Source organism: Lepidochelys kempii, chromosome 15 (assembly GCF_965140265.1).
Source record: "Lepidochelys kempii isolate rLepKem1 chromosome 15, rLepKem1.hap2, whole genome shotgun sequence".
NCBI classification, from domain to species: Eukaryota; Metazoa; Chordata; order Testudines; family Cheloniidae; genus Lepidochelys; species Lepidochelys kempii.
This window is the reverse complement of record NC_133270.1, coordinates 2349259-2865539: the sequence shown is the minus strand read 5'-3', so window position 1 is coordinate 2865539 and position 516281 is coordinate 2349259. Positions and strand designations below refer to the sequence as shown.

The 516281-nt window shown below is 52.9% G+C and overlaps 8 protein-coding genes across 27 annotated transcripts; 5 read left to right on the top strand and 3 right to left on the bottom strand.

The window, feature by feature from the left end:
* The first annotated feature begins 33426 nt into the window (after nt 1–33426).
* On the top strand, nt 33427–44824 carry LOC140898675 (fish-egg lectin-like). Its single transcript, XM_073312844.1, has 4 exons — nt 33427–33509; nt 37169–37396; nt 38783–39122; nt 43376–44824. The coding sequence occupies exons 1-4, from the start codon at nt 33458–33460 to the stop codon at nt 43518–43520; spliced, it is 765 nt and encodes a 254-aa protein (XP_073168945.1). The 5' UTR covers nt 33427–33457; the 3' UTR covers nt 43521–44824.
* A 28977-nt stretch (nt 44825–73801) lies between these two features.
* On the top strand, nt 73802–94405 carry DDX54 (DEAD-box helicase 54). The gene is made up of 20 exons (XM_073313146.1): nt 73802–73983; nt 75956–76082; nt 76535–76605; nt 76988–77176; nt 78318–78367; nt 79114–79155; nt 82781–82876; nt 83462–83583; nt 84109–84170; nt 85052–85183; nt 85988–86198; nt 86930–87064; nt 88019–88240; nt 88602–88675; nt 89273–89458; nt 89858–90000; nt 90086–90199; nt 90601–90705; nt 91296–91393; nt 91711–94405. Exons 1-20 carry the CDS (start codon nt 73828–73830, stop codon nt 91950–91952), a joined length of 2577 nt encoding a protein of 858 aa, XP_073169247.1. The 5' UTR covers nt 73802–73827; the 3' UTR covers nt 91953–94405.
* On the bottom strand, nt 92850–110310 carry CFAP73 (cilia and flagella associated protein 73). 4 transcript variants are annotated; one of them, XM_073313157.1, is made up of 8 exons: nt 110008–110310; nt 108891–109101; nt 104187–104292; nt 102354–102458; nt 101133–101333; nt 99156–99377; nt 97372–97530; nt 92850–94981 (listed from the first exon to the last, which is right to left on the bottom strand). In XM_073313157.1, exons 3-8 carry the CDS (start codon nt 104286–104288, stop codon nt 94838–94840), a joined length of 933 nt encoding a protein of 310 aa, XP_073169258.1. In that variant the 5' UTR covers nt 104289–104292; nt 108891–109101; nt 110008–110310; the 3' UTR covers nt 92850–94837. The 4 variants fall into 4 exon arrangements, with proteins under 4 accessions (XP_073169258.1, XP_073169254.1, XP_073169255.1 ...); XM_073313155.1 differs by lacking the exon at nt 108891–109101 and adding an exon at nt 96773–96998 and having other exon boundaries at nt 94899–94981; XM_073313153.1 differs by lacking the exon at nt 108891–109101.
* Nucleotides 110311–119624: 9314 nt separating this feature from the next.
* Nucleotides 119625–272701, top strand: RASAL1 (RAS protein activator like 1). Of its 5 annotated transcripts, XR_012155094.1 has the most exons (24): nt 119625–120151; nt 137721–137777; nt 143006–143119; nt 143822–143883; nt 148359–148488; nt 162784–162865; nt 163953–164102; nt 166991–167079; nt 168237–168354; nt 171723–171876; nt 175439–175503; nt 177642–177754; nt 185814–186006; nt 199133–199270; nt 206080–206224; nt 210846–211018; nt 212329–212466; nt 214456–214591; nt 215441–215561; nt 219769–219845; nt 220927–221467; nt 267154–267338; nt 269984–270111; nt 272061–272701. XR_012155094.1 is itself a non-coding variant. In XM_073313147.1 (21 exons), the coding sequence occupies exons 1-21, from the start codon at nt 120087–120089 to the stop codon at nt 221064–221066; spliced, it is 2460 nt and encodes an 819-aa protein (XP_073169248.1). In that variant the 5' UTR covers nt 119625–120086; the 3' UTR covers nt 221067–226606. The 5 variants fall into 5 exon arrangements, 3 of the variants coding, with proteins under 3 accessions (XP_073169248.1, XP_073169250.1, XP_073169249.1); XR_012155095.1 differs by lacking the exons at nt 267154–267338; nt 269984–270111; nt 272061–272701 and adding an exon at nt 225142–225156; XM_073313147.1 differs by lacking the exons at nt 267154–267338; nt 269984–270111; nt 272061–272701 and having other exon boundaries at nt 220927–226606.
* On the bottom strand, nt 239640–343482 carry DTX1 (deltex E3 ubiquitin ligase 1). Of its 3 annotated transcripts, none has more exons than XM_073313150.1 (10): nt 343216–343481; nt 340530–341889; nt 275643–276324; nt 247783–247844; nt 247232–247393; nt 245327–245388; nt 241753–241911; nt 241138–241299; nt 240540–240629; nt 239640–240311 (listed from the first exon to the last, which is right to left on the bottom strand). In XM_073313150.1, the coding sequence occupies exons 2-10, from the start codon at nt 340786–340788 to the stop codon at nt 240087–240089; spliced, it is 1863 nt and encodes a 620-aa protein (XP_073169251.1). In that variant the 5' UTR covers nt 340789–341889; nt 343216–343481; the 3' UTR covers nt 239640–240086. The 3 variants fall into 3 exon arrangements, with proteins under 3 accessions (XP_073169251.1, XP_073169252.1, XP_073169253.1); XM_073313151.1 differs by lacking the exon at nt 343216–343481 and adding an exon at nt 342504–342572; XM_073313152.1 differs by lacking the exon at nt 241753–241911 and having other exon boundaries at nt 343216–343482.
* A 64476-nt stretch (nt 343483–407958) lies between these two features.
* Nucleotides 407959–503704, top strand: EMID1 (EMI domain containing 1). 8 transcript variants are annotated; one of them, XM_073312552.1, is made up of 17 exons: nt 408423–408619; nt 408798–409224; nt 439748–439861; nt 441028–441131; nt 462753–462836; nt 469757–469818; nt 473242–473386; nt 477268–477312; nt 478564–478671; nt 484697–484834; nt 489510–489599; nt 491106–491158; nt 491485–491547; nt 493087–493131; nt 496101–496185; nt 497923–497983; nt 499760–499847. In XM_073312552.1, exons 2-16 carry the CDS (start codon nt 409106–409108, stop codon nt 497946–497948), a joined length of 1281 nt encoding a protein of 426 aa, XP_073168653.1. In that variant the 5' UTR covers nt 408423–408619; nt 408798–409105; the 3' UTR covers nt 497949–497983; nt 499760–499847. The 8 variants fall into 8 exon arrangements, with proteins under 8 accessions (XP_073168651.1, XP_073168653.1, XP_073168650.1 ...); XM_073312549.1 differs by lacking the exon at nt 497923–497983 and having other exon boundaries at nt 499760–499979; XM_073312544.1 differs by lacking the exons at nt 496101–496185; nt 497923–497983 and having other exon boundaries at nt 499760–503704.
* On the top strand, nt 432901–434737 carry LOC140898650 (uncharacterized). Its single transcript, XM_073312788.1, has 2 exons — nt 432901–433574; nt 434162–434737. Exons 1-2 carry the CDS (start codon nt 432992–432994, stop codon nt 434680–434682), a joined length of 1104 nt encoding a protein of 367 aa, XP_073168889.1. The 5' UTR covers nt 432901–432991; the 3' UTR covers nt 434683–434737.
* Nucleotides 501887–512233, bottom strand: RHBDD3 (rhomboid domain containing 3). Of its 4 annotated transcripts, none has more exons than XM_073312553.1 (6): nt 511605–512233; nt 510041–510197; nt 509224–509613; nt 507024–507189; nt 506142–506495; nt 501887–503401 (listed from the first exon to the last, which is right to left on the bottom strand). In XM_073312553.1, exons 1-6 carry the CDS (start codon nt 511737–511739, stop codon nt 503203–503205), a joined length of 1401 nt encoding a protein of 466 aa, XP_073168654.1. In that variant the 5' UTR covers nt 511740–512233; the 3' UTR covers nt 501887–503202. The 4 variants fall into 4 exon arrangements, with proteins under 4 accessions (XP_073168654.1, XP_073168655.1, XP_073168656.1 ...); XM_073312554.1 differs by having other exon boundaries at nt 510041–510316; nt 511605–511695; XM_073312555.1 differs by having other exon boundaries at nt 510041–510316; nt 511565–511653.
* Between the last annotated feature and the right edge of the window lie 4048 nt (nt 512234–516281).

Here is a 516281-nt window from a genome sequence, read left to right as displayed (position 1 = left end):
ACACTTAAGTCTCTCTGGTCACGCGATTACAGACATGAAAGTTGCGATATTACAACAGAAAAACTTCCAATCCAGACTCCAGCGAGAGACTGCTGAATTGGAATTCATTGCAAATTGGATACAATTAACTTAGGCTTGAATAGAGACTGGGAGTGGCTAAGTCGTTATGCAAGGTAACCTATTTCCCCTTGTTTTTTCGTACCCTCCCCCCCCAGACGTTCTTGTTAAACCCTGGATTTGTGCTGTAAATGGCCCACCTTGATTATCATACACATTGTAAGGAGAGTGGTCACTTTAGATAAGCTATTACCAACAGGAGAGTGGGTTTGTGTGTGGTGGGGATGGGGGGGGAGAAAACCTGGATTTGTGCTGGAAATGGCCCAACTTTATTATCATACACATTGTAAGGAGAGTGATCACTTCAGATAAGCTATTGCCAGTAGGAGAGTGGGGTGGGGGGAGGTATTTTTTCATGCTTTGTGTGTATATAAAAAGATCTTCTACACTTTCCACAGTATGCATCTGATGAAGTAAGCTGTAGCTCACAAAAGCTTATGCTCAAATAAATTGGTTAGTCTCTAAGGTGCCACAAGTCCTCCTGTTCTTTTTGCAACTTTAATTTGTGTGATGATTTTAAGACAGGAGTTAAATCTAATAAAATGGTCATGAAACATTTTTCAGTTTTTACTATGGTGCCATACAGCCCATCTTCACCCTCACGGTCTCACCCCTCATCGGCTCTGGCCCCTCCCCGTAAATTTGAACCCCACCCCACTCCCCAATTTTAATTCCTGGAGAAACCACTGTGCGTAATGGACACTTTGGAAAGTCTGAGCCCGATTTTGCACCTGGTGGAATGTGACGTGCTGCAGGCAGCTAGCGCTAGTTGGAGCCTGGGAGGCTCCACACAGTGCAGCAGCCGGTGCCCTAATGCCTGAGTGACAAGCCCTGCCCCGCCTGACACCTGGCTTCAGTGGAATTGCACGGGGTGCTGGGACAGGGGGGACTGCCCGCCAGCCAGGTGATGAGAGGGAGTTTATTGTTCAAGAACCCTGCCCACTATTTACAGTTGGAGCTGATTCAGCAGTGGATTGATGTGGTTGTTACCTTATCAACAAGGCTGTTTGTTCCTGGGCTGGGCTGAGCAGCAGAAGCAAAACTTAAAACATCCAACCTGCCTCTGAGCCAGGGAACAAAGTGGGGCTGTGACTCGAATGGCCACATACATCTGCCAAGGTTTACACAACCACCCACAGATTAATCCCTGCCACACACCTAGGAGAAAGAAAAGGAGTACTTGTGGCACCTCAGAGACTAACCAATTTATTTGAGCATGAGCTTTCGTGAGCTACAGCTCACTTCATCAGATGTATGCCGTGGAAACTGCAGCAGACTTTATATACACACAGAGAATATGAAAAAATACCTCCTCCCACCCCATTGTCCAGCTGGTAATAGCTTATCTAAAGTGATCATCAGGTGGGCCATTTCCAGCACAAATCCAGGTTTTCTCACCCTCCACCCCCCCACACAAATTCACTCTCCTGCTGGTGATAGCCCATCCAAAGTGACAACTCTTTACACAATGTGCATGATAATCAAGTTGGGCCATTTCCTGCACAAATCCAGGTTCTCTCACCCCCTCACCCCCCTCCCAAAAACCACACACACAAACTCAGTATCCTGCTGGTAATAGCTCATCCAAAGTGACCATTCTCCCTACAATGTGCATAATTAAGGTGGGCCATTTCCAGCACAAATCCAGGTTTTCTCACATCCCCCCCATCCCCATACACACACAAACTCACTCTCCTGCTGGTAATAGCTCATCCAAACTGACCACTCTCCAAGTTTAAATCCAAGTTAAACCAGAACATCTGGGGGTGGGGGGGGTAGGAAAAAACAAGAGGAAATAGGCTACCTTGCATAATGACTTAGCCACTCCCAGTCTCTATTTAAGCCTAAATTAATAGTATCCAATTTGCAAATGAATTCCAATTCAGCAGTTTCTCGCTGGAGTCTGGATTTGAAGTTTTTTTGTTTTAAGATAGCGACCTTCATGTCTGTGATTGCGTGACCAGAGAGATTGAAGTGTTCTCCGACTGGTTTATGAATGTTATAATTCTTGACATCTGATTTGTGTCCATTTATTCTTTTACGTAGAGTTTCCACGGCATACATCTGATGAAGTGAGCTGTAGCTCACGAAAGCTCATGCTCAAATAAATTGGTTAGTCTCTAAGGTGCCACAAGTCCTCCTTTTCTTTTTGCGAATACAGACTAACACGGCTGTTACTCTGAAACCTGTCATTATGCAAGGCACTGCATTTAGCCGTATGGAGTGGAAATCTATCAACTGCATGAAAAAGCTTGTACAGATACAGACAGACATCATCTTCCTTTCCAAATGCAAACAGATGGACATCGTACCAAAAGGACTGAAGGTAAAAAATCCATTACAATCTACATACCACACAGACTATGCTGACAGCTTGTGCCACACGCTCTCAAAGAAACTGCGGAATCACCTGATCAACATCCTCTACAGCAAACAGGGAAAGATTTAGGGTATGTCTACACTACGAAATTAGGTCGAATTTATAGAAGTCGGTTTTTTAGAAATCGGTTTTATATATTCGAGTGTGTGTGTCCCCACAGAAAATGCTCTAAGTGCATTAAGTGCATTAACTCGGCGGAGCGCTTCCACAGTACGGAGGCTAGAGTTGACTTCCGGAGCGTTGCACTGTGGGTAGCTATCCCACAGTTCCCGCAGTCTCCGCTGCCCATTGGAATTCTGGGTTGAGATCCCAATGCCTGATGGGGCTAAAACATTGTCGTGGGTGGTTCTGGGTACGTATCGTCAGGCCCCCGTTCCCTCCCTCCCTCCGTGAAAGCAAGGGCAGACAATCATTTCGCGCCTTTTTTCCTGAGTTACCTGTGCAGATGCCATACCACTGCAAGCATGGAGCCCGCTCAGGTAACCGTCACCCTATGTCTCCTGGGTGCTGGCAGACGCGGTACGGCATTGCTACACAGTAGCAGCAACCCCTTGCCTTGTGGCAGCAGACGGTACAGTACGACTGGTAGCCGTCATCGTCATGTCCGAGGTGCTCCTGGTCGCCTCTGTGAGGTCGATCAGGAGCGCCTGGGCAGACATGGGCACAGGGACTAAATTTGGAGTGACTTGACCAGGTCATTCTCTTTAGTCCTGCAGTCAGTCCTATTGAACCGTCTTATGGTGAGCGGGCAGGCGATACGGACTGCTAGCAGTCGTACTGTACCATCTTCTGCCGAGCAGCCATGAGATGTGGATGGCATGCAGTCCTTCTGCACCGTCTGCTGCCAGCCAAAGATGTAAAAGATAGATGGAGTGGATCAAAACAAGAAATAGACCAGATTTGTTTTGTACTCATTTGCTTCCCCCCCTCCCCTGTCTAGGGGACTCATTCTTCTAGATCACACTGCAGTCACTCACAGAGAAGGTGCAGCGAGGTAAATCTAGCCATGTATCAATCAGAGGCCATGCTAACCTTCTTGTTCCAATAAGGACAAAAACTTAGGTGCACCATTTCTTATTGGAACCCTCCGTGAAGTCCTGCCTGAAATACTCCTTTATGTAAAGCCACCCCCTTTGTTGATTTTAGCTCCCTGAAGGCAACCCTGTAAGCGCCCCTCCCGGTGTCAGAGCAACGGCAAACAATCGGGCATCTGAGAGTGCTGTCCAGAGCAGTCACAATGGAGCACTCTGATGGGGCTAAAACATTGTCGTGGGTGGTTCTGGGTACGTATCGTCAGGCCCCCGTTCCCTCCCTCCCTCCGTGAAAGCAAGGGCAGACAATCATTTTGCGCCTTTTTTCCTGAGTTACCTGTGCAGACGCCATACCACGGCAAGCATGGAGCCCGCTCAGGTAACCGTCACCCTATGTCTCCTAGGTGCTGGCAGACGCGGTACGGCTTTGCTGCACAGTAGCAGCAACCCATTGCCTTCTGGCAGCAGACGGTGCAATACGACTGGTAGTCATCCTCGTCGTGTCCGAGGTGCTCCTGGCCATGTCGGCTGGGAGCGCCTGGGCAGACATGGGCGCAGGGACTAAATTTGGAGTGACCTGACCAGGTCATTCTCTTTAGTCCTGCAGTCAGTCCTATTGAACCGTCTTATGGTGAGCGGGCAGGCGATACGGACTGCTAGCAGTCATACTGTACCATCTTCTGCCAGGCAGGCAAGAGATGAGGATTGCTAGCAGTCGTATTGTACCATCTTCTGCCAGGCAGGCAAGAGATGAAGATGGCTAGCAGTCGTACTGTACCATCTTCTGCCGAGCAGCCATGAGATGTGGATGGCATGCAGTCCTTCTGCACCATCTGCTGCCAGCCAAAGATGTAAAAGATAGATGGAGTGGGTCAGAACAAGAAATAGACCAGATTTGTTTTGGACTCATTCCTCTAGATCACACTGCAGTCACTCACAGAGAAGGTGCAGCGAGGTAAATCTAGCCATGTATCAATCAGAGGCCAGGCTAACCTCCTTGTTCCAATAACAACGATAACTTAGGTGCACCATTTCTTATTGGAACCCTCCGTGCAGTCCTGCCTGAAATACTCCTTGATGTACAGACACCCCCTTTGTTGATTTTAGCTCCCTGAAGCCAACCCTGTAAGCCGTGTCGTCAGTCGCCCCTCCCTCCGTCAGAGCAACGGCAGACAATCGTTCCGCACCTTTTTTCTGTGCGGACGCCATACCAAGGCAAGCATGGAGGCCGCTCAGCTCACTTTGGCAATTAGGAGCACATTAAACACCACACGCATTATCCAGCAGTATATGCAGCACCAGAACCTGGCAGAGCGATACCGGGCGAGGAGGCGACGTCAGCGTGGTCACGTGAGTGATCAGGACATGGACACAGATTTCTCTGAAAGCATGGGCCCTGCCAATGCATGCATCATGGTGCTAATGGGGCAGGTTCATGCTGTGGAACGCCGATTCTGGGCTCGGGAAACAAGCACAGACTGGTGGGACCGCATAGTGTTGCAGGTCTGGGACAATTCCCAGTGGCTGCGAAACTTTCGCATGCGTAAGGGCACTTTCATGGAACTTTGTGACTTGCTTTCCCCTGCCCTGAAGCGCATGAATACCAAGATGAGAGCAGCCCTCACAGTTGAGAAGCGAGTGGCGATAGCCCTGTGGAAGCTTGCAACGCCAGACAGCTACCGGTCAGTTGGGAATCAATTTGGAGTGGGCAAATCTACTGTGGGGGCTGTTGTGATGCAAGTAGCCCACGCAATCAAAGATCTGCTGATATCAAGGGTAGTGATCCTGGGAAATGTGCAGGTCATAGTGGATGGCTTTGCTGCAATGGGATTCCCTAACTGTGGTGGGGCTATAAATGGAACCCATATCCCTATCTTGGCACCGGAGCACCAAGCCGCCGAGTACATAAACCGCAAGGGGTACTTTTCGATAGTGCTGCAAGCTCTGGTGGATCACAAGGGACGTTTCACCAACATCAATGTGGGATGGCTGGGAAAGGTGCATGATGCTCGCATCTTCAGGAACTCTGGTCTGTTTCAAAAGCTGCAGGAAGGGACTTTATTCCCAGACCAGAAAATAACTGTTGGGGATGTTGAAATGCCTATATGTATCCTTGGGGACCCAGCCTACCCCTTAATGCCATGGCTCATGAAGCCGTACACAGGCAGCCTGGACAGTAGTCAGGAGCTGTTCAACTACAGGCTGAGCAAGTGCAGAATGGTGGTAGAATGTGCATTTGGATGTTTAAAGGTGCGCTGGCGCAGTTTACTGACTCGCTTAGACCTCAGCGAAACCAATATTCCCACTGTTATTACTGCTTGCTGTGTGCTCCACAATATCTGTGAGAGTAAGGGGGAGACGTTTATGGCGGGGTGGGAGGTTGAGGCAAATCGCCTGGCTCCTGGTTACGCGCAGCCAGACACCAGGGTGGTTAGAAGAGCACAGGAGGGCGCGGTACACATCAGAGAAGCTTTGAAAACCAGTTTCATGACTGGCCAGGCTACGGTGTGAAAGTTCTGTTTGTTTCTCCTTGATGAAACCTCCCGCCCCTTGGTTCACTCTACTTCCCTGTAAGCTAACCACCCGCCCCTCCTCCCTTCAATCACCGCTTGCAGAGGCAATAAAGTCATTGTTGCTTCACATTCATGCATTCTTTATTCATTCATCACACAAATAGGAGGATGACTATCAAGGTAGCCCAGGAGGGGTGGTGGAGGAGGGAAGGAAAATGCCACACAGCACTTTAAGCACAGCACTTTAAAAGGTCACAACTTTAAAATTTATTGAATGACAGCCTTCTTTTTTTTGGGCAATCCTCTGTGGTGGAGTGGCTGGTTGGCCGGAGGCCCCCCCACCGCGTTCTTGGGCGTCTGGGTGTGGAGGCTATGGAACTTGGGGAGGAGGGCGGTTGGTTACAGAGGGGCAGCAGTGGCAGTCTGTGCTCCAGCTGCCTTTGCTGCAGCTCAACCATACACTGGAGCATACTGGTTTGGTCCTGCAGCAGCCTCAGCATTGAATCCTGCCTCCTCTCATCACGCTGCCGCCACATTTGAGCTTCAGCCCTGTCTTCAGCCCGCCACTTACTCTCTTCAGCCCGCCACTTACTCTCTTCAGCCCGCCACCTATCCTCCCGGTCATTTTGTGCTTTCCTGCATGCTGACATTATTTGCCTCCACGCATTCGTCTGTGCTCTGTCAGTGTGGGAGGACAGCATGAGCTCGGAGAACATTTCATCGCGAGTGCGTTTTTTTTTCTTTCTAAGCTTCACTAGCCTCTGGGAAGGAGAAGATCCTGTGATCATTGAAACACATGCAGCTGGTGGAGAAAAAAAAAAGGGACAGCGGTATTTAAAAAGACCCATTTTATAAAACAATGGCTACACTCTTTCAGGGTAAACCTTGCTGTTAACATTACATACATAGCACATGTGCTTTCGTTACAAGGTCGCATTTTGCCTCCTCCCACCGCGTGACTACCCTCTCAACCTTGCCCCCTCCCTGTGGCTAACAGCGGGGAACATTTCTGTTTAGCCACAGGCAAACAGCCCAGCAGGAATGGGCTCCTCTGAGTGTCCCCTGAAGAAAAGCACTCTATTTCAACCAGGTGACCATGAATTATATCTCACTCTCCTGAGGATAACACAGAGAGATAAAGAACGGATGTTGTTTGAATGCCAGCAAACATACACTGCAATGCTTTGTTGTACAATGATTCCCGAGTACGTGCTACTGGCCTGGATTGGTAAAGTGTCCTACCATGAAGGACGCAATAAGGCTGCCCTCCCCAGAAACCTTTTGCAAAGGCTTTAGGACTACATCTAGGAGAACCGCAAATGCAAGGGCAAAGTAATCTTTTCACATGCTTGCTTTTAAACCATGTATAGTATTTTAAAAGGTACACTCACCAGAAGTCCCTTCTCCGCCTGCTGGGTCCAGGAGGCAGCCTTGGGTGGGTTCGGGGGGTACTGGCTCCAGGTCTAGGGTGAGAAACAGTTCCTGGCTGTCGGGAAAACCGGTTTCTCCGCTTGCTTGCTGTGAGCTATCTACAACCTCCTCATCATCATCATCTTCTTCGTCCCCAAAACCTGCTTCCGTATTGCCTCCATCTCCATTGAAGGAGTCAAACAACACGGCTGGGGTAGTGGTGGCTGAACCCCCTAAAATGGCATGCAGCTCATCATAGAAGCGGCATGTTTGGGGCTCTGACCCAGAGCGGCTGTTCGCCTCTCTGGTTTTCTGGTAGGCTTGCCTCAGCTCCTTCAGTTTCACGCGGCACTGCTTCGGGTCCCTGTTATGGCCTCTGTCCTTCATGCCCTGGGAGATTTTCACAAAGGTTTTGGCATTTCGAAAACTGGAACGGAGTTCTGATAGCACGGATTCCTCTCCCCAAACAGCGATCAGATCCCGTACCTCCCGTTCGGTCCATGCTGGAGCTCTTTTGCGATTCTGGGACTCCATCATGGTCACCTGTGCTGATGAGCTCTGCATGGTCACCTGCAGCTTGCCACGGTGGCCAAACAGGAAATGAGATTCAAAAGTTCGCGGTTCTTTTCCTGTCTACCTGGCCAGTGCATCTGAGTTGAGAGTGCTGTCCAGAGCGGTCATAATGGAGCAGTCTGGGATAGCTCCCGGAGGCCAATACCATCGAATTGTGTCCACAGTACCCCAAATTTGAGCCGCCAACGTCGATTTAAGCGCTAATCCACTTGTCAGGGGTGGAGTAAGGAAATCGATTTTAAGAGCCCTTTAAGTCGAAATAAAGGGCTTCATTGTGTGGACGGGTGCAGGTTTACATCGATTTAAGGCTGCTAAATTCGACCTAAAGTCCTAGTGTAGACCAGGGCTAAGAATGAGCTCTCAAAAATGGATACTCTCATAAAAAACCAACCTTCCACACAAACTTCCTCGTGGCTGGATTTTACTAAAACTAGACAAGACATTTACAACGCACACTTTGCTTCTCTACAAAAGAAAAAGGACACTAAACTTTCTAAACTACTACATGCTACAAGGGGCCACAGCAATGGTTCCCTCAACCCACCTAGCAATATTGTTAACCTTTCCAACTATACTCTCAGCCCAGCAGAAGCAGCTGTTCTATCTCGGGGCCTTTCCTTCTGCCCCTCCACCCCCACGAACATGATACAGTTCTGTGGTGACCTAGAATCCTATTTTCGACGTCTCCGACTCAAGGAATATTTCCAAAATACCTCTGAACAACATACTAATCCACAGAGACCTCCCTACCAACACTACAGAAAGAGGGATTCTAGGTGGACTCCTCCTGAAGGTCGAAACAGCAGACTGGACTTCTACATAGAGTGCTTCCGCCGACGTGCACGGGCTGAAATTGTGGAAAAGCAGCATCACTTGCCCCATAACCTCAGCCGTGCAGAACACAATGCCATCCACAGCCTCAGAAACAACTCTGACATCATAATCAAAAAGGCTGACAAAGGAGGTGCTGTTGTCATCATGGATAGGTCGGAATATGAACAAGAGGCTACTCGGCAGCTCTCCAACACGAGTTTCTACAAGCCATTACCCTATGATCCCACTGAGAGTTACCAAAAGCAACTACAGCATTTGCTCAAGAAACTTCCTGAAAAAGCACAAGATCAAATCCGCACAGACACACCCCTGGAACCCCGACCTGGGATATTCTATCTACTGCCCAAGATCCATAAACCTGGAAATCCTGGGCGCCCCATCATCTCAGGCATTGGCACCCTGACAGCAGGATTGTCTGGCTATGTAGACTCCCTCCTCAGGCCCTACGCTACCAGCACTCCCAGCTACCTTCGAGACACCACTGACTTCCTAAGGAAACTTCAATCCATCGGTGATCTTCCTGATAACACCATCCTGGCCACTATGGATGTAGAAGCCCTCTACACCAACATTCCACACAAAGATGGACTACAAGCCGTCAGGAACAGTATCCCCGATAATGTCTGGCTAACCTGGTGGCTGAACTTTGTGACTTTGTCCTTACCCATAACTATTTCACATTTGGGGACAATGTATACCTTCAGATCAGCGGCACTGCTATGGGTACCCGCATGGCCCCACAGTATGCCAACATTTTTATGGCTGATTTAGAACAACGCTTCCTCAGCTCTCGTCCCCTAAAGCCCCTACTCTACTTGCGCTATATTGATGACATCTTCATCATCTGGACCCATGGAAAAGAAGCCCTTGAGGAATTCCACCATGATTTCAACAATTTCCATCCCACCACCAACCTCAGCCTGGTCCAGTCCACACAAGAGATCCACTTCCTGGACACTACAGTGCTAATAAACAATGGTCACATAAACAGCACCCTATACCGGAAACCTACTGACCGCTATTCCTACCTGTATGCCTCCAGCTTTCACCCGGACTACACCACACGATCCATCGTCTACAGCCAAGCTCTGCGATACAACCGCATTTGCTCCAACCCCTCAGACAGAGACAAACACCTACAAGATCTCTGTCAAGCTTTCTTACAACTACAGTACCCACCTGCAGAAGTAAAGAAAGAGATTGATAGAGCCAGAAGAGTTCCCAGAAGTTACCTACTATAGGACAGGCCTAACAAAGAAAATAACAGAACGCCACTAGCCGTCACCTTCAGCCCCCAACTAAAACCCCTCCAATGCATTATTAAGGATCTACAACCTATCCTAAAGGATGACCCAACACTCTCACAAATCTTGGGAGACAGGCCAGTCCTTGCCTACAGACAGCCCCGCAACCTGAAGCAAATACTCACCAACAACCACATACCACACAACAGAACCACTAACCCAGGAACTTATCCTTGCAACAAAGCCCGTTGCCAATTGTGCCCACATATCTATTCAGGGGACACCATCACAGGGCCTAATAACATCAGCCACACTATCAGAGGCTCGTATACCTGCACATCCACCAATGTGATATATGCCATCATGTGCCAGCAATGCCCCTCTGCCATGTACATTGGTCAAACTGGACAGTCTCTACGTAAAAGAATAAATGGACACAAATCAGATGTCAAGAATTATAACAGTCATAAACCAGTCGGAGAACACTTCAATCTCTCTGGTCACGCAATCACAGACATGAAGGTCGCTATCTTAAAACAAAAAAACTTCAAATCCAGACTCTAGCGAGAAACTGCTGAATTGGAATTCATTTGCAAATTGGATACTATTAATTTAGGCTTAAATAGAGACTGGGAGTGGCTAAGTCATTATGCAAGGTAGCCTATTTCCTCTTGTTTTTTCCTACCCCCCCACCCCCAGATGTTCTGGTTTAACTTGGATTTAAGCTTGGAGAGTGGTCAGTTTGGATGAGCTATTACCAGCAGGAGAGTGAGTTTGTGTGTGTATGGGGGTGGGGGGGATGTGAGAAAACCTGGATTTGTGCTGGAAATGGCCCACCTTAATTATGCACATTGTAGGGAGAATGGTCACTTTGGATGAGCTATTACCAGCAGGATACTGAGTTTGTGTGTGTGGTTTTTGGGAGGGGGGTGAGGGGGTGAGAGAACCTGGATTTGTGCAGGAAATGGCCCAACTTGATTATCATGCACATTGTGTAAAGAGTTGTCACTTTGGATGGGCTATCACCAGCAGGAGAGTGAATTTGTGTGGGGGGGTGGAGGGTGAGAAAACCTGGATTTGTGCTGGAAATGGCCCACCTGATGATCACTTTAGATAAGCTATTACCAGCTGGACAATGGGGTGGGAGGAGGTATTTTTTCATATTCTCTGTGTATATATAAAGTCTGCTGCAGTTTCCACGGCATACATCTGATGAAGTGAGCTGTAGCTCACGAAAGCTCATGCTCAAATAAATTGGTTAGTCTCTGAGGTGCCACAAGTACTCCTTTTCTTTTTGCGAATACAGACTAACACGGCTGTTACTCTGACACCTAGGAGAGAGGAACAGAGAACAGTGCTTTCCATGCATAGATCTCACAGTGTTTTACAAGAGAGGCCAGTACCATTATTCCCATTTCACAGATGGGGAAACTGAGGCAGGGAGGGGGCATGATTTGTCCAGGTTCACAAAGCAGGTGGGTATAGATCCCAGGTCTCCCTTATCCATCCAGTGCTCAAGCCACTTATTATAATAATACAACCTCCATCTTTCCCTCAGTAGATCACAAAGCCTTTTACAAAGGTCACTATCAACCCTGTTCTACAGATGGGGAAACTGAGGCATGAAGTGACTTGCCCAAGGTCACCCCATGGCTCAGAGCTGGGAATAGAATCCTGTGGTTTACCCAGCCCAGGAGAACCCATATGATCAAACACCACATTCATCCTCAACTTGTTGCTCTGTCCAGAAGGGCTGCTCCTGCATACCTGAGCAATCAAAGGATGCCATAAAGAAAGAACTGCAGAGCATGCTCCAAATGGGACTAACTGAGGAATCTCACAGCAGATGGTGTAGTCCAACCATTCTGGTCCCAAAGCCAGCTGGTTTTGCATTGACTTCCACAGAGTAACTGCAGTGTCTAAATTTGACACATACCCTGTGCCTTGAATTGATGAGATACTGGCTGGGCTGGGGAAGGCCCAATACCTAGGAACTTTAGGTCTCACTAAGGGATACTGGCAGATCCTTTTGGACCGAGTCCAGGGAGCTGGAGTGCATTTGCCAGACCTTATGGTCTCTACCAATTCCAGGTCCATCTGTTCAGGTGCCGTGGGGCCCCACTGATGGTTCAAAGACTAATGGACAAGATACTTCTACCTCCCTGGATGATGCAGTGGTTTATGCAACCACCTCATCAGAGCATCTCCAGCAAGTCAGAGCTGTGCTCCAGTCCCTCAGGGCAGAGGGTCTCACAGCCAATCCAGTTAAACATTGGATTAGCTGCATGGAAATGAAATACCTGGGTTATGCTCTGGGAAATGGGAGAATCAAGCCTCTGACAGGTCAGGTAAAGGGCCCTGTGGAATCTCCAGTCCCCACCAAAATGCAACAAGTGAAATCTTCCCTGGGACTGCCAGGTGTTATCGGCAGCTCATACCCCAATTTTCAACAATCACAGCCCCTTTAACCAGCCTTCTGTGGAACAAGATGCCCCGCAAGATGCACTGGACTCACTGCAGAGATAAGGCAGATCCTCTGTAGCACCCCCAGTACCATATAGCCCAGATGTAAACAAAGGGTTTATCCTGTAGATGGATGCCTCTGAACAGGGAAAGGGGGCTGGGCCCTTGCAGGAGTTGGAGGTCAGGGAGCCCACCATTTTATACCTGAGCAGAAAGCAGCTGCCTTTGGCATGAACCAATGCAGTGACTGAGGAATGTCTGGTGGTGGGGCAGGCCATTTGTAGGCATATTTATAATATTTGTAATTCTATTTATAATAGTTTAAATTCCAGGGTATTACTAATTAAGAGGTCTCTTGGTTTTTGGTGCTGTTTCTCTCCCTCTATGTGTGAAACTTGCAAGCTGATAATTGCGTTAGTACATTCTAAGACAGAGTCTGTTCTCAAAGCAATTCAGAGAGAGAGAGACTCAAAGCAATACTCTGTAACAACAGAAACAGCACCCAGAGACTCCCTGCCCTTTTGTTATATTAATAATTGTGATTAAAATAGAGATAGACGATGTATGTGGATGGATGCTTGGTGTGGATAATAACTGAATGATCAGGGAGGTGCCAGCCTAAGAATCCAGTGTCCATTGGCTGAAGAAGGCGTCAAGTGGAAATAACCAGAGGGCCCCCGCAGGGCAGACTGGAATCCACCCAACAGCCTCAAGAATGGGAGAACCAAAGAACAAGATAACATCTGGCAGCACGGAGCCATCAGGAATGTGCCATCTGCTGATTGATTCAGCAACAGCATGATGAAGTAATTCCCATAGACTGGCCTAGGAAGAAACTCCTATAAAAATGGACTCTAGAAAGTAAGAACTTTGGGGTCTGATTCTGCAAACCAACTTCCAGGAGCATCAGATGAGCATCTGACAAGGCCCTGCTCCCTCCTCATGTCCAGGCCACCTGGCCAGTGGCTTGGCATGAGCAACTCTAAGGCTGGTAACTATGATAACAACATTGCAGAACCTGTGTGTGTGGGTGTGTATGTGTGTGTTTGTATGAATGAATGTGTGAATAAATATGAGATTGAATGGAATGTTATAGCTATAACTAACTGCTTACTATTATTCTTTCTGTATTCACAGTAAATGTGGTATTTTGCCTTTTTCCCTTTAATAAGATCCTGCTGGTTTTTATTTTATTGGTATAACATTTTGGTGGAGAATTGCAAAAGGGGGAATATTGGTAAAAAACCTCAGTTATTGTAAATATTGGTGTGCACACCACCAGCTCTATTGAGCTAGGCATTTCTGTTAGGTTAACCAGACCTGCTGGCCTCCGGGAAGGTAGCAGGGGACCTGCTGGCCTCTGGGAAGGTAGCAGGGAAGAACAGGTTAACAGGACCTGCTGGCCTCCGGGAAGGTAGCAGGGGACCTGCTGGCCTCCGGGAAGGTAGCAGGGGACCTGCTGGCCTCCGGGAAGGTAGCAGGGGAAAAACGCATAGATTAAGCTATGATTTCAGAATCTAGGCTGTGTCACTTACTAAGTAATACCAGGAGTGACAAAGAGATTGAAATATCCATGTTAAGATGTTTAAAAGAAAACAGTGTAAGCCAGTACCAGAGGGAGGAATGGAGTCAGAAGGAACTCCAACCTCAGCTTTTGTTAAAGAAATTACACCTTTTAAACAAATCCTTCAAAAATTTGGGCACAGTCCTTGGACTAAACAAGCCCAAGCTGATGTCTGTTCTATTTTGGACCTGGAGGATAGATTGGCTCCATATATCCTCATATGCAAACCTTCTCGTGCTGCCAACAGAGATGCAGCAGCAATTTGGTTGTTGTGGGAGGCAGGTAAGGACTTCCCTCCGTTTGTCTTCATGTAAAAAGGAAAAGGCACAAACGGAAAAGGGAGCAGACAATTGGAAGGTGCTGGCTACAAATACCCAAAGCCAGCTGAAAATAGTGAAAGAGGCACTCCAGGAATACAAAAAGAGTGAAAAAGTTCACTCTGCAGAGGCTGGAGGGACGCAGGTAAAGGGGGAGAAGGTCCTATGTACGGCACCCCCAGGCATAATTACAAAGAGAAAAGGTTTCAGAGTAACAGCCGTGTTAGTCTGTATTCTCAAAAAGAAGAGGAGTACTTGTGGCACCTTAGAGACTAACCAGTTTATTAGAGCATAAGCTTTCGTGAGCTACAGCTCACTTCCTCAGATGCATATCGTGGAAACTGCAGCAGACTTTATATATACACAGAGAATATGAAACAATACCTCATCCCACCCCACTGTCCTGCTGGTAATAGCTTATCTAAAGTGATCATCAGGTGGGCCATTTCCAGCACAAATCCAGGTTTGTGATGCAACAGGATGCAACCGCATCCGGTGAAGTGAGCTGTAGCTCACGAAAGCTCATGCTCAAATAAATTGGTTAGTCTCTAAGGTGCCACAAGTACTCCTTTTCTTTTTCCTTAAAAGATAGAAGCCATTGAAACCTGGCCTGCCTATAGAACAAAAACAGGAAAATGTGGGGGCAATTCCTCCGTTTTGCCTGCAATCAGCAAGGGTATTTGTAAAAGAAATATTTTAAGCAATAATCTGCCACCCCAAAAGGGGTAGAAACATGTTCTTTTTGCCTTTCAGAAAATCAGGAAAAGCTGATGCCAGCTGAAGAGCAACCCAATACCATGAATCTACTGTCACAATAGAAATTGTGTTTTGTGTTCTATGTTTTGTCTTGTGTTTTGTCTTGTTGCTAGCACTGTTGTGTGTTTAAAAAAAAATACTGAAGACCTGCAGGTACTTAAAAATAAATTAAGCTCTCTGTCCCAGCTACAGGACAGCCTGATACAAAAACAAGTACTTGCCAATGTAGACTTGGTCCAAATTGGTCTGGGTAACCTAAAAGGCTGATGGAATCTTAGGTAATGGCTTAATACTACCACATGGCTTATCCATAAGAAAAAAAAAATTAGAAATAGGAAACTACACAGCCATAGCTATGGGATGCACTGAAATGCAGATACTTGCACTAGCTACTTTGGAACACAAAATGTTCTGGGTCATATTGGGAAATATTAAGGGTTTGATGCATTTGTTAAAACAAAGAAAGAGATCATTGTTTGATACTTATTGTCAAAGTCAGATGCAGGACTCACATAATTTGTCAGACCACTCTGTTTATTAGCAAAGCGCTTTGCCAATGCACCCAGATGTGAGCCCCTCTCTGAGGCTAAAGATAACTTATTTATACAGGTTTCAGAGGAACAGCCGTGTTAGTCTGTATTCGCAAAAAGAAAAGGAGTACTTGTGGCACCTTAGAGACTAACCAATTTATTTGAGCATGAGCTTTCGTGAGCTACAGCTCACTTCCTCAGAATTAGTTTGAGGACCCATTGTCTCACACGCCTTAACGTTTCTCTTCCTGACAACTATATTTCAACAAACTCTTCAAATAGCATTTCTTTAATGAATTATAATTTCAATATAATTCATTCTACTTTCACATTATCAATATGAATGGATTCAATACATTTCAAGTATTGTAAAACCAGACTTGTTAATGGGAGAAATTGTTGTCAACATCGACTTACAGTTATATATTGAAACCCCCCACACACACACACACACCTTACCAAAGGCAGCATGACCCATTCTGTAGTCAGCTATCTGGTAGATGCATATGCCCTATAATGAATCTATGACGATGAAAATATCTGATATTTGCTTAAGCGCAGCAGTTGATGTCATCATCACATCTCCATCTTCTCTGACTAGCAGAGGGGACACTTTTCATTCTGCCACAGGAAGAAAGGTTGTTGTTGTGCACACCGTGAAACAAACCCGACAACTCTTTGAACAGTATCATGACAGTCCATGGGGTGGACATCAAGGAACTGTCAAAATGACAATGGCCCTGAGCACAAGATACTATTGGCCTGGGATGACAAAAGACATCGCTGATTGGGTCTGTACCAGCATAAAACTAAATCCTGAAATATTTAATTTATATTTTAAATACAAATTTTACATTTACATTGTGAAAGAACAGTAATTATACATTTGCTGCAAAATGTTACCCCTGGGGGAATTCTGCTCCACCGTCTGCAGAATTCATGTCCCCATCAGATTTCTTTGCTTCCCCGCAGAAAAATAACTTTCTGACAGGGAAGCAGAAGGGAAACTGCAAGAGCAGACACGTACCACTCCCTAGCAGAGAAGGTACATCATTTCAGGCACCTGGAGCATCTGGCAAAGAGCTAAATCACTGCAGGGCTGGGGACACCCCACCCAGTGGCTCCTACCCTGGGCCAGGATCAGCTGCTAGTCCCGGCTAGGGTGGAGGCAGAAGAGGACAGGACTTCCTCTTCCCCTGCAAGGATTGACTGGGGCTGTGTCAGACCCACCCCCCAAAACCTCCCCCAGCTGCAGGAAGCTCAGCATCCTCCCCTGCTTCCTGGCCCTATTGCTCCTCAGCTGTGGGGGGAAGGGGGTCACTGTACGGGGAACTGCTCCCCCATCCACCCCTGTGCATCCAGACCACCCATACGCAGAGACCCCTGTGAAGTCTCACTGGGTACATCTAGATACCCCCTAGCTCTCCATACCAAACCCCACAGTACTGAACCTCAACCCCTGCATCTGGATTCCCCTGCACCCAGACCTCCTGCCTCTGGGCCCCCTCCCCTGCACCTAGACCACCCCCCACTGAGTTTCCTGCACTCAAACCCCCACCCTCATGCCCCATCGCCCCATGCCACTGACCTCCAACTAGCTACACTGACGCCCCCCACCAAGCCCCACTCCCCCAACCCAGACCCTCCCCTCCCACCCCCCCGCTGAGACTCCCACACCCAGAGCCCTCCACCGAGCCCCAACCACCTTCACCTGGAAGCTCCTGCAGAGTCCCATTGCCCCTGCCCCTGGAACCCTCCCCCAACCAGTCTTTGTGCATCCAGACCCCCCACACCTATACCCCCCACTGAGCTGCCTGCACCCAGATTGTCCCACACAATCCTCTCACCCACGCCTGGACCCCTCCACACTTGGATCCAGCCTGGTTGAGCCTGCCCCACACCTGGTGCTCCTGGCACAGAGGGGCAGGGTGTTTCTGGGGCAGGCCCAGGCCTTGTGCTGTGCCCGGGTCAGGTGCAGCTTCACGGCTGAGTCCGTGTCCCAGGGCTGGGGGGGCTGCAGGGTGAGCTCCCACCTTCGTGCAGCCAGTGGCCTGTGCTCCCCACTGCCGTGCTGGAGCCTCTGCATTTATTTATTGACAAATAAAACTTGCAGAATTTTGCAGAATTTTTAATTTTTTGGCACAGAATGCCCTCAGGAGTAAAAATGTACAATCCCTTCCCTTGCAGTACTGTAACTCCTCACTTAAAAAAAACACGAGGCACCCTTGTGGCACCTTAGAGACTAACAAATTTATCTGGTGCCACAAGGACTCCTTGTTGTTTTTGCTGATACAGACTAACACAGCTACCCCTCTGACACACCTCACTTAAACTTGTCCCGCTTAACGTTGTTTCGTTGTTAGTGGCTGATCAACTAGGGAACATGCTCCTTTAAAGTTGGGCAATGCACCTTCATAATGTTGTTTGGCAGCCTCCTGCTTTGTCCGCTGCTTGCAGGAAGAGCAGCCCATTGCAACGAGATGGTGGGGGCTTGGAACCAGGGTGGCATGGCAACCTCCCATCAGCTCCCCTAAGTTCCCTGTGCAGCAGCCTCCCAGCAAGTGATCAATTGCCGGGTAGTTCAGGTGTCCCTCCCCCCATTGCCGTGTGCTGCTCCCGGGAGCCTCCTGCTTGCTGTGCAGGGGGTGTGGGGAAAGAGGGGTGCTCATGTCAGGGTGTCCCCCCCAATTCCTGCCCCTGCCCCTGTACCTTATTTCTGCGGGGGGTGGGGGAGACACAACAGGGCTCAGAATGGAGGGAGCTTGCCAGCAGCAGCTGCTGTCTCAACTTGCTGATCTACTTAAAAAGGCAATGTACTTAGAGTGGGGTCAGTGTACTTAAGGGGGCAATGCGCATCTTTCTCTCTCTCACACACGGTGTGCGTCTCTGTCTCTCTCTGCCATGCTGTCTCCCCTCCCTCCATTCGTGCTGCCTTGTAGAGTGTGAGGTTACATTAAGAACAATGTGTTAACCCTTGAGAGCTCAGCCGAGTGCTAGTTTATCATTTAGCAGTAAGGCATTCCCTGGGAAATATCCCACCCCCTTCCACCCTCTGACTTCACCACCTCAACCAAGTTTCACAATCATCATTGCTGTGTACAGTATTAAATTGTTTGTTTAAAACTTATACTGTGTTTATGTCCTAGTGAGGAGGGCTTTAAAGTAGGTTCACCGGGGGGAAGGAGACCAAAGCCCTGAGGTAAGTGGGGAATTAGGATCCCGGGAGGAAGCACGAGCAGGAGAGCGTGAGAGGGGAGGGCTCCTGTCTCATACTGAGAAAGTGGGACGATCAGCAAGTTATCTTAAGTGCCTATACACAAATGCAAGAAGCCTGGCAAACAAGCAGGGAGAACTGGAAGTCCTGGCACAGTCAAGGAATTATGACGTGATTGGAATAACAGAGACTTGGTGGGATAACTCACATGACTGGAGTACTGTCATGGATGGATATAAACTGTTCAGGAAGGACAGGCAGGGCAGAAAAGATGGGGGAGTTGCATTGTATGTAAAAGAGCAGTATGACTGCTCAGAGCTCAGGTATGAAACTGCAGAAAAACCTGAGAGTCTCTGGATTAAGTTTAGAAGCATGAGCAAGAAGGGTGATGTCGTGGTGGGAGCCTGCTATAGACCACCGGACCAGGGGGATGAGGTGCGTGAGGCTTTCTTCCGGCAACTAACAGAAGTTACTAGATCACAGGCCCTGGTTCTCATGGGGGACTTCAATCACCCCGATATCTGCTGGGAGAGCAATACACACACAATCCAGGAAGTGTTTGGAAAGTGTAGGGGACAATTTCCTGGTGCAATTGCTGGAGGAACCAAGTAGGGGCAGAGCTCTTCTTGACCTGCTGCTCACAAACCGGGAAGAATTAGTAGGGGAAGCTAAAGTCAATGGGAACCAGGGTGGCAATGACCATGAGATGGTTGAGTTCAGGATCCTGACACAAGGAAGAAAGGACAGCAGCAGAATACAGACCCTGGACTTCAGAAAAACAGACTTTGACTCCCTCAGGGAACTGAGGGCAGGATCCCTGGGAAGAATAACATGAGGGGGAAAGGAGTCCAGGAGATCTGGCTGTATTTTAAAGAATCCTTATCAAGGTTGCAGGAACAAACCATCCTGATGTGTAGAAAGAATAGTAAATATGCCGGGCGACCATTATGGCTTAACAGTGAAACCCTTGCTGATCTTAAAGACAAAAAAGAAGCTTACAAGAAGTGGAAGATTGGACAAATGACTAGGGAGGAGTATAAAAATATTGCTCAGGCATACAGGAGTGAAATCAGGAAGGCCAAATCACAGGTGGAGTTGAGGCTAGCAAGGGATGTTCAGAGTAACCAGAAGGGTTTCTTCAGGTATGTTAGCAACAAGAAGAAGTTCAGGGAAAGTGTGGGGCCCTTACTGAATGAGGGAGGCAACCTAGTGACAGAGGTTGTGGAAAAAGCTAATGTACTCAATGCTTTTTTTGCCTGTCTTCACGAACAAGGCCAGCTCTCAGACTACTGCACTGGGCAGCACAGTATGGTAAAGAGGTGACCAGCCCTCTGTGGGAAAAGAAGTGGTTCGGGGCTATTTAGAAAAGCTGGACGAGCACAAGTCCATGGGGCCGGATGCGTTGCATCCGAGGGTGCTAAAGGAGTTGGCTGATGTGATTGCCGAGCCATTGCCCATTATCTCTGAAAACTTATGGCGACCGGGGGAGGTCCTGGATGACTGGAAAAAGGCTAATGTAGTGCCCATCTTTAAAAAAGGGAAGGAGTAGGATCCTGAGAGCTACAGGCCAGTCAGCCTCACCTCAGTCCCTGGAAAAATCATGGAGCAGGTCCTCAAGGAATCCATTTTGAAGCACTTCGAGGAGAGGAAAGTGATCAGGAACAGTCAGCATGGATTCACCAAGGGCAAGTCATGCCTGACTAATCTAATCGCCTTCTATGACAAGATAACTGGCTCTGTGGATGAAGGGAAAGCAATGGACGTGTTGTTCCTTGACTTTAGCAAAGCTTTTGACACTGTCTCCCACAGTATTCTTGCCAGCAAGTTAAAGAAGTATGGGCTGGATGAATGGACTATAAGGTGGATAGAAAGCTGGCTAGATCATCGGACTCAATGGGTAGTGATCAATGGCTCCATGTCTAGTTGGCACTCGGTATCAAGCGCAGTGCCCCAAGGGTCGGTCCTGGGGCCAGTTTTGTTCAATAACTTCATTAATGATCTGGAGGATGGTGTGGATTGCACCCTCAGGAAAAACTTTTTCACTAGGAGGGTGGTGAAACACTGGAATGCGTTGCCTAGGGAGGTGGTGGAATCTCCTTCCTTAGAAGTTTTTAAGGTCAAGCTTGACAAAGCCCTGGCTGGGATGATTTAATTGGGGATGGGTCCTGCTTTTGAGCAGGGGGTTGGACTAGATGACCTACTGAGGTCCCTTCCAATCCTGATATTCTATGATTCTATGATTCTCAGCAAGTTTGCAGATGACACTAAACTGGGAGGAGTGGTAGATACGCAGAGTGCCCTAGACAAATTAGAGGACTGGGCCGAAATAAATCTGATGAGGTTCAACAAGGACAAGTGCAGAGTCCTGCACTGAGGATGGAAGAATCCCATGCACCGCTACAGACTAGGGACTGAGTGGCTAGGCAGCAGTTGTGCAGAAAAGGACCAAGGGGTTACAGTGGATGAGAAGCTGGATATGAGTCAACAGTGTGCCCTTGTTGCCAAGAAGGCCAATGGCATTTTGGGCTGTATAAGTAGGAGCATTGCCAGCAGATCGAGGGACGTGATCGTTCCCCTCTATTTGACATTGGTGAGGCCTCATCTGGAGTACTGTGTCCAGTTTTGGGCCCCATGCTACAAGAAGGATGTGGAAAAATTGGAAAGAGTCCAACGAGGGCAACAAAAATTATTAGGGGTCTAGAACACATGACTTATGAGGAGAGGCTGAGGGAACTGGGATTGTTTAGTCTGCAGAAGAGAAGAATGAGGGGGGATTTGATAGCTGCTTTCAACTACCTGAAAGGGGGTTCCAAAGAGGATGGAGCTAGACTGTTCTCAGTGGTAGCAGATGACAGAACAAGGAGCAAGGGTCTCAAGTTGCAGTGGGGGAGGTTGAGGTTGGATATTAGGAAAAACTTTTTCACTACGAGGTTGGTGAAGCACTGGAATGCGTTACCTAGGGAGGTGGTGGAATCTCCTTCCTTTGAGGTTTTTAAGGTCAGGCTTGACAAAGCCCTGGCTGGGATGATTTAGTTGGGGTTGGTCCTGCTTTGAGCAGGGGGTTGGACTAGATGATGTCCTGAGGTCCCTTCCAATCCTGATATTCTATGATTCTATATATATATATATAAAATATAGTCTTTTGTCTAGCGAAAAAAGATTCCCTGGAACCTAACCCCCCCTATTTATATTAATTCTTATGGGGAAATTGGAGTGACTTAGCATCGTTTCGCTTAAAGTAGCATTTTTCAGGAACATAACTACAACATTAAGCAAGGAGTTACTGTAATATTTTCATACAAGAATTTTAATTTCATAGAATCATAGAATATCAGGGTTGGAAGGGACCTCAGGAGGTCATCTAGTCCAACCCCCTGCTCAAAAGCAGGACCCATCCCCAATTAAATCATCCTATTATTCCGTCTAAATTAGGTTTCATGATATCTGCATTGCCAGAATTAAATCTGGATACCACCTTGAAAAGCTGACAGGTGAATTTGGGACCCTGAGAAATCTACTACATTTCTTCAGAAATTTCTTTTAGATTCCTTCCAGGGTCAAAGCATTAAGAATGTTCTTAGTGTGGACTGCATATACATGACATCAAGTCTCATTCTCTTCCTTTAAAAACCATTATGAAATCTTATAAATAGAGAGTCAAAGATAATTGCTGATCATTCTCCATGTTTACCCTTGCTACACAAAGAGGCTGAATGCAATGCACGTGAGTGGCACAACAGAGTGCAACAATAAGCTCTATTGCTCCTTGCACTGGCATATTTCTGCAGGTTTATTATTGTATCATTTTTCTTATATGTATTCCTGTATTACTTTTTTGTTGACTTCTTTCTGTTTATTTATTTCTTTTTGTTCTGTTTTTACAAATGAAACTAGATTCTGATAGTGTGGTTGTGGAACCCACATCATAGTGTTCAGTATACTTACTACTTATGGACTTATTGAGAATACGATATAAGAGAAATCCAAAGTATGACTCCAACCGGTTCCCTTGCATACAGGTCAGTTGGCCCTTTGAATTGGTGGGAATAGATTTAATAGGGCCATTTCCGACAAGAAAGAAGGGATACTGGTATATACTGGCAGCCACAGACTATCTTTCAAGATGGGTTGAAGCATTTCCATTTTGAAATAAGTTGGCATCTGTGGTGGCAAACAAAATGTACAAAATTATAATGTGATTGGGATGCCCACAGCGTATACTGACAGATTGTGGGTCAGAATTCAATAATGAGGTAAATACTTATTTCTGAGGGTTTTTTTGACTATGTCTTCAACCACACATTCAGTCACAGATAGCTGATGGTGAACGTTGGCTTCATTGCCCTTGTGAGTTTTTCTTTATGGGCATTTTTGCTGACAAGTTTCTATGAACTCCCACTCAAGTTTGGCAAGGATTACTGCTGGTCACCCCATCGGGGCTGCTATAACATTTTATTCTTTGGTCTCTTTTTACCCACCAAGCCTGTCCAAAGGAAAGTTTATGGCATAACTTATTTTCTCTCAGTGTAACCTGGAGCTTTGCAAAAAATTGGGAATATAGCATAGCTTCACCAGCCCATACCACCCACAAACGAATGGATTGGCTAAAAACACAAACAAATCCATCAAAAGATAATTTTAGGGCTGGGAAAATTACAGTTTTAATAGCAAGGAGAATGAACTATGACAGAAGCTACAAATTGCTTCAAAATTTTAGTACATTGCAAGTCCACTTTTCGTGCATTTCAAGAAAAAGTAATTATACCAATGCACTAGGATGGCCTCCTCCTTATGCCTTTTGGATTCTGTTGAATTTCCCTCAGTAAAGACAGTCCTTTCCCCTCCCCCCACAAATAATCTATCACCATTTGTTACAGAGCATTGCGGAAGTTGGTTGATGACACTGGGAGTAATTGGGATTAATATCTTGGTGACATTTTATTTTCGTTGCGATCAAAACCAAACACAATAACCAAAATGTCACCCTTTCAACTTCTGTATGGCTTTGAAGCAACATTCCCAGACCAAGTTTCAGACAATTACACTGTAAGTGTCTTTAAGAACCATCACCTTTCAGATGCACATGTTATTCTGTGACTGTTCATTTTACAAACATAACTCCTTCTCCATTTGTTTACCAAGCTAACAGATTTCGAGGAGCTCAATGAAGAATACTACAAAGAGTGCAGCATATATTTGAAATGTAGAAATGATGTTGACATTGAACTGGCTCTTAGTGATATTTCTAAAGCACAAGAAAACCCACAAATACAACATGCCAAAAGTAAGACTTGTAAACATGGGAAACTAACATTGGAGGTTGGGGACAGTGTCATGTTACTGAATGCGAGAAGGAAAACAAGAAAGGGAGGGCCGCTGCAACCTACCTATTGTGGACCACTCAAAGTGACCACTGTCGAGGGTAAAAGAGTTAAATTGGAAACCATCTCAGGAAATCTTTAAGGATCTATGTACAATATCTCCCTCTTAAAACTATTTAAAGAGCCTCCAACATCAGGCCCTGAAAACAGATCACAGGAAAACATGGAAATGGAAACTGCTGTGGGTGACCGTGAGAAAACACTTGTCTCAGAAGAGATCGGAGAGACGGGAGGCAATGTATCTCGCCAGCCTCATGACAGTCAAGTGATCAAGGGGGAGGTCACAGGCATGGAAGAAGAGGAGTGTGTAGTGGCAGAAGTTGCAAGCAGTGATCCAAGTGATGTTGATGACATGCTTATGGGGGATGGTGAAGACAAAGAATGGTTTCTCAAAGATAATGCTTGCCACACATTTATTTTTAAACAGTTTGTTAACAAACTTCCATTTATGAAGCATGTTAAAAGTTTCCGGGTAAGAATGGCAGCATTCATGATGGTCAAACAGAGGAAAAAGTAATTGTGTTACCATACATGTAATATCCGTTAATTTTTATTTTCTAGTAAGATTTGTACTTACCCACAGAGACTGGAGGCCAAAGTAAGAAAATGGGTTTGTATGACACTTCATTTCGTAACCTGATGCTAGGAAGATGGCTGGGTGATGAGATAAATTGAAATTGTTGTAAACATGGAAGGTGACTGGACTGATTCCTCAGATGTTTTTGAAATGTTAACTATTCTTTCAACACCTGTTGTAGGTTATTGATGCGTATTTGTGTTGTGTGGTCGAGAAAACAAGTGGAAAGGTCGGCCACTTATTGTGATGCTACATGGAAATATCAATTATATCAATAATCAAACCATCAGATGAATATGTGCTAAGACATGTTTAACTCCACATAGCCTGGAATTGTGAGTACAAACCTCTAATTGCTGCATCTCACTGTACTTACTGCTGCCAAACCTGTACTCAGAAGTAATTTGAGGCATATACCTGAGATACAATCCATGACATGTATAGGGCCACATTAGTTTTGATATACAGTTCAGTGGGGCCATGACATCAATACAAGTATATGCATTGCTTAGTTAGTTTTTAAAGTAAGTACGACAGAGCACATGGGGTCTTAAAAACATAAGGTTTGTAAACTGTCTTACATATGTTCTTTGTAACAGTAAGGATCCCTTCTGTAACTGTGCCTTTATGGGTCACAACTGAGAATACCAAATTCAGGACAAACTGCTGAGAAATATGGCAGACACACCCCAAAACTGGTGGTTTTCTTCCATAAGATATACCAAACCAGCAACAAAAGTAAACTTCTGTCTCACCACACTGGCTAGCAAGAAGTCAGGGAAGCAGTTTCCTTAGGTATCCCAGTCCTAGATTCAACACGCAGACACTAGACTTAAAGATGAGTCGTTCTTTAAAACAAAACAAAAGGTTCTTCTGATCCCAAAGGACCAGCCACACACTCAGGTCAATATATAACTCAGATCTTACCCAATAATCACGCTGTTGCCAATCCTTTAGTATCTAAAATCTAAACGTTTATTTATAGAAAGAAAGAAAGAAAGAAAGAAAGAAAGAAAGAAAGAAAGAAAGTTAAAATTGGTTAAAGGAATCAAATACACACAATAATTGCAAAGTTCTTGGTTCAGCAGTGATGGAATAAACTGCTGTCTTAAGTCAAATTGCTGGTTGCTTCCAAATCATTGGAAGGTCTTCAGCCCCTTGGTTAGATGCTCCCATTAGTATAAGTCCATAGTCCAGCGGTTTGAGCAGGAAAAAGGCAAAATGGAGATGTTTCCAGCTCCTTTTATAGCTTCTGCCATGTGGATGGAAATTCATGGTTTCAAACAAAGCCCTCAGCACAGCTAATGGAAAATTACAGGAGAGTTGGAATTTTGGAGTCACATGGGTAAGTCACATGTCCATGCATGATTTTGCTTAGTCACAGAAGAAGCCATTACCTATACCACAGACAGAACGTTCACAGGATGACCATTCAGTGTAGATGGGTGTCTTCCATTGTGAGTTAAGTGTCCTTCTTATGAGCCACTTAATTTGAATAAAGAAAAGGAGTACTTGTGACACCTTAGAGACTAACAAATTTATTTGAATAGTCCCTTCACAATGTGCCGGCTAAATACCTTTTTGGTGTTTCCTGGAAGCAAACATTAGAAATACAGGTATAGAGCTGGTTTCAGAGTAGCAGCCGTGTTAGTCTGTATTCGCAAAAAGAAAAGGAGGACTTGTGGCACCTTAGAGACTAACCAATTTATTTGAGCATAAGCTTTCGTAAGCTACAGCTCACTTCATCGGATGCATTCAGTGGAAAATACAGTGGGGAGATTTCTATACACAGAGAACATGAAACAATGGGTGTTACCATACACACTGTAACGAGAGTGATCAGGTAAGGTGAGCTATTACCAGCTTGAGAGCGGAGGGGCAAAAAGCCTTTTGTAGTGATAATCAAGGTGGGCCATTTCCAGCAGTTGACAAGAATGTCTGAGGAACAGTGGGGGGTGGAGGGGGGGAATAAACATGGGGAAATAGTTTTACTTTGTGTAATGACCCATCCACTCCCAGTCTCTATTCAAGCCTAAGTTAATTGTATCCAGTTTGCAAATTAATTCCAATTCACCAGTCTCTTGTTGGAGTCTGTTTTTGAAGTTTTTTTGTTGAAGAATTGCAATATTTAGGTCTGTAATCGAGTGACCAGAGAGATTGAAGTGCTCTCCAACTGGTTTTTGAATGTTATAATTCTTGACATCTGATTTGTGTCCATTTATTCTTTTACGTAGAGACTGTCCAGTTTGGCCAATGTACAGGCAGAGGGGCATTGCTGGCACATGATGGCATATATCACATTGTAGATGAGCAGGTGAACAAGCCTCTGATAGTGTGGCTGATGTGATTAGGCCCTATGATGGTGTCCCCTGAATAGATATGTGGACACAGTTGGCAATGGGCTTTGTTGCAAGGATAGGTTCCTGAGTTAGTGGTTCTGTTGTGTGGTGTGTGGTTGCTGATGAGTATTTGCTTCAGGTTGGGGGGCTGTCTGTAAGCAAAGACTGGCCTGTCTCCAAAGATCTGTGAGAGTGATGGGTCATCCTTCAGGATAGGTTGTAGATCCTTGATGATGAGTTGGAGAGGTTTTAGTTGGGGGCTGAAGGTGATGGCTAGTGGCGTTCTGTTATTTTCTTTGTTGAGCCTGTCCTGTAGTAGGTGACTTCTGGGTACTCTTCTGACTCTGTCAATCTGTTTCTTCACTTCAGCAGATGGGTATTGTAGTTGTAAGAATGCTTGATAGAGATCTTGTAGGTGTTTGTCTCTGTCTGAGGGGTTGGAGCAAATGCGGTTGTATCGTAGAGCTTGGCTGTAGACAATGGATCGTGTGGTGTGGTCTGGATGAAAGCTGGAGGCATGTAGGTAGGCATAGCGGTCAGTAGGTTTCTGGTATATGGTGGTGTTTATGTGACCATCGCTTATTAGCACCATAGTGTCCAGGAAGTGGATCTCTTGTGTGGACTGGTCCAGGCTGATGTTGATGGTGGGATGGAAATTGTTGAAATCATGGTGGAATTCCTCAAGGGCTTCTTTTCCATGGGTCCAGATGATGAAGATGTCATCAATATAGTGCAAGTAGAGTAGGGGCGTTAGGGGACGAGAGCTGAGGAAGCGTTGTTCTAAGTCAGCCATAAAAATGTTGGCATACTGTGGGGCCATGCGGGTACCCATAGCAGTGCCGCTGATCTGAAGGTATACATTGTCCCCAAATGTGAAATAGTTATGGGTGAGGACAAAGTCACAAAGTTCAGCCACCAGGTTTGCCGTGACATTATCGGGGATACTGTTCCTGACGGCTTGTAGTCCATCTTTGTGTGGAATGTTGGTGTAGAGGGCTTCTACATCCATCGTGGCCAGGACGGTGTTTTCTGGAAGATCACCGATGGATTGTAGTTTCCTCAGGAAGTCAGTGGTGTCTCAAAGATAGCTGGGAGTGCTGGTATAGAGCCAATACTCATAACTTCAGATACAAAAGTGATACATGCATACAAATAGCACAATCGTATTCAGTGAATCATAACCTTTCCATAGACATCTTACATGCCACATTTTGTACAAGATTTGTTGCAATTATAGAACAATTGGTAGCAACAATGATCTACATGGTCATATTTTAATCAGATAACATCACACACCGAATGCAAAAGTGATGCAGGAAAGGGTGTTCCAGACACTGCTGAATGCATCATAGGAACTTCCCATTCTTGTTTCTGTATTACTCCAGCTTCGAACCCAATATTAGAAGTATCAGTGTATAACAGAAACGGTTCATCAAAATCATGTTTGATTACAACAGGCTTTTTCTTTGTTAGGTTCATTATGGAAGTAAAAATTTATTATTGAATTCCTTTACAAACCCAAGGTAAAACTTGGTTAGACCAATAGTGGATTGGATCTGCTCTTGCAGCATATTTCCTGTATGTCTTATGTGATCTTTCCATGAGCTAATGAAAATAGTTAATTTATCCATACAAGCTCCAGCAAATGTCTGGAACCCAATTACCATCAAGTCAATGTAGCTATTACTGTTCTCCATAGTGTAGGAATCTTGGCATTTAGCCATGAAAGCAATATGGTAGTGTGCCTCAGGTTCCCTTTTCATACAGCACATCAGGTGTGTAATGTCTTTTCTGTTATGAAAAGTTCCAAGACTGGTTACAGGCACTAACTGTGAAACATCAGTGTCACGAGGCCTTTTAACATCATGTGTGTTCTTATGTGTCACTCCCAACATGGTCAAGGGTTTTCCAAAAGATGAGGCACATTGTACATTTTTACAGGTTTTGGTATCAGCAACGCATTCGTCACAAGAGTTAACATTCGCATTAACATCAAATCCATTACAAGTGTACATTTACAAGCATTTTTGTCATGCCACGTCTTCGGCTCAATACCCTCGGGGTTTTGGCATTTCAACCTGTGGCTTCCATTTGTAGGACAACATTTTTTCCTTTCTCCCTGTCCTGTAAGGTCAAAATCTGAGCTCTCTTGTGTAACAGAATCCATTGGCTGGTTAGGTATGTCTTCCCTGCTGGGCAAGTCTTTCTCTCCCCTAGTCAGTCAGGTACTTTGCATCAACACAGACACTAGCTTGTTTATAGTTCTCAGATTCTTAACTGTTACTGAAGGATTAAAATCCATTGCTGATGTAATAACCTGGTATATGGATTTGTGTATGGGCCCAAAGGCCAGAGTTTGGCCAAGAGGTCAGAGGCCTAGCAAATAGTGATTAGCTAAGAGAAAGAAGAATAACCAAAAGATAACCTTGCTTTTGCTAAAATATGCCCGATCAGTAAAACTCCAGATGTTTAGGGCAATAATTGTGTCTTATTCAAAGTTGCAAATAGAACAAAGAAGCCCTGTTTCTGTTGTGTTAGTTTCTTCTGTAGAGAGATGTTCTTCCCACACATCCAACCTTGAGTTTATGAAGGTTGGAACATGTCAATATAAAATATGGCCTCCTCCCACCTCCCTTTCCCAGGAGCCAATGCCTGCCTTAAAACACAAATAAGCAACTTAAAAAGCAATCTTTATTGCCATATACTTTTACTGTTTCTTTGCTTTAAACCCTAGGAATGTACCTGTTGAACAATCAAAGGAGCTTCTTCATTCCTATGGACCCCAAATCAGAATTCAACATGTATTTTATACTAATACATTTATTAAAGTACTAATTCAATGTTAGATGTTAATTTATTAACTTGAGACCATGGGCGGAGACATTATGTAACCTTTGACCATTGGCTACTGTGCTATCACGTCTTGCTGCTGGACCTATCCGGGGGTGTGGGACTGCCTACCCCGTCAGCCTGCCCATGGAAAATCCACATATTCCATTGTAATCGATTGACAGTGTCTCTGAGCCTAATAAGCAAGGTGACACTCCGTTAGCGCTGTAAGTAATAAACTCCTGTGCTTGACCTCTACACGGAGTGAATTTATATCCTTCAGTTACCAATTCCAAGGCTGGACTCTGTCTTAAAGAGATACCATCCATTTTCACTAGCAAGTTAGACTCAAGGTTCTTTTATCCTTCCATTACTAACGTCTGCTTCCACACAGAATCAGATGTCTAGTCCACTAAGAGACTACAAGACATATCCAAAGTGTCTAGAGATGAGAGTTGCCTGCCATCCCCTGCATCCTTGAGGGTTCAGTGATAAGACTGTTCTGCTCTTAAAAAACAGCAACCAAATCTTTCCTCAGTACCTGAGTCACAGACTGCTTACTTAAAGAATCAGCATGGAGACATTCATGTTCCAACAACATAGCGTCCCCAGAAGGCTGGCCTAGCACAGCCTCTTGGTTAGAAGGCTGTTCAACCTTTCTAACAATTTTTACTCCATCTGACACCTTCTCTAGACTATCCACGCTGAGTCTTTCTAAAGCAAAGTCAGTGGATCCTTTTTCAACAGAAAACTTCTGGCTGTTAGGAACTGAATCAAATCTCTCAGCAAATAAACTGTTGATTTCTATGAACAGAAATTCATTCATAGTGCTTCCGGAGTACTGCAAATGACTCCAAGATCTCTTTCTTGATGGGTAACAGCTATTTTAGGCACCATCATTTGGTATGTATAGTGGGGATTATATTTTGTCATGTGCATTACTTCGCATTTAACACTGAATTTCATCTGCCATTTTGTTGCCAAGTCACTCAATTTTGTGAGGTCCCTTTGTAACTCTTCGCAGTCTGTCTTGGACTTAACTATCTTGAGTAATTTCGTATCATCTGCAAACTTTGCCACCTCCTTATTACCACTTTTTGTAGATCATTTATCAATATGTTGAAGAGCGCTGGTCCCAGACCAATCCGAGCCCCTCCGGGGACACCTCTATTTACTTCTCTCCATTCTGAAAATGGGCCACTTATTCCTACCCTTTGTTTCCTGTCTTTTTGGACTCATTGGGGAGATAAGGCAGATCCTCTGTAGCACCCCAGCACCATTTAGCCCAGACATAAATAAAGGGTTTTTCCTGTAGATGGATGCCTCGGAACAGAGAAAGGGGGCTGGGCTCTTGCAAGAGTTAGAGGTCAGGGAGCCCCCATTTATACCTGAGCAGAAAGCAGCTGCCTTTGGCATGAACCGATGCAGTGACTGAGGAATGCCTGGTGGTGGGGCAGGCCATTGAGGCTCTGAGACATTGAGGCTCTATAACTGTAACCCTTCTGCCCGTCAGAGTTGGCAGCAACAAGGGCCGGGTTCAATATCTAGGGGTTCCATTCCAATAACACAATGCAAACCGGCTCGAGCCCCCACCCAGTGACCTGGGCGCTGGTCGCCTCCAAGAGGCAATACTTCCCCTCTCGCAAGCACATAGTCTGAGTGTAGCAAAAGTCTTTTAATAACAGAGAGAAACAATGTGGCATTATGTTGGGGAAACACCACCAACAGGATTCATAACACAACCCATGAGCAAAAACAACCCCACCCCAGGCAAATTGGGGCATGCCCTTTTCCCTTTGGTTCTTGAGTCCAGCAACCCCAAATCACCCAAAGTCCCAAGCCCCAAAAGTCTCTGTCCCTGGTCAGGGCAGCCCCAGAGTTCGAAAGTTTATCGGCGGAGCTTTACCTCCCAACCTGGGTGGAAATGGGACGGGGGTAAGAGGCACCTTACGTGATCTGAAGCTGACCGCCCCATAGCGGCGCTCCGCTCCGCCAGCCGCCCCACAAAACTCCTTCGCTCAGCTGCACTCCGCTCCACCAGCCACCCCACGAACTCCTTCGCTCAGCTGCGCTCCGCTCCGCCAGCCGCCCCACGAACTCCTTCACTCAGCTCCACGGCCCACAAGCAGCTCCTGCCATCCACACACTGCTCCGTGTCGAACTGCTTCACCAGCCGTCCCGCAAACTGCTCCACAGTATATCTTCAGGCTCCCCCACTACTTAACACAACACTCAGTGATTTCAGCTCGTAGGTGAATTCAGCTTATAGTAGGGGAGCCCCAGTGCTGGTGCACTGTCAGCCCAAAGTGAGCTCAGCAGCCTATAACTAGACTTCTAATGAAATCAAAATTAGCTCTGATATTCCACAGTGGAGAGAGGAGGAAGTGCAATCAGCATGTAAGGCCCTCACCAAGGGACCCATGCCACCAAGTATTAATACTTGTCCCCAGCCTCTCTCCATTCACACAGTTTTGGAACCCATGACCCTTGCCTAGCGAGTGCTACTTAGTTGATGGTGAATCCCTCCATCATAACAAAAGGCCACATACAGTTCCAAGCACAGTTCCCATAATCAGGGTAATAACAATTTATTCTTCCTGCCCCAATAACAGAGACACTGGGGATCCCACAGCAGCCAAAGTGACCATTTGGGCAGCTATGGTCTCATTCTAGGCGTGGTGGGTGTGCCTATGCAAATGAGATCAGCCCCTGAAGTTCTTTTCCACAACTTGCCACACCTCACCACCAGATGTCAGGGTGGAGCTCATCCTGACACTGCTTACATAACAGCTCCTTCCCTGTGATCCTTCCCTGGATCACAGCTCATACAGGGGTGAAAAAACCCTGGGGCCAGTTCATATGCCACTTACCTGAGGAGCTAAAAAACCCAGAGAGAAGTGGAGGCTGATTCCCTGACTGTACCTTGTGTGTGGAGATCTAGTCTCCTGGTGATTTCTGAGTCCACCCTGTGTATTTACCCCCTAAGACAAACATTTACAAGGTCACTGGGAGAAGGTTGCCTTCCATATGTTAACCACAGCAATCCGAATGGGTGTGGTAGGGGGAAACACTTAATCCTTAAACCCCTCCATTACCTGGAGGCCAGCCAAGTGCTCACCTAGAAAACACAATACCTGCCGGGCTGGCTGGCATGCAAGGGATCAAGTGTCAGAGCTGCTATGAGGAAACCCATAAAGTTGATCAACAGCCTTTGCTCCAGGGTGTAGTGTTGCCAAGTAAAAATTTCCCTATTTCCTTATTGAGGATGTCGGGGAGACCCCCGGGGAGGGAAGGTTGCTCAGTCTGCAGCTGCGCTTGAGCTATAAAAGCCCCTGGACTGCCCCACCGCAGCCACTGGGAGAGCTCATATAGGCGTGCTGAGAAGATGATGCTCTTGGGGTTCCTGCTGCTCCTGCCCCTGCTTGCAGGGAGCTCAGGTACGTAGGAACAGTGATTCGTGGAAAGTGTTTGCAGACAGCTGTGTGGGTCTGTCAGCCCCAGCGCAGGACTGAGTGTGGATTCACTGCCACATTTGCAGGAATTGTTTTCAGCCAATTCTGTGGTCCAGTGAGTTAACACACAATATTTATAGAGCAGTGATGATGAGGTTGTGAGTTCAGACCTCCTCTGGAGCATCAGATTTCTTTAACCAAGTGGCTTCTGCCAATCATTTTTCGGGGGGAGGGATAGCTCAGTGGTTTGAGCATTGGCCTGCTAAACCCAGCATTATGAGTTCAATTCTTGAAGGGGCTGATTGGGGAGTTTGGGGATTGGTCCTGCTTTGAGCAGGGGGTTGGACTAGATGACCTCCTGAGGTCCCTTCCAACCCTGATATTCTATGACTGTATGACAGATGCTCATGGGTTGGGGACCAGATTTTCCTCTGCGCATGGCCTGCCCTTCACACATTCTGGCCCCTGCAGTCTGCACCAATGACAGTAACATAAACCCTGATCATTTGGTTTTTTAAAGGGTCTCACTGAGTTGTCTGTTGCCCGTCCATTCTGCAGGAGCTCTCTGTGCCCTGACTGAGCCACGCTACCTGCTCCCACCTGCTTGGTCTCGGCTTCCCAGCCCTGCCCCCAGGCTCAGTCCATAGGTGTAGTTTGACTTCTATATGTTGATAAATGCAAAGTAATGCACATTTTTTGTGGACTTTAACCATGATTCCCGGGGCTACTTAGGCAACTGACAACTCTAATTTTTTTTTGCAGATAATAACTTAGAAATCTCTGACAGGAGCACTTGATCTAATTCCTATATCTAGAAAGAAAATTAAATAAATATTAGACCCACTCAGCTCTAATACTAACCTGTTCTGACATCTTGTGGCAAGTCACTTATGGGACACTGGTTGGGTTTAAAATTGTAATGTCTATTCTTACTCAGATACGCTTACTGAAGTCACAAGGGACCATCGTGATCATCTAGTCTGACCTCCTGCTCATTGCAGGACACAGAACCTCACCCACCCACCCCTGAGCTCTGGCTGAGTTCCTGAAGTCCTCAAATTATGGTTTAAAGACTTCAATTTACAGAGAATTCACCATTTACATTAGTTTAAACATGCACGTGAGGAATGCCCCATGCTGCAGAGGAAGTGAAAAACCACCAGGGTCTCAGCCAGTCTGAGCTGAGGGAAAATTCCTTCCTGACCACTAATATGGTGATCAGTTAGACCCAGAGCATGTGGGCAAGATCCACCAGGAAGATACCTGGGAGAGAATTCTCTGTAGTAACTCAGAGCCCTCCCCAACTAGTGTCCCGTCTGCAGCCATTGGGGATTTTTGCTACAGGCAGTCGCCGATGGGCCATACACCATCGTAGGCAGTCCTGTCATACCATCCCCTCCATAAACTTGTCAAGCTCAGTCTTGAAGCCAGTTTTGATTTTTGACCCCATTGTTGCTCTTGGGAGGCTGCTCCAGAACTTCACTCCTCTCATGGTCAGAAATGTTCACCTAATTTCAAGCCTAAACTTGTTGATGGCCAGTTTGTATCCAATTGTTCCAGGGCCCACATTGGCACTTAACTTAAATAACTCCTCTCCCTCCTGGTTTATCTCTCTGATGTATTTATAGAGAGCAATCATATAGCCTTCTTTTGGTTAGACTAAACAAACCAAGCTCTTTGAGTCTCCTCTCATAAGGTAGGTTCTCCATTCCTTCGATCAACCTAGTAGCCCTTCTCTGCACCTGTTCTCAGTTGAATTAATCTTTCTTAAACATGGGAGACCAGAACTGCAGACAGTGCCCCAGAGCATGAGCCCGTTGGGCTCCCCCTGCCCAAAGATCTCACGCACTGGGGCTGACAGAAGCCCTGACACACAGGGTGGGGCAGGAGGCCGGGCCCATGGGGACAGAGGATGGTGCTGCCCAGCCTGCAGGTGGAGAGGTCGGGGGTGAAGGGGGACAAAGCCACGGGCTCCTCTTTCCTGCTGCCCAGACACCACCAGCTGCCAGGGTCCTGTGGGCACTGCAGCACCCCCGCCACATGCAGGCAGGCCCAAGCCTGCTCCCTGGCCCCTCGCTGACCCCAGCCTTGCTGCCCCGGGGCTGTGAGAAGGAGCGGGACGGTGATGATCCTAGCGCTGGCCCTGATTGGCTGAAAGGCACCAGCTAGCTGCTCGGTAAGCCAATCAGAATCCAGCAGATCCAGAGCCGTCCTTAGACAAGGCACCATTGTCCCCCCCTGCCCCAGTGCCCCTCCAAGTGGCTGGTGCTAGCTCTCAGCCACCACCAGCCGGAGAAGCACCGGTGCGTGCTGATGACCCATGGCTCCTTCACCAGGGACCCCCCACAGAAATGGGCTCCTTCCCTGTGGGGCAAAAAGCGCACACTGAGTAGCCCAGCTCTGAGACTCCCTCCCACCCTGCCGAGGCAGCATCCCCCGCACCGGCTCGCAGGGCCTGGATCCCCCGCACCGGCTCGCAGGGCCTGGATCCCCCGCACCGGCTCGCAGGGCCTGGATCCCCTGCACCGGCTCACAGGCACTGGCAGTCTATTTAGCTCACCGAAAGAAGTTTAAGAGGTGACTTGATTAGTACCTACATGGGGAACAAATATTGGATAATGGACTCTCCAATCTAGGAGAATTAACAGGGATGGTAATTATTCATTGGAACTATTTCCCCTGGGGGCGTGGTGGATTTTCCGTCACTGACCATTTTAAAATCAAGATTGGATATTATTCTAAAAGCTCTGCTCTAGGGATTATTTTGGGGCAGTTCTCTGGCCTGTATGATACAGGAGATGAGACTAGATGATCACAATGGTTCCTTCTGGCCTTGGAATCGATGAATATGTGAAACTGGGTCTGCCTGCAGCTGCTGTGAATGTTTAAACTGCAGGCAGCTTCTTCTTGGGTACAGTTTGAGACCTTCCTGAGCAACACAGGAGGTTTCCATATGGAGCAGAATGGAAGAGCCCCCCTCACTTCCAAACAAGGTGTTATGGAAAATGCTCCCAGAACGGATATCTGCTCTTGTGACCCCATAACTGACCTACACAACTTCCTGGGTAGCTCTTTGGATTGTTCTCCCTCGGGGATGTATCCTATAGGAACTGAATAGAAATCCCAACAGAAGCAAGAGGGCCTTTTCCATCTGGAAGCCTGAGCATTTGTTTATGTGACATCAGCTCTGGTGAAAGATCCCCAGCTCTGGAGCCATAAGCCCTCTGTTAATCCCCAGTGCTGTCTGGGCAGGGGAAGCTTCCCCCATAATGCGGGTCAGCTCTGACCAGGAGAGACCACCTGAGACAGGTGAGACTGGAGCTCCGTCTCTGTGGTTGAGATAACCCTTGGCCTTTCTGTTGTGGGGGGCAACACAGAGCCAATTAGCTCCCGCTGCTATTCTAATACTTTGGGAACTAGAATGGGACCCCCAAAATCATTTCACACGGGCCTCCAAGCACATATTAGGTGGTAAGAACACTGGGCCACCACCCTCCTATTCTGGATTCAGACCAGTGAGGGACATGTAAGCAAAGGTCTCTATATCCACAGCCACCCAGACCCCAAGCTCTCTCTCTTTTGTGACTATTTCTCCTGCTTGCTAACAAGTCCACGTGCATGAACATTCTCCGTATGCTTTTCAGCTCTGGACTGCATGGAGATGCCGGGGTCATTAAAGCAGATTGATGCCAGTAATGGGCAGGTGTTTGGAGTGAACACCGCAGGCAATGTTTACACTCTGTATGGAGACAGCTGGGTCCAGCTGCCGGGCTCCTTGAAACACGTCACGGTTGGTCCGGCTGGAGTCTGGGGTGTGAACAACAACAACAACATCTACAAGCTGGTGGGAGGAAGCTGGCAAAAGGTCACAGGTAACGTATGAGCTTTGCTTTGTCGTGTGGACGACAAAAAGAGCCTCTGTTAGGATCCTGTGCCCAGTGCCAAACTCCTACCCCAGGCTGTTGACACAATTCCCGCCAGATAGGCCACTCTTCGGATCTGACTACAGCTTGCCTATATAGTTACATTGGTACTGGTTTTGTACCATCAACTCTATAGGGAAGCTGATCTAGTTGAATTGGTGCAACCCCCGAGTGTGGATGCCGTTGCACAGGTAGGAAGGTGCTTATGTCCGTATAGATTATTTGGGGAAATGTAGTGAAATAAGCTATGCTGATACGAGCACCTTGTTACTGGTCTCGTTGTGTCTTCACTGTGGGGTGGCATTGATTTCATTCTATGTGTTTCCAGACTGATAAAAAGCAGTACAAAAACACGCATAGTCCAGTCCTTAAACTGAAATCAGAATGTTCACACAGGCCTGTCTACACATGATTTGTACACAGTTTGACCATGTTGCCTAGGAGTGTGATTTTTCTACCAAAATAGCTACATCCATATAACTTTCTACACTTGGGGTTATATCAGTATAAAGGTGCCTTTTACCAGCATATCCTCTGGGTATAAGCACCTGCAGACCGGTGCTAGTAGATGAAGGCCCAGGCTATCACACAGGTGTGGCAGTTGGACCACGTACTCTGTGGAGTCTAGACGTTCTATGCTTCAGAGTGACACACTGATAGGTGACAATCCTGAAATCTTAGGGGCATTGTACTACAGGGGTTTACACTGGCTTCATAAATCAGTTTAAATTCACACCACTGGTTAAAGCAGTGCAACCTTCTTGTGTAGACAAGGCCTAATCAGATCCTCTTAAAGCAAACTAAATGTCCCCACAGCAGTTGAATTAAATTAGGGAAATTTGCATAGAGTGTGTACACACGCCCCGACACTCACAAGTCCCCTGTGAGACGGGAACATTTACTGGCCCCATATTCCGGACACTGAGAAAGTAACATCCATATTTCCAAACCGGAGTGCACAAATGTTAGCACCTGACTAAGACGTCCTGATTTCCAGCGGTGCTAAGCAGTGATGACTTCCACTGGTGTCAATGGGAGCTCTCGGTGCTCAGTACCTCTTAAAATCAGGCCCTTTTTGCCCTAAGTGACTTTCCAAGGGCCATTAAGCAAGTTGGGAGAGGACTGGCAACCAAACCCAGGAATTCTGATTCTCAGGCCACTGCTCCAAACACTAGACGGCAGTTCTCTGACTGATTTCTCTTTCTCCTCTCACCCCTGGTCTCTAGTTATATTTCTTGCTGAGTTCTCAATAGGTGGTTTACGTCCTTATTTTCTCCATGCTGCTCCAGCCCTGCTCATTCCTCTGAACATTGTTTTACCCTTGTTTGTTTTTAGGGCTGCTCAAGCAAATTGACGCGGGTGGAGACATGTTTGTCGCTGGTGTCAGCATGAATGGTGGCATCTACTGTCTGTCTCGTCCAGCAGCCGTCTCTGTGAACAATGCCTCCACCTTGCCCTGGGTCAATATTGCAGGAAGTCTGAAGTATTACAGCTGTGGCTTGTGGGGCTGCTGGGGTGTTAACTCAGCTGATGATATCTACTTCCGGTTTGCTGTCACCCCGGACTCTTGTGCAGGATCCAGGTGGCAGAACATTCCCGGCAAGCTGTCCATGATTGAGGTCGGGACCGAAGGCTCTGTCTACGGCGTGAACAGTGCAGGACAAATATATCGCAGGTACCGTAAAGGTGAAGACAGGAGGGAGGATTTCTCCCATGAGTGATCAGGGCCATTCATACCCGTCACTAAGAGCGTAGAGAGAACAGGATGTTGCCTGATGCTGCGGAGCAAGCCACTCTGGTGCCTGATGTTGGCCAATTTCCTAATGAGCTGATTCCAGGGCTCTCCAGCATCCCAATGACCTCACAATGAGGCACCCACTCTTGCCTAATTGAGAGGACTCCAATGCTAACCAGCAGGGAACCAAAAAGGGCTGTGAGGCACATTGCAGAGGTTCTGCTATCTTGGGGGCTCTTGGAAGCCTGAGCTCTGCATATTGTAGGTAGCACAGGGAGTCCTGCTCATGCCCCTCACAGTGCCTCTGCGCACCCAGACTGCGCGTGTGCCATCCCCACAGAGTGATGGAACATCCTCCAGCCCAGGGTTAAGAACATAAGAACGGTTATATTGGGTCAGACCAAAGGTCCATCCAGCCCAGTGTCCTGTCTTTGTACAGTGGCCAATGCCAGGTGCCCCAGAGGGAATGAACAGAACAGGGAATCATCAAATGATCCACCCCCCTGCTACCCTTTCCCAACTTCTGGCAAACAGAGGATAGGAACACCATTTCTGCTTATTCTGGCTAATAGCCATTGATGGACCTATCCTCCATGAATTTATCTAGTTCTTTTTTTAACCCAGTTATAGTCTTGGCCTTCACAGCATCCTCTGGCAAGGAGTTCCACAGGTTGACTGTGCGTTGTGTGAAGAAATACTTCCTTTTGTTTGTTTTAAACCTAGTGCCTATTCATTTCATTTGGTGACGCCTACTCTTTGTGTTATAAGGAGAAGTAAATAACACTGAGAATAATAGAATACGGTTGGAAGAGACCTCAGCAGATCATCTAGTCCAAGCCCCTGCTCAAAGCAGGACCAACACCAACTAAATCATCCCAGCCAAGGCTTTGTCAAGCCCGGCCTTAAAAACCTCTAAGGACGGAGATTCCACCACCTCCCTAGGTAACTCATTCCAGTGCTTCACCACCCTCCTAGTGAAATAGTGTTTCCTAATATCCAACCTAGATCTCCCCCACTGCAACTTGAGACCATTGCTCCTTGTTCTGTCATCTGCCACCACTGAGACCAGCCGAGCTCCCTCCTCTTTGGAACCCTGCTCCAGGTAGTTGAAGGCTGCTATCAAATCCCCCCTCACTCTTCTCTTCTCCAGATTAAACAAGCCCAGTTCCCTCAGCCTCTCCTCATAAGTCATGTGCCCCAGCCCCCTAATCATTTTCGTTGCCCTCCACTGGACTCTCTCCAATTTGTCCACATCCCTTCTGTAGTGGATGGACCAAAACCGAATGAAATACTCCAGGTGTGGCCTCACCAGTGCCAAATAGAGGGGAATAATCACTTCACTCCGTTGGTCTTCTTTACAACGAGGGCACACTGCTGACTTATATCCAGCTTCTCGTCCATTGTAATCCCCAGGTCCTTTTCTGCAGAACTGCTGCTTAGCCAGTCGGTCCCCAGACTGTAGTGATGCATGGGATTCTTCCTTCCTAAGTGTAGGACTCTGCGCTTGTCATTGTTGAACCTCATCAGATTTCTTGTGGCCCAATCCTCTAATTTGTCTAGGTCACTCTGGACCCTATCCCTACTGTCCGTCTTATCTACCTCTCCCCCGTCCTTAGTGTCATCTGCGAACTTGCTGAGTGTGCAATTAATCCCATCATCCAGATCATTAATAAAAATGTTGAACAAAACCGGGCCCAGGACTGACCCCTGGGGCACTCCGCTCGATACCAGCTGCCAACTAGACATCTAGCCATTGATCACTACCCACTGAGCCCGACAATCTAGTCAGCTTTCTATCCACTTTATAGTCCATCCATCCAATCCAATACTTTTTTAACTTGTTGGCAAGAATACTGTGTGAAACCATATCAAAAGCTTAGCTAAAGTCAAGATATATCACATCCACTGCTTTCCCCATATCCACAGAGCCAGTTATCTCATCATAGAAGGCAATCAGGATGGTCAGGCATGACTTGCCCTTGGTGAATCTATGTTGACTGTTCCTGATCACCTTCCTCTCCCCCAAGTGCTTCAAAATGGATTCCTTGAGGACCTGCTCCATGATTTTGCCAGGGGCTGAAATGAGACTGACCGGTCTGTAGTTCCCTGGGTTCTCTTTCTTTCCTTTTTTAAATATGGGCACTATATTTGCCTTTTTCCAGTCATCGGGGACTTCTCCCGATCGCCATGAATTTTCAAAGATAATGGCCAATTGGTCTGCAATCACATCAGGCAACTCCCTCAGTACCCTTGGATGCATTAGATCTGGACCCATGAACTTGTGCTTGTCCAGCTTTTCTAAATAGTCCTTAACCTGTTCCTTCACCACTGAGGGCTGCTCACCTCCTCCCCATACTGTGTTGCCCAGTTCAGCAGCCTGGGAGCTGACCTTTTCTGTGAAGACCGAGGCAAAAAAAGCATTGAGTACTTCAGCTTTTTCCACGTCATCTGTCATTATGTTGCCTCCCCCATTCAGTAAGGGTCCCTCACTTTCCCTGACTTTATTCTTGTTGCTAACATACCTGTAGAAACCCACCTGTTACTCTTCACATCCCTTGCTAGCTGCAACTCCAGTTGTGCCTTCGCCTTCCTGATTTCACTCCTGCATGCTCTAGCAATATTTTTACACTCCTCCCCAGTCATCTGTCCAAATTTCCACCTCTTGTAAGCTTCCTTTTTGAGTTTAAGCTCACCGAAGATTTCACAGTTAAGCCAAGTGAGTGGATGTTTTCAGAGAAATGACTATCCAATGACTCCAAGATCTCTTTCTTGAGTAGTAAAAGCTAATTTAGACCCCATCATTTTATATGTATAGTTGGGATTATGTTTTCCAATGTGCATTACTTTCCATTTATCAACATTGAATTTCATCTGCCGTTTTGTTGCCCAGTCACCCCGTTTTGTGAGATCCTTTTGTAGCTCTTCGCAGTCTGCCTGGGACTTAACTCTCTTGAGATGTTTTGTATCATCTGCAAATTTTGCCACCTCACTGTTTACCCCCTTTCCCAGATCATTTAGGAATATGTTGAATAGGACTGGTCCCAGTACAGACCCTCGGGGGACACCATTATTTACCTCTCTCCATTCTGAAAACTGACCATTTATTCCTACCCTTTGTTTCCTATCTTTTAACCAGTTACCAAACCATGAGAGGACCTTCCTTCTTATCCCATGACAGCTTACTTTGCTTAAGAGCCTTTGGTGACGGACCTTGTCAAAGGCTTTCTATATCCACTGGATCCCTGTTGTCCACATGCTTTTTGACCCCCTCAAAGAGTTCTAGTAGATTGGGGAGGCATGATTTCCCTTTACAAAAACCATGCTGACTCTTCCTCAACAAATTACGTTCATCTATGTGTCTGACAATTTTGTTCTTTACTCGGTTTTCAACCAGTTTGCTTGGTACTGAAGTCAGGCGTACCCACCTGTAATTGCCAGGATCACCTCTGGAGCCCTTTTTAAAAATTGGCCTCACATTAGCTATCCTCCCGTCATCGGGTACAGAAACTGATTTAAATGACAGGTTACAAACTACAGTTATTAGTTCTGCAATTTCACATTTGAGTTCCTTCAGAACTGTTGAGTGAATACCATCTGGTCCTGGTGACTTATTACTGATTAGTTTGCAATTGCTCTACCTGGCCAGCAGGGGTTCCTGTGGAGCCAAGCACAGGAACTCAATGTCCCCCTTGCTGGGCCCAGGCAAGTGGAGGAAGATACTCCCAGACTGGAATGGAGTGGGAGCAGGGGAGGGGAGAGAACTGCCATTCCTGGGGGGAGCTCTGGCATTTCCCTCTGCAGCGCTGTGGGATTCCCTTGGTGTTCTCTATACCGCTCTGTCCCTGGCTTTGATTCCATGTCACCTGCCAAGACAGAGGAAAGGCCCTGTGCAGTTTGGAAGCAGGAATGTTTCCCGGTAGAGGATGTTCCCTGCCCCTCTGCCCTCAGCCCACACCGCAGGGAGATGAAGCTTGCAATGCTCAGCTCTGATCCTGCCATCTTACTAGGGTCTAGCCAGACACTCATGTAGGGGGATGGGTGCTGCAATGCAGGGCTGTGAGTGGACAGCAAGGAGAAACATGGCTGGGGCTACCCTCTGGCTGCAGTGAGAAGCTGCTCTCCTCAGGCTGGGATAGAGGCAGAGTCCTTCTCTTTGCAGACCTGTATTAACACCACTGTAACCTTCCTTTCAGGGATGGAATCACTAAAAGCAACCCCATCGGCACCACCTGGACCCAGGTGGCCAGTTTCCTCTGCAAATGCAAACATGTGTCCTATGACCTGGGCCTGCTGTGGCTTACCAATGACCAGGAGAAGATTATGAAATGCCGGCTCTAAATGAGACTCCCTCTATCTCAGCCTCACAGTGATTAACAGTGTCCATTTAAACTTTCTCTCTCCCGCACAGTGCTTAATTTGTACCAGCCTGGGCTGAGCCCCGGCCCCTCTGGGTTTGTCGTGTCAGTGATGAAAATAACAAATTGCTTCAGCCCCAGCACCTCTTTCATTACAAACTAAGCACTGCTCCACTCCCTTGTCCAGGTTTTCTACATACCATCTCCATCCAGTGGTCTGAAGCTTTTGTTCCAAGGGTAAAATCGAGTCCCACAAAATAGAGCCAAGAAGGTTCGTCATTACCTGCTCCTTCTCTGCCTCTGCTGTCCCCACCCCCAGACGCACATACTTCTACTCCGATAAAATTCAGTGGCTGGAAACTGAACACAAGCAAGGTCCAACTGAAAACAAAGGGCAGTGTTTTCAGCTATGAGGGAAGTAAACCATACGAACAGATCCACAAAGGATGTGCAAAAAGAAAAGGAGTACTAGTGGCACCTTAGAATGCATCTGATGAAGTGAGCCGTAGCTCACAAAAGCTTATGCTCAAATAAATGTGTTAGTCTCTAAGGTGCCCCAAGTCCTCCTTTTCTTTTTGCGAATACAGACTAACACGGCTGCTACTCTGAAACAAAGGATGTGGTAAATTCTCCATCACTTGGGAGTCTTTCAATCAAGACTGGATGTCTTTGTAAATGCTCTGATATACTTTGTATCAACTGTATGCTATTAGGTGTGATGCAAAAGTCACTGCATGACATCTGTGGCCTGTGTTATGTAGGAAATCAGATTAGATGGTCATAATTGCCCCCTTCTGGACTTTATATTTATGACTCTAATGGAGCCCATTGTATTAGCAACACACAAAACTGAGCTGGGCTTAGGAAGAATTTCCAAGAGAACCAGAAAGAAAAAGAAAATTTAAGTAACCCCAACTAGGTAATTTTTCTCTGCCTTTCTGCAAAATTCACCATCACCAACTACCTGTGTTACAAGGTTCTCCCTCAGTTAGCCTGATTTCAGTCTCTCCACTTCAGAAGGTCCTGGCATGATCAGTTCATAATAAGGAACAAGGGCCAAGTTATTACACACACGCTGTCCTTATTTCTGTGCCAGAAGCTCTGCATATCCACCCCTCTCCTCCTACATTTCCATTGTGATAAATCCCAAATCTCTGCATCACCAGATTAAGAAAGAATAGAGGCCTCATGTATCCAACAGGATGGCTGCGGAGCCAGAGCTGCTCTCTCTAGGCTGAGCAGGAAAGGGCTGGTAAAGGTTTGAAGTTTCCGTCTTGCTCACTCTTGTGCCAATAAAGTCTTGCAGCATCTCGGGCGCTCTCCTTGTCATTTTGTGCTCACTGGACTCGACACAACTGAAGTTTGGGGGAGTGCTGTGGTGCTAGGGATTCAGCAGCCCAGAAACCAAGTGTGTTTTGTGGAAAGAGAAACAGTCTGAGCTCTACAACAAACTAGTCCAGTGTGTGCGACATCATTATCTTCACTGGGCTGCCGACCCTCCCACTCAGCTAGTCTTCCCCCTGCTCCCCCACAATGCTCACTCGAGCAGTCTATGTTGCCCTGCTAATCTGTTCCTCTCCCTTCCCTCACCTCTGAAACACGCTACCAGGGAGAAGAAACAGGGGTGATCAAGGGTGAGCTAGTCATTCTGCCTCACACTGGTCCCCCTCTCCCTTGCCATGTGTCCTATGTGCAGTCAGGAATCCTGATGAGTCGCCTGACTGAGCAGGTGGGCGTTCTGCAGGTGGGCAGGGCTCCCACCTAGCCATCACAATCAGAGAGAGACGGGCGGGTGAGAAACAAAATCCACCTCTCTACAGTCTGTGCAGTCCGACCCCAACACTGAGAACACAGCCTCTGGCTGGGCTTTGTAGCCAAACCTCGCCCCTTTAGCCTGAATCAGAACAATGAACCATGGCGAACTGATAGGTCTCAATAAGGAGTTGGTCCAATAAACGGTATTACCTCCAGCACCGTGTCTCCGATATCCTGGGACCGATCCAGCTACCGCAACAGATCATGTTTACCCCGGCCTGTCTACTGTGACAGGCTTTGAGCCAGTTCACATGTACTAGTTTGGGAACAGTATCACTGAGGGGCTTTTTAACTTGATACGTGTCCTCATTTGCCACTTCTACCACCTCGAAGGGCCCCTCCCAGGGGTTTTGCATTTTGAACCTTTTCACATGGTTGAGTACCATCACCAAGTCTCCCATGTCAAAAGTGCGTTTGCAAGTATTTTTTATCATACCACGCCTTTTGTTTGGCTTGGCTGTCTTGAAGGTTGTTTTGGACCACTTCCATCACGTCCTTTAACTCCCTCCTGAACCTTTCAACATACTCAGTTACTGGTTCTTCCCTCACCTCACTGCACCCTTCCCATGTGTTTTTAATGAGATCAAGGGGTCCCCTCACTTTTCTTCCATATAGACGATTAAATGGAGAAAAGCCCATGGACTCTTGGGGTACCTCCCTGTAAGCATACAGCAGGAATGGCAATAATTCGTCCCAACTTTGGCCTCTCTTCTTGGCATACAAGCCCAGCATGGATTTTAGGGTCCCATTGAACCTTTCCACCAACCCATTGGGCTGGGGGTAATAGGGGGCAGTCTTTACTTCTTTCATGACACACACCTTCCATAGCTCATTGAACAACTGCAACATAACTGCTGAATCTAGTGAGCAGGGCTCTTGCCACTGTCTCAGCTTCTATATTGGACAGAGCAGCCGCCTCTGGGTATCTAGTGGCAAAATCCACCACCACTAAGATATACTTGTTCCCCCACCCAGTGGGGCATGGCATTGGACCCACAACGCCTATTGCCACCCTCAGGAATGTATGACAGGTCTGGGGTCCTACAGGTGTTTTCCTCCCCTGATACACCGCCCAAGACCTGCAATAATCTCTGTATTCCTGGCCAGTAGAAATTCCTCCTTAGCCTGTCATAAGTTCTCTGTACCCCCAAGTGACCCACAAGTGACCTGCAAAGGGACCATCATGCGCGACCAGCATTAATTCCCCCTGGTGCTGGCTGATTATAGAGTTCCTGGGACCTCTGTTCCATTCCACAGGAGCCTCCCTATACAGTTTCTCATCCTCATCAAAAAACTTCTCCCTCCATCCCTTCCTGCAGTTCCCTCTAGGACACACTTCCTTATGCTTTCTAGGGAGGGTCAGTCTTTCGCTTATCTGCAAATTCCTGACAGCTAATACTTGGGATAACGTCCACAGACACTGACAACATTTCTCCTGCCCTGGGGACCTGTGGCTTTCAGTCCGGCAGAGGCCTGACTCCACCTGTCCCACACCTGGAAGCACGCTGCCACCCTGCACTCAGTGCCAATGGAACCCCCACCCACCTTCTCTGGAGTCTAAGGTTCCAGCCCCCTACCAGGCGCTCCTCTCTGAGATCCATGCTACCTAGAGCAGGACCTCTCACTGGTTCAGGTGCACCAGACCTGCAGCTACCAGCTGGAACAGCCCTCTCACTGGCAGGCAACACACTCTCCTCCCCCTCTGGGGACTCTGCACAACAGTCCTTCCTGCTGTGAGTTACCACACCAACAGTCCTGGCCTTGTGGAAAAAACTGTTCCCTACCAACATGTCCACTGGGATGTCCTCTAGCATCCCCACAAGTAAATCACCTTCCAGACCTTCCCACTCCACTCGCTAGAGGCCTTTCCACTCCACCCGCCTCCCCACTCCCACTCCACCTGCTAGAGGCATGGGAAACCTTTCCAGCCCCATCCCCTTAATGTTGGCTGTTTGCCCCAGTAAAATACTAGACTCTGGGACCACACTTGGTCGTACCAGAGAGAACTGGGCCCCAGTATCCCTCCAAGCCAGGCACTCTGTGCTGTTGGGATATGTTAGGGTTCAGAAAAGACCTGGAAGGCTCGATGTGCTGACATGGCATTAGGGGATAAAGGCATAAGCAGGCAGTATTTCTCTGTGGATAGATAAGTTGCCATATTTTTTCCCTTCCCTGTTGCTTGTAAGAATAGATAAGCCCTGTAGCTGCATGAGAAATGTAGTTGTCTAATGAATACCTTTTGTGTAAAAGGAGTGTTATCTCCCCCTCCCTTCCTTTTCCAGCTACACAAGTGAGCCGCGGGTTATGGCCCCTTCCTCCCTCCCCCGAGAACTGCTCATGGCCCCTTCCTCCCTCCCCCAAGAACCGCTGATTGGGGAAATTTGTAGCAACAAATTATTGTAGAGAAATGTATTTTCAAGGTAAAAATGCCTGTATAACATGCGTAATGCTGTGAATAATAGATAGGGGTGGGTATACTAATTGTATGGGTGTTTTTATTACTTAATAAGGGGTTTGGGGTCTTGTAATGGATGTAGGTCTTTACATACTAATGCAGATAAAAAGAGTGTGGTGTAACAAATCCAGTGCTTACTCAACAATTGGGCTGAGGAGAACAAGTACCGCAATAAAGAAGCCCCTACTCAAATCCTCCTCTGGGTCAACTTGCTCCTTCTTCTTCTAACATCTGGCATCACACACAGGATCCCAGGTGAGACTCGTGCCTGATCACCACGTCAGGCTGTAGCTCACGAAAGCTTATGCTCTAATAAATTGGTTAGTCTCTAAGGTGCCACAAGTACTCCTTTTCTTTTTGCGAATACAGACTAACACGGCTGTTACTCTGAAATACGTCAGGATTGGCCACCCAGCCTGGGGGGGTGGAAGCTGCCAGGGCGGCCAGGTGCTCCCGGGACAAGAAACAATCTGTTTTGTTGCAGGCTCTCTGTGAGGGTCTGTCAGGTTTATGGGAAGAGGTTAGAAGCCTTAAAAGTAAAGTGAAAATTCTGCAGCAAATTGCTGAGGAATGGCGCACAGTAAGTCATCACAGTGTGCTGGCAGTCAGAATGGCTGAAAACTGCATGGACGATTGTCAGAGAACCTGGCCTCCAGGTGTCAAGTAGATGCCTTAAAGCAGAGTTCTTGCTCCCCAGGCCCCATTTACCCATCCTTAGCCCCTTCTGCACGCTCTGCCCCTCCTGCTTATGAAAAGACCCCCCATTCCCCAATAAAACCCATCAACCCCGTCATGACATGAACTGTGGTCAGGCTGGAACAGGAGAATCAGGCTGCAACAAATGAGGCAGCAGAGCTCCTGCGCCGGTCCGGTATTAATGTGCCGCCCCCGGCTCCGAATGCAGAGGAGAGTGCTGATGGTCCCACTATCCGGCAAGAGGTTACATCACAGCCATGTGTGACGAAGTGGGACTGTTCTTAATGTTTTCTCTGAATAGTGTGGGGGTGCCTCAGTTTCCCCTATGCCGTTCTTAAGTATCTAGGGGGTGGGGTAAGGGTGTATGATCATTGCAGAGCCCTAGAGGGCAGGTGTGTGCAGGGGTCTGGACACAGACAATGGCCGACACCCTGTTTCCTGGCAACTGATGGCCTGGGCTCTTCCCCCCTGCAAGGTGAGAGCTAAAGGGTTGGAGAACAAAGGAATCCGGTGACCTCCTGGCCCTGGAAAGGGGAAAGCCCAGAGGAGAAGGGGCTGGAGGGAGAGTCAGTTTGGGGCTGGCTGGGACATGGAGTGAAGTGCAGACGGGGTTGTCTGGCTCACTGCCCCCCAGAATGGACCCAGCTGAGGGGTCCAGTTCTCTGCACCTACAAGCTCTGGTTTAGACCATGTTCCTGTCGTCTAATAAACCTCTGTTTTACTGGCTGGCTGAGAGTCACATCTGACTGCAGAGTTGGGGTGCAGGACCCTCTGGCTTCCCCAAGACCCCGCCTGGGCAGACTCGCTGTGGGAAGCGCACAGAGGGGCAGAGGATGCTGAATGCTCCGAGGTCAGACCCAGGAAGGTGGAAGCTGTGTGAGCTGTGTGTCCTGCAGACAGGCTGCTCACAGAAAGGAGATTTCCCCAGAGTCCTGACTGGCTTCATGGGGAGCAATTCCAGAGCATCGCCCAGGGACTCCGTGACACCTTGTCAGAATGGCCCACCTTAATTATGCACATTGTAGGGAGAATGAGAGTACTTGTGGCACCTTAGAGACTAACCAATTTATTTGAGCATAAGCTTTCGTGAGCTACAGCTCACTTCATCAGATGCATATCGTGGAAACTGCAGCAGACTTTATATATACACAGAGAATATGAACCAATACCTCCTCCCACCCCACTGTCCTGCTGGTAATAGCTTATCTAAAGTGATCATCAGGTGGGCCATTTCCAGCACAAATCCAGGTTTTCTCACCCTCCACCCCCCCACACAAATTCACTCTCCTGCTGGTGATAGCCCATCCAAAGTGACAACTCTTTACACAATGTGCATGACAATCAAGTTGGGCTATTTCCTGCACAAATCCAGGTTTTCTCACATCCCCCCCACCCCCATACACACACAAACTCACTCTCCTGCTAACCTGGATTTGTGCTGGAAATGGCCCACCTGATGATCACTTTAGATAAGCTATTACCAGCAGGACAGTGGGGTGGGAGGAGGTATTGGTTCATATTCTCTGTGTATATATAAAGTCTGCTGCAGTTTCCACGATATGCATCTGATGAAGTGAGCTGTAGCTCACGAAAGCTTATGCTCTAATAAATTGGTTAGTCTCTAAGGTGCCACAAGTACTCCTTTTCTTTTTGCGAATACAGACTAACACGGCTGTTACTCTGAAACCTGTAGGGAGAATGGTCACTTTGGATGAGCTATTACCAGCAGGAGAGTGAGTTTGTGTGTGTGGTTTTTGGGAGGGGGGTGAGGGAGTGAGAGAACCTGGATTTGTGCAGGAAATGGCCCAACTTTATTATCATGCACATTGTGTAAAGAGTTGTCACTTTGGATGGGCTATCACCAGCAGGAGAGTGCATTTGTGTGGGGGGGTGGAGGGTGAGAAAACCTGGATTTGTGCTGGAAATGGCCCACCTGATGATCACGTTAGATAAGCTATTACCAGCAGGACAGTGGGGTGGGAGGAGGTATTTTTTCATATTCTCTGTATAAATAAAGCCTGCTGCAGTTTCCACGGCATGCATCCGATGAAGTGAGCTGTAGCTCACGAAAGCTCATGCTCAAATAAATTGGTTAGTCTCTAAGGTGCCACAAGTACTCCTTTTCTTCTTGTCAGAAGGGGACAGAGAAAGCTTGTACAGGGAGTTGCCCCCCATTCCCCACCCTGAGACTGGAATTTGTTCTTGCAATGGTTGGAGCGGGTAGAAAGCCGGCTAAACCAGTATACCGGGAATGATTTGGCTTTAGCCTGGGAAACACTTTTGGGTCCCTTGGCAGCAGCTATAGGCCTCCAGGACAAGGATTTGCAAACAATTGTCCTGGACACAGCCCAGACTCTCTTCAGAGTATACTCCCAAACAGCGGGCTTGGTTAAATTAGCTGTTTCCCACATCCAGGTCTGGGTTCGTATATTTGGTGACCTAGGAAATTATTGGCTATTACCCACTGGGGACGGTCGGGGAACATCCCTTCTCGATGTTTGGCTTCAATGCCTGAGTCGCCTGCTCCACGATTAGCTGAAGTTACAGACAAACACTTCCAGGCTAACAACCTGCCTGTATTAATGGAAAAGGCCTCCATGTATTCGCAGCAGAATATGGCCCGGGACACCCCTGCATCTCACAATGGACCCACTGTTAGGGATACCTCTGCCCAGATCCGATGCTTGGAGGAGTGCCTTGATGCCCTCCTCAGGGAGCGTGGGCCAAAGCCCCAAAGGTCCCAGCCATGTCCTCTAACTTCCTCGGGCTCTAAGGCCAGCCCCACAGCAAATAAAGGGGACTAGTCCTGCCCTGAATGCCAAGCCAATAATTTTGCTCAAAGGAAAACTTGCTATAAATGTGGGCATATGCAGGCCCCTGCTGTGGCGCCCATTGACTAGGGGAGCCCTCAGGCTGGTCCACGGAGCTGGTCTTTCTCCGTGGATCAGTTCGGTCACTCAGTAATCAGGGGGCGAATGAATGGCGGGCCTGAAGGGACATATCTTTTGGATTCTGGATCAAGCTTAAATCTGGCACACGGCCCTTCCCGGAACTGTTGCCGGCAAATATCATTTGGGGGCGCTATGGGAGGCCAAAATTGGGGAATAGAACAGGACGGAATATTCTGGCCTTCTGAGGGAGAGACATTTGATTCTGCTCCCTGGGTTCTTGGCCCTAATATTCAGCTCAATATCATAGGGGTACCCTGTTTAAAGCATGTGGTTATTGACCTGTGTAACCGCCAATTGTGGTCCAGGCCTAATGGGCATGGCCAGGTGATCCCCATGGGGTTGGTAAGCAGTGTAGTAAAAGGCCCCAAACCAGGAGTCATTCCCTCAGGTTGGGAGGACCTGTCAGGATGGGCAATGGACAGCCTGGATGCTGGGCAGCTTCAAACTTTAGTAAGCATAAAGGGCGGAGCTCCTCCAGCAGTTAAGCAGTACCCCATCCCTCGAGCGGCTATTCAGAATCTCTCCATTACAATGGAGGTCCTAGAGCAGCGGGGGCTTATTGAATCCGCCGCGTACTGCACTAATGCCCCATATGGCCTGTCTGTAAACCAAATGGGTCTTGGAGACTAACCACTGATTACCGGAAACTAAACCGTGTGACCCCCCCGCCCCCTCGGTAGCACGCCTGCCCAAAATGATTGCCCAAATTCAATCAGAGGACCAGTGCTTCTCCATGCTGGATATTTCCAATGGATTCTGGTCCATTCCTCTGGCCCAGAAAAGCCGGTGGAAAACTGCCTTCACTTGGCAGGGGTCTCAATTCCAATGGTGGGTTCTGCCCCAAGGGTACAGCAGTGCCCCCACCCTGTTTCACAGGGAGCTCAAGTGGGTTCTCAATGCACTGGGACGTCAGCGATGTATTCGGTGTGTGGGTGACATTCTTATCCGGGGACAGGAAAAGGAGGAGGTGGCCGCAGCTGCCCGGGAAATAATCAAAGGTCTCGGGGAAGCGGGACAAAGCTGAATGGGGAAAAGGCTCAGCTGGTCCAACCCTCAGGACCCTTCCAAGGGGTGACCATTGAACTGGCTGGGCGCTTCGTTGATTCAAGCCGGGCAGCAGTAATCACCCAGCTGCCCCGTCCAACTAATGCTAGCTAGGGCTCTAGCTTCATTTATCAGACTAACGGGGTTCTGCCGGGAATGCATTCCCCAGTGCAGCACCTTGCTGCGGCCCCTGCAGGCTCTGCTCCGATCTTCAGATTGGAGTGGATACTGAACTGTGAAAAAACCTTCTTGGTGTTAAAACAGCATCTTGCCTCTGCCCCCCGTCTGGCCAGCCCCGACCCCGAGAAACCCTTCATTCTGTACCCAGAACTTTTTGGGGAGGAAATTGGAGTACTAGCTTGTCAGCAGGCAGGGTCAGATCTGTGACAGGCAGCATTTGCCTCCCGTCACCTGTCAGCTGTAGAAAGCAAGTACGGACCCTGTGAAAGAATGGTGCTAGCTTGTTACTGGGCAATGCAAAAGCTAAAGTACTTAATCAGTGTGGGAAAGGTCATTGCTCGAGCATGGAGGGGTGTAATCAGGAAGGCCAAGGCACAATTGGAGTTGCAGCTAGCAAAGGGTGTGAAGGGGAACGAGAAGGGTTCCTACAGGTATGTTAGCAAGGAAGATGGTCAGGAAAAGTGTGGGACCCTTACTGATAGGGGGAGGCAACATGATGTGGAAAAAGCTGAAGTACTCGATGCTTTTTTTGCGTCGGTCTTCACAGACATGGTCAGCTCCAAGACTGCTGCACTAGGCAACACAGTATGGGGAGGAGGTGACCAGCCCTCTGTGGTGAAAGAACAGGTTAAGGACTATTTAGAAAAGCTGGACATGCACAAGTTCATGGGTCCAGATCTAATGCATCCAAGGCTGCTGACAGAGTTGGCGGATGTAATTGCAGAGCCATTGGCCATTATCTTTGAAAATTTGTGGCAGTCGGGGGAGGTCCCGGATGATTGGAAAAAGACAAATATAGTGCCCATCTTTAAAAAAGGGAAGAAAGAGAACCCGGGGAACTACAGACCAGCCAGCCTCACTTCAGTCCCCGGCAAATTCATGGAGCAGGTCCTCAAGGAATCCATTTTGAAGCACTTGGAGGAGAGGAAACTGATCAGGAACAGTCAACATGGATTCACCAACAGCAAGTCATGCCTGACCAACCTGATTGCCTTCAATAGTGAACTGGCTCTGTGGATATGGGGAAAGCGGTGGATGTGATATATCTTGACTTTAGCAAAACTTTTGATATGGTCTCCAACCGTACTCTTGCCAGCAAGTTAAAGAAGTATCGGCTGGATGAATGGACTATAAGGTGGATAGAAAGTTGGCTAGATTGTTGGGCTCAACGGATAGTGATCAATGGCTTCATATCTAGTTGGCAGCCGGTATCAAGCGGAGTGCCCCAAGGGTCAGTCCTCGGGCTGGTTTTGTTCAATATCTTCATAAATGATCTGGAGGATAGTGTGGATTGCACCCTCAGCAAGTCTGCAGATGACACTAAACTGGGAGGAGAGGTAGATACGTGGGAGGGTAGGGATAGGATACAGAGGGCCCTAGACAAATTAGAGGATTGGGCCAAAAGAAATCTGATGAGGTTCAACAAAGACAAGTGCAGAGTCCTGCACTTAGGATGGAAGAATCCCATGAACCGCTACAAACTAGGGACCAAATGGCTCGGCAGCAGTTCTGCAGAAAAGGACCTAGGGGTTACAGTGGACGAGAAGCTGGATATGAGTCAACAGTGTGCCCTTGTTGCCAAAAAGGCCAATGGCATTTTGGGATGTATATGTAGGGGCATTGCCAGCAGATCGGGGGACGTGATCATTTCCCTTTATTCGACATTGGTGAGGCCTCATCTGGAGTACTGTGTCCAGTTTTGGGCCCCACACTACAAGAAGGATGTGGAAAAATTGGAAAGAGTCCAGCGGAGGGCAACAAAAATGATTAGGGGACTGGAACAAATAACTTATGAGGAGAGGCTGAGGGAACTGGGATTGTTTAGTCTGCAGAAGAGAAGAATGAGGGGGGATTTGATAGCTGCTTTCAACTACCTGAAAGGGGGTCCAAAGAGGATGGATCTAGACTGTTCTCAGTGGTAGCTGATGAAAGAAGAACAAGGAGTAATGGTCTCAATTTGCAGTGGGGGAGGTTTAGGTTGGATATTAGGAAAAACTTTTTCACTAGGAGGGTGGTGAAACACTGGAATGCGTTACCTAGCAAGGTGGTGGAATCTCCTTTGTCAGGCTTGACAAAGCCCTGGCTGGGATGATTTAGTTGGGCATTGGTCCTGCTTTGAGCAGGGGGTTGGACTAGATGACCTCCTGAGGTCCCTTCCAACCCTGATAGTCTATGATTCTATGAAATTCCTGCCCCTTCCCCCATGGTGGGGGCACTCCTTGGAGGCTCCATGGAAGGCCTGAGGGGTGGGAGGAAAGGGGATGGGGAGAGAGATACAAGGGCATCAGAGACAGGAGGAGAGGGGGAATATGCTTATCCTGGGGTTCCAAGCCTTATGACATCAATGAAGAGGTGATGGCTGACTGCAATGTCCTGGGAGATGGAGCCACGCCCCTCCCCGTTGGGGGGGGGGGGTAGATGATGTCTGTAGCTTTATGCATGGCCCCCATGACACTCCCTCCATCCTTTTCACAGAACATGTCCATGATTGCTGGCAGCTGGGACCACAATTGCGCCTGCAGGAATAAAGCATCCTTGACGACAGCCTGGGGTATATGCTGCACCACCCCACTCCCACCTACCAGAAACCATGCATGGCACAGAGTCCTGCCCCCCGCCCCCAACAAGGCAGAAAGTCACTTCTGTCACTCTTGCAGGTGTTTTGCACCAGAGGCTTCACTGACACCTGCTTGGAGCAGCTCCAGGCCCCAAGAACTGAGTGCTGACTCTTCTGCTCTTCCCAAGCTTGGGCTTGTCTCCCTGCCTCCACTGTCTCCCCGTTGCCCTGAGCAACAACTTCAGTCCCTTTCTCCTCCTTTCAGGCCCTGCACCCTTCTGCCCATCCTACATCTTGGACTTTGTCTCCTGACACTTTGGCCCTTCCAGCTCCATTCAACCATCCAGACTGGCCTTGACACCTTTGTTCCATTCCCACTCCCAGCTGTGACTTGTCCATGCTGGCCCCTCTGCGTGGTATGTCTTCCAGATCCTCATCTAACATTGTCTCCTCCCACAAACTCACTTCTGCAGGGCGCCTCCAAGCAGTGAGTTCATTCACCGCATTCCAAACAGTTCCCATTTATAGAGAATGGAGCCACCGAAATGGGCAGGTGCTGAAAGTGAGCACTTGTGCCAGCTACTCACTGTAACCTTTGTCTTTGCTCACCCCAATTTCCCCCCCTCCCATTCCATCACATGGAAAATCAGGTGTCAACTTGTGGGAGCAGGAGCAGGACCAGGTCAGGCCTGGATTTGCTCAGTAAAACACAACCAACACGCGAGCGCTGTGTGCTACACAACAAGGCTTGTGTAGGGATCGCGCTCTTTTGGGCGGCAGCTCTGCTGCTCTTCCGTCCGGGCATGGCGGCAATTCGGCGGCGGCTGCTTGGGGTGGCAAAAGTGGTAGAGCCGCCCCTGAGTGGACGGCTTTGCTGCAATGGGATTCCCTACCTGAGGTGGGGTCTTTGCCCTGCCAGCCTGGGACTCCAGAACCCTGCCTGGTTGAGCCAGACACACCCGTCTGCTCCAACACTGAGAGAGAGAGAGAGAGAGAGAGAGAGATGCACAGCTGTTTGCTCCCCCCCCCCAGTATTAATACATACTCTGGGTTAATTAATAAGTAAAAAGTGATTTTATTAAATACAGAAAGTAGGATTTAAGTGGTTCCAAGTAGTAACAGACAGAACAAAGTGAATTACCAAGCAAAATAAATTAAAACACACAAGTCTAAGCCTAGTACAGTAATAAAACTGAATACAGATAAAATCTCACCCTCAGAGATGTTTCAATAAGTTTCTTTCACAGACTGGATGCCTTCTTGGTCTGGGCCCAATCCTTTCCCCTGGCATACCCCTTGTTCCAGCTCAGGTGATAGCTAGGGGATTTCTCATGATGGCTGCCCCATTGTTCTGTTCCACCCACTTATATATCTTCTGCACAAGGCGGGAATCCTTTGTCCCTCTCTGGGTTCCCACCCCTCCTTCTCAATGGAAAAGCACCAGGTTAAGGATGGATTCCAGTTCAGGTGACATGTGATCATGTCACTGTAATACTTCATTACCCACTTGCCAGCTCACATGTACACAGGAAGACTTACAAGACTTACAACAGAGCCATCAACAACCAATTGTCCTGGTTAATGGAAGCCATCAAGATTCCAAACCACTCTTTGGCCCACACTTTGCATAAATTACAATAGGCCCTCAGATTATATTTTATATTTCTAGTTTCAGGTACAAGAGTGGTACATTTATACAAATAGGATGACCACACTCAGTAGATTATAAGCTTTGTAATGATACCTTACAAGAGACCTTTTGCATGAAGCATATTTCAGTTACATTATATTCATACTCATCAGCATACTTTCATAAAATCATATAGTGTGCAACGTCACAACCAGGTCAAAGACACGAAAGCCTTCCATTCGAAAAAAGCTCCAGTGAAATGAACGACTCTGCCGTCTATTACTATGCCGTCAGCGACACAGTGATTGCAACCAGCAAGGGAGCTGAACAAAAATCCACGGAAGCACAGAAAGACTTCTGTCTTTGGGGGGGAAAAAACATGTTATATTCTCATAGATACTAAGTTCAGAAGGGACCATTATGATCATCTAGTCTGACCTCCTGCACAATGCAGGCCACAGAATTTCACCCACCCACTCCTGCGAAAAACCTCTCACCTATGTCTGAGCTATTGAAGTCTTCAAATCGTGGTTTAAAGACTTCAAGAAGCAGAGAATCCTCCAGCAAGTGACTTGTGCCCCATGCTACAGAGGAAGGCAAAAAACCTCCAGGGCCTCTTCCAGTCTGCCCTGGAGGAAAATTCCTTCCCGACCCCAAATATGGCGATCAGCTAAACCCTGAGCATATGGGCAAGATTCAACAGCCAGATACTACAGAAAATTCTTTCCTGGGTAACTAAGATCCCACCCCATCTTGACTTCATTGTGGTATATACGTACCTTCAGGGAAAACAGAGGAAAGAGCTGTAATCTAGTGGAGAGAGGAATGAAAAGAACCAATGGCTGGAAGATGAGCCCAGACAAATTCAAAGGAGAAATAATGCATACTGTTAAAATCAATCATGGAGGCCCAGCACCAGCTGCTGCAGAAGCCATGGAGGTCACGGAATCCGTGACCAACTCACAGTCTTATTTAAAAGCTACGATTCTATTAATCTGTGTCAGTCAGACTAATGATCCATCTCGCCCCACGTCCTGTCTTCCTACAGTGGCCTGTGCCAGATGCTTCAGAGGGAATGAACAGAACAGGGCAATTTATTGAGTGCTCCATCCCCTGTCACCACCTTCCAGCAATCAGAGATTTAGGGAGCATAGGGTTGCATTCCTGACCATCCTGGTAAATAGCCATTGATGTTCCTATCATAGAAGATTAAGGTTGGAAGAGACCTCAGGAGGCCATCTAGTCCAACCTCCTGCTCAATCCTCCATGAACTTACCTAATGCTTTTTTCAACTTAGTTATATTTTTGGCTTTCACAACATGCCCTGTCAATGAGTTGCATAGACTGACTGTGCATTGTGTGAAGAAGTACTTCCTTATGTTTGTTTTAAACCTGCTGTGTATTAATGGCATTGGGTGACCCCTAGTTCTTGTGTTATGTGAAGGGCTTAATAACAATTCCTTACTTTCTTCACAGCATTCATGATTTCATAGACCTCCATCATATGCAACAGGACAAAACCTCAGCCAGTGTAAATCTGTGTGATCCATTGATCTCAATGAAGCTATAGGTCTTTAGACCATTTGGGGATATGGTACACTAAATACAAATCCTTGTATTGCATATTTTTGATTATTTCTCCCATGTCTGCTTTAATGCAGGCTTTTCCTCATTTTTTTAAAATGATGTTTAACGTCATAACCCCCCCACACACACACAAATTTTAAATAAGATTAGGGAATGGGACCAGCTGGCTTAAATGCACATGACTGCATGGTAGAGTCAACGGATCTGCAACAATCCACACTAGCTGAAGATTTAGCCCATAAACATGGCAGTTCTGGAGGGGACCCGTAGTCCACTTGTGACGTTAAACATCATTTTAAAAACCAGAGGAAAGCCAGCATTAAAACAGGCAGAGGGAAGAAATAATCAAAAATATGCAATACAAGTGGAAGAGGGTACGCTTAACAAAGGGAGGACAATGGATAAAGGAAACAATGAAAGGATATTGGGTAACACAAAAGAATTTGGTCTCAGCACAACAGCTTCCTAACCCAGCTCAGCATCACATCAGGCAGGTTTTACAGCTGGCTGCTATGGCTGGAGTGTTATAAAAGAAATCGTGTTAGCGGCGGAGGAAGTTCCCCTGCAGATGTACCACAAGAGGGCTCTGTTTTACCAGCCACTTCACCCAAATGCAGAGCGGTCATTTCACAGTCTGCTGCTTCATGTGGTCTTGGATCCCCCCCACAATTTCTCCTCCCCCTTCCCCTCAGACACTGCAGAAGCCAGGGAGCCTAGTTCAAGGGCAGTAGCAGGCTGCTGTGTGGTTGGCACCATAGGTACTCAGCCGGGGAGAGCTGTGCTACAAAGAAAGCGGGTGGATCTATATTTTTAAGACATCTTTCCCCACTCCTCCTCACGGCTGGGGAAGGCAAGGGATAAGCTTCCCTCTGCATGTTGGGGACAAGGTTCTAGCCCACCTGATCCCCTGAAGATGTTCCTCACCTGGGTTTCAGTTGTTGCAATATTTTCCACTCTCGCTGAGGATGATTTCAGATCAATGGGGCCAGATCCTCAGCTCTGTGAATGGTCACAACTCCATGGAAGCCGGTGGAGTTACAAGTCCCATGAGATGCAAAGTTAGCCCTAATTTCAGATTTACAAACCACCAGTTTATAAACCTTCATCCCCTACCCCCAGGTTTTAGAAGTTTGGAAGGTAGATAAACATCCCAGGTTCAAGCCAAGAGCCGTCCATATGCAAGTGATATTTTATTTTTTCCAGAAAGGGCTAATGGAGAGCCAGTGACCCAACCTGATGACAGAGTGACTGTATCCAAAGGGGAACCAGTGCTTCTGAAATGCATCTATAACCCTGCCCAGTCTCCAATGCTCTGGTGGTATGAGCACTACCCAGTGCAATCTGCAAGGATGGGCCTTATGTTGTACAAGGTAAATGAACACACAGTAAATGTAGCACTTCAATGACCAGATTCAGTCATATTCCTATATAAAAATGGTTAACCTTGTCAGTGGGGCTGAAAACAGGCCTTTGAATTAACAAGGTTGTCCAAAAATTGTGTAATTGTATAAACATTAGAGAGCTTTGGTTATTGCTTACAAACAAGTTCATTTCAAATTGAACTTTATAAACAATTTATTAATAATTTGGAGCTTCCCTGAAAGTTTTATTACTAGGGGCACGAATAATTATCAAACCCAGGGTCTTCACTTTAAAGTGTTAGTTTCCACATTATTCTGAATACTGAGGATTTTCGGCCACATATTTATATATTTACTATGAAACAAGCGATTTTTTTTTCCTTATGGAGCATTTGTGAGCTTTTGCCATAGGGATAAAGCTATTGAAAAAGAAAAGGAAACAGGGTGAGGCAGTGAGTAGCTGCCAACTCTGTAAAGCCTCCATCACATACACCACCTGCTGGTATATGGAGATTGGAAAAAAAATCTGTTTCCCAATTTGGAAGTTAAGATGCTCCGGTACACACTCTATTAGAATCCAACCGGGAACAGTGAGCAGAAGTTAAGTTACCTCCCATTCCACAGCTGATGGGGTGGGGTGGCGGCAGGGACTAGGGGCATTGAGAATGCGGGTGCCTGACAGGCGGCAGGTGTGGGGTTCCCTGCTGCAGCTCCGCAGGCTGGAGCCTGCACCTCCCGTGACAGGCAGAGGCTGGTGTAGCACGGCACAGCAGGGAGACGACACCTCCCGTAACGGCAGGGCCCTTTCAAAGCAAGAGCGGCACCTCCCCACAGTAGCACGGACCCCACCTGCTCCTCCTGACAACAGCACCACCCTTCCCGGCACTGCCTCATGGCAACCTCTGCTTCTGGACTTGCACCAGAAATGGGAAGTCTGGGGTGGGCCTGGCAACGGCTGACAGGGAATGGAAGCAGACACGACCATTCCCTTGGTGCCATGGGGCCTGCCATGGCTGAGGGGAGATGCTTCATCTCCCACCATGCATTGCTTCACTCTTCTCTCCCTGCCCATCCTGCTTCTCATTGCAGGGGCAGCCTCAGCCCTGTTATTAAGTATGTGGCCCCAGGTTTTCTGCTCCCCTCCCCAGAGCAGGCCACCCTGCAGGCTCCATAGGGTTTGCAGGTGGGGTGCCCCCCCAGGGTTGGGGGCGAGGTCCAGGGGAGGTTTAGCAGGTGAAGGGACCTGGTTGGGGTTTGCCGGGGGGGGGGGGGGGGATGGATAGCAACAGTGAAGGGAAAGTTGGACACTTGCCAGAATACCAGGGAGACAAGGCAGGTGAGGAAATACCGGTTATTGGACCAGCATTTGAGCCACACAGGGCTCTTCTTTATGTTGGGGAAAGGTGCTCAGTGCATCACAGTTCAATACAAGGTGGAACGCTTTGCCCTGAGTACCAGATGTTCCTGTACTTCCTGGAACAGTGGGGGCCTATCCCCATTGGCCTATAACCAGCCCCACTGTCTAACCCAGAGGTGGCTGCATCTTACCACCGAGACACCAGTGTTCACTGCTCCAGTGAAGATGGTACACACAGGCCACTGCCCTACGTGGCCACCAGAGGTCACAGACGCCCTTAACTGGCCACCAAAGGTTACTGCCCCAAGAAATGAGGTACCTACAGGCTACTACTCAAACTGGGCCCCAGGGGTCACTGCAGCTATGGTTGGAGGGATACATGCAGGGCACTGCCTCACCTGGCCACCAGGGGTCACTGCTGCAATGTTGGTGGTGGTGGGGGGGAATGATAAACAGGCCACTGCCTGAAGTGGCCACTGCCCCAATGGTGCGTGTGTGTGTGTGTGGGGGGAAATGATGCAAATAGGGCACCACCACACCAGGCCACCACGGGGATGTCACGGCTCCAATTAGCAGAGCTACACATTGGGTAGTGCCCCAGCTGGCCAGCAGGGGGCACTACCAGAGAGAGGGAGAGAGAATGGCAAGAGGAGGCAATCAAAGGCCACTGCCTTACTTAGCCAGCAGGGGTCACAAATAGGGGATGGACACATACAGGGTACTGCCCCACCTGGCCAGCAGGGGTCACTGCCCAGTTGGGGGATATACAAAGGGTATTGCCCCACGTGGATGCCAGGGATCAGTGCCTGCCATACCTGGCCACAGGGAGTGGGGGGGGGGGCGCTACACACAGGACACTGCCCCGCTTGGCCCCAGTGCACATTCCTAATGGGGGCGTGATGCACACCAGGAACAGGGTTCACTGCCACAAGGGGGTTGGAAGATACCCAGGGTACTGCCTGACACGAGCACCCTGCCACCTTGCAGGAGGGGAAGAATACACCTAGGGCACTGACTCATCTGGCTACCAGTGGTCACTGGCCCAATGCAGGGGTTGGGGTGAGTAAATACACACAGGGATTGCCCCACCTGGACAACACGAGTCACCGAGATGAGAGTGGGATACACAGAGGGCACTGCCCGAATGGCTGATATACATACAAGACCCTGCCCCACCCAGCCACCAACGGTCACAGTCGCAATGGTAGTGGTGGGGTCACATAGGCAGCTGCCCTCAGTGGCCACCAGGGATCGCTGCAGCAACGCTAGGGGGAATACATGCCAGGCAGTGCTGCATCTGGCCACCAGGAGCCACTGCTCCAACAAGAAGGCATCTACAGGGCACTCCCGTGCCTGGCCAGCAGGGGTCACTATCACGGTGTGTGTGTGTGTGGGGGGGGGGGAATACACATAGGGCTCTGCCACACCTGGCCTCAAGATACAGGGCACTATCCCACCTGGCCACCAGGTGTCAGTGTCCCAAAAGGAGTGATAGGTTTCAGAGTAACAGCCCTGTTAGTCTGTATTCGCAAAAAGAAAAGGAGGACTTGTGGCACCTTAGAGACTAACCAATTTATTAGAGCATGAGCTTTCGTGAGCTACAGCTTAGTCTCTAAGGTGCCAAAAGGAGTGATATTCACCATGCACTGCCCCACCTGGTCACCAGGGGGCACTGCACCCTGACAACTACCCACACATACCCCTGGTGAGCAGGAGTGTGCCTGTGTGTTATTCTGCACTTTAAGAAATGAGGCAAAGGCTAATTTTACTTAAATTTCTGATGAAGAAAGCTCTAAGTTACAACCCTCACCTTGCCAAGCACCTGCCCAAACCCAGAGCAGTATCCCGGATGACAGCCGAGACCCCAGAACACAGAGACCCAAAGGAGAAGCAGCTTTTAGGTGAAGCAATGACAGACTCCGGGGAGGGGCTCTGGGGAAGCAAAGAAAGAGCAACTAACTGCAGTGGGGAAAATCATAATCTACCAGGGAGAAAAAACTGACTCCACTAGGATATCACACCAACTCCTGCCAGGCTGGGGTACCCAGCAATTCGGGGCTGGAGCAGCTCCAGCTAGAGGCTGAGCAGAGGCAGGTGGTGGTTCGTGACCTCAGCCTCTGTGCTGAGTAGGCTGCTTTGGCTGCGAGGAGGGACAAGGAACCTGCTGGCCAGGATCTTGCTGCCTGAGGAGGGTGAGATCTGTGGCAGTCCTTGGAGTAGCTGGTTCAGCCGCCATGAGCCTGCCTGCTTGTCCATGCCGGAGCTCTCAGGGAGCACATTGTGCACAGGTGTACGCACGGGATGGAGGCACCAGTGTAACGCTACAGGGCCAGACTGCTGAGTGCTGCCTGCAAGAGGCGGGGCAGAGTCAGAAGGGCAGAAGATGACAGGGCCAGCGGCCGTGAGCTGAACCCAGCACACTTGCAGCCTTTGACATCACCAGCCGTCCCTGCAGCTCTCCACCTGTCCCGCTGTCCATCCAACCCTCAAGCCCCCCATCCGTCCCCACTGTATGCCATACACACCCCTTCATCCCTCTGCATGCCTCACGCACTCATCTATCTCCTCATGAATCCCGCTGTCCCTCCGATTGGCTGTGCAGTGCCTAACACACCCTGAGCGAGGCTTAGGGTGATGCAGTAATGGAGTTAGGGGGTCATAAGAGGGGTTCTAGGCATCTCTAATGCCAGCCCCACTTCTCCTGTGCCCAAAGCCATGACCGCGAGCCCACCCCTCTCAGTCTCAGACCCCACAGCCCCAAAGACATGACTGGCCATGCACGCTGTGACCCAGTTACAGGAATGAAGTCTCCCCAAACTCTCTAGGAAGATAGGGGGTGGGAAGAGCAACCCCCTTAACCTGGCAGGCCGTACACATCCTTCCCAGTAGGGCAGAGACCATGCCCATAGGCAGATAGACCCAGCCTAGCCCAGAGGAGACGGGGGGAGAGGGAGCAGAGGAAGAGGATGCAGGCAACTGAACATAACAGGTGTTCATGAAAGGAGAGAGAGAGACAGAGACAGAGACAGAGTGAGAGTTGCCAACACAGTAGAGAAGACAGAGAAAGAGAGAAACCTAGGAGGAAGGAAAGAAACTCAGAACAGGGAGTCACCCTCATGGAGCCAACCTTCTGCTAGGGAGCATACACAACTCCTGGCCAGAGAGATGAGCAGCTCCCACAAATGGCAACATCATCTCCCTTGAAGCCACAGCTAGTCAGGAAACTTTTTCTTCTTTTTTTTATAAACAAACCCACACACCCAGCTAACGGGAAGTCTCTGTCTGGAGCCAGGGGGGCCGTGACCAGAGCCCTCACCAAACCAGACACTTATCTCACTGACAGACAGCTGCTCTGTTCCCAGCTGGACAGGTCTTGCCTGGCATTGGCAGTATTCACGCTGTCACTGCTCTCACTCACTTTCCATCTCACCTCGGGGCTGGACTCCGTCCCCCCAACTTCTTTTCCCTTGGTATTAAACACAAGACAAGAGGAAAACAAAAAGCAATGGTGGCGAGGCTTTTCTCGCTCCTCCCACACCCCAGGGCTCTGGGTTCAACCCTCCTCCCATTATGCCATCACAGCTACAATTAGAAATCACCCCTTTGATTATTGTCTCTTCCCCTGCACTTAATACCACAGAGCTCCGCACCCAGCTTGCATGTTCACGTCCTCGGAAGAAAACTAACCTGGGAAGAGCTGAGGAAGCGAGTGCCGTCACCGCTGACTCACACCCTGTGCTGGGAGAGGCAGAAAGCTCAGGACTGTTCACCTCTGCTCCGCTGGATGTGCAGGCTGCTCAGCTCCACTTCTTCCCTCTTCTCCTCTGGCTGGGACTCCTGGGCGATTCATCTGCAAGCGCAGGAAATATCCGACCAGCGAGCCAGCCCTGCCCACAGCTCTGCTGGTGCGCGAGAGCTCGCCCTCCCTCCGTCTCCCACATGCTCTAGAGCAGCCCCACACGATGAAGAGACAGAGGCAACGGGTTGCTTGGCCAGTCACCCCACCTCTACCACTGTAGTACCTAGTACCCGGTTTGATTCTCTTCCTTCCCACTAGATGGTGCAGGCTCTCGAGACCAAGCCTGTGGGGATGAATGCACAGGTCACCTGCCCATGTCCTATGGTAGGAGACAGTACAAAGAGAGAAAGGTGGTGTGTTGGCTAACACAGTAGAGAAGTCAGAGAGAGAGAGAGAAGCATAGGAGAAATTAAAGTAACTCAGCGCCTAGAGTCACCCTCCTGGATCCAACCTTCTGCTGGGGTTGCACACACCATTCCCACCAAGAGAGATGAGCAGTCCCCAAACCAGACACTTACCTCAGGGACAGCTGCTCCGCTCCCAGCTGGACAGGTCTTGCCTGGCATCAACACTGCTTGTGCTCTCACTCGCTTTCCATCTCACCACCGAGATGGACTCTGTCCCCACCCCCCAACACACACACACTTTTCCCTTGGTGCCAAACACACCGCAAGGAGGAAAAACCAAAGTTACCATCACAATCTGCCATGATGGCTAGGGTCTCCTTCGCGCATCTCCCACACCCCAGGGCTCCACCCTGAACCCCCTTCCCATGATGTCAGAGCTACAATTAGAAGCACCCCACTGCACCTGCACCCAAAATAGTCACTCTGCACAGGAGACTCTTGTCCCTTCCACTGGTCTTAACCCCACAGAGCCCCGGGCCCAGCTTATTTTTCTTTAGTACTGGGGCTCTCGTCCTCTCCTTCCTATCCCTCTTGGACTCCATCTGTGAGAGTGGACAGGGAAGTGTTACAGACACCAACACCCTCCCCCAGCTCTCTCTGTGCGCTGGCCTCACACCGAGTTGTCTCCCCAATCCTTGGCGTTGTCCAGCATGTCTCCCTCCACAGAAGTCACCTGGCCTCATCTTAGACTCCATTTTCATATTGCTGTTCTCCTTCCCAGAGCTCCTGCTCTGCTCCTCAGACGTGCCTTTCCTCAGCTCTGCAGGCAGAGGGGAAGGGGCACTTTGGGAACACACACACCCCATTCCAGACACCACATAGTATCCACAGGGCTACCAAACCTTGTCACCTTCGGCCAAAAAACGTACCCCACCCCGAGGGGGCAAAAGGCCTTTGTGAGCCCCACACACACAAGACAGGAAAAGACTAACACCCACAGTGACCAAGCCCAGCCAAATTGGGAGCTTGCTCCCCCTTGTCAGGGCTCATGGATGGAGAAGTTTGGTGGGCAGTGGGGGGCCCTGAAAGACTGGCTCAGTGTGTGAATGAGTGACTGGGATATATGTGGGGGTGGTGGACTGTGGGGTTGGGGTGTCCAGGAGGACCCAAGGGAAGGGAATGGGGGATTAGGGCTAGAGGAGGGTAGGGTTACCAAGGTGCACTGTGGGAATGGGGGATTTAGAGACCCCAGAGAGGATGGGTGGGGGTGGGTTGGAGGGCCCCTGGTGAGGCCCGAACCTCTTCCCACCCCCGCTCCACCCCAGCCCTACCCCCACTCCACCACTTTTCCTGAGCAACGTCCCAGGGGACTGCAGCAGGGAACGGGCACGCCCTGCACTCCCCGGGGGCGGGAAGTGGAGCGACTTGGACCCAGCCTGCTCTGCGCTGCTGGTGAGTGCAAGGGGTTTCCTCCCTGCCCCCCAAGCCTGGGGAGGAGATGGAGCAGTGGGGAAGGGGCATGGGATGGGGAAGAGAAGGAGATGGGGAAGCAGGGGCCCCAGCATGTGGATCCCCTTGGCAGCAGCTGGGACTCCCCTGTTAAGCAGGCCCATCAAACCCTCACCCTGACAAGCCCCATCTCCCCTGCATCTGTACCACCCCGATGAGGCCCCCCAGACGCCCTCCCCACTGAGCCCCAACCACCTGCACCTGGACCCCCACCCAAATGAACCCCACATCCCCTGCACCCAGACACGCCCCCCCGCCACTGAGCTCCAACCACTTTCACTTGGTCCCCCCTGCAGACTCCCGTTGTCCCTGCACCTGGAACCTCCCTGTGCCTCCAGATCCCTCACTGAGCTGCCTGCACCCAGACCCCTCTTACCCCCATCTGGATCCCCCCACACGATGTCCCTCTGCATGTGGGTCCTGCTGCCAGGCTGAGCCTCCCTCCCCACATCCGGTATGCCTGGCGCAAAAGGGGCAGGGCCCCGGGTGTTTCCGGGGCAGGCATGGCCCTTATGCTGTGCTTCAGCCTCACTGCCAAGTCCCTGTCCCAGGGGGAGAGAGAGGCTGCAGGGTATTCTCCCAACTCCATGCAGCCAGTGGCCTGTGCTCCCCCCTCCATGGTGGAGCCTCCACATTTATTTATTGTAAAAAGAAACTGCAGAATTTTCAAATATTATGCTGTAGAGGGGTCATATTGGAAAACTTCTAAAGGCCCCTCCCCCAGCCTAACAGGAGGGACCACTGCACCCAGGGACCAACTGATTGCGGGGGACAACTAATGAAAAACAGGGGTCGGAGTGAAGGTCATAGGTTCAAAATGAGGAGACCGGACGGGACACCGAGCAGAGAACCCCGGACAGCGCCCACTGCTCCTCAAAGCTGTCGAGGGAGCCAGTGGACACTGCCCAGTGGAACTCTGCCTGGATACGTGAGACGAGGGAGGAACGGAAATAGGCCCTGCAGTCGCAGAGCGCCCCCTCGTCCAACATCCTCCTCCTGGTATTATAGATGGAGAGCTTGGGCTGGGCCAGGAGGAGGATGACAAGGAGGTCTCGTGACTTCGTGGGGCCACAGATAGGGTGTGCAAAGAGGAACAAGTGTGGGGAAAAGTGCAGCCAGAACCTCAACAAGAGGTTCTGGAGGAGCCGGAATAGGGGCTGCAACCTGGCGCATTCGAGATAGGAGTGCGCCAGGTTCTCCCTCATGCTGCAAAAGAGCCAGACCTCAGGTATGGGGTGAACCCGCCAGGTGCATGCCTGTGCTCACGGCTTCATGAAGGAGCTGCCAACCGATGTCCCCGAAGGGCCGTGGGACCAAGGTGGAATAAAGGCTGGCCCACCGGGCTCCTCACCCTCTTGAGGTGGAAGATAGTCCTGCCATTTGGTGTTGGGGTGGGACGCGAGGGTGAGGAAGTGCAGCGTGTGGAGCACGAGCGTGTAGAGATGGACTCTAGGCCCGGTTCGGAACCAGACCTGCTGCAGGGTGTGCAGCCGGCTCGGAGTGTGTGAGCGGGGAGGCCGGGGGGCTCGCGGAACAGGGGCTGAAGAAAAATGTCCAGAGGGCCGGGGTGAGCGGGGAATGCCCTCTCGCAGGGCTCGCCACAGGAAAACGAGAGAATCGGGTGACAAGGTGGCCTTCACCTCCTGGACTACGCGCCTGGGGGTCGGAAGGGTGGAAAGCCCCATGCGTCGACCAAGCATGCGGGGCGCCACCCAGTCCCCCCTGTCGTAGTCCAGGAGGTCTCAGGCTCTGGTGGTTTTTGCCAGGACCAACCTCTGACGCACTGAGGGAGACTCTGCCACTTGCACACGTAGATCGAGGTTGTGTAGCAGGGGCTCCCTGAGGAGGTCCGCCCCCTTAGTGGCCAGAAAGGACCTGGTCGCCGAAAAAAGCTTCCAGGTCCAGAGGAGGTCCTGGTAGAAGACCGGCAGCTTGGAGAGGTCTTGCGGAAGACCTCTTGGATGGAGAAAAAAGAGGTGCCGGTCATATTGGAGTCCTTGGAGGCAGCAGAGGAAGGCGTGCGCCAAGGTGCTCCACGCCGGACTACCTGCACCGTAAAGGAGTCTTTGCAGGGCCTGGAAGTGGAAGACATGGACCTGGCTGTGCAGGACCTGGCTGTCTGTAAGCAAGGACTGGCCTGTCTCCTAGCGGTCACCTTCACCCTCAACTAAAACCTCTCCGGCGCATCATCAAGGATCTACAACCTATCCTGAAGGACGACCCATCACTCTCACAGATCTTGGGAGACAGGCCAGTCCTTGCTTACAGACAGCCCCCCAACCTGAAGCAAATATTCACCAGCAACTACACAACAGAACCACTAACCCAGGAACCTATCCTTGCAACAAAGCCCGTTGCCAACTCTGTCCACATATCTACTGAAGGGACACCATCATAGGACCTAATCACATCAGCCACACCAGTGGGGCTCATTCACTTGCACATCTACCAGTGTGATCTATGCCATCATGTGCCAGCAATGCCCCTCTGCCATGTACATTGGCCAAACCGGACAGTCTCTATGCAAAAGAATAAATGGACACAAATCAGATATCAAGAATTATAACATTCAAAAACCAGTTGGAGAACACTTCAACCTCCCTGGACACTCAATTACAGACCTAAAAGTGGCAATTCTTCAACAAAAAACTCCAACGAGAAACTGCAGAACTGGAATTAATTTGCAAACTGGACACCATCAAATTAGGCCTGAATAAAGACTGGGAGTGGCTGGGTCATTACACAAACTAAAAACTATTTCCCCATGCTGATTTCCCCTCCCCCCAACTGTTACTCACACCTTCTTGTCAACTGTTTGAAATGGGTCATCCTGACTAAGACTACAAACGTTATCTTCCCTCCTGATGATAATAGCCCACTTTGAGTTGTCTTGTTACAGTTGGTATGGCAATCCACATCTTTTCATGTTGTGTGTGTGTGTATATATATATATACACACACAGAATCTTCCTACTGTATTTTCCACTCCGTGCATCTGATGAAGTTGGTTTTAGCCCATGAAAGCTTATGCCCAAATAAATTTGTCTCTAAAGTGCCACAAGGACTCCTCATTCTTTTATCTGGACATGGTGGCTCAGCCTCAGGCAAGCCACAAAACTTTGTGCCCCAGAACAAATATTTGTGGAGAGCCTCAGTTATCAACACAATTAGCGTTTACAATCAATTAGCTCAAATTATAACAGGACCACCAACTCTAGTCAGACAAAGCCGAAGCATGAGTCCCCCAGCCTAGACTGGACCTGGATTTTTAATATAAAAGGAGGTAACATAAATGTATCTTCTCTCCCCAAAACAAACAAAAAAATACTTAGGCCCCCAAATCTTCATGCCTTCTTTACACATTCGAAGAAAATCAAACAAAGGCACCGTATCAGTTATTGCCCCTTTACAGATCAACTTCAAAAATGAAATTATCCTTTACATTCCTAATTCCCCAAAATCAGGGTAACTGCTGACTTTGTGGGGCTGAAAGGCTGGATCTGGGTGTGAAAAGTTGTTCCTTTCCACCACTGCATGTACATATAGAACAGAGTTTGCTGGGAGCACAACAGAATAGGTTAGGGTAAGAAACAGCGGATTAGGGGAAAGAGACCCTCAAAAAAACTTGTCTTGAAAATAGCCACAGGATTGGTTTAGCTGTCAAGATTTTTGAGGTTGTTTAAGTGAGATACAGTCTCACTAAAATAATCATGTAACATCCAAATTGTATACTACTTATAACTTTTTTTTTTAATACACATACTGGAGGCTCAAACTCTGCTCTAATCCTGATATTACTCTCTCAGGATCAATCGTGTATCATTTCTATCACCGCTTCCCTTTTGGGGAAGCAATAATTAAAAAGCTATTCAGGGACTGGGGTAGAATTTATGGTGCAAATTTAGGTCATTTGATCAAGAGGTTCCCAATATATGTTCTCTCCCTGCATTATGAGCTGCTTTTAATTTTCAAAGTACTCTAAAATCCACATACATATGAATCCGATGAAGTGAGCTGTAGCTCACAAAAGCTTACGCTATAATAAATTGGTTAGTCTCTAAGGTGCTACAAGTCCTCCTTTTCTTTTTATGGATACAGACTAACACGGCTGCTACTCTGAAACATGCATAATGTGATTATTGAAGATATTGGTATGCCACAACAGGGGCAATGGTGCAAGTATGGAATAATTTGGTTCAGGCATTCCTGGCATACTGTCCTCCCCACATAAGAAAATGTTAATATTCCAGTTGCTCTAAAACTGACATGCAGAGTGAGATTACCTTGACCAGTGGTATTCCACAACTGAAACTGAGGTAGAGGGGAACTCCCATTGAGTTGAACAGATCATTTCACACCACCCAGAGCTATTGTGTTAGACTATTCATCTCTATGGAGCATCTTCATTCATTTGAGCCCACACCCTTGAATGGGCCATTCCACACATCAACAGTACTCCTGTACTGCAGAGGGCTGTGCAGAGCCCCTTCCTTTGCACTAGCTCCCTGAAGTAGATACAAAGTTTGGGGCTCCCTGCTACTCCTGTTGCTGCCTCCAGCTGGTGGATGTGCTCCTCATGATCCATCAGTTACCATCCCCCTTTCTTCCCATGGCCCTTCCAGGGGCTTGGTGGAGCCAGGAGGAGGGTAAAGCTGGTAGTTAAAGTGGCAGATCATTCCTCTCCCAGAGGTGCCCTCCAATCATACCCCCTCACTAACACCTCTTCCTCAGGAAACAAGGGAAACCAACTGCCCAAAAACATGGTTAATGAAGGTCTTGTTTACACTACAGCATCTATGCCAGCTAGACTCACCCCTGCTTAGTACCCTCTTCAACTCAAGAAGTGTGTTTCAGATTCCTGCTGGCACTGCCAGTCTGACATGCCTTCTCTGGTCTGTCAGATTGGGTTTATATCTGCTGGTGAACCACAGCACCACTCATTAGGCTGCTTCCCAGGCTGGTGAAGCAGCTGTGGTCCATTAGTTTTATGTCAGTGTAACTCCACTGATTTCCTTGGGGTTGCTCCTGATTTACACTGCTACAAATGAGGAGAGAATCAGGTACTCACTCCACAGCTGCTCCAGGGCTTCAGCACCCATGGAGAAAATAGTAGGGATGGTCAACACCTACAGCTGTTCGGCACTTGGCATGGGGCCTGGGGGGGGGGGAGAAGGCGGAGCAGGGACAGGAAGAGGCGGAGCGAGGATGGGGTCTTGCAGGAGGGGGTGGGGTGCAGTGGGGCAGAGCACCCACCAGGAAAAATAAAAGTCAGCACCTATGCTGGGGGGAGTCCTTTCTCCCCACCGCAGCCCTAGGGCAGCCTGCACCCCAAACCTCTGATCCCTGGCCCCATCCCAGAGTAAGCAACTCCAGCTGGAGACCCCACCCCAACTCTCTGCCCCAGCCCTGAGCCCCCTTCTGCACGCTGAACTCCTCCTCATCCCTGCCCCACCCCATAGCCTGCACCTCCAGCTGGAGCCCCCCTGCATCCTGAACCCCTCATCCCCAGCCCCACCCCAGAGCTTGCACCCCCAGCCGCAGCCCTCACCCCCTGCACCCAATCCTCTGCTCCATTACTGAGCCCCCTCCCCCACACTGAACCTCAGCCCCTCTCTCGACACACTTCACCTCCATATTGGTGCACATAACAAAAGTCATAGAATCATAGAATATCAGGGTTGGAAGGGACCTCAGGAGGTCATCTAGTCCAACCCCCTGCTCAAAGCAGAACCAATCCCCAAATTTTTGCTCCAATCCCTAAATGGCCCCCTCAAGGATTGAACTCACAACCCTGGGTTTAGCAGGCCAAGGCTCAAACCACTGAGCTATTCCCCCACCCCAAGTCATTCCACACATGGATGGGAAAAATTAGAGGAACAGTGCCCTTCACAGAGGAGGATGTAGGTTAACACTGAGGAGAAATGAGGTACTGGGGAGGGGAGATGAGGCACAAGTGAGGAGATTCTGAGACTGCTACCCAGGCCTCTGTGAGATTTGAACTCGTGACCCCTGTACTCTGAAACTACTGCTCTAAGCCTGGGAGCTCCAGAGCTAGGCAGAGGGAGGCAGTAGGCTAATGCTGAGGAGAGACGAGCCACCAGCGAGGAGATTCTGAGTCCAAGACGGCTACGCAGGCCCCTGCGACGTGTGAACTGGCGTTCCCTGCATTCTGAGACCTCTGCTCTCACCCCTGAGCTACGGAGCTGGCTGAGTCCCCACCGGGCTGCCACACAAGGTCTCAGCCACATAGGACGTGCTGGCCTTGACCTTGTAGCTACTACGGCCCTCGCGTAGCAGCCGAATAGCTTGGGTTCCAGAAAAGGCCAGCTCCCTAGAGGGCTCTGCTGCCAAGCTGACTCAACAAAGCCTCTCGGGCCAGGGTCCATGTCAAGCAATACAAGGGAGTCCTGTAAGGAACTGCAGAGAGCGGGCAGCAGGGCCAGCTTCCTCGGGGGGTACCCGCAGGTGCCAATGAAGGTCTCCAAGCTGCAAACTCAGGTGTGACGCGAATGATCAGGTGAGCAGAGAAGATTGGACAGGTCACGGAAAGGAGATCCCGTGGGGCTCAGACGGTAGCACAAGCGCAGGGTGTTTTTTAGGGCTGGGGATTTCCCATGGGGGGGATCTCGGAGGGATCCTTCTGCAGGGAGGGGGATTGTCAAAGGCAAAAAATCCCGGTGTCTCTTCGCTGCGAGCCAGGCCACCCGAGCACGGCTTGGTCAGCAGCATGGAGGCGGCTGGAGAAGGGGGTCAGAGCGCACCGCATCTCCCCCTGCAGCTGCGCAGCGCACCCCGCCGGGCCTGCACCCCAAAGCGTCCCCTGCCCCGCAACCCAGGCTGAGCCGCACGCGGCCAAAGCCCGGGACGCCGCCCAGCGCCGCTCGCGCCCCAGGCTGCCCGCGCGCGCTCCGGGCGATACCATCTCTCCAGCCGGGGGGGGGGAAGTGCTGGATTCCCCGCTAGGGGTCGCGGTGGTTCAGGCCGCCCCGGGGGCGGGGCCACATGGCAGTTGGGAGCCGGTCGCGTGCAGGCCCCGAGCCCGGGCCCGAGCCGCCGGCCATGGCGCCGCGTCGCCGCCGCCACCCTCGGGGCCGCGAGCCCGAGCCCGAGCCGGGCGAGCTCCGCCTGGGGCCGACGGAGGGGAGCCCGGAGCGGCCGGTGAGCGGGGCGGGCGAGGTGACCCGGTCGGGGACCCGCGACTCGCCCGGGCCAAGGGGCGCCGGGGCCGCGGAAACCCCCCTCGGGGCCGGGGCCTTCGAGCTCGCCGCTCCGGCCAGCGCCGCCGCCCCGAGTCCCGCCAGCGGGGGGGCCCAGCTGAGCCGGGCGAGGGCCTCGGCGCCGCCCTGACCGAGAGCCGCCCGCGGTCAGCCTGCGCCCGAGCCCCCCCCCGCGCCCCCGGCCCAGAGCCCCCCCTACCCCGCCCCCCCCGGCCTAGAGCCCCCCAAACCCCGCCCCCCAAACCCCGCCCCCCCGGCCTAGAGCCCCCCAAACCCCGCCCCCCAAACCCCTCATCCCCGCCCCCCAAACCGCGCCCCCCGAACCCCTCATCCCCGCCTCCCCGGCCCAGAGCCCCCCAACCCCGCCCCCCCCGGCCTAGAGCCCCCCCAACCCCGCACCCCAAACCCCGCACCCCCCGGCCTAGAGCCCCCTGCAGCCCCGAACCCCTCATCCCCACCCCCCCCGGCCTAGAGCCCCCCTCATCCCCGCCCCCCCTGGCCTAGAGCCCCCGCACCCCAAACCCCGCACCCCCCGGCCTAGAGCCCCCCGCAACCCCGCCCCCCGAACCCCTCATCCCTGCCCCCCCTGGCCTAGAGCCCCCCCCGGCCTAGAGCCCCCCGCAACCCCGCCCCCCAAACCCCTCATCCCTGCCCCCCCCAGCCTAGAGCCCCCCCACCCCCGCACCCCAAACCCCGCACCCCCGGCCTAGAGCCCCCCCCAACCCCGCCCCCCGGCCCGGAGCCACCCACCTCCCGAACCCCAGCCCCAGCCCAGAGCCCCCCGGCCTAGAGCCCCCCAAACCCTTCATCCCCGCCCCCCCCGGCCTAGAGCCCCCCCCAACCCCGCATCCCAAACCCCGCCCCCCAGCCTAGAGCCCCCCTGCAACCCCGCCCCCCAAACCGCTCATCTCTGCCCCTCCCGAGCCTGCCCCCCAACCCAGAGCCCCTCTGTGCCCCAAACTGCTCTTCCCCATCTCCCCACACCCCAAATCCCTCATCCCCCCAAGCCTGCCCCCCAACCCCTCATCCCCGCCCCCTCCCGCACCCCAAGCCCCTCATCCCTGCCCCCCCGAGCCTGCGCCCCAAATTCCTCATCCCCGAGCCTGCGCCCCAAATCCCTCATCCTTGCCCCCCGAGCCTGTGCCCCAAACCCCTCATCCCTTCCCCCCCGAGCCTGCGCCCCAGCCCAGAGCCCCTTCCCACACCCCAAACCCCTCATCCCTGCCCCCCGAGCCTGCGCCCCAGCCCAGAGCCCCCCGAGCCTGCGCCCCAAATCCTTCATCCCTGCCCCCCCGAGCCTGCGCCCCAGCCCAGAGCCCCCTCCCACACCCCAAACCCCTCATCCCTGCCCCCTGTGCCTGCGCCCGAGCCCCTTCCTGCACCCTCGAGCCTGCACCCCAAACCCCTCATCCCTGCCCCCCGAGCCTGTGCCCGAGCCCTTTCCTGCATCCCAAACCTCTCATCCCTGCCCCCCGAGCCTGCACCTGAGCCCCTTTCTGCACCCCAAACCCCTCATCCCCGTCCCCCCCGAGCCTGCACCCCCAGCCCCTCATCCCCATGCCCCCGAGCCTGCACCCCCAGCCCAGAGCCCCTTCCCGCACCCCAAACCCCTCATCCCCGCCCCCCCGATCCTGCACCCCCAGCCCTGAGCCCCCTCCCAGACCCCAAACCCCTCATCCCCAGCTCAGTTGTGTCGTGGGCATCAATAATTTTCTTCAACTGGGTCTCCAGAAAAAGTTTGAAAACCACTGCTCTCGGGAGTTCTAAAATAAGACTGGACAGATAAGGGAAAATAGGCTGTAAGAACCACTCCCATTCTGATTGGGCTGGATGATCTAAGAGCCCTCTTCCATCTATCGTGACCTGAAATAACATTGCCTTTTGCATGTGTGCCCTTTCCCCGTCATCAACAGGCATCCAGTAAGATCTTACCAGCCTTTCCAACGCCTGATTACTCCTCTGATGTGGAGCCAGACACGAGAGAGATGGTACGAGCACAGAACAAAAAGAAGAAGAAATCTGGGGGCTTCCAGTCTATGGGTGAGTGAAATGGATGGTCATAAATCTGAGGGCAGAAATTGCATTTTGATTAACATGGGGTGCTCAAACTTAGCTCGACTCAGGGCCACCTCAGCCACTGGTCAAAGCCTGCGTACCAGGCAGAGGAGCACATTGCAGGTGTATTCAGAAGAAATCACATGTACCAGCATGCATTGAGGCCCATGCTTAGATCAAAATTGGGCGTCTTTTTATTTGCCTTCTGGAATTTGAACCTCTAAGTCACATTTTTGAGCTTTTTATCTGCAACTATTAGGGCAAGAAACTTTTTTAATGAAAGCTGAGGTTATTCTCCAATCACATGACTCCGGAAGCTGGGATTTTAAGTAAAAAACAGTAATATTGTGAGACTTGCAATAAAATAGTTGGCAACACTCCACCCTTGTTATCCAAGGGCCATTTAGTATTGAGATCATATTTGTCTTCTCTTGTAGGCTTGAGTTATCCTGTATTCAAAGGGGTCATGAAGAAAGGCTACAAAGTGCCTACGCCAATCCAGCGAAGGGTAATGGACAGGCTCTCATTTCTCCAGTGTAATTTTTATGGGGTATATGTTTGTTAAAGGTCATGGGGAGGTTCCGTAGGTAAGTCTGCAGTGCTTTGTGCGGTTGAGGTGGGAGGTGAATCTCTCTGTGTTGGTGAGCCTTAGCCACGTCTGGTATATGGATTCCACTAGATCAAGTGTTAGCAAAGGTTGTCCAACACCCCTGTAACCTACCTGTGGAACTCATTGCCACAATATATAATTTAAGCTAAGAATTTAGCAGGGTTTCCAAAAGATGTGGATATTTATGTGAATTATGAGAACATCCATGGATACCCCAGTGATTGGCACAGGGTAAGAATTCTCCAGCTGGATTGGAGCAGCATCTGTTCTTGTCTTGCAGACTATCCCTGTGATCCTGGATGGGAAAGACATGGTGGCCATGGCAAGGACTGGCAGTGGGAAGACAGCTTGTTTCCTCATCCCCATGTTTGAGAAGCTGAAGGCGCACAGTGCCCAGACGGGAGCACGAGCCCTCATTCTCTCGCCAACCCGCGAGCTTGCCTTGCAGACTATGAAATTCACAAAGGAGGTAGGGAGTGGAGGAAGCAGCATCAACTGATCTAGGAGCCACTGGGACTGGAGTAGCTTGGAGCTCTCTCAAAAATGTGACTTGAGAGCATGGTGCATGGAGCTTGTGGTGATATGGAGAGGCAATATAGTGCAGTAATTGCTTAGGGACAATTTCTTGCATGACATAACTAACCTGTGGAAATCATTGCCACAAGGTATCATTGAAGCTAAGAGTGTAGCAGGGTTTCAAAAAGATGTGGATATTTGTGGATTATGAGAACATCCATGGATACCACAGTGATGGGCACAGAATAAGAATCAGAACAGAACTAGACATGATAAAAAATAAAGGTGAGATCATCAGGCTTCATGGCATCAGCCAACTGGCTGTGGTTAGGCAGATGATGTGCCTGTAGGCAGGTTATTCCATACTTGTCCACTAGGGGGTTCTTTGCACTTACCTTTGAAATATTTGGTCCTGGCAAGAGACTAGACTAGGGTGGGCAAACTTCTGGCCCAAGGGCCACATCTGGGGTGGGAAATTGTATGTAGGGCTGGGGCAGGGGGTTGGATGTGGGAGGGGAACTGGTGTGCAGGAAGGGGCTCAGGGCAAGGGGTTGGGGTGCTGGCCGCTTCTGGGAGCGCTTCCTCAGGCTGGATTGAAAGCCCTGATGGGCTGGATCTGGCCCACGGGCCATAGTTTGCCCTCCCCTGGACTAGACAAAAAGCAGATGGACCTTGGGTGTGATCCAGTCTGGCTACACTCCTGTGGTTTAGCTCACAAAGACAGCCTTCAGACAGAGCTGTGATTTGTGTATGGGTACTTTCCGTAATCCTGCAGGATAAATGAGTATTAACAGCCACTGCACTCTGTCTTTTGAGTGCTGATGGCTGGGGTTGCTATATGGGCCTCTGCTGCTCCCATGGAGAGCCCCCCCACATTGGTGGTATTGCGGGTTTAAAGACAGAGGCTGGTTGTACAAAGGGAGAAGCAGACTGATCCAAAGTCTTAGCAACTTCAGTGTGTTCATCCCAGGCCTCTTGGGGCTGGGTTAGCCCTGGCAGTTGAGGTGAAGAGTCCCATGATTGGGAATAAGGGGAGTGGGGAGCTGGAGGCAAGATTAAGATTGACAATAGGTGCGGTGTTTTTGGTTCTGCAGCTGGGCAAGTTCACAGGCCTGAAGACTGCGTTGATTCTGGGAGGAGAGAGGTAAGCCAGTTGCAGTCTACCCCTAAAGCGCCAGCGGCTGCAGCAGATTGAAAACCCTTGTGAACGTTTTGTGAAATGTATTTTTCCCTAGAATGAGTCAGTTACAGTAGAAACTTGTGAAATATTGGCTAGCTCAATGCCCAGATGAAATATTGACCTGGCTCAGTGACACTGCAATGGGTAGAAACATCACAGCTGGGTCTAAGCGGGATTGCTGGGACTGAGTCTGGGCCCTTCAAGGGGTTCCGTTAATTTTCAATGACTTTTTAAAAAAGCATATTGGCTCCTTTCAGCATTGGGACCTAGTCCCAGCTTTGGGCCTAGCTACTTGTATTTGTGCGTGCACGGCGGGCTGGTGCGTATCGGGCGGTTACCGAGACATGCGTGCACAGCGGGCGGTTACCGAGACGTGTGGCGGGCGGTTACTGAGACGTGCGTGTGCGGCAGGCTGAGGAAGGATTTCAGAAGCATGGCGCAGATCATTGGGCAGCTTGCTGCTCTCTGGCCAACCTGTTCCTTTAGAACAATCCCTGGGAAGCCGGGCTCAAGGATCAGCATGCTCCGTCTCAGACGCTTTTGCAGAAAGCGGGTTGAGGGCATGAGGTGCTTGGCAAAGTGCAGACGGCTCAGTGATCTACCTTGGAGCTTGCTGCTGGGCTGGGTGGAGTTCCTTGTCAGTAGGGCTGTGTTATGGCTCCCCCTGCTGGTCATTATTACCAGCACCTCCGATTCTCTTTCTCCCGTAGGATGGAAGACCAATTTGCAGCTCTGCATGAGAACCCTGATATGTGAGTCTTAATGCTGAGGGGCAGCGACTGTGTTCTCCAAATGTGGATGGGGGGGGAGGGAAGGGTCACAGCATGGGGATGGGGCTTGTGGGTGGGTTTTTTCCTCTTTCTTTGGAGCACTGAGACCCAAGGCGCATCCCACACAATCCATCCTCTAGGACTGCCCTGCTACCTTGTTCTTTTCTGTAACTGGAGTATCTGTGATTGGGAGAGTTGGGTTAGGCTGTCGTGACTTTCCTTTCCCACCCCTCAGGCAGCATAGTCTCACCTGTATTATTTCATAGAATCATAGACTTTAAGGTCAGAAGGGACCATTATGATAGTCTAGTCTGACCTCCTGCACAACACAGGCCACAGAATCTCACCCATCCACTCCTGTAATAAACACCTAGCCTATGTCTGAGCAATTGAAGTCCTCAAATCACGGTTTAAAGACTTGAAGGTGCAGAGACTCCTCCAGCAAGTGACCCGTGCCCCTTGTTGCAGAGGAAGGCGAAAAACCCCCAAGGCCTCTGCCAATCTTCCCTGGAGGAAAATTCCTTCCCGACCCCAAATATGGCGATCAGCTAAACCCTGAGCATGTGGGCAAGACTCACCAGCCAGACACCCAGGAAAAAATTCTCTGTAGTAACTCAGATCCCACCCTATCTAACATCCTATCACAGGCCATTGGGCATATTTACTGCTAATAGTCAAAGATCAATTAATTGCCAAAATTAGGCTATCCCGTCATACCATTCCCTCTATAAACTTATCAAGCTTAGCTTTGAAGCCAGATATGTCTTTTGCCCCCACTGCTCCCCTTGGAAGGCTGTTCCAGAACTTCACTCCTCTGATGGTTAGAAACCTTCGTCTAATTTCAAGACTAAACTTCCTGATGGCCAGTTTATATCCATTTGTTCTTGTGTCCACACTGGTACTGAATTTAAATAATTCCTCTCCCTCCCTGGTATTTATCCCTCTGATATATTTATAGAGAGCAATCATATCTCCCCTCAGGCTTCTTTTGGTTAGGCTAAACAAGCCAAGCTCTTTGAGTCTCCTTTCATAAGACAGGTTTTCCATGCCCCGGATCATCCTAGTAGCCCTTCTCTGTACCTGTTCCAGTTTGAATTCATCTTTCTTAAACATGGGAGACCAGAACTGCACACAGTATTCCAGGTGACGTCTCACCAGTGCCTTGTATAACAGTACTAACACCTCCTTATCTCTACTGGAAATACCTCACCTGATGCATCCCAAGACCACATTAACTTTTTTCATGGCCATATCACATTGGCAGCTCATAGTCATCCTGTGATCAACCAGTACTCCGAGGTCCTTCTCCTTCTCTGTTACTTCCATGTAACGCGTCCCCAGTTTATAGCAGAAATTCTTGTTGTTAATCCATAAATGCATGACCTTGCACTTTACACTATTAAATTTCATCCTATTACTATTATTCCGGTTTACAAGGTCATCTAGACATTCCTGTATGATATCCTGGTCCTTCTCTGTATTGGCAATACCTCCCAGCTTTGTGTCATCCGCAGACTTTATTAGCACATTCCCGGTTTTTGTGCCAAGGTCAGTAATAAAAAGATTAAATAAGATTGGTCCCAAAACCTATCCCTGAGGAACTCCACTTGTAACCTCCCTCCAGCCTGACAGTTCACCTTTCAGTGTGACCCGTTGTAGTCTCCCCTTCAACCAGTTCCTTATCCACCTTTCAGTTTTCATATTGACCCCCATCTTTTCCAATTTAGCTAATAATTCCCCATGTGGAACTGTATCAAACGCCGTACTGAAATCGAGGTAAACTAGATCCACTGTGTTTCCTTTGTCTAAAAAAATCTGTTATCTTCTCAAAGAAGGAGATCAGGTTGGTTTGGCACGATCTACCTTTTGTAAAGCCATGTTGTATTTTGTCCCAATTACCATTGACCACAATGTCCTTAACTACTTTTTCCTTCAAAATTTTTTCCAAGACCTTGCATACTACAGATGTCAAACGAACAGGCCTGTAGTTACCCAGATCACTTTTTTTTTTCCTTTCTTAAAAATAGGGACTATGTTAGCAATTCTCCAGTCATACGGTACAACCCCTGAGTTTACAGATTCATTAAAAATTCTTGCTAATGGGCTTGCAATTTCATGTGCCAGTTCCTTTAATATTCTTGGATGAAGATTATTTGGGCCCCTCGATTTAAGTCCCATTAAATTGTTCGAGTTTGGCTTCTACCTCGGATGTGGTAATGTCTACCTCCATATCCTCATTTCCATTTGTTGTCCTACCATTATCCCTAAGCTCATTAGCCTCATTAAAGACTGAGGCAAAGTATTTGTTTAGATATTGGGCTGTGCCTAGATTATCCTTAACCTCCAGTCTATCCTCAGTGTTTAGCGGTCCCACTTCTTCTTTCTTTGTTTTCTTCTTATTTATATGGCTATAGAACCTTTTACTATTGGTTTTAATTCCCTTTGCAAAGTCCAACTCTGCCTGGCTTTTGGCCTTTCTCACTTTATCCCTACATGTTCTGACCTCAGTAAGGGTAGCTTTTCTTGCTGATCCCTCCCATCTTCCACTCCTTGTAGGCTTTCTGCTTTTTCTTAATCGCCTCCTCTGAGATGCTTGGTCTACAACTCCTGCCTATGAATTTTTTCCCCTTTCTTGGGATGCAGGCTTCAGATAGCTTCTGCAGCTTTGACTTGAAGTAATTCCAGGCCTCCTCCACCTTTAGATCCACAAGTTCTTCAGTCCAATCCACTTCCCTAACTAAGTTCCTTAATTTTTTTAAAGTTAGCCCTTTTGAAATCAAAAACCCTAGTCACAGATCTATTTTTGTTTATCCTTCCATTTAGTTTGAACTGAATTAGCTCATGATCACTTGAACCAAGGTTGTCCCCTACAACCATTTCTTCTATGATGTCCTCACTACTCACCAAAACCAAATCTAAAATGGCATCCCCTTTAGTCAGTTCAGCAACTACTCGGTGAAGGAATCCATCAGCTATCACAGGAAAATCTGAGCTCTATTATTACTAACACTTGTTCTCCAGTCTATATTTGTATTCCGGTAGCACTTATGAGCTCTTGTCAAAGAGCAGAGCCCTATCCACTGGGCACTGCACATATGCAGAACAGGCTCGCAGGTGCTGCATGCAGTGGGTCTGATTCTGCACTCACGGTGTAAATGGGAAGTGAAGCCACTGAAGCTGATGGAGTCACAACCTGTAAACCCTGTGTGCTGAGCAGAGTCGGACCCAGAGCCTCTGTGCGTTTCAGTGAGCATCAAGATAGCATCCAGTGGGGGCTGCCTGCTACTCCGTGCCTCTTAAGAGCATCTTCTTATGTGTATTTCTGGGGGGAGAGCAGAGACTGGAGATGGGTCTTCCTGGAGTGGAGGCATCTGAATGTCCCTCTTGGCCTGGCAGATTTGGGCTGGAGAGGCAAGTGGGATGGGAGGGGGTTGGTTGGGGAGAGCTGCCTTGTCCTATTTTTTACCAGAGTGGAGAGCTGCAGCTTTCACAGTTCCATCTCTCTCCACCAGGACAGGTGGCTGCCCGGATGTGGGCAGCACCTTGGCCCTCGCATGGAGTTGTGGGCAGCTGGGTGCCTGCTGCCCATTGGTGTCTGTCATTCCAGAATTATTGGCACCCCCGGGCGTCTGATGCACGTGGCTGTGGAAATGAACCTGAAGCTGCACAGTGTGGAGTACGTGGTGTTTGACGAAGCTGACAGGTCAGTTCATGATGTTGCCGTAGCTGAGATTTCACCTTGGGGCATTTGTCAGCCCCTCTGTTCCTAGGGGCTCCCAGTAGGACCCTCCGTCAGCCAAGTGTGGCAACTGCACTACCAGGGAAGAGATGGGCTTTGGTGCTGTGGCTGCATCCTGTGGACACCTGTCAGAAAGGAGCAGAGGTGGGAGCATGGATTCCCAGTGCCACAGATGGGAGAGCACACAGTTATGGCAGGCTCCAAGTGCCTGATGAGTGAGATGTTAGGCCAGTGGGGGAAAACAGACCAGGTCAAGGATCTTGGGAAAGCAACCAACTGATGCAATGGTGCCCTTTCTTGTCGGCTGATGCTGGGCTAGATCTTCCACTTGCAGGGCCAGCGCTGGGGCTGGCATGTGAGATTCTAGGGTCCGGGGATAGGAGCTCCTGGGTGTGGATTTAAGGCCTCGTCCTGGGAGGAAGCAGCGTGTCCCTGTGCATGGGGATGTGCAGTCCCCATGCACACACTGCTTTCCTGGGTGCTGCGTGGGATGACAGGGCCCTGGGGGTGGGTGTGGCTTGCTGACCTTGGTGGTGTTGCCCCCCTCAGGCTCTTTGAGATGGGGTTTGCGGAGCAGCTGCAGGAGATCATCGCCCGGCTTCCAGAGAGCCGCCAGACCCTGCTTTTCTCTGCCACGCTCCCCAAACTGCTCGTGGAGTTTGCTCGGGCCGGTAAGGAACATCCCCCAACCAGCCCCACACAGGAGAGATTGGGGGGAGGTTAGATGGAGAGGGGGTAACAGGCTGAATGGTAGGTCAGCTAAGAGTAGTTTCAGCTGTGCTGACCGGTCCTTTTGTGGGAGAGGAAGGGTTCCTCACCTGCTTTTGCCCCAGGCCAGGGGCATCCACACTACCTCTGTCCCACCTATTTCTTTCCTCTTCAGTTCAGGGGACCTTTCCCCTGCCTCTCGCAAAATGAATTTTAGTGCTTGTGAAAGCAGGCAGTTAATTAAAGCTGGGGCATAGCACAGCGTGGGCAGGGCTCCAATTCTTCCCCCTTGGCTTCCCTGGCACATCCCCCTCCTGACCTGCAGCACCCCCTGCTGGGTGTGTCCAGTATGCCTTTCAGAAGCTGTGATTGCCTCGCTGTAAGTGTCCCTAACAATGAGTTTGCTACCTGGCCTGTTCTTTTCCATTGTGAATTCAGGCGCCCCATCCCCCTTGCCCTGGGCTCATGTTCTCCTGCCTCATTCACAGGTCTCACTGAGCCAGTGTTGATCCGGTTGGACGTGGAGACAAAGCTCAGTGAGCAGCTCAAGGTGAGATGCGCTTGGAGTCTTCAAGGCTGTTGAGTTCAGGAGGGCTGGGGTAAAGGAGACTGGGACTGTCTCTTGGTTCTGGGCCTGTACCGCACCTAGCACCATGGGTCCCTGGCCCATGTCTGGGGTCCCTAGGCTGTAGTGCAATACAAATAACTACCTGTTTGTCTGAGCTCACCCCAGCAGAGCCCTCAAGCTCCAAAGAGCACGGCTGTCAGCTGGCACTGGGGAAGGAGGTGGAGGACCAGCAGTATGCGTTGTATGGCCCCAGTGTGCATATGTGCCTGCCCTTCTCTGGACTGCTGCATTTCACAGCTGCAGGCAGTGTGCAGCGCCCCCTCCTGGGGCTAGTAACTGATGCTCGGGTGGACAACGTGCTACCATGAGCCCGATCCCATCAGGAGCCTCAGTTAAGTGTGGCCCTGACAGCATTAGCTGGTGTTGGCACCTGCTGTGATCTCGCCTGTAGGCAGACTCGGGTAGAACCTGAGGCCAGGTGAGGTAGACAGGTCCAAGCCTCCAGGGAACCAGTTTAGATTGGAGGGCAGAGGACACCTTCCATCCCGTCCCATTATCCCCAAGAGCATGCTGGGTGCTTTCCAGACAGGGCCAAAGAGCTGCCCAGCCAGAGGTGCCAGACAAACAGAGGGTGGTGGGCTGCAGCACCAGGCTGTGTTGTTTCACTGGTTAGCCTCTAGATGCCTCGGTAGTGGATCAAGACCCCGTGGTGCTAGGCGCTTCACAGCACCTGTCCCAGTCAGAGCGATGAGAAAGCGCAGCCTGTGTGGTTAGCCCCAGCATCTCTGGCTTGTGTAGCTTCCAGGGGGGCCATTGAGGGGGCAGGGAGGGGCTTCCCACCTCACCCCTCTCTTCGCTGGCAGCTGGCCTTCTTCCACGTGCGCGCGGATGACAAGCCGGCCGTGCTGCTGCACCTGCTCAGGAGCGTGGTGAGGCCTCAGGACCAGACAGTCGTCTTCGTGGCCACCAAGCACCATGCGGAGTACCTCAAGGAGGCAAGTCTGGGAGCCAACACGCCATGGGCCTGGCACGAGTTGTGCTGCGCAGGCCGCTGGGCCTGGGCCCAGGCCTCGTGGAGCCAGGGGAGATGTAGCAGAGGAGTGGGGATACATGCAGTCCTGAGACCAAGGCAGAAGCTCTCACTAAACCCTGGATGAGAAGGGGGAGCTGCTGGGGGTGCTGCTTCCCCAAGGCAGGGAGGAGGGGGAAGGAGCACTCTGCTTCTGTGGCTGCTGCAGGTCTCTGGCTGAACTGGTGCCTGAGCAGCATACAGCAAGGTTGGGGGGCTGGGGGGCACTTCTGCCATGCACCAGGTAGCAGGGGAGAGCTGGGGGCTAATCACCTGGGTCTGCTTCTCTGGGTGTGTGGTCGGAGTCAAGCCCAAGTTTCCTTCCAAAGAACCACCCCTGCCTGAGCTTCCACTGGCTGACTCCTGTGTCCAGGAAATGCCAGGGTGCTCCCTGTCACCAGAGCCATCCTGCTAATGCAAGGGAGTGTCAGAGGCTGGTGCTGGGCTGCCAGGAGGAGGAGGGGCATTGCCAATGGACATTGCAACTCTCTTGGAGGGTGGCAGGGGAGAGGTCTAGCATGCTGTTGCTTGGCCAGCCTAGTACATGTAGGAGCAGGGATGCCGAGGGGAGGGAGGTGCAGCCTATCCTGAAGCTGCCAGATGGAATCTCTCCTCCCTTTTGCTCTGAGGTGTGGCTGGACTTATGTTGAGGTCCCATGGTATTTGGGGTGGTTCTCCCCTGCTGGGGGCCCGGGCACTGACCTGTGCTCCACCCTCCTCCTCCCTCCAGTTGCTGACAGCGCAGGGAGTGAACTGCACCCATATCTACAGCTCCCTGGACCAGGCGGCCCGGAAAATCAACATCGCCAAGTTCATGCATGGCCAGTGTGCAGTGCTGATTGTTACCGATGTGGCTGCCCGTGGCATCGACATCCCCATGCTGGACAATGTCATCAACTACAGCTTCCCTGCGAAGCCCAAGCTGTTCCTGCACCGTGTCGGTGGGTCTCTGGGGCTGGCTGGGCCACGGGGCAGGGCTGGGTCTAGGGCACACTCACCTGTCCTGCTTCAGCTGATCTGTTCCCTCCCACCCTGGTCACACCTCCTCCAGGCTGGTAAATGCCATGGAGGAGGGAAGCCTCTCCACCCCCAAATATCCTCCCCACTGCCCCTGCTGGGCAGCCATTGCTGCAGGGTGCGTCATTAACACCTGTCCCGGCCTGGACTCCCTGCCACTGAATGCTATCTGGGCTGGACCCTGCCTGGGACACTGTGGGAATGCAGCATTTCAGGGAGGGTCACAGGAAGGTCTGAAATCTCAATCTGAGGGGTAAGGCCCAGGTAGCCAGCTAAGCCAGGCCCAGTGGGAGGGTGTGTGCAGTTTGGGGGCCATTCCCATTAGTGGCTTGGGCACTGGCTGCCAAATCCCTTGAGAGCAGCGGAGTACATGCTGAGATTCACCATCTGCAGCGGGGACGAGAGGGTGAGAACACCGTGCTCTTGTCCAGCCCTTCCCCGGATGAACAGGATGAGCTCCACTGAGCATGGGGGCCAAGCTTGGCCTCTTGGCCTCGGTCCCCTTAGCAGCTTTCCCTGCCCCCGACCAGAATCGGCACATCAGCCAAACCCAAGTCCGTGACTGTGGTTCCTAAGAGTGGTTCCACACTGGCTGAGCCAGGGCCAGCAGCCACAGAGTTAACCCGGAGCTATTCTGCCTTGCTTTGCCTCCCAGGCCGTGTGGCCCGCGCTGGCCGCAGTGGTATCGCCTACTCCCTGGTGGCATCGGATGAGACCCCATATGTCTTTGACTTGCACCTGTTCCTGGGGCGCTCGCTCACCCTCGCCAGCCCCCACGAGAAACCCTCAGGTAAGGTCCATCTGGGCACTGGCCCCTTGTCCCCAAGTGGGCGTGTGGAGTTGTGGGTGGGAGCTCTCACTTGGCATTCCTGCTGGGGCTGGCGTGGGGAGAGCCACGCCGTGGCTACGGTGATGATACGGCCAGCCTCGCAGGAGGGCTGGGTCTCACTCCCCAGGCTGGGATGGCATGCCCCTTGTCTCTTACAGGCCCAGATGTCTGTGCTGGCTAACAAAGGTGTGATGGGGAGCTCTGGCAGCACCACAGAGCTCCCCTGCATGGCAGGATGTGCTGATGGGAGGGTGACTCTTGCTGCCAGAGGCCCTGTCTGCAGATACTCTACCCTGGCACAGCACGGCCCTGTTTGCACTATTACCAGGCCTTAGCTCTCTGCATCCCTGAGCAGTGCTGACATATCATGGCCCAAGGTCTCGGCTTAGGGGCCCCCTTAAGGTCCCATCTGCATGATGCCGTGAATCCCTACAGCTTCATCCCACTGGACGTTCCCCTCCCCCTCTGTCCTCTCAGAGGTCACGTAGGGACCCCATTGTGTCTCCAGGACACCGTAGTGGCCATGTTCTACACTGTAGTCCAGCTGGGCTCACTCTTGTTTCTGTTCTGGAATAGCTGTTCAGAGGCATAGTGGGACTGGCACAGCATTGGAGTGGGACGTCTGGGACTTGGAGACCATAGGCAGGGGATGCTCTGGGTGGCGGCAGGGTGTGGGGAAGAGATCAGCTGTGTATGTCTTTAAAGTTACCAATTGCTCCACCCTTTCTAGCCTGTGCCTTGTCCCAGTGGGCCCCTCCTCGCCCTTGCAGAGTGCTGCTACAAAGGCTACTCTCCAGGTCCCTGCACTGGGTGCAATCTCTGTTCCCCTATCCCAAGTGGACACATGGGATGGGCTGAAGCCTGGGACCCCTGGGGAGAAGCTGCAGGACCCGAACCCCTTCTGTCCCGTTACAGACAGAGATGGGGTGTTTGGCAGAGTCCCCCAGAGCGTCATCGACGACGAGGAGTGCCTGCTGTTCACTGACCACGAGAGCTCGCTGGACCTGCAGAGCCTGCGCAGGGTGTCAGAGAACGCACACAAGCAGTACCTGAAGTCCCGGCCTGGCCCCTCGCCCGAATCTGTCAAGAGGGTGAAAGAGCTGGACTTCTCCCTGCTGGGCATCCACCCGCTCTTCAGTGAGTGCCTGTCTTTGTCTGCACTCTCCTGGCACGGCGGGAACTGCAGGCTGCACCCACGCTGGGCTCCTGCAGCGGGGCCCATTGGGTGAGGCTAAGGCAGGAGCTGCTCCTATAGCTAGTGCTCCTGCACTGCTCCCTACTGCACTTCCTGCTGGAGCAGCAGGGAGCTCTCCCCATAGCCAGTGCTTGTCCAGCATTGCCTCCAGCACCCCCTGCTGCAGGAGATTGGGCCTGGAACAGCTGAGAGAACGCTGCCTCCTCCCTGTTTGCTTTTCCTGCTGGGGCTGGGAGCTTGGATATGTATTAGGCACTCACTGCTCTGTGTCCCTTCCTCCCACTCTGGGCTCCTGGCTCAAAGGTTCTTGCTTTGGGGAGGATGAGCTGGAGAGACTGAAGTTCGTGGACAACATTAAAACCTACAGATCCAAAGCAGTGAGTACGAGCCGTGATCTGACACCAGGCCCCGTGCCTATCGGGTGGGGAAGGGAGCTCACTCCAAAGCTGCCAGCAGTATTGCCTTGTGTCAGAGCAAGGGGGCTGGCCTCTATGAGCCCTTGACTTGGGCGTGCTGCCAGGTGCAGCGACCCAGCCAGAGTGCCACTGAAATGAATCTTGTCCATCCACTGTGGCAGCCTGGCGAAGGAGGCTCCTTCCTGTGGGTGGAGGGGTAGCATTAACCCTCGCAGCACCTCTGTGGTGCAAGGGAGTGTGCTTGAGGGATCGCTGCCCCTCCACTGAGATGCAGTTGCACAGGAGTTTAAGGTGGGAACAAAGGAAGCTGGGACTCAGCTGCAACTACAGCTCCTCACGGTCTGGGAAGATGCTCCCTGCCTGCACCAGGGTTGCTGGGATGCTGCTGGGCTGGCTTCCTGGATGGGTTACTGGAGCTGGGTGAACAGCGCCACCAGACCCCTGGGACCAGAGGCGCCAGGTTGAGCTCCCAGCCCAGCAGACAACTCCTCCTGCCCCAGTGAGGGGGAGGGGTCCCCCAGGGTAAGCATCACTCACAGATTCCGTCTCTCGCACCAGACCATCTTTGAGATCAACGCCACCAACAAAACCTTGGCCAGTGATGTGATGCGAGCCAAGCGGAGCCGCGACCGCAGCCTCATCGCCAAGTATCAGAGGGGGCAGCAGGAGAGACGGGCTGGGGCTGCGCTGGGAGGTCAGGACCCAGCAGTCCCTGCCCCTGAGGAGGAGGAAGCAAACCTCCAGGTATGGACTTGGAGGGTACCAGTGCCATGAGGACATGGGCATTGCCAGCTTCTCAACCACATCCACTACAGGGCCTACCTGGGGACCCTGGGAAGCAGCCGCCTGGCTGGCCCAAAGCCCTGCACTGTGTAGTGTCAGCCCATGGCTGGGGGCATAAAGGGCTGGCTATTGTCATGGCCCCGGTAACGTTTGCAGGTCTGTGTGTTGAGATGGGGGCTGGTGTGATTGTGCCGGGGGCAGGGAGCAGTTTGCACAATTCGTAGCATTGCACAGCGCGGGGGTTGGGTGGGCATCTGTAGCCGAGGCACCAGCTGAGTCAGCTGGCTCAGCGGCTCCTGTCTGGAGAGTAGGGTGGGGGTTGGCTGTGCACCTAGTCCTCCTGTCTGATCTGTGTCCCAGGAAGTGTTCTCCGCCGTGGTGGGCAGGAAGCGGAAGCAGCACCAGGTGGGAGAGGGTGTCAGGAAGAAGCAGCGTTATGAGGCGCAGCGGGACGAGGAGTTCTACATTCCCTACCGGCCCAAGGACTTAGAGAGTGAGCGGGGGTGAGTCATATGGACCAATGGCGGGATCCTCTGCTTCTCCCAGCTCCCCGAACCCCTCTGACCTCTGCCTTTCTCCCATGTCCAGGCTGAGCATTTGTGGGGAGGGCAGCGCGTTTGAGCAGCAGGCTTCTGGTGCCGTGCTCGACCTTCTAGGGGACGAGACCCACAACATGAGCAAGACCAAGCAGCTGCTCAAGTGGTAAGTGCCTGACCTGTAGGGGGCAGTAGCAGTCCAGAGAGGAAAGGTTCCTGCTGTGGGGAGGGCCATTGGGACAGCTGCCCCTCACACAGGGCACTCCTCACCTGGCCCACCAGGGCCCTTTGATCCCCAGCAGGCAGCACCAAACAGTGGATTTTGCATTATCACCCTCTCTTCCTTACTCTGTTGAGTGCTGGGGGAAGTGCTACCGTGCCACCTGAGGATGGGATTCTCTCCACCACCCAGCTGGGCTGGGGCTTCGTTGCTTGTGCCCCTGGGGCTTGAGGGGAGCGCTCATTCTTCCAGGTGGGGCTGATCCAAGCCAGCTTGGTGTCGATGAGCCCCCATTTCTCTCTTCCCCTGCAATGCTATTCCACCCCCCTGCCCTGCCCCCACTCCAGGGACCGCAAGAAGAAGCGGTTCGTGGGGAAAACTGGCCAAGAGGACAAGAAGAAAATCTGCACAGAGAGTGGCAGGTACATCAACAGCTCCTACAAGAACAACCTGTATCCTTCCAGACTGGGGAGCCTGGGGATGGGCTGGGGGCACTCCCGATGGGCAGGGGCAGAGACAGGGCAGGGAGAGACGTGTATCTAACCATGCCTGAGGGGTTCTTGCTCTCTGCCCTCCCAGGACTTCCTGACTGCAGGGCACCATGGCAACTGCAGAGGAAGCGTGTCTGAGTGGCAGGGAGCAGCAAGGGGCTGGGCGCTTCTGTAGCTGCTGCGGAGGGGCAGAGGCAATTCCAGTTTGCAGTAGCGGGATGGTGTGGTGGCCCTGCTGGCCATTGCTGAGCTTTGCAGTTGGGGATTTTATGAACTGGGGAGCTAGGGACATGGGCTTCCTTCCAGGAAAGTCATCTGCCAAGAGAGAAACAGGGCGGTAGCAGGCACAGGGAAGAACACTGCAACTGCCAGCCCCAGGCTGCAGGGCCCTCTTCCTTTGCGATGCCTTGGGGCTGCAATCTTGAAGGAGGGAAGCATGGCCTGGGGGGGAGTTGGTGGGGGAGAGATTGGGATTAAGGTGAGGGGAGAAGTCGCGGAGGGCTCGGGGCACCCTCCCAGCCCCCAGCCTTTCCTTAACCCACTGCCCCCAGCTATGAGAAGTGGAAGAAGAAATACAAAGTTGAGGAGTGGGACTCCGAGGAGGAGGCGGGGAGCGAGCCAAGAGGCGGGAAGCACCGTAGGGGCAGAGGTGAGTGCCTGGGGATGAAGGCACTACCCTGTGCAGACATTGGTGCCTTGAGGGATCCAGGCAGGCTGAGACCCAACGGGTGGCTGATATGCAGGATAGCATCAGCCTCCCTGCTGGATAGAGAACTGCTACCTCCCCAGGGCCTAGCCGGCTGTGCGGGGGCTCTGCTCTGTGTGCCAGCCCGTTCCCTGCTAGAGTCCATTCCCCTTGGCATTGCTCTATAGCTCAGTCCCTGACCCAGCATCCTGGCACCAGGGCTAGGTGCGTGTGGGGAGCTGAGCAGGGGGAGAACTTTGAGTAACTCATTCCCTCTGCAGGAGGCAGGCGGCTGGCGCCCTCCCCAGGGAAGCACGGCTCCCAGCAGGGGAAGGTGCACTCGGAGCTGAAGAGCAAGCAGCAGATCCTGAAGCAGAGGAAGAGGGTGGCCAAGCAGAACTTTCTGCAGAAGGGCGGCCTGAAGCAGCTGAAAGGCAAGAACCGGCAGCGGGTGCAGGAGCTGCGCAGGACGGCATTCGGCCGTGGTGCTGCCAAGAAGGGTAAAATGAGGAAAAGGATGTAAAGAACAGAGCGTGGAAGAGCAGCAGGCCTGATCTGAGCAAAGGGCTGATTCCGAGCCATCTCCCCTTGCTGGGGTGCGAGCTGCCCTGTGCAGACTCTGGCCTGGGCAGGAGCCATTAAATGATGTTGTGGGTGGTATTTAGTTTCTGTTAGATGTTTTGTCTCGATTGCAGCAGGGGGGAAGCCGAGGGAGTTGTTCCTGTTTCCTTGACCAGCTAACTCTTCTGAGAGTGCAGGAAAACCTGTCGGGGGGGTGGGGGGAACCACAGCTGTGCTGGCCTGTACCACTGGTCCTTGTCTGGACTGGTTTTCACCACCTACTCACCCCTTCTCCCAAAGGATGTTCCTGACATTGCATGAGGCCGCTTTTAAAAGCGTTTCTGATCATAGCACCTCCCTCTTCTCCTCCGCCCCCCCTCCCCCCCGCAGCAGCAACACCTTGCTGGTCCCTGATTTCATTTGTTTCTGCAGAGCCCCCTCTCCAGAAAGTCTAAGCTAGCCCATGCATGAATTTGACCTCAGAGCCCCCTTGTGAAGAAAGGTAACAGCAGAGAGGGGTTTCAGAGAAGAGCACTCACTTTCCAGGCCTGGCTGCAAAATGGTGTTTATGTAATACGAGCTATAGGTCTCAGAGCGCATTGCAAAGGAGGTCAGTATTATTCCCATTTTACAGATGGGGAAACTGAGGCACAGGGGGTGACTTGCCCAAAGTCACCCAGCAGGCTAATGGCAGAGCCAGGACTAAAGCCCAGTCTGAGTCGCAATCCTTTGCACTGTCTGATCATTGCTGTCCAGCTGTATCCCCTGGTAATTCCATTTCTCTGCCTCAAGCCAGCCAGATCCTTAGTCTCAGGGCTTAGCTCCTTATGTTATACAGATAAAACCACACAGGTTTGTTTCAGGGGACAAGTTGTCACGTTTATTATAACAAATTGGATTTATGACCAATAACTAATATCTAGTACCTATCTGTACACACACAAATGTTCTGCAGCTGCTGTATAGTTACCAGTCCTGAATGTAGCTTGAGTTTGTGGCAGCTAACTGGCCAGGAAAGCTGGGCATAAAGAAGGGCTGGGTCTCTGTTGGGCATGTACCAATGCCCTTCTGTGTTGGCAGCAGAATGTTACCCTCTAAAGTCTTCCAGCTCATCCATCCTTTTTGTAGGCTTTAGTTTGAATCCAGTCTATAGGTCTTGCTGTGTCAAGCTGCCTCTGGGTTCGGTGTGATTGATCACCTGTCAATTGCAGACTTGACTTTCAGCCTAGGACCTGGCTTTGAAGTTTCCTCAATTGTACTTTTGTTCTTTTCTTTTGAGGGTGGACTCTTCGTACTTTGTCAGGGCTGTTGTCTGCATCTTCAGCCATTGGGTGTTTACACTTTATTTTATCAGGATGGGCTGGGAGGTTGATTCCATCATCCATACATACCTCATTCACACATCTAAACTCATAAGATTACAGCAGGGTTTTGCAAAAACAAGTGAACATTTTAACGTGGAGTTTGAGTTACAATATGGACAAGGGTAAGGAATGGTAAACAGTGACCCGAAGTTACAATGTTGCATTGATCAGTTCTACACTTACACAGCTGGGGCTACTCTCCTGCCTCTTCAGCTATGTGCCCGCTGGGGGGAGCAGTAAGTGTCCTCGGCTCCCTCTTGGCTGTCACACACCATCCCCTCCCAACTATGTCAGTTGTGTGGGAGGTGGTGCTCCCAGAATGAAGAGCCAGTGCTAGATAGAGATGATTAAAAGGTGGATTTTCTGATAAAGAGCCCCCAAAACTGTTGTTGAGAACCTGCACATGTGCTTTCCTCCTCTGACAATACCATCTGTGCAAGGTCTTCTGCTCTTGGTACATAAAAAGATGGAGGGATGTCCCCAAAGGAAAATGAATAAATGTGCAAGCATAGAATATCAGGGTTGGAAGGGACCTCAGGAGGTCATCTAGTCCAACCCTCTGCTCAAAACAGGCCCAATCCCCAATTTTTGCCCTAGATCCCTAGATATCCACCTCAAGGATTGAACTCACAACCCTTGGTTTAGCAGGCCAATGCTGAAACCACTGAGCTATCCACCCCCCCGAGGGCAATGGGCAGCCACGCCCTGGCCAGTATAAACTCGGACAGTTAAAGATACTTCTGCAATCCAGTGTCACCTGTAACAGTGCAGATGGCAAGAGGCAGCATGTGCAGGCCCTGAGCCAGCTGCCTGCAGTGAGGAAACTTTGCTTGCTTTAGACTTTAAATGCTTCCTGGGTCCCCTCAGATGGTCTCTCCTGCTCAGGGCTGCGTGGCAGTATGCAAAGGGGGGAAATTGAGCTGTCTGACTTGCTTTTAAAAAGAGGCCTTACTGTTTTTTCAGCCTAAATTGAACTAAGCTTTGTAACAAAAGTAAATGTAAATAATGGCCCACACTTTTTTTACTCCAATAAATGATTTCTTCTATTGTCTTTCAACCTCCCTGCTGTGTGTGCAATGCAGACAACAGCCTAAGGGGACATCTGCCTGGAGAAACTGAGCCAGGCTCGTTTGATGGGCCCAGCTGTTGTGAATGCACACAGTCAGTTTGGATTTTGGAACCTTGTTTAACTAAATCAAGGAGGTGATGAAGTGTTTTAAACTGGGTCAGGCAGTTGCTGCTTTAATCCGTGCATTGCTCAAGGATGGAGCAACGTATTTACCCCAAAGTGGCTGCGCATTCTACATAGGTCCTGATGTTACAGAAGAAGGTTGGAAGACTCCAGACCTCAGGGTTAATGGTGTATCAGTAGGTAGAGTTGATGGTTAGAAATACCTGAAGATCACCAAAACTTCTGTCCGAGGCACTTCAGGAGCCTTCCCCCAGGCAGCAAAGTCCTGACGTTTGGGGCTGTCCATTTGGCTTAGGGGTGTCGTGTCTGTAGAGTGGCCATAGCACATGCAAATGCTGCAGGTGCGGTGATTCCATGGGGCAGCAGGAGAGGAAGCTGCTCTGACAAAAGTCTGGTGGTGGTTAGCACAAAGCCCTGGTCCAGCTGCCATGGAGCCTGGAACAGAGAAGACAAATGGATGCTGTTGTGCAGGGGAAGCTGCAGCCAGCTTTGCCTTCCCGTTGCTGTGAGAGCCCACCTGGCGTAGGCCCTTTCTACCATACAAACAAGGCTTAAACAGGGCTGGGATAGGATCGTGTTCCAGCATGGTTTCTTTTTGCCAATGTGCAAAGAACTAGGATTAAAGACCCAGACTTTAGTACCAGATTTACAAACATGGTTATTGCTCCACAGGTAGGAACCACATGAGGGGTAGAACAGGGGTCAGGCTGCATCAGCTCTGTGGGCCTGAGCCAAAGCAGATATGAATCTTACAGCTCCAGCTTGGGCCCTTTGGCCCATTAGCTCAAGGTGGAGCAGCTCCTGTGTTCAGCTCGAGGGTTCCAGTTCAATCGCTGGGCTGATGGCCATCACACGGCTCACAAGCATGGTTGTTTTTCTAATGCAAGCTGTCCACAGTGGAACCTCCCCCCGTTTCACTAGCGCCAGGCTAGGAATGCTGGCCAGGGGGGCTCAGTCACAGCCTGGCTGGTGCCAACACAGCTGCAGCCCGGGCCCAGTGCTCGGTGCAGGGTAGGGACCGGAATGAGACAATGGTTTCTACCCCTCAGTTCTGCACCAGCCCCCCCCATAGGAGCGGGGTGGGTCAAACGACCAGACTGGTTTGGGGCTGGCACTCTGGAAGTTTGCGAATAGGCTAATGGGAAGGGGCTACTGCACTAGCAGGGCCTGGACTCCATGACCCAGGTCCCTTCCAGGCCAGTGGCAACAGGAGCTTGCATCTCCCAGCCATGGTTGAGCAGGTCTGACTTCAGCAGGTGCCTTCAAACACAGGGGGAATTCAGGAGCCATGGCCCAGTCAGCCCCTGTGACCCCAGCTGCTATGGTCAGTGGGGTGGGTTTGTTAATTTCAGACATGACCCCCCAGCATCTCCCTGCCCACTGTGTCAGGCTGGAAAGAGCAGCTGTGGGAGTGGCACCTCCCCCAGTAAAAAGCAGGGTCACAGATATTCAGTGGGTAATTTGTAGGACATGTACTGTGGGGGTAGGGGAGGGGTCTGGTCCACAGTGCCTGCCCCACAGTGCCTGCCCTCCCCCTTCTCACGCTGACTTTGTGGGTCTCTGGGCAGATTGACAAGTGTGTCTGTGATCTTTGCATAAAGTGAGAGGTGTAGGTGGGGAAATGCTGAATTCATTCCTGCCTAGATCAGGTTGCTAGGCTGGTGCTTTCTGAGCCAACGCAGGGTAAACTCCTTTGGGGCAGAAGCTGTAGGTGGTTTAGAAAGGGGGCAGGGGAAAGAGGTAAACTTTTTGGTCCGAGGGCCACATCGAGGTTGCGAAACAGTATGCTGCCCTGCTTCCTATCCACACACTCCCAGAACCCCTGACCTATCCAACCCCCCCATACTCCTTACCCCTGACTGCCCCCTCCTGGGACCCCTGTCCCTGACTGCCCCCGCCCTGAACCGCTGCCCCATCCAACTGCCCCTGGGACCTCCTGACCCTTATCCAAGCCCCCTGCTCCCTGTCCCCTTACCATGCTGCTCAGAGCAACAGGACTGGCTTATTGGAAAGCCTGGGAGGTGGTTGGGCCAGAGTGCTGGCAGCGTGGCTGCAGGGGAGGGGCCGGGGGCGAGCCTCCTCGGCCTGGAGCTCAGGGGCTGGGTAAGAGTCCCGCGGGCCAGATGCGGCTCGCGGGCCGTAGTTTGCCCACCTCCGATTTAGAGGATGGTGAGTCAGTGATATAATGAGGCTTAGCCCCCTGGAAAACAGCAATAAGGCGCATGCCTGATTTTGTAACACAAGGTGCAAGCTGCATTCAGGCAGGTGGGTGAAAGAGGGTGGAAATCAGGGCTGCCCAAAGCCAGCCTCAGCAAAAAGTCACGGTGGAGGTGGCGCAGCTGGGAGGAGGCGGAGTGGCTTAGCTGGCAGCAGCAGGCGAGGGCTGTACGGCAGGTGCCCCTTTGCGGATGTCAGCAAGGATGTCAGCCAGGTCGAGCATGCAGAGCTGCACCTGGTGGAGACAGAGCACGGTTGCTTTGGAAAGGAACTTTACCTGGATCTAGCCAGTGATGTCCTGAAAACACAAGCCTTCAAAAGGGAAATCCCAGCAGGGGCTGCTGTAGCAAATAGTAGGGCCCACTCCCTGTCGTAGCCTGGGGTACAGAGGAGCTCACAGCTACTCTAGGCCTGGCCTGTCCCAGGAGGGGCACTGGAGGGAGCAGGACACGAGTACTGGCTACTCCAGTCCCAGCCTCTCCCAGGGGGAGGTGCTGTACAGGAGGATCAGCAGCATTGGCTGTAGGCTTTTCTCTAGCCTCCAGAGCACAGGGCTGGGGAAAGCCAAATGCCGTGAAGAAGGGTGGGCAGGCGGCTGCATCTCTGACCGTGCCGAGCTGGGTTTCCGTGTCCTCCAGGGGGACGTCCACCTGCAGCTTCATTTGCTTAGTCGCCAGCTGGAAGAGGTTGAGGGCAGCCATCTTGATCTGCCCCAGTTGTAGGGTCTTCTTGGTGGCTGTGTTCTGGATCTCAGTCCACTTGGACTCCTGCATTGAGATTGGAGCAGAGGGTTATGGGATGCCTTGACACAGGCACTGCATCTCACCTCCCACTCTGCATTCCCCAAACCGCCTGCCCCAGCCACGCAGCGCATCTTCCCTACGCCACAGGAGGAGACCAGTCCTGGAGGGCTCTCAGCACCCTCGCTAGAGCAGCGATACCCAGCCAGCAATTTCCATGCACCACAACTGGGTTAAGCCCACAGAGCCCAGTGATAGTTGTCCCTGCCTCAGGGACAGATGACGCCCCCTCCCACAGCAGAGTCTTCGATCAGTTGCTCCATCCCAACCGATGCTGCCTCGTGTTCCTCTGACCATGAGGCTCCTGCCTTGATTCCCCTTGGCAATGTCCCTATCTGTGAACTAAGCCTCGGCCCGGCCCTGGGAGGTAGGGATGGATTATCCCCACTTTGTGCAGGGTGGGAGGGGACAGCGTGCTCAGGATCAGGCTGCACACCAGCAGCAGAGTTAAGAGGAGAACCCCAGCAACCTGGCTCCTACCTGGCTGAGCCCAGCTGTACACTTGCACTTCCAGTCCTGTGGGCATGGCACCCTGCAGCAGCACCCACCACATAGCCCCATGGCATCAGCTGTGAGACAGAGCAGCCTCCAGCTGGGGGCATGCACACGTTCCTACTCTGCACTCTGGCAGTCCTGAGTTCAAATCCTCACAGAGGGGCACAAGCGCTAATTCCTGCAGTGACCTCATTCTGGTGCAGCCCACAGAGCCATGCCTGGTGAGCAATGAAGACCCACCCCCATGCCTTGTCCAGTGAGCAACAAGGAGCCACCTCAGCTCACAGACTCCCTGTTTGTCCCTTGGGGGGGTCCACAGACAGAGCCTGCCCAGATGATGTTCTCGATGCTGGCATGACAGAGCCTGATGTGCACTGGGCCCCATCCCTCCACCAAGACTCCTGAGGGGGGAAAATGGGTTTGGTGGATGTTGCATCCTGCAGGCTAGTGCCTGGCCCAAGCGGAAGCACTGGTGTGTTATAGACACACCAAGTGGGTCTGATCCTAGCCCTAGCAGTGTTTGCTCCCCACCTGCTGCACCCGCTTCCCTCCCTCAGCACCCTGCTCGCAGGGGCTACGCCACCAGCCACCCCATTCTCTAGCCTGCTCACTGGAGCAGGAGGCACCAGCATGCTGTGTGGGCGAGGCTGGCACCATTCCAGCAGGAACCGGGCCCAGCTCACTCAGCCCCTCCAGGGTTCACACCTGCTCTCTTTAGGGAAAGCGAGGGGGAGGGCAGGAGCCATTCTGAATGGACTGCCAGCCCCGCCATGCTGGCAGAGAGCGAGGGCCCAGCTGGGGAGGGACAGCAGAGCAGGAATGCGGCCAATACCCCTTCCAGCTCAGGGTAGGTCACTGCGGGTGGGTGGGGGCTTTCAGGCAGCAGGGCCCATTACGGAAGTGGTGTGGGAGAGTCACTGGGGCCACTGCTAGGGGCTGAGAGAGCCCTGGGACTTGGCCACACATCCCTGCCCCACAAGGCTGAAGGAGCCTCTAGGGAACTGCCCCATGCCCCAGTTTCATAGGGCCAGTGGAGTATCCTAACAGTCTCCCACCCCTCTTCCCCGGCATGCTGGAGGGCTAGTCTCCCGCCTTACCCACTGGTGCACCTTGGCCTGGGCCTCCTCCCGCTGGGCCTGCAGCATGGCCAGCTGGTTGTTGAGCTGCATGATCTCGTTGTTGCTCTGCTCCAGGAACTGCTGGAGCTGGGCACGCTTCTCCGCCAGCGCCTCCCGGCTTCCCAGGTCCTGCTGCACCAGTGCCACGTTGGTGGCGGTCAGCGTCCTAAAGCGGTCGATCAGAGCCTGGGTTTCCTGAAACTGCCCGGGGAGGGGACGGCGGGGGAGGAAGGGACAACGGGGGAGGCAGAGGGTTAGGGGTGCTCATTCAGCACAGAGGAGCAGGCCTGCAGCCTGGGAACTAAGTCCCTTTCACAGGTGGCGTAAGAGAGGGGTTACGCTGGATTTGAATGAGCAGGGCTGTCCTGTTACCCCGAGTGCATCTCTACTTCGGGTCAGGGACATCCCGCACCCTGTGATCCTTTGTTTCCTGCCTGCCCCCTCCCCCACAACCCCTGCCTCAAGGTCTCTGGTGCACTAGCATCCCCTGTGCACCTGGCTCCAGCAGGTTTGGGTGGAGTGTCCAAGTCACCATGGGTCACTGGGGTCCGAGCCAGAACCAGCCGCCTCCCACCGTACTCCTTGCACAGGGCCCCTCCCCACAGACAAGGTTACTGGGTGGCTGGGACAAGCCCGAGGGGCCTAGCGGCTTTCCTAGAGCGGCCGGCGCTGCCGTGGAGCATGGCGTGTCCCAGCACCTCTCAGCCCAGGGGAGGCCACCTCCTCACCCACAAAGGGGCAGGACACGGGGGGCAGGGTTAGCTTGTTTCAGCACCACCAGTTTCAGGCTACAAACCTCCCCAAGCGCATCGGGGGGGTGGGGTCAGAGCGCTTGGCGGGGGCGGGGAGGCTGCTCTGGCTGGGAGGACCGGGGCAGTTGTGGTGACAGATGCTGCAGCTGTGTGGCTGGAGGGGCGGGGCAGTGCTGGGGGGGGGCCGTGGCCTGGAGGGTTCTGTGCTGGGGGAGGCATGGGGAAGTTGGGGGCGATGGGTGCTGTTGCCATGGGGGGGGCAGCATGTGATGCGGCCGTGGGGGGGGCAGGGCAGTTGGGGGGTAACAGGGGCTGCGGCCGTGAGGGGGAGTGCTGTGGCTATCAGGTGCCGTGGCCGTGAGGGGCAGTTATGGGTGACAGGTGCTGTGGCCATGAGGGGGTGCGGGGCAGCTGTGGGGGAAGGTACTTTGTCCTTGAGGAGGCATGGCACCCTTGTGTGGTGGGGGGCTGCTGCTGTGAGGGGGCACGGGGCAGTTGTGGGGCGGTACTGCAGTGTGTGATGGGTGTGGCCATGCGGGGACACAGGGGGCGTGGGAAGTGGGGGTGATGGGTGCCGTTGCTGTGAGAGGGCGCTGGGCAGTTGGGAAGGGGGCGTTTGACATGGCTGTGAGAGGGCGCCGGGCAGTTGGGGGTTACGGGGGCTGCGGCCTTGAGAAGATGCAGGACAGTTGGGGGGGGGGTGCTGCGGCTGTCAGGGGGTGCAAGGCAGTTGGGGGTGATGGGTGCCACGGCCATGAGGGGTAGTTATGGGCGACGGGTGCTGCAGCTGTGAGGGGGCAGGGGCAGTGGGGGGGTGCCGCGGCCATGAGGGAACACAGGGCAGTGGGGGAAGGTTGTGGGTGATGGGTGCTGTGGGCCGGAAGCAGGACTCGGGTCACTTGTTGCTGGCACCGGAGGTCAGGGTGGCTCGGTAACAGCAGTGGGACAGGGCATGGGGGGCGGCACAGGAACCCGGGGACTTCGGCAGTTGGAGGGACTGAGCACTTGCAGGGGGTCTCAGAGTGCTTTTCAGCACAGGGAAGGTCAGTAGCTGGGAAGGGGGTAGTGCAGAGCTGGGGAGGGGATCAGGTAAAAAATGGGGAGTGGGGAAGTTGGCATGGGGGCATCTGGAGACAGGGGTAGTGCCCCCTGCTCCTGACCCTGACCCTCCCCCCCAGCAGCTCCCTGCAGAGTCCCCCCTCACCTGCTCCGTCTTCTCCAACACTCCCTGGAGATAGCTCCGGAAGATGGCATGGGCTTCCAGGTGCCTCTGCAGCCTGTCCCTCTCCACGAGCAGCCGGGCGATCTCCTGGCGCAACTGCCTGGCCTCCACGACCTTCTGCACCACCTGCTCCCGCTGCTCACTCACCTTTTGCAGTGCCCGGCTCCGCTTGGAGTCATTGTCCTGCCACCCACAACACAGGGAACCAGGTAATGCCAAAAGGCAAGCGCCCCACCACACTGAGCCCGCATGCTTGATGTGTAGCACTGCTGCCACAGGGTTCTGTTCGAGCAGGGGCTACTGCTATGCGGGTAACAACCTTCTACTGACACCTTGCTGGAGAAGCTGCTCCTTTAGCTCAAGCTGTTGAAGCTTCGGCTTTAGGTCCCTGATTCAGTCCCCACTGATAAGTTACACTGTCTGTGTGCATGTTGGGGAATCAGAAATGGTCAGAACCAGAACCCTGGATCCAAATGCACCTAGAGTCTAAAACCAAAATGTGTGGCTGAGAGTGGAGCCCAGACTGGATCCTTGTAGCTGCAGGACTCTGTGGCTGAGGTCAATAGTGGTGCCTGGATGTGCTGAGGAACTTGGATGATGAGGGAAATGGGGAAATGGCAGACGTGTGCAACGACTCTGTTTGTTTGCTTTCAAACAGGTTTCTAGCAACTGGACGTCTGACATCATGAACGCCCGTGAAAACAAGGTAGGATCAGAGGCTAAAATAGGGAAAGAACAAGTTAAAAATTACGGAGACAAGTTAGATGGATTTCATCAGGCCCTAGCGACTTGAACACTCAAGGAGCTGACTGAGGAGATATCTGAGCCACTAGCAATTGTCTTTGAAAAGCCATGGCAAACGGGAGAGAGATTCCAGACGACTGGAAAGGGCAAGTCTAGGGCCTAGCTATAAAAAGGGGAATAAGGACAACTCGGGGAATTACTGACCAGGCACTTTAGTTCAGAGGTTTGAGCATTGGTCTGCTAAACCCAGGGTTGTGAGTTCAATCCTTGAGGGGGCCATTTAGGGATCTGGGGAGTTGGGGATGGTCCTGCTTGGAGCAGGGGGTTGGAATAGATGACCTCCTGAAGTCCCTTCCAACCCTGATATTCTAGGATTCAATACCTTCTGAGTACAGTCCATCCCCACCCCAGCAAGCAGGCTTTCCTCCCAGCCCCGGGATGTCCATGTGGGTCTTGTACCTTCAGGAACTTGTCAAATTTGAAGATGGCCTCCTTGAGCTGCCCCTCCTTGTGTTGCAGCTCCTTCCGGCGCTGCTGCAGGCTCTCCATCTTCATCTGGAACTCCTGCAGGAGGACAGGACAAGGCCAGTCAGGGGGTGGGGCCAGCCCAAGCAATCCTTCCTGGGTCTTCACCAGCAGGGGGGCAAGGACCCACAGAGCACCTGGGCTTGGGTGAGGGGGCTCAGTGACTGGGAAGAGAGGCCTTCAAGGCTGCATCCCCTGCAGTGCCAGAGCAGCAGCAGGTCTGCCTATTGCTGAGTGTTCTAGGGTAACATGCTGCCAGAATGTGGGTCTTACAGTCTCCTTCTGATGGCTTGTCCACATACAAGGATACAAGCCTACTAGTGCTACCAATTGAGGGAGTTAGCCCTTTAGCGCAAGCAGCAGAAAATCATGCTTTTAACACTGAAGGTCCCAGGTTCCTGCCTTGCTATCAGCCGAAGTGGCAGCAGTTATACAGAACAAGGAGTGGAGTGCTGACTAAATGCTCTGTGCAAAGCCCTCCCTGGCATTCTGGTGGATCTAGTCCCTGTTTCGTCTTAATCCCCCTGTGGCTCCATGTCCAAAGGACTGGCCAGTGTTATCAGTGCCGCATGGGTATACCGGTGCACCACCATCGTCACTGTCCCTTGGGCTCAGCCATAGTAGTCACAGTGGAGCTGAATATCAAGCTGCAATGCCTGCTAGACTGGGGGCTTCCATGGGAATTAGGCACCTAAATACTTTTGAGGATCTGGGCCATTATTAGTAACATTTTATTTGTATTGTGGTAATGCCTAGCAGACCAGGACCCCACTGCTAGGTGCTGTACAGTCACAGAACAAAATACACACCTTTTTTGTCTATGCAGGAATATCTGGCCTGCAGCACAGAGCATGTATGGGAGTACGGAGGGTGGGGAGCCTGGGGACAGAGTGAGGGGCCACTGTGAGTCAGGACAAACCCTTGTTAAAACATCCTAGGTTCCATCCAACACATTTACTGACACACTTGATCTAATACTGAGGATCCAGTGATGGCCACTGCTGGTGCAGGGGCCTTCTCCTCTGCAGCAGCTGCCGTCTCATTAACTGACTTGCCCACTCTTCAGATCTCATCTAAAAGCTTCTTCCCCTTGCCCATCGCTTAGTCCCTCTCCCCTGCCACTGCTCAGCCATCACACTAAATATCTCTCTCTAAATGTACCATTTTATTGTTCTCTGCTGTTTAATTCTGTAACTATTATTACATCGCCAAGGTGTTTTGTACTGTTCTCCCTCTCTCTCGCTAGGTACCTACTTGGCCACAGTGTGGCTTATCAGATTAATAGGCCAATTAATGCTGGGCAAAATCATGTTTATTATAATCAACACTAGTACACCAAAGTAACCCGTAGTGCTTTACAAACTGCAGCACCATTTGTTGCTGCTAAACTTTTCAGATTTGGGCAAAAGTCTTTTGGTTACTTGAATTTTCCCTGAACAATTTAAATTTTCCCGGGGTGGGGGGGAGCATTTTTCCAACCAGCTCCAGCCCAGTGATGTTGAGTGTCTTTAAAGCAGGAGTTTTCTCCATTGATTGCATTGTGCCTCTCCCCTCCTGCCCTTGAGCCCTCAGGAAGTGACCAGCCACTCCGCATCATGCAGCCCCAGTGACATGAAAACAGCAAGGATTTGCTTTCCATTCTCAACCTCCTTCGAGGCTCTGATGCCCCCACAACCCCTCGCCCATTCGGGGACTCCACCATTTAGGAATCATGAATCTCAAGTTAACAGGCACAGCCCCGGCAAGGCCCCGTGCAGCTGTATTTACCTCTTTCTGTGCCAACAGGGCTTGTTCCACCCCTGCCAGCTCCCTCCTCTTCTCCAGCAGGCGGGTGGCAGGGGTCAGGTAGTCGTCTTCTCTTTCAGGCATTTTCCTGCAGGGGAGGAACAAATGGGAGAGTGGCAGTTCTCACCTGGCCCTAGTGGAACTCTGCTAACTCCTCTTCAGCCTCCATTGCCATCAGTGGCATCCAGGATGCCAAAAAAGGTACGCCGGACAGGGTACGGAACCATTGAGATACAAGGGCACCACACTTGTTTTTACTGCAAATGCCACATGTTTACTTGGACCCCCTGACGTGAGCTGGGCCACTGCAGCTCCACAAGCCAGCACTTCTCCTCAGTGGCCACCACCCTGTGCTTCAAATGTAACGCTTTCATGTCGAGAGACGCACAGTCAGCAAGCAACCTAGCTAATTTCAGGGCTGGCCTTGGGGGAACATAGAGCCATGACTTGAGTACTATTTTTTTTCCCCAGTTCCACCCCAATCTATCCCAGAGGACGAGCTGAAAGTGGTTTCTAATCCAGAGCCTGCCAGGTGCCCAGAAAGAGATTGTGGTTTTACAATCACAGGTTTCCAATTTGTTTTAAACTAAATTTTTTCTCCCCCCATGTTCCTGTTCGAGAAATGACAGGGAAAAGTGACTCCTTAACGAATGTGCAGGGCAACAGCAAGCTCGACTGGGCCCAAAGCAACAAAATGAAACCAAAAAAGGGGAGAGCTCTTTTCTCAAATCTCTTCCAACTGTCACAGGGTGACTGGCCCTTTAAGAAGGAATAGGTCCAGTTCACCTCCAGCAAGGGCCCGAGTGCAGGGCTGCCAACTTTCTAATGGCAGAAAAAACCCAAACACCCTTGCCCCACCTTTTCGCCAAGGCCCCACCCCCACTCATTCCATCCCCCCTCCATCCGTTGCTCGCTCTCCCCACCCTCACTCACTTTCACCAAGCAGGGGCAGAGATGCGGGAGGGGGTGCAGGCTCCAGGATGGGGCCAGAAATGAGGGGTTCAGGGTACGGGAGGGGGCTCAGGGCTGTAGACAGGGGGTTGGGCTGAGGGAGGGGGTGCAGGCTCTGGGAGGGAGTTTGGGTGCGGGAGGGGGTTTTGACCTGGGGTAGAGGGTTGGGGTGCAGGAGGAGTTCGCAGTGCAGGCTCCGGCCAGGTGGCGCTTACCTCAGGTGGCTCCCAGAAGTGGCAGCATGTCTGGCTCTCAGGTGGAGGGACCAGGGGGCTCTGCGCACCGCCTGCGCTCACGGACGCTGCCCCCACAGCTCCCATTGGCTGTAGTTCCCAGCCAATGGGAGCTAAAGAGCCAGCACTCGGGGTGGGGGCAGCGTGCAGAGCCCCTGTGCCTAGGAGCCAGACATGCTGGTTGCTTCCAGGAGCTGTGCAGAGCCAGGGCAGGCAGGGAGCCTGCTTTAGCCCCACTGCGCTGCCAACCAGACTTTTAGCAGTGCTGACGGGAGCCGCCAGGGTCCCTTTTTGACCAGGTGTTCTGGTCAAAAACCAGATACCTGGCAACCCTGAGTGAGTGCACCTGGCCTCCCTAAAGAGCCAGGCAGCAGCTCAGCGAGGGGAGCAGGAAGGAGCAGTAGTTGAGTGCTAGCAAATGAGAGCTGTTGGAGAGAACTGGTGAGAGCAGGAAAAGCCTGCTGAGTATCTGGCTCCTGCAGAAGCACCTTGGTAAAGGGGAAGAACCAGCTCAAGCAGAGCAGGCCAAGCCTGGATTTTGGAGGGAGATTCCCATGGTCAGGGGTAGGACTTGCAGGCAAAGGGACTGGGGAGTGAAAGGATACAGGGAGCCCTCTTGCAAGGGCCTGAGGGCTGCAGGAGAGTTGTAAGCAGCACAGACAATTGCCAGAGGTGGGGGCCCTGGAATAGGAGTGGGGCGGGAGAACTGCTGCATTTTAACTTGCTATGCTCTAGGGGGAGAATGGTCTGACTTTGTGGGATCTGCTGGAGGCTGAAACTACTAAATTATGCCAGGCTGCAGGGTTTGTATTAGCCTCTGAAGGGGACAACATTCTTTTCCCAGGCAGAGAAGGTAACCATTGGTCTGATCTGTGGTGGAGAAGATGGCAACTCAGTTGGCACTGGGCACTGTTGGGAAAACCAAGTAGGGACTTGCTTGTTGCACTGTGGCCAGCCACAGAAGGGTGCTCTGGCAGGGCAAGCCCTGCTTACATAGTTATAGTCCTTGTAGGTATTATTTATAGCAAAGGAGGTCAGACAGAGGAGTCATTACTTAGTTCAGTGGTTCCCAAACTTGTTCCGCTACTTGTGTGGGGAAAGCTCCTGGCGGGCTGGGCCGGTTTGTTTACCTGCCGCGTCCGCAGGTTCGGCCAGGTAAACAAACCGGCCCGGCCTGCCAGGGGCTTTCCCTGCACAAGCGGCAGAACAAGTTTGGGAACCACTGACTTAGTTGATGGTGTTGCTTAAAAAAAAAAAAAAAATTTTCTAGCACTTATGATGGCAAAGAATGTGAACCAATGTGGTGCTGTCTGTCTGAGTCTGCAGGCAGCCTGAAACAATAGCTCTGAGGCATGTAAACTGATTCCAGTTCTTGTGATCTGGGTGTTAACTCTGATACCTAATGACAATTTAAATATCAAGATTACTAATGGCTTTACACCTGATGAAAGTGTGTGTTACAAGTCCCTCCCTATGTCCAATCCATAGGAGATTGGAGTCTGTTACTGCCCCAGATAAGAAGATGTAGCAGCTTATGCTTTTAGCACTGGAGGTCCCTGTTTCAATCTCTGATGTACTTGCCAAGATAGTGGCTGTCACGTAAGTGCTCCCGCACACATGCGCACACACAAAAGAGGAACGATCCTAGTACAATGCTCCCCACAAGATAATGTGGGTGGTTCCACAGGCAGGCAGAGTTTAGGAGAGTTCTGTCACTTTGATTCTTCTAATCTCACCCCACTGCCACCAATTTCAGAGGGAGCAGCTTCATGTGCTATAAAGTGGCATGAACCCAACCAGGGTTCCCAGCTGTGGTGGGCAAGAGTTTAAAAATCACAAGTCACTCCTGGTGTCCTTTTGTTTTAAAAGCCTGCGCTCAGTGCCTGAGATGGGAATCACAGCAAGTGACATTTACAAGTTGTGCCCTGATTGGGTAGCAGGTTAGAAGGCGAAGCTAGTTGTTTGTTTTTCCTTTCTCCCATGCACAGAAAACTGGTGGCTATGCACTCCCACCTGAGTCCCTATAGAATTGACTCAGCTCAGTGAGACTTGATTGGCTAGACAAATGTAGCCAAACTGGAGGGGAAAAAAAACAACCCAAACTTATCAGGACTCGGTATCACCCAAAGAATATGGTTACGGAAATGTTTGGGGGTTGAGCTTTGTCTATTTGTCTTTAGTAAACTCAGATGTGTTTGGGGGGGCTCTTGTTACAACACAGCTATCTGCCATACTGTAGTTTGGACTGGCAGTGTTGATTCACTTGCTAGAAGGGATCACTAGGTCATCTAGTCCGGCTTCCTGTGTAACACAGGCCAGAGAATTTTGCCCAGTTACCCCGACCCTGATCCAGTAACTTGTCTGCCTCAAGCAAATCTTCCTGAAAGGCTTCCAGTCTTGAGCTGGAGATTCCACCACTTCCCTTGGTAGCTTGTTCCAACGGGCAATCCCCCCCATTGCTAACAATGTGTCTGGCTTCAGCTTCCAGCCATTGATTCCTGCTCAGCCTGTCTCCTTGCAAAGGTCCTTAAACACAAATCAAGTCACCTCCAATCTTCTTTGTGACTGAGCTCTTGAAACCTCTCGCTTTAAGGCATTTTCTCCAGGCCACAAATCTCTTTTGTGGCTCTCTTGCACCCCTCCTATTTTCCAACATCCTTTTTAAAACGGGAACACTAGAACTGGATGCGGTATTCCAGTATTGGTCTCATGAAAGTGACCTGGGCTTTACTAAGCTGTGTTCCCAAAAGGTGCAATGAAACCGCAAGTCTCACTATCTTTAGTATATTTATTAAAGCCCCAGCTGCTGGAGTCATGAGATTGCCTGAGAATCCAGGCACCAGAAGTAGGAAGGGCCCAACATTAATTGGCTTAAAAATCACAAAACTTGTTTTAAATAATTGCATGAGTTTCACACCTGACTCCTAGTTTTTGAATGCTTGAGGTTGGCAATGTTGCACACAAGAGAGGCAGTGTGATTGGGTGGACAGGACACCAGACTGGGAACTAGGCTACAAAGGTTCTAGTGTAGATTCTGCCATTAACCTGCTGCATGACCTGGGGTAAGTTAGTCCCTTCGCTGCTTTGGGCCTTAGTTTACCAAGCTATAAAACGAGGGCCGTGATACTCACCCACCTTACTTTGACATGGATGTAAAATATGAAGTGTGGCCATGGCTTAGGAAATTGCTTAAAATACAGCACAGTACAGCCAAGGTAAGCATACGCAGGCAGCAGATGGGATCATCACACACTCCTAACCTGTGCTGTAATTGTTCTAGAACCAGGCCTTCTGAGTGCAGACAGCAGCTCTTTTGGTACAAGATAAAATGTTCACCACATCCCCAGGAGCAGGAAGCAACACTCCACAGAAAAGCAAACACAAAGCTTCATCAGGGCTTTCTAGAAATGCTTCCAGTGCCTCATTTTCACTTCCTCCGACCCTGGTTCCACCCCCTATATTGCCAACCCCAAAATGTTTAAAAAGCATGAGTCAGGCTCACCAAAAATCATGAGACCGGCTTTCAAATCATGCGGTCATGTAACAACACTAGATTTGGGTTCTTTTTATTGGCCTTCTGCTTTGTGAACCCTTAGGATGCGCTGGGGTCACATTTGAAGCGGTCTCCACAGCCACAAGGGCTAGAAATTTACTTTTTCTTTAAGAATGAAGGCTGAAATCATCACATATCCACTTGACTCCAGGAGCTGGGGCTTTAAGGAAAACAATAATTATCATGAGACTCATGACAAAATCTTGAGAGTTGGCTGGAAAAATTTAATATCTGGATGGAATTTGCTGATTTGGCTAAGTTGGAATGTTTTGCAGAACCAGTCTGATTACACCAAAGTACCGACAGCACCCAGGCAGGCTTCCAGCAGAAACCTGCCTGGTTTCCTGCCAACTAAGCCCAGGCTTCCAGGATTCACCATCCTGGAGCAGCCAGCCATGCAGACTACAGTGTCAGGTGAAATTTCAGGACTTTGCAGGATCTGCATCTCCGGGGCAGCCAGACAGCCCAGCCCCCTGCCACACGGCCAGGTCTCCAGGGCTTCCAGAGTTTGGGGCACTGGGGCAAGGCTCACTTCAATTTCATGGAGAATTTTAAAGCTGTTGGGGTTTTTGTTCTGAATTGGAATGAAACCAAATTCTGTAATATTAAAATCCTACACAAAACAGAATCTGCTTTCTCTGCACAGCTCTACTTGGGACGCTGTGGGGTGCTGGCAGAATTCCAGCCCTGATCAGCAAGCAGGGTTAGAACAGGCTACCGAGAATCCTTCCAGGAAGCATCTGTTAAGTGTTTTCTTGCTGGCACAAAACCCAAGAATTAGCCATCCCTCCAGCTACCCAAATAAAGACAACCACTGCTATTAGTATCAGCAGGAAGACTACTCCCCCAAGGGCCTGAGCCAAAAGCGGCCTACCCCTACCACGCTTCTTGCGCAGAGATCTGCCAGTGCCTTCATAGCTCTACAGAGGGCCTAGCTATGCAAATAATAATAATGGGCCTATGCAGGCTCCCACAAGCGGAGGGGTTCCCAGTGCAGCTGTGCAGACCTCTTCACAACAAGCAGCCACCTGCAAGTGGGGGGAGATAGGGAGAGGATCTTACTCACGGCAGCAGTAGCTTGTCCCGGAAAGCTGCCCGCAGATATTCTTCCAGTTCGAAAGCCATCGCGGCCCAGCCCCCAGCAGGGACCCTCGGCTCAGGGAATGGGGAGCCGTGGGCCCCCAGCTGTCGTCGTCCCAGCGCCTGCAAAGGGGCAAGGCAGGGAGCAGAGCCCGTCCGTTGCTAAGGAGACAGTCAGCACAACGTTCTGTTGCCGTGGTCACGCGTTCGGAATCCCGGAGCCCGTGAAAGTTTCTCTTCCACGCGTCGCTGCAGGAGTCCAGAGAACATCTCGTGCAGGGCGGGTGGAGTTACAAGACCGGCCCAACCATGCCGATTTATTTGCAGGAGGGAGGCAGCAAGGGAAAGCCGGCCAGCGCCTAGTCACCTGTGAACGAGTCTGTTCCCTCCCCTGTCCAGGGGTGTATTTCCCTCTCCTCTCTCCTGACTGCATCCCATGCAGTGAGCTGTAGCTCACGGAAGCTCATGCTCAAATAAATTGGTTAGTCTCTAAGGTGCCACAAGTCCTCCTTTTCTTTTTGCGGATACAGACTAACACGGCTGCTCCTCTGAAATCTCTCCTGACTGGTTTGCATGATTGTTACAGCACCTGGTTTAACCTAGGCTGCAGTGCAGGGCCTTGTGCGTGGCTCCCCTGTGCCACGGCCCCCTCCTCCCCAGCGTGCCATAACTCCAGGTGCCCCATTGGACCCTGATGGGCAGATTGCTGTGGATACATGTCTGAAAGAGTGGGAGGTGCCCAGACACTGCAGAAATGGGAGGCGTATGTGCTAAAGATAGATAGGGCCTGCAATCAGATTTGTATGTGCCTGTTTGTGCCAGTACTGAAGATAATGGGCCTCTGGTCTGTCCTTGAAATGTGATCCTAAGATCTCAGCCCATTTATCTACCCCTCACTACTGGATTATCTAGGCGACTCACAACCTTCCATGTATTTATCCCTGTACACCCCTGTGAGGTAGGGTGGTGGTGTTACCCCATTGTACATATCACACAAGGAGACTGTAGTGGAACAAAAAGAAAAGGAGGACGTGTGGCACCTTAGAGACTAACCCATTTATTTGAGCATCAGCTTTTGTGAGCTACAGCTCACTTCATCGGATGCAGGAAACTGAACCTTACTGTTGAAGCCCTGGAATGGGTTGTTAGGGGGCTTATTCCTTCACCCACTTACTTCCCTGGTCCTTCTCACATGAACAGAGAGCAACAATACCCGAAGTCCAAAGGTGCAAACAATTCGATGTTTATTGGGGTGAACTTCCAGCAAGCATGATTCCAGTTTCCTTCCTTAGTATCCTCCTTCCCAGCTCTGACACCACAGAGCCTTACACCTGTGTCCCTGTTCCCATTCCTACCCTTAGCCAAGCATGATTCCAACTTCCTTACTCCCATTCCCTGTTCCCATTTCCCCCTTTAGCAAAACATGATTCCAATTTTCTTACCCCCATTCCCTGTTCCCATCTCCCCCTTTAGCAAAACATGATTCCAATTTTCTTACCCCCATTCATTGTTCCCATCTCCCCCACCCACATGTCCACCCCCACCCACTCACTTCCTCATTGACTACAGATTATATAGTAAAACTTGAGTTCTGCTTAGCTATACCTTAACCAATCATTTTCCTGAAATTTAACTAACCAATCCTAACATATTGTAACATGATTATGTACCCAATTATATCCCACCACCTTAATTAGTTTACACCCAGCAAAATTAATTATACAGCAGACAGGAACAATCACAGAACCAGACAGAGATTATACAGACAAACAATAGCAAAGTGGAAACTATAATGACAAAACAATACAGAAGTGAGGATTTCACATCCCAGCTATTGATAAGTGAGTTCTTGCCAGACAGGATGCTATCAAACTAAGTTTTCTTTTACATTTTCTAGGCACTTCCCTTTCTCTGGAGGTGATAGGAATACAATCCTGTCCTGATAGTGCCTAACAGCCCAATAGCACCTTATTTCAATGTGACTAGTGTTGCTGGCACCCAGTGCCAAGAGGCTAAACAACAGCTGAAGTTGGTTCGTTACCTGGTGTGCTACACCCAATAATTACAACGGGGTGGAGAAGCAGAAAAGTTTATTTGAAATTTGCATTTGGGAGGGGCACATCCTTTAAATCCGGACGGCTGGAGTACTGGACATTTATGATTTCTGAACAGTCATGTTTCTGTTCCTCTGTTTCTGGCAAGAGGGTGGCTGGGTTAAGGGAGGGGCAAGGCTGTAAGGTGACTTCAGAGTTCTCTAACAGCTTAGCCTGGTACCGAGCAATCCGAGCCTGGGTGAGCCAAAGCCCTCCCTTTGCATCCAATAAGGCTCGGACCGTATGGGGAGTATAGATTTGCATAACCCCTCCCAATGTTAGCTTTTCCGCTTCCTTAAGCACTAGGGCAGTAGCTGCGACCCCCTGTAAACATGCTGGCCAACCCTTTGCAACCTGATCCAATTGCTTAGAAAAATAAGCCACGGGACGTCTCCATGCTCCTAACAGCTGTGTGAGCACTCCTAGGGCCACCCACCTTCGTTCATGTACATACAACTGAAACGGCTTAGAGAGATCCGGCAGGTCCAGAGCTGGGGCTTCCATCAATTTTTTTTTCAGGATTTTAAATGCCCTATCAGCCTCTGGGGTCCAATAGAAGGGGTCATGATCCCCTCCTTTTACACAAAAAGAAAAGGAGTATTTGTGGCACCTTAGAAACTAACCAATTTATTTGAGCATGAGCTTTTGTGAGCTACAGCTCACTTCATCGGATGCATACCATGGAAACTGCAGTAGACATTATATACACACAGAGACCATGAAACAATACCCCCTCCCACCCCACTGTCCTGCTGGTAATAGCTTATCTAAAGTGATTATTAAGTTGGGCCATTTCCAGCACAAATCCAGGTTTTTTCACCCTCCGCCCCCCCCCCCCCACACACACACACAAAAAACACGGCTGTTACTCTGAAAGCTGTCCTTTTACACAGTCGTACAGGGGTTTAGCCCACAGTCCAAACTCTGGGATCCATATTCTGCAAAAGCCTGCCATACCCAGAAATGCCCTGAGCCGCTTACAATTATTTGGAGAGGAACTTGACAGATAGATTCCTTTCTTTTTTTTTTTTTTTCTCGCTTGAACGCTGACGCTCCCCTTGCCTTAGCTGTAACCTGATCCCTCTCCACCTCAGACAACAGGGTTCTTAGGAGGATATTACAGTTATTTTAATTGGCTTGTGACTACTGAGGCACCCCTTAAAGACTGAAATAAACCTGCTTGCGTTTGTTGAGAATTTTTTAGCCTGTGTTTTAAAAGCTGCTAAGTTTATTGGATTGAATGGCACATGGGTGTAAACTTGCATACTGACACGTCTGTCTGCCCCTGGGCAAGCCACAACAGTTTCGGTAAGCAAAGGATAGAGTCCCACCGAGGGGGCAATTTTTGTAACCTGAGGCATTTTATCCTTATACGGTGGGGGTGTGGGGGCCGAAGGGGACACCGGCTCTGCCATTACAGTGGGGGTGGGGGTCTGGGGACTAACATTAGCTACTACCGAACTAGTTGGAGTTAAATTATAACTTTGCAGAATTATAGCTTTATTTTATTTTTTAAAGTTATAAACGCTTGTGCATACAAATATTTATTTTATTTACCCATTTATTGACAAAACAAAACTAATTGGAGGATTGTGTTGTAATTAATTGACCTTTTTGGTGGCTACTATTTTTGGTTTTTTAGTTGATATTGAGGCCAGTTAACTGTACAGAATTATTTTAATTGGCTTTTAGTTATTGGATTTGCACTAAATACCTTTTAGTTTGCTAGAATGCACTTTAGGGGCGTACAGCGTGCCCTAACCCCTGAGCTCTGTCCCTGTCCCATACCTACAGGGTAACTCTGGGCGTCCCCAGGTTCTAACAGAGCATACAATTCGGATTTTAAAAGGTTTCCTACTTTATTTAAGGGACCGGTTCTTCACCGTGGCTTGCAGCTGCTTTTTTCCCATGTTTAAGGGACCGGTTCTTTACCGCTGTTTATAACTGCTTTTTTATTATATGAGTGCGTTGCACCGTTGTGCCCTCCGGGGTCGATTAAATCGCGTTTCCTTCGAGGCCCCCAATGAACTCACTGGTGTGCGCTGGGCGTCGGTTCTCACCGCAATCCTCGACCTCCAGGAGGGGTCCGGGCAAGGCTAAATTGAAGCCTCGTTGCCCACCCAGGGACGCCAAAAGCTGTTGCTGGCACCCAGTGCCAAGAGGCTAAACAACAGCTGAAGTTGGTTCGTTACCCGGTGTGCTACACCCAATAATTACAACGGGGTGGAGAAGCAGAAAAGTTTATTTGAAGCTTCAAAAAGGTGCAGGGAGATTTGAATTTCAAATCCTGTACACAGAGCAGGAAGTTACACAGGCTTTTTATACATTTTTTTTTTAGTATACTTATTTAATAGCAAGCTGCCCCAAGTATTTATATAGCTAGCCAATTTAGTTCCCAGCTAGTTTTTTGTTTTTTTGTATTATTTGTTAAACTATATATAAAGCTGCTTTATTTAGCATTGTTTTTTTATATTTTTTTTGTTTGGCTTTGCTTAGTTTTAGGCAATTTGACTCTGCAACATATTGTTGAAGATTTTTAGTATAACTGCTGTGTGTGCCTCCAGGCGGGGGGGGGGGGGCAAGGACACTTGGGCCTAGTATGCAGAGCTGCTGCGGGTGCCTTCAGGCAGGAGGGGGGCCAAGGACACCTGGGCCTAGTGCAAGGGGGCTTTATTGACACTTGTGGTTTTTTATCCCCTCGAGTTACCTAGTGGCCATGCCCCAGTGTCCCCAACACTAGTTTGGAATGTGAGGATGTGACCGGTCGCTTCCTAGCTTATGGCTGCCTCTGCTGCTTAGCCAAAGGCCTTAGCCTAAGAACAGGGCCTCAAACTGTCACAGTAAGAGAAGGCCCTTACACCAGCAGACAGTGATTTTGATTCTTTCTTTTATACCTCTAGAACTAGCCAAGTGATAAGAATACACCTAAATTCTTAAAGTACAGGCCTTTGCAGACAGGCCTGAATATCTATATCCTAACATGGGTTACCTAGGGAGGTGGTGGAATCTCCTTCCTTAGAGGTTTTTAAGGACCAGCTTGACAAAGCCCTGGCTGGGATGATTTAGTTGGTGTTGGTCCTGCTTTGAGCAGGGGGTTGGACTAGATGACCTCCTGAGGTCCCTTCCAGCCCTGATATTCTACGGTTCTATGATTCTCAGCCTAGTGTCTTAAGCAGTGGGCTGGCCTTCCTCCCATAAATCACTGGGACAAACTAACAAGCCTGGCGCACTGTTGGCTTTGGTATTTATTATTAATCTCTAGTAGCAGTAATATTACCATAGGCATAGAAGCCCCAGTTATGGACCAGGGTGAGCCCTGTTCTCGACTCATCGCAGGTCTATGGCTGCATCCCTAGCCCATCTTAAAAATGCAGAGTGCTGTTCGCTGATTGCTTTTAAAGACTATTTCTGCACCTGGAGAATGTTTGTTTGATTTAGAACCCATCCTGCTTATACATTGTGCCATGTTAAGGAATCCTCATCCCCTGTTCTGTATTACATGGCATACTTGCATGCACAAATCTTTATCTGCGCTGATCATCCAGTGCCTTCTCATGACTGGATTGTCTCAGTTAAAGACACTTTCCACTGGAAACCTGCCTTTATTTCACTTTGGTCGCCTGGCGTGCTTACAAAAGGCCGCAGGTTTGGGGTGCTCAACCTGGTTCAATCGGAGCCTGATTTGTCAGACGTTCTGGGCATCCGGAGCGTCTGTGGATTCCTGCTGCAGTTGCTGGAGCTCAGGTCTAGATCCACAGAGGTATTTAGGCTCCTAACTGCCAAAGAAGGGGCCTGGGATTGGTAGCCACTTTTGAGAATCTGGGCCTTTGCATGGAATGCCCTGGACTGTTCTGCTGTTTGTGATTTCATCTCACGTCTGTGTCCTTCATCTAGAAAATGGGGAAATACAAAACTTGCTTAAAACAGAAAATGTGATTTACAAAGCCACAAAAATTGGCAGGGGGGAGATCCAGTGCAATGAAACAATTAACTTTCTTTTTTATTAACTAGAGTTCCAGTGGCTGGCATCCCTGTAACTGCAGTAGGGATGACTGTCAGCACAAGTAGATTGTGCTGGGTCCATTACAGCAACCTAGAGATGTGAGCTGTATGCTGGGGATTGGGGCTGACAGGAACAGTAAGGTCCAAATTTTGAAAGGTATTTAAGTGTCTAACTCCCATTGATTTCACCTAAATATCTTTGAGAATCAGAGCCTAAATGACTCCAGGTTAGATTCATCTCTGAATTTGGCTCTCTGACTTTAGGAAAGGAATATAAAGCAGGAGGAAAGGAACTAAGAAACAAACATCCTGTTTCATGCTTGGGTCCTTAGTCATAATTAATTACAGTGCGAATTGCAATGAGCATAAAATGCAATCTGGAAGAGTTGATTTTGAAAGAAAGATTTGTCAGTTTCTCACATGGCACCTGCTGCCCATTTGTAGACTTTGCTCTGTTTTGTTCTGCATCATTGCTGATGCAAGATATCTGTGTGTAAATAGAAAAGGAGTACTTTTGGCACCTTAGAGTCTAACAAATTTATTTGAGCTTAAGCTTTCGTGAGCTACAGCTCGCATCCGATGAAGTGAGCTGTAGCTCACGAAAGCTTATGCTCAAATAAATGTGTTTGTCTCTAAGGTGCCACAAGTCCTCCTTTTCTTTTTGCGAATACAGACTAACACGGCTGCTACTCTGAAACCTGTGTGTAAATAGTTATAATCTCTTCATATCCGGATAGCTGTAGTTATACAGTGGCATACCAATCTAAGGTGCTGTATTATCATGGTAGTGAGCTGAAATGTGCCAAATGTATTGGGAAATCACTGGGCTGGGCTACTGACCGACAATGAAAACTCATCCACGGCTGTCTTCCAGGAATTCAGTAGGGAGACAAATAAGTTAAGTGCGTTTAGTACAGGCATACACAAAGAACAGCTATGTGTTTTGAGTCTAAATACCTTCTCTAGGTAGAGAGAGCACAGTGTGTGCATCTCTCACAGGAACACGACTGCTGTCTCCAAAGACAGAGTTCTTAGCAATTTAAAAGTGCAGGACACAGAAACCCAGGGGGTTGCCAGTTCACAGATCTACACACTGTAGTACAAGGGGCCAAGCCTAATTCAATAGTTGGAGGAGTACTACGGAGGCAAAAATATATGTGAGCCTGATCCCTGCCATCAGACTGCAGCTGAGGTTGTAGGGGGGGACTCTCAGTGGAGCCATGCTGTCAGGGTGGGACAGGACCCTGACAGCAAAAGAAGGCAAGCCTTTCAGCAGGACCCATCCCCATGGATTCTGGTGATGTGTGGGGATGGGAGAGTTGCATCCCAAATGCCCCTTGGGATAGGGAAGACACGATGGACTCAGCTGTTACAAATACGAAGGGGAGGGAGGAAGCTTGTTAAGGCTGCTAGAGACACACAAACCCTCTGGTTCTCTCTGGCTCCCAGAATGACCAACACAGATGGTGATGCCTGGGGGCTCCAGGCATGGTCTCTTGAAGTCTGTTCTGGGTCACAGCAGCAGAGAAGAGACTTGGGGTTGCCCGCTACACCCCTTGCAGCCTTCACAGCCCCTCTATCCTTCTTCCTTGAGGAGAAACTCTACCAGCTTAGCTTCTCAAGGTTTCCTGCCCCCATGGGAGGGGACGATCTGTCCCTTTAGCAATCAGCAATGACAGTGAAATCTATGGGACAGAGGGGTAGGAGTTTGTTCAGCTCTTCTAGTATTTATTAAGGTCTCCCCAAGGCTTGGCAGGAGGTTCCTTAATCAGGGTTTGCATTGCAGACAAGATTGATATGAACTTCTGTTGGGCTGATCTGTCCCTGGCAGAGTTGGGTTTCTGACCACTGGTGTAATTTGCCACCGTGACCCTTGGCCCTGTATTAATTTGGGGCCCACTGGAGCCAGTGGGAGCCTTTCTATTGACTCCAATGGACTTTGGATCAGACTGTTGAGAGGATACTTGTAGAAGCTGCCTATTTACCGAGCTTCCATTCCCAGCACATACTCTTATAACATCCCCCCAGTTTTGCAGACCTGATGTAGGGGCAGGAAGAATTCAAGAGATAAAAATTACATTGAGACACAGGGCTGATTCTCTCCCCTGGCCCGCTGCACTCCAGCGTGACTCCATGGACGCCCGTAGTTACTTTTCACTTACAGTGGGGTAAGCTGGCACTGAATCAGACCGGCAGAGTCCACCTGTCATCACTCAGCTCCAACACGCGGCAGATGGCAGAGTGGGAATGTGGAGGTGGGCAGAGGAGCTATTCTTCTGGTGGATTTATGAGTATCAGGTGCAGAGGCAGAGCGTATGGCTGTGAGAGAGCTGCGGAAACACTGGGACGGTGCACACCAAGGGTAATAACCCTCCCACTCCCTCGTACATACATCCCTGAACTTCCTCCATCATCATCATGGCCAGTCTCAGCTGATCGAGAGCCATCCGGCTTGATCTCCAACTAGGTCCTTAAGGCTGCACATTCCATCTGTGTCATCACTGGCGAGCGAGCTTATCGCCCCCCCAAAGCTTTTGGTGCCCATGTGATCACTGGCTGCGTAGCCGTATTCTTTAGTAAACAGACGTGGGCTTCCTCCCTTCTGGACCAAATTCTGTCCTCAGCAACTCCTTGTTAACGCAGGAAGAGCTTTGCTGGGATGACTCCAGTGTAACCAAGGGCAGAAACTTTTTCTTGCAGAGAGGATAGTTTTTGAATAAGGTCTGAGCTGGGGACCTGGGTTCTGTTCCCAGCTCTGGCGGGTGACCTTGGGTAAGTCATGGCCTCGTCCTGTGCCTCAGTTTCCCCATCGGATAAATCCAGGATACTGATACTGCACAGAGGGGCTGTGGGGCTTTTTTAGAGTTTATAAAGCAGCTTGAGATCCCTGGGGGGAAAGTGAGATGAAGTGGCATGGAGTTAGGCAGTGCCCAGTGAAACCCAAGAGGGGATGGGAAGAGCTAGTGAGTGTTCTGCTGTTCCAGGCTGGGGTGGCATTTGGGATTTTGTTAATCCCTTCAAGGGTAATCAGTACAGTGCCAGCGTGTCTCAATCTCTCTGCTGGCTGCCAGCACCCAGGCAAAATGCTGGTGTGATGGCAAGCGCAGTCCGCATGCAAACTGCAGGCCAGGAGTGGGGCGAGTGAGTGGGCAGAGAGGTGGAAGTGTGCAGTCCTGCTACTAACCTGGCCCTGTCATTTTAAACCTGGGTGATTCCCCAGCCTTTGGAATACGAGCCCTGATTCTGTGTAGTGAGCCAAGCCCAGTCTGTGAGGAAGAGGCGCCAGGGAAGAGGCGCGTTTGCAGGCTGCTGCTGGCTGAGGCAGCTTGAAGCGCATGTGAATTCACTGAAGCTAACACAGGAGGGTGCAGAAGGGGACAGCGGCCCCCGCTCTGCTCCCCCTTTGGCTGGGGAGGGCGCATTTCCCCCTCGCTGCCGCTAGGAGGCAGGGGAGCTCCACTTGCTGGCTTCCGCCTGCTTCGGGGGCGCAGCTCTCCGCGAGCAACCGGTGGCTGCAGACACGATTCTGTCGCGGCCAGAGCTTTTCTTCGCCTCGAGCCGCCGCAGCCCCCGCTGCTTGCAGCTCCCAGCGCGGGGGAAGAGGAGGGAGGGCAGCAGAGCCAAGCCAAGCCAGGCAGCCTGCTTGCATGCCGGGCATGCACAGGGAAGCAGCGGGCGAGCTCTGAAGCGAGCCGGACACAGCGACCGGAGGCTTTGGCACTGGCTGGTCGGTTTCACGTTTCTACGCGAGACTTGGGTTTTGTCTAAACCGGCTGCTGCGCTGATCAGAGCCAGGCAGAAGCCAGAACAAAGGCAGGAGCGGGGCGCCCCACGGCACGGAGCCCAGAGAGCCCCGCGGCTCCGAGCCGGCCGCCGCCGCGGAGGCTGGGCGAGCCGATGGTTCGCGGGGACGCTCAGCCCCTCCGCTGAGAACAGAGCCCGGTGTGGGGTGACCCTCGCTGGGCTGGGGATGGCCCGGAACACGTCCCTGCATTTCAGAGTGGTGGAAGGAAGGAGCCTGCCTGCCAAGGATGTGTGAGTCGGATTCCCGGGCTCGTGGTGTGATGTCCCGTCCGCAGGGGCGCTCCGCTGGGTCCCAGCGCGCCCAGAGCTCGGGGCGGCGCTGGCGGAGGCAGGGGCCGGTGTTGGGGCGACGCCCAGGTGCCGCTCCCCGGCCGGCCCCGTGTTGCCGGGTGAGGAATTTGGCCCCAGGGAGGCGTGCCTGGGGTGCCGAGTAGCTCTCGCCGCCCCGGGAAGCGCCTGCCTGATGCCTGGACTGCATTGCCAGGCAGGTCAGTCCAGCTGCAGTCCCGTGGACTGAGGCACTCAGCGATTGCTGCCCCGTGCCGGGGCTCCTGGCTAGCAGGAGTAGATGTTCGCTTGTGGCGAGCCAGCCTATTGGCTCAAGACGCCCCCTCCATGCAGTGTGGCCTGGGGGACCCCCAGGCTGCCTCCCGGGGAGGAGAGGAGGAAATGAGCAGGAACAAGTCCAGGATGGAGGCGACCAGGTGCATGTCCAAATAAGAATTCTGGGCTTGCTCTTTCGCACTCTCCTGTCCCTTGGTTCATTTTGGCCTGGGTCAGAATCACTCTTCCAAATCTGAAGGTTGAAATGTGAACCCCTATTTGAATTTTGCAAATTGCCTGAGTTACTACGGGGGTGACCCTGACCCCGCGACCTGCGTACCAAACCCAGATCTGCAGCTGGCAGCGGGTCCCATCTGTAGGCGTGTGTCACTTCCACTGATGGGAGGCCACTGCCTCCTGCTGCTCGATTTTAGCTCTGGAGCTGGGCTGGGTGTGGGGAAGGGAAAATATGACTTGGTCCAGCAGTCTCCATCCTGAGCTCGAGTTACTGTTCTCACTTATCCATTCTGATTGATATCGATCAATAAATAATGGGATTGCAGCTGGCAGGCGTCAGCACGGTGATGCATCGCAGAGTGGCACTCCCGGGGTGCTCTCGGATCCCCTCCCAGAGGCAGAGCAGGAGATGGGTTGCTTCCCCAGGTGTCTGCCCAATGCTTGGCTCCCATGTTGCATCTTTGGTGTGCAGATGTTGCTAGGATGATGTTGACTCGAGGCAGTGATGTCTAGTAATTAGAATGGGGAGGCTGGGAGCTGGGTTCTATTCCCAGCACGGCTACTGGGTCATTCTGCTCATGTCACTGCCCCTCTCTATGCCTCAGTTTCCCCATATGTAAAAGAGCGGTAATGAGACTGCCCTACATCAAAGGGAGGCTGCAAGTATGGCTGAATGACTTGTCCAAAGCTTGGCATGTGCGTGCTCCTTGGCTGGATGGCAGCAGAGAGATGTACAACGCCACACGCACTAGTCACATTTCTCCGTATACCCGGAAGCAGAGCACCCTGACACTTGCCATTGTCGAGCTGGAGAAACTCCTTCTGACCTGGGTTTTGGCATGAAGTCTCAAGGCCACTGCGGCACCGAGGTGATGCAGCTCCGTTGGGGTACATTAGGTCTTTGGTGCATGAGCACTTTTCACCAGCAGTTTCTGCACTGATTAAAGCCCAGCTAGGTCTGTGTGCTAACTCCCCAAATGGTCTCCCCTGTTACTGAAGCTGCAGTTTAGGACTGGGAGAATGGGCAGGCTCCCTTGTCTCGATCTCACTATCAATTGTGCTGACTGTTCTTTGTATTCCAAAATCTGCAGGTCCCATTGTCCACTGCCTGTCCTTTGCACGGCCATTTATTCCCATGTAAATCGGGGTAAACACGCTCCCAGGTCATATCTCTCCATCTATACACTTGAAAGGCGACAGTTGCACAGCTACGCGGCTGCAAGTGCTTCGGGGTAGACAGTACCTACACCAACAGGAGGCGTTCTCCCATCCTGATAGTAAATCCACCTTCCCCAGAGGTGGTAGCTGGATCAGCGGAAGAATTCGTCCGTCAACCTAGTGCTCTCTACACAGGGACATAGGTCAGCTTAACTGTGTCACTCAAGGGTGTGGAATTTTCACACCCCGTAGCGACATAGCTGGGGCAATCTAATTGTCTAGTGTAGCCCAGCTCTTGGGCTGCTAACCAACAGTGGGCTTATTCCCCTCTTGCGTACACTCTTGTAAATTGGGCGCTACATCCTGCAGTCTGAGCGCTTGACTCCCCATTTCCTTGTGGGTGTTAACACCAGTGGGAAGTCAGCAGAGTGGGTACAAAGTCCATCGTTTGGATTTGGGAGCCATTTTGATTTTGTCGATTCTCACGATACTTGATGTTTTTGGATTTGGCGGGGGGGGTGCGGGGGTCTTCAAGCCCCAGCTTCTGGAGTCATGTAAGAAGACACTTTCATTTAAAAAGGAAAATCAGTTTCTATCCTTCATGGTAGGTGTCATAACTACACATGACAGGGTAAGCCCCTGTCTGTGTACAGGGCTATAAAATCCCTCCTGGCCAGAGGCAACCTCCTGTTACCTGGAAAGGGTTAAGAAGCTCAGCTAACCTGGCTGGCACCTGACCCAAAGGACCAATAAGGGGACAAGATACTTTCAAATCTTGGGGGGGAAAGGCTTTTGTTTGTGCTCTTTGTTTACGTGGTGGTTCTCTCTTGGGACTGAGAGAGGCCAGACAGAAATCCATCTTCTCCAACCCATCCCAATCCAAGTCTCCAATATTGCAACCAGTCTAGGTAAGCCAGGCAAGGCGGATTAGTTTACCTTTTGTTTTATATGAATTTTCCCTGTGTTAAGAGGGAGGTTTATTCTGTAACTTTAAGGTTTTGTTCAGAGAGGGATCCTCTGTGTTTTGAGTCTGAATACCCTGTAAAGTATTTTCCTTCCTGATTTTACAGAGGTGATTCTTTTACCTTTCCTTTTCTTCAATAAAATCCTTCTTTTAAGAACCTGACTGATTTTTCCATTGTTCCACGATCCAGGGGTTTGGGTCTTGATGATTTTGTAACCAATTGGTGAGGATACTATTCTCAAGCCTCCCCAGGAAGGGTGTGTAGGGCTTGGGAGGATATTTTGGGGGAAGACGTCTCCAAGTGAGCTCTTTCCCTGGTCTTTGTGTAAGACGCTTGGTGGTGGCAGCATAGGGTTCAAGGCCAAGGCAAAGTTTGTACCTTGGGGAAGTTTTTAACCTAAGCTGGTAAGAATAAGCTTAGGGGGTCTTTCATGCGGGTCCCCACATCTGTACCCTAGAGTTCAGAGTGGGGAAGGAACCCTGACAGTAGTGGAAAAAAGCTTGTCAACATAGTGACAGCGCAACCTAGCAGCTCAGAAGCACAAAGCAACTTAGAACCACCCCCAAAAATGTAAGGGGGGGTTGTTTGCTTATTCTCATAATTTTTGAAAGCTTGGAGCTGACCATACTATGCAGCACACCCACAGTTTGCATGGTTCCAGATACCTGGCTAAGGGGAGGGCAGTGGGGAACCAGGGGCTATGCAGTGAAACTGGTGTGAGAAGAGAATTAACACAATGACATTTACAAAACCTCCCTGTCTATCTGAGGCCTGGTCTATACTTAAGGTTGACATAGGGCTGGTTGGCACTGGAAAATTAGGTCCACTCAGCTATGTTGCTCAGAGGTGTGAAAAATCCATCTGAGCGCTGTAGGTAAGATGCCCTAAGTCCCCATGTTTACAGTGCTAGGACAGTGAAATAATTCCGTCAGTCTAGGTGCCACCTCTCGGGGAGGTGGATTCCTTGTGCCAAAGGGAGAAGCCCTTCTGTTGGCACAGGTAGTGTCTACCCTGAAGTGCTGCAGCTGTGTCACTGTAGCAATTCAAGTAGAGAAAAGCCCCTAGCTATGTTGCTCAGGGGTGTGAAATCCCAAGCAATGCAGCTATGCCAACCGAACCCTCAGTGTACCACAGCCCGGTCAACAGAAGAATGCTCCCCCCACTCGGGGAGGCAGTATTCCTACAGCCATGGAAAACGCCTTCTGTCACCGTAGGCTGCGTCTGCACTAGGGGCTTAGTATGGCCTAGCTGCACTGCTGCAATCCCCACAGTGCAGACAAACCTTTAGGGTTTTATCCTGCGGCCCATCACCACGGTATCTGAACGTTTGGGTGTGTTAGGTTGACTTGTTTCAAAGTTTTTGTTGGTTCCTTGGTAGGGGCTTGTTAGGAAGGAATATCAGTATTGGGGTTTGAGGGCAGAAAGGGGGGTCAGTGTTGGAGATTTATTGGGTAAAAGGGGGTGATAAATTGTGAATCTTCTGTAATATTTTTATGACCCTAGGTGTGCCTTGATTTCCCCTATATTTTCCATGGCTACCTGGCAGGGTGTGGAGGAGGACTATTTGTTCTCACAGCATGCTAAAGCCTGGTCTACACTAGAAACTATGTCGCTGTGGGGTGAGAAAAATCCACACCCCTGAGCAGCATAGTTAAGCCAACCTAAGTTCCTGTGTAGACAGTGACAAAGCCCTGGCTGGGATGATTTAATTGGGGATTGGTCCTGCTTCGAGCAGGGGGTTGGACTAGGTGACCTCCTGAGGTCTCTTCCAACCCTAATCTTCTAGGATTCTATGGTGGAAGAATTCTTCCGTTGACTCAGCTGCCAGCTCTCGGGGAGGTGGATTACCTACGCTGAGGGGAGAATCCCTCGTGTCGCCAGAGGGAGTGTCTTCAGGGAAGCGCTGCCGCAGAGCAGCTGTGCTGCGGTGGCATTCTGAGTGTAAACAAGCCCTGAAGCCGACTGAAGCCATCCCTGCACTGCAGAGTTAAGCCGACTTAAGTTACAGTGAGGATGGTAAACCACTGTGATTGCATGGTTTGTGCATGTTCACACAACGCTCCTTGTGTTGGTGCTCTAGCACCAACAGGGAGAGCAGTGTGCCATGGGTAGCTATCGCACTGTGCAAATCTCCACCTTCTCCCGCTGGGCACACTGGGAACGGATCACAGTGCCTCCTGGGACGGGGTCACCACCCCCACGATGCAGTTTTCTTCCATACCATAATTCCAAGGGCTTCCAACTGTGTTTTGTGCTGTTTTTCAACTGCCCCTGCAGGGCTGGCCTTACCCTGAGGTGAACTGAGGCAGCCGCCTCAGGTGCCAGACTTGGGCGGGGGGTGGGCGCCACTAGGACCCCGAGTGTAGAAAATGGTGTCTGCTGCTGGTGCATCTGGATTCTCTCTGCAGGAGATGCACAGAGAGGGGGGAGCGCTCGGCTGGAGGGAGGAGGGCACAAGAGACAGAACAGGCAGGCCGGAGAAAAGGGGAGAGGGAATCACAGAAAGAGCAGGAGCTGCAAGGGGAGAGAGGAGGAGGAAACTCTTATGTACCTTTCTAGCCCCCCCAGGGCCTGGACTGATTAACCCCAGCTTCTCAGGGAGCTTCCTGTTTCCCTGCTGCTTCCCTGAACCCACTTGAGGAGAACAGGCAGCCAACTGAAGTAGTAGGAGCCAGTTAGGCCCTTAAGATGCTGACATCTTCCCTCACCCTGCTACCAGCCTGCTTATTTGTCCCCTTCAACTGAGTGTTGAGAGCCACTATCGCTGGCCCAGAACAGCAGTCATGAGTGAAAGAAGAAAACTCCCCTCTGGGGCAGCATTCAGTAAAAGCAAGCAAGCAAAGGAAGCTTTTCTATCTAAGCAGGAAGGAGCTTTCCTGAGATACAGAGACACAAATGTTCACGGTGAGCCTTCCGGCCCCAGTGAGGATGTGAGTGGTGAGGAGATGCCTGATCTTCCAGTCAGTCAGAGTGCAGGTGACCTGGCAGTTACTGTAGCATCCGTATCTCCATCTCAAATGGATGTAGCCATGCACATTCCTGAAGAAAAGGATAGATCAGAGAAGAGTGTGGTGGAGACGCAAGAAACTGCTGCTGCTGAGTTTAGTTCCTTAAGTCTAGATGATCCAGGACTGTGGACCCACTTGAGCTGTAGCCTGAAGGACTTCCTTGTACTGCGTGGGCCACAGCAAGTGAAAAACTTCATGTTCCCCAAAGACAATGAAAATAGAAGTTTCCATCCAACACATTGCTGGCGTGAAATCCCCAGTGGTGACAAAGTGGAGAGGCCATAGCTTGTGTACTCAAAAACCCAGAATGCTGCATACTGGTTTTGTTGTCAACTCTTCCAGTCTAATGTTCCAGCCACATTGGGTTCTACAGGAACAAAGGACTGGAAGAATCTGGCTAGAAATCTGGCATGCCATGAGAAGGCAGCAAATCACCAGAGAGCATTCCATAGGTGGAAAGAGCTTGAGATGAGACTAAGGTTAAAAGCCACCACAGATGATCAGCATCAAGAGACGATTGCATCTGAGTCTCTTTACTGGCAAAATGTTCTGAAAAGGCTCATTGTATTGTGAGAATGCTTGCGACCCAAAACCTAGCACTGCATGACACTTCAGATCAGCTGTATGTGCCAAACAATGGAAACTTCCTTAAGATTGTGGAGCTGATGGCTGAGTTTGATGCTGTACTCCAGGAGCATCTAAGAAGAGCCACCACCCAAGAAATGTACACCCCCCACTACCTTGGAAAAACAATTCAAAATGAGATCATACAGTTACTGGCAACAAAAGTCAAACAGAAGATTGTGGCAAATCTGAAGTCAGCAAGAGATTACTCTGATATTCTGGACTGCACACCTGACATCAGCCATATGGAACAAATGACTTTAATGGTGCGTTTTGTAACAACAACAGAACCTAGTGAAAATGTCCCTGCAATGGTGACTGTCAGAGAGCATTTTCTAGAATTTATTGACATTGATCATACTACAGAAGCTGATATGACAAGTTTGCTTCTTAAAAAGCTGGAAGATACGGGAATAGCGATAGCTGACATGAGAGGTCAGGGCTACGATAATGGTGCCAACCTGAGAGGAAAGAACAGAGGAGCACAGACACGGATCTGAGAGTTAAACCCTGGAGCTTTTTTTGTCCCATGCAGGTTCTCATTCATTGAACTTGGTGGTCAGTGATGCAGCATCAGCTTCTCGTGAGGCTGCTGAATGTTTTAATGTAATTCAAAGCATCTATGTATTTTTCTCTGCATCAACTCATCGATGGCAAATTTTGAAGCAATATCTGGGAACATCCTCTCTGACACTGAAACCACTGAGTGCCACATGATGGGAAAGTCGAGTGGAGGCGATAAAGCCTGTCAAACACCAAATTGGGAAGCCAGATGATGCCATAGTTGCCATAGTAGAGGTAATGCTATGACAGGAACTGTTTGTGGGAGAACAGTGGCAGAGGGAAATGGAATCACCAGAAACATACCTAACTTCACATTTCTGTGTGGCTTAGTGTTGTGGCATGACATAGTGTTTGAAATAAATGTTGTAAGCAAGAGACTCTAAGGTGTTGACCTTGATATATCTGGAGCAATGGAAAAACTGGACAAAGCAAAGTCATACCTACAATCTTACCGGTCAGATGAGGGATTTCAAAATGTTCTGAAGAGTGCACAGAAGTTGACAGAGGAACTTCACACTGAAGCTATTTCCCACCCATTCAAGAATACAAGAGTCACCGAAAAAGAAGACATTTTGATTACAAGGCACGGGATAATCCCATAAAAGACCCCAAACAACAATTCAAATTTGAACTTTTTAACCAGGTGCTAGATTGTGCAATACAGTCAGTTGAAGAACGTTTCATGCAGCTCAAGGAACACAGCAGTATATTTGGGATGTTGTATGATATTCCCAAACTCCTCACGATACCTGAAGAAGACCTACACCAGCAATGCAGGACACTAGAGACAGTGTTGATGACACATGATGACATGCGCGATATTGATGCGAGTGATTTAGGTGATGAACCGAGAGCCCTTTCAAGATACATTTCAGCAGGATCAACTCCAAAGGCTGTTCTGGAATATATGTGCACAAATAAGATGACCACCCTCTTTCCAAATGCTTTTGTTGCTCTGCGCATACGTCTAACACTTCCTGTAACAATTGCCAGTGGAGAACGCAGCTTCTCCAAGCTGAAGTTAATAAAAACACATCTATGCTCCACAATGACACAGGAGAGGCTGGTCGGCCTTGCAACCATCTCAACAGAGCATGAGCTGGCCCAGACTGTGGACCTTCTGGAAGCAGTGCAAATCTTTGCGACCAAGAAGGCACGGAAAGCACCACTTTGATTATTCAAACAGATAAAAATGCCAGTGTTTACTAGGCAGACAAGAAAAGTTACATTTGCTGTTCAGGTGTTTGAAAGTTAAGTGTTACTTAAAATTTTTGAACAAGGCATTTTAAGTTGTTAGTTCTCCTTTATTGGGGTAGGAATAGAGCAGCACCATGAGAGGAGTAGAACAGGAAGAAGGCAGAATTGAGACCTTTCAAAGTTTTGGCCCAAGCAAGGGGGCATGGGGACGTCATTTGAGCTCCCCGCCTCAGGTTCCAAAATGTTGTGGGCGGGCCCTGTGCCCCTGTGAACTTTAGGAAGAGATGGAAGGCATAAAAGCATGGATCCTGCACTACGCTCCAGTCTTGTCATGAGTGTTATGAATGCAACATGGCTAATCCTGCAGTATTTCATGAGCTGTGACTCCGAACAGGAATCCATGGTGCTTTCCCTCCTGTGTGCCATGGAAAGAAACAATTCAAGATTGATGTTAGCATTCACAGATCAGCTACGCACAGCGAACCGTCACTACTGGGCTCGGGAAACAAGCACTGGGTGGTGGGATCAGATCGTGATGCACGTCTGGGACGACGAGCCGTGGCTGCAGAACTCTCCTCTGCGCAAAGCCACTTCCTTGAACTGTGTGCGGAGCTCGCTACCCCTTTCCCCACCCATGGCACAAGGAAACCAAAATGAGAGTTGCCCCAACAGTGGAAAAATAAGTGGTGATCACTGTGTGGAAGCTGGCAACTCCAGACTGCTACTCATCAGTTGCGAATCAGTTTGGAGTTGGGGAAGTCCACCGTGGGGCTTGCATTCCTGCAAGTGTGCAGGGCCATTAATCGCCTCCTGCTACGAAGGACTGTGACTCTTGGAAATATGTGTGAAAGAGGATGGCTTTGCAGCAATGGAATTCCCTAACTGAATCAGGGCAATAGATGGCATGCATATCCCAATTTTGACCCCAGGCCGTCTTGTGACAGAGTACATCAACAGAAAGGGGTACTTCTCTATGGTATTACAGGTACTTGCGGATCACCGGGGTCATTTCACTGACATCAATGCGGGGTAGTCAGGGAAGGTGCCTGACGCACACATCTTCGGGAACACTGGCCTGTACAAAAGGCTACATACAGGGACTTTCTTTCCAGAGCAAAAGATTCCAATGGGGGATGTTGAAATGCCCATAATGATCCTGGGAGACCCATAGCCTACCCCTTACTCCCATGGCTCATGACACCTTACACCAGAAACCTGGACAGCAGCAAGGAGCACTTCAACAATAGTTTAAGCAGGTGCAGAATGCCCATAGAATGTGTGTTCAGCAGATTAAAGGTTCACTGTCTTTTTCGCAGGTTAGACCTCTCATGTTCATAGCAGCCTGCTGTGCTCTGCATAACATTTGTGAAGCCAAGAGCGAAAAGTTTCCCCAGGGGTGGAGCATGGAGGTGGATTGCGTGGTGGCTGATTTTGAGCAGCCAAACACTAGGGCTATCAGAGGGGCTAAGTGAGGTTGAGGGTGGGAGGGGACTATTTAAGTCAGGGAGGCTTTGAAACAGCATTTTGACAATCATAGAATCATAGAATATCAGGGTTGGAAGGGACCTCAGGAGGTCATCTAGTCCAACCCCCTGCTCAAAGCAGGACCAATCCCCAATTAAATCATCCTAGCCAGGGCTTTGTCAAGCCTGACCTTAAAAACTTCTAAGGAAGGAGATTCTACCACCTCCCCAGGTAACGCATTCCAGTGTTTTACCACCCTTCTAGTGAAAAAGTTTTTCCTAATATCCAACCTAAACCTCCCCCACTGCAACTTGAGACCATTACTCCTTGTCCTGTCCTCTTCTACCACTGAGAATAGTCTAGAACCATCCTCTCTGGAACCACCTCTCAGGTAGTTGAAAGCAGCTATCAAATCCCCCCTCTTTCTTCTCTTCTGCAGACTAAACAATCCCAGTTCCCTCAGCCTCTCCTCATGAGTCATGTGCTCCAGACCCCTAATAATTTTTGTTGCCCTTCACTGGACTCTCTCCAATTTTTCCACATCCTTCTTGTAGTGTGGGGCCCAAAACTGGACACAGTACTCCAGATGACGCCTCACTAATGTCGAATAGAGGGGGACGATGACGTCCCTCGATCTGCTCGCTATGCCCCTACTTATACATCCCAAAATGCCATTGGCCTTCTTGGCAACAAGGGCACACTGCTGACTCATATCCAGCTTCTCGTCCACTGTCACCCCTAGGTCCTTTTCCGCAGAACCGCTGCCTAGCCATTCGGTCCCTAGTCTGTAGCTGTGCATTGGGTTCTTCCGTCCTCAGTGCAGGACCCTGCACTTATCCTTATTGAACCTCATCAGATTTCTTTTGGCCCAATCCTCCAATTTGTCTAGGTTCCTCTGTATCCTATCCCTGCCCTCCAGCGTATCTACCATTGCGGATGATACTAAACTAAACTGGGAGGTGGTAGAATCTCCTTCCTTAGAGGTTTTTAAGGTCAGGCTTGACAAAGCACTGGCTGGGATGATTTAACTGGGAATTGGTCCTGCTTCGAGCAGGGGGTTGGACTAGATGAGCTTCTGGGGTCCCTTCCAACCCTGATATTCTATGATTCTATGATACCACTTCTCCCAGTTTAGTATCATCCGCAATGAGCCCCAGTAATGTGTCTTTCTGTAATGAATTGAGCCAGGTCGTCTGCCACTGTGTTTGACTTTCTGTTGCCACTACCCTGTGTAGGTCACCAATAAAGAATCACAGTTTTTGTAAGACTCAATTTTTATTAAACAAATGTCCCTGGGGTGGAGTGCAAGAGGCTGGGGATGTGAGAGGAATGTGTATGGGGAGTTTGGGAGGGCAAGGAAAGCAGTTCTGTATGGGTTTCAAGCAGGGGGTTGGAGGGTGGGGTTGAACACGCATATGTTCCCCCTGCAGCGCAGTGAGGGACCTCAGTATCTCTGTTTGGTCCTCCATGAGCTTTATTATCTGCTCCTGACCCTGTCTCCTCTCCTGGCTATCCATTTGTAGTTTATTGTCTCTCTCCATGCTCTGTGCTCACTATCAGCCTAATCTGACGATTGCAGAAATTCCCAAAACATGTCCTCCTTACTGCTCCTCGTTCACCTCCTTATCTGAGGGAGGTACTCCATCAGTGCGTAGGAGCTGGCCCTTAAGGGAACATCTGCAGAAGTAAAAGAAACAACACAGAGAGTCAGTATTGTGTGTTCACTCAGTATTGAATCATAAAAGTTACACACACCTCTTTCTCACTTTCCTTTGGCCAGCACAGCCAGAGCACTAAACATGGTGAGTTCAGCCTGGGGCAAGGGGTGCAAGATGAGACAGGGTCTGGGTGGTTTCAGAAGGGGATCAGTACACACACCTGGGGACACTATTCTGAATACTGGCACAATTTTCCAGAGGCGGGGAAAGTTGAAATCACACTACTGAGGATAAGGAAAGCTGCTTGCCCATGTCCTGCTTTGGTTCCTGTACAAGTGATTCACAATTGGCATGGCAAAGTTTCCTACAATGGGGGAAGAAACAGCAGGAACCTTTGGCAGAGGATTGCAGAGCCCCCACTGCATAACTGCACCGGGGAATATGAAGGAGATGCAAATAGTACCTAGTGTTAATTTCAATCTCTTCTCCCAGGTGCACCATGTAACAAAAAAAAAAAAAAAAAAAGAACACCTCTACCTCATGTAAATCATGCACTATCAAAGAAAAATTAGTATTTACTGGAGCTCCCTCTCCAGCTTCAGGTACACCAGAGCTGGACTGCTGGGACTGGCTAGACCTCTCCGGAGTCAAAAAGAGGTCCTGGCTTGCTGTGCCACCGGACGAGCCAGCTGCCTGTTGCATTTCCTCCTCCAACTGGACCTCCTCGTCCACCACTTCATCCTCGGGGTTGACTCCACTGGCTGCTGTCTCCAGTCTCCCTGAAGTATCTGTGGGGCCCTTGGCGGTGCAGGTGGGGTCACCGCCAAGGGTGGTTACAGCTCCTTGTAGAAGCTGCATGTTTTCGGTGCCATACCAGAGAGACAGTTGTCCTCCCTTGCCTCCTGGTACACCTGCCTCAGCTCCTTTATCTTGGCACAGCCCAGCTGCGTCCTGGTCATGCCCCTTCTCATCCATGCCATGAGCAGTCTGCTTGTAGGCGTCAAAGATCCTAGGGCAGGATCAGCTGCTACTGCACAGCCTCCTCTCCCCACAGACACAGCAACTCTGGTGTACTCCAGGCAGGAGTGCGTTTGCTGTGGAAAGCCGGCATGGTCAGCTGGGAAGATGCAATGTCCAGGCCCAGCAACCATGAAGAGGAATTTCAAAAATTCCCCGAGCTTTTAAGGGGAAGGAGCACGTGCCTGTGTATCTGGCTGAAGGGCAGCAGAGTAGAAACTGCTGACCAGAGCGGTCATGATGGGCATTTTGGGACACTGCCTGGAGGTCACTTAGGGTGACATAACCAAGCACACTAACACTGCATCTCTCTAACGTTGTCACAAAAAGCTCTGTGCTTCTCGTCGAGGCGGTTTTATTACACTGGCGCAGCAGGGGAGTTACACGGGCAGGAGGGGCATTGCAGTGTATGCACCTTCACTGATTTGTCGATGAAAGCTGCCTTTTGTCAACAGAGCTGTGTAGCGTAGACAAGGCCATAGCTATGAATGGTGCCTGGCTGTCTGAGCCTGAAGGGCCATTGAAAGAAAAAATGACTGGCAGAGGCCTTGAGAAGACAATGGAAAAGCCAGTCACCAGGACACTGACACCTACTAATCCACAACCCAGAGGGGGATGCATTTCCCCACCTCTCCGCCGGGAAGCTGAGCAAAGACCCCAGCTCGAAAACAGGCCTGGGAAGGCATGAGGTAGGGGGATAAGAGATGGCTGCTGGAGGAAGGTGGGGACTCTCTTGCCTGGGAACTGACAGATCAGACCGAGAGAGACACAGAGCTTGACCAATGGGGTTCACTGCAGCTGTGCGCTAACCGGAATGGGCTGTGCTGTGCTAATCTAAGGCCTGCCTAGGCTGGGTTCCAGCTGACTAATAAACCCACCTGTTGGGACAGCACTGTCCTTGCAAACGTTTGGTGAGGTGCATTCATCCCTGCAGAGTGGACAAGTCTCTCTCTCAGCTGGACTTGCTGAACAGAGCTCCTGGTGTGCTGAGCCCTAGAGATTCAGTCAAAGGAGGCAGTGAGGTCGCGTGGCCTACCCAGGAGGATGAGCGAGCCCCTTTGGGGTCTGGCATGGCGAGAGGTTCCTCCTAGAGACCGTTCCAAAGCTGGGGCTGTGGCATGGATCCTGTGGATGCCTGGTGAGAGGGCCAGTGGTGGCGGGTTTTTGGATAGAAAGGGAGTCAGTGTTGTGAGTTTCATTCTTAAGGGGGAAAGGTCTCTTTAAAAAAGAAGGATTTGCAGCTTTTCCTAGAAATGGTGAGACTCCAGATTTGCCTGATCTCCAGAAGTTCATTCCATAGCTGGATCCCCTCAACCGCCAGTGCTGTGTCCCCAGCTCTCCTACCATAGAAGATCAGGGTTGGAAGGGACCTCAGGAGCTCATCTAGTCCAACCCCTGCTCCTCTGCTAGAAAAGTACCACTTTAAAAAAGAAAGCTGAGTGTCCCCATCACCTGGCTCCAGGAGCTGCGGATTTCCAGAAAAAAACCCCAATATCATGAGACACCTGGTGATAAAATAATGAGATCTGGCAACTCCATGAGTCAGTCCCACTAAAGTCAAGGGGTTCCCCAGAGTTGCAGGGATATTCCCACACATGGATTATTGCAGGATTATGCCCTATATTTCACAGACTCATAGATTCCAAAGCCAGAAGGCACCACTGTGCTCATCTAGTTTGACCTTGCATATGACACAGGCCATAGAACTTCTCCACAATAATTCCTCTTTGAACTAGAGCAGATCTTTTAGAAAAACCTCAGTCTTTATTTAACAATTGCCCGTAATGGAGACTCCACCACAACCCTTGTGTTAAAAATTCACACCTTAGTTGCGTTGTACATTAACATTAAACAGCTTTGAAATAACATTAGGATGAAAACAAGCCAACTTCCACACATACAAGAAAGACTCATGGGTCAGAGTTAAGGGGAATGAGTTATAATGAAATCAACTGTCAAAAATCTGTACAAATTCTGAGTTTGATTGTGCAACACGGAAAACATGGCAGCTTCGGTTTAGTAAGTGAGCTGGTCCATCGGCAGCCTTACACTGCCTTGTCAGGTGAGTTCCTCACTGACTACAATTCACCTCCTAACTGAGGCCAATTGTCCCAATGCTGCTTATTTTCTCCTTTTGTGGAATTTTGAAACTCACTGAAAAGACGAATCCTGAGAGAGATAAAGTCCCTTCTTATTTCTGATCAGTGCAGAGGGAAGTTGTGTGAAAGAAAGCAACTGTCAAGAATATATGAACAAATCTAACCCCTTGGGTTAGATCTCAGCCAGCGAGTCCCACGAGGTTAATGGAGCTATGCTGACTTTATAGGAGCTTTCTCTGGCTGCTGCTGTGTATTCCCTGACCAGGCTGGGGTTAGAGCTGTGGTTCTCAACCAGGGGTCCGGGGTCCCCTGGGAAGCCGTGAGCTTGTTTCAGGGGGTCCTCCAAGCATGGCCAGTGCTAGACTTGCTGTGGCTCAGGGCAGACAGCCAAAGCCCCGCTGCATGGGGCTTAAAGCCTGGGGCCCTGAGCCCTGCCACCCGGGGCTGAAGCCAAACCTGAGCAACTGAGGGCTGTCAGGGCAGAGCAGTGACTCCCCAGTGTGTCTCAGGGCCTTGCCCTACCTGATTTTCCAGGGATTGTCTTAATTAGGAATGGGGGACCACTGGCTAACCGCCAAAACGTTCTTCCTCCTTGCAACCCCTCACTCCCCCTATGAAGCCATGTCCATTTCTAGATCCAAACTTTTGTATCCAGTCCTGATCCCAGCCAGGTCCAGCTACCATGCAGAAAGCAGTTCCTCTGGGATTCCTGTTCGAGTCTGCAGGCCCGAGGGTTTGGGGAAGCACTTGCCCTGGAACCTGTTGAGCACTGGCCCAAGTGAATGAGATGCTCCTTTGGCACCCTTCCCCATGCAGGCCTTGGCCCCTTCTTCTATGCTGCCCCCGCCCACCCCAATATGCCCTGGACCCACGGCTTCTGCTCAGGTGCCTCTGGTCACTTCTCCTTAGAATGGAACCCTAGAGCCATAGGGCTAGAAGGGCCCGCAAGGGTCGTCGAGTCTAACCCCTGCCAAGATGCAGGAGTGTTTGGGTCTAAACCATCCCAGACAGACGGCTCCAGCCTCCTTTTGAAAATCTCCAGGGAAGGAGCTTCCACAACCTCCCTAGGTGTCTGTTCCATTGTCAGTTAGGGAGTTTTTCCTGAGATTTAATCTAAATCTGCTCTGCTGTAGTTTGAATCCATTGCCTCTTGTCCTGCCCTCTGTGGCAAGAGAGGACAACTTTTCTCCATCTTTTTTATGGCAGCCTTTTCAGTACCTGAAGTCCGCTGTCATGTCCCCCCTTAATCTCCTCTTTTCCAAACTGAACATACCCAGTTCCCTCTGCCTTTGCTCGTAAGGCTGCATTCCATCCCTTTGATCATCTTTGTCACTCACCTCTGGATCTTTTCCAGTTTCTCCACATCCTGTCCAGGGCCGGCAAGTCATATGGGCCCGTGGTGCCTATGTTCCAGGAATATTCAGGGCCTGGAAGCCCGGCTCCACCAATGTTTGGGGTCGGGTGTCTCCCCCGGCCCCACCTGCCGCCCCTGCGTGCCTCCCCCAGAGCATCTCCCAGCCCCACCTGCCACCCCCGGGCGATTTAAAAGGGCTCAAGGGGCCTCTGCCCCCCCCCCCCCCGCCACCACTGGCAGCCAGCGGGGCTAAGGCAGCTTCCTGCCCGCCCTCACTCCATGCCACTCCTGGAAGCGGGCGGCACATCCCTGCAGCCCTGGGGGTATGTGTCTCTGCACGCTGCCCCTGCCCTGAGCACTGACTTTGCAGCTCCCATGGGCCGGGAACTGCGGCGAATGGGAGCTGCGGGGGTGGTGCCTGCAGGCAGCGGTGTGCAGAGACTCCCGGCCCACCCGCCTAGAAACCGCTGCCAGAGGGGTTTGCGGGTCACTCTCAGGAGCCACCTGAGGTAAGCGCTGCACCCCTCACCCTCTCCTGCATGCCAACCCCCTGCCCCAAGCCAGAGCCTGCACCCCACACCCAAACTCCCTCCCAGATCCCGTACCCCTCACCCCCTCCTGCACCCCAACCCCAGCCCAGAGCCCACACCCAGCACCCAAACTCCCTCCCAGAGCCCACACCCCTCCCGCACCCAAACTCCACCCCAGAGCCTTAGGCAGGCAGGTGTGTGTTGGGGGGGGAGGTGGACGCGGGACTTGGGCCCATTCTGGGCACCACCAGAAATTAGACAAACCTGCCTCCCCTGATCCTGTCTATACAGCGGTGACCAAAATTGGACGCTGTGCTCCCGCTGAGGCCTACCCAGTGTCCATGCTATCACCTCCCATGACTTGCATGCTGCGCCTCTGGTAATGCAGCCTCACGTTGCATTTGCTTTTTTTGCAGCAGCATCACGTTGCTGACTCACGTTGCGGGTGGGATCCACCACAACTCCCAGATCCTTCCCAGCAGTGCTACTGCCAAACCAGTTATCCCCCATTCGGTATCTGTGCGTTTGGTTTCTCTTCCCTAAGCCTAGCACCTTCCATTTGTCCTTGGTGAATTTCATTGTGTTATCTGTAGCCCAGTTCTCCAATTTATCAAGATCACTTTGAATTTTAGTTCCATGTGATCCCGACGTCAATGAGCGAGACTCCAAAGAAACCTGCCAGTTAGCTCCAGCCTTTGGCTCGCCCAAGGTTCCCCACAGTCAGCCCTGCTGGATTGCCAGCTCCTGGGGGCATGGACTGTGCATTCCCAGGGCTCTGTTGGCAGTAGCCGGCGTAGTGATCCTTGGCAGCACGGCATGGAGGCCCAAGTGGGAAGGCAGCGTTGCTGTCTCTGGCGGGCCGGGCACCAGAGGATGTGAAGAACCACACAGAGCCATCGGGGGGAGGAGGGGGGAGAAGGAGGGGAAGGGGATTTGGGGGATGGGAAGTGGGGAAAGGGAGCCTTTGCTTGCCTGGCTGTGCTTTCCCTGGGGCCATGCCAGGGCAGTGGAAGTTGTCCTGATGCAATGCATTGCCTCTTATGGGGCCCAGCAGACCGTCCGTCCCTAAAGGGCCAGGGCACAGGTCAGCCTAATCCTGATGCTCCCTTGGGAGTGGAGTGCTACCTCACGCCCCGGTCAGGCCTCCCGATGAAGGGAAGCAGCGGGTTTGATGGAAGCCCTCTCCCCCACACCAAGGCAGAGCGTCTGGCTGCCTGTGCCATGCTCTGTTACACCTGCCTCCAACCAGAGCCGCCCACTGTACCTAGCTGCAAACAGCGCTCGCCCTGGTGACCCTGGAGGGCTGCAGAGGCCTGCGGGAGGTGCTCGGACACCGCTGGTACCAATGGTAATCTGCCTGCTTGTTTGGTTTCCCTCCCCAGGTCTGGCACCAGCGACCCCTACTGCATCGTCAAAGTCGACAACGAGGTGGTAGCCAGGTGAGTGTGCCATGCTGGGGGCCCTGGGGATGGGGCAGGACAGCACAGTCAAGGAGGGGCGTTTGCACTGCCAGGGTGACGTGGCTCAGTGTGATACAGGCTGATGTACAGAGCAAAGCGCTGGTCTCCGCTCACTCGGCTGTCTCTGTAGGCGTTGATCTCCTGGCGTGTCTGCAAGACGTGGCTCTAAGGCCTGCACCGTCTGGAGCTGTCAGTCGTATCAGCACATACGTGCTTGCACCCAGCAAACTTAGGTCATAGGCTGAGTCTAGTCCCATCCGCATGGCAAACAGCTGCCAAGTTAGGAGGCCTGGAACTCGCCCCCCACCCTGCTGAGAAGGGCCCAGCCCTTGCTCATGGCTTTAGTGTATTTGGGGACAGAGTTAAAGCCCATTGTATCCCATCTCCTCCGGGGGATGGAGCCATACTGGAGCCTGGCCACTTGCCCACAGCATGGTTACCTTGGCAGTGTGGATGGGGTCTCTGGCTGGCTGCACTGGGGCGGATGTGCTGTTCGTAGGGCTCACACCCCTGCCCCACCTGTTGCAGGAGGCAGCCTTTAAACTGTAGCCTTAACATGCTGGCGTCAGCCCCGCACTGGCGTCAGCCAGCCAATGCCTGGGCTCACGTGACCTAGCAGGAATAACATAGAACCATGGCCCTTAACCACTGGGCCCTTAATCCCAGGCATTGGCCCGAAGGGGCTGGGATCTCCAGACACCGAGACTTGAGAATCTCATTCCCGCCAAGGAGCTTATCAAGGGCTGAGCAAAGCTACCTGGCCCACCCTGCATTAGGGGAGGGAGCTGCGAGCTCAGCTGTTTGGCCCAGCACTGAGTGGGTCACGTCAGCTGGGTCTCCTGCGTTGTGCCCTGAGAAGGGGTGAGTGAGATACTGTCCTGCAGTTCTGGGGATCGGCTGTGATCCAGCCCTGGAGGGGGAAACAACAGAACCCCAGGGCCAGGGAAGGAAGGGTCACCTTCTGGATAAGGCCCAGGGCTGGGACTCAGCAGTTCTGGGTTCTAACCCCCTCTCTGTCGCTGACACACTGGGCAAGTCACTTAGGGCAGATTTTCAAAAGTGGCCACATATTTCAGTGCTTGATTTTTGGTGCCCAATTTGTAGCACCTGGATCCTGCTTTTCAGAGGTGCTGGGCCAAGCAGCTGCCTCTGGAAAGCTGGGGCCGGCAGTACCTCCAGCAGTCCGGCCTTGAGTGTGTTAGATCGGGCAGCCAAAAACTAGCTGCAACTTCTGAAAATGTGGGTCTGTGTTGCTCTGTGCCTCAGTTTCCCCATCGGTGGAATGGGGATGATGACACTGCCTGCCACCTGTGCAAGGGGCTTTGAGATTCTGGGATGGGAGGTGCTGGAGCATGAACCGTGGGGGAGCTCTATAAGCTCAGCAGGTGCTTTTCTCCCCAGCCATGTCTGGTCAGGCCAGAGAGGACCCCATGAGGGATGATGCGCCCAGCGTCACATTGCACAGAGGAATCAACTCCAGGCCCAAACTGTCTCTCCTTGTGCCCCCCCCCATGCCCAACTCTGCCTGTCCTAGGCTGGCTTCCGAGAGCACGCTCTCACGCTGCCCTGTTCACCTATCTCTGTGCTCCCCTACCCCATACTGCGCCTGCCGGGGGGAGAACCCTTTCTGCTCTCCCACTTCCTGGCTCCAGGAGCCCACAGGGTGGGAAGGGTGATGGGGCTGCAGCCACAGGGCCGCCAGCTGCCTGCCCTGCCATGGAACTCCTGTGCGGGCCCGGTGGGGGTGGCAATGCTGTGCCATTGCGTGAGGCCATCGGGTGGTCCCCGCGCCGGCACGGGCGTGGTCGCTCGAACCAGCCCTGGTTATAGCTGCATTTGGTGGCTTCCAGCTGCACACAGCCCCCTGCTTGTTCTCTGGACAGAGGAGACTCTCCCCTGTGATTCCCTGGGGGCGGGCAGCATCCTCCAGGCTGGGCTCGCTCCCTTCTGCCCCGCCGGTTCTCCACCTTGCCCCCGTGGTTGCCGGGGTGCTCCAAGTCCTCCGGCAGCGCAGAGAAGCTGCTCGGGAGCTGGCCAGTGATGAAGTGGTTACTATGGAGAAGTCCATAAATTATTCCCCCTTCTGGAGAGGTGGCAGCGTCTCCCCCTTTCCAGCCAGCTGGCCGAGTGCTCGCTGGAGGGGAGGGAGGGAGTATCTGGCCAGAGCTGGGGGAGTGGGCGCAGGAGAGCAACACAGGGTCAGGGGCCTGGGTCCTCCCAGCCTCATCCATGGTCCTCACATACGGCCCAGCACATCTCCTTCCCTCCCTCCCTCCCTCTCTTCTCTTCCACTCTCTCTGTCTCTCTCTCTCCTTCTTCTTAGTCATCCCCTGCCCCTGCCCCTGCCCGTCCCCCAGCTTTCATTTCCTGAGCAGCCCCAGATCTGGCCCAGGCTCATCGCCAGCCCTGCTGCCACTGCACCGTTCTCCCCACTGGGAAGCCACCCTTTGTCCTGCTCATAACTCCAGGGGAGAATGGAAACAACCTCCTGCTCCTTGGAACCGCCACATCCTGGCCAGGGAGGGGCCCCGCCACAGCACTGGGACTGGTGTCTGCGGGTAAAGCTTGGTCCAGGAATGTCTTTCGGTGGGTGGGGTGCATGCAAAGTCTGGATCCAACCTTTATGGGCTTTTGGAACTGGGAGTTTGTTCCCAGCCCAGCACCAAGGCTGCGTCCTCATTCCATCCAGGGACATCCATGCATTTCCAGGCAGCTAGCTCCTCTCTTTGACTGGAAAGGACAATTTTACAGCCTTCAGCTCAGCTCCGTGTGATGAGATTGGGGACTGGGATTTCCATGGGTGTGGGGCTCACCCACTGGAGGCCAGCACAACATCTCCCCTCTGCAAGGTCCAGCAGTTGGTTTCCCCTGAATCTTTGATCCCAAGGCTGCAGAATCTCCAGCAGGAGGTTACTGAGCAAGGGAAGCCAACTCCCCTAATCAGCAGGGAGCTAGATGTCTTCATCTCCTCCTGCGCCCAAGGCCTGAGAGCCCAGATCCTGCAGCAGGAAGAAGTGGGAGGAAAAGCAGATGTACTGGGGTAGCAGACGGGGTCTGTCCCCGAGATGGCCACTGCTGCACCTCAGCTCCAAACCCCCACTGCCATACCCAGTCCCAGTTAAAGAGGTTTATTCTTTTACGAAAAAGGTTAAACCAACAACTAGAATGCAGACTTAAGTCAGTTCCTGGCCCCAGAGGCAATGTATGGGGATGACACATGGAGTCAAGTGCCCCCCAGATTTCTGCCAGGGTGTGCCAGCCGGGCCCCCTCCCTGTGTGGCAGCTCCTGGAGCTGGTGAGCTGCAAGTTGTGGCCACAGGGAGAGGCAGGAGCAAACAACTGAGAGCTGAGGGTAAGGAGAGGTGCCCTGGGGAGGCAGAGGGTGTGTGACTCAAGGTGTTGGGGGAGGTGTGGACCTTTAAATTGTGCCCACCCCACTGTCAGCAAGTACCAGTTGTCTGCGTGGCTCCAGGCGCAGGTCCACCCCTCCCAGGGTCTCTGACATTCCAGCTCCTAGCAGCTTCCTCCCCTCCGCCCATGGCGCTCCACCCTTGGAGCAGCAGCCTGAGCCCCCTCGCTCCAGGGATTCACTGCAGGAGTTAGCTCCCCTCTTGCGTGTCCTTTGCTGCCCAGGGCCCAGCTTGTCTCAGTGCTCCCTCTCAGCTCCCTACTAGCTGCCCTTTGTAGACCCAGGGGCAGCCCAGCCCTCTTTAATTAGCTCAGTCTCTCCACAGAGACCCGCTCCTCTGCAACAGGGTCCCACAGCCTGGGGGGATCCCTCTTGAAGCTCCCACATGCAACGTAGCTGAAATGCTTGAGCACAATGTTTCCTTTGGCTCGCTGAGAGGCTTTGGAGCTGCTTGTTCTGAATCTGAATCCCCAAGCCCTGGGAAATGAGATGGGGAGCTGGGAAGTCATGAGCTCTAGCCCCAGCTCAGTCGCCCACTTGCTGTGTGTCCTTGGGCAGGTTGGTTAATCTCTCTGGGCTAAATTAATTCCTGGCTGTGTTTTCATTAACCGCAGCAGATGGGTTTGGCCCTCTGGGCCTCACTTTCCCCATCTGTAAAATGGGGATAATGATGCTTCCCTGCTACATGGGGGGCTCAGGAGGTCTGATGGCTCATGTCTGCATGGCACCTTCATGCTGTAAATTGCTCTAGAGGTGCTGAACTCTGTTCTCTTTCTCTTCCTTTCAGTGGGGTGTGAGCCAACGGCAGCACCCACCTCGCTGCCTCCCCTTCCCTCCACATGGGACCCACAGTAGTGGTGAGGGCACTGAAGCCAGCCAGTGCTGAGGTTTCCTTGGGTGTCAGGAAACAGCTTTCCCCAGCTCACGCTCCCCCCACCCCGTGCGCTGGAATGAAGCAGCAGTAAACGCTAGCCCCAGGTCTGGAAGTCCCAAGGGGGGGTGCCACATGCCATGTGTGCCTTGGGCCAGCAGCCTGCTGTAGAGAAGGAGGCCCTGAGATATACCCCGCAGGGAGCATGCAGTGGGACAGGCAGAACAGGGAGCTGGAGTTTGCTTGAGCCGTGCCTTACCAGCTCTGTGGGTTGGATCTCGGGCAAATGTGGCAGGGTTGTGATGCTGCATGGGCTGGGCAGCCTTTGGGTAGGTGTGTGTCTGGTGCCGTACATGTTGGCAGTATCTGTGCTCGCGCCCTGGCATTTGTGTGGCTGTGTGTGTTGGGGGGGTTGTTTGCTGCTGGCGATGTGTGTCGGCAGCAGCTGAGTGATGATTGCTGGTGACGTTTACGTCCCTTTGGCTGTGTGTGCGTTGGCTGTAGTTCTTTGTATCAGCGTGTCAGCGGACGCTGCATGCCTCTGGCAGGGGTCGTGTGTACCTCTGTGCGTCTGGTGGGGTCAGCGTGCATGGTACCTGCTCTTGATTCGTGGAGCTGTGAGGTCCAGATCTCTGACAGCCTGGGGTGATCTCTCAATCCCTGAGCAGGGCCTGATCCTCTGCCTCTCCTTCCAAAGCCCTTGGGATAAAGCAGCTAGAGTAAATCTGCCCCAGTGGCCACCCCCAGGGGTAGGGACTGAGCCTGTAGTTCTCACAGTGATGGCTGGGTCCACCAGCTGTGATCCCTCTCACAGCCCCTCGCCACTGCTCCGTGACCTACGATGCTGGCTCGGCCTAATGGCCTCTCGCAGGGGGATGGTCCTGGCCACTGGCACTGACTTCACCCGCCCCTGCGCTCTGCTTGCAGGACCGCTACCGTGTGGAAGGACCTGAATCCCTTCTGGGGGGAGGAGTACACCCTGCACCTGCCCAGGGGCTTCCACAGTCTTGCCTTCTACGTGCTGGATGAGGACACCATCGGGTGAGACGGTGCTGGGGGGGGGGGGGCGTAGGGGACTGCTTCTGGGCCTGGAGAGGACCCCGGGTCTGTCTGGGGCTCAGAACAGGAACGAAGTGCAGTGGGTCTTACTGAGCCAGGCTCTGCTTGGAACGATGGAGCTGCCCCTGGGCTCTGGTGCCACGCTCTGGCACACCCTTTCCCTGGGGCTGGCCCCTGACTCAGCAGCAAACAGGCAGCAGGATGATTAGAGTATTTACTTTCCCGTATTTCCTCGCAAACCCCCTCACCCCCCACCCGAGGGCTCCTCCACAGTCTGGGCCTCTGAGCTTGGGGCTGACTTGGCCATTGGCTTGCCTCAGGGATGGGTGGGGGAGAAGCCCATCAGTGAACAGCCATGGAGGAAGAATTCTCTGCTTCCCAGGGCTGTTTTTTCCAAGACCTTGTGGACAAGGCACAGGACGGACCTCAGGAGATGTAGGCTCTCCGATGCTCCAGTGAGGGGCTCCCTACTGTAACTACGCCAGAGACAGACGTTAGACAGTTGGTTTCCTTGGTGGAGCTGTGCAGAGCAAAGCACGAAGGGAATGAATCCCTCCCTGAACAGCTGGGTGGTGCGAGGAAGCCCGCTGAGGTGGATTGGCCCCTGGGTAATCTGCTCCTTGGCTGCGCAGGGCAGTTAATTCCAGGCATTCTTTGCCCAGACCTGGCTCTCTTTCCTTGCAGGCACGATGATGTCATTGGCAAAATATCGCTCAGTAGGGAATGGATTTCGTCTTCCCCACGAGGTAGGTGCTGGGGCTGTGGAGGGAGCCCTGGGGCTGCAGCAGTGTCTTCTGAAGACAGCGACTGGGTCACAGGTGACGGGCAGGGGAGCGGGCACCAAACTGGCAACTTATGGGCCATTCCGCAAGGCCTGGGTTTGCCAACTCTCTACTTTCGGAAAACCAAAGACCCTCACGCCGCTCCCTGTCCCGCCCCGTCCCGAGGCCCCACCCCTGCTCACCCCGTCCCCCCACCTCCATCGCTTGCTTAGCTCACCCTCGCTCACTTGCTGATTTGCACCAGGCTGGGGCAGGGATTGGGGTGCGGGAGGTGGTGAGGGCTCTGGCTGGGGGCCCACCTGGGGTGGGGCCAGGGATGAGGGGTTTGGGGTGCAGGAGGGGGCACCAGGCTGGGGCCAAGGGGTGTGGGAGGGGGTGCAGGCTCTGGGAGGGAGTTTGGGTGTGGGAGAGGGCTCCGAGCTGGGGCAGGGGGTTAGGGCATGGGAGAGGGTTCAGGGTGCGAGCTCTGGGCGGCTTTGGCTGGTGCAGTTTGCAGGGGCTCCGGGAGGCGCTGATGTTAGGCAGCCCCTTAAATAGCAGCTGCACCAGCGCCGCCCTGGCATTTCTGGGCCTCAGAGGCTGCTCGGTCTGCCATGAATCCTGGACACATGGCTCGGCCAGCGCACCAAGGACAAAAGATTTCCTGTTCTCTGGAATGCGGGGGGAGGAATTCCCCACAAGTGATACACACACCCCACTGCTGCCCCTGGCTCGCTGCTCCCCCAGTGGAGCCCAAAACACAGCAGCTCTAGGGAGGGCACTGCTGCAGGCCCCCTCCTCCTCTCCCCGCCATTTGTCGTGACCCCCCCCCAGCCCCTCTCCTTCGTCCACCCCAGTCTGGCCACTGGCTGGTGCCTCCACGCCCAACTGCTGCCCGACTCTGCTAGGACCTGTTCCCAGGGAGAGCAGCCCAACTTTAGCCCCATGCTTCTGCACAGCCCATTCATCCCGGGTGGAGGCTGCAGCCCACAGCCCCTTACCTACTGGCCGCATGGTCCTGAGACAAGTCCCGTGAAGTGGGCTACTGGGCCCGGGGCAGGTGGTGGCGGCTCACCCTGGCCCCCTCTCCTGCCGCCGGCTGCATCCAGCCCCTGGGAAGCTGGACTGGTTCCTCTTTCCACTTCCGCCGACTGGGGAGCAGCAGCCAGGTAGGGAGGGGGCTAAAGGCACTTCCTAAAGGCCACAATGCCTGCTCCACAGGGAGCCCAGGGTTAACCCTGCCAGCCTCAGCCTGCAGCTGGGTGCCTTTCCCAGCCCCTCCATGGAGATCTGCCCGCTGCCCGCCAGGGCTCACACCGGCCCCAAGCTCCACAAAGAGAGCTGCTGCAGGCCCCATCCTCACCCCCCCGCCACCAACTGGACTTTTAATGGCCTGGTCGGGGTGCAGACCGGAGTCACCAGGGTCCCTTTTCGACTGGGTGTTCCGGTTGAAAACCGGATGCCTAGCAACCCTAGCGAGGCCTGGCTCAGAATCCTAGCCTCCCCCAGCGAGCAGGGCCCTGCATGTTGCCAGCCTAGCTAGTTTGTTACTAGATTTAGTGACCTTTTGGTTTCCCTAGCGAGAAAATAAGTGTCAAAGTGACCAGTGACAAATCTAGTGACTTTCACTGCCAATTACAGTGACATTCAGAGGAAGAAGTCACCAATATGCATAGTCACAGAATCATTCACAAGCAGCTCGATAGTGTTAATAAAATCCATTCCATGCTCTTCTTCCTACATTCTGTTGCACACCTAGTCAATGTCGTTATATCTCAATGGAGCAGCTCCTTGGAAGGAATCACATGCCAGGGCTTCTTGGGCTGAGATCACTGTAATCTGCAGGTGAGGAAAAGAAGTTTGTGGAGGCTAGTTAAATACTTTGCTAAAGCGAGGCGCACTTTGGAGAGAGCACCAGGCCCAGGGCTTGTTTTTACCCAAATGTTCTTTCTCGCTGCTACGCAGTAGGTAGCACAGCCTGGGATGCAGGGAAAGATGGCTAATAAAGTGGGCGGGTTAGCCAGCGAGGGGAGCCACATGGATGGACGGTGGCTTGGGATGAGACAGGGCTCCAATGGGGCAGGGGAGCATTGTGCCTCCAGGGATGCAGCCCTTACTACAGGATCGAAGGCAGAGCTAGGTTGATTTCAGTTCCCCTTTACTCCTCCCCCTGGCTTGGCCTGGGGTTAGCTGCCCAGCTGTTCTCAGAAATCAAACCCTGGAAACAGGGGGAAGGGGTCCAACTGGCGGACTTTTGTTTTTTTAATCTACTTTCTTGACTCCCTGCAGTGTTGAGCTCAGGTCAGGAGAATCCCCTCTTCCCCCTGGCTCTGGGCTCTCCCTTTCACTAACCTGTCAGCTCAAATCCAGGCTGGCAAGAAAGGGAGGCTCAGCTGAAAGTAGCCAACCCCAGCCAACCTGGGCTGCCATGTACAGAGTGCCCTTCCCAAAGAGCAGAGGGCTGCAGTTTCCTGGTATACTGGTGTAGTTGCTTCTGGTGTGCAGCAGAATGTGGAAGAGCTTGGCATGGGTTTTATTAACACTAGTGAGCTGCTTGTGAATGGCTTTGGGACTATACTCGCCCGGGTGTGTGTGTATAGATAGATAGATAGATATCGATATATAAAATTCTCTGTTGAATTCTCTGGAAATTTTGTTTGGTGACATTTTTGACTCCTTTTGAGAGCTTAAACAGCTGCATCTAGCGACTTTTCAGGGTTTGTCTGGTAACTTCCTGTGTTGTGGAGTTAGCAACACCCTCGACCCCCACTCCCCCCAGCAGCACAGCGTGGCAAGGTATTGGCAGATGGAGAGGGCAGGTCATCTGGCAGCATTGTTCCTGTGTTGCTGACTCTCAGGATGATGTTGTGATTCTCCGGCTATTTGGCATCCAAGCCCCAGGTCTTGGAGTCATGTGGTTACGAAAGAATCTCAGCTTGCCTTTTCAAAAGAAAAATAGTTTTCTAGCCTTTAGATGGTGACAGCTTTCAGAGGGGTAGCTATGTTAGTCTGTATCAGCAAAAATAACGAGGAGTCCTCGTGGCACCTTAGAGACTAACACATTTATTTGGGCATAAGATTTTGTGGGTTAGAACTCACTTCATCAGATGCATGGAGTGAAAATACAGGAGCAGGTATAAATACATGAAAGGATGGGGGTTGCTTTTCCAAGTGTGAGGTCAGTCTAATGAGATAAATCAATTAACAGCAGGATACCAAGGGAGGAAAAATAACTTTTGAAGTGGTAAGAGAGTGGCCCATTACAGACAATTAACAAGAAGGTGTGAGTAACAGTAGGGGGAAATCAGTATTGGGGAAATTAAGTTTAGGTTTTGTAATGACCCGACCACTCCCAGTTTCTATTCAGGCCTAATCTGATGGTGTCCAGTTTGCAAATTAATTCCAGTTCTTCAGCTTCATATTGGAGTCTGTTTTTGAAGTTTTTTTGTTGAAGAATTGCCACTTTTAGGTCTGTTATTGAGTGACCAGAGAGATTGACGTGTTCTCCTACTGGTTTTTGAATGTTACAATTCCTGATGTCAGATTTGTGTCCATTTATTCTTTTACGTAGAGACTGTCTGGTTTGGCCGATGTACACGGCAGAGGGGCATTGCTGGCACATGATGGCATATATCACATTGGTAGATGTACTGGTAAATGAGCCCTTGGTGGTGTGGCTGATGTGGTTAGGTCCTATGATTGTGTCCCTTTAATAGATATGTGGACAGAGTTGGCACCGGGGTTTGTAGCATGGTTTGGTTCCTGGGCTGGTGTTTTTGTTGTGTGATGTGTGGTTCCTGGTGAGTATTTGCTTCAGGTTGGGGGCTGTCTGTAAGTGAGGACTGGCCTGTCTCCCAAGGTCTGTCAGTGAGGGATCGTCCTTCAGGATAGGTTGAAGATCCTTGATGATGTGCTGGAGAGGTTTTAGTTGGGGGCTGTAGGTGATGTTAGACTGACCTCACACTTGGTAAAGCAACCCCCATCCTTTCATGTATTTATACCTGCTCCTGTATTTTCACTCCATGCATCTGATGAAGTAGGTTCTAACCCACAAAAGCTTATGCCCAAATAAATTTGTTAGTCTCTAAGGTGCCACAAGGATTCCTCGTTATTTTTTCTAGCCTTTGATGCTTTGGGGAAAAGATGGCAAGTGCCACCCAAGGGTACCGAAAGGCGAGGAAAGAGAACCCCTGTCTATTGTGATAGTTTTGTAGCTCTCCTGATTTTAAGCCAGTCTCGTGATTTTGGGGAGCTGGGGGGCTGACTAGTGATTTTTGACTGTTTGGGGCTGGCCATTCTGTGGATAACGCCCCTAAGGCCTCTCCCATGGCACGGGGTGGGGGGCTGCGCAGGGAGCGCATGTGGCCAGTATGGCAGCTGGCATGCTGCGTCAGCCCCCCGAGGTGGGTGGGGCAGGGAGAGCCAGGGAGCTGGTTACATGGACTTCTCCGCCATTGCAGGGATTGACAGCTGGATCAACCTGACGCACGTGGACCCCAATGAAGAGGTTCAGGGAGAGATCTGCCTGGATCTGAAGGTGCTAGAGGAGCCCCAGAGGAGGGTCCTGCACTGCCATGTCATTGAAGCCAGGTAGGAGTAAGTGGCTCCTCTCTCTCCCACTCTCCTCTCTATCTTCCTCCATAGCGGTCTCCTCTTTCCTCCCTCCCCTTCCCAGCCAGAACGACGAGCCTGCGTGTGGTGGGCGGTGACTCATTCTGAAGTTATCCAGAACCATCCGGCAGTCAGGGTGGGGCTTGTTAGCCAGCTGGGGGTGGGCAGGCACATGTCTCACCTCCTGTTAGGGGTGAAGGGGGAGTGAGCCCGGAGCGAAGGGTGAAGGGAGGTGAGCCCAACACCCATCTGCCACTGAGCTGCCAGTGTGAGCTCTCCCTGATCAGTGGCCATGGGGACTCACCCTCTTCTTCCACACTCATGCCCTCCTTCCCACACACCTGCTCCCTGCCCACTTCTCAGATGTGGGACGGTGCCCGTGGAGGCCTCTGCACTGGGACTGATGGGAGAAGAAGGGCCGCGTGATCCAACACAAGCTGAACAGCACCAGCTCCTTCCCCATGGTGTGCCATGTGCACTGCGGCTGCTGCTCCGCTCTGTTCTATCCTCATTCAATACAGTGGAATAATTGGGGTTGAAATTCTTTTCCTTCCTCATCCATCTGGCACAATTCCTATAGCAAGCGTGAAGAAATCAAGGTCCTTTTTAGCCCCTGCTTCCCTTCTGCTAGCAAATATTGATATTCCCATAGCCCTTAGAGACTCCAGCTGAGATCAGGGCCCCACTGTGCAGGGGGCTGGCTGTACATATAGTGAAAGACAGTCCCTCCCAAAGAGCTCACCATCTAAAGACAAAGAAGAGATGATTATCCCTATTTTACAGATGGCAACACTGATTAAGTGACATGCCCAAGGTCACACAGAACCCGTGGTAAAGCAGGGAATTGAACCCAGGGCTCATGAATCCCAGGCCACAAGCCAGTCCTTTCTCTCTAAAGCCTTTGGGTCATGCATAGGCAAGAACCAGGTGCCCCACTAAGAATGGAGAGGAAAGGCTTTTGTCGATGTTGTTTAAATCTCTCTCTAAAATCCCATTCTCGCTGTGAAGCTGACGAGAGGTTCTTGCCTGAGCTGTGCTCTTCGGGAAGTGGTGCTGGGAAGTGTGAGGGCCCTGTCTGGGCTGGTGAAGAGATGAGATGGTGGGAGAGAAACAAATTAGTTTAATAAATGTTAAAGAGGAATAAGACCCGCCTCCCATCCTGCTCCCAGCACTAGCTAATTTAGAGCTCAGGAAAGGCGGGCAGTGCCGGTGCATAGTGTGGGCAGGACTTACGCACTTTCCCAGCACAGCCCCTGGTGTCGCTTCCTAGAGGTACCAGCATTGTGAGGCACCTCATGACCACCTGTCCTTAGCGTGAAGAAGTCTTGCCTATGCCTGCCAGGGGTCAGCTCCCCAACTCCACCAGCCTTGGGCAACGCAAGCCCACCCCTCTCAGCGTACACAGGCTCTGCTGTCCCTCCGCAGGTTAGCAATAGGCACACGCCAGCCTCCAAGCCTCTGAGTGCCCACCCGGAGTGTCCAGCTGCTGTTCCACTGGCCACTCTCCGTATTCACGGACTCTCTGCTCCCAAAGGAACCATGCACCACAACTTACCAGCTACACCTGAGATCACAGCACTGCTCAACTCTCAGCACTTAGATATGTTTATAGTGTAAACAAGCCAAAGTCTAGCAAACAAAGAGTAGAGAGTTCAAATTATTGCAAGTAGAAGTAACTGGAAACAAATGGTTACATATAAAATAAATTCAAAACATGCATTCTAGAAGCTTGACTTAACTAACTTGACTTGACTTTCTTGGGACCTAGACAAATTAGAGGATTGGGCCAAAAGAAATCTGATGGGGTTCAACAAGGACAAGTGCAGAGTCCTGCACTTAGGAAAGAAGAATCCCATGCACCGCTACCGACTAGGGACCGAATGGCTCGGCAGCAGTTGTGCAGAAAAGGACCTAGGGGTGACAGTGAACGAGACGCTGGATATGAGTCAACAGTGTGCCCTTGTTGCCAAGAAGGCCAATGGCATTTTGGGATGTATAAGTAGGGGCATTGCCAGCAGATCGAGGGATGTGATCGTTCCCCTCTATTCAACATTGGTGAGGCCTCATCTGGAGTACTGTGTCCAGTTTTGGGCCCCACACTACAAGAAGGATGTGGAAAAATTGGAGAGTCCAGCGAAGGGCAACAAAAATGATTAGGGGTCTGGAACACATGACTTATGAGGAGAGGCTGAGGGAACTGAGATTGTTTAGTCTACAGAAGAGAAGAATGAGGGGGGATTTGATAGCTGCTTTCAACTACCTGAAAGGGGGTTCCAAAGAGGATGGCTCTAGACTGTCCTCAGTGGTAGCAGATGACAGGACAAGGAGTAATGGTCTCAAGTTGCAGTGGGGGAGGTTTAGGTTGGATATTAGGAAAAACTTTTTCACTAAGAGGGTGGTGAAACACTGGAATGCGTTACCTAGGGAGGTGGTGGAATCTCCTTCCTTAGAAGTTTTTAAGGTCAGGCTTGACAAAGCCCTGGCTGGGATGATTTAGTTGGAGATTGGTCCTGCTTCGAGCAGGGGGTTGGACTAGATGACCTCCTGAGGTCCCTTCCAACCCTGATATTCTATAATTCTATGAATTAGATATTCTCCCCAAAGTCCTTCCAGTGTTTTTCAGAGTGGGTTCGCTGTGATTTTTCTATCATGAGACAAGTCACACTGTCAACTTGCTTCCTTGATGAAAGATTCATAGGGTTACCTTTGCCCTCCCCCTGGATGTACTCCAATGACTTATTGCTATTACTTGTAAACAGGACCCCCCTGCTGGTTGGTTTTTACTGTATGCTTTTTTCTTGTAGATTTTTGCAAGCTCTTGAGTAGAACCTGGCTCCATATGCAAATAGACCTCTAATGTGAAGCGAACAATGCACAATGCCCAGACAGGGAGTCTGCCCAGTCTATTAGCCCCTGCCTGAAAGGAACCTCTCCTGTTTATTTGCCTTAACTCCAAGGCTTTGAGAACATAACTGCCAATATAGTCACACAACTCCTTAAATATTATCCATACATACATTTTGCAATGAGTGTGATGATAAGGGGGATACTGGCTCATAGTAGAGACCTCACATGCTGCCCTTTGGTGAACTGTTATGCCTACACCTGACCCCAGGGGTCCCTGTGAAACCCCAGGCATTACTTGTGCCCTCTGTCTGTTGGCATCAAGAGGTCCCTGGGTCACCCCTACCCCCTTACATTGACGCAGTAGGGTCAGCCACTGGCTAATCCATATGTGTCATCTCAGAACCCTCTTTCCTCGGCAGTGCATCTGTCACTGCATTTTCTTTGCCCTTAATATGTACAATTTCCATATCATGTTTCCATGGATTTGTACTCCAGTGCAGCAGTTGGGAGTTGGTATGCCTACACAGAACAAAACGTACCAACAGAGAGTAGTGTGTTAGAGCCCTGACCTCCCTGTGAAACAAATTGATTTAACTGCTTGACTGCGCAAACAATTGCAGGACATTCTCTTTCTATGACAGAGTAGTTCCCTTGTAGGGGGGAGGGGGGTCCGTTTTTTACTTAAGAAAGCAATAGGATACTTTTTATTGCCTTTACCTGCTTGCATTAGTATTGCTCCCAGGCCTGCCTGAGAGGCGTCCACGCACAGTTCAAACCCCTTGTCAAAATCAGGACCAACCAGAAAAGATTTTCTCACAGAATTTCCTTTTCCTCACCAAAGATTTTCTGACAGGCTGCCACCCACACCACTTTGTTGGACTTCTGCAAAAAGTCAAAACCTGCGATAGCAGACACAGTGACACCGAACCCCACCAGGCCTGCAGGAATAATTAGCCAAGCCTATAAAAGTTGAACTTGCTTTTGGTTTGGTGCACAGGCCAGTTAACTGAGTCCACTTTCAAGGGATCCAAGCAAATCTGGCCCCCTCCTACCCAATGACTTTGAGTGCCCCCTTTTGACACTTTGACTGTGAGACCTGCACCCTCAGTGCAATTCTCAAATGTTTTTTGTGACCCTGCTAGGAATTGCTAAAGATTGCCATATTCTCAATATAGGCCACAGCAGTCTTGTAACCAAGCTAATACCTGGTTAACAAGCCTCTGAAAAGTGGTTGCTGCATTAATTAACCCAAATGGCAACGTTTTGAAGTCAAAAAGTTACAAATCAGTAATGGGAGCTGGATGTTTTTTCTGTGCATCAGTATCCAAGGGGATCTGCCAACATCCCTTTGTTAAATCTAGGTTGCTCAGGAACGTGGCCCTGCCTAAAGTGTCTAACACATAATCAGTTTGGGCATGGAGTATGCATAGAATCATAGAATCATAGAATATCAGGGTTGGAAGGGACCTCAGGAGGTCATCTAGTCCAACCCCCTGCTCAAAGCAGGACCAATCCCCAATTAAATCATCCCATCCCTTCGCTGGACTCTCTCCAATTTATCCACATCCTTCTTGTAGTGTGGGGCCCAAAACTGGACACAGTACTCCAGATGAGGCCTCACCAATGTCGAATAGAGGGGAACGATCACGTCCCTCGATCTGCTCGCTATGCCCCTACTTATACATCCCAAAATACCATTGGCCTTCTTTCAACAAGGGCACACTGCTGACTCATATCCAGCTTCTCGTCCACTGTCACCCCTAGGTCCTTTTCCGCAGAACTGCTGCCTAGCCATTCGGTCCCTAGTCTGTAGCTGTGCATTGGATTCTTCCGTCCTAAGTACAGGACCCTGTTCTTATCCTTATTGAACCTCATCAGATTTCTTTTGGCCCAATCCTCTAATTTGTCTAGGTCCCTCTGTATCCTATCCCTGCCCTCCAGTGTATCTACCACTCCTCCCAGTTTAGTATCATCCGCAAATTTGCTGAGAGTGCAATCCACACCATCCTCCAGATCATTTATGAAGATATTGAACAAAACCGGCCCCTGAACCGACCCCTGGGGCACTCCACTTGACACCGGCTGCCAACTAGACATGGAGCCATTGATCACTACCCATTGAGCCCGACAATCTAGCCAGCTTTCTACCCACCTTATAGTGCATTCATCCAGCCCATGCTTCTTTAACTTGCTGACAAGAATACTGTGGGAGACCATGTCAAAAGCTTTGCTAAAGTCAAGAAACAATACATCCACTGCTTTCCCTTCATCCACAGAACCAGTAATCTCATCATAGAAGGCGATTAGATTAGTCAGGCATGACCTTCCCTTGGTGAATCCATGCTGACTGTTCCTGATCACTTTCCTCTCATGCAAGTGCTTCAGGATTGATTCTTTGAGGACCTGCTCCATGATTTTTCCGGGGACTGAGGTGAGGCTGACTGGCCTGTAGTTCCCAGGATCCTCCTTCTTCCCTTTTTTAAAGATTGGCACTACATTAGCCTTTTTCCAGTCATCTGGGACTTCCCCCGTTCGCCACGAGTTTTCAAAGATAATGGCCAATGGCATCAGGAACTGTGACCACATTAAACTTGTGATCAACACAAAACCTTACGGTCCCATCCTTTTTGGGGCCCAAAACAATAGAAGAAGCCCAGAGACTGTTGGATCCTGTAATTATTCCCATGTCAGCGTGTTAGGTATCTCCTTATGAATGTCCTCCTGCATTTGACCAGTTGTAAGGTGTTGTGGTCCCACAGTATTAATCTTATGGACCATTCGGTGAGTCAAGTCTGGCCTCCTGGACAATGCCTGGTGATGCCTTTGCAGCACAGCCAGAATTTCTGCCTCTTAACACTTCGCACAGATCAGTGCTCTGCAGTGAGATGTCACGATGGCATTTGGTCATCAAATCAAACAGCAGGTCACGTTTCCAGTGGTGTCATGATTGTGATACATGTTTAACTTGTTTCTATGCTCAATCTGCAGTGCAACCAGATACCATTTATTACCCTAACACCTTAATAACAAAGTTAATAAGTTTGGCGGTTACCAAGTCCCCAGCTAACAAATGATAGCAGCAGGGATAAACGAGGAGAGAAAGAGAGGAAGGGGGCAGGGGAAAGGTTTCCCAATAACCAGACTTCCCAGATCCAGATGTCTTGTTATCCAGGTACAGCTAGGCTCTGGTTCTTCCAGTCGACCTTAGGGGGCTTGACTCGATCCCTTCACCAGGTAAGTCTCTCTCCTAGTCTTCCGTTCGTCTCCCAGAGATTGCACAAACTACCCCGTTGTGCAGAGTGAGTGCGGTATGCTGCTGCTATCACGGGCAGTGTGTGCGGGTAAGTGCAATTCAAGGGCTTAGTCTGCCTCTGAAGTGGTGGGATAGACGCAGCACCTTGTTTGCTCCGCCCGAGCTATCCCTGAGGCTGAGCAGCGATCTACGAACAGACAGTGACCTGACAGCCCACTGACATCGAACTGACAGTTCTGCCCACAAGTGCTCCCCCTGAACGCTACTTTTTGCACCCGGCCCACTTCTTGGGCTGCACATGGCACCAAAAGGGTGGGGTCTCTCTCTCGCTCTGTTACTCGACAGAATAGATATCATAGGACAAGCAAAGGTTACTCAGGGCAACTCATGGGAAGCAAGGAATGAACTTATTTAAAGGGGGGTGGAGGGGTATTATCCCTACAAGACTTTAAATCTTCCCTAAACCTTTGCACGTATTCAGCCACTGGTTCCCCCTCTGCTTTCCCCTCCCAAGAGTCTCTGACCTTTCTCCCATATAGAAGGTCAAATGGGGTGAACCCTGTGGGCTCTTGGGGCATCTCCTGTAAGCAAACAACAGCTAGGATAACATTACATCCCAGTCACTGGCCCTGCAGTTTACCTAGATTTTAGGGTCAGTTGAGCCTCTCAGCTAAACCATTTGTTTCTGGGTGATGGGGACAAATTTCAGCTGTTTTACTCCAAACACCCTCCATAAGTCACTAAATAGCTGGGACATGAAATTTGGGCCAGAATCTGATAGGATCTGTTTTGGAAAGCTTGCCCTGCTGAGTATAGAGAACAATGCCTTAGCAACTGTCTCAGCTTGCACATTAGACAGAGACTGCTTCTGGGTACCTGGAGGCAAAATCCACCACGACTAATATACATCTTTTTCCTCTCTGGGTTGGGCTGGCTTATGGCCCTACGATTTCCATGGCAACCCTGAAAAATGCTTCTTTGATAACTGGTAAAGGATGCCCAGGAGCCTTGCTGTATCCTGCAGACTTTTCCCGCTTCTGACATGAGTCACGCATTTTGTAATATCCCTTTACTTCATTTGGACACTGGGCCAATAGATGTTTTTCTTTAACCTTTCCTATGTCCCCAAGTGATCAGCAAAAGGGCAAGTCCTGGGCTAATAGCACTAATTCCCCCCATGCTTTATGGCATAGTGAATTGTCTGTAGGGCTCCCCAAGACTTCTGTTTTCCCCCACCCATGCTTCCCCCTACGTCTGTCCCTCCTCTCTAAAGGACCTCCCCCGTTCTCTCTCTCTGGGGCATTCCTGAGGACTCCCTTGTGCTCCCCAGGGAGGTGTCCGCACTCTGTTCTGTAGCAAGCGCCATTTGGCTTTTGCTGGCACTGGCCATGGCTGAGGTCAGAGGGGCGACTCCTCGTCCCCCTGCCCAGAGGACACGGTGCTGCTGCTAAGGGTGCATGCCAGTCAGCTCCCCAGCTGTTCCAGGGCCGGGAACTTACACCCAGCTCTGCTGGTGCCCCTCAACCCTGCGCTGCTGCGCCCCCGTGAGCCCAAACAGTCTTGTGATGCACTCGGACGTTCGCTGCTCCTCAAGCTGGGACGTGCCCCCCCCCGCAGTCACCGTGCTTTTTAAAACAGGGCAGGGTTGGAACGGAAGGGGAAACGGCCAGTGTCCTTTATCTTCCACCGGCAGCACAGGTCATTTCAAACACAGCAGCTTTATCCCGCAGCTCCAGGCCCCTCTCCTTTTTGGTGACAGCCTAGTGGTTCTAGCTCAGCCCCCAGTATGGCTAAGATTCTCATCCAGGGTATTAACAGCACAGTTGCTCGTATATGATGCTTATCGCAGGGCTCAAAATGCCTTGCAAAGGAGGTCAGTGTCATTATCCTCATTTTAGAGGTGGGGAAACTGGGGCACAGAGTGGAGCAGTGACGTGGCCAAAGTCCCACAGGAAGTCTGAATGAGCAGGGAATTCAACCCAGGACTCAGGAATCATGGTGTGCAGGGCCCCCTTCTTCTCTGCAACTTTTAGGACAGGTGGAGAAAAGAACCATGTGCCCCACCAGGAATGGGGAGGAAAGAGTTAATGGTTTGTTTGGGGCTTTTTATTTATTTGGTTTAACTCACTGGAATCCCATTATCGGGTTAAGAGAGTGAGAAGTTCTTGCTGGGAAGTGGCACTGGGAGGTGTGGGGGCCTGATTTGTGCGGGTGAAGAGATGAGGTGTTGGGGAGAGACACAAGACAGTTTCACAAAGCAAAGCACGAGCCAGTTTCGAGCTCAGGAAAGGGAGGGCGTGACAGTGCAGAGTGTGAGCAGGAGTTACACAAGCTTTGCTGGTGTCCCTTGGTACTCTGCTCAACCCCTGCCGCTGCTAGTCCAGCCCTGGGCTTTCCCTGCAGCCAGCTCTGCCAGGCCTCTCCGTCCCAACCCACAGCCATAGGCTTCCCACACAGCTCTCCCAGTGCCCCTCAGGCCTGCCAGGCGGTCCCCTGCTTTTCCAGTCCTGGGCTCCCCACATGCTGAGCTCTGCTGATGCCCCATAGCTTCAGCCTCTCCTCCTCTCCCCACTGCCTGCTATTCCACTCCAGCTCCCCTACTCTTCCAATGCTGGAAGCCTGGAACTCTGCATGGCTCTGCCCAGGCCCCTCCAGCCTGTCCTGCAGCACCCACTGCTATCCCATAACGAGGCTCAGAAGGACAAGATATTTATCGGTAAAGTTGGAAAAAACGTCCATTTCCCCATACACGCCCTCCACGCCCCCGACATAAAAATGGCTCCAGAGCCAATAATCAACATTTGCAGCTCGGCAAAGTAAGAAAACTGCTGCCTGCAGATGTAGGAGTTTTCTTTATGGCTGTTTCCTTGGTCTGTTTCGATAATTTGTGTTTTAATGGGTCTAAAACTTTCACCTTTCACATCTCAGTGTCTGCTCTCATTAATTCTGATTGTCTGCACCCTGATAGTCTGACTCTCCCCCATAATTTCTTGCAACTGTTCACATTTAAATTGATTAAAAATAAAAAAGGTTAAAAATAAACATCTGTCAAAATTATTAAAAAAAATATTGAATTCTGCCACGCCCACCCCTCACTGCGGAGCTGCCTCTTGAGCAAAAGCTTCTTTTAATGCAGCTGGATGTTCATTGCTCCCCAAGCTGAGACGCATCTCCCCTCCAAGTGACGGCAGCCTTTGAAATAAAATCGTAGGACTGGAAGGGACCTCGAGAGGTCACCTAGTCCAGCCCCCTGCCCTCACGGCAGGACTAAGTATTATCTAGACCATCCCTGACAGGTGTTTGTCCAACCTGCTCTTCAAAATCCCCAATGATGGAGATTCTACCACCTCCCTGGGTGATTTATTCCAGTGCTTAGCTACCCAGACAGTTGGGAAGTTTTTCCTAATGTCCAACCTAAACCATTCTTACTGCAATTTAAGCCCATTGCTTCTTGTCCTATCCTCAGAGGTTAACGAGAACGCGTTTTCACCCTCCTCCTTGTAACAATCTTTTATGTCCATGAAAACTGTTATCATGTCCCCCCCCTCGGTCTTTTCTTCTGCAGACTAAACAAACCCAATTTTTTCAATCTTCCCTCAGAGGTCATGTTTTCTAGACCTTTATCATTTTTGTTGCTCTTCTCTGGACTCTCTCCAATTTGTCCACATTCTTCCTGAAATGTGGCACCCAGAACTGGACACAATACTCCAGCTGAAGATTTATCAGCGCAAAGTGCAGTGGAAGAATTACTTCTGATGTCTTGCTTACAACACTCCTGCTGATACATCCCAGAATGATGTTTGCTTTTTTTGCAACAGTGTTAACACTGTTGACTCCTATTTAGCTTGTGATCCACTCTGACCCCCAGATCCCTTTCCGCAGTACTCCTTCCTAGGCAGTCATTGCCCATTTTGTATTTGTGCAACTGATTGTTCCTTCCTAACTGGAGTACTTTGCCTTTGTCCTTATTGCATTTCCTCCTGTTTACTTCAGACCATTTCTCCGATTTGTGCAGCTCATTTTGAATTTTAATCTTATCCTCCAAAGCACTTGCAACCCCTCCCAGTTTGGTATCATCCAAAACTTTTTAAGTGCACTGTCTATGTACTCTCTCTCTATTATCTAAATCATTGACGAAGATATTGAACAGAACCAGACCCAGCACTGATCTCTGCAGGACCCCACTCATTATGCCCTTCTAGCTTGACTGTGAACCACCGATAACTACTTTTTGGGAACGGTTTTCCAACCATTTGTGTGCACAGCTTATAGTAGTTCCATCTAGGTTGTATTTCCCTAGTTTGTTTATGAGAAGGTTGTGACGGGTTGCCCCCCCCTTCCGGGGTGCCACCTGATGTATTGCGGTCCCACTGAGCCTGCCCTTGCCACCAGCCTGGGCTCCCTCATCCTGTCCTGCTGGGCAAGCCTCCTCCAGCAAACACACAGGTAGGGACACGCCCAGCTGGAGAAAGACACAGAAACTGAGATCAGTTCTGTGTGGGAAGACTTAGCTCGGGGATTGCCCAGCACTCAGGTGCTCACCTCCTTTGGGCTGTAAACCCAAAATTATTTTGTCTTGCGCTGCATAGAGATTTTTACGGCTCATGAAATCCACCCCCTCCCTCAATGTAGTTTTTACCCCTCCCCCAGTTATGACTTTTACAGACTAGTTATAGAATAAACAAAAAACAAGTGTGTTAACCACAAAGGTAGATTTTAAGTGATTATAAGGGATAGCAAACAGATCAAAGCAGATTAATGAGCAAATACAATAAACACACAAAGTAGGCTTAATACAGTAAAGAAACTGGCTACAAGTAGGAATTTCTCACCCGAAATGTTGTTTTAGGCAGGCTGCAGAATTTCTTGACGACAAACTTCTCTTGCTTGCAGCTTAAAATTCCAGATCTTCCTTTCCCAGGCCAGACGCCTTCTAGCCTGGGTCCAGTCCTTCCTTCCCCAGTTCAGTTGTAGGTGTTTCCAGCAGTCATCTTGGGTGGGAATTCAGTGAAGAACCAACCTTGGTTGTCAAGTATCAGGGGGTCGCTGTGTCAGTCTGTATCCACAAAAACAACAGGGAGTCCGGTGGCACCTTAAAGACTAACAGATTTATTTGGGCAGAAGCTTTCGTGGGCTAGAACCCACTTCATCGGATGCATGGAGTGAAAAAAACCTTGATTAACTCACTCCCCAGCCTTAAATAGAATTAACATATGGCGGGAATCCTTTGTTTCCCAGTTTGATCCCTACCCCCTCCAAGTAGAAAAATAGCAGCAGTCCAAGATGGTGACCAGTACCAGAGCACATGACCCTGCAGTGTCAGAGCAGCATCCCAGGAAGTTTCTCAGGAAGGTGGGGCAATTAGTGTCTTCAAAGACCTGTTATCCTTCCTAATGGTTTATTGACTAACCAGCTAGACTGATTGCATTTTGTCTGGTGGGCCTTCCCCAGGTACAAACACTTTTGCAATTGATACAGAGTTAATATTCCTCACTTCAGATACAGAAATGATACATGCATACAAATAGGACAATCACATTTAGTACATCATAACCTTTCCAACGATATCTCACATGACCCATCTTGCATAAAATACATCTTAGTTATGCCATATTCATATCATAAGCATATCTCTAGGAAAAATACAGGGTGTACTGTCAAAAAGGTCATGCAAAACAGTGTCAAAAGCCTTACTAGAGTCAAGATAGACCACATCTACCACTTCCCCCCATCCACAAGGCTTGTTACGCTGCCAAAGAAAGCTACTAGGTTGATTTGACGCCATTTGTTCTTGACAAATCCCTGCTGACTGGTACTTATCACCTTATTACCTTCTAAGTGTTTGCAAATTGACAGCTTGATGATTTGCTCCACTATTTTCCCACAGGTTTCAGAGTAGCAGCCGTGTTAGTCTGTATTCGCGAAAAGAAAAGGAGGACTTGTGGCACCTTAGAGACTAACCAATTTATTTGAGCATGAGCTTTCGTGAGCTACAGCTCACTTCATCCGATGAAGTGAGCTGTAGCTCACAGCTTATGCTCAAATAAATTGGTTAGTCTCTAAGGTGTCACAAGTCCTCCTTTTCTTTTCCCACAGGATCTGAACCTAGGAGTCCCCACAGGAAAGGGCCAGTATCTTTAAACTGCAGCATCACAGACCCTTTCAAACATAGTTACTGCTAAAGTGACTTGTTAGCTTTAGTCTTCAGTTCCAGGTCCCTCTCTTTTTTGGTATCAGCCTAGTGATTCATTACAGCTCAGCTCCCAGCCCCACACCCCTTACATGTAGTGCTAAGATTCCCTTCCAGAGTGTTTATAATACCTAGCTCTCATCTAGTGCTTCTAATCTTAGATCTCAAAGCGCTTTACAAAGGAGGTCAGTATCTTTATCCCTATTTTACAGGTGGGGAAACTGAGGCACTGACCAGTGAAGTCACTTGTCTGAGGTCACCAGTGGCAGAGCCAGGAATAGACCCCAGGATTCCTGAGTTCTGGCTCTCAACACATGGAGTTAGGCACAGGGTGGGGATTCCCTCCATGGGGACATGAGAGTGCAGTCATGGGGCTTTGGCTACCATCCCCCTGCTTTGGGGGCACAGGCCAGAGTGATTGGTAAGGGAGTGTAGGGGCCCAGCCCATTGTACCAGAGCCAGCCAGCCAGGAGGCTTGGCAGAGAGCAGCACGATGCAGAGAAGGCATCCTGCTATCCTAGCAACCAGCGCAGGCTCCTAGGCAACAATGTGGCCATGGAGAGTGCTCGGGGAGGGGAGATGGGGTGAGCCAACGCATCTTCCAAGCATTCTTCTGCAGAGGGGCAGGCGGGAGGGGGTGGGTCAGTCCCTCCCCCTTTGTGTGGGGCAGGGGAGTTCCACAGCAGTTCTCCAGGGAGCCGGGGGAGCATTTGCTACCTCCATGAGGGCAGGCTGTCCCTTCCCTGGCTCCGGTGGCCTGGCGTGCCTGAGGCCCACGGAGAGCTAGCTGGGGGCCCTGCTGGCTCATGATGAAAGCACCGGGCAGGGTTCTCCGGGGGGCAGTGCACCTCGGCAGGGGGTGAGAGAACGTGGTCGGGACCGGAACTCGTGTCCCTTGGCTCGCCCCAGCCCTGGGGCAGTGCCCTCCCCCACGCGGGGGGGGACGTCACTACTAATACTGGAGCGTAGCCATGGGAACAGCAAGCGCTGGCTAAGGGGCCCTGGTGAGCCTGTGGGGGACAGGTGGAGTAGGGGAGAGTGGGAGGGGGGTGGAAAGACAGGGTGAGAGGGAAGAAGACATGGGGGATGCAGTAAGAGAGCTCTGAGGGGTGGGCTGTATTCCCCTTAAAGGTCCATGCTCACTTTCCCTTCCCCTGTCACTCTCACACGGCTCCCCAGGGCTTGGGCAGGGGCAGGGGCGGGCTCTGCCGGGGAGGCAGGGCAGCTCTGGCTCTCCTGGCCTTTTCTTTCCCCGGGGGAATGTTCTCTGCTCTCACCTCGATCGCCAGCTGGTGGATCACCCACTTGGGATGTCCCCAAATGCTGAGCCCCTGCCAGGCTGGTCTGGGGCTTCCCCAACTCCACAGGCGCTTTCCAAGAGCTCCTTTCATTTTCCCCGCTCCTCCCCATCCCACTGCATCGTTCCACGCTGCAGGAGCGTGCGTGAGACGCAGAGTGGGGCAGCCCTGCAGTTTTCGGGTACATCCCCGCGCTCACCCGCTGTCTGAGAGGTGATGGAGCAGCTTGATCTCCCAGTGCCAAGCCAGCCTGTGCGCCTGCTTGCTGGTGTCCTGCGTGGGGAGGAGAGGGCCCTTACTGTGCCACTTTCCATGCTGCAGGAGCAGGGCCGAGCGTGTGGCACTGAGGACTGGGAGGAAGGGGCAGGACTTTATCTGTAAAGCTCCCAAGCAGCACCTCAGGGTTTAACCTCCCGGTCTTTCAGAGGGTTTATTTTCTCCTGTGTCCTGGCTGTTGTTTGTGTTGCGTTAGTGCCTTGCAGCTGTCCCAGGCACTGGCCAGGCCCCCATTGTGTCGGGTGCTGTCCAAACACAAAACAGCAACAGTCCCTGCCCCAAAGGGCTTACAATGCCACCTGGCCACCCTGGGGAGGCCCAGTCAGCCCTTACCATCCCATGCCTCTGCCCTATTCCCTAGCCACCCAGAAACCCACCCCCATCCTCCTCCTCTTGTCCTCTCCCCCCAGAGATCTGGCCCCGCGGGACATCTCCGGCACCTCAGACCCCTTTGCGCGAGTGTCCTGTGACGGCCACGCTTTGGAGACAGCTGTGAGTAGAACAGTCACCTGCGGAGGCATGCTCTCCGGCCTGGCTGCCAGGCCTCCTTGTAGTCGCAATGCCAGTGGCACAAGGGGAGGGGCTCTGGGAGGGGCAAACAGACTTCCCCGCCCTCCCCCTTCTGTCACTGGGACTCCGGATGGTTTGCATTGTGTGCTAGTGATTGCTGAGAGAGGGGTGGGAAGCCTGCCTGTGTATCTCCCACCCACCACTCTAGGATCTGAGCCCTGAATCCACCAGCAGGACATGGGCTGGGCTGGGCCCTTGGAGCGGAGAGGACATGATGCATTGCAGCACCCTCCCAGCACACAGCAAACACAAGGAAAGGGCTTAGGGCCAGGCCCTGCCCCCCAGCTGACACCTGCCCGGGGAAGAGCTCTCTTCCCAGACATATCTGTAGGTGAGGAGAGATGCAAAGTTGCAGGGGGGTGTGGCCTACCCCAGCCCCGCTTTAGCTGCGTTAGGTGTTATAGGGATGGGAAGCCTAGGGCATCCTTGTGCTCTTGCTCCGTCCTTTGCCTCTCAATGCAGCGGAGGGAAAATGGCGCACCTACCCATGGCATGCCCAGAGCAGGGTCAGGAGCTTTGTGGTTTGGCCCATTACTGAAGAATGTTGCAGTTCTTGTTTATAAGAGACGCCTTTTCTGGCAAGAAAACACTGGCTCGCCTCACTCTTTTGCTGCTGCAGCAGGGTTGCCCTGCAGCTGAGTTGAAGTGCCCATTTCAAACAGCCTTTGTTTTTGTTCCCAACATTGTGTAACGCTGACAGATCCTGGTTGTTAGCGGGCAGGATCGAACCTGGGACCTCTGGAGCTAAATGCATGAACCTCTACCACATAAGCTAAAAGCCATATGACCGTTAGCTAAGGCTGTAGAGCAAACTCATTAATCTCTCTCTAAGTGGTCTCGGTGCCACTAGATGGGACAGAAACCACACCCAGGAGGTGTGTGGGTTACAATTGCTCTTGGCTTTTGCCAGGAGCTCTGTGTCACACCCATGTCATTATTCTGGAACAAACCTTCCCCACCTAACTCCCCATTCCCCTCTGACATGCCACCTTTCTCTCTCCCCTTGCAGATCATTAAGAAGACTCGCTTCCCACACTGGGATGAGGTGCTGGAGTTTGACCTGGAGGAGGGGGTGCCCAAGAAGGAACCCAAGGGGTCCCTTGTGAGCGTGGAGGTGTGGGACTGGGACATGGTGGGGAAGAACGACTTCCTGGGACGGGTGAGCAGCTCTGGCCATCTCCTCAGTACCTCCAGCAAGGGGGCTGGTGGCTCTGATCGGGGTGGGGGATGAAGAGGGGATTGGAGGGGGAGAAAGCCAATGGCACATAGGCCTGCTGCAACCTCAAATCTCCTGCTGGCCTGCAAGGAGAGCAGATCCCTTTCTCAGCTGGTCTGGTGCGGGGAAATAACCTACCAGGCTGGTTTCTTCGTTCCTGTGTTGCTGTGCTCGTGGCCGGGGACAGGACAGGGGTGTATGTGTGAGGCTGGTTCTAAGCCCCCCTTGCACTTGCTGGATTCTGCTGGCCTCTGGTGTAAATTAACATGGTCCCAGGGCTGCTGTAGCTCATGCTTTGCTTTCCATGCCCCCTCTCCTATGGGCTCTGTGAATAGCTGGAGAGCAGCGCTGGCTCCAGCCTGGATCTGCTCTTGTGCCTGTGGGCTGAGAGCAGGCTCATGTAGGTCACACGTACCAGTTCTACTTCAGCAAGGGGGCATCTCTGGGGCCCTCCCCATGCACTATGTAGTCTGCCAGAGTGGCACAAGGGACCTTAGTGTGACTGAGAATCAATTCCAAGGAGAAGAGGCCAGAGAGAGAGGAAAATGCTCATGAATCATGGAGGGCGAAGGGTACAGCTTGGAGATCTCTGCAGGGTACGTAATGCTCTGTCCTGACCCAAGCCAGAACAAGCCGGCAGCTGGGACCTGAACCTGCTGCTCAGTTCACTTGATCCCCATGTCATGGCAGTTCTGTCTGCCAGGGAAGCAGAACCTGTCTGATTGCTATTCCACCGGGGGGGGGGGGGGGCGGTGGCTCAGCAGGACTTGGGCCAGCCTCCTGTCAGAAGAGTCAGGCCAAGCAAGTGGGGAGAGAGGGCTTGTAATGATCCTGCTTTTGGTGGGACACTTCTGAGAGTGTCAATTCAGGACAAATTGCTCAGAGCAGGGCAGTCACAGCCCAAGGCTGGGGTTCCTTTGCACACCAAGGCAAACCCAACCAGCCAGACAGAGGACTTTGGTTTTATCCCACTGGCTAACCACAAGTCACACAAGCAATTCCCTTAGACACTCCAGTTTCCCAGTATCTCCACCAGTGCCACTTGTTAGGTGGATGAATGGTTATGAAAACCAATACCCCAGTAAAAGGAAAAATGTTCTCTCGATCCCAAAAGACCAAGCCCCAGACCCCGGTCAATATACAAATCAGATCTTACCCACAAATCATGCTGATGCCAATCCTTTAGAATCTAAAATCTAAAGGTTTATTCATAAAAGGAAAAAGATAGAGATGAGAGCTAGAAATGGTTAAATGGAATCAATGTCATACAGTGATGACAAAGTTCTTGGTTCAGGTTTGTAGCAGTGATGGAATAAACTGCAGGTTCAAGTCCAGTCTCTGGAGAACATCCACAGGTGGGATGGGTCATTCAGTCCTTTGTTTAGAGCTTCAGTTTGTAGCAAAGTCCCTCCAGAGGCAAGAATCAGGACTAAAGGCAAGATGGAGGAGCTAGGCTTTCTCTTGTGGGTGGAAATCCCTTGATTCTCCTGTGCAAGATCACAGCAAGATGGAGTTTGGAGTCACATGGGCAAGTCACATGTCCATGCATGACTCCGTTCTTTACAGGCCAATGCCATTGTTTACATGTTAGTTTGAACGTTCCCAGGGCAGCTCAGACGTGGTTTGGAGTCTGCCAAAGTCCATTGTCAGTTCAGTGTTTCTTGACTGGGCACTTACTGAGGCTAGTCCCTTCTCAAGAAGCTGACCAAATGCTTCACTGAGGCTACTTAGAATCAAAGCACATTGATATACAAGTACATAGCCAATATTCATAACTTCAACTACAAACATGACACACCAATACAGATAGCATAATCATAATCAGCAAATCATAACCTTTCCATAGACACCTTACATGACAACCTTTTTACCCTATTTGCTGCAAATATATACCAGTGGTTGCACCAATGATCTATACGGTTATAGTCTATGTCAATAACGTCACAGGGCTTAACATCTTTGTGAAAGGAAAAGGTTTTGCAACTGTTCTTGGTGCGTGTGTTTGCGCTTGTGGGTGCCCCTGCCCTCCTCCCTCATCTAGTGCCTGGGCCCCCAAAGAGGCTAAGGGATCTATCACAGCTGCCAGGGGCGGGGGTCTAACTGCAGTGTAGACTGACTCCAAGGGGCATGGAGTAGTTTGCTGATGGCAGCAATGGTTTCTAGGTATCTGAGCAGCTCAGCTAGGGAAGCAATTTAAAAATGACGACAGGTGTAAAGCCTGGTGCTCGGTGGGGAGCCCTCAACCCATGTCTGGGCCCTACTGTGCGTCTTGCTTGGGTTTAGGTCCCTTCAGCCCCAGGATCCACTGCAGGGAGATCTGCAGGCCTGACCAGGTAAACTTTCATTTTCCCCGCTCCTCCCCATCCCACTGCAAAACCCTGTTTTGGTGCTGTGGGGCAGAGGGAGTTGAAGTGAAGGGTGGAATCCATTCAGCCTCCTGCTTCCAGGCCTGGAGCACACCGGCTATGCAGGGGTCCTGGGGCTGGAGCACGCCGGCTCCGCAGGGGTCCTGGGGCTGGAGCACGCCGGCTCCCCAGGGGTCCTGGGGCTGGAGCACGCCGGCTCCCCAGGGGTCCTGGGGCTGGAGCACGCCGGCTCCCCAGGGGTCCCGGGGCAGAGCTACTGCAGTGTGAAGCTGGAAGTGCTCTAAGAGTCTGGCAGGGAAACAGCCTGGGGATGAACCACACTGGCAGCTAATGTGAGGGCTTGAGTTTTCCCCCTATATCGCCAAGGGCTGGGACAATGGGAAGAGGCTCCCCCGAACACTGCAGTACTGCCCCCTGCTGTCAGCTCCTGTCCCCTTACTGTCCCTCTCTTTGTATCCCACACAGGTTGAGTTCTCTCTGGACGCTCTTCAGAGGTCCCCTGCCAAAGGCTGGTTCAGGCTCCTGCCCTTCCCCACCGCTGAGGAGGATGCTGGGTAAACAGTCAGCCTTGAGCTAGGGGCCATCATTAACCCCTGGGGGGGCGAGAAGGAGTGAGCCTGGCTTTGAGTCCCAGCTCTGGGAGAGGAGCATGGAACTGTGGTTACACCAGGGCTTTGGGAGTCAGGACTCCTGGGTTCCATTTCCGACATGGGGGGTGGTGTATCTAGTGCTTATCCCAGCTCTGCCATTGATTTGCATGCTCACCTTGGGTGAGGCAGGCCCCTGCTCTGTGTCTCAGTTTCCCCAACTGAAAAATGAGGTCTAGTGATGCTGCCCTTCCTCAAAGGCAGTCGGGAGGGGTTTGTTCATCCACCAGGTCACCCCTTGCCACCTTCCCATATGTGCACTGAGCATCTGCGGGGTGCTGAAGGGGTTAAGAGGATGTCTTTAATTGGAGTTAATATGGGCATTTTATTTCCTGCCCTGGTCCCTTGGGCTCTATTAACACAAAAGCAAAGTGCCTGGAACTAGGGTGCTGTGGCTCTGAACCCCACTGAGCTCTCGCTTCCCCCCCAGCACACCAGCGGGGCCCCGCGTGTGCTCTAAGAGAAGCCTGTGGGGGCTTTGAGTCTGGGAGTGGATCAGGCACAAGAGCCACTGGGGCAGCAGAGGGGATCCTCTGTAATGTGCTGAAATAGTCCAGCTCTGGGTGACCTCTCTCCTTATTGCCATTCATCCTGCCTTGAAATGGGAGCTTGAAAGGCTTGGCCAGATGAATGGAAAGGTCGCTGGATGCACTGACGCCAGCATGATTCACCCACAGAGCCCGTGCCGAGGCAGAGCAGTGGTGGGACAGGACTATGTTCTTCCACTGGTGGAAACACACCAGTGCCACGGGGTGGTGCTGGGCAGGGCGCTGATAGCAATCGGCACAGCCCAAGCCCAGTGAAGGCTGAGGTTTTACCCCATGCCATTGGGCTGGAAGGAAAGGTGAGGAGCAGAGGGGGAGCAGTTAAGGACAGAGGGGATCAGGCTCATCTTGGGAGTTCTTGGCTCTGGGTTTTTGTTGGTACTGGGTGTAGATTCTGGTTGCAGTGCTGGCGGGCTGAGCTGGCTAGAACCAGGTTGCACATACCGGCTCCCATGTGCTGGTTTGCACTCATTCCACGCACGCTTGCCCATGTGGGTGGTGTCTCGGGTGTCATTGCAGAGGAAAGCTGGGGGCTCTGCGGCTGAGAGTCCGACTGGCTGAGGACAGGATCCTGCCCTCCATGTACTACCAGCCCCTGATTGAGCTCCTGGTGGAATCCATCCTGTGCCCTGCTGAGGTGGGTACCAGCCCGCCTAGCTCATTGTGCATGGCCACCTGACTGTGTCTGCGTCCAAGCCACATGCAGACAGCACACACGGGGGGCGGGGGCGGGGGGGGATGGGAAGGCTGGGATGGGGGAGATGCGGGAAGGAGGGGAATGGGGGGTGGGGGAGATGGAAGGGAGGAAGGGAAGCCGTGGGCATCCTCAGTTTGCTTTCTAGTTCCCAGGCCCCTCACTCATGCCACCAGGGGGATCTGAACAGTTCCTTGCTACTGCGGTGTTTGTGCCCCAGCAGTAGGGTTGCCAACTTTCTAATCGCACAAAACCAAACACCCTAGTCCCCACTTCCCCGAGGGCCCCCCCCGCTCACTACATTCCCCCTCCCTCGGTGGCTTGCTCTCCCCCACCCTCACTCACTTTCACTGGGCTGGGGCAGGGGGTTGGGGTGCAGGAGGGGGTAAGAGCTCTAAATGGGGGTGCAGGCTCTGGGGTGGGGCCAGAAATGAGGGGTTCAGGGTACAGGAGGGGGCTCCGGGCTGGGGCAGGGAGTTGGGTTGCGGGAGGGGGTGAGGGCTCCAGCTGGGGATGCGGGTTCTGGGGTGGGGCCGGGGATGAAGAGTTTGGGGTACAGGAGGGGCTCCAGGCTGGGGGATGGGGCTGAGGAATTCAGAGTGTGGGAGGGGGCTGTGGGTTGAGGCAGGGGGTTGGGGTGTGGGAGGGGGTGAGAGCTCTGGGGTGGGGCCGGGTATGAGGGGGTCAGGGTTGGGGGGGCTCTGGGCTGGGAGTGTGGGCTCTGGAGTGCAGGAGGGGGCTCCAGGTTTGGGGGAAATCAGGGCTGGGGGTTGGGGTGCAGGAGGGAGTATGGGATCTGGGCTGGGGGTATGGGCTCTGGGGTGGACCAAGGATGAGGGGTTTGGGGTGCTGGGAGGGCTCAGGGGCTTAGAATCATAGAATATCAGGGTTGGAAGGGACCTCAGGAGGTCATCTAGTCCAACCCCCTGCTCAAAGCAGGACCAATCCCCAATTTTTGCCCCATATCCCTAAATGGCCCCCTCAAGGATTGAACTCGCAACCCTGGGTTTAGCAGGCCAAGGCTCAAACCACTGAGCTATCCCTCCCCCACTTGGGCAGAATCCCAGTCAGCAGTGCAGAGGGGCTAAAGCAGGCTGCCTGCCTGTCCTGGCTCCGTGCTGCACCCCAGAAGCGGCCAGCAGGTCCAGCTCCTAGGCAGGAGGTGTGGGGGCAGGAAGCTCTGCGGCACGCACTGCTCTCACCCCCAGGCACCAGTGTGGAGCCAGGGCTTAGGCAGCATGCGGCTCCCCATGGCCCCCCGCCTAGGAGCCGGACCTGTTGGCCACTTCTTAGGCGCAGGACAGGTAGGGAGTAGCCTGCCTTCGCCGGGCAGCACCGCCATCTGGACTTTTAACAGCCCGGACGGCGGTGCTGACCGGAGCCGCCAGGGTCCCTTTTCAAGCAGGTGTTCCGGGCGAAAACCGGACACTTGGTCACCCTACCCAGCAGTTGCTGGCTGACCCCTCTATAGCAGCGCCTCTGTCCTGCAGGCCTGCAGCATTTCCTCCTTAGCCTGCACTTCATCTCCCAGCCGCCTGGGGCCTGCAACGATCTGTCCCTTGTCATCCCTGTGGAGCCCTGGTAGCACGGAGCCACTCACCAGCACTGCCTGATGGCTCTGCAGGAGTGGGGTAGCACCCGACGGGCGTGTTAATCTGAATGAAGATTAAAGCAGAGAGCAGCTGTCCCCAAGCCTGTACGTGTGTGCAAACGTGTGTGTGCAGACATGTGTGTGTGTGCAGATGTGCTTGCAGCTGTGTGTTTGCACGTGGATGTGGACGTGTGCTTGTATGTTTGTGCACGCAAAGTTTTGTAGTGTCACTGAAGCCGCAGTGGCAGGCAGCTCTGGTCACCGGCTGCATGTCACTGCCTCTGACCAGGGCCTGTTACGACTTGGGGGCCGTCAGGGTGAGCAAGGGGGGCCGGGATCTGGTTCATGGGTTGGCTATTGTTGTTAGGACAACCGTGATCATGCACAAGGTTCAATAGCCAGTGGCAGTGAGTCTTAGCTACCTTCCTTTTCCTGTCCTGCGCTTGCCCCCAGCCACGATTTCTCCACAGGGCTGTTCTGATTCCGCTGGCCCCCTCTGTGCCCTGCTGGCCCCGCTTCTGGAGAGTCACCACACCACTCTGGGGCTGGGGTCACATGGTGATGCAGCAGCCAGCCAGTGAGCGGGGCAGCCTGGGGGTGGCTGTGTGCTCTCCGATGTGGCAGTCCCCTCTAGCCTGCTGGTAGTGCAGGCTGCAGGCTTCGCAGCCAGAGCCCTAGGTGCTCCCGGGCCTGGGTTCACTCTGCAGGCTCCAGCCCTTGTGGCTGGGCTCCGGGGGCACGCCCAGGTTCCGAGTACAGCAGACAGCCCTCCTTGGGCCAGGTGCAGGCTCAGTGCTTTGGACGGTTGCAAACAAGCCCAGCCCAGCCCTAGGGGCCGTGTAGTGCAGGGGTAACAGTGGCACACCCCTGGGAGGGCTCCTCAAGCCACTACCCTGTGTCCTGCCAGCAACAGGCTTCAGCCCTGGCTCTGCAGCTGTCCACTGGGCAGCCAGCTTCCAGGCTGCTGGGTGCCTCGCACTGGCCTTGCTTGGCCTCTACACTGGGGTGATGGAGCCTGTTGCTGGCTTGAGGCTGGGCTTCCCGGAAGCCAGTAGGAAGCATCGGGACCATACACCTCTAGCACCCTGGCCTCACCCAGGGCTACCCGGCCAGGGTGAGATGTGCCCTCTGCCCTGCCCTGCAAGCTGAGGGAGGTAGGGAGAGCGCTGGGGGCAGGAGACAGTTTCAGGAGGGGCAGACGTTAGCTGGCAGCAGGCGGGCGCTCGTCCCAGGGGAAGGTGGAGGGGGTGCCGGGAGGAGGAGGAGCCCAGGCTGGAGCCATAGACAGGGTCCTGTCCAGGGCCTTGGGGGCAAGGGACTGGCTATGCTACAGAGGGTCACGGAGCTGGGGAGGGGGCTGGGTGCTCAGCTGAGCTTGTGGTTCTGCAGGGTCAGCCTGGCCGCGCGATCCAAATGGCCTGTCAGCTTCCATCCCCGCTGCACCCCACATCTGTCTGAAAGCTTCCTCCGGGGATGGGGGTCAGAGATGGACCCTCCTGGTGTGTGGGGGCACAGCAGGTCCTTGGGGAAGAGAGGATCTCCCTGTGTGGGGCAGAGGGGCCCCACTTGGTGTGGGGCAGAGAGAGCTCTGGGGATGGAGGGCATAGAGGCCCTTGTCGGTGTGGGGCAGAGGGGGCTCTGGTGCGGGGGCTCTGAGGGTCTCCCTGGATGGGGCAGATGCATGCTGGCCAGACAGCATCGCTGCTCTGCTGTGCGGCAGGAGGAGGACGTCAGCCCGCTGGCCTTGCTGGAGGAGATCAGCTCAGTGGAGAGCCGGCAGGACGTGGCCACGAAGCTGGTGAAGATCTTCCTGGGACAGGGCCTGGCGGTGCCCTTCCTGGACTACCTCAACCTGCGGGAGGTGGCCAAGACCAGTAAGTGCTGCCCCACAGGCCTGGTGGCGAGAGCCTGGCCCAGTACCTTCCCCACGGGCTGCTCATCACTGCCAAACCTCATGGCACTGGGCATCACTGTGGAGTGCCAGGCCTGGACTGAGGGAGTTCCCAAAGTGATCTGGGGTGCTCCATATGGAGGGAACTCGCTGCTGCTTGCCTGGTGTTCGGGGTGGGGGTGGGGATTCTCCTGTGCCACACCTAGACCAGGAAAATCCGGGGGAGGGAGGAGTTAATTGAATACCCATTAAGCCCATTTCCACACCTTACCTAGCACCCAGGTACCAGTTAGTATCGATACCTAGGTACCTGTGACACTAGTCCCAGTAAGCATTGGTACCTGTGGCCCTAGCTACCAGCAGGTATCAGTACCTGGCCCTTGTGACCTTAGCTACCAGCTGACATTGGTACCTGCCTCCATGCCACGCCCCTGTGCATTTCCCTGGGCACTCATCTCTTAGGTCTTTTGCTTGTGATTCCAAGGGAGGACCATCTGAAGTGAGCCCATCCTCTGACACCAAGGCAAGCTTTTGAATTCAGACTGGCCTTGGGACCCACAAAGGAAGGGGGGCAGGAACTCCCACTCCTCTATTTCCAAAGGGCGGGGCTTGCTTCCCATTCTCCCGCTCCTGATCTCAAGTCTGTAGTCACATGGCAGGCGGGGGAGTGAGGGGGCAGCTACCAAGACCTCCTGCCCCCTTCCAACTGTTCCAGGCCACGAATAGACCTTGCTTCAAACTCGGAGCCAGTCACCTGGTTTCCTGTCATAACTTCATGATTGGCTCCTCTCCTCACCGTAGCATCCTTCTTTTGGTACGAATATACCATTGTGTTTCCATGAAAACCCCAGGCTGCCTGGTTTGGAGGCAGGGGGTGGCAGAAAAATGGAATATGGGCCAGAAATGCTCTGATCAAACCTGGGTTCTGACACTTGGCAACATTTGGGAGCTGGAAATAGGCAGGTTTGGGCCGGAGCATAGGAGCTAGGTCTCCCCATTGAAACTTAATGGGGCAAGGAGAGCGAAGGGTCAATATGTGTGGAAACAAACTCCTCCCCACTCATTAGGAGCAGCTGCATGTGAGACAAGCATGGTAGATGGCACCATGGGACACAGTGTGGCCTAGTGGATAGATCACTGGATTGGGAGACAGGAGACCTGGATTCTGTTCCTGACTCTGCCATGGACCTACTGGCTGCCTTTGGGCAAGTCACTGCCCCTTGCCATGCCTCAGTTTCCCCTCCCACCCTTTGCATGTCTTGTCTATTTACAGTGGGACACAGGGACTCTCCCACATTCTGTGTCTGTACAGCACCTAGCACAGAATGGTTCCGAGCTCAGCCAGGGTCTTTAGGCCCCAGCATAAAACAAATAAGAATTATGATGACTTCACCCCCAGGTATTTGAAATCTGGTTCCGCATGTAATGATTGTCCTTTCTCTGTAATGGGCTGGACCAAACTCTACATCCCAGCACCACTGAGCTTTGCAGGGTTTGTGATCGAGATCAGAACTGCATATCTGGAGCCACATTGGGTGAAAGTTCCCCTGTCACTTTGTGAACACTCACAGGGGAAAATCTGCAACATCCCGTGACCCTAGTACCAGTGAGCATTGGTACCCATGGCAATAGGTACCAGGGAGTATGGGTACCACGGGGTATTAGTATCTAGATACCCGTGCCCCAGGATAGCGTTGGGGATCAGTGTCTAAAGTGCCCTGGCCCTGGATAGGATCAGTGTCTAAGGTACTCTGCCCCTGGATACCAGTGGGGATCAATGTCTAAGGTGTCCTGCCCCTGGATACCGGTGGGGATCAGTGTCTAAGGTACCCTAGCCCTGGATACCAGTGGGGATCAGTGTCTAAGGTGTCCGGGCCCTGGATACCAGTGGGGATCAGTGTCTAAGGTGTCCTGGCCCAGGATACCGGTGGGGATCAGTGTCTAAGGTTTGCGGGCCCTGGATACCGATGGGGATCAGTGTCTAAGGTGTCCAGGCCCTGGATACCGGTGGGGATCAGTGTCTAAGGTGTGCGGGCCCTGGATACCGGTGGGGACCAGTGTCGAAGGTGTGCGGGCCCTGGATACCGATGGGGATCAGTGTCTAAGGTGTCCAGGCCCTGGATACCGGTGGGGATCAGTGTCTAAGGTGTCCGGACCCTGGATACCAGTGGGGATCAGTGTCTAAGGTGTCCGGGCCCTGGATACCGGTGGGGATCAGTGTCTAAGGTGTGCGGGCCCTGGATACCGATGGGGATCAGTGTCTAAGGTGTCCGGGCCGTGGATACCGATGGGGATCAGTGTCTAAGGTGTGCGGGCCCTGGATACCGGTGGGGATCAGTGTCTAAGGTGTGCGGGCCCTGGATACCGGTGAGGATCAGTGTCTAAGGTGTCCGTGGCTCTGGTACCAGTGGTATTGGTTCCACCAGGTCTAACATGGGAGCTACTCCAAGGGCAGTGCTTCTTTTCAGAGCAGAGGTAGTGACTGGGCGTGCTCCTGGCTGCCTGCCTCTACCTACGGGAGGAAGCAATTCAGTTGGGCTTGGCCCAGTTCCAGCACCAATGCAGTGAATCGCTTGGCGTCTGCCCAGGACTGAGCTCACGGCCTGGCTACGTGGTGGGGAGAGAGGCCATTTAGAGAAACCCTTGTGGTGGGAATGGACTAGATTAAAGTCCAAATTCCCAATCACGCCTTTCCTGCTCTTGGGGCAGGGATAGAAGGGTGGGGTAAGGTGACTTTAAGCTATCTTTGGGATCCCTGTATTCTGGAGCCTACCCAGCTCCCAGTGCAACTCAGACCCATCTCAGGGCTGCTCTAACTTACCCTGCTTTGCGTGGCAGCCAGTGCATAGCCATAGCACTGGCCACTCTGCTCACACCCCTATGCCAGGAGTGGGGCTCTGCATAGCCCTTACGCCACCCTAGATGGCCAGGGAGGTCACTTAAGCAGGGGAGTTCTCGGGCTTTCCTCCCCACTTCACACTATCAGAGTCCAAGGGCCTTAGTGTGACCAGGGATAAGGCCCTGGTTCTCTTCCCTGGGACCAGCCTTCCAAAGTAAGAACCATGGCAGGGTTCTTGTCTCCATTTGCTGTCCCCTCACTTCTTGCTGGCTTTCCAGGGCACTGCCCCCCTTGCATGTGACATGGCTCCATCTCTGCTGGGATCCTCATGCATGTCTCCCCTGCTGTCGCCTGAGCTGCACTCCCCAGTCCTATGCTCCCCTCCCCTCCCAGCCTCTTCTCTCTCTCTGCTGGTGTGAGCGCCTTCTCCCCTGCAGCTCCTGCTGCCTGAAGCAGCCTGCCTGTCTCCACCCCTTCTTCTTGGAGACCCATCTGCTCCCTGCTGCTAGCACCTCTCAGTCTCTCAGTCCCTGTGCTGCTGGCCATAGGGCTGAAGGCTCTGAGTCACTGGATAACATCTTTGCACCTACCCCCCTGCTGTGCCTAGCTGATGCCATGTGGGATGGAGGCTGTGTGAAAGGCACTGTGAAAACGCAATGTGGCACAGGTCCCGGCTGGGTTATAAATCCATTTTCTTTGCTTCCAGCTGATCCGAACACACTCTTCCGCTCCAACTCCCTGGCCTCCAAATCCATGGAGCAGTTTATGAAGGTGAGTATGGTGGAGAGTGTCACAGTGAATTCCGGGAAAGCCGGTGTTAGTAACTCTGATCTGTGCCATACCTCAGCATGCTCAGGGCCCCTCTTCCATCCTCCTCCCTGTGCAGCCTGTGAAATAACACCATGAGAAAAGTGACATGCTGGTCCGAGCACAGAGCTGGGAGCCAGGAACTCCTGGCTAGTTCAGATTCCAATTGTGGTGGCCTCAGACAAATCTCTCTGTGTCCTTGTCTGTGGGATAGGCGGTGGATACAGGGAGCTGGTTGTCTGCTAATATTGATCTGCCAGGGGTGTGCACTGGCCATGAGAAGAGCCCCAGAAGGGCTAAATTTGGGAGTTTGTCTTCACTAGACTCTTGTGCCTCCTGGTAATTGATTGCCAATGAGTTTGGGGTAGTTAACAGCTTTGTGAAATCACCCCACATGTTTCATCCCAGTTTGTTCTTTACCCCAAGGATCACAGGGGTTAATGGGCAAAATGTCCAGTGGAGACATACCCTGAAGTGTTTATTCAGGGCTTATCTACACACGCAGCACGGCAGCAGTGCCGCTGCACCACGGCAGTGCATCTGGTGAAGACGTTCTCTGCTGAGGGGAGATCAGCATAATAAACCCACCTCTGCAAGGGGCGGGAGAAGCTGTTTTACCCTGAGGTGAGCTAGGCAGGCCACTCTTGGAGGGGTGTAAAGTGCTGATCGCCGGCGAGCACTACGGGGGCCAGGATTTCCTGGTGAGGTACCCATCATGCATCAGTAGCGTTCTCTCACTGTAAAGACCCCCTCTCTGGCAGCGAGGAGAAAGCTGTTCTCTCCTTCCCCACTGTCATCCTCAGCTGGGCCTACTGGTCAGCTCACAAAGAGAGCTGTGGCACCCCTTTCAGTGGCATTTACTGGCCTAGCTTCCCCTTTTTCCCGTGCCCCAGGGATCCCCTTGCAACCAGCTTTCTCCATCAGAGAATGGCAAGCATCACTCCTTACAGCTCCAAGAGGGGGTGCTAGGAAGTGACGTGAGGCTTCAACAATCCCCTGGAAGGCAGGTTAGGGTCAAACCTGGGGCTTGTCCCTTGGGTTGCAGAACCTGTAATGAGTGGCACTCTCCAATTTCTCCTCCTCATTTCTCCTCTCTGTATGTTCATCCTTTCTAAATTAGCTGTTAGCAGTCAAGCAAGAGATCTTGGAGTCATCGTGGATAGTTCTCTGAAAACATCCATTCAGTGTGCAGCAGCCGTCAAAAAAGCCAACAGAATGTTGGGAATCATTAAAGGGATAGATAATAAGACAGAAAATATCATCATGCCACTATATAAATCCTGGTACACCCACACCTTGAAAGATGTGTGCAATTCTGGTCGCTCCATTGCAACAAAGATATATTAGAATTGGAAAAGGTTCAGAGAAGAGCCACTACAATGATTAGCGGTGTGGAACGGCTTCCCCACAATGAAAGAGAAAAAAGTGTAACTGTTTAGCTTAGAAAGAGCCGACCAGGGGAGGATATGACAGAGGGCGATACAATCATGCCTGGTGCGGAGAAAATAAATAGGGCAGTGTTATTTACCCCTTCACATAACACCAGAACCAGGGGTCACCCACTGAAATAAATAGGCAGCAAGTTTAAAACAAACATAAGGAAGTATTTCTTCACACAACACACAGTCAGTCGTGGAACTTGCTGCCAAAAATGAAGGCCAGAAGTGCAACTGGATTAAAAAAAGAATGACATAAGTTCGTGGCCAGATCCATCAATAGCTATTAGCCAAGATGGGCAGGAACGCAACCCTATGCTCCAGGTATCCCTAAGCCTCTGGCTGCCAGATGCTGTTTTGTTCACTCCCTCTGAAGCATCTGGTATGCCATTGTCAGAGACAGGACACTGAGCTAGAAGGACCATTAGTCTGACCCAGTCTGGCCTTTCTTTCTTTCTTTCTTTCTTTCTTTCTTTCTTTCTTTCTTTCTTTCTTTCTTTCTTTCTTTCTTTCTTTCTTTCTTTCTTTCTTTCTTTCTTTCTTTCTTTCTTCCCTTTATCCTCCTTCTCCCCTTCCCGATCTCTTCCTTCCTTCTTGCTTCCCCCATTCTCTCTTGTCCCCTTCCACTCCCCTCCATCATTCATCCATTTTCTGCTGTCTCTGCAGGTGGTAGGGATGCCCTATCTCCATGAGGTCCTGAAGCCGATCATAAACCGGATCTTTGAGGAAAAGAAGTATGTCGAGTTGGATCCATGTAAGATTGAGCTGAACCGAACCAGGTGAGTGTGAGAGCAGCAGGGATCCATGCCAGGGCCTGCTGGGATAAATTTGGAGTGACTCCAGTGGCTGCAGCGGCGTGGGTCTGTATCCACGTTGCCAGAGCTGAGACCAGGATCTGCCCATAGCACCATCCATTCAGGGGGAAATAGCTAATGTCACAAACCAAGTTGTTTGCAGATACTTTTCCATAGCAAGAACTAGCTGCTCAGAGAAAAACCCCAATTCGCCCTTCCCCAAACAAAACTGATCTCCCAGGAGAGGCAAACTGCTAAAGGTAAATCTCACACATCTAATTGGGTCTGGTCTAGATGAGGACATTGTCCAGTGAGGTGCCAGCTGGCACTGGAAGCCTTGGGGTGCTGGCAGCACCCTGCCTGGTAAATGGCATTCTCTCTTGACTGAGCTGAGTGTCTAGATCAAGGCTGCATTCTGAGAACGCGAGGGGCTAGGGATGCACATGGTACCTCACTGCAGTGCTGACGATCATGAGTGTGAGTGCCACACTCTGAGCAGCCTGATGCCAGTGTCGGGCTGGATGGAGGGAGGAGCTTAATAGCTCCTTCTGGGCTGGGATTTGTGTTAGCAGCGAGTCCTCTGCTCCCTGTGCTGAGATGGGAGCACAGTGGGCTCGGGTTGCAGCGTATGCCCTCCTTTATCATCTCACTTCTAGCTGATGCACAGCGTCTCTTGTCCCACACACATGCCCACTGGAGTCCCCCAGCCTGGGGCATGCCAAGCAGCAAATCCAGCATAGGGATCTATTATTTCAGAAGGTGGAGAAAGCTACTAGGGGAGAGGCTGTTCTAGATTTGATTTTGACAAATAGGGAGGAACTAGTTGAGAATTTGAAAGTGGAAGGTAGCTTGAGTGAAAGTGATCATGAAATGGTTCTAAGGAATGGTGGGAGGGAGAACAGCAAAGTAAAGACACTGGATTTCAAGAAGGCAGACTTTAGCAAACTCAGGGAGTTGGTAGGTAAGATCCCATGGGAAGCAAGTCTAAGGGGAAAAACAATTGAAGACAGTTGGCCGTTTTTCAAAGAGACATTATTAAGGGCACAAGAGCAAACTATCCCACTGCATAGGAAAGATAGGAAGTCTGGCAAGAGAGCACCCTGGCTTAACAAGGAGATCTTCAATGATCCAAAAATCAAAACAGAGTCCTACAAAAAGTGGAAACTAGGTCAAATGACAAAGGATGAATATAAACAAATAACACAAGTATGTAGGGACAAAATTAGAAAGGCCAAGGCACAAAATGAGATCAAACTAGTTAGAGACATAAAGGGTAACAAGAAAATATTCTACAAATATATTAGAAGCAAGAGGAAGACCAAGGAAAGGGTAGGCCCATTACTCAATGTGGGGTGGGGTGGGGGAAACAATAACAAAAAATGTGGAAATGGCAGAGGTGCTTAATGACTTCTTTGTTTTGGTTTTCACCAAGAAGGTTGGTGGCGATTGGACGTCAAACATAGTGAATACCAGTGAAAATGAGGTAGTATCAGAGGCTAAAATAGGGAAAGAACAAGTTAAAAATTACTTAGACAAGTTAGATGTCTTCAAGTCACCAGGGCCTGATGAAATGCATCCTAGAATACTCAAGGAGCTGACTGAGGAGATATCTGAGCCATTAGCGATTATCTTTGAAAAGTCATGGAAGACGGGAGAGATTCCAGAGGACTGGAAAAGGGCAAATATAGTGCCATTCTATAAAAAGGGAAATAAGGACAACCTGGGGAATTACAGACCTGTCAGCTTAGCTTCTGTACCTGGAAAGATAATGGAGCAAATAATTGAGCAATCAATTTGCAATCATCTAGAAGATAATAAGGTGATAAGTAACAGTCAGCATGGATTTGTCAAGAACAAATTGTGTCAAACCAATCTGATAGCTTTCTTTGGCATGGTAACAAGCCTTCTGGATGGGGGAAAGTGGTAGACGTGGTATATCTTGACTTTAGTAAAGCTTTTGATACTGTCTCGCATGACCTTCACAAACAAACTAGGGAAATGCAACCTAGATGGAGCTACTATAAGGTGGGTGCAAAACTGGTTGGAAAACTGTTCCCAGGGAGTAGTTATCCGTGGTTCAGTCATGCTGGAAGGGCATAACAGGGATCCACAGGGATCAGTTCTGGGTCCAGTTCTGTTCAATATCTTCATCAATGATTTAGATAATGGCATAGAGCGTACACTTACAAAGTTTTCAGATGATACCAAGCTGGGAGGGGTTGCAAGTAATTTGGACGATAGGATTAAAATTCAAAATGATCTGGACAAACTTGAGAAACGGTCTGAAGTAAATAGGATGAAATTCAATAAGGATAAATGCAAAGTACTCCACTTAGGAAGGAGTTGTCAGTTGCACACATACAAAATGGGAAATGACTGCCTAGGAAAGAGTACTGCAGAAAGGGATCTGGGGGTCAAGTGAGTGGACCACAAGCTAAATATGAGTCAACAGTGTAACACTCAAAGTATGAAAAAATACCTCCTCCCACCCCACTCTCCTGCTGGTAATAGCTTATCTAAAGTGATCACTCTCCTTACAATGTGTATGATAATCAAGTTGGGCCATTTCCAGCACAAATCCAGGTTTTCTCACCCCCCCCACACACACACAAACCCACTCTCCTGCTGCTAATAGCTTATCTAAAGTGACCACTCTCCTTACAATGTGTATGATAATCAAGGTGGGCCATTTCCAGGTAACCTATTTCCCCTTGTTTTTTCCTACCCCCCCCCCCGACGTTCTTGTTAAACCCTGGATTTGTGCTGGAAATGGCCCACCTTGATTATCATACACATTGTAAGGAGAGTGATCACTTCAGATAAGCTATTACCAGCAGGAGAGTGGGGTGGGAGGAGGTATTTTTTCATGCTTTGTGTGTATATAAAAAGATCTTCTACACTTTCCACAGTATGCATCCCATGAAGTGAGCTGTAGCTCACGAAAGCTTATGCTCAGATAAATTGGTTAGTCTCTAAGGTGCCACAAGTCCTCCTTTTCTTTTTGTGAATACAGACTAACATGGCTGTTACTCTGAAACCAGTGTAACACTGTTGCAAAAAAGCAAACATCATTCTGGGATGTATTAGCAGGAGTATTGTAAGCAAGACACAAGAAGTAATTCTTCTGCTCTACTCTGCGCTGATTAGGCCTCAACTGGAGTATCATGTCCAGTTCTGGGTGCCACATTTCAGGAAAGATGTGGACAAATTGGAAAAGGTCCAGAGAAGAGCAACAAAAATGATTAAAGGTCTAGAAAACATGACCTATGAGGGAAGATTTAAAAAAATTGGGTTTGTTTAGTCTGGAGAAGAGAAGACTGAGAGGGGACATGATAACAGTTTTCAAGTACATAAAAGGTTGATACAAGGAGGAGGAAGAAGAATTGTTCTTCTTAACCTCTGAGGATAGGATAAGAAGCAATGGGCTTAAATTGCAGCAAGGGAGGTTTAGGCTGGACATTAGGGAAAACTTCCTAACTGTCAGGGTGGTTAAGGACTGGAATAAATTGCCTAGGGAGGCTGTGGAATCTCCATCATTGGAGATTTTTTAGAGCAAGTTGGACAAACTCCTGTCAGGAATGGTCTAGATCAATGGTTCTCAAACGTTTGTACTGGTGACCCCTTTCACACAGCAAGCCTCTGAGTGCGACCCACCTTATAAATTAAAACCACATTTTTAAAATATATTTAACACCATTATAAATGCTAGAGGCAAAGTGGGGTTTGGGGTGGAGGCTGACAGCTCACAACCCCCCCATGTAATAAGCTTGCGACCCCCAGTTTGAGAACCCCTGGTCTAGATGATACTTCGTCCTGCCATGAGTGTAGGGGACTGGACTAGAAGACCTCTCAAGGTCCCTTCCAATCCTGTGGTTCTATGATCTGTCAAGGGGAGCTGTGATTGGTGCTGCTATGGGGCCTGGTGTGTGGGACTGGGGGCCACACTGCATCAGGTTAGGGTAACCACTGGTTGTGTGGCTGGTGGAGGCCTGGTTGCTCTAGGCCAGGGGGTCCTGCCATAGTCTTAGGGCAAGTATGGACCTCAGAGCAGAGCGAAGGGGCTGGGATGGCGCCGGGCGGCTGTGCTGGAACATATGAGCAGTCAGGCCAAAGGGTCCGGCAGGGAGTGAGAGGACTGGGGGAACTAGTTGCCTTGGATGCTCGTGGTGCGTGCATGTGGGAGCCGGGCGTAGCTGAGAGGAGAGCACAGGTGCGAGCGGTGTCGCTGGCTCCGGTGTGGGGGGGGGTTGGGCGCATTCCAGTTAGAAAGGGCAAATCAGGAAAACAGTGACACATGGAAGCTGCTGTAATTCACGGTTCATTTTTCCCACTTAACAGTGCTAATTAAAGCAGAGAAAAGTGAGTCTGAAAATAACCCAGTAGCCTCCGGGGACCATACACACAGGCAGGGCAGCATCCCCCCATCCAGGGAATTGTGATGGACTCTTGGGTTGCAACTCTGAGGTCACCTCACTCCCCGGTCTTCTGCTGCTATGCTGAGATTGGAGGGGGAAGGAGAAGAAATTAACCCTTTGCCCTCCAGTGCCTGTGGCATGAACTCCCCTTCTCCCAGAGGGCCACCCAGGTAACTCGGGAGGGGCTCATCTCCTCAAAGATCACGTGGCCCAGATAGACCAGAGCAACTCCCGCCCCTGAGCGCTGGCCACGGGAGTTCAGCATTTCTCCGGAGGGGAAGGCTGCTCTGAGCAGGCTGGAGCATGTGTGGCATTGTCAGGGTGCTGCTCTGCCCTGAGAGGAGATGGGTGCTGGGTTCTGCCCAGCCTTCCCTTCATCCCTGGGCTGCTGGCTCAGCCCTTCCCAGCTCAGCTGCAGCGTAGTGGTCTGTACGAAAGGAGCAAGCAGGCTCAGCCCAGCCACTAGAGGGCAGGCCTCAGCCATTATCGGTAGCTCTAATTGGCCCCCGATCAGCCATCTCCTCAGAGGGGCCATGGACATGGGAGTCCCCCGTGCTGGGCCGGGGCAGTGAGGCAGTGTGTGTGGGAGTTTGCCCTGCACCTGCCTCTGCTGCACCTGGTCATGGGTAAACTGCAGTTTCTGCTTTCCAGCACCATCAGGCTAGCACTGAATTGACTCAGCGCCCGTGCGAGGAGCCTGCCAGGGACTAGCTGGTGGTGCAAGCTGCTGGGGCATGGAAGGAGCTGGGTCTCTGGCGAGCTGAGTGCATCACCGAATTAGCTTTTCTCGCCTGGCCCAGGGAAAACTGCTTCTGGGAAGAGGCGAAGGCTTGCCCCCTTCCTGGGGCAGAGCACAGGGCAGCAGCCAAACACATGCCCTAAGTGGGAGGCAAGGATCTCACCGGCTGAGCTCCTGGCTACTGACTGCAGGGTCATCGGGGATGATTCTCCTGATAAAAACAGCCCCCTAGCCCTATTCCCAGACATGTCTGTCATGACGGGAGGACTCACCCAGCCCCATGGCCATAGGGGGCCGGGGCTGGCACAGGAGGGGGGTTATTGTGGGTACTTAGGGTGTGCTAAGCACTGATCAGCTATAAGTGAAGTCATCCCCTGCCCAGGGGAGTGTCTAAGCCTCTCACCCTGCGGCATGCTGGGTGGCTTCCAGGAGCCCAGAGCCGGTGGAGGGAGCGGCTGAGCATTTTGAATAACAAACTGCATCTGTGCATGAGCAATTCTTCACCAGCGAGGGGCACCGGAGGGTCTGTAGATTCTGACTCCCACAATCTGCCCAGTGTGGTGAGCCCACCTTAGCAGGGGAACGGAGCCCCTGGGTCCAACAGTCTCACTGCACCTGAGCCAGTGGGATCCTACAGCTTCCCCACCCCTGCTGGTCTTCCCGGCTCCAAACCCGGAGTCATCGTGCTTGGCTTTCCCTGTGCGACCCCAGCTCTCCTGGAACCCCACAAGCCAGCCCAGTCCTCCCAGTATTTCCCCTGGAGTCCAGACAGGGCCGTTCCCAGGAGAGAAACAGCTCATGCTGGTTGCTAAGCAACACCATCTCAGGGATGCTGGAGCAGAGAGGAGGCTACTAGCCCTTGACGAATGGTGCACAAGGACTATGTCTTGAGGGAGTTGCTCCTCCATGGTGATTCTCCATCTCTGTGCTGTGCTGGCCACGCTCAGCAGGGTGTTTGTGTGGGGATGTGGGCTTGGGGGGCTCAGGAACAAGGCCCTTAGGGTATCCAGACTACATTCTTAGTGACATCAGTATGAACGGACTTAAAGCCACATGTGCAAGGCACATACCAATGACAGTCTTGTGCCAGTGACACCATAGGCGCCAACTTCTGCTGGCACCGGTGGGTGGTTGACCCTCCCCACCCCAACTCCATCCCACCCCACCCCCTCCCACCCTGCCTCCGCCCCCATTCCAACCCCTTCCCCAAAGTCCCCGCCCCAACCCCCCCCCTCCCTGCCCCTATTCCAACCCCTTCCCCAAATCCTCACCCTGGCCCTGCCTCTTTCCCGCCTCCTCCCCTGAGCGTGCCACGTTCCCGCTCCTCCCCTCTCCCTCCCAGAGCTTGTTACACCGCGAAACAGCTGTTTTGTGGCGGCGAGCGCTGGGAGGAGAAGCAGGGACATGGTGTGCTCAGGGGATTAAGTGGAGGCGAGGTGAGGTGGGGGGGCAGGGAGCTTGGCTGCCGGGGGGTGAAGAGCACCCACCATATTTTCCCTGATGGAGTCGGCGCCTATGAGTGACATGATGGAGTTTGCTGAGCTGGGTGTGGGCCGGGACAAGGAAGCCCAAAGCTGAATGCCATGCTAGGGCCCCATTGGTTTAGATGTCCAGACACACAGTGAGAGGCAACAGTCCCTGCCCCCCAGACAAGACAGAGGATTGCCCCAGCTTAGCCAAGAAGATGGACTGATTTGTCCAAAGTCACACAGGAGATCTGGAGTCAGTTGCTGGCTGACTCGTAGCCCGGTGTCTTGCTCCCTCTCAGGGTCAAAATAGCTTCTGATGATCCATGTGCCAGCCAGGTAGGAGGGGCCAGCTGCAAAGTCCTCTGGGGACAGGAATTGCTGGGGATCCCTGCTTTGAACTCTCAGAATGGACCGTGAAGATGAGGCAGGCCCAGGCAAGCCCTTTGAGTCTGAAGCCAGGATTTGCAGTGCCCAGCTTCGCTCTAAGCAAAGGGTCACTCTGACCAGGACTGCAGAGTGTACGCTGCAGGGCTGGGATTGGCTTTGGGAGCTCATTGTGCTGTAAATGTTAGGCACTAGCAAGACAAAGGGGTTTCCTGGCCTTGGAGCTGCTGCATGCTTGAACCTGGCTGCCAGGGAGCCCAATTCTTAGACCCAGGCTGGGTGTGTTTTGTGTCCACAGAATTCCCCCTTTCCAGAGCAGTGGGCTCCAGAAGACTACAATTTTTTTTTTTTTAAAGAAAAGCCTGAATTTCAGAGGTGCCGAGTGTGTGCATGCATGCTGTGAGTGCTCAGCACCACTGGAAACACTGTTGCAAGGAAAATCTTCCAACCAAGACTACTTAGTGCAGTGCTGCCCTCCTCAGTCTGGAGCCTGAGACCCACTTTCTCAGATAGCAGCTCAGGTGCTCCCTTCAGGCATTAACACTGAAACCTAATCAGGGTGACCCAAATACCAGCTTGTTAACTATTTCACAGCTGATCATCTTTTTAGCTGAAGCATCCAGCTGATGTGCTTATCCCACAATTGCAAATTGCCTCCCCCATGCTCAACTATCCCCTCCCCCACTTTCCCCTACCTGAGAGTTATGCATGTCAATCCAAAAATCTGCAAGGCGAAAAAAAGCAAGGAGACATTTGATGTGGAATAGCCCAGGAGCCCCTGCGCTGACTTCAGTAGCCACCTCAATATTCCAGTCTGCAAAATCCTCCATTTAAAAGCAATGGACCTAAATCTGACATTGCAGCCTCTCAGCCTGCCATTTGCGGCACGAGTTTTCCACCGGGCCAAGACACGGAACGGCCCATGTCTCAAGGGGTAGCTTTGATTATATGCCAACAAAAGCAACAGTGCGAGAGAGCTAGTGCAAAGGCTCACGTGGATTTGTCGCTAATGTGCGTTTCTCTGGGTTTCTCTCCAGGAGGATTTCCTTCAAGGGCTCCCTGTCCAAGGCCCAGGTGCGGGAGAGCAGCCAGGAGCTCCTGAAGGGCTACCTGAGCGACATCATGGAGTCCATCATTGGCTCGGTGGAGAAGTGCCCCCCTATCGCGAGGGTGGCCTTCAAGCATCTGCACAAGCGGGTAGAGGAGCAGTTTCCAGAGGCGGAGCATGAGGTCAGAAAGTGGCACAGGGGGGTGAAGGGGAAAGGGGTCGGCAGGGAGAATTCCTCTGTAGGCAAACAAGGGCTCAGCCACAAACCATCATGGCGTGAAGAAGTCCTAGGGAATGGACTCTTTGCCTTCTAGCACCCTTCACCCTCACAACATACTGGCCACATGTGTCGTCGTCCACAGGCGCTGGCTTTCCAATGTGCCAGGTGGTGCTCAACCCCTGGCTCTGCCCCAGGCCCCCACCCCTTCCCTGCCTTTTCCCGCCCCAGTCCTCCCCCTCCCGCTCCCCCTAGCATGCTGCATCCTCGCTCCTCCTCTCCCCCCAGAGCCTCCTGCACGCTGTGAAACAGTAGATCGCGGTGGGTGGGAGGCATGGGGAGGGAGGGGGAGGCACTGATCGGCGGAGCCCCCCAGCGGACAGGAGGCGCCAGGGAAGGGACGGGGGAGCTGATGGAGGGCTGCTGGTGGGTGCTCAGCACCGCAATCTTTTCCCCCTGGGTGCTGCAGCCCCGGAGCACCGACAGCGTCGGCACCTGTATCTTTGTCCCCTTCTAATAGCCGGAGCCCGTAAGAGGATACCAGCCTGCTCTTGCTAAACTCGATGGGCTAGAGGAGGCTGTAGCTCAAGTGTTTTTGAGTTTTGATGCTACAGGGCCAGGCTTCAGCCCCCATTAAGGACCCAGCTGTGTGGTTGTTGCACTAGACTCTCAAAGCACTTCGACAGTGATGTTAGCCTCGCAATCTTCCCTGTCAAGTAGGTGAAGTGATTTGCCCAAGCTCAAAGCACTCAGCGGCAGGGCTGGGAAGGAACCCCAGGAGCCCTGTTTGCCATAACCTTTCGTGACTCCTGTTCATTTCGTTCCGGTGCCTTCCCCAATGAGCGCCTCACAGACTGTGCTAGCAGCCGGGCCCAGCCCTCCTTTCCCGGGGCCATCCGATGGGATCACAGAACAGGAGGTGCAGTTGACCTATTGCTGTCCTGTCCCCATGCTCCAGCCAGACTGCTCAGCAGGCTCTTTTCAATCCACTTGGAGCTGAGGGATGGTCGCTGTGGCTGGAGTTGGATCTGGGGGGAGGTGGGAGGTAGGTTCCCCAGGGACCTGCAGGAATTTGGAGAATCCACCCATGCTCCCCTGAATGGAGATGAGCTTCCATGCAGCAGCTGTGGTTTGTGGGCCGGATGCACTATAAAGCCTATAGAAGCTTGTGGGGAGGGCCTTGTTACCTGCATGAAGCCATGCAATTACCTATGCCTTTGAGAGAGCCCCACGGTTTCCGCCTGAGGAGTCAGCGAGCTGCTGAGCCTTCAATGCTACAGTTAGCTGGCCCCGAATCCAGTGTGGGGCTGCAAAGAGGGTGGGCAAGGAGGCTATCGGGGACAAAGGAACCGGGCCAGGATGATGCCTTTGTGGCAGGGGCAGCTGGGCATACCATGGGCAATCCTCTTCCAAGGCTTTCCATGGGCAACAGCGCTGTATCTCAGCCATGCAGTCCCCCTCGACACACACACCAGAAGTCACAATCCTCTGCTCGTGACATCACAGGAGCCAACTGTGATGTCACAAGGGAGGGTCATGACCTCATCCAGGGAAATAAATAGGGTGAGCAAGTGACATCTTGAATGGCAAAGGTTCTGTTTCTGTGCAAAAGGCCCAGCTAATAAAACCCTAGAAGAGATGCCAAGATAACAGATCTGACTGGGAGAATGTCTCCAGGAAAGTTTATTTTTCAGGGCTGTTTCCCCTTTTACCTGGGAGTGTCTGTATGATTGTGGTGCATGTGACTGATGTCTGGTGTACTGTCCCTAAAAATGTATCCAAACGCTGCCTTGTGTGCAAAGAAAAGCAGGAATGCCCAGTGGTTAGGGCAGTAGTATGGGAGTTTGACCTGGGTTCAAATCCCTGCTCTGGCACAGACTTCCAGTGTGACCTTGGGCAAGGCACTTATTCTCTCTGGGCTTCAATTTCCATCTGCCCAATGGGGATAACCTCTTGCCTCCCAGGGGTCTTATGAGGATACATGCATTATAGAATCATAGGCTGACTGGAGGGGACCATGATAGGTCATCTAGTCCAGTCCCCTTCAGGACTAAGTGGTATTTAGACCATTCCTGATAGGAGTTGTCTAACCTGCTCTTTAAAATCTCTAATGACGGAGATTCAACAACCTCCCTTTTATTCCACTGCGTAACCACCCTGACAGTTAGGAAGTTTTTCCTAATGTCCAACCTAAACCATCCTTGCCCCAAATTAAGCCCATTGCTTCTTGTCCTATCCTTAGAGGTTAACGGGAACAATTTTTCACCTTCTTCCTTGTAACAACCTTTTATGTCCATGAAAACTGTTATGTCCCCTCTCAGTCTTCTCTTCTCCAGACTAAACCAACCCAGTTTTTTCAATTTTCCCTCAGAGGTCATGTTTTCTAGACCTTTAATAATTTTTGTTGCTCTTTTCTGGCCTTTTTCCAATTTGTCCACATCTTTCCTGAAATGTGGCACCCAGAACTGGACACAATACTCCAGCTGAGGCCTAATCAGTGCGGAGTAGAGAGGAAGAATTACTTCTTGTGTCTTGCTTACAACACTCCTGCTAATACAGCCCAGAATGATGTTTGCTTTTTTTGCAACACTGTTACACTTCTGACTCATATTTAGCTTGTGATCCACTATAACTAGGGCGCTATCAAATTCACAGTCCATTTTGGTCAATTTCAATTTTTAAAAATGGTAAATTTCATGATTTCAGACATTTAAATTTTAGGTGTTTTAACTGTAGGGGTCCTGACCCAACTCCGAAGGAAGCAGGGCAGAAGTAAGGGTGGCGTGATATGGAATTGCCACCCTTACTTCTGCGCTGCACTGCCTACAGAGCTGGGCACCTGGTCAGCAGCCGCCGCTCTCCAGCCACCCAGCTCTGAAGTCAGCGCAGAAGGAAGAGTGGCGATACTGCGATACCCCCAACAGTAACCTGGGAACCTCCGCCCCTCCTCGCGATGACCCTCTTTTGGATTGGAACCTTCAGCCTGAGAAACCCTGGTCTGTATAGTATAGGGTAAAAGTATATAAAAAACAAAGACCAGATTTCACAGTCCATGATGCGTTTTCATGGCCATGAATTTGGTGGGGCCCTAACTATAACCCACAGATCCCTTTCCTCAGTAGTCCTTCCTAGGCAGTCATTTCCCATTTTGTAGGTGTGCAACTGATCGTTCCGTTGGAAGCAGGGGGGCTGGAACAATGTGTACAGTGGGGGAGGGGAGGGGGAGGCGAGAGCCATTGAACCAAACTGCGAACCCTGGATATGGTGGAAACCACTTCATGCCAGGGGGTGCAGCAGCCCCCCCAGCACTTGTAGTTGCAGCACCTATGCTTCTAAGGGGAGCACTTTGCATTTGTCTTTATTGAATTTCATTCTGTTTACTTCAGACCATTTCTCCAGTTTGTCCAGATCATTTTGAATTTTAATCCTGTCCTGCAACCCTCCCAGCTTGGTATCGTCCGCAGACTTTAGCAGTGTACTCTCTATGCCATTATTTACATCTTTGATTCATAGATTCATAGATATTTAGGTCAGAAGGGACCATTATGATCATCTAGTCTGACCTCCTGCACAACGCATATCTTGATGAAGATATTGAACAGAAACGGACACAGAACTGATCCCTGAGGGACCCCACTTGCTATGCCCTTCCAGCTTGACTGTGAACCATTGATAACTGTTTTTGCCAACCAGTTATGCACTCACCTTATCTAGGTTGTATTTCCCTAGTTTGTTTATGAAAAGGTATTGAGAGACAATATCAAAGCATAAAAACAGCCAGACTGGGTCAGACCAAAGGTCCATCTAGCTCAGTATCCTGTCTTCTGACAGTGGCCAATGGCAGGTGCCTCAGAGGGAATGAACAGAACAGGTCCTTATCAAGTGATCCATCCCCTGTCGCCCATTCCCAGCGTTTGGCAAACACTGAAGTCAAGATATACCACATCTACTGCTTTCCACTTATCCACAAGGCTTATTACCTTTTTTGTTCTTAATAAATCCATGCTGTCTGTTACTTATCACCTTATTATCTTCTAGATGATTGCAAATTGATTGCTTAATTATTTGCTCCATTATCTTTCTGATACGGAAGTTAAGATGACTGGTCTGTAATTCCCCGGGTTGTTCTTATTTCCCTTTTTATAGATTGGCACTATAGTTGCCCTTTTCTAGTCTTCTAGAATCTCTCCCGTCTTCCATGACTTTTCAAAGATAAATGTTAATGGCTCAGATATCGCCTCAGTCAGCTCCTTGAGTATTCTAGGATGCATTTAATCAGTCCCTGGTGTCTTGAAGACATCTAACTTCTCTAAGTAATTTTTAATTTATTCTTTCCCTATTTTAGCCTCTGATTGTACCTCATTTTCACCAGCATTCACGACATCAGATGTCCAATGGCTACTAAACTTTTTGGTGAAAACTGAAACAAAAAAATCATTTAGCACGTTGCCATTTCTATATTTTCTGTTATAGTTCCCCTCCCCCACCCTCATTGAGTAATGGGTCTATCCTGTCCTTGGTCTTCCTCTTGCTTCTAATGTATTTGTAGAAAGTTTTCTTGTTACCCTTTATGTCTCTAGCTAGTTTAATCTCATTTTGTGCGTTGACCTTTCTAATTTTGTCCCCACATACTTGTATTATTTATTTATATTTATCCTTTGTAATTTGACCTAGTTTCCACTTTTTGTAGGGCTCTTTTTTGAGTTTCAGATCATTGACGATCTCCTGGTTAAGCCAGGGTGTTCTCTTGCCATACTTCCTATCTTTCCTACGTAGTGGGATAGTTTGCTCTTGTGCCCTTAATAATGCCTCTTTGAAAAACTGACAACTCTCCTGAAATGTTTTTGCCTTAGATTTGCTTCCCATGGGATCTTACCTACCAACTCCCTGAGTTTGCTAATGTCTGCCTTCTTGAAATCCAGTGTCTTTCTCATGCTGTTTTCCCTCCTGTCATTCCTTAGGGTATGTCTACACTGGCAGAATTCCAGCGCCGGCAGTTCCAGAGAGCGCTGAAGGGACACTGCTGTTGTGTGTTCACACTGTCAGCTGCCTGTGCAATAGCATGTTCACACTTGTATCACTTGCAGCGGTATTCGGAGTGGTGCACTCTGGGCAGCTGTCCCACAGAGCATCTCTTCCTCTTCTGCCGCTAAGAGTTGTGGGAAGACGGAGGGGTCGCGGGGCATCCTGGGTCCTGTCCCAATGCCCCGTGATGCATGGCTTCGCATCCCAGCAATCCCTGTGCTTCCATCTGCATTCGGTGCCATCTTTCAGTGGTTTGTGTACTGCGCGCTCTGCCTCTGCAGTCTGCAGGAATGGATCCCGCACTGTTGACCAATATGCTGCTCGCTCTGACTAACATGTCACGAGTGGCAGTGGAGTTATTCCTTAAACTACAAAGGCAAGAGGAGTTCGACATTGATCTCGCCACGTGTAGTAGCTACAACACGAGATTGCTTGTGGCATTCATGGAGGTGCTGACCACTGTGGAACGCTGCTTTTGGGCTCGGGAACGAAGCACTGAGTGGTGGGATCACATCGTCATGCACATCTGGGATGATGAGCAGTGGCTGGAGAGTGTTCGGATGAGGAAAGCCACATTCATGGAACTGTGTGATGAGCTCATCCCAGCCCTGAGGCACAAGGACACGAGAATGAGAGCTGCCCGGCCATTGGAGAAGCGCGTGGCAATTTCACTGTTGAAGGTGGCTACTTCAGACTGCTACTGATCGGTCACTAACCAGTTCGGAGTGGGAAAGTCGACCATTGGACTCGTGTTGACAGAAGTGTGTAGGGCCATTAATTGCATCCTGCTCCGAAAAATTGTGATTCTGGGCAACGTGTGTGACATTGTGGATGGTTTTGCATAGTGGATGGCTTCCCAAACTGCGGAGGGGCGATAGATGGCATGCATATTCCAATTCTGGCACCAGACCATGTAGCCACTGAGTACATTAATCAGAAGGGGAATTTCTGTATGGTTCTCCAGGCACTTGTGGATCACCATGGGTGTTTCACGGACATTAACGCAGGCTGGTCCATGCATCTTTCGGAACACTGGCTTGCTCAGGAAGCTGCAAGCTGGGACTTTCTTCCTGGACCAGAAGATCACTCTAGGGGAAGTCGAAATGTCCACTGTGATCCTGGGAGACCCTGCCTACCTCTTAATCCCGTGGTTTATGAAGCCATACACAGGGCACCTTGACAGCAGCAAGGAGCGGTTCAACAACAGGCTGAGCAAGTGCAGAATGACTGTTGAGTGTGCCGTTTAAAGGCCTGCTGGTGATGCCTGTATGGGAAGCTGGACCTAGCGGATGACAATATCCCTATGCTTATAGCCGCGTTCTGTACGCTCCATAATATTTGTGGAGGGAAGGGTGATGGCTTCACTTAGGGTTGGACTGCTGAGGCTCAGTGAAGGGAGGCTGAATGTGAACAGCCGGAGACCAGGGCTATTAGAGGGGTGCAGTGCGGGGCCATAAGGATCAGGGGTGCCTTGAGACAGCAATTTGAAGCTGAAATCCACTAATATTTGTTGCTGTTCTCGGGAGTGCAGTGCTTGTAATGCTAGGAGGTGATTGTGATTGGTGCAGATGATGCACTATGAAGGTTTAAGAAAATTGCCTGTTACTTTGCAGGGCTCTGTTTGCCTTCAATTAATGGAATAAAGATTGCTTTCAACCCAACACTAATATTTATTAAAAAATAACAACCGGAGGAGAAAGACAAACAAAAAAAACACATCAGCACGGTGGGGGATGGGGGAAGGGAGGGTCCCAGGAGGAGGTGGGGTTCCAGGATTGTTAAAGATGTGTGTATGCCCAGAGATCATATCCAACCTTCTCCTTTGGAGTACAGTGCAGCGAGTACTGTACTTCAGCAGGGAGAAACTGCAGCGGGACGGGTGTTGAGTGCAGTGGGTAGTGGGAGTCCGCAGGGCTGGACTTTGATGGGGCAGGAGTGGAATGCTGCGGGTACGGACTGGAGCCAGGAGGTTGATAAGTGTGTTGGTGGTGTCTGGGGGGTGCGTGGGAAAGAGTTTTGCGACAGCGGCTGCAGGGGAAGGCGGGCGGGCAGCTGATTGGTTTGCAGTGCTAGTAGCACCTGGAGTGTGTCTGCTTGGCGCGCAATAACATTCAATAGCTGCTCCGTGGCTTCCTTCTGGTGCGCCGTGTTCTCCTTTCGGTCCCTCTTCTCGCTGTCCCGCCACTACTTCAGTTCTTGTTTTTCGGCCGCAGAGTGCATCATGACATCACGCAGAAAGTTCTCTTTAGTTCTTCGTGGCCGCTTTCTAATTCTGTGCAGCTTTTCAGCCGGTGATAACAAAGAGGGAGGCTGGGCTCCCAAGGTCTTATCTGTTAAGCCAAAGTGCAACAATTTACAGAAGCCGCATTGTTTGCAACACACAGACCGCTGATTCAGTGATTTAAAACACCTTCTGAAATAAAAAATTGTCTCCAATACATTCCAAGAACTTGTTGGATAATCTGTGCCTTGCTGGGTTGTTTTCCCAAGAGATGTCTGGGGAGTTGAAGTCCCCCATCACCGCCAAGTCCTGGGCTTCAGATGATTTTGTTAGTTGTTTAAAAAAAACCTCCTCCACCTCTTCTTCCTGGCTAGGGGGTCTGTAGTAGACCCCGACCGTGACCTCACCCTTGGTTTTTACCCCTTTTATCCTGACCCAGAGATTTTCAACAAGTCTGTCTCCTATTTTATCTTAAAGTCGGTCCAAGTGTATACGTTTTTAACATAGAAGACAACACCTCCTGCCTTTTCCCACTGCCTGTCCTTCCTGAGCAAGCTGTACCCTTCTGTACCAATATTCCAGTCCAGTCTCTGTGATGGCAGCTATGTCATAGCTGTATTTATTAACTAGTATTTCAAGTTCTTCCTGCTTATTCCCCATACTTCTCACATTAGTATACAGACATAAGATACTGATTTGATTTTCTCCCTGTGTTCTTTCTGGTCTTTCCCTTATCCCTGCTATAATGGCCCATGTTCCCCACAGTCTCCGACCCATCTCCTAGGTCTCCATGTTTTGGACTTACCTGTGGGCTTCTGTCACCTGCCGTCATTGAACCTAGATTAAAACCCTTCTCACTAGGTTAGCCAGTCTGTATCCAAATACGCTCTTCCCCTTCCTCGATAGGTGGACCCCATCTCTGCTTATCAGTCCTTCCTGGAACAGCATCCCCTGGTCAAGGAAGCCAAAGCCCCCCTGGCAACACCATCTTCACAGCCAGGCATTCATCTCCAGGATGTATCTGTCTGTGCCTGGGCCCCCTACCCTTGACCGGAAGGATCATAGAATCATAGAATCATAGAATATCAGGGTTGGAAGGGACCCCAGAAGGTCATCTAGTCCAACCCCCTGCTCAAAGCAGGACCAATTCCCATTTAAATCATCCCAGCCAGGGCTTTGTCAAGCCTGACCTTAAAAACCTCTAAGGAAGGAGATTCTACCACCTCCCTAGGTAACGCATTCCAGTGTTTCACCACCTTCTTAGTGAAAAAGTTTTTCCTAATATCCAATCTAAACCTCCCCCACTGCAACTTGAGACCATTACTCCTCGTTCTGTCATCTGCTACCATTGAGAACAGTCTAGAGCCATCCTCTTTGGAACCCCCTTTCAGGTAGTTGAAAGCAGCTATCAAATCCCCCCTCATTCTTCTCTTCTGCAGGCTAAACAATCCCAGCTCCCTCAGCCTCTCCTCATAAGTCATGTGTTCCAGACCCCTAATCATTTTTGTTGCCCTTCGCTGGACTCTCTCCAATCTATCCACATCCTTCCTGTAGTGTGGGGCCCAAAACTGGACACAGTACTCCAGATGAGGCCTCACCAATGTCGAATACAGGGGAACGATCACGTCCCTCGATCTGCTCGCTATGCCCCTACTTATACACCCCAAAATGCCATTGGCCTTCTTGGCAACAAGGGCACACTGCTGACTCATATCCAGCTTCTCGTCCACTGTCACCCCTAGGTCCTTTTCCACAGAACTGCTGCCTAGCCATTTGGTCCCTAGTCTGTAGCTGTGCATTGGGTTCTTCCGTCCTAAGTGCAGGACCCTGCCCTTATCCTTATTGAACCTCATCAGATTTCTTTTGGCCCAATCCTCCAATTTGTCTAGGTCCTTCTGTATCCTATCCCTCCCCTCCAGTCTATCTACCACTCCTCCCAGTTTAGTATCATCCGCAAATTTGCTGAGAGTGCAATCCACACCATCCTCCAGATCATTTATGAAGATATTGAACAAAACCGGCCCCAGGACCGACCCTTGGGGCACTCCACTTGATACCGGCTGCCAACTAGACATGGAGCCATTGATCACTACCCGTTGAGCCCGACAATCTAGCCAGCTTTCTACCCACCTTATAGTGCATTCATCCAGCCCAGACTTCCTTAACTTGCTGACAAGAATACTGTGGGAGACCGTGTCAAAAGCTTTGCTAAAGTCAAGAAACAATACATCCACTGCTTTCCCTTCATCCACAGAACCAGTAATCTCATCATAAAAGGCAATTAGATTAGTCAGGCATGACCTTCCCTTGGTGAATCCATGCTGGCTGTTCCTGATCATTTTCCTCTCCTCGAAGTGCTTCAGGATTGATTCTTAGAGGACCTGCTCCATGATTTTTCCAGGGACTGAGGTGAGGCTGACTGGCCTGTAGTTCCCAGGATCCTCCTTCTTCCCTTTTTTAAAGATTGGCACTACATTAGCCTTTTTCCAGTCATCCGGGACTTCCCCGGTTCGCCACGAGTTTTCAAAGATAATGGCCAGTGGCTCTGCAATCACAGCCGCCAATTCCTTCAGCACTCTCGGATGCAACTCGTCCGGCCCCATGGACTTGTGCATGTCCAGCTTTTCTAAATAGTCCCTAACCACCTCTATCTCCACAGAGGGCTGGCCATCTCTTCCCCATTTTGTGATGCCCAGCGCAGCAGTCTGGGAGCTGACCTTGTTAGTGAAAACAGAGGCAAAAAAAGCATTGAGTACATTAGCTTTTTCCACATCCTCTGTCACTAGGTTGCCTCCCTCATTCAGTAAGGGGCCCACACTTTCCTTGGCTTTCTTCTTGTTGCCAACGTACCTGAAGAAACCCTTCTTGTTACTCTTAACATCTCTGGCTAGCTGCAGCTCCAGGTGCGATTTGGCCCTCCTGATATCATTCCTACATGCCCGAGCAATATTTTTATACTCTTCCCTGGTCATATGTCCAACCTTCCACTTCTTGTAAGCTTCTTTTTTATGTTTAAGATCCGCTAGGATTTCACCATTAAGCCAAGCTAGTCGCCTGCCATATTTACTATTCTTTCGACTCATCGGGATGGTTTGTTCCTGTAACTTCAACAGGGATTCCTTGAAATACAGCCAGCTCTCCTGGACTCCTTTCCCCTTCAAGTTAGTCCCCCAGGGGATCCTGGCCATCCGTTCCCTGAGGGAGTCGAAGTCTGCTTTTCTGAAGTCCAGGGTCCGTATCCTGCTGCTTACCTTTCTTCCCTGCGTCAGGATCCTGAACTCAACCAACTCATGGTCACTGCCTCCCAGATTCCCATCCACTTTTGCTTCCCCCACTAATTCTACCCGGTTTGTGAGCAGCAGGTCAAGAAAAGCGCCCCCCTAGTTGGCTCCTCTAGCACTTGCACCAGGAAATTGTCCCCTACGCTTTCCAAAAACTTCCTGGATTGTCTATGCACCGCTGTATTGCTCTCCCAGCAGATATTAGGAAAATTAAAGTCACCCATGAGAATCAGGGCATGCGATCTAGTAGCTTCCGTGAGCTGCCGGAAGAAAGCCTCATCTACCTCATCCCCCTGGTCCGGTGGTCTATAGCAGACTCCCACCACTACATCACTCTTGTTGCACACACTTCTAAACTTAATCCAGAGACACTCAGGTTTTTCTGCAGTTTTGTACCGGAGCTCTGAGCAGTCATACTGCTCCCTTACATACAGTGCTACTCCCCCACCTTTTCTGCCCTGCCTGTCCTTCCTGAACAGTTTATAACCATCCATGACAGTACTCCAGTCATGTGAGTTATCCCACCAAGTCTCTGTTATTCCGATCACGTCATAGTTCCTTGACATCACCAGGACCTCCAGTTCTCCCTGCTTGTTTCCAAGGCTTTGTGCATTTGTATATAAGCACTTGAGATAACCTGTTGATCGCCCCTCATTCCCAGTATGAGGCAGGAGCCCTCCCCTCACAGACATTCCTGCCTGTGCTTCCTCCCGGTATCCCGCTTTCCCACTTACCTCAGGGCTTTGGTCTCCTTCCCCCGGTGAACCTAGTTTAAAGCCCTCCTCACTAGGTTAGCCAGCCTGCTGGCAAAGATGCTCTTCCCTCTCTTCGTAAGATGGAGCCCGTCTCTGCCCAGCACTCCTCCTTCATGGAACACCATCCCATGGTCAAAGAATCCAAAGCCTTCTCTCTGACACCACCTGCGTAGCCATTCGTTGACTTCCACGATTCGACGGTCCCTACCTAGGCCTTTTCCTTCCACGGGGAGGATGGGCGAGAACACCACTTGCGCCTCCAACTCCTTTATCCTTCTTCCCAGAGCCACATAGAGAACATCACCTGCACCCCCAACTCCTTCACCCTCCCTCCCAGAACCCTGTAGTCACTGATGATCTGCTCAGGATTGTACCTCACAGTAACATTAGTGCTCACATAGAATCATAGAATATCAGGGTTGGAAGGGACCTCAGGAGGTCATCTAGTCCAACCCCCTGCTCAAAGCAGGACCAATCGCCAATTTTTTAATTTTTTATTGCCCCAGATCCCTAAATGGCCCCCTCAAGGATTGAACTCACAACCCTGGGTTTAGCGGGCCAATGCTCAAACCACTGAGCTATCCCCTCCCCCCACATGGATGAGAAGTATAAAGTAGTAGTCAGAGGGCCGGATGATCCTTGACAATCCCTCCATAATGTCTCAGATACGGGCCCCTGGCAGGCAGCATGCCTCCTGGGATGCCATGTCAGGGCGACAGATGGGTGCCTCTGTCCTCCTCAGAAGAGAGTCATCAATCACCACTACCCTACGTTTCCTCCTGGGAGTGGTGGCTGCAATCCTCCCAGCCTTGTGGGTACATGGCTTCTCCTTCTCCACCTTTGAGGGTGGCTCCTCATGGCTTGTTACCAGGGCAGCATAACAGTTCATCATTATGTTGAGTGGGTTGGGAGTAGGGGTGGAGCGCTGCCTTCTGCCAGAAGTAACCAGAGCCAGTGTCCTCCCTGTGACAGAGCCATATCCTCCTCCCCCAGTGGTGTGACAGCAGTCATCTGTAGCTGAATAGCTTCCTCAGCCTTGGGTGTCTCCACGTGAATACTCACAATGAACTCCTCAGCCAAGCCAGCTCCCCTGTAGCTCTCCCACCTGCTTCCTGAGAGATTCCATCAGTAGGCACCTTGCACACTAGACGGTCCCTTCAGCCTGGCTCTCAGAGTGGGAAACGAAAGCCACAGTCTCTGCAAATCCAGACCAGGATCTGGGTAGAGGCCTCCCTGGCTAGGTTCTCTGTCTGCGTACAGGTGCAGGTGGAGGAGATAGGAGTAGCTCTGGCGAGGCAGCACTTCCGAACCATTATATTACGTCTCCCTTTCCAACTCCCCTGTTCTCTAGCTCCCTGGGTCGCTTAGCCTCTGGCTTTTAAGCCTGCTCTCCTAGGTCAGCCCTACCCCCTCATTAATCACACAGGGGAGAGGGATCACAAAGCTGGTTGAGGCTGATCAAGGATGATCCAGGGAACCAAGGCTCAGAGAACAAAGGCCCCAGACCCACAATCCCAAATGACCAACTATCGCTGGTGAAGGCACTCAGATGCTATAGTAATGGAGCCATATTACACACACTGGATAGATTTTGTTCTCCATGTTGCTCCCACATATTTCTGAGGAGATGCACATGACGTCCTCTCTCTCTCTCTCTCAAGTATACTTGACTTGTGTTCTTTGTTGTTTACCTAAATCTAAACCAAAGTCCAACTTAAGCTGCAAGCCAGCAGTTACTCTTTGCTCATGGAATGATGTTTTGGAGGGTGGCTGCTGATGCTGGTGGTTGAAATTCTGATCCTTTCTTAGGATGTGAAGTACATTGCCATCAGTGGGTTCTTATTCCTCCGCTTCTTCGCTCCTGCCATCTTGACACCAAAGCTGTTCAACCTCCGTGACCAGCACGCCGACACCCGGACCAGCCGCACACTTTTGCTGTTGGCCAAGGTACCCAGCAGGGTGAAAGGGTGTGGGAGGAGGGGGGAACCTCCTGCTTTGTGCTGAGTTTTCATGCTGTTTGACTGCTTGTCTGATCCCTGTGAGGCATTGCTGTAACATGTCAGAGTGCCTCGGATAGCACCCTCTCTTAGTGGAGAAATCCACAGAGGGCAAAATAAGCCCAAATCTTGTGGGCAGGGTTCTCAGCTGGTGTGAATCAGCAATGGTTTCAGTGGAACTATGCCAATTTGGAAGATCTGGCCAAGACATCCCTTATGTCAAGTTGTGACTTGATTCCAGTCTCTAAGTACCGTCGCGGAGAGAAGATTCCTGGATCCTTCATGGATTCTAAAGGGTTATTTAAGGTAGCGGAGAAAGGAGAGCAAGAACCAATGGATGGAAGCTCAAGCCAGACTACTTCACATTAGAAATTAGGCACCAATGTTTAACAGTGAGGGCAATTAACCATTGGAACAAACTGCCAAGGGAAGTGGTGGATCCTCCATCTCTGGCTGTCTTCGAATGCAGCCTCGCTGCCTCTCTGGAAGTTGCTTTAGCCAAACCCAACTTACTGGACTCAAGACAGGGGTAACTGGGTGAAATGTAAAGGCTGTGATCTACAAGAGGGTAGACTCAATCTGATGGTCCCTTCTGGCCCTAAATTCCATGACTCTCTTAAAAGAGGAACTCCTTGTGTCATAGCGAGCCGTCAAACCTGACAGTGCCGTATATAATCAACCATCTAGCTGCAGATAAAGGCCTGGTCCAGCGCCCGTTCAAAACAAAGGAACGGCTATGGTGGCCATTGCATTAGGCCACCAGAGAAGTTATCCAAATGGGGGGCAAAATGAGCCCTGCCTGGGTGCAGGGGCAGAGAGAGTTAGCCACAGCTGGGGTATTTCTTAGCATTCTGCAGATGCTTGTTCTGCAGGACGCCCGTGGATGGCTGGGATCCCTGGCCTGCTGGGTCTGTACTGGGGCCTGGACCATCCCAGCAGCCTGACAGCTGGTCGCACTCACTGACCAGCACATCTGTGGGGAAGGTGCAGTGATTAGATGTGGTGGTGATTTCTTGGTGGAAAGTGTTTTACATCTTTTGGGGCAGACCCTCAGCCTGTGTAAACTAGTGTAGACACATTGAACTCACTGGGATGGTGCTGGGCTGGGCCAGCCAAGGAGCTGACCCATTGTTTTAATCACTGCATCGAGGTGGAAGAAAGAAGTGCTGTGTTTGGGAGGCCCATGCCCCACTGCAATCTGGAGCTGCCCCACCCTGTGGGCTGGAGAAACCCCAGTGTTTGCCCCGGTGTTTTAAGGCCCAGTTGGGTTGACCCTGTTGCTGAGCTGCCAACATGGGCTGAGTGAGCTCACATGAACCTCAATCACCCTGCCCTCCGTGAGGCCTCCCAGGAAGGACCCCCTGCCCCCAGGCCAGCTCCCTCTTACACACAGTCAAATCCGCTCTGGCTTGCCTGTGATTGGCAGCTCAGCTGTGCCAGTGACAGGGTGGGGGCTGGCACCCCCTCATGCTGGATTGGGGCAGGGAGAGAGGTGGGGCAGGGGATGCTATCCAAGGCCAGACAGGCCCTTTGTGACCACTGTCTCACCTAGGCCATATTACTTCCACGCCATAACCCCAGACAGATCTTTTTAAACAACATCCAACCCTGATCTAAAAATTGCAAGTGATGGAGAATCCGCCCAACCCTCGATAAATTGTTCCCATGATCAGTTACCCCAAGGAGAGGGAGTGAATGTTCCAGAGAATGAAGGAAGGTGGCAGCGGGGCGTGGGGGAGATGTAGGGAGGGATGAGAGGGGAGGGTGATGTGAGGGAAAGGAGAGAGGAGAAGGAAAGAAGTGGGGGAGTAGGAGAACATAAGAACGTAAGAATGGCCATACTGGATCAGACCAAAGGTCCATCTTGCCCAGTATCCTGTCTTCTGACAGTGGCCAATGCCAGGTGCCCCAGCTTCTGGCAATCAGAGGCTAGGGACACTATCCCTGCCCATCCTGGCTAATAGTCATTGATGGACTTATCCTCCATGAACTTATCTAGCTCTTTTTTGAACCCTGTTATAGTCTTGGCCTTCATAACATCCTCTGGCAAAGAGTTCCACAGGTTAACTGTGCGTTGTGTGGAGAAATATTTCCTTTTGTTTGTTTTAAACCTGCTGCTTATTCATTTCATTTGATGACCCCTGGTCCTTGTGTTATAAGAAGGAATAAAAAACACTTCCTTATTTACTGTCTCCACACCAGTCATGATTTTATAGACCTCTATCATATCCCTCCCTGATCGTCTCTTTTCCAAGCTGAAAAGTCCAGTCTTATTAATCTCTCCCCATACAGAAGTCATTCCATACTCCTAATAATTTTTGTTGCCCTTTTCTGAACCTTTTCCAATTCCAAAATATCTTTTCTGAGATGGGAGGCCACATCTGCACACAGTATTCAAGAAGTGGACATACCATGGATTTATATAGATGCCATATGATATTTTCTGTCTTATTATCTATCCCTTCCTTAATGATTCCCAACATTGTGTTCACTTTTTTGACTGCCGCTGCACACTGAGTGGATGTTTTCAGAGAATTATTCACAGTGACTCTTTCCTGAGTGATAACAGCTAATTTAGACCCCATCATTTTATATGTATAGTTGGGATTATGTTTTCCAATGTACATTACTTTGCATTTATCGACATTGAATTTCATCTGCCATTTTGTTGCCTAGTCACCCCGTTTTGTGAGATCCTTTTGTAGCTCTTCGCAGTCTGCCTGGGACTTAACTATCTTGAGAAGTTTTGTATCATCTGCAAATTTTGCCACATCACTCTTTACCCCTTTTCCCAGATCATTTATGAATATGTTAAATAGGACTGAGCCCAATACAGACCCCTGGGGGACACCACTATTTACCTCTCTCCATTCTGAAAACTGACCATTTATTCCTACCCCTTGTTTCCTGTCTTTTAACCAGTTACCGATCCATGAGAGAACCTTCCCTATTGTCCATGACAGTTTACTTTGCGTAAGAGCCTTTGGTGAGGGACCTTGTCAAAGGCTTTCTAGAAATCTAAGTACACTATAGCCACTGGATCTCCCTTGTCCACATGCTTGTTGACCCCCTCAAAGAATTCTAGTAGATTGGTGAGGCATGATTTCCCTTTACAAAAAACATGCTGACTCTTCCCCAACAAATTATGTTAATCCATGTGTCTGACAATTTTGTTCTTTACTATAGTTTCAACCAGTTTGCCTGTTACTGAAGTCAGGCTTGCCGGCCTCTAATTGCCAGGATCACCTCTGGAGCCCTCTTTAAAAATTGGCATCACATTAGCTATCCTCCCGTCATTTGGTACAGAAGCTGGTTTAAATGATAGGTTACAGACTACAGTTAGTAGTTCTACAATTTCACATTTGAGTTCCTTCAGAACTCTTGGGTGATACCATCTGGTCCTGGTGACTTATTACTGTTTAGTTTATCAATTTGTTCAAAAACCTCCTCTAATGACACCTCAATCTGGGACAGTTCCTCAGATTTGTCACCTAAAAAGAATGGCTCAGGTTTGGGAATCTCCCTCACATCCTCAGCTGTGAATACCAATGCAAAGAATTCATTTAGTTTCTCCGCAATGGCCTTATCACCCTTGAGTCCTTTAGCATCTCGGTTGTCCAGTGGCCCCACTGGTTGTTCAGCAACTTCCTGCTTCTGATGTACTTAAAAAAATTTTTGCTATTACTTTTTGAGTCTTCAGCTAGCTGTTCTTCAAATTCTTTTTTGGCCTTCCTCATTGTATTTTTACACTTCATTTGCCAATGTTTATGCTCCTTTCTATTTTCCTCACTAGGATTTAACTTCCACTTTTTAAAGGCTGCCTTTTTGCCTCTCACTGCTTCCTTTACTTTGCGGTTTAGCTACCGTGGCACATTTTGGTTCTCTTACTATGGTTTGTAATTTGGGGTATACATTTAAATTGAGCCTCTATTATGGTGTCTTTAAAAAGTTTCCATGCAGCTTGCAGGGACTTCACCAAGGGAAGGTCATGCCTGACTAATCTAATCGCCTTTTATGATGAGATTACTGGTTCTGTGGATGAAGGGAAAGCAGTGGATGTATTGTTTCTTGACTTTAGCAAAGCTTTTGACACGGTCTCCCACAGTATTCTTGTCAGCAAGTTAAGGAAGTCTGGGCTGGATGAATGCACTATAAGGTGGGTAGAAAGCTGGCTAGATTGTCGGGCTCAACGGGTAGTGATCAATGGCTCCATGTCTAGTTGGCAGCCGGTATCAAGTGGAGTGCCCCAAGGGTCGGTCCTGGGGCCGGTTTTGTTCAATATCTTCATAAATGATCTGGAGGATGGTGTGGATTGCACTCTCAGCAAATTTGCAGATGATACTAAACTGGGAGGAGTGGTAGATACACTGGAGGGGAGGGATAGGATACAGAAGGACCTAGACAAATTGGAGGATTGGGCCAAAAGAAATCTGATGAGGTTCAATAAGGATAAGTGCAGGGTCCTGCACTTAGGACGGAAGAACCCAATGCACAGCTACAGACTAGGGACCGAATGGCTAGGCAGCAGTTCTGCGGAAAAGGACCTAGGGGTGACAGTGGACAAGAAGCTGGATATGAGTCAGCAGTGTGCCCTTGTTGCCAAGAAGGCCAATGGCATTTTGGGGTGTATAAGTAGGGGCATAGTGAGCAGATCGAGGGACGTGATCGTTCCCCTCTATTCGACATTGGTGAGGCCTCATCTGGAGTACTGTGTCCAGTTTTGGGCCCCACACTACAGGAAGGATGTGGATAGATTGGAGAGAGTCCAGCGAAGGGCAACAAAAATGATTAGGGGTCTGGAACACATGACTTATGAGGAGAGGCTGAGGGAGCTGGGATTGTTTAGCCTGCAGAAGAGAAGAATGAGGGGGGATTTGATAGCTGCTTTCAACTACCTGAAAGGGGGTTCCAAAGAGGATGGCTCTAGACTGTTCTCAATGGTAGCAGATGACAGAACGAGGAGTAATGGTCTCAAGTTGCAGTGGGAGAGGTTTAGATTGGATATTAGGAAAAACTTTTTCACTAAGAGGGTGGTGAAACACTGGAATGCGTTACCTAGGGAGGTGGTAGAATCTCCTTCCTTAGAGGTTTTTAAGGTCAGGCTTGACAAAGCCCTGGCTGGGATGATTTAACTGGGAATTGGTCCTGCTTCAAGCAGGGGGTTGGACTAGATGACCTTCTGGGGTCCCTTCCAACCCTGATATTCTATGATTCTATGATTTCACTTTTTATGCTGTACCTTTTAATTGCATTCGATGAAGTGAGCTGTAGCTCACGAAAGCTTATGCTCAAATAAATTGGTTAGTCTCTAAGGTGCTACAAGTCCTCCTTTTCTTTCTGCGAATACAGACTAACACGGCTGCTACTCTGAAACCTTTTAATTACGGTTTAACTAACTTCCTCATTTATGTGTAGTTAGTTCCCCTTTCTGAAATTAAATGCTACCACGGTGGGTTGCTGTGGTGTTTTCCCCACCACAGGGATGTTAAACATAATTATATTATGGTCACTATTACCAAGCAGTCTAGTTATATACACCTCTTAGACCAGATCCTTGTGCTCCACTTAGGATAAATCAAGAATTGCCTCTCCTCTTGTGGGTTCCAGGACTAGCTGCTCCAAGAAGCCGGTGTCAAGAAACTTTATCTCTGCATCCCGCCCTGGAGTGACATGTTCCCAGTCAATATGGGGATAGTTGAAATCCCCCATTATTACTGAGTTTTTTATTTTAATAGCCTCTCTAATCCCCCTGAGCATTTCCCAGTCACTATCACCATCTTGGTCAGGTGGTTGGTCTATCCCTACTGCTATATTCTTATTATTAGAGCATGGAATTAATATCCAAGGAGATGCTATGGTACAGTTTGGTTCATTTAAGGTTTTTACTTCTTTTAATTATACACTTTCTTTCACATATAGAGCCACTCCCCCATCAGCATGACCTGTTCTGTCCTTCAGATATATTTTGTACCCTGGTATTACTGTGTCCCATTGATTATCCTCATTCCACCAAGTTTCTGTGATGCCTGTTATATCAATATCCTCATATAATACGAGGCACTCTAGTTCACCCGTCTTATTATTTAGACTTCTAGCATTGGTATATAAGCACTTTAAAAACTTGTCACTTTTTAGCCGTGTGCCATTACACAATGTAATTGAATGGGACGTTTTTCATTTGACTGGTTTCAAAGGAACAGCCGTGTTAGTCTGTATTCGCAAAAAGAAAAGGAGGACTTGTGGCACCTTAGAGACTAACCAATTTATTTGAGCATAAGCTTTCGTGAGCTACAGCTCACTTCATCGGATGCATCAGATCCTACCTCTCTCTCTCCCTCCTCCAAGCTGCCCAGACCCTCCCTGCATCCCACCCAAAACCTCCCTTACTCCCCTTTCCTTTTGCTCTGCTGGGGGCCAGAAGGGAGGTGGAGGAGGGGGGTGCACATCTCTCCAAATTTTCCACCTCTAAGACAACACATGCAAGTTCTTCCTGCTGGTCTGTACTACTCAGAGCCAGAGCCCGGCAGGCAGGTCCCCGTTGCAAGGGCAATGTGCAGGCAAAGGGGAGGCAGCACAGATGGCATCTGATCATTTCCATCCCTGTAGCCACTGGCCTGGTTTTCCCTGGGATGCTACTGACCCTGTCCCGCAGAGGGTCTGAAGCTCCTGGTGGGGCTTGAGCCAGGCTGGAGAGATGTCCTGCAGACCCCATGGCTGCGCTGTGACCCCCCCCCTCACTCTGGCTCCTCTCCCTGGCAGGCAGTGCAGAGCATCGGCAACCTTGGCCTGCAGTTGGGGCATGGCAAGGAGCAGTGGATGGCTCCACTGCATCCCTTCATCCTTCCCAGCATCGCCCGTGTCAAGGATTTCCTGGACAAGCTCATCGACGTGGACAGTGAGAGTGGTGAGTCCCTGATGCGCTGGGGGGCTCTCAGGGCCGCCCCCTCTCCTGCCCTCGGCTTGCTGCAAGTATTGACACTGCCAGGTGCAGAGCAAGTGGCACTCAGCACAAGGGGGCTCCGGCCCGGGTGGTGCCTCTGGGTGCCACGAGAGGGGTGTGGGGCCCACACCAACGCGGCCCAGGTAGCAGGGAAGTCACGCCACCGTGCGATGGCCTCAGCTCCTCCAAGCCGCATCGCGACCGCAGCTGGGCAATCGGGTGCACTTAGCCCTGCCTGCAGCACCTTTGGGAGCAGACAGGGCGTCCCTCCCATCCCCCCAGCCAGAGCCACCCCTTCTTCCATGGACCGCGTAGGGCCCGAGATCTCTGGGCGAGCTGGGCCCTGACGTCTGAATCCTCGGTCCAATCGGTTTGCAAGCTAAGCTGTGCATCTGTCGCTGTCGGTCAGGTCAGTCACATGGCGATTTCTGCTCTCTGATGGGACAACCATGGAAACGTTTCTTTGCCTCGGAGCGTTTGCTGGAAGCGGGGTGCGGTGGGGCTGGAGCACAGTCTCTGCACCAGCAGGGCAAAGAGGTGACATCTCTCGTGTGTGACTGGCCCAGCCCTCGGCAGGAGGCCACGGCATGATACGTCAAACTGACACCCAGCTGATCGTCCGGCCCCTCACATCCCTCACTCCTGCCCAGCTCTGGGCCAAACCTTGGAAGGGTTCAGGGCTAGGCGGTGCCTCCAGCCCACACTCCGTTCCAGCACCGCTGCCCCTTTGGTGCCCGGGGGGTGGGGGGCAAGAGACAGCCCCATCTCTAGCCAGAGGGAAGGGGAGGTGGTCTGGGCCCCCTGGGTGCGGTGTGTTTCTTACACTGTGTCCAGTGCAGCCATAGAATCATAGAATCATAGAATATCAGGGTTGGAAGGGACCCCAGAAGGTCATCTAGTCCAACCCCCTGCTCAAAGCAGGACCAATTCCCAGTTAAATCCCATGGCAGGGATCTGCTCCCCCAGCTCAGTGCGCTGACCCGATCCGACGTGACAGCTGCATAATGTAGCCGTCAAAGTGGGTGAGTCCACCGGGCTCGCTCAGGCGTAGGCCGGGGAAGAGCAGAGAGGCAGGAGCAGAGCTGTGGTGACTGTCAGGGTGTGCAGGGCTCCTGTTCCATGGGGCTGCCCCAGGGGAGGGAGGGCAGGGAGCCCTGCTAGCTGCTGTCCAGTCTCTGGATGGGGAGGAGCGCATGCAGGGCACTGGATTGGGAGGGTCCCTCTCTCAGATCCCTCAGCTGCACAGGAGCCCAGTCCTTTGCTGTCTTCTTGTGACCTGGAGGAGCTGCTGGCGTGTCCTGGAGTGAGAGTGCTGGCACCATGTCCCAGACCCTCTCCCACCCTCGGGAAGGGGTGCTCAATCTTAGGGTTCCATCTCTGTGCTGCCCCACGCAGGGCCCTCACCCCGATACTACCAGGTCACCCTCCCCTGGGGCAGCCATCGCTTCCTGCCCCTCAGAGCCCCTCCACCTTGCCCCTGAGGAAGGGGGGAACTGAGTTTCCACCCAGACCCTGCTACGCAAGCCGAGCAGCGCCCAGCACCTGGGGTGGACGTCAGTGGGAGTGGATGGAGTGGAATGGAGCCTGGAGTGTGCAGCCCTTGATGGTGTTTCTCACCAGTTCCCGGCTGCGTTTGGTATTTAAAGGGGATTCAAATCAGCAGCTGTTGCCAGGCAGTGAGGAAGGTGATGGCTAGAAATCACCTGCTCTCTCCATGTTCCCTGCCCCCACAGTGCAGGGTCTGGGGTCCCCAGAGGAATGGGGGGTTAGGGAGCATCTTCCAGGATTGGTGGGCTCAGCCTGTCTCTCAGACTGAGCATGGCGTGGGGGGCAGGACGGGGGCTAGAAGGAGAGCGATGTAAGGGGCAGATCCAGGATTAAATGAGCATGGAGGCTGGATTCTCTGCCCATCCCCGGAGTGGGGGACCATTGGGTACCAGGAGACCAGCTGCTTCCTCTTGAGATCAGCTGAGTTACCACGGCCTCACATGCCACCCCAGCTATGCAACTCCCAGTCCTGTCCGTGCTGCGAATAGCCCCTGTGTCGTGGGCCCTGGACACAACACGATAGCATCTGACATGGGGAGGGCATGGGCTGGTCTTGCTGCGGGCACCCCACCTTTACCTTGTTGTGGGCACAAGGCATAACTCACTTTCCCAGCTCCCAGGGCTCAGGGCGTAATCTTCTGTGGGTTTGAGGGGCCTTTTACCAGTGAAAGTGCCTTGCAGAATAATATCCTTAACTTCTATTTATTAACAGTGACCTAAGCAGAACACACACACTAAACATACAATGCTCACCACTCCCCATAATCAGACAAACTTTTCCTAGTGGCCAGCCAGGATCAGGTCGTCCAGGGACTCCAACTTCTGCACGATATAGTTGGCAGGGTGTTGAGGTCTGGCAGCTCTGATCTTGGGCTGCGCCCTGGAGTTGGTTCCCAAGAAAGTCCTGTTGGACCCCAGTTATTATAGTGAAACTTGAGTCCTGCTTAGCTCTACCGTCCCCAACCATTGTAAACTAAAGTCCTGCAAGCCGGCATTTTCCACCCATCCTAGCCCATTACGAAACCACTCTTTACCCAGTCAGAGCCCACTACCTGAGCTGATTTAAATCTTGCAAAATTTAGTTACATACCAGGCAGAATGATCAAAGAAGCAGAGACCAGACAAATAAACAATAGAGGAGTAGGGACCATGAAGGCAAAACAATAGAAGTATAGATTTCACAATCACATCTGTTAGGTGATTCCTTGCCAGGCAGAATGCTGTCAAACAAAGATTTCCCTAAACGTCTTACGATCTGTTTCTTTCTCTGGTGATGCTGGGTACTGTTATGACAGGAGCCTCCTTAACAGCCCAATATTACATTGTTTTGATGCAATTTAAAGGGAATGTGAGGCTGTGACTTCCTGCTGCTTAGCTCATGGATGCTGCTGCCCTAATGTGGCTGGCCTCAGATCTTACAGGACAGGACCCAGGTGTTTTAGCCAGGTTCCAAAGCACACCCCAGCGGCAGAGTCCCTGCCGCACAGATAAGCACAGCTCCGTCCCATCTCTGCACCAAGGCCAGGTGACATTCTGCCCAGGTCTCCACACCATGGCTGTCCATGGCCTGGATGGTGCAGAACAGGGAGTTGTGCTGCTCCAGGGTGAGCACAGCGGGCAGGTGTTGTGAGCAGGGAAGGACATTAAAGGACCAGAGCCAGCCTATTATCCATCCCAGTACAGCGCACCTGGGCCCTCATCCCAAACACACTAGTCAGTGGAAAGACTCCCCCTGACTTCACTGGACTTTGAGTCAGGCCATTAGAGGAGCAGCCCATGTTCCAGCCCCTCTCACAAGTGTCTGAATGCAGCTCGGAGTCCCGTGAGCTCTTGCCAGCTCGGCCGCTGCCCCTCAACCCCAGCCTCACCCCCTGCTGTCCTGGCAGACCCATCTCGCCCTGGTCTAAGTAGGTGCCCCATGGTCCCAGTCAGTGCCTTTGCTCCTTTCCATTCAGCAGCATCCCCTTCTGACTGAGCCAGGCTGGAACCTTTCCCTAGGGCTTCTGCAGAGGCTCCGTGTGCCCTTTTTAGCCCTGCGGGAGCAGGATAGGCTGAGACTGGAAGCGCCCACACTGATCTGACTCCCGGACCGCTGCCTGTGTTGGAAAAGCTTGGCCAGCTCAAGTGTTTGTGCACTCCAGACTTCCTGGGCCCGTTCGGAAGCAGAGCAGCTGAAATCCCCTGCGAGTGACTCCCAGGAAAGTCAGCCCAGTTCCAAAGGCCCAAGAGGTTGGAATGGACCAGAGAAGGGGTGAGATGGGCACTGCTCTCCCTGTCTCTGGAACGGCCCTGCCCATTGCTAGCTGCAAACCATGAGCAAAAATGATTACTAATTAAAATGCAGAGCTTGCTGGAGAGTCCTGTGTGGAGGGCTGGGATCAGGAGGATAATGGTGCCCCCTTCTGGGGAACACTGTGTGTGCTTCGCCCATTGGAGAATGGGCCATTCCTGCCATTCAGCCTGGCTCTGGGGGGCCGGAGACAAGGGGGATTCCCGGGACGATTGTGGATCTGAGCGACCAAACTGCCCTGAACGATTCCTGTGTGTGCCTCAGGTCTCAGCAGCTCATCCTACAAGGGCAGTCCGTATCCCCAGCTCCGTGGCTACCTGCACTCCAGGCCCGCTCTGATGGGTGGCAATGACTGACTGCAGAAATCTCAGCTCTCTTGGTTGGGGGGGGGGAGGGGCTGCTGCAGGGGCAGATCACTCTGCCCCCTGGGAGGGGGTGGGCTGGGGGACAGCCCATCTCCCTGTGCTTGGCCAGGGATTGTTCTCCTCTGCGATGGGCAAAGAATCCAACCTCCCCACTCATTTAGCCTGGCTCTGTCCCCAGATGGAGCCCGGCATTGACTGTGGGTCATCACCCTGGTGTGGGGTGGGAAGGTGATGCACACCCTGGCTTCACCAGCATGTAGGCACCAGAGCACGTCTCTCCCCGGTCCAGGAGGGTTGTTGTCAAGCAAAACCTGGCCTGGTGAAGGTACTGGCGTCTCACGGGGCGGATGGATGGGGTAACCCTGCTCTCCTCTCCACACAGTGCGCCAGCCCCAGCCCCGGACGCTCTTCCACCCCTCGGTCACCATCAAGGAGGGCTACCTGCACAAGCACAAGGCCGAGGGGCTCTGCCTGCTCCCACGCTTCACCTTCAAGAAACGCTACTTCTGGCTGAGCAGCGAGACCCTCTCCTACTCCAGGTCCCCAGAGTGGCAGGTGTGTCCCCCCCGTGCCCTCGAGAACGGAGACCTGGGCGTTGCCACTCGCCAGGGCCAAGCTTAGGGACGGGAGGCCACACTGCGGGGAGGCAGCCGGAGCCGGGACAGGGTCTCTGCTGTGGAGCTTTGCCGGCGCCCCTCAATCCCTGCCTGCCCCACCGCCCTCCCCCATGGCACCCAGCTCTTCCCCCAGCTCTGCCACTGCCCCTCGATCCCAGGCTACCACCCTCCATCCCCCTGCTGTACCAGCCCTGGGCTCCCCCTTCCCCACTTCTGCTGGTGCCCCTCAATCCCAGCCTGCCCCCCATGCTGCTATACCAGCCCTGGGCTACCCCCTTCCCTCAGATCTGCTGGCATCTCTCAATTCCAGCCTGCACCCCGATATTCCAGCCCTGCGCTTCCCCCTTCCCCAACTCTGCCGATGCCCCTCAATCCCCTCCCAGCCAGCCCTCCCCCCACTATTCTAGGCTGGGGCTCCCCCCTTCCCTAGCTCTTCCGGTGCCCCTCAGTCCCAGCCTGTCCCTCGCTATACCAGCCCTGGGCTTCCCTGTTCTGCAGCTCTGCCGGTGCCCCTCAATCCCAGCCTGCCCTCTTGATATGCCAGCCCTGGGCTCCCCCCTTCCAACAGCTCTGCCAACACCCTGCAATCCCAGCCTGCCCCCCCAGTATACTAGGCCTGAGCTCTCCCCTTCCCCCAGCTCTGCTGGTGCCCCTCAATCTCAGCCTGCCCCCTGGAATACTAGCCCTGGGTTCCCCCAGATCTGCAAGTGCACCTCAGTCCCTGCCTGTCCCCCACCCCCACTCTACCAGCCCTGGACTCCCCCCTCCTCCCAGCTCCGCCGGCACCCCTCAATCCCCTCCCAGCCTGCCCTCCCCCCACTATTTCAGGCTGGGGCACCCACCTTCCCCCGTTCTGCCAGTGCCCCTCAATCCCAGCCTGCCTTCCCCCGCTGTATCAGGCGTGGGCTTCCCCCTTCTCTCAGCTCTGCTGGTGCCCCTCAATCCCAGCCTGCCCCCTGCTACACCAGGCCTGGACTAACCCCCATTCTGCCAGTGCCCCTCAATCCTTCCACCCCTCCTCCGCTGATTCACCTAAACCCTGATGCTGTGACTCGGTGAACACCAAAGCATCACCAGGATTCATATCACCCCCACCCCAGTGTGCTCATGCCACATAGCTGGGGCTGATTGCGGAGGGAGTTGAAAGCAGGGGGTGGGAATGGGGGGGTGATTCTTGCCCACACCCCTCCCCCGGGGCTCATGCTCTGGCTCAGCTTGGCTGTGTGGCGGGGCTGTTTCTTCGCGCAGGTTCGCTCCTCCATCCCCATCCAGCAGATCTGTGCCGTGGAGAGGGTGGACGAAAGCGCCTTCCAGCAGCCACACATGATGCAGATCCTAACACAGGACAACGAGGGGCAGCTGCACACCATGTACATCCAGTGCAAGGCGAGTTCCTGCCAGGGAGGGGGCACGGTGCAGCAGGGGCCCTGGCAGCATGGTCACCAGTCTGCTGACCCAGTGCTGCCCACTGCCCAGAGCTCTGCAGAGGACAGGGCCTGCCAGAACCCCCACCTGGGGGCCTTCATGCTTTAGTTCAACCCACGGTGGCTCCTGGTGCCGCCGGCGGTGTCAGTGGGCCCTGTGCACGACCATCCAGCCGCCAGGCTGGGCTTGTGAGGCGGGGTGCAGCAGAGGGTCTGTTCCGTTGCTTTAACCAAGGCCATTGCCAAGCTGCGGGGGGGAGGGATTGTGGCTGGTCATGACATGAGAAAAGACGGGGAGGTGAGCACAAGGAGCCGTCCACTGCGGTCCCCCCAGCATCCCAGCCATCGCGCAGCCCCTGGGTGTCTTGGCTGCCGAGATCCTGGCCCCATCCAACAGAGCAAGCGCATGCTGTAGCCCCATGCCTGGGCACCCCTCACCCCACATGCTGGGGGCTCCAGCTCGTCCTCAAGGCCAGAACAGCTTTGCAAGATCCCAGTGTGGCCTCCAGTGCCGTCCAGCCCTCGGCCTCCCCTTGCTCGGCACTGCGGCTGAGTCCCTGGGCAGGTGCTGGCCTTGGATGTCTGGTACTTCCAGGCCCATGTGGCTGACACCCTGTTCTGAATACCCCTGTTCTGGAGCCCTTAGCCAGCAGCTGTGTGAGTGGAGAGTCCTGGCGTATTCCCGCAAACGCCCCTTGCAGTGTTTCAGGGGCTCCCGTGTGGGGCTGTCCCCTGAATTCCTATTGTAGCCAGGAGCTGGCTCCCATGGTGAGTCTCACAGCCATGTGCTAACTTGGACTTTACATCTGAGGCTGGGCGAGAGAAGGGCTCCTTCTCCACGAGGGCTCCTCCTCCACGAGGGCTTCTGCCATGCAGCTTGGCCTGGGGTGCTCCTTTGTAATATCCCCCTGCCCCCCAACTTTATTCCAGGCACAGCAAGTTTCCCCACCCACACTGAACTGACCAGGGCAGAGCTGAGAGGTCGGGGGTCTGCTCCAGAACGTTGCTTGAGGGCACAAGGAGGCCTCCCTCCCCCGCCCTTCTCTGGCAGTGCCAAGCCACGTTCGCTACCCCAAGGTCCGTGATCAGTCGCGCCCACACAGCCCAGCTGGGGATGTTGTGCTGCTAACGTCACTCCTCTGAAGCCACCCAAGGCATCGTGGGGGGGGGAAACGGGGGGACGTGCTCCACAGAGCTAGCAGTGGGCAGGAAAGCAGGCTTGTGTCCCGTTCAGATGCATTACCTGGCTGCCAGCCCTTCATCCAGCTGCCTGGCTGGGCGGCAGGAACATGTGATGGTCTCAGCTCTCGATCAAACCAGCTGGGGGGGCGGCCGTGGGGAAGGCAGAGCTGGCTCCGTGATCACCGCTGGCAGCTGGGTTTTCCCAGCTCCTTCCTCTCCAGGGTGTGGCTGTGGTGGGGATCCTGGAGAAGGGCCTGGGGCACTTAGCGGACTTGCTGAAGAGTGAGTGTTGCCCTGGGAGACCCTACCAGCATCAGAGAGGGAGGGAAGGGGCTGGAGTGCTGGTAACCCTAGATGCGAAATGAACCCCCATGAATGCAGCTGTGCTCATTGTTTAGGCTACTTGGGACCTCCAGGCTGAGCAAAATAGGGGCCCCCAAAGAGGCATGTATCCTGGGGCCTGGATCTATGGGATTCTGGAGAACTGGGGGGCAAATTCGGTCCTTGTGTTCACTCCAGCCCTGCCTCAATCTGCCACTGGCTTCCCAGTGAAAATCTGGATGAGCCTCATCCAATCCATGGATCACCCTGCAGCCTGGAACAGTCTGTGCTGAAGTGCAGATGGGGAAACTGAGGCACCAAAGGGGGAAGGACTTGCCCACAATCACCCAGCAGAACTAGAACCCTGGGTGTCTGGGTTGTATCCATGGGAGCTGGGGAGGGGAAGCGGCGCCATCCTCCCTGGCTGACTCTCCCCTATCTCCAACAGAACGTGAACGAGTTGAACCAGTGGCTGTCAGCCATCCGCAAGGCCAGCATCTGCAATGAGCTCATGCTGCCCTCTTGCCACCGGGGTGCCTTCCGGGGCAACCGCTGGACCTGCTGCCTGCAGCCTGACCGCACAGGTAATGGGCCCCGCCAGCTATAGGGCTGCTGCAAATTCAGCCCACGGGACTTTGGCAGGGGAAAGGGCTTTTTTGACCCAGAGTCCTTTCTATGCGGCTGCTTCTCCACTTGGGGATAGGTGGGGAGATCCAGGCCCCCCCCCCCACTATAACACCTAGTTCTCACCCATCAAGCTGCACTTGTACAGCTCAAAGTACTTCACACAGGACGTCGCTAGCATTACCCCCATTGCACAGATGAGAAACTGAGGTCCAGAGCAGGGAAATGACGAGCCCAAGGTTACACAGCAGGCCAGTGGCAGGGCTGGGAACAGAACCCAGCTTTCTCAAATGCTCGATCCACCAGACCACACTGGCGCAGCACCTGGGGCTGGGGGAGGGTAGCAAAGGCCACACATCAGCCCCAAGCAGCTGTTAACCCCAGCAGCCTGGTGGCAGAGCAGTAGTGGTGGGCCCTGGCGGGAGCCCTGGCCAGTCCCCACTGGCTGGAAGGATGGGTCATAGAATATCAGGGTTGGAAGGGACCTCAGGAGGTCATCTAGTCCAACCCCCTGCTCAAAGCAGGACCAATCCCCAATTTTTGCCCCAGATCCCTAGATGTCCCCCTCAAGGATTGAACTCACAACCCTCGGTTTAGCAGGCCAAAGCTCAAACCACTGAGCTCTCGCTCCCTCCTGCTCACCCATGGCCTTGGGGGAGAGGGCTTCCCTGGGGGCTGATTGGCTAGTCAGGAGTGACCTGCTCTGCTCCTAGACCCTTGCAAGCAGGGCCGCTGGCCTGCCCCATACCCTGTGTGGCAGCCCCTCCTGCCGGTGCCTCATTGGAACAGTCCTTTCTGTCCTGCCCCAGTGCGCGGCTGCAGCCGGACTCACTCTGCCATGACCCTGGGGGACTGGAGCGACCCCCTCGACCCAGATGCCGAGACCCAGATGGTGTACGGGCAGCTCTTGCTGGCGAGAGACAAGCTCAGGTCTGTGCAGCTGTGGGGCGAGGGCACGCGCAGGCAGGTGGGGGCAGGGCCATTGCTAGGAGTTGTGCATGGCGGGGGCAGTGGTCACCCTGTGGCTGGCATGTGGGGGCACGTGCCATGATGAGCAGGGAAGCCATAGAGCCTGGGGCAGGGAGGACCATGCTGTTGCCATAAAGGGCAGCTCGTTCTGTAGCGCTTGGAGCTTTTCCCCCCATTCCAAACACATTCCTTGGACACCAGAGGAGGAGCTACTCCATTCTGGACAGGATCGGGGCACCAGGGAGGGGCGCTGAGTTCTAGTCCTGGGGCTCAGGGAGTGGTGGGGGGAGTTGGGGTGGATCTGAGGGGATGGGCTGGTTTCAGATGCCCCCTCGTGCGGGTGCTGTTGGCATTAACTCCGGGCTATTAACTGCCATCCCATTCACCTCCCCCTGGTCTCTCTGCCAAGCTACTCTGCATTCCCACCCCGCTGAGCTGGTAGGGGGATCCCCTGCCCCATCTCCCTGGGAGGAGGGTTTTGGTTGCAGCTGGCATTGATCACTAGCCCAGTTATCTCAGCCTGCAGCGGTCGCCGCTTTCTTCTGGGATAGCCCCTGCTCAAACACTTGTCCCCCACATCCTGCTCCACCCCCGGTAGGGTGCAGCACCAACCTCCGATTAGGGCGTGAGCGGGACTGGAGGGCAGCCCCTGGCTTCAGCTGGCCCCTTGCGCGGGTGAATTCCACCTTGCCTGGCTTCCCAGTTCCCACCACCAGAGGTCTCCCCTCCCGAAAGCGTTACCCTGGAGAGAGCCCTGACATCGGGCGGGCAGACTTTTGGCCTGAGGGCCGCATCGGGTTTTGGAAGTTGTATGGAAAGTCGGTTAGGGGAGGCTGTGCCTCCCCAACCCGCCAGGCATGGTCCGGCTCCTGCCCCCTCTCGAACCCCTCCACCTCTCGCCCCTAATGCCCCCCCCCGGACTCCTGCCCCATCCAATCCCCTGGATGCCCCCAGACTCCCCGCCGCCCCATACAACCCCTCCTCATTCCTGACTGCCCCCCTGGGATCCCTGCCCCATCCAACCACCCCTTCTCCCTATCCCCTGACTGCTCCCTGCCACCCCATCCAACCCCCCCCCTTCCTGACCCCCCTTCAGGACCCCTGCCCCCATTCAACCCCCTGTTCCCTGCCCCGTGACCACCCCGACCCCTATCCACCCCCCAGACCACCTGCCCGAAACTCCCCTGTCCTCTATCCAACTCCCCTGCTCCTTGTCCCCTCGCTGCCTGGAGCACCAGGACCGGCGGCCGCACTGCCTAGCCGGAGCCAGCCAAGCACCGTGCAGCCCAGAGACCAGCTCCGGCAGGCGGGCCGCCCGGCCGGAGCCAGCCAAGCACCGTGCAGCCCAGAGACCGGCTCCGGCAGGCGGGCCGCCCGGCCGGAGCCAGCCAAGCACCGTGCAGCCCAGAGACCGGGTCCAGCAGGCGGGTCCAGCAGGCGGGTCCAGCCGGGCTCTGCAGCTGCGCTACCCCAGGAGCTTGCAGCCCCCCCGCCCAGAGCATTGCGCCGCGGTGCAGTGAGCTGAGGCTGCAGGGGAGGGGGACAGTACGGGAAGGGCCAGAGACAAGCTTCCCGGGCCAGGAGCTCAGGGGCCAGACAGGACGGTCCCGTGGGCTGGATGTGGCCCGCGGGCCTTAGTTTGCCCACCTCTGCCTTATATAGTCAACAGCTTGAGGACGGTTACGAGTCTTCCTCCCATGGCCCAAAAGGCTCTATGGACTGGAGGATCCCCTGTGCCCCACATGGCATCTTGGGGTTCCTCCCCAACTGCCCCCTCCCTCTGGGGCTGGGGAGGAAGGTTCCATCCAGTCCAGGCCTGCAGGGATGTTGTCCTCCACCAGAGCTCCAACCCATAGCATCAGGTGGGAGCATCCTATGCCGTTGCCGGGGGAGCCTTCTCTACACTAGGGAAATTAAGTTGGAAACTGTAGTGTAGCCAGAGCTCAGGAGCGCTCAGTGTCTGTTGTCTAACCCTGCTTGAAGTAAGTGGTAGGTGCACCTGAGTAGACCCGGACAGATGTGCTAGACCTTGCACCTGCTCTTCTGTACGGTTCTGTAGCACAGAGGCTTCCGTCCTTGCAGGTTTTTCAGGGCAGGGACCATCCTTCTGTTCGGAGTCTGCACCTAGCACAGTGGGGTCCCTGCAGATGCTGCCCCACTGCAGACAAGGAATGCTGTCACTAGGTCATGGGTGTTGATCATCATTTCTGGGGGCGCATCTGCCCTGCATGCAGGGTCTTGGGTGTTCTCCCGTCAGGGCAGCATGAGCAGCGACGGGAGTGCTAGTGGGAAATGCCCACTGCTGGTTCTATCACTGAGCCCATGCGATTCCCCAGCAAGGGGCGTGCAGGCCTCAAGCCTGTGTGGCTGAAGGGATTCCTGGGGGCCCAACAAACCGAGATGTGGTCTCCGCCCAGGAGGGCATGTTAGGGAGTGTGGCAGAGGCCACGCTCGATCAGGGCCCAGTTGTGCTAGGCGCTGTACAGACACACAGGGGCCATCAACACCTCCACGGAAGGTGCGATGGTAATGCAGGTAGGTCACAACAGCAGTGAAGATGTGATGCATGGGCTTTGGCAGGGCAGCTGCCCCAGTGCAGGCCTGCCAGGACCCTGGCTATGTACCCGGGTTGCTTGCCCACCCTGACATCCGTGCTGCCACATCTTCAGTATGGTTGTTCTCCCTCTAGCTGGATTACCGGCTGGACCCATCCGTGCTGCAAGCGCCCCTTCGTGTGCGGCACAGATGAATCCTGAGTGACAGCCCATCCCTGCCCCCAGTTCTGGCAGTTGAACTAGGGGAAGGAGTGGGGCAATCAGGACAACACCTGGGGGAACCCCTGGGGAGAGCCACTTCCATCTCATTCTAGCCCTGTAAATGGCCCTGTCGCAGGGCGACGACATACCGCTGCAGCGCCTCCTGCTGGTTGTCCAGGGAATTAGCTCTTTCCAGCCAGGAGCGCCCTCTGCCAGTCGGTGTCTCCCCTGCCGCTGGCCCCGTGGCCCTCCCGGACCCCAGTGCCCTTCTAACTTAGGGCTCTGCCCCCTGGCAGTACCCCCTCAGTCTGGGTCTCCCCTCCCTGGGGGAACCCCCAACCCCTCCCTTGCCTCAGTGGCTACTGTCAGTCATCGTCTAGCCCCCGCTCCCTGGGGCAGACTGCAGTCTCTACCACGCATCATCGGCCAGGGGGGTTGGACCAGCTGCCTCAGTCTAGGTCTGGGCTGTTCCTCTGCAGCCTTAGGACCCTTTCGTGGGCCTTTACCTCAGCCTGGGGCTCTGCTCGGCTGAAGCTCCCCAGCTCCCTCTGCCCTAGGTACCCCCTCAGCTTTCCTGGCAGCCAGGTTCTCCTCTCTCCACCTAGCCAGAGAGAATGTCTCTCCTTCTGGCCCACTGCCCTCTTACAAGGGCCAGCTGGGCCCTAATTACACAGGCTACAGCTGTGACTGTTTCCCTAAACAGCCAGGTTCCCCCCTCTCAGCCCTCTCCCAGGGCTGTTTTAAGCCCTTCAAGGCATGGCGAGGGGCCCCACAGGCCCCAAGCGAGACTAAAAGGCAGGAGAACCAGCCAGAGACCTGGACCCCAGAAGGATTATGTGGGTTCCTAGACCCCCTGCCCTAGTAATCTGAGCCTGTAACACCGCAGGGGAGATGAGAGAGGAAGGGGGTCCCAAGTTCTCTGCTCTGAACACCCCTTCTCACCTTTGGTTATTAGATCATTATTTCAAGAGAGCTCACAGAGCTGGGGGGCCCCATTTCCCTCATGGCTGGTCTGACTAGGTGGGACCATACAGACGGGGACCAGAGCAGGGGGGCATACGGGCCGGGGTGAGGGGGCCCTTGTGCATGGGGCCATCAGGACTGGGAGCCCCCTGCGCATGGGGCTGTACAGACCAGGGCTGGGGCCGGGGGGGGCATACAGTCCAGGATGGGGGGCTCCCTTGCATGTGGTTCTGTACAGACCAGGGCCAGGGGGGCAGGGGTTCGCTTGCATGTGGGGCTGTACAGACCAGGGCCAAGGCAGGGGGGGGCCGTACGGACCGGGGTGGGGGCCCCCTTGCGTAGGGGGTTGGCATACAGACCAGGGTGGGGGGCTCCCTTGCACGTGGGGCGGTAGAGACAGTAGCTGATGCCCCTGCCCCTAAGAACTCACATGTCTCCTCTCTCCGCAGGGAGAAGTACATTGAGTGTTCAGATGCGGGGCTGGTGCTGGAGCAGGAGAAGGGGCCTGGTCCCCGTGCCCAGGGAGGTACGGAGCCCCCTCCCCGCCAGAGCACTCAGGGGCAGCCTGCAGAGCTGCAGCGGGACTGGGCTGAGGGTTGCCATCTTTCTACTCGCACCCTGAACTTAACACCCTCACCCCGCCCCCTGTCCCACGCCTCCTCTTAGGCTCTGCCCCTGCCCAGCCCATTCTCTGAGCCCCCCCTTGCTCCCCCAGCTAACTCCATCTCCCCCTCTCTGTCGCTCGTTCTCCCCACCCTCACCCGCTTGCTCATTTTCACTGGGCTGGCTCAGGGGGTTGGGGTGCGGGAGAGGGTGCGGGCTCTGAGACCCCCAATGCAATGCAGAGCTACACTGGGGGCCGGGGGTGGCAGGTCTGCGCTGCCCCGGGGGCCAGGGGTGGCAGGTCTGCGCTGCCCCAGGGGCCGGGGGGTGGCAGGTCTGCGCTGCCTTGGGGGCCGGGGGTGGCAGGTCTGCGCTGGGCCGGGGGGTGGCAGGTCTGCGCTGCCCCGGGGGCCGGGGGGCGGCAGGTCTGTGCTGCCCTGGGGGCCGGGGGGCGGCAGGTCTGCACTGCCCCGGGGGTCGGGGGTGGCATGGGGCGAAGGCCTGAGTCCTGCTTGCTGGGGCTGGTGAGCCATCACTGCTGCTCCAAGCCATTCGCAGATGGGGAGCTCCTGCCCCACATGCTGTTTCCCAACCCACCCAGTGACCATGTCGCAGACCAAGGGGACCTGGCAGGGAGTCTGTGCAAAGCTGCCCGTGCCATCTATGGAGAGTGGCTGAGCATTGCCAGCTGCTCCCTGTCCTTGTGACCCTCTCCAACCCTGCCACCATCTGCCTGCTGGCTTCCAGCCCACCCTCAGCTGGCAAGGGGCCAGGTGAGGGCCCACGGGCAGGGGTCTGGTTGTGCTAGCTGGCCCAGGAGCCCTGTGCTCCAAAGCCTAGCCTGGCCTGGTGGAAGTGAACCCAGTGGGTAGCAGGACATGGGAGTGAGCATGTGGTTCTGACCGGCGCCCCGCTGGCCCTGATCTGTCGGGCCCGCTCACATGCCTGTGCCTGCAGAGGGCACTATGGGCTGATTGCCCCTCTCCTCTCCCTCTGTCCTGCAGATCAAGGCTGTTCCTGCCAGGACCGCCAGATGACGGCTGCTGCCCGCCTGCTGAACGTCATACAAGACCTGGAGCGTGCCCACAGCGCCTTCGAGCGCCGGGAGAAGGAGGAGGCAGAGAATGACTCTCACCGCCCATGAGAAGCCTCCTCCCCCTGCCCCACCCCATCCCTCCCTGGCACTTCTGTTGGACCGTGCCCACCTGACGATGGTGCGCGGGAGTGGGCCCTGGTGCTGGGAGACACCGGCTCACTTGTCACGGTGCTCTAGGCTGGGAATGGCAGTGGCCACATGGCCAACCCACAGCTCAGGCCAGAGGTGATGGACCACAGCAAGAGAAGGCACAAACCAGAGGTGGCTGAGCTCATCCGCTCTCCTGCCTCCTGGCGGCCTGCTGTAGTGCCCACATCAACCATCAGATGGCGCTCCAGAAACCCTCCATGAACCACGCCCTGAACAGCACCAGCCAACCTCCTTGCCGTCCTTGTCCCGGTGGGGCCGAGAGCCAGAATCCACAGCCTCTAATGCCAGTGCCTGGGGAGGTGAGCTGTGCCCATGCCCCAGTGCCATCCTCCTGCAGGCTGTACCTGACCTTGCCATGCACGGCCTTCCCACTGAACCTCAGTCCGCGTGCGCGGCCAGCCAGTGCCTGCTGTCCTGGTGTCCCAGAGGCACGTGGGGATGGCAAAGAGCCTACCCCTGGCTCCTGAAGACAGATCACCCCCGTGCCCCGTCTGTGCGTTTCCCACCCCACATTCCAGCCTTCGTGGCCACTGGGCGAGGGGAGGCACTTCTGTGTCTGTAACTGATGAAGGACCTCAAGGGAGCCCCTAGCGATGATCCTCTGAACAAGAGCCGGGCTCTTGGGTGGAATAGCATGTGGGCCGGACCGCGGTCCTGCAGCACTCCTGGCTGTGCGGCAGAAAGCTGTCCAGCCTGCACGCCAACCTCTGCCAGCCCATCTCTCTCCCCCAGTTCCACCTGTGCTGGCCCGGGGGCCAGCCACCATGAACTCGGCTCTCCCCAGCACCTCTTGGTGGCGGAAAATCTAAGCTCTGCCCCTGGAGTGGTTAAACTCCTCCATCTCCCCAGGGGATGATGGCTTGTGCCTAGAGCGCAGTGTGCTTGGAGGAGGAACCCAGGGCCCTGCATCTACTGGGTGCTGCTTTAAATCACTGCCCTGACACTCCATCCATGTGTGCACTGCATGGGTATCCGCACAGCCCCACTGGGCGCCCCACAGCCTGCCCTGTGTGCACAGGGCTGAGCGTAAAACCCAGCTGGGCTCCTCTTTGCTTGTGCCAAAGTCCTGCTCAGGAAGCAAGAGGGGGCTACCCCAGGGACGTCTCACCCAGATCACCTGCGCATGGTGGAGAAGCCTGCATCACTCTGTGTAACTCTGGTAATAGGCCAGAACAGGGCAAAGAAACCAAGTTGAAGCAGGCTGGACAAACATACAGATCCTGGAGCAAGGTGAAGTGTGATGTGGCCAGAGGGGGGTGAGTGTGGCTGAAATGTGAGCTCCCGAACCAGCCCAAATCCTCTGGCCGGATGAATGTGAGACTGATAGAGTGCCGGCAGAGGGGCTGGGAGCAGAGAGCTTCCCCCTCCCCTCTCCTGGGCAAAGCTCTGACCAAGGTGGCAACTGGTCCAGCCAGCTCGCTGCACCGTGTGGATAGCAAATGGGCTGCCTGCGGCTGTGTGCACCCCTGCCTGCATGTGCCATTGGGAACAGAACCAGCGTGCCCCCGCTCGTGCCAAATGGCCAGGCTGTGGTTGTCGAGGCAGGAGGCAGTCATCTTGCAGACTGTTTGGCTCAGTGGCTATCCCGGGCCAGGGGGGCTTTGGAGTTAACCGAGATCAGTGGGTCTCATTTATGGACCCCTTTGGAAATCTGTTGTCTGTATATATAGCTGAATGCTGTTCAGTCAGTTTTCAGTCACAGTCTTTCGCAGACCACTTAGACATCGTCCACCGACTCCCGGGGTCCACGGCCCACTGCCCTCGATATATTTGCACACACACCTCTCTGTCTATTGTGCATCTCTCAGTATATGTCACACACACAAACTATGTTAAAAGAACTGTAATAAAGTTGCCAAATGAAGCACCTGAACATTAAGAAGCGCCTGAAGTAAGGAGGCCCAGGCACCCTGAATTCAGCCTCCTGGTGTGTATGTATTATGGGCCAGTCTCCCATTCCATGAGCACATACAACTGGTTTCCCCAGGACCCTGCGCAGAGGAGGGGCCATGCTCACTGGATGAGCAGCTGGCCAATATTTTCTTTGCTCCTCATTGCTCAGTGTGTGGTTCCAGCCTTTATTTACTGCACACCATTCAAACCCTGCTCTGGAGACAGAATAGTTTCTTCATGGGCTTTTTTCTGGCACTCATGGCTATAGTATCAGTGCTTCATGAGCATTAATTACTTTATCTTCAGCTAAATGGGTGCTGTGCCCCCTGTTTTACAGAAGGCAAACTGAAGTGCAAAGATTAAAGTCAAAGGTGTCCGCTAATCTTAGGTGCCCAATATGCAAGGCCTAGGACCGCATTTTTCAGAGTACTCACTATTATATCACATCTGATATGTGCAAAGCCCAGCGCCCATTGACGGCAGTTGCCGCTGTGAATGCTCAGCACTGCTGCAAATCCAACCCAGGGTCCATCCTCTGCTCTGAGTAAGGCAGGCATCCTGTGGAAAACACAGTACATGATTGTGTTGTACATAATGCATACACATGGAGCCAGATTAGGGTTTCACAGGCATCCTTAATTCGGGCATTTCCTAACTTTTGAGCACTTGACGTTGCAACCTTAATGTTGTTGTAACATAGTTTTTTGTGTGTAATTTCCTAAATTTTTAATAAAGCAAACTTCAGAACCAGACATTCCCTCATGTGACATCCCCATGGCTCAGCAAGGCTGGAAGCTTTAGATCCAACCCAGAGACCTCTGCCACTGGAGTAAATGTTAGCAATAGTAGGTTGTTAGCCTCTCTGGACCAGCACTACAGGGGGATGGGATACTTTGCCTGTGGCTTTCACAGCTATTTGCTGAGAGAAGAAGGATGAGATGTGGGAATCAGGTCCCATTCCAGGCGCTGAGAAGAGGTGTTGTGGTGGGCACAGACTTTTCTGCCCCCTCCCCCAAGTTTGACCAGTTCTTGGTCCCGTCTCTTCCCTACCCCTGACTTGTCCCATTTTCCATGTGTCGCCAGCCCAAGGCTCCATTCCTCAGGCTTCTCGCACCATTCCCACTTTCCTTGCCCAGCAAGTACCAGTCTCCCCCTTCTGGACTCGCTGGCCCAGTCACCTCACACTCCATTTCCAGTCTCCGTGCCCAGCCAGTCCCAGTTCCCAACCTCCCAGCTTCTTGCCTCCCCGCCCCGCCCCCCCCTTCCCACATTTCCCATTGCCACTGTCAGTCCCAATCTCCCTCCCTGGGATACTCGTGTGTCCTCAGAGTCCCCTGGTCTCTGCCCAGCCACTCCCAGTCTCCCACCCCTGGCTCCTCATCCAATCTCAGTCTCTCCCCGCATCTACAGCCTCCAGTCCCAGTCTTCTTCCCCCTGCTCCAGCTCTCCCTCTCTGCCAGCCTCCAGTCTCAGTCTTCTTCCCTCTGCTCCGGCTCTCCCTCTCTGCCAGCCTCCAGTCCCAGTCTTCTTCCCTCTGCCCTGGCTCTCCCTCTCTGCCAGTCTTCTTCCTCCCGCCCTGGCTCTCCCTCTCTGCCAGCCTCCAGTCCCAGTTTTTGCCTCCTCCCCCAAGCTCCTGTCCCAAGTCTACTCCCTGCTACCCCCTCCCTGGCCTAGCCCTTGTCCCCTCTGCATTCAGTGCCATGTTCCCTAGGCACTGAGAGCCCAGAACAGAGGGTCTCCCTTCTACCAGTTCAGATGCTGGGCTCTGGACTGGGCATGGCCTGCAGCAGCCCGGAGCTGCAATTGCCAGGGAAGTCCTGCTTACCCTGGGCTGCAGTGCACCGGGAATGATGGAGCCTCAGGGGAGTTTAGCTGGTAAGATTCCTCTACTGAAGAGGTGCATAGTGCAGCTGCTTGAAGGCTTATAAATTGGCCAATTTGGGGTGGGTATTCCTGGGGCTGGCAAAAGGTGCATCCCTGACAGCAAGGGCAGCCCCCTGCCAAATGGCAAGTCTCTGCCCCAAAGCAAAGGGGTGCTAGAGCTTCCCAAAGAAACTGCTGACAGGATCTTTTAACATAGGCAAAACAATGGATTCTTCCCCAGCTTTCGGCTCGGAATGGCTCCGCGGTTTTGGTCGAGCTTTTCCAGAAATATTCAGCCCGAGGCAGACGTCCCGCGTGGAGAATGTCAGCGCACACGGGGAATGTTTGGCCAAATTGTAAGTAACCGAAAACTGGGTCTTGTGCTGGGCAGCCGTGGGTCCAGCCAGCACCACGAGGACTTGTGTATTGGGTGTGGGCTCGGCTCAGCCTGGGGATGGAGACACTCAGGTGCCTCCTGGGCTGTTTTTGCCTGGTGGGATTTGAGCACGTTTTGACCAGGAGATCTACTGGGGTCCCCGACGGGCACCACACTGGGTGCTGAGCCACATTCTCCTTGGCTGCTGGCAGTGTGAGGCATTGTCGGTGTAAGCCTGTGGCCAGAGGGAGGGCACTCGCTACCCCCAGCTGGTGCAAAGGGAGCTTCATTTGCATGGGCTGCCTCCCCTCAATTCCTCTAGTGACACATGGGACGTCACCATAACTACACAGGAACTGGAGCTGAGCGGGGAGTGGGCTCCCGGACAGGCTTGGGAAGGGGAAAAAGCTTGTTAGCTAGGGCTGTGTGTTCGGCTTCCCCTTCTAGAAGTGCCTCCCCAGGGGATTCCATGTTGATGCAATGAGGATTTTGCCATGGGGCAGAGCAGGGTGGGCTCCGGTCTATGCAGGACCTCTACAGGGCTGACTCACTAACTGGGTTGGGTGGTTGGTGGCACCTCCAGGCACACAGCTGCCATGGGATCAGAGCAACCCAGCCCTACAAAGAGGCACCTGGACTAATCCCCCTGCTGATCCAAGATGTGAGAGGGGCTTGGTGAGATGGTCCGGGCAAGGGACCTGTGAGTCGCTCTCACCAGCGGGTGGGAATGCAGTTAGACTCATGACTGCCAAAGTACAGGTATGGGGGGCCGTATTCATAGGCACAGGAATTAGCGGTGTGGGGGGTGCTGCAGCACCTGGGCCCCTGGCTGCCAGTACTGCGCCAGGGGTCTCGGTTGCTGGTCCGTTCCAGGATCCCGGCTGCTGCCCTCCCATTCCCGGGGTCTCGGCTGCTGTCCCATGCCCGGGGCTCTGCTGCCACCCCATGCATGGGGCTTTCAGCACCCCAACTATTAAAAACGTTTCAGTGTCACTGGTGATATTTTACTGGAGTTGCGTACACGGCAGTCTGTTGCTGTGTTTTCTAATTATATGAGCGTTCCCTTTCCCCTTTCTCAGAGCGCTGGCAAGTGAGGCTGGGCTGCATGTTAAGGGCAACCGGGTAGGGTGCATTTAATTTGCCCAGGTTTGGGGGGGGGGACTGAAGCCTGTCCAGTTATTTACCAAGAAGGGTCCTAGACATAGTGAGCCCCAACATTCATCTAAAATGACCCAGCTGTTTCTGAGAGGGAGGCTAGGGAAGAGGATGATTAAAAAAAATTCTGGAGTCCCTCTTTGAGATGTTGTAGCATTTCCATGAGCAGGGCCTTCAGTTTTGGGGTGGGATGGGGGTGGAGGTGGCAAGTAGCCCAAACTGGGACAGGGACAGGGACAGGTTGGAGAGAACTGGGCAGGAGAGTCTGTGCTCACTATAGCATAGACTGAAACCAAGAGTGTCACTAGTCCTCTGCTGCCTGTGAAATATCTGTGAAAGCCGCTGGAAGTGTCTCATTCCCCTCTAGTGCTGGGCCACCTAGAGGGTGACACGCTATTAAAGGTATCAGTTACTCCTTTAGCTCAAGTGGCCGAGATCTGTGGGGTGGATCTAAAGGTTCCAACCCTGCTGATGACCCATGTGGGTGTCAATATGATGGAAGTTTGGTATTTAGTTTGCTTTTTTTAAAAACCTAGGAAATCACACACAAAAATCTGTTCAAAGAAGGTAATAAAGGTTGCAAAGTCTAACACTCAAACATTAGGAAATACCAGTATGAAGGTTGTATTGAAACCTTACGTCAGCCTCCTTAGGCTGGGCATTGTGATACAGTCTTTAATGACATGAGAACATACTATTTTTCCAGTTAGGACCCCCTGCCTCACTGAGTGCCCAGGGTGGACCTGCAATGGGACGAATCAAAGTTGCTAGGGAAGGCGACTGATGTCTGTAGGTCCTGTGCCTCACTGTTGTTCGAAGGAGGCAGGGGCTTGCAGGAAGAGAAAAGATGATCTCATGGTCAAGGCTGTTGACTGCTGCCCTGGAGAGCTGGATTCTATCCCTGCCTCTGCCACAGAGTGCCTGTGTGATTCTGGGCAAGTCACTTAACCCAGACTTTCCACAGGTGAGCACTAAGTGTGTGCTCATTTGTCTGGGTGTCTGACTTGGAGCCTGTGCTCTGATTCGCAGAAGCTGCAGCTGAAGGCAATGGGATCTGGGCTTTGACCACAGAGCCGCGGAACACTAAGAACTCTGAATAATCAGGTTCTAGGTGTCTCCAAGTGGGCATCCAGAAGTAGTGGCTACGTTTGACTGGAATCTCTCAGTTTGCCCAGCTGTAAAATGGGGCTAACGGCAGCCCTCACTTCCTGGGGGATGTGAAGATACATGCACTAATCCTGGTAAAATGCTGAACTAATGCTGACCGCGGGGGAACAGTCCACGAGGAACCTAACACCTCTGTCTCCAAACAGGGGTTCACTCCAGGGCAATAAACAAGGCCTGGGCTGCCCCCAGAACAATGAGGAGCAACCAAATGATCGGTCAATGAGCACCGCCTAACCTGGGGCTGGGCAATCTTCCCCTGAGGTTAGCGCGAGCCCAGAGCCCACAGCAGCCCTGGCAGGCTGGGCCCAGACTGTGCAGACGAGCTGTCGTATTTGCTGTGTTTAGCACATTCCCCTCACCAGCTGCAAGCCTCTGCTCCCAGGGGAGGGGCCGAGCCCTGGGATGCACCAGAAGTAAATAGCTCATAAATCAACTGGGCTACCTGCGTGGCCCCTTTGATGTGCGCTGCTGGGTATGCCCTCTGCCTTCCTCTCCCCACCACAAATGGGGTTTCTCACTCTGGGGAGCATGTTGCACTTCATGTTGCATGTTCAATCCTGAAGCACTTGCATGAGAGGAAAGTGATCAGGAACAGCCAGCATGGATTCACCAAGGGAAGGTCATGCCTGACTAATCTAATCGCCTTTTATGATGAGATTACTGGTTCTGTGGATGAAGGGAAAGCAGTGGATGTATTGTTTCTTGACTTTAGCAAAGCTTCTGACACGGTCTCCCACAGTATTCTTGTCAGCAAGTTAAGGAAGTATGGGCTGGATGAATGCACTACAAGGTGGGTAGAAAGTTGGCTAGATTGTCGGGCTCAACGGGTAGTGATCAATGGCTCCATATCTAGTTGGCAGCCGGTATCAAGTGGAGTGCCTCAAGGGTCGGTCCTGGGGCCAGTTTTGTTCAATATCTTCATAAATGATCTGGAGGATGGTGTGGATTGCACTCTCAGCAAATTTGCGGATGATACTAAACTGGGAGGAGTGGTAGATACGCTGGAGGGGAGGGATAGGATACAGAAGGACCTAGACAAATTGGAGGATTGGGCCAAAATAAATCTGATGAGGTTCAATAAGGATAAGTGCAGGGTCCTGCACTTAGGACGGAAGAACCCAATGCACAGCTACAGACTAGGGACCGAATGGCTAGGCAGCAGTTCTGCGGAAAAGGACCTAGGGGTGACAGTGGACGAGAAGCTGGATATGAGTCAGCAGTGTGCCCTTGTTGCCAAGAAGGCCAATGGCATTTTGGGATGTATAAGTAGGGGCATAGCGAGCAGATCGAGGGACGTGATCGTTCCCCTCTATTCGACATTGGTGAGGCCTCATCTGGAGTACTGTGTCCAGTTTTGGGCCCCACACTTCAAGAAGGATGTGGATAAATTGGAGAGAGTCCAGCGAAGGGCAACAAAAATGATTAGGGGACTGGAACACATGAGTTATGAGGAGAGGCTGAGGGAGCTGGGATTGTTTAGCCTGCAGAAGAGAAGAATGAGGGGGGATTTGATAGCTGCTTTCAACTACCTGAAAGGGGGTTCCAAAGAGGATGGCTCTAGACTGTTCTCAATGGTAGCAGATGACAGAACGAGGAGTAATGGTCTCAAGTTGCAGTGGGGGAGGTTTAAATTGGATATTAGGAAAAACTTTTTCACTAAGAGGGTGGTGAAACACTGGAATGCGTTACCTAGGGAGGTGGTAGAATCTTCTTCCTTAGAGGTTTTTAAGGTCAGGCTTGACAAAGCCCTGGCTGGGATGATTTAACTGGGAATTGGTCCTGCTTTGAGCAGGGGGTTGGACTAGATGACCTTCTGGGGTCCCTTCCAACCCTGATATTCTATGATTCTATGTTCCTGTCCCCAGCCCTGCCTTGTTTGTTTCCCACAGAGCTCGCAGCCTCTAGCGGGGAGCACAGGAGAAATGCCTGGAGATAAGGCAAATTAATTTGCAGGCTGAATGGCCCAGCCTTGTGTCAGCGGGTGCTCCAGCCGGGACAGGGGTTGGGGGGGGAAGGAGCTGAGTGACTGTCTGTGACTTTGGGCTGAACTTAGGTACCAGAATAACTGGCCTTCTTGCTCCAGGAGTTACCAGCCCCACTCCATCACCCTGAAGAGGAATTGCCTGTCCCCCAGAGAGGTGTTATGGCCTGGTTGGGAGCCCCTTTTCTGGCCCCAACCCCACACTTGCTGCAGCCAATCTTAGCAGGGGTTCCTGACCAGACAGCACCTGCCTGCGTTCGCTACCAGAGACCCCTCTCTGTACCGCAGAGACCGAGCAGCACAGCATGGATGGGCGAGAGCCTGCCAAGCCTGCAGGCAGGTGTTCGCTCTGCTGCTGCACGGGGCATTGGGCTCTGCTCCCTGACGGGCACTGGGGCATTGCCGGGGCAACCAGGGGAAGGACATGGGCACTGCCTGGATCCTATGTGCAACACCCCTGCAGGAGACGCTGTGGTCTGTACGCATGTCCACTCGGTCCAGGGGCTGCTCGGTGTGAGTTGGGAGGGTAGTTGTTCCTGTACAATTCCCTGTCTGCACATGCGTGTGCATATTCCTCAGTGTGCACTCCGGGGGCCCAGTGCTGCATGCATGCTCCAGTAGCTGAGTGTGTTCTGAGTCTGGGAAACCAATCCAGTTCCGCTCTCCCCCAGAGACTCTCTGCAGCCCGGCTCAGTGTCGAGTGTGAGCAGGAAGCCCTATCTCCTCGGCCCGCAGGGGATGTGAGCTTGGCCAGCCTTGCTGGGTGATGAGTCCTTTGCTGCAGCCCTCACTCCAGGCCTGCGCAAAGCAAAGCATGATAGATTGATTCCTCAGAGCGTCACTCTGCATTGCACAGCCCAGTACAAGAGCAGGGGCTTCAGGACGCCAGAGGGGCTGGCATCCAGAAACTAGACCATGGAACACTGGTTTTCTCCCCCGGCCAGCAATGGTGCCTGAGAATTGTTTGCATCTGGGGAGCTCCCAGCTGCTGCAGGCCCAGCCTCTGCTAGCAGGAAGAGCTGCAGGGACAGGTGTGGAATCCCTGGCTGCAGGGAAGCCCCCAGCTGCTCTCAGCCCAGCTAGCAGGATGAGCTGCGGGGGATGGTGTCAGCCTAGGCCCTCCTCTGGGCTGCCCTGGAAGTCTTACTGTTCATTCTGGGAACACTGCGCCGGGCACTGCCAACACCTGTTCCCGCTGCGGGTTCTGTGCTTCCCTGGGAGCTGCAGATCAGATGCTCATTACATGCTTTAATGACCACCAGCTGGGTTAGTGCTGGGCCAGAGCCAGAGCTCAGTGCAGCCTGGAGACAGCCGGCTCTGCACCACCCCCCTTCCCCTTTAGTCAGGGCTGAGCCAGAAACCTCTGCCCCAGGTGATTTAAAACAAAAGCCGGCTGGCCAGCCAGGGGGCACGGTGCACCGGTGCAAGCCCCAATGGTAGGCAGGGCGAGTGATGCAGGGCGCGATGCCTCGTGAGCGGGGGGTTCCCATCCAGGAGCCAGTAACTGTCCTGGAGACCTCACACCTCCTACCGCAGGGCCATGCGTCCACACCATGGGCTACGATCGTTGTGCTGCTTCAGCGACACTGGTTTCAAGCCATGGTGGGGGCGCCGTGATACTGACATGAAGGAGCTCACACTTCGCCCATCCACTTAAAGGCCTATCTGCTGGCAAGCCACTCGTCTCACCCAAAATAACAGCATCCAGCTGTGGCCAGTTTGGTATGAAAATCATACTTATACCCAAAAGAGTTTATACTGGTCTGAAAGCTGTGTGTTCACCAGGCCTAAGAGCATGTCCCTACTCTAAGGGGGAAAGGGGAAACTGAGGCACCGAGCCAGTGATTTGCCCAAGGCCTCTAAGCAGGTTAGCTGTAGAGCTGGGATTAGCATGCATTTGTGCAGGCCAGCGCTCTATCCACTAGACCTACAGGAAGCCTGTATTTGCCACTCACTGACATCCAATTGAGCCCCTTGGCTCTAATGGAGTCATTCCAGATTTACACTGGTGTAAACCAGAAACAAATGTGACCCAGACTAGGGAATGAAGCACTCCTCTCACCCCATCACCACCCCCTCCTTTCATTCTTGAACTAGCGTGAGAGCAGGGTGCAGAACTGAAATCTACCCCCTCCCGCCCACACATGCCAGCCCAGACAGCAACAAAGAGGCTGCACGCGGCCGTGTATGGATTCCACATTTATTTAATAAGTTGTAAAGACATCAACACATGCTGAGCATGACAGAGGCGATTCAGACAAAGGAAATGACAAAGCCCTTAAAGATTCCCAGCAAGGCCTTTACAGAGAGCCAGGACACGGCTCCCAAAGCATGGCTTCGGGAGACTACAGATCCTAGGATGCCATGCTCCACCTTGAGCGCCTTGTGGCTTTAAGCAGCTTGGCTCAAGATGGAACCATGCATGCTGGGAGTTGTAGTCTTTGCAGGCCACGTCTCTGTATTCAAGACAGCCAGCTACAATGTGCTCCATTTTAAGCAAACCAGATACAGCCCTGACAGCTCATCGGGTTCCTGCAGCTAGCAGGATTTGGGCTCCCCTGGCTTCAGAGGCATCGCCACCCAGCCTGGCCACGTCTCAGGGTGGCTCTATCGCCCCATGGCAAAGCAGATGCATTGAGCGAGTCCTTCAATAGCGCGGTCTTCCTGCTCTTGCTGCAGAGCTGGGGAAAGCATCACCGGTCCCAGGGGAAGGGAGCAGCATTCTGGGATTGTGGCTGGGGGCAGGGGGCAGGGGACGCTGCCCTGTGTGGGGAGAGAATCCATATTGCACAACTGAGGGGCAGCAACACAGGGGGGTCTAGATCTGCGATCCAGGCCAGCTCCCTTTCCTCCCACTCCCACCCCACCGAGGGCACGCCAGCCCCATTAATAAACGGGTCATTCAAAAGCCCCTCTTCATGGCCCTGGGGCAGTGCAGTGGAACTGTATGTTCGTGACACCTGGTCTGGCTGAATGTGCTGGGTGGGAGAACGGGGGGGGTCTGACAGCCCCCATGTCAGTCTGTTCTACTTCACAGGACAAGGGACTTAGCGCTGCGGGAGCGATAAAAGTCAAGGGGTCTCTATAGCCCACGGCAGAGGCAGGGTTGCCAACGCTGCAGAAAACTGAATACCCTTGCCCCGCCCCTGTCCTGCTCCTTCTCTGAGGTCCCCCCCCACTCATTCCATCCCCCCCTCCCTCCGTCGCTTGCTCTCCCCAATCCTCACTCACGCGCTCATTTTCACGGGGCTGGGACAGGGGATTGAGGTGTGGGAGGGGGTGAGAGCTCCCACTTTGGGATGGGCCTGGGGATGAGGGGTGCAGGGTGTGGGAGTGGGTGCGGGATCCAGAAGGGAGTTTGGGTATGGGAGGGGGCTCCAAGCGGGGGCACGGGGTGTGGGCTCTGGGTGGCGCTTATCTCAGGCAGCTCTCGGAAGAAAGCAGCCGGCATGTCCGACTCCTAGGCAGAAGGAACAGAGGGCGGTGCTGACCCCGCAGTGCCCATTGGCCACCGTTCCCAGCCAATGGGAGCTGCGGAGCTGGCACTCGGGGCGGGGGCAGTGTGTGGAACCCCTGTGGCTGCCCCTGCGCCTAGGAGCCAGACAGCTGCACCACCAACCAGGCACCTGGCAACCCCGGGCAGAGGGAGTGAGGCTGGAGAAAAAGGCTTCCCCTTGCACCTCCCGCTGGCATCAGAGAGAAGAAACAAACCAGTCTGTGTGCGTGCACACACACAGACAGGCACGCACAGATAGATGCACACACAGACACACACACACACACCGCCCCCCCATGCGCCATGCTGGCCTGACACCCCTGCCCTAACACACACACTCTCAGCCTCTCCCTGTCCTCGTACCTGGCTCCTGCCCTTACCCACCCCTCCCCTGCCCTTCTCTACTCACCCCCTGTCAAATCCCCTGTGACGTTGCAGGCCAAAAGAAATCTGATGAGGTTCAACAAGGACAAGTGCAGGGTCCTGCACTTAGGATGGAAGAACCCAATGCACAGCTACAGACTAGGGACCGAATGGCTAGGCAGCAGTTCTGCGGAAAAGGACCTAGGGGTGACAGTGGACGAGAAGCTGGATATGAGTCAGCAGTGTGCCCTTGTTGCCAAGAAGGCCAATGGCATTTTGGGATGTATAAGTAGGGGCATAGCGAGCAGATCGAGGGACGTGATCGTTCCCCTCTATTCGACATTGGTGAGGCCTCATCTGGAGTACTGTGTCCAATTTTGGGCCCCACACTACAAGAAATGATTAGGGGGATGGAGCATATGATTTATGAGGAGAGGCTGAGGGAACTGGGATTGTTTGGTCTGCAGAAGAGAAGAATGAGGGGGGATTTGGTAGCTGCTTTTAACTACCTAAAAGGGAGTTCCAAAGAGGATGGATCTAGACTATTATCAGCGGTGGCAGATGAGTGAATGAGGAGTAATGGTCTCAAGTTGCTGCAGGGGAGGTTTAGGTTAGATATTAGGAAAAACTTTTTCACTGGGAGGGTGGTGAAACACTGGAATGCGTTACCTAGGGAGGTGGTGGAATCTCCTTCCTTACAGCTTTTCAAGGTATGACTTGACAAAGCCCTGGCTGGGATGATTTAGTTGGAGATTGGCCCTGCTTTGAGCAGGGGGTTGGACTAGATGACGTCCTGAGGTCCCTTCCAACCCTGATATTCTATGATTCTATGATCAGTATTTCAAATGTGCTACTTTGGGTGTCACTCACAACTAGCCCTTCAGGTACAACAATGGAAAAGCCAGACAGGGCTGATGGCCCATTAGCAAAGACAATGGACTGTGAAAGAGTTTAGTCCGCCTGTGGATGCTCCAGGCAGCCTGCGAACGCTCCAGGCAGCCTGCGAGTAATGGCTGCCAAAGCCCTGCAGAGACACGGGTCTGAGTCACCCACCCCTTGGAATGCCAGTGTTCTTCTGCTGGGAGACAAAGGGTTCCCCGCATACAGGAGAGCTATATAAGGCAGGGGAGTGACATCATCGTGGTTCTCCTCTGCCTCCCCACCCAAAGAGACACTGGTTAACACCTGAAAAGAAGAACTGAACTGAGGGGAGAAGAATTGAGCCCAGGCTCAAAGGTTGTCTAGCCTGTGAGTAATAATACCTGAAGTTTCAAGCAGCAGGCCACTACAGTGGCTTGCAAGAATCTCTGTAATCTACCTGTGACAATATTTAGGGTGACAAATTACTATTTGTAGCCAATTTCTTTAGTAAATCAAGCTTAGTTTGAGTGTTTTGTTTTATTTGGTTAGTAATCTGCTCTGTTCTGTTTGCTATCTCTTTAACCACTTAAAATCTGCCTTTTATAGTTAATATATTTGTTTCATTTATTATTAAACCCAGTTTGTGCAATTTCTAATGGGGTGGGGGGCAAGAAGTCATGCATATCTCTCTTCACATTGAGGAAGAGGGTGAATTTTTAAGAGCTTGCACTGTGCAGATCTTTCTATACAGCGCAAGTCAGTATTACTTTGGGTTTATTCCCTAAAGGGTATGTGCATGTGAGTGCTGGGGGTGTCCTCTCACAGAGCTGACTTCAGTCTTTGGCTGCAGCTGGGTGTGGCCCTACCTGTGTGTGCTGCAAGATGCCAGAGACTAATTCAGCAAAACAGGGAGAGGGAATCCAGGCTGGTGGAACAGGAGGGGCTCAGTGAAACCCCAGTACATCAAGTGGCATCCCAGAAGCGAGGTCTAACCTGTTATACCCCCTCCCCCTCACTTAATCACAGGAAGGGGGCCTCACCCCTCTGGCCCCCTTGGTCCTGCCCTGGCTGCTGGCCTGCTCCCTGGATGAGTGACCCAGTCCTCTCCTTATGCCAGGGCTGGTGACAGGCCTGCGGGCACCAGAGACGTGCCCCATGTACCACACCAGCCTCAGAGGAGCTGCAGCTGCTGCAGGGCTGATGCTGTTACAGGTTGGCCATATCTCAGACACCAGGCCTGACAATGGGGCAGGCTCTTTGGGGCCAGGCACATTGGGGCAGGGACATGGAAAATGCGCTCCTTGGTGGTGGGGGAAGGGAATTTCCTAATGGCCTGGGAGCTAGGTGTGTGTGTGTGTGCAAGGTGTGTACACTGAGGATGTGTGTGTGTCAGAGGCACGTTTGCATGTGCTGTGTGTGCGTGAGAGGGAGCGGGTGTGCGTGCAGTGCGTGTGTCTACAGTGGGTGTCCAATGTGCATGGTGTGTGGGGGAGCAGGATGTGTGGCAGAGGGGCGTGCAGGCTGCATGCATGCAGTGTGTGTCTATTTTGCTGCTCTCAGGTCCCTGGACAGACCCCTGCCCAGATTTCTCATGGTGGGGTGAGAGCTGCTCTCTGGCCTGGCTGACTCCTGAGTGTGGGCTGGCTGTGTGATTTTGTGCTGCAGGAGTAAAGGGGACACTATGGGGCAGGAGCTATTCAGTGCCCTGCCCCCGGGGCCCTGCCTGAGCAGAGGAGGGTGCCGGCTCAAACACCCCGCCAATGTCCCGCTGGGTGACGGATGCTTCACGGTTGAGCCCTGGTACATCTGAAAGGTGAACATGCCACTGCCAGGCACGGCTCCCGCTGTGCTCAGCAGAGGGCACGAGCTGATTGCTGCAGGGGGCCGGCGGGGCCCTTCCCTGCGGCCGGCACTGCCAGGTACCCGCTGGCTGCCTCGGGCTTTCTGCTGAGGGGGCAGGACGAGCCATCAGGGCACTTCGAACCATGCGCAGATGACAAGCAGCACCAGGGCAGCCTGTGGCTGTGGCAAGGGATGGTTGGCCTGGGTGTCGTACCCCAGGGTGACGGGCACAACGGCCACTGAGAGGGCGGGCGAGAGCAGGGACTCCTGCTGCAAGAGCACCAGAGACTGGGAGGCTGGGTGCTGAGAGATGGGAGCTGGCCGTGTCCCGTGGCTGTTAGTTATTTGTACAGGAGCCCAAGTCATGTGGGGTCTTGGGGAGAGGGTTTATGCGGGGTGGGTGCTGGGGCGCCTGCCTGTGTGTGTGGGCACTGGGCGGCGGGTGTCTGCAAGGGAGGGTGCTGGGGTTCCTGCCCACGTGTGGGCACTGGGGGGCATGTGTCTGCAAGGGGGGGTGCTGGGGTTCCTGCCTGTGTGTGGGCACTGGGGGGAATGTGTCTGCAAGGGGGGGGTGCTGGGGTTCCTGCCCACGTGTGGGCATTGGGGGGGCGGGTGTCTGCAAGGGGGGGTGCTGGGGTTCCTGCCTGCATGTGGGCATTGGGGGCAGGGTCTGCATGTCCGTAGGGACCCTAGCTGCTCACCCCGGCGTGCCCTCAGCTGGGCCTGTGGGAGAGGATGGTTTGTTGTCCCCTGCCCTGGGGAGGTGCCAGCCCCCACGGAAGAGTGTGCTCAGCATACGCGGGTGTGCCAAAGCATGACAGCAGAGAACACCGGAGCCTCCAGTGCCCTCTGGGCCCTGTCTAGACACTGGGGTCTGGAGCCCCTCTCCTCTCTGCAGATCTCTGGGCCTGGCAGTGGGAGGACAGACAGCGAGAGGCAGGACCAGCCACACTGGCCAACGGCTCCTCAACAGCAAGGAAGCAGAGGGGCTCTGCCTGCACCCAGTCCTTGGCCATGGGCACCAGCTTGCCAGACTCAGAGCCTTCTCCCTCTCCTCACTGCTCCCTTACACCCCACAACCTTCCTCCCCCACCCCTCCAGCCTTCCTCCCTCACACCAGCCTTCCTCCTCCCCTGCCACCAGCCTTCCTCCCCCCCCTGCCTCCAGCCTTCCTCCCCTGCCTCCAGCCTTCCCCCCTGCCTCCAGCCTTCCTCCTCCCCTGCCACCAGCCTTCCTCCCCCCCCAGCCTCCAGCCTTCCCCCCTGCCTCCAGCCTTCCTCCTCCCCTGCCTCCAGCCTTCCTCCCCCCCCCGCCTCCAGCCTTCCTCCCCCCCCGCCTCCAGCCTTCCTCCCCCCCCTGCCTCCAGCCTTCCCCCCCTGCCTCCAGCCTTCCTCCTCCCCTGCCTCCAGCCTTCCTCCCCCCCCCCGCCTCCAGCCTTCCTCCCCCCCCGCCTCCAGCCTTCCTCCTCCCCCCACCTCCAGCCTTCCCCCCCTGCCTCCAGCCTTCCTCCCCCCCCCGCCTCCAGCCTTCCTCCCCCCCCGCCTCCAGCCTTCCTCCCCCCCCTGCCTCCAGCCTTCCCCCCCTGCCTCCAGCCTTCCTCCTCCCCTGCCTCCAGCCTTCCCCCCCTGCCACCAGCCTTCCTCCTCCCCCCACCTCCAGCCTTCCCCCCCCACCAGCCTTCCTCCTCCCCTGCCTCCAGCCTTCCCCCCCTGCCACCAGCCTTCCTCCTCCCCCCACCTCCAGCCTTCCCCCCCCACCAGCCTTCCTCCTCCCCCCGCCTCCAGCCTTCCCCCCCTGCCTCCAGCCTTCCTCCTCCCCTGCCACCAGCCTTCCTCCTCCCCCCACCTCCAGCCTTCCCCCCCCACCAGCCTTCCTCCTCCCCTGCCTCCAGCCTTCCTCCCCGCCACCAGCCTTCCTCCCCCACCAGCCTTCCTCCTCCTCCCCAGCTTTCTGCCTCCTCCCACCAAGGCTACTCCCTCCTCCACTCAGCCTCTCGCCTCCTCTCCCTCATGTCTCACACCCAGCCAGCCAGTCCCCACCTGCCAAAGGAACAGGACACCCCCCCCAGCCCTCCGCTGCAATGCCATCGGCCCTTGGGCTGAGATCCTTGGGCTGCCTTGTGTGCTGAGGGGGGCACTCCAGCCCATTGGGACAGCCTCGCTGTGTGCGCCGTGCTGCTTCCATGGCACGTGTGGGGAGCCTGGAGGACCCCTGCCTCTTCTACCCGCATCTGTTTGCCACTCTGCAGGGAACAGGGAGTTTAAGGGGCCTGTCTAGGCAACACCGTTCCCATGCCCTACAGGGGCGCAGCCCAGCAAGGTGTGATCTCCCGCTGCTGCTAAGTCCCACATTACGCAGAGCTCAACCAGCTCCTGGGAGGCCCAAAGCCCGGGGCAAAGCGGAGGCCCCACCAGGCAGCACAGAAGGGGGCGTGACCCAGCCAAGGTTGCCCCACGAGGCTCCTGAGCAGCTAGCCCTGCTCACCGTTCGTGTGGATCATACGCCCCAAAGCAGCTCCCGCCAGCAAGGAGCTAGTGCCCTTGGGCAAGCCCACCCGACGGCTTCAGGCGGAGAGGCTGCAGGTGCACAGGGAAAGGGGCCGTGACCGGGACACCCTTTCCAGCACGAGCAGGCACTTGCCAAGCAGGGGGACACCAACCGGAAGAGCAGGTTTATTTTCCAGCTAAAGGGGTGCTACATACACGGGGAACAAACCCCCGAGCCAGAACCAGGCCCGGGGTTTTAAAGCCACGCATGCAACGGGCACGTGCATGCAGTTAGGCAGGTGTGCCAATCTCCACTGGCACACGGGTATCAGCCGTGCACTGTTTGCACATGTGGCTTTTAAAATCGTAAGTGGCCCTTTGAATCCTGGCTGGTGCCGCCTGAAGGGACCAATCAGGGCAGTGGCGGCTCACGGGCAAGAGGTCTGTTTGCTGCTGATTGGGTGTTGACTGCTTCACCCCTCTTCTTTAAGGGGAAATAAACCACTTCTGCGAGGCTGCCAAAAAGGGGCATCCGGCTCGGGTCTTAGCTAGCTGGTGTCTCTGCAGTGCAGCGTGCTAAGCGTTACCGTCACCCTGCTGGTTGATCCCTGCACCCTGCCAGGCTTGGAGCCCTCACTCTGGGACAGGGATAGTGCATGCAGGGCTGGGAGCGCAGGAGGGGCAAAACCCCTGCCAAGTCAGTGGAGTAAGAGCCACCTCATTTTCCATCCCTGCCCAGCTGTGGGAGCAGTTCTCTCCTGTGCACTGCCTGTTCCCTTTCCCCAGCCTGGGCCCTTTCCCCTCCCTTTCCAAGTGGTGGCAATGAGGAGCAACAAAATGTGCCCCGTGGCTGTGGGGGGAGGTGGCTCACCCGGACGATGCTGGCCCAGACCGGACAGGACACGTGGTGGCGGTGGAGCTGTGGGAGAGTTGGCCAGAAGTTGCCCCTTTGGCTATGTGCGTGTGTTCTAGTAGATATTGTACAGGATTTCCAGCGAGAGCGAGCTTTATGGAGGGGACGTGGGTGTGTACAGTCAGGCGTGGGCTGGGGTCTCTAACAGGGAAAATATCACAGCTCCCAAGAGTATAAAAAAGAATCAGCCCAGCTTTGCATTGCTTGGTCACTCACACAGCTCCTGCTGGCCTGCTGCTTGCCCGCTGGCTGGTCTGAGGGCCGCGCACAGTATTGGTTCCCGGGAGAGCCCCTCCGCCTGGTGGGTGACGTGCCCTGGGCGCCCAGCCAAGTCCAGCATTGCAGTCTGAAGGTTACTGAAGGTCAAGGCAGCGGAAGCAGAGTGAGAGCTCTGGGAAGGCGGGTGGTTCCCGGACATGGGGGTGGTGGAGGACGGACTCACGGAGACACACACAAACGCACACGGACGCAGGCGGGGTTTGGCTGCCGAGAAGCACGCTAGCAGAGAGTGGGAGCTCCTCCTCAGTCCTTCAGGTTGGCTTCCGAGACCCCCTGGGCCATCAGCTCAGCCAGGACATTGTCCAGGTAGTTGGGGTCGGGGTAGCCGTGGCCAGTGAGGTTGGAACCAAACTCTGTCTTGTGATGGATCTCGTTCCACACCACAGTGTCGCCCTCTCCTGTCGTGCTGGATGTGCCGATGGTGAAGATGAGCCGGCGGTCCCATGCCACAATCAGGAGCTTCAGAACCTAAGGGGCAAGAGGGAGGTCAAACACCCTGCCTGGCCATGGCATGCCCCAGCTGGCCTACAGCGCCCTGCTCTGGGGCTGAGATCCTCTCCGGAGTCTGCCAGCATGTACTGAGAGGGGAGAGGCCTGCCTGCCTGCTCCCTGATTGCTATCGAGGGCTTGGCTCTCCTCCGGACATCTCTCTAGCGCAGGAGAGGCTCCAGGGGGTGTGGGGAGCAGGTCACTCACCTTCCTGCCTTTCTCATTGTCCGGTAGGTAGCAGTGCCGGGGGAAGCCTCGGGCCGTGAACTTCTTCCCGGGGTTCGGGTGCTCTGGGCCCTGGCAGGGAACAAAGCAGGCGCTGGGGAAATCCTGCAGCCAGCAGCTGTGCCTGAAATGCGTCACCCCCCTGCTCGACCAAAGAGGGCAGCACGCCTGCCCACGCCCCCTGCATTGCTCAGGGGGCCCCGGCTGGAGGGGGCTGAGAGTGAGACATGTCGGCCGACAATGGGGCCCAACCTGCAGGCAGCAGGGGTCTGAGCGAGATCCCGCCTGGTAAGGCGTGGCACAGCTACTGGGAGGCCAGCGACCGCACCACCCAGGAATAGGAGATGGGCCTGGCATAGACCCACCACCAAATCCAAGGGGTGTCACACCCTGGGCTGCCTCTGCAGAGGAGGCCCCAGTCTCTCCATCAGTTGCCCCCAGGGCCAGGTGGAGTGGTAGGAGGATGTGGCATGCTCAGCCACGTGGGGGATCTCCTGAGGGGGAGGGAGCACACTCCAACTCTTCTGGCCACGGAGGCACTGGCTTCCCCCGGAGATTCCTCTGTCCCTGGGCGGCTCACCTGGATGCCCGTGGGGATGTCGTAGACGATGCGGATGGTTCTGGAGTCCGTGTAGCCTGGCAGCGAGTGTGGGATGATGTGGAACTCCATCTTCCCTGGGGGCTGGGTCCCGGTCTTCTCCCCATAGATGGCCTTGCAGGTGGGGCACTGCAGGCTGCCATCCTTGGGGGCAGAGGCACAGGGTGAGGAGGGTCAGCCAGCCAGGCAGAGCATCCTGCTCCAGGGCACAGGCTGCAAACAGGCTGCCGGCGGGGGAGCAGCTTCCAGGGCCCTTCTGCAGCCGGGTTTTGACAGGTAATGGGGGAGTCTCCCTTCGCAGGGCACTATCCTTCCCGCAGGCAGGGCTGTTCGGCTCCACGGTGCTGGCTGGGTGTCAGCCAAACCCAGCTCCGGGGTAAGCGTGCCGAAGGCCCTGGAGGGGCACCAAGGCTGGAACTGACCGAGCCTCTGCTGACGGCCCAGAGCTGGCTGTGAGGCCCCTGCGGGGCCGTGGGATGGGTCAAGTGATCAGGGTGGGGAGGGCACAGGGGGCTCTCAGCTGCCTGCCAGGGGGTTCTGCTGGAGGGACCTCTCCCTGGCTGAGGCAGCAGGTCCCCACCCTGCCCCAGCTCTCACCTTGTTGCCGTTGTTGTACATGGCCACCAGGCAGAGGAGGTGGTACATGTGCCCGCACTTGCCCAGCTTGCCCACCAGCTCCGGCTTGGCGCCCCTGTGGCTGAGGAGGCCCTCGTAGCCGGACGAGGCCACCAGCCTCTCCATGCAGATGGTGCAGTCCTGCCGGGGAGCGGGGTGTTAACAGAGCTGAGCTGCCCCCGCACCAACCCCCCGGCCCCCAGAGCCCAGCAGCTGGTTCCACCAGCACCCCCTGCCCAAGGGGCCAGGCGGCAGGGTTGGGTCTCTGGCGCCTTTGTAGCCTTTGGGTACACATCCTTCCCATGGCACCTGCTCTGCCACCCAGCCTGGCTGCCCCGACATCTGCCTGCCCCACCATCCCGCCCTGCTCCTCACCCACTCCATTCTTCTGCCCCCACTGCCCCGACCCCCCTTCCCCAAACTGCCTCCTCGGCCCCACCCCTGCCCCCACTGGCCCCTTGGACCCTTTGCCCTGTCCCTGCCCCCACTGCCCCGACCCCCCTTCCCCAAACTGCCTCCTCAGCCCCACCCCTGCCCCCACTGCCCCGACCCCCCTTCCCCAAACTGCCTCCTCGGCCCCACCCCTGCCCCCACTGCCCCGACCCCCCTTCCCCAAACTGCCTCCTCAGCCCCACCCCTGCCCCCACTGGCCCCTTGGACCCTTTGCCCTGTCCCTGCCCCCACTGCCCCGACCCCCCTTCCCCAAACTGCCTCCTCGGCCCCACCCCTGCCCCCACTGGCCCCTTGGACCCTTTGCCCTGTCCCTGCCCCCACTGCCCCGACCCCCCTTCCCCAAACTGCCTCCTCAGCCCCACCCCTGCCCCCACTGCCCCGACCCCCCTTCCCCAAACTGCCTCCTCGGCCCCACCCCTGCCCCCACTGCCCCGACCCCCCTTCCCCAAACTGCCTCCTCAGCCCCACCCCTGCCCCCACTGGCCCCTTGGACCCTTTGCCCTGTCCCTGCCCCCACTGCCCCGACCCCCCTTCCCCAAACTGCCTCCTCGGCCCCACCCCTGCCCCCACTGGCCCCTTGGACCCTTTGCCCTGTCCCTGCCCCCACTGCCCCGACCCCCCGTCCCCAAACTGCCTCCTCAGTCCCACCCCTGCCCCCACTGCCCCGACCCCCCTTCCCCAAACTGCCTCCTCGGCCCCACCCCTGCCCTCACTGGCCCCTTGGACCCTTTGCCCTGTCCCTGCCCCCACTGCCCCGACCCCCCGTCCCCAAACTGCCTCCTCAGTCCCACCCCTGCCCCCACTGCCCCGACCCCCCTTCCCCAAACTGCCTCCTCAGCCCCACCCCTGCCCCCACTGGCCCCTTGGACCCTTTGCCCTGTCCCTGCCCCCACTGCCCCAACCCCCCTTCCCCAAACTGCCTCCTCAGCCCCACCCCTGCCCCCACTGGCCCCTTGGACCCTTTGCCCTGTCCCTGCCCCCACTGCCCCAACCCCCCGTCCCCAAACTGCCTCCTCAGCCCCACCCCTGCCCCCACTGCCCCGACCCCCCTTCCCCAAACTGCCTCCTCAGCCCCACCCCTGCCCCCACTGGCCCCTTGGACCCTTTGCCCTGTCCCTGCCCCCACTGCCCCGACCCCCCTTCCCCAAACTGCCTCCTCAGCCCCACCCCTGCCCCCACTGCCCCGACCCCCCTTCCCCAAACTGCCTCCTCAGCCCCACCCCTGCCCCCACTGGCCCCTTGGACCCTTTGCCCTGTCCCTGCCCCCACTGCCCCGACCCCCCTTCCCCAAACTGCCTCCTCAGCCCCACCCCTGCCCCCACTGCCCCCTCAGCTCCTTTGCCCTGTCCCTGCCCCCACTACCCTGCCCCCCTTCATCCCTCTGCCCCGACCCCTCTGTCCCCACTGCCTCCTTGGCCCTACCCCTGCACCCCACTGTCTCCTCACCCCCTCTGCCCCCCCCCCACCTCCACTGCCCCCTTCGCCCTTCTGGCCCGCCCCCCCTACCCCCGCTGTCCTCTTGGCCCCTCCGCTCTCCCCACTCGCTCCCGTTGGCCTCTCTCCCTCCACCCCCAGCCTCTGCCCTTCACTCTTCCCACTGGCCTCTCTCCGCCCTGCTCCCTGGCCGGCAGCTCTCATGGAGGACTGGCCTGTCTCAGCCTTAGCGGGCGTGGACTGCACCAGGGCCGGGGCCAGCTGCATGGGGCAGTGAACCCCTTTGTCCCGTCCCCTTCAGTGGCTTCAGTGTCACTGCAGAACTGGTGCAGAAGCAGCAAGTGGTTGAAACCTGGGGCCAAAGGAGCTGGAAACTGGGGGAGTGTGGAGACGGGAGGGCCTGGGGGGTGTGGAGACGGGAGGGCCGGGGGGGGTGTGGAGACGGGAAGGCCTGGGGGAATCGGGGGGTTCTCTAGGGGGTCTTTTGGGAAAGGGGTGCTGCCTGGCTGGTGTCCTGAGGGGGGGCAGAGTTAAGGGGGTGGCAGAGGTGAGGTGTGTGTCTGTGGGCGGAGGAGCTGCTGGGGTCCCTGCTGCTGGAGTTTTATACCAGGTGTGTTAGAATCATAGAATCATAGAATATCAGGGTTGGAAGGGACCCCAGAAGGTCATCTAGTCCAACCCCCTGCTCAAAGCAGGACCAATTCCCAGTTAAATCATCCCAGCCAGGGCTTTGTCAAGCCTGACCTTAAAAACCTCTAAGGAAGGAGATTCTACCACCTCCCTAGGTAACGCATTCCAGTGTTTCACCACCCTCTTAGTGAAAAAGTTTTTCCTAATATCCAATCTAAACCTCCCCCACTGCAACTTGAGACCATTACTCCTCGTTCTGTCATCTGCTACCACTGAGAACAGTCTAGAGCCATCCTCTTTGGAACCCCCTTTCAGGTAGTTGAAAGCAGCTATCAGATCCCCCCTCATTCTTCTCTTCTGCAGGCTAAACAATCCCAGCTCCCTCAGCCTCTCCTCATAACTCATGTGTTCCAGTCCCCTAATCATTTTTGTTGCCCTTCGCTGGACTCTCTCCAATTTTTCCACATCCTTCTTGAAGTGTGGGGCCCAAAACTGGACACAGTACTCCAGATGAGGCCTCACCAATGTCGAATAGAGGGGAACGATCACGTCCCTCGATCTGCTCGCTATGCCCCTACTTATACATCCCAAAATGCCATTGGCCTTCTTGGCAACAAGGGCACACTGCTGACTCATATCCAGCTTCTCGTCCACTGTCACCCCTAGGTCCTTTTCCGCAGAACTGCTGCCTAGCCATTCGGTCCCTAGTCTGTAGCTGTGCATTGGGTTCTTCCATCCTAAGTGCAGGATCCTGCACTTATCCTTATTGAACCTCATCAGATTTCTTTTGGCCCAATCCTCCAATTTGTCTAGGTCCTTCTGTATCCTATCCCTCCCCTCCAGCGTATCTACCACTCCTCCCAGTTTAGTATGTTGTATGTCACTGTGTCCCCAAGAGTTCACAGTGTATTCACAGGCCACTGCGGGGCTGCCACTCACATGGGGCTAGTCATCCATGCCGCGCCCCAGCCCTGGGTACTGTCCGGTCCCATCCGCCCCCAGGGCAGGGCTACTGTGAGAACCATGCATAGGGGCTCACCTCGTCCGGCGGGCTCTTCACCTTCTGGATGTACCGGCGCACCACATCCTCGGGGTTCTTGCCTGCCCCAGCAGAGAAGCAGAGGGTCAGATTGCACCCTCATGGCCCACAGTGCCCCAGGGCCACCCACTCAGCTGGGGCACGCGGCCCCTTGCTCCACAGCTAAGAGCCACATCAGGGTCGGGGGGGGAGGAGGACCGGACGGACCCAGAAACTGGCTTGGCTGGAGCGGGTGGGAGAGCCTTTCATCAGCTGGGTGGGGGTGGGGGGGGTCCATTCCTGGAAGCCACAGGAGGAGGGAGCATGAAGAGGGAATCCCGCTGCCCCCTAGGACAGGAGTCCCCCCGCTCAGGGCTTAGGGGCCCAGCTCAGAGGCAGAATCAGGATGAAATTCTCCAGTCAGGATGGTGCAGAGCTCCACTCTCTGGCTCGGGTCCCCGGGGACGGAGGCTGCTGTGGTTTTCGGAACAGCGAGAGCTGGGTGAGGAGTGGGTCACACCGCGTCCCCTGAAGCACGTGGCTCCCTCCCGCTTCACCTCAGACACGGCATCCAAGGGGCTAAAGCAGGGCAAACTACGTTGCTGCGTGTCTCCCTGCGGGACCTGGCCTCCTCACCCCAAGCTTGCTCACCACTGGCGAGGGGCTGGCCTGTCACTGCGCCCCATGAGTTTGGGATTGTGTGTGGGGAGGGGGAGTGCAGCCTGCAGGCGTCTGAGCAATACCCTCAGCGTCTGGCCCTCGGGGCGTGTGAGTGGGCGCCCGGTCACATGGGATTGGTGGCCTGCCCTCTATAAGCTGCAGCTGGGCCGGAGCAGTCTCTCGGTGAGACGATGGGGAGCAGCAACCGAGGCCGTGCGTCTCAGGGAGGCGACGGGACGATGGGCTCGACCGCTCGCTGCTCCGCCCCGCCCTGCCCTTTCAGGAGGCACCTGGCGCATTCTGCGCTGATGTAAACCGACGGGCGAATCTCTCATGACTCCCACGCATTAGGGAGACTAGAACTGGTGGAGCCTAGGCCACTGCCCTGGCACGGAATTACAGAAGCAGTGAGTCTGGGCCTCAACAGCAAGGGCTGTGAAATCAGACCCCCCCTGTGAAATCTAGCTATTGGAAGGGGGAGAGGGCTGGGGGCACCAGGGGCTCCGACCAGGCTCCAGCAGCCATGGACCTTCTTGCTCTGGCTGTGAAATTGATCAAAATGGACTGTGAATTTGGTAGGGCCCTAAAAAGAATCCCTCCCTCCTCCCACCGCCTGTCTGTCTTGTCTATTTAGATTGGAAGCTCTCTGGGCCAGGACATTATATCTGTGCACCTAGCACGGGCGCCCTGAGCTCTGCTGGGCTAACCGAATCCACAGCCCCGTTGCAGCAGCTTGCAGGTAAGAACAGTCTTAGGTTCACAGAGCTCAAGACCAGACAGGATCATGAGATCATCTCGTCTGACCCCCGGCAGCTCACAGGCCATTACCCCTGGATTCAGCCCAATAGCCTTTCATTGGCTGAAGCACCTGCCCCAGTCTTGAGTTGTAGATCTCACAAGCTGGAGAATCCACCACTTCCCTTGGTAGTTGGTTCCAGTGGTTACTCACCCTCACTGTCACATATTCGTGTCTAATCTGAATTTGTTTGGCTTGACCTTCCAGCCATAGGTTCTAGTTCCGCCTTTCTCTGCTAGTTTAAAGAGCCCAGTTTGGCAAAGAAGCCCAGGACTGGGATATCAGCGGGGCTTGGCGTCAGGAGAGACTCAGGGGTGGAGGTGATCTGCTCCAGGCTGTACTGTGCCTTGGCATGGCTATCCGGCCTCTCCATGTCATTATGCTCCCAGCTAGATCCCATCACTGGGATTGCCAGGATGGAGGCCAGGGCTTGTGGCTCTGTGGGCTGGAGAGAGGGTGCTGTCTCTTACTCTTTTTGAGGTGCTTCTTCTTGGTTTTCCTGCAGATGCCATTGATCCCGGGCACCGGCTTGATGTCGCCCTTGTTCACGGGCGGAGGGTGCAGGATGGGCTTCGGGGCCCGGGTCAGGCATACAGGCAGCCCAGCAGCACACATCAAAATGCCTGTCATACCTGTGTCACAGAGTGATGATAAGGGTAACAGTAAGGCCAAGTGCAGACACTTAGGGGGCTGGGCGATTACCTCCCCACTGAGCGGCAACAATCCCAGCATGGAACAGGATCTCCTGCAGTCTGTGAGACTGACCTCAAATGCTGAAATTGTCCCTTCACTTTGAAGTGAGATGGATAGGTTGTACCATCCATCCATCCATCCATCCATCCATCCATCCAGCATACCCAACCAGCCAGCCATCCGGCATACCCATCCATCCATCCATCCAGCATACCCATCCATCCATCCATCCACACTCACCATGATAAGTAAGTACCATCTCACTGGGCAGTGTTATACCCAGGAGTGGACAGCTGCACAGAGCTGGGGGAATTCCAGCTGCTCTTACCTGCCAGGGCAGGATGGACTGGTCCAGTTCCATTCAGATTCTTAACCGGGAGGGCAGGAACCCTGAAGCAGAGACAAGAGAAGTGAAGCAGAAAGCACGTTTAGTTGTTGGAAGGTAGTGTCCAGAAAGCTAAGCCACACCTTCGGTAACCACTGCTCCAAGAGAGGGAGAGGGGAGCGGAGGTGAAATTAGTGATGTTGTTTCCCAGAGCATCGTACCTTTCCAGGGGTGATGCCAGAATCCCTTCCAAGAGAGTGCAGAAATCCAGCCCAGAATCTAAAGGTGACCACTCCTGCATTCAGAGTATTAGCTAATGGAGCATGCCCCATGGTCAGACCAGCAGAGAGCCCCTCTCTCTGTCAGACCCTCAGAAAGAGGATCCCTGACCCAGATCCTGTGTGCCCATTGATGCCCTTGTTACATCAAGGCTGGCAGCAGACTCAGGCTGCAGGGGATTCCATCTCATAGCACAGGATACAAATGATCCCCCCTGAACTCAGTGAGGGTCCCACCAGCTCCTGCAGTGGGTGCTGGGCATCCCAGGCCAGCAGAGAACATCGGTATGCCCCTCTGGCTGATGGAGACAAGCCAGGTGAGGAGGGGCTTTGGGGGAAGCTGCACTGGCTGGTGGGTTTGCCTGTACCTGAGGCTAGGGATCTAGTGGGAGTGAGCCTGAGAGAGACTGCAGTACGAATAGAGGGGGAAAGCAAGCAGCTCCCCAGGGAATGCTCGAGGGGCAGAGTTCCTAGAGGGGCATCCTTGTTCTAGGGCTCCCAGCATGGGGCTGGTGGTCAGGAGACCTGAGCCCCTAACCTGTTGTGTACAGCTCTTGCTAGGGAGCCTCTGGGCTCTGCGCACTGAGGATAATAAATCTTCCCCTCTCTCCTTGGGTGAGGCATTCTGAGTCCTGCAGGTGAGAAGGGACCAATCCATTATATGACAGCCAGAGCATGTCCATTCTGCCCTAGGAGCCAGGCTCCCTCCCATCCCCACTTCCCAAATATCCACTGATCTCCTTCCACCCACAGCAATCTGTTCTGCTTTTCAGGCTGAACACCCGAGAGACAGGGCATGTGTGTTGGCCTGTCTCCCTCCCTCTCCTGCTCCTTCCCCTGGGCCAAACGTTGGGGCTGTGGGCCAGGAGTCCTGGGGGAAGGGGAAGCCCATGCGGGGCCGGGTTGTGCTAGCTGTTCCCCTCTGGCTAGCGCCCAGCAGCAGGCGGGCACGGTGCCCAGGCCCAGTCAGTGCGGCCAGGCGTGGTTGATAATGAAGAGCCCAGCCCCCGGTGGGGTGAGAGAGCTTTCCCAGACATGTGTTCAATTAAGCCCTGTGCTCAGTCGTATTAATTAGAGCTCAGGATCTTGAGGCTGGGCCAAAATGTCCGCAAGGCTGATCCTGCTCCCTGTGGAGTAAAGCTGCTGGATTGCTTCTTGGGAGCCTTGCAGAGAGGCTAGGAGCCGCCTCCACCACGGGGCAGGGCTGCCAGCTCGGTGGGGGGGGGCAGGAAAGGGGACCAGGACCCCCTCACTGCCATGTGGTCTCATTGTATTGCAATTCCCCAGGGAGAGAGGGAAGGATGCAGAGCCCCTACCCCAGTGGCTCTCTGAGCTTTCCATCCCACACCTCCGGGGCTGGGAAGAGCCAGCCCCAGTGAGGGCTCCAGGACGGCTGGCATCTGGGAAAGCTGTGAGCCAAGCAGGGAGCCTACCGGCAGCTTCAGCTGTGAGCCCGGGGCTAGGGCGCATGAAACCGCCAAGAATGAGAGCAAGGCAGTGTCTACACAGACACTGTGTCTCCCTAGCTGCACCGACACAAGCCCTGCGCCTGCGGTGGATGTTGGGGAGAGGTGATGTCGGGGAGCAGGCCGCTTACTTCGGCAGAAGCAGCATTCTGATGCAGACACTGACGTGACTGGTCACAGGAATTAGAGATGGCAAAGTGCGGTCCCGTGGATTTCGTCTCTTGGGGGAGGGAGCAGGGCAGGTGTGAGCCCTCCGGGGTGTTCTCCAGTGCTCTGTCCTACTCAGTTTGAAGTTACCCAGATGAGGGAGCTTTCACCACCACCAGTGTGCCCCCGTCTGGGATCACACCCGACTGTGCACATGCCAGGCACTGAATTTATGGGTGTAGCAGTTCAGTGAGGGGACGTGTCTCTGTGTGAGACCCTTGTGTCCATTCTCTGTGTGTGTGCTCAGAGCGTGTGGGCGTGTGCACACATGGTTAGGAACACTCCTGATGGGCTTCCATCTGCTTCTTGCTCCTCCGACTGACTAACTCCATGCTGGCTGCTCAGGCCAGTGAGCCGAGAGCTGAGAGCACACAACGGCATGCTGCCAGGGCATCCCTGGCTCTGTTCCAAAGCTGCAGTGCTCAGCAGCAGCAGCAGGGATGGTCCCTGCCTTCCCAAACCTCTTGTGTGCCACTCTCCTTGCCTGCCCTTGCCCTGCATGGCCCTGGCATCTCTCACATGGGTTTCCCCTTCAGAGCACCATGAGCTGTGTACAGTACCAGTGGGTGCCAGGCTGCGGGGGCGAATTCAGGCCCTGGCTCTTTAGTGGGGATGGCTGTGGTTGGGGATTGGGAGGGTGGATTTAGTGCTGGAATCTTACTGGCCCTGAGAGCCAGTCAGCGGATGCGAGGCCTCTCCCACGTAACTCTGCCGGTGCTCCCCAGTCCTGTGCTACGGCCCAATCCCTCCTCCCCCTCCAATGCCTCTACCCTGCCCTGCAACACCTTCCGCACTTCCAGCCCCGCCACTGCTCCCCGAGCTGACCTGCAGCTCCACCAACGTCCCTCCAGACCCACCTGAGACCCTGCTGTCCTGGTCCCAGATCGGAGTTTGGAACTCTCCCTCACCTCTCCACAGTCTCCCCTTTGTCAGTCTCCAGCCTCCTGGTAAGGGGGAGAGAGGCAGGAGCGAGGGGCATGAGGCTCTGAGCTGCAGAGGCCGGGGTGGGAAGAAGGCAGTTCTGATGTCCTGGGGATGTCCCTTCCAGGGTTTGGAACAAGCTAAGAGCTCAGGGATCCAGCCCAGGTTACACTGGGCCAGGTGTTTTGGGGCCAAGTTCCTGGCTAGCCCAACTCTATTGACTGCGTTGGACTGATGCCAGCAGAAGGTTGGACCTGGGGAGTTCAGTTCAGGGAGGGTGATGCCTTTGCTCTACAGAGAGGATCAGTGCAGCTGATTGTTACGCACTTCAGCAGGAAGTCTCCAAGCTTGCATGTGTAACCCTGGTGCCCGTTGGAACTGGCAGCAACAAGGGCCGGGTTCAATATCTAGGGGTTTCTCTTCAACAATGCAACACAAAACCAGCTTGAGCCCCCACCCAGTGACCTGGGACAATTACACACCACCCCCTGGGCGCCTGTAAGAGGCAATACTTCCCCTCTTGCAAGCACAGAGTCTGAGTGCAGAAAAGAAACTTTTAATAAAAGGAGGGAAGTAACGTGGCATTAATTTGGGGAAACACTGCAAATGTGGTTCATAAACATAAACCATGAGTAAAAGACCCACCCCCAAGTAAGTTGGGCAGTGTCCTTTTCTGTCAGGTTCTTAACTCCAGCAACCAAAAGTCCCTTTAACATGCCAGTCCCTTCTCTGCACCCCACTCATAGTTGTTGCCCTTGGTCAGTTCAGACCCCGAGGTGGAGGTGGGGGTGGGGGGGTTAGAAAGCACATTACTCGCTCCACTGCCCAGGCACTTGCTTACAGCTCCTCTTTGACAGCCACCTGCTTGCCCCACCTCCATCCCAGCGGCCCTGCCGGCTGATCCACGCTCTGTTCTTCTTCACCAGCTGATCACTGTGCCTTTCCACCAGCTGCCCTACCAGTCAAACACTGCACCTCTCTGCTGGCTATCCTGCCAACCACTCACTAATCCACCAGGATGTCTTCAGGTCCCCATGGGAAGCAAATTTAAGGGGAAAAACAATTGAAGACAGTTGTCAGTTTTTCAAAGAGACATTATTAAGGGCACAAGAGCAAACTATCCCACTGCATAGGAAGGATAGGAAGTCTGGCAAGAGAGCACCCTGACTTAACCAGGAGATCGTCAATGATCCAAAAATCAAAACAGAGTCCTATAAAAATTTCCAGAAGACTGGAAAAGGGCAATTATAGTGCCAATCTGTAAAAAGGGAAATAAGGACAACCCGGAGAATTACAGACCAGCTTAACTTCTGTACCCGAAAAGATAATGGAGCAAATAATTAAGCAACCAATTTGCAAACACCTAGAAGATAATAAAGTGATACAGTCACAGTCAGCATGGATTTGTCAAGAACAAATTGTGTCAAAGCAATCTGATAGCTTTCTTTGACAGGGTAACAAGCCTTGTGGATTGTGGGGAAAAGGTAGACATGGTATATCTTGACTTTAGTAAAGCTTTTGATACTGTCTCATATGATATTCTCAAACTAGGGAAATGCAACCTAGATGGAGCTAATATAAGTTGGGTGCAAAACTGGTTAGAAAACTGTTCCCAGGGAGTAGTTATCAGTGGTTCACAGTCATGCTGGAAGGACATAAGGATTGGGGTCCCGCAGGGGTCAGTTCTGGGTCCGGTTCTGTTCAATATCTTCATCAATGATTTAGATAATGGCATAGAGCGCACACTTATAAAGTTTGTGGACGATACCAAGCTGGGAGGGGTTGCAAGTACTTTGGACGATAGGATTAAAATTCAAAATGATCTGGACAAACTCAAGAAATGGTCTGAAGTAAATAGGATGAAATTCAATAAGGACAAATGCAAAGTACTCCACTTAGGAAGGAACAATCAGTTCCACACATACAAAATGTGAAATGACTGCCTAGGAAGGAATACTGGAGAAAGGGATCTGGGGGTCAGAGTGGACCACAAGCTAAATATGTGTCAATAGTGTAATGCTGTTGCAAAAAAAGCAAACATCCTTCTGGGGATGTATTAGCAGGAGTGTTTTACGCAAGACATGAGAAGTAACTCTTCCGCTCTACTCTGCGGCTGGTTAGGCCACAACTGGAGTATTATGTCCAGTTCTGGGTGCCACATTTCAGGAAAGATGTGGACAAACTGGAAAAGGTCCAGAGAAGAGCAACAAAAATTATTAAAGGTCTAGAAAACCTGACCTAAGAGGAAAGATTAAAAAAATTGTTTGTTTAGTCTGGAGAAGAGAAGACCGAGAGAGGACATGAGAACAGTTTTCAAGTGTGTAAAAGGTTGTTACAAGGAGGAGGGAGAAAAGTTGTTCTCCTTAACCTCTGAGGATAGGACAAGAAGCAATGGGTTTAAATTGCAGCAAGGGCGGTTTAGGTTGGACATTAGGAAAAACTTCCCAACTCTCAGGGTGGTTAAGCACTGGAATAAATTGCTCAGGGAGGTTGTGGAATCTCCATCATAAAAGCAGGTTAGACAAACACCTGTCAGGGATGGTCTAGATAATGCTTAGTCCTGCCATGAGGCAGAGGACTGGACTAGATGACTTTTTAAGATCCCTTCCAGTGCTATGATTCTGAATTGGAAAGAGTCCAGCGGAGGGCAACAAAAATGATTAGGGGGCTGGGACACATGACTTATGAGGAGAGGCTGAGGGAACTGGGATTGTTTAGTCTGCAGAAGAGAAAAATGAGGAGGGATTTGATAGCTGCTTTCAACTACCTGAAAAGGGGTTCCAAAGAGGATGGATCTAGACTGTTCTCAGTGGTAGCAGACGACAGAACAAGGAGCAATGGTCTCAAGTTGCAGTGGGGGAGGTTTAGTTTGGATATTAGGAAACACTTTTTCACTAGGAGGATGGTGAAACACTGGAATGCGTTACCTAGGGAGGTGGTGGAATCTCCTTCCTTGGAGGTTTTTAAGGTGAGGCTTGACATAGCCCTGGCTGGGATGATTTAGTTGGGGATTGGTCCTGCTTTGAGCAGGGGGTTTGACTAGATGACCTCCTGAGGTCCCTTCCAACCCTGATACTCTATGATTCTATGAAACTCCTAGGGCTGCCTCCTGTCCAATCACATAACCCAACACTCTTGCCCTGCCCCTGCCCCGAAGCCCTGCCCCTATCCTTCCCCTTCTCTGCGGCCCTGCCCTGCACACTCCATCTCCTCTCCCTCCGTTGCTCACTCTCCCGCACCCTCACCCACTTTCACTGGGCCGGGCAGGGGCTGAGGGGGAGGGCTCCAACTGGGGGTGCAAGCTCTAGGCTGGGACTTAGGGGTTCAGAGTGTGGGAGGGGGTTCCAGGCTAAGCCTGGGGCAGGGGGTTGGGGTGCAGGGTGCAGGCTCTGGGAGGCAGTTTGGGTGCTGGAGGGGGCTCAGGGCTGGGGTGTGGGAGGGGTGCAGGTGGGGGTGAGGGGTGCGGGCTCCGGCCAGGTGGCTCTGACCTTGTGTGGCTCCTGGGCAGCAGCACAGCGGGGCTAAGCCAGGCTGCCTGCCTGCCCTGGCCCTGCACCGGTCCCAGAAGCAGCTGGAATGTCCCTGCGGCCCCTGGGGTGGGGGCAGGGGGTCTCCGGGCGCTGCCCATACCCCGAGCACTGACTCCGCAGCTCCCATTGGCTGGGAACTGCGGCCAATGGGAGCTGCGTGGTGGAGCCTGCCTTAGCCCCACTGCACTGTCGACCGGGAGCTGCCCGAGATAAGCGGGGCTGGGGGGGGCTCTGCACGCTGCCCCCTCCGCACACCACTCCTGGAAGCGGCCAGCAGGCCCCTGTGGCTTCTGGGGTGGGGGCAGGGGGCTCCGGGTGCTGCCCCGCCTTCAAGCACCGCCCCCGCAGCTCCCATTAACTGCTGTTCCCGGCCAATGGGAGCTGCGGGGTCGGCGCTCAGGGCGTAGGCAGTGTGCAGAGACCCCCTGTCCCCACCCCAGGGGCCGCAGGGACCTGCTGTCTGCTTCTGGGACCAGCATGGGGCCAGGGCAGGCAGGGAGACTGGCTAAGCCCTGCTGCACCGCCAGACTTTTAGCAGCCTAAAATCTCCTGGTTTGGCTTCAGTAGACTTCAGGAGATAGAGCATGATTCTGGGAGACTCCCGGTGAAACCGGGAGGGTTGGCAACCCTAGAAATGTCAGGGTGGGGCTTCTCCTGCCCTTCCCTTTTAGATCCTACATTCCATCAGGGCAAGGATACTGTAAATATGATCGTACCTGTCAATAGAAGGGAGGGGGTGCTGGTAAAATATTTACCCTTCATGGTCCCCATGTTGACCAATTATAACAAGCCACTCAGTGTACCTGTTTCATGGACAGCAGAAACTCCCGTGCACCATGGCAGCTATTAAATGACTTAGCAAATCCATACACACAGCACATCCTCCTACACCAAGGGGCCCTGTTGCTTGAGCTACCACAAGAGAATCTTGTTGAAAATAAACAGTGTACGGGCTATGACACGCAGTCAAGCAATCCTGATTCCATACAGTAAACAGATACACCATAACCAATTTATTTCAATTTTCTAATGTTAAAAATACCGGTCAAAATTTTCACAGTGACTAGTGATTTTTGGGGATGGGATGGTTGAAAACTACTTTTCAATAGAAAATTGGAGTTTTTGATTAAAAATTTTCCACAAAAAGGGTTTGATTTCCATGAAAATTCTGATTTTCATCAAAAAGCCAAATGCCCTAAAACCAAAATATTTCAGTTTGGAAATGCTGCTTCAGTGTGTCAAGGGAATTGTAGTTCATTTGCCTCACGTTCCCATTCTCCTTTATGGGCCAGGCTCCCCAGCTCGACTATATCTCCCATAATGCACCATGGCCAGGGAACCCCCCCCCCCCCCGCCCCATGATACAACTGCCTCTCCTGACCAAGAGGGGAGACTGGTGCATCATGGGAAATGTAGTTTGACCAGGGAGCTCATCCTATACAGAAGATTGGGAGCACGCCACAGCCAAACTACAGCTCCCATGAGGCACCATTTCTGATTTGAAATATTTCAGTAACTGAATTTTTTGTGAAAAATCAAAATTTTCCAAAGGTAGAAAAAAACATTTTCCAACCAGACCTAACTTTGGGTGCCTCAGTTTCTGGATGCCCAAATGGAGATGCCCTAAAGCAGTCTGGTTTTGACAAAGTGAAAATCTGTAATCAATAGGTGAGACTGACTTTGGATAGTTGACCAGTGGGAGCAAAATTAGGCCCATGCTGAGTGGTATTAACCATTTCACTCAGTACACCTATCTCTGCAGAAATCCACAAGTGCATACATGTGGTAGCTGCAATATGCAAGCTGAAATGTACAATGCTTGCAGTTGCAGCCCCTGGCACATGGGACTCGTGCCCGTGTTACTGTGTTAAGAGGTTTCAGAGTAACAGCCGTGTTAGTCTGTATTCGCAAAAAGAAAAGGAGGACTTGTGGCACCTTAGAGACTAACCAATTTATTGAGCATGAGCTTTCGTGAGCTACAGCTCACTTCATCGGATGTAGCTCACGAAAGCTCATGCTCAAATAAATTGGTTAGTCTCTAAGGTGCCACAAGTCCTCCTTTTCTTTTTGTGTTAAGACGAGCTCTGCAGGCATAGCAAAGGGGTGGCTAAGAGCCCCTAACTGGCACACATGCAAGTATATAAATAGCGCACTCCTGCCTAATGCTAAACCCCTAAAGTACCAAGCCAAGCGTTAACCCTTAGGTCCCTGGCATTTTCCACAGTGCTGGCTAAATGAATGCTTTGGTGGCAGCATCTAAGCATAGGTATCACAATGCCTAAGAGGTTAACATCAGCCCAGGGAGCTCTCAGCCTTATCCCAGCTTAACTCCCGGCAGGTCAGGATGCCGTGCTGGGATTAGAGTCCAGGAGAGACTTCCTATGACCCTCTTGACTGGCTCAGGGCCCAGGGCCCCTCACCCAGAGCTATGACCTGTTGGCTCCCCAGGCCTGGAAAGCTGGAGTACTCCCGGGCTGATGGGAAAGGGGCTGTGCACTCTGCCACAGACTCTCCTCTGGCGCTGTTTGTCTGTCTGCCAAACGGCCTTGTGCCCCTCACCACTGCTGGGCTATGGGTGCTATGAGACAAAGCCCAGCCAGGGTGGGACTAAAAATAACTGTCCCCGGCATTGTGGCATCACTGAAGCCCGCTCTGCTGGCTTGGCCTCTGAGCTGGGCTACAAGGAAAAGCAGCCAAAGGACAACATCAATACAGCCATTCCCATCCCCCCACGCCCCAGTGTCACGGGTGGCAGCCAGCCAAGGGACAGCAGCCAGGAAGCATGGAGCCCTGACCCAGCCCCACGCCCCCAGGCTTGCACTAAACAAGAGAAACATGGGCCCAGAGCGGAGAGGACCAGCTCCCATTGCTCTGCAGTCGTGGAAAGTCTCCTGTTCATTCCACTCAGACCCAGGCAGGGCAAATTCCAGTGGGAGGGAGGGTCTGAGCCTGCTCTGGCTGCTGGCCAAACTTTCACGGGAGCGGGAGCCAGCTTGTGAAGCACAGGTGTGGCTCTCCACCTTTCTCCCTGCCCCACCCTACTCCTCCAGCCCTCATGCTGTCAGCTCACTCACCCAGCTGCCAGCTTGATCTTCATGGCGGTGACCAAGGCCACGGTCCAGTGTGTGTCACTCCAGAGATGGCAAGCGCAGCACCGGGGGAGGAAAGCCTGCTTGATGTTCGCCCCAGCTCTGGCTTAAAAGGGCCTGGTGGACGGCAGATCGGGTGGCTTTATAACAGGGCCTTAATCCCCTTCTGTAAGGGGCAGAATGGCACCTCCCCTGTCAATGACCTCACAGTCTGCGAACGGGTGGGGGTGTCTGGAAAGAGCCACCAGCTGCCATTGCCATTGATAAATAAGAGCTTAGGGGAGATTACAGAGTCCTGGCTTGGTTTAAGGTGGAGTTGCTCCTTGCAGTGGATCTCTCTCAAATGAGAGAAGGTGGAATTAAATGGGGACTAGGCTCACAGTGTGGGTCTGTCTGTTAGTTTGCCCCTGCTTATATGAAGATTTAGAGACTGGTACAGAGCAGAACCAGTTCAAAGTCGAGGGGAAACCACTGAGACCAAGGCCAGATCCTCAGGCGATGTAAACTGGCATAGTCCCACTGCAATCCATGGAGTTAGGTTGATTTACACCAGCTGTGGATCTGCTCCTGAACCCAAACACCTTTTTAAAGAAACCTATATTAATAGAAAAGGAGTACTAGTGGCACCTTAGAGACTAACCAATTTATTTGAGCATAAGCCTTTGTGAGCTACAGCTCAGAATGCATCCGACAAAGTGAGCTGTAGCTCACGAAAGCTTATGCTCAAATAAATTGGTTAGTCTCTAAGGTGCCACAAGTACTCCTTTTCTTTTTGCGAATACAGACTAACACAGCTGCTACTCTGAAACCTATATTAATAGGACATTACAGCTGCACAGCTAAGCACTCACAAAATAGCCCTGCTAAGGCTGCCTGGGTAACCTTAATTCTGCCCCCTTGTGGATATACATCATCACAATACAGGCATGATCATAGCCTACTATTCAAACAATACAAGAGTGTACCTTTTTCCCTTATAGCCTTAGACACCCCTCTGTAACATTCATATCTCTGTATGGCACACAGAATCCTGCCTTATTCATTATTTGCTGTGTGAGAGAAAAGACTACCCGAGGTTATATTTTATTATGTGACCATGCAAAACGAGACTGAACAATCAGGACTACACATTTTGTTGTGTGTTGTAAACTCTCTGGGAGCAGGGCTTGTATTTTCCATTATGTCTGCACAGAGGGTAACTAATCATTAGCTGTCCAGAATCCTCACTGAGGCAGAGTTAAGGTTGCCCAGTGCTGAATGCAGAGAATGGCCAGCCGTAAACGTCTGACCCCAGGAAACCGGGGTAAGGCAATGGCACTCCACACAGCTTCCTTAGTTGCAAAGGAAGTGAAAGACACTAACCTGAATCCCCACCAGCACTCTAGCTATTACTGCCCGGGGGAAGAGATGTGGGTTTCCTCTATTTGCATGGAAGCCTGGATGAAGATATAGAACACTTTCTGCTCCTGCTCCAGGGGAAAGTGGGGCCTGCATCCCATGGGAAGGACATCCCAAAGTGAACCCCTGGAGTCTCAAATGTCCCCAAGAAGTGAACACTCAGGGCCAGGTCACTTAGTCACTAGTTACCATCACAATGGAAGTAAAAAAGCCCCAAGCCCTGGTTCATGGCAGCTGGGTGCAGGACTCAGAGACTTTTGCCTCTAGCTTGCCTAGGTCACCACTCTCTGAAAATGAGCTGACAACTGTGTGTGGGTTCTGTGCAACGGGAGAGCTGGGTGTCAGGCCAGCCCAGGGGCACACGGCTCCCTCCCACAAAAACATCAGCACCGCTGCCATTCACTGGCCCCCTGTTGGCAGTGCCAGCGGAGAAGCTGAAGCTTGAACGGCTCCCGGAGGGAGAGCTCCCCTCCCACCCCTAGAGGGGGGTCTCTCTGGGTCACTGTCAAGCCATCCTGCTGGGAAGCTTGCCCTGCTGCTACCCACTCTGGGGCTCCACAGGTTTTGGTCTTGCAGGGCTGTCACTCCAGCCCCTCTCACAGGCACGAAGGTGACAAGAGACATTAGTCATGTTTCTCCTGGCTGGATCAACCAGGTGCTGGGCGTTCCTACCTGTCCATCTGTAGCTGTGGGCTGCACCGTCTCTGCAGATCAGAACGCTACCACAAGCCAGCTCTGATCAGTTCCCAGCACTAGGGAAGCGAAAGCGCAGTGTCACCGAGAGGAAGGAAGCTCGTACCAGGTGGCAGCCGCGGCTGGGCACAGACAGCTTGGCATAGCAGCCCCAGCTCCTCTGCGTTCCACTGTGGTGACTTCAGCAGTGCCCTGAAAATCCCTCCCTCTTTCCCCAGCTCTCACTTGCTCTGATTGCTATTTAGCTGTATCCAAGTAGGACAGACAAGTGCTTTTGTGCCCAGCGCTGTACAAACACCCAGCAAGATGCATGGTCCCTGCCTCGGAAGGATGACTGTCTACAGCGTGTGTTTGTGTAGCGGGACAGGTGGGGTGAGGGGACAGGCAGGGCAGGGGCAGAACTGGGACTGGAGCCCAGGGTAATGCCTTACCCACTAGACCATGCTGCTTTTTTAAACTCCCTGTTCTTTCTCACTCTCCTGTTTGGTGACAATCTCGCATCCTGCAGCTTCACATGCCTCCCTCTTCAGCTGAGGGGGGAGAATTTCCAGGGCAATCACACTGGGCAAGCTGCTGTTTCCAACCCTGCTCTTTTCCCATACACCATACGCCTTTTGCATGAGATGAGCTAGGACCCTGATCCTGTTACACTCTTTTCTCACTATATGTTCCATTCTATGCGTCCGATGAAGTGGGCTGTAGCCCACGAAAGCTCATGCTCAAGTAAATTGGTTAGTCTCTAAGGTGCCACACGTCCTCCTGTTCTTTTTGACCTTATACTGCGAGCAGTCCCACAGACATCAACGGGGCGATGCGTGGCTTAGTGATCATCATGGTTTGCTCAGCTGGCTTTTGCTGCTCTAGGAGGGCTGCTGGTCATTGCTAGAGCTAGGGGGTGGAACAGAAAGATCGCTGCAGAGCTGGGAGGGGGCTGCAACACTGGGAGAGCCCAAGGCAGCGCAGGTCAGGACGGAGATGCTGTGTCAGTGGCCAGCACTAGACTACCAGGGAGATTGCAGAACTGGGTGGGAGTGCAAAAACAGCAATGAGCACAGCAGGAACTGGTGCCGAGCTGGGCATGGGCGAGCTCCCCTCTGGAATACTCCAAAAGAACAGGGGGACTCGTGGCACCTCAGAGACTAACCAATTTATCCGAGCATGAGCTCTCGTGGGCCACAGCTCACTTCATCGGACACCTAGAATGGAACACACAGTAAGAAGATATAGATATACATACAGCGAAGGTGGAAGTTGCCATACAAACTGTGAGAGGCTAATTAGTTAAGATGAGCTATTATCAGCAGGAGAAAAAAACTTTTGTCGGGATAATCACGATGGCCCATTTCGACAGTTGACAGGAAGGTGTGAGGATACCTAACATGGGGAAATAGAGTCAATATATAGAGTCAACGACCCAGCCACTCCCAGTCTCTATTCAAACCCGAGTTAATGGGATCTCGTTTGCATACTAATTCAAACTCAGCAGGTTCTCGTTGCAGTCTGTTTTTGAAGCTTTTCTGTTGCAAAATTGCCACCCTTAAATCTTTTACTGAGTGGCCAGAGAGGCCTCTCCTGCCGGTTTTTGAATGTTACGATTCCTGATGTCAGATTTGTGTCCTTTTATTCTTTTGCGTAGGGACTGTCCGGTTTGGCCAACGCGCATGGCAGAGGGGCATTGCTGGCACATGATGGCATAGATCACACTGGTAGATGTGAATACTGTGTACCAGGCTGGTCACCTGTGGTCAAGAAAGTTGGATTCAAACTGCAACAGGTGCAGAGATGGGCTGCTAGGCTGCCCAGGGGACGGAGGGCCCGTCTTAGGAGAGGCTGCAAAGGGCTCTGATTGCTCTCTATGAATGCACTGGGAGGTAAATACCAAGAAGGGGGAAGAACTATTGGAGCTAAAGGACAATGCTGGCAAAAGAACAAATGAGGATAAACTGGCCATGGGTAAACTGAGGCTGGAAATGAGAAAAATGTTTCTACCCATCAGAGGAGGGTGGTTCTGGATCAGCCTACCCCTAGGAGCAGGTGGGCAAACAACCAAATTAGTCTGGGATCGAGCTCGGGAAGTTTATGAATGGGATGATGTGATGGAGCTGCCTGTGATAGCAGAGGCTGGAAACAATGACCCAAGAGGTCCCTTCAAGCCCTAGGTCCTATGTTCCTAAGACTGGAACAGCAGGAATGCTGAAGGTAGGGAACAAAATGCATGGGGGGAGCTCTTGCTGTGCCCAGGATCAGGAGGGGCAGGGATTCTATGGCTCAGGCGAGAGCTGAACTGGAATACTGGTGAGCTGCAGGTCAGAAGTGCAGCGCATTGGGATAGCTGCAGGGACCCAGGCCGGGAACAACTGGGGTTAGGACTGGGGTGATGGCAGCGCTGGCGTGGGACACTTGCCTTGCTTCTGGCAGGCTATCTTGCTGAGGCTTTCGCTCACCAGCATCGTTCTGGTTTTCTCAGTACGAAACCAGTGAAAAGCTTTCATCAACGATCTCGTTACCAATAGTGGGAGTAGATCAGGCTGGTTTCCTGCGAGAACACCTGGGGGGAGTGATGGCTGAAAACCAGCCCCACACCCTTCCACTGGGAAGTTTCTCAGCGTTGTAAATGCATCCCCTAGCTCTGGATATTTTCTTTAGAAAACTGCTGTACCTGGTGCATGCTGGGGCGTGAGCGTGATCTTGAGTTGTGTGTATGTGTGTGTACGAGAGAGAGAGAGAGAGAGAGAAATCCCCAGGGGAGGGTTTGTGTGGGGCAGGCTGTGAATGTGGCTCACTGTGGAGGAGTGTACATGCCTGTGTATGAGATCCCAATGACTGAGCGTACATGTGCATACTCCTTCCCGCGGGGCTGCTGCTCCTCACCAGCTGCTCGGCTTGCCTCCAGCTGATGCCTCCTGCACAGCGTGGCATTAGTGTGTGTGAGATTCCTGTAGCAAAGTGGGTGTGCATGCGTGTAGCCGTGCAACGGGGTGGGCGTGAGGTCCCCAGCAGTGTGTGCATGCATGCACATGTGTACAGGGTGAGTGTGTGAGAGCTCCCCCATGGCTGTCGTTGTACGCGTATCTGTGTGTGTGAGATCCCCCTAGAAGTGTGTGTGTGTGATGTGTGTATCTCTGTGTGTGATGTGTGTGTCTCTGTGTGTGTGTGAGATCCCCCTAGAAGTGTGTGTGTGTGATGTGTGTATCTCTGTGTGTGTGTGAGATCCCCCTAGAAGTGTGTGTGTGTGCATAGGTATGTACACCTACCTGGAAACATTGTCTCTGACCCCCCCCGATGACTAACCTCTGCAGCACATGGGGGCTCTGAGCCGGCCAGAGATGCTACTGTGGAGACAGCCCTGTCCCAGGCCTCCATTTGAGAAGCCCAGCTGCGAAGGTGCTTCTGAGCCAGAGAGGAGTTCTCAGGGCCTGCGGGAGGCCTGCTCTGTTTTCATTGCAGGAGGTGGGCGAGCGAGAGGGGAAGTGCATTTTCTCACGTCGGCGCTCGAACTCGTGGGTGGACCAGGGGGCCACAGGCCGTGTGATGCTCGTTTACATCCCTCTCCGGCTAACCGCAGCTGAACGGCTTCTGTGAACCACTTCCTGCACTGCCGAGCAGCTGGAGCCCAGACTCTGGGGCAATGAGAGACAGAGATCAGAAGAGGAGGAGACATTCAAGGCAGATTTCAATAGCGGTTGCCTCAGAGCCAGCCTCACACCCTTCCCCCCGTTATCAGGTCTCCTGAGTGGCCAAGGCATGAGTGGGGGACAAATGTGCCCATCCTAAGCGAGGGTCACAAGCAAAGGGCTTGAAAGGGCTCATTCCTCTCTCCGATTCACTGTCAGCCCTTTGCTAAGGACCATACCGAGAATCTCTGGACTGCAAAAGCCCTCCAGGCTCGGGGGATGCAGGCAGCTGCAGCTAGAGACGAGCCTGGAGGCTGGTGAGGAGAAGCAGCCCAGATGGAAGGTGCGACCCAGCAGTAGCCTGTGGGAGAGACTGTTTGATGAAGGGGGAGCTGCAGCTGGGGATGGCATTTTCATGAGCTTTGTGGCTAGCTCCTGATTCCACCTCCAGTTAGGAGGCCGAGATTTTCCTCCAACAGCACCCAGTGTGTAAATCCCGTAGGTCAGGGATAGTGCGGAAGGGGATTGGTTATAAACTCTGCCACCTGGGTCTAAAAATCTCCAGCATCAAGACTAAATGCAGCTTCAGGGAAAGTAGCGGAAGTTACTAGATCGGAGGCCCTGGTTCTCATGGGAGACTTCAATCACCCTGATATGTGCTGGGAGAGCAATATAGCGGGGCACAGACAATCCAGGAAGTTTTTGGAAAGGGTAGGGGACAATTTCCTCGTGCAAATTCTGGAGGAACCAACTGGGGCGGAACATTTCTTGACCTGCTGCTCACAAACTGGGAAGAATTAGTAGGGGAAGCTAAAGTGGATGGGAACCTGGGAGGCAGTGACCATGAGATGGTCGAGTTCAGGATCCTGACACAGGGAAGAAAGGAGAGCAGCAGAATACGGACCCTGGACTTCAGAAAAGCAGACTTTGACTCCCTCAGGGAACTGATGGGCAGGATCCCCTGGGAGAATAACATGAGGGGGAAAGGAGTCCAGGAGAGCTGGCTGTATTTTAAAGAATCCTTATTGAGGTTACAGAGACAAACCATCCCGATGTGTAGAAAGAATAGTAAATATGGCAGGCGACCAGCTTGGCTTAACAGTGAAATCCTTGCCGATCTTAAACACAAAAAAGAAGCTTACAAGAAGTGGAAGAATGGACAAATGACCAAGGAGGAGGATAAAAATATTGCTCAGGCATGCAGGAGTGAAATCAGGAAGGCCAAATCACACCTGGAGTTGCAGCTAGCAAGAGATGTTCAGAGTAACCAGATGGGTTTCTTCAGGTATGTTAGCAACAAGAAGAAAGTCAAGGGAAGCGTGGGCCCCTTACTGAATGAGGGAGGCAACCTAGTGACAGAGGATGTGGAAAAAGCTAATGTACTCAATGCTTTTTTTACCTCTGTCTTCACGAACAAGGTCAGCTCCCAGACTACTGCACTGGGCAGCACAGCATGGGGAGGAGGTGACCAGCCCTCTGTGGAGGAAGAAGTGGTTCAGGACTATTTAGAAAAGCTGGATGAGCACAAGTCCATGGGGCCAGATGCACTGCATCCGAGAGTGCTAAAGGAGTTGGCGGATGTGATTGCAGAGCCCTTGGCCATTATCTTTGAAAACTCATGGCGATCGGGGGAGGTCCCGGATGACTGGAAAAAGGCTAATGTAGTGCCCATCTTTAGAAAAGGGAAGAAGGAGGAGCCGGGGAAGTAGGGGCATTGCCAGCAGATCGAGGGACGTGATGGTTCCCCTCTATTTGACATTGGTGAGGCCTCCTCTGGAGTACTGTGTCCAGTTTTGGGCCCCACATTACAAGGCTGTGGAAAAATTGGAAAACGTCCAGCAGAGGACAACAAAAACAATTAGGGGACTGGAACACATGACTTATGAGGAGAGGCTGAGGGAACTAGGGTTATTTAGTCTGTAGAAGAGCAGAGTGAGGTGGGATTTGATAGCTGCTTTCAACTACCTGAAGGGGGGTTCCAAAGAGGATGGATCTAGACTGTTCTCAGTGGTGGCTGATGACAGAACAAGGAGTAATGGTCTCAAGTTGCAGTGGGGGAGGTTTAGGTTGGATATTAGGAAAACCTTTGTCACTAGGAGGGTGGTGAAGCACTGGAATATGTTACCTAGGGAGGTGGTGGAATCTCCTTCCTTTGAAGTTTTTAAGGTCAGGCTTGACAAAGCCCTGGCTGGGATGATTTAGTTGGGGATGGGTCCTGCTTTGAGCAGGGGGTTGGACTAGATGACCTCCTGAGGTCCCTTCCAACCCTGATATTCTATGGTTCTATGATTCTATAGGTGCAAATCCACTGAAGTCAATGGAGTTGCACCCTGCAACAGCCACAGCACCCAGCTGCAAAAGCCCCCTGTCCATATGCACAGTGCCAGCAGCTGTATGGAATAGTCAAGAGTGCCCTTAACCAGACCCATGTCTTGCCATAAACTCAGAACAGCTGATCCCTACACCAGCCGTGTGTGATCTTTCCATACCAGGGCCAAGGGGCTAGAGATGGGGAAGGGCCCCAGCTGTGCTGCACATCAGTGAGACTTCCTGGAGTCTGTAAAACTGCCAGACAGTGGATGGAAGCGTTGGGGCCAACAGTGACTGCAGACAGAGCTGGCGGCCCAGAGAACAGGTCGTGTGCACTGAGATACCCGAGGCGGGCGATGCAAAGCATTAGACTGATGAGTGAAGATACTGGGAAGGGAGGGGAGGGGTGTTCACACTGCAGTCTCAGGGGGAGCTAGCTAAGGTACCAGAGCAGTGAAGCCGCAGCAGCAAGGGCTAGAGGGCTGAGTAATACGCAGGGGTCCAGGAGGGCTTCCCCAGCCTGTGCTGGCCTGGCTCCGGGACCCAAGCTAGCTCAGGTGCTGCCACACAAGCTGCAATCACAGCCTGGGACTGCAGCGGACACAGACCCTAGGTGCAAAGTTGAGCTTTTCCAGGCCTCGAGGGCAGCAAGACCTTAAGGGAGAACACAAGCCTCCCTCTATACTGATATAGCCATGGTTAACCTGGCTGTCCCCCGACCTAGTCATAACCTGGCTCAGATTTGCAGTGTAGACAGAAAATGCGTCATTAACCAGGTTGAGTAACTGAGCTAAAATCTGGGCCATCTGCGCGTTGCCCTGTGGGAACCTTGAGCTGCAGTAGGAAAGTATACGAGGCACTTTCATTTCCACTGGTTCTCTCTCCAGTGTCTGTGTTGAATAAACTTTGCTGTGTTCAAGAGGGTTTGCAGCAACTGCTGTGAGATGTTCTTGAGGGAGGGTTAAGTGGAGTCCAAAGCTACCCAGCTCAAACACCTAGCCCAGAGGAAAGGGTCACATGCCACAAGGGCCCTCTCAGACTGAGAACAAGGCAGAGGGGTGAGAGCCAAGGACATCAAGGACACATCTGCCTGCAGCAAGGTTGCCTCAGTACCTTTGAGGATCTGGGCCTTGTGCCATCCTGCCATGTGGTGCCCCAGGCTCTGATCTGCAAGACGCACTTTGGGCTTCACTTGTATTGCCCCCAGCAGGATGGGGTAGAGGGTGGTGCTAAGTCAAGGGTCACTGGCATCACAAAGCCATGCCGTAGCCACCTGGTTGGTGACAGATCAGGGTCTCCTGACAGTAGGAGAGAGGTGAGGTGATGGGTTGGGCGCGGGAACCAGAGAGTAACTGGGGCTCAAAGATTTTCTCACTGACAAACAGGTGTTCCCATGTGCAAAGCAAGAGCGAAGATGACAAATACCGAGCTTCCACCACAGCTGCATTGCTGACTCAGATCGAGCCTCTAGCTCAATTTCCCCTCCTGCCTCCACTCCAGACGTTCTCAAGCGCTTCTCCATCAGGTCCTTTTCAGAGGTGGTTTCTCAGACTCCAGGGAGGGACCAACCTGTATAATTCAAATCTAGACCTTCATTTTGAATGCCCCAACATTTTAGTCTGGGGTGGGGAGGATTTGGGGTTAGATTTGGCCCATTATAGGCGGCAGCTGCAAAATGTAGATCCCGGGTTTAGATTGTGACATCCCATTTCCCAACTTAGGGGTCAGGTTGGATCTGTCCTTTGCTTTGAGCCCAACTCTGAAATTCACAGTATAGTGTCTATTGCACAAACAATACCCTCATCTCAATTTACAGTGGGTAAGACCAAGGGCTACTCACCATGACACCAACGTTTCTGCTCCCCCAGGGCCCCTCCCAGCACTGCACTCACTGGAATTCATAGAGATCAGACCCAGAAGGGACATCCAGTCCAGCTGCTGCTCCTGGCTTCTCCTCCATGCTGTCCCCAGAGTACGTGGTCTTGTCTCACTGGGCACGTCTCAATGACCTTTCCTGACTGCTCCATTTTCTATTTGCTCTGGTGGCTTGAAGGTATGTGATCTAACCTGTACTTCTTTGATCCATTGTTGGGCAACCTTGACTAAGTCTTCACCATCCTTAATATTCTCGCTTAACTCTATGCACAGAGCTATCACAATACCCTCATCCTTCTTTCTTCTAGGAATTAAGTCCCTTTAGCCCTTCCTGTCATGTTGGACCTTTCACATTTATCATGATCACTTTTCTTTGCCTCCTCTCATTTATCTCCATCCGGTTAGCTGCCCAGCAATGCACAGAGTAGACCAGATCCTCAGTGGCTACAAATGAGCTAAGTGGACAGAGCTATATAGATTTGCACCGGCTGAGGATATGATCCAGCGGTCCTCTCAGTAATCCCCCACCAGGGTAGTGGGCTCCTCTGCATTCTTCCATGCAGCTCCTTTCTGCATAATCTCATGCTGATCTTTTCCTTTTTCATTACAGCAATACACTGCAAATCTGTATTTAATCTCTCCCCTACTATCCCCTTCCAAATCCCTTTCTGCACCGCTACTGCCCTCGCACCACTAACCCAGCTCCTTTTGGTCTTCCTCCATCACAGCAGTGACCAGAGGCTCAGCTGGGATCCAGGCCCCCACTGGGCTAGAAGCTATCTGAACACAGAGGAAAAAGCAATCCCTGCCCCGAGACGTTTACAGTCTAAATCAGGGGTAGGCAACCTATGGCCCACATGCCAAAGGCGGCACTCACCCTGCCTGGGTCCTGGCCGCCGGTCTGGGGGGCTCTGCATTTTAATTTAATTTTAAATGAAGCTTCTTAAACATTTTAAAAACCTTATTTACTTTACATACAACACTAGTTTAGTGATATATTATAGACTTATAGAAAGAGACCTTCTAAAAAAGTTAAAATGTATGACTGGCACGCAAAACCTTAAATTAAAATGAATAAATGAAGACTCGGCTAGCCACTTCTGAAAGGCTGCCGACCCCTGGTCTAAATAGACCCAGAGTAGGAGGAGAAAGAGAGGGGAAATCATTTGCTCAAGGACACAGAGCAGGTGTGGCAGGGCTGGAATTAGAGTCCAGACCCCTGACTCCCACATCTCTCAGTTAGAGAGCACTGCATTTTCCTATATTAAAGCCCCTTTGCTCAGCCCTTTAAATCTCCTCTCTTCCTGCCCTCTCACGCTTCCTGTCCTCTTGGCACTGGCAATGCCTTCTCTTCATCTGCAATGCACAATGCACTTCCTGCGTGGGACCATTTACAAAGATACTGAACACCAGCCACCCCAGCGCTGACCCTGAGGGAACCCACCTACCGCTGCCAGCCATTCTGATTTCTGCGGACACCAGGGAGCCGGCGGTTTGCTATTTGTGAGCCGATTCCTCCCTCACGCAGGGGTCTTTCCTTGCCAGGCTCTAGCACTCAAAACATTCAACTCAAATCAAAATCCATGACCTCTGGGCGTCTCCCATGTCTGCCATCTTGGTGCTTGATCATAGAAAGCCCGAGTGTGTTCATAGATCATAAAGCCAGAAAGCACCATTGTGATCAACTAGTTTGACCTCACGTCTAACCCAGGAGGTCTGTTCTCAGGGAAGCCAGGTTATTACTCACTAAAGTATGGCACCTGTAGGGGTTACTTAGTAATTCCCTTCTGATTAGATCCTTTTGTTACCACCTAACCGGTCAGCTACATTCTGGGTTTTATCCTCCTCCACCCTGGCAAAGGCACGTTAGTGCTGGTGAAAAGGGCAGTGCTGCGAGCCCCTTGGAGCCCACAGCTCTTTGTTTCTGAGCAGAAAAGATAGAGCACAATGAAAACTCCTCCCCTACCACACTGCCTCCATGCCTTGACTCTGACCTGGAAGGGTGACCATTCATCCTCCATGCTGCATTCAGTCCTTGCCTCCTATGCTGACATCCCCACCCAGGGCGGGCCAATTGCAGCCTGGGTGATGCTGGAACTGGATTGAGACCTGCCAGTTCATTTCACACAGGCCCCCAGAGACTTTCGCTCACCAGCTGACCTGGACTGGGCTCAAGCCAGAAATCTCTATGGGCCATTTCCAGTCTCTTGACCCATCCCCTCCCCATTTCCTTTCCCCATTTGAAGGCTGCTCTTAGTTCCTGCCGAGAAGGCCTGGGGAGTGTTTTGGATATGAGGTGGCAGAAACAGAGGGCTGAAGAAGGGGGAATAGTCTGAACTTGCCATTCAGGGAGTATTGCTGGATTGCATCCGTCTGCTTGGAATCTATGGGCCAGATCCTCAGCTGATGTAAATCAGCAGCTCCACTGAGTTAACTTCCACTATAAAACATACATGTTCTTTCCTTGTCATGTGGTACCACACCTGTTGACAATGAGCTATTGGGGTGAATTGACGAACGCTTTCTGCCCCCAGAAACCCCAGTGCCAGCACTGGACCAACTGCACCGGAGGGCTAATCTTCCCCAGGCTGACCATCCGAGTGCTGCGTCTCTCCAGCTCTGCAATTTTCCATCACATCCCTCCCCACCTCCATGCTGAGAGGCTCCCAGTGGGGTATGAATATATACACAGCCAGCCCATTTACAGCCCCTGGGTGTTAGTGAGGCGGGGCTGGGGACTGGGGCTGCCTCACTCATGGCCTTGGATTAACTGGGGTTTTACAATTAATCCAATCGGGTTTATCTCCTGACATCATTTGACAGGTCTTTCCTGGGGACTGAAAAAAGACACTGGTTTGCCTGAGAGTGCCAGGGCCGACAAGCAGAACTAAGGAGGGAAGAAGGAAGAGAGAGAGAGACACCTCTGGAATGGGAAGATCTCAGATACCAAGGTAATGAGAGGAAGTGGAAGGAAAAGAGAGTCCCCAGAGGGTGAGGAATGCAAGAGGCTGCTAAGTGAATGCTGCAGAATTAAAGGGAAGCCAAGGCAGCAAGGCCTGCTCAGAGGGACCACACAGGAGCAGAACACAGTGCCTGTAAGATTGGCCTAGGGGAATATTCACCTGGCAGGCCTGCTGAGGATCTAATTTAGACTCATCTTCAGCTCCCTCATCCCCTGTTTTTACAACTGTGACACACCCAGGGGGCTAGGTCCTCAGCTGTGTAAATCAGCATCGTTCCACTGACTTCAGTGAAGTTCTACCAATTGACATCAGCTGAGGAGCTGGCCCTCTCTGTTTAATTCATAGGGGGCAGGCCAGGAAAGAGCCTCTAGTTAGATATAACTATGTAGAAAGCTCCTTACATTGGGAAAAGTTGTCCCCAGGGCATCCGCATTGCCTTCAGTGAACTTTCCTGGGGTACCCAAGAGCAGAATGTGCCCCACAGTCTCGGAGTTGCATAATCCCAACTATACATATAAAATGATGGGGTCTAAATTAGCTATTACCACTCAAGAAAGATCTTGGAGTCATTGTGGATAGTTCTCTGAAAACATCCACTCAATGTGCAGCGGCCGTCAAAAAAGCCAACAGAATGTTGGGAATCATTAAGAAAGGGATAGATAATAGGACACAAAATATTATGTTGCCTCCATATAAATCCATGCTATGCCCACATCTTGAATACTGTGTTAAGATGTGGTCACCCCATCTCAAAGAAGATATATTGGAATTGGAAAAGGTTCAGAAAAGGGCAACAAAAATTATTAGGGGTATGGAACGGCTTCTGTATGAGGAGAGATTAATAAGACTGGGACTTTTCAGCTTGGAATAGAGATGGCTAAGTGGGGATATGATTGAGGTCTATAAAATCATGACTTGTGTAGAGAAAGTAAATAAGGAAGTGTTTACTCCTTCTCATAACACAAGAACTAGGGGTCACCAAATGAAATGAATAGGCAGCAGGTTTAAAACAAATAAAAGGAAGTATTTCTTCACACAACGCACAGTCAACCTGTGGAACTCCTTGTCAGAGGATGTTGTGAAGGCAGAGACCATAACAGGGTTCAAAAAAGAACTAGATAAATTCATGGAGGATAGGCCCATCAATGGCTATTAGCCAGGATGGACAGGGATGGTGTCCCTAGCCTCTGTTTGCCAGAAGCTGGGAATGGGTGACAGGGGATAGATCACTTGATGACGACCTGTTCTGTTGATTACCTCTGGGGCACCTGGCATTGGCCACTGTCGGAAGACAGGATACTGGGCTGGATGAACCCTTGGTCTGACCCAGTAGGACCATTCTTATGTTCTTATGGGGATAGGCTGGTAGTGACAGGGCTTCGAGGGGTCTCAGAGAATTGCCCGGTTCATCGCTGACAGAGGCTACAAGAGTCAAGCTAAGATGGCTTGTTTCAATACATTTCTCAGGCTGATCGGAGAAGGGCTAGGGGGTGGCTCAGTGTCCAAAGCAGAGGAGGTAGCAAGGGGGATAGCTGAAAAGCAGTGGAGGTGAAAGTCGTGTCTGAGTCAGTCTAACTCTGCTTTCGTTAGGCTTTACTGTGGGGCAGTTCTAGGGTCTGTGCGATCCAGCGGGTCACACTAGCTGATCGCAATGGTCCCGGGATGAATGTGCCAACCCGGCTGACTGCCTATTGTGTGGGTTATGGGGCAGCTCCTCAGCTGGTGGGACTCAGCATAGCTCCATTATTTCAACAGATCTGGGACAAGTTACATGAGTTGCGCATCTGACCCTAGCTAGCAAAGATATTTCTCAGGCATCTACCAGCCTGGCATCTAAGCACAGATATTGACTAGGGACAGACCCAGAATAGTGACGAAGCCCAGTCTAACATGAAGAATAATAATTCCTAGCTTTTTATAGCATCTTTCATTCATAGATCTCAAAGCACTCTACAAAGAAGGTCAGTGTTATTTACAGATGGGGAAACTGAGGCTCAGAGTGGTGAAATCACTTGTCCGGGTCACCCAGCAGGCCAATGGCAGAGCCAGGAACAGAACCCAGGTCTCCCAGTCTAGTTGTCTACCCAGCCAAGTGAAGCTGATGCCTGATTGGCAATAACAGCACTACCCAACCCAAGATCTCTACAGTCTGATAACAAACCCAGATAGACCCACAGGATTCACTTCCAACCGGAAATGCACACAGAGCCATGCCCCTGCATCTCCAGCATGTATCATGGTATGGTTGCAAGTAGCATCAGACCCTGAGAAGAACAGGGGTAGTCCCTTCTGGGCTCTGCAAGCCCATTGGAAGCACTTATTAGACTTGGCTGCATCGCTCCTCCCAGCACAGAGTCCCCTCGCACACCACATCAAAGCTCTGGACTATTTTGACTGGGTCTACAGCCTTGGGCAAGGCACCCCACTCTGAGCCTTGTGGATAGCGTTACTGGGGCTCCCTCTCCGCATCCCTCCTCTCCATCCATCCATCCCTCCCACATCCCTCCCTTCCACTCCTCCATCCCCAACCTTCTCCTCCATCCATCTCCCCCCTCCATCCATCCATCCATCCCTCCCTCCCTCCCTCCATCCCCATCCCTATGCCTCTTCTCCCTCCATCCCTCCCACATCCCTCCTCTCCATCCCTCCCTCCCTCCATCCCCATCCCTCCACATCCCTTCCTTCCATCCCCATACCTCCCCTTTATCCACCCCCTCCATCCTTCCTTCCCCACCCCTGCCTTCCATCCCCATACCTTCCCTCTATCCATCCATCCATCCCCATCCCCCCTCCATCTCTCCCTTCCCATCCCTCTCCTCCTTCCTCATCTCTCCCCTCCATCCATCACCTCTGTCATAAATATAAAGGGAAGGGTAACCACCTTTCTGGATACAGTGCTATAAAATCCTGCCTGGCCAGAGGCAAAACCCTTTCACCTCTAAAGGGTTAAGAAGCTAAGGTAATGCCGCTGGCACCTGGTCCAAAATGACCAATGAGGGGACGAGATACTTTCAAATCTGGAGTGGGGGGGACAAAGGGTTCTGTCTGTCTGTGCGATGCTTTTGCCGGGAACAGATCAGAAATGCAGCCTTCCAACTCCTGTTAAGTTAGTAAGTAATCTAGTTAGAAATGCATTCAATTTCCTTTTGTTTAAAGGCTGGTAAAATAAGCTGTGCTGGATGGAATGTATATTCCTGTTTTTGTTTCTTTTTGTAACTTAAGGTTTTGCCTAGAGTGATTCTTTATGTTTTGAATCTGATTACCCTGTAAGGTATTTACCATCCTGATTTTACAGAGGTGATTCTTTTACCTTTTCTTTAATTAAAATTCTTCTTTTAAGAACCTGATTGATTTTTCATTGCTCTTAAGATCTAAGGGTTTGGGTCTGTGTTCACCTGTACAAATTGGTGAGGATTCTTATCAAGCCTTCCCCAGGAAAGGGGGTGTAGGGCTTGGGGGGATATTTTGGGGAAAGACGTCTCCAAGTGAGCTCTTTCCCTGTTCTTTGTTTAACACGCTTGGAGGTGGCAGCATACTGTTCAAGGCCAAGGCAAAGTTTGTACCTTGGGGAAGTTTTTAACCTAAGCTGGTAAGAATAAGCTTAGGGGGTCTTTCATGCGGGTACCCACATCTGTACCCTAGAGTTCAGAGTGGGGAAGGAACCTTGACAATCTCTATCCCTCCGTCCCCACTCTCCATCCCTCCTTCTCATCCACCCACTCTATCCATCTGTCTATATAGTTATAGTCCATTGAGCCTCTGGGAGTTCGATGGACTCTAGCACTGGAAATTAGGGATGCACTAAATCAGATCAGGTGTGGGGGACAAGGGATGGAGGAGGAAGGAGGCTGGGAGAGTGAGAGCGAGCAAGCAGGAGTGGACACTTAGCAATTCCGGGAGAATCCCCTTGTGTTTACAACCCACTGTACCTGGGCCCGGGTGCTACAGCAACAAGACCACACAACTTTCAGTGCACAGAGCCGACCCCCCACCGACAGTCAGACACCCCCACCCCCTGGCTCTTCAGCTCTGCATGGTGGCTCTGGGGTGGGTGGTTGCAAGGCCCAGGCTTTGCAAGGCCGCACGGCATGGCACTGCATGGCACCTGACATCCTCCTGGGAACAACGGCTCTTTCTGTCTCCCCTTGGCCCAGACCTGCACCTGCCAGTTCAGGGCTGCTTAGAAATACCAACTGCTCTCTCCAGCATCCTGTCCCTGTTCTCACCGGCTACCGGCTCTGGCCGCGTCTGTGGTCAGCGCTCCCTGTGGCTGGCCATGTGGGGCTGCCCATCCTGCAGAGATGGGACAAGCTGCTGGGCTGGAGCTGATCTGCAGTGATCCCTTTGACTGAGCTAATGGGGCCCAGGAGGGACCCCAGGCAGTCCAGTTAGGCACAGGATGGTTACCAGGCCCACGGGCTGAGGAGTTAGAGAGTAGTTCCAAAGGAGGGAGGCTTCCTCCACCCAGACCGGGGCTGTGTATGTTACTGGGTGGGGAAGTAGGACATGGAGGAGAGGGGAACAGACAGATCTTGATGGTGCCAGGGTGACTTCCGCTAGGTTATACTTTTGTCAGGTTCCAGGACTGCCCACCACACCCAGCTCTTCCCTTCCCTTCCCACCCTGGCGCCAGCCACCCTGGCCCTCCTCTTGCTGTGGAGAGCCATCCCATGAATTCTTTCTGGCTTTCCCCACCGGAAGTAGGGGAGGCGTGCAGCACCACATGCTGCACGGAGCTGTGGAGCTAGTCAGGAATGTCGGGCTCTCTGACAATGAACACACCCAAAGAACAATGCAGAGCCCCCTCCAGGGAAATACCAAGTGACACAGGCCCCTCTTTGGACAGGATGGAAGCCTGGAGAAGGGTGACACGTGATCATATAGAACAGTGTCTGCACAAATCCTCAGCCATGGACATGGAACTGCTCTCTCAATCTATTTGCTCTGTAATGCTCCTAGCCCAGAAGTCCCGCGTCACCTTCGGGACTGGCTGGGTTACCCCCACAGCAGGGCTACATGCCATCAGCAGAGCAAAGGAGGGCTATCAAGATTGACAGAACATGGAAACTGAATCCCACTAAGGAGGGGCATTCCTCCCAGGCCAGGGTTAGACCCCGCCAGCCCAGGAGCATAGCGGACAGCAGGCATTCGGTTCTCCTCTCACTCACACTGGCTTAACCCCAGTGTTACGCACCTGACTTCAGTGAAGTCACTCCTGATTTACCCAGGTGTAAGAGAGAAGAGAATAAGGCCCCATGTTTGAAAGAACAGAAACTGAATTCCATCATCTACTCAGGAGGGTGCGTCTGCTCCAGATGAGAGCTGAGGGTCTCTGAGTGCAACGGGGAGGAGGATGCCAAACTACATAAACATGCAGGCCATATATCACCATAGGCATTATGGTTGAGGGGCACTGGACCATTTTAACAGCCCTATAATGTGACCTGGCTCCACATCTGCCCTCCAGCAGCTACCCCCACTTCCTCGCCACTGAACCCACAGGAGGTATAGATTCTTACCCTGGTGGGATGGAGGCCCTGGTACTCAGGATTGCAACCCGCTGCGTGCCAGGCCTGTTCAGGTTGTTCTGCCCAGGAAGCTGGGTGCCAGTGGGAGCGCTCTGACTCCGGGAGAAGGTGGCCACTTGCGTGCCGCTAGGGGACCGGGCCTGTTCCGTTTTAGCTGCCCCCCCGGTTGTCATGGTGCCCGCAGACCACAGTGCTGTGCCGTTGAAAGTGTTGCTCTGCCTAACAGCCAGAGTCCCATTGCTGTTACCCACATACACCTTCCTCCGCTGCGAGGCCAGGATGGCATTGGAGGCTGCCCTGGTGCTGTTGACCAGCAGGCACTGCTGGCAGGAACACGGCTGCCCGGAGTTGGTGCCCACAGGCCAGGACTGGGACTTGGGGATGGAGCCCATGGTGAGTGGGTACGCCAGATCCATGCGGCGCCGGAGTCGGCGCTTCCGCTGTGTCTGCCGGTTCATCTGCGACATGCTATTGAAGTAGATCAGGTAGCAGAAGCCCAGAGAGGAGAGGTCCAGCCACGGGTGCTGCTTCTCATAGGCATTCTGGATGGTGATGCAAATATCCATGTCATAGGGGGTCCAGGAGTTGTTGTCATTCTCCCACTCCCACACGATCCCCTTGCCAGGGGCCGAGGAGGGGTCATAGAAGTTCCTCCTCACTGGACGCATGGTCCCTGGGGGAAAGAAGAACACAGAAAAGGGATGCTGAGCTTCCTCTCCATGGGTCAGACACACTAGCTCGTGTGAGGAATGGAGCCCTCCGAGGTGAGCCTGGCCGATCCAGGTCAGGCTGGGAGACCTCTCCAGGTGAGATAGGATTTCACACACTGGGATGGTCCTTCAAGCCCTAGCTTTGCTAATACCTGAGCAGAGCTTGTTCCCAGCTATCACCCTGGGCTTTTTACACCCATCAGGGCCAGATCCTCAGCTGGTGTAAATCAGCACTGACTTCAATGCAGCAATGCCAATTTACTCCCACTGAGATTCTGGCCCTCTATAATTATTGGAAGCAAAACCTACTTATATTATTACAGACACATATACCCTGAGCCCGATTCGCCTCTCGCCCTGAGATAGGCAATGGGGTTACCCTGGCTTTACTCCAGTGTAAGGGAGTGGAGCATTAGAGCCACAGAACCTGCTTTGCTTAAAAAGATGGGGCTGAGTAGCCACTACCTTCCAAGCTGATGCCAGGGTAATTCCACTGGAACCCACAGAGTTGCACTTTAGTAACAGAGCAGCAATCAGCCCCCGTTATTTAGCACCTGGGCACCAAGGTCAGCACAGTGGGGCTTAGCCCTGAGTTGGAGGGGCCACCCATTCAATGCTTGGAGGGGCCATTCAATGCTTGGTTCAGCCTGCCAACCAGGAGCCAGTTAGTGTTAACTAGTGACAATGAGTTTTGTGGGTTCAACACCTGAGCCTTAGGAAATGGTCTGAACAAATTCATTCCACACAAGCTATGGAACACCAACATTTTGACTCAGATAGAGTCGGTGACCTACCTGTGAAAGGTTCCATTTCCCCGTTACCAACCGCACAAGCCACAGTAGGCCCCCACATATTGCATAAGCCATTGGCCATGGAGTCGGGAGTGGGAACAACACTGGGGCCACAGCTCCATCACTTTTTGGCTGGGCCAAACCTGAGCATTGCTGTGACCCCGAGAGCCAGGTTCCAACACGATCAAAAAATTTACATCTTGTTTCTAGTCTGAATTTGTCTAGCTTCAACTTCTAGCCATTGGATCATTTTCAACCATTCTCTACTAGATTGGTGGGCCCATTGTTAAATATTTGTTTCCCATGTAGGTACTTATAGACTGTAATCAAGTCAGCCCCTAACCTTCTCTTTGGGTATATCTACACTGCAATAAAAGACCCATGGCATGGCCACAACTGGCCCAGGTCAGCTCACTTGGGCTTGTGGGGCTCCAGCTGCAGGGCTAACAACTGCAGTGTAGATGTTGGGGTTTGGTCTGGAGCCTGGCCTCTGAAACCCCATGAGTGCGGAGGGTCTCAGAGGCCAGGCTTTTCCCTGACCCTTCGCCAATTTATCAACATCCGTCTTGAACTGTGGGCACCAGAACTGGACACAGGATTCCAGCAGTGGTCGCACCAGTGCCAAATACAAGGGTGCTCCTACTTGAGATGCCCTGTTTATACATTCCAGGACTGCGTTGGCTTTTGGTCAGTGTCGCACCCAGAGCTCACATTCAGCTGATTGTTCACCATGACCCCCAAATCTGTTTTAGAGTCACTGTGACCCAGGATAGAGTCCCCCATCTGGTAAGTACAGCTGACATTCTTTGTTCCTAGGTGTATACATTTACACAGAGCCGTATTAAAACACATACTGTTGGCTTGCACTGTTTACCAAGAAATCCAGATCGCTCTGAATCAATGACCTGTCCTCTTCATTATTTTCCACCCCCTCAATTTTTGTGTCATCTGCAAACTTTATCAGCTGATTTTGTGTTTTCTTCCAAGTAACTGATAAAAAGGTTAAATAGCAAAGGCCAAGAACTGAGCCCTGTGGGACTCCACTGGAAACAGACCTGCTTGATGACGACTGCCCGTTTACAATTACACTTACCATCAACTCAGGGGACAGTGAAAACACCTTTAGCTACAGAATCTTTGTCAGCCTGGCCTGGCCTAGCAGAACTTAATACCCTTCCCAGAGTGCAGTTTGTAGGCAGGAGCAAAGGATTCTACGAGTATGTCTACAGTACAAAATTATTTCAAAATTATTCTATTCAAATTTTCGGAAGCTATTTTATACATTCGGTCTTGTGTGTCCCCACTAAAGCGCGTGAATTCGGCGGAGTGTGTCCACAGTACCGAGGCTAGCATTGAATGTCAGAGCAGTGCACTGTGGGTAGCTATCCTACAGTCCCCGCCGCCCATTGGAATTCTGGGTTAAGCTCCCAGTGCATGACAGGGCAAAAAAATTCTTGCGGGTGTTTCTGGGTGTGTGTCGTCAGTCGCTCCTTCCTCCATGAAAGCTACGGCAGACAATCATTTTGTGCCTGTCAAGGTTCCTTCCCCACTCTGAACGCTAGGGTAAAGATGTGGGGACCTGCATGAAAGCCTCCTAAGCTTACTTTTACCAGCTTAGATTAAAACTTCCCCAAGGTACAAACTATTTTACCCTTTGCCCTTGGACTTTCGCTGCCACCACCAAACGTCTAACACCGGTATTATTATTATTAGGAAAGAGTTAGTTTGGAAACATCTTTTCCCCAAAAATCCTCCCAAATCTTACCCCCTTTTTTCTGGGGAAGGTTTGATAAAAATCCTCACCAATTTGCATAGGTGACCACAGACCCAAACCCTTGGATCTTAAGAACAATGAAAAAGCATTCAGTTTCTTAAAAGAAGAATTTTAATAGAAGAAAAAGTAAAAAGAATCACCTCTGTAAAATCAGGATGGTAAATACCTTACAGGGTAATTAGATTCAAAACATAGAGAATCCCTCTAGGCAAAACCTTAAGTTACAAAAAGACACAAAAACAGGAATATACATTCCATCCAGCACAGCTTATTTTCTCAGCCATTTAAAGAAATCAAAATCTAACGCATATCTAGCTAGATTACTTACTCAGTTTCCAAGACTCCATTCCTGTTCTGTCCCCAGCAAAAGCATCATACAGACAGACCCAGACCCTTTGTTTCTCCTGCCTCCAGCTTTGAAAGTATCTTGTCTCCTCATTGGTCATTGTGGTCAGGTGCCAGCGAGGTTATCCTAGCTTCTTAAGCCTTTTCAGGTGAAAGGGTTTTTCCTCTGGCCAGGAGGGATTTTAAAGGTGTTTACCCTTCCCTTTATATTTATGACAGTGCCTTTTTGGCATGCAGACGCCATACTGCTTTCAGCAGATGGTGCAGTATGGTGCACCGCTTCTCTCCTGGTACTATGAATTCACCTCGCATTTCCTCTCATCTTTCTACGTAATCCCTATAAGTATCTACTCTTTCTCTTCCTCACTGACCACTTCCGCTGCCAACTCTGCTCTCCCGCTCTTGGCATGCTACCAAGCTTCTCCATGTTGTCTGTCCTGGGCTCCCGCCTCCGTGAAAGCTACAGAAGACAACCATTTCCCGCCTTTTTTTGGCTATCGTGAACTGAACAGCACCTCTTCCATTGCCACTCTGCTCTCCTATGTTTCGCACCCTTTTTCCAGGATTACCCGTGCAGGCGCCATAGCGCAGCAAGCATGGAGCCCACTCAGATCTCTGCTGCAGTTTTGACCATTGTAAATACCTCACACATTATCCAGCAGTGTGTGCAGTACCTACAAAACCGGGTGAGGAAGCAATGACAGCGCGATTACTATACTGATGAGGACATGGACACAGACATTCCTAGAAGCACGGCATGTGGCGATTGGGAGATCATGGTGGCGTTGGGCCAGGTTCATGCCATGGAACGCCAATTCTGGGCCTGGGAAACAAGCACAGACTGGTGGGACAGCATAGTGTTGCAGGTATGGGATGATTCCCAGTGGCTGTGAAACTCTCATATACGTAGGGCCACTTTCATGGAACTTTGTGACTTGCTGTCCCTTCCCTGAAGCGCAAAGACACCAAAATGAGAGCAGCCCTCACAGCTGAGAAGTGAGTGGCCATAGCCCTGTGGAAGTTTGCAATGCCCGACAGCTACCAGTCAATCGGGAATCAGTTTGGGGTGGGCAAATCTACTGTAGGGGCTGCTGTGCTGCAAGAAGCCAACGCAATCATTGACCAGCTGCTATCAAGGGTAGTGACTTTGGGAAATGTGCAGACCATTGTGGATGGCTTTAATGCACTGGGATTCCCTAACTGTGGCAGGGCGATAGATGGAACGCATATCCCTATCTTGGCCCCGGAACACCAGGGCGGCCAGTATGTAAACCGCAAGGGGTACTTTTCCATGGTGCTGCAAGCACTGGTGGATCACAAGGGATGTTTCACCAACATCAACATGGGATGGCCGGGAAAGGTGCATGACGCTCGCATCTTCTGGAACTCTGGTCTGTTTGATCCCAGACCAGAAAATTACTGTTGGCGATGTTGAAATGCCTATAGTTATCCTCGGGGACCCAGCCTACCCCTTAACGCCATGGCTCATGAAGCCGTACACAAGCATCCTGGACAGTAGTAAGGAGCAGTTCAACTATAGGCTGAGCCAGTGCAGAATGTGCTTTTGGATATTTGAAAGCGCGCTGGCGCAGTTTACTGACTCGGTTACATCTCAGCATAACCAATATTCCAATTGTAATTGCTGCTTGTTGTGTGCTCCACAATATCTGTGAGAGTAAGGGGGAGACGTTTAGGGCAGGGTGGGAGGTTGAGACAACTCGCCTGGCAGCCAATTTCGCACAGCCAGACAACAGGGCGATTAGAAGAGCGCAGCAGGGTGTGCTGCACTTCAGAGAAGCTTTGAAAGCCAGTTTCATGACTGGCCAGGGTACGGTGTGACAGTTTGTTTGTTTCTCTTGAAGTTACCCGCCCCCTATATATATGAAAGGAAATAAAGTCACAATTGTTTAAAAAACGTTCTTTATTATTTGTTGCACATCACATTGAGAGAAATCAGAAGGTAGATCAGGGGAGGAGCGGGGGGTATTCGGTTAGGGGGGTGGAGGAGGAAGGAAGGACAAGTCCAGAAACCAAATCAAAATTTCAGATATGCCAGCTTTCCGCTCCTTGTGCAATCCTCTGGGGTTGAGTGTGTGGGTCCCTGTAGCCATCCCCCCCTGCACATGTTCTTGGGTGTCTGGGTGAGGAGGCTATGGAACTTGGGGAGGAGAGAGGGCGGTTATATAGGGGCTGCAGCGGCAGTCTGTGGTCTTGCTGCCTTTCCCGCATTAGATCCACCATACAGTGGAGCATGTCAGTTTGCTCCCCCATGAGCTTGACCATAGCATCCTGCCTGCTCTCATCGCACGCGTCCCTCCTCTCTTCGTGTTCATGTAACGCTTTATGGGACTCCACAATTGTTTGCCTCCATGCATTCAACTGGGCCCTATCAGTGTGGGAGGACTGCATGAGCTCAGTAAACATGTTGTCCCGAGTTTGTTTTTTCCACCTTCTAATCTGGACCAGCCTCTGGGACAGAGTAGATAGGGGCCATGTTGAAACATTTGCACCTGAGGGAGGAGAAAAAGGGAGTGTTGTATTTTAAAAGATACATTTTAGAGAGCAAAGGGGACACTCTTTCTCAGTGAAACAGGCAATTCATAGTACACAGCACATTTTCTTTCTGTACAAGGTCACATCTTGCCTCTTATACTGAAGTGCATGCCACTCTGGTGCGAGTAAGCCACCACATGCGGCCGGGCAACAGAATTCAGCTTGCAGGCAGCCGTGGTAAGCCCTAGGGGCATGCGGGGTTCTGCTTCTTCCGCATTCATTTCAATGATTTCAAACTGCCAAGCCCCATTTCCCATAGCAAGCAAAGCCTGGTGGATTTGCCATATAAAAGGAGGGCCTGCAGGCTCTCTGGGATGATCGCTTCATACAACACTCCCTGCCCCCGCACCCACCACATGGCTGCGATGAGGCTCTGAGCAGGGATGAGCTCTTTAAACTAAACACCAACAGCCCAGCGTGGCTGGGTTTCCCCCCACCCCCCCACCGCGTGGCTCCGATCAGGATCTCACTCACCAGAAGTGCCTTCTCCAGGTTCATGGTCCGGGAGCCCGCCTTGGGAGTGGGGGGAAGCTGTTGGCTCCAGCGTTAAGACTAGTTCCTGGCTAGGGGGGAAAACAGATTCCCCACTTGCCGCCTGTGCACTGTCGTCGTCGTCCTTCTCCTCTTCGTCCTCCAATAACTCATCCTCCTCGCTCCGTGCAACTGCCCCCTTGAAGGTGTCCACGGACAGTGGTGGGGTAGTGGTGGCGTCACCCCCCATAATTGCATGCAGCTCATGGTAGAAGTGGCATGTATGGGGCTGTAACCCAGAGCGCCCGTTCGCCTCCCTGGCTTTTTGGTACGCTTGCCTGAGCTCCTTGATTTTTGTACAACACTGTTCTGTGTCCTTGGAGTAGGCTCTTTCCGTCATGGCCCTGGAGACTTTAGCGTACGTATTTGCGTTTCTTTTTTTGGAATGTAGTTCTGCCATAACAGATTCATCTCCCCAGCATGCGATGAGATCCAGTAGCTCCCGTTCGGACCATGCTGGAGCTCATCTGCAAATCCGGGACTGTGTGGTCTCTTGTGATGGTGGACTAGGCTAGGCAGCAGTTCTGGAGAAAAGGACCTAGGGATTACAGTGGACAAGAAGCTGGATATGAGTCAACAGTGTGCCCTTGTTGCCAAGAAGGCCAATGGCATTTTGGGATGTATAAGTAGGGGCATTGCCAGCAGATCGAGGGACGTGATCATTCCTCTCTATTCGACATTGGTGAGGCCTCATCTGGAGTACTGTGTCCAGTTTTGGGCCCCACACTACAAGAAGGATGTGGAAAAATTGGAGAGAGTCCAGCGAAGGGCAACAAAAATGATTAGGGGACTGGAACACATGAGTTATGAGGAGAGGCTGAGGGAACTGGGATTGTTTAGTCTGCGGAAGAGAAGAATGAGGGGGGATTTGATAGCTGCTTTCAACTGGGTTCCAAAGAGGATGGATCTAGACTGTTCTCAGTGGTAGCAGATGACAGAACAAGGAGTAATGGTCTCAAGTTGCAGTGGGGGAGGTTTAGGTTGGATATTAGGAAACACTTTTTCACTAGGAGGGTGGTGAAGCACTAGAATGCGTTACCTAGGGAGGTGGTGGAATCTCCTTCCTTGGAAGTTTTTAAGGTCAGGCTTGACAAAGTCCTGGCTGGGATGATTTAGTTGGGGATTGGTCCTGCTTTGAGCAGGGCATTGGACTAGATGACCTCCTGAGGTCCCTTCCAATCCTGATATTCTATGATTCAAGGGCTTGGCAGGAAGAGGTCTGTTTGTTGACCATCACTACGGCTTCCATTCGCACAGTTGCTCTCCCATTCACACGCTGACTAAGCCCAGTTTGCTTAGCTTGCAAGCAGAGAGCCTGCTGCCCAAAATGGCAAGGCCGGTTCTTTTGGCACCCTGGAAGAACATTCTTTGAAGCCAGAAGCACCTATGGCAGCATGCTGAGTTTTGCTTCCTATCTTACCAGCTGCTGGGGTGGCTTGGTTTGGGAGTCAGCACCACGGGCCCAGGACTGCACTACAATCTTTTGCCCCCTCAGCAATGTCATTGAGGGGGGTGATTTTTGGCATCATTTCTATACCAGCAAAAGCCCTAGTGTAGACATGGCTACAACGGTAGAAAAGGCCTTGGTCCATTACAGCTTATTTTGCTCAGGGAAGCGGAACAACTCTTGCCAGTAAAAGCAGCATCCATGCTAGGAGGGTTTGCGGTACAGCTACACTGGGATAAGAGCACCAGAGCCTCAGCTCAAGCCTGAGCGTCCCTTCAGCTTTCAACCCATTACACTCTCTCTTCCAGGCCTTGCATCATGAGCCTATAGCGAGGAAGGGTGGTTCACAAGCCTCAGGTCCCTGTGTGTAAAAATGGAGCTAACACAAGGCTGTTGGGAAATGTAAATGTACTAACAAGATGACAGTGACGGGAGACTGCCAAATTGGTGCCAATGCCCCTTCCCCAGGGCCTGGGCTAAACCCACCCCAGTCCTTCCCCAGAGGAGCACTGAAATAGTCACATCTCTCGCTCGTAAGCAATGGGGGCCAGCTTTCAACCTAGAAGTGAGAGGTACAAGAGTATAGCCAGCTGCCAGCCTCCTGAACAAGGTGTTTCCCAGACACACAGTTTGTTAAATCTTCTTCTTGGCTCTGGTGTAGCTGTAACTTTGGCAATTTGTTTGCCTTTAAAAGAAAGTGCCAGCCTGCTTTGAAACAATAATAAAAATCTGCTCCATAAGCAAATGTTATTAAAAGTAAAGCAATCTCCCAGCTCCAGCCCCTCCACCCCAGCCTGCACAAATGGCATCAGGGCAGTGGAACAGGAGCACGCTGTAAAATATCCCTGTTTTCTTTCTTGTCAGTAGACCCCAAGCAGAATCACTGAGCTACTTTCTGATCTGTTACACTGAGGTAAATCGGGAGTAACATGGCCTTTACTGGATCAGGTCCTCACTACGCCACACCTCTGCTTGGTGCAGCTGAGGTGGGGAGAGAGGATAAAAGTGGCTTTAACACAGTTCTGCTCCCCATGATCCCTAGAGCTGCTCAGAGGAAGCACAGCCCCCAATGCAACCTAGAGCAGCCTCAGGGCTGTTCTAAGTTCTACCAACCAAGGGGTTGTTGGGATTGCTGGAGGACAAGCCATACACACCCTATCCTGTGGGCTGTGAAGGTGGGTGGTGTAGGCCCCCAGATAGCCCCGGTTACACCAGCTTCCCAGTTCCTTTGCATTCTGTAGCAGCACAGCACGCTAGAGCGGGGTTCAGGATTTCAGATCTCAGTTACAATGGTGTAAATCCACAGTAACTCCATTGGGCCAGACTCTGCTGACATGTAAACCCTAGTAAATCTGGAGTAACTCTTGCCAGATTCTGATCCCAATTCATCATCTTCATGGCAAAACCCAGAAGGATGTGGTCTCCTTGCAAGTTGAGCACACCCCAGACTGATCTCTGGCAAGCAGCCTACAGTGGTCTGGTTGTATATTCAGTTTATGTCCACCATTGGGAAATGTTCTCAACCCATTGAAGCTTTTGACACCCACATGATTGCCAGCCATATAGCAGCATTCCTTGGTATATACACTTGGAAATTCATTTGTCTTCCATTCTAACATGTCCATGCCAAGAAAGCCACTGAAAGCACCACTTTTTGAGAAAATGTCTGAATTTCATATGCCGTGAGTGGCCCCTTTTTTTTTAACAGGCTTCCCCCAGGCCTTTGATTCAGTGCTTTGAGTGAGTTTGTGGGATCTGATGAGGCGTTTTGGCCAGTGTCATTGATAGAAGTGCTCAATAGTGGAACAGAAAGCTGCGTTTGCCTCAGTGGCAGACACATGGCCTGGTTTCCTCTCTCCACAGGTGTTCAGCAAGGCTGTATTCTGTCACCATCGTTGTTCAGGATTTGCACTGATTAGCTAATGGATAAAGGCAGCTGGCTTTATGGCTGCTGGCATTGGGCTGAACGCCATTCTGCTTTGAGATCTCGAATCTCTGCAGCTGATGGCCAAGCTGGTGGGGCAAGAAGCAGCGTGCATTGGTCTGGTTATTAATCCGGACAAAATGGAGTCTCTGGCCACTACCATTAAGCAGCCTCAGGTTCCAGATTACAGCCAGCTCAGTGTTAACCAGTCCAGACAGGACAGCAAGCAGATGGCAACTGTCCAATATTTGGGAGATGCTTGAGAGGTGTGGTTGCCCCTACATCAGCAGACACTGCTACAGTTGGGCCCCTCCAAGGCCTCGGTGGGGATGTGGGAACATCAAGCTTGCTACAAAGCTGTGGATCTAGAGAACCACAGATACAGCTCTGATCCCAATTACTGAATAATGCCGATGGGCCAGACTGTGCTCTCAGCAACGCAGGAGTAAAATGTGTTGGCTTCACAGGGTCAGATTTCCATCAGATGGTGGGAAAGTCTCAGGAACCCCCTGGATGGCAGTGTGACGATGCTGGTGTAACTGAGTGCAGAATTCGGCCTGGAGTCTCTGCTCTGAACTGGAACTTTCCCCTTTTCCTGCTGTTGTGCAGGATCCAAAGGACACTGTGGCTAGCAAGCTGAGGGAGGGGGGTGCGCTCATGCAGGCAGCTGAGACCTCCAGTGCAATCTGCTAAGGGCTGGTTGGAGATGTGGAATGGGAAGTGAGCGAAGAGGCAGGATGACACCATTGGGGAAGAGCCCGACAGAGGGTGGAGGTCACCTCCTCCTCAGTGCCTGAACAAATCCACAGAGGAAGAGCCCCAAGCACACCGGGCTGTCACAAGACTTCCTGCCCTTCTGAGGGGAAAACAGCGACTGGATCGGACAGGCTGGATGGCCTCAAAACCGAGCAATGTGACTGGAGCCCGGTCTAAAGGGAATAGCTATTGGGGGAGCAGCATATGTGTGGGGAGAGGTTGATAGGAGAGGCTAGAACTGAACCAGTTGTAACCAGCTCCTGGCATGGGTGACTCTAAGTAAGTTAGTGTCAGCACACATGGTTGGTGCTCAGATCTGAGCCGCACACCCCCTGTGAGAGCCCTAGGCTAGCAGGTGGATGTTATCCTGAGCCAGCTTGGCAGGCACTGACAGGACCTCCTGACTGCTCCTTTGTGGCTGGTTCGGTTGGTCCTGCTGCCCATGATCAGCACGGTGACACCCCAGTGGGCAGACCTTCGCTCCTGTGCAGAGCAGGTAACCTGGCAGCATTTGCACATCCACTTTTTCCCAGATATAAATGACTCCACAAGGGGAGAGACAATGGAGAATCAGGCCCTTTAACTGCACAGGTTTTCCCACAAGGCAAGGTAGCATGCTGGGTGGGACTCACCAACTCTACTTAGAATCATAGACTATCAGAGTTGGAAGGGACCTCAGGAGGTCATCTAGTCCAACCCCCTGCTCAAAGCAGGACCAACCCCCAACTAAATCATCCCAGCCAGGGCTTTGTCAAGCCAGGCCTTAAAAATCTCAAAGGAAGGAGATTCCACCACCTCCCTAGGTAACGCATTCCAGTGCTTCACCACCCTCCTAGTGAAATAGTTTTTCCAAATATCCAACCTAGACCTCCCCCACTGCAACTTGAGACCATTGCTCCTTGTTCTGTCATCTGCCACCACTGAGAATAACCTAGCTCCATCCTCTTTGGAACCCCCCTTCAGGTAGCTGAAAGCAGCTATCAAATCCCCCCTCACTCTTCTCTTCTGCAGACTGAACAAGCCCAGTTCCCCCAGCCTCTCCTCATAACTTATTTGCCCCAGACCCCTAATCATTTTTGTTGCCCTCTGCTGGAGTCTGTCCAATTTGTCCACATCCCTTCTGTAGTGGGGGGCCCAAAACTGGATGCAATACTCCAGGTTTGGCCTCACCAGTGCGGAATAGAGGGGCATAATCACTTCCCTCGATCTGCTGGCAATGCTCCTACTAATGCAGCCCAATATGCCATTAGCCTTCTTGGCAACAAGGGCACACTGCTGACTCACATCCAGCTTCTCATCCACTGTAACCCCTAGGTCCTTTTCTGCAGAACTGCCGCTTAGCCAGTGGGTCCCCAGCCTGTAGCGGTGCATGGGATTCTTCTGTCCTAAGTGCAAGACTCTGCACTTGTCCTTGCTGAACCTCATCAGATTTCTTTTGGCCTAGTCCCCTGATTTGTCTAGGTCATTCCGGACCCTGTCCCTACCCTCCAGGGTGTCTACCTCTCCCCCCAGCTTAGTGTCATCCACGAACTTGCTGAGGATGCAATCCACACCACCTTCCAGATCATTAATGAAGATCTTGAACAAAACCGGACCCAGGACCAACCCCTGGGGCACTCCGCTTGATACTGGCTGCCAACTAGACATGGAGCCATTGATCACTACCTGTTGAGCCTGACGATCTAGCCAGCTTTCTACCCACCTTATCCCCCACGTTTGTGTGGTTAGAAATGCCAATGTGCAGATGTAGCGCGACCATGTGGGCTGTAGCCAGGCCTCAGGAGAATGTCACAACCAGAGCGTGGCTCTAACTACAAGGTCTAGGTGACCCGTGTTTTGGGGACTCTCAGCTCAGGATCCATTCCAGGGTGGCTGGCCGTTGCAGTTTTGTCGCCCCACATGAGGACTCCCTGTTGGTCAAGTCTGTTAGCCACATGCAAAGTGGCAGAGAAGGGGAGACTTGCTTCCTGGATAAGACTAGTTCTTGGCACTCCAGATCCAGGTTTACTTCAGTTTTGCTCCTCCACCAGAACAGCCTGCCCAGCCTTTGTGCATTCAGCACACAAAGAGGCTGGACTTGTGGCCTGGATGTTGCAAACTCAGTGCAGTGAGGAGGGTTTGTGCAGTGACAGCAGGAGCCCTAGGAGCCCTGTGCGAACTTGTATTTTGGTGCCCCCCCCCTCCACACCATCACCCCTAGCCCCCACAGGCTCCCTGGGCTTCTCATCTCCCCAACCCCCGCATCACCTCTGGGGCCCACTGCTTCCCTCTGTGTTTAATTTGTATTGAAAGAGGTACCAGAGCTCAGCCCTGGCAGGGCAGCCTGATACTGGCGGGTGCTGGCCGGGCACCCAGCTCTGAAGGCAATGCCACCGCCCACAGCACTGCAGACATACGGGCGGCCTGGTATGTGGTGTGTTGCCACCCTTACGTCTGCACTGCTGCTATGGCTTGTGGTGCCTGGTGCTCGGCATGTGGGTCAAGGCGGGTTTCGCGCCATCACACAGGAGCTGCACCTTGCCAGAGCCCCTGGCCCTCCTGCAGCCCTCTGGGCACTCCTGGCTCACTGGGGCGCCAGTTCAGATTTTGGGGCGTGGCAGGAAACTATAACTGTGATTTCAGGGTCTATGCGGGCACCCAAAAACTCTAGGGTTTTTTCCAGATAATAAATTAGGAATTAGCTGATGACAGGAGCACAGTATCTAATTGTTATATAAAGAAAGAAAATATATACAAACTCCAATTAAAGCCACACTTAAAGTTTATACGTACGTTTTGAACAATCAGGAGATAATACAGCGAGATATTCCCAATCCCTAACCTTGAGGTATCAGTTCTGGAGCTTTAAAACAGATCTCAGAAACACACATTTGATACTTTGTACACTGTCTTTAGTAGAGTTAAAAATAAATAAAATCTGCTTAAAATCTGCTTACTTTCTCTAACAGACACACTCTGTGTTACTGCCATTATCTCCTCTATTTTAATCAATGGTTTTTCACGCCACTAAAAACATACTTAATTTTATCATACGTGATTCAGGGTTTTTTTCTCTTTTATTAAGAAAGGGAAATTATTTTTCTAATGATTTTGGCATTTATGTCTCCCGATCACAATCATGTACGTGACTCACTAATATTTGACTCCGCCATTGCTGTTGATATCATAGTTGGAACGGCATTTGTTTTTATGCAAATCTTAAGTTATTTTATAGATATAAAAATACAATTTGAAAATAAGTGACCTTCCTCTGCCAGGGTCTAAAGTGATGTCTTTAGCTTAGGGTTTTTCAATGAGCACTGCTAAGATTAGTACAAGCTAAAGTCACATTCCAGGAGGATACGATTATTGGACTGTACCACGTTAAATAACAACTGACAAAGCACAATATGATAATAACAGTAACAATGATCATTACTCCAGCCAGGACAAGTTAGGCATTTTAGAACTCATTACTCAAAGAATTAAATTCACGCATAAGAGAGAGACAGAGTGTGTACGTGTGTGTGAGAGAGAGAGTGTGTGTGTGCACATGCTGGGGAAGTGTGAGACAGATACACTGTGTGTGTGAGAGTGAGAGAGACAGAGGATGTGAGCGAGTGTGTGTGCGGGAGAGACAGCGTGCTGCCCCTTTAAGCAGAGCGGCGCTCACCAGTCTGAAGGCTTGTTCAGACAGCAGCAGCCCCCAGCAGCTCTGTCCCACTCCTGACCCCTGTCCCCCCACCCCAACTCAGCAGAGAGGGGGTACATGGGGGGGGACACCCTGACATCAGTGCCCCCTGCTCTGCACAGCGAACGGGAAGCTCCTGGGAACAGCTGGCCGGGGCGGCTCCAAGGCAGGGGGCAGGGGCAGCTGCAGCAGAGTGGGGGAGGGGGGAGAGGGGCAGTCCTGCTCTGGAGGCGCCCTGGGCCTTCGCCCTGTTTGCCCGAACGAAAGGCCGGCCCTAGGGGCACCCGCAATGCCTACGATTGGGAAGCATGGAAATGGGGGTCCCCAGCTCCTGAAATGGGAAGCGTGGGCCTCCCCAGCCCTTGAGAAGGGGCATCACAAGTGGAGTCTCCCAAGACTTGGGAATGGGACCCATGAGAAGATCCCTGAGGCCTTGGAATGGGATTTCACAGGTCCCCCTACATCCCACACGCCAGGATCAGTGGAGCAATGAACACAAATCCCCTTTTTACTCCCCAGGCCTCACATGTGAATCAAGAGGCCACCACTGCAATAGCCTAGGGTGACCAGACAGCAAATGTGAAAAATCGGGACGGGGGCGGCGGGTAATCGGAGCCTATTTAAGAAAAAGAGCCCGAAATCGGGACTGTCCCTATGAAATCGGGACATCTGGTCACCCTGCAGCCGCCAGAGCACAGCACTGTGGTGCAGCTGACGCGATTAGCGTCCTTCATGCAATTAGCTGGCAACGCAGTCATGACGCAGCACGCGTCTCTGATTGGCGCAGCGCAGACCCACTGGAGAAAAGCACCCTTCCCGATCAAACATCAGCCCGGAGCCCTGTCTGCCTGGCAGCCGGGAGCTGAAATGGAGTGCTGCACACCCCCGCCAAAATGTCTGTGCAGGCCGCTTCACAACAGCCCCCACTGCATCAGGGTCCACATGCTCCCTTCCTTTGCCTTTACTCCTCCCTTGCGCCTGCCTCGGTCTCCGAAGCTGACACGGCAAATGTAAGAGCAACCCGTGTGTGCAATCAATAATTATGTCTGAAGCGTTGTGTTAGCTATGCATCCCTCCCCGGAGACTCATGAAGCTAAACAGCTGTACATTAGTGGTTGCTGTGGTGTTTATTTCCAGAGGGCTGGCTTGGCTATCATTCTGGCTCTCTGCCCTGCAAAAGGACTGCAGCAGCTTGAGCTGGGACTCCCAGCCAGGCACAAAAAACCTGGGTTCACTGTGTGTATAAGGGGAGTGGGTTTGATCCTGCAGTCATTACTCGGGCAAAGCTGCCACAGAAGCCAGTGGGGACTTAGCCACAGCAAGGAGTCCAGGGGGGAGGGATAGCTCAGTGGTTGGAGCATTGGCCTGCTAAACCCAGGGTTGTGAGTTCAATCCTTGAGGGGGCCATTTAGGGATCTGGGGCAAAAATTGGGGATTGGTCCTGCTCTGAGCAGGGGTTGGACAAGATGACCTCCTGAGGTCCCTTCCAACCTTGATATTCTATGATTATAGATCTGTCTCATCCTGACTGTAGGTGTCAACTAGTGATGGGCAAACCGTACCAGGTTTGGAGATTCCATTTGGATAATAAGCACCCAGAAGGTCAAAACCCCTTTGTTTTAGGCACCTGATTGGAAACCTTATAGAAGAAGGCTCCCACCAGGACATCAAATACCTCTGGAATAGCAGGACAGGGGTGCTAGAACAATTTTATAGTGGGGGTGCTAATGATGGAAACCATGTATTTGGATTGTTACTACCACTTCAAGCCAGAGGGTGCAGCAATGCCCCCAGTCCCCCTAGTTCTAGCAACGCTGCACGGCTGGGACGATGCTACGCACAATGGCTACTTACAACTCGACAGCAACACCATGGATAGAACCGCCTACTTCAGCACTGGAACTCAGGAATCTCTGTGAGACGGAGGGGGACTATGACCCACAGTCGTGCGCTGCAGAGCCCATCCAGCAGAGGGCAGTGGTGCATACACACGCGATCTCAGGTTTTTCCAATAGCCAAAGGAAGGGCCAGCCCAACGCTGAAATGCAGCCATCTCTGGAGTGGAGTGGGCCACCTGTTCTGCCCCAGCAGATTTTTAAGAGGGAAAGTGACCAATTACTTCCCAGCTGAGTCTACAGGGGAAATACGAGATTGGCATAAATATGCTGCCTGAGTTGAACTTTAGCCAGCTGGAATTTAACACACCGGCACTGGTGTGAATTGCCAGGAGATCTTTAATGAACACAAGAGGTCAAGGAGGATATTAGATTTGGCTCCTCCAGCAGCACACTGCCCCAGTCCCCCTGGATCGATACAGATGCAGAGCCATGATTGCCATCCCGAGTCATCACAATGGCACCGGGGCTTTTCATGCAGGGCCCTCACCCCAGTCCTGACCAGACCACAGCCATATCACACAGCTGCAGGCCTGCAGCTGGTAGGGCTCTTAGATGAAGGTTGGGCATGGTTCTAATCTAGCTGAACTGGTCCAACAATCCCTAGCACAGCGTGTCTTAAAACTTGACAGCCAAATTGCTCCCCAGCGCCAGCACCCCGGAGCCTGCCCATGTGTGGGATTTGTACAAGCTGGCCTAGAGTCTCGCTACACCTCATGACCGGTGGTCCCTCCTCACAGCTGGGGGAGGCTGCCCAGACAGTGGGAGTCAGGTAAAAACTGGATCCTTCCCAGAGCCTGGGCCAAGGCAGGACTTTGGGCGGGCTACTCAGGGCTGGCTTGATGCACATGCTCTGGGGCCCTGTTCCGCTCAGCTGAGTTACTCACTGTAGCTGGTGAAGTTACTGCGGCAGAAGCACTGTGGGGGGCTCTGTTTCCTGATGGGCCCTTTAATTCCCAGATACCAAGTGCCAGAGGCCTTTCTGCCAATGTCTTTCAAACCAAAGTGCTGTTAAACTCAGAGCCGGATAAGGAGAGTCCTTCCTGCTGCTCTCGCCCCCTCCCACCACCTGGGTCAGCCCTTTCCCTTCCTGCTGAACAGTCCCTCCCTTAGAAAGAGCAGAGAGACTCATGTATGCTCTTCTCCCCACGACTGTGTTTTGACTGATCAGCGGATCTATTGATTGGGAGGTGGAGAGCCTGCCCCCCTCACCCTTCCCTACAGGGCTCCTGGTCCCAGGCCCTTAAAGAGATGGTTTCTCCTGTCCTCGAGATCAGTCTTACCCCAGGACCACTGCCTTTCCCCCATGCCTGCCGCATGGTCTCTGTAAAGTTGGGGTTACTTGGACCGGGGTACCCTCCACCCTGTCCCCTTCCCCGCAATCCCTCTGTCCTTAAGGGGCCAGTATACCCATTACAAGTACCCAGTCACCAAGAACATTACAGCCTGCCCCAGGCACCCTCCCCCACTCTCCCCCATGTCTCTCCAGGAGCAGTATGCCTCGCCCAGCTCAACGGAGCATGCATCAAAAACTGGAGGACAAGCCTTGCACCAACAAATCAGTGCGAGGAAGAGAGGTGGCAAATATCAGCCTCTTCCACTTGGGAGGGCTCCCCATAAATTCTCTGCCCCTGGCTCATAAGGGGCTAAAAGGACTGCAGCAACTGGAATTGGACTCAACAAGAACTCAGCAAACTCCAGAGCCTGTGGACGCAGAACGGCTTGATGGAGTCTGAGCCAACAGCGCATAAGAGCAGGCACTACTAGGGCAGGGGTGGGCAAACTACGGCCCACGGGCCGTATCCGGCCCACCAGCCATTTTAATCCAGCGCTTGAGCTCCCGCTGGGGAGCCGAGTCTGGGGCTTGCCCCGCTCCGGTGCCACAGACGGGAAGCAGGGTCGGGGGGCGCTCCGCGCGGCCCTCGGAAGCATCGGCATGGCCCCCCTCTAGCTCCGCACTCTGGCCCTGCCCCAAGTGTCACCCCCACAGCTCCCATTGGCCGGAAACCGCGGGCAATGGGAGCTGCAGGGACGGCGCTTGCAGGTGGGGCAGCGCACAACAGAGCCGCCTGGCCGCGTCTCCGCATAGGAGCCGGAGGAGGGACATGCCGCTGTTTCCGGGAGCCACTTGAGGTAAGCACTGCCCGAAGCCTGCACCCCTGAGCCTCCCCCTATGCCCCAATACCCTGCCCCAGCCCTGATCCCCCTCCCATCCACCGAACCCCTAGGTCCCAGCCCGGAGCACCCTCCTACACCTCAAACTCCTCATCCCCAGCCACATCCCATAGCCCACACCCCCAGCCAGAGCCCTCACCCCCTCCTGCACCCCAACCCCCAATTTTGTGAGCATTCATGGCCCGCCATACAAGTTCTATCCAGATGTGGCCCTCGGGCCAAAAAGTTTGCCCACCCCTGCACCAGGGTCTTGTAACGCTGAGGGGGGAGGGATAGCTCAGTGGTTTGAGCGTTGGCCTGCTAAACCCAGGGTTGTGAGTTCAATCCTTGAGGGGGCCATTTAGGGATCAGGGCCAAAAATTGGGGATTGGTCCTGCTTTGAGCAGGGGGTTGGACTAGATGACCTCCTGAGGTCCCTTCCAACCCTGATATTCTATGATTCTATGAACGGCGCTGGACTGGCAATCAGGGGATCTAGTTTCATCTCCTCCTTCTGCCTCTGTGTGTGCCCTGGCCAAGTTGAGGGCAGGCAGGTGCTGATCTATTGACTTCAATGGGCGCTGGAACAAGGGCTGGATTTGCAAAGATACTTAGGCACCTAAATACCTTTGCAAATCTGGCTCTAAGACCTCAGTTCACCATCTGTGAAACAGAGGATCACACCTGTCTGTTTATACATTAAGCGCCTCAGGGCAGGGAGCAAACCAGCAGGGGGTGCTGCACCTCAGCAGTCAGTGCCATTGGAAGAGCTGGGGGAGGACACAGGATTGGGACAGCAGGTTCACGTTAAGGGGTGTTGGCAGAGCAGCATGGGGGGGAAACACCAGAACAGGGGCTTTAAGCAGAGATCATAGAATCATCATAGAGTCATAGGACTGGAAGGGACCTCGAGAGGTCATCTAGTCCTGTCCCCTGCCCTCACGGCAGGACTAAGTATTATCTAGGCCATCCCTGACAGGTGTTTGTCTAACTTGCTCTTCAGAATCCCCAATGATGGAGATTCTACCACCTCCCTAGGCAATTTATTCCAGTGTTTCGCCACCCTGACGGGAAGTTTTTCCTAATGTCCAACCTCAACCTCCCTTGCTGCAATTTAAGCCCATTGCTTCTTCTCAGAGGTTATCCTCAGAGGTTCAGGAGAACAATTCTTCCCCCTCCTCCTCGTAACAATGTTTATGTACTTGAAACATAAATGCCTGGAGCCTAGGACTGAATTAACATGGTCCTGTCAGCGCCTAGCACAACAGGGCCCTGATCCTGGCTGGGTCTCTAGGTGCTACTGGAATCTAAAAAATACCGAGTGCCTCGATCCTTTCCTGCCGTGGCGTGATTCTGAACTACTCCAGTGGTAAAATGGCTGCCATGGGGAGGAAAGGTAAATCACAGCCCCACGGCAAGAGACCGGCAGGATGTGGGTAACACAGATGCTGCTGGGGACTGGCAGCTCTCTGCGCTAAGGACAAGCCGCGAGAGCGGCACTGCGTATATCACGACCGCACCGCGAGCGTCATCACCTCCTTGAGCTTTACTGCTGGAGATGCTCCCTCCCCACTCGTGTTCTGGAATGGGGTGTCTGGGAAAAGGGGGCCAGCACTTTGCACAGGGTGCAGGAAGTTCTTTAACCTGCGGGCTGCAGTCAGGATGCTGTGAAAAATATCACCCAGGTTAGGAAGGGATGGCGAGTCCCTCCCCCACCAGGACCTCCCCAAGAGAGGAGGCTGGGATATGACCCAAGCTTGGGGGAGGAGGGTGGAGGTGACGAAGCACTGCTCCTTGCTACTGACGGTGCTGAACATTTGCTTGTAAAGCACTGTGGGCTTCTGCCTTTGAGCAGCTTTGTGCCTGCAAGGAAGTGGCTGACCATTAGACCTGCCTGGTCCAGCTGGGGAGAGTCTTTCCATCACCATGCATGCATCACGCGTGATACCACAGACAATGCTTCTCATGGTCCCTAGCCAACAGCTCTAGCCAGAGAGCCAGCCAGCCAGCCTTGCCTATGCCCTGACAGCACTCTGCACACTCTCCTTAGCAATGGCAACCAGCCAGCCCTGTCCGGGGGGAGCAAAAGAAGCCCAGAAACTTGCAGGGCCTGAAGCCTAAGGAGAAACAAAAAGCCCAAACATCCCGAATCTCCTCACATGGCTACCTTGGCCATAGCACAACCCAACCCTTGCAGTCTGAAAGCAAAATCATCCAGGGCACAGACGCAGCCTCCTTCTACCATCTCCCTTCTTCACCCACCTCCTCGTCCATGCCAGCACTCAGTTACAGCAGTGACACCAGTATTAGACAGACAGACAGATAGATAATATTTGGTCTGATTGTACTGACATCAATTTATCAGGGGATAAATTTCATCCATGGAAACCGGAGAGGAAATAGACCTATTCTGTCATCCAGTCCACCCCATCAGTGCGGGATGTTCCCTGCAGTAGATTTTCCATTGCTTAGTCCAGTCTAGTTTGTTATGTTCCCAGTGACAGGATTCCCTCTATTTTCCTTTGGGAGATCAATGCATCTCCCTCTCAGGACGTTTTTGCTGACATCCATCCCGGACACGCAATGCGCTCTCCCAGGTAAGGACTGGATCTGGAGTCACGAGGCTTGGATTCTGTTCTATTCCCCACTCTACCACTGACCTGCTAGTGACCTTGGGCGACTCACTCGGCTCTCTGTACCTCTGTTCCCACTCTGGTGAGCTCTTCAGGGCCAGGGCTGTCTCCCTCTGAGTCTGTGCAATGCCCAGCACAATGGGGCCCCCAGCTCAGTTGCAGCCTTTAGGAGCTACTGGAATACAAATAATCAAGTGGGCCCTTTTTAGCTTTCAGCCCCTGACTCCTAGTAACACCCCTTGCTCCACCATCAGTAATTCCTCTCCCTCCTGCGGTTCATGTCTCCCTTCTATGGCACTTAGCCCAGCAGTATACACTTCCCTTTGGAACGCTCCTCTCTAGCCCCTGGCCATTTCTGTCACTTTTCTCCCGTCTGTCAATTCCTTTCTGGAAAGCTGGGGCTGCACTAGCATTGGATAAAGAGGATCAGTTGCTGCCTGGTTTCATGGCATGGTATCAGTCTGCAAAAGTTTTACCAGTCACATCACATTGCAAACTCATACCTAACGTACTGCCTGCTACCACCCCTAGGTCTCTTCAGCATCACGGCTCCCCAGAAGGCCAACCTCTCCCATCCAATAGCGAGATTCCAGATTGCTCCTTCCCAGAGCTCTCAGCCACATCTTCTCAAGGTGAATGTCCTCTCGTTGCTTCCTGTCCGTATTTCTGACCTCTCCAGGTCCTTCAGTATCATTCATAGACTCACCAAACATTAGGGTTGGAAGGGACCTCAGGAGGTCATCTAGTCCAACCCCCTGCTCAAAGCAGGACCATCCCCAATTAAATCATCCCAGCCAGGGCTTTGTCAAGCCGGGCCTTAAAAACCTCTAAGGATGGAGATTCCACCACCTCCCTAGGTAACCCATTCCAGGGCTTCACCACCCTCCTAGTTATTCACCACCTCTCCCCTCTTCACAATAGCTCCTCATTCCATAACACCTGCCTGTGCTCTTTGTATCCTCTTCTGGATCACTAATGAACCAGATGAGACCCCCCCCTATCGATCCCTGGGGTGCCCACAATACCCCTCCTCTCTGCAATCCACTACTCTGCCAAGACATCAGACACAGGCTACTTGCCTCTTCCTGGCTGGTGACTCCCTTGTCAGTGCTTGCCTCTTGGCCTCTTGATTGCAGGTCATTGGGCCCCATTCATGTGATCCTCCACTAGAGTAGATTAGCCATCGCAGGTATCAAAGTGAAGGATTTTGTTGTCTGTCGGACCTCTGCCTCAACTCGGGTCCCGTCCGCTCTTCCTGCAGCTTCTAGCCCTCCTGGATGCCACATCCTTTATCTTCCTTTGTTTTCCACCTCTTCCATTTGGGGTCTCAGCCTGCTCAGTCTCTCTTGTCAGGCACTGTCTGACTTAGTTCCTTCAGTGACTTAATCCACCCTTCAGGCTCCTCCATCTTTTCCTCCAGCTCAGAGACCAGTTTGCACTCCATGCACATGTGGCCTTATCACCTTCCTTCAGAAGCAGGGACACTATGTGAGCCCCACATCAGATGCCCTTAATCACAGCAGCTTTTGCTTCTCACTCCAGGATGTCTCTTCCCTTGTTGCAAGCCTGGTCACACCCAGCTGCTTGGTGGGCCTAGGAGTCCTGGCTCTGCAGCCTCCTGCATGGTGCCAGGCTGCTTTTCCTGATGCTTGCTTCTAGTGATTTTGGCCAAAGCAAGGCACCTGCCTGACTCTCAAAGTGCCGAGCAAAAGCAGTCCCCACTCCTGAGAACCAGGTGGATTTAGGAGCCTAACTTTAGACCCTGTTTCTGGGAATTCAGGGCCTTACCTTTCGCACTGCCTCAGTTTGCCGTTCAGCAGCTAACTAACTCCCTTCATGTGGATCCATCCATCCATCCAACCCCATGTACACACTTCTGTCCCCATGCTTCACACCCATCATCTGTCAATCTACCTAGCTAACCATCTCAGTAGTGGATGGTCTCAAGCGTTCATAAAAAGGAACAGAACAATCTTTCCCCCCCTTCCCTCCACAGCCTGAAGGGGCAATCTGCTGGCCTGCTCTATGTCGAGAAATTGCACTGGTTTAACCATCCCCATATCTCTCTCCTCCTCTGCTCTCTCATTCCCTCTTTCTTCGTCCTTTCCACCATTTCTCTTCCTCTGCCTCTTCTTCTCTCATGCAATCAGCCTCTTTCCATTTCCTCCCTCCGCCCTAGCTTCCACCTCCTTCCCCCGCAACCAGAACCACGATCCCCTGGCTGTACGCGGCAGACACAGAAACCCTCCCTCTCCTAAATGACAAGGCAGCTGGAGCAGAAAGGTTAAAGAAAGGCCAGCGCTGGAATCCCACTGGACACAACCTGCTCTCGCGGCAGTAATGAAAACGATGCCAATTTAGTATTCCTTGCCTCTTGCTGGAATTGCTTTCATCTACATATAACCAGAGGAAATGAAATCCACGCGCAGTTCCCCTAACTGCCTTGGCACCCGCACGCTCACAGCCACCGATGCCTGCACTGGCTTAGCCGCCATTTCGCTCACTGGCCTTATTTGCTCTAAGCGAATTTGGTGCTGAGTTGACAGTCCTGGAGGGAGAAATCCTGTTTGCATCCTCCCAGCAGGGCCTTGGAGGGACCCCCAGACCCCTCCTACTGCCTTAGGGAGGCAGGAATTCACCCAGAAATCACTCCCAAGGCCTGTATCAGTGACAGGCACTCAGCTTGATCAGCAAACACACAGCCTGAGTGACCCACAGCATCAACTCCTCTGCCACTGATCAGGGCCCTCCTTCCCGCTAGGCTCTGGCTGATCTGCTGTCCCCCAGCCCAGAGCTCAGACCCTCTGGCTATGTGTCCCTGCAGCAGCTGTCCTGGTGCCACGTGGCTCCTTCTCCAGCCCCAGGAAGCAGGATTGCCCGTCCCATGTTGGCAGCAAACGGGAGTACACATTTACAAGTCTCTACCCAGAGACTGGACTAGACATGCTCAGATGGGCACGTTTCCGCTGTGTTCAGCATCTTCATGAGATTTCCCAGGAGGGGTTGCAAGTGGTCTCTGCCGTAGGCTAAGGACTCACTGTTGTCACAGTTACTGCTGGAAATAGGTATGGAATACATGTAGAATATTGTATTCTAAAGCCACTGGAGCTGAAATGCGGCGGGGTGCTTCTCAGAGGGAGAACAGCTCTCTTCTTTTGACCCAGCGCAGCCGAGAGCTGACAGTCTAGACAGAGTGTGCGAGGGTCTGGACAAAGCACAAAAGGATCCTGACTAGGTGGGACCATGGGGGTGAAGTTAATGAAACGCCCTGGTTATGAAAACAGACGCAACTGCAAGAAGAGGAGGATGTGTGTCTCGTGGAAACGGATCCCCGCTCTCTGGATGCCCTGACCTTTGAGTGAGAAATCCTTATTACACAGGCAAAGAGCTTGGGACTAAATATAGCCTCTAGATTTTTTTCTTTCATCTGTGACCACGTTTTCAATCCTCACATCAGCTTCTACCTGAATTTCTACTTGAAGCTTTGTCAAATTGTCCTGAGGTGTACATATCCCATGCTAGCCCAGCAACCAAAAGGTTAATACAGCCCTGCCTGCCACGGAGGACCGCCCGTCTAGCAGCTGGCAGGGTGAAAGGGCTGGGAAGCAGAAGGGCGAGGCAAGGTGGCTAAGAGGAGTGAGCAAGCAGGAGAAAGGATCTCCAGTCAGCTGATTGCTAGACAGCCGCCTGCCCAGGGACAACACCCGGCAGGGGGCAAAGAGGCCAACAGACTGAAGCGCCTCCAGAGGCCCCGGGGAAGGTAGGAAGGAGCTCAGGGCAAACTCTGTGACTCCCCTTGGCTAGCCTGAGGGCTGAGCTGGAACCCCGTGGAGTGGGCGGGCCTGGGTTCCCTCCCTCTCCCCGCAAGCAGACCCAAGAACAGAGGGGGTTTCCAGATTCATGGACACCAGGGGTGGCCTGAAAGCCCTGCTGAGCTGAGTGAGCCGGAGTCATGACCCCTAACCCCGTTTGGCCAGGGGGGCACCTTTGCATGGACGCACCGCCTCACACAAATAAACTTCTCTCTGGGTTTGCTATAGACATGACTGTGATGCTGGCAGAGCAGGTGCCAGCCCATGCCAAGGTCCCCAAGGAGCCTCTGACGGGTACAGAGCTGGAACCAGTGTGTTCGAGTTGTTACAGTCGGGGTTAGAATTCCAAGAACGTGTTTGGTGTGCACACGTGATAGAATGCCGTGAGCTGCTGCACGCGCATTAATCTCACTTATCACATCCGTACCCCACAGTGTAAGGCGATGTTGGAGCGCTCACGTCGTCCGCCCATATGGAAATCACCAGGCAGGAGAGAGTGTGCAGGGCTGGTCTCCAGCGGGTTTTCTGTCCTGCCCCACAAGGGAGGCCCCGCAACTATGCAGGGACTAGAGTGGAACATTAAAGAGGACAAATGTCGTCATTGTTGACTCACCCCCGCCCCCACCCCATTAAGAGGAGATGTGCAAGTGAATTCCTCCCATCAGCTGAGTTGGCAGCTCAGAGAAGAAGGGGGGAAGGCACTAAAAACCCCAAACAAGGAGGAACTGGATCTCTGCGCTGATTGGAGTCTTCAGGGCAAAGCTTCTAGGTATAAGCAAGGGATCCCCAGCTGCTTAGCCTGGGTTAGCCCTGAAGGACACATAAAGCTTCCTTGTTATAGAAGCTTCTGTTACCTTTTGAAACATCAGATTGTAATTAATTTGTGTGTGTGTTACCGGCTTTAACCTTGGAAATAACTTTTGTTTCCTTTTCCTATTAATAAATCTGTAGATAGTTTTTTACAGGATTGGCAACAAGCCTTGTGTGTGGTGTGAGATCTAAGGTGCAATCGACCTGGAGTAAGGGGCTGGTCCTTTGGGACTGGGAATCACCTGAATATTGCTGTGATCTATCACAAAGGGTGGCGAGACAGATCGGCGCCCTCCAGGGGGACTGTCTGTGACTCCATGTTTAGGCTGTTATGGTGCCTGAGGTGTTTACACTTGGTAACTGGTAGGTGAAATCTAAGTACAGAACTCCGGCCAATGTGGGGTCTGTGCCCTGGTTCTTAGCGGTCTGCCCTGGGGCTGGTTCTCACGCTCTGGGGCACTGCAGGGCAGCACGATGACGCCTAGGCGTGGCATGCTAAGGAGAGCTGAACTGAGCTGAAGCTCGTAAACCGAAGGGCGCTGATTCCATGGAGGCAACAAATCCCTGTGCTCTGTGGGGGTCCAGAGGCCTAGGGGCTGGGCACGCGAGTGTAATGCTGTGAGGTGCACAGACAGGTTGGAAGGAGCTGTGCCCTGGGGCAGAGCAGAATGCTAGGGCTAGTAATCTCCAGAGATTTAGCCCTAAATTCTCTTTGCTCTGCCCCAACTACTTGGTTTGGGGATCTGAGGGCTGGGGGGTGCAAATCACCAGCCTGCAGAGGGAAAGAGCAGGGCTTGTGGAGCCCGGAGCGGGGCGCTTGTATTGCCAGCAGCTGGTAGGTTGGGGCAAGTTTCCCCCGGTGGGCACAGACCAGGCTCCCTCGTGCTATAAGAAGGCAGGAGCGATAAACCCTGTGTCCCTTGGGTAAGCCTGGAAGTGTCACAGTGGATGTAAAGTGGCCCCCCCCCAACTCCCAGCCAGCCCTGCTCATTAAGCAGATGCAGCTGAGGAGGGGACAGGTGTCCCTAGGAAGAGCCAGGATGAGCTGGAGCAGCAGGGAGTCCCCTGCAACAGGGGCCGTGGGCAGCTGCGGTGGGAGATGGTGCTCAGTTAACACAGCAAGGCAGATCCTGCAGGAGTGACAGAGAGCACAGGGGGAAATCCCTGGGGCGCTGACAGCAGGGTGGGCTGAGGAATGGTTTGGGGTTACTTCCTAGGTTTGGAAAATCACCCTGTGTCTGGAAGGAGGGGCTGGGTGTGGCAGTGGGTCCCTCGTGGGCTGGGTTCCGGAAGGGAGGACGCTGCTCCTGTTTTCTCCTCTCCCTGCCAATCGGGGCCCTGAGAGCAGGGCCAGCTTTCACGGCACTGGGGCTGATGTGTGGGGCGGGGCTCCAAGCTGCTCATTATCCAGGCGCACAGAACAGTCCTTACCCAAGAGCTGAGGGCCCAAAGAGACAGGCCAGGTGACGGCGGAGAGGGCACATGACTTCCCCCAGATCACAAAGGAGCTCAGCAGCAGAGCAAAAAGCAGAATCCAGATCTCCTGGGTCCCAGCCTAGTGCCATTATTCAAAGAGCTATGGGCCAGATCCCCAAAGGAATTTAGATGCCCAACTCCCATTGAAATCACCTAACTTGGAGGATCTGGGTCCATGTCCTTTATCAGACAGCAGCTGCAGGCTGCCTGCTGTGGTCAAGCCAAAGATGGGTCTGCAGCAAACACTTTCCAAGCACGTTACAATCAGATCAGGGCAGAGTCCTGTGGGCCCCTCCCCTCCCCCGGGCCGGAAAGCTGGCTACACAGGCTGTGTGTAAGCCCCTTGCTCGGCTCTCAAAAGGAAAGATTCCCCCAGACATTCTGACACCGTTTGCCCAGCCCTATTAATGACTAGAATAACCGTTATTAATCCTCTGGCTTCAGAGCAGCAGCACCCCAGCCTGGCAGAGGGGAGGGAATGAAATTAGGCACCAGCTCATATGCTGCGGCAGCAATTTGGGTCTCCGGCAGGAGGAAGGCTCTGGCTGCATGGCTCACGTCAGCTCATGCACAGGGAAAGCAGCTCTGCAGGCAGGCTGTGACATCCTCAACCGCACAGCTGCAGCATTCCTGACCACGTCAGCCGCCACAGACATAAAGAGCTCGTGGATGAAATTCTGCCAGTGACAACGCAGGGAGCATTGAGCACGCGCCGTTCACTGAGGAACAGGGCATGAAAGTAACAGAGCGACGTTCCACTATTTTCGCTTGGTTATACCGAATAACAAGACCCAGGAGCCTCCAGCACTGAGACACGACTGCATCCCTTCTGCTATATCGTAATACCCAGGAACCCTGAGCACTGAGATATACCTACATCCCCTCTGCTTTATCACAGCACCTGGGAACCCGCAACACTGAGACACGACTGCGGACCCTCTGCTATGTCACAGCACCCGGGAACCCGCAACACTGAGACACGACTGTATCCCCTCTGCTTTATCACAGCACCCGGGAACCCGCAACACTGAGACACGACTGCATCCCCTCTGTTATGTCACAGCACCCGGGAACCCGCAACACTGAGACACGACTGCATCCCCTCTGCTTTATCACAGCACCTGGGAACCCGCAACACTGAGACACAACTGCATCCCCTCTGTTATGTCACAGCACCCGGGAACCCGCAACACTGAGACACGACTGTATCCCCTCTGTTATGTCACAGCACCCGGGAACCCGCAACACTGAGACACGACTGCATCCCCTCTGCTATATCACAGTAGCACAGTGTCTGAATCGCCAGCATCTGGTAGTGATCGTGTCATCTCTGCTACACTCATGCCCAGCACCCAGAAGCCTGTATCGCCTGTCCCATAGTGCCAAACATGGTGTATAATCACACCATTCCTACCTACAAGTCACTGATGGTGCTTGTCACCTGCCCTTCCATCCCCCACTCCTTGTGAAAACCAAGGATGGCCCAGTGGCTCAGGCACTAGCCAAGGCCTTGGCAGGCCCTGCTCCACGACACGCTGCCTGTGGGAGTTTGTCTCACAGCATGGTCCTGCCTCGAGGGGTTGATGTAATATACATTAAAGACTGGGCAGGGCTCAGACACTATGGTGATGAGGGCTATAGATACAGCCATGCTGAACACAACCTCTTAGTCTCTATCTGCAGCTAAAATATGCTCAGCTACACCTGCTGCTGACCCCTGTTATCTGCAGTGGGTCCTTTCCCTACAGTAGATAAACCCAGAAGCTCTTAACCCAAAGCATCTTTAGTAAAGGCCTCATTAACATGCTCCAGGGTTAACATACCAGGTCAAGACTCAAAAGAAAAGTCTCCCGCAATTGCATAGAAACGCCCAGTTTGGAGATTCATCGGTTTAAAATGCTGAACAAAATTCTCATCAAGCTTGAACTGCCTTTTTCCTTTCTCAAGACTGATCAAGTTTGACATTTCCAGCTGCTGCTATTTCTGAGATATGTAAATATCACCACTGGGACAGGTGGGGAGCAGATTCAGGATCACAGGGCTCAAAGCAAGGTCACCTAATTTTACTCAGATTTTTCCAAACAAACATGAAATAAAGCTGTATTTTCAAAGGTACTCAGCGTATTTTCAAAGGTACTCAGCGTATTTTCAAAGGTACTCAGCGGCTGTCAATGGGATCTGTGGGCATTCACCACCTTTGAAAACCAGGCCCACTATTGTTAATTGTTATCGGTATTTCAATCCTGTAAACATGGCCTACCTTCTTTGTTCCTACATGTAAACATTTACACTGAGCCATATTCAAATGCAAATTGTTGGCTTGCACCTAGTTTACCGAGCAATCCAGATCGCTCTAAATCAGTGACCTGTCCTCTTCATTACTTCCCACTCCCAATTTTTGTGTCGCCGCAAACTTTATCAGCCATAATTTTCTGTTTTCTTCCAGGTCACTGGTAAAAGTGTTAAAGAGCATAGGGCCAAGAAACGATCCCTGTGGGACCCTACTGGAAACAGACCCACTTAATGACAATTCTCCATTTACAAACACATTTTCAGACCTATCAGTTAGCCAGGTTTCAATTCATTTAATGTGTGCCATGTTCATTTTATAGCATTCTCATTTTTTAATCAAAACGTTGTGCAGTACCACCCCAAATGCCACATTACAGCAACACAATTACCTCTATCAACCGCTGAAAACCAGCTAGTGATTCTGGGGCGTCCAAAACCAATCATAGAATCATAGAATATCAGGGTTGGAAGGGACCTCAGGAGGTCATCTAGTCCAACCCCCTGCTCAAAGCAAGACCAATCCCCAACTAAATCATCCCAGCCAGGGCTTTGTCAAGCCTGACCTTAAAAACTTCCAAGGAAGGAGATTCCACCACCTCCCTAGGTAACCCATTCCAGTGTTTCACCACCCTCCTAGTGAAAAAGTTTTTCCTAATATCCAACCTAAACCTCCCCCACTGCAACTTGAGACCATTACTCCTTGTTCTGTCATCTGCTACCACTAAGAACAGTCTACATCCATCCTCTTTGGAACCCCCTTTTAGGTAGTTGAAAGCAGCTATCAAATCCCCCCTCATTCTTCTCTTCCGCAGACTGAACAATCCCAGTTCCCTCAGCCTCTCCTCATAAGTCATGTGTTTCAGCCCCCTAATCATTTTTGTTGCCCTCTGCTGGACTCTTTCCAATTTTTCCACATCCTTCTTGTAGTGTGGGGCCCAAAACTGGACACAGTACTCCAGATGAGACCTCACCAATGTTGAATAGAGGGGAACAATCACCTCCCTCAATCTGCTGGCAATACCCCTACATATACATCCCAAAATGCCATTGGCTTCTTTGCAACAAGGGCACACTGTTGACTCATATCCAGCGTCTTGTCCACTGTCACCCCTAGGTCCTTTTCTGCACAACTGCTGCCTAGCCATTTGGTCCCTAGTCTGTAGCGGTGCATGGGATTCTTCCGTCCTAAGTGCAGGACTCTGCACTTGTCCTTGTGGAACCTCATCAGATTTCTTTTGGCCCAATCCTCCAATTTGTCTAGACATCAATCACTAGTTGCACAGGTTTTAAAATCAGTCTCTTTCCACCCTGCCAGCTCATTCACACTGCTTTGGCCCGTGACAGTCCTGTGGGATCTTCCTTTCTCCTTCATGGTCCCATGTTCCCACAACCTATCCTAGGCTCTTTGACACTGAGTATCAGCCAGAGGAGGTCACTTTAGAGGCACGAGGTGCCTCCCACTGTTCCTCCCCCACCCAGAACTGAGGGTGCTGCCTTTGCCAGCCCTTGGGAGTTAGGGGTGAGACCAAGATCCAGACTCAGACCCATTTCATCCTGCGGATGGAGACATGAAAAGAGGTAGAAGTTTGAGATCAATGTGGCGTGACTGTCTCTTCCCAGACTTGGCTTTCCATCTCAAGCTCCAGCTTCCATGCCACTAGGGAGAGAAACACATTTGTCTGAAGAAATAATTGTCCCCAGCCTGATCTAGATGGATTGAGGGCAGGGCTTTCTGTGCTTCACCCACATCTCTTTTGCAGGTGGGTGGGTGAGCAATGCTCTAGCTTTGGGATGGCCAGCTCCAGGGCTCCCCATCAAATCAAACCATCTCTGTGCATGACTGGTGGGTTAGCAATGTCCTGTGTGGGGAATTCTTGGGTCCTTTATGTCCGTCTAGTTGGCTGCCCATGCAGGGCTCTGTCACTGGTGGGGAGTGATGCCCTGTTCATGATGTCTGGGTTCCCCTGTCACTGGAGAATCTCTTTCCATCTCATCAAGGGAGGGGCATTCTCACTCCAAAGATCTGATCCCATTGTATTTTGGAAGGACACTGTGCTTTCTCCAAGCCAGCAGTTGGTCTAGTGCCCAATCAACTTCCTTTAGAGAGATCTCCACCCAGTGGTCCCCTCCTGCATGGAGGTCAGTGGCTGATGGGAAGATCCACAGATAATTGGATAGAAATTGTGGCTCTCTGAACACAGACTCAGTGAAGTGGGGATCCTAACCCACAAATAGAAATGCATGAATAGGTTGAACCCAGCCTGGAAACTCGCCAGCTTTCATTTCTCATCAGCTTCAGGTCAGAATTGTAGCCCCAGCCATTCTGCAGCTCAGCATGGGCTTGCTTGGAACACATGTCAGGGTCAAGTTGATTCAAAGTCTGTGATTCCACCTGGAAATCTCTGTGCTGATCTTCAGCCAATCTTCTATCCAGCTTTGGCTAGACCCCACTCTTTAGTGCCCTGCACCTGAGCTGGACTGTGGGCTGTGTCTTGGGAGGAAATGTCCAATACCCATTCCTGCTGTGCAGGATAACAGGGCCTGGGCTATGTGCATTGAGACCATGGGCTAGCAAAGCCTGCACTGGGCCATGCAGGCAGAGCACTAGCCTGTGGGCTCATTGCCGTGGCATAATGAAGAGGGTCAGCTGACTATTGGTGCCCAACTTCATTGAAATGGAGGAAGTGTCTAATGAATCTGCTGGGAGCCAGGATTCCTGGGCCCATAGGAACGGAGTCTGGGTGCAGCCTAGGAGGAGATGAACCAGATCCAGATTCCTGTGCCCACCTGGAATGGACTCTGGTAGACATCTAATTTTAAATCCCATTTGTACCGTGTTCTGTATTGAGCTAACAAAAAGGCATAATCTGTCTCTGCAGACGGAGCTGGGAAGCTATTGATTTCTCGACACGGCTGCCACCACTAAGTAAACCGCTATTAATTACACGTGCATCCCACAGGCTGCTAGAGTCAGATGGCTTTTTTCTTTGCCTTTCCCAGACAACGGAGGTCTTCAGCCAGCAGAGTCAGGTCAGAAGAGCTGATTGGAACCAGCACATTAAGGAGACTCACAATCCCAAAGCGGCTGCTCCAGTAAATACTCCAAGGGTGGGGCTCACTTCCAGAGCCCATGACATTCTGCCCCTAGAACCTATGTCTGATTGGTCTCGCTGATCCCGACACCTGGTCACTTCACCGCTCAAGACAGTCTCGCCTGACATCTTCACGTGTTGCTGCCATGGGAACGGATGCCAGCATTGGCAGCAAAGTAGCAGAATAAAGGTTCATGAATTGAAAGTAGCTTTGTAGATCCTCCAAAGCAGGGGGAGAGGTTTGCAAGAGCCTCACACACGGTGGCTTCCCCCATCCTAAGTGGAGCACATGATCTGGTCCAAAAGCTGAATATAGCTGAACTGCTTAGTAATAGTGACCATAATATAATAAAATGTAACATCCCTGTACAGGGGAAAACACCACAGCAGCCTAACACTGTAGCATTTAATTTCAGAAAGGGGAACGAACTACACAAAAATGAGGAAGTTAGTTAAACAGTAATTAAAAGGTACAGCATAAAAAGTGAAATCCCTGCAAGCTGCATGGAAACTTTTTAAAGACACCAAATAGAGGCTCAACTTAAATGTATACCCCAAATTAAAAACCATAGTAAGAGAACCAAAAAAGTGCCACCGTGGCTAAACCACAAAGTAAAGGAAGCAGTGAGAGGCAAAAAGGCATCCTTTAAAAAGTGGAAGTTAAATCCTAGTGAGGAAAAAAGAAAGGAGCATAAAATTTGGCAAGTGAAGTGTAAAAATATAATTAGGAAGACCAAAAAAGAATTTGAAAAACAGCTAGCCAAAGACTCAAAAAGTAATAGCAAAAAGAAATTTAAGTACATCAGAAACAGAATCCTGCTAAACAATCAGTTGGACCACTGGACAATCAAGATGCTAAAGGAGCACTCAAGGACGACAAGGTCATTGCGGAGAAACTAAATGAATTCTTTGCATTGGTATTCACAGCTGAGGATGTGACAGAGATTCCCAAACCTGAGCCATTTTTTTAGGTGACAAATCTGAGGGACTGCCCCAGACTGGGGTGTCATTAGAGGAGGTTTTGGAACAAACTGATAAACTAAACAGTAATAAGTCACCAGGACCAGATGGTATCACCCAAGAGTTCTGAAGGAACTCAGATGTGAAATTGCAGAACTACTAACTGTAGTCTGTAACCTATCATTTAAATCAGCTTCTGTACCAAATGACTGGAGGATAGCTAATGTGACACCAATTTTTTTAAAAGGCTCCAGAGGTGACCCTGGCAACTGCAGCCCGGTAAGCCTCACTTCAGTACCAGGCAAATTGGTTGAAACTATAATACAGACAGAATGATCAGACACATAGATGAACACGATTTGTCAGGGAAGAGTTTTTGTCAAGGGAAATGATGCCTCACAAATCTACTAGAATTCTTTGAGGGGGGTCAACAAGCATGTGGACAAGGGGGAAACCAGTGGATATAGTGTATGTAGATTTTCAGAAAGCCTTTGACAAGGTCCCTCACCAAAGGCCCTTAAGCAACGTAAGCTGTCATGGGATAAGAGGGAAGGTCTTCCCATGGATTGGTAACTGGTTAAAAGATAGGAAACAAAGGGTAGGAATAAATGGTCAGTTTTCAGAATGGAGAGAGGTAAATAGTGGTGACCCCCAGGGATCTGTACTGGGCCTAGTCCTATTCAACATATTCATAAATGATCTGGAAAAAGGGATAAACAGTGAGGTGGCAAAATTTGTAGATGACACAAGACTTCTCATGATAGTTAAATCCAAAGCAGACTGCAAAGAGTTACAAAGGGATCTCACAAAATGAAGTGATTGAGCAACAAAATGGCAGATGAAATTCAATGTTGATAAATGCAAAGTAGTGCACACTGGAAAACGTAATCCCAACTATACATATAAAATGATGGGGTCTAAATTAGCTGTTATCACGCAAGCAAGAGATCTTGGAGTCAGTGTGGATAGTTCTCTGAAATCATCCACTCAGTGTGCAGCAACAGTCAAAAAAGCCAGCAGAATGTTGGGAATCATTAAGAAAGGGATAGATAATAAGACAGAAAATATCATATTGCCTCTATATAAATCCATGGTACGCCCACATCTTGAATACTGTGTAGATGTGGTTTCCCCATCTCAAAAAAGATACACTGGAATTGGAAAAGGTTTAGAAAAGGGCAACAAAAATGATTAGGGGTGTGGAACGGCTGCCATATAAGGAGAGATTAATAAAATGAGACTGTTCAGTTTGGAAAAGAGATGGCTAAGGGGGGGATATGATAGAGGTCTATAAAATCATGACTGGTGTAGAGACAATAGATAGGGAAGTGTTGTTTACTCCTTCTCAGAACACAAGAACCAGGGGTCACCAAATGAAATGAATAGGCAGCAGGTTTAAAACAAACAAAAGGAAGTATTTCTCCTCACAGTGCACAGTCAACCTGTGGAACTCCTTACCAGAGGATGTAGTGAGGGCCAAGACTATAGCAGGGTTCAAAAAAGAACTAGATAAATTCACGGAGGATAGGTCCATCAATGGCTAGTAGCCAGAATGGGCAGGGATGGTGTCCCTAGCCTCTGTTTGCCAGAAGCTGGGAATGGGCAATAGGGGATGGATCATTTGATGACCACTTGTTCTGTACATTCCCTCTGGGGCACCTGGCATTGGCCACTGTTGGAAGACAGGATACTGGGCTAGATGGACCTTTGTTCTGAGCCAGTTCGGCCGTTCTTATGTTCATCCCTAACTAACCCCTTATATTTCCATAGTGTCACTGATCCAAATCAGTTCAACATGCTTCCCAAGCTCCTTTCCCACACACTGTCATGCCTAGTTCATTAAGATGGAGCTGAGGTTCCCCCTTCAACCTTTTGTCAGTGACTCAGATTGTCTTCAAATAAAATCCCTTTAGGTCTGCAATTCTCTTCGCTTGGTGCCAGATCCTAAGCAGGCCCACATTGGGATAGCTCCACTGATGCAATGGGCCAGAACCCCTGTGGGTGTAAATCAGCATAGCTCCATTGATGCCACTAGGACAGAACCCCAGTAGGTGTAAATCAGCATAGCTCCACTGAATTCAATGGAACTTTACTGATTTACACCAGCTGAGGATTTGACCTTTGGCCACATCCCAGAGATGATGAGTTGATGGCTAGATGAAAGATCAGAGATGATCTCCTCTGCTGTAATGCCTGCATAGAACTTGACACTGGCCAGGCAGCTGATGCACTGAGCCCACTGCCCAATGTTGCTGGCCAGTATTGTCACCTTGTACTCCCCATCTGTCTGTCTGCATCCACTGGTTGTCTTTGTATTAGCCCTTTGTAGGCCCTTTGGGGCAGGGACTGTATTTGTACAGTGCCTAGCACAACAGCGTCCCAATGTTGCTCCAGATTGGAGCTCATAGGCACTACTGGATGAGGGACATATCCTGGGTAGCAGTGACTGAAGAAGAGAGAGGGGCATGGTGGATAATCAGCTGAACCGGAGCTCCCAGTGCGACGCTGTGGCCAAGAGAGCTCGTGCGATCCTGGGATCCATGAACAGGGGAATCGTGAGTGTGAGTAGAGAGGTTAATTTATGTCTATTCGGGGCACTTGTGCGACCGCTGCTGGAATCCTGTGTCCAGCTCTGGTGCCCACAGCTCAAGAAGGATGTTGCTAAATTGGAGAGAGTTCAGAGACGAGCCCTGAGAATGACTAAAGGATTGGAAAACACGACATAATGAGAGACTCACTCGGCTCAATCTATTTAGTTTAACAAAAAGAAAGTGACTTGTTCACAGTCTATTAGTACCTATATGGGGAATAAATGTTTGATAATGGGCTCTTCAATCCAGCAGAAAAGCTCGAACACGATCCAATGGCTGGAAGCTGAAGCTAGAAAAATTAATATTAGAAATAAAGTGTAAATGTTTAACACTGAGGGTAATTAACCCTTGGAACAACTTACCAAGGGTCGTGGTGGCTTCTCCCATCACTGACCATTTTAAATCAGGACTGGATGTTTTTCAAGACGTTTTGCTCCAGGAATTACTTTGGCTAAGTTCTGTGGCCTGTGTTATCCAGGGGGTCAGACTAGATGATCACAGTGGTCCCTTCCGGCCTTGGAACCTCATGGGGCGGGGAGTAGGGGTGCGGGGGCTGCTGCAGGGCTGCTGAATTGAAGTGGTTTCCATTATATCCAGGGTTTGCAGCTTGGTTCAATGGCTCTCGGCACTTCCACTATACACATCGTTCCAGCATCCCTGGCTAGTCCAGCTCCAAGTCCCCGTCCTCCCCCGCCCCCCCCCCACACACAAAGTCCTCAGTCCTGATCTGACCTGCTCTTCCTGGGTCCCATCACACAGCTCTGCCTGTGCTTTTCACTCTTACCTGACGCCCCCACCAGCTCTGCTACTTGAGTCCAGGTTTCCCTTCCAGCCGCCCTGATACACACCCGGGTGAGATCTGCTGATGCTCCTCAATGCAACCCCACCCCTTACACTACTCCAGGAGCTCTCTTGAGTAGAGGTGGTGGAGATAACTGGCTCTGTGGATGAGGGGAAAGCAATGAATGTGTTGTTCCTTGACTTTAGCAAAGCTTTTGACACGGTCTCCCACAGTATTCTTGCCAGCAAGTTAAAGAAGTATGGGCTGGATGAATGGACTATGAGGTGGATAGAAAGTTGGCTAGATTGTCGGGCTCAACGGGTAGTGATCAATGGCTCCATGTCTAGTTGGCAGCCGGTATCAAGTGAAGTGCCCCAAGGGTCGGTCCTGGGGCCGGTTTTGTTCAATATCTTCACAAATGATCTGGAGGATGGTGTGGATTGCACCCTCAGCAAGTTTGCAGATGACACTAAGCTGGGAGGAGAGGTAGATACGCTGGAGGGTAGGGATAGGATACAGAGGGCCCTAGACAAATTGGAGGATTGGGCCAAAAGAAATCTGATGAGGTTCAACACGGACAAATGCAGAGTCCTGCACTTAGGACAGAAGAATCCCATGCACCGCTACAGACTAGGGACCAAATGTCTCGGCCACAGTTCTGCAGAAAAGGACCTAGGGGTTACAGTGGACGAGAAGCTGGATGTGAGTCAACAGTGTGCCCTTGTTGCCAAGAAGGCCAATGGCATTTTGGGATGTATATGTAGGGGCATTGCCAGCAGATCGAGGGACGTGATCGTTCCCCTCTATTCGACATTGGTGAGGCCGCATCTGGAGTATTGTGTCCAGTTTTGGGCCCCACACTACAAGAAGAATGCTGAACAATTGGAAAGAGTCCAGTGGAGGGCAAGAAAAATGATTAGGGGGTCTGGAACACATGAGTTATGAGGAGAGGCTGAGGGAACTGGGATTGTTTAGTCTGCGGAAGAGAAGAATGAGGGGGGATTTGATAGCTGCTTTCAACTACCTAAAAGGTAGTTCCAAAGAGGATGGATCTAGACTGTTCTCAGTGGTAGCAGATGACAGAACAAGGAGTAATGGTCTCAATTTGCAGTGGGGGAGGTTTAGGTTGGATATTAGGAAAAACGTTTTCACTAGGAGGGTGGTGAAACACTGGAATGCGTTACCTAGGGAGGTGGTGGAATCTCCTTCCTTAGATATTTTTAAGGTCAGGCTTGACAAAGCCCTGGCTGGGATGATTTAGTTGGGGATTGGTCCTGCTTTGAGCAGGGGGTTGGACTAGATGACCTCCTGGGGTCCCTTCCAACCCTGATATTCTATGATTCTATGATTCAGCCCTCGGTGGTAGCTTTGTGCTTTGAACATACCAAGACCACCCAAGTCCTTTTCACTCGTGAACACAGGCTGCCTAAGGTGAACAACAGCCAAGCCCCCTTTCCTTCTGCCCTTCTGAGAGCCTGTGCTGGCTCTGCTTTCCCCCACCGTTGCCCCAGGACAAGAGGAGATGGAAATCCCATCAACCCAACTGCGCTCCATGGTGCAGCAAGCTGCCGATGTCCCCGCAGGTCCCTGATTCTCTTTCCCCATTACTGTCTCAGCTCCACTGCGGAGAACGAGCTCGTCTCTCTTTGCACCCAGAGGACAGATCGAGAGACACATTAGAGAGACGTGTACATGGGCTGGACAGTTCCTGTGAGGCTGGGATCTGCACCTCCAGTGCTGCCACCTCTTTGCTTCTTCCCAGCTGACTCTTCTTCCATTTGTCTCTTTGAGCATTGCTTCTCCTTGGCGGGGATTCCCAGATCCTCCTGCAGGTGGACTCCATCCCAACAGGGACCCCCGCTGCAATCAGTGGAAGTGAGGAGCCTCAATACCTTGGAGGATCTGGGCCTTAGACTGGGAGCTCCTTGGGAAGGGACCATCTTATTGTTCTGTTTGTACAGCACTGAGCAAGGTGGGGTCCTGCTCTAGGACTGGGCTCCCAGGCACTATACTAAATACTAATCACATGGGGCTTCTTGCGGCATGAGAGCAGGATGGACCTCTGTAGCCACTAGATCAGACCTGGGCAAACTATGGCCCGTGGGCCACATCTGGCCCGCGGGACCCTCCTGCCTGACCCCTGAGCTCCCGGCCCGGGAGGCTTGTCCCTGGCCCCTCCCGTGCTGTTCCCCCTCCCCCACAGCCTCAGCTCACTGCGCTGCCGGCACAATGCTCTGGGCAGGGGGGCAGCAAGCTCTTGGCGGGCAGCACAGCTGCAGAGCCTGGCCTGACCCGGTCTCTGTGCTGCGCGGCGGGTGGCTGGCTGCAGCCGGGCAGCGCGGCTGCCTGTCCTGGTGCTCTGGGGGGCACGGCTGCAGCTCCACCAGTCACCAGTGCTCCAGGCAGGGTGGTCAGCGGGCAGGGAGCAGGGGGTTTGGATAGAGGGCAGGGGAGTTTGGGGTGGTGGTGAGGGGGTGGAGGTGTGGATAGGGGTCAGGGCGGTCAGCGGACAGGGAGCAGGGGGGTTGGATAGAGGGCAGGGGAGTTTGGGGTGGTGGTGAGGGGGTGGAGGTGTGGATAGGGGTCAGGGCGGTCAGCGGGCAGGGAACAGGGGTGTTGAATGGGGGCAGGGGTTCCAGGGGGCAGTCAGGAAGGAGAGGGAGGGTTGGATGGGGGTGGGGGGCAGTCAGGGGCAGGAGTTCCGGGGGCGGTCCGGGGTCAGGGAGGGGTGGATGGGGCAGGAGTCCTGGGGGGCCTGGCTGTTTGGGGAGGCACAGCCTCCCCTAACCGGCCCTCCATACAATTTTGGAAACCTGATGTGACCCTCAGGCCAAAAAGTTTGCCCGCCCCTGAACTAGATACACCCACTTCCGGGAAGAATCTAGAAGGCCCCACCGACAAGAAACTAACTCACAGCAGCTGGAGGTGGTTCCTAATGGCACATGGCACTGGGCGGGTTTCCGGCTCTCATTGTTCCTCTGCTATGCTCCTTCTGGGGCCTGCACTGCACTGCTTGCAGTCGGTGAGTCTATCTCGGTAGGGGTCCACCACTGAGGTGCTCAGGGCACTGCCCCATTTAGAACAACGAGACCGAGCAATCGAAATAAAACCTCTGTGCAACCTGCTCACAATTCACCACTGCTCATGCAACAGTCACTCTCTCAGACCAAGGGTCCAGGCAGTGACCCCTGCTCTGCTGCCCGGCCTATAGCATGACCCTCCTTGCTGTGGGCAGTAAACAAGCAGGAGCAGGACTTCACCGAACAGCCTGGCAGCCACAGCAGAGCACTCAAGGGCATTTGCGAATGGCTCCTTAATTCAAGATCACAGGTAAGACAAGGTACAAGGAAATCTACTGGAGTTTCTAAGGAAGTCTCCCCTTTGCTAGTGGGCAGAGGCTCTTGCCCTGTAATTATTTCTGATTGCAGGTGGGAGGGGCACAGGCCTTTCACGGGAGCTGCTGAGTTGGTACCTCCTGGAAGGCAGATCTTCAGCGAGCACAGGGAGACCGCAAGACCCCTCCTGGCTTTGGGAAATGCAAGCAATTCTTGAAGGGATGTGGAAACCCAACTGATGCCAAAAGCCATTTGCTAGTCTGCTCTGGGGCTAGTGTCTACGTCCTGCTGCCTGAGGAATAGAGACTGGCATTTGGCTCCCCCAGGGATTTACTAGCCAGATCCAGTACCACGAGAGAGGGAGATTGGGGTTTGCTCTCGATAGATCCTGCGGTGCTTACAGGACTGCTGGCTTGGTCCCCTTTGCACTAGTCAGATCTGGGGCTGAATTCAGGCTCCGTGGTTCCAATGCAGGATCTGCCCCATTGCACTCTGATGCCTTCCCGCAGTCTGTCATGCCAGCACCTCATGTGGGCCCCGTGGTATGCCAGACGCTGATCCCAGGCAGATGTCTGTAGCCCACCCATGAGTAAGAGATGGCTCTGGAGATGGGTTGGCAGAGATGCTCTAGCAACTTAAGGTGCACAAGAGCAACCAAGGCATGAGGATGCCAGAAAGGTTGGGGAGCCTAGGGGCGTGATGGCAAGCCTCGCCATGGGAATGTGCTTGTGGGTTCCAGGGGCATACAGGGGCTGGGCGTTGTATGGGCATGACAAGAGCTGGCTATTCAGCGGGCATTGCTGGAGTCCTTGGGCACAGGACTGAGCATTCTGGGGATGTAGCAGGAGCCAAAACCAAGAAGGCAAGGCTGGGAGTCTGGCAGAAGCCATGTCCTGGGACGGCTAGCTGTGGATTGAAGGGGCACACGAGGACATGGCTACAGGTGCATGCTGGGCTTTGGCTTCATTCCAGCTAGGGACTAGGATAACACTGACAAACTCATTACATGTGTGACCTGACTCAGGATTTGAACAGGCAGAAGCAGCTCCCACTTCCCCTAAGAAAAGGGCTGTATCAGCACTGTAGAGCTGGTAGCCCCCAGCCCGCAGGCTCTGCCCAGCCCCTGCCTGCTGTTTGACTGCAACAGCCTTTGCTTTCCCACACATCCGCTCATGGCACTGACCCCAACCGGAGCTGCGTCAAAGGGAACCTCGGGTTAAAGGTGAGCACCGGTCCGCCGCTGAGCAAACAGACAGACAGCTGCTCCAGCAGACAGGCTGTCCTTCGCCATCCAAACTGCAGAGAAGTGGGAGAGGGCTTTCCCTCCTCCCACGCCTGCCCCCAGTCACTGGGAGCACTGGAAATGTACTGCTCCAGAACCTGCAGGGAGAGGAGATTGGGGCAGGTCGTAGCAAAGGCCTCGTCGGCCCAGCACGTGCTGAGCCAAGCCACACGTGCCATGGGGACTCTGTCGGGGAAGGGATGTGCCTGGGGGCACTGCAGCTCCGGAGACCCAGAACAGACGGAGAAGCACTCACAGATAAATGGGCTGGGCTACCTGGAGCCTTCTGGAGCCGGGAGAGGTGAAATGGTGCCCTTGCGGGACAGCTGTGTTGGTGCGGTGGAGACACCCTGTCGTAGCACACGCGCCCCACCAGGGAAGGGGAGCTGGATAATCCAGCCAGGGAGGCTTGCTGGGAGATGTGCCGACCCACCAATGCCCGGCACCAGACTGCCCACTTTGTCAGCAGCACCAGCTGATTCTGGGCCCAATGGGGCCAGCTCGTGCCTTGCAGGTTGGCAACCCTGTTTCCTCCCAGGCTCACTTCCTTCTGCTGGGAGCCCCGGTTTGGGTTCCACAGGTGCAAGATAAAGGGGGCTCTGAGTGTAATTTACCTGTCGAGTCTGTAAATACGATGTGTGTGCTTGGCTGACAGTCTGTGTGTGTGTGTGTGTGCGAGCGTGCGCCTGAGATCCCATGCATCCTGAGTGTGCAGGCCTGAAATCCCATGTTACCCTGAGAGAGAGTGTGTGTGTGAGGGAGAGAGAGAGAGAGATCCCCTTAGTATTTTGTATGTTTGTAAGGAAGATCCTTATGGTAATCTGTGTGTGTGTGAGAGAGAGAGAGATCCCCTTAGTATTTTGAATGTTTGTAAGGAAGATCCTTATGGTAATCTGTGTGTGTGAGAGAGAGAGAGAGAGAGTTCACGTGCACACGTGTGGGAATCCCATGGTACTCTGTCAGCACCAGAGATCCCCACAGAGTGTGTGTTGGGGGCAGGAAGCAGGCGAACTACCCTCCAGTCCACTCCCTACATCACCTCTCCGGGCCAGGCCAGGCCATCGGGGCTGGCGCTGGGTCCCCCACCTCGTGTCTGCTCGGAAACCAGGCCAGGCCGACACAGATTTATTTTTTTTCCCTTTCCTGCAAACAGGCGGGTGTGGGAAAGCTGGTGCAGTGTGTGCTGAGCAGAGAGGCAGCCACACGTAAACCACCCTGCACGGGGCGGGAGGCCTGAGTATGGCTCGCAGTTGATGGGGAGTGGGGAAGAGGGAGGCATTTTCAGACAATGCTTACATCTTCTGGGAACCCAAAGAAGCCTTCGATCTTTAAAGCCACAGCCCCCTTCCTGCCCATCTCTTCCTCTGTGCCTTCTGTTCTTGTCTCCCCCGTCCCGCTCCTGTTCCTCCCACCCCAGTGAATAGGAGTTGGGGAGCATCCCTTCAAGAGCCCTCGAGGGGAGCTCACTGTGCTCAGCTCACAATTATTTAAAGGGATCCTCCCCAATTTCTGAAGGTGACACCTTCCTTCCATCTCCTCTTCCCCATGCCCTGGCACCATGCAATGGTGCTGGGGTTTGGGCGTTAGCCACGCAGGGGCAGAGAGCCGCAATGCAGACCTGAACGCATTCCCAGCACCCTGGGGAAGGGGCCCTTCAGCACAAGAGGGACATCACCCCGTGGTTAATGTGGGGGCATGAGATGCCAGTAAGGGATGGCAGAGTTATGGGGCTTAGACAGAGCTGCCCCCACCTTGACAGCCCCTCTGCGGCCCCAAGCTCTGAGCCCCTTCTGAGCACAGCCCAGCTCCTCCGGTTCCCAGGAATGCGCGGCTTCCCCCACCACCTCTGTACATGCTTCCCCTGCTGGAAGCAGCGCTGAGGCAAAACGCTAGGCATGGAGCTGTGGGACTCACGGTGGAGCCAGTGGGAGAACGAAGCAGCCTTCAGAGCAGTTGCCATCTATGCTTTGCAAGACCTAGCACAGCAAAGGCATTGGCATAGCCGGGGCCTTCCCCCCTGGCACCTTCCTGAGTGAGACTTTGGAACAGCCAGGTTCTGCCAGGAGCCTGGTGCAGGTGGACTGTGGGAGTTTGCTGGGTGCTGGGTGCATGCCCCTGAAGTGCAGATGTGATCGGGAAAGCTGGCAGTTCCATGCCTCACTAGGGAGTCTCTAGGCCTCGATCCAAGCAACCCCAGCCCTATTTGCAGGTCTCTGTGACTTCCTAGAGCCTGACTGGGATACTCCACTAACAACCACAACACACCCAAGCTCAGCTCTCCAGAACCACAGCAGGTTCAGACCATCGGAGCTTGCCCTGGCCCTGCCTCCACCTCAAGGATACAATGATCCAGAAGGGAGCCGTATGTGCTCAGAACCTCTCGGTGCTGCAGAAAGAAGGAGCCTTCAGCAAAGTGCTGGGGCTTGAACGTGCAGCCCTTGGCCCTGAAAGCAGCAGCTGCGGCAGCATTACCACTGGCCATTAGTGCCATTGCAGCAGCCCTCCTACCATAGCCGCTGGCCTCTGCCTTGCACCGTTCGCCAAGGGAAAGACATGGACGGGGGCAGCCCCAGTAGTGGAGGGGACTTAGGACTTCCCATCACCAGCGCCCCTTTGTTCTCCAGGCCCAGGTTCCCGCCCTCCCCCCTTGAGCTGGGGCTCTACCCTAGCAATTGCTCTTCGGGTTGTTTCCTGTTTGCCATTGTTTTACACACCCAGCTCCTGGTGCTGCCGTTCAAACCACACCCCTGTGCTGAGGCCCCATGTGAGGCTACAGCAGGGTCCGCAGCCATTCAGCAGCGGCCAAGTCTTCATTTATTCACTTTCATGGATGGTTTCGCGTGCCAGGAATACATTTTAACGTTAAGTCTGTACACGATATAACTAAACTATTGTCACATGTAAAGTAAACAAGGGTTTCAAAATGTTTAAGAAGCTTCATTTAAAATTAAATTAAAATGCTGAGCTTACGCCGTCGGCCCGCTCAGCCTGCTGCCAGCCTGGGGTTCGGTTCACCTAGGCCAGCAGCAGGCTGAGCGGGGCCTGCGGCTGGGACCCCGGCTGGCAAGGGGCCGGCAGCCGGGACCCCAGACCGGCAGCGGGGCCGGCAGCCGGGACCCCAGACCGGCAGCGGGGCCGGCAGCCGGGACCCCAGACGGGCAGCGGGCCGAGCGGGGCCGGCAGCCGGGACCCCAGACGGGCAGCGGGCCGAGCAGGGCCGGCAGCCGGGACCCCAGCTGGCAAGGGGCCAGCAGCCAGAACCCCAGCTGGCAAGGGGCCAGCAGCCAGAACCCCAGACCAGGAGCAGGCTGAGTGGGGCCACCAGCCAGGACCCCAGACTGGCAGTGGGCTGAGCGGGGCTGGGACCCCAGACCTGCAGTAGGCCGGGCGGCTCAGCCTGCTGCCAATCAGCCCGCTGCCAGTCTGGGGCTCCGTCCGCCGGCTCCTGCCAGCCAGGGCCCCGATCAGCCCGCTGCTGGTCTGGGATCCCGGCCCTGCCCACGTAGAGTGGGCACCTACCTTCTCCCTGGTTCTAGCCCATTCTCTTCCTTTCTCTGCATTGAGCTGAGGGTGGGAGTGCACAGGGCTGGGGGTGAAGGAGCAGGTTGGGGTGCAGGGTCTGGCCAGGAGCTAGAATGAGGGAGGGGGTCAGGGTTGGGGCAGGAGGTTTGGGTGTGGAGTGCTTACCTGAGCAGCTCCCATTGGGTGCGAGGGGTGCAGGATCTCCCGTTTGGTGCTCAGGGTGGGGGTGGGAATGTGGGGGGTGCAAGAGTCAGGGCATGGGGTGTGGGGGGGCTGGGTATGTGTGGGGGGTGCAGGAGTCAGGGCAGAAGGCTGGGGGCATGTGAAGGGGAGCAGGAGTCAGGGCATGGGGTGTCGGGGGGCTGGGTATGTGTGGGTGGTGCTGGTGTCAGGGTTGGGGTCATGGGGGGTGCAGGGGTCAGGGCAGAGGGCTGGTAGTGTGGGGGGAGTGTAGGGGTCAGGGCAGAGGGCTGGGGGCTGTGGTCGTGGGGGTGCTCCTAGCCCCCTGCCCAGAGTGGCTCACGGCAGGAGGCTAGAGGGTATAAGCCCCGATTACACACACACACACCCCCACACCCCCCACCTCGTCCCCAGGGCCCCGACCCCGCCTCTTCTGTGGCTCAGCTTCTCCCCCTCCCTCACAAGGGCCATCAGCTGATCCGTGGCAGGGAGGGAGGGGAGGAGGGGCAGGGCCCAACAAGCTGGGGGAAGAGGCGGGGGAGGGGGGAGCTTACCTGCCCTGCAGCAGCAGCCGGCAGGACCAAGCTTCGTCACACTGCCCCCAAGGAGGGTGGGGGGGACAGAGAAGAGCGGGCCAGGGCGGGCAGGATTTTTAATGGCACGCTGCTGCTGGGTTTGGCAGCGGGCTGAGTGGGGCCGGCGGCTGGGACCCGGCAGGCAGCAGCATGCCATTAAAAATCGGGATGGCACGCGTGCCATAGGTTGCCGACCCCTGGGCTAAAGCCATGCTGAGCCCTGTGCATGGCCATCACATATTTATATACAGCTTTCCAGAGGGCCACAAAGTCCAGGCAGCTGGGGAAGGGAGGGAGGGAGGGGAATAACTGTGGGTCCTGTGATTTATTTATTATTGCTATAATAGTACGAAGCCTGAGGCCCCATTGTGCTAAGCACTGCTCAGAGACACCCTAAGAGACAGGCCTGTCCTGCGGCATTGCTAATCAAAGAAAGGATCGCTACTTTCATTTCCCAGATGGAGAGCTGATGGGCAGAGAGATTAAGTGACTTGCCCAAGGGATCTGCGGCAAAGCCAGAAACCAAATCCAGATCCAGAGCTAGCCCCAGGACCACACTTCTTCACTCTGGATCCTTCACACATTGAATTTCCATCCCCATGGTACTTTTCCAGTTGGTCTTGTTCCTAATTGGAAGAAAGTAAAAACTGCCCAATTTCTCTCAGAACGGGACATTTCTGAAAAATCCCAGGCTGCAAAGCTGGTCACCAGTGGCCCAGCCATCGCCATGGCTGGCTTGCTGGGAAGAGACCCAGCCTGCCAGGGAGCCAGCCACCCTCAGCCCGGGGAACTGAGAAGGCAGGCAGCCTGCCCACCTGCCAGGCATGCACGGAGCTGGCTAGCTCATGGAGCCTGTGATCCTTAGGAGCTGGGTGGTTTGGACAGCCTAGGGAGTTCCCACAGAAAATTTCAGTTCTGTCAAATGATCCGCCAGGAAATCTTCAATCAGCTCTGTGCCTTGCTGATGCCAGGCAGTTTTCGCCATCTGTTTGAATCTATGTCTACTGGCAGTACCGAGTATTGTTCTATCATTACCATAGTTGGGGTTGGTCCTGCCTTGAGCAGGGGGTTGGACTAGGTGACCTCCTGAGGTCCCTTCCAACCCTGATCTTCTATGATTGCTTGATGTGTTGTGAGAGAGCTCGAAGCATTGGGCGGGCACCTGCAAGTAATACTTTATAAAGCCAAACCATTCAGGCAGTACCTATGATCTATCTATCTTTGCTGTTGATACACGTGTATCTGTCTAAGGTGTAAGGCACCATGTCTGTAGATGTCAGATAGATCTTTTCATAAATGGGTCAGTCCAAAGCACATTGATGAGCGTCAAATTGGGCTAATACAGAGCTGTGCTGTCTGGGAGGAGCAGGGGTGATGGATTTGGGGGTGATTGGCTCTGGGGAGGTAATTCTCTGCAGTGGTCTTACAACATATGGGTATATAACACAAGAATTGCCATACTGGATCAGTCCAGGGGTCCACGTAGGCCAGCACCCTGTCTCAGCCTGACAAGCACCAGCTGCTTCAGAGGAAAGGTACAAGGAACCCCCTACTGGACAATTATGGAATAACCCTTCTCAGAGGGAAAGTTTCTTCCTGACCCCATCTGTTTGTGGTTGGCTCATGCCCTGAAGCATGAGAGTTTGTATCCTTTCTAACAACAAAAGTTTTACCCCCCTCTCATGTAACTGGAGATGTCCTCATTAGCCATAGAAATATCCAATCCTTTTCTGAATCCTACTAAGCTCTTGGCCTCAACAGCATCCTGCGGCAATGAATTCTCCAGGTCAGTTAAATGTTGTGTAACATGTAGTTCTAGGTATTAGCTGTAAACTGGAGTTCTTGTGTATCAGTTAGGTTATAATCCTATAGAGGCTCAGAGTAAATGAATGGAGGTTTTATTTCTGTTAAGGATATTCGTTCTTGTTGTGGTTTTGATCCTTGTGCAGAGGCCAGTATCTGGACAGGCTCTGCAATAGATGTATTGTGATACAGCAGGGCCAGAGGGCAGCAGGAGAGTAATAGACGGGAGGTATATGAACCCAGCATCACCAGAGCCTTAGTCCCTGTGGACTAAGGAGAGGTTACTACAGGTTAATTAGAGCACCTGGAGCCAATTAAGCCCCCACCCCAATAAAAACCCCTGCTTTGGTCACACAGGAGGAGGGAAGGAGTGCTGAGTGTAATTTGGAGGTGTACTGGTCTTGACCAGAGAATCAGAGTACCAAGGGAAGGGAGAGCCTGCCCAAGCAGGGCAGAGGGATTCCCCCAGTCCAGAGGACGGAGAGAAACCCTGTCCAAGGGGAAAGAGGGTAAGAAGCCTATGAAGCTGAAGGAACTAGGCCTGGAGTAGGGGGCGGACCTGGGCCCCTTCCCTGCTCCCTTTCTCTCCCCCTCCAGGGCACTAGTGGAGCCCAAGAATAGGGGCAGGGACGGCACCCTGACCCACTGCACCAAGGAAAAACGTGGGACCCACCACAATAGCATTGGCCATTTGCCACACATGGTGTGAGAAGTGGGATTTACCATGTTGTGGACTTAATCCAGGGTGCGCCAATCCCCCAACCTCATCCCCAAGATGGACGGCATAGTCAAGGCGCTGGTGCAAGCCACAGCAGCCCAACAGGAGGCTACCTGGGTTCAGGCAGCCGCCCAACAGGAGGCAGGACAGCTGCAGCAGGAAACCAATTGCCTGCTGATGAGCCAGGCTGCCCAGGACCGCGCCCTGTTGCAGGAAGTGGTGAACCAGGAGAAGGTCCTCCCAGAGCTGAGCCACGGCCACGACGGGACGTGGACCATATGGGCCAGCAACTCTCTGCAGAAAGTGACGAGGAAGGATGATGTGGAGGCATACCTCCTGGCCTTCAAGAGGGCAGCCCTGTGGGAGGCCTGGCCCCAAGATCAGTGGTCTGGCATCCTCGCCCCATTCCTGTGTGGGGAGGCCCAGAAGGCCTCCTACGATCTGGCTGCAGAGGCTGTGGCAGACTATCCCCAGCGGAAAGCAGAGATCCTGGACAGATCCCAGACAGATCCTAACCTAGTGAGGAGGCTTTAAACTAGGTTCACGGGGGGAAGGAGACCAAAGCCCTGAGGTAAGTGGGGACATGGGATATTGGGAGGAAGCACGAGCAGGAGAGCTCAAGATGGGAGGACTCCTGCCTCATACTGAGAAAGCAGGACAAACAGCGAGTTATCTCCAGTGCCTATACACAAATGCGCGAATCCTGGGAAACAAGCAGGGAGAACTGGAAGTCCTGGCACAGTCAAGGAATTACGACGTGATTGGAATAATAGAGACTTGGTGGGATAACTCACATGACTGGAGTATGGTTATGGATGGATATAAGCTGTTCAGGAAGGACAGGCAGGGCAGAAAGGGTGGGGGAGTTGCATTGTATGTAAGGGAGCAGTATGACTGCTCAGAGCTCAAATATGAAACTGCAGAAAAACCTGAGAGTCTCTGGATTAAGTTTAGAAGTGTGAGCAACAAGGGTGATGTCGTGGTGGGAGTCTGCTATAGACCACCGGACCAGGGGGATGTGGTGGACGAGGCTTTCTTCCGGCAACTAAAGGAAGTTACTAAATCACAGGCCCTGGTTCTCATGGGAGACTTCAATCACCCTGATATGTGCTGGGAGAGCAATACAGCGGTGCACAGACATCCAGGAAGTTTTTGGAAAGTATAGGGACAATTTCCTGGTGCAAGTGCTGGAGGAACCAACTAGGGGCAGAGCTCTTCTTGACCTGCTGCTCACAAACCGGGAAGAATTAGTAGGGGAAGCAAAAGTGGATGAGAACCAGGGAGGCAGTGACCATGAGATGATCGAGCTCAGGATCCTGATACAAGGAAGAAAGGAGAGCAGCAGAATACGGACCCTGGACTTCAGGAAAGCAGACTTTGACTCCCTCAGGGAACTGATGGGCAGGATCCCCTGGGAGAATAACATGAGGGGAAAAGGAGTCCAGGAGAGCTGGCTGTATTTTAAAGAATCCTTATTGAGGTTGCATGAACAAACCATCCGATGTGTAGAAAGAACAGTAAATATGGCAGGCGACCAGCTTGGCTTAACAGTGAAATCCTTGCCGATCTTAAACACAAAAAAGAAGCTTACAAGAAGTGGAAGACTGGACAAATGACCGGGGAAGAGCATAAAAATATTGCTCAGGCATGCAGGAGTGAAATCAGTAAGGCCACCTGGAGTTGCAGCTAGCAAGAGATGTTAAGAGTAACAAGAAGGGTTTCTTCAGGTATATTAGGAACAAGAAGAAAGTCAAGGAAAGCGTGGGCCCCTTACTGAACGAGGGAGACAACCTAATGACAGAGGATGTGGAAAAAGCTAATGTACTCAATGCTTTCTTTGCCTCTGTCTTCACGAACAAGGTCAGCTCCCAGACTACTGCACTGGGCAGCACAGCATAGAGAGGAGGTGACCAGCCCTCTGTGGAAAAAGAAGTGGTTCGGGACTATTTAGAAAAGCTGGACGAACACAAGTCCATGGGGCCGGATGCGCTGCATCCGAGAGTGCTAAAGGAGTTGGCGGATGTGATTGCAGAGTCATTGGCCATTATCTTTGAAAACTCATGGCAATCGAGGGAGGTCCCGGACGACTGGAAAAAGGCTAATGTAGTGCCCATCTTTAAAAAAGGGAAGAAGGAGGATCTGGGGAACTACAGGCCAGTCAGCCTCACCTCAGTCCCTGGAAAAATCATGAAGCAGGTCCTCAAGGAATCAATTTTGAAGCACTTCGAGGAGATTAAAGTGATCAGGAACAGTTAGCATGGATTCACCAAGGGCAAGTCATGCCTGACTAACCTAATTGCCTTCTATGACGAGATAACTGGCTCCATGGATGAAGGAAAAGCAGTGGACATGTTATTCCTTGACTTTAGCAATGCTTTTGATACAGTCTCCCACAGTATTCTTGCCAGCAAGTTAAAGAAGTATGGGCTGGATGAACAGACTATATGGTGGATAGAAAGCTGGCTAGATTGTCGGGGTCAATGGGTAGTGATCAATGGCTCCATGTCTATTTGGCAGCCGGTGTCAAGTGGAGTGCCCCAAGGGTCGGTCCTGGGGCTGGTTTTGTTCAATATCTTTATTAATGATCTGGAGGATGCCATGGATTGCACTCTCGGCAACTTTGCGGATGACACCAAACTGGGAGGAGAGGTAGATACGCCGGAGGGTAGGGATAGGATACAGAGGGCCCTAGACAAATTAGATCAGTGGTTCCCAAACTTGTTCCGCTGCTTGTGCAGGGAAAGCCCCTGGCGGGCCGGGCTGGTTTGTTTACCTGCCGTGTCCACAGGTTCGGCCGATCGCGGCTCCCAGTGGCTGCCGTTCGCTGTTCCAAGCCAATGGGAGCTGCTGGACGCAGCAGCCAGTATGTCCCTCAGCCTGTGCCCCATCCAGCAGCTCCCATTGGCTTAGAACAGCGAACGGCAGCCACTGGGAGCCGCGATCGGCCGAACCTGTGGACACGGCAGGTAAACAAACCAGCCCGGCCCGCCAGGGGCTTTCCCTGCACAAGCAGCGGAACAAGTTTGGGAACCACTGAATTAGAGGATTGGGCCAAAATGAATCTGATGAGGTTCAACAAGGACAAGTGCAGAGCCCTGCACTTAGGATGGAAGAATCCAATGCACCGCTACAGACTAGGGATCGAATGGCTCAGCAGCAGTTGTGCAGAAAAGGACCTAGGGGTTACAGTGGACGAGAAGCTGGATATGAGTCAACAGTGTGCCCTTGTTGCCAAGAAGGCCAATGGCATTTCATAGAATCATAGAATATCAGGGTTGGAAGGGACCTCAGGAGGTCATCTAGTCCAACCCCCTGCTCAAAGCAGGACCATCCCCAATTAAATCACCCCAGCCTGGGCTTTGTCAAGCCTGACCTTAAAAACTTATAAGGAAGGAGATTCTACTACCTCCCTAGGTAACGCATTCCAGTGTTTCACCACCCTCTAAGTGAAAAAGTTTTTCCTAATATCCAACCTAAACCTCCCCCACTGCAACTTGAGACTATTACTCCTTGTCCTGTCATCCGCTACCACTGAGAACAGTCTAGAACTATCGTCTTTGGAACCCCCTTTCAGGTAGTTGAAAGCAGCTATCAAATCCCCCCTCATTCTTCTCTTCTGCAGACTAAACAATCCCAGCTCCCTCAGCCTCTCCTCATAAGTCATGTGTTCTAGACCCCTAATCATTTTTGTTGCCCTTCGCTGGACTCTCTCCAATTTTTCCACATCCTTCTTGTAGTGTGGGGCCCAAAACTGGACACAGTACTCCAGATGAGGCCTCACCAATGTCGAATAGAGGAGAACGATCACGTCCCTCGATCTGCTGGCAGTGCCCCTACCCATCCCAAAATGCCATTGGCCTTCTTGGCAACAAGGGCACACTGCTGACTCATATCCAGCTTCTCATCCACTGTCACCCCTAGGTCCTTTTCCGCAGAACTGCTTCCTAGCCATTCAGTCCCTAGTCTGTAGCGGTGCATTGGATTCTTCCGTCCTAAGTGCAGGACCCTGCACTTATCCTTGTTGAACCTCATCAGATTTCTTTTGGCCCAATCCTCCAATTTGTCTAGGTCCCTCTGTATGCTATCCCTCCCCTCCAGCGTATCTACCACTCCTCCCAGTTTAGTATCATCCGCAAATTTGCTGAGAGTGCAATCCACACCATCCTCCAGATCATTTATGAAGATATTGAACAAAACCGGCCCCAGGACCGACCCTTGGGGCACTCCACTTGATACCGGCTGTCATCTAGACATAGAGCCATTGATCACTACCCGTTGAGCCTGACAATCTAGCCAACTTTCTACCCACCTCATAGTGCATTCATCCAGCCCATACTTCTTTAACTTGCTGACAAGAATACTGCGGGAGACAGTGTCAAAAGCTTTGCTAAAGTCAAGAAACAATAAATCCACTGCTTTCCCCTCATCCACAGAGCCAGTTATCTCATCATAGAAGGCGATTAGATTAGTCAGGCATGACCTTCCCTTGGAGAATCCATGCTGACTGTTCCTGATCACTTTCCTCTCATGTAAGTGCTTCAGGATTGATTCCTTGAGAACCTGCTCCATGATTTTTCCGGGGACTGAGGTGAGGCTGACTGGCCTGTAGTTCCCTGGATCCTCCTCCTTCCCTTTTTTAAAGATGGGCACTACATTAGCCTTTTTCCAGTCGTCCGGGACTTCCCCCGTTCGCCATGAGTTTTCAAAGATAATGACCAATGGCTCTGCAATCACAGCCGCCAACCCCTTTAGCACTCTCGGATGCAACGCATCCGGCCCCATGGACTTGTGCTCGTCCAGCTTTTCTAAATAGTCCCTAACCACTTCTTTTTCCACAGAGGGCTGGTCACCTCCTCCCCATGCTGTGCTGCCCAGTGCAGTAGTCTGGGAGCTGACCTTGTTCATGAAGACAGAGGCAAAGAAAGCATTGAGTACATTAGCTTTTTCCACATTCTCTGTCACTAGGTTGCCTCCCTCATTTAGTAAGGGGCACACACTTTCCTTGGCTTTCTTCTTGTTGCCAACATACCTGAAGAAACCCTTCTTGTTACTCTTAACATCTCTTGCTAGCTGCAGCTCCAGGTGCGATTTGGCCCTCCTGATTTCATTCCTACATGCCTGAGCAGCATTTTTATACTCTTCCCTGGTCATTTGTCCAATCTTCCACTTCTTGTAAGCTTCTTTTTTATGTTTAAGATCCGCTAGGATTTCACCGTTAAGCCAAGCTGGTCACCTGCCATATTTACTATTCTTTCGACACATCGGGATGGTTTGTCCCTGTAACCTCAATAGGGATTCTTTGAAATACAGCCAGCTCCCCTGGACTCCTTTCCCCCTCATGTTATTCCCCCAGGGGATCCTACCCATCAGTTCCCTGAGGGAGTCGAAGTCTGCTTTCCTGAAGTCCAGGGTCCGTATTCTGCTGCTTACCTTTCTTCCCTGTGTCAGGATCCTGAACTCAACCAACTCATGGTCACTGCCTCCCAGGTTCCCATCCACTTTTGCTTCCCCTACTAATTCTTCCCGGTTTGTGAGCAGCAGGTAAAGAAAAGCTCCCCCCCTAGTTGGCTCCTCTAGCACTTGCACCAGGAAATTGTCCCCTACGCTTTCCAAAAACTTCCTGGATTGTCTGTGCACCGCTGTAGTGCTCTCCCAGCAGATATCAGGATGATTAAAGTCGCCCATGAGAACCAGGGCGTGCGATCTAGTAGCTTCTGCGAGTTGCCGGAAGAAAGCCTCATCCCCCTGGTCCGGTGGTCTATAGCAGACTGCCACCACTACATCACTCCTGTTGCTCACACTTCTAAACTTAATCCAGAGACACTCAGGTTTTTCTGCAGTTTCGTACCGGAGCTCTGAGCAGTCATACTGCTCCCTTACATATAGTGCTACTCCCCCACCTTTTCTGCCCTGCCTGTCCTTCCTGAACAGTTTATAACCATCCATGACAGTACTCCAGTTATGTGAGTTATCCCACCAAGTCTCTGTTATTCCAATCACGTCATAATTCCTTGCCTGCACCAGGACCTCCAGTTCTCCCTGCTTGTTTCCAAGGCTTTGTGCATTTGTATATAGGCACTTGAGATATACTGAGAATGAGGGGTGATCAGCAGGTTGAGGTAGGAGCCCTCCCCTCACAGACATTCCTGCCTGTGCTTCCTCCCGGTATCCTGCTTGCCCACTTACCTCAGGGCTTTGGTCTCCTTCCCCCGGTGAACCTAGTTTAAAGCCCTCCTCACTAGGTTAGCCAGCCTGCTCGCAAATTTGGGCTGTATAAGTAGGGGCATTGCCCACAGATCAAGGGACGTGATCATTCCCCTCTATTCAATATTGGTGAGGCCTCATCTGGAGTATTGTGTCCAGTTTTGGGCCCCACACTACAAGAAGGATGTAGAAAAATTGGAAAGTGTCCAGCGGAGGGCAACAAAAATGATTAGGGGGCTGGAGCACATGACTGATGAGGTGAGGCTGAGGGAACTGGGATTGTTTAGTCTGCGGAAGAGAAGAATGAGGGGGGATTTGATAGCTGCTTTTAACTACCTGAAAGGGGGTTCCAAAGAGGATGGATCTAGACTGTTCTCAGTGGTAGTGGATGATAGAACAAGGAGTAATAGTCTCAAGTTGCAGTGGGGGAGGTTTAGGTTGGATATTAGGAAAAACTTTTTCACTAGGAGGGTGGTAAAACACTGGAATGCGTTACCTAGGGAGGTGGTGGAATCTCCTTCCTTGGAGGTTTTTAAGGTCAGGCTTGACAAAGCCCTGGCTGGGATGATTTAGTTGGGGATTGGTCCTGCTTTGAGCAGGAGGTTGGACTAGATGACCTCCTGAGGTCCCTTCCAACCCTGATATTCTATGATTCTAACAACGGCGTTGCAAGCCCAGACGTTCCATGAATGGCGGTATAGTTAGGACAAGGCACCACGGGTTGCAACAGTTTGACCTAATCCACCTGACCTAATCCACCTGGCTACGCCCTGAGGCCCTAGATTATTGAGAACTCCAGGAGAGCTGTAACAGGAAGGAAGGGCACCCAGGGACAGCCTGTGGCCCTGAAGGGACCTGGGGACTTTGGGGGAGTGGGGTGGGGTGGGCCGAATAGCCCAAGGCACACGGCAACAATTGGGGTATGGTATTGGTGTTACGAGTGTGGGGAATTGGGGCACATCGCAACCCAGTGCCCCAACAGGGAGGAGCCCATGCAGTGCAATCTGGGGGATCACAGGACGCGATGTGGCCTAATCAGCTTGGTGGGGGTTACAATGACCCCACATGGGTACACCGGGTCGGTAAAAATGAATGGCATTGAGACCACAGCTTTGGTGGATTCGGGGAATGATCTCACACTGGACTCAGGGAAGTTAGTAAGGCAAGGCCAACTGACCTATGCGTCCATGGCACCGTAAGTTTCTACCCCACGATCCTAGTGCGAATTGAGATCCAGGGGAATACTACCAGGGTGATCACAGGGGTGATCCCCAGACTCCCCTACCCAGTCCTAATCAGTAGGGACTTCACAGGGTTTGAGAAACTACTCCCATAAATTGAGCTAGGGGAGGGTAGCAACCCCCGGACTGAGATCAAGGCACCCACGAATAGCCCCGTCCCAATTTTTGCCAGACTTGTCCCAGAATTATTTTCATACCCCAGGAAGCCCTGGGAGTCTAGGTGGGAAAGGAGGGCAGATAAAAGGTTAGGAAACAGGATTTTGAAAGGGAACCAGAAAGCCACCTTGGTTGGTAGGTGTGATAAATGAAGGGGAGAGGAGTAGCTCCCTTTAATGGACAACCAGCCAGCCAGCTAGCTATAAAATCCCTTTTAGTAGCTGTTCTCTACTTGCTTTACCTGTAAAGGGTTAAAAAATCCATAGGTAAAAGGGAGGGAGTGGGCACCTGACCAAAAGAGCCAATGGGAAGGCTAGAACTTTTTAAACTTGGGGGAAAAAAACTTCCCCTTTATCTGTCTGTATTGTTATCCCAGATAGCAGGGACAGGTCTGGAGCTATGTTGTAAAAGCTTGGGCTAGGTATGAAATTAATCAGATCATACCTAGAAAATCCTCATTTGAAACCGCAGAGATATGAGTAGGTCAGGAATGTCTAGGGAGACTCGATGAAGTTTCTCTTTTATTTAGTTATGGCTTGTGGATTCCTCTGTGCTAACCCCAGGTGCTTTTGTTTTGCTTGTAATCTTTAAGCTGGACCTCAAGGAAGCTATTCTTGATGCTTAATCCTTGTAATTGTTGTTTTTTTTTAAACCAAGCAAAAAGCCTAAATTCCAGATGTATTTTTTTGTTTTTAATAAAATTTACCTTTTTTAAGAACAGAATTGCGTGTTTGTGTCCTAAGAGGTTTGTGCACATGCTGTTTAATTAGCTGGTGGCAACAGCGGATTTCCTTTGTTTTCTTTCTCAGCTCTTCCCCAGACAGGGAGTGAAAGGGCTTGAGGGTGCCCCACAGGAAGGAATCCCCAAATGCGCCTTCCTGGGTTCTCAAAGGGTTTTTGTACTTGGGTTGTGGCAGCATCTACCCATCCAAGGTCAGAGAGAAGCTGTAACCTTGGGAGTTTAATATCAGCCTGGAGTAGCCAGTATTAATTTTTAGAATACTTGCGGGCTTCCACCTTCTGCACTCGAAGTGCCAGAGTGGAGCATCAGCCTTGACAGTAGCTGTCCGGGAGGCCAGGAGACAGCTCAGACCAGTGAGGACCTGGAGGCAGTCCCCAGCACCAGTAGGAGCAACTCGGGGGTGGAGTTGAAACTGACCCCACAAAATTAGGCCAGATTGGCCCCGCATGCAAGAATTTTGGGCAGGACCAAGCCTATGACCCGTGAAATGCAAACATGAGGGAGGAGGTAGTGGAGGTAAATGGCGTGCCCATACAGGGGAATACCAAAGGTCCAGGGCCATACTATGTGGTCAAACGTGACCTATTGTACCGACTAGCGCAAATACAGGGGGAGGAAGTAGAGCAGCTCTTAGTACCATGGAAGCACAAAAGAGCTGTGTTAGAGCTAGCTCACAGCCATTTCTTCGAGGGACATCTAGGAGTAGATAAGACCCTGGATAGAATCCTCAGGAGGTTTCACTGGCTGGGAGTATGGGCGGAAGTCCAGCATTATTGCGCCTCCTGCCCAGAATGACAGTTACACAGCCCCTGACCTCATTTACGGGCCCCGTTGGAGCCCTTGCCCGTTACTGATGTCCCTTTTGAAAGGATAGTCATGGACCTAGTGGACCCGCTAGAAAGATCGGCCCGGGTCCACCAAAGCAAAACTTCTCATCCTTACATGCCACACAGTACCTGGAAGCCATTCCCCTCAGAAGCCCCAAGTCCAAGGCAATGGCAAAAGAACTGCTCCAAGTTTTTGCTAGAGTGGGCATCCCTAAAGAAATCTTGACCGACAAAGGAACTCCCTTTATGCTGAAATTAATGAGGGACTTATGTACCCTACTCCACATCCAAGCCTTGCAGACCTCAGTCTACCATCCTCAAACGGATGGCCTGGTTGAGCGATTTAATTGTACCCTCAAAAGCATGATCTGGAAGGTGGTGGTCCAAGGTGGAAAAGACTGGGATACCCTTCTACCGTACCCGATGTTGGCAATGCAGAAGGTCCCCCAGGCATCAACAGGATTCATGGCTCCATGTCTAGTTGGCAGCCGGTGTCAAGTGGAGTGCCCCAGGGGTCGGTCCTGGGGCCGGTTTTGTTCAATATCTTCATAAATGATCTGGAGGATGGTGTGGATTGCACTCTCAGCAAATTTGCGGATGATACTAAACTGGGAGGAGTGGTTGATACACTGGAGGGCAGGGATAGGATACAGAGGGACCTAGACAAATTGGAGGATTGGGCCAAAAGAAATCTGATGAGGTTCAATAAGGATAAGTGCAGGGTCCTGCACTTAGGACGGAAGAACCCAATGCACAGCTACAGACTAGGGACCGAATGGCTAGGCAGCAGTTCTGCGGAAAAGGACCCAAGGGTGACAGTGGACGAGAAGCTGGATATGAGTCAGCAGTGTGCCCTTGTTGCCAAGACGGCCAATGGCATTTTGGGATGTATAAGTAGGGGCATAGCGAGCAGATCGAGGGACGTGATCGTTCCCCTCTATTCGACATTGGTGAGGCCTCATCTGGAGTACTGTGTCCAGTTTTGGGCCCCACACTACAAGAAGGATGTGGATAAATTGGAGAGAGTCCAGCGAAGGGCAACAAAAATGATTAGGGGTCTGGAACACATGACTTATGAGGAGAGGCTGAGGGAACTGGGATTGTTTAGCCTGCAGAAGAGAAGAATGAGGGGGGATTTGATAGCTGCTTTCAACTACCTGAGAGGTGGTTCCAGAGAGGATGGTTCTAGACTATTCTCAGTGGTAGAAGAGGACAGGACAAGGAGTAATGGTCTCAAGTTGCAGTGGGGGAGGTTTAGGTTGGATATTAGGAAAAACTTCTTCACTAGGAGGGTGGTGAAACACTGGAATGCATTACCTAGGGAGGTGGTAGAATCTTCTTCCTTAGAAGTTTTTAAGGTCAGGCTTGACAAAGCCCTGGCTGGGATGATTTAATTGGGGATTGGTCCTGCTTTGAGCAGGAGGTTGGACTAGATGACCTCCTGAGGTCCCTTCCAACCCTGATATTCTAGGATTCTCTGATTCTCGCCCTTCGAGCTACTCTACGGACACCACCCGTGTGGCATATTAGATATCGTCAAGGAGGACTGGGAAGAACGTCATTGAGCACGTGGCTCAGATGAGAGAGCGAATAGCCCAGGTGGCCCCCATAGTACGAGGGCATTTGGAGAAAGCACAAGAGGTCCAGCAGACCTACTACAACCGCCAGGCAAAAACACGGAGATTTCAGCCAGGAGAACAGGTGCTGATGCTGGTACTGACAACAGAAAGCAAGCTCCTAGCCAGCTGGCATGGGCCATATGAGATAGTGGAAGCCATTGCGGAAGTGGACTACAAGGTAAAGCAACCGTACCACTGAAGGCCAGAGCAGATCTACCACATTCACTTACTGAAGCCCTGGCGCAACCACGAGATGTGCCTGGTCACCCAGGAAGCTCCACCCCAGGCAGATGGCCCACAAGGACAGGTGAGGATATCCCCTGAATTAACCTCAACACAATGAACAGAGGTCATTTATGATCCAGCGGAATCAAGATTTGTTCTCCGTGCAGCCAGGCTGTACAACAATGGTCCAGCACTATATCGTCACCTGTCCCGGAGCAAGGGTAACAATAAAACCATGCTGAATACCGGAGGCCAAAAGGGAAGAAATTAGGACGGAGGTGAGGAGGATGCTGGAACCCAGGGTTATTGAAGTATCCCACAGGCACTGGTTCAGCCCTATCGTCCTAGTCCCCAAGCCTGATGGCACCCTGAGGTTTCGTAATGACTTCCGAAAGTTGAACAAAATATGTCAATTCGATGCCTACCCAATACCACGCATTGATGAGCTAGCTGATCAGTTAGGCAAGGCCTGATACTTGACCACCTTGGATTTGAGCAAAGGCTATTGGCAAATCCCCCTGGCTGAGGATGCCAAGGAGAAGACTGCCTTCTCTTCACCCGATGGCCTGTGTCAATACACCGTTCTCCCTTTCGGACTCCATGGGGCCCCCGCAATGTTCCAACAACTTATGGACAAATTACTACAACCCCACGCCAAGGATGCCGCCACTTATTTAGACGATGTAGTCATCTATAGCCCTGACTGGGAGATGCACCTAGGAAAAGTAGAAGAGGTACCAGACACCCTTAGACAGGCTGGCCTCATGGCCAACCCTCCCAAGTAGGGCTAGCTGAGGCCAGATACCTTGGGTATGTAGTAGGAAGGGGCTTGGTGAAACCCCAGTGGAACAAAGTAGAGGCAATACAGGGTTGGCCCCGACCAGTCAGCAAAAAGCAAGTCAGAGCATTTTTAGGGATAGTGGGGTACTATTGTAGGTTCATCCCTCACTTCGCCATGAGGGCCTGGCCGCTGACGGACCTGATAAAAGCTTGGGGTCCAGAGATAGTAAAGTGGACCGATGCAGCATTCACAGACTTAAGGACGGCCCTCTGCAGTCATCCAGTGCTCATAGCCCCAGACTTTGAGAAGGAATTCATCCTGCAGACAGATGCCTCGGAGATAGGGCTAGGGTCCATCCTCTCGCAGATGGTTGGGGAGGAGCAGCTACCGATCCTGTACTTCAGCTGGAAACTCCTTCCCAGGGAGCAGGAATGTCTGGCAGTTAAATGGGCCATGGAGACTCTCTGATACTACCTACCAGGGTGGCGGGTCACCCTCATGACAGACCACACCCCACTCCAGCGGATGCACAGAAACAAGGAGAATGCGAGAGTGACTAGATGGTCCCTCCCACTTCAGGAACAGCACAGAGCTGGAAGCCAACACAGCAATGCTACCGGTCTGTCTGGACAGCACTGCTTCTCGTCCCAAATGGCCCAACCCCATGGTGTTGAGCGGGGCAGGTGAGGGGGTGGGGAATATTGTGATGTAGAAGGCCTGAGGGCAGCAGAAGAGTAATAGATGGGAGGTATATAAACCCAGGATCATCAGAGCCTTATTCCCTGTGGACTAAGGAGAGGTTACTGCAGGTTAATTAGAGCACCTGGAGCCAATTAACACCCCCTTCCCCGGTCAGACAGAGGAGGGGAGGGAGAGCTGACTGTAGTTTGGAGGTGTCCTGGTGTTGACCAGGGGAAGGTAGACTCTGCCCAAGCAGGGCAGTGGGACTCCCCCAGCCCAGAGGATTGAGAGAAACCCAGCCCAAGGGCAAAGAGGGTAAGAAGCCTGTGAAGCTGAAGGGGCTGGGACCAGAGTAGGGGGCAGACCTGGGTCCCTTCCCTACTCCCTTTCTCTCCCCAACCAGGGCACTAGCGGAGCCCAAGAAAAAAAAGGAAAAACGCGGGACCCACCACAATAGCATTGTCCATTTGCCACAATATGTAAATAACAACAACAGCTTTGTACGTTGACTTATTGCAGCAGTGCCTGGGAGCCCCAGCCATGGACCAGGACCCCATATGCTAGGTGCTGTACAAAAGCTGGTACGCACAAATCTATAGACTAATGGCACCCCACAAGTCTGCCCTGCACAAGCAGTGGGAGGCTAATTGTGGAAAGCGTTGTGTGGGCTCCCTACAATGTTTCCAATGTTAGAAGATATGCAGGAGAGGTTGTTGAAAGTCAGGGCACAGACACAGGACAATCTAACATGCCCCCTAAGAGCCATGTGATGTAAATCAGGTGAACGCCACCTGCCATGCCACCATGTTCTGGGTACATCCAGCTGAAATGCACCTGCTTTGCTGCTGAAAGTTACAGATGCCCCAAGCTTCGAACCCACCCACTCTACTCCCTAATGTTCCAGCTAAAGCCAGGTACAATGCATGCAGCCTGGCAGCACCCGCCAACAACAAGGTCACCAGCCATTCTGGATCCATCTGTGCCCAAGGTACCCACTGCGTGCCAGGGCCATCCTAGTGGAAAACATCTACAGTGATAGGTAGGTGCAGGTGGAAGGCATCCGCTGTGCTGGCCAGCAGACTGGGCACCTAGGCAGACTGCACCCTCCACACTGACCAGAACACGTAGGACTGTGTGACGCGGGGCTCTACTCACCGCAGGCAGTGCCTCCTCCTGGCCATTCTGGGAATTAGCTCTGTATGGTCAATGCCCCTTCCTGTAGTTGCACTCTATCTCCTCATCTCTCCTTTGTCTCCAGCCCCTCTCTCGCACCAGGAGCTCTTGGGGACTCAGCCTTCCAGGCTGGTCACTGCATGGGCTCCCCTTCAGGGGTGTCTTTCAAAGTCTCTTCTGTCCACACAGCATCAGGCAGCCCTCACGCCCGCTGCCCTGACCCTGTCACTCCAACAGTGACTCAGGCAGTCTTCCTGTTCACTGCCCCCAAGCAGTACCGCTCTGCAGTGACTGGTATGGGAACCCAGGCCTGCCCTCTATGCTGGGTGCCAGTCCAGGGCCGTCATGACCAGCTGAGGTGTGCATCTCCACCACTGTACTGCTCTCACACAGTAGGCTCCCTCCTACTGGGCTGCTTCTCCCTACCTCAGGGAGGGGGACTGCAGCCTTCCTCCCTGCTGCACTGTTCCTAGCCTCCAGGCTTTGGAGAAGCCATGCCTGTTCCCTCAAAGGGGAGCTGTCTTCTAATAAGCTTCCTCCAGCTTAATTCTGCCCTTTTTGCGGCCTAATTGGCTGATTGGGCCCACACGGCCTAATTCAGCCCTTTCAGGGCCAGCGTGGGGAGGATGCCCCATCATGGGCTGGCAATAGCATGCTGCCCATGCAGCAAGGGAGCAGCAGTGAGAGGAGGGTAGGCGGGCTGGAGGAGAGGGGGCTGTGAGGAGTGATCACATCAATACAGCCACCTGCTAGAGACATCTCTAACGCCCAGTCCCCTCCCAGTCAGAGCTCTGCACCGAGCTGCAATGGAACAGCAAACCACACGTCACACAGAAACCACAAAGAGCACAAGCCCAGTGCACAGAGCTCGTGTCTCAACCCTCTGTAACCTCAGCCATGGCACAGAGAGTACAGCGAGCAGGGGACCCTCCCTGCCCCCGCTGAAACAGGGTACCCTGGAGCCAGGGGCCTGCAGGTGTCATTGGCTAAGGAACCTTTTGTGGGAGTCTGGAGACAGGAATCCAGGTGATGCGCACATCTCTGTATTTCACCCCTCCTTCCTGTCCACGCCAGGTATTGCTCCCCATGCCAAACACCACCACAAGCTGTCCTGCAGACAGTCCTTTTCCCCCCAACCCCAGCCTACCCTAAAAGAGAGCCCAAGTGTCCTAGGAAGGGAGTCCACACAGGCTACCTGCAGGCAGCAGATACCCCAGCTGTGCAGTGGTCCCATCCCCACCCCACTCCGCCACCTCTCCATGGCTTCCCACTCTCAGGACAATTCCTCATTACAGACCCACATTTCCCTCCTGGTTATCCCCATGACGAGCCAGCAGCAGAAGCACAGTACATAGCATGTCCCATCTCCAATGCCCTTTCCAGTGGGTGGGTGTCATCATCCCCATTCTATAGGGCTGGGGAAAACTGAGGCACACAGCAAGGAAGGGACTTGCCCCAGGCCACACAGCAGGCTGGTGTCAGACCCAGAAACAGCGCCCCGGGTTTTTGCTCCCCTGTCCCAGCCATCTCACCAGTCTCTGGTTCGGGGCAATGTCATCCATGTGGAAGGAACTGATTCCATCTCATTTTAAGCTCCCTGAGCCGATCCTGGGGATCTCCCTCTTTTGGGGTTTTGGCCCACAGCAGGATCTGCATTTTGCTCTCTCCCTTCCAGATATCTGAGCCCCTCTGTACACCCTTCCTTCTAATGCCCTTTCTCACCCCCCTGCAGGCTGGCCTCCCCCCCCCACAGCACTCCCTCTCTCTGAAAACACTGCAAGCACCATGCCACAGTTAGGCCAGCAGGAAACACCAGAGCTCAGAGCAGCCACCTCCCACCACTCCCCATGGTCACTGGGGCCAACCTCCCCCATGCCCAAGTGATGGGAGTGCTGGAGTGACACCTCCCCCCAAACCTCAGTCCCCACATGACAGCCAGGGTGTCTCATGGGACGCAGTGTTTGCGTTCCCAGAATGTAGGGGAGGGGAGAGGAGGGGCGGATGATTGGGGATCGAGAAGGGGGGACACCTCCCAGCAGCCTCGTGGGGAGAAAAGAGGAAATGAGCTCACATGAGACTTTCCTAGGGTGGCAATGAGAATTGTTAAATGCTCAGTGATGATGGTGAGAAGCAGAACCCAGACAGACAGACAGGCAGGCAGGCATGGCAGACAGAGACAGGCAGACAGATACGTACACCAATTGGGTGGCTGGCTGGATGCAATGTACACCAGCCGGACGGACGGACACACAGATATTGTCGGCAATGTTGCTGTAGTTGTTTTGGTCCCAAGATACTAGAGAGACGCGGTGGGTAATATCTAACCAATCTCCCCCCCTCCCCGCCCCCCGCATTTGGCTGTGACGCTCCAAGTTCCTTTCCCAGCCCTGAGGAAGAGCTCCGTGGAGCTCGGAAGCTCGTTTCTCTCCCGACTGGCCTGGGTCCAGTAAAGGAGGTGCTCTCCACCACCTGGCCTCGATAAACACTGGTTGTGGTTAACCCACTTCTCTCTCGATTTGCACAAGTGTGTACATTCCTTTTGGGCCGCTCGGCTGTCTCCAGAGCCACAGCTGAGGCACTCCGCTCTCCGGGCTGGATGGCGGCAGTGCCATGAGGGATCAGATCAGCCCATGCCCATCTTTACCAGGCAAAGAGGCAGTGCACATCCTACACCCAACCCAAGCAGAGATTGAGGATCTCGATGAGCCCTGAAGCCCAACCCCACTGGCAGCTCCCTACGTCACCCCAAGATCTTAGCACACCCATGGCCACCCCTCACCCTAGCCACACCCCGCAGACCCGCAGCGCCCTCCCTACCTGTGTCCTGGCGGAACTGGTGCATGGACTGCAGGTCGATAATATACGGAGCCAGCTGGGGATCCACCTGCCCCAGCACCACGCTGCCCCGGGCATCCTCCTTCAACACGTTCTCAATGTGGTGGCAGACGGCCGCTGTGTAGGGCCGCCAGCGCCCATGCTCGTTCAGCCACTCCCACACCACCACGCGGGCCAGATTCTGCGGCGGGAAGCCCAGCCCATTCACCGAGATCAGCACCCCCGAGCTCGGCCGCAACATGGCGCCAGGTCAGCAGGCAGCAGCCTGAGCAGGGCAGACAGACGGGGAAGTCAGCAGGAGGGCATCCTCCCAGGGCCCTTGCCCTCTCGGGGTGGTTCTCCGGGCCTGACTGGCTTGACCTCTGGTTTCAGAGTCCTTCGGAAAGCAGCAGGGATGGGGAACGAGCAGTATCCCTGCAACGTGCTGGTCCCCGGAGGAATGATCCCAGCTGCACAAAGTCTGTCTATTCTCTTAACTGCACATGGAGCCAGGCTGGAGCGAGCATCTTGGCCACACCCGATCCCTGGTGCTCCAAAGACCTGGCGCAGCTGGTGGGAGCAGAAGGAAAATGATCCAGCCCTTGCTGCCCCTCTGTTCACATCCAAATAGGAGACCCCTGGGAAAATGCAGGGTCCCACTCTTGATTTTGTCCTGCGCTCCCCTCTTTCCTGCTCGACTCTGGTTACACTTGGCCCCTGATGCTCTCAGGCTTGTGCCTCCATAGCCCAGCCGCCCTGCTGAAGGCTCTTGACCTCAGCAGCATGAGTAATGAGGCCTCTGCAGAGCCCAGAACAGCCAGCCCAAGCCTCAGCGTCTGGTCTCGGGAGTCTCCTGTCTCCAGCCCCTCGGGGAGGCTGTGCAGGGCCACACAACTCATGCCAGGGTGATCAGTCTCCAGCTGCTTCCCCCACACCCTTCCCCACCCCCAATTCCAACAGACTTCCTCACTCAGTCCCAAAAGGCCTCAGACACCCTGCCCCGCTGGTCGGATGGGATCACAGCTCCCTCCCCATGGGTCACAGCTGGGGCTCACTGCAGGTGACTCCTCTGAAACCTGTCCCTGGGGAGGGCATCTCCCCCAGCCAGAATCACACATTCTGTGCCTGGGGGGGATGGCTCTGGTGTCTTTACTGGGGATGAAGGGAGGAGGGGGTAGGGTGGGGCTGCGTCCTGGGGCTCACAAGCTGCTGCTGCAGAAGGGGAAACCCCCTCCTCTCCTTCTTGCTTCCTGCTGCTCAGTCTCTGTCATGGATGGCTCCACAGCACCTGGCCAAGTCTCATCTCTGTAGCACGGGGAGAAACTGGCCCGTCTGCTGCCGGAGGACAGGTGGGGGATGCAGCCTGAAAGGGGAAAGCATCAATCAGTGAAGGGGCTTTCTGTCTGGGAGAGCAGACTCCCATCCCCCGCCCCCCTCTGTATTTCCACCTCCCAGCCCAGGGACTGACCCCAGGCTCATTCTCCCTGGGCTGTCTCCTTCCTCATCCATCCATCTAGCATATATGCCAGGCTGGCCCCCTATGAGAGCTCAGTGATCCCTCTCTGCTGGCTTGGTGACGACCAGAGCCCCATCTATGTCCATTTCACTCATCAGTGGAGAAATCCCATCGTCCAGAGACCCATCGGGGCCGTCCCTCCATGCAGGATCGCTCCTGATGCCTTATGTCCCTTTAAGGTGGAGGTGGGGGTGCAGGGATTGGTGTGATAAAGGAGAGGGATGCCCTTATAGGCGTAAAGAGCACTGCAGGCCCTCACCCCTTCCTCGCCTGCTGGCAGACACTGCAGTCCCTGGGGCTAGTGTGCCAAGCCACGGCACGGATTCTGCCGGAGTGTGGTTAATGGGGTCTCCCTCCCCCCGCCATTTAAACAAACACCACAGCCCCTCAGACAGCAAGCGCCTGGCACATCTCCTGGGGTCAAACCTGCCTCCGCCTGCCCCAGCCCAGCTCCAACTGACCGTCTTCACTGCAGCCGCGATTCAGCCACTCGCCCCTGCTCCGACATCTCCCCGGCTTTGTCTGGGCTGCCTTCCCTGCTCGCCTCCCCCCCACAAACGAGGTCACCGGCAAAGGCTGCAGCACGCGTACGCACGCACACCCTGGGCATGCCAGCAACAGTGATTTGGGGCACGCTGGGCACTTTCCACTCGCAGGGATGTGAGGGGACGCAGCAGCCAATTCGGGGCCCTGGGACGTTTTGACACCGAAGGGATCCCCAGACAAATACCCCACCCCCAAGGATCAAAGCGGCAGGTCCCCAAGACTCATTGCCCCCTCCCCCCCCCAGCAACAGAAGGGGCAGGGGGGCTACAGGGGCAGCGCATGGCAGCATCTCGCCGGCCCGGCAGCACACGGTCCCAGGGCTGAGATCTTTACCCGGGAGGGGGCAGGTGGTTCCATTTTCTCCTCCTTTTCGGCATGGCTCTGGGCACAGCTATTAGGGGAGTCAGGAAGGTCCCTTAAACCTGCCCCCCAAGCAGCCCCCACGAGGTCCCGATGGGACGTTTCCCTGCAGCCTGGGCCCATCTGCCAGCCCAGCTCCCGTCGCCCCCTCCCCAACTCCCTGCTGCAAACCCAGCTCGCTGCCATGGCTGCTCGCTCTCCTGGCACCCCGCGGCGGCTCGCTCCCTCTCCCTCCTCGCCCCCTCTCGGGGATCCCTGTTCACCCACCTGGCTCCGGCTCCGGCTCCGGCTCCGCTCTCCGCGGCCGCCGCCGCTCCGGGGCCGGACTGGGGGAGGAGGGGACTGGCGGCAGCAGCAAGAGGAGCGAGCGCAAACCCGGGGGCGCCCCGGCGCCCAGCCCTCGCCAAAACAACAAGCCGAGCCGCGGGAAGAGGCTGCGCACAGAGGATCCGGAGCATCCCTAACGCGAGCCCCGCCTGGCCGCCGCGCCGGGGCGAGGCTGGGGGGCGAGAGGCGGCCGACCGCCGTCCAGGACTACCTCCCTCGGGGGCCGGGGAGAAGGAGGGGCAGGGATGGAAAGCGATGGGCGACCTCCCCATAGGGAGCTGGCTGGGGGTCCCTCGGCCATGCGCCCGGGGGCAGAGCGCCCACAGCCTGCCCCGATTTGGGGAGGGAGGCGGGCTGACTTTAAAGCAGCGTTTCCCCTCTGCGGTTTTGGGCTGGCCCAGGGGAGCCCTCCTGAATGCATGCCCTTCATCTCAGCACGGCAGGTACCATTGTCCCCATTTTACAGCTGAGGAAACTGAGGCACGGAGTGGGGGGTGAGGACTCGCCCAAAAGACTCAGGGGCAGAGTTGGGAATAAAACTCAGATGTTCTGGCTCCCACTTTCTAATGCTAATTGTTAGTCCACCCCCGATACCACGGTGGCAATTTAGGTTGGGCAGGGAGCCCAACGCACAAGGTCATATGGATCCAAGGGTCCCCAGACCCCACCAGTATTCTGGAAAGCAGGCCTAGCCCCACTAATATATGAGCCATGGATGCAAACAGAACTTTGCTAATTAGGGGGCCCAGGTTACCTATCCAGCCACCCCAAATTTGAGTGGCATTACAACCTGGCACAGGGGGTTGCAACACCAATCAAATTGGGCCTGGCTGCCCTTCTATCATGCCATGCCCATCAGGGGGCTTTATGCCCCCCAAGACTCCCAAGTATAGGGGGCGTTGCACCTGGACCTCAGCTGAAAGTTGCCCCCTCCCCATTGAAATCTGAAATGGTGTCCCTGCCTGTACCCCAACTGCCTATCCTTGCTGCCTGCCTGTAGCCACCACATGTGCGTTGGCTAGAATGACAAACAATTGATCTGCTGTTTCCCCTGGATGCCCCTAGGGTGCTGTATGATTACTATGGAGATCCATCTATCTATCTATCCAGGCTTTCATACCATGCTCAGTTCCAAAGTGTACTATAAAAGTTGCCAACTGCAATCCATTCCAAATTCATGAGTCAGACTGCAAAAACCAAAAATGAGATTTAAAAAAATAATGATAAATTTGAGTTTCTTTTTCTTTGTCTTTTAGTTTTGGAACCTTTGGGCTGCACTGGGGTCACATTTCAAGGTTTTCTCTGAGGCCATGAAGGCTGGAAACTTACTTTAAAAAAAAAAAGAGGGCTGAGATTCTCACTTAATCACATGACTCCAGGAGCTGGGGCTTTAAGAAAACGCCAAATATCATGGGACATGTGATAATGTCACAAGAGTTGACCTAAATCATAATAATAACATTCCATAGTTTCCAGGATTAGTAGGACAAGATAAAATGAGAACTCTGGAAACAGCAGTACGAGCCTCTGAGGGGAAGATTAAAGACCAGCAATGTTACAGTAGCAACTAAAGGCCCCATTGTGCTGGGTGCTGCACAGACACATAGTGAGAGACAGCCCCTGTCCTGGAGAACTTTCAATGGGAGTCAATTAGACAGACAAAGAGAGGGGGGCGAAACAAAGTCACAAAGAATTGTCTTTCCCACTACAGTGGGCTACCTACTGGAGAACAGTTTAATGATGATGATGTTTAAGTTGAGCAACCAAAAACAAAGGCCCCCAGAATGAGAGGCCACATTTGAACATGTGGATCCATGTGAATGTTTATGAATCTGCAAAACATTTGGTGTCAAACCTGGGTTCACATTTTGTGCCAAGATCCAGATTTGTTCTTATTTCACAGCTGCCAAGTGACACAGCTCCCCTCTACTCTAGTACATGCTGCGCCCTGCAGCTCGTAGTAGTGGGTTTACAAAAATCAAATACAGCAGACTTGTTCCCACCTGGTGCTGGCACAATGGCTAGCGGAGGAAAGACTGGGGGTTGGCAGGGGTACGCTGCATACAGGAAACACCTAGTGCAAAGCCTGGCCCCCCTTGTCAATGATGGATATTCAGCAGCACTGAAACGCAGCAGCCAGACAGGGCCTGCTGCACAGATGAGGGATCAGAGGGGGTGGGGGAGAGCCAGAAGGAGGTTAGCATCCAGGCAGGGCAGACAGTAGCTTGCTTTGCATGGCTGTGTCTGAAGGCAGCCCACCCAGTGGGTTCAGGGCTACAGAGCTTTGCAGGTGTTGACCTTACAGTGCAAATCAACCTTCCCTGGGCAAAGCTCAGTCAACCAGGCAGCAGCCTCCGCTCCCCCAGGGAGGCTGCTGTCTTTGCAATGAGGAGGGGACCTTCCTTTCTGTTTTCCCACTGAGCAGAGGCTAAGAGCCCTGTTCTGTTCCCAGGTGTCAATCAGGAGAGCTTCACTGGGACTGATGGAGATGCACCAGGGTAATAGTGGTGTGAGTGCAAGGGGAATTGGGCCATTCTCCACCCACCCCACCCCTGGTGGCTTTGGAGAAGGATGTCTGAGAAGGGCGCTGGATTTCATTTCTGCTTTCAGTGGTGGGGCCTAGAACTCCTGCTCAACATCCCTTCCATTGCCCACTGCTCCTCCAGAAAAGCCAGGAGACCCCTGCTTGGCATTGCTGACAGCCCGAAATGAAAACCACCAGCAGGTAAAATATTAACAAACAAAAACCTTTTCTTCTGCACAGCCATGTGAAGGAAAGGAAAAGGGCAAAAGCACAATTTAAAAAATCCTTTGCAGGTCACTTTCAATGGTGGACACTTGCCTGTTGAGACCTGTCAGAAAGAAAGAAAGAAAGAAAGAAAGAAAGAAAGAAAGAAAGAAAGAAAGAAAGAAAGAAAGAAAGAAAGAAAGAAAGAAAGAAAGAAAGAAAGAAAACCCCTGCACTAAATGACACCTCACTTTGGTTGGATTGTTAGAGATTCTGAGTTACTCCATCAAGTCCCATTGATGCCACTGGATTGGGCCCATATTGTCTTATGGTGCCTTCTTTTGCCCCTTCTTCCCCCCTGCCCCAACCCTCCCCATATCTTCATCTACCCATGCTCCTTGCCCTGAGTGTCCGTAGCATCCCCACTTTTCACCTACTGCCTTTGTGAACAGAAAGAAAGGTCCTGTGTCCTGTATAATAGATATTTCAAGACACTAGGGATGTAAAGGGGTTTTGGTTTGCAGCGCCCCTTGGTGGCTGATCTCAATCTGTGTGTCTAATCTAGGTACTTTTAACAAACTCCTGGGCCCAGCTATCTGCTCTGGGTATTGTGATCTGGCGCATGGGGTCACAACTGCACTGAGGTGTGGTCCAGCTCCCTCTCCATAATGTCACTCACTCAAATTTGGTCTGGCCACTCCTCTGTCATGACAGCGGGTGGGCTGAGCCAAACCTGAGTGGCATTGTAACCCTGGGCACCAGGTCACAGCACCTGGAGGAAGCCAGTAGCAGTCACCACTTCAGGGTGAGTGCAGGGCAAGCTCATTTTCCACCCCACCCATCCCCTTCCCAGGGCCTCCTCTTCACACTGGGCTGGGCTATGGGCTGTGGGTGGGGTGGAAGGTGATGATGCGAGTGGGCAGTGCCCCCTCGGCTGGGCGAGGAGGAGGAGGCAGTGAAGGGGGAGAAAGCCACTGGCCTATTATTTTGCCCCCTCCCCCCACCTATTTGGGCCTTGGGTGGGCCTCCAAAAAAGACAAAATGCAGCAGACAAGTCACCTCAGTAAAAACTCTGGGAACCACTGGTCTGGTGCATAGCTTGGGGGCTGGTGGGAGGAAGTAGGACATGCGGGTGTTGCCCCAGGTGTGCTCCTGGGAGGAACAGCGAAGGGATTTGTGGTTTCTGAGCATTTGATGGAAGAGCTGTGCCAGGGATCTGCCAACACAGGGGGCTGAGACATGCTCTAACACCCCCATACTGTGGAGTCAGACATGGGCCCAGCTGTGCCCAGGCCCTGCCGGCTGGATTCACCAGGTTTGGGGGAGGGTTGGTTTGCACCCCTTGGAGTTCACTCAGTTTCCAAACCCACAACCCAGCTTGCAACCCAGCCACCAGGCGCAGCCCATCCCCTGGACAGCCAGTCTCTGGGCTGAATGGAGTGGCATAACCCCTTCCCCTGGGTACAGGGGGTTATATGGGGTACATTATGTCACCCCCCCACCATGGGACTGGCCATGCTGCCCTGCCCCCACAGGCAGAACTCCCAGTACTCTGGCCAACTCCATCTCTCGGGGGGGGGGGGGGGAACACTCCCCCTGATTGGCTGCCTTCCCCTTTCCCCAACCTCCTGGGAAGGGGTGACCAATCAGGGCTGCCACAGGAGGCAGGCAGCACTCTCTCCCTTCCCCTCAGGAGCCTAGAGGAGATTTTGGGTAGGGTGGGGGGAAGGGGGAGCAGCCCACACCATTCTCTCCCAGGGGAGGGGGACCAGTGCATACCATTCCCCCAGGGGGGAGAAGGGAGCAGAAAGGGCCATCAACTCCCCTTCCTATGAGCAATGGGTCAGTCTGCTCTGCTCCCTGCTTCTTCCCCCTCTCCGTCCATCCCAACCCCTGGGTGGGGAGAGGGGCTGTAGAACCTCTGAAGCTGCAGGAGGAGTGGGGTAGGGGCAGAAAAGCTCTGGGGCCTGCGGGAAGAGCAGATATGCGGGGCAGGAGTGTCCAAGGCTGGCTGCCCCTCTATGGGGCTCAGACTCCCTTTCCAGCTGCTGCTGGGATCAGCTGGCTTGGAAGGGGTGCACAAAGGGCTGGGCAAGCACAGCTGGCATGGGAGGTTCAGCTGCGAGTCCACACCCCCAAAGGCTCCTGTGGTAGGCCTGGGAGACAGCCACCCCTCAGGCTCTTGGCCTCACAGGGAGGCTGGAACTGAGGATCCCGGCTACAGGAGGAGATGCAGGAGGAAGACCCAGGGGAAAGGGAGAAGGGCTCTAGGGTTCCCTTTAGCAGGGGAAGGGAGCCATGGGGAAGCCACAGGATGGAGCTTGCCCTGCGGTGGGCCCTGTGGGTTGGTGTTCTCGGGCAGGAGCCAGGAGCTGGGGAGAAGCCAAAGGGACTAAACGCTCAAGTCTGGGATGTGCAGATGGCTTAAGCTGCCCGTGGGGTTTTGAGTTCTGCAAGGGAAAGCTGGGGTGCCACTCCACTGACCGACAAGAGGAGCAGAAGGTGAACCACCGGGAGAGGACGTGGTATGGATGAGTAGAGCTGTGCTGGACTCTGGTGATTTGGGACCTCAGCACCCCGAAAGGGGTGAGACAGTCAGTCACTGGGTGGGAGAGCTGGGTCTCGAGAAGAGGGGAACCACCACTGGGCTGGAGCAGCCAGCAGCACCAGACAAGGAGAGCTGCTATGCTATCTCCCATCACAAGAAGCCATCCTGGCAGTGGGTCCACTCTTCCAGGGGACACCGAATGAATGCATTAGTGCTGGGGTTTGGGGAGGAGCTAGAAGCTCCATGGGGCAGCAGCTGGAGCCCCCGCAGCGGGGCAGGATCACCTTGGAGAGACTGTGATGGGCCACGCCCCACCCCTATCAGGAGGCTAACACCCCCTCTGAGCTCAGGCCCTACCAAAGAGCCACGCCTGCAGAGCCTGCTGCAGCTGGAGGAAGGGAGCTCAGAAAGGAGCAGGTCAGCAGCAGGGCCAGGCCACAGCTGCTGAAAGCTGCTGCACCTCTGGAATAGCTCAGGGAAACCAGCCGACAAGCCTCCGCTGCCCAAAAACACCTTGGAAAGGGGAAAAGGGCTTTGAAGCATCCTGAGCGTGACCCCGTCAAGCAAGGCCCTGCCTGTCACAGTCAGCACCACTAATTGTTGCCCACACCCAGGGGGAGCTCAACAATCAAAGACAACCCCATCAACACCGTATGATCTTCCATGATTTTGGCGTCAGCCCCATGATCCTGGGGTCTGTGGCTCTGACTCAAGCCTTTTGACCTGGTGGGCTGGCAATCCTGAAGACATCCCCCATGGGCATGAGGGGAATGGTCTTGTCTTGATATCCCACCATCTTGGAGGGAGCGGGCCAGCTGACTGCCCCCCTTGAGACCTCGGCAGATGGAGGGAGTCTGCGGGCTACCAGCCCAGTCCTCTTAGAAGCCAGCATCAGGGAAGAGAAGAGAAGCCCTGCCCCTCTCCCAGAGGAGACCCAAGCCCAAATGAAGAGAGAGGTGCCTGGACACTGCTGGGCAGGAGGGGCTCAAGCCCTCGGAGGAGTTGGCTTGGCTCTGTTCTGAGGTTCACACGTTTTCGTTTGAATATTCATCACAACCTATAATCCTAACAGAGTTCTGCATGGCCCTGCACAGATACATCCCTTTTCCCCTCCCCTGCCCTCACATCCTCTCCCCGCCCCCAAAACCATGCAAACCAGAGGCATGTTCTCTACAACGTTGGCAGAGCCTTTGGACCAGCTCCCAATGAATGAGCTTCTTGTTCCACGCATGGACACGATTCTCTAAACCAGGGGTGAGGAACCCTTTTTCTATCACAGGCCATTGACCCACAGAAAAAAAATCAATCGCAGGCCACACACAAGTAAAAAGTAACTTAATTTAGAGGTTTTTTAGGGAGAGAAATATAAAACGTTCAGGTCAGACATCGGGGGTGGGGGGCGGAGGCTCAGGGCTTTTCCCCCCACCCCCACGGGGTGCGCCAATGCTCTCGGCTCCAGCCCCATGGGGTGGAGGGTGGGGGGCACTGAGACTTGCTGTGGGTCGGATGAAATTAAGCAACGGAGTGGATCCGGGCCATAGGTTCCCCACCCCTGCTCTAGACAGACAAGCGTCCAGGGGCCTGCAAGGGTTAAAGATTACTCTTGATTCATGTGTAATGGCCTAAACCAGGGGTAGTCAATTATTTTTTGTCAAGGTCCAAATTTCTTAGTCAAGGTCCAGACTCCAGAGAAAATAATAATAATAAAATGATAAGTAAATTAAAAAGATTTTGCGGGTCTGTTCAAAAGCATCTGGAAGTCTGGATTTTGCCCATGGTTTGCCTATTGACTACTCCTGGCCTAAACCCTGTTAGTCACTTGTCCACAGAAAGAGAAGCCCAGGTGTGGCTCTGGGACTGGGGAGCCGGGGTGCATTTCAGAGTTGAGGGGCATCAGCAGAGCTGCATGGGGAGCCCAGGGCTGCAATAGAAGGGGACTGCAAGTCGGGACTGAGGGATACTGGAGGAGCTGCCTGTGGGACTCACCACTGGATTAGCAGGGGGTTCTGGAGGCCTGGATTTGAGGGGCACTGGCAAAGCTCGCGGGGAGGAGCCTGGGGCTAGAATAGCAGCAAGGCTGTGGGTCAGGATAGAGGTTCATTAGCAGAGCTGTGTATGGATCCGCCAGTGGAAGGGCACGTTAGGAGGGGATGAAGGAGAAGGGGAAGAGGAGAGACTCTCCAGTGTGAGGGAGCCGGTGTGTCAAGCTGCAACAGGGATTTAGGATCATTCTGGCAGCTCTTGGTTATCCCACTAGAGGGCAACAGGAGCCCAGGGATGGAAAGTCACAAGGGCCCGGGAGAAAGGGCCATACGCTGTCCGGCATGGAGGTGGGAGCCAAGGTATGTTCCTAGCAGTGGGACAAAAGCTCAGGATGGGGGCAACTCAGTGCCTGGACTTCTAGGCATGTCCCAGGAAGGCCAGAGCCAACCAAGAGTCCCTGTCCCCCACGCCGTGAGCGTGCCAGATCTCTCTAGAACGGCTGATAGCAAGAGAGGAGCTGGGGACTGAAGCCTAGCTCGATCCCTCGCTTCGGCTTGGTCATTCCTGTTCGACCCCTTCAAGGGCTTCGGTGTAATGAGCTGTGAAGCCTCAGCCCAGTTCCTAATGGCTGAGTGCCGGCGTCCCACCCAGCACCCAGTGCTCACCTCGTTAGCTGCCCCCACTGGGAAGCCATGGCAGCCTTGGAGACAATCCAGTGAGACTTGAGCCAGGCCTCTCCGGGCAGTGCGGGGCGGGGTTTGAAACTTGCCCTGTGCCACTTGCTCTATGGATAAACAGCAGCCCTCAGCTTACTTAGACTGTGAGCTTCTGGGGCAAGGAGAGTCTTTGTTCTGTGTTTGTATAGCTCCTAGCACAGCGGGGCTCCTAGGTGCTCCGGTGTACAAATAACACATCAGAATAAAGCACATGCTCCCAGCTGAAGGGGACAAGGCTGCAGCCTTGACCTCTCCTTTTCACCTGGGGCAGGCGAACTTGCTCAGTGGTGGGTTTCATGCTCCTGCCTGTGGTAAGCTGAGTGGGATTTGTGCGAAGGCTGCCTGGATGCTGGGCAGTGGCACAATCCAGACTCACTTTATGGTCTGGCAGAGTGAGCCAAGTGCCTCTCCTGGGCACCTGCCCTATCTGATCAAGGCTGCCAACCTGGAAATGACAGGTTTCAGAGTAGCAGCCGTGTTAGTCTGCATCTGCAAAAAGAACAGGAGGACTAAGGGGCCACAAGTCCTCCTAACCTGGAAATGGAGACCTCAGCAGGCTGGGGAGGGCTGAAAGCAGCGGACCTCTCTGTGTGAAAGCCCGAGGCCCTCACCCCGATGCATCCTTGCAGGGCAGAGAGTGTGGGTATCACATGGGATCTCCAGCTCGCTGGGGAGCGTACCCTCTGTTTGCAAGGGCAAGACTCCCTTCCCCCACTGGAGCAGCTGGGGAGACTTGTCTGGTTACAGCCTCTTGTGCTCCCAGCAGTGTTGATCCTGGGGCCCTGTGTGTTTATAGATCTGCCTTTGTGTGTGTCTTGATGACGGGAGGCGCGCCAGGGCCTTGGGGGCCTGCGGATGCATTTGTATGTCTGTTTGGGTTTAGAACAGAACAGAGCTTGCCACTGGTAGGGGAGAATTCTACCGGGACCCCAGGCAGACGTACAGCTTTGAAATGTCAGCTCCTGTGCAGGAAATGGCTTCCGGTGTTTCAGCATTTTCCATAGGAAGGGCCCTGTTTTAATTTGCTTTCTACCTAAAGTGCAGTTCTCCCTCCGTGGTCAGAGCTACAATGTTGGCAGGCAGTTACCCACTTGGAGTCAGCCAGGACACCTGGGTTAACAGCCCTACCCTGGCACACACAAAACAGCCAGTCATGGACACGTGGCTGGCCACCCTGTGGGCAGGATCCCACCCAGAAGATAGTATCAATGGCAGCACGACACCCCAACTCAGAAGGAAGAGCACCAGCTACTCAAGGTCCCCCACCATTACCTCACATAGCTTGGGTTCTGGAGCGTCTCCCATCAAATGCCACCCAGCCCCAGGCCTGCTTCACTTCTAAGAGCAGACAAGGCCAAAGCCCTGGTGGGTACAGCCACAGGCTGGTGTCAGAGGATGGTGAAGCTGGCAGGTCAGGGTCTCAATGGCAGCCCATGAGTGAATCCTGCTGAGTCCTTCCTGGGTCACTCTCAGGCTTGGGGCCTTTCGAGCTACAGCACAGCCCTCTGCCACTTGAGCTGGCAGAGTAACTGATAACACGAGCAGGTTGTTATCTTCTATGGGGACCAGCCACTAGATGATGAGCTACACACATTGCCGGGGAGTTTCACCGATATCTGCAAACAGCAAAGGAATGGTGACTCAGGAATGCTGAGTTCAGTTCCAGGCTCTGAAAGGGAATGTGCTCTAGTGGTCACAGGCCCTGCTGCTCCTTGTGCCCTCCAACCTGTCCTAATCCCCCCTTTCTCCCTCCAATTCATCTGCTCCATGTCTACCCCGCTCTCTTCCCCTGCCTCCTGTATTCCCTGCCCCCTTTCCCGGGTTCTTGGCTCCTTGCCCCTCTGCATTCCAATCAAGCTACTTCCTTCTTGCCCAGGCTGCTTGGGTGCTGGGGGTACTGAGAGCACAGGAGAGATGGTCTCCCTGGTCTCTGCTCTTGTGCCTGACACCACATCAGCCTCAGGCAGCCAGGAGAAGCAATTGCATGGAAAGCCCTGCTCAGTCTGTGGGGCCCTGGGATGGAACAAGCTCTCTGGGGAGAGGCACAGTGCATGCACAGTCCGCTCCGAACTAGCAACTCTGAGGGGCTGGAGCATGCTCAGTGCAGATGGAATCTTTGGAGAATTTTGCTGCCAAAGTCTAAATAGCCTCCACTGAGCATGTACAAACTGAGACTTCTCAGAGGTTTATAATTTGGCTAAATTTGAGTAGATTATTACAGGGATGGAAAAAAAGCACATCCCTGACAACAGGTCAATCTCATGCCTAAATTTCTAGTCTCTGCCCCAAAGCATGTGCAGTGGCTTAAGAAAGTTCTAACATGGGGAATCAGTGTATTTCCCCTAATTTCATGCTCGAAAACGGCTGAACCATTTTTGCTGAGACTTTCCAAAACAATTCAGCCTGAGGCAGACACCTAGCATGGGTCATTACAGCCAAGCAGTTCAAGTTTGACAAAGGTATAAGCAACTGAAAACAGGGTCTTGCAGTAGAGATAACCTTACCTGTAGGCAGTGCTCTCAATGCCACCGCAGGGGCCCCTGCGCATCTTCCTGCTCTGGGGCTGGATTTAGTTGCTAGTAGTAGGAGCAAGAGCTGAAACCCCTGTGCTCAGCTCCCGTGTTTGTCTGTGTCTGTTTATTTCCACTGTCAAAAACCAAAATCCATTAGAGAACCTTGTTTTGGAAATCTACTGAGAGACCCAGCAAAGAATCTGGAGCAAATTCTTTCCTGGTGTAACTGCCATGACTTCACTGGAGATGCATCTGAAGCAAATTTGTCCCTCTGCTCCTATATCATCATCATTATTATGAGTTTTGTCCTCCAGCCCTATGAATGTATTTTGCTTTTGTGATTCTTTGCAATCTGGGCTGAGAATAACGAGGAGTCCGGTGGCACCTTAAAAACTAACAGATTTATTTGGGCATAAGCTTTTGTGGGTAAAAGCCCCACTTCTTCTCGTTGTTTTTGTGGATACAGACTAACTAAAGGATGACATACTTTTGCAAAATGGTTGTATTGTAACCAAGACACTGCACCCCTTGTGCCAGATACCTACACCTCGTGTTGCAATTACCTCCATGCCTATGGCAAATAAATCTGGTCTCTGCCATTCGCTTTCTCCTGCATTCCATCTAGATGCTTGGGGATGTCATTTTAATTAGATGCACCTCAGTCCTTTCACTTTCATTTAGGAAGCCCAAGTTTTACTAGCTGGGCAAAGATCCACTGTTCTTAGCGAAGTCAAGTCCGTTTCTAACAGTAACGTTGCTTTGATCTGGCTATCAGTTGTACTACAAATAACTTGTTCTCTGATTCATAGCATCATAGAATCATAGAATATCAGGGTTGGAAGGGACCTCAGGAGGTCATCTAGTCCAACCCCCTGCTCAAAGCAGGACCAACCCCAACTAAATCATCCCAGCCAGGGCTTTGTCAAGCCTGGCCTTAAAAATATCTAAGGAAGGAGATTCCACCACCTCCCTAGGTAACGCATTCCAGTGTTTCACCACCCTCCTAGTGAAAAAGTTTTTCCTAATATCCAACCTAAACCTCCCCCACTGCAACTTGAGACCATTACTCCTTGTCCTGTCATCTGCTATCACTGAGAACAGTCTAGATCCATCCTCTTTGGATCCACCTTTCAGGTAGTTAAAAGCAGCTATCAAATCCCCCCTCATTCTTCTCTTCCGTAGACTAAACAATCTCAGTTCCCTCAGCCTCTCCTCATAAGTCATGTGTTCCAGTCCCCTCATCATTTTTGTTGCCCTTCGCTGGACTCTTTCCAATTTTTCCACATCCTTCTTGTAGTGTGGGGCCCAAAACTGGACACAGTACTCCAGATGAGGCCTCACCAATGTTGAATAGAGGGGAATGATCACATCCCTCGATCTGCTGGCAATGCCCCTACATATACATCCCAAAATGCCATTGGCCTTCTTGGCAACAAGGGCACACTGTTGACTCATATCCAGCGTCTCGTTCACTGTAACCCATAGGTCCTTTTCTGCACAACTGCTGCCGAGCCATTCAGTCCCTAGTCTGTAGCGGTGCATGGGATTCTTCCGTCCTAAGTGCAGGACTCTGCACTTGTCCTTGTTGAACCTCATCAGATTTCTTTTGGCCCAATCCTCTAATTTGTCTAGGGCCCTCTGTATCCTATCCCTACCCTCCAGCGTATCTACCTCTCCTCCCAGTTTAGTGTCATCTGCAAACTTGCTGAGGGTGCAATCCACACCATCCTCCAGATCATTCATGAAGATATTGAACAAAACCGGCCCCAGGACTGACCCTTGGGGCACTCCGCTTGATACCAGCTGCCAGCTAGACATGGAGCCATTGATCACTACCCATTGAGCCTGACAATCTAGCCAGCTTTCTATCCACCTGATACTATAGTCCCTTCATCCAGCCCATACTTCTTTAACTTACTGGCAAGAATACTGTGGGAGACCATGTCAAAAGCTTTGCTAAAGTCAAGGAATAATACATCCACTGCTTTCCTCTCATCCACAGAGCCAGTTATCCCATCATAGAAGGCAATTAGATTAGTCAGGCATGACTTGCCCTTGGTGAATCCATGCTGATTGTTCCTGATCACTTTCCTCTCCTCTAAGTGCTTCAGAATTGATTCCTTGAGGACCCGCTCCATGATTTTTCCAGGGACTGAGGAGAGGCTGACTGGCCTGTAGTTCCCAGGACCCTCCTTCTTCCCTTTTTTAAAGATGGGCACTACATTTAGATTAGTCTGTTCAAATTCACATGAGTTTTATTATGTAGCACTTTAACATAATGCTCAGTGGTCTCACTAGGCAGCTGCTTTCCTGTAAAGAAAATGTACCTTCCCTAACTGACATTGTTGCATGGCTGAAAGTATCCTTAAAATCTGTACATGGCTCTACCGAGCCACTGAATGTATTACAGTTCTCTTTGGGCCTCCTGCGTGGAGCAGTTTGGAGGATTTTACCTCCCCCCAATCTCTCTTCAATCCCATTTGCTTGCAGGAGAATTTGGAAGACCCAAGGCCCTGGATTGGGCCAGGATGTTGTACTGGCATCACGTTCAAGAGGCCTTCTTGTTCTCCCGAATCTAAGCTGTCATTTAAAAATAGAAGTCCGTCTCTATGTGCTATGGTTGCTGAACTAGATCCCATTTTCAAGGGTGGGTGTAACCAGCACCGTGACATCTGCCTGCTTTCCCAACACCAGACATCTGCACCATCTGCTGGGAGCAGCATCTTTGGGGGGCAGGACTTATTTTGTGGGTGGAACTTGGAAGAGCACCACGACCTCTTGTTTCCAATTTGACCCCTAGGAAGGAAAGCGAGCCCCCTCCCCCCACCAATCCTTTCCAGACAGGGCTTCCGGGGCGTTCCATTTATGCCAAAGATTTCATTATTACCCTGTTATTAGGCTGGCTCCTTCCTGGGATGAGCCCTGGACAGCTCACTGCTTGGGACAGTTCCAAGAGTCACAGCCTGTCACCTCCCTTCTGGCCTCTCCCATAACAGTAAAGCAAGGGTCAGGCTCCCAGATGTGTGTGTTTGGTGACCTCCCTGGGCAATGTCCAAGACATTCCCTTTTGCTGTTCTGGGATGGCTCTTCTGCTCCAGGCACTGGTTCAGTCTGGAGATACGTCTCAGAACCTCCAAAGGGACCTCAACATCACTGGGGTGTGCTGAGTGCTTCAGTGCGGTCACAGAGCAAGCTGATCTCTAGGGACCCCCATGCATACCAAACCGTCCAGCGCCTGCAGGCCCCAGACAATCATGGGATCATCTGCCAGCGGCTAGCAAAATGGTGCAGAAAGAGCAGCTCTTGAGCGATCCCAGCAACTCCAGCTAAGACTCTCCCAGGAACAGTGCAGGAATGCTGCGGACTCTCTCTCTCTCCGGCCCCAGCTTCTCCCACAAAGAGGTGCTGTAGCCCAGAAGTTCACATTTTTTTCACAGGGTGGGTCACATTTTTACAGAGAATTGGTGATGGATGCCTCCCGTCCTCACAACTTCTAAACTCCGGTGGTCACCTCAGCAATTGCTTCCAGGGAAAAGCTACACTGGGAACATCTTTGTGTACGCTTTGCTTCCTTTAATGTTGCTGTAGCATCTGGAAGCAAGGAAGAAAGCCAGCCCCATGTGACCGGCCAACTCTGCGCAGACCACCAGCGAACACGCGATGGACCACCACTAAGGAGCTTCCCCTGCTGGGAGCAGTTTAGTAGCAACAGCTGTGGGGAGAGTTCATAGCTGTTCAAATCCCAAACTCAATAGGAATGGCACAGGACAGGCAGCAAAGGGAGTTCAGAGAAGTGCCTCTCAGCAGAGGGTGCTGTAAGGAATCACACTGGAGTACTGGCTGTGGAGGGAGCGCCCGGGTATTTCAGCCCCAGCCTCCCCCAGCAGGAGGCGCCACAGGGTGCTGTGGAAGACTGCAGCTACTCCAGTCCCAGCCGCTCCCAGCAGGAGGCACTGTAGAGATTGGGATAGGAACATTGGCGCTGTGCTAGACTGCAGCTACTCCAGTCCTGGCCTGAGCTAGCTCTCACGTGCTCCTGACTTACAGCTCTTTCCCTGGGGGGCAGTGAAATGAACCCAAGGTTGGGAGCATGGCTGAGTTAGCCAGCTGGTCTGTTGTAGCCAAAGGCATCAGGAACCTTTTGTTTTGAAGGCCTGGCAATCCTTCCAGCCTCCTGTCCCAGCGATGGCTCAGAACCACTTTTTCCATGAGCTAGAGTGGAGTTCTCTGGCTGCAGAGAGCTTTTCCCTCCGTTGCTTTTCTCACTCATTAGTACTGTTCACAAACTTAATTGCTGTTGGCTGTCTGCCCCACCCCGTGGAAAAGCAATGCTCTCCATGCATCTGCCAATGCTGCACGCAGGTCGCTGGGCTCGGATTACATCCATTTGAACATATGAGACGGCAAGGAAACTCTTGTGATATTTCAAATGCAGAATCCGGACACTATATTGGGCCAACGTCTCTCCTGGTGTAATTGGGTGGGGCATGCACCAGTGTTCAGCAGCGGAGAACTTAGCTGTTATTTTTCAGTGGAGGTGTTAAACTTGATGGCCTCCTCGCTTGTGCTCAGTAACTAGATGGCCTTGTCGCTTGCTCTCATTAACTAGATGGCCTCTTCACTTGCACTGATTAACTAGATGGCCTCATCTCTTGCTCTCAGTAACTAGATGGCCTCCTCCCTTGCGCTCATTAACTAGATGGCCTCGTCACCTGCGCTCATTAACTAGATGGCCTCCTCGCTTGCGCTCATTAACTAGATGGCCTCATCGCTTGCTCTCAGTAACTAGATGGCCTCGTCACTTGCGCTGATTAACTAGATGGCCTCGTCGCTTGCGCTCCTTAACTAGATGGCCTCCTTGCTTGCGCTCATTAACAAACCCTCCGCAATTTTCACAAGCGTCAGGCCGTTATCACCAGCAGGCTGGCCAAATCTCAGCGTATGCAATTAGATTCTGCTGCCTTTCAAATCTCCTGCCCCTGGAGTTTCGTTTAGATATGGATTTTATTTTCGCTCCCAGCTGTAAACAGTTGTGTGGTGCTGCTGAAAGCTGCTTATCAACTGCAATGTTCCACCCCAGAAGTGGCTGCAATTTTAAATAAGAAATTGCATGGCACTGTCGGAAGCCCTGGGATACTAACATTTCTGCAGAGCACTGTGACCAGCTCAAAGCAAACACTCCAGTCCAGGTCCTCGTGATTAATTAGACTGTGGTAGTGGCTAGAGGCCTCAGGCATGACTCGGGCTCCATTGAACTCCAAATTGCAGCTGGACACAGTAGCCCCAAGGAGGGCGTTCCAGCAGCTGGGAATTGCGGGGCGGCCGTGGAGCTCTGGTCATGCCCTGTCTTCTCCAGCTGTGCCCCCGGTGCTGGAGGCCATCGGAATGGTAGAGAGCTGGCTTTGCTGGTTCCTTGCCAGGCAGAGTCATACAAAACAGCCTTCCTGGGGGCCAGGATCTGGTTGAAAACAGGATTAAAAGTGGGTGCCTGTCCTAGACTTGTCAATAGACTGTCTGTGGAGCATGGGGCTTTCCACTAGATGTTGCAACATGGAGATGCCCACGGGTTGGACAGGTGGGACGGGGGAATGGAGCATGCCAGTCTGCAGTACCTTCTAGGCAAGCTGCTGGAGATCTGGCTGAGTGGAAGGGGCCCCCCAGCAGTCCCTGTTAGACGGTTAGCAGCTTTAGGGGAATGAGGAGGAGGAAATGGAGGCCTGCCATGGGCTGAATCGGGGCCAGGACCTGTGACTAGTGGACGTTTGTTGGCATCCGAAAACCCAAAGCACCATTTGGCTTGACTGAAGCCTGCTCAAGAGTCTTGTTGCTGGAATAGCAGCAGGCTCTGCAGATCAGGCAGGGCTGAGCTGGGTGTGGGGAGCCCAGGCCTGGACTAGCAGGGGGCTGCAGGTCAGCACCAAAGGGCCAGGGGACACTAATCCTAGCTGCATTACATTATCAGCACCACTTTTAGATGGAGAAAAACTTTTCTCATGCCAGTTTTTAGTGCAAACCACTGTATTTCGAACTCGCCCTAGGGCTAGTGGCAGGCAGGGGAAAGCTGTGTCCTGCCCGCATGGCAGAGTGATGGAGAGCAGTGATTCACCAGCATTGTACCGTGACATTCACAGCACCAGCTCCACTGGGTCCGTGGGTGCAGAACCCAGTCCCCAGGAAGGCTTTGTCTGGAGGGAGCCACAGGAAGGGGAGAAGAAGGTATTAGCAGAGGCAGCCTTAGGTGCTCAGCTCAGAGCAGTGAGAAACTCCTGTGGCAGCATCCCCCACCTCCCTGTGGATTGGTGGCATGCCACTCTCTTAATAAATACCTTTTCCCATTAAAAATAGATCGGGACAGCTCTCCAGGTGTGGTGCATTGGTGTCTCTCCATTGAAATCAATGGGAGATGGTTCACGCCAGTGGGGAGTTGGCCTGTAAAAGTTTCTCATCAGTTCTTTATGGCAGGGGTGGGGAATCTTTTTTCTATCACTGGCCATTGACCCACAGAAAAAATCAACCATCGGCAACACACAAGTAAAAAGCAACTTAATTTAGGGGTTTTTTAGAGAGAGAAATATAAAACGTTCAACTCAGCCGCCTGGGGGTGGGGGGTGGGGGTCATGTGGAGGCTCAGGGCTTCCCCCTGCAGCAGGGCAAACCAGTGCTTGTGGCTCCAGCCCTGCGAGGGGGCACTGAGATCCAGGGCTTCCTGCCCGCGATGGGGCAAGCCAGCACTCATTGCTCCAGCTCTGTGGGGAATGGGGGAAGGCCAAGATTTGCCATGAGGTGAATGAAATTAAGCAGCGGGCCGGATCCAGCCCACGGGCCGTAGATTCCCCACCCCTGCTTTATGGGATCAAGTCTGGAAGGCTGTTGGCACCGTTGTTCGTTACATAGGTCAAGATGTGTCAGCTCAGACCATCCAGTCCCCTATCCCAGACAGAGCACCACTGAATCAGCCCCCTGGCCCGCCTAGCACCTTCGCCAGCCTCCTGCCAGACTGAATCACAGCTAGTCACGTACCGTTTAGTTTCTGTGTAACTAACTTCCTCATGTTTGCATCGTTCCCCTTTCTGAAATTAAATGCCTCAGTGTTGGGCTGCTGAGGTGTTCTTCCCATCACAGGGATGTTAAATGTTATTATATTATGGTCACTATTTCCAAGCGGTCCTGTTATAGTTCCCTCTTGGACCAGATCCTGCGCTCCACTCAGGACTAGATCGAGAGTTGCCTCTCCCCTTGGGGGTTCCTGTGCCAGCTGTTCCAAGAAGCCGTCATTTCAAGTATGAAGACATTTTGTCTCTGCATTTTGTCCTGAAGTGACATGTACCCAGCCAATATGGGGATAATTGAAATCCCCCACTATTATTGAGTTCTTTATTTTCATAACCTCTCTAATCCCCCTTAGCATTTCATCGTCACTATCACTGTCCTGGTCAGGTGGTCAGTAATAGATCCCTACTGTTATATTCTTATTAGAGCCTGGAATTACTGTCCAGAGAGATTCTATGGAACATGTGGATTCATTTAAGATTTTTATTTCATTTTATTTCATTTTATTTCATTTTATTTCATTTCATTTATTTCATTTTGTACATTTTCTTTCACATATAGTGCCATTCCCCACCCTCCCGCACAACCTGTTCTGTCCTTCTGATATATTTTGTACCCTGGAATGATTGTGCCCCATTGGTTGTCCTCACTCCACCAGGTTTCTGTGATGCCTGTTATAACAATATCCTCCTTTAACACGAGGCACTCTAGTTCACCCGTCTTCTTAATTAGACTTCTAGCATTTGTGTACAAGCACTTTAAAAACTTGTCACTGTTTATTTGTCTGCCCTTTTCTGATGTGTCAGATTCTTTATGTCAGGTTTCAGAATAGCAGCCGTGTTAGTCTGTATTTGCAAAAAGAAAAGGAGGACTTGTGGCACCTTAGAGACTAACCAATTTATTTGAGCATGAGCTTTCGTGAGCTACAGCTCACTTCATCGGATGCATTCAGTGGAAAATACAGTGGGGAGATTTATATACACAGAGAACATGAAACAATGGGTGTTACCATACACACTGTAACGAGAGTGATCAGGTAAGGTGAGCTAATACCAGCAGGAGAGCGGGGCGGGGGCGGGGGGGAACCTTACAAAAGCTACAGCTCACTTCATCGGATGCATAAAGTGGAAAATGCAGTGAGGATGTTTTTATACACACAGACCATGAAAAAATGGGTGTTTATCACTGCAAAAGGTTTTCTCTCCCGCCACCCCACTCTCCTGCTGGTAATAGCTTATCTAAAGTGATCACTCTCCTTACAATGTGTATGATAACCAAGGTGGGCCATTTCTAGCACAAATCCAGGGTTTAACAAGAACGTCTGAGGAATGGGGGGGCGGGAGGGAGTAGGAAAAAACAAGGGGAAATGTTCATCTGATCTGGCCCATACTTTGTCCTCTTCCATCCTCTCCTCCTGACTAAAACCTAGAGAATCTCTCTCAATAAACTCTCCTCTAAGAGAAGTCTCTGTCCGATCCACGTGCACCTCTGCAGCCATCGGCTTCCCCGCACCCCCATCTCTTAGTTTAAAAACTGCTCTACGACCTTTTTAAAGTGAAGTGCCAGCAGCCTGGATCCACTCTGGGTTAGGTGGAGCTCATCCTTCCTGTATAGGTTCCCCCATCCCAAAAGTTTCCCAGTTCCTAATCAGTCTAAACCCCTCCTCCCTACACCACCGTCTCATCCGTGCATTGCAACCCTGCAGTTCTGCCTGCCCACCTGGTCCTGCGCCTGGAACTGGAACCATTTCTGAGAATGCCACCATGGAGGTCCTGAATTTCAGTCTCTTTCCTAGCAGCCTAAATTTGGCCTCTAGGACGTCTCTTCTACCCTTCCCTACATCACTGGTACCTACATGTATCTCAACCACTGGCGGCTCCTCCCCAGCACTGCACAGAAGTCTATCTAGATGCCTCGAGAGATCCGCAACCTTCGCACCAGGCAGGCAAGTCACCATTCGGTTCTCCCAATCATCACAAACCCAGCTATCTACGTTTCTAATGATTGAATCTCCCATTACTAACACCTGCTTTTTCCTAATGACTGGAGTTCCCTCCCCCGGAGAGGTAACCTCAGTGCGAGAGGATACCCCAACATCATCTGGAAGGAGGGTCCCAACTATGCTCCCATTGGCTGCTGTCCTTCCCTGAGCCTTTCATCCTCCTTAACGGCGCAGGGGCTGTCTGACCAGAGGTGGGACAAATCTACAGTGTCCCGGAAAGCCTCATCAGCATACCTCTCTGCCTCCCTTAGCTCCTCCAGTTCCTCCACCCTGGCCTCCAAAGACTGTAAGTGATCTCTGAGGGCCAGGAGCTCCTTGCACCGAATGCACACATATGCCACCTGCATTTGAGCGCAGTAAACAGGATAGCCCCCACTCTGCTGCTGGGCTTCTGCCTGCATTCTCTCCTACAGCTACCTAGGTTAACGATAGGGTTTTTGTTTAAATCAAGAAGTTTTGATTATAGTTTAGTTTAAAGGTTTTAAAGAATGGCAAGTGTACCTCGCCTCCTTCCCACTCCCCTTCCGAACTCCCTCTCGAAACTCCCTGTTAGCAGCCCCTGTTCGCAAAACTCAAACCCTCCATAGCTCTTCGGATACCTGTGAACACTCATCCCTACCCCCACCCCCACCCCACTTCTTTGCCTTAAGGGTAGTAATAGATCATTGATGTAATCAGAATAGTTTCTATGCATATGTTCTGCTCCTGTCATTATCATGTTAAGTGTTCTCTCTCTCTCTCTCTCTCTCTCTCTGAAACAATGTTTGTCTCTGTAAGTACAAGATAAATGCAAATGGATTGATAAGAAAAGGTATATAACTGGTCACTGTAGCATCATACTTTTGGAGCTTTTTATCAGTCTTCCCGGTGCCATGAATAAACCTTTTCAGTATTGTCTGTTCCTGCTTGATTCTTGGGGAAAAGAATCTTCTTGCTTCAGAGTTTGGCGCAGAGAGCAGGGTGTGATAGGGAATCCTCGGAGAGTTTCTCACAACCCGGGATAGAGGTGAGTACCCTTTTACTTATCACCTCTAGTGCACACCTTGGTTTGGGACTCCCCGAGACACCCTTCGCACCCCTTTTTTAATACGAACCACATATAGGACACACAGACAAGAGGACTGAATGGGATTGTGTTTGTGGCCAGGGTTTTCGGGTTGCAGGGATCACTACAGGCAAAGGCTGCAACACCAAGTACTGAGCATCAGAGTGTGCTTCAGTAGTGCTGAGTACAAGGGTGTGCTCGGTCGGTTCCCCTGAAACGCCTCTTGAGCGGGTTTCAGGAAGATGGGTAACAATGCTGTCTGACTTGCCCCACAGTGTGTCAATGGTACCCTCTACGGGAGGGAGAATCGTTGATTTTATAAAAGGAAAACGGGGAGGCTCAAAAGACGATGGCAAAGGGTGGATGGAAGGAGGGTATGAGTGTGAAGGATACAGGGTTGTGGTGGTCTGGTCAGACGAAAGGAAAGTGAGAGAAAGGAATAGTAATACTGTATTGTGAATATGAAAGAAAGTTACGGGAATTGGAAATACTCCAAAAGACTTTTACATCAGAGCTGAACCAAAAGACAGATTTAAACCACAAATTAAGTGAGTTTCAAGCAGAGAACAATACTCTAAAAGCACAAATAAAAGAAAGCAGCTCCTCTGCACGTTGTATTGCTGCTCGCATACAACAGAAGGGTAATTTTACGGACTCTGGTTCAGGCAGCGATAGTGATAAAGACCAAAACGAGATCAATTGCAAACACCTTGAGAAACAAATCCAGGATTGGAACCTGGCACACATGGGGGAAAACTGGGGTAATTGGCCTCCTCCCCCTCCACATCCCCCTCCTCCTTTTAACCCAGACTTAAGAGCCAGCGCTCCCCTGGCCCCTCTCCAAGTAACCACGAGGTGGTCAGGGCCAGCAGATAACAGAGTGGCTCATAATACTTATAAGTACACTCCTCTCAACACAGAGGAAATGAGGGGCTTACTGAAAGATCTCCCTGATCTGAAGCCCAAAGACCTGAATTTGGCATTCTGGAAGAAAGTAAGTCAGATGGTGACCACCTATACATTACATCCTAGGGATCTTCAGATCCTAACTGAAGCTAAATGCCCCAACCTTCCATCGGTCAAGATCCCCTCAGAAGAACACCGGAATGGCACTTGGGCCTCCGTCAAATTTTAATCAGGAAATGATACGACTCGTGCCTGCACTGATTTTAAGGAAGCTGTCCAAACACTTCGGGGAACGGAGCCGGTCACTGGGGACTAATAGTGGGGAGCGTACAAGGCAAGGAGGAGTCTGCTGCTCAATACTGTGAGTGACAATGGGAGATGTATTCCAGTAATGCAGGCATTGCCGATCCGAGGAAAACTGGTCAGGCGTTTCTAAAAATGTTAAAGGAAGGTTTTAACTCCCACCTGGAAACTGCCCTTAACTTGGGAGTAAACCCAGGCCCTGATTCTGAATCCATCTGTATGTGGGCCTCTGAAATGCGAAGCCAAACAAGCTAACGATATAAAAAGCAAGTCTACTCGCGATTCTGTGGTAATAGCAAAAGCTAATGTAACCTGTTATACCTGTGGGTGTCCCGGGCATCCCCAAAAGAACTGCAGGCACAAGGCCCAAAAGCCTAGTCAGGGACAGAATCAAGGCCAGTTGAATCCCTGCAGTACTTCACTGCACTTTCCATCTGGTCCTGGTCCCGCCCCACCTTGCAGTATTTTGTATGTGGGGAGACCGGACATTGGGCAGCTGGATGCCCAAGCCGAGTAGCCCTGGGCAACCGGCCCCAACCGGTATCTCAACCAACTGCCAACCCTTACTCACATCTAAGCAAAGAGGAAATGGCCAGGCCTTTAAATTCCATGGCCCCCTAGGATTCAGTAGCCCCCTTTACTAGCTCGAGGAACAAACTGGGTAGCACAAGTACCTGCTGCCCTCCTTTCCATGAGGGCGGCCCCTAGCGCTGGTACAGGACTTTCCCCTTCACACTCCTTACTGGAATGGCCATGTCTTTGGGGGAAGGATGTGTCGTCCCGGCTCCCCTCCCCCCGATCTCTGACACTGCACGGGAATATATCAAACATCTAAATGAAGTTTTACAACCCCTAAGACTAACTGTCCAACACTGACAAGAAGCCCAGGACCCTCCAGAAACCCCCTCCTGGGTGGACGTACAGGAGGGAGATCAGGTTATGGTAAAGACATACAACCCCGGGGTACTTCAGCCAAAATACTCCGGCCCGCACATGGTATTGGCCCATACGGATACCTCCGTGAAGGTGCAAGGAATCCCAACGTGGGTTCATAAAACCGAATTTAAAATGTATAAATGAATTTATTTTGTTTATATTGTATCCTTCTAGGTGACAGATGTGGCTCCCCACATTAATCCTCTTGGTAAATATACCTGATGCAGCCTCCTGGGACCTGCCTTTGGTACATCATGTCACATGAGATACCTGCTTCAAAGCTGGTCAGTATGTGCAACTTCCTACAGGAGGCAGCAGCGAATGGGTAAAAAAGCCAGACACTTGGCTTACCCCCAGACCGGATCACCTGAGACCTACCGTGGTTACAGCTCGCCTCCAAAACCATCCAGGCTCCAAGGTCTCAATCCGACTACCACAGCTCAGGAGCAGTCTTCGGCTCCCTCCCTGCATCTCATCAAATCTGGACTGAAATGGGGTATTTAGCTTCATGGGATGTGGGCCCACTCATATAGGACCCCCCAAATTCGGGGTGGAAGACCACAGAATGTGGGGAACAAAACCAAAGGACAGAGTGCCAATTTACAGATACTCCTCGAGAACAAACAAACCATTCTATTTTCAGGGCCTCAGATGGATCGGTCAAGATTCACAACATTTATGAGGCGGCTAATGGGTTGGGAGAGTATTGGTGTGAATGTCTGTGGGAGGGCTGGGCACTTTTTATTAACCTAACAGTATTTGTAAATGCGGGATAGATGGACGTTCCTCCTCTGCTGTGGGAACCTGGGATGGAGGTATACTATTGTCAGGAACACTGTGTACACCCCGTTAAACGTTTATATTTACTGATATACGATGTTACAACCTGATCACTTGTGGATACTCCCCGCCTACTATCTATCCGGCATTGTACCCTACCCCACCAGATGGTATTATTCAAGTAGGCCCCAACAAAACACTTTTGCATGATTTTCGTATGGTCTCTGTTCAGGTTAAATATGATTTGTCCAATTTCTTGGCACCCTCGCAAAATGTGTGCTCAGACCGCCCCAGCTCCCTGCGATGGCTGCAGGACAAGCTACAGGTTCTAATGCACCAATATGTTATTTGGGCCCGTACAGCCAAAAGACAAAACCGTAGGCTCTTTGGTGATATTGAAGAATTTTTTGGAAGCACCAATTCAATACTAAATACACTTAACCTAAATTCTGAGAGGTCATACAATTCTTGGGTCAAAAGCCAAACCACCCAGGCCCTTGGAGAACTATCCACAATGACTCCAAGATCTCTTTCTTGAGTGGTAACAGCTAATTTAGACCCCATCATTTTATACGTATAGCTGGGATTATGTTTTCCAATGTGCATTACTCTGCAATTATCAACATTGGATTTCATCCGCCGTTTTGTTGCCCAGTCACACAGTTTTGAGAAGTCCTTTTCCAGGTGCCGTGCTGTGATATAGCAGAGCGGATGCAGTCATGTCTCACTGCTGGGGTTTCCCGGGTGCTGTTATAAAGCAAGGGGAGGCAGTCATATCACAGTGCTTGGGGTTCTCAGGGGCCGTGCTGTGATAAAGCAGAGGGGATGCAGTCGTGTCTCACTGCTGGGGGTTCCTGGGTTCTGTGCCGCGACATAGCAGAGGGGATGAAGTCATGTCTAAGTGCTGGGGGTTCCTGGTACTGTGACATAACAGAGGGGATGGAGTCCTCTCATTGCTGGGTGTACCCTGGTGCCATGATGTGATTTAGCAGAGGGGAGGCAGTCGTGTCTCAGTGCTGGGGCTTCCCTGGTGCCGTGCTGTGATATAGCAGAGTGGATGCAGTCGTTTCTCAGTGTTGCGGGTTCCCGGGTGCTGTGATATAGTCGAGGGTATGGGGTAGTTTCTCAGTGTTGGGGGTTCTCGATTTCTGTGATATTGCAGAGGGGATACACTCGTGTCTCAGTGCCCTGGGTTCCCTGGGGCCGTGCTGTGATATACCAGAGGGGATAAAGTCATGTCTCAGTCCTGGGGTTTCTCAGGTTCTGTGATACAGAAGAGGGGACGCAGTCCTGTCTCAGTTATGGTGCTTTCCGGGGTGCTGCTTTGATATAGCACAGGGGATGCAGTCGTGTCTCACAGCTGGTGTTCCTGATTGCCATACGGTGAGATAGCAGAGGGGATGCAGTCGTGTCTCACTGCTGGGGGTTCCCGAGGGCTGTGGTACACCGTCGGAGATGCAGGCGTATCTCAGTGCTGGGGTTCCCGGGTTCTGTGCTGCAGTACAGCAGAGGGGATGCAGTCGTGTTTAAATGCTGGGGGTTCCTGGGTGCTGTGATATAACAGAGGAAATGCAGCCATTTCTCAGCGCTCGGGGTTCCTAGGTTCTGTGATATAGCAGAGGGCCAGGTTTGCCCCGGGCTGCTGTAGAATTGGGACCGGGAGAAGGGTGCATCTTCCCTGGCCATAGCAGGTCCCTGGGCAGGTTCCTTGAGAATGGTGCTAAACTGGCTGCTGTGCAGCTGCGCAGCTTACAGGGAACTTAGGTGCTGGGGCTTCCCAGGTGCCATGGTGTGAGTTAGCAGAGAGGACACAGTCATGTCTCAGTGCTGGAGGTCCCGGGTGCTGGGATGTGATATAGCAGAGGACACAGTCGTGTCTCAGTGCTGGGGTTCCTGGATGCCGGGATGTGATATAGCAGCGGGTACAGTCGTGTCACAGTGCTGGGGTTCCCGGGTGCCGGGATGTGATATAGCAGAGGGTACAGTCGTGTCGCAGTGCTGGGGTTCCCGGGTGCCGGGATGTGATATAGCAGAGGGTACAGTCGTGTCGCAGTGCTGGGGTTCCCGGGTGCTGGGATGTGATATAGCAGAGGGTACAGTGGTGTCGCAGTGCTGGGATGTGATATAGCAGAGGGTACAGTCGTGTCGCAGTGCTGGGGTTCCCGGGTGCCGGGATGTGATATAGCAGAGGGTACAGTCGTGTCACAGTGCTGGGGTTCCCGGGTGCTGGGATGTGATATAGCAGAGGGTACAGTCGTGTCGCAGTGCTGGGGTTCCTGGATGCCGGGATGTGATATAGCAGCGGGTACAGTCGTGTCGCAGTGCTGGGATGTGATATAGCAGAGGGTACAGTCGTGTCGCAGTGCCGGGGTTCCCGGGTGCCGGGATGTGATATAGCAGAGGGTACAGTCGTGTCGCAGTGCTGGGGTTCCCGGGTGCCGGGATGTGATATAGCAGAGGGTACAGTCGTGTCGCAGTGCTGGGATGTGATATAGCAGAGGGTACAGTCGTGTCGCAGTGCTGGGGTTCCCGGGTGCCGGGATGTGATATAGCAGAGGGTACAGTCGTGTCACAGTGCTGGGGTTCCCGGGTGCTGGGATGTGATATAGCAGAGGGTACAGTCGTGTTGCAGTGCTGGGGTTCCCGGGTGCTGGGATATGATATAGCAGAGGGTACAGTCGTGTCTCAGTGCTGGGGTTCCCGGGTGCTGGGATATGATATAGCAGAGGGTACAGTCGTTTCTCAGTGCTGGGGTTCCCGGGTGCTGGGATGTGATATAGCAGAGGGTACAGTCGTGTCTCAGTGCTGGGGTTCCCGGGTGCCGGGATGTGATATAGCAGAGGGTACAGTCGTGTCTCAGTGCTGGGGTTCCTGGGTGCTGGGATATGATATAGCAGAGGGTACAGTCGTGTCGCAGTGCCGGGGTTCCCAGGTGCCGGGATGTGATATAGCAGAGGGTACAGTCGTTTCTCAGTGCTGGGGTTCCCGGGTGCTGGGATATGATATAGCAGAGGGTACAGTCGTGTCGCAGTGCTGGGGTTCCCGGGTGCTGGGATGTGATATAGCAGAGGGTACAGTCGTGTCGCAGTGCTGGGGTTCCCGGGTGCTGGGATGTGATATAGCAGAGGGTACAGTCGTGTCTCAGTGCTGGGGTTCCCGGGTGCTGAGATGTGATATAGCAGAGGGTACAGTCGTGTCGCAGTGCTGGGGTTCCCGGGTGCTGGGATGTGATATAGCAGAGGGTACAGTCGTGTCGCAGTGCTGGGGTTCCCGGGTGCTGGGATGTGATATAGCAGAGGGTACAGTCGTGTCTCAGTGCTGGGGTTCCCGGGTGCTGGGATATGATATAGCAGAGGGTACAGTCGTGTCTCAGTGCTGGGGTTCCTGGGTGCTGGGATATGATATAGCAGAGGGTACAGTCGTGTCGCAGTGCCGGGGTTCCCGGGTGCCGGGATGTGATATAGCAGAGGGTACAGTCGTTTCTCAGTGCTGGGGTTCCCGGGTGCTGGGATATGATATAGCAGAGGGTACAGTCGTGTCGCAGTGCTGGGGTTCCCGGGTGCTGGGATATGATATAGCAGAGGGTACAGTCGTGTCGCAGTGCTGGGGTTCCCGGGTGCTGGGATGTGATATAGCAGAGGGTACAGTCGTGTCGCAGTGCTGGGGTTCCCGGGTGCCGGGATATGATATAGCAGAGGGTACAGTCGTGTCTCAGTGCTGGGGTTCCCGGGTGCCGGGATGTGATATAGCAGAGGGTACAGTCGTGTCGCAGTGCTGGGGTTCCCGGGTGCCGGGATGTGATATAGCAGAGGGTACAGTCGTGTCGCAGTGCTGGGGTTCCCGGGTGCCGGGATGTGATATAGCAGAGGGTACAGTCGTGTCGCAGTGCTGGGTTCCCAGGTGTTGGGATGTGATATGGCAGAGGGTACAGTCATGTCGCAGTGCTGGGGTTCCCGGGTGTTGTGAAGTGAGGGTACGCAGTCATTTTTCAGTGCTGGGGATTCACACATCCTATGAAATAGCAGAAGGGATTCAGTCAGATCTCAGTATTTGGAGCTGCCGATTGCTTTGCTTTGATTTAGCAGAGGGGACACAGTCATGTCTCCGTGGTGGGATTGCCAATTGGTGTGATATAGCAGAGGGGATGCTGTCATGTCTCAGTACTGGGTGTTCTCAGGTGCTGTGATATAGCAGGAGGAATGCACCTCTGTCCCAGAGCTGCAGACTACCTCCCTGCAGGCCCCTTCTACTGCCAATTTCCTGCCTTAAGAGCCCCAACCCAGCTCCTTCCTCAGCTGGGCTCCCTCACTCAGCCAGGGGATTACTAAGCCACATGATTCCCCTCAGCTGTGGCCTGGCCCTGGTGGGTTAATTAGCCTCCTTCTTTGTGTTCATTAACCCTTTCAGGGCAAGTATGGGGTGAACATTCTTCACAGACCCACTGAAATCCTTCCGGAAGTCGCCTACGTAGGGTTGGCTGACATCTGTAGTTTCTCTAATGCGTAGTTTGCAGAAGGGATGGCCCCCTAGAGATACGGGAGCCCTGAGACTGGCAGGACACTGGGGCCTCCTCGGTCATTGAGAACATTCATGGAGATATTTCTCAAGGCATTTTTGAGCTTGATATTCTTTTTGTGGAGTGGGGAAGGAGAGAAACCTGCTGGGTTGTTTCTCCCAGGGACAAGTAGTCAAAAAGTGCGCACATGTGCCCAGCCAGAGATTGTTGGCTTGTTTATCTAAATCCCTAAATAGCTGCATTTGCATTTCCAAGCATGAAGTCTATAAATGACTCTCTGATTTGAAATGGAAATGAGTCTCCGGAGGTTTGAGCCCCCGGGAGCTGTTCTCTGACCTCTTCAGAGGCTGCTACTGCTGTGTCCAGAGCTCTCTTCTGCCTACTCATCCTGGAAACCACCGATAATTATTATCGTTGTCACCAGCCCTTTTATCATAAGTCCCGTGATATTTGGTGTTTTTCTTGAAGTCCCAGCTCCTGGAGTCCTGTGATTACATGAGAATCTCAGTTCTCTCTCTCTCACTCGCTCTCTTTTTAACTAAAGGAAATTTCTAGCCCTTGTGGTTGCAGAAAAAAGCTTGGAAATGTGACCTGTGTGTGATCTAGGGATCCAAAAGCCTGAAGGCAAAGAACAAGAACCTCACATTATTTATGTTTTAAAACCAGTCTCATGACTCTTTGGGCCCTGACCCACAACTTTGTAATGCTTTGTGGTAGGGCAATGCTAATTTCTTGTTGCTCTGCCAGCCATGCAGCTGAGAGTGGGGCCCCATTAGGCTAGTGACCTACATAAGTAAGAGACAGTCCCTGCCCCAGTGAGCTTATGCTGTCAATAGACAAGACAGCCAAAGAAACTGAGTCCCAGGAAGAGTCAGACACTTGCCCAGCAGATCCGTGGCAGAACCAGGAATTAAACCCAGTTCTTCTGAGTCCCACTGCAGTGCCTTCGCCATGAGACCATCCTTTCTCCCTCCTTGCTTCTCAGGAAATGCTTCTCCCAGGAGCATCCGGTCAGCTCCATGCGGAGAAGCATCCCCAAAGGCTATCACTGCAGCACTAGGTTAGAAGAATAAGGCAGGGCTGGCTGAGCACAATAGCTGGCCTAGCTGCATGAAGGGCTTGCAGATGAGAATGCTGCTGAAGGCTGGCCTCCAGGACTGACCCCAGCTCGTAGAGGGTCAGTGAGAAGGGCTCCATATTTGTGCACCACTGCTCCCAATCCCAGATCTGACCGTGAGCCCCAGGGCTATTCTGAGGTACCCCCAGTTTCAATAGCCCTTCTCACAGGGCTCTTCAGACAGCCAGGGACTGCTGGAGTTGTGCCCTCTTGGATCTTCTCACTCTTCTACATGCTCTGTTAAAGGGCAGTCTTTCCTGGTGCCAGCATGGAGCCTGCCTAGCTGACTGCAGTTAGGGTTTCCATAGGCAGAGACTGTCAGCCTGGAGGGATTCCTGTTTGCCATCCAAGAGCAGCAAAGAAAGAACTGAAGTAAAGTTTCCATGAGGGAGTGCAGTGTGTGTGCCTCCCCATACCAGCCTGCGCGGCAATGAGCACAACCCAGCACATGCCTCCAGCATGGAGCTGAGCCTAGAACGCCAAAGGGCAGCTCCACAGAAAGCCAAAGCATAACAGTCACATGATGCCAGACTAGCATGGCTGTCACGCTCCCCCCCGCCACCTTTCCTCACTTGGCACTCCTGCCACTCAAAGTATCTTCTCACCCCTTATCTGGACTGTTCAGCTGAGGAACCTCAAAGTGCATCATTCCTCAGCTGTTCTGAAGGGGGTGCTGGTAGCTTGCCTGAAGAGCTGCAGGTGCTTGTTCAGGGGGGAGGGATAGCTCAGTGGTTTGAGCATTGGCCTGCTAAACCCAGGGTTGTTAGTTCAATCCTTGAGGGGCCATTTAGGGATCTGGGGCAAAAATTGGGGATTGGTCCTGCTTTGAGCAGGGGGTTGGACTAGATGACCTCCTGAGGTCCCTTCCAACCCTAATAGGGGGACCCGCAGGCTGTTCCTAACCCTGTAAGGCCCTTCAGTAGCTGTGGTGGTCCAGCCCAGTTGTAGTCACTGTCTCTGCTCCCAGAGAAGAGTCAAACCCAGAATAGGAAGGATGTGCCTTGAAACTCCTGACCACAGCTGGGCTGGCTCCACAGCACTGTCATCCAGCCTGGAGTGCAGGAAGTGTGTGCTGGGGGCCCTGGGAATGGAGCCTAGGGAAACGATTACTTTTTTCCTTACATGGACCTGGAATAGCGGTGTATAAATCAGAGATACTCTTGTTCCAACCCATGTATGGAAATGCTGCTCTCCCCTTGCTCCTCATTTTCCTTCTCAGTGGGAGGAAGAGATGAGTGTGCTAGGCTGGTCACCCCATGCCTCATCCCGCCATGGGTCAGCGTGTGGCTAAGATTATGCTTCCTGTTCCTGCCACCACAACATGCAGCTCAGCTGAGCATCCTCTGCTGCTGTCCAAGTCCCAGGCTCTAGTGGGGAGAGGTGGGAAGGGACAGCTCAGTGGATCTGGACTAGGGGTCAAGGGCACCAATTAGGTAGGGTGGGGGGCTCCCCACCTCCCCCATGTTTCATACAGGAGGGATGCTCCAAGGCAGAGCTCTTAAGAGCTCAGCATTAGTGTGGACTGTGAGTTCTGCAGAGAGGTGCTTCTCCCAGCTTGTGTCCCTGGGGCAGGGAGTCAGGGTTTTGTTTACAAACAGAGGCGGGGTGATTAAGATCAGAAAAGGCTGGTAATTAAATTAAGGATCTGGAAGTCATTAAATGAACCTGTAAAAACAGGAATCCGTCTGCGGGAGGGTGAGGGGTGGAGAGTGTTAAAAAGAGAATGCAGGGGACGCAGAAGAAATGCAACCAAGCCCTCTGAGCCACGTTACATTCAGAACAGAGGAAGATGTGAGGGGCATAAGTGAACAGAAGGGGCCAAAGCCCAGGGAAGGGCAAGCAGTCATATAGAGAAGTTCCCACACTACCTCTGGTACTTATGTGGCCCTGTCACTCTGGTACCTGAGCGCCTCACATCACAGCCCCTCGGTGAGGTAGAGCAGGGCTGTTATCCCCATTGTACAGGTGGGGCACTGAGGCACAGAGAGACTAACAGTCAGACTTTCAAAGGTATTGAGGCACCTAGTGGGATTTTCAAAAGTGCCTAGAAGGTTTGGTGCTTTGTAACCCCCACTGGATGCCTAGCTGAATCTTTGGGTGTCTAAAAACCTTTGAAATTCTGTCCCTAAGGCACTGATCTGAGGTCATACAGGAAGTCTGGGGGAGTGGGGGCGTGGAACCCAGGTCTCTCAGGGCTCAGTCCTGATCCACTGGACCAGCCTCTCTCTGCTGCATGCTGCAAAAAAGAGATGCCTCTGATGGATGGGAGCAGAACGGCGCGGCCTGAGACGCCAGCAATTGGTGCTAGGGGATGGGGATCCATGTCATGGTTAACAGTATCAAAAGCAGCACAGAGGTCAGAAAGGATGAAGAAAGAAAGAGAATGAGAGTCAGATGAGAAGAGAAACAACGAGGAGTCCTTGTGGCACCTTAGAGACCTGTGCAGACACATGCCTAGAACCCCGACAAGGGGTATTCTATTTGCTACTCAGGATCCATAAACCTGGAAATCCTGGACGCCTCATCATCTCAGGCGTTGGCACCCTAACAGTAGGATTGTCTGACTATGTGGACTCTCTCCTCAGACCCTACGCTACCAGCACTCCCAGCTACCTTCGAGACACCACAGACTTCCTGAGGAAACTACAATCCATTGGTGATCTTCCAGAAAACACCATCCTGGCCACTATGGATGTGGAAGCCCTCTACACCAACATTCCACACAAAGATGGACTACAAGCCGTCAGGAACAGTATCCCCGATAATGTCATGGCAAACCTGGTGGCTGAACTTTGTGACTTTGTCCTCACCCATAACTATTTCACATTTGGGGACAATGTATACCTTCAGATCAGCGGCACTGCTATGGGTACCCGCATGGCCCCACAGTATGCCAACATTTTTATGGCTGACTTAGAACAACGCTTACTCAGCTCTTGTTCCCTAATGCCCCTACTTTAGTTGCACTATATTGATGACATCTTCATCATCTGGACCCATGGAAAAGAAGCCCTTGAGGAATTCCACCATGATTTCAACAATTTCCATCAACCTCAGCCTAGACCAATCCACACAAGTGGTTCATTTCCTGGACACTACTGTGCTAATAAGCAATGGTCACATAAACACCACTCCATACCGGAAACCTACTGACCGCTATACTTACCTACATGCCTCCATCTTCCATCCAGGACACAGCACACGATCCATTGTCTACAGCCAAGCTCTAAGATACAACCACATTTGCTCCAATCCCTCAGACAGAGACAAACACCTATCAAGCATTCTTAAATCTCTATCAAGCATTCTTAAAACTACAATACCCACCTGCGGAAGTGACAAAACAGATTGACAGAGCCAGAAAAGTACCCAGAAGTCACCTACTACAGGACAGGCCCAACAAAGAAAATAACAGAACACCACTAGCTGTCACCTTCAGCCCCCAACTAAAACCTCTCCAATGCATCATCAAAGATTTACAACCTATCCTGAAAAATGATCCCTCACTTTCACAGATCTTGGGAGACAGGCCAGTTCTCATTTACAGACAGCCCCCCAACCTGAAGCAAATACTCTCCAGCAATCACACACCACACAACAAAAACACTAACCCAGGAACCTATCCTTGCAACAAAGCCCGATGCCAACTCTGTCCACATATTTATTCAAATGACACCATCATAGGACCTAATCACATTAGCCATGCCATCAGGGGCTCGTTCACCTGCCCACATCTACCAATGTGATATATGCCATCATGTGCCAGCAATGCCCCTCTGCAATGTACATTGGCCAAACTGGATAGTCTCTACACAAAAGAAAAAATGGACACAAATCTGACATCAGGAATCATAACATTCAAAAACCGGTAGGAGAACACTTCAACCTCTCTGGCCACTCAGTAAAAGACTTAAGGGTGGCAATTTTGCAGCAGAAAAGCTTCAAAAACAGACTCCAGTGAGAAACTGCTGAGCTTGAATTAATTTGCAAACTAGATACCATTAACTCGGGTTTGAATAGAGACTGGGAGTGCCTGGGTCATTACACATATTGAATCTATTTCCCTAAGTTAAGAATCCTCACACCTTCTTGTCATCTGTCTAAATGGGCCATCTTAATTATCACTACAAAAGTTTTTTTCTCCTGCTGATAAAAGCTCATCTTAACTAATTAGCCCCTTACAGTTTGTGTGGCAACTTCCACCTTCTCTGTATGTATTGTGACAGGGTCGGGCCACATGGCTACAGGAGAGTAATAGAAGGCAGATATATTAGCCCCAGGTTAAGTAGGTCCCTTTTCCCTGAGTAAGGTAACAGGGAAGGTTCCAGAACAATCAGGAACCTTCTGGAGACAATTAAGACAAACAGGCTGATTAGAACACCTGCAGCCAATCAAGAAGCTGCTAGAATCAATTAAGGCAGGCTAATCAGGGCACCTGGGTTCAAAAAGGAGCTCACTTCAGTTTGTGGTGCGCGTGTAAGGAGCTGGAAGCGAGAGGTGCTAGGAGCTGAGAGTGAGAACGTGGACTGTTGGAGGACTGAGGAGTACAAGCATTATCAGACACCAGGAGAAAGGTCCTATGGTGAGGATAAAGAAAGTGTTGGGAGGAGGCCATGGGGAAGTAGCCCAAGGAGTTGTAGCTGTCGCACAGCTGTTCCAGGAGACACTTTAGACAGTTGCGATCCACAGGGCCCTGGGCTGGAACCCGGAGTAGAGGGCGGACCCAGGTTCCCCCCAAACCTCCCAACTCCTGATCAGACACAGGAGGAGTTGACCTGGACTCCTGTGAGTTCACGAAAACAGCCAAACTGAGGGCTGCCGTGAAGCACTGGGGGGAGCAAATCTGCCAATAAGCACAAAACCCACCAAGGTAGAGGAGGAACTTTGTCATGGTATATATATCTTCTTACTATATGTTCCATTCTGTGTCCAATGAAGTGGGCTGTAGCCCATGAAAGCTTATGCTCTAATAAATTGTTAGTTTCTAAGGTGCCACAAGTACTCTTGTTCTTTTTGCGGATACAGACTAACACGGCTGCTACTCTGAGACCTATAAGGTGCATAGAAAGCTGGCTAGATTGTTGGACTTAAAGGGTAATGATCAATGGCTCCATATCTAGTTGGCAGCCGGTATCAAGCGGAGTGCCCCAAGGGTTGGTCCTGGGGCCGATTTTGTTCAATATCTTCATTAATGATCTGGAGGATGGTGTGGATTGCACCCTCAGCAAATTTGCAGATGACACTAAACTGGGAGGAGAGGTAGATACGCTGGAGAGTAGGGATAGGATATAGAGGGACCTAGACAAATTAGAGGATTGGGCCAAAAGAAATCTGATGAGGTTCAACAAGGACAAGTGTAGAGTCCTGCACTTAGGACAGAAGACTCCCATGCACCGGTACAGACTAAGGACCGAATGGCTAGGCAGCAGTTGTGCAGAAAAGGACCTAGGGGTTACAGTGGACGAGAAGCTGGATATGAGTCAACAGTATGCCCTTGTTGCCAAGAAGTCCAATGGCATTTTGGGGTGTATAAGTAGGGGCATTGCCAGCAGATCGAGGGACATGATTGCTCCCCTCTGTTCGACATTGGTGAGGCCTCATCTGGAGTACTGTGTCGTGTCTTGGGCCCCACACCAGAAGAAGGATGTGAAAAAATTGGAAAATGTCCAGCGGAGGGCAACAAAAATTATTAGGGGACTGGAACACATGACTTATGAGGAGAGGCTGAGGGAACTGGGATTGTTTAGTCTGTGGAAGAGAAGAATGAGGGGGGATTTGATAGCTGCTTTCAACTACCTGAAAGGGGGTTCCAAGGAGGATGGATCTAGATTGTTCTCAGTGGTAGCAGATGACAGAACAAGGAGCAATGGACTCAAGTTGCAGTGGGGTAGGTGTAGGTTGGATATTAGGAAACACTATTTCAATAGAAGGGTGAAGCACTGGAATGCGTTACCTAGGGAGGTGGTGGAATCTCCTTCCTTAGAGATTTTTAAGGTCAGGCTTGACAAAGCCCTTGCTGAGATGATTTAGCTGGGGATTGGTCCTGCTTTGAGGAGGGAGTTGGACTATGAGGAGAGGCTTAGGGAACTGGAAGACAAGAATGAGGGGGGATTTGATAGCTGCTTTGAACTACCTGAAAGGTGGATCCAAAGAGGATGGCTCTAGACTGTTCTCAGTGGTAGCAGATGACAGAACAAGGAGTAATGGTCTCAAGTTGCAGTGGGGGAGGTTGAGGTTGGATATTTGGAAAAACTTTTTCGCTAGGAGGGTGGTGAAGCGTTGGAATGGGTTACCTAGGGAGCTGATGGAATCTCCTTCCTTAGAGGTTTTTAAGGTCAGGCTTGACAAAGCCCTGTCTGGGATGATTTAGTTGGGGATTGGTCCTGCTTTGCGCAGGGGGTTGGACTAGATGACCTCCTGAAATCCCTTCCAACCCTGATATTCTATGGTTCTATGATTCTATGACACCTGGAGCCAATTAAGAAGCTGCTAGAATCAATTAAGGCAGGCTAATCAGGGCACCTGAGTTTAAAAAGGACCTCACTTCAGTTTGTGGTGTGCGTGCGATGAGCTGGGAGCAAGAGGCACTAGGAGCTGAGAGTGAGAATGCGGACTGTTGGAGGACTGAGGTGTACAAGCATTATCAGACACCAGGAGGAAGGTCCTATGGTGAGGATAAAGAAGGGGTTGGGAGGAGGCCATGGGGAAGTAGCCCAGGGAGTTGTAGCTGTCGCACAGCTGTTCCAGGAGGCACTCTAGACAGCTGCGATCCACAGGGCCCTGGGCTGGAACCCAGAGCAGAGGGCAGGCCTGGGTTCCCCTCAAACCACCCAACTCCTGGTCAGACACAGGAGGAGTTGACCTGGACTGTGGGTTCCAGCAGAGGGGAAGGTCTCTGGGCTGTTCCCCGACCCCCATGGTGGATCAGCAAAGATTGTGGGGATTGTTCTCCTTCCTTTTTCCCATGCTGGCCAGTGATGAGGTTAGCTGAGTGAATGGCAGGTGTGAACCACTAGCAATAGTGGCCAAACTGAGGGCTGCCGTGAATCTCTGAGGCGAGCAAATCCGCCAATAAGCACAGGACCAAGGCAGAGGAGGAACTTTGTCACACTAGGTTTTTCTACAATTGTTTCAATTGTTGTATTCAAGAGTTAGTAACAAAGTAACAAAGTTTTAGCCCAGGAAAGCTTATGCCCAAATAAATTTGTTAGTCTCTAAGGTGCCACAAGGACTCCTCGTTGTTTTCACAAAGTAAGAATATACATTAATTTTTTTAACCTAATCGGTATCCCTTAAGTGAATTGACACAAGATGTCAGAACAAGCATTAGAGCTGAGTGGGTCTAATATTTATTTAATTTTCTTTCTTTATATAGGAATTAGAAATTATTATCTGACAGGAAAACTGCATCTAAGCCCTGGTCTACACTGGGGAGGGGAGGGGGTGCCGATCTAAGTTATGCAACTTCAGCTACGTGAATAACGTAGCTGAAGTTGACGTACTTAGATCAACTTACCGTGGTGTCTCCACCGTGGTGAGTTGACTGCTGCCGCTCCCCCGTCGAGTCTGCCTGTGTCTCTCGCGGTGCTGGAGTACAGGAGTCGACGGGAGAGCGCTCGGGGGTCGATTTATCGCGTCTAGACTAGACGCGATAAATCGATCCCTGCTGGCTCAATTGCTGCCCGCTGATCCGGCTGGTAGTGTAGACATACTTATCTGCAAAAAAACAAGAGTTTTCAGGTGCCCAAGTAGACTTTGGAATCACGGTTAAACTCCTCCCACCCATCTGAAATGGCTCCCCTGCTAGGGGTATGGCTAACAATGGTACATCTGAACTAGGGGGCTACCTCCTTACAGCACATCTGGATGGGGGGCAGGAGAATACCTCACCACAGCACATCTGGAATAGGGGATGCCTTCTCACAGCACATCTAGACGGGGGGATACCTCATCATACTTCAAGACTGGGTGTATACCACACCATAGCACATCTGGATGGGGGGGTTACTTTACTGAATACTGCGGATACTTCATTGCACATCTTAACTGGGGAGATACCTCACCACAGGACATCTGGACTGGGGGGGAATACCTCACCATAGCACATCTGGATATCAGGGTAGAGGTTATTTTATTGCATATTTTGACTGGAGGATACTTCATTGCACATCTGAAATGGGGAGATCCCTCACCATAGCACATCTGGATGGGGGTTTACTTCATCTTTGCACTTCTGACTGGGTTGGGTGGTAGCTCATCTGTCACAGGGGAACAGTATGAGCTAGCAAAGACTGTACTAGGGTAAGACAAAGCATGACCTTAGCAAGGGAAATGAGTAACCTGGAAGCCTGTGGAATACTATGATTAAACTGGGAATCACCTTAGCATGAGGATCTAACTGGGGGTGGGGGAGGGGTCACCTAGGTTCACCATGTGCTGGTACAACACGGCTGACCATGGCTCATGGAACGTCACAATGATCCTCAGGCTAGAACTGAGATCTTCCCTCTTCCAAAGCCGAGGACCCACCTGGCCATTAGCCGTTGGCAGGACAAGGGTTAAGGCGCACCGCTGGGCACATGGGCAGCGGGTATAATAGGCAAGTGGAGGTGTTGCCTCCCCTAGCACAGCCATCCCTGCTGCCCGACACCTGGGCTGTGGTGCTCCCCCCGCACGGCCTCTTCCCCTCCCTGCTCTGACCCTTCCCCGAGGCTCCCACAGCTTGCTCCTGCAGCCTGAGGTGAGTCTTCCTCCTATCCTCTCCTCCACCCCACCCCCTTCCTCCCTTGGTGGTCCCCGCAGCTGCCAGCTGCATCTCTCCTCACCCCCCTCCCCCTGTCCCCGCAGGGCATGGGGTGTGTTTGTGAGAATGCAAGAAGGGAGTCAATGGCAGATGGCGGGGAGTGAGGAGGTGAGCCAAGGGGATCCCTGAGTAACTTTACAGAGCGACAGGTTTCAGAGTAGCAGCCGTGTTAGTCTGTGTCCGCAAAAAGAAAAGGAGGACTTGTGGCACCTTAGAGACTAACCAATTTATTTGAGCATAAGCTTTCGTGGGCTACAGCTCACTTCATCAGATGCATGCAGTGGAAAATACAGTGGGGAGATTTTATATACGCAGAGAACATGAAACAATGGGTGTTACCATATGCACTGTAACGAGAGTGATCAGGTAAGGTGAGCTATTACCAGCAGGAGAGAAAAAAAACCTTTTGTAGTGATAATCAAGACGGGCCATTTCCAGCAGTTGACAAGAATGTGTGAGGAACAGTTGGGGTGGGGGAAATAAACATGGGGAAATAGTTTTACTTTGTGTAATGACCCATCCACTCCCAGTCTTTATTCAAGCCTAAGTTAATTGTATCCAGTTTGCAAATTAATTCCATTTCAGCAGTCTCTTGTTGGAGTCTGTTTCTGAAGTTTTTTTGTTGAAGAATTGCCACTTTTAGGTCTGTAATCGAGTGACCAGAGAGATTGAAGTGTTCTCCAACTGGTTTTTGAATGTTATAATTCTTGACATCTGATTGGTATCCGTTTATTCTTTTACGTAGAGATTGTCCGGTTTGGCCAATGTACATGGCAGAGGGGCACATGTTGGCATATATCACATTGGTAGATGTGCAGGTGAACGAGCCTCTGATAGTGTGGCTGAAGTGATTAGGCCCTGTGATGGTGTCCCCTGAATAGATACATGGACACAGAGTGAAAAAGCCTTCCAGAGCCCTAGTAGCAGAGATCACTGAAACTGTTAAAAGGCCATTAAAGTGGTAATGAAGCCATTTAACAGGCATTTGCCAACGCCTAGGAAGCCTTTGGCCACATTCAGCTGGGTTTTATATTGTAGGAAAATGTGTTATTGGGGTTAAAAACAGTTTCCAAATGACCCCCCTTCAGTTAGGCTTTATCTACACTGCCAATCGAACGACAAAATGTTTGTCATTCACAGGTGTGAAAGTAGAATGAATTATATTGAAAATTTTGACAGGTTTCAGAGTAACAGCCGTGTTAGTCTGTATTTGCAAAAAGAAAAGGAGTACTTGTGGCACCTTAGAGACTAACCAATTTATTTGAGCATGAGCTTTCGTGAGCTACAGCTCACTTCATCAAAGAAATGCTGCTTGAAGAGTTTGTTGAAATATAGTTGTCAGGAAGAGAAACATTAAGGAGTGTAAAAAGAAAAGGAGGACTTGTGGCACCTTAGAGACTAACCAATTTATTTGAGCATGAGATTTCGTGAGCTACAGCTCACTTCATCGGATGCATACCATGGAAACTGCAGCAGACTTTATATACACACAGAGAATATGAAACAATACCTCCTCCCACCCCACTGTCCTGCTGGTAATAGCTTATCTAAAGTGATCATCAAGTTGGGCCATTTCCAGCACAAATCCAGGTTTTCTCACCCTCCACCCCCACACACACAAATTCACTCTCCTGCTGGTGATAGCCCATCCAAAGGGCTCTAAGGTGCCACACGTCCTCCTGTTCTTTTTGCGGATACAGACTAACCTGGCTGCTACTCCGAAATCTGTTTTACTTGTAAGTTTTCCTGTATATGTGTGTGCTGGCAAGTGGGTAATGAACTCTTACAGTGACATGTGATCATGTCACCTGAACTGGAATCCATCTTTAACCTGGTGCTTTTCCATTGAGAAGGAGGGGTGGGAACCCAGAGAGGGAAAAAGGATTCCTGCCCTGTGCAAAAGATATATAAGTGTGAACAGAACAGAACAAAGTGGCTGCAATCATGAGAAATCCCCTAGCAACCACCTGAGCTGGAAGAAGGGCTTTACCAGGGGGAAGGATTGTGCCCAGATTAGGAAGGAGTCCAGTCTGTGAAAGAACCTTATTGGAACATCTCTGAGGGTGAGATTTCATCTGTAATCACTTTCTTACTGTATTAGGCATAGACTTGCATGTTTTATTTTATTTTACTTGGTAATTCACTTTGTTCTGTCTGCTATTACTTGGAATCACCTAAATCCTACTTTTTCTATTTAATAAAATCAGTTTTTACTTATATATTAACCCAGAGTATGTATTAATACTGGGGGGGAGGGGACAAACAGCTGTGCATATCTCTCTATCAGTGTTATAGAGGGCGAACAATTTATGAGTTTACCCTGTATAAGCTTTATACAGAGTGAAATGGCTTTATTTCCGGTTTGTATCCCATTGGGAGTTGGGCATCTGAGTGTTAAAGACAGGAACACCTCTGTAAGCTGCTTTCAGTTAAGCCTGCAGTTTGTGGGAGGTAATTCAGACTTGGGTCTGGGTTTGTGGCCGGCAAGTGTGTCTGGCACAGCCAGGCAGGGCTCTGGAGTCCCAAGCTGGCAGGGAAAGCAGGGGCAGAAGAAGTCTTGGCACATCAGTTGGCAGCCCCAAGGGGGTTTCTGTGATCCAACCCGTCACACGCACCAGCATACTCCTCAGCAGTTTGGGCTCCATTCCTGCAGACTGAAAGGGAAGACAGAGCGCGCAGTACAAAAACGTTGAAAGATGGTGCCAATTATGAATGGAAGCAGAGGGATTGCTGGGATGCAAAGCAATGCATCACGGGGCATTGGGACAGGACCCAGAATGCCCCGCATCCCCTGCCTGCTTCCCACAAACCACAGTGCCAGAATGGGAAGAGGTGCTCTGTGGGATAGCTGCCCATAATGCACTGCTCCCAATGTCACTGCAAGTGCCGCAAATGTGGCCACGCCAGTGCGCTTGCAGCTGAGAGTGTGAACACACGGCAGTGCTTTCCCTACTGCGCTCTCCGAAGGCTGGTTTAACTCTCACTCTACATCTGCAAGTGTAGCTATGCCCTTAGAATGATAGACTCAAGGAGCTCAATCTATTTAGTTTAACAAGGAGAAAGTTAAGGGATGACTTGATCACAGTCTGTAAGTACCTCCAGGCAGAACCTGGAACTGGGGTAGCGCTGTGCCCCCTTAACTCTCCAGCCTGGGCTGTTCTCACAGTGCTTTGCTAGTGACAAGCAACAAACCCCTCCAGGCGCTGTGATCATTCAGCACAACTGGAGGTGGAGCCCCACACCCAGCTAGATTGCATGAAAGCTCTCAAAGCACTCATGAATCACACTGAGAAAGGCATCAGCCAGTTCCCCCCAGGGCTGTACCTGACCTGTCAGAAGCCTTTATAACCCAGTCCATCCCTCCCTCAATGTGGAGAGGACACACATAAGCCTTTGTAACTGAGCTGAGAATTCCCTAGCACTTCAAGCAAAATACACTGTTTTAGGGAAAATGTAAAACAGGTTTATTAACTACAGAAAGATAGGTTTTCAGTGATTATAAGTGCTAGGCATAAAAGGACCAAGATGGTTACCAAAGAAAATAAAAATAAACTTATAATCTAAATCTTAAACCTTATTACACTAGGCAGCATTTAGATCAAGCAGTGTTCTCACCCCACTGGATGTTACAGTCCTTACTGCACAGACTTCACCCTGAAGCCTTGACCAGTCTCCTCAGATGATCTTCATCTTCTCAGCATCCAGGTTGTTTCCAGCATAGGTGGGGGAGGAGAAAGGCCAAGACATGATGCTGTTGCCCTTGGTTTATACCTATGGCCCATGTGCCTGGCAGACCCTAACCCAAGCATGTCCTGGTGTGCTTTGCTGAGCCACAGTGATCAAACAGTTCCCAAGTCACTGCATTGAGCAGTTTCCATTGTGTGGTACTTACATATTTGGATCATACAGTTGATTAATGGGCGGTCAACACCCACCAGGGCAGGGATCCTTTGTATGTCACTAGCAAACACAGCATATTTCAGTAACAACCATACAGGCCAATATTATAACTTTATATGTACTAATTATATACATATTTGGACAGAAAGGGGTTCAGCAGATCATGGCCTTTCATATGATACTTTACATGTCATGCTTTGTATGAAATATCACCCTCCATATGAATATGGGGATTACAAAGTGTCATTCTCATGTTTTGTGTGTCACACCTACATGAGGAACAAATATTTAACAATGGGCTCTTCAATCTGACAGAGGAAGGTCTAACATGAACCAATGGCTGGAAGCTGAAGCTAGACAAATTCAGGGTATGTCTACACTACGAAATTAGGTCGAATTTATAGAAGTCGGTTTTGTAGAAAGCTTTTTTATACAGTTGATTGTGTGTGTCCCCACACAAGTGCTCAAAGTGCATGTAGTCGGTGGAGTGTGTCCACAGTACCGAGGCAACCGTCGACTTCCGGAGTGTTGCATTGTGGGTAGCTATCCCACAGTTCCCACAGTCTCCGCCGCCCATCTGAATTCTGGGTAGAAATCCCAGGGCCTGATGGGGCTAAAACATTGTCGCGGGTGGTTCTGGGGACATATCGTCAGGCCCCCGTTCCCTCCCTCCCTCCATGAAAGCAAGGGCAGACAATCGTTTTGCGCCTTTTTTCTTGAGTTACCTGTGCAGACGCCATACCACGGCAAGCATGGAGCCTGCTCAGCTAACCGTCACCATATGTCTCCTGGGTGCTGGCAGACGTGGTACTGCATAGCTACACAGCAGCAGTTAATTGCCTTTTGGCAGCAGACAGTGCAGTATGACTGGTAGCCATCATCGATGTAGTCCTGGGTGCTCTTTTAATCGGGCACCTGGGCAAACATGGGAGTGACTCAGCCAGGTCATTTCCCTTTTAAGTTTCATCCTACTGGCAGTGCACTGTCTTTTAACCTCCAGCCAGCAGAAGATGATGGCTAGTCATCATACTGCACCGTCTTCTGCCGAGCACCCAGGAGATGCGATGGCCAGCGGTTGTACTGCACAGTCTGCTGCTAGCAAGATGTATAAAGATAGATGAAGTGGCTCAAAACAAGAAATAGACCAGATTTGTTTTGTATTCATTTTCTCCGCCCTCCCTCCTTCCCTCTGTGAAATCAACGGCCTGCTAAACCCAGTTTTGAGTTCTATCCTTGAGGTTTTGAGTTCTATCCTTGAGGGGGCCATTCTGTTTCTCGCAAAGCCACCCCCTTTGTTGATTTTAATTCCCTGTAAGCCAACCCTGTAAGCCATGTCGTCAGTCGCCCCTCCCTCCGTCAGGGCAATGGCAGACAATCATTCCGCGCCTTTTTTCTGTGCAGACGCCATACCATGGCAAGCATGGAGCCCACTGAGATCACTTTGGCAATTAGGAGCACATTAAACACCACACGCATTATCCAGCAGTATATGCAGCACCAGAACCTGGCAAAGCGATACCGGGCGAGTAGGCAACGTCAGCGCGGTAACGTGAGAGATGAGAACATGGACACAGACTTTTCTCAAAGCAGGGGCCCTGGCAATGTGAGCATCATAGTGCTAATGGGGCAGGCTCATGCAGTGGAACGCCGATTCTGGGCTCAGGAAACAAGCACAGACTGGTGGGACCACATAGTGTTGCAGGTCTGGGACAATTCCCAGTGGTTGCGAAACTTTCGCATGCATAAGGGCACTTTCATGGAACTTTGTGACTTGCTTTCCCCTGCCCTGAGGCGCAAGAATACCAAGATGAGAGCAGCCCTCACAGTTGAGAAGCGAGTGAGAATAGCCATGTGGAAGCTTGACAGCTACCGGTCAGTCGGGAATCAATTTGGAGTGGGCAAATCTACTGTGGGGGCTGCTGTGATGAAAGTAGCCAACAGAATCAAAGATCTGCTGCTATCAAGGGTAGTGACCCTGGGAAATGTGCAGGTCATACTGGATGGCTTTGCTGCAATGGGATTCCCTAACTGTGGGGGGGCCATAGACGGAACCCATATCCCTATCTTGCAAGCCCGCGAGTACATAAACCGCAAGGGGTACTTTTCAGTAGTGCTGCAAGCCCTGGTGGATCACAAGGGACATTTCACCAACATCAACGGGGGATGGCTGGGAAAGGTACATGATGCTCGCATCTTCAGGAACTTTGGTCTGTTTCAAAAGCTGCAGGAAGGGACTTTATTCCCAGACTAGAAAATAACCGTTGGGGATGTTGAAATGCCTATATGTATCCTTGGGGACCCAGCCTACCCCTTAATGCCATGGCTCATGAAGCCGTAAACAGGCAGCCTGGACAGTAGTCAGGAGCTGTTCAACTACAGGCTGAGCAAGTGCAGAATGGTGGTAGAATGTGCATTTGGATGTTTAAAGGCGCGCTGGCGCAGTTTACTGACTTACTTAGACCTCAGCAAAACCAATATTCCCACTGTTATTACTGCTTGCTGTGCGCTCCATAATATCTGTGAGAGTAAGGGGGAGACGTTTATGGCGGGGTGGGAGGTTGAAGCAAATCGCCTGGCTGCTGGTTACACGCAGCCAGATACCAGGGCGGTTAGAAGAGCACAGGAGGGCGCGGTACGCATCAGAGAAACTTTGAAAACCAGTTTCATGACTGGACGGGCTATAGTTTGAAAGTTCTGTTTGTTTCTCCATGATGAAATCCCCCGCCCCTTGGTTCACTCTACTTCCCTGTAAGCTAACCACCCTCCCCTCCTCCCTTCGATCACCGCTTGCGGAGGCAATAAAGTCATTGTTGCTTCACATTCATGCATTCTTTATTAATTCATCACACAAATAGGGGGATGACTACCAAGGTAGCCCAAGGAGGGGTGGTGGAGGAGAGAAGCACCGGGGGGTGGTAGAGGAGGGAAGGACAAGGCCACACAGCACTTTAAAAGTTTAAAACTTTAAAACTTATTGAATGCCAGCCTTCTGTTGCTTGGGCAATCCTCTGGGGTGGAGTGGCCGGGTGGCCGGAGGCCCCCCCCACTGCGTTCTTGGGCGTCTGGGTGTGGAGGCTATGGAACCTGGGGAGGAGGGTGGTTGGTTACACAGGGGCTGTAGTGGCAGTCTGTGCTCCAGCTGCCTCTCCTGCAGCTCAACCATACGCTGGAGCATATTGGTTTGATCCTCCAGCAGCCTCAGCATTGAATCCTGCCTCCTCTCATCACGCTGCCGCCACATTTGAGCTTCAGCCCTCTCTTCAGCCCGCCACTTACTCTCTTCAGCCCGCCACCTCTCCTCCCGGTCATATTGTGCTTTCCTGCACTCTGACATTGTCTGCCTCCACGCATTCGTCTGTGCTCTGTCATTGTAGGAGGACACCATGAGCTCAGAGAACATTTCATCACGAGTGCGTTTTTTTCACCTTCTAATCTTCACTAGCCTCTGGGAAGGAGAAGATCCTGTGATCCTTGACACACATACAGCTGGTAGAGAAAAAAAAAGGGACAGTGGTATTTAAAAAGACACATTTTCTAGAACAATGGCTACATTCTTTCACGGTAAACCTTGCTGTTAACATTACATACATAGCACATGTGCTTTCGTTACAAGGTCACATTTTGCCTCCCCGCAACGCGTGGCTACCCCCTCACCCCTCCTCCCCCCGGCTAACAGCGGGGAACATTTCTGTTCAGCCACAGGCAAACAGCCCAGCAGGAACGGGCACCTCTGAATGTCCCCTTAAGAAAAGCACCCTATTTCAACCAGGTGACCATGAATGATATCACTCTCCTGAGGATAACACAGAGAGATAAAGAACGGATGTTGTTTGAATGCCAGCAAACATACACTGCAATGCTTTGTTCTACAATGATTCCCAAGTACATGCTACTGGCCTGGAGTGGTAAAGTGTCCTATCATGCTGGGTGGAATAAGGCTGCCCTCCCCAGAAACCTTTTGCAAAGGCTTTGAGAGTACATCCAGGAGAGCCACAAATGCCAGGGCAAATTAATCATTAAACATGCTTGCTTTTAAACCATGTATAGTATTTTAAAAGGTACACTCACCAGAGGTCCCTTCTCTGCCTGCCGGGTCCGGGAGGCAGCCTTGGGTGGGTCCAGGGGGGACTGCCTCCAGGTCCAGGGTGAGAAACAGTTCCTGACTGTTGGGAAAATTGGTTTCTCCACTTGCTTGCTGTGAGCTATCTACAACCTCATCGTCATCATCTTCCTTGTCCCCAAAACCTGCTTCTGTGTTGCCTCCATCTCCATTGAAGGAGTCAAACAACACAGCTGGGGTAGTGGTGGCTGAACCCCCTAAAATGGCATGCAGCTCATCATAGAAGCGGCATGTTTGGGGCTCTGATCCGGAGCGGCCGTTTGCCTCTCTGGTTTTCTGGTAGGCTTGCCTCAGCTCCTTAAGTTTCACGCGGCACTGCTTCGGGTCCCTGTTATGGCCTCTGTCCTTCATGCCCTGGGAGATTTTGACAAATGTTTTGGCATTTTGAAAACTGGAACGGAGTTCTGATAACACGGATTCCTCTCCCCATACAGCGATCAGATCCCATACCTCCCGTTTGGTCCATGCTGGAGCTCTTTTGTGATTCTGGGACTTCATCATGGTCACCTCTGCTGATGAGCTCTGCATGGTCACCTCTGCTGATGAGCTCTGGCCAGCGTGGCAAGCTGCAGGTGACCATGCAAACAAGAAATTGAAATTCAAAAGTTTGCAGGCCTTTTCCTGTCTACCTGGCCAGTGCATCTGAGTTGAGAGTGCTGTCCAGAGCAGTCACAATAGAGCACTCTGGGAAAGCTACCGGAGGCCAATACCGTCTAATTGCGTCCACAGTACCCCAAATTCAACCCGGCAAGGCCGATTTAAGCGCTAATCCACTTGTCAGAGGTGGATTAAGGAAATCGATTTTAAGAGCCCTTTAAGTCAAAAAAAAGGGCTTCATCGTGTGGACAGGTGCAGGTTTACATCGATTTAACACTGCTAAATTCGACCTAAACTCCTAGTGTAGACCAGGCGTCAGACTGGAAAAAAGGCACACAGTTTTAACAGTGCGAGTAATTAACCCTTCGAACAATTTACCAAGGCTCAAGTATCAGAGCGGTCGCCATATTAGTCTGGAGCTGTAAAAGTGGCGAAGAGTCCTGTGGCATCTTGTAGACTAACAGATGTATTGGAGCATAAGCTTTCACGGGTGAATACCTGCTTCATCGGATGCATGTATTCACCCAGGAAAGCTTATGCTTCAATACATCTGTTAGTCTCTAAGGTGCCACAGGACTCTTTGCCGCTTTTACCAAGGGTCGTGACGGATTCTCCATCACTGGCAATTTGTAAATGAAGATTGGGTGTTTTTCTAAAAGCTCTGCTCTAGGATTTGTTGTGGGGCCGGTCTCTAGAGGATCCCAATGGGCCATTCTGGCCTTGGAATCTGTGATTCTATGGCTCCAGGACACTTGGTAAGCAGAGAGCGACCAGCCTCTAAAGCCCCTTCTGAAGCTCGTGAACATTATTACATTACTTTTACAGATGGGAAAGTCAGACACAGATCAGGGAAGTGCTCTACCCAGATCATCCAGCAGGTCAGTGGAAGATGCAATAATAACTCCCAGTCCCCTGCTGTCACCCTAGACACCTCTCCCTTCTGGAAGGCTTTAAAGTGTTTGGACGCATGAAGATTCCCATTTGGAAGGACCAAAAATGCCTCATGAGACAGGCTACTACAGAGTGATTCTAGGGGGTGGGGGAAGGGAAGGTACCAGAAATCTCCCCCAAAAGACAGTCCTTGCAAGGTTCTCAGCATAGTTTTGACAGGAGCTTCAGAGAGCGCAGATTATCATTGCTATTTAACTGCTGTCCAGTCTTGGTCACAGCCCCACTATGCTGTGCTTGTCCCTGCTCTAAGGGGCTTACAATCTAAGCAGCATCCAAATTCATGGATTCTTATCCAACCCACACTCCTACTCCAAAGATGTAGAACCAGGGATGGGATAATTCGGAAATCCCCAGCACTACAGGCCTGAAACCCATGGCAGTAGAAGGAAACCTGGTAAATAGCTAAATGCCTGAAAATCTGATAAATGTGCATGGCCAACTTAACTCAGTAGTGGGTTACAGAGTGTCAGAGAGCTCACTTCTGCCTCCAGCTCTTAATTGACTTAGAAGAAGGATGAGGGTAACTGAAGCAAATTCCTGTGCCCACCTGGAATGGACTCTGGCTGAATCCCCTGGGCGAAGAAGAATTTGGCCTGTGTTCCTGTGCTAGCTGGAATGGGCTTTGGATGTGGTCTCCAGTGCAGCCAGGAGGGGATGGTCATGCATATTGAACCTCACTACAGACATGGTAGAATGCAGAGCTCCTGATGGCTGGTGTATGTGCTGCTCAGTGTAGGCATGGGTGGTTTAAGCTATTTTGCCAATGGAGAAAGACCCACAGGAAATTGTGGGCTGGCAAGGCCAAGAGCTTTGTCCTGGAGGCCTGAGAGCCTGTCCAAGCTGTGATCCCTCTCCTGACCCCTCAATGGAGAGCCTTCCATCTGAACATAGGGAGGATCCTTGGGCTTGCAGCAGCAAACTCTCCCTCATCTGTTCTTGCTAAAGCAATGCTAAGCCTTGCTTCAGTCTGCAGCCCATAATCTACTGGCCACGTTGCTTCCCCCATCTTCCTTCCCATTCCCATCTCCCTCCCAGAGCCATGGAGAGGATTCAAAGAAATGAGAGAGCAATCACCCAGAATCCTGCCTGCTAGGGAGAGGCAAAGCTCTCTGGGAAGAGAGAGAGTAGAGATGTCTCAGTTCCATATTAAGTGGGATTGCAAGTCCAATTCCCAACATTCCCTTTTGATTATGATGTAAACAGGCTTAAAATAAAAGCATTTAACTTCTTTGTAGTGAGATTTAGCAGGGGCAGTAATTGCTCTGTTTGTGGTTTGAGGGATGCGTGTTATTTTCAGCACATTCCTGTAACGTGTTCCCCCTGGGGTGCCACCTGGAACTGCCCCCTGACCCACCAGCCTGGGCTCCCTCTCACACTGTACTGCTGTGACAAGCTGCAGAGCCCTCCAGCCTGCACTTTAATCAGCTTACATACAGGTAGGGACACATCCAGCTGCAGTTACATGCAGGCTCTCTGACCAGCTCCCCAGGCACCCACCCCCCCGGAGTATAAACCCCAGATTATATCATCTTGTGCTGCACAGGAAACTGTACAGTGTAAGCTCATAAAGTTTGCCTCCTCCCTCAGTGTGGAGAGGAATATACAACAGACTTTGCCCCGAGCTATAATTCCCACACACCTCACTCCAACTCACTGGTTTAGATAAAGCAAAAACAAGTTTATTAACTACAAAAAATAGATGTTAAGTGATTATAAGTGATAGCCCCACAGGTCAAAGCAGATTACCTAGCAAATAAACAAAATAATGTTAACTAAACAATTTATTAGATAGATTGGATGTGAATTAGCAGATTCTCACCCTAAGAGACGATACAAGCAGGCTGCAGATTCTTAAGGGGCAAGATGCACTTGCTTTACAGCTTGCAATCCCTAGATGGTTTCATTCGCATGCTAGAAATTCCTTTAGCCTGCGTCCAGCACTTCCCCCAGTTCAGTCTTTGTTCCTCAGGTGTTTCTAGGAGTCTTCTTGGATGGGGAGTGAAGAACAGCAGATGATGTCACTGCCTCCCTTATACAGTTTTTGCATATGGTGGGAACCCTTTGGTTTCAAAGCTTGGTTCCCAGACCAGTCTGTGAAAAAATACTGACATTCCAAGATGGAATCCAGCATCATGTGGTCTGATCACATGTACTTGTAGAGTCATAGAAGCCATTACCATTATCTTTGAAAACTCGCGGTGAAGGACATAAATTCACACCGTGTAGAGGTCAAGCACAGGAGTTTATTACGTACAGCGCTGGCAGAGTGTCACCTTGCTCGTTAGGCTCAGAGACACTGTCAATCAATCGATTACAATGGAATATATGGATTTTCCATGGGCGAGGGAACGTGATGGGGTAGGCAGTCCCAATTCCCCGGATAGGTCCAGCAGCAAGACATGATAGCACAGTAGCCAATGGTCAAAGGTTACATAATGTCTCCGCCCATGGTCTCAAGTTAACAAATTAACATTTAACATTTAATTTAACATTTAATTAGTACTTTAATTAATGTATTAGTATAAAATATATATGTTGAATTCTGCTTTGGGGTCCATAGGAATGAAGTAGCTCCTTTGATACATATCTAAGGGTAAAAGCAAAGAAACAGTGAAAGTATATGGCAATAAAGATTGTCTTTCAAGTTGTTCATTTGTGTTTTAAGGCAGGCATTGGTCCCTAGGAAAGGGAGGTGGGAGGAGGCCACATCTTATACTGACATGCTTGAACCTTTTATAAACTCAAGGTTGGATGTGTGGAAAGAACATCTTCCTACAGAAGAAACTAACACAACAAAAACAGGGCTTCTTTGTTTTATTTGCAACTTTGAATAAGACACTGGGAAGCATTCATGGACAGAGGACTGTTCTCTCGGGATGGACTTCACCTGAGTAAGGAGGGAAATAGACTTCTAGGATGGGGGAATGGCACAACTGATCAAGAGAGCTTTAAACTAGGAATTTGGGGGAGATGGTTGGGAGATGTCCAGGTAATCTCCACGCCAGTTATTCTCTTTGAGAGGGAAGAAAAGGAAGTAAGAAAGGATACAGCCGTGGGTAGGAGAATGGATATAAGGCGGAAGGACAGTGTACATACCAATCTAATAGGTAATATTGGCGGTAGAATGCCTGTGCCCAATCAGGTACAGAACGTGAGCGAAGCCAAATGGCAAAAGTTAAGATGTTTGTACCCCAATGCGAGGAGCCTGGGTAACAAAATGGAGGAACTAGAGCTACTGGTGCAGGAAATGAAACCAGGTATTCTCGGGAGAACAGAAACGCGGTGGAATAGTCGTCACGGCTGGAGTACGGGTATGGAAGGGTCTGTGCTGTTTAGGAAAGACCAAAATAAAGGCAAAGGTGGTGGAGTAGCACTGTATATCAATGATGAGGTAGACTGTAAAGAAATAAGAAGCGATGGAAGAAGACATAGTCTGTCTGGGCAAAAATCACATTGGGGAAGAACGCTACTAGAGCCTGCCCTGGGATGGTGCTTGGGGTGGGCTATAGACCGCCGGGATCCAATGTGGATACGGATAGAGACCTCTTTAATGTTTTTAAAGAAGTAAATACTAATGGGAATTGAGTGATCATGGGAGACTTTAATTTCCCAGATATAGACTGGAGGATAAGTGCTATTAATAATAATAGGGCTCAGATTTTCCTGGAAGCGATAGCTGATGGATTCCTTCACCAAGTAGTTGCTGAACCGACAAGAGGGGATGCCATTTTAGATTTGGTTTTGGTGAGCAGTGAGGACCTCATAGAAGAAATGGTTGTAGGGGACAACCTTGGTTCTAGTGATCATGAGCTAATTCAGTTCAAACTAAATGGAAGGATAAACAAAAATAGATCTGTGACTAGGGCTTTTGATTTCAAAAGGGTTAACTTTAAAAAATTAAGGAAATTAGTTAGGGAAGTGGATTGGACTGAAAAATGTGTGGATCTAAAGGCGGAGGAGGTCTGGAATTACTTTAAATCAAAGCTGCAGAAGCTATCGGAAGCCTGCATCCCAAGAAAGGGGAAAGAATTCATAGGCAGGAGTTGTAGACCAAGCTGGATGAGCAAGCATCTCAGAGAGGCGATTAAGAAAAAACAAAAGGAGTACTTGTGGCACCTTAGAGACTAACCAATTTATTTGAGCATGAGCTTTCGTGAGCTACAGCTCACTTCATCAGATGTTTACCGTGGAAACTGCAGCAGACTTTATATACACACAGAAATCATGAAACAATACCTCCTCCCACCCCACTGTCCTGCTGGTAATAGCTTATCTAAAGTGATCAACAGGTGGGCCATTTCCAGCACAAATCCAGGTTTTCTCACCCTCCACCCCCCCACACAAATTCACTCTCCTGCTGGTGCTAGCCCATCCAAAGTGACAACTCTTTACATAATCAAGTCGGGCTATTTCCTGCATAGATCAAGGTTTTCTCACATCCCCCCCACCCCCATACACACACAAACTCACTCTCCTGCTGGTAATAGCTCATCTAAACTGACCATTCTCCAGGTTTAAATCCAAGTTAAACCAGAACATCTGGGGGGGGGGGGTAGGAAAAAACAAGAGGAAACAGGCTACCTTGCATAATGACTTAGCCACTCCCAGTCTCTATTTAAGCCTAAATTAATAGTATCCAATTTGCAAATGAATTCCAATTCAGCAGTTTCTCGCTGGAGTCTGGATTTGAAGTTTTTTTGTTTTAAGATAGCGACCTTCATGTCTGTGATTGCGTGACCAGAGAGATTGAAGTGTTCTCCGACTGGTTTATGAATGTTATAATTCTTGACATCTGATTTGTGTCCATTTATTCTTTTACGTAGAGACTGTCCAGTTTGACCAATGTACATGGCAGAGGGGCATTGCTGGCACATGATGGCATAGATCACATTGGTGGATGTGCAGGTGAACGAGCCTCTGATAGTGTGGCTGATGTTATTAGGCCCTGTGATGGTGTCCCCTGAATAGATATGTGGGCACAATTGGCAACGGGCTTTGTTGCAAGGATAAGTTGCACAAAGCCCGTTGCCAATTGTGCCCACATATCTATTCAGGGGACACCATCACAGGGCCTAATAACATCAGCCACACTATCAGAGGCTCGTTCACCTGCACATCCACCAATGTGATCTATGCCATCATGTGCCAGCAATGCCCCTCTGCCATGTACATTGGTCAAACTGGACAGTCTCTACGTAAAAGAATAAATGGACACAAATCAGATGTCAAGAATTATAACATTCATAAACCAGTCGGAGAACACTTCAATCTCTCTGGTCACGCAATCACAGACATGAAGGTCGCTATCTTAAAACAAAAAAACTTCAAATCCAGACTCCAGCGAGAAACTGCTGAATTGGAATTCATTTGCAAATTGGATACTATTAATTTAGGCTTAAATAGAGACTGGGAGTGGCTAAGTCATTATGCAAGGTAGCCTGTTTCCTCTTGTTTTTTCCTACCCCCCCCCCCCAGATGTTCTGGTTTAACTTGGATTTAAACCTGGAGAATGGTCAGTTTAGATGAGCTATTACCAGCAGGAGAGTGAGTTTGTGTGTGTATGGGGGTGGGGGGGATGTGAGAAAACCTTGATCTATGCAGGAAATAGCCCGACTTGATTATGTAAAGAGTTGTCACTTTGGATGGGCTAGCACCAGCAGGAGAGTGAATTTGTGTGGGGGGGTGGAGGGTGAGAAAACCTGGATTTGTGCTGGAAATGGCCCACCTGTTGATCACTTTAGATAAGCTATTACCAGCAGGACAGTGGGGTGGGAGGAGGTATTGTTTCATGATTTCTGTGTGTATATAAAGTCTGCTGCAGTTTCCACGGTAAACATCTGATGAAGTGAGCTGTAGCTCACGAAAGCTCATGCTCAAATAAATTGGTTAGTCTCTAAGGTGCCACAAGTACTCCTTTTCTTTTTGCGAATACAGACTAACACGGCTGTTCCTCTGAAACCTAAGAAAAAACAGAAAGCCTACAAGGAGATGAAGATGGGAGGGATCAGCAAGGAAAGCTACCTTACTGAGGTCAGAACATGTACGGATAAAGTGAGAAAGGCCAAAAGCCAGGTAGAGTTGGACCTTGCAAAGGGAATTAAAACCAATAGTAAAAGGTTCTATAGCCATATAAATAAAAAGAAAACAAAGAAAGAAGAAGTGGGACCGCTAAACACTGAGGATGGAGTGGAGGTTAAGGATAATCTAGGCATGGCCCAATATCTAAACAAATACTTTGCCTCAGTCTTTAAGGAGGCTAATGAGAAGCTTAGGGATAATGGTAGGATGACAAATGGGAATGAGCATATGGAGGTAGATATTACCACATCTGAGGTAGAAGCCAAACTCCAACAGTTTAATGAGACTAAATGGGGGGGGGGGATATAATCTTCATCCAAGTATATTAAAGGAACTGGCACATGAAATTGCAAGCCCATTAGCAAGAATTTTTAATCAATCTGTAAACTCAGGGGTTGTACTGTATGATTGGAGAATTGCTACCATAGTTCCTATTTTTAAGAAAGGTTAAAAAAAGTGATCCGGATAACTACAGGCCTGTTAGTTTGACATCTGTAGCATGCTAGGTCTTGGAAAAAATTTTGAAGGAGAAAGTAGTTAAGGACATTGAGGTCAATAGTAATTGGGAAAAAATACAACATGGCTTTAGAAAAGGTAGATGGTGCCAAACCAACCTGATCTTCTTTGAGAAGGTAACAGATTTTTTAGACAAAGGAAACGCAGTGGATCTAATTTATCTTGATTTCAGTACGGCATTTGATACAGTTCCACATGGAGAATTATTAGCTAAATTGGAAAAGATGAGGGACAATATGAAAATTGAAAGGTGGATAAGGAACTGGTTAAAGGGGAGACTACAACGGGTCACACTGAAAGGTGAATGGTCAGGCTGGAAGGAGGTTACTAGTGGAATTCTTCAGGGATCAGTTTTGGGACCAATCTTATTTAATCTTTTTATTACTGACCTTGACACAAAAAGCGGGAATGTGCTAATAAAGTTTGCGGATGACATGAAGCTGGGAGATATTGCCAATACAGAGAAGGACCGGGATATCATACAGGAAGGTCTGGGTGACCTTGTAAACTGGAGTAATAGTAATAGGATGAAATTTAACAATGAAAAGTGCAAGGTCATGCATTTAGGGATTAATAACAAGAATTTCTGTTATAAACTGGGGTCACATTACTTGGAACTAACAGAGGAGGAGAAGGACCTCAGAGTATTGCTGACAGGCATATCTTAGCAAAAGCAAGGTTATCTTTGGTTATTCTGCTTTCTCTTAGCTATTGCTAGGCCTTTAACCTCTTGACCAAACTCTAAATTTTGGGCTTGTCCACAAATCCATTTACCAGGTTATTACATCAGCAATGGATTTTAACCCTTCACAGGTGATGGGGGAGGTCCTGGATGACTGAGAAAAGGTTAATGTAGTGCCCATCTTTAAAAAAGGGAAGAAGGAGGATCCGGGGAACTACAGGGCAGTCAGCCTCACCTCAGTCCCTGGAAAAATCATGGAGCAGGTCCTCAAGGAATCCATTTTGAAGCACTTGGAGGAGAGGAAGGTGATCAGGAACAGTCAGCATGGATTCACCAAGGGCAAGTCATGCCTGACCAACCTGATTGCCTTCTATGATGAGATAACTGGCTCTGTGGATATGGCGAAAGCAGTGGATGTGATATATCTTGACTAGCAAAACTTTTGATACGGTTTCCCACAGTATTCTTGCCAGCAAGTTAAAAATGTATGGATTGGATGAATGGACTAAAAGGTGGATAGAAATCTGGTTAGATCGTTGGGCTCAATGGCTCAAAGTCTAGTTGGCAGCCGGTATCAAGCGGAGTATCCCAGGGGTCGGTCCTGGGGCCGGTTTTGTTCAACATCTTTATCCATGGTCTGCACGATGGGATGGATTACAACCTCAGCAAGTTCATAGATGACACTAAGCTGGCGGGGAGAGGTAAATACGCTGGAGGGTAGGATAGGGTCCAGAGTGACCTAGGCAAATCGGAGGATTGGGCCAAAAGAAATCTGATGAGGTTCAACAAGGACAAGTGCAGAGTCCTGCACTTAGGATGGAAGAATCCCATGCACCGCTACAGGCTGGGGACCAATTGGCTAAGTGGCAGTTCTGCAGAAAAGGACCTTGGAATTACAGTGGACAAGAAGCTGGATATGAGTCAGAAGGCCAACGGCATATTAGTAGCTGCATTAGTAGGAGCATTGCCAGCAGATCAAGGGAAGTGATTATTCCCCTCTATTGGGCACTGGTGAGGCTGCATCTGGCGTATTGCGTCCAGTTTTGGGCGCCCCATTACAGACAGGATGTGGACAAATTGGAGAGAGTCCAGCAGAGGGCAACAAAAATGATTAGGGGGCTGGAACACATGACTTATGAGGAGAGGCTGAGGGAACTGGGGTTATTTAGTCTGCAGAAGAGAAGAGTGAGGGGGGATTTGATAACAGCCTTCAACTACCTGAAGGGGGTTCCAAAGAGGATGGAGCTCGGCTGTTCTCAGTGGTGGCAGATGACTGAAGCAATGTTCTCAAGTTACAATGGGGGAGGTTTAGGTTGGATATTAGGAAAAACTATTTCATTAGAATGGTGGCGAAGCACTGGAATGTGTTACCCAGGGAGGTGGTAGAATATCCATCCTTAGAGGTTTTTAAGGCCCAGCTTGACAAACCCCTGGCTGGGATGATTTAGTTGGGGTTGGTCCTGCTTTGAGCAGGGGGTTGGACTAGATGACCTCCTGAGGTCCCTTCCAACCCTGATCTTCTATGATTCTATGGTTACTCACAGGCTGTTTGGAGTGTTCTCAGGAAGGCTCATCACCAGGTGGGAAATAAGCTTCTCCTAAGGCTTATTGTTTTTTCCTAATGGCTCATTCCCCTGAATAGGCCCTTCCCCACCCACTATCTAGACCAGGGGTTCTCAAACTTCATTGCACCCCAACCCCCTTCTGACTATACAACCCCAGGAGGGCCACATAGAAGCCTGAACCCACCCAACCCCCACCACTCTGAGCGGGGTGGGGGGGGAGGGCGGGGTGCCAAAGCCAAAGGACTTCAGCTCTGGGAGTGGGGGAAAAAGGGGGCCTGTAACCTGAGTCCTGCTGCCCAGGGCTGATGGGCTTTGGCTTCAGCCCCGGGTGGTGGGGCTCCAGCCCTGGGCCCCAGCAAGTCTAACACCAGCCCTGGCAACCCCATTAAAATGGGGTCCTGACCCACTTTGGGATCCCAACCCACAGTTTGAGAACTGCTGATCTAGACTAAAAGCATTTTGTCTAGTGGGAGTAACCCAGGTGTAACTACATTTGAAATACAGGTACATAGTCAATATTCATAACTTCAGATACAAAAATGATACATGCATGCAAATAGGATGGTCATATTCAGCAAATCATAACTTTTCCAAAGACACCTTACATGACTTATCTTGAATAAAATACATCATAATTATGTCATTATCATATCACAATAATATTATTATGAAGAATATGGGGATTACTGCCAGATTACTGCCATTAGTCATGGACTAATGCGGAGGCAGGATGCCTAATGCCCTCTTTAGGTTTTGGTTATTCAACTCCCAAGTGTTACCAAACATTGTAGTGTCACCCACAGGTGATTTTACAAAGTTCTGTGTTTCTTTTCTTAGGTTGCCTGAAAACATTCTTGTGAGTAGCATTGTTAACATAATGCAGATATCAATATCTTTTAGAGTGTAGATGTCTTGGCATTTAGCCACCAATGCAATGAGGTAGTGTGCCTCAGTTTCCCTTTCCACACAGCAGACTAGGTTTGTTATGCTTTTTCTGCTGTGCCAAGCTCTAAGTCTGTTTACAGGTATTGGCTGAGAAGCAGGATTCTTATAGGACTTCCTTGATACCATTCCTAGCATGTTCAAAAGCTTTTCCAAAAACCATGCATCCTTTTCAAAGGATTTACCATCAGGACCAAATTCTTTGTCATAACCAACAAACTGTGTATTACGAGACTTAACAGTACAAGCAAATTCATGACAGGGAGGCATTTCCAAGTATCTTTACAATACTATGCCTTCTGTTTAGACAGGCTGGTTTTGTTTAATATTCATTATGTTTTTTAACTCCTTCCTGAACCACAGCACATGTTGAGATGCTGGTCTTTCCTCCCCTTTAGTTTTTTGCCCAGTGTCCCCTTCAGTAAAAGTTCTCAGTTTATGTATGTCTTTGGGGTTTTGAAAAGGAAAGGATGTGAGAGGAGTGAGGATCTTGTCTGTTACTGGCTGGTGCCCTGTGGAGCTGCATTTGATCTCCAGGGTTATGCCATGCAAAAAGTCCACCACCACCCCTGCCCTCTTGGGGTTTCCTTGTGATTCTCACTGACAGCATTGGGACTTTTCCCTACCCCCTTTTCCTAGAAGGCTATGATCCTCCATTAGCTTTTCCTTAGCCGTTTGCTGCTCCTCACCCGCCTGGGAAATTGCTTCCTCCGCCCCTTTCTCAGGTGAGTCATTAGCAATTTCACTGACACTCAAGTCTTAGGTAGAATTCCCATCCTGCCTTAAAGAGACAGAATTAGTTTCCATAAGTACCTCCACATTGAGCGCTGTAGATTTGCCCCTCATGCCTTTCTGCACAAGGATGGGTTGGAGAAAGCTGGGGAGTGACACACCCAGTGCGCCACCCCACCACACAGCCACGCCAATGACACCCAGCCCTGATGGTGAGAGGAGAGCCCAGTCTCCATGGCCCTGTCCTTCCTTGCTTCTAGGCCAAGACCACCCACGGAGAGAGAGCGCCCTCTCTATAAGGGGAGCACCTCTCCATTAGGAACTGGACAGAGGCCACCCAACTCATGTCATATAAACAGCCATCAGATGGGAACAATGCTTGGGGCCTGCTCCCCACTCTCTTGTGGGGCCATTGATGCCTGCGCTTAGGGAGGACCATACTCGGCTGTTAAGATCTGTTAGCATTTTCCCCCTCTTCGTGCAGGTGCGGAAGGCTTTCACCTCTGCTTAAAGCAGAACTGGCAGAAAGGGGGTGTGGCCCTGGCCAATCAACCCTCTGCGGCTCCAGCAGGGTCAGTGAGTGCCCATACCAACCCTGCTGAGGAACCCTTGGGCATGGCTGCTTTCCCCACTGCCCCGCCTCCTAGGGTAGAGCAGCCACTCAGAGTTATCACAGGCAACAGGCATCGCTCTGTGCCCCACCCCTCAGGAACCGACATCATTCTTACAGGAGGGGAGGGGCAGGAGGGAGCTCAAAGACCCCTGCAGCTCAGGGCAGCTCTACTACCTCCTCCCCCCCTCCCGTGCACAATGTCCACTCTCGGCTCCTCCCGCACCCCTCCTAGGGTTACCGCCTTTGAAATGCAAAAAAACCTGGCGCACCCCCTCCCCGCAAAGCAAGCCCAACTCCAAACACAAGGCACCTCTGCAACCTCCCACCCCCACCCCTTCAGCAGCCATTGATAGTATCGAGAGAGATAACACCCATAGCTAACATTGATAACATCACCTCCTCACTTAAACTGCAGAAGTGGGAACACTGCAGCATCTTTAGCTGGACACAGAAACTTTTAACGTTAGATATCCCAGTGTATTGAGATAATAATGCAAATCTTTAGATCCATATAAAAACCTGGCAGATTAAATTATTTTCTTGAAAACTAGCAAAACCATTAAAAAAAAACAGGTCAAGCTGGTCAAATACCAGTGAGGTAGTAACCCTCGCCCCTCCTGTGAACAATGAGTCAGGTTGCTCCTTGCTTCCCACACCACCCCTTCATCGCAGGCAGCCCAGGGCCGGGGGGGGACCATGAAGAGTGAGGCCCATGGGATCACTGAACGTTAGGGGCACAGGGCAGGGTAGACCACCTAGGCGTGCTCTGATCCTGGAGCTCCCCATGGCTCCGCGTGCTGTGCCCAATGGGAGCTGTGGGACTGAGGGTCACCCAACTGCCAAGCTTAGCCCAGCCCTGGCATTCCCAGGCCAGCCTTGGATAGTTACCTGAGCTCCCCATGCTTCAGCCCACCCCATCCCCTCTGCCTCAGTCCCCTGCCCCCTCAGCCCCCTGCCCCATCTGCCACAGCCCCCCACACCCCTAAGGCCCCTGCCCCCTCTGCCTCAGCCCCATACCCCTGCCTCAGTCCCCTGCCCCCTATGTCTCAGCCCCCTGCTCACTCTGCTTCAACCCCTGCTGTGTGTCTCAGCCCACCCCATACCCTCTGCCTCAGCCCCCCTGCGCCTCAGCCCCCTGCCCCTTCTGCCTCAGTCCCCCACCGCTCTCTCTGCCTCAACCTCCGCTGTGCGCCTCAGCCCCCTGCCCCCTCTGCCTCAGCCACCCCAGCACCTCAGCCCCCTGCCCCAGCCCCTCCACAACTCAGCCCCTCCCCTGTGCCTCAGCCCCTACCCCCTCTGCCTCAGCCCCATACCCCTAAGTAGGGGCATTGCCAGCAGATGGAGGGATGTGATCGTTCCCCTCTATTCAACATTGGTGAGGCCTCATCTGGAGTACTGTGTCCAGTTTTGGGCCCCACACTACAAGAAGGATGTGGAAAAATTGGAAAGAGTCCAGCGGAGGGCAACAAAAATGATTAGGGGTCTGGAACACATGACTTATGAGGAGAGGCTGAGGGAACTGGGATTGTTTAATCTGCAGAAGAGAAGAATGAGGGGGGATTTGATAGCTGCTTTCAACTACCTGAAAGGGGGTTCCAAAGAGGATGGATCTAGACTGTTCTCAGTGGTAGCTGATGACAGAACAAGGAGTAATGGTCTCAAGTTGCAGTGGGGGAGGTTTAGGTTGGATATTAGGAAAAACTTTTTCACTAGGAGGGTGGTCAAACACTGGAATGCGTTACCTAGGGAGGTGGTGGAATCTCCTTCCTCTGAGGTTTTTAAGGTCAGGTTTGACAGAGCCCTGGCTGGGATGATTTAGTTGGGGTTGGTCCTGCTTTGAGCAGGGGGTTGGACTAGATGACCTCCTGAGGTCCCTTCCAACCTGACAGTCTATGATTCTATGATTAGCTCATGGTCACCTAGCAGGCCAGTGCTGGGAATAGATCCCAGCTCTCCTAGGCCAGTGCTCTGTCCACTAGGCCACACTTGCGTACACAGATAGAGCAGAACCAGACTGCACTCCAGGTGTGCATAGAAGTCCGGAGCATGTGGGGATTGGATGCCACTACCTGTTTGGCAACACAGCAGCCATTCCTAGGAACACTGGGACTGTTCAGCTTAGAAAAGAGGCGACTGAGGGGGGATATGAGAGAGGTCTATAAAATCATGACTGGTGTGGAGAACGTGAATAAGGAAGTGTTATTTACCCCTTCACATAACACAAGAGCCTGGGGTCACCTGATAAAATGAATATGCAGCAGATTTAAAACAAACAAAAGGAAGCACTTCTTCACACAACGCACCATCAACCTGTGGAACTTGCTGCCAGGAGATGTTGTGAAGGCCAAAAGTGTAACAGGGCTCAGTAAAGAATTACACAAGTTCATGGAAGATAGGTCCATCACAGGCTATGAGCCAAGATGGTCAGGGATGCAACTCCATGTTCCGGGTGTCCCTAAGCCTCGGACTGCCTGATGCTGGCATGCGATAACTGCCCTGTTCTGTTCATTCACTCTGAAGCACCTGGCATCGGCCACTGTCAGAAGACAGGATACTGGGCTGCGTGGACCATTGCTCTGACCCAGTGTGGCCATTCTTATGTTCACCTGCCAGGAGGAAGGTCCTCACTGAATTTTTAATGCCACTTGAAATGGATGCTTTTACTATCGTCATTACACTTTATTTCTGTTGTGGCAGCATGACAGAGCTGGGCACATTGGATCCAGTTATGAACATCAGATTGTCCTGTGTGCTGAACACACGTCTCAGTTGGAGTGTCCTGCCTCACAGATAGCTGTCCTAGCTGGGAAGGGGCTTGATACCTTGTGGAAGGACCACCCCAAGGAAGCCATCAAGAAAGGAATCTAGGGCCATTGCCTTTGTATGACTCTCAATCGTTGGCCCAGCCCATGGACCAATGAGTTTCCAACCTGCCTGGTGCCTGCAGGTTGGGGGAGCACAATATCCTCATCGCCACACTTAAGGAGGACTTGCAGGAAAGTGAGAGCAGGCAGGACTCTGCCCATCCTGGGATGCTGACATACCTCAGACTGGCTGGGAGGAATGAGATCAGACGTGGGAGGGGTGTCTCCGGACTTTTCTTTCCAAAGCTCTGTAACTCAAATGCTTTCAGAGTAAGGTCACTGTGGCCCTTTGCTAAGTGTGTGGGCCTTGCTTTCCTGCCACATTGTCCCTAAAGGGGTTAAACTTGCAGCCCATTGAGCTCCCAGCCTAGGTGAAGCTCTGAGGGATTGTGACATCTCTGACTATAGATGCTGGAACTAGGGGAGCTGGGGGTGCTGCTGCACCCCCTGGCCTGGAGTGGTTTCCATCATATACAGGGTTTACAGTTTGGTTCAAAGAAAAGGAGGACTTGTGGCACCTTAGAGACTAACCAATTTATTTGAGCATGAGCTTTTGTGAGCTACAGCTCACTTCATCAGATGCATGCAGTGGTTCTCAGCACTATACAAACTGTTCCAGCCCCCCTGTCTCTGACACTGATTTCAGGATCAAGGGCAGCTGGGCAGCAGCAGGATGGGGGTCAGACAAGAGGGCCAAGCCTGGGAGTGTCCTTGGAACAGTGACTAGATTCTGGCCTGGCCCAAGGAGCTTGGAAGCGCATGGGACCCAGACTGGTGACTGTACCGGGTGTGGTACAGGCCAGGTTGTAACAGGTAGCACCTAGAGGACCCCGTTTGAGGCTCAAGGCCTCATTGACATAGAACAAAAAGACAGTCCCTGCTCCAGAAAGCTGCCAATCTAAACAACCCGCTGTCCACAGAAGCCGCCCGATAGCTCCCAGGCCTGTGGGAATCACTGCGCTCTGCCTGCCCCAGGTATCACTCTCTCCCCACGCTCCCTTCGGCTGGCTCCTGATTCCCGAGGAACTGCTGCCCTCTAGGGGTACCTCAACACAGCAAAGAAAAATCTGCTCTGACCTGTGCCAGCCAACTCAGGCTCGCAGGCTCCGGCCTGGCTCCGACTCCGGGCTGTTTCCTTGCCGTGTAGACTCCTGGGCTCAAGCTGGAGCCTGGGCTCTAGGACCCTGCCCAAACCTGGAAGTTTACACAGCAATGAAACAGCCCCAGAGCCTGAGCCCCGTGAGCCCATGTCGGCTGGCATGGCCGGCTGTGGGTTTTGCTTTGCTGTGTAGACGTAACCCTCGGGAAAAAGCAGCATAGGTGTAGTTTGACTTTTATATTTGTGGGGGGGGCAGTTCTAGTCAGTCCAACGTGGCCCTGTGTGTGTGTGAGCAAGTTCCATGCCTGCCTGAGGCTTGTAGTGGGGGGGTGGGCAATGGCTTCCCACCCCCACCCCATTCTGCCCAATGGGAAAATTTTTTTGAAAGGGCTCCTGTGAACCATTTGGAGGAGCTGTGAGCAAGGGAGCAGCTGTAGAGGAACCTTTGCAGGGATCCCTCTCCCTGGAGGGCAGGTTTCCACTTCAGAGGCCAGGAGCCATGTGCACTGGCTGAGACTGGGGCAGAGAGATATTTGATGGAGACTCAAGCATCCCACGCTCCAGATCCTATCCCCTCGCGTGTTGCTCTTTCTTTGATTCCACTGCTCACAGAATTACAGCTGGCCAAAACTCAGTTTTCCCTTTGCAGCAAGCACAGTGGATTTGTCATGAAAGCACAAAACTCTGGGGCTGAGCAAATATAGAAAGCAAGCAAGGAAGAGTCGCTTTCAAACCCAGTTAAGGGTTCACATCTCTCCAGCTTAAACATCGATTCATTTACCTGGCACACCCTGTTTGTTACCATTGTTTCTTTCAGCCACTCCTTCAGTCTTCGGTGCAATAGAAGTAGATCGTCATCGCCTTTGCTAATTGCTGAGGTGAGGATGTTTGTGTGGGAACCAGAGCTAACGCTGACTCCCTCCCAAATGTTCTCTGCCCTGGCTGCATCCTGCAGTTTAACTCATCAGAAGCCTGCATCTGTGATAATGCATGGTACAGGCGGATATTAGTTTCCCTGTCATCTTCCTGCCGTGGCAGGTGTGTGGTATTGTGCTGATGATTTTGCAGTAGGAGAAGCCAGGAAGAGAGAACGCAAGACCCTGATTGTATTAAACTCAGGCCACCAAGCTCAGATCCACTTCTGGGGCTATGGCTACTCTACAGCTTAAGACGACACACATTATGTCACCCAGGGGTGTGAATTAGCCACTCCCCGGAACGACATTGCTTATGCCAATGTAAGCGCCGGTGTGGATAGCACTATGTTGGCGGGAGAGCTTCTCCCATCGGCATAGCTACCGCCGCTCACGGTGGCTAGAGTAATTAAGCTGACAGAAGAGCTTTCTCCCATCACGCAGAACGGCTACACTGGAGAGCTTACAGTTTGCAGCCACTTGGGAGCAGCCGCTCCTCTGTAAGCTCCCTAGTGTAGCCATAGCCTGGGTCTGAAGTCCAGTGGTGTTTGCATGGGGTGGGGGTGGGGAGTGCTTTGGACCATGCAGAAAATGGGAGAGGGGGCACAGTTTGGAAATTTGGATGCAGGTCTGGATTCGGGGATGTGTGGCTCTGGAGCCAGCTCCAGCGCTGCGGAGAGTTTAAGTCCGGGGAGTTTTGGTCCAGGTTCTTCTTTGTCTCCAGTAACAGCAAAGGGAGCAGCACAGAAAATGACTGGCTTGCGATTATGTCCTGAAGGATAAAGATCCTCTTGTTTCCCGTGATCTGGCAGTGGAGAATGGGGAGCAAAGTAAAAGGGACAGAAACACACATAGTCACAGCACCTCCCCTTCTAATGTTAACACTGCTGCTCTTCCTGCCGTGGCAGCCCCAAGGCCCTGACCTTGAGCACCCCCCCCTCCCCCCCGCTGCATGCCCTTGGCTCCTCTCCTTCATGGGACTGGTCTGAAACTGAGAGGCAGGGTCTGTTCTTGCCTAAGGAGCTGCTTTTCCTGGGCTGCACGTTCCCAGCCACAGAGTGGTTCCTGCCTGGGAGAGACAGGAAAAGGAAGTCCCCAGGCCACGCCGTCAGCTGGTGAAGTCTATTGAAAACAAAAGCCCTGATTCTGCTCAAATGCTGGCACCCCATTCGTTCCTCCTGATTTACACCAGCCAAATCAAAGCCGAAAGGGAGCCAGACCCCAGCTGGTGTAAATTCGGGGCAACCATCAAAGTAAGTGGAGCACTATGGAACTACACCGACTGGGGACTTAGCCCAGATTGCGCCGCCTCCCCCTTCACCTTTCCAAGTTTAGCAGCGGCTTCCTGTTGGGCCTCTCTCCTTTACACCGATGTAAATTAGGAGTAAGGCCACTGCAGCCAGCTGTGGAAGAGGAAAATTGGACCCTTTCCGAGCAATCCCAGGAAGTGGCTTTCTGTGGAGGGCTGGATCTGGGAAGCAGAAAGAAGTGAGCTCTGTATATGATCTAAGTGGCTTCCCCCTCCCCTTGCCGCTTAGCAAGGCTGGGAATATGAAATCAGTCCACGTCTTGAACATGAAGGGGGGGGTGGGAAGGAGGAGAGAGCAACGCTCGTCTTTTGAAAAGCCTCTGGGATTGTTTGGGTTCCTTAATCCAGTCGAAAGAAAGGGGCAGGACTTTGAGCTGCCTTTAATCGCTTTTCCCTTTGCCAAACATCCCAGCGGTAAGAGCAACGCTGGGCAGAGTGCGAGAGGAGGAAAAGCTGGCTTGCAATAGCCCCCAGCCCCTCTGCCTGGGCCCTGAGGAAGCTCCAGAGCGTTGGAAGGTGAGAGAAGCTGGCGCTCCCTCCCTGTGGCCCATCTTTTCTCCTGCAAGTTTGCAGCGCAAAGAGGCGATCTCTCCTCTTTGGTAATTAACTGGAGTCTCCCCCCAGCTGCTGCAGGAGCCCCAGCCAAGTTAGTGCAGAGAGCGACTTAACTCCAGTTATTGTTTTTGTTTTTCAGGACCGTGCAGGGAGGATTGGCAGCACTGATCTGAGTTCTCTCCCCCCATCCCTGCAAGCTCAGCTTCCTCCTTCGCGGTCCCAGCTAAACCGGGCTTTATTCCGACCGGGCCTGGCACCGGGCCACTACACTTCTCATGAGCCCCTGTGCCAAGGGGGCTTCTCTTTTTTTCTCAATGAGAGATCCTTGAGCGCCTGCCTTGGCCGGAGGAGGGGGCGTGTGGGAGCACATTGGGGGGATCGGCTGAGCTCAAGAACGATCAAGGGCTCTGTGTGAGCTCAGAAGCTCTGGCCCCAGGGCCGGACACGATGAGCATGCCGCAGCTCAGCTGGATGAGGTGCCTGCCAGCTGCCCTATGGCTGTGCTGTCTGCTGCCTGAGGGGAGCTGCACCTGGAGCCTGGCCGGACTCCAGCACGCCAACCCAAGGTAAAGAGCGTCTCGGCAAGGGCAGCCATGCGCCCCTGGGCTGCCCGAGTGTATGCCTGTGCCTAGGGCACAGGGCTGGGCGTCAGGAGACCCAGCTTCTGTTCTTGGCTCTGCTGCAGGGAGCCTTGGCCAAGGCTGGGTGGCTTGAATGCCCCCTCTGCAGAGGAGTGTTGTCCTCCTTTGAACAAATTCTGGAGCTCTACAGGGGTGAGGTGCTTGCCCTCGCTGTTCTGCAGCATGCCATCAAGACAGCGGGGGCCTGGCGCTAGGTGGGCCTGTGAAAATACCCACAGATAGGAATAATAGCAGGAAGAGACCTGATTTGTGAATGTCTGTTGAGAGTAACAGGTGAGTGGCAGCTGGGCGTATAGGGGGCCTTTTGGCCCTAGCATGCTGGCTTGGGTTGGCCTGTGGTGAGGCTCAGCTTCTCTTTGCAGAAAGGCTCGGTGGGAACAATGTGCATCAGCTGAATTTCCTTTGGACGAGCTGGCAGATTGGGGTTGAGGTGTGTTGGCTGAGGACCCTGGGGCTCACAGCTCCAGGCTGCTCTCTATGATCTACTTGGTCTGTGGACAGACCAGGGCTGTTAAACCAGCACCCCAGTCAGTGTGGGGAGTCATCTGGAGTACTGTGTCCAGTTTTGGGCCCCACACTACAAGAAGGATGTGGAAAAATTGGAGAGAATCCAGTGAAGGGCAACAAAAATGATTAGGGGTCTGGAGCACATGACTTATGAGGAGAGGCTGAGGGAACTGGGATTGTTTAGTCTACGGAAGAGAAGAACGAGGGGGGATTTGATAGCTGCTTTTAACTACCTGAAAGGTGGATCCAAAGAGGATGGATCTAAACTATTCTCAGTGATAGCAGATGACAGGACAAGGAGTAATGGTCTCAAGTTGCAGTGGGGGAGGTTTAGGTTGGATATTAGGAAACACTTTTTCACTAGGAGGGTGGTGAAACACTGGAATGCGTTACCTAGGGAGGTTGTGGAATCCCCTTCCTTAGCAGTTTTTAAGGTCAGGCTTGACAAAGCCCTGGCTGGGATGATTTAGTTGGGGATTGGTCCTGCTCTGGGCAGGGGGTTGGACTAGATGACCTCCTGAGGTCCCTTCCAACTCTGATATTCTATGATTCCATGATTCTTACTGAGGTCTGGGGAACCCTGGAGGAGTTGCTGGTTCTGGGCAGTATCCAACTTTTGTGATGTTTGTGGGAAACGTTTTGCTCTAGAAATATCTCCATCACTGGATCCGTGGGGCCTTCCGATGCCGACTGGATCAGGGACACTGTGTGCAGAAGCATTTTCATTTCCCCTTCCCATCTCAGGCAAACCCAGGAAGCACAGAGCAGTGCAAACCTTGGTAAAGATCCCAAGTTAGAAGCAGCTTTTCCCAGCCCCACTGAGTAGCTTGAGGCACAGCTTGGGCTGAGGGTGCAGGGCAGCTGTTGACTTATTCCATGCAGGAATGGTCTGAGAAGCAACACTTGGCTCTGATTCCAAACTTCTGGAGAATCATTTGGGGGGATTCAGAGCTGGGGTTTGGTTCAGGCCCTTCACTACTAGTCTTTGATTCAACTGACTGTACAGCAACAGGGTGGTATGGAAACCTTACACACATACCCTCCTTAGCCCTAGCAGAGAGCTGATCCTGGGAACACCCTGGCCCACTGGGTGCTGGGGGAGTCAGGCTGCTGCTGTGGGTGAAGCAGGACTCAGGGACAAGAGGCCTTTCAAGGTCTCCACTGGGAACATCTGCAGAGAAATCTGGCCTGGGGTGAAGCAGCTCCAACCTGCCCCAGCCAGCAGATGCTTTCCCAGCCCAGTCAGAGGCCGGGGGCTGTGAGTGAGGGTCCCTCCCTAGCCAAACCTTACCCACCCCGGGCCCTGGCTTCCTTTGCTCGCTAGTACTGGGCACTTGCTCTTCAGCCTCTGCTTTGATTGGTGAATCCCAGCCCTCCCGGAGGCTTGGGAAATGAACAGTGAAAACTCGGCTGCTCTAGCCATGGGGCGTAGCTATCATTGTGAGCCGTGCCTTAGCAATCCCACAGAGAGATCAGATGGCTAGATCCAGACCATGATGGAGATCCACTTGGGGAGACTCATGAGCTCTAGGATCACACCTGCCCCTTCTTGGGATAGACCATGGTCTCCAGACTTAGACCTGTGTTGCCTCCCCTTCTACCCATCTCCTGCCCTGCTCTTTGCTGGCTGCCTTTGCCACATGCCAAGGGGAACGCCTGCTCTCTGGCCCTCACCCACGGAAGTTGTCTCCACAGCTTCTTGTCACTGACCTACTTAGGGCTGCACTGTTTAGCTTTTCCACAGTGGATGGTTTAGTTTTCAGGTCCCGTGTGTTTGCCATGGCAGGGCCTCCCTGCCACATCCCTGCTAAGGTTCATAGCTACAAAAAGGATATGAGCCATGCCAAATGCTGCGTGTAGTTGGCCCAAGGGACATGCTTTTGAGCTACACAGAGCTCTTCTTCAGGTCTGGAGAAGGTAACCAAAGTGTCTGAGCTAAGTACAAGGTGGGACAGATTGTTAAGCATATGGGTTCACACATGTAAGAGATCCCTTAAAATAAAGTGAGCAATGAACACCTCTGTAGTGGTCAGAGAACCAGAGTTAGCAGGCAGCAGGATGTGTAATGGGCCATAAAGCCAGTTTAGCGTCTCTGTTAAGTCCCTGGTTTTTAGTGTCTGGCAGAGTTATGGATTTCAGTTCCACTTCCCAGGCTCGTCTCTTGAAGGTGTTGTGCAGGTTTCAGGCAGAGAGAGCTGAGATGCTCTGATGAAAGGTACGATATAGGTGTTACTTATTCCCCCAAACCCACCGTAAGCAATAACTGTGAGATGGGCTGCAGGGAGAGGAGACGCTGGAAGGCAGAGCTTCATTCCAGCAGTGGGCTGATCCTGGTGACAGGGCGTGTTATAAACAGGACAGCTCTGGGCTTTCTGAGGTGCTCTGAGATGCTCCAGCTGGAATGGCTGTGTGTGTGTGTAATGGCTGAGAGGGCGTAGGTGTGCAAGGCCAGAGAGGGGGTGTGTGGGGGAGGGGTGTAAGGGCAGAGAGCATGTGGGGGTGTAAGGGCAGAGAAGGTGTGTGGGTGTGGAATGGCAGAGAGGGTGTGTGGGGGTATAAGGGCAAAGGGGTGTGTGTGTGTGTAAGGGAAGAGGGGTGTGTGAAGAAATTTGACTCAGCCGGACTCTCACCCTCTGGGGCCCTTTGATTGCTGGTCAGACACTTCCCTGCGTTGTGGGGCCTCTCTCAGGAATGGCTCCGTGCTGCCTGCTCTTCAGCCTGATTCTCTTGTAGCCTCCTGACACTGGAGAAGCTGTGGGGGCACCACTATGGCAAGGGACCCTCTGCCTCCTGCTGCAGCAGGCAGGGTTTGGGTGACTTTGCCTCCTCTCCCCTCCATAGGATCATAGAATATCAGGGCTGGAAGGGACCTCAGGAGGTCATCTAGTCCAACCCCCTGCTCAAAGCAGGACCAATCCCCAACTAAATCATCCCAGCCAGGGCTTTGTCAAGCCTGACCTTAAAAACTTCCAAGGAAGGAGATTCCACCACCTCCCTAGGTAACGCATTCCAGTGTTTCACCACCCTCCTCGTGAAAAAGTTTTTCCTAATATCCAACCTAAACCTCCCCCACTGCAACTTGAGACCATTACCCCTTGTCCTGTCCTCTGCTACCACTGAAAACAGTCTAGATCCATCCTCTTTGGATCCACCTTTCAGGTAGTTAAAAGCAGCTATCAAATCCCCCCTCATTCGTCTCTTCTGCAGACTAAACAATCCCAGTTCCTTCAGCCTCTCCTCATAAGTCATGTGTTCCAGTCCCCTAATCATTTTTGTTGCCCTCTGCTGGACGCTTTCCAATTTTTCCACATCCTTCTTGCAGTGTGGGGCCCAACACTGGACACAGTACTCCAGATGAGGCCTCACCAATGCCAAATAGAGGGGAATGATCACATCTCTTGATCTGCTGGCAATGCTCCTACTTATACAGCCCCAAATCATAGAATGTCAGGGTTGGAAGGGACCTCAGGAAATCATCTAGTCTAACCCTCTGCTCAAAGCAGGACCAATCCCCAATTTTTACCCCAGATCCCTAAATGGCCCTCTCAAGGATTGAACTCACAACCCTAGGTTTAGCAGGCCAATGCTCAAACCACTGAGCTAGCCTGACAACCTAACCAGCTTTCTAGCCAGCTTATAGTCCCTTCATCCAGCCCATACTTCTTTAATTTGCTGGCAAGGATACTGTGGGAGACCATGTCAAAAGCTTTGCTAAAGTCAAGGAATAACATGTCCACTGCTTTCCCGTCATCCACAGAACCAGTTATCTCATCACAGAAGGCAATTAGCTTAGTCAGGCATGACTTGCCCTTGGTAAATCCATACTGACTGTTCCTGATCACTTTCCTCTCTTCTAAGTGCTTCAGAATTGATTCCTTGAGGACCTGCTCCATGATTTTTCCAGGGACTGAGGTGAGGCTGACTGGCCTGTAGTTCCCTGGATCCTCCTTCTTCCCTTTTTTAAAGATGGGCACTACATTAGCCTTTTCCCAGTTGTCTGGGACTTCCCCGGGTCACCATGAGTTTTCAAAGATAATGGCCAATGGCTCTGCAATCACATCAGCCAATTCCTTTAGCACTCTCGGATGCAGTGCATCCGGCCCCATGGACTTGTGCTCGTCCAGCTTTTCTAAATAGTCCCGAACCACTTCTTTCTCCACAGAGGGCTGGTCACCTCCTCCCCATGCTGTGCTGCCCAGTGCAGTAGTCTGGGAGCTGACCTTGTTCATGAAGACAGAGGCAAAAAAAACATTGAGTACATTAGCTTTTCCCACATCCTCTGTCACTAGGTTGCCTCCCTCATTCAGTAAGGGGCCCACACTTTCCTTGACTTTCTTCTTGTTGCTAACATACCTGAAGAAACCCTTCTTATTACTCTTAACATCTCTTGCTAGCCGCAACTCCAGATGTGAAATCAGGAAAGCCAAATTACTCCTGCATGCCTGAATAATATTTTTATCCTCCTCCCTGGTCATTTGTCCAATCTTCCACTTCTTGTAAGCTTCTTTTTTGTGTTTAAGAGCAGCAAGGATTTCACTGTTAAGCCAAGCTGGTCGCCTGCCATATTTACTGTTCTTTCACGCTCTTTGCCCTCCGGTGAGGTACTGGTGCCAGCTGTGCGGCCTGGCACAGAGACTGTTCTTTCTGTATCTTCTACCACGCCATTGTTCCCCCTCCTCCCCTGCCCCCGAATCTGTAAATGCTTGGAATAGAATTTCCTGTCCTACCTCTTCTATTCTTTGCGCTGCCCCCTGTTGGCCAGGACACCACCCACCATGCCCGACCTGCATTCCCTATGTGCAGGATAGAGCTTGATCTGCCTTCTGCTCCATTGCCCTCTGTCATTATACCATGGCAGGGCGCCTAGACCCCGTTGTGCTATCCGCTGTACAAGCATCTAGGGAGACATGCACCCTGCCCTGAAGAGTGCTCAGTCTGACTAGTGGAGGAGGCAGATGAAGGGTGGGAGGGGAAACAGGTGTATAAAGGGGAAGTGACTTGCCTTATGTGTCTTTCAGGCCTTTTGCACTGACTTCACTGCTGTTATACCCAGGAGGGATTTGGCCCCTTCCCTCTGGAAAACCACCCCTCTCTCTGATCCTTTCCACCCTCCACCAGCCCCCCCAGAGCTTACCAGACAATGATCCCTCTCCTGCTCTTTAAAAGTAAACAATGCCCCTCCCCCTGGCAAATTCTTTATCCTCCTCGCAGGGCAGCTCCTTTTCAAAGGCCCTTCTCCTCGGAGAGCAGACAGGCATCTCACAGGTCACAAAGCAGCAAGATGAATCATCTGGCCTGTGGCTCTGCAGCCAGGGAGCCCCACCCTCCTGTGGGTCCCTGGCTCAGGCCTGCTTGGGCTGTTTAATATTGACTCCAGCTGGCTGGGAATGGGAATTGCCATTCGTGGGAAATTCTGAAATGATTTTTCATTCCACATTGGAATGAAATTTCCCACAAAACAGATCATCCCCCTCCCCCCAAGCAGTTAATTTGGGATCATTGCAAAATGCTTCATTTTGATACAAACGTGCCCTTCCAATAACATTGATTCATATAATTTTGACTTTGATATTACATTCAGCTATTCAGCGCCATACAGAGGATAAATATGATTGATCGAAATATACAACGGAAATAAGGATTCAAATACATCAGCCAAAATGAATTGAATTGAAATGAGACAATTGAAGAGAAACATTTTTACCTTGTGAAAGTGAAATGAACATTATCGAAATGAGAAAGTTGAACAATTTGTTTCAACTTTTTCCTTTCAAAAATTTAGTCAGAATTGACACATTCCTGCAACATGTTTTGATTTTCACAAAACTGCAGTTTTCAATGGAAAACTCTTCTGATGGGTGTTGTTCGGCCAGCTCCAGTATCCATAGGGTGAAAGCACTCGGGGCCCTGTCAGGATTGGGGCCTTGTGCTGGGTGCTCTGCAAATAGGCATCAAGGCGTGGACCCTGCCCTGAAGAGTCTTGTGTGGCTCCCACGATGACAGGTGGCATGAGGTATGGGTGCAGTTGGGCATGGCTGTAGATAGGCATGGGTGCAGGTAGGCATGGTGCGTGGGTGCAGGTGGAAATGGGACCTGGATCTGGGTAGGCATGAGACAAGAGTGCAAGCAGGCAGGATGTAGGGCAGCCTGGGCCATGGCGGTAGGTGGGCATGGGTACGGGCAGGCCTGAGGTGGGTGCGGGCTGGCATGCTATAGTGAGGATACTGGAGTGCTCAGCTCCCAGCAGAGATGTGTGGTAGCAACAGGGCCAGGGTTTAAGAGTGGTGCAGGGCAGCAGCCTGCTGTCCGGGATCGTAGGGATGGGGAGGGCAGCAGAGCAGCACACTCCACACTGGGGGCAGCGGCAGGGGCCCAGGTACCAGTGGGCAGAAGTAGGAGTCCAGGCCAGGAGACTAGGCACCCAAGACTGGAGGACCCAATCTGGGGATTAGCAAGAATGATCAGGAGCTTAGCTGTGCCTGGCTGGCCACAATCCCCATGGGCTTCTCCCTAGTGAATCCTGGTCGCTCTCCATGCCCATGCTGCAGACACATGCAAGTGCTCCCTTCACTGTCTGCATGGCCTGGGCTCCCCAGGTGCCAGGCTCTGCACGAGCTAAACGCAAGTTGTTCATTCACAGGCTGGGGGGAGGGAGCCTGGCGAGAGCCCAAGGGGCATTCGAGCAGCATGCCTGGATAGAGCATAGCCTAGGTCAGCGACCCGGAGCCTGCCCCACACTGGACGTAGGGTGCCGGAGTTCTGTGTGGTCCAGTCCCTCAGCAAGGGGTGACTGGCTGGAATCGGAAGGGCACAGCACATTGGGTGCTGAGCTTTTACAAATCTGAAACCAACTGTGGGTGCTGAGCCCTGGAGAACCTGGTCCCCTGGGAAAACCCCAGAGACAGCCCCAGCACTCAGTGTGCCCCCCCAAACCTCCTTCTTTCCCCATTCTAGCCCCGGGGCACTGCTGAGGCAGGGGTGGGGAGCTCCCAGCTGTTCCAGCCCCCGGGGCACTGCTGAGGCAGGGGTGGGGAGCTCCCCGCTGTTCCAGCCCCGGGGCACTGCTGAGGCAGGGGTGGGGAGCTCCCCGCTGTTCCAGCCCCGGGGCACTGCTGAGGCAGGGGTGGGGAGCTCCCCGCTGTTCCAGCCCCGGGGCACTGCTGAGGCAGGGGTGGGGAGCTCCCCGCTGTTCCAGCCCCGGGGCACTGCTGAGGCAGGGGTGGGGAGCTCCCAGCTGTTCCAGCCCCGGGGCACTGCTGGGGCGGGGGTGGGGAGCTCCCCGCTGTTCCAGCCCCGGGGCTCTGCTGGGGCAGGGGTGGGGAGCTCCCCGCTGTTCCAGCCCCGGGGCACTGCTGGGGCAGGGGTGGGGAGCTCCCAGCTGTTCCAGCCCCGGGGCTCTGCTGAGGCAGGGGTGGGGAGCTCCCCGCTGTTCCAGCCCCGGGGCACTGCTGGGGCGGGGGTGGGGAGCTCCCAGCTGTTCCAGTCCCGGGGCTCTGCTGAGGCAGGGGTGGGGAGCTCCCCGCTGTTCCAGCCCCGGGGCACTGCTGGGGCAGGGGTGGGGAGCTCCCAGCTGTTCCAGCCCCCGGGGCACTGCTGGGGCAGGGGTGGGGAGCTCTCAGCTGTTCCAGCCCCGGGGCACTGCTGGGGCAGGGGTGGGGAGCTCCCAGCTGTTCCCGTGCTGTTGCAGGGGTCAGAGGAGCGATGCTGATATCAGGGTCTACCAGCAGCAGTCACTGTGGGGCTGGTTCCACCCCCTCTCCCAGCACAGCTGTGGCGGCTGTTGGGAAGAACGTGGGACGTGCCAGCTAGTGGGGTGCTGCCAGGCAGGGGGTGGGGGAGGGCCTCCAGCTGCAGCCACTCAGTGGGTTTGTGCAAGACAGGCAGTCTGCAACAGATTAGCCCCCCGGGAGAGCGCTGAGTGCGACAAACTGCAGCATCCCCCCGTGTGGGCACGGGAGCCAGCACGCCAGGGTCTTTGTTCTGCTCGGCTTCATGGCATCTGCTCCCTCGCTGTGTGGGGAGCCGTGATGGAGAGGAATCCCAAGCAGGCTGCCCACATGCTGATTTCCACCATTCCAGCGCCCAGCTGGGAGCGTGGCCTCCCTCGCCACACAGATGGCCCCTTAAAGCCAGACGCACCCAGGCCTTCCCTTGCACCTGGTGCTTAGCTGGGCAGAGGGAGTCACAGCTGCGGTGGCAGGGGCTTGAGCCTACCATGCAGACCCAGGGTCTCCACTGCTGAGAGCCCAGTTTCCAGTTAGAGAGAGAAGGCATCACATAAAGGAGCCTTTGTGGTGGGGCGGGGGTGGGATGCGGAGGGGCCCCGGGCCCGGCCCCGCTACAGGAGGGACAGAGAGGCCAAACTGTGACAGACAACTCTGGCTGGGAATGCGCTAGGAATGTGAGAGCCAGGGAGCGGGAGGGGACCTCATGGCCTTCGCCAGCTAGCGATGCCAGAGCCACCCCTGCTCCAGGCCAGGCCCAGAGTCAGGGCTGGGCTGAGTGCCCGCCCAGGGCACACCCAGCACTGTGCGCCCTCCCACACCATGGCCCCTCTGACCCAGCTGGGAGAGGGAAGGGACCCCAGGGCCGAAGTGTTCGTTTAGCAGAGCGGGATCACGTAGACCACATGGCAACGTCTTCCAGAGACTAGCCCCCCCCAGGATGGACTGGAGCCATGGCCCTTGGGGAAGAGGGGCTTGAGCCCCTTCCCATAAATCGCAGTCCCTGATAATCCCTCAGCTTTCCTGTGAGAGTGAGAGGAAACCCTGAACAAGAGGCTCGGTGCTCCGAGGCCCCCCTCCATGGCCCCCGACCAAGGGGCTGGGCGCTCTGACCCACCCCACATGGCCCCCGACCAAGGGGCTGGGCGCTCTGACCCACCCCACATGGCCCCCGACCAAGGGGCTGGGCGCTCTGACACACACACACCCCACGGCCCCCGAACAAGGGGCTGGGCGCTCTGACCCACCCCACATGGCCCCCGAACAAGGGGCTGGGCGCTCTGACCCACCCCACATGGCCCCCGAACAAGGGGCTGGGCGCTCTGACACACACACACCCCACGGCCCCCGAACAAGGAGCGTGGTGCTCTGACCCCACCCCATGTTCCCAGAGCAAGGGGCTAGATGCTCCAGAGCAGGGGGCTTGGCGCTCTGACCCCCCTACAGTGTCTCTGCCACAATAGCTGTCTGCCCACTGGAGATGCACCAGCTGGGAATGGCTGGGGGCAGATTTGAGCCCGTGCAGTAGAGCCGAAGGGCTTGATCTCCCCATGTCCTGTCTCCCTTCCCTCTGAGCCCACTGGGAAGAGCTGCGAGTGGGGGACTGTGAAGCCTCGTGTAGGGATCGCTCTGCGATATCCCAAACCTGCCTCTCCCAGCAGGAGGCACTGTTGCAAAAGGTGCAGGAGCCAGACTCTTCCATCAGGAGGTGCAATAAAACTTGCACCAGCGTAACCCAGCGGTTGCCCCCTGTTTCCGACCCACAGCACAGAGGATGTGGGTCTTACAGCCCCAGCTTGAAAGCCTGGCTCTTTAGTTCGCACTGTACAGCTCGTGCTTTGGAGGTCCCGGGTGTCAGCCAGTGTAGCAGCTGTTAGGGGGAGGTAGCCAGCTACTGCACTCCCAGCTTTCCTCCAGCTTGAGGAGCTCTTGGGAAGGGTGCAGAAGCACTATCAGGGGCAGAGGACAGCTCCAAGGACAGGTGGTGCTGCAGACAGGAGGGATAGCTCAGTGGTTTGAGCACTGGCCTGCTAAACCCAGCGTTGTGACTTCAATCTTTGAGGGGGCCATTGAGGGATCTGGGGCAAAAACTGGGGATTGGTCCTGCTTTGAGCAGGGGGTTGGCCTAGATGACCTCCTGAGGTTCCCTTCCAGCCCTGAGATTCTATGAGTACCATTGATTATACACTGGAGCAGGTGAGCTCAGGCAGTTTCTTTGTGTGCCCCGTGAGAGGGACGGCAGTTCTCCATCTTCCCCCCCTGTTGTGGGTGAGTGGGCAGGGCCAGTCCCTGGGCTGGTGCAGGCTTCCTGCACTGGGCCAGTCCCTGGGCTTGTGCAGGCTCCCTGCTCCCCGTGCAGTCTGGGCTGGGCGGCTCCATCTCTGCACTGAGCTCAGCTCCCAGGGTTCCCCCTCTGTAACATGTGCGTTTGGTCCCTCGCCAGCCTGGCTCTGTGCTGGACTTAGCTCATCTTGGGATCCTGGCTCCAGGCTCTGCAATGGAGGGGGCTGGAAAGGGGGCAATGGGCCATTCTCCTCCCCACCATGTGCTCCCAGCAGAGGTGAATTGGACACCGCAGGCCTCACCAGCGGCATCTGGATGCAGTCTGAACTGGCCTTTTCTTTCATTTTTTAACTACCGCTGCTGGGTAAAGCCTCCAGCCCTCAGGAAGGGAAGAAGCTGGGGCTAAACCTAATATATCTGAAGAGTCAAGCCAGTAGCCTGCAGCTGGGGAGTCACCCCAGCACAGCTCTATGAGCACCCCAGCTCCTCTCCTGCAGTAACACACAGGCTGTGTGCTCAGTCGTTCTGCCGTCTCAGTGGGGCAGTTCAGTCCGCCCTAGCATGGTGCCACCCCAGGCAGACGCCATGGTGAGCACAGCCCTGGCCCCTCTGGTCCCTGCCAGCTGGGTCTCCGGAGCTGCCCGAGCTGCCCAGACCGGCTGCCGAGACTCAGTTGCAGCGTGGGGCCCACACGGGCTGGCGGCTCACGCGTCTTGGAAGAGGAGACTGCACTGATCTTGCGTCCTGGCGCTGTGCGGGCAAGGGGGCAGCAGCAGCTCTGTGTGCAGAAAACAACTGTTCTGATGCTGGAGGCACCGTGGGGCAGGGCCTGGGCATGACCTGGGCCCACTGCGGAGGATGGGCTCTTATTACTAATACCCGTGGCTGCTACGATAGTGCCTAGGGTCCATCCAAGATGGGGAGCCCTTGGTGTCAGGCGCTGCAAAAACCACAGAGAAGCCACCAGCCCCTGCCCCAAAGAGCTGCCTACGTAAACAGACAGGACAGAGGGGGTAGAAGAGGGGCAGAACACACACACAGAGGGAAAAACAAGGCCACAGGCCCCTTGCAGCCCCAGGGGCAGGTGATCAGGGACCCGGTTCTGGGCCGCTGTAGCAGTCAGGAAGGGAACACTGTAACCATGGCTCCTTCTTGTTCCACGCTTACCAGCGGAGCCAGATCCTCGGCTGCTGCAAATCAGCGTAGCTCCAGCTGGAGAACAGGCCCCCGCGGGTGCGGGTGCGAAGCAGGGGGGTGCCGGGGTGCAGGTGGCGGCCTGAGCCGTCTCCCAGGCCAGCAGCAGCTGCCCTGCTACCTGTAGCACACGAGCCTGAGCGGAGCTAGCCTGGGTCTGGCCCCTGGGCTGGGAGGCTTGAGCCCAGCTGCAGCGTAGACAAGCCCTAAGTTCACCTCAGCTCCCTGTAAGCGGCCCAGCACCCTACTTAGCGCCAGGCAGGCACCCAGGGAACCCGCTGGGGACCAGCCGCGCACTAGCCCCACCTCACCCGGCCCCCACCTCGGCTGTGCCCGGACCTGCTGGGGCCGGCGGGAGGGGCACCTATCCTGCAGCCCCAGCCCCAGAGCTCCTGCAGTGGGGAGAGGTGCCTCTTCCCCCCAGCCCAGGTGCTGCTGTGGGGAGAGAGAGCTGGGGAGAGTCCTCTCTCCCCACCATAGCCCCTGATCCCCCTCCTGCACCCCAAACCCCTCATCCCCGGCCCCACCCCAGAGCCCACACCCCTAGCCAGAGCCCTCATGCCCCTGCACCCCAACCCTCATCCCCAGCCCCGAGCCCCTCATGCCCCTGCACCCCAACCCTCTGCCCCAGCCCTGAGCCCCTCATCCCCAGCCAGAGCCCTCATGCCCCTGCACCCCAACCCTCTGCCCCAGCCCTGAGCCCCTCATCCTCAGCCCCAGCCCTGAGTCCCTCATCCCCAGCCAGAGCCCTCATGCCCCTGCACCCCAACCCTCTGCCCCAGCCCTGAGCCCCTCATCCCCGGCCCCACCCCAGAGCCTGCACCCCCAGCCAGAGCCCTCATGCCCCTGCACCCCAACCCTCTGCCCCAGCCCTGAGCCCCTCATCCTCAGCCCCAGCCCTGAGTCCCTCATCCCCAGCCCCGAGCCCCTCATGCCCCTGCACCCCAACCCTCTGCCCCAGCCCTGAGCCCCTCATCCCCAGCCAGAGCCCTCATGCCCCTGCACCCCAACCCTCTGCCCCAGCCCTGAGCCCCTCATCCCCAGCCCCAGCCCTCATGCCCCTGCACCCCAACCCTCTGCCCCAGCCCTGAGCCCCTCATCCTCATCCCCAGCCCCGAGCCCCTCATCCCCAGCCCTCATGCCCCTGCACCCCAACCCTCTGCCCCAGCCCTGAGCCCCTCATCCCTGGCCCCATCCCAGAGCCTGCACCCCCAGCTGGAGCCCTCACACCCCAGCACCCCCAATCCTCTGCCCCAGCCCTGAGCCCCCTCCTGCACCCCAAACCCCTCATCCCTGGCCCCACCCCAGAGCCCACACCCCCAGCCAGAGCCCTCATGCCCCTCCACCCCAGCCCTGAGCCCCTTTGCCCCAGCCCCACCTCAGAGCCTGCATCCCCAGCCGGAGCCCTCACACCCCCAATCCTCTGCCCCAGCCCTGAGCCCCCTCCCACACTCTGAACCCCTCGGCCCCACCCCCACCACATGAATGTTATGTGCACCCATAGGAAGGTCACGTGTCACACACAACCTCCCTATTGCTGCACATAACAAAATTTATTCCACACGTGGGTGGGAAAAATGAGAGGGACACTGGCCCTCACTATGGTCTTCTGACTTGACCCAGATTTTTTACTCCTGATATCCCCGCTGAGCAACCTAGCCACAGGAGGGCAGTAAGCTGGCTTCTGTCCTGTCTCATGCATTGGCCGGGCTCTGACTGTAGCATCTATAGTTGGGGGCAAAAGCTGGGTGAAGAATTCTGGATCTTTTATTTAATCTACAAATTCTGCCTCTTCCCCCTCCACCATCCCAGGAATTGTCTGCAGCCAGATCACCATCTTCTCACATGTATTCATTATTCAAAATGATTAAATAAGGGATGCAAATCACTGTGAGTCTGCAAAGGAGGTCAGCATCATTAGCCCCATTTTACAGATTGGGAAACTGAGGCACGGAGAGGGGAAGTGACTTGCCCAAGGTCAGCCAGCAGCAAGGCCAGGACTAGAAACCAGGACTTCTGTGGCCCAGGCCAGTGTGCTACCCACTAGGCCAAATTGCATCCCAAACAAATCCCCTCCTTTGCAACCACAAGAAACCACACCATAACAGCAGCACTCAAATCCCTCAGGACACAGGACATTCAAATCCCCTTCACAGGCTGCTTCCCTTCAGGCTCTGGGAGCAGCTATCAGACAAGATAAGACCTGATTCAGGTGTACAAAATAATGAATGGGACAGAGAAGATAAATCTGTATCTTCTGTTCCTTTTGACTCAGGAAATACAAGAGCAAAAGGACATTCAATGAGATTGAAAGACAGCAATTTAAAACTGCCACAAGAGATGTGTGTTTACACAGTGCACAATTATCCTGTAAAACTCACTGCCACAGGATCACACTGAAGCCAAGAGCATAGCAGGATTCAAAAAAGGATTGATAAAAGTGTAGCCCCATAGACCAAATGCAATCAGCAGAGGTCTGGCCCCATGCATTGCACCAAAGATGAAGGTGGCTGGCTGCGATCTGCTCTATTCTGTACAAGCTAGTTGTGTCCCAAGAGCTCCCAGCAAGCTCCTGGCCCAGCCTCTAGTTGAGGTTTGACATTGGCTTAACCTTTCCTCACAGATCTTAGGTTGTGAATTTTCAGTTAGAACAATGGTCTTGTAGCTTAGGCCCAGACCTCCGGATGTGGGTTCTGTTTCTGGCTTTAAGCTGTGACCTAACACAAGTCACTGCCCCTCACTGTGCCTCAGTTTCCCTTTCCTAAAATGGAGTTGATCATTACTCGCAGTGCAGAGGGCTTGGAAGCAGGGTTCTCACCTCTTACAAGGTTATCCTTTTCTCTTGTAACATTGGGTGTTTTCCTTTAAGCTCCAGGACCCAGAGTCATGTGATTAGGTGGGAAGCTCTTTTTTTAAAATGTACCCAGTAAGTTTCTAGCCTTCATGATGGTGGGGAAGAGCTTGCAAATGTGACCTGAGCGCAGCCTGAAGGCTCTGAAAGCAGGAGGCAAAGAAAAAGAAGCCAGCATTTCTTTATTTGAAATCTCCTGAATTTTAAGCCAATCCCATGATTTCTGGACTCTTGGCACTGGTGACACTGTGCAAGGATTAAGCCCCAGTTCATGCTCAGGACTCTGCCTGCGCACAAGACAAATGACCCCCCTCACTGGACTGGCCATGGGTCATTAATGTTTGCTAGGCCCTTGGAGATGCCCAGATGGAAGGTGGGTTATTATTTGTTGCTCTCCTTTGATCTCTCCGCTCTGCCTGGGTCTCTTTGTAAGCAGTGCTCCTGTTTGCAATGGTGCTGCCTACAACCCTGCACAGGACTAGTTTGAATCTCGCTCCCATCCCACCGCACAACACCCACTCCCGCTATTATGGCAGTGGGTCCTGCGGGCCTCGTGGGATCCTGGTCCTGCTGCAGGGCTCTAGTGCGGCCTTTACAACCTGCTCCGCTCCCTTTGACTTCAGTGCGCTCAGAGGAAAGGCCACGAGGAAGGGCTTGGCCCTGTCAAGGCCAGTAGCCAGCAGCCTGCAGAAGGAGCCGTCACGCTGGTTGCCCCAGCTGCCGCAGGCGAGAGAGGAGGCACTGCCTTTGGTGCCATAGTCTTGAGTTTTCGCAGCACCTGGTTCCCAGGCCAGGTGTCTGCGTAATGGTGATACCCTGGGAAAATTCCTCGTGCGCACTGGAGCTCACAGCACTACTCCCCGAGCATGGTGCGCTGCCGGCCAGCGCAGCTCGCTCAGAGCCCAGGAGCTCTCCTCTGCTCCTAGCACCGCCCCTGCCAGCCTGCTGTTCTCCTGTGGCACTTCGTCCTGAAAGGGGCCGAGCATCACAACGGTAGGAATACCTAGTTCTTATAGAGCGCAAGGAGGTCAGTGTCCTTCCCCTGTCTCACAGAGGGGAAACTGAGGCTTGGGAGGGCAATTACTTGCCTATGGTCACCCAGCAAAGCAGCGGCAGAGCTGAGAATTTTGCCTAGCTCTCCTAGTCTGGTGCTATTCACTAGGTGACACTGCCTCCCCTGCCTCATTGAAGCTGAGAGGAGCCCAACAGCTTCCCAGCATCTCTCAAGAGGTGGCCCCGGGTGTGGTCTTATGAAGGGTGGTTGATCACCCCATTGTACCTACCTCCCTAGGGGCCCCAAAGTAGTCCCTCCATAGAAAGAGCCAGCCACTGGGTACGCACAGTCCCCATAAGAGCCAATGGGAGGGGAACATAGAAATGTCGGGCTGGAAAGGACCTCGTGAGGTCATCAAGTCCAGCCCCTGCAATGAGGCAGGACCAAGTAAACCTTGACCATCCCCAACAGGTGTTTGTCCAGCCTGTTCTTAAAAACTTCCAGTGATGGGGATTCCACAGTCTCCCTTGGGAGCCTGTTACTAGAACTGGTCTGATAACTACTGAGCTGGGTGTGTGCAGGTGTGGGTTCATTAACATCTGGAGCAGAGATTCCCCCACCATGCTGTGTTTCCCTGCTTTTCTGGTCCCAGAGTTCCATGCGGTTCTTGCCTTGGAATCTCTGTTCTCCATTCTGTATGCTACTGGGGATGCCTCCCTGTCCCATCTTCATAAGAACGGCCCTACTGGGTCAGATCAAGGGTCCTTCTAGCCCAGTATCCTGCCTACCGACAGTGGCCAATGCCAGGTACCCCAGAGAGAATGAGAGAGAATGAACAGAACAGGTAATCATCAAGTGATCCATCCCCACTGTCACTCAATGCAAATGAAGCTAGGGGAGTTACCTTAATCCTTGTCCGGAGGGGTTTAGGCGTGTTTCCCACTGCCTTTTCATTGCTTTTCTTAAGTCTTTCTTCCGATCGGTTTTGGTTCAAGCAGAGGCTGGGAGTTGGGGGGTGTCCTTCATGAGTCAGACAGGCTGGATACTGCGCCCTGGTTCCCCAAGAACACAGAGCTGACAGGTAGCACCATTCAGAGGGTCATCATGCTGCTCTAGGAATCTGCATGCCTGAGAAGAGCAGTGGTCCATCTAATCCAGTAATCATGGTCAGGGGCTTTAAAAAAGGCCTGATCCCAATCAGTACTCAAGGGCAAAAGGTCCCAGAGCCAGTTCCCAAGCTCCTGAGCCTTCCAGTCTGCCTGGTATCCTTAGCAGTTTCTTTGCAAACATGTAAATTTCTCGCTCACACCGTTTTTCCTGCCAAAGAATGGCTGCTTAACCAGCTGATGGTCCATTTGATTATTCATAGAATCATAGAATATCAGGGTTGGAAGGGACCTCGGGAAGTCATCTAGTCCAACTCCCTGCTCAAAGCAGGACCCATCCCCAATTAAATCATCCCAGCCAGGGCTTTGTCAAGCCTGACCTTAAAAACTTCTAAGGAAGGAGATTCTACCACCTCCCTAGGTAACTCATTCCAGTGCTTCACCACCCTCCTAGTGAAAAAGTGTTTCCTAATATCCAACCTAAACCTCCCCCACTGCAACTTGAGACCATTACTCCTTGTCCTGTCATCTTCTACCACTGAAAATAGTCTAGAACCATCCTCTTTGGAACCACCTCTCAGGTAGTTGAAAGCAGCTATCAAATTCCCCCTCATTCTTCTCTTCTTCAGACTAAACAATCCCAGTTCCCTCAGCCTCTCCTCATAAGTCATGTGTTCCAGACCCCTGATCATTTTTGTTGCCCTTCGCTGGACTCTCTCCAATTTATCCACATCCTTCTTGTAGTGTGGGGCCCAAAACTGGACACAGTACTCCAGATGAGGCCTCACCAATGTTGAATGGGGGGAACGATCACGTCCCTCGATCTGCTGGCAATGCCCCTACTTATACAGCCCAAAATGCCGTTAGCCTTCTTGGCAACAAGGGCACACTGTTGACACATATTCAGCTTCTCGTCCATGTCACCCCTAGGTCCTTTTCTGCAGAACTGCTGCCTAGCCATTTGGTCCCTAGTCTGTAGCGGTGCATTGGATTCTTCCGTCCTAAGTGCAGGACCCTGCACTTATCCTTATTGAACCTCGGATTTCTTTTGACCCAATCCCCCAATTTGTCTAGGTCCCTCTGTATCCTATCCCTACCCTCCAGCATATCTACCACTCCTCCTAGTTTAGTATCCTCCGCAAATTTGCTGAGAGTGCAATCCACACCATCCTCCAGATCATTTATGAAGATATTGAACAAAACCGGCCCCAGGACCGACCCTTGGGGCACTCCACTTGATACCGGCTGCCAACTAGACATGGAGCCGTTGATCACTTCCCGTTGAGCCCGACAATCTAGCCAACTTTCTACCCACCTTATAGTGCATTCATCCAGCCCATACTTCCTTAACTTGCTGACAAGAATACTGTGGGAGACCATGTCAAAAGCTTTGCTAAAGTCAAGAAACAATACATCCACTGCTTTCCCTTCATCCACAGAACCAGTAATCTCATCATAGAAGGCGATTAGATTAGACAGGCATGACCTTCCCTTTGTGAATCCATGCTGACTGTTCCTGATCACTTTCCTCTCGTGTAAGTGATTCAGGATAGATTCCTTGAGGACCTGCTCCATGATTTTTCCGGGGACTGAGGTGAGGCTGACTGGCCTGTAGTCACCATGAGTTTTCAAAAATAATGGCCAATGGCTCTGCAATCACATCTGCCAATTCCTTTAGCACTCTCGGATGCAACGCATCCAGCCCCATGGACTTGTGTTCGTCCAGCTTTTCTAAATAGTCCCTAACCACCTCTTTCTCCAGAGGGCTGGCCACCTACTCCCCATGTTGTGTTGCCCAGTGCAGCAGTCTGGGAGCTGACCTTGTTCGTGAAGACAGAGGCAAAGAAAGCATTGAGTACATTCGCTTTTTCCACATCCTCTGTCACTAGGTTGCCTCCCTCATTCAGTAAGGGGCCCACACTTTCCTTGGCTTTCTTCTTGTTGCCAACATACCTGAAGAAACCCTTCTTGTTACTCTTAACATCTCTTGCTAGCTGCAGCTCCAGGTGCGATTTGGCCCTCCTGATTTCATTCCTACATGCCCAAGCAATATTTTTATACTCTTCCCTGGTCATCTGTCCAATCTTCCACTTCTTGTAAGCTTCTTTTTTATGCTTAAGATCCGCAAGGATTTCACCATTAAGCTAAGCTGGTCTCCTGCCATATTTACTATTCTTTTGACACATCAGGCTGGTTTGTCCCTGTAACCTCAATAGGCATTCTACCGCTTGGCTAAGGTGCTGGCTAGCCTTTTGTCTCGGAGGAACTGGTTTGTGTCTTGTCACGGGGGTTCTGCACGGCCATTAAGGGGAGGGGCGCCCCTGCTTGCTCAGTGCAAGTTTGATACTCCTTTCGCACGGTTGTAAGTCTCAGCTGGGCCAGACAAACACAGTCAGGGACTCCAGCCCTCTGGACAGAGCAGAGCAGAGCAAACAAACAGTCTAGCTTTTAGGCCTCTTAGTTGGGGGTAAATAACAACAAACTGGAGTTTCAGCCCCTTGGGCAGGGCGGAGCAAATGAGCAGGCTGTAGCCCCTTGGCTGGGGCACACACTAGCAACCAGCAGCTTCAGTCCCCTGCTCAGAGGGAACAAACAATTTATAGTCCCTGAGCCTCCTGACAGGGGCAACCAATCACAAATAGGGCTCTGACCCCCTTGATGGGGCAGAACAAACAAACAGTGGCCAGGGTCTCCAGCATTACTGGGATGGAGGGTGGGAGAACCCTGGGCCCACCCTACTCTACCAGGTTCCGATCCAGAGCCATGTGAAGCTGGTAACCTCCCAGTTTAGGATTCAAGTATCAGCATCCAGCACATTCCCTGGATCACTGCCTACCCTTAAGTCCAATGCAGGCCTGTCTTCCACGAGCAGCAGTCTGGTGTCCCTGTCAGTCTCTACTGCTGGTGTGCTCTCCACAGTGTAGTCCAGGATACCTCAGCTGTCGGGGCGGGGTTGACTGATCTTTGGTAGGGGCCGCCAGCAGCACACGTCCATCCTCCCCCTCAGCCAGCCCTGCCTGAGCTGGCCAGCTGCCTTTTATCTGCTCCCACCACCTGGAGCATAGGTGAGGGGGCATGGCCTCTTGGGTCCAAAGTGACTGGTTAACCCCCATGTGGCTGCCCGTCACATGCCTGCTTTTCTAAACTTGGAGCATGTGTCAGTAAAGTCATACAGTAGAATCTTATAACTTTACATACAATGTTGCCACACATATTTTACCAGGACAATAATGTTCATCAGATTATGAGTTTTCAAGTGATACCTCACAAAGCATATGTGATAAATGACGGGGGGGATAGCTCCCTTTTGTGGACATCCAGTGAGCCAGTTGGCTATGGAATCCCTCTTGGTGGTTGTTCTCTACTTGCTTTACCTGTAAAGGGTTAACAAGCCCACAGGTAAAAGGAAAGGAGTGGGCACCTGACCAAAAGAGCCAATGGGAAGGCTAGAACTTTTTAAAATTGTGAAAAAACTTTCCCTTTGTGTCTTGTTTTCTGGAGAGCAGAGACACAGAGCAGCAATGCTGTAAGCAGCTTTAAAACCAGGTATGAAAAAACATCAATTCATACCTCGAACCTACTTATCTGAAACCCCAGATGTGTAAGTAGATGAAGAATGTCTAGAAAGAGGCAATTAGGTTTATTTCTTTTATTTTGTAAGGCTTGTGGACTCCTCTGTGCTAACCCCAGATGCTTTTGTTTTGCTTGTAACCTTTAAGCTGAACCTCAAGAGAGCGATCTTGATGCTTAATTTTTGTAATTGTATCTTTTAAGATCTAGCAAAAAGCCCAAGTTCCAGATGTATTTTCTTTTGGGGGGGGGGGTTAATAAAATGTACCTTTTTTAAGAACAGGATTGGATGTTTGTGCCCTAAGAGATTTGTGCACATGTTTAATTAGCTGGTGGCAACAGCTGATTTCCTTTGTTTTTTTCTCAGCTCTTCCCTGGAGGGGGGGTGAAAGAGCTTGAGGGTGCCCCACAGGAAGGAATCCCCAAGTGTGCCTATCTGGGTTCTCAAAGGGGCGGGGGGGGTGTTGCACTTGGGTAGTGGCAGCATCTACCCATCTAAGGTCAGAGAGAAGCTGTGACCTTGGGAGTTTAATACCAGCCTGGAGTGGCCATTATGAATTTTTAGAATCCTTGCGGGCCCCACCTTCTGCACTCAAAGTGCCAGAGTGGGGAATCAGCCTTGAGAGCATACTTTGTACCAAATTTATCATAGTCCTGTAGAAAGGGAGAACCTAGGGATATAGACTGTCACACCACATGCCATCCAGCCATATCCTGAGTAACGCGACTCACACTTGTGCTGTGCGGTTCTTTCTCTCTCTCCCTGGAGGATGTCTTGTTTTGGCAAGGCTGGATTTTGGTTTCAAATGCCCATCCAGCTTCGTGTGTGTGTTAGAGGAAGCCAGAGAGAGACTGGCACTAGGCACTTGGAGTAGAAGACAGGGAGGTCTAGGATGGGCCTTAGCTCCTGCGGAAGTTCGTTCCACAGTCTGGGACTGTTTGCCCACTTGCTGGCGGCCTCAGCAAAGAGGCCAAGAACTGATGAAGGCCAAGAACATGCCTCAGAAGCTGAACTGCCTTGTCCCAGAGTTCAGGCATATTGCAGTGACCGTGCAGGGGAAGGTGGCAGGGAGGGGGCTAGCCATGCCCTCTTTGGGGCAGGGACAGTCTCTGGCCTGGCCTATATTTAAAATATAGATTGAAACAGCTACAGCTGAGTGCCTGCCACCCCTAGTGCCATGGCGTCGCTGCCCTAAGGCTCAGCGTAGACGCAGCTAGATTGATGGAAGAATGTTTCCATTGACCTCATTGCTGTCACTCAGGGAGGTGGTGTTCCTGCACCCCTGCTGTTGCTGTAGAATCATAGAATATCAGGGTTGGAAGGGACCTCAGGACGTCATCTAGTCCAACCCCCTGCTCAAAGCAGGACCAATCCCCAACTAAATCATCCCAGTCAGGGCTTTGTCAAGCCGGACCTTAAAAACTTCTAAGGAAGGAGATTCCACCACCACCCTAGGTAACCCATTCCAGTGCTTCACCACCCTCCTAGTGAAATAGTTTTTCCTAATATCCAACCTAAACCTCCCCCACTGCAACTTGAGACCATTACTCCTTGTCCTGTCGTCTGCCACCACTGAGAACAGTCTAGATCCATCCTCTTTGGAACCCCCTTCAGGTAGTTGAAGGCTGTTATCAAATCCCCCCTCATTCTTCTCTTCCGCAGACTAAATAAAATCAGTTCCCTCAGCCTCTCCTTGTAAGTCATGTGTTCCAGCCCCCTAATCATTTTTGTTGCCCTCCGCTGGACTCTCTCCAATTTGTCCACATCCTTTCTGTAGTAGGGGGACCAAAACTGGACACAATACTCCAGGTGTGGCCTCACCAGTGCTGAATAGAGGAGAAGAATCACGTCCCTTGATCTGCTGGCAATGCTCCTACTAATACAGCCCAAAATGCCATTGGCCTTCTTGGCAACAAGGGCACACTGTTGACTCATATCCAGCTTCTCGTCCACGGTCACCCCTAGGTCCTTTTCTGCAGAACTGCTGCTTAGCCATTCGGTCCCTAGTCTGTAGCAGTGCATGGGATTCTTCTGTCCTAAGTGCAGGGCTCTGCACTTGTCCTTGTTGAACCTCATCAGATTTCTTTTGGCCCAATCCTCTAATTTGTCTAGGTCTCTCCGTATCCTATCCCTACTCTCCAGCGTATCTACCTCTCCTCCCAGTTTAGTATCCTCCGCAAATTTGCTGAGAGTGCAATCCACACCATCCTCCAGATCATTTATGAAGATATTGAACAAAACCGGCCCCAGGACCGACCCTTGGGGCACTCCACTTGATACCGGCTGCCAGCTAGACATGGAACCATTGATCACTACCTGTTGAGCCCGATGATCTAGCCAGCTTTCCACAGAGCCAGTTCACCATAGAAGGCAATCAAGTTAGTCAGGCATGACTTGCCCTTGGTGAATCCATGCTGACTGTTCCTGATCACTTTCCTCTCCTCTAAGTGCTTCAGAATGGATTCCTTGAGGACCTGCTCCATGATTTTTCCAGGGACTGAGGTGAGGCTGACTGGTCTGTAATTCCCTGGATTCTCCTTCTTCCCTTTTTAAAATATGGGCACTATATTTGCCTTTTTCCAATCATCCGGGGCGTCCCCCGATCGCCTGTAGGATGTGTCCGCACTACGGAGTTGTGCTGGCATAGGTACGGCCCTGGAGCTATGCTGCTCTGGTCCCTATACTGGAAGAATGGCCTTTCAGCACGTCTTTGTACAGCGCCTGTCACAGGAGGTCTCCAATCTTGATTGCGGCCTTGAATGGGTGAAGGGGCCTGTGACGTTGCACTCTATATTATTTTATGAAAATATGCTAATGAGTGTGAATATAATGTAACTGGAATATGCTTCATGCAAAAGGTCTCTTGTGAGGCCTCACAAAGCTTATAATCCTCACAAAGGTATCCTCACAAAGCTTATAATCTACTGAGTGAGGTCATCCTATTTGTATAAATGTATCATTCTTGTATCTGAAACTATAAATATGAAATATAACTCTGAGGTCCTATTGTAATTATGCAAAGTGTGGGCCACTAATGGTGGCTTGGAATCTTGATGGCTCCCATTAACCAGGACAACTGGTTGTCGATGGCTCTGTTTACTTGTAAGCCCTGGTCTACACTAGGACTTTAGGTTGAATTTAGCAATGTTAAATCGATTTAAACCTGCACCCGTCCACACAGTGAAGCCCTTTATTTCGACTTAAAGGGCTCTTAAAATCGATTTCCTTACTCCACCCCTGACAAGTGGATTAGCGCTTAAATCGACGTTCCCGGCTCGAATTTGGGGTACTGTGGACACAATTCTATGGTATTGGCCTCTGGGAGCTATCCCAGAGTGCTCCATTCTGACCGCTCTGGACAGCACTCTCAACTCAGATGCACTGGCCAGGTAGACAGGAAAAGAACCGCAAACTTTTGAATCTCATTTCCTGTTTGGCCAGCGTGGCAAGCTGCAGGTGACCATGCAGAGCTCATCAGCACAGGTGACCATGATGGAGTCCCAGAATCGCAAAAGAGCTCCAGCATGGACCGAACGGGAGGTACGGGATCTGATCGCTGTTTGGGGAGAGGAATCCGTGCTATCAGAACTCCGTTCCAGTTTTCGAAATGCCAAAACCTTTGTGAAAATCTCCCAGGGCATGAAGGACAGAGGCCATAACAGGGACCCGAAGCAGTACCGCGTGAAACTGAAGGAGCTGAGGCAAGCCTACCAGAAAACCAGAGAGGCGAACAGCTGCTCTGGGTCAGAGCCCCAAACATGCCGCTTCTATGATGAGCTGCATGCCATTTTAGGGGGTTCAGCCACCACTACCCCAGCCGTGTTGTTTGACTCCTTCAATGGAGATGGAGGCAATACGGAAGCAGGTTTTGGGGACGAAGAAGATGATGATGAGGAGGAGGTTGTAGACAGCTCACAGCAAGCAAGCGGAGAAACCGGTTTTCCCGACAGCCAGGAACTGTTTCTCACCCTAGACCTGGAGCCAGTACCCCCCGAACCCACCCAAGGCTGCCTCCTGGACCCAGCAGGCGGAGAAGGGACCTCTGGTGAGTGTACCTTTTAAAATGCTATACATGGTTTAAAAGCAAGCATGTGAAAGGATTACTTTGCCCTGGCATTTGCGGTTCTCCTAGATGTAGTCCTAAAGCCTTTGCAAAAGGTTTCTGGGGAGGGCAGCCTTATTTCGTCCTTCATGGTAGGACACTTTACCACTCCAGGCCAGTAACACGTACTCGGGAATCACTGTAGAACAAAGCATTGCAGTGTATGTTTGCTGGCATTCAACCAAAATCCGTTCTTTATCTCCCTGTGTTATCCTCAGGAGAGTGAGATATAATTCATGGTCACCTGGTTGAAATAGAGTGCTTTTCTTCAGGGACACTCAGAGGTGCCCGTTCCTGCTGGGCTGTTTGCCTGTGGCTGAACAGAAATGTTCCCCGCTGATAGCCACAGGGAGGGGGGAAGGTTGAGGGGGTAGTCACGCGGTGGGAGGAGGCAAAATGCGACCTTGTAACGAAAGCACATGTGCTATGTATGTAATGTTAACAGCAAGGTTTACCCTGAAAGAGTGTAGCGACTGTTTTATAAAATGTGTCTTTTTAAATACCGCTGTCCCTTTTTTTTTCTCCACCAGCTGCATGTGTTTCAATGATCACAGGATCTTCTCCTTCCCAGAGGCTAGTGAAGCTTAGAAAGAAAAAAAAACGCACTCGCGATGAAATGTTCTCCGAGCTCATGCTGTCCTCCCACACTGACAGAGCACAGACGAATGCGTGGAGGCAAATAATGTCAGAGTGCAGGAAAGCACAAAATGACCGGGAGGAGAGGTGGCGGGCTGAAGAGAGTAAGTGGCGGGCTGAAGACAGGGCTGAAGCTCAAATGTGGCGGCAGCGTGATGAGAGGAGGCAGGATTCAATGCTGAGGCTGCTGCAGGACCAAACCAGAATGCTCCAGTGTATGGTTGAGCTGCAGCAAAGGCAGCTGGAGCACAGACTGCCACTGCTGCCCCTCTGTAACCAACCGCCCTCCTCCCCAAGTTCCATAGCCTCCACACCCAGACGCCCAAGAACGCGGTGGGGGGGCCTCCGGCCAACCAGCCACTCCACCACAGAGGATTGCCCAAAAAAAAGAAGGCTGTCATTCAATAAATTTTAAAGTTGTAAACTTTTAAAGTGCTGTGCTTAAAGTGCTGTGTGGCATTTTCCTTCCCTCCTCCACCACCCCTCCTGGGATACCTTGGTAGTCATCTCCCTATTTGTGTGATGAATGAATAACGAATGCATGACTGTGAAGCAGCAATGACTTTATTGCCTCTGCAAGCGGTGATTAAAGGGAGGAGGGGAGGGTGGTTAGCTTACAGGGAAGTAGAGTGAACCAAGGGGCGGGGGGTTTCATCAAGGAGAAACAAACAGAACTTTCACACTGTAGCCTGGCCAGTCATGAAACTGGTTTTCAAAGCTTCTCTGATGCGTACCGCGCCCTCCTGAGCTCTTCTAACCGCCCTGGTGTCTGGCTGCGCGTAACCAGCAGCTAGGCGATTTGCCTCAGCCTCCCACCCCGCCATAAACGTCTCCCCCTTACTCTCACAGATATTGTGGAGCACACAGCAAGCAGTAATAACAGTGGGAATATTGGTTTCGCTGAGGTCTAAGCGAGTCAGTAAACTGCGCCAGCGCGCCTTTAAACGTCCAAATGCACATTCTACCACCATTCTGCACTTGCTCAGCTTGTAGTTGAACAGCTCCTGACTACTGTCCAGGCTGCCTGTGTACGGCTTCATGAGCCATGGCATTAAGGGGTAGGCTGGGTCCCCAAGGATACATATAGGCATTTCAACATCCCCAACAGTTATTTTCTGGTCTGGGAATAAAGTCCCTTCCTGCAGCTTTTGAAACAGACCAGAGTTCCTGAAGATGCGAGCATCATGCACCTTTCCCGGCCATCCCACGTTGATGTTGGTGAAACGTCCCTTGTGATCCACCAGAGCTTGCAGCACTATCGAAAAGTACCCCTTGCGGTTTATGTACTCGGCGGCTTGGTGCTCCGGTGCCAAGATAGGGATATGGGTTCCGTCTATAGCCCCACCACAGTTAGGGAATCCCATTGCAGCAAAGCCATCCACTATGACCTGCACATTTCCCAGGGTCACTACCCTTGATATCAGCAGATCTTTGATTGCGTGAGCTACTTGCATCACAGCAGCCCCCACAGTAGATTTGCCCACTCCAAATTGATTCCCAACTGACCGGTAGCTGTCTGGCGTTGCAAGCTTCCACAGGGCTATCGCCACTCGCTTCTCAACTGTGAGGGCTGCTCTCATCCTGGTATTCATGCGCTTCAGGGCAGGGGAAAGCAAGTCACAAAGTTCCATGAAAGTGCCCTTACGCATGCAAAAGTTTCGCAGCCACTGGGAATCGTCCCAGACCTGCAACACTATGCGGTCCCACCAGTCTGTGCTTGTTTCCCGAGCCCAGAATCGGCGTTCCACAGCATGAACCTGCCCCATTAGCACCATGATGCATGCATTGGCAGGGCCCATGCTTTCAGAGAAATCTGTGTCCATGTCCTGATCACTCACGGGACCGCGCTGATGTCGCCTCCTTGCCCGGTATCGCGTTGCCATGTTCTGGTGCTGCATATACTGCTGGATAATGCGTGTGGTGGTTGATGTGCTCCTAATTGCCAAAATGAGCTCAGCGGCCTCCATGCTTGCCTTGGTATGGCGTCCGCACAGAAAAAAGGCGCGGAACAATTGTCTGCCGTTGCTCTGACGGAGGGAGGGGCGACTGACGACACGGCTTACAGGGTTGGCTTCAGGGAGCTAAAATCAACAAAGGGTGTGCCTGTACATCAAGGAGTATTTCAGGCAGGACTGCACGGAGGGTTCCAATAAGAAATGGTGCACCTAAGTTATCGTTGTTATTGGAACAAGGAGGTTAGCCTGGCCTCTGATTGATACATGGCTAGATTTACCTCGCTGCACCTTCTCTGTGAGTGACTGCAGTGTGATCTAGACAGGGGAGGAGGAAAATGAGTACAAAACAAATCTGGTCTATTTCTTGTTCTGACCCACTCCATCTATCTTTTACATCTTTGGCTGGCAGCAGACGGTGCAGAAGGACTGCATGCCATCCACATCTCATGGCTGCTTGGCAGAAGATGGTACAGTACGACTGCTAGCCATCTTCATCTCTTGCCTGCCTGGCATAAGATGGTACAATACGACTGCTAGCAATCCTCATCTCTTGCCTGCCTGGCAGAAGATGGTACAGTACGACTGCTAGCAGTCCGTATCGCCTGCCCGCTCACCATAAGACGGTTCAATAGGACTGCAGGACTAAAGAGAATGACCTGGTCAAGTCACTCCAAATTTAGTCCCTGCGCCCATGTCTGCCCAGGCGCTCCCAGCCGACGTGGCCAGGAGCACCTCGGACACGACGAGGACGACTACCAATCGTATTGCACCGTCTGCTGCCAGAAGGCAATGGGTTGCTGCTACTGTGCAGCAAAGCCGTACCGTGTCTGCCAGCACCCAGGAGACATAGGGTGACGGTTACCTGAGCTGGCTCCATGCTTGCCGTGGTATGGTGTCTGCACAGGTAACTCATGAAAAAAGGCGCGAAATGATTGTCTGCCCTTGCTTTCACAGAGGGAGGGAGGGAACGGGGGCCTGACGACACGTACCCAGAACCACCCGCGACAATGTTTTAGCCCCATCAGAGTGCTCCATTGTGAGTGCTCTGGACAGCACTCTCAGAGGCCCGATTGTTTGCCATTGCTCTGACGCTGGGAGGGGCGCTTACAGGGTTGGCTTCAGGGAGCTAAAATCAACAAAGGGGGTGGCTTTACATCAAGGAGTATTTCAGGCAGGACTTCACGGAGGGTTCCAATAAGAAATGGTGCACCTAAGTTATTGTCGTTATTGGAACAAGAAGGTTAGCCTGGCCTCTGATTGATACATGGCTAGATTTACCTCGCTGCACCTTCTCTGTAAGTGACTGCAGTGTGATCTAGAAGAATGAGTCCCCTAGACAGGGGAGGGGGGGAAGCAAATCTGGTCTATTTCTTGTTTTGATCCACTCCATCTATCTTTTACATCTTTGGCTGGCAGCAGACGGTGCAGAAGGACTGCATGCCATCCACATCTCATGGCTGCTCGGCAGAAGATGGTACAGTACGACTGCTAGCAGTCCGTATCGCCTGCCCGCTCACCATAAGACAGTTCAATAGGACTGACTGCAGGACTAAAGAGAATGACCTGCTCAAGTCACTCCAAATTTAGTCCCTGCGCCCATGTCTACCCAGGCGCTCCTGATCGACCTCACAGAGGCGACCAGGAGCACCTCAGACATGACGATGACGGCTACCAGTCGTACTGTACCGTCTGCTGCCACAAGGCAAGGGGTTGCTGCTCCTGTGTAGCAATGCCGTACCGCGTCTGCCAGCACCCAGGAGACATAGGGTGACGGTTACCTGAGCGGGCTCCATGCTTGCCGTGGTATGGCGTCTGCACAGGTAACTCAGGAAAAAAGGCGCGAAATGATTGTCTGCCCTTGCTTTCACGGGGGGAGGGAGGGAACGGGGGCCTGACGATATGTACCCAGAACCACCCACGACAATGTTTTAGCCCCATCAGGCATTGGGATATCAACCCAGAATTCCAATGGGCAGCAGAGACTGCGGGAACTGTGGGATAGCTACCCACAGTGCAACGCTCCGGAAGTCGACGCTTGCCTCGGTACAGTGGAAGCGCTCCGCCGAGTTAATGCACTTAATGCACTTAGAGCATTTTCTGTGGGGACACACACACTCGAATATATAAAAGCGATTTCTAAAAAACCGACTTCTATAAATTCGACCTAATTTCGTAGTGTAGACATACCCTAAGTCTTCTTGTATATGTGTGTGCTGGCAAGTGGGTAATGAAGTCTTACAGTGACATGCGATCATGTCACCTGAACTGGAATCCATCTTTAACCTGGTGTTTTTCCATTGAGGAGGAGGGGTGGGAACCCAGAGAGGAACAAAGGATTCCTGCCTTGTGCAAAAGATATATAAGGGAGTGGAACAGAACAAAGGGGGCTGCAGTCATGAGAAATCCCCTAGCTACCACCTGAGCTGGAAGAAGGGCTGTACCAGGGGAAAGGATAGGGCCCAGACTAGGAAGGCATCCAGTCTGTGATAGAAGCTTATTGAAACATCTCTGAGGGTGAGATTTTATCTGTATTAAGTTTTCTTACTATATTAGGCTTAGACTTGCATGTTTTATTTTATTTTGCTTGGTAATTCACTTTGTTCTGTCTTTTATTACTTGGAACCATTTCAGTCCTACTTTTTGTATTTAATAAAATCCCTTTTTACTTATTAATTAACCCAGAGTAAGTATTAATACCTAGGTGGGGGGCAAACTGCTGTGCATCTCTCTATATCAGTGTTATAGAGGGCGAACAATTTATGAGTTTACCCTGTATAAGCTTTACCCATTGGGAGCTGGGTATCTGAGTGCTGGAGACAGGAACACTTCTTAAGCTGTTTTCGGTTAAGTCTGCAGCTTGTGGGGGACGTGATTCAGACTTGGATCTGTGTTTGCAGCAGGCAAGCATGTCTGGCTCCAACCAGGCAAGGGACTGAAGTCCCAAGCTGTCAGGGAAAACAGGCTCAGAGGTAGTCCAGGCACATCAGGTGGCAGTCCCAAAGGGGGTTTCTGTGATCCAACCCGTCGTAGGGCTGGTAGTGGAAAAAGGCCCAGTGCTTTCTGCTGCTGTGTGAAACACCCTCAAGGTGCCAGCATTTAAGCAGGAATACCAGCCAGAGGAAACTTGCATGGTTGGCAGTGTGAGTGTTTTCACGTTCGGGTCGGGGAGTGGGAAAGCCTGGACCTGATTCAGAGGCAGGGAAGCTCCTTTGGGGGAGACACTGGCATGGCAGTCAGAATGGGAAGCCCTGGAGAACCAGCCAAGTTCTTGGGGGATGTGGCATTTGCTCCGAGATGACGGGGCTGGTGCATCCAAAGGGGAGCTGGTTTAAGCAGCTGGGCCCAGCCTGGGATCTCTGTGCTTTTCTGTGACTGGTTGGGCCCTGGGGGGGGTGGGGGGTGTCTCAATGACCATTTGACACCAATACATTTTGGCCTAGCAGCCAATGCTGCTAGGGCTAGTGAGGGGCGTCTGCCCCCCGAGCAGGGGCAGGGTGTGATGCAGCCTATGTTGGTCTCTTTCAGGAACTGGTGCTCGTACATGGTCACAAGGACAGTTTCCTGCCATGTCCAAAATGGTACCTTCCTGCAGAGAGTGTTCCAGGGCTGCCACTGGCCCGGGGGCTGCAACGGAGGCAGGTGAGAGAGACGCTGCCGCTTCCCCTTCCACCGCCCCCTGCTCCCTTGCCACATGCTGCTTGTCTGCTGTGCCACACGTGGGCAGAGCTGGGGCATGGGAGTCACACATCCAGAGTTCATGCTGCAAGGTGGGGAGGTTTTGCTTCCTCCTAGGGCCCCTCACAGGCTTGAACTGCTGCAACCCTGTAGCAGCACGCGGGCCGCTCCTACCTTCTCGCACCACAGAGACCCACTCAGTCTCCACTGGCAGGGTAGCCACACCCTGCTGCTTATTGCATTCCCTCCACCCGTTCAGCAACACTATGGACAACTCCCCTGCTATCCCTAGGCCCAAGAGGAACAGAGGTCTCCCTTCCTGGAGATCTCACTGACTCTGGACTCGGCTAGCTCTGCTCCTCACCTGGCACATCCTTCCTGTGCCTTTGGATCAGGCCTCAGCTGATGGGCTAATTCATCCCATAGCTCACCCAGCTGTGATCCTGATGAACGAATTACATTTTTGCCCCAGCCAGGCTTCTCGGGGGGAGCTAGAGCGATCGGGGTGCTGTAGCTGGTGAGCCGGCCCTCTGTCCCAGGCCCCGTGTTACCGGGAGGGGAATGAAGAATTAAGCTGTTGTGCCCATCCAGTCCCATGTTCCTCCCACTGCCCCAGCCCAGAGGGACTATCCGCTCCTGGGGCTGCTAGGCCACTCAGCCTCTGTTTGCACGAAGACTCGGGCTCCCCTCCACCCACTCTGATGGGATCCAGCTACAGCTGGATGCTCCACCCCTTCTCAAGGGAGTGCTCCATCGATCCTGAATCCTTCCACACCAGCCCCCTCCTGGAGCGGCCTCATCGCGTGAGGGTAACGTGGCTTCCCCACTCATTCCTGCCCCATGTTGCTCCTACATCATGAGAGGCTGCAGCACATCAGCTGATCCCAGCAGGGGCCAGGCAGGAATCTACTCCCGTCCCATGCAATGCTGAAAGGGGGACAGCAAGGAGCAAACTCCCCCCTGTGAAGCATCAGGCCTGGGTGCCTGCTGGAGGTGGAGATGGGATACCCACCTGGGATGATCTGTAGCGACAGGCCGCTGGTGGTGACAAATGTTAGGGATGCCAGCGCTGAGCCTGGCCCCTGAGAACAGACCAAGCTCCTGATGCCGGGGCCCTTTCTGTTTCGCAGCTACAGAGCCATCGTGAGACCAGCGTACAAGGTGGCCTACAAGACGGTCACAGCTCTGGAGTGGAAGTGCTGCCCAGGCCACACGGGGGTCAACTGCAAAGAAGGTAGGAAAAGCCAGCTGAACATGGCTCCTGGGGGATGTTCTGAGCTGTGTGAGCTGCAGGGAGCACTGGGGCACTGCAGCCCCAAAGAGCTGGCATGGATCAGAACAGTCCCCTGCTAGCACAGGATTGAAGGGGCCTGGATTCAGATCCCTTCCGCCGTGGGGCAGAGGGATCTCTGGGGGGACAGCTCCCTCTCTTTGTGGGGCAGAGGGGGAGCTGGAGGGCAGCTCCCTCTCTGTGTGGGGCAGAGGGGGCTCTGGGGATAGATATACAGGGTAGTTTGTGTGGGGCAGAGGATACTCTGGGCCAAATAGATAGCATAGGGGGACAGTCATCTCATGGCCAGACAGAGGGAGCTCAGGACACCGGCTGCCCTAGCATTGTCTTTGGTTGTCAGCAATGGATCCTCCATTGGCTGGATCACTGTTACTGGCATAGATGGGACCCAACCATTGGGCACTATGTCACCTAGGGTGTGATGGGCCCCATCTCAACTAGCAGCTAAGCCCGTCTGCACCAGCTGATTGGGGAGTGGCTGCTAACTACTGCCGTGGGGAAGTGCTATGGAGACAGATCTTCAATCTGGGTCATTCACTGTAATGAGGGTCGGAGGGGGCGTGAGTAGTTGGAGGAGGTACAATGTGAATGCTGCGGGCATCAGCCCCGTGCATCAGTGTCATACGCTGGATGGCAGATATCAGTCACTGGGCATTCTCTAGAGTGCCCCATGGCACCTCATGCTGCCAACCTAGAGGTCAAGCGATCCAGGGCACCTCCCAGGGATTCTGAGGGGGCAGGTACGGAATCAGACCCCAGCCAGTGTGGGGCAGAAGGATCTCTGCGGGTAGATGTATGGGGCAGCCCCCCTCAGTGTGGGGCAGGTATGGGGGGTTCTCATCTTTGATCATTCCCGAGATGATACTGGGGTGAGTGGGGAGCCGGGCTGGGGGCAGATTCTTCCCTGAAATCCCCTGATGTCAGCGATTTCAGTTTGCTGGTTTGTTGTAGCTCATTAGCCCTGGGCTGCCTCTTCTAATTAGTTACTGTAGGGCTGCTTGTAAACAGTGGCGCTATGGAGCGGGGGTGTTGTTATGGTAGGGCCACGCATGGCTGCACAGCGTATCTCATTCCTCCTGGATTGCTCACCATGAAAGCCGCATGAACTGGTGCCCGTCGCCAGAGCCCTGCACAGATACACAAATAAGTATCCGCATCCGATCCACGAGCCGCAAAGATTATCTGTGGATATCCACAGATCTCCTCAGATTTGCAGGGCTCTACACTGGGGGCTAGGCTGAGGCTCCAAGGCATCCCCCCCCGACGGAGCTGGTCGGGGAGAGCCACAGACAGCTGTGGAGAGTGGACCCTCCACCTGCCCTCAGCCGGGCGGGGAGCCTGGGGGGCGGGGACACTGCTGGGGGCTGCTCTCAGGCCCCCTCCCCATACTGTGGGCAGGTAGAAGGTCTGCCACTGCTCCCCACTGCTCCCCAGCTGAGCTCCATGCTGGCCTGGCTGGGGGAAGGGGGGACACCTGTGGAGCTGCCTGGGGGCTGCTCAGGCCCCCCACCCACAGCAGGTGGAAGGTCTGCCATGGCTCCCCACAGCTGCCCGCCCGGCTCCTACCGTGGCTGGGCTGTGGCTCCGAGCCACCCCCCTGGCCAAAGCCAGGTCGGGGAAAGCCAGGCGGGCAGCTGTGGGGAGCCATGGTGGACCCTCCACCTGCCCTGGGTGTGGGGCCCAAGCAGCCCCCCACCCAGTATCCCTGCCCCCCAGGCCTCCCGCCCAGGGCAGGTGGAGGATTGGTGCCGCGGTTCCTCACTGCTGCCCGCCGGCTCTTACCGTCAGAGCCCTGTGCGGATACAAAATTTGTATCTGCATCCACACTGCTATCCGCAGAAATGGTCCACAGATATAAAGTGGATACCCACGGATTTTCAGGGCTCTACCCGTCGCAGCATCGCTGAGCACTGCCAAGCCCTGCCTGCCGGGAAGCTGTTAGTTATTCCCATACCAGCATCTCCCAGCAGGAGGTGCTACAGGGGATGGCCCAGAAGCTCTGGCCTCTGCTAATCGTATAGATGGAAGAGGGTGTTTGAATGGTCTTTGGGAACACAGTTCCCAGCGAGGCGCTGGCAGGACGAATCTGAGTTTACGATACAAGCACAGCAGGCCACCAGGCTGCCCTGGCCAAAGGTAGCAGCACTAGCCAGTGCCATTTACCCAGCGATCAGCCTGGCAGGTACAATAATCAGCACCTGGAGAGCCCAGCATGGGACCCAGATCGCTTGCTGTTTTGTAGCCACAGCAGCCAGGGCAGGAATGGATTCCTCGAAGGCCAGAATGGATCACTGTGATCACCTAGTCTGACCTCCCGTCTAGCAGGCCAGAGGCCGTCCCTGAATGAATTCCTGGTTGAACTAGAGCAGAGCTCGGAAAACGAGCTCGTCTGGATTTAAAACTGGCCTGCGAGAGGGAATTCACCCCTGCCCTTGGGAAATTGTTCCAAGGATTAATTGCCCTCATTGTTAGAAATGGGCATTTTATTTCCTATCTGAATTTGCTTAGCTTCAGCTTCCAGCCCTTGGGCGTGTTAGACCTTTGTCTGCTAGAGCAGTGATTCTCAAACGTTTGTAGTGGTGACCCCTTTCACACAGCAAGCCTCTGAGTGCGACCCCCCTTTATAAATTAAAATAACTTTTAAATATATTTAACACCATTATAAATGCTGAAGGCAAAGCGGGCTTTGGGTTGGAGGCTGACAGCCCATGACCCCCCCATATAATAACCTTGCGCCCCCCTGAGAGGTCCGACCCCCAGTGTGAGAAACCCTGTGCTAGAATGAAGATCAATGTTTTGTTCCCCAGCTAGGTACTTATCGGCTGTCCTCAAATCACCCCTTAGCCTCTTTGTTAACCCAAATTGACTGAGCTCCGAGTCTCTCACTGGAAGGGAAGTTTCTAATCCTTTATTCATTCTTGTGGCTCTTCTCCAATTTCTCTCCATGCCTCGTTAATTGGGGCCACCAGCACTGGACACAGTGTTCCAGCCGTGGTGGCACCAGTGCCAAACACAGAGGGAAAGTCACCTCTCTGCTCCTACCCAAGATCCCTGGGCATCAGGGAGCTCGTCTAGGGTCTCAGCTCCAGCTGAGGCTCACGGGGAAGGAGGGTGACTCAGAGGCTGTCAGCTTAGTGTGGGCCTCCTGGATCACCGCAGAACCAGCTTGGGGGAGAGCAGCACTGCCAGGCTCTCCTAAAGGCCGGGGGGGGCGCCTCATTTCTGGTACAGATGGTGCAGGGCGATTTGAACTGTGCCAAGGAATTGCCCCTCCAGCGCCAAGAAAGGACAGACAAACTTAACCATGACCCCACGATGCTGAGACAGGCAGGACTCACTGTGGAAGGGCCGGGGCAGGGGGCAGGTGAGCCAGTCTCCTCCTGCCCCTGCCCTGTGGAAGGGGGAGAGGGAGAGGGGAGGCTGAAGGGCTGCTGCTGTGATTTTTTCCCCCAGCTGCAGTCGAGGAAGGACCAGGCCTGGCTCCCTGCCAGCTCCTCTCCACTCTGCCAAGCTATCAGCCTTGGGGTGCCTCCACCCTTCCTGCTGTTGAACCGCTGGGGGACAGTGGGAGGGGAGGGGACACCTGTGGATGGAAGAGGCAGGCTCAGTGTCCTGGAGGTGCTCTAACTGGGGGACCCCCCCATAATACACACAGCTCCCCTCAGCCCCCAGTTAGCCCCCATTGGCATCTCCCATCCAGCCCCCCATTTCTCCATCCAGCCCCTTCGGCAGCCCCAGTCCCCATCTGGCCTCCCCTTGGACAACCCCCATCCAATCCACCTCACATTCTCTCTCCTGCATCTCCTGGAGCCGCACTCAGGTTTCGGTGCAAGCTGACCTCGCTGTCTCTGGGGACCTGCAGGCCGCTTTGAAATGGAGACGAGAGAGGGATGGAGGGGCAGCGATATGGGGAGCAGAGGGGCTGGGTGGATGACCTGAATGGGGCCAAAGCTGAACTAGGCCAGGGAGGCGACACATGGCTCCTGGGAGACAGCATTCTTGCTGTCCACGGCAGGGGATCAGGAAGGCGAGGAATCCGGGCACCCAGCCTGGGGTTAGGGTGATTCTCCCTGTGTGTGTCCTTCCCCTGACCCTGCAGACAGCCCCAGCTGGGCCTGCACCCTGCGGCCCACCCCCGGGCCTGCTCACTCCCCAATTCCTATTGCACTGATCCCAGCAATGCTGACTCAGGGGCTGAGGTTAAGGAAGCTGCCGAGAAAGCTGAGCCCGGCTTGTTTTGCTGCTTCCTGGCCAGCTGCGGCTGGGAACTGGGAGCCTGTGAGTGCTCTGCTCATCCCTCTGCCTTCAGGCCTTGGCAGGCGGCTTCCGAGAGCTAGAGCTGGCAGGGCCTGCTCGGTAGGAGCTATTCCGAGGCTGCTCAGCTGCTGCCCAGTCGGGTTGCCAATTTTGGTTGGACGTATTCCTGGGGGTTTCATAACATGACATCACCTATAATTAAAGATTCATCTTTAATTCCTGGAGACTCCAGGCCAATCCTGGAGGCTGGCAACCACACTGTCCACTGGGCCTCCCACTAACTCCCCCCCTCCGCTTCTACCCCGCTATCTTGGTTCTTAGGACGCGGGATCTCAGCAGAAAAGCTGAGCGACTGAAACTCCCATCTCCCCAGCGCTGCTGAAAAGAGCATGCTCCAACTGTCTGGCAATCTACTGAGCTGTCTGTCCTCAGGGGGAGTGAGCGGTGGCATTGGTTCTCACGGGCTGACAGCAAGACACAGCCACCTAGTAACCTCTGCGAGCCAGGGACCCCTCTGCAAGTACCTGGTCCCCCACATCATTGGGTGTGCTAGCCCGCTGCCCCCCGGGAGCGCAGCGTAGGGACAGTTCACACAGCTGGAATCCTGCCACTGCTGCCTGGGGAATGCAGAGCTCCTGAGGCTCCAGGTCACAGCACTGTCTCTGGGGTGGCTCCTTCTGAGCTTTTCTTCCCCCTGACTGTGGGTCTGGAGCTGGGCCAAGCTCCATCTTCCTAGTGCCTTCAATCCCCTTTCTTCACGGCTCCTACTGATGGCATCTAAAGTCTCACACTGGCGCCAGTGGAAGCCCTTCACACGAGTCCCAGCGGCAGGTTCTTGCCCTGACCGTTCCCAGCAGCTGTGCTGTGCTGCTGAGGCTGTGCCCAGCTCCGGGCTGTCGAGCTTGCGAAAAGGAGTCTATCGACTCCATGGCACCTAGGTCCATGCTGTTCATCCTCCCCTTGCTGGGACACCTCAGGCAGTGCTGGTAAAGAGACCCAGCTCCTAGCTCAGGGGACTGGCTATAGAGGTTATGGGCAGACTGGACCAGCTAGTACGACATCCTGCATATCACGGGCCATTAAACCCCACCCACACCAAGCCCAACAACCAGAATTAGATCCAAGTATCACAGCCCTCAGAAGATTAAGCTGTGATGTGCCCCGGCAGAGAACAGGAGGAACTGAGGTGCACCAGTGCCCAAGACCCCTGCAGTGGCAGGGAAAGGATTAAGTGAGATACACCCAGATGATCCTGGCAAGCAACCAGTAACCACATGCTGTAGAAGAAGGTGAAAACCCCCCAGGGTCTCTGCCAATCTGAGCTGGGGAAAATTCCTTCCCAACCCCAAACCTGGCTATCAGTGTGACCCTGAGCATACGAGGAAGACTCACCAGCCAAGCGCCTGAGAAAGAAACTTCTCTGCTTCACATCAGAGCACTGGCCCACCTGTCCAGTGTCCCATCTCCCGCCATGGGTATCTGTGATGCTTCAGAGGAAGGAGAGAGGAAAACCTTTGGAATACAGTGGAAGGGGAAATGTTCCCTTAGAATCATAGAATATCAGGGTTGGAAGGGACCTCAGGAGGTCATCTAGTCCCACCCCCTGCTCAAAGCAGGACCAATCCCCAACTAAATCATCCCAGCCAGGGCTTTGTCAAGCCTGACCTTAAAAATATCTAAGGAAGGAGATTCCACCACCTCCCTAGGTAACGCATTCCAGTGCTTCACCACCCTCCTAGTGAAAAAGTGTTTCCTAATTTCCAACCTAAACCTCCCCCACTGCAACTTGAGACCATTACTCCTTGTTCTGTCAACTGCTACCACTGAGAACAGTCTAGAGCCATCCTCTTTGGAACCCCCTTTCAGGTAGTTGGAAGCAGCTATCAAATCCCCCCTCATTCTTCTCTTCTGCAGACTAAACAATCCCAGTTCCCTCAGCCTCTCCTCATAAATCATGTGTTCCAGTCCCCTAATCATTTTTGTTGCCCTCCGCTGGACTCATTCCAGTTGTTCAGCATCCTTCTTGTATTGTGGGGCCCAAAACTGGACACAGTACTCCAGATGAGGCCTCACCAATGTCGAATAGAGGGGAACGATCATGTCCCTCGATCTGCTGGCAATGCCCCTACTTATATAGCCCAAAATGCCGTAGCCTTCTTGGCAACAAGGGTACACTGTTGACTCATATCCAGCTTCTCATCCACTGTAACCCCTAGGTCCTTTTCTGCACAACTGCTGCCGAGCCACTCAGTCCCTAGTCTGTAGCGGTGCATGGGAGTCTTCTGTCCTAAGTGCAGGACTCTGCACTTGTCCTTGTTGAACCTCATCAGATTTCTTTTGGCCCAATCCTCTAATTTGTCTAGGTCCCTCTGTATCCTATCCCTGCCCTCCAGCGTATCTACCACTCCTCCCAGTTTAGTGTCATCCGCAAACTTGCTGAGGGTGCAATCCACACCATCCCCCAGATCATTTATGAAGATATTGAACAAAACCAGCCCCAGGACCGACCCTTGGGGCACTCCGCTTGATACCGGCTGCCAACTAGACATGGAGCCATTGATTGCTACCCTTTGAGCCCAGTGATCTAGCCAGCTTTCTATCCACCTTATAGTCCATTCATCCAGCCCATACTTCTTTAACGTGCTGGCAAGGATGCAAGCACTTCTGATGAAGACGCGCTCCACCAGCAGAAGGAGGGTAGCGTGACCCCTTCAGGTGACCAGCAAAAGGTCTGAAGCATGAGGTTTGAGAGACATAAGACATGAACCAGATGGGACTCTGCAGCACGTCAGCCCCAGGTCTGAGCAACATCAGCCTCCAGATCGAGCCCACAGAGGAAACTCAAAATGAAGCAGGTTCTCTGGACACAAGGGGCTGGATGTTCAGGTGAGCTCGGCATGGCAAGTGCTGAGTTCTGCTGGAAACTCAGCCCCAATTCTGGGTGTTGAACACTTGAAAATGTGGCTCTTGGGTCTTTTGAAAATTCTTTATTGCTCATTGGCGGCAGCACCTAGGAGCGCTAGTCATCATCCAGGACCCCAGTGTGCTAGGCTCTTACAAACACAGAGCAAAAAGATGGTCCTGGCTCCTAAAAGCTTACAGACTAAGTATCTGCCCCACATGAAATTCTGAAAGGACAACCCACTTCTGGCTGAGCAAAGCAAATAAACTAGTACAAGCCAGCTGGCGAGCAGTCCCTTCTTAGGACCATCTCACTCGCTGATAGCTCACTGCAGTGCCATGCACCAAGTGCAAGCGGCTGCTTGCCAAATCTCAAATCAGCGATCCCAGACTGGAAGTAGGAGTCAGAAGGTCCAGTGGAAACCTAAGAGGACTGGCTGGGCAATGAATAGCATTGGCTAGAAAATGAGGAGTAGGGAGGGGTACAGCAGACATTTTCCAACCATTTTTTCCCCTTTGGAACATATTTTGTTTGAAAAATTGCTGATCAACTCCAGTGATCAACAGAGAGGATGAAACGGACATGCTTTGTACAGCACTGTACACCGTACAAAGAAGCAAGGGGGCAGCGCTCTCTGGGGCCATCCCCTCGTGCTTCGTCCACAAGCCTTAGCCAAAGGCTACACAGCAAAGAAGCAAATTGTGCACAACTCTGTAAGGGAGGAAAGAGACGGCGTCATAATCCATGGCAGCCTTCCAGTGAGTCAGAAATGAACTGCAATAAAAAACGGGACACCTGGTATGAAGTCCCATTACTGTGAAACTCTATCCTGCATGCAGATATTTGATGTATTGAGCTTGGCAATGCTCAAATGACTTGACATGGCAATAGCTGTTGGGATTCGAGGGGGGAAAGAAAGGAAGGAAGGGATGGAAAACGATTGGAAAAAGAAATGGCTAGAGGAAGAGAATGATGGAGAAAAGAAAGGGAAGCAGTGCTAGATAGGGAGATTTGGAGAGGAGTGTTGGGCCCAGTCCCCCTCTATCTCCGGTCCCAGGGCGCTCTGCCGTGGGCTATCTGTCCCCTCCTGGCCTGCCTGGGAACTAGCTCTGCGGATGGTATTCTCCCCCCCACCCCACCCCCAGCCACCTGTGAAGGCCTTAACAAAGGGAAGCCATCGATTCTTCCTGTTTGTTGACTCCTTCTTCCCTGGGTCAGCACATTGCCTCCCCAGCTGCTTTCAAAGGCATTGGGAAGGGCTGTCCCCTGGGGTCTGCCATTCACTCCGCCAGCCTCAGCCCATGAACAGCCAAACAGGTGCCAAAATGTGACATGGGACTGCAGCAGCCTGGGAAGGGAGTGACTCCTGTCACTCAGGCTCTAGCCAGGGGCTCGGAAGAGACACGTCAGGGCAGGATTTATTTATTCAGCTGGTCTTAATTCAGGGGAGAGAGAGGGAGCAGGAGGGGCCTCCTTCCTCGCTCCATCCTCCCTCCTCCCAAGGTAGCAGACATGAGCCCCCACCCCCACCCCCACCCCCACCCCCCGCACACATCTGACCGGACCCAGCTTGTGTCTGCAGGCCAGAGCCCCTGCTGGGCAGTAGCACTGCGGGCGAGCGGGACCCTAACCCTGGATTTCAGGCCTGGCTCCAAAGAGGCACGTGCAGCCTTGCGCTCAGAGTTCACCGACTCCCCGCTGGGTAAATCCCGGCCGGCCAACCAGGGCTGGAGCCGCTCTGGAGCCCAGCCGGGAGCCAAGGGACAGCGTGGCCCAGGCCATGGCCGGGCAGGGTCAGAGTGGCCGTGGGTATTCCAGTGGCAGTGTGTTTGGGAGGGGCTGGGCAATGACCAATCGGCGCACAGGTTTGGTCTGTCCAGTGGCCAGTGGGAGAAAAGGTGGACTCTGGGCAATGACCAATGAGAGGGGAGGTGAGGTCTGTGCAGTGACCAATGGGAGAGGAGATGGGGGTCTGTGCCGCATCAGTGAGAGTGAAGGTGGGTCTGTGCAGTGATCAGTGTGAGGGGAGGTGGGATCAGTGCAGTGTAGGGGCGCCGGAGCAGGGGATCCAGGGGGCCATGACCCTCCCACTTTTTACCGGCCGTAAGGGCGAGTGACGGGGGAGGGACGGAGAGGAGTTAGCGGGGGCAGGGTCTTGGGGGGAAGACACAAAGTGCAGAAGAGGAGCCTTAGGGGAATGGGTGGCAGGAGGACGGGGGCTTGGGGAGAAGGGGCAGGGTCTCAGGGGCAGCGTGTGGGGGATAGGGCCCTGGTTTGCGAACCTGTGCACGCCCCCCCGGTGCAGTGTCCAATGGGAGGGGACGTGGGGGGTCTGCAGGGTGTCCAGTGGGAGGGGAGGTGGGGGGTCTGTGCAGTACCCAATGGGAGGGGAGGTGGGGTCTGTGCGGTGTCCAGTGGGAGGGGAGGTGGGGGTCTGTGCAGTGTCCAATGGGAGGGGAGGTGGGGTCTGTGCAGTGTCCAATGGGAGAGGAGGTGGGGGTCTGTGCAGTACCCAATGGGAGGGGAGGTGGGGTCTGTGCGGTGTCCAGTGGGAGGGGAGGTGTCCAGAGAGGATCTCTCTATTAAGAGGTAGCCCAGGCTGTGGAAAAAAATTAAAACAGGCCATTTGGGACAAATGGGGGGCCGTATCTCAGGAACCCCACTTTCAAGCCGAGCTGCTGATGCGTATGGATTTGAGAGAGGATAAACATTCAGCTGTAAACGGAGTCCATGTTGCCAGTGTGGCTGTGGCAGGCCATGGCGTTAGCTCGGACCCCGCTCCACCTTGCGGAGATGTGCACAGGGCCTGGGCAGCTGGGACCACATAGGGCCAGGGCTCAGGAAACACCTTGGCTCTGCTCCTCTATTGTCTTTTTCCAGCTCTGGCTCTGAAGACAATAGCCCAACCCAGTGCTGCCCCTTCCCTTCACTGCCTGCAGATACTTACACCGGGCTTGTAAACTGCTTCCCGGGGCTGGGGGTGGATCACCCTGGGGGGCAGCGCAGCGGCATGTGTGTCCAGCCCTGGGAAGCCTGGGGGAGGGGAGGAGATGCCCTGACGTGAGGACTGCAGAGCGGGGAGTGGGGAGGTGGTGTCAGGGCCTCCTTCCAGCTCCCTGCTCACCCCCTCCCCAGCCAGGTGGCTAGTGGTGAACAGGAAGGTGAGTCCTGGGGCACCATCCAACTCTACCTGCTCCTGGCTACAGGAGCTGGGGAGGAGGGAGACGTTTAACTCCTTGGATGCTGGAATTCAGATCTGTTGTAAAGGTAGAGCAGTTGGGAGGGAGGGGAGTCTGGAAGCAGCAGGCATTTGGGGAGGGGATCAGGGCACCTCTTAGGGCTCAGAACCCTTTGTCCCAGCCCCAGTGGCCTTTCAAAGGAGCGGGCCAATGCCCACACAAGCCCCACAGCTGGGGGACAGCAGGCCAGGGCTAGTGTGCTAGTGAGGGGTGGAAGGGCCTTGCTGAGAACCTCACCAGCGCCTCTGACAGGCAGGCTGGGACCCAGCGGTGGAAGGGGGCAGTTAGAACCTAATTGGCTCAGCCTGCAGCTTCCCTTCCTGCTCAGGCCCCATCCCTCCCCTCCATGGGCCAGGGACGGGGGTGAGGGACATATATATTGCCTGAGACCCGGCTCTGACCTTAATGCCCCAGTCAAAGCTGTTGCCACATCAGTGCAGGGTGAAGGGGGAGTGAGTCCTAGGGTTCCCAGGTGTCCATTTTTTGACCGAACGCCCAGTCAAAAAGGGACCCTGGTGGCTTGGGTCAGCACTGCTGACTGGGCCATTAAAAGTCTGGTCGGCAGCACAGCGGGGTTGGCAGGCTCCCTGCCCGGCTCTGTGCAGCTCCCAGGAAGCAGCCAGAATGTCTCTCCAGTGTAGGGGTGGCCATGGGGACGCCATGCGCTGCCATCACCCGGAGCGCTGACTCCACAGCTCCCACTGTCCTGGAACCACAGCCAAGGGGAGCTGTGGGAGCAGCGCACAAAGCCCCCTGGCCCCTCCGCCTAGGAGACGGACATGCCAGCCATTTCTGTGAGCCGCCTTAGGTAAGCGCCAGCTGGCTGGAGCCCGCACCCCAACTCCCTGCCCCAGCCTAGCGAAAATGAATGAGTGAGGGTGGGGGAGAGCGAGCCACAGAGGGAGGGAGGGATGGAGTGAGCGGGGGCGGGGCCTCAGAGAAGGGGCGGTGCAGGGGTGTGGCCTCAGGGCAGGGGGCAGGGCAAGAGTGTTCGGTTTTCTGTGGTTATAAAGTTGGCAACCCCCTAGGAGGCCTGGACCCCCCTCCCACCCTTGGGGCAGACAGGAGCAGGAGTGAGGAGCACCACCATTAGCTCCAGGGGGGGATTCGCCTCCCTCTTTTCCGCTGGGGACTCCAAGGACTCCATAGCACCCCCTCAGAGAGGCCAGTTGGACCTAGCTGCAATCCCTTACCCCCAAGCTTCAGGCAGAACTCAAATACCAGAGAGGAGTGTGGGATGACAGAGAGATGGGGGGACACATGTGGGGATAGACAGAAAGAAGGAGCCTCAGCAGAGTATCATCTTTCTTCCCTCTCACTCCCCTGCCCGCATCAGTTTCCATCTCTCCTGCTCTCCCCGCCTCTCTCTCTCTCCTGATCCTGGAGTTCTGGGAAGCCTGACGCTCTGCTGTACAGTCAGAGACCCTTCCCCCCACTGGCCTCCCCACTCTAGGGTACGCGTGCCAGGGCCCTGCCAGCTTACCAGGGCCCTGCCTGGGGAGGAGGGACAGGCAAGTGTCCCTGGAATGGGGCAGGCATCTGGGGGGCCAGGCTGGGGGCTGCCCTAAGCTGGCATTCCTTGGTTTGAAAGGAGAGTGTGTGGGTCAGTTTCTACAGACGGGAGGAGGGTGGGGTACGACCAGCCTCTCCTTATCTGACTGGGCTCATATCACGCCTGTGCTGTACAGCTGTTTGCAGCCTTGTCCGGATGCAAGAATGCCCCTTTCCCCTGCTTGGAAATAGCTCCCCAGAGAGCAGAGCTGGCTTTGATCCCCCCACTGCTGCAGGATCTGAACCCGGATCCAGCCTCAGTGAAGCAACAACTTCCACAGGGCAGGGGGCGGGATGTGAGTTCTCTGCATGGCCTCTGGTAGCTCCTTCAGTGAGACTGCTGCTGCGGCAGTTCCTGGGACACCAGGGCTCAGGGCAGGCAAAGCGAGATTGCAGAGTAGCTTTTCAGCCCGAAACCTCCTGTCATGTGCTGCAGGATTATTTTTTAGGGATGCCGCAGCTGCTGACATCTAGAGGACTGGGGACCCCACGATGGTACTGGTTAATATTAACCCTTTAGGTAAGGCAGGGATCTGCGGGGGAATGGTTAGAGATGGGGACTTGGAACCAGGACTCCTGCGTTCTAGGCTAGCTCTGCCACTGAACTGATGTGCCACTGAAGAGGCAGCAGATTTAAAACAAGTAAAAGGAAGTATTTCTTCACACAACACACAGTCAACCTGTGGAACTCTTTGCCACAGGATGTTGTGAAGGCCAAGACTATAACAGGGTTCAAAAAAGAACTAGATAAGTTCATGGAGGATAAGTCCATCAATGGCTATGGGCAGGGATGGTGTCCCTAGCCTCTGTTTGGCAATGGGCGACAGGATGGATCACTTGATGATCCCCTGTTCTGTTCACTCCCTCTGGGGCACCTGGCATTGGCCACTGTTGGTAGACAGGATACTGGGCTGGGTGGACCTTTGGTCTGACCCGGTATGGCCGTTCTTATGTGTGACCTTGGGTGTAGCTCTGAGGCCAGAAGTTGCCAATCAGTGGGGGTGGCCAATATGAAAGAGCTTGACTCTGATTTTCAGAGGTGCTGAGCACCTGCAGCTCCAGTCAAATCAGGGGGAGCTGCAGGTGCTCAGCACCTCTCAAAATCAGCCTCAAGGTGTCTTCGTGTTGGGCACCCAAAAATGGCACTAGTCACAATCTGTGGCCACGTTCAGATGTGTTGGCTTTAATCCCTCTATGCCTTGGTTTCCCCATCTGCAGAGTGGGGTGATGCTGACCCTGAGCTGCCCACTGGAAGGGTAGAGTAGTTAGTGTCTGCAGGGCCGCAGCAGCCCCTGGTGGAGCAGTGGAAGGTGGCAGTATTATTGATCCTGCTGCCATCAGTTGCATTCCCTGTCTCAGCCACGTAGTTTACTAACCACAGCAGGGCCGTCCTCTCGCCAGGCCGGGAACTGAGCCAGCAAAGCCGCCTGCTGTTCTGGCCCCAGGGCCCTTGCCAACTGACTTCTCCCCTCCTATCCCTCCATCCCCACCCACCTGGGGATGGCATGTGGAGCAGAAGGAGCCCAGTTCAGCTATCAGGACACCTGGCTTTTATACCTAGCTCTGACCCTCAGTAGGTCTCAAAGCGCCCTACAGAGGAGGTCTGATGGGGAGACTGAGGCAAAGAGCGGGGAAGGGTCTTGCTGACTGAGACCCAGTGCGTCTGTGGCAGAGCTAGGAATAAAAGCCAGGTGTCCTGAGTTCCAGTCCCGTGCTCTTTCCACTAGCCATAGCGTGCATTGCCTTGTGCTGCAAAGGGGACCCAGGTGTATTCAGGCTGTGCATGGGGCCTAGCAGACAAATCCAGGGCATATGTGGCTGGCTTGTTCTAACGGTTGCCATCCCATCTCTATGGACTCTGGGGAGGGGGCTTGCTCCTGCCACTTAGTCCTGACCCTCAGCCCCTCCCTTCCGCTCCTGCCCCCCTGTATTTCTGCCACTGCACTTCCGCCTGTGCTGCAGCACCCCCTGCTGTTCCTCTCATGGGCTGCTCAAAGCCACACCCCGCTCTGCTGGTGCCCTTCAACCCCAGCCCGTGCACCCCCCTTTCCACTCCTGGGCTTCCCCCTCCTGCTACAGAGCTCTCTGCTCATGCACTCCAACCCTAACGTGCAGCCCTGGCTTCTCTTGAGCAGTCTTGCCATGAAGCTGAACTGTGCGCTGCTTTTGTGGGATGCATCTGAGGAGGAGACTGAGACCCCAAACTCTCCTCCACCTGTGATCAGATCAGGATTTGAACTAAGACCCACAGAGGAGCAATTAGCGCTCTATACCACCAAGCCCCTGCCCTGGAGCCTCTGTGTTACCTTGTACCCATCTGAGCCTCGAGAGGGATCCTTCCTTGGCAGGAGCAACCCAGTTAATTCCCAGCCCTGTGTCTCTGTGCAGGGCTCTGAGCCCAGCCCTGGTCAGCATGTCCGTCCAGGGCTCGGAGCTCTGGGTGCAGCAAGATGGGAGTGGGGGCTGGCGAGGAGGGAGGGGTGGCAGGGCCTGTGCCTTGTTGCCCTTGTTGATGAGCATGGTGGTGGATTTGGGCTTGTAATGTGAGCGGTTCTCTCCCGCTGAGGAGGCACCGTGCTGCCTAGAGATGGGGTGCAGGGGGTGACCTGCTGGTAACAGCAGCATGATCAGTGCTGGGCTTCGGAGAGAATCACAGCTGGGATCTTTGACATTAACTCGACACACAGGAGGGGGTTACACCACAGGTTACGCAGCACTCGGGCGGCTGTCAGGCCATCCCGCAGCCGGGGGCACCTCTCAGTGTCGAAGTCACAGGAGAAAGGCTGTCTGTGTGTGCCTGCCCAGATGCCATGGGCTGCTCTTGGAAAGCAGGCGAAGGGGATTAGCCAGCTGTGGGGATCAGAAATGGGGTTTGGGGCTGAGTTGAGTTAATAATGTGTGATGGATCTGGGCAAGGACTCAGTCCAGCCTCAATAGGCAAGGGCAGGTTTGCCAGCCACAGATGTTCAACAATCACCAGTCTGGGTCCAGCTCCCAAAATTGTGAGAGTGGGTTAAAAATCATGAGACTTTAGGTCTGGGTTCTGCCTCGGTGCCTGCTGGTTTGTGAGCCTTTAGGGATCATGTTTTCTGCATAACCAGCAGGGCTAGAACAGTCCCTTTATTTCAGACAATGAAAGCTGGGATCCTCCCCATGCCAGGAGTCTGGGAGCTGGGGCTTGCAGCCAATATCACAAGCCTTGCACCACAACCCACAATACCAGCGTGCCAGGGAACTCACCCCCTTGTTGACAAGGAGAGAAGCCAAGGGCTGATTGGGGCATGGATACTCAGCCATACAGGGGGTGCCATCGGGGTGGGGAGTGGGGAAAGGTGTGTGGGGAGCTTGCCCAGTTGCTGCCCATGCTGTGCCCACTCAGGGGTTGAACAGGGGTTTTCAGTCTCTGGGCTGTGAAGCTGGTGCCTTTTGCATGGGCACTGCAATTGCTTTTTAAAAACTGGTGAGTAGTTTTTGTTTATGTTATTGCAGCGTGGGCTGTCAGGAGGTTTAATGGCCAGAGCAAGGCTCTGGGAATCAGGACTCCTGGGGTCTCCTTCTGACTCTGGGTGGGAAATGTGGTCTACTAGCAAGAGCAGGGGATGGAGAGTCAGGGCTCCTGGTTTCTATCTCTGTGAGGGTAGTGTTGTCTGGTGGTTAGAACAAGGAGACAGGCCTCTTGGCTTCAGTTCCCAGCACTGCTGTTGACTCGCTGTGTCACCTGGGGCATGTCAGAGCCAGTGCCAGGGTTTCCCCATTTCTGCATCATGGGGGCATTGTCTCTGTCTTGCAGGGATACTGTGAAGTTAACTCACTGGTGTGGGTGAAGCACCTTGGAGGGAAGGAGCTGGAGAAGAACAAAGCCTTGTTAGCCAGCTGGGCCTGTCCATCACATTAGCCATGGAGCTCAGAGCTAAAGGGGAGGCAGGAGCCCTCTTGCCTGGGGGCTGTTTCTGACATGTGACTGAGTCCCCAAACCCCGGGAGACCCTTTCCCTAGTGGGGACCTGGCCTGCAAGCACTGCTGAGTGACATCTGGGAACTGGGATGCACTGGGTGCAGGAAGGGGTGGGACCCTTGCACTGAGGGGCCAAGCCGAGCCCCCCCCCCCCCCCCAAGTGCTCCCTGAAGATGTGGGTGGCTCAGGAATCCGTTGTGTCTCTGTGCATGTCTCAATTGGGGTCACTTCTTCCAGCTGGTCCCAGGTGGAGCTTGGCTCTGGGATGTGAGCTCAGCTCTGCTCTCCGGGAGGGGGAATTCAGCTTTGTTTTTCTCCAGTGACTAAACCCCTGTCGGAGTCTGAGCTACCCTCGCTCCTCCACTGCCCCCTGCCCAGAGCCAGACTGGGCCAGACCCATTTGCAGTGACACTAGGGGAAATCTGCAGCGCTCTCGTGGAGTCAGAGGAGTGATCAGTGGAGTCACTCCGGATTCACTCTGGTCTAACTCAATGCCGGGGCTGGCCCCTGTATTTCTGCCTTAGCAAAATCAAACAAGCTTTATTTAGCCATTTGCCTGGATAATGTCCCAAGCCCATGAGTGCCCTGGTCCTCCCTCTGGAACTGTCATGGTGTCAGCAGACCTCGGACGCAGCTGCCCCTGCTCTGGAAACCCTCACTGGAGTTCACCTTGAATAAGGATTAATGCTGAGCAGCCAAACACCTGCCAGCATGGGGACCAATTCTCATTGCAGCCAGTGGAGGGAAGGGCTCGCGCACAGCAGCCAGTTCGTTAGGATATTAGGCTGCAGCAGTGAGTCCCACAGGTGAGTCCCATGCTAACTCACTCTCACAGTCTCTGCCTGCCCCAGTGCAGGATCTGGTGACAGCAGGCCCTGATCCCAAAAGTTTGGCCTCTTTCTGCAGACCCAAACTCCAGCTCCTCCAAATGCACTAAGGAGAGGCAGGACCTGGACAGGTGCCTGAGTGTGGCGCGAACTCAGCTGTGCTCATGTCACGTGGCCTCAGGACTGATCCCACCCACCTGCCTGCGCATACTGCCTATAGGGCAGCCCCATGCAATGCAATGCGGGACACTCCAAGCCTTGTCCACCCAGTGACTGTCCACTATGCCCTGCATATGCTGCCCACCACACCATGCCCTCCCACTCTCCAATGCCACTATACCTCCCCTTCCCCCTGTGCCATCCCCACTGGGTGCTGCACATGTCTCATCCTTCATTCCTGCTAGACTGTGGCCTGCCCCCCTGATGCCCATGTGTTCCTGCCCCTACAGACGCTCTCTGCCCCCTAATGCCGACACCCACAAGTGTCCACTGCACTGTCCCTCCCCTGATTCCCACTATGTTGTTTCCCCCTCCACTGCCTGACACCTCCTGGTGCCCTCTGTGCCTTTCTCCAGTGCCAACTGCAGGGTGCGCAGTGATCTGGGAGCAGATTTAATCTTGGATCTGGGCATGCGCCAGTGTAGAGGGGAAACACGGGCCCTTCCGGCAAACCTTCCCCTGCTGGTGCCTGGAGGTGTACTTGGGAGGGGTACTTCCTGGGATTCATCAGACACCCTGAAACATGAGGTTTGATCACTCGCAGCTTGCAGAGCAACCAAAGTTATTACAACAGTCATAATGTCACTCAGCCCTTTGTCAAATCCAGCAACTGTTTTTGTCTCAATGGCCTCCTGCAGCAGGGAGTTCCACAGCGCATGGTGCAGAGTAGCACATAGGGCACTGAGGTGGCAAAGCCGAGGCATGTGCACAATGCAGGGTGCTCATGCACTATTGTTGGGTCAAAGTGAGGCTGAGATGCAAGGAGTTATCTTTGAAAACTGGAAAAAGGCTAATGTAGTGCCAATCTTTAAAAAAGGGAAGAAGGAGGATCCTGGGAACTACAGGCCAGTCAGCCTCACTTCAGTCCCTGGAAAAATCATGGAGCAGGTCCTCAAAGAATCAATCCTGAAGCACTTGCATGAGAGGAAAGTGATCAGGAACAGCCAGCATGGATTCACCAAGGGAAGGTCATGCCTGACCAATCTAATCGCCTTCTATGATGAGATTACTGGTTCTGTGGATGAAGGGAAAGCAGTGGATGTATTGTATCTTGACTTTAGCAAAGCTTTTGACACGGTCTCCCACAGTATTCTTGTCAGCAAGTTAAAGAAGTATGGGCTGGATGAATGCACTACAAGGTGGGTAGAAAGTTGGCTAGATTGTCGGGCTCAACGGGTAGTGATCAATGGCTCCATGTCTAGTTGGCAGCCGGTGTCAAGTGGAGTGCCCCAAGGGTCGGTCCTGGGGCCGGTTTTGTTCAATATCTTCATAAATGATCTGGAGGATGGTGTGGATTGCACTCTCAGCAAATTTGCGGATGATACTAAACTGGGAGGAGTGGTAGATACGCTGGAGGGGAGGGATAGGATACAGAGGGACCTAGACAAATTGGAGGATTGGGCCAAAAGAAATCTGATGAGGTTCAATAAGGATAAGTGCAGGGTCCTGCACTTAGGACGGAAGAACCCAATGCACAGCTACAGACTAGGGACCGAATGGCTAGGCAGCAGTTCTGCGGAAAAGGACCTAGGGGTGACAGTGGACGAGAAGCTGGATATGAGTCAGCAGTGTGCCCTTGTTGCCAAGAAGGCCAATGGCATTTTGGGATGTATAAATAGGGGCATAGCGAGCAGATCGAGGGACGTGATAGTTCCCCTCTATTCGACGTTGGTGAGGCCTCATCTGGAGTACTGTGTCCAGTTTTGGGCCCCACGCTACAAGAAGGATGTGGATAAATTGGAAAGAGTCCAGCGAAGGGCAACAAAAATGATGAGGGGTCTGGAACACATGACTTATGAGGAGAGGCTGAGGGAACTGGGATTGTTTAGTCTGCAGAAGAGACGAATGAGGGGGGATTTGATAGCTGCTTTCAACTACCTGAGAGGTGGTTCCAGAGAGGATGGTTCTAGACTGTTCTCAGTGGTGGAAGAGGACAGGACAAGGAGTAATGGTCTCAAGTTGCAGTGGGGGAGGTTTAGGTTGGATATTAGGAAAAACTTTTTCACTAGGAGGGTGGTGAAACACTGGAATGCGTTACCTAGGGAGGTGGTGGAATCTCCTTCCTTAGAAGTTTTTAAGGTCAGGCTTGACAAAGCCCTGGCTGGGATGATTTAACTGGGGATCGGTCCTGCTTTTGAGCAGGGGGTTGGACTAGATGACCTTCTGGGGTCCCTTCCAACCCTGATATTCTAGGATTCTATGAGAGGCAGCGTGACTCGGAGGTGGAATGCATGGAAAGTTGCAGTGTAGTTTGGAGGCGCAGTCCATTCAGAGATGTTGTCCAGTGCCTCGAGCTAGTGCAATGTAGCGGTGTAATGCAGTGCAGAGTTCGCTAAAGAGTTGCAGTGTAGCTTTCAGGTGCAATGTCTGGACAGGTGCAGTGCTGGGATGCAATGCATGGCAAGGTAGAAAGCAGTGACTAATTGCAATATAGTACAAAGGTGCAATACATGGAGAGTTGCAGGGTAGGTTGGAGGTGCAGCTCACAGGTATAATGCAGTGTAAAGGTGCAGTGTGTGGAGGGGTGGAAAGTAGTGCAGAATTGCAGTGTAGCTCACAGGGCCATGCACAGAGGCTGTCATGTATTTCCTGTTTCTGGTGCTAGTTCGGCCCTGTTGCTGGCCCTGGCTATTGCCCTCACGTCCTCTCGTGTTTGCCTATAACATCTTCCATTTCATTCCAACAGGGTTTTTCTAGCTGGGAGCTTGGGCCAAAGTTCAGTGCCGTCCTTCCGATAAAGGCAGTTCTGGGAGTGGGAATTCATTGCTGTTTCCTTGAGGCCCCAAGGACATTGGCCCCGAATGGAGGAATGAAGCAACACTTCTTAGCTCTTCCTCTGCCACTGCAGGAAGTCACCCGCCCATCCCAACCCCCTCCATCTCCCTGTCTGGGAAGGGAATGTGACTGTGACCCAGGGTGCCCGAGATGGGGGGAGCAGCAGAGAGAGGGCCCTGACAAATGTAGTTGGCTCCCATTTTCCAAGTCAAAGGACCCACGGGTGAGGTCAGCCTGGATGGTCAGTGCCTGAGCCTACGCTGGGGTCTGAGTTCATATGTGGACTCGGGCCTAATCGAGTGGCCATCAGGACAGAGAGGAGTTCATCTGCCCCCTCTCCCCACTGCGGTTCTTTGGCTGTTCCCAACAGCCAGGGTCCATCCCACTGTCTGAGCTACTGGGAGCTTGGAATTGTGTCCCCACTGCCCAGGGAAAGTGTGTGTCGTCCTTGTTTCCTTCCGCACCCCCAAAAGGCGTGTGGGTTGAGTTTGGGGCACCCCTCCCGTGGGGGCAGGGACTGGGGAACTGAGCTGTGGGCAGGCGGGAGCTCTCCTTGGAGATAGAGGGGAATGTTAGATCAGGCTGGTCAGTTGGGGGGAGAGATCAAAAGGCACCGGCTTTCCCTGCTCCCCCCCCTCTCCCCCGGATTCACCAGGGTCTCCTTGGCTGGACAGCTGTAAGCAAGGCGCCATACCTGCCTACAAACCCCAGCGAGGAGGGAAGTGGGGTGCAGGGGCTTCCTCATTAGAAGAGGAGGTGGCGTGGAAGAGGTGGCTCCTGACAGACTGGGAGACCTGTGCGGGGAGGGGGAGATGTTAATCCCTTGCAGGGCTTGGGAAGAAGCATCGGGGGGAGGGGGTCCCTGGGGGGAGCACAGAGAGCTAGCACCTGAACCAGACCTGGCACCTGTGCGGCAGATTGTTTGCCTCCATGTCCAGGCCCAGGCTGACCCATCCTCCTTTGCTCCCCCACCCCAGCAGCACCAGGTCTTGCCCTTGCCCTGGCTCAGAGATGGCCAGCTGTGCGTGTCGCCCCTTTTGCTTCGTGTGTGGAGAGGGTCCATGCTGCAGGGAGGCTGGGACTTTGCGATGCCGCGGGGGGTCAGGCAGCGCCAGCCTGCAGGGGTCTCGTGGCAAAGCAAATGGCCAGCTCGGGGCTAGCAATTAGTTCTCTGTGCTGGCCTGTGGGAGACCCAGGCTGGGTGATTCCTGCACCCCATGCTGGCCCAGCAGCACCCCCAATCAACAGTCCAGGCTTGTAGGATGTGATCCAGACCCATGGAAACGAGGAGTGTCCCTGAGGTGGGCACAGCTCAATATGCTCTCCTCTGCCCCCACTCTCTCACAACACCCCTCTCCCCCCCCCCAGTGTCCATCTAGCTGTTCATCGCACTGCCCAGCATCCCACCGCTGGCATGGGCCCTGCATTCCCACGAACTGGTCTCTGCACCCAGGCTTGCAGCTGGGGCCCTCAGTCCTTTGCAGTGCTGCAGTAGACGGTTGGCCCTGGGTGGGTGTGTCTGATCTCCTCCAGTTTGTCTCCCTTAATGCTATTGAATGTTACTGACTCTCTCAGGAGCCGGCCCCTGGAAGGGCCTTGTACCCCCTGGGAGCAGCAGGAGAGGAGTGGGGATAAGCTTCTGCCCCACTGAGCTCAGCTTCCTTCACAGGGGCAATACCAGAGCTGAGAGGCCCCAGAGAGCCCCCAAGACAGGAACTAGGGGTCAGTTTCCACTGGACAGTCTCCCTGGGGGTCGGGGTTCCAGCCAGGGGCAGCAGGGAAACCACAGATCCCATGAGCCAGTCCACTGAGTGACTAATGCCATCCGTTTCCTTTGCAGAGACCATCAGCTACGTCGCCCCTCAGGAAGCCGGACGTCCAGCCCCACTGCGGAGGCTCCCTCTCCGACCAGCAACCTACTCAGGTGGGTCTGGAGGGAAGGTGTCACCTTTCTTTGGCTGCAGATTGTGCCATGCTAGAAACTCTGCACCTCTCCTCCCCTCAAACCTGTACTGCCCTTGCCCCTGCTCTGACCTATTTCAGGGGCAGGGAGGGGGCAGAGAGTGGCAGTGGGAAAAGAGAACGATAGACAGATAGGGAAAGAGAGAGCGAATGAGGGAAGCCAGGCACTAGCAGGGCCGAATTAACACAGGGGCTTTAGGGGCTGCAGCCCAGGGCCCCGGGCTAAGGGGGGCCCCAGTGCAGCAGGGCTCAGGCAGGCTGCCTGCATGCCGTGGTCCCACGCTGCTCCCAGAAGCGGCTGGCTGTTGGCATGTATCTGCAGCCCCAGGAGGGGGGAGGTGGCTCCGCACACTGCCCCCGCCACCAGCACTGTCCCCCCCAGCTCCCATTGGCTGGGAACTGGCCAATGGGAGCTGCGGGGGCGGCGCTTGGGGGTTCGGGCGGGGTTGGGATTTTGGCTTGGATTTATTTATTATTTTTGTTTTTTCCAGTTTGTGGGGTTTAGGAGTGTAAGGGGAGGTGTCATTTTCCAGCAGCAGTGTTTGCTGAAAGAGCAAATATTGTGGAACATTTGTGGAAAGCCAGTTATAAAACGCCAATGTGGGCCGAAGACCTGATGCTAGGAGTGACCCTCACCCAGTAAGTGAACACCAGGGGACACAGGTGTCCTGGCCAAGACTGACGGCTCCAGCGGACGCTCGCCGCAAAGAGCTCGTGAGTGACACACAGGCGGAAATACACTCGTGTGGCACACCCCCTTGTCAGGTGCTGACCCTGATAAGGAGGAGAGGCTGCTAGGGATTTTTTGTTTGTTTTGAGTTTATGTGAAGGGTGCTCAGCTGCTATATGATGGGTGGCAGAATAGCAACGTGAAGTAGACAGAGGGGCATGCCTGGTGGCAGAAAGAAAGGAACTGCTGTTTTTTTCCATTCCCCAGAGCAACCGGATGGTTTCAGCCAATGACATATTTATATATTGTCTCTATAACAGTCTGCACGGAGCCGAACACAAAATGGCTGCCTGTCCCTGCTGCAGGTTGTGGGGGGGAGGGGACCAGCTCCCCTATTAAAGGTGGAGTACACAGACTATTCAGAGCAGGTCAACGCACAGAGGGGAACAGCTTGTCTGCCCAGCTCGTGCTCCTGGGCTGAGGTTCGAGTCAGTGGTGTAACCCTGGCCACCCTGAAGTCTATAGGAGTTTTACCAGCAAGTGCAGTGGGGGCAGGTTATTTCCTGCTGGTTTGCTCCTTTGTCCCTCGGTTCAGGGCATGTTTGCAATCTCAGCAGGGCATAAGGTATGAGAGTTGGGCTTTTCCCGGGACTGCCTTCAGCGGAGGGGTGTGGCTTGCTGGGTCTGTCCCCGACCAAGGAGCTAATCGGATTGGTTCTGCAGTGTCAGATGCTACCCCCCATTGTGTGGGAACAGCCCTGTGTGTGAGCATGGATAATTTGCTATTGGCTGTGTGCTAACTCCGCATGCCGAGGACGGATACCCAGGCCCCTTTGCACCACTCTGGCAGTGTAGAGGAGCTGCTAGATGGGTGTTCAAAGAGCCCTTTGCTCTGCCCCAAAGAAGACTCAGGCCCCCCATTTCCCATACCCCACGGCCGGGCTGGGAGATAGCAGTGCTGCACGTAACCGTTTGACTCTCTTCCCACAACCCTCCCTATGCAACAAAACAGGAACCAACCCCACGTGCAATGCCTCCTTCCCAATCCAGCTGCCAACATGGTCCTTTGGCCGAGGAGTGTCAGGCATCTGCATTCCTGCCTTCCAAGCATGTCATGGGCAGGAATTCCATCTACCTGGCACGGCCGGGGCTGTGGACATGGGAGTGCAGGAGGGAGAAGTGTCTGTGGACAGGACAGCAGTGCCAAGCATCCTTCCCCCTCATCATCTCTGGGGTTTACATGGCTTTTTAAACTTGGCCTTGTCTTCTCTCCAGACTCCGCTGCCTGGCATGGCTTGCTGAGTCCAGCTGTTGAGGGTTGGGGGCGGAGGTACCTCGCTTCCCACATGTTCTCCTTTTGTTCTAGCTTCTGTCTGGCATCCACTGGGACTTTCTCCAGCCTTGTGCTTTCTGAGCACACACCCCGGGGGAGAGGCGAGGGCGGGCTGGCGGGGGCGTGTCCAGAGTGGGGGGGACTCAGCTCTCACAAAGGGTACATTCCACCAGGCATGGGCAGTGCGTGAGCTAGCCACACGGCCCCGCCCCTTGCGCCCAAGGCCCCGCCCATACCTGAGCACTCACCCATCCACCAGAGCCCTTAACACACACACACCCCCCCCGGCCAGAGGAGCCCCAGCCAAACCACTTTCCCCGCATTCCCCAGTGCCCTTGGTGACACCGGGGGGCCTCTCCCTGCTTTCAGCCCTGGGTCACACCAAGGAAGGACAGCGGGAGACAGCACCAGCACTGGGCCGCAGGGCCACCGCAGCGCCGGCCCTCAGTGCCAGGCCACTGGCCAGCCTCAGCACCAGCCCAAGCACTGAGCCCTAGTGCCGGGCCGCCCCAGCGCCAGCCCGCTGGCCCCCAGCCAGCGATGGAGCTGAGCTCCCGCCAGCTTTGGCACCAGCATGGGCGAGGCCAGGGCTTGGCTTAGGTTTATACCTGTTATACCCACCGCCCATGCCGCCAGGTGATCAATGACCAACCACATCCTTCCAGTCCAATTCAACGTTAGCAACAGGTCTTCATGGAGACCCCCTGGAATGTGAGGAGGGGACGTTGGAGGGGATCCTCGGAACTCAGCCCCTGGGTCCTCTGTGAAACCCCTTGGACGTTTAGGTTCAGCCACCTGCCATTATTCCCAGGGTAATATAGGGTGCTCATTCTCTCTCCATGTCCTTGGCCTCCAATGGCGAGGGCCCGCTGGGTGGTGGTTTCTGGGACCACGATAGGTCAGCCTCTGGGACCCACCAGCTTGTTCCACTCATGCCACCAAATGACATAAGAACATAAGAAGGACCATATCCAACCAATGGTCCATCCACCCCAGTATCCTGGCCTCTGACAGTGGCCAATGCCAGGTGCTTCAGAGGGAATGAATAGAACAGAGCAATTATCTAGTGGTCCATCCCCTGTCATCCTGTCCAAGCTTCTGGCAGTCAGAGGCTTAGGGACACCCAGAGCATGGGGTTGTATCCCTGACCATCTGGGCTAAAAAACAGTGATGGACCTATCCTATGTGAACTTATGGAATTATTCATTGAACCCAGTTACAGTTTTGGCCTTCATAACATCCCCCAGCAGCGAGTTCCACAGGTTGACTGTGCGTTGTGTGCAGAAGTCCTTCCTTGTGTCTGTTTTACAAAGAGGGGAGGAAAAGGAGGAAGAGCAAGAGAGCTGTACTCCCCCATCCCATTCCATCTGCCCCCCATGTTTGCTTCTCGCTGCAAGATCCCCCAGCCCCAAGACTCAGCAGGCTGCAGACTAAAGGGCCTGATCCTGGTTACTCAGCCCCTAGTGCAGCCATTTTTATCAGTGGTCCACTCACACCACATCAGAACAGGAGCACTGTAAATCCACTCTACACTGAGCGACCACACGCGATGCCGGGCAGAGGAGAATCTGCCCCCCGACACACACACACACACACACACACACTCTGGAGAAGGAGATTCCTCCAGGGCAAGGTGGGCAAGCCCCAGAAATGGGACATGAAACCTGGAGGGGCCAATTCTGCCCTGGATGGACTGGTTGGGTCGTTAATGTCTGGGACTCTGGGTGGCTATGGCCTTGGGGACCTCTCCAGCTGACTTGAGTGGCAGTGTCCATGGTCTGCACAGAGCCCTTATCTACTCTTAGCTGGGAAGAGCATCTTGCACCTTGGAGACGCAGGCTGAGGAGAAATTGCAGACAAGGACATTCCTAGGACTCAGACCGTCTCCCGATGAACAAGCAGGGAAGAGATCTTGAAATGGCAGATGCAAAAAAAAAAAGAAGAGATGCTGCTCCTTTAAAAGTCGGAGCCAGGCCCCGAGTAGCCATGGAGACGGCTTGGACTCTTGACAGTGAGGAGGGCAGGCTCTGTGTTGGGACTAGGAGCAATTAAGGCTGCAAACCTCCTGGTGCCCTTTGACCCTGGACAATGAGAATGAGTATTTCCCCAGGGAGAGGGGGCTGAGAGCTCCTCTCTTTATGCCTCTTTCATGCTCAGAAGAGGCTCTCCCACCTTGACATTCATTGTTGGTGAAGCTAAGGGGTGTCTGAGCTTTCTTCAGGTCAAATTGCTACAGAACCAGGAGCAAAACTAGTTGAGGAGACAGGCCAGATTGATTCCAGGAACCTGGCTGATTAGATTCGATCAGAATAGATAAAATGCCATTTCACCTCCTGCTAAAATGCAGCTGCCTCTGGGCTACAGCATTCACAATAGTTCAGGGCAGGACGTGCAAAAGAGTATTGTATGCAACTGGCAACTTCCAAGGGGCTTTCAGGGATGCAGAGTGTAATTGTCCACTGTGGAATCTGGCCAGAATGTCACAGCTAATGCTCCTACGTGGCAGGAAAAAGGCGGGGGGTGGGATATGAGGATCTCACCTGTGTCTCTCCCAAAATGCGACGGACCTCCCGGAAGACTTGCAACGAAATGGTCAGTGTTTGACAGCCTCTGGTGTGCCAGGAGCTGGTATCGCCGGCTGAGAGCTCGAGGTAGAGCGTAAGGCGAGGTGAGGACGAGGCAGATCTCTGGCCCTCCTCCTGCTGTGCCTTGGGAGGGAAGCCTGGCTTTGTTAATGGATGGTAGTACTGTGTCTTCCCAATGCATCTGCTCTGCTGCCATCCCCACGATGGCTGTCTGCTCCACACTGCAAACGCCTTCAGGTCGGGGTCGTCCCCCCCCTGATTTCGCCAGGGCCGGACATGCCTGGGAAAGGCCCCTGGCATGCCCGCTGAGCCCGCTAGGGGGTGCCCAGAGCAGGGAAGAGAGCCAGGCATGGCAGCACGGGGGAAGCCCTCTGAGTCCTGGCCCTCCCTCACCCACAGCGACAGGTACCTGCTCAGCAGCAGGTGGCCCGAGCCCGCTCCAGTGGCCAGGCAATGGGAGACCAGGTGGGGAAGGAGCTGTGAAGGGGGTGGGCAAGGACGTGCTGGCTTGGAGCAGGTGTGGGAGGCACAGGGGGAGTGGGAAAGGCACCAGAGGCAGTGCGTGGGGTGGTCACATGCCCCCCAACCCTAAAATTGCCCCCCCCATCAAGAGTGACAGGTTATTTCTGCTGCTTCTCAGACCTCAGCTGGTCGGTAGCAGCAGTGGGTCAGTCAGGAGCGTCAGTTAAGCACCCACAAGCTCAGAGAGTTTCCAAGTCTCCCGGGTTTGGCAAATTGTGGAATTAAGGATTCACATGAGTGTGAGCAAGTACGGGTGTGATCCCACATAAATCGATTGGTCAGTCTATTGTCATACTCTCTAGCTATCATATTTATAAGGTGCCTGTCATCTCAGTCTCTGGTATATGTCCAGTACTTCCTGCATTTGCTTGGATTGGAAATCCTGTGCCAACAGCCTTCCTCACGGTACCTGAGCACTTTCCGATCCTGATGGCATCCAAGGGAAATAAAGGGGCATGCCTAGAAAATGATCTGACCAAGTCGAGGCTTGAAGAAAGGCCTGTTTCAGGTCTGGCTGGGAAGGCCCAGGGATCGGTTGTTATTTGCCCAGCCCTGGTCCAGAACCAGCTTTAGATCATAACATCTCTATCACTCGCCATTTCCGTGAAATCGGGTAAAGGACATTCCCAAGGCCCTGCTGTGTGACCCTTGTAAATCCTTCTAGCCTGGGCTCAAGTCCCGAAGACCAAGAGCCCGAGGCCTTGCCCACACTGGCCATTTACGCCAATGACAGCCACTGGGGTCATAGGCAACGCATGGCAACTTCCCCGCTTTCCCTTGGGTGCTCGACCCCACCTCTGTCTCTGGCCCTGCCCCCATTCCAACCCTTCCCCAAATCCCCGCCCCAGCCCTGCCCCTTCCCTCCTCCTCCCCAAGTGCACCATGTTCCCGCTCCTCCCCCTCCCTCCCAGCAATCCGCGGAACAGCTGTTTGGCAGCGGCGGGGGGGAAGTGCTGGGAGGTAGGTGGAGGAGTGGGGATGCGACACGGTTGTGGGGGTGGAGGAGGAGGAGGAGGAGGAGAAGGTGGGTCGGGGGGTGAGGGGAGCTTGGCTGCCAGTGGGTGCAGAGCACCCACTAATTTTTCTCCTTGGGTGCTCCGGGGCTGGAGCACCCACGGAGTCGGCACCTGTGACTGGGGCAGCTGTGCAGGTGCGGCCCCAGGCTGAGCTGTGTGCCCCAATGGCTGGAACTGGGGCAGGCCCCCAGGGTAGGCATCGTCCCTGCTGCGGGAGTGCTGTGCTTGTACTTGCCTTACGCCACAGCGGGGCTCTTACTCCTCAGGGTGAGCCCCAGGGAACGAGTCCTGCCTGGAAGGGAGTTCTGGTCTCCCCCCCGCAGGTGGGCTCTCCTGGGATCAGGGTTAGGACCCCCTGGGGGAGCAGAATGTGGATGACAAAGAGTGACAGGGCCTGACTTGTTTGGTGCTTCGCTGTCCTGGAGCCGGGGAAGAATGGGTCCCACCCGCTTGGCTGACAGGTCCAGGATTGAGCTGAGACCTCCAGAGCGAAAAGCGCTGCGTGGGGCTGTAGCAGACTCCGGGCCGCTGCAGGCTGGGCACAGAGTGGGTTACGCCAGCCCCTGGCATGCAGCCTACGCCTGGGCTGCCCAGGGAACCTTTGGCGCAGAATGTTATGAGCCCACGTCCATACTCCCTGCCCCGCACTCTTCCCCTCCTCTTTATTTCCTCCCCACTCCCTCTCGCCGCCCCTCCATCCTGCCTCAGGTTTCTCCCCAGTCCCTTTACTCTCTGCTCTTTTGGTTGATTTCCCAGGGTGTTTGAATTGCAGCAAAGTGGTGGAACTGACGGCGCGTCTCAGCAGCCTGGAAGCCAAGGTCAGTGTCTGTGTGGCAGGGGGCTGGAGGCGGGACGCTGGTACAGGATCAGGGAGCACAGGGTGTGGTAGGGGAGCCAGCCTGACCGTCTCACCTCAGAACTTTGCATCTCGTGGAGGTTGGGTTCAATGTTGAGTCTGACGTTTACCCCTGGATCCCAGTGAAATCTCATGGAAATGTAGAAAGAGGTTGGCTAGTCCAGCCCCTGATATTCTGTGTCACACTTGGAGCGGGGCTGCCAGCTTGTTCATTTTAAACAGTTGCCTTTCTTTTTTCATCAACATTTTGTGCTATCATTTTTTTAAGTATTTTTGTTTATTATTCTTCATTTCCCCCTTCTTTTCTTTTTGCCTTATTCCTACTGGAGAGGTTCTGCTTTCTTTTTCTGCCCAGAATTGCAATTCCTGGGACACCTTCCTTCATCCTGCAATTCCTGTTTTACCCTTTGAAATGAAAAGAACTTCAACATTTCAAAAGGTTGGGGCAAAATTGCATTTGTTTTGTTTTCAGCCAGCTGTGCCAACCCCAGGAGCAGACAGCTGTCTCTCTGGAGTACTGACACAACGCCCATTACAGAGAGCACCCCAGAAGCGTCAGTGTGTTTATCCTCATGACCCCCAAGGAGGAAGGGCAGCGCTATTATCCGCATTTTTACAGAAGAGCTCAGTGACTTGCCCAAGGTCACACAGGAAGTCTGTGGCAGAGTGGGGAATTGTACCTGGGTTGCCTGAGTCCTGGACTTAGGGTCACTGGACCACCCAGCCTTTCTCCGTAGACGTGCACCGTGTGTAGCAGGAGGTCAGCCCCCAACAGATAATCCATCCCCGTCCCACAGGAATTGCAATTCTAAGGCACTCACAGAAGTTGCGTAGGACAAGATAGAGCATAGCCAGGGTGTGGCATGGCTGTTCAGAGGCTGAGTGCTTTATGAAACAGGTGGGAATTTAACGGTTGACGTTTCAGTTTGCTGTAAGCATTTAGGGGAGGAGAGATGGTCTTCGGGTTATTAAACCATGGGACTCCGGACTCCTGGGTTCTGTTCACAGCTCTGCCACTCAGGCAAATGTGGGCAAGTTACCTGTGCCAATGCTGTGAAGCCCCCGCACCTGAGACACACACAACTAACAGGCCCTTCAGACCAGACTGTGGGGGACTGGCCTGGCAGCGGAGAGGAGGAGGGGTGGATCTGGTGCCTGGTTTCTATCCCTGTGTGATATGAATGGTCTCCAGTTGGGGTAACACCAGGCCATAGGGTGTGTTCCTTAGGAGATGACGCTCCGTGGGATGGCTACAGGAGAAGTGTCACTAAGACCAGTTGGCCTGGAGCCCTGGGGAATGTGCGGGTGAGGTTCTGTTGTGATCGCATCACCCCTCAGGGCTCAATGTCATAGGGAGGCCAGTGTATTAGGGGATTGGGCTCCCAGGTTAACCCTCTGTGTGCTTTAACCTTTGCTCTGCTTTAGACCTGGCATCAGAAATAGAGAGCCCCAGGGGCTCACTGGCAAGAGGGGTTCTGCCCCTGTAGCCCATCCCAGAGATTAGTGCTTGATCTTAGCAGGTGCGCCAGGCCATGGCAGCTGGGCACATGCCACCTAAAGGCCCAAGTCACTATATCCTAGAAAGATTCCCCATGGCTCTGACCAGGACTTTGGCACAAGGAAATAGAGATTGTTCCCAAGACCCCAGCCCAGGTTTTCCGTACGACCCTTTGCACACCAGGGGCTTTTCTCCATGCAGAGTAGCACCAATTTAAGGTGCAGGAGGCTGTGTGGACACTCTGACCTGGGTTAATCCTGCGTCTCAAGTGCAGTTGTTCCAGGAACAGCTGCAGCAGCACAGCCCAAGCGTCCAGCTAGGTGTGTCTGAGCCCTGCGGCCTTGCAGACGCACCAGGGCCACATGCCCTGTCCTTAAAACGGAGAAGGGTGCTGGGTCCCCCCAGGCCCTGTCCACAGGTGCAAGGGCCAGCTCATAAACGGGACCAGAGCAGTCAGTTATGGGTAGGACCCTACCAAATGCACGGCCATGAAAAACGCGTCGTTCACCGTGAAATCTGGGCTTTTGTGGGCTTTTACCCTAAGCTACACTGATTTCACAGCGAGACCAGCATTTCTCAAACTGTGGGTCCTGACCCAAAAGGGAGTTGCAGGGGGGTCACAAGGTTATTTTATGGGGGATGCAGTATTGCCACCCTTACTTCTGTACTGCCTGCAGGGCTGGGCGGCCGGAAAGCGGCGACTGCTGACTGAGGGCCCAGCTCTGCAGGCAGCAGCGCAGAAGGAAGGGTGGCAATCCCAGACCAGGCCACGCTTCCTTCTGCCCTGCTGCTGGGGGTGCCTCTGCCTTCAGAGCGGGGCTCCTGGCCAGCAGCCGCTGCTCCCCGGCTCCCCAGCTCTGCAGGCAGCAACGCAGAAGGAAGGGTAGCAGTACTGCACACAGCCCCTTACAATAACCTTGTGACCCCCCCAACTTCTTTTTGGGTCCGGACCCCCGCAATTACAACACCATGAAATTTCAGATTCAAATAACTGAAATCGTGAAATTTACTATTTTATTTTAAATCATAAAATTTACTGTTTTAAAAATCTGATGACCGTGAAATTGACCAAAATGGATCGTGACTATGGTAGGGCTGCAGTCATGGGATAGAACAGAGGGAATGGTGGTCTTTGACCCCCTAATGCCCTCAGTTCCCTGAGAGGTACCTGGGTATCTCACAATACACAGCAACAGTTTTCTACAAGGCAGTGTGCCTGAAGGTGGCTTGGAGAATGCCAGGATGCCTACCCACAATGCAACATGCTTCTGCCAGATCAGTGTGATGCACCACCCCTAGCTGCCGAGTGTGAGCACATCCTGCTGAACAGTCGGTGGCTCTATGCCGACAGAACTTTTACCGGTTCACATCTCCAGTGTAGACAAGGCCTTAGGAAGTGGTTTAAGCTAAATCAACATAAGCTGCTGTTAAACTGAAATAGGGGTGTCCACACAAGGGCTAACTAAACGAGTTTAATTCAGCTGATGCAAGTTTGTGCAGAGACAAAGGCTACCAAGTCAGAACACCAAGGCCCTCGAGCTCCCCTCCATGCATTTAGCAAAGCTGCAAGTTCCTCCCCTCAACCCCAAAGCTCTGAATGTCCAGGCAATGCAAAGCTTCCTCCATAGAAGTACAACACCAGACCCTTGGGTGGGACATCAGGGGAGATTGAACCTGTGACCTCTGGATCATAAACCATGAGCCTCTGCTAAAAGGTTCTGCTGAGAGCCAACGCTGCAGCAGGCTCACCAACCTCGGAAGGGCATGCTGAGTGGCTGCGGGTGACAGCTGTCAGTGCAGAACCATCGTGGGGAGAGGAAATGGGCCCCAAGTCTGTCTAGCGCAGTCTATCTGGGCGCACTGCTGGGAACTCTCTCTTGCTCGTAGGTGGCATTGCTGTCTTCAGCTGAGCCTGCAACCTCCCTAGTACCCAACAGACACCTCGTAACCAACGGGGCTGCCCCCTCGTATTCCTACCAGCTCTGGGGGTCTCCGTCCACTCACGGGAACCCTGGGGATGAAGGTGTGAAAGGTAAGTGAGAGCCAGGAGCTGCTGTGGAGGAGTTGAGGCAGTTGGAGGCTGCAGGCAGGAAGCCATCCTGAGAGCCAGATGTGTGTTTCCTGCCTAGACCTGGATCCTTCCTGCTCCTGCAGAAATCCACATGCCCAAGGTCCCCTCCATGCCTAGCCCTGGAGATGGAACAAGCAGGACTCCACTGGGTCTGAGCATGGGAGCTGGGCCTTTCCATCAGTTCAGAGCCCAGTCCTGCCCAATGCACTCAAGCAAAGCCCCCAGTTTGGTCTGCCTGAGGATAGCAGGATGGGCCCTTGACACTGCAGGGAGTTCTCTGCCCTGGCTCTAGTGGGGTGCCAGAGGGTCTCCATTGCCCCAAATCTCAGCCTGATGTCCAGGGCCACATTAACACACAGGGCTCAAAATCCTAGGCCAGCATCCTCCTCCTCTGCTTTTCCTCCTCACTGCGCCAAGGGGGCAGCTTCATCCTCCACCATGGCAGCTGCCACCCTAATCTTGGCCTGGTGCAGAGGGGAGACTGGAGCGTGTGGGGCGTTGGAGACTGCGCCCATCTCGCACTCACGCCACAGTGGCAGCTCCTGTCCCACAAGGCTGGGAGAAGTGTGTTTGCCTAGGGCCCAGTGATGGGTGAATCCAGCCAGGCTGATATCCCCACTAGCACACCTTTCCCTGGGTTCCTCCACCTCCGCCCTGTTGTCCTTTCACTTGTAACTTTCCTGAGGCTTAAAATCTCTCCTGAGCCTCCAGACTCTTCAGCTGTGAATCCCCGTCATCAGGAGTTGTCACCCCTCTGCCCCAGTCCCAGCTTGGGTCAACATAGTCCATCTCCCAAACACTCCCTTTGGGTTTCAGTTGCATATGGGATTCTTGTTGGCCATTGCAGTGCGCTATTAAACAGCTGCTGTGTTCCACCCTAGATATTAGAATCATAGAATCATAGAATATCAGGGTTGGAAGGGACCTCAGGAGGTCATCTAGTCCAACCCCCTGCTCAAAGCAGGACCAATCCCCAAGTAAATCATCCCAGCCAGGGCTTTGTCAAGCCTGACCTTAAAAACCTCTAAGGAAGGAGATTCCACCACTTCCCTAGGTAACGCATTCCAGTGCTTCACCACCCTCCTAGTGAAAAAGTTTTTCCTAATATCCAACCTAAACCTCCCCCACTGCAACTTGAGACCATCACTCCTCGTTCTGTCATCTGCTACCACTAAGAACAGTCTAGATCCATCCTCTTTGGAACCCTCTTTCAGGTAGTTGAAAGCAGCTATCAAATCCCCCCTCATTCTTCTCTTCCACAGACTAAACAATCCCATATTCTATGATTCTATGACAGTCCTTGCCCTGGGTGCCTGCAGTCTGTCATATGAACATGGAGGAAACATAGCAACAAGGGAAGATGAAATCCACTCCCGACCGTGCGGGGCTGTCTCCAGCAGTCTGTCTGTCTGTCTGTCCCAGAGCCTCCCCCCTCACTTGTGTAGGGACATGGGTCTTTAGAGGACAAGGGTAGGGCTTGCTGTCCCACTGCAGCCCAGACCAAAGCAAGGGGCTCAGAGTGGAGCCTCTGCCACGTCCCATCCCACACTGGGCAGGGACTGCACCAGGCCATGGGAGTTTAATTGAGTGCAGCTGAGGACCAGGCTGATCTGGCTTTGGCTCCAGCTCCGTGCAGCAGGAAGTTTTATCAGGCCTCCCCTGCTCTGACAGGCCATGTGTTTGTGCTTTAGGGGCAGAGCAGCAGCAGGAGGGCGGGGTGATAAATGTATAGCTGTGTGGCACGATTCCCTTCTCCAGCGCCCCACCCTTCCCCCAAGGGAACTGAATGGTAGCCAGACTAGGACGCGCTCTTGGGCTGCTGCGTTAATGGGGGGAGAAGGGGCTGCCCAGGTAGTGCCCACTCCAGCTTCCAGACAGTCAGTGGAAAGGCTCCCATTGGCTCCGCTGGGCCTCTGGGAGGGGCTGTGCTGTTAATGGGCCCTTGGCTGGAGCTGGTCTGGGAATCGCTCCATCACCCCCATGCGGGTGCAGGCTGCCTTGCCATTGCAGCGCTGAGCAGAAAGGCGGTGGTGAGGGCCAGGACAGGACCCATCACCTGGCTCGAGAGGGCGTGGCCAGCTGCCGTGCCCTGAGTTAGACCAGTCCTAGGTGACTGGGTGTGGTCGGTCCTAGGCAAGAGCAGAGGTGCTTAGGCCTGCTGCTCCATCTCGCCCCAGGCGTGCAGGTGAAATGGCAGAGGGAGAGAGCCCACAACCCCACAGGGATACTGCGAGCAACAGGCCCTTAGAGCCCCAGTGAATACTGTCCCGAGATCAGCTGGCAACTGGGCTTTAGAACCAGGCAGCAAGTCTGTTGGGCTCCTGGCACCTGGCTACTGCTTCCCCAGTAGGCACCTTCAGAGATCACCTAAATGACTAGAGGAATTTCCCCTGGTCGCCATTGTCACAGTCTGGCTGGGAGTCTAACAACAAGCAGATCCCAGCTAAATGAGCCACCGGGACCTACCCAACATGCCCCAGAGATTGAAGGGATGGGGCAGGTCAGATGGCTTCCCTGCCTCCTGCCATGCAGGACCTGGACTGGCTGGGAGAGAGGAGCTTGTGTGGGATCAAGGAGCAGGGCGGATGTCAGCCATATCTCTGGGTGTGGCTCCTGCTTTCCGTGTCCTGCCTCCCCTGAAGACCAAGGACAGTCCGAGCACAGGGAGGGCGACCAGAGAGCTGGGGAGACACGCGGGCAAAATGAAACCAAAGCATGCAGCAAATGGGTTAGCAGAGCCCTGTGTATGGGGACAAGAGGATGGTTTATTCCCTGGTGGGGATCAGGGCCCCCTGAAGGAGGGGACATTGGCAACGCCCGGGTGGCTGAGAATATGAATGCAGTCTCCTTTTGCAGTGGGAACTGGATAAATCATCCGCTACTTGTAAAGCAAAGTGCTTGGAGAGGAGTCCTCCAAGGGCCACCTACACCGGCACTACAGACAGCGCTGTAGGGGGAATCAGTATAGGCGCGACTCCCTAGCATGAGGCTGGAGGCACTGACTTTCCCACGAGCCACACAACCCAGACTCTGTCCAGCTGGAGTCTTTAACGATTCGAGACCACTTTCCCCAATGCTAGAGAGTTAGCCCCAGAGTCCCAGCCATGTCCCAACATGGCCAGTCCCATTCTGCCGCCCTAAACTCAGCTGGACAAGGTATTCTTCATTGCCTGCGGTCACCATGGGCTGAACAGCTGCTGCACTCTGCCCCAGAGGTGGCTGCAATTCAGCACTGGGCAGAGCAATGCCCTTTGTAGCTGCATATCAGTCTAAGTCCTTGGGGGTCCCATGGCCTGAGAGATGTTCTCACCATTATCAAAGGAAAGAAAACAAAGGCAGAGACCCGATTGTCCTTTGCTCCCAAGGGCACCGGTCTAAGGAAACCCCTGTTCTTCCCTCTGACCCCGTTTACATTGTTTGCATTGCAGCAGTGCCCAGGTCGGTGCTCCAGTCGTTGAACAGAACCCCCAGTGCCAGCTGCTGTCTAAACATAACGCTGAAAGGTGCCCCCCCAAGAGCTTGAAGTCCAAGTAGAGCGCCCCTGGTGGTGGATCCCAGCAGAGCAGAGCTGAGGCCTGTGGCTGTGGGGGGCAGAGAGGAGGGGGGCTGTGGCTGGACTCTTGCCTGTGCTGGATAGTCAAGGGGTGTTGCTCAGCAGGGCCGGCCTGGCCTGGCCTTTCCCCAGCCTGGCTCAGAAGTAAAGTTGCTTCCCAGTGCCAGGTAACACCCCTGGCACCAAGAGAAGGGGGTGGCAGGGTGAGCTGACTCTGCCAGGCTGAAGGCAGAAGAGACCATTGGCTCCAGGGAGCAGATTGATGCCCAATTCTCTCCTTCATTCCCAGGGAACCCAGGAGAGATGCTACGGGGAGCCGTTCCCGGACGGGATGGTAGGTGACATTTTCTTTCTAAGGCATAAGAGAGTTCCCAGCCCAAGATCCCTGGGGCAGAGACCAGCAAGGCTAATGGGAGAGGCTCATGGATGCCCTTGGGGGGGCAGTAGGGAGGGAAAGAGATGGGGTCAGAGGAGGAAGTGAGAAGCAATGGAAGGGAAGGGGGGCGAGTCTCCACTGCAGGCTCTGCCCCTGCCCGACAGGGCTCCCCTCTGCTTCTCATCCCTTTCCCCTGATCCCTTGGAAGGACACAGAAGCCAATGCTGAAGTATTGCTTAAATCACCAGCTCCTTCAAGAGTGGAGTGCTCGGCCCCAGTGCAGGCGGGCACGGGCACAGGCCAGCCACAGTGCAGCCATCAGAGCGGGCCCAGGGGTCGGGGGGGAGCTGGAGTGCAGCCAGTAGTGGGTAGGAGCGTTCCCAAGCCAGCAGGCCGGAGGAAGGAGAAGTGCAGTGCCCCAATGGGCAGGGCTGGGGGTGGGGGTTTCCCCAGGTGATCGCCCTGCCCCTGCATATGGAGTCTGTAGGGCACCGCAGGGCGTGAGGCCTCTCGCCTGGCATTGAGCTGGCCGGATCCTGTCTAGAACGTTTCACTGAGTGAGATGTGGGCAGCACGGGTTGGGCGTGGGCACTGGATGGCTCGGGGCAACGAGACACGGAGCCCTTTGCTGCCAGGTCACAGGTTCCGGTGCCCCTGGCTGGGTTCCAGCTGAAAGCCGTTGCCTTAAGGCGCCCATGGGCACTGAGTTCTCGGGGGACCAGCCCTGTCCCTCCCTGGTGGGCAGGTGTGCCTCTCAGAATGCCACCCTGGCATGGCCTGGGCAGGTGCGGCTCCGGGGTGAGGGGAGCTTCAGGCCCCCCATCAGCTGTCTCAGCACGGGGGCTGTGGACACTAAACAGCAGAGGGTGAGGCCCTTTGGCAGGGGCCAGCATGGGGGGAGACTCGTCCCACCGCAGACCAGGGCTGTGGATAGAGGGCTCCCGCACTCGGACCTCTCAGCCCAGCCCCTTACAGCACCTCCAAGATCCACTCCCGTTGGTTTCTGACTGTGGCGGCCACAGAGCAGTGCACTGCCCAGGGATGCGGCCACCCTTCTCCTTGCGGGTTGGGATTGGGGGGAGGATCCATGGGGTTGCCTGAAGGGATGGTCGGTCTTGCTCTCCTCCTGTCCTGCCAAGGAGGCACGGCCTCTGGCAAGCACTGCACTGGCATCAGACTGGGTATTTCCTTTTGCTCTTTCCGTTGCAGGGAAACCAGGGCCGCAAGGACTCCCAGGCCCGTTGGGTCCCAAGGGAGATCCTGGGAGCCAGGGGCCAACAGGAAACCCTGGAGCCAAGGGTCCCGCTGGACCGCCAGGTGAGTCTTGGACACTGAGCCCAGCACAGGGCACTGCTCCAGAAGCTGGGGGCCACCACGGATCCCTGCACCTTGATGCCAGCTTTGGACAACCAGGCAGGCATAGGGGCATCACAACTGCCACCCCGGTCCCCGCAGAGCCCAGACCCCTGGCATTGGCTGGCATTTATTTGCAAGCTATACCAGAGCTCAGTGCTTCTCGGCCGGCAGTCTGACCCGCAGAGCTGTGTGCGTGGGGGGTGGAGGAGAGAGAGGGGGAGCCGATCCCAGCTGCACCCTTGCTTTGGTCCTGATCCAAAGCCCTGAACTTTGCAGGCAGGATCCCACTGACACCAGTGGGCTCTGGGTCAGGCTTAGCCCAGCCAAGGATTTTGCCCAATGGATGATGTTGATTGGCTGGTCCATGGGCTATGTTCCTTTTCTTGGCATTTTTTTAGGGCTGGGATGTAGGAATCAGGGTGGGGATCTGCCCTATCCTCCCTTCTCTCTCCAGCTGCTTCAGAGGAAGATACTGGAACCGACCCAGTGGAACACCTCTCTCCTGGGGGAAGAACCTGGACCCATTAGTTAGAGGTTGGCTCATGCCCCTCTCTAGTGTAACTGTGGACATTCTTCTCATCCAGAGCCATGTCTAATCCTTTTTTACTGCTATTCAGCTCCGAACCTCAGTGCTACCCTTGATATCTTGTGGCAATGAGTTCCGCCAGCTAATTATCCATTTCTAGATGAGTATTTCCATGGTCGGTCTTAATCGAGCTGCCTTTCAGTCCCATTGAATGCCTGTTTGTCCTTGTGTGCCAAAGGAGGGAGGCTAGGAACACCTCACTGGCCTTCTGTAGCCTCTTTGTTTCCTTGTACCCCTCTGCCATAGCCCCTCTCCTTTGTCTCCTCTCAGCACCCCAAACCTTTCAGGCTCGCCTCAGTCAGAATTCTCTGACCATTCACATTGCCTGTCTCTGACACCCCCCATCTCTATTTCTGCTGTCCCTTTGGAGGCAGGGCAGCCCGTATGCAGTAGCCTAGCTGCGGCCAGAACATTGATTTCGATAAAGGCATTATAGTAGTTCCCCTATTTTTCTCCATCCCATTCCTTTTGCATCCTAACCTCTTGGTTGCCTTTTGAACCCCAGCTGTGCACTGAGCAGAGGCCTCGATGGAACAGCTTGTTGTACATCCCAGGCCTTTCTCCTGAGATGCCACAGTTCACCTGGAACTCAGTGAGATGCGGGTAGCTCAGATCATCCCTCCCAATCTGCATTGCTTTGTGATTGTCAGCACGGAATTTCGTCGGCTGCCCAATGCCCTCGTGCAGTTTGGTCCCTCTAAATTTCCTCCCAGACCTCTCTAGTCTTCTTTCTCTTGGGGCGTCTGCAACGTGCTGCTGTCTCATTGCTCGACTCCTTTTCCAGGTGATTATTTATTTGTATTATGGGAGCGTCTCCGCACCCTAGTCAGGGAGCAGGACCCGGTGTGCTCAGTTCTGTACAATCACAGGGCACAAGGGCAGTCCCTGTATGTAAGACATTAAACATGCTTGTCAGTGTGGCCTAGTGAATAGTGCACTGGGCTATCTCAGGAGATTTGGGTTCAAGTCCCATCTCTGCCGCTGGCCTGCTGGGTGTCTTTGAACAAGTCTCTTCCCCACTCAGTGCCTCAGTTTCCCTGCCTGTGAAATGTGGCTGAGGACACTGACCCTCAATGAAAAGCACTAGCTAAGAGCAGTGGATGTATTGTTTCTTGACTTTAGCAAAGCTTTTGACACGGTCTCCCACAGTATTCTTGTCAGCAAGTTAAGGAAGTATGGGCTGGATGAATGCACTACAAGGTGGGTAGAAAGCTGGCTAGATTGTCGGGCTCAACGGGTAGTGATCAATGGCTCCATGTCTAGTTGGCAGCCGGTATCAAGTGGAGTGCCCCAGGGGTCGGTCCTGGGGCCGGTTTTGTTCAATATCTTCATAAATGATCTGGAGGATGGTGTGGATTGCACTCTCAGCAAATTTGCGGATGATACTAAACTGGGAGGAGTGGTAGATACGCTGGAGGGGAGGGATAGGATACAGAAGGACCTAGACAAATTGGAGGATTGGGCCAAAAGAAATCTGATGAGGTTCAACAAGGATAAGTGCAGGGTCCTGCACTTAGGACGGAAGAACCCAATGCACAGCTACAGACTAGGGACCGAATGGCTAGGCAGCAGTTCTGCGGAAAAGGACCTAGGGGTGACAGTGGACAAGAAGCTGGATATGAGTCAGCAGTGTGCCCTTGTTGCCAAGAAGGCCAATGGCATTTTGGGATGTATAAGTAGGGGCATAGCGAGCAGATCGAGGGACGTGATCGTTCCCCTCTATTCGACATTGGTGAGGCCTCATCTGGAGTACTGTGTCCAGTTTTGGGCCCCACACTACAAGAAGGATGTGGATAAATTGGAGAGAGTCCAGCGAAGGGCAACAAGAATGATTAGGGGACTGGAACACATGACTTATGAGGAGAGGCTGAGGGAGCTGGGATTGTTTAGCCTGCAGAAGAGAAGAATGAGGGGGGATTTGATAGCTGCTTTCAACTACCTGAAAGGGGGTTCCAAAGAGGATGGCTCTAGACTGTTCTCAATGGTAGCAGATGACAGAACGAGGAGTAATGGTCTCAAGTTGCAGTGGGGGAGGTTTAGATTGGATATTAGGAAAAACTTTTTCACTAAGAGGGTGGTGAAACACTGGAATGGGTTACCTAGGGAGGTGGTAGAATCTCCTTCCTTAGAGGTTTTTAAGGTCAGGCTTGACAAAGCCCTGGCTGGGATGATTTAACTGGGAATTGGTCCTGCTTCGAGCAGGGGGTTGGACTAGATGACCTTCTGGGGTCCCTTCCAACCCTGATATTCTATGATTCTATGATTCTATGATCGTAGCAGACTGCTCCAGCCCTAGCACAGACCCACGTTGCACCCTGCGATGAACCTTTACCCAGGTTTGAACTAGGCCATTTAATCCTGCTCGGTCTCTGCCACTTTCAGACCCAGGATGGTGCTTTGCCTCTTTCCCTGTCAGTTCCTTAATAGGCTCAGGGCGTGGGGTCTGTCAAAGGATTTGGAAAGTCCAAATAAATGACATCAGCCTAGTCCACGGCATGCTAATCCTTCTTAGCTCTGCAAAAGGATCTTTCCTTGAGGGAGCGCTGTGCCTTCAGGTCAGGGCTGGGGATGCACACCCAGGGAACCCCCTGCTCCTGGGGCAACTTTGGGGGAAGCTCAGGACTGCATGGACACAGAGATGGTCCCTCCCAGGTTAGTGCTGCTGGGAGTGGGGCAGGTTTGCATTGCCATGGAGACTGGGATCTCCCGAGCACAGATGGGACATGGGGGAAAGATCGGCCCCCTCCCTACGAGGCTGAGCCAGGAGCCAGACTGGGGAAGGAGTTAATGCTGGGAGCTGCAGTTGCTCTTGGCAGCATGTCTCGGAGTCCCAGTGGTCTGTGTAATGTTTATTAGGCTTGGAAGGTGTCCAGTGCTGTGTCGCTTCCGGCCTTCTGGAGTTAAATGTTAACAGCCATCCTCCCCAAGGGCCCCACCAGGTCCCCATGCAGTGCACGCACCCTGCTCCCTTCCAACCTTGGCATCCCTCTCGCATCCCCTTTCCTTTGTTCTCAACCTCCCTGCATCCTCGGGGAGGCCTGCGCAAGTCAACGCCAGCTCCCGCCCCCTCTCGCTGCATGCTCCCTGTCTTCAGCTGCAACCCACCACTGAGCCAAGGGCTGGCTGCTGAGCCCTTGGTGCCAGTGGGCCCTTCTAATCACCTGGTGGGACTTGGATCTCCAGGGAGCACGGGAGCCATGGGGTCAGCAGAGCTGATCCCTGCCCTGTACCTGGGAGTTGGTGGGACCCACTCCAGGGGCTGTGGCTGGAAGCCCCCCTGGCACTGAGCAGCCCGCTCCCCATGGAAGTAGGAGCAGCCGAGCCTGGCAAGGCAGGTGTGGGGAGTGGGAGAGGAATGGGATGGGGTTGCTGAGCCCCTCCTCCCCTCCCCGGGAAGGAAGGAGACCTGTTTGTGTTCTAAGCCCCCACCGTGATTCCCCCTCATTCATGATGGGGCGTATGACTTATCACAAACCTGCCAGGCTAGGTTTCCCCACCCTGGCAGTGCCAGGGGAGTGATCGGGACGTAGTTAGTCTAACCTAGAGGGTAGAGACAGAGCCCAGCCTAGTGGTTGGAGCCAGGAACAGAACCGGAGTCAGAGCTAAACAAGGCACCGGACAAGGGTGCAGGGTTGGAGCAGAGCGGAACCAGCCAGGAGCAAGGCGGGGCAGCAGTGATCGCAGCCGCAGACATAAGCCTTGAGCAGCCAGCAACCTGCTGCTGCTGAGCTTTTAAACACAGACCTATCGGCTCCCTGCAGGCAGTGGGGCAGCCGCCAGGCAGGTGATTCTGCCACAGCCCAACTGGGCTTGTTAACCGGCCGGGCTGAGCCAGCTAGCTGGGGGAGCTCAGGCCTGGGTTTCTGGCAGGGAGGATCTCGCGTTTTCCTCCTGACACCTCCCCTTTGCTCAGAGCCTCCCCTTTCCCCTGGCGCGAGGGAACGGTGTGGTGCCTCCAAGCTGGGCGTACCCATTTGCCAGGACAGCCTGAGCCCTCACGCCTGTTTGGGGGCTGGGAGAACATGGCTGGGTCTCTCCCCTCCCATCTCTGGGTGCTGGGTCCCAGCTGGCCCCTAGCCAGGGAGGAGTGTGGGACCCTGGGGAGCCCTCGATCCTGGCCACTCTGGGTGGTGTCACTACCAGGAGCTCCTTGGCAGGATGATGCCCCCAGCCAGGCATCATGGGCTGTGGAGCAGGCAGACTCCTGTGCTGGGGGCCTTCTCCCACCCTCTCCCAGCCAAAGCCAGGGGCAGGGAGAGAAGGTCACCAAGGGGGCCCCGTTAAACATGTGTGACAGTATTCAGGCCAGGGGCCACTTAGCCCAGCACAACCTGCAGGCTCTTACTCCTAAACGCTCCCGGGTCTGGGATACAACAAAGCCTGGCACTGCCAGGCCTAGAGTCCGCTGCGCACTGACCCCACTGGCTCCAGCAAGAGCCGGCTCTAGTGGGAGAGGGCGGTGGGCACCCCATGCAGAGCAGGGTTTGGCTCCCACCCCTGCATGCAGCCCAGGGAGCATTTCCTCCCCAGGCCAGGAAATCAGCAGGTCAGCAGCTGGGGTTAGGAGGAAGCCAGTGCTAGCTAGGCGCCTGGGGGGCACTGGTGGCTTTTACACCTTCCTGTGGAGCATCCAGTGCTGGCTACTGCTGGAAAGGGGAGAGGGGCCTTTGGTACCAGGCTGCAAGAGGGCCATGGGATGGGCGAGGGGAGGGGAACAGAGGGGCAGACCAGGAGGAAGGGGAAGGGCCATTTCCACCCCTCGCCTTGCCCTGCTTTGCAGCCTCTCTGGCCATATATCAGGGTTAAGTGAAGCACAGGTGGGGCCACTGGGCCTCTGGCTGCAGAGCCAGCCTTCGGAGAACTGCCTCGTCCCCTGCCCGGCCCGGAGCCTGTGCTGTGCCAGCTGCAGGGCAGCAGGTAGGTCCCCTGGGGTGGGATAAGTCACGTGTCCAGATCCGGGATACTGAGGACCGTTCTGGGCTCTGCCGTTGTGCAGCATCCTCCAGCCCGGACTGAGAGAAGGGGGTGGCACCCAATCCCCAAGGCAGCTCCATCAGCACACAGCAGCTTGGGTTCTGCCCCACACAGCACTGGAGCATGGCCGGTGAGCACCCTGCTAGCACTGGCTGGGGGGCAGGACTGCCTGGAGCCCTCTGCAGATCTGGCCTCGTCTTCCTGCCCAGGCTAAGGAAATACCCACAATGCCTTTCACTCAGGTGTGGTTTCTTGTCTTGTAACCAGGTTTCTATAGGGCGGCCGAGCCCACAAGCACGGCAGCTGTGCTGTGCAGGAAGGGTCCCCCGTGTGGCGGCCCTGCCCAGGTGACGCCTGCAGCTCTAAAGCAAGAGTTGCTTTCGCTCAGCCCTCACGATCTTTCCTGCCTTTATTCTTCCTTTCTAGGCCCCCCGGGTCCGCCAGGGCAGGATGGTGCAAGGGGCATCCCCGGAGAGAAGGGATTTCCGGGTCTTCCAGGGCCTCCGGGACCCCCAGGCCCCCCTGCCCCAGTGGGGCCTACAGTATCCCGCATTGCTGACCCAAGTAAGTAGCTGGGAGGGGGGAGGGAGGAGGAAGTTACCTGGTTGGAGACAGAGCATGTGCGAGGGGGCGCTGGGCTGCAGTGGGGGAGTCAGTAGGGGATGGCCCCCGTGTGGCGCTCAGACGGGCTGGTTTCCAGAGGAGAGATGAAAGGTCCTGCCCTCCTGTGCTCATTAAAGGCCCTGGCACTTTACCAGCGAGTCAGTATGAACATGTCTTTCTGGTTGGGGGGGCTGGGAGCCGGGCAAGCTGGGCTTGATTCCGGCACCACTGGCTTTGGCTGCGTGACTGTCCAAGGAGACACCCAATGCGGCTGGAGATGCAGCAGTTCAGCCCTGGCCCTGGCCCCCCACACCCCAGATGCTTCGGGACTATTTAGAAAAGCTGGACAAGCACAAGTCCATGGGGCCGGATGCCCTGCATCCGAGAGTGCTAAAGGAGTTGGTGGATGTGATTGCAGAGCCATTGGCCATTATCTTTGAAAACTCATGGCTATTGGGGGAGGTCCTGGATGACTGGAAAAGAGCTAATGTAGTACCCATCTTTAAAAAAGGGAAGAAGGAGGAGCCGGGGAAGTAGGGGCATTGCCAGCAGATCGAGGGACGTGATCATTCCCCTCTATTCAACATTGGTGAGGCCTCATCTGGAGTACTGTGTCCAGTTTTGAGCCCCACACTATAAGAGGGATGTGGAAAAATTGGAAAATGTCCAGCGGAGGGCAACAAAAATGGTTAGGGGACTGGAACACATGACTTATGAGGAGAGGCTGAGGGAACTGGGATTGTTTAGTCTGCGGAAGACAAGAATGAGGGGGGATTTGATAGCTGCTTTCAACTACCTGAAAGGGGGTTCTAAGGAAGATGGATCTAGACTGTTCTCAGTGGTAGCAGATGACAGAACAAGGAGTAATGGTCTCAAGTTGCAGTGGGGGAGGTTTAGGTTGGATATTAGGAAACACTATTTCAGTAGAAGGGTGAAGCACTGGAATGGGTTACCTAGGGAGGTGGTGGAATCTCCTTCCTTAGAGGTTTTTAAGGTCAGGCTTGACAAAGCCCTGGCTGGGATGATTTAGTTGGTGTTGGTCCTGCTTTGAGCAGGGGGTTGGACTAGATGACCTCATGAGGTCCCTTCCAATCCTGATATTCTATGATTCTGGGCTGTATTAACAGGAGTGTCATATGTAAAAGAGGAGAGGAAATTGTCCCGTTCTACTCGGCACTGGTGAGGCCTCAGCTGGAGCATTGCGCTCAATTCTAGGTGCCCCACTTTGGGAAAGATGTGGAGAGAGTCCAGAGAAGAGCAACAAAGATGATCAATCTGAGCTATGAGGAAAGGTTAGAAAAACTGGGCATGTTTAGTCTTGACAAAAAAAGGCCGAGGGGGACCTCATAAGAGTCTTCAAATGTGTTATGGGCTGTTCTAACGAGGACGGGGATCAGTTGTTCTCCATGTCCCCTGAAGGCAGGACAAGAAGTCATGGGCTTCATCTGCAGCAAGGGAGATTTAGGTTCGATATTTGGTTTTGCCTCAGCGCAGGGGCTCCACTTGATGACCTCTCAAGGTCCCTTCCAGTCTGACATTTCTGTGATTCTATGGGAGTGTCACTATATGGCAAAAGTTGAGAACCACTGGTTTAGATCACTGGGCATCAGGACTCCTGGGTTCCCTTTCTGACTCAGTGTGTGATCTGGGGCAAGTGGTTCCTCTCTCTGTGTTTAGTTACCTGTCTGTGAAATGCACATTTAACCCTTGCTATTCCTAGTATCTGTATCACTACACACCACTTTGGGACAGGAAGTGAAGGAGAGTGCTGTCTTCATTTGGAACGGAGAGCAGGAGCTAGCTCCTTACAATAAAGCCCAGCCTTGGTTCACTGATAACCTTATGTGGCTAGGATCTCAGCTTGTGTCTCATGTGAATGAGACACTATACTAGGGCATGGCCTTGGGACTGGCTCAGGGCACCACCTACCAAGTCCCCAGCTGCTCTTCCCACAGCGCCTGGGTTTCCCTTGGTGTGGGATCTCTTAGCCAAGCACAGGCCTACCCAGACAGTGGGTGTCATTGTGTCCTTGAAGAACCACGTACCTGGAAGCCCTTGCCAGTCACTGTGTCGGGCTCTCTGGCACTGAGGCGGGCGGGAGCCAATTCACTCAGTCAGATGCAGCTAAAACAGTCCTGTTGGACTCGCTCTGTGTCTCACTCCAGCCTCCTTATTGTCCTTTGCCTGATGCTGTAGTTACCCTGCGTTTGCACTAGGTAGCAGCACCCTGACAGCACCACTAGTCTCCACAGTGACAGGAAAGAGAAAAAGATAATGTGTTTGTGGCCCTGTGGCTGCCTTCTGAGGGAGAAAGCAGCTGGGGAGGGGCTGGCGCTGGAGGATTTTAAAGGGTTTTTTTGCTTAGAAATATCAGAAATGGCAAGTCTAGTCTCCCCCGGCTTTGCTGGAGGACTCCTTAGTGGCATGGCAGGAGATGTATGCTGTAAGCTGTCACGTTTTCATTAAAGGGGAGGGGGATCCTTAACAAAGAGACCCTTTCTCCCCATGGTCGCTGGCTGCTGGAGTCTGATGAACGGAGTGGGCGTTGGTGCTCTAGCGGAATGCTCCCGGCACGGAGCACAGGGACAGGCCCTCAGGTTCAGATCCTGGCTCATCTGCTCAGAAGCTCGGGGCTGGAGGTGGGAGTCACTGTGTGAGGGTCTCTGGCTTGTGTCATATGGGAAGTCAGAGCAGCAGATGAAATCCCTCCCCCTCTCCAGTGCTCAGCTTTTACCGCCGTGGGATGCCCCAGTTCTCCAGTCAGCCACAGAGTCTCCCAGGTTAGATGAGACTTGATATTTGAATGTAAAATATTTCTTTTTAAATAAAACCCTTCTAGAGTGTCTTTCTCCATCATAGAAAAGCACACACAAGAAAAGGGCCTGAGCCCAACTGTGTGTTTCCTTTGAGGCTCATCTTTGCCTTTCTCATTCACATGCTGGGAGCCAGGGTCCCTAGCCCTAAGCTTCTGGCACCCACAGTCCTCATCCTTGGAGCATGGCCTAGTGGAGCAAGCACTGGACTGGGCCTCAAGAAACACAGCTTCTATTCCCAGCTCTGGCCTGCTGGGTGCCCTTGGGCAACCCACTTCCCCTCCCTGGGCCTCAGTTTCCCCTCTGTGAACTGGAGATGATGACACTGGCCTCCTTCGTCAAGCACTTGGAGACCTACTGATGACAAGTGCTGTGTGTGAGCTAGGTGTTGTTATTACACTTCAGCCTGTACCCAGGTGGCGTGCAAGCCATCACGCAGTGCCCTGCACCCTGGGAGCGGAGCTGTGCCAGCGAGGTGACCCGGTCTCACGGGGGGTGGCATTGCCCCAGTAGCCGCGGCAGGACTGCGCACTGATGTGACTTCACTGGGCAGGTGCCAGAGCCCAAAGCCGGGAGCCTTAGCAGTACCTCAGCCGGAGGCGTTAACCACTTCACTGCTGCAGGGTCCGCTGTGGTGGGGCCTGCCTGGGCTGTCCCCAGAAAATGTCAGCAGGAAGAAGCCCGGGGCCACCTCCCGCTGGGTCCCTCCATGTGGCAAGGGACACAATGCAAGGCATGGACTCCAGTCCTGGGCGTCTCCTCTGGGAGGGAGGCAGAGCAGGGGAGCCAGGGTGTGCCTCAGCGGAGCCTTGCGTCCAGCACCTCTCCAGCAGACACTCGCCTCCCATGGCTGCAGGTTCTAGTGGGTACGTTTAACGGTCCTAAGCCCTTGTCCTGGATTGTATTGGCCTGCTCTGCCCCCTAGTGGCCAGATTTAGCAGCCAACCTCCACAGGCTAGAGTGCAGCTGCTGGACACTTGCTAAACTAAAACCACTCAGCTTGGGTGCGGATCAAACCATTTCTGGGCAAGGCTTCCAGCTGCATGTGCGCCCGGGCCTGTCTAACTGTGCCCGCGCGATGAGCCTGTACGTGCACCTCTGCAGGCCCTAGTACTCCACTCTTGTATAGCTCTTTTTGGTGGTGATCTCAAAGTGTGTTACAGAGGAAGGCAATAGCATTATCCCCATTTTATAGATGGGGAAACTGGGGCACAGAGCAAGTGACTTGTTCAAGGTCACCCAGAAGGTCAGATCAGGGAACAGAACCCAGATCTCCTGGGTCCCCGTCTAGTGCCCTCGCCACTTGGCCACACATGGATTTGGGCATATATGTCTGAATGTACAGGGACTGGTGTATGCGTCTGAGCAAGGACTGCCATACGTGGCAGTCAGTGCCTATGGACTACCCAGACAAAGTGTGTGTGATTCATCTCCACACAGCAGCCGGAGCACTGAGGAGAAGAGCCTGCCACTCAGTCAGTGGGAGAGGCTTGTGCAGAAGGCTCGCGCCTGACCCCTGCTGGTAACCATGGTGGCCTGTGCATACGGGCACATGTGTGCATGAGTCTGATCAGCTGTATCTCCGCGTGGCTGGCTGGCTGCTGTGTCCCTGCTGTGCCATACCCAGCAGATCTGGCCCTCTGCCCAAATCTCGCTGAGCAAGCGGCTGAACTGGGCCCAGTCTGGCTGTGCAGTTGGCCCATGCTAAGGGATGTTGGGCCCATTTCACTGTGGCTCCAGGAGGAAAAGGGGGCTCCTCAGAGTCCTTATAAGCCAGCACCGCCTGGCAGTCCCCTCTAATCTCTCCTCCCTCCATGTCCCAGGGGACCCGCTTCTGTCAAACACCTTCACTGAATCTGACAGCGTTGGCACTATGGGGCCTGCGGGACCCCCAGGGCCTTCAGGGCCAATAGGTAAGTTCCCCTCCTCCCCGTTCCTCACTGGCGCTCTGATGTCCAGGTCGCTGGTTACCCCATCCAGTGGAGGTCTCCCTGTAGTCCCCCACGGCCTCCATGGGGCTTTACGGGATGGACTTTGCCCACGGCAAGGCTGGCACAAGGAATTCCAAGCTGAGGGATACACATCCCTTGGGAATGTGCCATCGATGGTTGGGCATAACAGCAGGGATATGAGCCTGGTGCTGCCAGCCGAGGGGGTGCCACCCTCAGGGTGCCATTTGGAACTGGGGTACCACTGAGCCCACCTGACCCACCAGCCTGGGCTCCCTTTACACTGTACTGCTATGCAGCCTATCAAGCCCTTCCCCAGGCTTCAGACTGCACTTTACCAGCACACATACAAGTAGGGGGACACACAGATGCTGAGATCAGCTCTGCATGGGAAGGCTCAGCTAAAGAACTGAAGTGCTGTACTCAAGTGCACACCCCACTCTGGAGTGTAGACCCAAAATTTCACCATCTTGTGCCGCTCAGAGAACTGTACAGCGTAAGCTCGTGAAATTTGCCCCCTCCCTCAATGTGGAGAGAGATATGCAACAGCTTTCTGCCCCAAGTTATGATTTCCACACACTGGTCTTAGACAAAACAAAACAAGTTTATTAACTACAAAAGGTAGATTTTAAATTATTATAAGGGTCAGCAAACAGATCGAAGCAGATTACCCAGCAAATAGAACAAATACACAATCTAAGCTTAATATACTAAAGAAATTGGATACGTGTAACAGCTTCTCACCCTAAATGTTGTTTTAGGCAGATTGCAGAGAGTCTTGAAGGCTGGCTGCTCTTGCTTGCAGCTTAAAACTCCAGGGATCCCTTTCACAGGCCAGACCTCTTCCCAGCCTGGGCTCAGCCCTTCTCCCCAGCTCCGTCCTTTTGTTCTCCTGTGTTTCCAGCCATCCTCTTTCTTGGGTGGGGAGTCAGTGAAGAACAAACCACAATGATGTCATTCCCCTGCCTTAAATAATGTTTGCATGTGGCGGGAACCCTTTGACTCCCACACCTGGTCAGTGGAAAAACACTAGCATTATGATGGAGTCCAGTACCAAGTGACTTGGTCACATGTCCCTCTAGGGCCACCACAGCCATGATTCAGAGGCTGTTTGTAGCGTCGCCAGGAAGGCTTCCCAGTGGGAGATTAGCATCTTCTGAGACCTATTGTTCTCCCCTAATGGCCTATCCTAGCCAGCCATCTAAACTGCATTCTGTCTAGTGGGCGTTCCCCAGGTGTAAACACATTTGTAATAGGTGCATATACAATATTCCTAACTTCAGATACCAAAATGATACATGCATACAAATAAGATAATCATATTCCGTAAATCATAACTTTCCAATGATATGTCACATGCCTCATTTTGCGCAAAATACATCATAATTATGTCATACTCATATCAGAATTATATTATTATGAAGAATATGGGGCATAATTACACAGTGTGTTCTGCTCCTCTTGTTCCAGGTCCTCTGGGCCCCCCAGGGCCAGTTGGGCTACCAGGCCCTCCGGGACGCGATGTAAGTGCTGTATCTGGGGGAAAAGAGGCAGGGGGCACAGGGAGCTGCCTATGGGGTGGGGGGCAGGGCCTGAGTATCTTATCTCTCCTGTTGGGATGGGTATGTGATCTGCTTCCGCAAGTCACCCCTGCCCTGAGTACATGAGACCCCTTCTCCCCTCCCCATGGCACTCAAGAACTGCCCTCCCTCTCCTGGATACACAAGAACCCCCCATCACCTGGGTATCTGGAGCCAGCCCCCTCCAGTGGTGCCAGCTAGGCTGTGGCCAGGCTGGGGAGAGCAGCCCCTGAAACCAGGATGCTGATGCTGTCATTGTTGCTGTGCAGGGGTTACCCGGAGAGCCAGGTGCTGACGGAGCCGCCGGTCCCCCAGGGGAGAAAGGAGACAGAGTGAGTGACCCCCAGCCCCTGCCGCGCAGCTAGTAGCCAGGGCCGTGTGTGAGGGGACAGGGCTGCAGAGGGGTGCATGGGGCAAGGCTGAGGGCAGGGGCAATGGTGGAGCAGGGGCATTCTGCCTTTGCAAGGCCAGGTGCAGACACTGGTGTTGCTCTGGGCTGGTCCAGCGGGCACTGCCTATGTCTTGCAGGGCGATGGCCCAGCCAGCCCCTGCCACCAGACCACTTCCCAGGCCATTGCCAGAGGCTGGAGCTCAGCCCTGGTGGGTGGAGGGTTTACCGCTCGCAGGAGCAGCTCCCTGGCTCCGTGACTGTCAAGTGGGTCAGAGCGCAGACCCTTCGCTCTCAGGCTGGGGTCCTGTCCAGGGGCCTGTCTGAGACGAGGTGGGTTGCTGGACACATGCCTCTGTCTCTGCCACTACAACCAGCTTCTTCGCTGGCAGCTTGGGCAGAGAGGCCATGGAGACAACGTTCCCCTCCTGGGACAGGCTTGGGCACAGAGGCAGGGACAGTGCCAGGGCTCCATCGGGGACCCCTTCCACCTCCACGGACGGCAGTGCTGCCTCCACTAGCAGAGGGAGAAAAACGGCTTTCCCCATCCATCCATTCCCAGGCTGTGCCCTGCCACCCTGGGGATGGCAGAGACTCGGGTTCACGGGAGTGAACTCCACAAGTGGGCGATGGTGTGCCAGACGAACAAGCACACGAGGGGCAGGGGTCTGCCCAAAATCCATGTGCCGTTCCACTGCTCCTTACTCAGAGGCCTGGCTGTCTGTGAGATGCCGGAGGGGCTGGGGCAGTGTGCCAGGCCACAGCCAGGCACTCGCTGCCTTCTCTCTCTAGGGCCCTCCTGGCTCTCCTGGGAGCAGAGGCTTGGATGGGGACCGTGTATGTTGTGGGGCTTGATCCCTCAAATCCATTCCAGTGCTCTGTATGTTGGGGGGGGAGCCCCGATCCAAGATTCCAGAGCCCCACGGCCTACATGGGGAGGGGCCACTCCTCATGCCCCACAGCCCACACCCAAAGCCCCGCACCCCACGCTGGGAGAGGCTGTCTGTGCCCCTCCCTCCCAGAGCCCCCGCCCCATGCTGGGAGAGGCTGTGTGTGCCCCCTGTCCCTCAGAGCCCCGCGACCCACGCTGGGAGAGGTCTCTCTGTGTCCCCCACCCCAGAGCCCCCCACCCCATGCTGGGAGAGGGCTGTCTGTGCCCCCTCTCCCCCAGAGCCCCCGAGCCACGCAGGGAGAGAGCTGTCTGTGTCCCCCCCACCCCAGAGCCCCCGCCCCACGCTTGGAGATGGCTGTCTGTGCCCCTCACCCCAGGGCTCCCTGTCCCACACTGGGAAGATGTCCCTCCTCATGCTGGGGTGTGCCCTGTGCTCTCCACTCTGGGGAAGGGTGGATCCTTCCCGTATGCCCCCCCCAGCAGGCCTCTTCTGTCCCCTCCCCCCAGGCTTCTCATCCTCGGGTGCCCCTTGTGTCAGCAGCCCTGGGCTGGCTCCGGCTCACGCTGGCATCTCTCTTGTCTCTGTTTCAGGGGCAGCTGGGTCCAAAAGGCGAGCAGGGGGAGAAGGGCACCTGGGTAAGCACAGGGCACCAGCCGCTCGCTCACCCACTGCTGTTCTGCACACTGCACCCGGAACTGGCACCAGCCTCCCGGGGGGGCATAGGGCTTTGCATTGCAGCATCCTGCCACAACCCCTCAGCCCCATAGACAGAGCCTGCTCCGCCAGGCTCCGGGGGCCAGAGAGGCAGTGCTGGGGCCTCCCCTTGACATCCCTGGTTAACGCGGTGTCCCATGTGGAGGGGACGGGACCACAGAGCCGCTTCTCTCCCCTCATGGCCCAGAGGCTGCTTGGAAGCCCCCTGCCCTGCCCGTGAGCGCCCCCTCCTAGGAGAGCAGAAACCTGCCCTGCCTGAAGCCGGGGCTCCCTCGAGTCTGCAGGGCGCATCCCCCCGCCATGGCGCTGTGGCACTCCACATTCCATCCCCCTCACCGTGGAAACGTCCCTGGCAGGGCTGTGGCCAGGCGCGCCCTCCTCCCGTCCGCTGGAGGCCCAGCTGGCCTGCCAGTCTCTGGACCTGGCCCCTTCCATGGGACGCCCCGCATGACGCCCAGCTACTTCTGGGCCTTTCCACTGCCATCGCTGCCACACCGGGCATGGCGGGGGAAAGCTTTGGGCCCATTTCAGCCTGACCTCCCCCGCCCGCCAATCCTGAACCAGGCTCTAGCCTGGGCCTCCCGTCGCCTCTTGTACACAGACACGTTCACAGCTGGCCAAGCCTTCAGCCCTGGCTGCTGCAGGGGGGCTCGCCATGCGGGCCGGGATGGGATGAAAGGTCAGCGGTGCCATTCCAAGCTGCCAGGCAGGATGGGGCTCGGCATAGGTGCCAGGAGAGGAAGTGGCTGCCAGGTTGGGGAAGCCGCATGGATGGATGATGGCAGTGTAGCTCCGAAGAGGAGACGGGCTGCTGGGATCTGCCAGGTTGCCCCCGGGATGGCCCCGCAGAGGGGAATTAATGATGCTGGCAGGTTGTGGCATGGAGCCAAAGGCCATGGCTTGTTTCCCCTTACCTGCTCCAGCCTCGGTGGGATCGGGGGGCTGTGGCCAGGCCATGCTGACTGGGGAGGGGGACATGGTGGCAGCCCTGACTGAGCACCCTGGTCCCTCTGGAGCTCAGCCCATGCCCCATCCATCTTTCTCTCTTTCTGTCTCTCTCATGCTCCATTTCTTCCCCACCCCCCTCACCCCCTGGGATCTTTCCCATCATCACCCCCCATCCCTGGGGCCCACTCCTCGGCCCTTCCGCTCTCGGGGCCGTGTCTGCTGGAGACACTGGATCCTCCCACTTCTATCCCTTTGCACAAAGCTGGGAAGGCCTCTCTGGGAACGGGGGCTGGGGCCAGCGCCAGGGGACCGGCTCACAGTACGGGCCCCCACCAGGCCAGTGTGAATATTCGTGCCGATGGCGAAGCTGGATCTGTCCCCACAGTGCCTGGACTGCGTGGAGCCGCAGGGCAGGGCTGGCCCAGAGAAGTGGGTGGTGCCAGGGCTTCCGGCCCCCCGTGTCCTGGTTGTGGGGTTAGCGATTGATACAGCTGTGGGAACCTCTCTTTACATGTGTCTCCATCTGCCTGCTGGCTGCAGGGAGTCCTGCTCCTAACCTGCAGCATGCGCCCTCTCCACTCCCTGTGTGCCCCCCACTCTGCCCGGCACAAGGCTAGCAGCTGTCCTTTTGTGCTGCTGGGACAGCCCTGCCTGGCTCCCGCCCCCCGATCATTGGCTGACAGGTACCAGCTAGCCCCTCCTTGCCTCCTTAATGTCCCTGACTGCATGGCTCCCATCCCCGTCTCTCACCGCCCCCACCCTGCACTTGGAAGTGCAGAGCCAATGCTAGCCCCTCACACGGACCCGCTGGCGCCGGACCCACTGGCAGCGAATCTCTGTGGGCGGAGGAGGAAGAAGGGTGGTTGCTTTGGGGAGCAGGAACCGAGATCTGCTCTGGGTGCCTCCCCTTCCCTATCCCAGGGACATTCCCGGGGCACTTGGATGCTAGGGAAGCCAGGAGGGATTGCAGGGGCTGCAGCAGCATCCAGCCTTTCAAAGCCCAGAACCAGCTTGGTGCAGACCAGCATCTGAGGGGTGTGAAGAGCCTTGTCCCGGCTTGAACCCCATCAGCTGACACAGCCAGGAGACAAAATGGGGGTCTTGAGGTGCAAGCCCCCTGGAGGCAGCCCCAGGGTGAGAATCCTGGTGTGGCCCAACAGCAGCCCCTGCAGGCCAACATGAGCACTGCGCTCCCAGCTATTCCCGCCTGGGGACTACAGCAGAGATGAGTGAGGGGTGCAATGGGTGAGGCCACCCTGCAGTGCAGGGCCCCAGTGCAGCGCTTTGCCAGGATCCTTGTGGGAACGCAGACAGCGCAGAGTGGTGCTCTGGAGCCAGAACAGGCAGCAGTTTAGACTGTTCCAAAGGCTACTGCATTTCCTGAGCCCCCCAAGCCCATGGCTGGCTGCGCACTCAGCAGTCCCTTCCCCCAAGCTCTGAAATGCAGCCAACTCTAGGCCGGGGCATGGCAGCCATGCTGCACGAGGGATCATGGGGCTTGGTGAGCTGGGGCTACCTGGATGGGCTGCACTCGCACCTGCAGGGGTGGGGGGAAGGGACAGGGGATAGTGGCCAGCGATGGGATTCAGCCAGAGGGCTGCTGCTTAATCTGAGACTCAGGCTCTTCCCGTCTCCCGCATGAGCTGACCTAGCTCTTCCCTCTCCAGCAGCATGTGTGTTTGTCATGAGCTGTGCCAGGTGAATGCTGCAGAATGCCACCCAGCCCAGCCTGCTCCCTGAGGGTCAGCATGTGCATGCCTGTTATGTCAGTGCCCAGCTGGGGCAGGAGGGGCTTTTTAACCAGCTGCCCACACCCCCTCGAGAGAGGGCGGCTGGGCTGTTCATCCCTCTTCTTTTCCCCCCACTTTGCCTGAGGTCCCGGGGGTCGGAGTGCACCCGCGGGCATTCCCTTCACGGCTGGATCTGTCTCTTTCGTCCACAGGGGGAGGGGTTACACCAGCTCCGAGAGGCTTTGAAGATTTTAGCTGAAAGGGTTTTAATCTTGGAAACAATGATTGGGCTTTATGGTGAGTAGAGACAGACAGGAGGACAGAATTCCAGGCTGCTGGTGTGGGGCTGAGCTCCCAGCGAGGGGCAGAGCAGGACGCGGGAGCGCCCATGCACGCTGCCACCACACAAACAGTGCTCCCTGCTTCCAGCCCACGGTACTGCACAGCCCCATGGTGCGAGGAGGGCCAGTGAGTCAGGCTGTGGGGTGGGCTGAGGCTGGGGCTTGCAGTCCCCACACCTCCCTGCACTGGGAGCTTTGCCTGTTTGTTGATGGCAGCCGGTGGGATTTAGTCCGCCTGCCATGTGGGTCGGCAGTGTTGCCTAAGATGACATCATTCCGCTTCAACAGGGCTTAGGGCAACTGTGGAAACCCAGGCTTTGATGGCCTCACAGTGGCGTCCCACCTGCTGATGTCCTGGAGCTGCTGGAGGAGGAAAATCCCAGACCTCCCCCGCACAGGGGGAGGGTCACGGGAACCAGGACAGCAGCATACCCCCAAACCCCAACCCACGCACCCAGGCACTGACATCGCCAGGGAGTGCAGCTAGACCAGCGCCGTGAGGACGGGCCGCTTGGATGCATCTGTACTCAGTGGGGAAGGGGCAGCTCCCACTGCGGTGAATGGACCTGCGGGGCATGGCTAGGGACTGAGTACTGGGGCGTTCCCCAGGGATCTGCCTGCAGTTGGAGAATGCCCCCTAGTGGCAGCAGGCTGACGGGATTGTTAATTACAGATTTTCCTTTCTCTTATGGTGGTTTAATATTTGTGTTGGGGCCCCATTGTGCTGGGTGCCGTACAGGTTCCCAGTGAAAAGATGGCCCCTGCACCAAGGCACCTACACCTTGAACACATGGCAGAGGCTCTCTTGGGCAGAGGAGAAGCACCTTTAAAATGACATTGAAATATTTTTAAGGATTAACTAAAAACAGCCCCTCAGTCCCCAGTGGCATCCAGGTTGGTGCCCTTTAATGGTGAAAGGACTGGGGTCATTTATGGGGCTGCCACATCAGAATCCCTTCATTTTGTGCCGGACCTTTCCCAGCCACTGCCTCCCGCAGCACTTGGAGTAATGATCAGGGCTGAGGGACGTGAGGAGGCGGGAGAGAAGTTGATAGGAAAGGAAAGCAGGAGGCCTGGGGGGGGGTTCACCCACGGATGCAGCGGGGGAGCCTCCCACAACAGCATAACATTCTGGGAGGGCCCGAAAGAGGAGGCAAGTGCTGGCTGAGCAGAGGGAGCCAGGAGAGGTAGGGAACCCCAGAGCTGCTCCCTGTTCAGGGGGATGGATCTGAGTGCAGGAGTAAAGGATTCTCTCTGTTCCCACCTGGACTCTGAGTTCAATGGGAGCTAGAGGTCTGACCCTGTCTTCTCCTGGTGAGAGCCTTGCAGCCTTCTCCCCTGGAGCCTGGTGGTGTGCATCCAACAGCATGGAACCTGCCTCCTGCTCCTCAGAACAGCCTGCTGGCCCTGACAGCAGGGAGAGAGGGGAGAGCATTTACCTGTGCAAAGCACCCATCCTCCAAAGGGCGTACAGGAGCAATCGCCTGGCTGGAGCCATCTGAGATCCCTTGGGGATCCCTTCTCCTCACAGAGGAAGTTCCTCCCCCAGGCCTCCAAGCTGCTGTCCTGGTTCCCTGACTCAGCCCTCAGTGACGGATCCCCCTCCCTTCCCCTATCGAGGGTGAATGAATTCGCACTCTGTGCTCTTCTCGATCTCCACTAGGCCATTAGCTTACAATCCTTCCTACAGCAGCAGGCCCAGCTGGAGCTCCTGGCTAGAAGGGTCACCTTGCTGGAAGCCATCATCTGGCCAGGTAACAAGAGGCTCAACTTTTCCTACTCTGTTCTTCCTCAGCATGATTTCTGAACTGTGTGAGCTGGACTCCTTGAATGGCTGGGCCGCTCGGAGCCAGCCCTTTGACGGGGACCCCGTTGTATCCGTGGGCTCCCCTTTGCATGCCGAGTCTGTGGATGACAACTCCTCTGTGTGTTTGGAGCCAGATGGTTGGGATTCCAGTTAGGTGCTGATACAACCCTTCCTGTCTCGTAACTGCCAGCTGGGGATGGGGAGAGGTGCTAGTACTTGAAGCCACGAATGGGGCATCCCTAACTCAGACTGCAGGGCACGTCTGCATGGGTCTGTCCTGCAGCTCTGTGGGGCTCCTCCTCTCGCGGTGCCATTGGCACTTCGCAGCATGAGCTATGGCACAAGAGTGCCTTGGGCGTCTGCACTGGGTGTCACTCAGGTGCACTGACCATTCGTGGTTTAGCTTGGAGGAGGGTTTCCTTTCCTCTGCCCTGCAGGAGAAAGGGCACGACAAACGGCTCTGTACAGGAATAGATGCTGCCTTGATCATGGTCCTCCGCAATGTGTGTTACCTGCCTGTGGCCAGGGATGCTGGAAAATCGCAGGTGCAGATGGTCAGTGTAATGGGCTGGAAGTGCCAAGCCCACCACAGCAGGGTCTTCTGTCCACTTCCTGCAGAGTCTAAAGCCTAGCTTGTGCTGGCTTCCATGGGAGCAGAATCCCGCCCCCCATTGTCATCAACGCTCCTCTCAGCTGCCATTGCAGAGGCTGTAGCGTGAACGCCATCTAACCGGGTAGCCCCCGAGCTCTGAGCCCAGCGGAGCCATCAGCACCAGAGCCTGGCTGAGCCCAGGAGGTGCTGCATTAACATGGGCTCTGTGGTCGCCCGCCATCCCCAGCCAACTGCTTAGCTTGGAGCATTGCCCCGTTCTCTCGCCCCCTGTAGTGACTGCAGTGGAGAGTGAGCACTTAGACACAGACCCATGAAGGTCCCCATGAGGAGCGGGCCTTGACTCCTTTGTCTACATGCCGCATACCTCACCTGGCTGGAGAGCGGGGATGTGAAGTGACAAACAGCCTCTCCCAGACCTGGAAGGGGAAGCCAGAGCCCAGAACTGAGCCGGAATCTCCCGCTTTGCTGCCCAGTGTTGCCTCATGTGGCTGCATTGTTGCTGACCACATACGCCTTCACGCGGGAGGGCAGGCTCCAAAGGGTTCCAGGCAGTGGCAGACTAATGCACAGGCCCATGCCCAGGGGCCCCAGCCAATTTAGGGCCCCCCAGGAGCACCAGCACTGTGCTCCCCCCCTTTTCCCTGGGAAAAAACCTGGCTCCATCATATGGATTCAAATAAGGGCACCATTCTCTCCTTGGCTGCTCTTCTGAAACAGCCACCTCTGCTGTGCCAGGCACATGCCTGGCCACACTGGGCCTGTCCTTGGCGATGGCACAACCAAACCCTGGGATCCGGGGCGATTCGGGGCTGAACTCTGCTGCTTTATCGCTGCTGCTGTCCGCAAAGGCAGGGAGGCTGACAGAACCTGGCCAACCCATGGGGCCAGCCCACGCCCAGGGCTTCGGCCTGCACCAGAGCAGGCACCTGGCTGCTGGGTGCTCTGCCTAGGCCACGAGTATGCTGGCACCGCACTATGGCCAAGGAGTAGCTGGACACTGACTCCAGTGGTCAACAGAGCCAATGCCCTGCGCTCTTCCAAACTCCCTGGTTGGGTGTCAGTGGCGAAACGGCTGGATTTGACTCTGCTTTTCTTCCCTTCCCCTGCTAGAGCCAGAGCCAGGTTCAGGCGCCGAACCCTTCCCCACTAGCGCCCCCAGCTTCCACCGGGGCAAGCGCGACAGGCTGGCAGCCTACAGAATCGTCCCACGCCAGCTGGCCCAGAAGGCCGAGGATGACAGCAAGTGAAGAGGGGGCAGCCCACCCCTCGGGGTGTGAGCGGGAGTCATCTCCCCAAGCATTAAGGTCCCCTTGGGCACTCTCCCTTCCCTCCCCCACATCACTCTGGACTGTCGCACGAAGAAACGCTCGAGGATCCGTCCCAGGACGTGGGGCTCGCCGGCATGACGTATTTATTTGTGCTCTTTCGAAAGAGGCCTGTAACCAGTGTTATGTGTGTACTAACTGACCCCCTGCTGGCTGCCTCCTCCTGTCTCCAGCACCCCCTACCCCATGCTCCCCTCATTGTACTGCAGGGGGCGCTCTCTATCTCTAGGTGCTATTGTGTGGGATGTCTCCATGGTGCCCTTGGCCTGTAGCTCCCCAGCCTGGCAGGGATGGGAGAGAGGGCGTCGCTCGCCCTTCTGCTCCCAAACTGCAGAGGGTTTATCCTGGGCAGTCCCCAGGAATTCAGTCTTGGCTCCCCCACCAAGGGCGTGCAGGGGATGGTGCCTTGGCCCTTCCCAGTCCCCAGGGATTGGCTCAGCTCCCGTGGAGCCAAGTTCCTGCCGTTTCACCAGTGAACCCATCCCCAGAGCAGGGGCTGCTGGGACAGGTGTAGCGCTGCCCAGCGCCAGGCTCTCCGCCAGACCGTTACCCCGGTACGGGTTTGGGCCCCGGCAGCCCCTGAACAGCGCTGGCATTGCAAGGCAGCTCTGCCCATACCTCTGAACACGAGCACCAAGGTGGGGTGACCCGGCTGGCCACTGAAAACCAAGCTAAGCAGGCTGAGCCAGGATGGAGCGTACACCTGCTCAAACGCTGCCGCGCTGGGCTTTGGCTGCCATGGGCCCCTCTGGCTCAGCAGCCAGCCTGCCCTTGGCCTGTGTTCAGCAAAGGCACCTGAGGGGGGTAATTACCCATGTGGCCATCCCCCATCTCAGAGTACCCAGGCCTGTCTCAGGCCCAGGGAACAGCTGTGGGGCTTCCATCATCCAGCCCATTCTTCCCCCAAAGCATGTGGGGAGCAGTCAGGCCCCCACGCCAGCTGCTGTGAGTGTGCACAGAGATGGGGCTGAGATGCTGGAACCCACTAAGGCGGGGGCACCCTACCCCCCAGGCGGTGCTCGCTGGTTCAGGCAGCTCAGCTGCACCCAACACATGCCCGCTTCTTACCCCACAAAGGCTTTACCTGGAGCAACACTTCTTCCGGAGCAGGGGCAGCTACCACCCCTGGGTGGGGCTTCAGCTGGGCCTCAGGCAGGTCCCCTTCCAGCATCCTCAGCCCCACCCTGGGCACCTTCCCCCAGCGTGGAGGGATCTTTCCCCTGGAGGCCAAAGTGTCACCAAGGGGCAGTCGCCATGGTTGGATGTAGGCAGGGCGCCAGGCCTCCATTCCCTGCTCCACCTCCTTGATCAGTCAGGGAACTCAGCATCCCCACAGCTAAGGATGGCTAGGGAGGGGAGAGACATAACCAAAACCTATCTAGCAGCCACACACCCTTGCCCCACCTCCCACCATCCTCCCTGATGTCCTGGCTGCTGTGTACGCCCTTCCCTGTGCGCCCTGAGCACCCACTAACAACTGGGAGAGTTGCTGTCAAATGGGGAGACGGGCCAGAAGCAGGGAAGTCTGGGGTCATTTGTGGAGAGGCCCATCTGAAGCCAGCACCCGGTGCAACCCTGCCGCTAACTGCGCAAGCGGCTGGGGAGGGAATCTGCCTTTGTATTGTGTATGCTTGTGATCCTGGCCAGCCGCAGGACAAATGGTCTAAAGGTCATTAAAACGTGTCACTAAGCTCCAGCGGCACAGCAGTCTGGCTGTGCTCCTAAAGCTGGGGTGGGGAGCAGGGGGCTCGCACCACTGACGGGCATTGGCTGCAGCCAGGAAGGATGCTGGCTAGAGGCTCGGCGCTCCCACTCCGTCCTCACCCACAGGCTGCACCAAGGAAAGGACCTGAAGGAAACAAACGACCGGCCAAGCCTGGCCACAGGCAATGAGAGCAGCCAGCAGCCTCCCCAGGGTTTGGTGAAACTTTATTTCTCCAGCAAAGAACAGCAACAGTTCACCTCCAGGGGTCCACAGGTAGCTCCCCAGGCAGGCACGTCCGGCTGGCCGGGCAGCAGGCACTTCTGCAGGGGCCCTTATCAATGGTGGCAGAGCTCGCTGGCTCTCACAGCCTGTGGCAAGATAGACCAAGGCTAGAAAGCAGCTGAAGGGGGATGATGCTGGTGGTCTCCAGGTGAATCCCATGTAGGCAGGGCACCATCATGTCAGCAGCTGGTAGGTCCAGGAGCCAACACCTTGGTAAAGCCAACCAGAGGGCAGGCAGAGAAAGCAGGTTCCACCTTCCAGGCAATGGGATGGGAGCTGGCAGGCACCTTTCCCTGGCTAGCCCTCCCCTCTGCTTTCCAGGGGAGTCGGCCTTTGGGGAGCTCAGCCACATGCTGCGGGATGTTACAGTTACTGTTTAGGATTCCCAGACTGCTGGTGACATAACCCCCCACCCTGAATGCCATGGGACTGCCTGGGACGATGCGATGTGTGGCAGAGTTTAGGCTCCAGACGACACAAGCATGGATCTTGCCTGTTTTCTAGCATCCCTTGCCCCCGGCAGCAGCATTAAACCTGGAGCTCCCTGGGCTGTGGAGTGCCTCGGTGCTCCTGCCCCCACTGCTGGCCTCACCCCCAACCCCAGCTAGTGACAGGATCTGTCTACACTGGTGCTTCCTAATGCCAGTTACTCAGTCACCAATTAGCTAATATATTTGCCCATGCTAGCGTGGATGCTCCCTAACTGTGAGTTCCAGGACACGGCTTGAATACCAGCCCAAATCATAAAGGCTTGTGCCCTGGAACAAACATTTGGGAGGACCAGAATGGCCTGTACTAGCCTGGCTGCTAACTCACGTTAAAATTTAGCACGGCCTTACCAAGGAAGGGATGGGTCAGGCAGAAAACAAGAGGCCGGAGCCTGTGGGGGCTGGCACAAGAGAAGGGATGGAGAAGGTAGGAGGCACCATGCTGCACGTGACTCCTCTGCACAGCCCGAGCCATGCCTCAGTCATGCAACTGCTCTTCCTCCCTGCAGCACCCAGCTCAGAACCGGCCTCACCTCTCCTGTTTCCCCATCCTCTCACACAGCTGTTCCCAAGGGAGCCCAGGCCTGGAGCTGAGCCCTACAGGACTCCCACATCTTCGGATAGAGGGTGCACCCAAGCTCATGGTGCTTCCAGTAATGGGCTTTGCTCTCTTCCTTCCCTAAGGGCCTGGTGATCTCAAACACGATGGCTCAGCTTTGGGCCGTTATTTCTGCTGTTAATTACTGGAGCCCTTTACTCTGTGGTGGGTATGGCTTGCTCTGTGGGAAGCAGATGCTCACGGCAGGCTGGCCTGCTCTCCAATGTCACCACGGCCTTGTCCCCGATCTGGCCTTCGATCAGCAGCGAGACGGCCCCCTCCACTCGGCCCGTGGCTGCCAGGGCCACCACTGCATGCTCTGTGGGGAAGCCCATCCTCTCCAGCTGCTGCAGCCTGGGGAACGAGGGGAACAGAGGCCATAAGAACGGCCAGACTGGGTCAGACCAAAGGTCCATCTAGCCCAGTATCCTGTCTTCTGACAGTGGCCAATACCAGGTGCCCCAGGGGGGAGAGGGATAGCCCAGGGTTGTGAGTTCAATCCTTGAGGGGGCCATTTAGGGATCTGGGGCAAAAATTAGGGATTGGCCCTGCTTTGAGGAGGGGGGTCAGACTAGACGATCTCCTGAAGTCCCTTCCAACCCTGACATTCTATGAATGAACAGAACAGGTAATCATCAAATGAGTGGAAAATTGCTAACATAGTTCCTATTTTTAAGAAAGGTAAAAAAAGCAATCCGGGTAACTACAGGCCTGTTCTTTTGACATCTGCAGTATGCAAGGTCTTGGAAAAAATTTTGATTATAAAGTAGTTAAGGACATTGAGGTCAATGGTAATTGGTACAAAATACAACATGGTTTTACAAAAGGTAGATTGTGCCAAACCAACCTGATCTCCTTCTCTGAGAAGGTAACAGATTTTTTTAGACAAAGGGAACGCAGTGGATCTACTTTACCTTGATGTCAGTACGGCGTTTGATACAGTTCCACATGAAGAATTATTAGCTAAATTGGAAAAGATGGGGGTCAATACGAAAACTGAAAGGTGGATAAGGAAATGGTTAAAGGGGAGACTACAACGGGTCACATTGAAAGGTGAACTGTCAGGCTGGAAGGAGGTTACCAGTGGAGTTCCTCGGGGATCAATTTTGGGACCAATCTTATTTAACCTTTTTATTACTGACCTTGGCACAAAAAGCGGGAATGTGCTAATAAAGTTTGTGGATGACACAAAGCTGGGCGGTATTCCCAATACAGAGAAGGACCGGGATATCATACAGGAAGATCTGGATGACCTTGTAAACTGGAGTAATAGGATGAAATGTAATAGTGAAAAGTGCAAGGTCATGCATTTAGGGATTAATAACAAGAATTTCTGCTATAAACTGGGGACGCGTTACATGGAAGTAACAAAGAAGGAGAAGGACCTCGGAGTACTGGTCGATCACAGGATGACTATGAGCCGCCAATGTGATATGGCCGTCAAAAAAGCTAATGGCGGTCTTGGGATGCATCAGGCGAGGTATTTCCAGTCGAGATAAGGAGGTGTTAGTACCGTTATACAAGGCACCGGTGTGACCTCATCTGGAATATTGTGTGCAGTTCTGGTCTCCCATGTTTAAGAAGGATGAATTCAAACTGGAACAGGTACAGATAAGGGCTACCAGGATGATCCGAGGAATGCAAAACCTGTCTTATGAAAGGAGACTCAAAGAGCTTGGCTTGTTTAGCCTAACCAAAAGAAGGCTGAGGGGAGATAGGATTGCTCTCTATAAATATATCAGAGGGATAAATACCATGGAGGGAGAAGAATTATTTAAGCTCAGTACCAACGTGGACACAAGAACAAATGGATATAAACTGGCCATCAGGAAATTTAGACTTGAAATTAGACGAAGGTTTCTAACCATCAGAGGAGTGAAGTTCTGGAACAGCCTTCCAAGGGGAACAGTGGGGTCAAACGACATATCTGGCTTCAAAACTAAGCTTGATAAATTTATGGAAGGGATGATATGATGGGATAGCCTAATTTTGGCAATTAATTGATCTTTGACTACTAGCGGTAGATATGCCCAATGGCCTGTGATGAGATGTTAGATGGGGTGGGATCTGAGTTACTACACAGAATTCTTTCCTGGCTCGTGTCTGGCTCGTGAGTCTTGCCCACATCCTCAGGGTTTAGCTGATCGCCCTATTTGGGGTCAGGAAGGAATTTTCCCCCAGGGCAGATAGGCGAAAACCCTCCAAGGGCCTTTGCCATTCTCTGCAGCATGAGGCACGGGGTCACTTGCTGGAGGATTCACTACACCTTGAAGTCTTTAAACCATGATTTGAGGACTTCAATAGCTCAGACATAAGTTAGGGGTTTGTTACAGGAGTTGGTGGATGCAATTCCATGGCCTGCATTGTGCAGGGGGTCAGACTAGATGATCACAATGGTCCCTTCTGACCTTAAAGTCTATGATTCTATGAAATTATCCATCCCCTGTTGCCCATTCCCAGCTTCTGGCAAACAGAGGCTACGGACACCATCCCTGCCCAATAGCCATTGATGGACTGATCCTCCGTGAACTTATCTAGTTCTTTTTTGAAGAAACCTTTGGACTGTGGGTGGGGACATGGGGCTGGGCAGGGAAAGCAGGGGCAGGTGGGGAGAATTCAGGCCTGTTTGATGTGGATGGCTCTGTGGTTGCTGGTGGGCAGCCCACACTCCCGCAGGGTCCATGCCCAACAAACACACATGCAATGGCGCAGACAGCAGCCTGCCTGCCCATCAGGTGGCCCGAGACTCCACAGCTCCTCATGTGCAATGCTCTGCCTGTAGCTGTCACTCAGCAGGGTTGAGCTAGCCCAATCTGGCCAGGTCAGCATGAGAGGACCTTGGCGGGGGGAGCCATGAAGCATGAACAAGCTGCACCAGGGGCCGCAGCCAGCAGAGATGGAGGGAACCAGAGGGCAGCCCACGCTGTGCTCTCAGGCTCAGTGGGTGCTGCCCAAAGAGCCCCCCAATTTGGCTCTGGGTTAGAAGCCAAGTGGGCTGAAGCGTCTGGCCTCTGCTCCACACTGGTCACTAAGGGGTGCCTCCCTCTCCATCCCCCAGGCATCACCTTCCCCCTCCCCCCGCCATGCCCCTTACCGCAGAGAGGAGACGGAGGATTTGGAAAGCTGAACTCCTCCCACGGCAGCCTCCAGGCTGGCGTCCTTCAGGGAGGCCTGGATCCCGGCCAGCAGCAACTGCTCATCCAGCAGGACCTCTCCCGGGCCCAAGAGTGATGCCCCAGAGTGCAGGCTGGGGCTGTCCCATGAGGGAGGGCCCCCATGGAGATCTGGGAAGCCAGCCAGAGGGACGGACGGGTATGACATCTCAGAACCCTGCCAGCACCTAGGTCTTTCAGCAGCCCAGGGAGAAGCAGGTGCCATGGCTAAGGACTGGTCTGAAAGGCCCCCCGAGAAACACTGCTGGGCTGGGGGGGCAGAGAGTCCTGGAGACCTGGGAATCAAAGAAGGAATCAGAGGAGAGTCCAAACAGACAGCGGGAGGGAGCAGTTTCCTAACCCACCACAGAGGGCAGCCAGGGTGTCCCCCAATTGAGTGGGGGTTGGGGGGGGGGAGTTCCTTTCCTTCATTGGGGTTGGGGAGCGCCCCCTGACTCTAGCAGGGACATGTTTCTCACGCTGGCGATGCCAGACCCTAAAACAGTGGTACAGGAGACTCCCTGTGTCTGGGGGAGGAGGTTCTGGGTCAGCCGACATCCCACCCCAGGACTCCTTGCTATGCAGCACTAGACCAGAGGGGTTGCTGGTGGGTGACCCTCCCTCCTTGCCATCTCCAGCCAGGTTTCTGCTAGGCAGTCCAGAGCACTAACTGCTGGGACATTGAGGGAGGGAGATAAACAGCAGTAACCAGTGGGACACCAGGCCCGCCTGGGGGCACAAGGGGAGAGCCAGGGGCTGTAAGCTGATGATGTCTCTCATAGTGATGCAGTGAACCCCAGCCAGCCTGGAGCCACCCCACGTACCTGCCCCTGGTGCTGGCCACATGGCTTGTGGGAAGGATCCCCCCTCTTGGGCACAGGATAAAGCGGACGAATCTGCTTCCCGCCAGTGTCCTGCAGATGGTCCCATCATGCAGCACTTCCAGGCGCCTCTCTGACAGCTCCAGCCACGACAAGACCCTGGACCAATCTGCCACCAGTTCCTCTGGTCAAGGAAAACGTCTGCTGCAGGCCCCTGCTGGGGATGCTTCCTGGTCCCCAGCCTGGCTAGCTAGGAGCCAAATAACCCAAGGGTCTGCAAGGCATGTTGGGATCTGTAATCTCCATAAAGATGATGGCAGCTGTGACTGGCTCGTTTTAACCACATTAGAGGCAGAGCTCAGGTGCCTAATAATGCTGCCTTCAGCTGGGCAAAACTCCCCTGGAGTAACCGCAAACCCCAGGGATGGTTACTTTACGTGTACATCAGGTTGTGCCAAGGTCTGCGAGCATGAGCCAGAGACGGGCACCGGGAGAAAGCTCACGGAAAGGAGAGTGTCTGAGGTCATGCAATGGATGCCAGGCACTCAGTGCTAAAGAGGCGTGGGATAGCAAGATCACCAAGCTTCTGGGGGGCTCTCGCTCCTTTTCACTGAGATATTAACTGGTGTTTAGTGCTGGTGGAATGACAACCTTGGGAGACCAAACCCCTAAGCTACTAAAAATATACCAGCCGTGCCAGCTTCCTACCCAACAATGCGCCTCTGCCCTGAGCTGAGAGATGGGAAGGAAGAATCCAGCCTCTACAGCCCAGACAAGAGGGTCAATTAGTGGTTGTTGGCATGGTGGTTTCTGTGATGTGGGGACACCTAACCCCTAAGAGCTGGACTGAGACTCATCAAACGTCTTTCACATAGGCCACTGAAAAGCTATCAGGTGGGAAGGACTTTCACTCCCTCCCAGCCAGGGCAGCATCCAAACTAGGCTCCATATCCCATTTCCAGAGCGGGCAATCTGGGGCCTTAGCTATTTTCCTGTGGAGTGGACTGTTTTCTCCACAATCTTAGCTTTCATTTAAAAGAATTAATGGCTGAATTGTGACCCCAGGCACTCCCCCACCACTGACTTCCATAGAGTCACATCTGGGGGAGGCTGAGTGGAATATTCCCCAGTTTCTTGCCTTTCTGTTTGTGAAGACTCCTTCTGAATGCAGTGTCCTGCTTCCGAGTCTGCAGCCTGGCTTGGGAGGCCGGGGGGAGGAGGGGGGGCTGCTTTGCTGGACATTGTTACTTGCTGTTCCTGCTGCCGCCATGGCACCGAAAATACACATGCGTTGCAAACCTCCCGGCTGCCAGCTCCACGTGTGTGATACTTGCCTAGTCCCCGCTGACTTTGGCACAGCTGCTGCAGGCTGACCCACTGGCTCCATTGGCCCTGTGATGGGGCATATAAACCCCCCTCTGCACTGTCACTAGGGCGAGTCGCTACCTCCCCAGCTGTGGCTAATTAGTTGACCTGCAACAGCAGGGCTAGGAGTCTGCAGGCCAGGCAGAGGGGTGGCAGCCGACCAGGCTGGGACACAGATTGCTAGGAAGCTGCCCAGCAAGCAGGCCCTGATGCCTCTGAGGAGTGGGGTGAGGCTGCTGTTGGAGGAGGAAGAGGCCCCTAGTTGGGAGGGATAGCTCAGTGGTTTGAGCTTTGGCCTGCTAAACCCAGGGTTGTGAGTTCAATCCTTGAGGGGGCCATTTAGGGATCTGGGGCAAAAATTGGGGATCGGTCCTGCTTTGAGCAGGGGGTTGGACTAGATGACCTCCTGAGGTCCCTTCCAACCCTGATATTCTATGATCCCTTCTCCTGCCAGCTAGAGCAGAACTGGACTCACTTAGGGCGCTGACAGTGGGCCTGGGAGAGATATGACACACGGCTCTGACGATGGCTGGGGTTGAGCTAGGGTCAGGAGAGCTGGGTCTTAAATGGCTGGTGCACTTCCAGGACTGAGGCACCTAATATCTAGGGGTGGCAAAGCCCGGTGGAGTCCCACCCAGTCCCTCTCAGGGCAGGATTGTTCACTGGAGCGTTATCCAGGGGCATCCTCCCCTTCCCTGGGGACCCCATTCCACAGGCCAACTGATCACACTGGCTTGCAGCGTCTGCAGGGATACCTGTGCCCCTCTTCAGGGCCCAGTCAGTACCGTGCCAGGCTGGCGAGGCCCCGGGAACACCCTGCCCATCACACAGAGGATACAGGCCAGCCCTGTAAGCGCACCACTCAGGTGGAGGAGGAAGGGGCACCCGGGGGAGAGAAGCTGGCTGAATGCAAGGAGCAGCCAGGGCAGGGCCACCGCACGCGCCTGCCCCGTGGCCCCAGCCCTGCTCCTCAGCACCAGACGGCGCCCCAGCATGGCCAGGTGGACCGGTGTGTAGCCGCTGGCAGCAGCAGGGGGAGGCGCCCAGAGCCCAGCCAGGACAAGGTAGAGCACAGCCGAGATCACCGCGCTGAGCAGGGAGGCGTGGAGGTAGCGCAGGGTGCCGTGGTGCCGCTCCTGGTGCCAGCCCAGCACAGGGAAGAGCAGCACGTTGAGGAGCAGGAGGGCGGGATCCGTGTGGCACAGACAGTAGGTGGCCAGGCGATACACTGGGGAGAAGAGTGAGGGATGACCCGTTACTGTGGGACTCTCTGTATTTACCTTCCTCCTCGGGGAGCCCAGCGCTGGGAAAGGACTTAGCACAGGCCTGGGCCTGACCAGGTCTGGTCCTCTCCTCCTGCACGGAGCGGCCATTGGTCTCATTTCACAGCACGCTGAAAGCCCCCCAGGGCCTCTCCCTGCCCCACCAGTCCCTGCGCAGGATTCGCCGACACTGGAGCTGCACGCGCCATTCCCAGCTCAGTGCAGCCAGCCCGCCAGCAAGAGACAGGGAACCTCTCTGCTCCCAGCGGGATGCTCCAGTCTCCCACCAGTGACTTGTTAAACAGCCAGGCACCAGGAGTGAGAGCCCTGGAGCAAGGCTACAATCTGAGGGGTGGGCAAGAGGAGGGGGGTAGGGGCGGGACAGGTACCCACCTTGGAAGTGTCTGAACAGCAGGGCTGGCGCTAAGGACAGATTCTCACAAACCCCCAGCAGCCAAAAGATGCCAAGAAGCAGCATTAGGGTAACAGAAGCAAGTGGGGGGCCCTCCAGTCCCCGCATCCATGTTCGGTGCCTCCTGGGCAGCATCACCTTGAGAGGGGAGACACAGCTACACCATGGTCCTCTTGGAGGGATCCTGGATTTCGGGGGACTTGGCAAGGCAGGCAGAGGCAACCAGGGCCTGGGAAATTCTCAGACTCGGGGACTGTCTGTGGGGAGAAGGGGGGACTGAGTCTCCCAAATACACAAACAAACCATATAAGGGCAATGAGGATGCTTGCCCCAGGCTGTGCTCAGGTGAGGACAACCCCCCGGGATCCATTTTATGGGGAAGCAGGGAGCTCTGACCAGGGCATCCCAGTGTGTCCCCTGATGCCCAATACACAAGGAAACAAGGAGCCTCGAGCTTGCCCAAACTTCACCCTGGCCCCAATACATGAGCTGGGACCGTCTCCAAGATGCTGCCCTCTGCTGAACTGGATTTAATTTGCAAACTGGATACCATTAAGTTAGGCTTCAATAGAGACTGTGAGTAGATGTGTCATTACACAAAGTAAAACTATTTCCCCACTTTTATTCCCTCCCCACCACACTGTTCCTCAGACATTCTTGTCAACTGCTGGAAATGGCCCACCTTGAGGTGGGCCCACCTCCAAGATGCTGCCCTCTCGGAGCCCTGTGCCTGGCAGGCTGCACCCTGGCACCCAATGCTGTTACAGGAGAGATCCCCATACCCAGCACCCATCCTTGTCAGCATGTGAGTTGCAGGCAGATGAGAGGACCATGTAGCCATGCGGTTGTGTGGACTCTGTCCTGAGCTGAGGGTCAGGGCTACAGGTTTCCTTTGTGGCCCGGCAGCGAGGTGTGAACTGTGATCGCTCACAGCAGTTACCAGCCTGTCAGGCGCTTGCAGCTGTGTGAGACAACACCACAGATGAGAGCCACTCATGCTACAGAGGAGGGACCGCGAGGCAGTCAGCTCACAGCCGGCTGGGCCCTGCAGTGCCCACTGCCCCGGGACGGGAGAACCGCCCAGCTGGCCTCAAACACAGGACAGCAGGTGGCTGCTCTTTCTGAAGCCTTGTGTTGCAAATCCTGCAGCTCATGTGCTGGCCTGTGCCCTGCTCCGGTGCCAGGACCGGACTGCCAGGAGCCTCCCCTTCCCCACCCCAAACAATAACTCATGGCCTCATTTCCCCAGCCCCTGGCTGTCTGGGTCCCTGTTGCTGCAAGGGGCATATGGAAAGCACCCAAGTCTGGGTCCGTGGGTTCTCAGCCTGTAGGATGGTGGGGGGGGAGGAAGGGGGGGTGCCCGCCTCCCCGCGGGCTGGGGGGGGGAGGAAGGGGGGGTGCCCGCCTCCCCGCGGGCTGGGGGGGGGGAGGAAGGGGGGGTGCCCGCCTCCCCGCGGGCTGGGGGGGGGTGCCCGCCTCCCCGCGGGCTGCTCTTCGCTCCGCACCGAGGTCCGCTCCGGGGCAGCAGGGCCAAGCGTTTCCTACCGCTCCGGGCTGCTCCGCTCGCTGCTGGGCAAGCTCGGCGCGGGAGCCGGCTCCGCTGCTCCCAGCAGGCCGCGTGCCCTGCGGCTCCCGGGGCGGCGTGTCCTCACCGGGCGGAGGACGCAGCAGCCCGGCCATGCTCCGCGCCCGGCATGTCCTCTCCGCCCGAGCGCCGGGCCGGCCAGGGAGCGTCAGGAAAGCGGAGCCCTGCGGGTGAGCGGCGCGTCTCCGCCCGATGCGCTGCCGGAGTCCGTGCGGGGCGGCTCTGGCCCGCGCGGGACAGGCCTCGGGCCGGCTGATCGATGGGCCCTGCTGGCCGGGGGCCCTGGAGCTTTGCTCCTTCTAGGCCACTGCGAGCATTTCCCCGGCCAGTCTCCCTGCCCCGCGCGGAGAGCTGGGCGGGTTTGTAAAGGACCCGGACTGGTCTGGTCTCGGCTGCTCGCTCCCGTTTGCGTTGGACACGGAAAAGTTCGTTCGGGTCCCTTCTGCGGTCCAGGCGGCACCGCCGCGGTTGGGCTGCAGGGAGGCTCCAACCCGGGCAGCCGCACGGGGGAAGAGGTGGCAAACCTCACGCTTCAGGGCTCAAGGCCTCGCTGCCACAGACCAGGGCAGGGGCAGATGACCCCACCTCTGCTCCCTCGAGGTTCTTACACCGCCCCTGAAACACTGGGTCCTAGCTCCGGGCAGGCAGGATCCGGGCAAGCGGGACCTCGGCTCTGAGCCGGCCTTGCAATGTGCCCTTTTCTTCGTTTATTTTTAATCTAATAAAATATTGCTATTGCCATTGGATTTTGTGACCCAAAACACAAGCGTGGGGCCCAACGGACTTGGACGTTGGAGGCCCATGATGCAGAATATTAGGGTACAAGACACAGAGGTGCTCAGTAGCCAGGCCTCATTGAAATCAGTGGGTGCTCAGCCCCTCTGAAATTCATCAACAGGGCCAGCTTCTTTAAAGGGCTCAGCTATGTTCACCTCTTGGACCAGATCCTGTGCTCCACTTCGGACTAAATCAAGAATTGCCTCTCCCCTGGTGGGTTCGAGGACTAGCTGCTCCGAGCCGCAGTCATTGATGAGGTCTAGAAACTTTCTCTCAGCATCCCCTCCTGAGGTGACAGGAACCCAGTTAATATGAAATCCCCCATTCTTATGGAGTTTTCTATTTCTATAGCCTCTCTAACCTGCCTGACATTTCACAGTCACCAGCCTGGTCACTAGCATATTCCTACAGCTTTACTCAAGTGAGATTGTAACGGGGTGCATACCGCACCCCATTGGATTTAGTCCCTTGGCCCCGTTCCTTAAAGACTCAGGGACGCTGTAAGCTGGTGCAACACCTGTGCTCTTTGTTTGGTGTCCACCCCCACCACCAGTTTCCCGCTATTTACATGGCTTGGCCTGACCAGCAACCAACTAGTAGGCTCTTTCCTCCCTCCGAGCCGGGCCGGAGCAAGCGCTGGCTATTTACCCAGCCCCAATCCATTCCCCCTGATTGGGGCTGGGGCGGCAAGAGCTGATTAAGGGCTTCCCTAGCAGTGCCCTGCTACAGAGATGTTATGCAAATTTGCACATATATCTCTTAGCTCATTACATGATTTTCATATAATTTAGGCATGACCATAAGCTTTGGCATAAGGTTAGTATACCCCACTCTGAGCAGTAGCAGGGGATAGAGCACAGAGCTGCACAAAACTTGGGTGATGTGTAAGCTGAATGGGTGCTGAAGTGTCCAGGGTGTATATGAGTGGTGAGAATCTGGGGAGCTGAATTTGGGGGTGGAAGATGACAGTGGCTGTCAGAGGAGTGTCTGGCTGGAGGACCTGGATTTGTAGAAGTGTCCAGGCCGGTGACTGGGTTCCAGGAGGGGAAAGCTGGGGTCCAACTCAGTGGCAGGGAAAGCTTGGGATAGAGGTACAGGAAGAGGGGATTGTGGTGTGCAAGGAAAGCAATAGGGGATCTGGCTGAGGGAAATGCAGGAATAGGTTTGTGGAATATCTGGGGGTGGGAGGTGGATAGCTTGGGGAAGAAGCTAGAGACAGCTTGGTGTGTGGAGGAGATAGCTGGGGGGTGACTTTGGGGGACGTCTGAGGAAGATGGGGGCTTTGTGAGAGCTGAGGGTTTGTGTCCGAGTGTTGGGGGCAGCTGGGAGGGATGGTAGTCTGTAGAGCTGGTTGGTGGGGAGGGGCTGGGTGGCAGCTGGGTGGAAGAGCTGGGGCCAGCACTGAGCCCCCCACACCTTCTCTTCCTGCCTCTTCTTGGCTGCTCCTTCCCTGCTCAGATCCAGCAGGGGGTGCAATAAGAGAGAGGCCACTGAGCTTCAGTTGCAGGTCATTCCTGCAGCCCAGCCTATGCAACCTGGGCTGTGGCCATGCCACAGGGAGGGCTGCATATGTGAGTATCACATGAAATGCCTCTGCAGCGCTTCTCAGGCCAGGCTTCTGCTGAGTGGGGTCCAGCTACACCCATGGACTCTGCTGGCCTTTGTGGGGATGGACAGGCTCCCCTGCAGTGGGGCTCAGCTGGGCTCCTTGAGCGTGGTTCCTTCTCCACTGGAAAAAAAATAAATGCCAAGCGCCCCCTCTCCCAGAGCCAAACTGAGCGGTCACTCAAAGGAGATTGTGCAGCTCCTCCCTCTCCTTTCTCTGATCAGCAGTGAAACAGCTAACAGCCTCGGTCTAGGTAACCTGTAATCCTCTGTGCTAACACGCCATTGAGAGGAATGGGGCAGTTCGCACCTCGCACAGCTCTGGTTTCAGGCTCTCTACAGCACCAGGCAGATATTACTGTGTCTGGCACACTCCAGGCACTACTGAGGGGTTTGTTTACAACTGTAAAGGACACAGACTTGCTTTTTCTTTTTCATAGAAATCACAGAATCATAGAATATCAGGGTTGGAAGGGACCTCAGGACGTCATCTAGTCCAACCCCTGCTCAAAGCAGGACCGATCCCCAGTTAAATCATCCCAGCCAGGGCTTTGTCAAGCCTGACCTTAAAAACTTCTAAGGAAGGAGATTCCACCACCTCCCTAGGTAACCCATTCCAGTGCTTCACCCTTCTACTGAAATAGTGTTTCCTAATATCCAACCTAAACCTCCCCCACTGCAACTTGAGACCATTACTCCTTGTTCTGTCATCTGCTACCACTGAGAACAGTCTAGATCCATCCTCTTTGGAACCCCCTTTCAGGTAGTTGAAAGCAGCTATCAAATCCCCCCTCATTCTTCTCTTCCGTAGACTAAACATCCCCAGTTCCCTCAGCCTCTCCTCATAACTCATGTGTTCCAGTCCTCTAATCGCAAAAAGAAAAGGAGTACTTGTGGCACCTTAGAGACTAACCAATTTATTTGAGCATAAGCTTTCGTGAGCTACAGCTCACATTTTTGTTGCCCTCCGCTGGACTCTTTCCAATTTTTCCACATCCTTCTTGTAGTGTGGGGCCCAAAACTGGACACAGTACTCCAGATGAGGCCTCACCAGTGTTGAATAGAGGGGCACAATCACATACCTCGATCTGCTGGCAGTGCCCCTACTTATACATCCCAAAATGCCATTGGCCTTCTTGGCAACAAGGGCACACTGTTGACTCATATCCAGCTTCTCGTCCACTGTAACCCCTAGGTCCTTTTCTGCAGAACTGCTGCCGAGCCATTTGGTCCCTAGTCTGTAGCGGTGCATTGGATTCTTCCGTCCTAAGTGCAGGAGTCTGCACTTGTCCTTGTTGAAGCTCATCAGATTTCTTTTGGCCCAATCCTCTAATTTGTCTAGGGCCCTCTGTATCCTATCCCTACCCTCCAGCGTATCTACCTCTCCTCCCAGTTTAGTGTCATCTGCAAACTTGCTGAGGGTGCGATCCACACCATCCTCCAGATCATTTATGAAGATATTGAACAAAACCGGCCCCAGGACCAACCCTTGGGGCACTCCACTTGATACCGGCTGCCAACTAGACATGGAGCCGTTGATCACTACCCGTTGAGCCCGACAATCTAGCCAGCTTTCCATCCGCCTTATAGTCCATTCATCCAGCCCATACTTCTTTAACTTGCTGGCAAGAATACTGTGGGAGACCGTGTCAAAAGCTTTGCTAAAGTCAAGGAACAACACGTCCACTGCTTTCCCTTCATCCACAGAACCAGTTATCTCGTCATAGAAGGCAATTAGATTAGTCAGGCATGACTTGCCCTTGGTGAATCCATGCTGACTGTTCCTAATCACTTTCCTCTCCTCTAAGTGCTTCTGAATTGATTCCTTGAGTACCTTCTCCATGATTTTTCCAGGGACTGAGGTGAGGCTGACTGGCCTGTAGTTCCCTGGATCCTCCTTCTTCCCTTTTTTTAAAGATGGGCACTACATTAGCCTTTTTCCAGTCATCCGGGACTTCCCCCAATCGCCAGGAGTTTTCAAAGATAATGGCCAATGGCTCTGTAATCACATCCGCCAACTCCTTTAGCACTCCCGGATGCAGCGCCTCCGACCCCATGGACTTGTGCTCGTCCAGCTTCTCTAAATAGTCCCGAACCACTTCTTCTTCCACAGAGGGCTGGTCACCTCCTCCCCATGCTGTGCTGCCCAGTGCGGTAGTCTGGGAGCTGAATTCATTTTTGAATGAAAGCTGAGGCTCTGAAGCCCAAGATGGCAGCTCATACAAAATGGAGATAAAGCATATGCTTGTGTCCAC

Bases quoted from the DNA above. Each gene is read 5' to 3' on its own strand.
- LOC140898650 (XM_073312788.1), top strand. From the start codon at position 432,992: ATGCAGAGCTCATCAGCACAGGTGACCATGATGGAGTCCCAGAATCGC. The intron at 433,575-434,161 runs GTGAGTGTACCT...TTTCTCCACCAG, and splicing joins AGGCGGAGAAGGGACCTCTG to CTGCATGTGTTTCAATGATC.
- LOC140898675 (XM_073312844.1), top strand. From the start codon at position 33,458: ATGATGCTCTTGGGGTTCCTGCTGCTCCTGCCCCTGCTTGCAGGGAGC. The intron at 33,510-37,168 runs GTACGTAGGAAC...TATGCTTTTCAG, and splicing joins CCTGCTTGCAGGGAGCTCAG to CTCTGGACTGCATGGAGATG. The intron at 39,123-43,375 runs GTACCGTAAAGG...CCTTCCTTTCAG, and splicing joins GCAGGACAAATATATCGCAG to GGATGGAATCACTAAAAGCA.
- RHBDD3 (XM_073312553.1), bottom strand. From the start codon at position 511,739: ATGGCCGGGCTGCTGCGTCCTCCGCCCGGTGAGGACACGCCGCCCCGG. The intron at 509,614-510,040 runs GTGGGTACCTGT...TCTTCTCCCCAG, and splicing joins GCTGTTCAGACACTTCCAAG to TGTATCGCCTGGCCACCTAC. The intron at 507,190-509,223 runs GTATCCTCTGTG...AACTGGTGGCAG, and splicing joins TGCGCTTACAGGGCTGGCCT to ATTGGTCCAGGGTCTTGTCG.
- DTX1 (XM_073313150.1), bottom strand. From the start codon at position 340,788: ATGTTGCGGCCGAGCTCGGGGGTGCTGATCTCGGTGAATGGGCTGGGC. The intron at 247,845-275,642 runs GTAAGAATCTAT...TCTCTGCTTCAG, and splicing joins AGGGCCTCCATCCCACCAGG to GGTTCCTGCCCTCCCGGTTA. The intron at 245,389-247,231 runs GTAAGAGACAGC...CTGCTGGGGCAG, and splicing joins GAAGAAGCACCTCAAAAAGA to GCAAGAACCCCGAGGATGTG.
- DDX54 (XM_073313146.1), top strand. From the start codon at position 73,828: ATGGCAGTTGGGAGCCGGTCGCGTGCAGGCCCCGAGCCCGGGCCCGAG. The intron at 73,984-75,955 runs GTGAGCGGGGCG...CGTCATCAACAG, and splicing joins AGGGGAGCCCGGAGCGGCCG to GCATCCAGTAAGATCTTACC. The intron at 90,001-90,085 runs GTGAGTCATATG...TCCCATGTCCAG, and splicing joins GACTTAGAGAGTGAGCGGGG to GCTGAGCATTTGTGGGGAGG.
- EMID1 (XM_073312544.1), top strand. From the start codon at position 409,106: ATGAGCATGCCGCAGCTCAGCTGGATGAGGTGCCTGCCAGCTGCCCTA. The intron at 473,387-477,267 runs GTAAGTGAGAGC...CTTCATTCCCAG, and splicing joins TGGGGATGAAGGTGTGAAAG to GGAACCCAGGAGAGATGCTA. The intron at 491,159-491,484 runs GTAAGTGCTGTA...GTTGCTGTGCAG, and splicing joins CAGGCCCTCCGGGACGCGAT to GGGTTACCCGGAGAGCCAGG.
- RASAL1 (XM_073313147.1), top strand. From the start codon at position 120,087: ATGGCCCGGAACACGTCCCTGCATTTCAGAGTGGTGGAAGGAAGGAGC. The intron at 177,755-185,813 runs GTGAGTGTGAGA...GTTTCTCTCCAG, and splicing joins ATTGAGCTGAACCGAACCAG to GAGGATTTCCTTCAAGGGCT. The intron at 186,007-199,132 runs GTCAGAAAGTGG...ATCCTTTCTTAG, and splicing joins TTCCAGAGGCGGAGCATGAG to GATGTGAAGTACATTGCCAT.
- CFAP73 (XM_073313153.1), bottom strand. From the start codon at position 110,066: ATGGCTTTCGAACTGGAAGAATATCTGCGGGCAGCTTTCCGGGACAAG. The intron at 104,293-110,007 runs GTGAGTAAGATC...CCTCCCCTGCAG, and splicing joins CGGGACAAGCTACTGCTGCC to GAAAATGCCTGAAAGAGAAG. The intron at 97,531-99,155 runs GTAAGGCGGGAG...ATCTCAATGCAG, and splicing joins AGGCCAAGGTGCACCAGTGG to GAGTCCAAGTGGACTGAGAT.